The sequence below is a fragment of the Epargyreus clarus genome, unplaced genomic scaffold (genome assembly GCF_041222505.1).
Source record: "Epargyreus clarus isolate Ecla_fem2 unplaced genomic scaffold, WU_Ecla_fem_2.2 ptg000029l, whole genome shotgun sequence".
NCBI classification, from domain to species: Eukaryota; Metazoa; Arthropoda; class Insecta; order Lepidoptera; family Hesperiidae; genus Epargyreus; species Epargyreus clarus.
This window is the reverse complement of record NW_027332235.1, coordinates 3,488,245-4,032,840: the sequence shown is the minus strand read 5'-3', so window position 1 is coordinate 4,032,840 and position 544,596 is coordinate 3,488,245. Positions and strand designations below refer to the sequence as shown.

Sequence of the window (544,596 nt, the reverse complement as noted above, 5' to 3'; positions counted from 1 at the left end):
CTGCAGGAGCTAGGGGACCGATTCTGCAGGCTATTTGATGCCTGTCTGGAGTCGGGATCGGTCCCGAGACAGTGGAAGACGGGCAACCTTATCCTTTTGAAGAAGGAGGGACGCCCCGCAGAGTGTCCTTCATCATATAGACCGTTGGTGATGCTTGATGAGGCCGACAAACTTTTTGAGCGCGTGGTGGCAGGTCGGCTCATCAAGCATCTGGGGGAGGTGGGTCCCAATCTTTCCGGCAACCAATATGGTTTCCGGGAGGGCCGTTCGACCATTGATGCAATAATGCATGTCAAGGCCCTCTCAGATGAGGTGGTGGCCCGGCGCGGGGTGTTGCTGGCGGTGTCGCTTGATATAGCTAATGCCTTCAACACCTTGCCATGGGCCAGCATTATGGAGGCACTGAAACATCACAGGGTGCCTCCCTACCTCAGCCGGATTGTTGGTGCCTATCTCTCCGATAGGTACATAAAGTACCCGGTACGCGAGGGACACGCACTCAGTCGGAAGATGACGTGCGGTGTTCCACAGGGCTCGGTTCTTGGCCCGCTTCTGTGGAACATCGGATACGACTGGGTGTTGCGGGGTGATCTGCCCCCGGGAGCTTCCGTGACCTGTTATGCGGATGACACGCTGGTCACGGCCCGGGGAGCTAACTACGACGAGGCTGCCCGTCTTGCCACTGAAGCGGTGGCACTGGTGGTTGGTAGAATAGAGATGTTGGGACTCCAGCTGGCTAGCGCAAAAACCGAGGCCCTGTGTTTTCACGGGCCGAGGAGGGCGCCGCCGCGGGGGTCTCACATACTCATTGGTGGAACCCGTGTCGAGGTGGAGTCAAAAATGAGATACTTGGGACTCATCCTCGACAGCCGCTGGAACTTCCGCGAACACTTCACGCGATTGGCTCCCCGGTTAATGGGCGCGGCAGCTGCATTAAAGCGGCTGCTGCCCAATCTCGGGGGGCCTAGTGCGAGTAGCCGTCGCTTATACATGGGGGTAGTGCGGTCCATGGCCCTATACGGGTCACCCGTATGGGTGGAGGCCCTGACAAGGCAGAATGTCACCCTCCTTAAAAGACCACAGAGGGTGATGGCCATCGGGGTCATCCGTGGATACCGCACCATCTCCTTTGAGGCGGCGTGCGTACTGGCAGGGTGCCCTCCCTGGGATCTGGAGGCGGGGGTCTTCGCGGCGATATATCGATGGCGCGCAGACCTCCGGCACCGTGAGGAACACCCCACGCCGAAGGAGGCAGAAGAGCGGAAGTTCCACGCTCTGCAGTCCATGACTGAAAAGTGGAAAGAGAGGCTGGCTGAACCCACGGCTGGCCTCAGGACTGTGGAGGCTGTCCGTCCGGTGCTTGAGGATTGGACGGACAGGCGGCATGGGTCGCTTACCTTCCGGATGGTGCAGGTGCTTTCGGGACATGGATGTTTCGGGAAGTACCTGTGCCGCATCGGGAGGGAGCCAACCGCCCAGTGCCACCATTGTAGCTGCGACGAGGACACAGCGCAGCATACGCTGGAGGAATGTCCTGCTTGGGACAGCCTGCGTCGTGCACTCGTCGCTGCAGTGGGGCCTGACCTCTCGCTGCCGACCGTGGTGAAAGCTATGGTCGAGAGCGACAGGTCATGGAAAATGGTGAAATCCTTCTGCGAGGATGTGATCTCGCGGAAGGAGGCTGCGGAGAGGGAGAGAGAGAAATCCTCAGACCTTCCTATCCGCAGCCGGAATACCGGGCGGAGGAGAAGGGCTCCCCACGCCCATTTCCTGCCCCCATAACAGAGGCATTGGCGTAGGAGACGGGGGTGTCTTACGTCATACAACATCAAGCCTCGAGGTGGCGCGCGCGGTGTTCCCGCGCGCACCTCACTGACGAGTAGATGGAGTAGCTCCAGCTCCATCCCAAACTGAGATTGGCCTGGACGCGGGCAAACGCCGTCGGGACTGCGGACGAGTGCTACTAGCGTACCCGTGGTCCCGACAAAGGGCGTACAGAGGAACACCGTGGGGTTTTAGCCGGTAGGAGTCCGGCATATCCTCTCCGCTGCCCCCGCGGCTGAGAGGAACCCATGAAGGGTTTCCCCACGAGAAAAAAAAAAAAAAAAAAAAAAAAAAAAAAAAAAGGTATCAAAACCCAAATAACTGTCATCAGCTACTTTTGGTAGCTAAATTAACTTTTTGTTAAAGGTAAGTAAGTATATTGAGACTGGCCGTAAAGGGAAAACCTGCCCAGCAATGGGACAGTAGTGAGTTAACAACTAAGCAAGACTTAACACTACTATAATAAGACAGAGAAAGTATATTAAACAATTGCCAATATTTACTACCAAGATGCGAACTTGAAACTGCAGTTTCCAAGTGTAGAGTGATATTACTACCTCTGCTAGACAAATGCAGGCGGAGGCTTTTAGACGACTTCCGGAGGCTAGTGCGCCGAATGTCACTTCCGGTGATACTAAAATATAATACAGTTAAGTGTTATAGATGTTGGACTTTTAGTAATTATTTTTGTAGTGCAAAGTTGAAAATGAAATTAGGTTGTATATGAACACTTTCAAATAAAGACAAGAGGTTTAAAGTGGTTATTAAAGAATGTCTTGCCTTATCCTATTCAGAATGTATTCATTGTGAAAGAACTGAATTATACAGTGCACAATAACTATGTATATTAATGTGCGAATCCGTGGTGCGAATCGTCTAGACATATAAACAACATAAACTACTAAGCACATGAAAATCACTTATGCAGGATTTGGAAAAGAATTTTAAACAATAAATGATAATGAAATTGTAATAATTAATTTAAAAGGTAATGAAAATAAATAGTAATAGTTTTATAACTGTTATATTTACTATATAAATCGAAGTAGTTGAAGCTATTTTACATTATTTTCGGGCTTGCTCTACTTCTCCAAATAATTATGATAGGTGATAAGGAACTACGTAACAATTTTCTACGATTATTTCTCTGTTACATAAAAGACCGAATAACACAAGGGCTTAATGAAGATTCAATAAAAGTAAATCTTAATAGTTCACATTCATAAAGTACTAAAACACCAAAACCAAAATGAAGCCAGACAAACTTTACCATCGAGTAACTATCAGTAAACAGATAGTTGGCCGACCGGAAGTGACGTGACGGCTCGCCGGAACCGCTCTAAAAGCCTCCGCCCAACCTCCGCCTGCATTTGTCTAACGGTCTGTGGAAGCGTCGATAGCACAAACTTGCATTTTACTGGAAATTACACTGAAACAGAAATAAGGGTAATGATAGTAAGTTTTTTTTTTTATATTAACTATGTCTTGGGACATTTCTTGGTGTTGTGAAAACGTGATTATATTGAATCAGAGCTGTCGAAGTCATGTTACCTTTTTTCAGATTAGCTCTACCCCACTAAATATCACTAGAACACTTGAAAAGGTACTTTGTTCCTATGAGTAGATATTTATTGGATAATAATAAGGTTATATACAATATTTGAAACAATAAAATTAAATAGTAATTAAAGTAAAAAAAATTTAAACAATTGCTCTTATTACTATGAAAAAATTCGAGAAAAATGCAAATTCTTACTAAATCATTTTAAATATATTTAATTTCAAAAATAATTCAAAATCGTATAAAGCAATGACAATTAATCGTAATAACTTTATAATTAAGAAATAAAATAGAACAAAAAATAAAATGAGCACTAATAATAAATAATTTACAATTTAATAAAATGCCAAAATCAAAATGAAGCCAGATAAACTTTACCATCGAGTAACTATCAGTAAACAGATAGTTGGCCGACCGGAAGTGACGTGACGGCTCGCCGGAACCGCTCTAAAAGCCTCCGCCCAACCTCTGCCTGCATTTGTCTAACGGTCTGTGGAAGCGTCGATAGCACAAACTTGCATTTTGCTGGAAATTTCACTGAAACAAAAATAAGGCTAATGTTGATAACTTATTTGCTATTACCTTATAAATGTTTTTAAAGTGCTCTCATTTTATCTCGCTAGTATTTTACAATGTATCATCATCAACCCATTACTGTCCCACTGCTAGGCACGGGTCTCCTCTCAGAATGAGAAGGATTAGGCCATAGTCCACCGCGCTGACCAAGAGCGTATTGGTAGACTTCATATACCTTTAAGATTTTTATCTCTCAGGTATGCAGGTTTCCTCACGATGTTTTCCTTCACCGTTTAAGCAAGTGATAATTAATTTCTAATACGTACATAAATTTGAAAATAGAGGGCCTGGGAGACCTGAGATTTGAACCTCGGACCCCTCGATCGAGAGGCCGCGTTTCTTAACCACTAGGCTATCACTGCTTTTATTTTACAATGTATATGCCGATAGATATTTTGATTCATTTAAGTTAGTATTTTTTGATTAAGACCCGTTAATACTCAATATATCAAAATGTTTGCCTACCTTGCTTAGAATTTGAGAACTTCTAGTATGCAGAAATTGTCAATTCGATATTTGGTATGTAAAACGTTCGATAGATTGGTTATTAATAACGGGCGTAATATTTGGGTTTATCGATATTATTATATACCTGTAAATTTAATGAGCGTAATTTAGAAGTATTTCCGGACCGCTTTGTCATGAAATATGCCAGAAAAGGTGTCAAGAAAAGTCAAGAAAAGACGTCAAATAATCATTTTCCATTAACTGCACTAACTTCAGAACCGGGAAATCAGTACCGGGAACATTAATCTAAATTAATCCTTACAGTGTATGCCTGACCGGGGATTGAACCCCGAACCTTTTGCAAGAAGTTATAATCACTGCGCCACTCAACAAAATCAAGTTTTTGTTTAGAACCTGTAAATTTAAACCCAAAGGAATCTCGAAAGGCTTTTTGTTAAAAGGCGAAGCGCTTGAGGTTTTCTTTGATTGATTGTTAAAGGGAGCCATCGGTAATAGGTCTCGAACCATTCGATAGGTCATAGATTATGTAATGTCCGTAGGCATAAAGCTGTGTGGAAATAATTTTATTTGCATTGAATTAAAACTATAGGGTCCTTCCTAAAATTGATTAATAATAGGATTAGTATGTATTGTGTATGTGTTGTGTAGGTTATTTTTGTATGAAGAAGCACGGAGTGCGTTGCCAAATTCCGGAAACACCAATAATGTATATTGCACAAAAGAGATCAGCATGTTTTGCCCTATAATATAACTTTTTTATCATTATAATCATAGTAAAGAAAAACACCGTGAAGAAAATTACTTGTCTGAAAGTTCTCAAAGGCGTGTGAAGTATTCGCACTTGGCCAACATGGTGTACTACGGTCTAATCCTATGCCTATGTAATGGGTTGACGTCGACGGCTGTTCTCAAGATATAAATATTTATAACCATTGTGCTTCTGCATTGAATTACAGCTTAAACGAATGTAGGGTTAAGTAACTCTACATTCTATACATATAATTGGCCAAATGCGAATCGAACTCTACACGGAGAGTTCCGTACCACCAATTTGCATTTTTTTTTATTTTGAGTATTTCTTATTATAGCAGCCACCGATAGACAAATTCTGTAATGCCAAAATTTTAAGTGTGTTAAACACACGGACAGAAAGACAGATAAACAGATGGACAGACAGACAGACAGGCAGACAGCGGAGGCTTAATAATACGGTTCAGTTTTTACCATTTGAGTACGGAACCCTAAAAATGGAAAATAAAAACATTTTACAGTTCCATTTATAAAATTGAAGCTTATAGGGGTTGAATATATTCATATCGCGATCCGCCCTCAGTAGTATACCAATGGATATTTGACATTTTTGAATGCAGTTTTAACTGGTTTTTTATCGTTTCAAAACACGATGTTGGCTTCGAACCCATTGACGCGGGATGACGTCTGTCGACTGCATGGTGTATTGATTTTCAATTTTATTTTCAAACGTTTGAATATCTTGGTCTATGATCTATGTTTTTGATTGAGGTTTGGATTTATTTTCATAAATGGTTATTTGTTTATTTAGTGGCGTTGATAGTGTAGCTAAATAGAAGTTTTATTGGTGAACTACTGGTACAAGTTACTTGTCCTGGAAATTGATATATAATTTAAGGTTTAACGCTTGTCGAAGCGATCTACCACTTACATGGTATTGAGTCGTCCAGAAGGACCATTGTAACATTAAGCTAGCTCCCCGGTATTATTTAATTTTAATGGTAATGGAAAACACTTTAAATTACTTCTCAATACTTACCTTGCAGCAGTAGATTCCGGGTTTCGTCCCCGGCCAGACATATATTGATGAATTTGGGGACTATATGTATTATATATTTTATATGTCTCTATTTTATCGATTTCTACTCTATGTGTTTCTGTATTCTTCTTTGTGTGTGTATGTGTTTGTGGCACCTACGACACAGGAAAATCCTCTGTCTATGGTCAATGAATATATAGAGCGTTATCATTATTTTTATTAATTCGTAATAGCTTAAGCAGTCCTTTCTGGTATAATCCGTTTTACTCTATGATAACCGCCCGAGGCACAGCAATTACAGCGAAGGAATTGTAAGCCTACGTACTTATAGATGTTTTTCGCTTATTTGTTCCTTTGTTCCACGGAACCTGAGTAGAGGCATCTCCTTTACTAATTGGTCTCTCCGATACTTTATCTAAATTCTCTTTCAAAGGATTGTGACTTTTCTAAGAGTTTCGATTCTGTTTTGAATTCGGATGAAGATCGAGTTTTTATCTATATATTAGATATTAATATTGTAGTGTCTGTTTGTGGTGACAAAATAAAAAAAAATCCCTAATTACCATATAGTATATACGGTTATGATAACAAAAACATTTTTTAAATTTTTTTGTCTGTCTGTCTCTCTGTTTGTTCCAGCTATACTCCGAAAAGGCTGGACCTATTTTGACGGGATTTTCACTGACAGTTAGCTAATATTATAAGAAGTGTATGAGGCTACTTTTATTTTTGAAAAAGAAAGAAAAACTTACTGACACTTTTAAACCGGCGAGTATAACCGCGGGGCAGTGCTCGTTGAGTAATAATGATGTTTTCTATAATGGTTTCCAGTGGTTTAAATTTAATTGGCCTCGAAATAAACACTGTTTTGTTTGTGTAATCCATCTCGATTGTTTAGAATATAAACGTTATTGTGTTTAACTTTATTACTAAGAGAATATCCCTTTTTACCTGATTGTGGAGGGTAATGTTTCTCAAGCGTATTTATCTATGTGTTAAAGCCAAAGTGATAAGTTGAGATATTATACATAATATCTTGCCATTATGTATAATATCTACTCAATTTGGTCAAAGTCATATTTGGTCAAATAACACTGAATTAATCACATTCTAATAATCACCTAATACCTAACCTAACCAATCCTAAAGACTTTTATACCGGCTTGGTATTGGTTAGGTTAGGTTGGAACATGAAAGAAAATAGAAAACTAAGCTCGCAGGGCGTCATATATTCATAGTTTCTGTAATACAAACAACCAAGATGACGTTGGTGCAACATAATTCATTATTAATAATTTCAGTTAGTCTTAAGATTTATCGTATATATTTACTACTTTTACTAACTTTTACATGCTATTATATATAGCAGCCGGATAAAGTGATTAATTTATCACATTGTCTGGACAAATTAGTTATTATACCAGTCATTATGTATAACAGCTCTTTGATCACTTTGACTGTAACATATGTATGTCACACTATTTTTTGCACCCCACCCAAATGGCTTGACGAATTTTAACATATAGATAATGCTGTCGTTGTAATAATCTAAATTGTGAGAGTGACATAAGGTACATTACTTTTTTTCAATTAATTATTATTAATCAGGCCATTTCTTTATCATAATTACTAATTATTGTTGTGGTAGAACTTCAACAAAAATGCTTAAACTTGGAATGCTTGAAGGCTAAAGCTGACAAGTTCTATAGACTTTGATATATATTTGTAGACAAACTACCCATTTAACAGACAGATTTTCCTCCCCTTTCCACCCCACCCCGATAAATCCGACACCATAATGAACGGAACGAATGTGTAACCCTACCGCAGACTATTAAGAAAATCTATTTTGTGGTAAACTTTTTTTACTTGCATTGCTTATTTTTTTGTCTTTAAGTCCACATTGACATGCGGTATTGCAAGCCTTATAATTATTTACGAATGTGTCAATGTACAATATTTATAGCTGACCCGGTAAACGTTGTGTTACCATATAAATAAAAAACGTGTTAAGGGTAATCAACCCTTATCACTTAGGGGTATGAAAAATAGATAATAGCCGAATCTCAGACCTACTGAATATGCATATAAAATTTGGTCAAAATCGGTAAAGCCGTTTCGGAGGAGTACGTAACTAACATTGTGACACGAGAATTTTATATATAAGATAAACGCGTATTAAAATCACATATCTTACATCAAAATACTATAATATGCTGGTTTAAAGCTGGTGTTAGACAATTTTAAAGGCACTCTGCAGCACCACCTCATATTTTTTTACCTTATAACGACAGTATAACTACTGTAGTCTAGTTCGAAAAGTCTAGTAAAAATTCATACGAGACATCGCAACTCAGTCATCATGAAAGCAAGCTATTTGGATCTGAAGTCAGATAGAAAATCAAATCCTATTTGGTCCGTTTACAGATGTCCCTAGGCAACTTACTATCACACTATCAAACTACTAAAATCACAACAGGTTTCGAAGGTGGTAGAACCCTTTGTGGTTCGACTCCGGCGGCACCTCCGCCACACCTATTTCTGCCTCATAACAGCAGTGTTTCGCGCTGCTGTGTTCTAGTTTGAAAAATGTGGTAAGGGAGACAGACTTTTCGGAGGCGTTCCAGCTTAGTCCTCAGGGGTAGCGGCGCATCTGTAGCCGACCTCAGGTAGGAATATCACCTATCTGGGGTTGATTACAGATGTCCATTGGCGGCAGTAGCCACTTACCTGCTGCGGTGGACTGCATGCTCGTCTGCTACTCCTATATTATATAAAAAAACAATTTCAAATAAACAAAAAACAAATACCATAAATATCAATTTACCCGAATCTATTAGTATCGAAAGTTTGGAAGCAAGGACATTCGGTATCCGATATCCGAATAATCTTTACGAACTAACACTACCTAACTACATCTCCCGCTTCTTGTACCCTTTATTTCATCTTCCCAACAGTGTGTCTGTTTAAAAGCTATTTTAAGGCTAGCCTTTGCGGCATTCAATTTTCTCTCCACACCCGTATATTTCACCCGGTTAACAAGCCAGAGGGATCGGTTAAAAAATTGCCCTCCATGTTCCCTATAAATCGCCTTTACACCCATATGTGGAGTGGAATTTAATAATATTAAGTTTTAAAATGTAGACGAGCATTTTTTATTTATTTATTGTAACACTAACAGAAAGTTAAAGTACAAAAGGGCAAACATAAGGCCCTAAACCTGTGTCGCTCCCATGGCATAGGGTACCTTTTCAAGGTTCCCCCTCGTAAAAAAAATCATAACACAGAAAATTTGCGGCAGGTGTTAAAATACGTAAACATTATAATACTTACTTTAAATATAAATATATTATTTGCATATCACTGATGATAAGTGATCATCGTCAATGACAGTGACGTGGCAGACCTAAGCCCTTGGAATTCAATGGTTACCAATTATCTTTAGATCAACAGTCAACTCAAAATTGATGTCAATTTTCAATATGTATCAAATATATCAAAAACCTAGGTGACTAATATATTTCATATAAAATATATCCTATGTTACTCGTGGATAATGTAGCTTTCGAATGGTGAAAGAATTTTTAAAATCGGTCCAGTAGTTTTTGAGCCTATTCATTACAACCAAACAAACAAACAAAGTTTTCCTCTTTATAATATTAGTGTAGATAAGATGTTAAAAATCAGTAGAGACTGACCTTGAACTCTCTTAACTCAGGAGGCTCCAGCTCTCAGGGCATCAATATACCTGGTAGTATTTACACTGACCTTCAGCTCTCTGAACTCAGTAGGTTCCAGCTTTAGATCCTCAATCCACCTAGTCATGAAACGTAGTCAATTTATCCTTTTTAGCACCACCATAATCTCTTTTCAAACCAAAACTGAAATAGTTGCAACTAACTAGGGTTTACACACACAACAGTGTCATCCAGCAGTATTGAAATGCACCCCATTTCGTTAGCAGGAATTTATCGGAAATTGGAGCATCGAGCGGCCAACAAAAGCTTGTTTTAATCCCCCATGTAATAGGTGGTAATGGAGAATGCACACTGTCGTATTTTAACAGTAATTGCTTCACAAAACATTGTTACTGTACACTAGTATGTGGATGTGTGGTGTTTGTGTATTCAAAAAGTTCGTACATTATTTATTTGTAGTTGCAGTAGTTGTTGTATTTGTGTAGTCATATTGGGAATATATTTTTTATAATGAGATAATAGGGTATCTTTGTTAGTTTTGTATATTTTATTGGCTATAAATAGGTAAGTATAATTATTTATCAATGAATATGTTACTCCCGCGGCACCACCGCCACACCTATGTCTGCCTCATACCAGGAGTGTTAAGTTGAAGGGACATCTGTAATCAACCTCAGATATGACTAGATATTCCTACCTGAGGTCGGCCACAGATGCGCCGCTACTCCTGAAGCTGGAATGCCTCGAAAAAGTATGTCTCCCCACTTTACAGTGAGTTAGTTAATACTTACTGGTGGACTGTATGCTCATTTGCTCCTATAAATATGTATATATAGCTCCTATTTATAAAAACAATAATATACGTAACTAAACTAAATAATATGAACTCTACTTTTTTCACAGTAGCATTGCATAAAGCCACAAGATAACGTTCTACCACAGCCGTGGCGCTGACATGAAAAAATGTATGCACCTGACATTATTTGTTAAGCGAAATGTTTTGTGGAGTGAAATGCAAGATAAATATGATGGCATTTGAATTCGACCTCCTGTAGGGTTTTAGAATGTGACATACTCGTATGTTTACCTTCCAATTGGAGATTTATTATAGGTCTATATTCTATCTAGACATATCTAGATTATATTAGACAGACAAGAGATTTTTATAAATACAAATTCAAGTGTCTATCTATTATGGTTCAGGAGATACAGGCCTGTGACAGACGGACAGACGGACAAACAGCGAAGTCTTAGTAATAGGGTTCCGTTTTTACCCTTTGGGTACGGAACCCTAAAAACGATAATATAAGGAAAACTAAATAAAACGAACTCTATTTTTTTCACAGTAGCATTGCATAAAGCCACAAGATAACGTTCTACCACAGCCGTGGCGCTGACATGAAAAAATGTATGCACCTGACATTATTTGTTAAGCGAAATGTTTTGTGGAGTGAAATGCAAAATAAATCTGACGGCATTTGAATTCGACCCCCTGTAGGTTTTAGAATAGGACATACATTAACCTTCCATATGAAGATTTTTTATAGATATTTTTTGTTATAGATTTTTTATAGGTTTATTATAGATCTATATTCTATCTAGATATATCTAGATTATATTATTGTAGATAGATAGGAGATTTTTATAGATATAAAATCAAGCGTCTACCTATTACGGTTCAGGAGATACAGACCTGTGACAGACGGACAGACGGACAGACAGCGAAGTCTTTGTAATTGGGTTCCGTTTTTACCCTTTGGGTACGGAACCCTAACAACTATAATATAAGAAACTAAACTAAATAAAGTTAACTCTACTTTTTTCACAGTAGCATTGCATAAAGCCACAAGATAACGTTCTACCACAGCCGTGGCGCTGACATGAAAAAATGTATGCACCTGACATTATTTGTTAAGCGAAATGTTTTGTGGAGTGAATTGCAAAATAAATGTGATGACATTTGCATAGACCCCCAGTAGGGTTTTAGAATGTGACATACATTTATCTTCGTTATGGAGATGTTTTATAGATACCAAAATTACATAGCACTTATAAATTTAACAAATTCTACGATTTTTATGCTAGATTTTTTTTTCTAATTTTGACACTTTACGATGTTCATCTAATTATAATGGTTAGCTACTTATAAACGTTTGAGTGTATACGTATTTTTGGAATTTTGATCTGCTCATCTACTAATGAAGCTGACTGTACATGTACTGTGTATGTCATGTACGTGTACATACCCAAAAACGAGTTTTAAACACCTAATGTCTGTGTTAATAATATATCAAAAAATAAAGTATAATACAATTAAAAAAAACTATTAAACCTTTAATGTGATTACGATAAGACAATAATAAACTATCTTTTTGGAAAAACCTAAATATACAACCAAGAAAATCCTTTTCACTTCACTACACATGTTCGCTTGAAAAACCGATTAAATAATTATAAGCAAGGTATTTTGCGTTCAATAAGGGTCAGACCAACAAATAAGGGACCTTACATCCCTAACAGCAGTCCGGCTAACTCGGGACGACGGCCCCCGAAAGCTAAGTGCACCCTAACCGAGTTTGTCTTGGGCAAAACTTGTTCTGACTTGTCGCTTCTTGTTTTTTTGGACATGTCTCAACTTGTTGGGCATGTTGTAAACTATGGTTGACGTTGATTTGGTAACTACTTGAGATCAACTACATTATTAAGTTTATTGTGCAAACTCAACGTTTCTATACAACTCTTCTCTTCTTTACCCAGTCTAGCTCTGTATTGCAACATAATTTCCACTTTTGAGATTAATAATTTTCTTTTAAAATGTAAAAAAGAAATCAAAATCACTCAATAAAAAGTTATAAAATATAAGAGACAATCTATAATATGATTTTGAAAGGTACACATTAAGTGTTTTAGGAAAATCAACAAGATAGATGCAAAAAATCTGGCACAATTTTCTTACACGCGTTCGCCTTCAGGCTGCAAAAATAATTTTAAAGAACACATTTTGCATTCCATAATAAGGGTTCGACCACTAAATAAGGGACCTTACGTCTCTAACAGCAGTCCGACTAACTCGGGACGACGGCCCCCGAAAGCTAAGTGCACCCTAACCGAGTTTGTCTTGGGCAAAACTTGTTTTGACTTGTCGCTTCTTGTTTTTTCGGACATGTCTCAACTTGTTGGGTATGTTGTGTAATGGTTGACGTTGATTTACTCACTTGTTAAGGTCAAATCGATTATTAAGTCTACCCTACAAACTAGCAGTGAGTGATAAAAGTAGTGATAGTGTAGTGGTTGAAACGTGGTCTCTCAATCGCGTGGTCCGTGGTTCAAATCCCACCTCTGATTTTACAAGATATATTTGCGTATTAAAAGTTAATTCATCATCAGCAACCCATTACTGTCCCACTGCTGGGCACGGTGTCCTCTCATAATGAGAAGGATTAGTCCATAGTCCACCGCGCTGGCCAAGTATTGGCAGACTTCACATACCTTTAAGATTTCTTTTTTTTTATTACTCTCTCAGGTATGCAGTTTTCCTCACGATGTTTTCCTTCACCGTTTTAGCAAGTGATAATTAATTTTAATACGCACATAACTTTTAAAAATCAGAGGTACGTGCCTGGAATTTTAACCTCGGACCCCTCGATCGAGGGGGCCTAGTTTCTTAACCACTAGACTATCACTGTCTTAATTAATTATCACTTACTAAAACGGAAAAGGAAAACATCGTGAAACCTACACACCTGAGTTTTATTTAAAAAAAAGTTCTTAAAGGTGTGTGAAGTTTACCAATTCGGACGTAGCCAGCGTGGTGTCCATGACTTAATCCTTCCCACTTGGATTGATGACCCGCGTGGCGGAGCGGTCACCATACCGTTCTGACGCGCAGTTCCCGGGTTTGATCCCCAACCAAACACATATCTGAATGATGAATTTAGGTTTCTTTTTCTGGGCCTGGGTGTTTGTGTATTTGTCTCTGTGTGTGTCCATAGCACCCACGATACAGTGAATGCTACTGTAGAGCTGTGAGTGCATAAAGCGTTTTTTTTACTTTGGAGACCCGTGCCCAGCAGTAAAGGCTTGTAACCATCCAATCCAAATTGTAAAAGCTTAATTGTATCGCAATCCGAATAGTGATTAATAAACGATTGTTTAAACATTTCCTACCGGACTTAATTCATTTTCGATTGCAACATCACTATTACCGACATTTATAACCACAATGTGGTTGCAAACACAATGGCGATCGGTTTTAACGATTTGCAATCATGTTTTCGTGATAATAAGAATCATATTTGATACTTTGTCGCCCGTGAATTAAAGATAGCCTCCAAATAATTATAAGTAAGTACTTATTAATTAATTAAAACAACGTCGTCAAAGCTTTTTTAGTTTCAGAAGAAATAGTCTCCGAAATTTGTCATCAAAAAACATAGGTGTTACTCGTACTATTTGCAGATTTTTAAGAGGGATTGGAACCCCCGAAACATCCCCTTATATATATCCATAGCTGCAATCCTTTGTCGCTGTTGTTAACCACAATTTTTGAATCAGATTACAGTAGATTAAAACAGTTAAAAGATATTTCTGATACTTCCTACCTCCGTCGAATATCCACAAACAATCCAAAGATTCCTAATTTACGCATTCGATATTTACTATACCACGCATCGAACCCGAAATACTACAAACAAACCGATATGTTACTTCCATATTTCCCTAAAACTCCCATAAGCCCACTCAATTATGTCAAAATTCGTTTCAGAACATAATCCAGAATTTTATCGCACGAGTGCATAGTAGCCGCTGGATTACTAGGCGGATATTTTGAATGTACAGTCAGCTTCAGAAGTAGCTTAAAATTCCAAAAATACCTATATACCCAAACGTTCATAGGTAGTTAAACTGCCTTGTTTCATAATTAGATAAACATTGTAAAGCGTCAAAATTATATGAACACTAACGCGTCAAAAGTTACCACCGATATATGCAAAATTGCTAACGTCATTAATATAATATGTCATTGTTCAGACATTTTTGACACTGTAGTGTTCAATGTTCATCTACTTTTGAAACTTTACGACATTCATTTAATTATGGTGCTAGTTGTGTTTAGCTACTTATAAACGCTTTTTAATAATATAGGTACGAGTACCAGACGAGCGTGCAGTCCACCTGATGGTTAGTAACTAATGTCGCCCATGGACATCTGTTATCAACCCCAGATAAGATTACATTCCTACCTGAGGTCGCCCACACATGCGCCGCTACCTCTGAGTACTAAGCTGCGATGCTGATAAATATGCCTTACCCTTCAAACCAGAACACAGCTCTATACACTGATGTTGTAACAGAAATAGATGTGGCTGTGGTACCGGAGTCGAATCACAGAGGGTTATACCAAAAATTGGGTGTACTTACAGGTATTTTTGGAACCTTAATCAGTTAATCTACTTTCGGGGCTGACTGTACACGCTTCGCTCTCCGATCGGTATAGTGATTAGGACTCGAATGCACGCGGTTTGCTTAAATACACGATTCATTAGCCAAGTTCCACAATTTGAGGTTACATCTCGCTTATTATCCACAATTCGATGATAATATTAATTGTTGGTACTCAATAATGTAAATTTGCCGTTTGATCGTGTAATTTATGTAGAATTAATCGATTGGAGTATTTTATGCAGATTTTAATAATTTTGTGGCATAATAGAGTTTGTATTGTTATATTATTTGTGAAAAAGAATACAGGAATACAGGAGTAGCAGTCAAGCATGCAGTCCACCTGATTGTAAGCGGCTACTGTTGCCCATGGACATCTGTTATAATCCCAGATAAGATTAGATTCCTACATGACGTTGGCCAGATCGTTCTGGTTTGACGGGTATGGTAATTGCTGCTGTACATCTGTAGTCGACCTCAGAAAGGAGTCTAATCCTGTTTGAAGCTGACTACAGATGTACATCGGCGGCAGTAGCCACTTAAAATCAAGTTGACTACATGTTTTTCTGCTACTCATATCATCATCATCAACTCATTACTGTTCCACTGCTGGGCACGGGTGTCCTCTCAGAATGAGAAGGAATAGGCCGTAGTCCACCGCGCTGGCCAAGTGCGTATTGGTAGACTTCGCATACTTGTGCTATTTTTTTAAATCTCTCAAGTATGCAGATTTCCTCACGATACTACTATCACCACTATATTATAAAACACTAGCTGACCCGGCAAACGTTGTGTTGCCATATTAATTAAAAAAAATAGTAAGGGTGAACAACCCTTATCACTTAGGGGTATGAAAAATAGATAGTAGCCGATTCTCAGACCTACTGAATATGCATATAAAATTTGGTGAAAATCGGTAAAGCCGTTTCAGAGGAGTACGGTAACTAACATTATGACACGAGAATTTTATATATAAGATATTCATAGTTGTTATACTACCTACCCAGTGTCTATTCCCTGACTATCCCGACTAATTTGAACTGGCCAAACTATAAATAAACTTGCTAGGTGTATATCGAAATAACCAAAAGCAATTTAAACTTTCCCAAACAAATTAAGTTATGGGTTGTAGGTATGTGATAAGCAATGTGTGAATAGAGGAGGTAACAGGCGCTTCTCTACACTCACAGCCCCACAGGATTCCCTGTGCGGTGGGTGCAATGAAAACAGTTCAGTTAATCAGCATCATCAACCCATTACTGTCCCACTGCTGGGCAAGGGTCTCCTCTCATAATGAGAAGGATTAGGCCATAGTCCACCACGCTTGCCAAGTGCGTATTGGTAGACTTCACATACATTTTGAGTTTTTTTTTATATAATTCTCTCAGGTGTGCGGGTTTACTCACAATGTTTTTAACAACAAGTGATAATAATTTTCTAATACGCAATTTGAAAAATCTGAGGTGGGTACCTTGGATTTCAACCTCGGGCCCCTCGATTAAGGGGCCGAGTTTCTTAACCACTAGGCTATCGCTGCTTTTTGCAATGGAAACATACATTGAGAAATATACAAACACCGGGATAACCATAAATACAAAAGCATCCAAACTCGAAACATATCTATGATTACATTGCTTGGTTCGCCGGAGATCGAACCCTAAACACTCTACAATCTGTACCTACGTGTCAGATACAAAATTATGATTATTTAGAAAAAATATACATACAAATAAATCATTTATTTGCTTAAATAACACTTATTGGTATCATCCAACTGCAACTACTTGTCTACTGCAATTAAAATATATTCTGATAACCAGGTACCTCACCTCTGTGTGAGCTCACTTTATTACGCGCCGCCATACATTATAGAGGTCAATTAAAATGGTCGTTTTCTCATATATTCTAAAACTATTTTACTTTACAAAATTGACTTTTGCAAAACATAATTTTGTACACATTGTACACATTACGCATTATGGATAGAAAAAACTAATTCTTTTAAAATAACTTCAGTCCACGCGGTTTCATTTTTTTGGTTAAAAAGTTAATATAAATAAAATCCGTTACAATTCATACAAACAAAGTCGCAGGTAAAACCAAGACAAACATACATAGATTACATAACTCTGCCTATATGTACAATAAATATGTATATCTTTGTAGTTATTACAGGTATGTCTTGCAAAAACGATACGATATTTTCGCAGCGTTGTACATCGGCGCCGTGGCTTAGTTGGTTAAAGCGCCTGTCTAGTAAACAGGAGATCGCGAGTTCGAATCTCGCCGGGGCCTTCGCAATAAATGCACACAGATTTTTTTATTACACATTATATTTTTTGTGTTTAGATATATTTTTTATTGTGTTATTTCAATTAAAAATATTTTTAGTGGCCATAAAAAAAAATTATTAAAATATTTTGTACTTACAAACTTTGTATGAACAATTGGCCAAGTGTCGTTCCAATTTAGTCCCAAGGGGTAACAACCCATTTGTGGCCGACATCATGTGGGATTCTAATCCTACTAAGGGATGGTAGCCACCCATCTGTAATTATGATTACAGATGGGTGGTGGATGGGCAGTTGCCACTTACCATCACTGCATGCTCATTTACTACTTATATAAAAAATAATATACCTACAAATGGAAAGAATAGTTCACTTTAATATTTTAAAGGTGGTAGAAGCCTTTGTGGTTCGACTCCGGCGGCAACACCACCACATCTATTTCTACCTAATAACAGCAGTGTTAAGCGCTGCTGTGTTCTGGTTGGAACTTGGAATGGTGTTCCAGCTTAATCAGCGGTAGAGGCGCATCTGTGGCCGACTTCAGTTGGGAATCTGAACATATCTGGGGTTGGTTACAGATGACCATGGGCGGCAGTAGCCACTTACCATCAGATGAACTGCGAGCTCGTCTGCTACTCCTATATTATATAAAAAAAATGCCCAAAAGACCAAATCTCTTTTTTGGTCTGAATCTAAACATAGTACAACTCCTATACAAATCACTTCAATAAATAAATGAAATGTAAAGCTATATTCACACTAGCAATACCTTCGCAACGGTGTTCATTTCCCTTGTATCCCACATCGGATATTGTGAACACACCGTTAGTATCCAATTGAATAATACTGCGATTATTTATGTGATACATTCACGGGGGCTGCTTATTCCGTACCTTTGAGACACAGTTATTAACTTTACGTAAAAAATATGGCATTAAAACAGAAAACAAAATAATAGATACAAAATACAATGATAATGAGAAAAAGATAAGTTGCTCAGTTTCTTATCGAATCTTCTCAGTTGAAGTCGTGTTCTGATCAGATTAGCATTAGAAAAGAAATGTATTTTATTCCTTAATTAATTTCGCAGAGACATTCTATGACTCTATATTGATTATTGCCATTAATTATGCTGCTTCATAACTTAGTCGGAAATATTGCAAATAATTATGTTTTGTCACAATGTTTCTTCACTTGCAGTCCACCTGATGGTGCGTGCACTGCCACTCATGGACGTCTGTAATCAATTCTATATTGAATAAGACTTCATCCTCCTCAATTCCACCAGATGCGTTGCTACACTCGAGGACTGAAGGTCGCCATTATGTAACAGCCAGCATTCACACCCTTCCCTCGAAGCGCAGAACTGCTTCTCGCTATCTTCACTTTGTTCCTTCTGCTAAGAATAAGTGTGAAAATGAGACCGCCCGATGAAACGTTACTGTATTGGTTCTATCAATTTTTACTTGTATTTGGCATAGATTAGTAAAGATTTCTCACACCTAACAAGAAAATGTAATCAGTTTTGACAATTGAAATTGTCACTGTCATCTATTTTCATGTTAAAAAATATTAAAAAAATGTAATTTTTAGAGCATTTACGAATGAAACGATATTTCTCCGCACTTTTTCTTCGATTTCGTGTTGTGTTTGCACCACTTAACTGCACATGTCGGCATTGTTCCACGTAAATTACACCATGACAGTCGGAGATGTAATGGGAAAACAGTCAGCCATTTTACAAGTGTCAGCCATTAAATGGCTTCCTTCAATTACAAGGCGGTGAGATATCTATACTTATCTAATTTATAATTCATAATTATTTATTTGCATAGAATAAGGTTCTTGTATTTGTTTCATTGCACACACTTTTACCGTATACGTCAGAACAATCAAGAATCTATTTAAATATTCAGTTCGAATAATAGCTTAGCCAATTTATCTTTCATTTAAAGGTGTCATGTCGATTTGTATACAGAAAATATTTTTCTCCGAACCTTTCAGAAGCTATGTTGCTTTTCATTTCCGTCGTCGGGTGCGGCAACGCATTATCGACACAGATAAATATTTTGCGGCCACTCCATAAATAACGAATAATGGATTCCCATTCCAAAGCTTAGGGTGAGACTTCGCAATGGAGCCTTATGGATATATCTTCGGTTACGATTTTCGATTTGGATACGGTTTTTGATAAACAATGCCTTTTTTGATAATTGATGAGAGGAAAACCTTTAAATTAATGGATATGATAGGATTACGGTTATGTGGGATGTGACCCACTAACCATGTGGAAGTCCTCAGCGCTATGTGGAAGATTCCAGAATCTCCAAGGGAACACAACTGGAATCTTTCCGACACAGTGCTTAAATTGGTCGCCGTCTAGATCAGCATTTAAGCTTACCACTTACGAGTATTTACGACAAAATACAAAGGACATTGGCAAGTCAGTTTAAGGTCCCAAAAAGCTAAACAAATAATGTTTATTACTTAATCTTAACCAATTTTATTTCTACAAAAGTTCGAAATTTCACAACTTTTTTTTAGAGACATTGTTTGATTTTTTTGCCAGGCAAAACATGTCAAATTTTGAGTTGACTAGGCAACAATTGGTTAATATTAATTTTATTTATTACCAACGTACCAATATCAATATCATGCGCTCTGCGCTGCAATATCTTCGTATGAATGTAATTTAATTTACTTGTGAGCGATCGCCACTGTTATTTAAATCCATCACGTATTGAAAGGAATCCTCGGTCTGCACGAATGAAATATCCTTTCAATTATTTATTTCATAACTTTGCGATGGTTTGATACGTTTATATGGAAAATTAACAACATAGGTATTTATTAATTAAATAATTTCAGCAGTGCAAGGACCATGCTCAGGTACTTATAGAATTGTTATAGCAGTAAAGATGCATCCACCTGATTAGGTGGTCACTGCCAGCCTCAAGCATTTGCAACCAACTTCATATAAAACAGGGGTTCTTAAGAAGGTGGTAGAACCCTTTGTGGTTCGACTCCGGCGGCATCACCGATTGACCTATTCCTGCCTCATAACAGAGACGTTGGACGCTGCTGTGTTCCGGCATAAAAAATAACATGAAGCCGATCACATATGCGATGCCAATCATGCAGTCAAATGTGATCGCCTAATATGTAGGTAAGTCTGCCGGCATTTACAATATACCACCGAACCACAGAAATGCTACACACTAGAAGAAGGGGTAGCAGTACTACTAGTATATTGGTTTGACTGTAGGTCAGACCCATAGATATATTATACTACGTCAGTAGGTTAGACCAATAAGATTCTAACACCTTTCAAACCCTTCAAAAACAGAACAAGGCTCACCACCGCTGTTATTAAACAGAAATAAGTAAGGTGGTGGTGCTTCCACAATCAAGTAGAGATTTCTAACATATTTGACATAAACCTATATCCATTATACATCTAGATCCAGTAACAATCTCACTCACTCGTTAATCAGAGACGCTCCTAAATCATTTATAAAGACGTCGTCTCCGGCGAGAATTTTTCTTGTCTTAAGTAAATAAAAATCCAATCAGAGGCAAATCCAATTTTCATTCCGCCGTCGGATTCACCCGGGATTTCAGTGGGGCTCATTTTTTACTTTTTTTACTTTTCACACTATTTCGTGCCTTTCCTCAGGACAGTCGGACTGACGGAGTCGTTTCAAAGAACCATTTTACGAGATTAAGTTTGCGTTACGACCCCCTTTTTTATACCTATCTCTTTCTAACTTTAGATATGGCAGTGATACAAGTAGTAACGTAGTTTGCTATGTTGAACATAGTTGTAAATGTATGTTATATGAGAAAATGTAAAATATGACAATTGTAAACAACGTATCTACTCTGCAAGAGAAAATTCACATTTTGATGAAGATAGACTTGATGAAGATGTAGTACCTATATCTTCTCATCATCTCTAAGATTTTCAAAGGAATTTGGTAGAAAAAGTTAGTAGCCACAAATTTTGTCGATTATTACCAGAGTTTTATATCTTTAAGCCGCCCACGACTCAGCATGCTCTCCGAAATATTAACGTGCGTATGAATTTTAGCCACCAATGGTCACCAAATCAACCGCATCTGACGATACTTAACTGTAAAGATTAATTATTGTCTACACGTGCACGTGTATTTAACGTAGTACTTACGTAAAGTATATTTTACTCTTCTAAGGCATTTACTACATAAACCAGTTTTGAACACTTAATAATTTTATAAATTCCATCTCAATTTGCAGGTACCGCACGAAATTCCATACATGTAAAATGCCGTCATCCCATGAGGAGCATTCTTGAAGCTTCCACAACTTAGGTCCCCTTGGACCATGACCAAGGCATATATAATGGAACCTATGTACTGGAGGAACGTGCAACTTCACTACAAATTTCAATTGAGCGTCGCTTCGAACTTTGGACACGGAAATTCAATGTCTCAAACTTGTAGATGTGTGTATTCGTCTTAATTTACGTTATAATATCCATTATCTGAGAGAATCCTTGAGTCTTGCATGAGAATGAGCATGCATTATTGATATTATCATTAATAGTATCTACAACAGCAGATTTAAGCGCTGTTTTGTTCTGGTTTGAAGAAAGTGGCTATGCAGATGCTTAGGGGTTCTAACTGAATTCTCAGGATCAGCAAAAAATACCTGTGACCAATCTTAGTTACAGCTCCAATCTTACTTGAGGTTGATTACATTTAATCTGGCGTCAGTGACCGCTTAAGTATAGGCATAAGTAATACCTTGACTCATAATAACGTCAGGTCGGCTGCAAGTCAATTTGGCATAACCTAACCTTAGATTAGTAAAGGTTACTAACTCCTAACAAGAAAATGCAACCAGTTTTGACAATTAAAATTGTCACTGTCATCTATTTTCGTGTTTGAAAAATATTAAAAAATGTAGTTTTTAGATCATTTACGACTTTTACGAGTGAAACGATATTTCTCTGCATTTTTTCTTCGATTTCGTGTTTTTACACCACTTAAATGCGCATGTCGGCATTGCTCCGCGTAAATTACACCATGACGGCCATTAAATTGCTGACAATTCTGTCAGCAATTTAATCAGAATTGTCAGAATTGTAAGCCATTTAATGGCTTCCTTCAATTACAGGGCGTTGAGATATCTATACTTATCTATGAACCTAACATTAAAAAAGATTAAGCTAGTATCCTACGGAATGTAAGTAGTTATTGAGAATTTCCAAAAATCCAAGAAACTAGAACACACTGAGGTCTACATTTCAGTAAATGAATAAAATCTAGGACATAAAATTGAATAACCAAAGAGTATCACTCCGTAAAATACTCTACTTAACTAAACCCGTGACCCTCGTGTACAGCTAAAAGCTCACTGAAAGGGAAAGTTAACACAAAAGCTCCTAATGGAAGTGGTGACAAAGTTCGCAAAAATCCTTAAATAATCGCCAGAGAGTTGTATCAATATCAACAGATTAGCCTTGTCTCCGCGTCGAGCCGGCAACGTCAAAAGAGCGGAAAATCCTAAGCGGTAGCGCTTAGTCATAAGCGGAAGCGGATTGGGACTAATACTTTTTTAAATAATATTTAATACTTTTTTTAATCAAATAGAATAAGATGAACAGATGAACTGTGATGAGATGACACGCACTACCGATCTGACCTAAAGAAAGTTTGGGTCCGATCCCGAGGGAGACAGATATCTAAATCGAGAATTTGTGTGGGTCTGTGAAATGCAAAAAAGTCTTCGAAATAAATGCGCCTGGATTATTAAAAAGCAGCGTTTACAACTCGTTTAAATTAATATTTACCTTACGATACTGTTATTATACTACGGCCGGGGTGTTGTTCTTATTTATATCGCAATAAACTAAAATATTTTTACGTAATTTATATTTTTCGACCCATATTATGTAGCAGTAAGAACTTAGTTTGTTAATAGTAGAACTTAATTTGTTCATTATCACAGTAAAATTATTTCATGAAATAAAACATGTTTTAAACAAGATATTTACAAAAAAATACATTGAGTGATATTTTCTTAACCCCCCAAAACGCTACCGCCTACAACCACATCCCCACCCGAACGCAGTACGGAGTAAAATTGTTGAAAAATTTCCAACAGAGTTTCGAAAGGAACTCTATGAATACATTCGGCAAGCGCTGGCATGAATATAGAATGAATAAAAATGAATAAAACGAGCGAGGGCGGTTAATCATCGACTCGGAATATATTTCGGCTTTGCGGATTAAACGCTGTTTGTTTTGCTATACGTTTATCTTTACTAAACTTTGTAAGCTTGTGTCAATAAAAAAAAATTGGAAATCAATAATGATGCTTTTATTCATACCCTACATTTTCCTAAAGAGTAAAAGAGCAATGCCGATCATAAAGCATCAGATTTTCTGTTCAAGAATATACCACTGTTTTCTGGTAAGTTCTTGGAGTCTACTGTATACCCACTCATTGTCTAATTCTACAGCAAGTTCTGTTTTCACTTTCCACTTTATTTTTACCTTCTTCCAGGTTCGACAATAGACAATATGTCGTAAGGTATTAATTCCACGCTTTGAAAAAAAATGAAAAAAAATTAAAGGGCTTGTACATAAAAATAAGTGAGCAGCAAAATAACTTGGGATTTCATCGTCAACACATAATTGTTCCAATAGCCACTGAACTTCTTTTTTTCGTAACGGGAAGGGTTTAGGTTTAGCAGATTGGACTTTACTTATTCTCAATTCTTCACAATTTCGTCACTGTTAAAACATGTGCAATTTTTTTGCGCTTGGGATTTCAACCCCGAACCTCCAACCTGGAACCCAAAACTCGTCTTAAGATTTATTGATCAAAAACTAAACACACATTATATCCCCGTTAGATGATACATCACTTGAGCACCTTTTCATCATCCTTTAAACTCGAAGCCTAAGGAATCGATCCATCATATCACGATACACAGTTTTCGCATTAATATGAGACTAGCTTTTGCCGCTGACTTGGCGTATTGGTTTGTATTAAAAACGTCCTAGTAGAGTATCACCAGAATTAAAAAATGGAGGCAAAAAAAAATAAAAAAGATTACTATAAATATATTTTAAAGATTGTAATAATAATTCCTATTTAAGAAAGTAATGATATTAGGTTAAGGTTGAAGCGGTGCTACCTTTGACAACAAGTACAAAAGCCTCGGATAAGTATATATATCTCCCTTGCCACACCCTTGAAACCAGAATACAGCAGCGCTTAACACAGCCGCCGGAGTAGAACCATAGAAGTTTCTACCACCTTTATAGATTAAAGATGCATTTCTACCCCTAAAGACTAAATTGCACGCGTACATCAGAAAGTTATCTTCGAAATAGGTAAAAATTAATTCCATTTTCCGAGAATGTATCAAAAAATTTCAACGCACAAACACATTTTCCGACAGTTTCACAGCATTATCGATGGAAAATATTATTTTATTCCCCGCTGTGCCGCCGATAAGAATTTCATTATGTTCAGGCGAAATTTTATTTACAGGTCTTCAATTCTGCTTCTGATTTAAATACAGCAAATTCAATGGACTTTCGTGTTTTATTTTTAAAGATAAATTAAAGAAGCACGAAGTGTTGATCAATGGTCAAAAGTCTTTAGAATGTTAAATATAAATAGTCTTAGAAATATTTAACTGCAACTTTTAAGGTGGTTTCATTTCTAGGTTTATATCTGGAGGCACCACCTCTTGTTTTTTGAATTTTTTTGTCTTACACTTAACAGCATTATTAACCGCTGTTGTTTTCTGGTGAAAAGGAGGTTTTTATGAGGCGTCCAAAGAGTAACAACCTATCTGTGGCCGACCTCAGATAAGAGTAATGTCTAGGGTCTATTACAGGTACCTATATACCGATATTTTTATTAATGTAGGTGAATTACAAAAAGCGCGTATCGCAGCGGATACTATACCAGTTTGCTACGCAGATTCCGGGTTCGATTCCTGGTCAAACAGATATAAAAATGATAAAGTCTTTGTTCTGGATCTGGGTCTTGCGTTTATGATATCTATGACACAGGGAGTCCGAGTATGCTATGAGTATGAGAATCAATGTTCAAAAATTGAGAATGAGAAAGCTATTGAGTCGCCCAAAAAAAAACAAAATTATTTATTTAATAAAAATAAACAAGTAGGCTCTCAATCATGTCTGTATGTACGTCTCATGAATACATTTGGTTAATGTCAGGGGGTGAAAACTGGATTAATTCAAGCGGAACGAATTGAATAGAATCGGGGGAAATACAGTTGTTTGAATTAAAAATCTCCTACCTTCCAACGCTGAATATTTGAATTCAAGAACTTGAATTACTTAGCCTGTGAATGAATTTTATTACGGTTAAAAAATTAACAATGTAAAAGTTTGTTGGTGCTCTATTCATATTTCGAATTTTTATTTTATAAAATTTAAATAGCAAATGAATGTGCAGTCCACCTGATGCTTAGTAGCTGCTGCCGTCCGTATTTTAGATCTGCCTATTTTAGGTCCGCAATGAACCTTAAAGAGTATTAAAGTCCTACCTAAAGGCAGTCGCAGATTTTTTATAATATAGCAGTAGCTCGAGTAGCAGACGAGCAAACAGTCCACCCGATGGTAAGTGGCTACTGCCCCCATGGACATCTGTAATCAACCCCAGATAGAATTAGATATTCCTACCTGAGGTCGGCCACAGATGCGCCGCTACCCCTGAGGTCTAAGTTGGAACGCCTCAGAAAAGTATGTCTCCCTTACCACACCCTTCAAAACGGAACACAGCAGCGCCTAACACTGTTGTTATTAGGTAGAAATAGGTGTGGCGGTGGTGCCGCCGGAGTCGAATCAGAAAGAGTTCTACCACCATCAAAAAGATAAGTTGCTGTCCCTGAAGACTAAATTAAAACGCATCGTGTAACTTAACACACACTTTATACAGTAACACAGCAGCTTATAATTAAGCTTTTAACTGACATTTAACGCTTAATATTATAAAACCTTATTATATAAAATTCTCGTGTCACAATGTTAGTTACCGTACTCCTACGAAACGGCTTTACCAATTTTCACCAAATTTTATATGCATATTCAGTAGGTCTGAGAATCGGCTACTATCTATTTTTCATACCCCTAACCGATAAACATTTATACCCTTAACACCCTTAACATTTTTTTATTTATATGGCAACACAATGTTTGGCGGGTCAGCTAGTAGAAATATATACTCGTATTTGTTTTTCTATCCCCCTTCATATTAACATATAGAAACTTTTGAAACTAGGTACTCAAATGAAAAACGTACCTGGTATTTCAATAAAAGTAAATATCGCTAATCATAATATCCGTTTATTTATTTATAACATATCTAAGGTTTATGTATCTCATATTTAAATAAAAGTAAATACTTAAAACTAATCATATCATACTAAACCTTACAAAACTAAGGTTGACATTTTCATGTTTATAATACGTGGTATCTATAAAATGACATCCAGAATTATTTACGAGTAGGCGGCTTCCTACCGGATCCTAGGTCCTGTTAGCAGTCTTGATATGCTTAATTTATGCGGAAAATATCTACTGTTGCCTTTATTATAAACGAGCTTTTGCCCGCGGCTTCGCTCGCGTTACGTAATATTTTCATCCCCTATTTTATCCCCTTGGGAGTAGAATTGATCAAAATCCTTTCTTAGCGGATGCATACCTGCATACCTGCATACCTGAGACATATTAAAAAAAAGTTTTCAAAGATATGTCAATTCTAGCAATACGCACTGGTGGACTATGGCCTAATCCTTCTCATTCTGAAAGGAGACCCGTGCCCAAGAGTGGGTCAGTAATGGGGTGATGATGATGATCATTGTGTTCCTTCTTTCCCATTTATAGATCCGACCTCAGAAAGGGCTCTAATCTTATCTGGGTTTGATTACAAATAGCCATGAGCGACAGTTGCCACTTACCATTAGTATAACTATTAACTACATGCTTTTGCCACTTCAATTTTATAAGATATTAGAGGACAAAAAAATTACAAAAATAATGTATAAAAATCTTACTAATGCTATACTAAAATATCAAGACTGTTCCCTCTATCGAGAGGATGCGTAGGCGGGCCGCGGTACGAGATGAAAAATCACAGATGACTTTTTTTATTGCCAGTCGGGCAACTCACCACGGGGAGAGGTGTAATTACGGAGAAAAGTGTCTTCGTGACATTTTTTCATTTATAAAATATTTTACCGGAGCAGCTTTGTATTTTTCGTCCGTAAGGTTAAAATCACTGGCTTGGAAAAGGTTGAGCTAGTTTTTTTTATAAACGTATATTAAATGTAAGGAAACAGTTACCGGAAGTAGTTACGTGATAATAAAGTTAACAACTACTTTTTTACTTAAAGAAGTTATTAATAAATACAAATCGCAAACTCAAAACGGAAATGAGAAACTCACTTGTAGTACAAACAAATACTTTTATTACTTACCTCCTATTATTCTATATCTATTTCCTGTAGGTCGCTCTTTGCTTACTATATTTTCACAAACATGCATATACGTACTACAATGCCTATCGAGAGGAGAGATGGTCTATCCATAAGCCCTCATCCATTTGCATTATAAGATCATACAAAATTTAAGTTAAATTTACGTGCAATCCGATTATTCCTAACTTTTTACTGTTAAAATTATGTTGCTGACTCTATAAATGCCATAACGCCAATATTTTGACGGACGCACAGTAAAAAAAGTATATTATCGTATTAAAAACGGTTTCCATACACAAAAACTTCTTGATAAACAATTAACATGAATAAATAATATAACATCACACATAAACATAATTAACATTAACATTTGAAGATGGTGGAACCCTTTGTGGTACGACTCCGGCGGCACCACCGCCACATCTATTTCTACCATTAGGTTATTAAACAGCAGCGTTAAGCGCTGCTGTGTTCCGTTTTGAAGGGTGTGGTAAGGGAGACAGACTTTTCCGTGGCTTTCCAGCTTAGTCCTCAGGGGTAGCGGCACATCTGTGTCCGACCTCAGGTAGGAATATCTAATCCTATCTCGGGTTGATTACAGAAGTCCATCGGCGGCACTAGCCACTTATCCATCCATCAGGTGGACTGCATGCTCGTCTGCTACTCCTATATTATAAAAAAAAAATAAAAATAAACATTCATATGGTTAGCACTTTTGCACACGCCAGTACCTTTAATGCAACGAAATGGAATAAGATAGATCGATGCGGTGATTGGACGCATTCGTCTTTATTACAACGTTGATATCCACTGTACTTCTGTACTCGCTTCTAATGTACTATGAACTGACAGTATCTGCGGATCGTTCATTTATAATGATTTTTTCTTTGCAAAAACGAGAGAAAATGGCTTCTTTCAAATGTCACTTAATTGTAGTCTTTTATTTTTTCGTTTTTATTCTGTGATCCATGGTTTCTTATTGCGAATTCATTTTGCTTTCTTTTATTGTAGGTACAAGTTTTTTTTTATATTGAAACAGTAAAGGAGCATGCAGTCCACCTGATGGTAAGAAGCTACTGCCACCCATGGTCATCTCCAATCAACCCAATAGATTGTTACCTAAGGTTGGCAACAGATGCGTTTCTACCCCTGAGGGCTACTTTGGATCTTTGAATAAGTATGTCTTCCTACACCTAAGGGGAACACAGCAGCGTGTAACACTGCTGTTATTAAACAGATATACGTGGTGCCTCCGGAGTCAGTAACAGCAGTGTTAAGCGCTGCTATGTTCTGGTTTGAAGGGTGTCAGGGAGAAATACTTTTACGAGGCATTCCAGCCTAGTCCTCAGGTGTAGGGGCTTATATACACATGAGACCGACCTCAAGAAGGAATCTTGTCATATCTGGGGTTGATTATAGTTTTCCATGGGCGATAGTAACCTCTTACCATCAGATGGACTGCGTGCTCGTATGCTACTCCTATATTTTAAAAAAGGATACAAAACAAAACTTCAGTTAAACGTCCTTAAAAGCTTAGACAAAAAGCTGAAACGCTATTTTTCTCGCAATAAAATAAATTATCTGACACATCGGCCAAGTCTGAAGAGCAGTTTCCACCAGTCACCGACACGCGGCGCCACTGAGCTCGACACTTCAAATGAGAATATATGACCACTCGACACAACGAGCGCTATCTTTACTTTTTAAAAGTCTGCAATAATTCCAAGCTATCTATTTTCGTTTTTCATTCCCAGGGCTATGTAACTGTTTGTGACGTTAAGTACTTGTATGGTTTAAAAGGGATAATTTCATGTTTTTCAGTTTGCATAATTTAATACTGAAAGAATAACACTATTTCTTGACCCAAGTTATTCCCGATTAAAACACAACTCTAACATAAAGGCGCGTTCTTTTTCTTATTAACCGACTTCATTTTACGCTTACTCTAGAATCGTACCAGCCAGTGACTATATAAATTAGAACTTATTATTATAAAAATAACATCATGAAAATAAAACAATAATTAATTAAAATGATGCTATAATAAAACAATTCGAATAGCTTTTTTAACAATAGATACGAATTTAAATAGGTTAAAAAGATGTTGGGTATTTATGTATTATAGGTGACTCAAATTTAAACATGGTAAAGCGAGCACGTGTATTTGTAACGTTACACAGTTGTCGGAGGATGGGTGTAGATGCCGTGTCCCTGTAGTCCCGGGACTAGAATAGGGCTACGGTATAACGGTCTACCTGTCGTAAGAGGCGACTAAAAGGGGGCTACCGGGGTTGCGGGCGGCAAGATTGGGAGGACTCCGGGAAGGTCGGCAGTGTGTGTGGTCGCATACCGTCGGAAACACCAGACGGTGTGGCGAGTCCTAGAGCACACCTGGGTGGAGCCCGAAGTGGCGACGCGTTCAGAGGACTCCGGTTGCGTTCCGTAGGAGATCCCGGAGTCCTCTTGGCAACGTAGCGTACGGCCACTGGGGGGGTTTTAGTGCGGTAAAAATCCCACATAACCCCGTGTCGCTCCCACGGCACCGGGTACCTTTTGAAGGTTTCCCCTCGTAAACAAAAAAAGGGTGTATATGCCAGCTTATTTACACTAATACTCATATACCCTATGTGCTATCAACAAACTGGGACAGATAGATTTGTAGGGAAGAAGATAACAAAAATAAAAAATATATGATAAAATATTATGTCAAAACAATAGGTCAACATTTATTCTACCTTTTGTGACACTCATAAAATGAAAGGCCGTTGTAGAGTAGTTTAAAGAGCTATAGACCAGTGCAATTTTTACTGTTTGCAATAAAAATGTTATTTCAGTTTTCCTAGTTGGGTTTTCTTTTTTTATTATAGAAACGCAGCTGTAAACTAGTATTCTGTCTATGGTAAGAAGCAACTACTCACTAACATCAGTAAGCGACCTAAGATAGGAGCAGAATCCTACCTGAGCTTGACCTCAAAAGCATTATCCTTGGGGACTAAATTGGAACGCCTTATACGTCTCTACCCTTGCCCCACCTTCCAGACCAAAAGACAATTTCTTAACACTGATCTTAAAAAAAATATAAAGATGTGGTGATGATGACGAATCCGAAGTACAAAGGGCTCCACCTTTAAAACCTTATAAAAATACAAATAATATTCCTAAACGCGCCTTTCCAATTACACCAGTAGTTGGTGGAGCAAAATAAAAATAAATTACTTCACATTGCGAACACAAAGGCAGTGTTTTGCTTATTAAGTTTAATTTTTAATATTCGCGCCCAACTCCCGTAAAATTGCAATCTACCGAAATGGACGAAGGTACGCGTTCCTCCCTTCCTCCTGTGTGTATATAAATAAAATAAGATATGTATATACATTAGAAAGTAGAGATACTTTAGAAGTTCCTCTGTGACATCGACCTATGTTGCCTATTATAGTAGCAGACGACCATGCAGTCCGCTTGATGGTAAGTGGCTTCTGCCGCCCATGGACATCTGTAATCACCCAGGATAGGAATGATTCCTAACTGAGGTTGGCCATAGATGCGCCGTTACCCCTGAAGACTATGCTGAAACGCCGGAAAAGTATGTCTCCTTACCACACCCTTGAAACTAGAACACAGCAGGACACTGCTGTTATTAGGCAGAAATAGGTGCGGCGAAAGTGCCGCTGGAGTCGAATCACAAAGGGTTCTACCACCTTCGAACCGCTTTATAACAGCGTGTTATATAGCTCCTATTGTGTTCTGCCTTGAAGAGTGTTATAAAGCAAATTGAGACTTACTAACTTAGCCCTCAGCGGAAGCAATACATATTACTCGACCTTAGACTGTATTCCAATCTTGTTTTAGATTTCTAGAAGTAACAAGTGCAAAAATGACCACATACCATCAGGACTACTTCTTTGCTACTTCCATGTGGAAACAGAAGGCATTTTTTCGTAACTTTCCAACTTAATCCATAGGTAGGAATATCGCCACATCTGGTATTTGCCTGATGACGTAGAGTAACTACACTTTTGCACTATTAGGACATGCAAGTAACAGTGACCACGTAGTTTCAAGAACTACACTATCATTTACCATTCCTATAACAAGAACCAAAACCACAAAAACCGCTGACCGTAATAACAAAAATCTTTCCCTAAACAAGAGTTAACTAAATTAAATAATAATTACGCCAGTTTTCCTACATTAAGTACCACAAAAAAGCCATTAAAAAACAGTCATACGCCTCCAGTTTTCTTGTTTATTCACTTAAAAATCCATTACACACAAAAAGAGCCACTAATAATATGAAGAGCCTGTCTAACGCATTCTGTAAGAAATCCTTTTACTCTCATTACAAGGTTTAAAATCCACTGGACCCTCTTGCTACATTTTAGCTTTAAAACGGGAGAGTTGAACGTCAGAATCAATTCTTGGAGCCATTTCTCAATAAGTTGTGTTGGAGCATGGAACATGCATCGAAGCTTTTAAACTTTGACGTGGATCGCTGAAGACGAAATATGGTGAAGTATATTTGGTTGAAACTTGAAACATATTTGGGTGGTGGTAGAATTGTGTGGTTTGGGAGCAAGTTTTTGGAGCGAGGACACTACGGTCACGTTTCTGTGTTTTTAATTCGTGTAAAACTATTGTCAACCAATTTTGTACTACAGACGACCAAAATGTATATATTTCGAGTGTATGAGAATTCCGAATTAGTCGCCAGTAACTTTAAACGAACTTCACGCTAGTATTGTGCTGCCATTGCACGAAACAAAATTGACCAAGTGCGAATCGCACACGGAGGGTTCTGCACTACCAAATTTTCATTTTTATTTTAATATTTTTTTATAATAAAAATCGTAGATTGTGATTTGAACTGTCTACCTATTACGGCTCAATACATAAAACAAAAAACGTCGAAAAATAGCGGTTTTTTGTATGGCAACCATAATTTATTCTCAAACTTACAACCTGCTTCTGCCAATTTTTTTTTATTTATTTCTTCCATTCCATTAATAAAAAAATGTGTAAACAAAAACTACTTAACCTCCATAATTACAATAGCAATATACCGAAGGGTCAGTTCGTCCGTTCTTGTCCTGTAAGGGCGTACCCGGAACGCCTATGAAGATAAATTATGTCCCTATACCAGGATTTATTACTCTTGACCCTGTGGTCAATACTACTTCATATACACCCTAACTACCTATATGTGTTGTTCAGAAATCCTAACAATATGACTTTTCATGTAATAAATTTTACCAATAATTTCAAAAGTAAAAATTGTTGGAAGGATTCTTACTTCCACTCCTGAGGCACTATCGTCACATATTTCTATCTTATGTCTGTCACATAGTTCATCTTGCAGTCACACTGATGATACGTAGTTACTACATTTGATCATTTTCACGGACAAGAGGAGAACATGGAACCCCGTTGAAGTCGTCACAGGTACACGACGACGTTTCAGGTTCGATTCCCGGTTAGACGGATACCTAAATAATGTTTCTTACTTTCTGATTAGTAATAAAATTATAATCTGGGTATTTGTGTGTTTGTCTAAAAGTGCGGGTGGCAACCACGAAACAAATAATCCGATAAGGCTATCAGTGTAGAAAGCGTCTATTTATTTATACGTCGCAGCTCTTGACGATGGAAACCTTCAAAATAGTAAATCTAAATATAAATTTCAAACCAAGATACAGCAACGGTAGACTGCTGCTATGTATAAGGTGCTAATAGGTAGAACAGTTGCGCCACCGTGAAAATATAATAATTTTACTACATATTAAATGCCATAGGACAGGATGAAATACGAGTAAATAAAATAATTCCTTCTTTCCTTAAAAAAAAAAAACTTCGCTAAAATGTATATGTACTCTAACTAGCAAATATGGACATATATTTTTATTGCAAACAATAAAATATGAAATGTTTTTTTTTATTTTTATACTACTCTACAAAACGCACCTTTTGTTTTATGAATGTTGACATATTGTTTAACACAGCTAAATTTTTTATACTCACTTTATACTTATTGTTAGTGAAATTTTAGATTTGAAATAAATAGGAATTTTATAATAATTTAATCTAACGATTTTTATCTATTGTAGTATTTAATAAAATATTAGATTTTTAAAAATCTCAAACTTTCGACTATAAAATTTCTAATAAGTTTTCTTCGTTTAAACATAAAAGTAAACTACAAAAACATCAGATAACAAGAAGGCTCTCAAGTCTCAAATTACCGGAAAAGCGGTCGATCCTTTATGCCACTTTCAAAGGGAGATAAAAAATATCCACCGACATGACAAGATAGTATTTGTAACTGAACTGAAGATAAATAAACTGTGGGATTTATATCAATAAAGAAATATTATATTCTTTGATTTGAATAGAATTCCCATTTCTAAGTTTATGTGTTTATCAAAACCTATTTTTAAAAGGTTTATCTGTTTTTTATACCTGTTAGCTCGTTGTTAAATAAGAATGTCTCATGTTATTACAACAATTATTACAACTGTCGTTTTATTTATTATCACTTCATGTATAACCAATTTCAAAACTGAGTTCAGAGGAGCTCGAACCGTCCAGCAAGCAACCCCGGAATGTGTGGTCGCATCCCGTCGTAAACACCAGATGGTGTGGGAGAAGCGAAAAGCTCTCCCCCAGGGCAGAACCCGGCCGGGGCATCGCGCTTGGAGGACTCCGGTTGTGTTCCGTCGGAGATCCCGGAGTTCTCCAACAAGCGCTTAGGACGGCCACCGGGGGATTTTAGTGCGGTAAAAATCCCACATAACACATAACCTTTTGAAGGTTTCCCCCTCGTAAACAAAAAAAAGGCAGTCATATTATTATAACTTCACAAAGCAATACATATACATTAAATCAATACACTTCAATCTAGATTTACACCTAATATGCAAGCAGAACTAAAACAGAAAACCCAAAAAATATTGAATACGCCAAAACTAACGCCTTTTCCTATCAAATCAAGCGTCGGCTATCAATAGCCTGAAAGCCGTATGACTGGCACTCGGTACAAAGGCGGCGGCGGTCAGCCTTTACACAGGGCCTCGGCCGCGCCGCGAAACACGACCTCTCGTCGTAAAGTATACTGACACGGATATACAGTCGTCAGTACTAGAAAGGCCGCAAATAGTTCAATAATATATCTCATAAATTTCATTCTCCTACAAAGTGCCACACGGACACAAATTGCATTTTTCACCAGGAAAATAGGTTGGTGAAAAATAGTTATTTGTGAAGGAAATAACAAATTACTTATATTCAAGAGAAGAGTTGTAATTTGTGGCAATTTTTTCGCCTATCAAAATAGCGCTTTAAAGCAAAACAAAACTCTTCCTTTGCCCAATACGTTACGCTTTCAGATAAACAACATTTTCTATAATACCAAGCGTCGACTATCAATAGCCTGAAAGCCGTATAACTGGCACTCGGTACAAAGGCGGCGGCGGTCAGCCTTTACACAGGGCCTCGGCCGCGCCGCGAAACACGACCTCTCGTCGTAAAGTATACTGACACGGATGTACAGTCGTCAGTACTAGAAAGGCCCTTAATAGTTGAATAATAAATTTCATAGTCTCCTACAAAGTGCCACACTTTGAAAATAGGTCGGCGATTATCTATTTACGAAAGAAGAGCTCAAATTTGTGACATTTTTTCGCTTATAAAAAGTAACGCCCGGGGCATGCCAGACCTCTTCCTTTTCCCCAATACGCTGTACCTTCAGAATCTTCAGATAAATAACGTTTTTGATCAAATCAAACATCAGCTATCAATATATATATATATAGCCAATTATATATAGCCAACTGTTATTACAATGGCAACAAAACATTCGAAAATATCAAATACAAAACTAAAACCATATACTAAATCTTTTATTCACTGCGTCGCTTGACATACAATATTACGATATCAATTTAATGTTATACCACATCCAGTTACTCAACATCCACGTTCCCTTTCCCCCGGAGATTGAATAAGGCTCGAGTGGAGTCGAGTCCGGATTTATGAGGATTCCCTCCGACACTGCACTCCGCCCTGATTGCCAGTTTATTTTGTGTCAAAGTGCGTGAGCTTTGCCGAAAAATTAATGGTTCGCGATTCGCACTGTGATTTCGTTTCAGTTTTTGTAAAACGGGACTAAATTTGATCACTTATGGAGCTTTTTCGTTTAATGGTTTGAGTGTAATTTATTTTGTGGTATCATCGCTATAATCAGAAGTTGTGTTAAGTACTACTGTTTACTGATTTAAGTGATATTTTTTTCTGAGTATGGTAAAATAGAGACAAAAATACGAGGCGTTCCATCTTACCCCTGCGAAGTAGCTATGCCATAATATATTACGTATAAGTACTTTAGTTCTATTTCTATTTCGTCTTCATTTTTGATCTCAATTGACGATTACCACCACCACCACCACTAGACATCATTACTCGTTTGTTCCCACCAGTAGCACTACCATGAGTTTACAAAAGTATTACTCGCTAGCGACTGCGTAAAATAAATGTATGAAAAATTGTACAGCGCCTCTGGTGGTTACCCGTAGAACTAAATTCCGTAGTGTGAGCCACTCGTAACGTAAAAAACCTATCGAAATCAAATCGCTAGCGAATGTCATTATGATCTATTGCCATACAAATTCGATCCCATGAGTCATTAATTTGACAGACGTTGTCAAGAAATACCGTAACGATAGTAGTTATGTTATTCACTAGCAAAATGACAATAGTTTTCTATTTACAATTTCTATAGTGGCGTTTCTATGCCAACTCATGGTAGTGCTACAGAACTATCTAGCGTGAAGGAACTCTCAAGTTTTCTTGGAAGGAATGTCGGCTGACTTATATATATGACGACCACGTTAGTCCTCAAGAGTGGAAACGCATCTATAATTGACCTCAAAAAGAACCTCGATCTAACTTGATATAACTTGATTACAGATATCCATAGACGGAAGAGACCAAGCTTGCTCGTTTGTTACTTTGTAAGAAATAAAATGTGGTACCAGAACTATGCAGCGTGAAGGAATTACTCACATTTTGATGGAAGTGATGCCGGCTGACTTATATGTGGAAATCTTGGTCCTTATGAGTGGCAACGCAAATAATTGACTTCAGAAAGAACCTCGGTTCTGTATAACTTGTAACAAATATACAGAAAAACGAAAGAGACCACTTACCATCAGGTAGACTGCATGCACGTATGCTTTCAATTAATAAAAAAAAATCTCCTGTGCATGCTTTTCTTTTATTTAACAATTTTATATTTATTTATTTTTTTATGTAACAAATATACAGAAGAACGAAAGAGACCACTTACCATCAGGTAGACTGCACGCACGTTTGCTACTTCAATTAATAAAAAAAATCTCTTTTGCATGCTTGTATTATTCTTCAATTGTATTAATAAAACATTATAGTTATAGATATGATAGTTATACTAAAATAATAAAAAACTATTTTTTTGTTTCAAAATCGTTATAAGTTCAACCGGTAACTCACATAAATGTCTCGGAAGGTGTAACAGGAAGACCGGGAACTTTCCCGAGTTTTATTTTATGAACCCAATAAAACGTCCAGCGCTGTCGGCGAGTTCGTGGCAAACAACGCCTTTGCCAACTTTTATATAGTTCAGGTACCGGATTCGAACTGGCTACTTATTGACTTTCGAAGTGTCTGCATTTTTCATTTTAGATAAGTGTTGTCTTGGCGCTTTTTTAAGTGTTCTAGATTTCTTGTTGTGCTATTGGAGAAACCTATTATAAGTTTTTAGATAGCTACAAATATGTACATTCATAGACTTTTTATCCATATCGGTAGCATAAAGATTTTGGGCATATGTACGTATGTGCGTAAGTCTTGTAATTTGGAACCATTAATACCGTGTTTGATAGTATCTATGTAAGTTAAAAGTACTCAATATAACTAAAACATCCATATAATTAGATATATACTAAAGGCAAAATTACATTAAATAGATTACTGAGTAGTATAACTGTGTGTACACGAAATGCAACATATCACCAACACATCCAAAGATTATATAGAACTTATTCGCTACCCCAACTTAGCATTCCAGCAGTAACTTTTATAACCGATGTTACCGCTAAGTGAATTAAAACTTACCTACACTAGACCGACAGTTAAACCAGCGGTTAAACGAGCGCATCGTTTAAATTTTATTCACTCGGAGCTTAGTCGCTATAAAACATTTGGTTAACGTTAGACATGTTGACGGTTTACTGCGGAGTTTCCAATCTCCGCCGCTAGATGGCGCGACACCACTATAAAACGGTTTATGGTTCAATCGTGCGCCAACTGTCAATGCAGTCGCACGTATCTTGCAACTACTCGTGTATGTAGGCACAGTGTGTCTTACTACTTTGATTCACCCACAAATATAATGATACATTTGCAAATGCGAGCAGATTTTTTTTTTCAAAAAAATCTAAATAAACTATGACGTATGTATGAGAGCGTAGTTGCCTTAAATAGTTGTCCTTTGTCGCTTGATATTACCAACTACATATAATATCTCATGTCTTTTTAAAAAAAAAATGTAAACAAATGGCTAATTAGATCTATATACTATGTATACCACGATATATCATGAACGTAAAGCAGCATCAGCATCATTCAACGAGATTGTCAAAAGGATTTCAAACTTAAGCCTAAAATTATTTCGTCGATTATATGACGAAATAATTTATTTATAGGAAATGACAATTATTTATGAATAGAAACTGACATACAATTCAGTTTGTTCATGTGTATAGATTATCTCAATATCCTATCCAGCACAAAGGAGCACACAAACACAATTTGAGGCAACAAGCTGAGCTAATAAAGTTCACGTGCACGGGACTGTTTGAAGGAAATTGAATGTGGAATGCGGGCAGCATGCAAACCGACACCTCGCTTACCTTTGTTGCTACTATTGTTCCGAAACTGTTCTGTTTCTCGAAATTCAAATATATAACTTAATTGTGAACATTTACTTAGAAAATGACAGCCATTTTGACAATAAAGATTTCCTCTCCCTCTGCTGTGATAGGTATCTTCTCGGATTGAGAGGGTTTTAGGATACGGTCCACCGCGTTGCACCAGTGCAAATTGGTCCATTTCATATATATTTAAAAACTTTTTTCTTTTTAAATACACTCACGTGTGTAAGTTTCTTCACGATATTTTCCACCACCGTGTAGAAATGTAGAAAGTGATAATTAATTTCTAATTTCTGTAATAAAACTGTCCCTAAAATTGATTTAAGAATTAAATAAGGAGTGTATTCGTTAAACAGACATAGACAAAAAGCAAGGGACAGTGGAAGCTAAAGATATAAACACGAATAATCCCTAAAAGGTAGAAATACCTTATAAAATGATAGAGCTTTTTGTGGTTCTGAGACACCACCGTCACAACTATTTCTGCTTTATAACTAGTAGTTTAAAGCGCTGCTGTGACCCTTTTTGAAGGGCTTAGTAAAGTAACCTCACGAATTAATCTAATCTTATTTGGAGTTCACGGGCGTCAGTAGCCACTTCCAATCAGGTGGAATGCATGTCCATTTCCTCCTTCAATATTATAAATAAAAAATATGTAATATTTTTATACCTTGAGTACACTACATTTAATAATATATAATTAAATCTTGAACTAGAACCCATAGTAGCATCTTCAAGAACGCGAGTTAGTTCTAAAGTGGTTAACACATTGTTCGGGCTTCTTACTAACCGTGTATTTTGCATTAAAGGTATGTGTTATCAGCCATCGTAATACAATAGCCAAAATACTCATACAAACAACTCAAATTACTTAAAACATAACGTGATATTTCCAACTCTTACAAGTTCTGAAACAAAATAATCGTTTTAGTAATATTGAAAGATGATAAATGTTTTTTTTGTTCGGTAGCGTAAATTGTCAAAAAATATTTTCTATTTTCTGGATTCATTTAATGAAAATACCTTTTGTTTACATCTCAAATACACAATAGTAAAGATAAAGCTACTTAAAAATAAACAGTATAGTAATATATTCATAATGGAAGATGATTTAATGATTCTCCTAATATTACAAATGTTCATAGAAGAAGGTGACCCAATAGGTTGAGTCATAACCCACTGACTTATGACCCAATCATATATGTTATATTTTTTTTTGATAATGTGACCTTCTGCCTCTTTGTAGATTTAGTTATAAAAGGTTTATTTTTATATTAAAGATTTAAAATTGGTGTTGACACCATACCTATGTTTCACCTTTGGGCTTTGGTGTAACTATGTTGTTGGTAAAAACGACCCTTGGGTCGTAAGAAACACATATTTATCCAAGTCCGTCTATAAAGTTAGGAACGCATGTATCAACTTCAAGTAAGAATCAATTTCTATTTCGAGTAGCTTCAGACTTCTGATGTCCATGAACGTGCATACTTAATAAGGTCAGCGAATGGCCACTAAAACCGTTACGCGATCGATAAAATAAAACAATAAACCGCACTTGGCATAACCTGCACTATGAACCTACCCTTCTTATACTGTGCCATAAAATATAAGGCAATCGTATTGGCGTCGAGTTTTTATTTCACACATTATAAGAGTAATTCGCCGCTGGGCGCGTCCGGCTTTACGATCGGAGCGATATCGCGTCCTTTATCGCTGTTTTATTGGCCTACACGATGCGTGACAAAGATGTTAAAGGAATTACTTCTATGTTATACTATGACATAGTTGGCCAGTATTTACAGGTAAAATATTCATAACATTTGTTTCCTAAGTTCTAAAAGTGATACGCTGGCAATGCCTTCGCAGAGCAAGTATGCATTTTTATCGCTGTTTTACTGGCCTACACGATGCGTGACAAAGATGTTAAAGGAATTACATGTATGTTGTACTATGACATAGTTGTCCAGTATTTACAGGTAAAATATTCATAACATGTGTTTCCTAAAAGTGATACGCTGCCAATGCCTTGGCAGAGCAAGTTTGCATTTTTATCGCTGTTTTACTGGCCTACACGATGCGTGACAAAGATGTTAAAGGAATTACTTGTATGTTATGTTGTTGCACTGCGACATAGATTTCCAGTATTTACAGGTTAAAGTATTCATAACATTTTTTTTTTAAATTCTAACAGTGATACGCCGCTAATTCATCTTTGAGCAGCGCGCGTTTTCATTATGTATCGCTGTTTCACTGGCCTACATGATGCACGACAAAAAAGCAAAAGAATATTGGGATAGCGAAAGGCTTGTGTATTATACTATGACATAGTAGTTTAGTAAAGTATAAAATATTCAAAAGATATGTTGGAAATATTCTAAAAGACTTATGTTTTTAACAAAATGCAATCTTGCATCTTATTTCGCTGTTTCTGTGGGCTACATAACGTGCAGTAAGTGTTATAAAATAGGGGTAATTGAAAATTACATTTTAACAAAAAAAAACGTATTTTTAAGTTGGAAAAAAATATTTGCATGTTGTTATTTTCTTGCAGAATGTTGTTTATTATTTCGCGTTTGTTTTTCTTTTTAACTAGTCCATTTTTTTAAACCAAAAGATGAAAGCTAAGATAGTAACAATATCGACACGCTTCAGCAGTGTAGAGTCAGGTTAGAGGGCTGTGCAAACACAGTGGTACCGATGCAAACATTGGTCTCATTCTAATCTGAAGATAACAACAAACTGGACCATATACCTAAATTTCCGTTAGTAGTACCTACTATGAAGCCCTATTCCTAAATATCTGCAAACCCACTAAATAACTACCTAAATATATTTTTTATATAATATAGGAGTAACAGACTAGCATGCTGGTGGTAAGTGCCTACTGCTGCACATGGACATTTGTAATCAATCCCAGATAAGATTAGATTGCTACCTGAATTCCGATACCGACGCGCTGCTACCGCTGATGGAAGCTGGAATACCTCGGAAAAGTATGTGTCCCAACTTTCCAAGCACAATATTTCAGTGCAAACACTGCTGTTATTAGAAATAGGTGTGGAGGTGGTGCCTCCGGAGTCGAACGCCGAAGGGTTAGCACCTTCAAACTTCAACTTTGTTGGAAAGGTGGTAGAATCAATGAGATTCAACCGAGGTGATATCACCGCCACATTCAATCCTCAGAAGAAGCAACGCACCTGCGACTTCAGATATAGTTATATATGGCCCTAGTTATATATGATGTTGTTATACCAATGGATAGTCGTGTCACATACCATAAAGCTCTCTTCCCTATTTGCACCTCCATAAAAGATCTACATTAATATCGTATCAAAGATTTGAACCTAAAAGCTAAAACTGGTACGAAGGCTATAGTTCTAGGTGTAGGTATAGCCGCTTTGTACGGACTAAAGCCTTCAAAGTGAGCAGTCAATATTGACATATTGCTTCTTCGTTTCCCGCCCGAGGCCGGGTTTTCGAGCGCTATAGAACGTGGCGAAAATCCGCAAATATCCATTTCAGAATGTGATAAAATATTTTGTAGTGTAGAGGGTAGTGAGAAGATTTCGTTTTGAGACTGCCTAGTAGGTTTCGCGTTCGATCTGCAGACAGACAGATCTCAATGATGAATTTAGATTTAGAATTTAGATTTCTTTTTTGGGTCTGGGTGTTCGTCTATTTTTTTGTGTGGGTCCACTGTACAGGAAATATCGTAGTGTGTGGGTGGGACTATGAGGATAAAATGCATCATTTTTATTTTTACCAAACCATGCAACTGAATTTTTACCCAATTTTTTACCTAATTTTTTTTTATACCCAACGGATTGAAATGAAATTTTTACTTTGTTTTGGATGGAAATGGGTGATTAGCTTTGTGACGTCATGCTAAAGTCAATATGACACACACCAAATGATCGCGGCCAATTATTTTATGCACTCCCATGGACATCGAATGACTAACATTTAACTGGTTTTCAGTTTTTTAAACTTAAAACCACGCTTAAATCACATAAAAAAGCATTCATCCTGTCGAACCCGATTAAAAAAAATTAATTGATCTGAACGTTTAAAGCGGGTAAAAATCGAGTTCATACAGGTTTCAAATACATATATATTTTATAATAAAATATCATATCTTCATCCACTTTTACAAATACATCGGCATTTATATTCTCGACGAATATGCGTCAATACGAGGCATAAAGGAGCCGATAGACGCCGCGGGCGAGGACTGGCCCGATGTTAATATCCTCCGCCTTATTACAGCAGCTTCGGGCATGCTGGAATCTGCTCAAGAATATGAAATGGCGAGGCATTTCATCTGTCGAGTATGGGAAATCTGTCTTATATATAAAAAATCAACTTCTTATGATTGCAGAAGTTTTACTCGATTAGTAGTGAAATCTTTGATTCGAATTTTTTACCTACGTACCTATTGCTACCTACAAAGGTGGAAGCTGGTAGAACGAGTATGGTTCGATCGGGGCGGTACGACCGCCACCTATTTCTAGCGCAAAGCAGTTCAGTGCTTCGGTGGAAGGGTACCGGCTGACTTACATAGAGGCCGACCTTCTTAGTTCTCAGGAATGGTAACCCACCTGTGAATAGGTTCAGGTGGCGCCCCTATTTTGTATGATTGAAAATGTCCGTGCGCGGTAATGACCACTATTAATTAGACAGATCCATAATAAGGAAAATTTCTATGTACATAATGAGTTTAAATTTCCATTCTGGGTCTGCTTTTTTGTGAAAACCCTTAGAAATAAATATCCTCACCTCATTGTAGTATAGGATCCTCCTTAATAAGTTCTTCAAAGACTTCTGTAACTTATAACTGTAACTTTAAAGAAAGAGCACTTCCCTTCAGGTAACCACCACAAAGGTAAATAAATCGGGACTAGATCAAGACTTAGAAAGCAGAAAGTCACTTGGACATGAACTCGACCAAAGTTTGCTTGCAACCTCGAGTAAACCACAGAATAATTGTGGAATAGAACTGTCGTCTTTAGTTTATTATGAGTGTCGCTAAATTTGAGTAGAGTTTTGGAGGTATAAAGGTGTTTTTGTTTTAATATAAAAACTTTGACCAGATGATTATCTTTTGTCACACATTCTCAATGTCTCAGAATTAAAAAATCTAAAGTTCGCAAACCATGGAGGTCCCAGGTACAAATCCAAGCATTTTAGGTTATATATATTTAAAAACATTTAGGATCACATTTGGAAAACTGCACGTTTGACCTACAATATGTCCAATATATCTATACGACTATTTTGTCTTAAGATTCAGGCATCTTTTCTACTCTTTTTGCCACGCCATAACGGGGATTGGACATCTCTAAGGAAAGGATTGTTGAGTTTTGTAGCAAATACATTTATTTCATACAGATTACTATGCAGTGGTAACTAAATCCATTTCTTCTTTATTCTTTCTTTTCTTTTCTTTTCTTTTCTTTATTCTTTAAATGCTACACCTGCACGCTTGCCAAATCTCAACAAACGCTCAAAAATTCAAACGTATGGATAGATCTTTTGACTTTTGTACGTCATTTGCTTACGAGCTTTTGAATCGAGCCTAGAGGTTTTGTGTTTGTGGCCAGTGCAATGCGTGGGGACGTGATTTAAGAATTATGAGAATTAAGAATTTATTAATTTATGTTTTTTTTTTATAATATAGTAATAACAGACGACCATACAGTACATGATGGTAAGTGACTACTGCCGCTCACGGACATCTGATATCAACATCAAATAGGACTAGAAATTCCTACCTGATGTCGGCCACAGATGCGCCGCTACCCCTGAGGACTAAGCTGGAACACCTCAAGTACGTGTGCCTTATCACACCCTTAAAACCAGAACACATCAGCGTTTAACACTGCTGTTATGAGGCAGAAATTGGTGTGGCGGTGGTGCCACCGGAGTCGAACCACAAAGGTTTCTACCAGCTGTAAACACAAGAATCAATTATACAAACATAAGTCACTTGTCGAAGTGGCTAACACGGGTTAGCCACTTCTATTTCTACTCAGTCTATGCACGCAATAACTCGGACGCTGTATGGATTTATTTATGACGTGTACACACTGCCCTCATAAATATCCTATCCGGGGATGGCAACCCCACGCCGATAGATAATAAAACTATAGCTTTCCAAAGAGCTTTATGTATCTGATTTATAAGTCCATTACTTAATGAATAAAAGAATAGGTATTAGAACGTTCAATTCTTTTGTTTAGCTTTTTCTTTTTCGTTTCTTTTTCTTTTAAAGCGTAGAAGCCTTTGTGGTTCCACTGCACCTGTAAATACGTGAGCTTATATATAAAATTCTCGTGTCACAGTGTTAGTTACCGTACTCCCCCGAAACGGCTTTACCGATTTCCACCAAATTTTATATTCTGTTGGTCTGAGAATCGGCTACTATCAATTTTTATTTCCTAAGTGATAAGGGTTGTTCACCCTTAACATTTTTTTATTTATATGGCACCACAAGGTTTGCCGGGTCAGCTAGTGTCTTATAATAAAATTTTTATGCTATGCTTTTTATAATGTAGAAGTAGCAAACGAGCATGTTGTCCATCTGACCACCACTGACCACTGAATTCATGGACTACTCTAATCAATCCCAGATAAGATTAGAGTCCTACCTAGGGTCGGCTATAGAAGCGTTGCTACTTGAGGACCAAGTTGGAACGCCTCGGATTATTATGTCTCTCTTACCACACCCTTCACACCAGAATTTCTTAACACTGCTGTTATTATTTCTACCTAATAACAGCAGAGTTAGGCGCTGCGGTTTGAAGGGTGTGGTAAGGGAGACAGATTTTTCCGAGGCGTTCCAGCCTAATCCTCAGGAGTAGCGGCGCATGTGTGGCCGACCTCAGGTAGGAATATCTAATCCTATCTGGGGTTGATTATAGATGTCCATGGACGGCAGTAGCCACTTACCATCACGTGGACTGCATGCTCGTCTACTACTTTTATTTTATTTTATTTTATTTTATTTTATTTTATTTTATTTTATTTTATTTTATTTTATTTTATAACATATATTTTATAATTTTTTTATTTTATTTTTTTGTTTATAGGAAAACATACAGTGTACAGTTATATCTATATAGTTATCACTTAATAAAAACAACACACCATTTAGCATATTATAAAAAAAAAGATAGAAAGAGGTGAGCGGTGGTGCCTCCGGAGTCGAGACACAAAGGGTTCTACAACTCTTCTGTAGAAGCCTTCGTAATTCAATTCTGATTTAATCCACCGCCAAATCGATTACTGCTTTATAAAAGCAGAGCTGCTATATACTGATTTAAGGGTCTTAACCCTTTTCTTCTGCCCTAACTTTTACGTAAGGATCCAACTTAGTCCTCAGGAGTACCAAACCATCTGTAACCAACTTCAAGTAGGACTCTAGTTATATTCAACTATCGATCACTGATTATTTATTTATTTATTGTATGCTCCTAACTACGTCAATTTCATAAATGTAACAAAGCGATGAGACATTCCAGCTTAACCCTTCGAATGCAGACAGCAATACTAATACACTCTTCTCGAAATAAATTTAAAGTGCTGAACCCAAATCACGTAGAGGGTAGATATCTAACCCTCAATGCACAATGGGTATTACAACGCCCGCGCTAACACTAAACTGCCGTAACTATTGCAAGGTGCTTACATCACGCGCATACTGATACATGGATAGATGAACGGCGATGCTATGTGTATGGATGTGGCATTTTGATGTTAAATACAAAATATTAGGAAAACGAAGATTAATTAAAAGAACTTCTTTTATTATTTCAGTAGTTTTAAAGTAGTTTTTAAGTTTGTGTTTTTAGTAAGTTTTACATATTATGCAGTAGGTGCCCATATTATTTACTTGATTTTTTATGACTTTTAAAAGTAGGAAGTCATTAATTAACCTCCGGTACGAGACACCACTTCGGCCTGACCTGCCATCTTCAACCAATTATCCTCGAGCTCGCGCAAGATTTTTGTGATTTTATCTTCTTAGCGACACCTGAGATGACGTCATACCACTCGTCGTCTACCACTCTGCTCTCCCATGTATGATTTAACCGCCCGATCTTCCGTCATATCAAAATAACTGAGCAAACGAAATCTATGAACCTTTGCTTTACCGATGATGTATGGCTCAACTATCAGGTCTTTAATTTCTTCGTTCCTTCTATGCCTCCAAATTCCATCCAGTGTCTATACTAGTCCTTAGATATTTCGGAGCACAATTCCTCAAATAAATAACATAATATAAATAACATTTCCGTAAATAACATTTTCTGTTTTTCTTTTTGAGTCAGTGTCCAGTTTTGACATATATGACTGTTTTGGTATTTGTTTACGTATTTGCCCATACAATTTCCAATCAGCCTCTAGTGGATTGTATCAGAACTATAGTGTCAGTAACGTAACATTAAATGTCTAAATTGACAAAATGGCGCTTTATGTTTTGTCTCTCTTTTTTGCGAACATGTGAGGCAGACAATAAGACTTCAGCACTTACTTATTGTTACGTTTACTCAGTCTACTGAAGAAAACGGAACAGAATAATAGATTGAGTAAACGTAACGTAAAATTGTGGAAAATTTTGAAAACTCATGGTAAGGGTACAGGCCTCTGACAAGGCCTATAATAAACGCTAAACGCTTTGTACACTCACAGCCCCACACTAGGATTCCCTGTGTCGTGGGTGAAATGGACACATATAGACAAATACACAAACACCCATCCAGAAACAGAAATCTAAATTCATCATTTAGATATCTGTCTGGCCGGGAATCGAACCCGGGACCCTTTGCGCGTCAGACCGATATGGTGGCCGCACCGCCACGCGGGTCGTCTTATGACGCTGCTAATTCAATTTTTCAATATAACAAGTAAGTATAATGTACCGCATCCAAATTTTATTATTCTCGTGTTCCAAGGGTCTTAACTTCGCCACTTTATTTGTTAGAGGGCTACAGTGTGATAGTTCACTCCGCTATTGGCACGCTGGCCACGTGTAGGACTTTTTAACTTTACTTTCGTGAACGTTTTAGTGATTATGTAACTCCCGGTGAAGTTTAGGATCTACGGGACTCCACGTATGGTCTGAATACAAATATTAGAGCTTAAATATAGTTTTATTTTCATTTTAGTTGCCTTAAACCTTGTGCATAATGTTTTCATAAATGTGCTTTTTGAAGTTTAGTTTCAACTCAGCTTTAACATTACTTGTATTTTTGAAATTGTATCAATTTTATCAAATTCTTATGTTAGAGTTTACTCGAACCCTATTTCTAATAACAGTAGTGTTAAGCGCTGTGATCTGGTTTGTAAGGTGTAGTAGGGAAGTCATTTTTTCTGACGTTCCAGCTTAGTCCTCAGGGGTAGCGGTGCATCTGTGGCTGACATCGGGTAGGAATCTAATCCTATCTGAGGTTGATCACAGATGTCTACGGGTGGAAGTAGCTACTTACCATCACATGTATGCTCGTCTGCTATTCCTATATTATTATAAAAAAAGATGTAATATTAACTTTGTACTAGTTAAAGGTCTCGAACCCTTAAGCAATGTAACCGGATGTGAACCTCGCCCACGTAACCTTACCCTGTCCGCTGTTCTGCCTCGTTTGTTAAGCAAACAACCGTAACATGTGTGTTTAGTAAAACTAAACTGGTTGACTAACATGGTAAATTTATCTGTTAATTCCTTTCCGTACTAAGTAATACACAAATAAATGTTGCTATACCTACTAATGAAAAGGTCTTAAATTATTTTGTAATACTAACGTAATTTTAAAATTTCCTATCATTTTTTTTTGTTCACCTAAATTCATGGATTTTAATTTGATTTGGTAACGCTCCATTTTTGTTGTGGACTGCTCATTTTCCATTTCAATTTGTTTGCAAAATATTGTTGTATCGTATCGGAGGCCAAGACTCACTTCGGGTCGACGAGCCACCGCAGTAAGTGAGTAAGTATGCAAAATATAAATGAATAATCCCGTCTTTTTTATAGCGAGTGTTACTTCATTGACAACACACACATACTTATCCATTCATACACCCACACAATCGAACTGCAGCTGATCTCGTTTATCCTTTACAAAGAACAACAAAACGAAACTCACTTTATCCAAGGTAAGGGCCCAAACGAAACTCAATAGGGCCGGATGCGATGTAACAATGGGAACTAGATTAAGTTATCCACGATAGCCGCTTCGCGAACATTCGGCGGCGAGTCACGTGCGGGGTCGCGAGCTCTATACTGAAATACTGAAAAGTAAATAAAATGTAAGCAGGTAATGGATACGGGATCTATAGGGGCGTGCTTACCGACTCTACAAGTACATATGTTTGAATAAAAAGAAAACTCGGTCGTGGTATGTATATAATCATCTATATGGATAATAGAAATGGCAAAAGAGCATGTAGTTCACTTAGCGGTATGTGACCTCCTGGTCTCTACCGCCTTTAGATATTTTTAATCAATACCATACAAAAAACAGAGCTTCTAAAGTCGATAATTGAAGAGTTGCCACTTGCACTCCTAGCATGGTTGCCTTAAGAATTCATTTTGCGCATTTTCAAAAATAATCACCAATTGCTTGAATAGTGAAAGAAAACATCAGAAGGAAACATGCACGACTAAGAGTTTTTAAAAAAACGTAGTTGTGTATGAAGTCTACCAGTCCATACTTGACCTGGACTGTATGGTGTGACAATAAATCAGTTGCCAACTATAGATAACCACAAAGATTCATACTTATATAAAGGATTTCACTGTTTAATAGTAGCATCCGCAGTGAAGCCATGAATAATTCCATCACCTTTAGGAATTACTTTTTTTCATCTCAAAAGCATTTATAATTCTACCATGAAACTGACAAACCTACACTGTTCCACACAACATTTTCATAACAAAGTCTGCAATAATTTAATTCGCCAGCAATTCCTGCTATTTTCGCAATATATCAAGTTATTTACTACGATATAATAAACGTGGGCTCGCTATTAGCTAATAAAATTGAACCGACATATAGAGGACCGCAGTCGACGGTAATCAAATATTTGCAGTGCCCCCGGCCGCTTGCTTAGTGGATAAACAGAATATTTTGTACGAGACTAACGGTACGAGATTATTATGAAACAATTCAATTTAGAAGAGTATTATATGCTTCGCTTCTGTGTTTTTTTTTTCGTTAGACTGAAGTATTTTTTACAATATAGCAAACGAGCATATCCATAGTCCATTTTGAAGGTAGTAGAACCCTTTGCGGTTCGACTCCGGTGGCACCACCGCCACACCTATTTCTACCTAATAACAGCAGTGTTAGACGCTGATGTGTTCCGTTTTGAAGGGTGTGGTAAGGGAGACAGACTTTTCCGAGGCGTTCCAGCTTAGTCCTCAGGTGTGGCCGCATCTGTGGCCGACCTTAGGTAGGAATATCTAATCCTATCTGGGGTTGATTACAGATGTCCATGGGCGGTAGTTGCCACTTACCAAATATTTGCAGTGCCCCCGGCTGCTTGCTTAGTGGATAAACAGAATATTTTGTATGAGACTAACGGTGGAGAGATTATTATGAAACAATTCAATTTGGAAGCGTACGATATACTTAGGTTCTGTGGATCTTTTTATAAGATTAAAGTAGCAAATGTTTAATCCACGATAATGATAACTAATCTGTAATCAATCCCAGATAAGATGTCCAACATGGGGTTGGCCACAGATGTGTGTTATGGAGTTTCCTTCGCCCTTCTTCTCCAAAACGAAACACATAGTGAAGTGGTGGTAGATATAATGACATTCAAAAATTGCTATGAACCTTTTTTGAATAAAAAAATGTTCTTTTTATTTTGATGTGTTGCTACCCCTGAGGACAATAAGTAAGATATAAGGCCTCGGGTACCTTACTACAACCCTCAAACCATAACACAGCAGCACTTAACAATGCTGTTATAAGCAAAAATTGGTATGGTGGCGATGTCTCTGGAGTCGAGCCATAAAAGGGGTACGTCATGGTAAAATTTGAAGGTGACAGAGCCCTCTGTTGTTCGACTCCGTCGGCACCACCGCCACACCTATTTCTGCATAATATCAGCAGTTTTAAGCGTTGATGTGTTCTTGTTTAAAGGGTATGGTAAGGGAGACATACTTTTCCGAGGCATTCCAGCTTAGTCCTCAGGGATAGCGGCGCATCGGCATGGCCGATCTCAGGTAGGAAACTTATCTTATTTGGGATTGATTACAGATATCCATCAGCGGCAGTAGCCACTTACCATCAGGTGAACAACATGCTTATCTGCTATTCCTGTATTTAAAAAAAAAGCCTTTCCAAAAAACTGATAATACAACCACAGTCTGGATTTACCCAATTTACAGTAAAATACTTGTTTGTGTATCTGACTAACACTGATTGACAAAAAATGAAAAAGTACTCTTACAAAATATATCTCAAAAACCCGAAAAGGGTATTAAAATACCCGTCTCAATCCGCCGCAGTTCACGAAGTCAATATCGAATACAGCCTGCAGGCACTTGTTATAGTTTGATATCGTAATAATTTGAAAAATATATTCGTATTTCACAGAGACATTTACTATTTCTATTCTGTTTCTTTACGTATTTGATAGAGTCCTACAAATTCTTAGAAAGACAAATAGGTATAATTATATGGCCTGTAATAGCATTGTCGTCTTTGTCTGAATACCGTTGAAGCTGGAAAGTGGTAGAATCCATCATGGTATAATCCTGGTGGTATCACAGTCACACCTAATTGCCTTATAAAAGCAGTGTCCAGCCCGTGTTCCGGTTTAAAGGACGCCACAAGGGAAAAACAATTACACGAAGCCTTCCAAGTTCTCTATGAAAATCAAATCCTATCTGGGCACCACTTGTCACTTACCATCAGGAAATAATCTGTCTATTTCTGCCCAATAAGAGCAAAGTTAAGCACTGGTTTGAACTGTGTGCCATACGTATCCGAAGCGTTCTAACTTATTTGCAGGGGTAACAAGATAACACGCATCTGTGGCCGATCTCAAGTAGAACTAATCTTATCTGAAGTTGTCCAAATGTCCATTGGCGGCAATAGCCTCTTACCATCAAGTAGACTGTATTTATTTACCATCTATAAAATAATCTTCGGTTCAAACCAAAAGCACGCGAAACTGGATCAGAAAACTAGTATAAAACGAAATTACACATTCCATCGTTCCAAGAGCTTCCGCCATTACATCTCAGCGCAAGAAACGGTGATAAAAATGACGATCGTGGTTGGGACCGAACATTCCATTTTATTAGGGTCCGATATCGGAGATAGGGATGTGTCAACCACTTATCAGCCCCGGGAAACAACTCCGGACATCTGGAACAGGAAGAAGTTTCATATCTTGCAACGGCATTGTATTAGCGGCTTTGACAGTTTCTGTAGAATAACACGTGTCATCTTCTTGGACCTTATTTGTTATTTTGTAAGCATAATACCAAACAAGAAATAACAAATTTATAGCAAAAAAAATTATAAAGTATTACTTAGTTTAATATCATAGCTATCATATTACGTTCATTTACGAATAAACAATGTATTCAATGTTTTGCGTACAAAATATTGATATTTAAAAAATTCTATACACAATAAATTGTCGAATTTCGATCTTTGTTCCGCAAATATTGGACAGATTGGTTATTAACAGAGTTAGCATACAATCGGTTAGCTGAAAATCGAATAATACATTAGATTCATAAGTTTTTACATAAACCGAGCTTTACACACAAACAAACCCCATACAATTTCCCGTAACCCGAGCCCTGATAGGAACCTACGTTTCCTAACAAATGGCAACCCTTTGTAGTGTTTATTGCGGGCCCTACACCCTTCATGTCGAGTGCTTCTCGACTAGAGTGGAGTGTATCGGGTTCCAGAAGGTTCCAGATACGAGCCCGGGTCAAACAGATATGGTAATTTTATTAATTTGAATCACTTTTTAGGTCATCGTTCAAACTTTTCTTAAATATAACATGTTCAAATATTTAAAACACAAAAATGCTACAGAATTATTTATACAGGAAATGTACCTAATCTGAGTAACCAGTGTGTATTCTAGGTACCTTTAACGATCTCCCTGTAGTTCCGGGACTAGAATAGGGCTACGGTATCCCCTGACTGTCGTAAGAGGCGACTAAAAGGGGGCTTCTGGGGTCGTGGGTGGCAAGAGTGGGAGCTCGAACCACCCGGCCAACGGCTCCGGGAAGGACGGCGGTATGTGTGGTCGCATACCGTCGTACGCACCAGACGGTGCGGCGAGCGTTAAGCTCACCTGGGCGGAGCCCGACGGGGCAACGCGCTAAGAGGACTCCGGTTGCGTTCCTTTGGAGATCCCTGAGTTCTCTACGTAGCGCCGAGGACGGCCACCGGGGGGGTTTTAGCGCGGTAAGAGTCCCACATAACCCTGTGTCGCCCCCACGGCATCGGGTACCTTTTGAAGTTTTCCCCCTCGTAAACAAAAAAAATAAAGGTACCTTTAACGAATTAAAATTCGAGTCTTTACCTAAGTATCTACCTGAATACAGCTACCACTACCTAATTGACAAAGGATTGAAGTCTACAGGGCGCGTAAGGCTAAAGGTGCCCTATCACCCTTCAGGACTTCCAAGGCTCCCTTAAGTGCCTCGAAAGTACCTCTCTCTTACGGTTCTTACCACACCCATTACGCTATCTCTTCTATTTGGAATTAATCACAGCTATCTAAAAACAGCAGTGGCCCCTTTATACATAAAGCCATGCAATTTACACCAATAATAAAATAATACCATAACTATAGTGAAGTCGGCAGCAAAAACGGCATAACTCCGAAATTACACGTTTTCGCGTTGATAAATTTTTCATCCGCGCCTTGCACTCTGATTGCTTGGGTAGCGTTTTTGTATTAGGTTAAAAGCAGACTTGCGACACACATTACATACATTGAACGCTTTCGGCACTCACATCTCCACTCTAGAATTTCCTGCATGGATACCATGACGTATAGATAATAATAGATATTACAAAAAAGGATGTAATTTTAGTTAAAATCGCAAATATTCAATTATTTTGTTACTTTCATGTTTTCAGTACTCTATGAACTATTTATTCATATATACTAATATAAAAAATCATAGGTATTCAGTCGCACCTTAAATTTTCCCATATATAATGCAATTAATATGACTACAAAGATTACGAAGATCACATATATTAAAAAAATCAAACCAACCAATGCCAAGCAATTCCAACGATTGTGACGTCATCGTACATGAAAAGTAATAAAGTCTTATTTTTTACAATATAATAGTATGGTGTAGGCACAATAAAATGGGAGTATATAAACAATCTTGTGAAACCTTTTACTTAAGAAAAAAGTCGTAAAATCGCAAAGCATTAGCAAACGCGTTCCAACCGCCAGTCTACGCGTGATAGAGCCTCCGCAATTTTCAGATTGAATTTTTACGACAACAGTAGGATAAAGTTATAAACAAATGAATAAACCGTTCTGAAATCACAAACTGGCGGCGAAATGAAAGTGAATGGGGTTGTGTTACAGATAGTAACAAAATAGACACCTAAAATTAACTTTCTGGTATTTTATAACGCTTTCTAGACTCACAGCCCCATTCTAGGATTCCCTGTATTGTGGGTGCCATGGACACACACAAAGACCAATACACAAACACCCAGACCCAGAAACAGAAACCTAAATTCATGATTTAGATTTCTGTCTGGCCGGGGATCGAACCCGGGACTGCGCGTCAGACCGGTATCGTGACCGCTTCACCATTCTATCAATCATTCTATGAATCTATGAATCTATCAGATTCAATGTAAGTCCAAATTTAATTTAAAAAAATTGTGCTTCGGGTGCAGATTTCTGGCTTATCTTTGGTAAGTGTTCTGGTTTGTAGTAAGAACCCATACTCAGGTTCCAATTAGTTCCTAAATATATAAAAGTAACTTAGTAAAAGTCAATAGAAGTAAATAATAAATAAATTTTCGGTTTATTCAAATAGGATACATTAATACGATTTTATTTGAGGTAAATTTTCAGTAACTAAATAAACACAATCACATCTTATAGAAAAACTTTTTATCGAATCTTTTATATTTACCCGTACTAATAACTAGATAGTTATTTTTAATCCGCAGCGCTTATATTTTGATTTTATTATTTTAACATATTTTATTAGGAGTCTATTCTGTTCCGTACTCGTTGGACTATGTAGTAATGCTCGTAAAAGTTGAAATTCTCTGGACGTTGTGCAAACTCCGGAATTACACTATGAATATTTGCTTTTACGCGAGCCTGTTCTGTTTTGATGGATGTTTTTCATACGTATTTTTGCAATAAAATCGGAAGCGCTATCCGTATGTTTAAGTGGTTTGTTGTGGACATCTGTCAGCTGTGAATATAGCAGAAGTTTCAAAATTGTTTCCAAAATAAGTGGGAACGTGCCATTTTAGTCATAGCTACGAAACTTTATAGAAACCAACAGAGCTGTCTTCGTCGTCAACCCAATAATATTCCTCTGCTGGGCACGGGCCTGTTCTCAGAATGAGAATTGCTTAGGCCATAGTCCACCATTCTGGCCAAATGCGAATTGGGAGACCTCACAACCCTTTGAAAACTTTTTTAAGGAACTGTCAAGCGTGTACCTACGTTTCCTTATGATGTTTTCCATCACGGTTAAAACAAGTGAGAAATAATTTCTAATACGCAAAATTAAAACAGTAAAGCATACAGTCAGTACCAGACCAGTACTCATGGAGACATCTTAAATGAACTCTATACTTAACACGGTTTCTACCTGAAGCCGATCACAGACGCTCCTGAGGACTAAGATGGAAGCCTCACTGTACCATTTGACGATGGTAGAACCCTTTGTGGTTCGCCACACCTATTTTTGCCTCATAACAGCAGCGTTAAGCGCTGTGTTATGGTTTGAGGAAGTGGTAAGGGAGAAATACTTTTCCGAGGCGTTCCAGCTTAGCCCTCAGGGGCTATGTATGGCCGACCTCAGGTAGGAATATCTATCCTAACTGGGCAGTCCATGTCTCGCATATGCATGTGTCCATGTCCATGACCGGCAGTAGCCACTTACCATCAGGTAGACTGCATGCTCGCCTGCTACTCCTATATTATAAACAACACATTTCAAAGAAGACTTTATCATAAAAATAAATATTTATAGCACCCTCTCAAAATACCACTTTCATTTACGCGCTATAAAAAGATGTATAAATTGACGTATACATAGAAAATATACGGTAATTTTCTGTAAGATCTTGACATGAATAAGGGTGAAAATGTCTATAGCGTCGCCAATTTAATAATGTCTCCGTGTAGGAGTTTTCACGTCGAGGGTGTGGATGTTATTCTGTTTTCTTAATACGAACATGTCATTGGATAAGTCTTTATTTAATTCTTGTGATTCTTAAATAAACGTGAGTGCTACCCGTATTTAACTTTTACTAAGAATCTTTAGGTGTTTTGTAAAATATTTTAGTGCCTATGAAAAAGAAGGCTTAAAGAGTTTAACCGTGATTTCGCCTGCGTCATGAGCAATATCAGGGTACCATATTTTATTTTTTATAGGTATTTGGAAAATGTTTCTTCTTTTTCATTATAGGTATAAAGGGCAGTGAGCTTCAAATCCCAGGCACACAATCCTCATCGCAAATCCCTTTGATTTTCATTCATTTTAATATTTTCATCAATACTTAGTTATATGAAACAACAATAGATGGCGTTGGGGTGATGATGAATGATACGTAAACAACGTATAATAAAATTAAAATAAGTGTATTAAAATATGTTTTATGGTTCTTATTTGTATTTATTATAATACCAGTTATAAGTAGTAAACGGATTGTAAAAATTTCAACCGTCTTCCTAGTGCGATTTACCAGTTAGATCGAAAAATGCCGAAAAATCCGGTTTGTTGTATGGGGTCTACATAATATTCAAATTTATTTTATTTTTAGTATTTGTTGTTAAAGCTGCCACCGTTATGCATCCTCTGTAAATTTCGTGTCTATCTATTACGGTTCCGGAGATATAGCTCTGTGACAGACGGACAGACGGACAGACAGCTAAGTCTTAGTAATAGGGTTCCGTTTTTACCCTTTGGGTACGGAACCCTAAAGAGCTCTTAAAAATAAGGGATGCCATTCCCATTCTGTAGTAACGGGTTGACGATGTTATGTAAATATATATAATAATATTTCGTCTTTTTTTCAAAATAATTAAATATTTCAAGGCAAAAATAAACACAAGCCAAATGTAAAGAAAAAAAGTCATGCAGGATTCCGAAAAACTTGACAGTAGGCAATTTGAGATAGCCTGCAATACAAAAGCGACATTGCCAATTTAATAATGCCGTGTAAGCCGTTTTGTCGAGCGTAGGACGTGTGCGAGGGTTTTCGGATTTTGCGCATTTATGACCCCATTCTTACTCCGTTTAAGACAATTTTCTTTTGGATTTAGAATTTTGTTTTTAGTTAAATAGGAAAACACCGAAAACCTTTTGTAATTATTATAAATAAACAATAATATTATCACTCAACTTTAAATTCGTTAATTATAACTTTTGCAGTTTCAGAAAATATTCATATCAATTTTCGAAAACATAATCAATCGAGAAAAATTAAGGTAAACAGTATAGAATTGATATAGCTTCATTCCTTTTTGGAACTTCACTCCTTTTTGGAACATGGAAAATATTAGAAGTTATGTCGTTTTCGTCACTATATTTGTACCTTACATCACCGTTAAAGTAATTGACAGATTACTATCTTAATAATTAACTATGTAAGTTTACTGCAAACTAAAGAAATCTGTCATTTCTCTTAAAGTTTGCACAAAAGTTTAATCATCTCAATCCATCCTGAGGAAGTAACCAAAAAATATCACGTTAAAATAAAACCTCGTGGGGAAACCTACATACCTGAGAGTTAAAAAAATCTCAAAGAATTGTAGAGTCTACCAATTCACACTTGGCCTGGTAAACTATGCTAAACCTCTTACATTTTGGCAGGAGATCCAAATACTGGGCACGGGTCTGTAATAGGGCATAGGGCAGTAATGGGTTGTAACTTTAAAATATTTATTTTGCTAACGACCTTCCTACACGGTGCCTTTAAGGCACATTCGCGTGCATGTTAAGCAGCCCGCAAACGAAGCGTGCCTCGTTAACAGTGTCTGCACCTTTTAATTATAACTTAATAGTTTCAGCAAATACTCATATCAATCCTAGAAAATATATCAATCTAGAAAAATATAGGTAACCAATATAGAATTGAACTACTTAACTCCGTTTTTGGAACATGGAAAACTATTAGTAGCTATTTCGATTTCCTCACAATCTTTGTTCCTCCCATCACTGTTAAAGTAATTTACAGATTACTATGTTAGTAAGTAACTAAGTAAGTTATTGCAAACTTAGAGAGAAATCTGTCAAAAACTTAAGCATCACAATTCATCCTGAAGAAGTAACCAAAAATAATAACTCCTAAGGAAAACCTCGTGAGGAAAGTAAAAAAAAAACTTAAAGGCATGTGAAATCTCCTAACCTATATTGTCAATTATATTGTCGATTAAAAATTACTTTCTTTCACTAAAATCAAATAATAGCTGTTGCTGCATGTAGTGTTCACTTCTAGAAGGACTTACCACTAAAAAGTCAGTTATTGTAAAGTAGAATATACTTATGTTTGTTGTAATGTGTTATATCCAGTTTAGTGAACCAAGAAACAATAAAACTCCCACATAGCCAGCGTGGTGAACTATGGCCTGAATCCCTTACATTTTGACAAGAGGACAGTAATGGTAATAGGACAGTGATGGGTTGCAACTTTAAAATATTTATTTTGCTAACGACCTTCCTACACGGTGCCTCTAAGGCACATTCGCGTGCATGTTAAGCAGCCCGCAAACGAAGCGTGCCTCGTTATCAGTGTGCGCCTTTATCTCAGGAAATGAGATTTTTGCGTTCCCTCACACCCTTCGCGAGTTAACGCTCGTTTTAAATATACTGTTCGTGAGTTTCAGAAAGATGTAGTGAGAATTTTCGCTGTATGTGTTAATTGCCTTTTGGGTTTTGGTAATAAACTTAACCAATTTTTGCCTAAAAGTCTGAAATTTGATTATTCTTGCATGGAAAAATTGCTAAATTTTGAACTTTACTAAGTAATTTAATTTAATTCAATGAGTAGTCATTTTTTTTCAATATTGATTAGTAATCCGGCATTGTACCCTGGTCAGTTTGTAAATAAGGGCAAAGGCAATAAACGGCAGTCTAGTCAGGCCAAAAAATAGTATCCGCATGATGTCCACGCTAACAGCACCATTCCCCTCACCCTCTTCTCAAAAATAATATTTAGAAAAAATATGTTAGTTTCTAATATGACACTCTTTCGTAAGAATTTCCCTTGAGTGCTAAGTACATGGCCTTTTTGAAAAACATTTTAATCAGCCTAATAGCAGTAAGAACTTTAGGTTTAAAATAACCACTCTAAAACTAAATGATTCAAAAAATTGAAGTCTATTTTTTATAATACAGGAGTCGTAGGCGATCATGCGGTCCTCCTGGTGGTACCTAAGTGGCCACAGCCGCCCATGGACACTTGTAATCAACCCCAGATAGGTAAAACATTACCCTCCGCATTGAGGGTAAAAAAAGTAATTGTTTCTAAATTTTTGCACATCTGATTGCCTTTCTATATTATGCAAAGATATAACTTTACAGGTAGTAGGTACCATAAGATTTTTTCTAAGTTAAGTTTCTTAAACAGTTGCTTAAACAGTGAAGGAAAACATCATGCGGAAACCTGTATATCTGAATATCTTAAAAAAAAGTTTTCAAAGGTATTTGAAGTCTACCAATACGCACTTGGCCAGCGCGGTGGACTGTGGCCGAATCCTTCTCATTCTGAGACTCGTGCCCAGCAGTGGAACAGTAATAGGTGATGATGATATTTCAAGTGCAACATTTACAACGTTTTACTAGTAATATTTTGGTCAGTTTAATATCCCGGAATCCTTGCATGTTAAATATGAGGTTAGATTATCGAGCAATAGTCTGGCGGGTGTCGCGCTGTGAGATTAAACAAATATTACCCCGTGATCATGTGCACTTCGGAATCTATTAGACGTGGCCGAAAAATATTTTCAAATTTTAATAAATGTTAACCTATTTGGTCGATGTCTCTGGTGACCCAAGATCTGCATTTCGCTCAACGAATTGACTTAGGAATTCTTTTAATATTTTACGTAACCTGTTTTAAGTGTTCCGTACCCATTGGGTAAAAACAGAACATTACTGCTAAGCCTCAGCTGTCTCTCGGTCTGCCCGTCTAACTGTTCGTCACACGACTTTATTTCTTGAACCATAACAGATAGAAACTTTAAAAGTTTACAGAGTAAGTATAACGGTGACGGCTATGACAACAAATACTAAAAATAAAAGCTCGCCATACAATAAACCGCTATTTTTCGGCGTTTTTCGCGTTTTCTATTGCACCGTATTAAGTAGATAGACAGTTCAAATTTTCAAATTTTCTATGGCTTTAAAGTGAAATATCGAATAAAAAAAATCTAAACATTTTTGAAATATTTTTCAAAGATTCATTGTATTTATTTAGTATGTATGCGTAGCTGAGTGAACCCCATGACGATCAGACGCGCAAACTGTACCAGGTTCGATCCCCGAACACTCAAGATATATTTGAATGATGAAGTTAGACTTCTGTTCTGGGTCTGGGTGTTTGAGTATTTATCAATGGCATCCAGGATACAGGGCACCTTAGTATGAAGCTATGAGTGTACAAAACATATTTTAAATGAAAAATATATTGTCAATTTATTTGCTTACTTAATCTCGACTTATCACAAACGTCACTTCAAAATACACCTACATTCCTTTATCACAATCATATCCAAAATTATACCTATCTAAAATTAATTTAACAGAGACAACACCTGAGTAATGAACATACACCTACATTCATTTATCAGAACTACATCCAAAAATACATCTAACTAAAATTAATATGTGGCATGTCTAAGCATTCCTAGCTCTGTACACCGCCAGAAGCTTTCGGCGCGTAATATCCAGCAATATCAACACCGGGATCGAACCTGAGAAATGAACATCGGATGTTATTGTAAATACTGCACTGCGGATATGCTGCGAAATTAAACTTGCACTGGCTTCCAAGATATTAGAGATATCTCAGATATCGTTGGAGAAAAGATAAAGTAGTTATTCTATATGTACTTTCTATAATTTGTGTGATTGTCACTGATTTCATCATCAACCTATTTCCAAGATATTAGAGATATCTCAGATATCGTTGGAGAAAAGATAAAGTAGTTATTCTATATGTACTTTCTATAATTTGTGTGATTGTCACTGATTTCATCATCAACCTATTTCCAAGATATTAGAGATATCTCAGATATCGTTGGGGAATAGATAAAGTAGTTTTCTATATGTATTTTCTATAATTTGTGTGATTGTCACTGATTTCATCATCAACCTATTTCCAAGATATTAGAGATATCTCAGATATCGTTGGGGAATAGATAAAGTAGTTTTCTATATGTATTTTCTATAATTTGTGTGATTGTCACTGATTTCATCATCAACCTATTTCCAAGATATTAGAGATATCTCAGATATCGTTGGAGAAAAGTTAAAGTATTTATTCTATATGTACTTTCTATAATTTGTGTGTTTGTCTGTCTGTCATTGCCTTCATCATCGATCTATTATTTTCTAATAGATACTGGGCACATCCTGAAATTTAACTTGCACTGGCTTCCAAGATATTAGAGATATCTCAGATATCGTTGGAGAAAAGTTAAAGTATTTATTCTATATGTACTTTCTGTAATTTGTGTGTTTGTCTGTCTGTCATTGCCTTCATCATCGATCTATTATTTTCTAATAGATACTGGGCACATCCTGAAATTTAACTTGGACTGGCTTCCAAGATATTAGAGATATCTCAGATTTCGTTGGATAAAAGTAGTTTTTCTTTAATTTGTGTGATTGTTTATCACTGCCTTCGTCATCAAACTTTTGTTGAACCACTACTGGGCACGGATCTCTTCGCAAAATGAGGTCCACCAAGCTGATCAACTATGAATAAGAAATCATCACGGTAGAAAGAATAGAATCACACTAGATTTAAGCTTAAATGCTTGATTATGTCTTCCCATCTTAACCGCCCGGGTTTCAAACCCTACAAACGCACCTCAGATATTTAAAAAAATGCATATTGCAAATTAATTCAATTAAATGCACGACTAATGGAAGACTAGTGGACTATGGCGTAAGTCTTTCACGAACTAAGAAGGGCATGTTTCCAGCAACGGGATAAAAATTAGTTGATAAGGAAGGTTCAGACTTCACGTTTGTATGTATGCATCTAGTATGTATGAACGTATGAGTCGCGTGAAGGTCGTAGGTCGTAATTCTTCTCGTGTAAGGGCTGCTTGACTGTGAGACAAGTGGCCAGTAATGGATATCTATTAGCCGCAGACCTTCACTCCAGGTAGGGTTGCCACTTTACATTTTTTTCTGTTTTTATATTTTTATTATTCTTTTTTATTTTTACGACTCTTTCGTACTACCCTTTGTAGTATTGGTTAAAATTCAATAAAACAGCGACATGTTTTCGGTTAAAATAACTGTTGAAGTAAACTGTGTTTTAAATTTTTAAACTTACTATTTGTCTTCAATGAAATTACCAGCAGGCTTAAAACAGACAGTGATTAAGCAAGATTTTTTTAGTTTATCAACAAATAAACCTCAAATATCTTTGAAACAAAACTGCACTTAATTTATCTTTGATCATTTTCTAAACAGCGAAAATCTTTCAAGTTTATTGTTTTTATTATTTTTTTATAAAAATCGCCACCCCTAACATTGCACCCCGCCATCCATTACAGAGATTTCCGCCACTCGACTGCCGTAGAACCACTTACAGCAGGATCAAAGAATCTGTTTCGCTTGAAGCCAGGTATAGGTATAAACTAACGATATAAGTAACTAACCTAAGACAGTGGGCAGAAATGTTCCTATAGTCTGATTCATAATTAGGTGTCCAAAATGTAAACAAAGGTGTTGACATGTCAAGAAAATTTGTTTCAAATGGTAGTTTCTTATTTTTGATGATATTAAAGTAATACAACAATAATAAAATAATAATCAAAATAAATGAAGATTAATTCACATTTTCTAATATTTATATTATCTCAATTTCGTTCCATACAGTAATAATAATAAAAAAAAAAGTTTATGGTAGAAAATTAAAATGTAATAATGGTAACACAATCGGAATCCAAAGCATTTCTGGTGCCGTCATATTTAAGTTTCGTAGCTGATGTTATTCATTTTCGTGACTGTGATCGCACTCTAATATTGTCTCGTTTTCATCGCGCATTTGTTAAATTGTGTATAGTTGTTTAAGTTTTAGTTTTTTGTTGAGTTTGTTAAAGTTTTGGTTTCTTGTTAATTTTGACAGTGACATTTCTTTGTTTACATTTTGGACACCTAATTATGAATCAGACTATAGTTTGAACAGTGACCTCAATGCTTATTTAGCAAGTTTTAGCGATTGCAAGAAATATGTTCATCATCATCAACCCATTACTGTCTCACTGCTGGGCACGGCTCTCCTCTCAGAATGAGAAAGATTAGGCCACAGTCCACCGCGCTGGCCAAGTGCGTAGTTAATCGTAGACTTTTCATACCTTTTTTGTTAAGATTTCTCAGATATGTAGGTTTGTGCACCGTGTAACCAAGTGATCATTAATAATAATAAGTAATAATAATAAGTAATAGGTAATAAGTGAAGGTGGTAGAACCCTTTGTGGTTCGACTCCGGCGGCACCACCGCCACACCTATTTCTACCTAATAACTGCAGTGTTAGGTGCTGCTGTGTTCCGGTTTGAAGGGTGTGGTAAGGGAGAAAGACTTTTCCGAGGCATTCCAGCTTAGTCCTCAGGGGTAGCGGCGCATATGTGGTCGGCCTCAGGTAGGATTATCTAATCCTATCTGGGGTTTATTACAGATGTCCATGGGCGGCAGTAGCCACTTACCATCAGGTGGACTGCATGCTCGTCTGCTACTCTTATATTATAAAAAAAAAAAAATCTAATACGCATATATCCTTTTGAATGGATTTGAATCTCGGACCCCTCGATCGATAGGCCGAGTTTCTTAACTACAAGGCTGTCACTGCTTTTTTTATAAGTAATACATCATACATAAGTGTTACATCATACAATCTGTGTAACAATAACAAACTAATTAATTAAATCGGATTTATTTAAGAACATGTTCCGTGCAAAAAGATAATTCGCTAAAAGCTTTCCATTGTTCGTAGAGTTCGCGGTTTGATTAGCTGATTTCATCTGTTTAGGGGTTGCAAGTACTCTATGTTTTGGATTTGGTAAGTATACTCTTTAATTCGGTAAATATATCTGTATTTGTATCTGTATTTTTATATATACAGAATGATAGTAATTGAGACTTGGCCTCTCAAAATCGGAGCTTTGAAATCCAGGCTCGCTGATTTTTTAAAGTCACTTGCGTATAAGAATCACTTGCTTTTATGGTGAAGGAACATCACGAGGAAACATGCATACCTGAGAGGTATTTGTAAAATGTCCTCAAAAGGTATGTAAAATCTACAAATCCGCACTTGGTCAGCTGGGTAGATTATGGCCTAATAATTTTTATTGTCTAACCTAACGAGTAAGCAGACGTGCTACCTGATGGAAAATAGTCAACGCCGCCTTTTGGAAATAGTCATTTGCAACACCAGAAGAGTCGCCAATGCATCGCCGGCTTTGGATTAGAGCTCTTTTTGCATCTTTTTGAAGAGCCCCATGCCTAATACTTCTCGTTATGAGAAGAGCCCAGCAATGGGACAGTAATAGGTTGTGGACGATTGTCCCTGTAGTTCCGGGACAAAATAAGGCTACGGTATCAACTACCAGTCGTAAGAGGCGACTAAACCCTTTTAGTCGCCCTGTCTTCAGACCCCTGTCTTCTGGGGTCACGGGTGGCAAGAGTGGGAGCTTGAACCGCCCGACCAACGGCCCCGGGATGGACGTCGGTATGTGTGGCGAGCCTCAAGCTCACCTGGGTGGAGCCCGACGGGACGACGCGCTAAGAGGACTCTGGTTGCGTTCCTTTGGAGATCCCGGAGTCCTCTACGCAGCGCCAAGGACGGCCACTGGGGGGTTTTAGTGCGGTAAGAGTCCCCCATAACTCTGTGTCGCTCTTACAGCGTCAGGTACCTTTTGAAGGTTTCTCCCTCGTAAACAAAAAAAAGGTTGTCGACGATGTTTCCCAGATCGAAGCCTATTCGAACCATACAATTAAGCTCACCAGACACTAAACCGGGCTAAAGGCTTATAGTTTATAGCCCATTTCTGTTCCCAATCAGGCGCGAAGGTTTTTATGGCCGCGCTAATTGTTCGAGACGACAACACCGGAAGCGATAAAAGTTATTAATTGGTTGCCAACCAACCCCCGGAAGTTGTAAATACAGGCCTCTACTTCCGGTCAATCGACACGCGTCGCTCTAGCCTTTGGAAATATTTGTAGGTAGGTAGGTTTTTGGAAGTATTTGTACTTGTATTGGAGCCTATTTTTTAGTTTTTTTAATTGGAAATGAAGAAAGCTGGTAGCCTTGTGATCAGCACTGCCGCCCATAGACATCCGACAGAGGTACGGGTGGTAAATATGGCAAAAGAATCTTAAAAAATATACATATTAAACGAAGATTTTCAATACAAGGTTTTAGTATGCTTTTTCGAAAACCCATTTAATTGATACTAATTTCATGGGAGTGCATAAAAAAGTTTCTCCACGTCCGCCATATTCAATTTAGAATGACGTCATTAAGTTAATAATGCATCGACATCCAAACCAAACATTTGCAAAATTTCAGCTTAAAATTTAGTTGCAAGTTTCAACTCTCACATGAATTGAAAAACGAACTAACAAGGTAATTTAAACGTAACACATATACATAACACAGTAACTGGTGTTCACACTGATGTCATAAAACCGAAACAGAACAGCGGTGGTACCGCTGAAGTCGAACAGAGGTTTCTACCACCTTCAAGCAGCACTATGACTTTTATTTCTTTAAGTCATGAGACCTTTTACAAATATCAATTTAGTAACTCAGTACTTAGCTGTGATAAACTAAGTCATAGCTATATAAGTACTGAGTAGTATTCAATACGTAGTTAACTAATGTCGTCAGAAATAACGATGTGGTTTGAATTAACTGGAATGCATCTTCAGTTAATTGCGATGGTACGCTAAGATACAATTTAATTAATATTACACGCTCTTGGCACTTGGGGCGTATCGTTATGTTTGTTAATTGACAAAGTAATGCTTGAGACAAGAAGGTAATATTTTTATACATTACCTACTGAAAAATAGCTCATTCTATGAATTTTGGTATCTCATGTTGAGAACTCGAGGTTCAAATAGAAATAACCACTGATTTTTCGCTATTACATAGGTACGTATTGCATATTAATTGTTAATACCTTTAACGGTGAAAAAAATATTATAAATAAATCTCCATACATAAATGAGAATTGTAAAATAATGTTAGAAGTGCGTGAGCCCTGTGTCCAGCGATGAGACACAATTGGGTTGATGGTTATTTCCCTAAAACAATGTGCCTTGTTGGTCTTTAAAAATGGTAGAGCTTTTAGAACTCTTTGTGGTTTAGTAACACTACCACTACTAATTGCCTTAAAACAGTAATATACCTAGATATATTAATAGCTATAAGCTAGGGAGCTATAAGCTCTAGAGCTTACGTTCTAATGACTTAAAGAGTGTAGATAATTAAACCTTTATTTTCCAAGATTGTTCACTTATTTAGTAATTTATATTATTTTTACTATAATATTATTTAACTTTCTAAAATACACAGTAATATAAAGTAAATCTAAAGTAGTAAAAATGTAAAGTGCAAATATCGTCATGAAACAACGCCACGTAATAATAGCTTTGCTATGTATAAAACTGTAGATTTGTCCGTAAAAATAGAACGTAAACTTAAACCTTGTAAATCGAGTCCAAAGAACGGTATCCCGAAATCTTTTTGTATGCTCACATCACATCACACAAAAGAATGTGTTTGCCTTTCAGATAAGATTCGCAAGCTCAATAAAGCGCAGTATATAGATCTTGCTCGGAATAAAATTTCAGGCGCTTTACGCTTCTATATTCTTAGGAGAAACCCGATATATTTCGTTCATTCGTATTTTATTTGAATAAGATTTTACGTTTTTATTCTTGAACTATTGTGCTTGTTTGTTAAATTTAGACCTTGAAATTTATGAAGAATTATTATGGTAGAAAAATGGTAGAAAAGAACTATTGACGGTTAGTATATCTATTTAAAGAATTTGTATTTTCTTGTTCAATTCAACAATATAACAAAAGAAAATCTTTATAGGAAACTTAATTGTAAGTTATTAATTATTGTATTTTATAATTTATTCGTAAAAACAAAATATTAAACAAAGATAATAATAGCTTCCTCTGAAACCACTGCTTTAAAACCGCGCCCTATCGAGATTACAAAGCGCCTCCGAGGCAAGTTTAGTAGCAAATAGCTATCAGTAGGGTGCTACATCTCGTCGGTAAGGGAGATAAAAATCCTATAAGCCTATCGGTAACGTCGTTAGGTTAAGTTAGGTGAGGTTACGTTAGGCTTTTCTCAATTTCCACAGGATTAGTACAATTCTTCAAAATTAAAAAGTAACCTACGTTCATCTCTATCACACAGACTACTTAATCTACCAGCATTAATTCTTATTTATTTTATTACTTATTCGTAAAAGTAGAACAAAATATAAACAAAGATGAGAACAGACTCCGAAAACACTGTACTTAAAAACCACGCCCTATCGAGATTACGAAGTGCCTCCGAGGCAAGTTTAGTAGCAAATAGCTATCAATAGGGTGCTATATCTCGTGGGTAAGGGAGATAAAAATCTCCCGCTATAAGCCTATCGGTAACATCGTTAGGCCCCGGGCGTAGACCCGAACTAGGAAGGGTTGCAACCACTAAGGACAACGTTGGAAAGCCATGTCAGTTTAAGCATTTTACCCTTCAAGCAGAATACAGCAGCGCTTCATCATCATCAACCTATTACTGTCCCACTGCCGGGCACGGGTCTCATCTCAGAATGAGAAGGATTAGGCCATAGTCCACCGTTCTGGCCAATTGCGAATTTGTAGGCTTCACATATCTTTGAGATTTTTTTTATTAATCAGGTGTGCAGGTTTCCTCACAAAGTTTTCTTTCACCACTAAAGTAAGTGATAATTAATATCTAATACGCACTTAACACTCTGTAACTCTGAATAGGCTCTGTTGTGACACCAGTACCTCTTTCGGTGTCTCAACTTGTGTGAATACACTTTTAAACACGATGAATTTCACCTTTAAAGATATCTTTTAATACCTACGAGCTATGGTAGACGACCTGCGTAGTGGCGCGGTTTCCTTACTAGTCCAACACACAGTGGGCTCCGGATTCGATTCCCGGTGAGACTAATATCTAAAACATAAATTTAGATTCCTTTTCGGAATCTAGGTGTTTGTGTATTTGTCTTTGTATGTGTCCATGGCGTCCACAAAACTGGATATCCTTATTTGTGGCTATGGGTGTAGAAAGCGTGAAATATTTATATCATATATAGTAAATCGAATAGCTATACGGTAATTATTATATTTTTCATTCTATTTAGACATCTTTCATTATATACTTATGATGTAGGTATGTGTAGGTAATACATAATGAAACGTCACCAGCACTAAATCAATTCGTCTGGACAATTACAGAGCCTTAATTTAATTAAGCGCATTAAAGCCATGTTCTGAATCTATTAACAGTGATAGATAGCCACTCAATAACTTTATCGTAACTACTAGGCATAGTTATTATAATTTTTTATATTATAGGTGTAGCAGACGAGCATTAACACCTGTTGGTATGTAGCTAGTGCCACCCGTGGATATCTGTAACCAACCCCAGATAAGATTAGATTCCTACCTGATGTCGGTCACAGATGCGCCGCTACCCTTGATGACTAAGCTGGAATGCCTCGATAAAGTGTCTCCTTTACCACACCCTTAAAACCAGAACACAGCAGCGTTTAGCATAGCTTTTATGAGGGAGAAGTAGGTGTGGCGGTGGTGCCGCTGGATTCGAACCACAAAGGGTTTTACCAGCTTTAAACTCAATAAACCTGTCTGTTTCAAGCCTGAGTTAATAGTGAAATGAGGTAAATTTTCAGTATTGATGCCAAAAGTTAGTTTAAAGATCTAAAATACAGTCTATTTGGGAAGTAGTGAAAGTAGTATTAGACAGATATATATTCATTTACCTATTACCCATGGATATTATATACCAATGTCATAACACAGATTTCCGCAAAGTATAGTCCGCGCCAAACTGCTAGTCCGCGTGTAGTCTGTGTAGTCATACAATTTGCTATGACGACGCGATTCATTTCTATATTCAGAGCGGACTAGCAGTTTTACGTGGAGTATAACACTTTATACAATAAACAATTTATGTATTTTTTGAAAAATAAAAGATCAACGACTATGGGATTTAGCCATAATGCATGTAACTCGTCAATTTTGTTAGTCCAACTTGTGCTAAAGAGGCAATGAGAATCGATTTGAAGTCGGTAAAATTCAGAGCGAACTTTCTTAGACAAAAATGAGCATTCCTGACACGGCTCTATCTTTTGGGTGTACCACCATTTAGTAAAGGAAATAATCTTTGTACAAGAATTCTAATTTGTTTAGAGTGTCCTAAAATTGTATGTTGTATAATTTCTAATTTTTATAAAGTGTGTAATTTTGAAGGTGGTAGAACCCTTTGTGGTTCGGTTTCACCACACGTATTTCTGCCTAATAACGGCAGTGTTAAGCGCTGGAGACCGCTGGAAATGTACCAAATGGAGATAACATTACCTTTTGCGTGTAGTTTAGTTTTATATACCTTTTGTGATATGAGTAGGTAATGATCCTCTCAGAAGTAACAAGCCGTAGACGCTTTTGTTATTATAATTATATTGTTAATTGTGTCATTAACATCTTTGCTCCACCACATCAGTATTCTATGTTAATAACACTGAAATAATTTCATAACTCTACCTCAAACATATGGCTATTTTATTCGTTTTTATCAGTTATTAATTACATATCACTATCGCTATCAAACAGTTGCCACGAGTGCTGTGACTTGCGACATCATTTTATGTTTATTTTTCGACCCATCCATAGATCTACAACTTGTTATAGGTTTTTCCTAGCTATACCTATATATCTAATTAATTATTTATCATTTTCCTCCTAAAACGGTTAGTTTTGAACGTTTATAACTTGCGAAATAACACCAAAAAGTTTTGGCCAGACATTTTATTTTAATTTTAAATAATGAAACCTGTCTACGAGATAATACTTATTACTACTGTATAGATCCTTATACTGTGATTAATGATTAAGGTGTGAAGGTGGTCGATGGTGTTCTGTGATTGAAGTCGATCGAGAGGCCGAGTTACAACCAATAGGCTACCACTGTTTTTTCCTAAATAGCATAACTTATTGATTCATTTCGACGTCCAAATCTAGAAGCCCGAGGATCGAACCCCATGCCTATATGAAGTCTACCAAACCGCGCTTGCGTGTGAACTATACAGCCCTCTCATTGACCCTTGCCCAGCAGTGGGTTACCAGTGGTGACGAAGACATAGCAGAAAGATTGAATAATCCCACTAAGACAGACTGGGAGCCACTTGAGCTTGCTATTCAGAAATGCGGTCATATTTACGCCCAAAAATAAACCGCGAACAAAACACATGGCTTATATCTAAATAAAACCAAACTAAAGAAAAAGTCTGTTAGTGCTATGTTATAGTATGGCTGTAAACATTGTTTTGTTATAGGCACTTTTATTACAAGTTTAAGTAGAAAAAGAACGTACAGTCCATCTAAATTTAATAGTAAAAAGTCACGCTAGAAACAGACGAAAGGACCTCTCTAGCCAAATCGTTAGCGAGCCGTTCGAATATAGCCACTAACGGCAACCCATCCACCTGCTGGGCACGAGTCTCTTCTCAGAATAACAAGGATTAGGTAATACTCCACCGCGCTGGCCAAGTGCTGCTTACTTACTTGCTGTCACTGACACGTTACATGTTTTATTAATATGTAACGGGTAGGTTAGATTAGGTTATTTCTTTATTGCCAATATTTCGACTCAGTTTTCCGTGACCACGATCCATGCAACTGGGTCGAAATATCTGCAATAAAGAAATTAAAAACCGCATATCGTGAGTACCTGTTACATATTTCGTTTCGGTTTCCTCTACGCAACGCCGAGAACGGCCACTGGGGGGGCTTTAGTGCGGTAAGAATCCTATGAGAAGGTGGGTAGAACCCTCTGAGGTTCGACTCTGGTAACACCAACGCCATACTTATTTCTGCCACTGCTGTGGTTAGGTTTGAAGGGTGTGATGAGGGAGACACCCTTTCCCGAGGCATTTCACCTTGGTCCTTAGGAGGAGCAGTAGGAAAATCTAATCCTATCTGCGGTTGATTACAGATGTTCTAGGGGGGCAGTAGCCGCTTACCATCAGGTGAATTGCATGCTCTCTACTCTCTTTTATTTTTTAAAAATCCGACGTCGCTCCTTGAAGGTTTCTTCCTCGTAAGCAAAAAAAATACAACTGCAGCTGTATTAAGGCGATCTAGCATTAACACATGAGGTCAGCCCCCCAAGTATGTGCAGTGAGGAACGTACGAAACTTTTCTAATTAACTTGAGCCAAAGTTTTTTCGTTAACGTCGTTCGGACGGAGTGGCTTTTGTTGTAGTTTTAATGTTGTCTTTACTTTTCCCATCGTTCCGTTTCCCTTCGTGAATGGTTCCTGTATTATGATTTACGGTTTGAATTCTGAGTTTTCATACACTATTTTTGAGGTAGTAATGTGGTTCGGTCTGGTATCACAGACCTCTAGCGGACTAAAATAATCAGAACCCATAGATTAGTAAAGATTACTCACTCCTAACAAGAAAATGTAACCAGTTTTGACATTTGAAATTGTCACTGTCACCTATTTTCGTGTTTGAAAAATATTAAAAAAAATTAGTTTTTAGATCATTTAAGAATGAAACGATATTTCTCCGAACTTTTTCTTCTATTTCGTGTTTTTGCATCACTTAGCTGCGCATGTCGGCATTTTTTCGCGTAAATTACACCATGACATCCATTAAATAGCTGACAGAATGGTCAGCCGTTTAAGGCATTTAATGGCTTCCTTCAATTACCAGGGGTGAGATCTATACTTATCTATGTCAGAACAAAACAATCTGTGAAATATATACAGGGTGAAATTTTCAAACGGGCCTTCAGGGCCAAATCCGAAACTATAAGGATTAGCGAAAATTGCTGAAAGGAGTTACGAGGCCGATTTTGATATAAACTAAAACTGCATCATTCGTTTTTTTTAAATATCTTTTTCCTTAGCCGGGAATCGAACGAGTTCATTTTGAAAAAAAATACACAATACAATATAGAAGCGAAAAAAAAAGGTCGCCGGAATGAAACCATCACTGAATACGTATTTGTCGGTAGATACCTAAGTCTATGAGACATTTGTAATTTTGTAAAATCAAACTAACTTTTGGGACTTGGACCCTCCATACTTTGCGCCCCGGCCTTCCGACGACTTTATTCCGCCACTGCAACAGACATACTTATTTACTTGAAGCCCTGCATTTTGGTGTGGAAAGAGTGGAAGGGTGCAGATGCTGGCAGACTTGCATATGAGGCGATCCTACTCCTCATGAGTAACAGCGCATCTGGGGACTTCGCAGACTGATCCTATTCGACGACCCGCGTGGCGGAGCGATCGCCATATCGGTCTGACGCGCTGAGGATCCCGGGTTTAATCCCCGGCCAGACAGACATCTAAATGATGAATTTAGGTTTCTGTTTCTGGGTCTGGGTCTTTGTGTATTTGTCCCAGTCTGTGTCCATAGCACCCACCACACTGGGAATGCCAGTGTGGGTTTGTGAGTGTAGAAAGCGTTTTTTTTTTTTGGGTGTGAATACAAATATCCAAGACCGGCAGTTGCCACTTACCATCAGGTGGACTGCATACTCTTTCCCTACTTCAATATTATAAATAACGGTGGACTACTCGTTTGATACTTCTACAATATAAAAAAACAACGGGTTGCACTCCGGGAGTGCCGGCAGTGAAAACTTTCGAAACCTTTCAGGTTAGGTTTCGAATGTTATATATAAAATTCTCGTGTCACAATTTTAGTTACCGTATTCCTCCGAAATTACTTTAATGATTTTCACCAAATTTTATATACATATTCAGTAGGTCTGAGAATCGGCTACTATCTATTTTTCATACCCCTAAGTGATAAGGGTTGTTCACCCTTAACATTTTTTTTATTTATATGATAACACAATCAGTAAAATATAATAAATAAATAATGAAACTGACACCAAATGACATTTTTTCTATGCTGACGGATGACATCTTGACTTTTGTAGTTTGCTTTGTCGTCTTACGTATTTTCAATCAGGACACGTGACCTGACGCTAGTTTAACATTTTTACCCATCAAAAAAGTGGATGCCGCTAAAAACCACTTCAAAAAAATTACCATCATGTCTATTTCATCAACCATGAAAGGTGAAACGATTGAAGGCTTAGTCCTCAGGGGTAGCTGCGCATTTGTGGCCGACCGGTAGGAACAGGACAGGTGGGAATGTCCGTGGGCGGCAGTAGCTACTTACCATCAGGTGGACTGCATGCTCGTCTGCTTCTCCTATATTATAAAATAAAAAAAATCAATAAACCTTCTTATTGAGAAGGCGAGTTTGTTTATTTTATTTACTCTTTATTAACCATGTTAAAAACAATGTGGTGCAAAAGGCGGACTTAATGCTAAATAGCATTTTCTCCCAGTCAACCTTAGGGATGTGCAGAAAAATTAAAGGCAGTACAACTATACTAAAATGATAATAAAAATTTAAATAGGAAATAAAATAAAATGAGAAAAAAAAACACAGGAATGGGCGACGACAAAGGACAAGGAAAGTGAAATAAAGAGTCATCCCGTCAGTGCTCCGGATAGCAACGCAACATGCGTCAATTAAGATCTGTCCAATTTAGATTGAGTGACAAGTGTCCATAGGCGGCAATGACCTTTTAGTGTTTAAACTACATACCACTTCACTGTTTAATCAGAGATAGGAACATTAATCAGAGATAGGAACATTTATGTACGAAATACAATATTTTATGACTAACATACGAATACATAACGCAATATAAATTTATTTACTTTCTGTAGTACTTAAAACTATTTCAGAAACATCTAGATAAAGATCAAGTATAAATAGCAAAAAAAAACAAAATATTTATTTTAGTTTTATAAAAAAATATTATGAAAACATTAAATCACTTGTTGTGAACCCTGGCCAATCAAGAGATTTTTTTTTATTTGTATGACCTGCTCGCAACAACTTCAGAGCGGACTTGCAGTTTGGCGCGGACTATAATGTTTTATCATTTTATCTCCTGTCAAAACGTGAATAAATTATCTAGCCTGAAAATAAAACCGATATATCAATTTGTAAGAGAAGAAATAATGACTCAATTTTATACAGATTTTTAATAATTTTACGTGTGATAAGTAATATCTATGAGTGACCTTGACCCATAGACTTCATGTTATCACATTCATGAGATACTAAAATTATTTTCGTCAAAAAATAAATATAAGGTATTTATAAATAATCAATATTTTTATTAAAACATATTATAAATATGTCTTAAAATAGTAAGTAAATAGATTAATATTAATAGTAATCTTTTAAATGATAAGTCATTTTAATAGTTTAAGTATTCTTGACTGGTCAAATAGTTTATTTATCCAATCAAAAATACTTATACGATTTATATTTCAGTTTTCAACAAAATATTGGAAACATATTCATATTTACATCCTAGAACTATCAGCAAAATAAATTGCTACAAAATTATGTTACGATACCTTAGGGATGACGATTTGATATCGATTAATCCAAGAATAGATTATTTTAATCGATGTCCAGTAGTGGATCGCTTTAGTGAAAGGATCTTTCATCCTAGAAAATCGTAATTCGATTTTTTCGAATTTGATTGAACATTAACAAAATGAAATTTGCTTAAGACGTCTTTTTGCTGACGGATACGTATTTTAGTGATTGTTTGGTCCTGATGACCATTTTTTTCGCTAGCTTCTCCTGAATAGATCGAATATCGATTTTTCGAGAATCGATTCTTTAGGCCTCGAGTTTTTTGTACATCGATTTATCACACTTCGTTTTAAATGTATTCAAGAATCGATCTTCTTCGGAAAGAATCGCCATCGCTACGACAAATATGAGGTATTTTCTCGAAAGTTAACGTTTCCCTATATCTAGGCTCCGTGACGCAACGAACTACTTGCAAAGAAAAATTTGTTTTAATGTGCATGATATATGCATGCCGGCACCGTGCTCGCATACTAAAGCCGTGTTCACATGTACAAATACCGTACGCGACACAAACCATATTAGAATATAGGTAACTTAACTCACGACCCAACTGTGACAACAAGTAGCAAAGGTCATCAGCAACCCATTACTGTCCCACTGCTGGGCACGGGTCTCCTCTCATAATGAGAAGGATTAGGCCATAGTTCACCGCGCTGGCCAAGTGCGTATTGGTACACGTCATATAACTTTGAGATTTTTTTTTTATAAATCTCTCAGGTATGCAGGTTTCCTCACGATATTTTCCTTCACCGTTTAGCAGGTGATAATTCAATTCTAATACGCACATAACTTTGAAAAATCAGAGGTGCGTGCCTGGGATTTAAACCTCGGACCCCTCGATCAAGAGGCCGAATTTCTTAACCACTAGGCTATCACTGCTTTATTTAAGTAGCAAACGTACCACCTGGTAACCCCAGATAAGATGAGAGTCCAACCTGACGTCGGCAGCATATGTGTCGCTACCACTCAGCTTTTATCTTTACCGTACCAGGCTCTTGAAATCAGCACAGTAACTGATATTTATCATTATTTTAGTGAAAATTAGTGAAGCGTTCTTCTTCCGCCGCGGACGCGGAAGAATTTTTGTTTCAAAATCCACGTGACGCAGTTTTACATAAGAATTAGGTAGCCATAGGCTGTTTGACCACCGCACCGTCATCGAGCCGATACCGAGAACGAGATTTTATTGGGGCCGATTTTAATATGTCGTGACGGCGATAGTTTAATTAGCGGTCACGCCGATCTACTCGAAATATCAGCGGCCGGGATGACGGTGAAGGGGTGACGGACGTGCGGTGGACAAGCTGCTATAGTAAATGTTTGTACGCTACTCCGCCGCCGTCGTTAATTATCGGTATCGGGTTGGTGACGGTTGCGGTGGACAAACAGCGTTAGGCTGAAAAGATGCGTTGCTTAACGTCACAGTGGAAACAACAGACAATCACGTCGCAGCGAAAATAAAACAGCGCTATGAAAACTGCAACTGTCATTTACTTCTACGCGCATTGAAGCGGACAAATAACGCTCCGTGGGTCGTAAGCCTTATAACGCAGATATACATTTATCTAAATTTAAACATTCAAAGGTGGTAGAACCCCTTGTAGTTCAACTCCGGCGGCACCACCGCCACACCTATTTCTACCTAATAACAGCAGTGTTAGGCGCTGCTGTGTTCCGGTTTGAAGGGTGTGGTAAGGGAGACAGACTTTTCCTAGGCGTTCCAGCTTAGTCCTCAGGGGTAGTGACGCATCTGTGGCCGACCTCAGGTAGGAATATCTAATTCTATCTGGGGTTGATTACAGATGTCCATGAGCGGCAGTAGCCACTTACCATCAGGTGGACTGCATGCTCGTTTGCTACTCCTATATTATAAAAAAAAAATGAAAAAAAATGAGATGTGTCGGCTACTTTTTGCGTGTGAAAAGAGCTTAATGCTTATACATGAGTTCTTATCCATGCAAACAACGGGAAACTGATATCGCCATGTTAATAATGGAATTTTGTGGACGTTTTCCTTAAACCGATAAGTCATCTATACCTAAAATTATTTCGATTCGCTTGACTCTATAACATACCTAATTTGTTTCTCGCTAACATATTATTACTACCACAAGAGTTTTATTATAAAAACAAAAACCCAACTGGTTAAAATATAGCCTATGCCACTTTCACGATTTAGACGATTCCAACGACACATCTGTTAAAATTGACGACATTTGACTACCCGCGTGGCGGAGCGGTCACCATACCGGTCCGACGCGCAAAGGGTCCCGGGTTCGATCCCCGGCGAGACAGATATCTAAATGATGAATTTAGATTTCTGTTTCTGGGTCTGGGTGTTTGTGTACTTGTCTATGTGTGTGTCCATGGCACCCGCGACACAGGGAATCCTAGTGTGGGGCTGTGAGTGTAGAAAGTGTTTATTTATTTATTTATTTTATTTAAAATCCATCACGACATTTGGACTGGCAAAGTATGAGACATATATACATTCGGTCTACATCATACATTCCATACAAATTAAAAAATACAGACTAATATATAAACGTTGTTCATGCCTATAATTGGCACTCATACGAACCTTATATTATTAATACTCCTATAGTGTACTTCTAAGTACTATATAATGTATTGTGTGTTGCTGTTGGCATGTAAATAAATAAATTAAAAAAAATAAAAAGAAACATTACCCTCCGTAGTTGGTTAAAGAAGAGAAGATGACATAATTTTGAAATTAGCTCATTATTATTATTTTATCATATAGGAGAAGCAGACGAGCATGCAGTCCACCTGATGGTAAGTGGCTACTGCCGCCCATGCACATCCGTAATCAACCCCAAATAGGATTAGATATTCCTACCTGAGGTCGGCCACAGATGCTCCGCTACTTCTAAGGACTAAGCTGGAACTCGCATAAGTATGTTATTGAAACAAGTTACATATTATGAATGATAGATCTTTGGAAGGTTAGGTGGGGGTAATTATTTCAACTCCAATTTTGCTTACATTCGTCATATAATTCGCATAACTTTTATACATTTTTCCTTATAATGTCTTAACGGTTTAACAAATTTTATTACTGGACATTTTACACTTTTATTTTAGGCTTTCTTTACAAAAACATAGCGTAATAAATATTAAAACAAAGTAAAATATTCCCTTTCTAAGCACATTATCATATAACATATTTTTAACAATAGCAACATTTTATAAGGCAATACAGGTACACAGACTGCTAAATCACATAGGATACAGATTAAACATGTTTTTAAATAAAAGATTTAAAAAAAATCTGAAAAATACCTACTTATTTTTTTGATGAATAGTGATACAAATCTTTGTGAACTGACTACGTATTAATAATAGACCGCGCCAAACTGCTAGTCCGCTTTGAAGTTGTTGCGAGCAGGTGTAGTCATACAATTTGCTATGCCGACGCGATTCATTTCTATATTCAGGGCGGACTAGCAGTTTTACGCGGACTTAATAATAATTTTGTTGACTAAAAATAATTTTGTAAAGTAGCTCTTTGACTAACAAATTTTGATTTTGAAAAACAAAGATTAGGTATTGCTAGGTGTTGAAAAAGTGTTTAATTACACCAAATGAGCAAGTTATAGCACCTATTTAATAAATTATTGCATGTAACAACAACCAGGCTGCACCTCTAAAAGATTTTAAAAGTAAAAGTCTTTGGTTAAAATACGACCATCATTAACATCATACCTATCTCTATTACAATAATAGATTACTGTATTTTATACCCTTACCATGAGTTTACGTTACGTACGTTACGTTTAAAACATTCCACAATTTTACGTTACGTTTACTCAATCCATTATTCTGTTCCGTTTGCTTCAGTAGACTGAGTAAACATAACAATAAGTGCTCAAGTCTTTTTGTCTGCCTCACATGTTCGCAAAAAAGAGAGACAAAACATAAAGCGCCATTTTGTCAATTTAGACATTTAATGTTACGTTACTGACACTATAGTTCTAATACAATCCGCTTGAGGCGCTGTTTGGAATTTGTGTGGGCAAATACGCAAACAAATACCAAAACAGTCATATTTGTCAAAACGTAAAAACTCATGGTAAGGGTACTCTTCTAATAGACTTAGAGGTCTATTCGGACACATATTCTGCTTCAGTAATTAGGTTAGGTTAGGTTATGATAACTGGTTAGGTACGTAAAATTCTATTACACACAAACCTCAAGCAATAAATAAAGCAGCTAAAACAAATACTTTATTCTATTTTAGTATTACTTACGACATTATTTATTTAATTTTAATTACCTATCTACGGTTTGTAGGAAATTAAACCAATTATATTTTTAATCTTAGTCCGTTTGGTCTAGACAAACACTTATGCAGTGTTATTTTCAAAATATAAATTCTAATATTTATGGCAAAAAATCTGTAAGCAAAAATTTAAGTCACTGCCTAGTATATCTTGAATTTTAAATCTTTTGAAACCTAAACAACAGTATAATCATAATATTATCTTAATTATTACAAGTTAGTAAACATATTGAAGATAGTATTTAAATTTACAATTTCTGTATCTATAATATATTTGGTATTTGTTATGTATATTCGAAAATAATTATTTATTTTTGTGGACTCGTCTATTTCCATTTTAATCAAAAAAAATTGCCACAAAATGTATTTCTTTTTTTAATATTATTAAATACTCTTTCTATAATTATGTCCAATTTTACATATTTATTATATTACCTACATAATAATTAAGTAATACAACATATAGTTTTGACGGCAATTTTTGTAATCCTATGATTTTCCCTATGAGTGTTATACTTAGGTATATACAATAGAATATTTCCTATTTTATTATACTATTTAAATTTTTCTATTTTTAGTAATGATTACAAATTTACAAAAATAAAACGGTTATAAATTTTGAGTACTTTGGATTTTTTATACAAACTTTGAAATGAATGACTTAAGAAATTTGTCGTGAATTTTTGAACTTATAATAATTAAAAAACAATCACATTATTTTACGGAACTTAATCTTTCGTTAAATATAATAAAAATCAGCAAAGATTTAAAAATGAAAACATGTTATCAGGACAAAATATTATTATGAAAGTCTACAATCAGTAAAATAAGGTGTTGATAACAAAAGTAAACATTACTCATGACACGACAATGTAATCTTTAACACTTGAACTAAAAAGCCGAAATATAATGAACACATTTTTTTTATACGTCTAAAACATATAGATATTAGTTCACATTAGTATAGTCCGCGCCAAACTGCTAGTCCGCTCTGAAGTTGTTGCGAGCAGGTGTAGTCATATAATTTGCTATGGCGACGCGACTCATCTCTATATTCAGAGCGGACTAGCAGTTTGGCGCAGACTATAAAAGAGAATATAACAGAAATATTGTAATAACAGTTATTTCCATTTATAGTAGTTTAACGAAATAATCAAGACTTTTAAGTCATCATGCACCAAAATTATTATTGTTGCAATAAAATAAATGAAAAACATAAAGAAATTAAAAAAAATCTTATAATTCTGTTCTCTATTATTTTATTTCTGTTATTTTTTAGTTCCATTTCTTCTAAAGCCCAGCCACTATATCAATCCAACAAGGCTATTCATTTCAGCTTAGAAGGTGCTATGCACTTAAAAAATTTGCCCCGAATAAAGCTAAATTATTTTATTTTTATAAAGCACACATTATTTACCTATATTATTAAGCCCAAAAATGTAAATTATTTTATTTTAAAGACAACAGAAATCAGCAAAAAAGTATCACAATTATGTTTTAAATTAGGCTGACCTAATGTACTGTTACCTACTTGAACAACTGGTAGCTTTATCAATTAAGTTGTGGTTAACGCGACTGTCAAAAGTTACTCGGCGACTATTTAGTAGCTCACGCATTTATACAGACGCGAAAGCAATTAAGTTGCGGTTGACGTTTCTAAGTGTGGTTAATACGACTGTCAAAAGTTACTCGGCAACTATTTAGTAGCTCACGTATTTATACAGATGCGAAAACAATTAAGTTGAGGTTGACGTTTCTAAGTGTGGTTAACACGACTGTCAAAAGTTACTCGGCGACTATTTAGTAGCTTTTGCATCACCATAGATGCAAAAACAATCAAGTTGTGATTAACGTGACTAAGTTGTGGTTAACACGACTGTCAAAAGTTACTCAGCAACTATTTAGTAGCTTACACATCTATACAGACACAAAAACAATTGATACTTGATTTGACAGGCTTTTCGTATGAAATAGAACATCAATAAAACGAACCACTCATCAGAGAATCAAATTAGACGCCGAGGCGCATCGGTTTAAGCGACTGCTCAGTAGCTTGAGCAACTACAACTATCGTTCACGCGACAGCAGCCTGTGTGCGGTCAGCCTTAAATTAAACAATAAAATCATTTTACTCAAACAATTATCCGTGAAGATATTATCGTCAATGGAATTATTACAATATTTTATTATGCGACAAAATAATCTTATGATATAATAGCGGTTTCTTCACATTAGTCACGTTCAATAAACAGCCTTGTTGGATTCTAACCTTGTGGATGCAACACGGGCTTATAGTTGGATTATTCATAGCCTAAAATCACTTAATAATTTAATATTTTTATCTAATATACACAAAAGTCTATAAAAATGGATGTTTGCCTTGCAGTTCAGAAACATCATTCATTTTTAGAAATTCAACTCTCTACCCTTTTTTCTAATAGGGGTTTATTGTTGAATAAATGAAGTGCGTTTATTTGAAAAGTGGCGTGTTTGAAAAAACACCGAGTGTATATATTTAGTGTGGGACGATAAACTGCACGCCGATGTAACACATATTTTTAGGCATAGAACGGAGTTATGCGACAAAATAATCTTATGACGTAATGGGAGTCACTTCTCATTGTTCACGTTCTATAAACAGCCTTGATGGATTCTAACCTTGTGGATGAAACACGGACATATATAGGTGGATTATTTGTGCCTTAAAATTTACTAGATAATTTAATATTTTTTATCTAAAACACAAAAGTCTGTTATCGCTATATCAATATAAACCACGTGTCCCTGTGTTTGTACTCGGCAATCTCAGAAACAACTCAACCGATTGCTTTTGTTAGTGTATATTGTGCTCAAGTTTGAATACTTTTCGTTCTAATCTCTAATACTGTTTTTGAGATCTAAAAAATTGAGCACATCTGCCCAGGACCGTTATTTTTTATAAGTATTTAAGTCTTATTAAAGCATTCAGTTACGTAAATATGAAAATAACATACAATAAAATGTTATAAACGTATTAATATAATCAAACAAATTGGAACTAAATTGAAAATACTTGCAACATTAAGGAAAAACACTTAAATTATATATAACATTCATTAGAATAATGAGTATAGTGTAACAATAATGATAACGATTGGCAGGAGAGGGCCTACAAACAACCCAACCCAACCCAAAAATCTGAAACAAATGAGTACCATTCTATTAATTTTATTTTTATAAAAAAAATATATTAGCAAGTGACAAGACATTTACGTATACATTTACTTTTAATTTGCAATAAAATAAATATTTATTTTTATGTTTACTCCTGATCAACAAGGAAGGAAAATCTTAGTTCTGGCCTTGACCATTATGACTTCGCCACTCATACAAACTAAAAGACATAATAGTACATATAAAGTAGGATGATATAATACTATTTTAGTTATGAAAAAAACGAATGGCTTTGGTTGTCATGAATTACAAAAACTATATTTTATTATTTAAAAAAAATGACTCTGTACTGCTTCGATGAGGAATTCCAAAATTAAGCCTTCCGAAAGTCTATTTCATGAAGTTGTCTATGGGATTAATAAAGTCAGTAAATATAGCAGTAGTGGCGAATCTTACGACAGTCTAAATTTTACCACCAAAGCCTACCAAATCCTAACCAGAGTCATATCAGTTTGAAGCTATCAAACAATTTTTGTGTCCACACAAAAATCTTATATATGATCGAATATCAAGAGTTACATCGTTCCTTATATTTAGGATGCCACCACTCTCTAAATTTCTTATAACGTGTCGTTTTTTCCACTAATTTCACATCACTTAATGCTTCACACACTGCACACACGTTCTCCAGTCTTGAAGGATCGTGGTAGGTATAGCGGTTCTTCCACCGAAAGTACTGTAGGTAGTCTTTGGGTGACTTCATCAGAGCCACCATGGTTGCGGCCAGGTCGTCTGGTGACAACTTTTTAGCGTCCAAGTAGGAGCCAGGTGGAAGGAACCTGTTAAAGAAAAGCCCATTTTAGTGCCTATTTTCAAAGCGTCATTTTGCAAAATCTTTATAAAACTCTCTTACGCAAACACATAATGTGGAGATCATGGCGTAGATGATTAGCGATTACTTTAAAGAATGATCCGAATATCGATATCGACAAATATCCAGTTAAAGCCATGTTTAGTGTGTACATAACAATGCTCAGATTTTCAAGATTTATCCAAATTTTACGTTCGCTTCAGTGATTCCACACTTCCATAGTAGTACTATTAATAGTATTAATTATTAAACGTAAAATTAATAATGGATACTACGAATAAGTCTACTAAAATAAACGAATTATGGATACTACGAATAAGTCACTAAAAATAGATGCAAAAATGCGGTTAATAGGACTATGGTATTATTTGCACTGGCAAAATCCCACATAGACTTCCAAGAAACGGCAAGGCCACAGCATAACGATACATGGCATAAACATGTCCCCTGCCGTGATACAATTCATAAACATAACACTTTTCGTGTTCGTGCGTCATAGTTATTCAAATTTCACGCAAATTCCACCATAAACTGTTCGCTTAGAATTTATCAGATTGAAAATAATCCCCTAAAAATGTGGATCAATGTTGACAAATACTGCGGTACGTACCTTGAATAATTAGCACCTCCGAATACAATCGGCACAGCTTCATGTTGCAGGGCCGTGAGAAGTTTCTCCGTCACGTAGTCTTCCGCGAACGAATTCTCGAAAGACAAATAGAAATAGTAGTCTCTCTCCAAAATAGCATCACAACTGGCTTTTTTATCTATCGGACACTTAAGCGGACCACACGATCCATAAATGTCAACCGTCATTCCGTACTTAGCTAACGAATTTTGCAATTTATTCACCAATTCTTGTCTGCCGCTTCTACTGGAACAGTGGGACACGAACCACGCCGCTGCTTTACTTTTTCCCTGAAGTCTGTACGCAAGATCTTCGTCTATTTCACCGAAATCTTCTTCCCATTCCATATCCACCTTTGGCCCCACTGCTTCACCATCAGAATTCCGTATCAGTATATACGGGAAAAGGATGTCTGAATCTAATCTATATGTTGCAGTCCAGTTAAAAAAATCATCGAATATTTCATCGCAAACGGGGTAATTGTCAGCCGATTCCATGTTAAAAAATATATACTTCTGATGAGGATATCGAAGTTGAGGTAGTTGTGGTCTTATTAAGTTTTTCATGTTTCGTCCGTTGAAAGCGACTGCATCAAACTTGGACATGTTGCCATAGCCGAAAAAATGTCTGTTATCTGTGACGTAACAGTTTATCGCGGAGCAATTTTGTTCGATGAATCCTCTCTGCCCTGTTCCAAGGAAATAAAATGGCGCGTAGTCCTGTCGTGTCCAAAGCAGCATGTATTTGATCTCCTCTGGCAGCCTATCCGATTTCCGATACACGTTCACATATCTGTAATCACGAGCGACATTTTCAAGCGCTTCTTGAACCAAACTCTCGTCAATTTGAATTAAGTACACATTGTCTACGAACTGGATCCAGATGATGGAGATCACGAAACTGATGCATGTAACTATGAAGAATAATCGAACGGAAATCATTTGTCTGAGAGTTTGTGGAAGACGCTTAGGAAAGGGGATGCATCTAGGCATTTTTGTCGACACATGTTCGGATCTATGTTTGTAGCCTTAGCAATTTTCTAACTCACATTACCTGAAACAGAAAGAAAACTTTGTTATTTAATATATTTTTTTATAACACACAATATATTTTATATACTATTTATTAAAATCATTGACAGTAATATCACGTATTTGATCCACTGAAACTTTTCTAGTGCACTAAACGATATCAGGAAAATTGAGACCACATTTGAAAAACACAAACAAAATATTCTCAGTATCGACAAATATTTGTTTAACTATCTTATTCACACAATTCAATAGCCCTGATATATGAGAACCGACTAAAGGAAATAACTGTTATAAAATGTTATTTAAATGAACAACACGTCCACGCGATGCAAAATACACCTCGGAGTGGTGGCAGGAAACAACTAATAGTAACGATAACTAAGTTATCATGCAATAATGATATCGATAACGCTAAACACAATCGGTCGAGTGATGGGGGCGGGCTTATTAATTTATGAATCAGAATTTAACTTGGCCTTTAGCTCAACCATCAGAATCTAAGGGGATTTTTTAAATCTTATATAGCTGTATTATTTGCGCAGATAAATTTTGGATCGAAGGGTCACACTCACAGAGGTCTGTGGTTAAACTAATTTTTATGGTTTTTCCTGTTCTATAAATAATAATGTCCATGAGTGGCAGTGTTCTCATAACAAATGGTGGACTGCATGCTTATTTGCTAGTTGGATTATGATTACAATCGAAAAGTTCTGAAATCGATCCTGTGTCAGGTCTACAACTAAATGAATTTAAGTTTGTAGTCTGATTCCTGTATTTATTTGTGTGAGTTATGACCTCTATAATGTATTTATCCTGTGTTAACGCATCCTGCGTTATAACACAAGAAAAGTAAAAAGTTTCGACATAAATTGGAGTTGCTCAGTACAATTCCTAAAAATAGACATACTAGCTTATACGGGGTGAATCACTATCCAATTCAAAAACAAGTAAAAGATATCTGGTCTGTGTTTGAAGATATGATCCATAGTGTTCTGTTACCTGTTTGTTATACGAATACTGACTCCGATTTCCGCTGATCAACTACAACAGTAGCAAAGTTATTTGCATTAACTATCTCGGTTTCTTAAACAACATTCATAAACTTAATGATCGTGACTATTTTATTAATAATTTTATGTTATTCTTAACGTATTAAGTTGTTACTAATTATTAATCGGAATGACATAATTCTTATAAGTAAATTAGATTTCCTCTCATTTATAAATACTAGTTTTTCCTTAGTATTGTAAAACTTTAAATTATATTTATTTACTTGGTAAGTACATAGATTAGTAAAGATACTTCGCCGCCTTGAAATTGAATGAAGCCACAAGCGGCTTATTAGTAAGTTCTTTTTTGAATTCTTGACAAATAAAAACATTTTTAGAGAAAATTTACGAATAAATAACTAATACTGCGTAATTTACATAATAAATAAATAATTATTTCAAATATTTTAGGGACATTTTAGCACGGAGACGTGGCAAAACTTTTTTACGCAACTATTTCAATTCAAAACTGGGTACATTTTCTTGTTAGGAGTGAGTAATCTTTACTTATCTATGGGTAAGTATTGGATAATTCGTCGACGTCGGCAAAATATGAACTTCGAGTAGGTACTTTATGGCAAAATATTCATTATTACAAAAACATAAAATATTTTTTTTATTGTAACACCAGAGTCTTGATTTTTTATCGCAATGGCAAACCTAAAATACAGACCTATATATTCCGCAGAATTTCTTGAGCCCACGTCAATCCCAATACCAGATCTATTTAACTGTTTTCATGTTTCGATGATCATTCCGTAAGTATAGTCTAAGAAGTAGTTTTTAATGGGTTTTCCTGTTTAAGATCATTTTGAGATCTAGGCATTAAATAGCTACCCCGGTAAACCGCAAACCTTAAATGACTTTTGAAATATAATTTTTAGGGACTACCAATTCGTTTTAGGAACTACTCGTACTAATTGGTATGTAATTTACAATTTACATACCAATTGTAATTTAATGGTCTAACCTAGGTAATTGAATAAGTATTTTTCAATTAACCTAGCCATTAGGCGATTTAAATGTCATTTTAGTGCCTAGATAGGTAACCTTTAGTACCCAGATAACTTAATAGGGTTGCCAATTTTTTCCAAAAAAAATGCCATCATATTGGAAAACTTGACGATTTTTTAAAGAAAACAAACTTATTAAAAGTAATAGAAATAATTTTCAAAAACCGACACGATACTGAACAAGTTTTAAGTCCATTGTTAATAATCAATCTATCGTATTTTTACCTATCAAAGATCGAAATTTGACAATGTCTAGTTTATTTTTAATAATATAGGAATAGCAGACGAGCATACAGTCCACCTGACGGTATGTGGCTACTGCCGCCCATGGACATCTATAATCAACCCCACTAAGCTCAACCGACTAAGCTGGAACGCCTCGGAAAAGTATCTCATAGAGTAGAAATAGATGTGGCGGTGGTGCCGCCGAAGTCGAACCACAAAGGGTTCTACCACCTTCAAATATGAAGAAATTGTCAAATGTCGATCTTTGGGGCAGGTACTATCTATGGGGGCAGGTAAAAAAATGGATAGATTCATAATTAATAACGGGCATTCGTGTATTAATATTTGTCTGCGAATTCATTAACATTCATATTTCATACGTCGTAGGTAGGGCATCGACCTATATCTACAAAGTATGACTTAAAAATAGACAAGTATTAATAATTAAGTTTAAGATACTGTCGGGTACTAATATATTAGTACTAGATTTTTATGGTAAAGCGAATGGAACATTTTTAGTCGTCAAAAAGTGGCAAAATTGGCATGTCCATCTTTTACGGTATACAAGTTTTTCTTGTTTCGTTGTGTAAACGGTGTTACGGTGTAAACAAAAAACCGGTTTAGACATCGTGACATTGTTTTTAATAACATCATGCAGTGCATGCACATAATATAATACAAGATGTCAAGATTGTCAGGTCAGTAGATTCAAAGAAACGATATAAATTTTAATTCAAAAATGTATACTCTATAAACCATGTTATGCTATTTTGACTCTTATGTCCATGAATACACACCTGTTGTTACGCTCTCCTCACTTTAGTGTAACGCGGTCGACTACGATACACATTGAGTCACATCATGTTCGTTTAATTTCGGAGTCTTCGTAAATTCGCCGGGTAACAACGATTCGAACCGCACATGCGCACTGAGTCCTCACTTCAACGATCGCAAAACAATGTTTTAGCGTTTTTACTTGCGTATAGTATTTTAGGGCTTGTAATTTTGTGATAATTCCTTTGGATATTGTTTTGTGTTTGTTTATATGTGATGAGAACGTGTTTGGGTCGTAAGGTGATGTTGTCCTTATCACAAACGCGGGCCGTCAGCTGACGGCACAACGCTCGCGCGACTACTAGCTGCTAGCACTGAGGCATTCGTTCGGGTTCCAAGGTCAGTGAAGTATACGCGGCAGGTTAGGCAATGGGGTGACGGACACGACTTTGTTTAAAAAAGGGCTACATTTATCAAATTCAATACAATGATTCATACAATACATACCTACAGACTGCACTTAAAGTACCTAAGTGAATGTATATTGTTATAAGAATAAAGATATCTCAAGCCTCAAGTGTATTTAAAAAAATAGGTAGGTATTGGTAAGTTTTATTAAATTATTTAAATAAGTACCTACTCCTCAAAAGCTAACATAAGTACGCAAAAAAATCATAAATGAAAAGCCATGCTCTAGATGTTTTCCAAAGTAAACGAACGAGCTTTTGCACATATTTTATTAAAGAGGACATTCCAGATTATACCTAGATTTGAAAGTGTAAATACCATTTTTTCAGTTCCGAGTAAGAAAACACAAGAGCAAGTTAAAAAATCAAAACTGGATATGGTTATCATAATGGACCAAGTAATTCATTCAAAACTTAGCGGTCGACTCCTAGTCCGTCCGTGGACAACTGATTCAGGAACACTGTTAACTGTTAACTGAACACTGAAAATATAATGTTTCCGAAATTTGTTATATTTGTGGAAATATAAAGGTAATATGTAAAGGTAAGATGATAGAATAACCAATACCTATAGTTCAACTGTTCACCGCCACACATATTGGTAGCGTAAAGCACTACTTGAGTTTCGGTCTAAAGTTTTGAATGCCGGCTGTCTTACTTGTGTTACATATGGGCCGACCATCTATTAAGATGGAGTAGTGATAGTTACCTCAGGAGTGACAACACATTGCGATTGGCTGCAGGTAAAATTCCGTTTTGTATGGAGGTGTAGACGTCCTAGGATGACAGACCAACAAAAAAGAACAGTTCACTTGATACCATTAGATAATTCAATGTTATAAAAATATGTATCGTCACTGGAAAATTTAAAAGTTTAACACGCAAAGAAGCCCCTTTGGGTGTTAGACTTGTACAGTGACGGTATTATTATGTGTAATAATAATAATAAACAAATATTAAACAATACAATAGGCGGCCTTATCGCTAATCAGCGATCTCTTCCAGGCAACCTTAAGGTGAGGAGTAAAAGTAAGGATGAGTAAAAATAGGTAGGGTGCAAACAACAGTAAAGTAGTGTAGTTAAGGAGTAAATTGATGATAGCATAGAACATATAATAAAAGGAGAAGGAAGGTAAAAGTGAAAAAAAAAAAAAAGTAATAACAGTTTTAGGGAAAAGGAAAGATTAGAGATGAATGAATGAATGGTGTGTACTTCCTATTTCCGCCTAATATCAGCAGCGCTGCTGTGTCCTGGATTAAAGATAGACATACTTTTCCGAAGCATTTCAACTTAGTCCTCAGACGTAACAGCGCATCTGTGGCCGATGAAGAAATCTAATCTTATCTGGGGTTGATTGCAGATGTCCATGGGCGGCAGAAGCCACTTACCGTGGTGGACTGCATGCTCTTGCTAATGCGATATTATGAATAACACTAATCCCTCCTGTTTATTTCACACGTCCAACTGTGACTGAATGCGTCATATTCAATGCTCGCTAATTTGTCTCGTAAATACTACTCTCATTAGATTAAATACGGGTACTATTATTCACAATGTCAATTGTTGTCAATGTCAGCCATAATTTTAGAAATCCGTTTTTAAACTAGCCGACATAATCAAACGGCTTCCGTATAATTATTGTAGTACGTACATTAAAAGTGGTACAACCCTTTGTAGTTCTACTCTGGCGCGAATCTATTTTTACCTTCGTCATGATCAGCATCGTCAACCCATTACTTCCCCACTGCTGGGCACGGGTCTCCACTCAGAATGAGAAGGATTAGGCCATAGTCCACCGCGCTGGCCAAGTGCGTATTGGTAGACTTCACATACCTTTGAAAACTATTTTTTTAAGATGTCTCAGACAGGCAGCTTTCCTAACGATGTTTTCCTTCACCGTTTAAGCAAGTGATAGTGATAGCAATTTAATTTCTAATACTTACTAGCTTAATAACTTCAATCAAAAATCAGAGGTGCCTGCCTGGGATTTGAACTTCGGACCCCTTGACCAACAGGCCGAGTTTCTTAACCACTCACTGCTATTTTTACCTTATGAATGTTAAATGATGTTGCCTTTTGGTTCGAAGCGTGTGTTGTGGGCCAAACGAGGCATTCCATATTAACCCTCAGGAAGCAAGAAGACCTCACATAAGACTGCTGTCCTACTTGAACTTGGCGACACAAGTCCAGAGTCGGGAAAGAAATGGTTAGTGTCACAAGAGTACCCTGATGACTAAAACATGATACACACTTACATTTTCTTTATTAGGATGCGCCGCTACCCTTGAGGACTAAGCTGGAACGCCTCAGAAAAGTATGTCTCCCTTACCACACCCTTCAAACCGGAACACAGCAGCGCTTAACACTGTTGTCATGAAACAGAAATAGATGTGGCGGTGGTGCCGCCGGAGTCGAACCACAAAGGGTTCTACCACCTTCAAAACATACACACATTATCATCATACACACATTTGATAGATAGAAATAGCAAATAAGCAGTTCTCCTGATACAATATGACCGTGGATATTTGTAACCAATACATAACAGAGTTTCTGACTGGAGGGTTACTACCATCTCTTATAACAATATTATTTTAATCATATTTTTAATTTTTTGCAGGAAATTTAACTTTTTAAGCAAAATATGACAATTTCAGTTGGTTTTATACAATGGACAAGGGAAAAAGTAATAAGGGTTTAAGTTTCTTTAACTGTTTATGACGGAATATTTTACTGTTTTAAGGAGGGAATAAAACTTTTCTGAACTATGACGGTTTTTAAAAGATGAAGCTGAAGCCCCCTGAAGCTGATTACAAATGCGTTGACTCCTGAGATCTTAGATAGTCGCCTCAAATTTAGGTAAGTCAGCCAACAGCTACACTTTCCACGAAGTGCAAGAACTGCTTAACGCTTCAAACAGTTGTTATAATGGTACGCGATCCATACTGATTCTCCTACACTATAACATTAGCACACTTGAAACTATGTTTGTCTTTTTATATAATACTAGCTGACCCGGCAAACGTTGTGTTGCCATATAATTAAAAAAATGTTAAGGGTGAACAACCCTTATCACTTAGGGGTATGAAAAACAGATAGTAGCCGATTCTCAGACCTACTGGATACGCATATAAAATTTGGTGAAAATCGGTAAAGCCGTTTCGGAGGAGTATGGTAACTAACATTGTGACACGAGAATTTTATATATAAGATTGAAGTAGCTGCGAGCTTACCGTCCACCTGGTGATAAGTGGATACTGCCACCCATGGATTATCTCTAATCGACCTTAAATAAGATTAACGATTCCTACCAGAGGTCGGCAACATATGCGTTGATTTGATAGCCCTGAGGACTAAAATGGAACTCCTTGGGTAAGTATATCTACCTTACCACACCGTTCAAAACAGAATACAGTAGCGCTTATCACTGCTGTTATTAGGTAGAAAACTTGTGGTGGTGGTGTCCTAGAAGTCGAATCACAGATCCTAACCAAAAGACCTACAAAGAAAGTAACATGTACTTACCCATTTAAATTCAGAGACCTCAGCACGCAGCAAATCTGAGTATGAACGCTTCCAGCTTGCCTGAATGATGTATGGTTTGCAAATAAAACTGGTCGGGTCAGGGTAAGCCCAAGGCTGTAGTAATGACGGCTGTCACGCTGCTTGTTGACACTTGTATTGGTGTATGGTGTCTATGATTTTGAAACACTTAAGATTTGCTTTTCCAGGTAAAGTAAGTAAAGTTATAATAGTATTTTAGTAAACGTAATTCTTTCATCACGTAAGATGATAGTATCCGAGGAGGGGGGAGGGGAGGTGTGGTGTCGTCAACTCATTATTGTTCTGCTGTTGGGCTCGGGTATTCTCACAGAATGAAAAGAAAGACGCATGAACATAAACGGCGATGACTCCTTGACATGGTGAGCTGGACTATCCAATAACATTAGGCCATAGTCCACCGCAATTGCTACGTACACTTATTAGTATTAGTAGTAGTGTACGACAATCGGTTTTTTTTTTTGTATTTACTACTTTTAATATGATATTTACCAACTTTGACCTTGCGATTTGGTGAACCTTTGAGAATGTTATGAAGAATTTCGAGGAATAAAGTTATTCTTCAAGTTGATTTACTTTACCATAGATATAATAATATTTCCAAATATTTCCAAGTGAAATATATTATATTTACATGTATATTTGCAAACTAAGAATGTATTTGGGATTATTTTTTGTACGTAATTGTAAGTACGTAATGTTTTGTAAGGGAGACAGACTTTACCGAGGCGTTCCAGCTTAGTCCTCAGGGGTAGCGGCGCATCTGTGGCCGACCTCAGGTAGGAATATTTAATCCTATCTGGGGTTGATTACAGATGTCCATGGGCGGCAGTACCCACTTACCATCAGGCGGACTGCATGCTCGTCTGCTACTCTCATATTATATAAAAAAAAACTTTAAGTATTTAGAAAAAAAAAGAAAGTTTACAATTTTGCCAGCAGAATATGGTTACCATAGCACGCCATTAATACTTGTGTAACAGCGCTTTCCTGTCGATTACTGATAACATTTTCACGAATAGAAATCGATTTGAAACTATCTGTGTTAATGTAGGTAGCAAAATTACTAAAAACACTTCGTTAAAATGTTAAACACATATGTAACACACACTACTTTCATACAATAAAATTATACAATTATATTGCAATATAAGTACATACTTTATTCAATTTATCTATCAATACTTCTGCCTGCTGCATATTTAATTTCGAGTTATTTTATGGCTCGAAGGATTGGCAGGTCTTCAAATTTTCACTTCTAGAGAAACTTGTGAAATATTACAAAATAAACATATTCCATTATTTTTATAATTCAATACATCAACACACTTGTGACCATACTTAACTAAAAAACATTTTTTTTTCAATGCCTAGAATAAAATTATTTAAAAACCATTTCATATAAATTTTTAAAACGATTGTTTATCTATAGCTTTGGCATAAAACAAAAATATCTTTTGACTAATGTACCTATCTATATTACCATAAGTACCCCAAAACCCCCAAATCAAAACAGACAGTGACATTTAAAAATATTTAGGGGTGCGTTTTCCTTAAACTTCGCGAAACACCGGAACTTCCGGCATCAACCACCATTCCCAACAATGAAATAAAAGATATAATAATAAAAAATAATGCCTCCTTTTGTATACCGCGAGCCACAATAATTACACACCCTCTGTCAAAAATAAGCGATTTTGAGCCCTTTTGGCGGGAAAATAAAAACGTAATCGGCGTCCTCTTGTCGGAAAAAGGTATAGAATATGTCATCTTTTGTTGAAAACAACAAATGGCTGTGTTTTGTAGACTGAAAACAAAATTCAGATTCAATTGTGAATAACAATAAGTGATTCTTTGAGTTGGGAGTTCTTTTGATGTGAATGATCTTTGTTGATAGTAGGTACTTTGCACTGCAAAATAAATTTTGGAAATGATGACTGACTTTTACATACATAGTTAAACAATGTAATAAGTATAATCATGAAACAGAAAGAACAAGAGTATAATAATACCCTGTAACAAGGTATTGTCGTTATAATATTTTTCACATGACGAATTAAAAGAAAGAAAAAATCTGAGTCAAAACAAAAACCAAAATTAGGATTGAAAAATTGGATTTCAATTTACAAAAAAAAATACAAAATCATTAACCAACTTTTGTTTCGCAACTGGGCTGGTATCCTTTAATATTAAGAAGGTTTTAGGCCATAATAGTCTACCCCGCTGGCCAAGTGTGGAGTGGTAGACTTGTTAAACCAAATTGACAATTAATCTAAATATATATAACTCAAAGGTGACTGGACTGACTGACATAGTGATCTAGCAACGCACAGCCCAAACTATGCTAATGCACAAATACCCAGACCTAAAACATAAATCTAGTTTCAAAATTTAGATTTCTGTCTAACCGGGAATCGAACCAGGAACTTTTCATGTCAGACCATAGTGACCGCCCAACGCGCGTCACGGGGTTCTTAATGATGACTAGTCGTCATCATATCCGCTCAAAATTCATCATAACATACCTTAAGCTAACACTCATAGGCACTCGTCAATATATGCCCACAAGTAGCTCCGTACAAGACACGTCATACGAGGCACAAAGGCGAGTCAGCGCGGGCAGGATTATCCCACAAAGATTTATTGTGTTGTCCGCCGCGCAGTCAGCTCGGACCGTCCCCGGTTTTCCGATTATGCCCTCCTAGCCTTGTGAGGATTGTGATATTGTGCTGAGTCGATTCTCGTGAGCTTCTTATTTTGGATTGCATGTATATAAAAGGTAGCCAAACTCGCTTTACAGTTTATTGTATCTACGTTTGTCATTGATACTACTGATTCAAAGATTGTTACGGGTAGGTAGTAGGCACACATAGAAATAAACATTGCATCAGACTTGAGACATAAGGTATAGACACATACATACATAGGTATACACACAAATAAATAAAAACGAAAACTGAGTAGGTAAGTTTATAAATGGCCTGTTTTCGTGGCCAGGAATGAGTTCATTTTGAAAAATAAACACATCTATCCGACTATTTAGCGTAATATGATTAGAATTAGAATAATAGGTGCATGTAGCAGACGAGCATGTAGTCCACCTGATGGTAAGTGGCTACTGCCGCCCATTTGTAGATCAACCCCAGATAGGATTAAATATTCCTACCTGTGTCGAAACTTGGAGTCGAACCACAAAGGGTTCTACCACCTTCAATATCATATGGATGATGACGAACAAATGCCATTAGGAGAGTTAACGCATTTTTATTCGGTTTCAGATAGAAGTCCCATTTTAAATGAATCTGGTTATAGATGTCCATAGGCGGGAGTGAGCTCTTATTATAGTGGAAATAAATGTTTTTTTTTAAGAAAATCCTTTCTTCTTACATATATGAGACACAACCAACTAATAAGTGGTTGGTGGTATGTCCATTGGTTTCAATACATACACATAGACTGGATGTCTTAAGGACTGCGCCTACTGTATTTGATATCAGCAACAAAAATAGACTGATAGATACATAAAAATCAATTATTGGAGCAGTGCCACCTTTCCGGACGAAGATATATCGTCCGTACCGGAAGTGGTCACGCGTGGCAGCCACATCCGGTCGTGTCCGGATCCGGAGTGATCCGGTATTGACGGACAGCTTCCCTGGTTGGCAGATTTATTGCTATCAGGCAACCAAGCCCTATCGGTTGCTACCACATATTTTTTTATAGCAAAATAATGTTTTTAACTAAAATAAATAAATATATAGGAGAAAAAATAGTGTAATATTTACCACAGCCAATATGTACTTTAAGCGATAGAATTATAACTATTTTAATTTAAGATTAAAACTACTTCGCAACAATCCGCTACAAATATGTATGATGGTATATATTTTAAACCATGCAGTATGTACCACCCTCCCTCCCTCAAAGGATGCATGCAGATCCATACCATCTGATACCATCATACATATTTGTAGCGGATTGTTGCGAAGTAGTTTTAATCTTAAATTAATAACATGGATTTCCGCAAACGCCTGATACAATTAACTATATAACTATTTTATTAAGTATTAATGTTTGAGATATATATATCTTCTTAATACGCTAAAGTCTTAACTTTGGACTGTAAAGATGTTTTATAGTGTTTTCGCGACAAATGTGACACCGTGCAAATACTTTGTTTTAACAATCAAATCGTAATACTAAATCAACTTCTAGTGTAAAGCAGTATCTAAATAGAACCACATTAAAATATCTTGTATTCCATATTTAAATTGAATCGACAAACGACAATAGGATAAAACCCTGTAAGTGCCACAAACGCTACAATAAATTAGAATTTTCAGTGAGCGTGGCGCAGTAATCGGCTTACGATACTGCGCTTTGAGTGTCGCAACTGCAGTACGATTCTGTGCTCATTTGAACAACTCGCTACATGCATTTACTTCACTGGTTACTACTGCATTGGTTTTGAATTTGGAACCATTGTCTATCAATATGTATAGCTTAAATTAGATATAATGCATTCAGTAAATCGCCACTTCATCATAGCTCACAATACATTCGTTTAATAATCAAATCGTAATGCTCAATCAACATCTTATCGTAAAGCAGTATCTAGATAAAAACACATTAAAAATACAAATTGTTCTCCATATTTAAATTGAATCGACAAAACGACAGTAGGATAAAACCCTGTAAGTGCTACAAACGCTACAATAAATTAGAACTTTCAGTGAGCGCGGCGCAGTAATCGGCTTACGATACTACGCTTTGAGTGTCGCAACTGCAGTGCTTATTTGTACAACTACATGGATGTAGTTTATTGGTTTGGAATTTTAACCTATTATTGTGTATATTGCAGTTATTGTCATGTGTCCCTAAATAGGCAATTACTCGCAATATGTGATACATTCGTTAAGTACTTACGCGAGGTACTTAGATTTGTTTGTTCTCGAGAATACAACCGAAAAACGTTTATGCACTTTTAAAATTGGGCTTCTCATATTTAAATTCTAACAACAGAGCGATATTGAGATTAAACCCTCCAACTGCCACAAACGCTACAATAAATTAGAACTTTCAGTGAGCGCGGCGCAGTAATCGGCTTACGATACTGCGCTTTGAGCGTAGCAACTGCAGTGCGATTCTCTGCTCATTTGAACAACTCTCTACATGAATTTACATCTCTACTGAATGCTGTTTATAGGTTTTGATTCTAGAACAATTAGGTATTAATATTTGAGATATGTATACATTCTTAATACGCTAAAGCTTTGGACCGTTGGACCTTTTTGAATGTTTTCGTAACAACCGTAATTTATTTTCGAAGGAAAAGTGAAATTTACAAAACACGCAGTGAAGGCCTCATTTTTACGTGAAACTCTAATCAATATTCGTTAAAGATGATATTTTAAAAACAGTTTTTATATTGTTTAGTGCTGTGTGTGAATTAAGAATATGTATTTTAACAACTTTATTATGTCACATAAAACCGCGAAATGGCCATAAATAATTAAAACTTTCTAAAAAAAAGTCTAATCGTTGATTTCTTCGTCTTTGCAAGTCCACGCAATTAAAAGTACGTGTACCTACCTAATAGTCCTCTAGACATGCACACATGTATACTAGCTATGTGTATGTGCGTGTGTAACTCAACCGTCCTGAACAGATAAGGATAATTGCCTCCCTCCCGGTCCTTATCCTTCCCTAGTACAATAATGAGGGCTTTTTTGGCCGACTTTGCGGTAAGATTAGCATTTATTGTGCCTACGTCTTGTCATACCAAGAGCGAGAATCGTAGGCGATAATTCAAAGTAAAGGACAAAGATTCTAAGTGTACTCCATTTCTGACATTTTGTTTTTCTTTACAAGGGGGAAACATGCAAAAGGTACCCGACGACGTGGGAGCGACGCCGGGTTATGTGGGATTTTTACCGCACTGAAACCCCCCGGTGGCCTTCCTCAACGCTTGTTAGAGAACTCCGGGATCTCCGACGAAATACAACCGGAGTCGTCCAAGCGCAATGCCCCTATCGGGCTCTAACCTGGGGGAGCAGTTTTCGCTGCTCCCACACCATCTGGTGTTCACGAGTATACGTTTTTTTTTTTTAATTTAATCCTATTTATTTTAACAAATTCGTTAACTTTGGAGGGTCCACGGATGCTTATTTGAATAAGATTAAAGTGACAAAAGAGCATGCAGTTCACCTGATGGTGCTCCCTATAAAACATGGGATCTGTCTAAAGCCAAACACATATGTTTCCACTCCTGAGGACTGTCATAGGAGTCTCATATATAAGTCAGTTGGTATACCCTTCCATCGAGACTCAATAACAACTTCATGATAGAAGTAGGAGAGGCGATGATTCTACCACCTTTCAGAATAGTTCTCCTTTTATCAGGAGTAGGATCAGTGTAATACAAAAAACCTTAGCCTCGAGGGCTCGCACCAATCTTTATGACAATTGGTCGTCGGCAGTAAGAGGTATAACGTTGAAGCCAAACCAACCTGACGAGTAGGAGCAAAATATTAGACAAGGTAATAGGTACTAGTTGCTCGCTGTGTGTGATACAACTGCGTGATCTTGGCGGTCGAGTTGCATGACGGGACGCTTACTTCTTTGTGTCCTCTAATGACTGAGCATAGTGATTGCAGATTACCTTCATCTTCAAGAAATCTGAAGAACTTAGCACAGATAATTAGATCGTGTGTCAGTTATAGAGGATAAAGGACCTTAGTTTGTTTATTATGGCTACAGCTGACCATGATTAAACCCCGGACAAGATTAAAGTCTTACCTTAGGTCGCTCACAGATCGGGGCTAGAATAGGGCTACGGTATCCACTATCTACTGCCTGTCCTAAGAGGCGACTGAAAGGGGGCTTTTAGGGGTGGGTAGCATACAGGAACCGTCCAGTATGCTACCCCGGGAAGGACGGCGGTATGTGTGGTCGCATACCGTCGAAAAAACTACATAGTGTGGCAGGAGCCTGCTCCCCCAGGGCAGAGCCCGATCGTGGCATCGCGCTTGGAGGACTCCAGTTGTGTTCCGTCAGAGATCCCGGAGTTCTCCAACCAGCGTTGAGGTCGGCCACCGGGGGTTTTAATGCGGTAAAAATCGTCGGTCGACATCGGTCGTCAGGTACCTTTTGATACGGTACCGCTGAGGACCAATTTGAATACTTCGGGTAACCAAATATGTCTCTCTTACTACATTTTGGTGTATACCCGTACCGTGTAATTGGTTAATGACGATGTCGATACAACAACCTTGCAACTAGAACACATCGGCTTCACACACTAGAATCATAACCTCACACTAGGATTTTTTCAGTATCGTGGATGCCAAGTACACACAAACACGAATACACAAACACACATACCAAGATCAAACTTCTAAATGAATCGTTTAGATATCTTAGAGAGATATCTAAACGATTCATTGCATTGGGTTCTGGGTTTCAACCGTGGTTTAAACCCAGAACCCAATGCATGTTAGACCAGCGTAGTGACCGCTTCTTCACACAAGTTATAAAATTTTAGTCTTTATTATGTACAAGAGAACAAAAATTCTGATTGAATCTACACACATAGAAACTCGTACGAAACTGTTTACATATACCCTGTTTCTCTTTTCAGAGATTCAGTGTACCAACGGAATCCTAAATTGACTGTTTTTGTGTTTTACATAAAGGTTTCGAGGGATTAAACAAATAGTTCTGTCTGCGCTGGTCAAATTTGTTAATTTGAATGCGGTAAAAAGTTTGACGTAGAAAGAGGATTAGTTAATGTTGTATTTTATTTAAAATGTACTGTGACAAGTAATTTCACCACGTTAGTGTAAATGAAGATTGCTTTGTGTTTCATTGTTTTTGCACAAATCTTAATTATTTTCCAAAAAAATCAAAAGAAGCCTAAGTTATCATTTCAGCTAACTGGAAATTAAAATCTCGCCAAAATAAGTCAAGCCGTTTCGGATACAAGCCGTAATAAACAGATAAACAGACAAAAAATAAGAATTGTATCGATATCAGTGTCGTATATAAACTGTCATGTGAATTACGAAACAGTACCTCCATCCATCCATCTATTTGACTTAAAATATAAAAAAGACTTCCTTTTGATAACAACGTCTCGTATAAAATAGGAAAATACTCTATCACGAACTAAACAATATATCGAGCCTTGCTATAAGCCAATAAGCCTTCAAACAGCTCGTAAATGTCCGAAAAAGGTGTAGTGTTCCACATAAGCCTACCTTACATACTCGTATTACGATATTACCTACGGTCATAAGCAAATATTCATCATAATATTCGAACGCGTAGGAGGTACATTTGTAGAAAAAAGGCAGGCAAAAATTAATTGGTCCAATTTATAACACTATAGCGTTTAAAGGTAATATTTATCAATCATTACAATAGATTAAGTATAAATTAACAGTATTCCATTGGTAAGCCTCCTACCATGGTTGAACATACCAACTAATCCCCAAAAACAACTAATGCTTTGCAAACATTGACCAATTATAGTTAATTTTCCTAGCTGTTAGCTATTGAGCGAGTTATAGGTAAGTACGCGTGCCGTGGCAGACACTAAGTATTCTCTTTTAATTTGTTTATTAACGTGTTTATACGTATAATATTACAAATCTATAGTTCATAATATCATAATATCTGGTAATAGCAGAGTTACAACAAAGTTACAACATTTACGTAGCAAACATTATTTGCTAATAAAATAATTATGGTTTAAAAACTAAAAACAACGCGCAAATCGCACACGGAAAATCGTTAATCCTGACGATCCTGGTGAGGAGAATGGGACATAAATGTTAAAATCGAGTACTGTCGGTTCTTGATAAGTTTTTATAATTTTAAATTAATCGATCTCTTCAAAGTGGATAAAAATCTCGATTTTCCTAAAGATTCCGTTATATACATACATACCTAGATACATACATGGAAGGTAGTAGAACCCTTTGTGGTTCGACTCCGGCGGCACCACCGCCACACCTACTGCGTAATAACAGCGTTAAGCGCTGTTGTGTTCAGGTTTGAATGGTGTGGACATATCTTTCCGAGGCGTTTCAGATTAATTCTCAAGGGTAGCGGCGCACCTGTGACCGACCTCAAGTAGAAATATCTAATTCAATCTGGGGTTGATTACAGATGCCCATGGGCGGTAGTAGCCGCTTACCATCAGGTGGACTGCATGATCATCTGCTACTCTTATATTATATAAAAAAAAAACATAAAAACGTGGTAAAAAGTCGATAGCTCGCTTCACCCTATGACTTGGACCCAACCCCTAACAACCTACACGCAGTTTATTCACAACTTCGTACATTCTCGCAATATGTCGCCGGGCACGGGGATAACACCCGATTTTATTGCAAGACTTTTCAATAATTTATATGATAACACATGGCACGATCGTACGACAGTGCCACCTACGATAATTTACGGTGCGATGTGTTACTATAATGGTAGCAACTGTAGATTTTATTCAAATTGTTATTCAAACATGGTATTACTAAAGGACTTAGTATGAGTGTGGAATATAAAAAAGTTTTCGAGTTAAAGGTGCGAAAACAGTTTTTTATAGTACACTTAATAGCAAACGAGCATGCAGTTCACGTGGTGGTAAGTAGCTACTGTCGTCCATGACATCTTGCAGTATCTTATAAAAAGGACGACGTATTGTTTCTTTATTTTTATAATATAGGAGTAGCAGACAGCATGTAGTCCACCTGATGGTAAGTGGCTACTGCCGCCCATGGACATCTGTAATCAACCGCAGATGGGATTAGATATTCCTACCTGAGGTCGGCCACAGATGCGCCGCTACCCTTGAGGACTAAGCTGGAACGCCTCGGAAAACTATGTCTCCCTTACCACACCCTTCAAAACGGAACACAGCAGCGCTTAACACTGCTGTTATTAGGCTGAAATAGGTGTGGCGGTGGGTAATGGGTTTCCTCATAAACCCATTACTGTGTCACTACTGGACACGGGTCTTATCTCAGAATGAGAAGGATTAGGCCATAGTCCAAAGTGCTGGCAAAGTGTGTATTGATAGACTTCACATACGTCACATACCTACCTTTGAAAACATTTTTTTAAGTTCTCTCAGCTATGTAGGTTTTCTGGCGATGTTTCCCTTCGCCATTCAAGCAAATGATAATTAATTTGTAATACGCACACATTCACGAAAAATAAGAGGTGCCTGATATTCGAACCTCGGACCCCTCTATCGAGAGACCGTGTTGTAACCACTACGCTATCTATCACTGCATTTTACTGACTTATTGTTTGAATAGACAAAACTTAAAACATTTTTATTGCAACCATGAACTGGTTAGGCGTTTAACTTAGTAAAATACAAAAGGGCTAGTTAATTAATTAATGTAAATGTACACAAATCAATTTTTTTTTTAAAGTTAGTAAATAGTAAATACGAAATACTTAAAAAATACATTAGCTTTGGTCACGAACTGCTATATCCCATTTCCTGGCAGAGAACACAGATACATTAAATATAGTTATTAATATTCAATAGACTCAAATTTTACTAAAGATCGAATTTTTGCAATTAGACATTTTCAAATTTTAGACAAAACATTGGACAATCTGATTATCAATACTGGACATATTTACTGAGTGTTCCTATTTTAAAAGGTAGTTGAACCAGGAATAAAGATTGCAAATAAAACGCGAAATGCAAGGAAATAATCAAAAGAAGTGTAAATTATTATCTCAAGTAACACTGAGAGGCAGGATGGGGATGCGTGTGGCTCTCCTGAGTGAATAATGTACGACAGCAGAATAACTGAGGGTAAGACCATTACCTTATTAACAAGCGGAGCGAGAATCCTAGTGCGGTAAGGCAGACGTTCTTATGTATGATCGTAAAAAGCGTATGGAATTATGAAAGGGAATAAAACAGAAGTATAACCACATTTTTCTGTAAAATAATTATTGAAGCGACCAGATTTACATATATTGTAAATATTGTAAGATTTCATTCGATTTCATTTCATTTGTTTCTATTATCAAGATAATACTACATGCATTATTTCTTTCGCAGATAATCAGGAAAAAATGACATAAAACTACATTTATATGTAATCTACTTCTTTTTTTCAAAATGACAATATGTTAATACATTCACATATGCACTTTTTTTCAAAACAGTTGTTCCGCGCCCACGTGGAGACGAAAAAATAACGCATTGTTTGTTTTAAGCCTTTCTTCCGCTACCCGCTACTCTTGTCGCTCTGCTTATGACCAAGTCTCAGGCTGTGAATTCAATCAGTTTCAGGGCGCGGTGATCTCCGTGTAGGCGCGTGCATAAATAACGCAATGGCGTCCGCCCTCATTCCAGCCGATGGATCCTTGAGGAGTTATTGCTGGAGACTGCGATAGATGGCCTCATCAGATAGTGCTTTTGGAAACTCTGCTACAAATGTTACCAGATTACGGATTTACTTTAATATTTTATTTACACTACACTAGAGTGGTCAGACTTTCTATCACAAAAAGAAAATATATCTCGGTAATAGCGCCATCTATCAAGTCTAAAAGATTTTTTAGAATACGCGTGTTCTGGAGTTTATTTCGTCCTTTCTTCTCTTATAGACAAATTTCCAAGGAGTTGGTCGATTAGATTGACGTTCAAAAATAGTTCTATATGAATCTTCTTTGCCTTTAAAATATTTTGATTTGATTTATTTTATAAGTTCCTATTCCATCTTTGTATCTATCCTACGTTTCAAGCCAGAACTAACTATAAACGCTCACAAAATCTTATTTAAATTGGTTCAGCCGTTTAGAAAATTAGCATAGGTAGTATTTATATCGAATTAGTATAAAAGTTCCGGAATTTAGTGGACACACTAGCGTACATCGAGATGAAATTAAATGTCATTGAAGGTACAATTTTCATAGTTACTTTTTTATACTATAGGAGTGGCAGACGATCATGCAGTCCACCTGATGGTAAGTGGCTACTGCCGCCCTTGGACATCTGTAATCAACCCCAGATAGGATTAGATATTCCTACCTGAGGTCGGCCACAGATGCGTCGCTACCCCTGAGGACTAAGCTGGGACGCCTCGAAAAAGTAAGTCTCACTTACCACACCCTTCAAAACGGAACGCAGCAGTGGCGGTGGTGCCGCCGGAGTCGAACCACAAAGGGTTCTACCACCTGCAAAAAGTAAATGAGATCCCAGAATTTGGTGCACGCACTACCATGCATCTAGATAAAATGTCAGTGAAGCTACAATTTTCATACTCACTTAATAAAGTAGTTATAAGTAAAAAGTTACATTACCGACAACTCCAAAGATAACATAAATAATAGATAACTTATCCCTTCAAACAGTAAAACACGCGAATGTAGATACACAAACACTACACAAAAATCACTAAGTTAATACTGTCGTTTCATACACAAAGACTACACTTTTACAGAAATCGAGTAAACACTAAAAGTGAAACGAGGTTCCGCTGAAAGTAAGTAGTTATGTGTTACAAAGTACACTAGTATGTCGTAGTGGCGTTGTAGATTCCGGCACATTCGAAAACGTCTATGTTTTAATCGTAAAATATTAATGTGCTTAAGTCGTGAGCAGATATCATAATAATGATATATCAGTTACTGTTGCCCTCCTATATCACTTTTCACTAAAACGTATAAGTTTAACGCGTATTATCGTTAAACAGAGCTACAGTTGCTATGTTTCGATTGACTAACGTCCCTTATAAATAACCAATCCACCCATTTTTTCCTGCCAAACTTCGAAATTTTGCAATTTCTAGTAGGAAGAGATTGATATATTTCGACCTTTGGTACAGTGTAAATTGCTGCAATAAATCTTTGATAGACCTAAAAACTCTTGTACTATTTGAGGTAGATTGCAGATATCCAGGAGTGACAGAAATCACTCATGTGGATTTATTTAAGAAATATTTTAATGGTTGAGCTTTATGAGCCACAGCGAATACCGGTTGGAATTGGTCAAAGTTTGAAGTGATTATTTATTTGTTTTCAGGTCAACATTATGCCAAAAACACCATCTCTTTTTTTCACGAGACTGAAAAGCCTAAAAAGGTAACCAGTGCCCAAGGAGAGAGAGAGAGAGAGACTCCGGGATAGGCAACACAGCAGACACCATTGGTCTATTTGAATCCCGAGATTTAAGGGACACAAATATCAGCAATATGAACAAGTAAATTCTTCGACGCATTCTGTTCTACCCGATTTTACCATCTCCCTGCGACATAACCGAACAGTGTGAAAATTTCAATTACACCACTGTATTCGTGTCAGGCATGTCAGTTTGAAGTTACTTATGAGGATATTGTCTCACTAAGTAGTATCAAACGAACAATAAAATATGAACATCAAAACAGATTGACCTTGTTTGAGTTTGTGTTTGAAACACCATAGATATCAGGACACCAATCAATGGTTGTGGTATCAGACATAGGTTACTTTGCATTATTGGTACTTTGGCATTTTTAAGCTATTGCATAACTTCTATCGCGGGCCTTGAGCGTGGAGACCGAATCCAGAAATTCCGTAACGAAAAAACCTAACACCCCCCCACTCCGACCGGCACAGCGATGATACTTTTTAGTAGCGATCTGTGCGTCCCGGGGCGCACACGCCAGTTGACGGGTTAATGACTTTTTGCATACTGCATAAATAAAATAAATATATAATTGTAATTGCATAAGTTGATAAAAAATGCTATGCAATAGCTTTACCGCGACATTCTCCGAGTGCCACACGTATTTATTTTTATAATATAGGAGTACCAGAAGAGCATGCCGTCCACCTGATGGTAAGTGGCTACTGCCGCCAACATTTGTAATTAACCCTAGGTGCGATTATAGCCCGCCCTACCTGAGCCTTCAGATGCGTTTCTACCCCTGAGGAATAAGTTGGAACGCCTCGGATAATTGTCCGCTAACCACACCCTTCAAACCCAAACACAGCAGATATTCCCGTAATAAGGCAGAAATAGGTGACACAAAGGGTTCTACCATTATATTAACAACCATCCTTCAACGAGAGAGATTATTTTATTTACTCTTTTCTCGTCACTCGCTTGTGGTGAATAAGGATGGCGTATCGCATTGCTATACAATGTAACTATTGAAGATAAGCAATAAGCATAATTACCATTTGAGACAGAAATACAAATGTTACACTTGTAAGCATATTAGCAGACGCCTGCGTCTCATAGCACCTATCTCTTATAATAAATGTAATTATTTCCTAAAAAGAAATTATTCTTTGATCCAAACTTTTTCCCCATTACTGACCTTAAATCTTTTCCCAAAACTATATGCCACAATTGTGGAAGCACTGGACCGTACTCCATCACACTTCTCTGATTCACCAGTCCTATAAAATATGATATACAAATTAATTTAAAAAAAGAAACACATAGTATAATTATTTCTGGCTTGCAACTGAAGTTACCAAGAACTTTTTTCAACTTTATTTATATTAATTCATGTTCAATCACATAATTGAGTCGATCAATTTTAGTTCGTATTTCAAGAAAACCAATTCGAAACCGTATTTTACCCCTAAATAAGAAGTAGGAGGTAAATCAGTCAGTACTTAGGAGTCACCCAAATTGGACGCTGAGCCTGACAAATGGACGCGTACAATAGGTATACTTACTAGTTTATTTATTGTACCTGCTACAAACTACGTTGTGCTTGAGTATAGAGCAATAGTTTATTTCGGTAATAGCTGATAGTGTTGTAGTAAGGTGGGAACAAAGAAGTTAATACAAGTAAAAGGTAGTAAGAGTAGAAGATGTAACTAGAATATGATAGTAATTGAAATAGTGATACAAATAAGTGTTCCAAATTTCAATATAGGATTTAATTCCTTTGAGACTAACTCGAGGGCTACCAGCGCAAAGCCCAAAGGTAAATCATCCTGCACTGCAGCATTGAACTATTAAAATTGTGTGTATTCCACCTTATAAGGCCAAGAAATTGTATTGCAAATTGCAGTGAAAATCTAAATTTTTAGAAGCTACTTTTTCCGAACCATTTATAACAATAGGGTGAGATATAAACGCTTTCTACACTCACAACCCACTTTCGTGGGTGACATAGCCATACATCAATGAATATATAAACACCCAGAAAGTCCCAGAAATAGAAATCTAAATTTATCATTCAGATATCTGTCTGGCTGGGGATTGAAGCCGGGACTCTGCGCGTCAGACCGGACTGGTGCCGGCTCCACCACGCGGGTCGTCAAAAAAAATCTGGAGCTTTCTTTCCACACGATTTGTCGTCGTATGAATCGTGTCGTGTGTAGTAAAAAACGCATTAAGCAAAACACCCTATGTGGAGTAAATCGAGGCGCGAATCACACAAATTGGACGTAAGGCAAGACGAATGATGCCGGAAACAATACTATACTTACTTCGATTAATTGAGCCACTTAATGCCATTTGTTACTGGGTTCGTCTTTTTGTAATTTAGATAAGGGTTCCATAATTGAAGACTTGTTACTGTAGAAATAGCAGTAATAGCCTGGTGGCCGAAACTTGATCGCAATCTAAGGGTAAAAGGTTCTCCTAGACACTACTGTCTTTATCATGCGCGTATAAGTCAAATCAAATCAAATCACTTCGTCAAAGTCCTGACTGAGGTCGGCCACTTCTGCGTTCCTATAAAAACGGACCTAAGAAGTCCTAAGAAGAACTATAGTCTGATTCATAATTAGGTGTCCAAAATGTAAAGGACCTATCAAGAAAATACGTTTCAAATGGTAGTTTCTTATTTTTGACGATATTAAAGTTATACAACATAAATAACAGTAATAATAATAAAAAACAATATTTATGGTAGAAAATCAAAATGTGATAATGGTAACACAATCGGAATCCAAAACATTTCTTGTGCCGTCATTTTTGATTAAGTTTCGTAGCTGATATTATTCATTTTCGTGATTGTGATCAAACTCGAATATTTTTTCGTTTTCATAGCGCGTTTGTTAAATTGTGCATACTTGTTAAAGTTTTCGTTTTTTGTTGAGTTTGTTAAAGTTTTGGTTACTTGTTAATTTTGACAGTGACATTTCTTTGTTTACATATTGGACATTTTGGAATGCCGAGCTTCCTTCATACAAAACACTTAAACTTATGCGCTACAAGCTGAGCTGCGATGCGCTTTATACGAGTAGCAAAAATAGCTGTTGTGGTGAAGTCGAACTACAAAGTTCCTTACTAACACATGACTTTCTTACACACTGTATCCTATTTCCTAACGTATATTTACGAAGGACGTCACTACACAAGGATTAAACATGTGGCCCTTAATCCAGCACAGCGTGACGGCGTCACGTGCGTGACTCCTGAGTTAATTACGGCTTAAACGATTACATGATCTTGTTCCGATAGGATCGATTGGAGACAAGGATTCAATTTGTATCAGAATATTGTGTGGGTGATGGTGTTTTGTTAGTAAATGTTGATTGATTGATTAAGTGGTTATAGTTCGCGCCAAACTACTAGTCCGCTCTGAAGTTGTTGCGCACAACTACAAGCATATATTCCGTAGCAACGTAAGGTCATACTAACGCAGCTATGTACCCGTGGGCGAGAGCGGGCAGCGGACGGGTGCCGGGAGGGGTCCCGCGCTGTCTTCGTTCCGATAATATTTACAATTTGCTATTCGACGCGACTCGTTTCTATATTCAGAGCGGACTAGCAGTTTGGCGCGGACTATACTATCGCTAAGAACAGCTGTAATCAAGCCCAAATAAGATTTCTGAAGTCGGCTGTAGATGCGCCGCTATCCCTGACGGCTTAGCTGAAATACCCTGAAAAAGTATGTTTCCGTTACCGCACTCTTCAAACCAGAAAATGGCAGCGCTTAATACTGCTGTTATTCGGCGGAAATAGGTGCTGCGGTGGTGCCACAATACTGCCACAAACGCCTCCGACATGGTTTAACCACTGCTTTTCAATGATGATAACCGAAATTGATGGATTACCAGTCATCACATCAAAATCACGCCGGTGTAACCTATCTCACTCACTCACCCATCTTGCTCTCGATCGACGTTACTTAATTTAGTAAACAGTACCCTCAGTATGAATTTTGACGTTTTTACAAAAATGACTGTTTTTGTATTTGTTTACGTATTTGCCCATACGGACTGTATCAGAACTGATTTGATGTATGGGAAATACGGAAACAAATACAAAAACAGTCATTTTCGAAAAAACGTAAAAACTCATACTAAGGGTATTTCACAGGATACAATATTAAAAATGTTCCACTAATTGACACTAGTCACTATAACATGACTGCACGTTCCACTATTTGACATTTATATTATGAAGCCCCTTCGCAAATCTTTGGGTATCTTCTAAAGTATTGTAAAAAGACACCCGAAATTCAATAAGACAGGGAAAAGGCACTTGTCGCTACTGGTCCCGATACATTTTTGCATATTTCACTATTTCGCTTACACAGCTGAGACGAACAGCGCTGCAACTCGGAACGGCGGAACGTTTTCCAGTCAGGAGTGTACGCCGCGCGGAATACGTAATGCGCCTTAAGTAATGTTCCTCTCATCATATAGTGGAGATGTCGGATGTTGGTATGCTAAAGCATTGTGGTGACGGCCTAGAACAACTCATTTCTGTGAAAGTGGGAAGGCAATTATAGAATATAATTTTTATTTTAAAAACCTTTATTTAACTAGCAATGTATTACTAATAATGGTGCTGGAAGGCAGCAGTGGTGTGAAGTTCAGTGAACAAATGCCATAATATGTCTTCTCTGCTGATATTAGTGAATTTATGATAGAATGTGCTAGAAAGCAGCCTGCTTACAGCCATCCACCGCGGATAAGTCTCAATCGCAGCACACTATAGTCTGATTCATAATTAGGTGTCCAAAATGTAAACAAACAAATGTCACTATCAAAATTAATAAGAAACAAAAACTTTAACAAACTCAACAAAAAACTAAAACTTTACAATTATTCACAATTTAAAAAACGCGCTATGAAAACGATAATACATTCGAGTTCGATTACAATCACGAAAATTAATAACATCAGCTACGAAACTTAAAAATGGTGGTGACTGTGTTGCCATTATCACATTTTAATTTTCTACCATAAACGATATGGAACGAAATTGAGGTAATATAAATATTAGAAAATGTGAATTGATCTTAATTTATTTAAATTATTATTTTATTAGTGTTGTATTAATTTAATATTGTCAAAAATAAGAAACTACCATTTGTAACGTATTTTCTTGATAGGTCAACACCTTTGTTTACATTTTGGACACCTAATTATGAATCAGACTATAGATGTCGCTCGCCCCATCTGAATGCACCGATCTTAGTATAATGCGTGGCGCTTAAGATGCGATGTAGACCCATGTAAAGTTCGCCGAGGTTCATTCGCATCCGTCCATTAGCTTTTGCCCATAATTAATACGTAACATATTTATAGAAACAGAATAGTAATTTATTATTTTATTTTATGAGTCTTATTTTCAGTTTAGTTTAAATAAAAAAATGTTTTTAAAAACTTTTTATATTACACATAAAATTAAAGTAACAAAATGACTACATTGCCACTCATGAACATTTGTGATCAACCTAAAATAGAATTTTAGTTCTACCGAAATTCAGCACAATACGGTGCTAATGATATGGATTTTATATTTAATGGGCTTAAATTTTAAGTAAAGAGTTAAAAACCTAAGTTTTCATTGCAAGGGGAAGATCGAAAGAAACCAATATAAACTTGTAATATGATAATATGACGTTGATCGACATAGATTCTTAGACACATGCACAAAACAAAATTCAAAAACAAAAATTAAGAACAAACGCTGGAAAATACCACATAACATTTGTTTATTTATGCAGATGCATCCAATTACTTTCGTAACATATCATTGCATTACCCAATGTGCCAATACACCACAATCCTATCATACGTGCCTTCAATAGCGCGGGGTAACGTATTAGATTATTGCTCAAGTGAGTGCAATTCCTATCCGGGCTGCAAGCAAATCGAATATTTATCAATACATGAGGGACTACCCACCTGAATTGTGAATCACCTTTCTACGCTTGGTTTAGTTCTACGAGGCCGATCTTGTTTGAGCCTATAACTAATATAAGCAATTGTTATAAAAATAAAATAATCGTTATATCTGATGGTAACAAATCTTTCCTTTAATCTAGGGAAGACATGGAGTGTGTTCCACCATGCTGTTTCAGAGCGTATTCGTAGAATAATTGTCCGAGTGCAAGTCGAACTTGCAGGGTTCCGTACCACCATTTTTTTTAGTATTTGTTATTGTAGCAGCCATTGAAGTGTTACCACCATTATACATACTCTGTCAAAACAAAAATCAAATTAATGTCTATTTATTAGGGTTCAGGAGATAGTGCCCTGTAACAGGCGTACAGACAGCGGAGGCTTGGTAATAGGGTTCTGCTTTTAACCTTTGGAAACGGAATCCAAAAAATGTCAGGTTTGACAGATGTCAGGGTGTTTGAAGGGTGTCAGGTTTGAAGTAATACTTATCCGAGGCGGTCCAACTCCGTCCGGACTGCACCACACTGGACTGCACGCTTGTCTTCTACTCCTTCTATACCTATATAATAAAAAGAAGGTTTTCTCAAATTTTCCCTTTAACTGTGACAAGAAACTTCAATTCAGGAATATGAAATTTTAAATTTACTTATCTACCTGACCGAAAAATGAACCCGGGACTGTTAAATTGTAATTCCCGTAAACCACTAAAATAACCACTGCAACACAAACCTTTAAAATCCCAAAAATAGTGCAAGCAGGCGTTTCCCCAAAATTGTAGACAGGCCCATCCGTTAATAGGCTTTTGTTCCTGAACGTTATAAGCCCCAATTTTTTTCTAAATGGAACGAAGCTTATCCAGAATCTCATTTGGGTGAGCCGTCCGCCTTGCCGCGAATTATTCAATTTAATGCACAATTCGCCATTTTTGGCCATTACCACCCACTCTGCTTAATCCCCGGTAATATTTATTGGCAGTACGGTAAGACAAATTTATTAGACTTTTTTTTGTTTTTGTAAGATTGACTTACGTAAATGAACTTAAAAAAATCATAAGTCAGTGGTTTGATAACCATATTTTATAGTAGATAATAATGTGTTGTACATAATATATCGCTTATAGGGAAAATTTTCAAACATACATTTTTGATAGAGTAAACACTGGATAGATTATTTTTTAAGAATGGACGTAAAATATTTTCACATGTTACAATCCGAAATAGGCTCGTCTACATTTTATGTTATATCCCGTAGTGCGCCACTACTGCTGAGGACTAAGCTGGAATGCCTCAGTTACGTATGTGTCCCTTACCACACGCTTCAAAACAGAACACAGCAGTGCTTAACACTACGCTACGCTACGCTATCCCCTGCCTGTCGTAAGAGGCGACTAAAAGGGGGCTTCTGGGGTCTTGAGTGGCAAGAGTGGGAGCTCGAACGCCCGGCCAACGGCCCCGGGAAGGACGGCGGTATGTGTGGTCGCATACCGTCGTACGCACCAGACGGTCCGGCGAGTGTTAAGCTCACCTGAGCGGAACCCGGGGGGGTTTTAGTGCGGTAAGAGTCCCACATAATCCTGTGTAGCTCCCACGGCATCGGGTACCTTTTGAAGGTTTCCCCCTCGTTAACAAAAAGTAGAAATTGGTGTGGCGGTAGTGCCGCGTGATGCAAACCACACCTTCATTGAGTTGAAAATTAGAAACTGCAATAATTGTCAGCGTTTACAAACGATTGTCATTGTAATGTGTTTGACTAATAGATTAGTCACGCGAATCAGGCCAGCCACAGAGTGGTAGCTGATTGACCCAATTCACTGGACAGAAACAGTATGCATAATAAATAAGCGATCAGTCTGTTGTTTCAAGCTATTCTGGGTATTTTTATAAGTTTTTCAAGGCTTTAGAACAGGTGACACCCACCTATGTATTTCTATAATTTGTCCCAAGTGCAACAGCAGCGTTTTGGTTTGAAGGATGTGGTAAGAAAGATTTTTATTATAAGAAATATTTCATCAGGCTGACAGATCGGGTATTTTTTTATTTTTTTTATTTTATTTATTCAATTATTACAAAATCCACAGCTCTTAAAATCATACAAATACATTTCTTATATAGTATTTCTTACAGCCAATTACGGATTTACAATTTTTTAAACATAACAGCACGAATAAGTAAGTTTTATAAATAGGTATAAATATATAATTAATTTTAAATAATATGCCAAAAATAATAAATTAATTTGGGGTTGGAAGTACTTAATTCAGATTCCATGATACTTCAAAAAGAATTTGGAGTTTTGGTCACTATTTGCACCTGCATATACTTCTTATCATTATTTTTCATAAAATAGTAGTTTTTTTTTTACTTTCAAATAAAAACCGACAATTTGCGAAAAAAAATTTTAACAAAAAAATAAAACCGACTTCTATGTCACTACAAAGTAAAAAATAATTGAAATACATGTTGGTTTAGTACATATTTCTGAAGTCGGCGCTCAATATATTTCGTTTGATAACGGCGTAAACAGCGTGTCCAATATGAGCGCCAATATTTTTTTTTTCACCCTTTTTAGTGATGATATGCTAACGTTTGTATTAATATTATGTAAAATTGTATAAAGGTGATCATGAATAAAGGTAATGTCTGAATTCATACGGATTGGACCCACCCGCTCGCAGGGCGCTGCCGCGCCCTTCTCGCTTAGTTTTACATTGTCTTATATGTTCCAACCTAACCTAACCAATTCAATACGAAACACTATAGGCGAGGCTTTATGAGATACTAATTATTGGCTAGGTTAGGTAGGAACAGATAAGTAAATAAATCAAACTAGGTGGTAAAACTCTGCGAGTGAACCGGTCCAATTTACATTAATTCAATAGTTAAGAAAAGAAAAAGGAGTTGAAGGTCAATTTTTTCATCATATGCCTCTGTCTAGCAACTTCATTACAACAAATGTATATTCTATATACTTTACATGGGAGGCACATCTGCATCATCAGGATTGAAGAATTGAAGGTCATATCTTCCATCATATGTCTCTACTCAAAGACCTCATCATATATTCGTAAGCTCCAAATGCCTAACTTGTATGAGTGAGGCAGGAGGCACTTCTGCATTATCAGAGTTGAAGAGTAGAAGGTCAAATTTTCCATCATATATCTCTACCTATCAACCTTATTGAATATTCATAAGCATCAAATGGCTAACTTGTATGGTTGAGGCAGGAGGCACCTCTGCATTATCAGAGTTGAAGAGTAGAAGGTCAAATTTTCCATCATGTATCTCAACTTATCGATTTTATTAAATATCCATAAGTTCCAAATGCCTAACTTGTATGGTTGAGGCAGGAGGCACTTCTGCATTACTAGGGTTGAAGAGTTGAAGGTCAAATTTTCCATCATATCATGTTAACCTAGATACTCAATGTTCATTTTAAGTTTCATGAGAATTGAGTGGGCAGAAGGTAAGTTGTCATAAAATATGTAAAAAGCAGGGGTAGTGATGATGAGTTCCACCACATAACTTAAATTCTAATCATCAGAGCATACTAATGTTAAGGTAGGAAAGTACCGCAACGAAACTCTCTTTCATATGAAAAAAAGAAAATTAAAATTGGTTAAGAAATACTCGACTTATTCAAGTTTATATGAAATCGGGTTTTTCCATTTTTCCGGGAAAACTGGCGGAAATTTTCAAATTTCCTCGAAATGGGACCCCCTGTGAAACTAGCCACATACAATGGTGTATGAATCATGTCGATCGGTCGCGGCATCGTGAAAAAATCGCCGAACAAACATAAAAAAAAAAAAAAAAAATATATATACGGTCGAATTGAGAAACCTCCTCCTTTTTTGAAGTCGGTTAAAAAGAAGTGCGTTTATGATCTCAAACGACAGTGTTTCGGGATCGCTCCGGCTGTACTCCGCGACATTAAGCCGTGCTCGACATCAACTCGACGCGTCATTACACACAACCACTACCATTGTTTTCAAAAACAAGCCACAGAAAATGAAATTCGTGATTCGACTACAGAAGTACCACCGCCATATGTATCTCACAAAATGGTTTATTTGTGTTTTGACTATAGAAGTACTCGTATCATGGCTACTTGTGTCTATCTAATAACAGTAATGTTAAACTTTTTATATTTGTTAAGGGTATGTTAATGTAGATTATACAACGTATTACAAATTAAATAGTACTAAAATATAGCAATGCATCTGTGGATTACCTCAAATGGAACTTCTATCCTGTCTGGGGTTAATTACAGATGGCCGGCCAGATGGATGCATGAAGGTGGCCGCTTACCGGGTGAACTGCCTGCTCGTTTGCTACTTAATTGTTATAAAAAAATCCTTTTAAGGTTACAACATTCGCTGCCAAACGTGATGTAGTATAACATTACAATGCAATGCAGTTCAAGGATAATTTACCAAACACAAAATCAAGTTACGATTTCTATGGTAACAGCGTCGGTTACATATGGTTATTGGCCATATAAATGTATGTCCGTACGCTAGTGTCGCAATGGTTGCGATCATGCGTAGCCACGGTACAAACATTAAGGTCACAACTGACGCATATAAATTACTAAATTAAAAGTTAAATTTAAAACAGCAATATGATTTATCGATTCGTGTGCTTATCAGTAGACTTTTTGCTACTTAAATTGCGATGTTATTGTGGCGCCATCTTTAACGAATTGCGGGAATTCGCGTATAGTTTGCAAACTATCAAGAAATCACTTCTATTTGCTCGTCTACTTAGTGCAGTTAAATGCTAATTCTACAATATAATAAACAGAAAAAAGTATTATCGAGTTACAATCGAAATCGACTTTGGTTCGAGAGTCCATGGTAGTTTCAGGACCGGATAATCACATCGTAAGAGCCTCGAACGAGACTTTGTCATGTAAACGAGCAACTTTACGACTGAAGCACTGTCGCACTCAATTTTGAGGGTCAAGCGATGCCGGCTGATTGTTTTCATAATCAACCCCGGGTTAGATGTTCGTGAATTAAGAATGAGTTGTTTATACAGAGTTCTTCTCGACTGTAGAGAGTAATGTTTTTGGAGTAGGTATTCATTGTTATTTGTACCCGAGGAGAATAATGTTATTCGAACATATTTATGCGGGTATGTTTGTCTTACTTCTTTACATATAAGGTGTTGGATTCACTTAAATTGTGGGAATGTCTTATACTATATTTTTAAGCAGTTGGGTGTTTTATAATCATCCTCATCAACCCATTACTGTCCCACTGCTGGGCGCGGGTCTCCTCTTAGAATTGGAAAAATTAGGCCATAGTCTACCGCGCTGGCCAAGGTGAGCGAATTGGTGGGTTTTTTTTTATATTTATTGCTAAGTGCTAGTTGATTATGTTTGAAGGTGGACTGTGACATTCGGTAACGGGTTCGATAAACGTATTTCTTTTGTAAAATGAGTGAGAAACAACGCTACCATAGGGCTGATATAATAGGTAGAACTCTTCATTGTATCGCAATTAGGGCTCATTTACATCGACCGACGTAAATCGTGTCGGACGCGTGTCGTGGTAAACAGATCTTTTTTATACCTACCTTTTTTTTACAATATAGGAGTAGCAGACGACCATGCAGTCCACCTGATGGTAAGTGGCTACTGCCGCCCTTGGACATCTGTAATCAACCCCAGATAGGTCAGCCACAGATGCGGCGTAACCCTGGGGACTGAGCTGAAACGCCTCGGGAAAGTCTGTCTCCCTTACCACACCCTGCAAAACGGTTTACAGCAGCGCCTAACACTGCTGTTATTAGGCACAAATAGGTGTGCCGGTGGTGCCGCCGGAGTCGAACCACAAAGGGTTCTACCACCTTCAAATACAACCTATAAAGTGTATGAAACTATGTACAGACTGAAGCAATCGTAAGCGAAATCGGTTTGAATATCAAAGCACAAAGGACTGATTCGAACTCAATGTATAAAACATCAATACAGCGATAAGTCTCTGAATCATTAAGAATCACTTAGGGCCAAGATGACACGGCCTCATTATCATAGGCCTTTGTGATGGTAATCAATACGGACCTAATGATAATGTTCTAACAGCCTCATTACAATATTAGAAGCACGGCCTTTGTTAACGCCTCTAGTTCAGTTTTTTAGTTCGAGGCTAGGCATTAATAATGTATATCACTTGAGTTATAATTCGTATTATGAATTATGTAAGTGGGGTGTAAATCACTAGGTTTATTTGTATAATGCGATCACACTTCAGTAAAAATACACACAAAAAATCTACGCAACACGAGAAAATTCTAATATTTTTCACGTTTTCTGTATGAATAATATCGAATAAAATATATTTTATAATAAACTAGCAGAACCCCGCGGCTTCGCCCGCGTAAAAAAAATATGATATAACAGACAAATACTCGTAACTGTAATCGTAAATTTGTACCTTTAACAATTTTAACGATAAGATAGCATTAATATTTAATTAATAAAAGCTTTTTTTCTTCACTGTGTAACTAAATTGGTCAAGCTTTCTTCAGAAACATACACTAAAATTCTAATTAGTGGACTGTAATGAAACTTTCTTTAAAATATAAGTTTCATGTAGGATACAATAATTATTATTTACTCTATTCTATAGGAACCGTCCATGTTATATGTGGCCTTACATACAGTGGTTCTTTCCAGGGTAGCTGGCTGGGCGGTTAGAGCTCCCATTCTTGCTGCCCGCAAATCCTGAAGTCCCCCTTTAGTCTCGTACGACAGGCAGGGGATACTGTAGCCCTGTTCTAGCCCAAAATTTTAATCCAAGGTCTATGTGTCTATCACATAACCATCACTAATCCACGCATAACCACAACCATACCCCACGGCAGGACAAAATGTTGGCACGCAGTGTGTCCAAAGTAGTTGCGATGTACCTAATCAGTATACCAAAATTACGCATTATCATATATGAAATTTGCACCCGTCCACGTTGTCGTGTATTTGTCTGAATAGACGTTATCTGAAATTTTACGTTTCTAACTTCGAACCTAAAAGATTCCCGTATATATACATATAACACTTCTTTTACCTCCTTAGTAGAATTTCAAAAACATTCCTATGTACATATGTATCAATAAATACTTTATCATCAAATTTCTGAAAGCTAATTCAACACCTGCGGTCGGCAAGCCGACACCCACGGGTGGTGTATGGCCCGCGACTTTTCCTTGTGGCCCGCGGGTCTGCGCGTTACTAATAATTTACCAAGTGCAAGTCCAACCCGCACCTTGAGCATTCCGTACAACTAAAATTTTTATTTACACATTTTGTGAAAATTTCAACTGTCTACCTCTAACGGTTTAAAAGTTAGTTGAAAATATATCGAATAGCAGTTTGTTGTATGGGGACCCCTTTTTGTTTTCAACTTTTTTATTTTTAGTATTTGTTGTTATAGCGGCCACTGTTATGCATCCTCTGTAAGAATTTCAAATGTCTATCTATTACGGTTTCAGAGATAGAGCCCTGTGACACACGGACAGACGGACAGACAGTGAAGTCTTAGTAATAGAGTTCCGTTTTTATCCTTTATGTACGGAACCCTAAAAAACCGTCGATGTGCACTTCAACACGCGTAATACATTCCCATGTTAAAAATATATGTTACGATGGCCCGTGGAATTTCACCCTACACTAAACCTCTCTGCACTCTGTTCTTTTTCCAGACACGCCATAGGAAGTAACTTCAACAACGGTTTTTAAAGAATCTTCCTTTACTTATAGGTTTCTAAAGGTGGTAGAACCCTTTGTGGTTCGACTCCGGCGGCACCACCGCCACACCTATTTCTACCTAATAACAGCAGTGTTAGGCGCTGCTGTGTTCCGTTTTTAAGGGTGTGGTAAGGGAGACAGACTTTTCCGAGGCGTTCCAACTTAGTCCTCAGGGGTAGCGGCGCATCTGTGGCTGACCTCAGGTAGGAATATCTAATCCTATCTGGGGTTGATTACAGATGTCCATAGCCACTTACCATCAGGTGGACTGCATGCTCGTCGTCTACTTTTATAGTATAAAAAAAATAGTACCCTAATGGTGGTTGATTGTTGAGTTGCTAAAATGCTGAAACAGATGTGTAAACAGAAAGGCATAATGCATACACCCTTCTATAGCAGTCTTAAGGGTTAATCTAAAAATCTAAAAAAAACCGTGACTCAGATGCTTCATTGATTGTAATGATAATTTTTCATAGTGGTCGCTCCCGAATTAACGGAGTTTGAAATGAAATTCCAACCCCCATTTAACGACCTTAAGGGATGATTTTCCAAAAATAATGGTATAGGTGTTTAATTATTTTCTATCGAAAACCCAAATACCGATTTTTATACAGTTTACATTAAAACTGGAGGACTTTCATACAAACTTACAACCCCTATTTTACCCTCTTGAGGGTAGATTTTCCATAAATGGTGTTAAAAAGTTCTATTATTTCTAACAGGAAAGCCAAATGCAAGTTTTTATAGTCCTTGCTTCCGAATTAACGGAGTTTGAAATAAAATTCCAACCCCCATTTAACGAACTTAAGGGATGATTTTCCAAAAACAATGAAATAGATGATTAATTATTTTCTATCGAAACCCAGATACCGATTTTTATACAGTTTACATCAAAACTGGGGGACTCTCATACAAACTTACAACCCTTATTTAACCCAAATAAGGGTTCATTTTCTAAACGGTAGAATTATAGTTCCACTGTAGCTAACCAGTGAGCCAATGGCTAACTTACATAGTGCTGGCTTTCAAATTGGCAAATTTTAAAATAAGCTGTTAACCCTTATTTTACCAACTTAAGGGTTGATTTTCCAAAAATGGTGAAATAGGTATTTAATTATTTTTAATCGAAAACCTAAATACCGATTTTGATAGCGTTTACATCAAAACTGGGGGAATTCTATACAAACTTACAACCCTTATTTAACCCACATAGGGGTTGATTTTCCAAAAACGGTAGAACTAAAGTTATTTTATATCTAACCAGCAAAGCAATGGCTAACTTTCATAGTGCTGGCTTCCAAAATGGCAAAATTTAAAATAACCTGTCAACCCCTATTTAACCACCTTTAGGGTTGATTTTGGAAAAACCCTTAGATTATATTTTTATTACTTTAAATCAGAAAGCTAAATACCAATTTTCATCTAGTTTGCTTTAAAACTGACGGACTTTCATATTAACTTCCAACCCCCATTTAACCCCCTTAACGGTGGAATTTCGTAAAATCCGTTCTTAGCTGACCTCTACTCGGTGAAAAGAATATTCCTACCAAATTTCAAGTCTTTAGCTCTAATGGTTCCAGAGATATCGTGATGAGTGACTATATACGTGGAAATCTCTTTTATATATATAGATAGATTGAAAAATTAAAATAACAAAAAAAACATTTGTAATAATAACTATAAAAAGCAGTTTAACTCGCACAATATGTAAAATGTGTCATAAAAAGAATCAACTTATTTAAGAGAATAAAATAAAAGTGATGTAACTGATATTATAAATGAGTTTTAGTGTAAAAAATACGATTACTTTGGCTATTTAAGGTTTTTCAATTAGACGAGTTTTAATTTAGTTAAACAAATAATAGTTTAAAATAATAAAAAACACGCTTTTATTGCTAATCGAACTTAAACAAGTACATACTTAAATATTTTTAATGACAAAGAGTTTAAGAGTAAAAAGCGTGGGATGCTTGATATTTTAAATGTTACAATCACTCTATTGGCAATTACTCGTATCTATCTATGAGATAATAGTTATGAACTGCAGTAAAATGCACCCCACGCTTTTTACTTTGAATTGAAACTCTTTGTCATTAAACAATATGTAGGTACTTGTTCGATTAGCAATAAAAGTGTGTTTTTTTTTAGTTTTTTTAAACTATTATTTATAATTCATTTTTTAGTCTGTGACAAACTCATAATAAAAGCGTGTTAACAACAATTTGAGAACTAAAAATTGCCGCATTTGAGATCTGTAGGCACTCTTAAATTAATTTCGGTATCACGCCCAATATCTATACATAGATCATACTCGTATGTATGATCATATGTACATAGATCATACATATATCGATGAAACCACAAACGGCTTATTAGTAAGTTCTTTTTTTGAATTCTTGACAAATAAAAATATTTTTAGAGAAATTTTACGAATAAATAACTAATACTGCGTAATGTACATAATAAATAAATAATTATTTCCAATATTTTGGGAACATTTTAGTACGGAGACTTGGCAAAACTTTTTTTACGCAGCTATTTCAATTCTCAAAACTGGGTACATTTTCTTGTTAGGAGTGAGTAATCTTTACTAATCTATGACATATATATAAACGGGGCTTTACTTATCAAAGGGAGCAATGCATTGTGGCCAGTAGCACTACCATGAGTTTACAAAAGTATTACTCGCTAGCGACTGCGTAAAATAAATGTATGAAAAATTGTACAGCGCCTCTGGTGGTTACTCGTAGAACTAAAATCCGTAGTGTGCGCCACTACGTAACTCGATACGTAAAAAACCTATCGAAATCAAATTGCTAGCGAATGTCATTATGATCTATTGCCATACAAATTCGGTCCTATGAGTCATTAATTTGACAGACGTTGTCAAGAAATACCGTAACGATAGTAGTTATGTTATTCACTAGGAAATGACAATAGTTTTCTATTTACAATTTCTATAGTGGCGTTTCTATGTCAACTCATGGTAGTGCTACAGGTAAGACTACAATCTTATTTGGCAGAAGTTGCCACTTATTATCAAGTCTGCATACTCATGTGGAACACAAAAAAATTGGACAAAAATCAAAATAGCCATTATGTTGTGACAAGAGTAACCAAGATTAGCCAACGTACTTCTAAATATATATAACTCAAAGGTGACTGACTGACATAGTGATCTATCAACGCACAGCCCAAACCACTGAACGGATCGGGCTGAAATTTGGCATGCAGGTAGATGTTATGACGTAGGCATCCGCTAAGAAAGGATTTTATCGATTCTACCCCCAAGGGGATAAAATAGGGGATGAAATATTACTTCGTAACGCGAGCGAAGCCGCGGGCAAAAGCTCGTAATTAATATTATTATAGAAAAAAACACAAGTAATTAATGCAAATATATTTTAATTATGCATTAAGTACATGATAACGAGTATTATGATTGATTTGCAATAGGGATGGCGATTCCTTTCGAAAAAGATCGATTATTGAATCGATTCCAATTGAAGTGCAAAAAATCGATTCACAAAAACATCGAAGCCCAAAGAATCGATTCTCCAAAAATCGATTTTCGATCTTTTCAGCCAAAAAGGGCGAAAATAGCAAATAATGTCTATAAAATTCATTCAATCAACTTCGAAAATATCGACTTTCGATTTTCTAGGGTGAAAGATCGATTCACTGATTCGATCGATTACTGGAGATCGATTAAAATAATCGACTTTTTTGGCCTAAAAGATCGATTCTTCGATTAATCGATCTCAGATCGTCACCCCTAATTCGAATAGAAGTGCTTAGTGTGCCATAAATCGATTCACAAAAAATCGAGACCCGAAGTATTGATTTTCCAAAAATCGATCTTTGATCTTTTAAGCGAAAAAGGGGGGAAGATAGCGGAAAAAAAAGCTCATCAGGAACAAACAACCACTGAAATACGTATCCGTCAGCAAAAAATGTCTAAAACACATTCAACCATCTTCGAAAAGATCGACTTTCGATTTTATAGGATGAAAGATCGATTCACTGAATCGATCCATTACTGGAGATCGATTAAAATAATCGATTTTCTTGGTCCAAAAGATCGATTCTTCGATTAATCGATCTCAGATCGCCATCTCTAATTTGCAACTTCGCATGTAATACGTGCATGCAATCATTGAAGCATATAAATACCTAGTTATTGTTCAATATGTGCTAAATTATCTATGCAAATTTATAATAAATATATGACGTCACTGTCATCAAACCTATAAAATATTCAGACCCTTTCTTTTGCCATTGACCATTTCAATTCCTCAGGGATGTAGGTTTGTACCATATTTTCCTTTGTCATCAAAGCAAGTTATATTTAATTCCTATTTTTTATTTAATTTTCAAATCCCGTATCCCAAAGACCGTAAGCCGCTACTAGGTACTGCTATTTTGTTTTAAAATCCATAATTAAAACACTAAAATAGACATTTTAAAATCTATCCCTATGTACAAACTACAACTACTGAACCGATTCAGATGAAACTATCAAACAAACACAGCGAAATCTATAATTTATAAATTATATATATTTTATACATGGAAACTATCTGGAATTCCATGAAACTCATTGAAAAACCATACTCGCTTATAACACTACACAAATTGAGAACTGTAAGTATAAGAAAAAGTCAAAAGATAACAAAATAATTTAATATCATCAAAACATCTCAACTCAACTGTTATTATGATATATTTCTAATATGTAACAAAATTATCATATAACAATATGAAGGCACAACTTAATCTATTATCACATCGAAAGTACACAAAAAATCACATACATTATTAAAATATTTTACTCGTATCTAAAATCTAAATAATGATTTAGATATTTGCTCACCCGAGAATTGAACTCAAAACCCTATGTAGTTAATTTTCACCTGGTGGCAAGGGGCCTGCCGCCCATGGACATCTATAATCTATTCTAGGAGGAATTGAGTTGAAGTTGGTCACTCAGGACTGACATGGAACGCCTGGTCTCCCTTACCACACCATCCAAGCTAGGACACATCAACTACACTGTTATTATAGGCAAAAATTGGTTACACTGTGTAGCCTCCGGAATCTTTAAAAGAACCTTCCAAAATATAAATTGTTTAAAATAACTTTTAAACCAATCTTTATTACCAGTATCAAGGTTTTAATTGTTTAAATATTGTTCTAAACTGCTGATCATCTTCATTGCCATCTTAATTACATATTTCATCAGGAAGGTCAAGAAACCTTGAAACAGTTACATATAATTTTGATGACCCTCAAATATAAAACCTTTTTGCACAACTATCCGTGATTGGTTCAACCTTATTAATAGTCATTATTCGTGTAGTCATGAAGCATGTTATAATCGTCCTTAATCAAATCGGCCGCTTTCTCGCCAATCATCATTGTTGGGGCATTGGTGTTACCGCTCGGAATCATCGGCATGATTGATGCGTCCACCACACGTAAGCCAAGAACCCCGTGAACCCGTAACCGCTCGTCAACAACCCCGTCAGCTCCCATCGCACAGGTTCCCACTGGATGCAACAAGGAACCGACGGCGTTCTTCACATAACAATGCCAGTACATATCCGAACCCCACGGCAAGTCTTCACAACCTGTTATACTCAGCTTAACAACTTCACCACCAACTTGTCTATAATACGTAGTCTGAGCTAACCGGGTCATAAATTTGACGCCTTCCATCGCTAAGCCGATATCACGCTTGTTTCTGAAGTAACCCAGCTTTATTAATGGGTCTTCAAGAGGATTTGGGCTTTTTAATGACACTCTTCCCCTGGATAAGGGATGCAACATAACAAGAGAGGTCATGTCTATTTCCCGAAGCAAGTTAGCCATACTAAATGAATTGCAAAACGCTGCGTCATAATTGGCTATTGACCTGCAACCTATAGATATAGCTGGGGACGCAGTTGCTCCAATATGTATGTTAAATATTTGAAATTGTGGTTTATTAGACTTCGAATAATAGGCGGAAGACCTGTTCAGTTTGAAAAATCCACATTGTATTGGGACAGGATAAGCGTCCAACTCAGTAGTGCTTATTAGATTCTGAACAGCTGTTTGCAATCCCAATTGTCCTGTATAAACTATTGGACTAAACTGGTGATCTTGGAGATTCTTCCCGACAGGCAAATCTGATATAACTTCGATGTTAAATTTAGAAAGGTCTTCTTTAGGACCTACACCAGATAACATCAAGAGTTTAGGAGAGTCAATTGTTCCTGCTGAAACGATGACTTCCTTGTCAGCGTAGACATTAATTTTCTCTCCAGATTTCAGTAATACCCTTACACCATACGCTCTTGAAGTTCTAGGATCAATAAGTATCTTAGTTGCCCTTGCATATTTCGTAATGTATAAATTAGCTCGATCTTTTGTTGGTCTTAAATATGCCTCAGCAGTGCTAGATCGTCGACCATTGGCAAAAGTGAAGTGTGGTCGAGATGCGCCGAAATTTTCCGGACCATTTATCTCCAACATTTTCTTTATACCCAATTCTTGATAGGAATCCAGAATTATTTCGCTGACTCTCGTGAAGTAACTGTTAGTCTCGGGTCTTGAAACTGCAACGGGCCCGCCCATAGAATGTAGATAGGCGTTTTTTGGATTTTCAAACACTGACATATCGGTCATATGTTCTAGTTTTTTAAAATAGGGCAGAACGTCATTCCAGCTCCAACCGGGAGCTTTTTCGTTCCATTCATCGTAGTCTTCAGGAACTCCTCGGGAGTACACTTCGTAATTATTTGAGGAGGAGCCTCCTAACATTTTCCCCCTCGTCATGTATAAAATTCCTTTAGGATGAATCTGTCCAATGCCTTTGTCAAAATAAGCATTATAATCCCAGTCGTACTCGGTATGCGCTAACGTTCCAAATAAACTTGGCGTCTGAAAAAAAAACAATTATTTTTACAATAAAACTATTTAATACACCGTTATTATTGTGACGAGATTGTAACTGACCAATAAAATTAAACAATGTTGAGTGCGGTCAGGGATTAGATGGGAGACAACAACCGGTACTACTGCATTTAAATAATAATCAGTGTTTTATATAAGACTAAAATAAAAACGAGCATGCTCTCAATTGATTAGTAAGTGATGACTGCCGCCATGTACATCTGTAAACAACTGTATACACAACGGGAATTCTACCTGAAGCAAATCATAAATGTAGCCAATAAGGACTTAAATCGTCGCCTTATATGTAAGTCGCCCGTATCCACATATACATAAGCATAAGAACTGCTACACCCTAGAAATAGTCCTCCTCAGTCAAACCATATTGGTTCTTCTCGTACTACTTATCAAAATGTGTGTTAGGTAGTGTCAGACCGAAACTTGCTCGGCTTTGACTTCGGCCACCTTCGGCCTAAACAACCAAAATGGCCGAAGCCAGTTTCTAGCAAGTGCAAAAATTAATTGATCTGATGCGAGTGCGTGAATTCGATGGAGATGATGAAACGTGAGGGCCACACGCACATTCCGCTTCGGCTTGCGCTGCCAGTTATGTTGTAATTCATTCATTTTTGGCCACTTTCAAGGTGAATTTAAACGACTCCCAAAGGTTGTTTACACAGTAAATATAAACCTTTGATTTAACAGATAAAATATTTTGCACTTTTCGCACATATGAAACTGATTTTTATGGATTGTATTTCTTCGGTTTTAGCTTCGGCCGGAAGTTGTGGCGATGGTCGATCGGCTTTGGCTTTGGACAAAAATCTTCGGTCAGACATTCGTGTTCTGTAATTTTAATCTACTTATTGTACTTAAAATTTAATTTGATGCTGCAATTCGATAAATTTAGATACTTGAATACAAAACTGTTGTGTAAGTAAAAATCGGGTTATAATGAGGACTGGGTAGGACATTGCAAGATTGCAACAGATATTTTATAACAATTGCTAATACGAGTAGGTATCAAATGGCGAGCACTTACATAATAAAGACCTCAACTTATTTGATTATTTCATTATTTATTTTTAAGTAACTGTAACATGTTATGTAATAACGAGTTTATTAGTAATCAAAATTATTAATCTGAAACTAAAAAGGACTAGATTATGTCAAAAGCACTTAGATCGATAAGTTTCAAACACTACGTAATATTAGATGACTTTTTTCGTAATAAAAAGCGATTGGCAGTAATAGTCTGTTATTATGAATGTTACTTTCTCATTGAATTTAAAACTTTGACGTGAAATTTAGCCACTAGCGATCCCGCATCCAACTGTTGACTGCACCAGCATTGCTTAACTTTGTAAATCCGTTGAGATCTACACATGCCACGAAACTATGAGCCCTTCAAAGGGATATACAAGATAATGCCATCAAAGGCTATTACCAATTGGTAACAAATTGATCTGAAATATATTATGTCATTGAAGGTGGTAGAGCCGTTTGTGGGTCGACTCCGGCGGCAACACCGCCACACCTATTTCTGCGTAATAACAGCAGTGTAAGGCGCTGCTGTGTTGCGTTTTGATGGGTGTGGTAAGGGGGACATACTTTTCCGAGGCGTTCCAGCAAAAAAAATATATTATGTCAAAGGACAATCAATCCAAGATGTTGCTAGATGTTGCTAATATGAAACAGGATGAAATTTTGTTTTTTTATAACAACCTTAATAATGTCTGCTCTGTAGCCCTTATTATATTCTTATCTTATTATATCCTTAATCCCATGAGTCTAGTGATATAAATCTTTATCAAATATGACTTAGGTATACTGACCACGCTCGCAGGGGGAGGATCTCCACCTGCCTCCAGCAGTAGGACCTTCCAGTGGTAGACTTCACTGAGCCGCGCGGCCACGATGGCCCCGGCTGAGCCGGCGCCTACCACCACGAAATCTGCTCGAAATCCGTCTGTAATAAATAACCACACATTTATACCTTCATATCGTCGTCAAGCCAATATTATCCCATGCCTAGTAACAGGTCTCCTCTCAGAGTGAGAACTCTAGGTCATAGTCCACAACGCAGGGCAAATAAAGTTGATAGAATCCACTGTGAGTTAACTACGGTGGAATCACCGCCACAACTATTTCTGCCTAATAACAGCGTTTTTAAGCGCTGCTGTGTTCTGGCTAAAAGGTGTGGTAGCGAGACATACTTTTTGAGGCATTCCAGCTCAAACGGTTAGCGGTGCATCTGTGATTGACCTGGGCTAGGAATCCAATTGTATTTTAATTTGATTACAGATGTCGATGGGCGGCAGTAGCTACTTACAATCAGGTGAACTACATGCTCGTTTGCTACTTCAATATTATCAAAAAACGTTAAAAAATGCATGTCGGAGATAAGTACTAATAGTATTATAGTAGGTAGCTATCATTATTTCTATTATATGCAATTATCCTATCAATATGTAAGTAGGACTTCAAATAGCCGATACATAATAATGTACATTTTCGAAATTGAGAACACAAATTTCACTAACAATACAAAATAATTTCTAAGTTACTACAATATAAAAAATACTGTACCTCTTATGTCATACGAGATAGGCCATCCTGCTGGTGATATAGAATGTGATATAGCTAAGATTTGCAGCATCCAATGTATCAGTGGGTTCTTACTGTGGGTCTGCACGAACCCTAAAGCATTGTTCACCATAACATTTAGATTCATTTTCACTTTTTTGGCACTTTACTTCATAAAATTACAGACAATGTTGTTTGTTAAAATATTTTATTATTATTGCACTTTTTCGTATGTTTTATGTTCACTTTTAAATATAATAAAAGTACACTACTATAGTAGATTTTATTTTAATTCTTTGAAAAATTACTTAAGTATTTGCTATCAAAATAAAAATGTATTTTTCAGATTTTAATTAAGGCATATTTATTATTAAATAATATTTTATATTAATTATTTTTTTACTGTCGATATTTATTATTAATTTATAGATTAACCACGCATTTTTGACAATACACCAATAATATTTTTTGCACTATTATTATTTTTTATTTTTATTATTATTATTTTTTTCACACGTTATTTTTTATTTTTTTCTTTCTAAGGACCTTACTACCATTTAAAACACACTGATAAACATTAATTTAGCCCACAACTATCAAAATACCATTTGGAACTAAACGGAGATCCCTAGGCCTCATTCAAGAAGGCGGTTATTATTTAACGCACGTGTCGTGTGTTTGTGTATTGAATGCGAATAGGACTATTTTCATTCAAACAGCCTTTAGGCTGCTTCAAATTAAAATGATCTTTTATTGCATAACACATGCCACAAGTGGAACGTAAAAAACCGGTACTAAATTGGTAAACTGTAGTTTCAGGCCGCTTACAAAGGAGGTCACTAAAAATCCTGTCGTTGCTTAGTATATTAGAAAATACTAGTTCACCTGTTGGTCGAAATTTGACCGTAATAATTATAAAAAATGAGGATTTTTACTTAACCTCATCAATAACTACCAAAGAAAAAATAATATTGGTTCATAAACAAAAGAAAGAAACAAAATATACGAAACTGTTTATGTTGAAGTTTGTACAGTAGATTTTTTCTTTTTATTGATGGTCATTAGAACCCATTAAAGATCGTATTTAAAAAAAAAACGAAAAATGTTTTAAACAGTTTTATCAGCCTATTTTTACATTACATACAAATATTACATAATTATTATTTATATCATACTTCAATAATTAATCAAATTGCCATATTTCATATTTGGCTCGATAGAATCAGATATAAGCGAGTATCTAAGTCTATTTAATTAAATAATAATGTGGTACTTGCATATATGTACATTTTAAGCTCATATATATAAATATATTACAAGTTTTTATTTAACCTTGTTATTTCGTATGTATGCGAAGGTCAAATTATACAACTTTAAACCAGTTAACCCAGTTCCTTCTTCGTCCTAATGACATTCGAGGGCGGTGCCCTGGGCATCTGATCTTACGAGGTTTTTTATATTATACTTGTATTAAGTAATTTATAGAAGTAGCCAACGAGCATGCAGTCCATCTAATGGTAAATTAACCTCAGATAGGCCTGATATTCCTACCTGAGATTGGCTAAAGATGCGCCGCTTCCCCTGAGGACTAAGCTGGAACGTCTCGGAAAAGTCTCCCTTACCACACCCTTCGAACCAGAACAGCAGTACCTACGTACTCTACGTACCTACACTGCTGCTATGAGACAGAAATAGGTGTGGCGGTGATACCACCGGAGTCGAACCACAAAGGGTACTACTATCTTCAACTTCGGTTGTTATTAAACTTTAAATTGTTAATAACTATAATGTAGTTCCGGCGGGGTCCCAAATTCTAGTATGCTCAAGAGCCTAAAACCAAAGACAGCCTTGAATAACTGATTGCGCTAGAAAAATCAAACACGTTTGAATTGGTTGAAAATGCATGACAACCTGAGTAACGCCATTTTTAATCCAATATGACAGATGTCCCAAGATGGCGGACCAATTATTTTGTGTGTACCCCCATTACATGGGTACCAAATGAAAGGGTGTTCTAAGAAGAATACGAGAGGAACTTGCTTTTATTACTTTCTCAATATACAATTATTAAAAAAACGTTTAGTAAAGTAAATCTATGTCAGCTCCTCTGTCTGTTTGTCCCATCGTTTGCCTAATTTTTTGAAACGTAATAAGCAAACAGCCTACAATCGTAAAAGAAAAAAAATGTGAGCCGTCACGGGACGCCTGGCAGATGTGAAACATCGACATTATTTTGTAAAAGTAATATGCAGAAAAGAACATATTGTGATAGGAACTAAATATGTCATAATGATAAAATAAAATATTATGATTTTATCCAGATAACGATGACTATTTATTGAATAAACATTTATTTTCATTAAATACAAAAATTTACGAATTTATTTCAAAGCGTGACTACTTAATGGAGAGAATCGCACAGTGAATCGCACAGTGCGCATGGCGACGCGTCGCCACACCGTACACACTACTGTATATAGACTGTATATATATACCATCGTATGCGTGCGATGTGCGTGGCATGCGTCGCCACGCCAGAAATCAGTTTTACGTGCGGCTGTAGATGTTTCACATCAAAATTAGTATATTCTGGTACTATTAGATTTACAAAATCTTACATAACATTAATAGTATGTCTTGTGTTTAACTGATCTTGGTGACGTCCAGTTTCAATAATAATATTTTGTGACCCCTGTGATGATTGTTGGGTTCTGAATTATTTATAAAAAATATGTTATTAAAATATACAGAAAAAAATAAATTGGCTCCAATATATTAGTAAACTCAAGAATCTTAGCTAGTTATTTCAATATATTACTAAAATCGTAAATTATAAGTATCAATAATGAATGTTTCACAATAAATGCCACTATGATTAGAAAAATTAATTAATTTTTGTTTAATGTTCATATTTATAACAAATAAGAAAAAACTTTCGTGCGCTGCACGCCATCAGCTGATTTTGAAATACAATTCTGTCAGTCTTAATAAATTTATTCTCTGAGAAGAATGACATTAAAATTAATTAATAATTTAAAAACATTGTATGCAATGATTTTTATGTGAATTTTAATCTACCAAGATAGTAGATTTTACATTTGCTGGCGCTCAAAACACACCAAATATACGCGTGCTTAATGCACAGATAAATGCATACTTTAATTATAAAAAAATAATTACTGATGACTTGATGGTGTGTCATAGTGTGATTTTGCTTTCTTTGCAGAAGGCTGATCACTTTCACTCTCTAAATTATCACGGTCAGACATTTTATTATCAGAAAAATAAGCGGGCAATACTTAAAACATACAAAATACGTCAAGTGGTGTAAAACGAGTTAAAACGACTCCAGTCGCTCTCGCGCGGCGTAGTAATACACACGAATGTCACTGAACACGTTAAACGTCATTATTTTGAATTTTAAGCCTCAAAATGCCTTCTTGTGCAATGCATAAATGCAAAAATTATGCTCGAAAAAGAAACAAGATTCATGGAATCACCTATCACACATAAATGAAGAGAAATTATTAAATTTTGTTTATTTTTCGTGTTCGATCCGCCATGATTACATGAGTAACCAGAAAGAGACAAAGTATGTTTTTGTCAATGAAAGTGATAAAGACGCAAAATGCATGACTATGCATTTTGCGTCTTTATCACTTTCATTGACAAAAACTTTCATTGATTGAATTGAACTGTCATAGATCAATGAAAAAATTTTCATTGATCTATGACCATAGATCAACAGAACAGAAGTGACATTTTATTGAAGCTCACGATGTTCATACGTGTATGTTATAGTTTAAGATCCCACTGCTTAATTTTTATATTAGTGTGTTTTAGTCAAAATATAACTTTTTATAGTTTATTTTAATAAAATAAAATCGATATATGGGAAATTCTGTATCCTAATCTCTAAATTTTCTTCGATATCTGTGGTAAGTAATAAAAAATATTACCATAAAATTTATATAGGATAGTATACGGTATTTTAAAATGTCTTGAATTGAATAAATTAACCTAAACATAATTTAATAAACAATCTTTGTATAGCCAGAAATTAATCCTCAAAAAGACCACGGTAAGATTATATAAAATTCGCATGTCACGATGTTAGTTACTGTACTCCTGCGAAACGCTCCTACTGATTTTCATCAAAATTTATATGCATATTCAGTAAGTCTGAGAATTGGCTACTATCTATCTATTTTTCATATCTCTTAAGTGATAAGGGTTGTTCACCCTTAACATTTTTTTTATTTATATGGCAACACAATGTTTGCTGGGTCAGCTAGTACATTTATAAAATGTACACAACTTTGCAATTAATGGTCGTGTGTAAAATAAAACTGAAAATAATAAACATAAATTAGTAAAGATACTTCGCCGCCTTGAAATTGAATGAAGCCACAAACGGCTTATTAGTAAGTTTTTTTTGAATTCTTGACAAATAAAAACATTTTTAGAGAAAATTTACAAATAAATAACTAATACTGCGTAATTTACATAATAGATAAATAATTATTTCAAATATTTTAGGGACATTTTAGCACGGAGACGTGGCAAAACTTTTTTACGCAACTATTTCAATTCTCAAAACTGGGTACATTTTCTTGTCAGGAGTGAGTAATCTTTACTAATATACGATAATAAATATAAACAATTTTTAAATCGTATATTTTAAACCAGTCGATACATCTGCATAGATACATTCTTTCATCAAATTATATATTTATATAATAATAATTTATTTAGTTAAACTGTACTATAACATTTCTACGTAAACGATGTACTAAAACTATTATCGACAGTTCTGGACATTTTTTACCTTCTGTTCCATTATTTCATTGTCTTTGACAAGCATGAGTATCAATGAGAAATATACGTCCATACGTCCCGTTTTTAACGGGACAGTCCCTTTTTTCGATGCTTTGTGCCGTTGTCTCCGAAATGAACCGTTGCCATTGTCAATTAAGTAACAGTAAATATTATAATTGTGAAAAAACATGGGGTGCTCCATTTATCAGTTTTCATAAAGCGCCCCACATTTTTTGCACAATTATACTATTTACTTTTCCTTAAATGATTCCTAGATTGAAAATTATTTTCTACTTTTTAGTTAATTTTATCATAAAAGCGTGTTTTTTATTATTTCTAACTATATTTTTTCAAGTAAAAAGTATTTGACATAAAAAAATCGATGTCCCGTTTTGACTGAAGTAATCATTGGTCACTATATTCCATGGTCAATATTTACGTTTGCGTACACTTGAAACGCAAGGTCAAACACTAGTTGTCTTTTTTTATCACATTGTTCTAATAGCTCTGTCCCTTATAGAACATTTGTCTATGTAGTTAAAGGTAATCGTCGCCACGCCAGAAATCTTTTTTACGTGCGGCTATAGATGTTTCACATCAAAAACAAATGATTCATTTTCGTGTAGGTAATGATTAGTCTTAGTGAACTACAAATTAATTTAATAATAATGAAGTGTCCGTTGGATAAACGCTATGGAACCCAAACAAACCTTACAAATTTTTTTTTCCTTCTTTGCTGGATGAGCAAGGAAAAAAAATGTTTATAAGTTTTATATTTTCATATAACATAAATTATAGTTCTATATAACCCAAACATATTAAACTGTAGTGGTACAGATCCCTTCGCACTTTGGTACGCAAGTCTAAATTTAAAGGTGAAAGGTTACAAAAAATACAGGTTTTCTTTATGTGCAATGTGCATGTCTGATAGAAGCTATAAAACTGATAGTGGTGCTACTTTCAGGAAAATACGACCTCGGCATAGTAATACAGGATGCATTTACTATAAAACTGTCACTGTCTCTCCGTATAACTCAATATAAAAAAGACAAGGTTGCAAAGTTTAAGCCTAAATGCATTATTTTCACTTACTTAATGTTTCCCTATTACAATAGTGAAATTGCCTATAAAAACCTGCCTCTGGCCATTATCAAATTCGGTTTAGAGCATCGTGGTAAAGTAAATACGCTTTATGCTATGGATATTAAAAAGGATTGCGTCCAATGTAATGAAAGCAATTTACTTAAATATCCATTGTACGGACGACATTCCTACATCATCGTCTTGAACAAGAATTTAAACAGCCAAGTCCTTCGTACTTCTTACCAAACCTAGTCAAGGACTATCAAAATAGGTAACTATCATGTAAAATAATAATATAATATATATACATATATACCTTATTATTGTTATTTATGGAATACATATTTATTAATTATTATTTGTATTTAATAGATTTATTTATTTTTATATAACTTCGCAGTTATGTCTTAAAGTTACTTTTTTTGTCTACCCACATGAAAACAATTGTATGTAGGTAAAAGTCATCTAATATTAGTCTATTTTACTACATGTATGTTAATGTGTGGATAACTGTAATTGGCGTACGCTGTTGTTATCCCTAAGAAATAAATAAATAAAATAAAATAAATAAAAAACTCATTTATAATAAATCAGAGTACTATAGGAAAGTATGCTACAGTCAGACCGATATTTAATAGAGTAGCGAAAAAAATATACGTCCATGATCCTAGTCAATAAAGCTATCACAACCCTATTTTTCATTACATTTAAAAAACCTTGATAAAAAGTAAGCAATTGAATAAAAAATGCAAATGCACCTAAAAATTTTAGGTCAATGCCATCAACTTTGTTAACTAAATCGTTTATTGTATTTCCTCGCCTCAATTTTCATAAGTAAACATAGAAAAAGTTTTATTGTTCATGTTTGTATATATTATACATATACATAAAAAAATAGAGAAAATAGGCATGAAGTCCACTATGCCATCCATGGATGGATCCATATTTTGTAAGTTATAATTATATTATTGTGTATTTTTTATTATTGCAATATCTGCGATAAATTGTAACAGTTCATTTTTGAAAATGAGATAGACAGTGACAATGAAATTCAATATTGTATACACAGTGCTGCCAAAAGTAGGTCAATTGCCGTTTTATACGTTACAATACAATATGTTAATAAAATACATAAGACGCAATGACACAAAGATTATATCTATGAAATTAATAAATCTATGATAGTGTGATAATGATAGGCAGTGGCGAATTTTAAAAAAAAAAAAACAATGTGAGCCGTCACGGGACGCCTGGCAGATGTGAAACATCGCATTATTTTGTAAAAGTAATATGCAGAAAAGAACATATTGTGATAGGAACTAAATATGTCATAATGATAAAATAAAATATTACGATTTTTTTCCAGATAACGATGATTATTTATTGAATAAACATTTATTTTCATTAAATACAAATAAAATATGAATTTATTTCAAATCGTGACGATTGCGCATGGCGACGCGTCGCCACACCGTACACACTACTGCATATAGACTGTATATATATACCATCGTATAGCGTGGCGTCGCCACGGCGGTAATCGGTTTTACGTGCGGCTATAGATGTTTCACATCAAAAGGTCTGGGCTGTACAGTTTTTGCCGCCCCTGCTTCTACAATTGTCATGTCTTACTAAAGGTGAGGCATATATACTGGAACAGGTTCAGGAACTAGGTAGTTTCCCGGACTAGGTAGTTTCTGGACTAGGTAGTTTATCGGACTAGGTAGTATATCGGACTAGGTGATACGGTTCCCTTTTTTTTTTTTTGCTCGTCACGCCGGCTTGTGACACGATTCCCTTTTTCATTTGCTCGCCGCGCCGGCTCATGGTACGGTTCTTTTTTTTTTTTTGCTCGTCACGCCAGTTCATGACACGTTTAAGGCATGAACGAACTACCTTCCTAATTAGCAAAAAAAAATCGGTCCCCAAATTTGTCGCCCCAAAAATCTGCCACCCTAGGCTGAAGCCTACCCAGCCTGCTGGTAAATCCGCCACTGATGATAGGTCATAAAGATGTCTATTCACGTATGTACTCAATAGTGGTGTTCATTTATTTACTGCTATATTATAACATAGATAAATATCAATATATCTATAGATGTATGTTATAAGAACATAATGAATGTATGTTATAATAAATGTGTGTAAAAATAGCATAATTTTATTTATAATGACCGTGAATTTGAATCTTAAGGGTAGTACCTGTAGAGAAAACGAAAGGACAATGCCCATGAAAGTATGGACCGCCGTCCAGAGTTGCATCAAATTGAAACTTGTTGTGGACGATGTATAATTAACCAAATACTACCGACAATAATTATTTTCTAGATCAGCACCCGGGTTCTGAAGTTATTTACCAAAATGTTACATAACCTTAAAATCGAAAATATCCGACGATAGATTGATGGTCGGTTTTAACTGATAGTAGGTACCTATAATGTAGTTAGATTAACATATTCCATTTACTTTTAAAGGTAGTAGGTAAAAAAACCTAAAATAATCCTAAAAACCTAAAATAATGAATTCCGCGTATAAAATACCGCCATTTTAATTTTTAGGAACAACAATCAACATTTCGTCTTATTTTATCTTAAATGGAACCCCCTTGTTCAAAGAAACTATTCTGATCTACAAACTATGTAAAAAAATCAAAAAATAATTTTAATATTACTTTAATTTTGATGCATGAGAAAAATCATTTAATCAAGATTAATAATTTTTAGATCACTAATAGATCTTATTGAATTCCGAGTACACTATTCCGCCATTTTAATTTTTAAGAACAACAATCAACATTTCGTCTTATTTTATCTTAAATGGAATCCCCTGTTCAAATAAACTATTCTAATCGACAAATTATGTAAAAAAAAAACAAAAAATAATTTTAATATTACTTTCAATTTCACGCATGAGAAAAATCAGTACCATGAATGGTCATTCTCCTTTGTATTGGAAGTACTATATTAAATTTCGGTGGAACGAGATGTAATAAGTATTAATTTATTATCTCAATATTAACTTCGTAATATAAGGTTGTTAAACACGGATTTATTTCCTTATATGCGGGAATCGGAAATGTTGGTAGCGGCAACACTACGTATACGATTTTATGTTTGATTTGACCTTGAAGTTTGAAGTTATAATGACATTGACGGTGATTGACGTCTCGTCAATGATGGAGATGGTCAACATAACGCAACACGTGGATGTGTGATATTATGTGTATAAATAGTATTAAAAGTGCAAAATTTAAAATTTGAATACTAGATAGTGCCTTCCATGCGTAAATAATACAGTAGTTAATATATAAGGAAAGTGATTTATAAAATTAAAAATGGATTTAGCTGATATGACAGCGAAAATGTCGCTCCAATCGTATGTACAAACGACAAATTATTTATTGTTTAGAGTAGAAATTGTAATTACCCCTCTTTCCTAAATGATTAATTCATATATATAATATAAAACAGATGTCCTCGAAATTTTTTCGAACAAAGAACAAGGATCGAATCGGTACAAAGATTTACGGTGCATAAATTAAAAACTGATTGTTTTAACGTAATAGAGGGCAAATAATTTAGAATTACAGACATACTTCAATTATTTTTATTTCTCTATACAAGTAAGTTATTATTTTACAGAGAATCTAATAATAACCAAAATAATAGAGAAAACAGTGATGTACAATTTAAGCGAACAAATTATTTAGAATGGCGGGAATATTTCATGGCAACAGCAATGCTGGCCGCGAAAAGAAGCAAAGATCCCAGTTTTCAGGTGGGAGCATGCATTGTTAATGAAGATAATCAAATTGTGGGAATTGGGTGAGTAAACAATTTAATAATAAAAACGACAAATCTCTTGGGGACAGACCAATTTTAGCCGATTCAATGCGGCGGCCTTTTGGACAAACTTTAACGCCTGGCGGCGAACAAATATTTCGTGGCACCACTGTGGTGCCCAACACCAGGGACTTTGATGGCACCACTAAGGTGCCCTCCGCCATGAATTGTAAGTTATCGTTTTTTTTTACTCACCACACACAAAAGAAATTCATGGCACAACTGTGGTGCCATCCGCACATAATCGGTTAACTGAAATTCGTAGTTACAAAATTATATTAATCATAATTCAATTGCATTACTATAATGGTCATCATTCAATTTATACCTCCCTTAAGTAATAGTCAGAATTTACATATTATTATTTATACACATTCGTAATCATCTTTTTAGCTACAATGGTATGCCAATAGGATGTAGTGATGATGAATTTCCTTGGGCAAAGAATACTCCATCACCATTAGATAGTAAATTTCTGTATGGTAAGTATCTATAGTTTTGTTTTTTGGCTGCACTCTATTTTATTGCTTCCTTGCCATATACAAAGATTGTGTATTTTATGTGAACAGACAATCAGCACACATTTGAGTGATAAAGCAATTTAATCACATTGACTCAAACACCTCAACAATTGTAAATACTGGTATGAATTGGTTTTTTTCACCAATCATGATCATCATCATTACTATATTTTAAAATAAGTGAATACATTAATGAGACATGAACAGTTCATGTTCTGTGTAGATTGATTCTCTTTTGCCACTGGTTTTGCTTTTGCAAAGATATTGGACACTATTGGATACTGTTGGAGAATATGAGAGTTGTAATACACACAACCTAAACATAGTATTACAACTCCTACATACAGATGCCTGAAGACTAGTGCACAACAATTGAAGCACAATAGGTTCTATCATCTTCAAACGTCCACCTTGAACACTTCATTAGCTTGTCTATTATTTAATTTATTTGAATCCTTTTTCAGTATGTCACGCAGAAATGAATGCTATAATAAACAAGAATTCTGCAAATTTAAAGGGTTGCACAATGTATGTGGGTCTCTTCCCGTGCAATGAATGTGCTAAGATAATCATCCAATCACGGATAAAGGAGGTTGTGTACTTATCCAATAAGAACTCTTATAAGGCTGACAATATTGCATCTAAGAGAATGTTCGAAGCAGCTGGTGTGAAATACTGGTAACTCCCTATTTTAATTTATTGTCTACTCAAAATAGTACATGTTATTAGTAACAACAATGACATCTGTCTACAAATCCATGAGATTATTTGCAAAAAATAATGGAGATGAGTAGAAAAGTAAAATTTCTTCAATCATATGTTACAACATTATTAAACTAAGATCAATTTATATTACTTGTGGATATTTCGTTAAAGCATCAATAACATGACATATCCAAAACCATATTTCTTTATGTTATATGAAAAATTTAAAAATATTATTTGCTCTGAAATAATTACTTGTTAACATGGGTAACATACATTTATATTTATTTTCAGGCAATTCAAACCAACAAACAAGAATATTGTGATAAATTTTTCTAATGACAAAGAATGACTAGTTCTTCAAAATTACTATTTAAGCATTTACCAATAATGAATATCAAAATGTACCAAATGTTTAAAAATGTACTTATTTAGTACCAAAATCTATTTCAGATAATTTTTTTTACTTATTTAACTAAATGAAATATTTAGTAAATTGTGATATACGACTTTGCACTTTAAAGTGTAATATTGAAATAAAACAAATGCAATCAATTTGTAAAATGAAATTTTATTACTTTATGTACAAGATGACAGGGGTACAAAATACTCCAATCATACCAATGAACAAAAACCCAACATGTCTCAAGTAACATTATGTTTAACAGAGGGAAAAAAGCAAAAGCGCTCCACTGGTACCGGCTGAGTGAGGTTTGGACAACTAATTTTATTGTGATATAACGATATTTTACGGTAATCACTTCTTGGGTTAAAATTGTGTGAATAAAATCACAGGCTAAATGGGCCTCTTTTAATATTGACAGCATAATACACAACCAATATTTTAAGGCATAGTGTATGATGATGCCTATAGCAATAACCACCAATTTTAATCCCAGTGACAATATAACCCCATCTAATCTTAACAAGTCTAAAATCCAGTCATTATAACATGAAATCTTTTAACAAACAGATTTAAACAGAAGGCAACACCACTATAATAGATAGATTTCACTTATCATGTCCGCACACAAAAGGTATTATACTATAATTATACTATTTATTGCCTGTAAACATTTGAATACACGTATTTTTTCGATGTGTGCAATCCCCCATTTACATCTCCACATTAGGGTTGAAATCAGCACACAGTATTAATTCAGATTCTGGCCAGGGTTTAAACTAGGAACCTGACATGACGACCCGATACACACGAATATAACAAGATATAAAAAAGATAAGTCAGACCAAACTTGAAAATATTTCCAATGAAATCTACCTATGACGTAAAACACTGCAGTACATAGTAATATCATACACCACAGTATATAAAATAGTATTATATTCTGTAGTAATACACAGTATATAAAATACATTAATCCATTATGTCTGCATCATATTAATGATCAATAAAAGATAAATATAATAACAAAGATAAGATCCTTTCTTTACAGTACACTTGAAATTTATCTATTGTTAATACAATTGTTTCAACAGCCGCAGTGGAGACGAGGAAATGATAAATAAATAATTGTAAATTTGTTTCTCACTCAACTAAAGTACACACAACAGTTACAATTCGGAGTATTCAATTATATAATTATTGTCCAAACTTTACAAATATCTACAAACAATTATTGAAATCAACAAAACTATAATGTTGTTACATTTGAGTCCATGTAAATTACATACCAACTTTCAAACGACACCCTAGCGCCCTCGCACGGCAGTCAATACGAACGAAGACATGAATTCTAACTGTATTGTACAGTAAAAACTTAAAAATAAGAATTATTTACAAAGCGTACCTCGATTTAGTTATCATTATTGCGTACGGTACTAATATTCGCCACACGATACTTTTTTTTACACGTCACATCAAGACCAATGTTGTATGTTTTACAATCCCTAAATATAATTTGTTATGTTGAACACTTGAGGCCACACATCACGCACGTTACAGAATATAAACGTTAGAAATGTTTCGGTGCTAACGTTGGATTTACGAGAGACTCGCTTTTTAAGCCACGAAAGCAATATTGCGTACCAAAAGTTGGGAATTCAGAAACTTGGGAGGCCGTGATCTTAAACAAAAATGTTTATTAGTGGTTTAATTAACAGATGCAATTATGAAATAACGCGAGAAGGTTAGGTCAGCAAGCAGTAAGGCACAAACTATTAAAATACAAAAAGGCGATAAGGTTACAAGGCAAATATTCGAAAAGTACCTACCACTGTCGGTATAATTACATAAACAGTCATTTATTTGTAATTAACATTAAGAAAAGGCATCGGTTCTAGTAGATTTGGTCTAAGTTAAGATCTCCAAAGTGCTTAAACACAAATTCATTTAATTATTTGCATACAAGTCCTTTTTAAAACTACATCAGTAACGTTATATTGGACCGTCACATAAAAAATATTTTTAACCCGATAATAGCAAAGATAGCGTAAATCAAAAACAGCAACTAGGCATTTTATCGACCTCTAATAACATTGTACATAATGGCAGAACACTCGCTATCCTAGCTTTATTTTGACTAATCTCAGGTAAGCCCAACGTAATGCACCTAATATTAAATTTTAATACTAATTAATTCATTTAAAACAGTAATTTACACGTTATTGCTGAAGCTTGTCACGGCGATTCACAGAGCAGAATTTATACCAGACTCCAATTTAGTCAATAAAACAGATTCGGTGAGAATTCTTGATGCAGTTTATCAAATTATTATTTAAAACAACATGTTAACATCATCTAATACACCATAAAATAAAAATTCCACGGTCGGCCACCCGACCGCTAGCCAAGATGTGCGCGATCCCACGACAGTTTATTATTGGTTTGCAAATCTATGGATACAATTTTTCCTAAAAATTTCGACAACATTATCAATCAAAAATCTTATATAAGACTGAAAAAAGTACACAAACATTTTTGCATTATTTTCAAAAGGTTTTTTTACTTAAAATATTATGCACAAAAAAATTAATAGTCATTAAACACGTTTAAAGGAGAGTGATAAGGCGATATAAGAAAGTATGAAAACTTTCCACTGCAATATAAATATTTATCTAAAGTGGGTAATATTTTCTTTAATTTCAATATCTGATAAATAATATTGTTTATCTACATTGTCCTATGTTGTATCATGTAATGTTTTATTTATATTTAGCGCCTGATACCAATTACAAGATCTTGCCAATATAAAAATATATGTACGGTATATATTTTTTATTTCAATACATAAGTATCTTAATGACGATCAATCCTAATACAAGTCATGTATTAAATCTACTTCGTAATTTAACAAGGCAAATAGGTATTTTGTTCCTATTACATGTATTGCTTGATTGTTTATGGGAACCATTAAATTTCCTATAATTATTTCAAAAATTTAACATGTTTTAACAGAGAATTAACACAACGAATTGCCCTATCTTTACAATTACAAAACATTATTACAAACAGCAAATACCTACGTAACTGTGTTAGAAGTCTCTGACAGAACTAAATATAAAAATACATATTGAAGACAAATTCAAAAATAATAAAATACACTAGCAGAGCACAAGGATTAAGAGAGATGGTAACGTAATCTACACTAATATTATAAAGAGGAAAACTTTGTTTGCTTGTTTGGTTGTAATGAATAGGCTCAAAAACTACTGGACCGATTTAAAAAAATCTTTTACCATTCGAAAGCTACGTTATCCACGAGTAACATAGGCTATATTCTATATGAAATATATTTGATAAATGGATTTTGAGGCGGTACAAAGTTTGCCGTGTCAGGTAGTATATAATAATTAATAAATTAAAAGTTCACATTGGACAGTGAAATTTACTCATTTGTTGTCTCGAATTGTCAAAATATAAGAAATCGAGGTGAAAAACCTACGAATTTTCTATGATATAAAATAAATAGGACCTAATAATTGTTCCAAAGTTTATTACTAATAAAGAATACTTAATTGTGAACTGTAACTTTCGCAGTGTTAATTGCTTATATTAATTACAATTGGAAGTAGTAGTTTCGATATCGACAACCTTCTAACGTCAATCCACCTTGGGTATAGTTAGTATTAAAAATTTGATCAACATATATCACAAAATGTATATAAAATATACATAAAGCGCAGAGTTAGTATCCAAAATGTAATCTATAAAAGTCTATATTGGATTAATATTTGTAAATTCTGTATAGCGGATCGTTAACATTTATTTATTAGGGACAAAATAAAGAGACTGATATTGAAATAATACCTGAATATTAGGGATGATCTTCATAGACCAGTCATGTGTTTAAAGGAATGGAGGGAACGGGGGGTGGGGAGAGTCAGTTGCAAGCATCGTGACGTCATTTATATTTTAATTAAAAAAGATAATTAAAATTCGTAAGCTTCTGACATCACATGGGGTGGGGGGATCAGATGAAGAAAGGGAGGGGAGAGGTTTGGAAGACTGTACATTTGCGTGACTTAGGTACAACCCATAAATAAACGAATAATGCAGTTTATTTATATAAACTGGTGTGAGGAATTGACATTTGACTTCTTAAAACCGTATTTTTAATGATATAAAAATTGTCCTAATTATTTATTTGTCTGTTTAGTTGATGTTCACCATGGTGTCATGTTGAAGAGGAGGTTTTCAAAAGTATTATTTGGACACCCATATTTTAGTCTTTGTGACATACTTTTACTCTGATATGACTACCACCGAATTTAAAACAAACGAACGCCTTCCGAATGAATTGGGCTCTTGACACATTTCTAAAAATATATGATTTGTAAAATATTTATATAATTACGTGTCCAATTATTTCATTTACACTCAACTAAACATTCGTATCTTGCAAATGATGACATTGTGATATACTATAAAAACAATTTTATAAAAAAAACTTATTTCAAATTTTTATTCTGTACTGTTCTACATGGTAGAAATTAAGTATTATAAAACATATTTAGGGTAGAATGGGAGCGAACTTCTGAATTTATTCATTAATTGATTTCTGAAAATAAACTTCCTATGAATGAGGGTATGAAATCTACATACAAATAAGTATCTTTAAAAAAAATTGACTGAGAGTAAGTCATATATCGTGACGTCACGACAGGCGGACATATTGTATTTCAAATTCGTCAGTGTACAAATATCTAATTTGTATTTATAACAAATTTCATACATAAAATTATGAAATCTCTACTACAAAGTCTGTGTTATAATATATGATTGCCTTCAGCAATTTGTGTTGTTTGTTTGCCATCGTAATTGTTTTGAGATGTGTCAAAAATCCAATCCATTCACCATTCCATTAATTAGTTCCAGAGATTGAGAAACATTTTACAGTGAGTTTTAAGCGGCCGAGCGGGCTGTGTTGGGTCGTGGAATCCTATCGCATCGCAGGTTTACATTCGATTTCAATAACACGTCAATTTTTTAACCTAATTTGGGATATGTTATTGCTATATCACACGGGAAATACAAGAGATATCAGCTGTCCTTTTTATAGTAAAATATTACGAATTTACGATCGGTGAAAACATTTTGATTTACAAAAGTGTAGACAGTAATCTATGTACATGTTATTGAAATCGACGCTATATTTCATACGCGCCAAACTTTATGACCCCCTGAACGTTCGGCGAGTAACTTGCACTAACACTTAAACTTCATTTAGATTATCGCGAACAATTCGTCGAGTAAGTTGCCGAACAAAAAAGTACGTAAACGTCGCACACGAAAACAAACGCATTTCGATACCGCACAGAGAACGGATTCATTATTTGTGGCGAATTCACTCAAGTAAGTCATTTACATACTTGTATTCGCGTCTATTCATCTATGTTCGACGTGTATCTAAATGTTGCATCATGGGTGTGTATCTCAGAGTAATAGTTAACAAAGAAGACCTCCATACCGACGATACCTTGGAACGAATCGTAGGCATGTAATTCATATGTTCTATAGCGATTTCCATTAGCTTTGTTATGTAATGTAATAAAGTAGTTTTCACAACACATTTCACCTGACCGATATTTACTATTAACACTCCACTTGAACCTGAATAATGCCTGTTATTACACCAGAGATGGTGTTCTGACGTGTGCCTTCTTCGTATTCGAGTCTCGCTCTATACTGTATGATTACTCTGAGTTGTGTTTAGTCGTCCCGCCCGCGCTCCACCCGACCGAGCGGCCATAGAGTTTGGCGATGCGGCCGTAGAGTTTCAGTTGTTGACGGAGATTTCTTTAGGCTGCAGAGGAGAGTCGTCCGCGACGTGGTTGGGGGCGGGGCTTCCGGGGGCGGGGCTTGCGGGAGCGGGAGCGGGCGGCTGGAAGGCGATCGCGTACGGGAACTTGGTGCGACAAGCTTCCACGTACCGCTCTATGTCCTCTTCGCATGCGCCGAACTCTCCCTCCCTGAGGCTCTCTAGTACGTCTATGCAACCCTGGAAACAAAAGATTACCATATTAGATTTGTGCTGTAAATAATAGAATGCAATTTTACTTTTCGTACCTAAGATATACGTAAGTATGTGCTGTATTTTATTTGCGGTACCAGGTCTGTCTTACAGATATGTCGGGAAGAAGTGAGTTACAGTTTATTGTCTGTGGCATTTGTTTGTGTATATGCGTGTGGTACGCGACGTGTGTTCTCATTGGGTGTAAGATAGTGCAGTAGTGTATGTGTGGGTGGATAGGACGAACGAGAACGTGTAGGTACTGTACCTATGGAGATATTTAAAAGTGTATGCTTGTGTGTAAAGTGTATTTGGAACCTGTGTATTGTAAAACGCCGTATACACTTACACAAACATTGGTACGTGGTATATGTTAGTAGTATGTGGTGTGCAGTGAGTTATATGGCATACGTAAGCATGACGCATGTTGCATCTATACATGTGTCTGGAACATGTATAGTCCGCGCTATAATTCTAGTCCGCTTTGAATATAGAAACGAGTTGCGCCGCAACAGCAAATTGCAGATACTAGCGGGACGAAGTCAGCGCGGGAAACCTCCGCTGCCCCCACTCGCTCACGGTTACATAGCTGCGTTAGTGTACCCTTACTGTTGCTACGAAATATATGCTTGTAGTTGTGTTCGACCGGATTGGCTCTCTGGCTAAACCTGCGCGCAACAAATTCAGAGCGGATTAGAAGTTTGTCGCGGACTATACCTATTTCTTCCATGGAAACTTACATGTATGGAGGTGTCGGGGAAGTGCAGACCGTTCGTCAGACTTTGCGCTTGCGCCTCGCGGTTATGAGTTTATTGTGGCGTGTAAGTGAGTTAAACTTGTACCGTACCTATTAAGAAATGCAAAATGTGCATGGGTACCTGCGTGATGTAGTAAGAGTAAATGACGATAAATGTGGTACTTGCGCAACGTTGTGTGAGTGTGTGTGTGTATGTGGACGATACGTATGTGACGTTATAAAGGTGATGTGTATGCGTGTCGTCGAAGGCTCGCATGTGTGCGTACTATTTACCATCTTAACGGCGCACGTGCAGCTCGTGCGCTGTGTGCGCCCAATGTGTGCGATATAACATACAGTAGAGTGAGTCGAGGAGGGGGGTGGTCATCTTTGTCTCGTATTCATCGTCGTATACTTGACGTGTGCGTACTTTTTACTTTACTTTTACTTTTTTTACTTTCTTAACGGCGCGTGTGCAGCTCGTGCGCTGTGTGCGCTCAATGTAACATACAATAGAGTGGGGAGGGTAGGGGAAGGGGTTGTATTCACATACCTGTATGGAGGTATCGGGCAGGTGCAGAGCGGTCGCCAGGCCTCTCGCCTGCGCCTCGCGGTCGGGCAGCAGGCGGCGCAGCGCCCGCGCGCCCCACAACGCAGCGGCCTGCGAGCGCAGCGCCGCGCCTGAAGCGTACTCCTCCGCCATGCTCAGTGCTGACCGACCGCCGAACATCTGCAAACATGTTAGCATATATTACAATAGCTGACCCGGCAAACTTTGTACCGCCTCAAAATCTATTTATCAAATATAATTCATATAAAATTTAAAATTTTTAAAATCGGTCCAGTAGTTTTGAGCCTATTCATTACAACCAAACAAACAAACAAAGTGTTCCTCTTTATAATATTAGTGTAAATACACAATATTCTAAATAAAAACGAAGGTTTTTAATTGTTTTTTAATATTTTGTTTCATTTAAAAATGGGAATCGTAAAGGTAAATCTTACACATCATATAATTTCATATCTTTTTAGACATAAACCACATATCATATATTTTTTTAAATAACGTGCAATTGATTGCACTTCATAATAATCTTTACTAGATACTAAAATTTTTCTGTTACAAACTTTCGGCTAATCGTCAAATTTCATCTGTAATTATTAAAAATAGGTCATTTTTTCATCGATAAAATAAAATATCGTCGAAATATGCAAAAAAGCCATAATAATGGGTTGCCAAGGATATCGCTTTATATTGAAGATTAACCTCAGAAAATTAACTCAAAATATATTTATTGATTTTCTTAACTATTTATTCTAAAACGTTCCGTCAATATGACAAAATCCTGCACCAACTGAAAATTATCAAATTTTAGAGTGTTCAATCAGCATTTTGGATTAAAACGATCAACAAACAATTTGGAAGTGGAAGATTTATGAACATTTACTCAACTCCTACATATACATATGCATACACATATTTTACAATGGTTCACCAACTACTAATCTTTGTCAAGACCGTTGATCAGTAGACTCTTTATGTAGCCAACCATAGATTAGTAAAGATTACTCACTCCTCACAAGAAAATGTAACCAACTTTGAGAATTGAAATTGTCACTGTCATCTTTATGTTTGAAAAATATTTAAAAAATGTAGTTTTTAGAACATTTATTTACAAATGAAACGATATTTCTCCGCACTTTTTCTTCGATTTCGTTTCTTAACTGCGCATGTCGGCATTGTTCCGCGTAAATTACACCATGACAGCCATTGAATGGCTGACCATTGAATTGTCAGCCGTTTAAGCAATTCAATGGCTTCCTTCAATTACAAGGCGGTGAGATATCTATACTTATGTACGTAGCCAACGTACCGGTTGCGTCTCCGCGTCGAGAACGGCCGCGACGCTGGGATGCAACGTAGCGAGCGAGTCGTCGAGCCAGCTGCGGAAGCGCACGAGGCAGTCGTGCAGGTGCTCGTGGGTGCTGTTCAACCGCCACGCGCGCTTTATGCTCTGCAGCATCAGCAGGGGTTTCTCTGGAAAATGTTCAAGTGATAGATTGAGAATTGGCTTAAACTTATATTTTTATACTTACACCTCGCCGTCATGAACTTATTTAGTGCAAACACCCCCACCCTCCAACATTAGTGAAAAAAGGAAATATCTTCGAAGAAAAAAATCCCCCTTATCCTCCCTTCCACATAGAGTAAAACAATAAGACATGAATCAACCTTCTTTTTTAGCCGTCAATTACACCTTTTCTGCTAGATCACTTTAACAAAATTATAGCTATGCCCATACTCTTCCTCGTATTTAAACACTTTTTTTTTCGAGAAAGAAACCTCCGAAGGTACCCGGTGTCGTGGGAGCAACACAGAGTTATGTGGGATTATCACCGCACTAAAACCCCCCCGGTGGCCGTCCTCGGCGCTGCGTAAAAGACTCCGGGATATCCGTAGCCCTATTCTGGTCCCGGAAATACAGGGACATCGTATTTAAACCCCTCTGATACTTTACTATTTCCTTCTCTCTTGAACTTTTCCATTATCCTCATGATACCTCTTCACCTTATAAGAGAGTAGTGTATTACCTTTCCTATAATATATTTCGAAGGCCATTAAGTGTGTATCTATTCTATCCGCGGCTAGGGTGCGCAGCGGCAACAGGAATCTGATTGCTTGTTCTAAGGGATCTTCCACCTGAAAATGTCAAAAAACTTAAAATAGCAAAATTTTCTTAAAACCGTCGTCTCTGTTTTTTTTTAATAATTTTACCGAGCATTGATTACCTATTTGTTAATTTATGAATGAAATTTTTATATTAAATATTTTTCTACGAAACATTATTAAATAACCCCAGCTGTCTGCACAGAACAACGTCTACCGTCAAATATGATAGAATAAAGATACTATCATAAAGTATATCTACGCGTAAAGACGCGTAGCTGTATTTTTACCACGCTTTTATTAGCTTGACCTGTATGTATGTATGTAACGGAATCTTTCAAAATCGATTTTTACCCTCTTTGAACGGTCAAATTGATTTAAAATTTTGAACACGTCTCAAAAACCGATGACAATATACGATTTTAATAATTTTGTTACATTTTCCTCACCAGGATCACCAGGATTGATTTCCTTGAGCGATTTTAGCGTGGTTCTTAGTTTTTAAACTATACTTATGACTTTAAGTTTGTATCAAGGAAGGGAAAACTTATAAGTGGACTGCCAACTGAATTAAATATAACTCTAATGCTTTATTTTAAATTACAAATATCTTTGGAGTACAATGATTCGCTTACCACCAGAGAATGCTAGTTTGCTACAATAACAGCAAGAATTGATAAGTAAATTTTAAAATTATAACAATGTGTTACCCTGGCTAGTTTGTCCGGGATGAGCTCGTCCAACTGTGGCGCCTCCGGATCACCCTGCTCCTGCTGTTGCCGCGCCTTGTGGTGCTGCTCTCGTTTCACCTGGAATGACAATGGTGTACTTATACAATATGGCCAGGTTACTCCGATGAAGAATTAATCACAAATCACAACAATTTATGATACATAGACTTTGAAGGTGGTTGAACCCTTTGTATTTCGACTCCAGCGGAACCACCGCCACACCTATTTCTGTCTCATAACAGCAGCGTTAAGCGCTGCTGTGTTCTGGTATAAAGGGTGTGGACTACTAAAGGGACTACTTTTCTTAGGCATTCTAACTTAGTCCTCAGGGGTAGCGACGCATCTGTGGCCGACCTCAGGTAGGAATTATCTAACTGCTGCTACTCCTATATTATATATAAAAAAAAAACTTATATAAGAATCCAACTCTCCTGTCTAACGTCTAGTTAAATTTAACGCTATAATTCGAATAGTTGTATGCATTCGAATTGTGATCGTGTCATACGTTAGTTACACGATGAATAGATAAACTCTTTCTTATAATGCGATCAAGTGACACTTGAAAAACGAGAGCTTAGTGGTATTTAAACTTTAACGGATTTGAATTTTATAAAGGTGGTAGAACCCCTTGTGGTTCGACTCCGGCGGCACCACCGCCACACCTTTTCTGCCTTATAACAGCAGCGTTAGGCGCTGCTGTGTTCCGGTTTGAAGGGTGTGGTAAGGGAGACAGACCTTTCTGAGGCATTCCAGCTTAGTCCTCAGGGGTAGCGGCGCATCTGTGGCCGAACTCAGGTAGGAATATCTAATTCTATATGGGGTTGATTACAGATGTCCATGGGCGGCAGTAGCCACTTACCATCAGGTGGACTGCATGCTCGTCTGCTACTCCTATATTATAAAAAAAAAAGTAGATACCTACGCACTGCAGTGGCAACTTAACATCAAGTTGATATGAGCATACTGCTCGATCCCACCTCAATCGAATAATAAAGCAAAGAATATCTTTACCTGAACCTGTGCTGCGAGGGCGTTCTCCTGTTCCGCTTTACGTTTTGCTTTCCTCTGTTTGTTTCTAAGTTTCTTCAACTCCGATGGCGCTAAGTTTTCTATGGACAAAAAATACAAAAATAAATAGGTGATCTTAGAAATGTATGAACATATTTTGTCAGATTTAAGATTGTAAGGATATCAGACTGAAATTATAATAATAATGCGCGCATATCTCCGCATGGGGAAAGGTAGATAAAAAAGATTGCCAAAAATTTAGTTACCTTACGCGCGATCATTAGTAATGCCGATGGTCGCTAATGACTAAAGTATGTATATGTTCCCAGTATGTTATCATTGGCGGTTTCAAAACACGCGACACGGGTTGACCACTAAGGACTTGCGCTCACTCCTGAGACAGAAGCAGTGGGCGTATGCCCTAACCCGTACCCCCTTCACCAATACACTTTCTCCAATTTTGGAGAGACTTATGCTATACCATGCAGCCATCTATAAATCATATGTATATTTATTTTTATTAGTAGTAGTAGTAGTACGAACCTATTAGTGTTTGTGAGATATCGTCTTTGTTTTAATAATTAGCGGCGCGCAATAAAATCAATCGTCACACTATGCATTTATTGGATTTATTAGGTATTAGATCAGTCGTTATTAATACACCGATGACAGAACTGGAGTGTGTTCGGTTTTCCCTCCACCCACGTGAAAGTAATTATTTTAACAACCAATTAGTATGACTTATGGCATAAACACTTTTAAGGTAGCACTTGTATTGGGTCGACTCGAATGGCACCACAATATTACCTATTTCTGCTTAACTATCAGTTATCACGCGCTGCTGTGATTTGGTTTGTAAAGAGACAAATGACTTCTTCCAAGTTATTCCCTAAAGGTAACAACGTGACTGTGGCTGCTCTGATATAGTACTTTAATCCTATTAAAGATTGATTATGAATGTCCACCGTGGGTGTCAATCGCTTCTTGCCATCAAAAAGACTGTCTACTCGCTTGCTACCTCCATTTCATAAAAATATAAAACTCGGATGGTGCTGACACACAAAACAAAAATACATTTTGCATTTTAATAAGTCTAGGTTCCATACTAAAATTTTCATTCTGCTGGCAATGTAACGTTCGAAATTGAAAAACGTCTCTTCATTTTAAACCTACAATAGCTACTGTTCACAACAACATTTCGAGATGCGCTCGTGCATACGAATGATAACGACAATCAATGACTCCGGGATCACTAGACTACATCACGCGTCACGACGTCGTGGTGTCGATCACGACACATCACAAAGACGTGTCGCGATGATCCTCCGTGAACAATATCACGTATTTAACTCATCTTTGACACGCTTCATTGATGATAACAATTATAAAGCACTTTATTGTAAGTTGCTACAAATCTGTAATTAACCTAAGGCAGAAATTGTCTTCCATTTGGTGTCAAATTCCATAGAAGGTAATGACTACTTAATCCTCATCAACCCATTACTGTCCCACTGCTGGGCACGGGTCTCCTCTCAGAATGAAAAGGAGTAGGCCATAGTTCACCGCACTGTCCAAGTGAGTATTGGTAGACTTCACTGCTTGACGCTCGCCACACCATCTGGTGTGTACGTCGGTATGCGACCACACATACCGTCGTCCTTCCCGGGGCCGCTGGCCGGGCCGTTCGAGCTCCCACTCTTGCCGCCCGCAACCCCGTAAGCCCCCTTTTAGTCGCCTCTTACGACAGGCAGGGGATACCGTAGCCCTATTCTAGTCCCGGAACTACAGGGACAAGACTTCACATACCTACCTTTGAGATTTTTTTGTACATCTCTCAGGTATGCAGGTTTCCTCACGATGTTTTCCTTCACCGTTTAAGTAAGTGATAATTAAGTTATAATACGGACTTAACTTTGAAAATTAGAGGTGTGTGCCTGGTATTTAAACATCGGACCCTTCGATCGAGAGGCCGAGTTTCTACTATTGTATGTTGCTACAAATGATTTGTAATTAACCTTGGCAGATTGTCTTCTATTTGGCGTCGATTACAAATTTTCATGGACGGTAATGGCCACTTAATTTTAAGTGTTTATATGTTACGCTTCTATTATAAAAATAATCTAATTGTGTAAGAGCAAAGTACTCCATATTATAATCATCTTGTTAAAGGTTAACCTTTGCGTTTTAAAACAAACATCGCAAAACATTCAAAAAAATAAATAATGCAATAGGGACGAGGTCTTCAATAGTGTTGTAATTGTAATGTTGATACATTGTGCAATAAATAATTAGATTAACTTAATATAAAGGTTATTTATGGCCTCATCCTGTTTTAAGGCCTACCCACTTGACTGCTAGGCTTCTACTCACCAGTGTTTAGACTTAAAAATAGAAGAAGATGAATATAAATATGTAATCTACAAATTGCAAATTTATTTCGCTGCCAGCCAGCGAAAATAAGTCAGGCTTTTCGAAAAAGTATCCCTCTGACAATTGTAGACTGAAAAAAGTCCCCAATTTTTTCATTGCAATCGACGGGTTAGCCACTGCTAAAATATATTAAAAATTAATTAACATGTACTACTTTATTTAATAAAAGTAATGTACAAAATAAGAAATAAAATCCATAAACAAAAACCGCTAAACCACCATATACACACCATATATATAGAGCCAGACATTCATCACATTCAGACAGCCATATGCATCGCGAAGCTCAAACAATTCGCATAACAAACGGTTTCGCAAGCAAACCGGGCGCGCCCACGCCACCCGTGATTAGAGACCGCCATTAAACGCGCCGATTCATACTGAAAGGTGCACTCGATAGATGCAATTCGATATGCACAAGCTTTATTGACAGGATTATGCACGGAGCCACGTCAGCATGCAACCGCATGCATGGATTTAATTGCACGGTTATGTTTCAGAACAAAACATAACATAACATAAGTAACTTTAATCCCTGTTTTTATTTTAAAGAAATAGCAAATGAGCATGCAGTATATTTGACGGGAAATATCCAGAGCCATCCACGCACATCTATAATTGATCCCAGATAAGATTAGAGTCCCATCTGAAATCAGCCATAGATGCGTTTCTACCCGTCAATATCCATATCCAACTTATTCAATAATTTAATTATCGAATTTGACATTTGACCATGTAATTTTTCGATCTCAAGTAGGCAAAATAAATGGTGGTGGATAGATCGATTATTAATAATGGGCATAAGTAGGAATATTATCTTCCTTACCAAAACCTTCAAATTAGAACATAGATTTATACTACATACTGGAGAAGTTCAAATAAAACCGGTTTATCTCAAAGAGATAATGCGTGGCTAAACCACTACACCAATATTCCACGAACGCAGTGCAACATCACAACACTTGTCCACTAATACCTTCAGGTACGTACAGAATAGACGCCGATAAACCAAACCTGTTATGTAACAAAATACTCTGAAATAACTCGTGTGTCAATTTCAACGTATTATTGTTCGATTTAAGAGGAAGTTGAAATAAAAGACTTCAACGCGTTTCAGTGCAAATAGAGATAAAAAATAAAATGCTTAAAGATAACTATGTTATCGCTAATATTGTAATATCGGTTCAACCATTGGGAGCTTTAGGGCTATTTCTGGATTGTTGGTAGCATTAAAAATAATATTCATTCATGAATCATTTTTATATTCAAATTAAATATTGCATTGGAATATTATTTTAAAAGAACATTACTAAAATACCAGGAAGGTAAGGATTTACCCTTTCCACTTGCGTCATAAATATAAATTTTTAAAAGATTACATAAATTAAATGTCTATAAAATGTAAGTATTGTCACTTCCAATTTCATAAAATTATAAGATGAATTGGACAGTTATTATTTCTGTAACGAGAAGAAATTAAAATGCAATTATTATGTGTTTTTAAAAGGCTTTGTTACCCGTGAAGACTAAATAAAATAACTTCGTGTAAGTGATAGCGTTAAAAGTTCTTTTATAACCAAGAGAGACAAAATAATTTTATGTATGATAACGTTCGTAATTCCACCCTAACTTCTTGGTGCCACAACCGCCTCACTTTCTTTTGAGGTAGCAGCGATTCTGTTGTAATCGACATCAGGTTTATTTCATATTGATTAAAATACTTCAGTTACAGTTGCGCTACTATTTTAGAGGACCTCGGACCATCTCATATGTCTCCCTTGTCACACCTAACAAACACAGCCGGTATATTATACCGTAATAGACTTTTCTTTTTATAATAAAGGAATAGCAAACGAGCATGCAGTCCACCTGATGGTAAGTGGCTACTGCCGCCCATGGACATCTGTAATCAACCCCAGATAGGATTAGATATTCCTACCTGAGGTCGGCCACAGTTGCGCCGCTACCCCTGAGGACTAAGCTGGAACGCCTCGGAAAAGTCTGTCTTCCTTACCACTTCCTTCCACACCCTTCAAATCGCAACACAGCAGCGCCTTACACTGCTATTATTAGGTAGAAATAGGTGTGGCGGTGGTGCCGCCGGAGTGAACCACAAAGGGTTCTACCACCTTCAAAAGATGTTGCGGTGATGCCTACGCACTCGAACCACGGAGGGTTCTACCACCTTCGGTGTATTTGTCAACATGCGGACGTTTGCGCAACCGATTGTGCCTTAATCCGGGCAGGGACACGTCGCACACACAAATTGCTGCTCTAATTCACTCGATTTCGCAAATCTAATGAAACAGCGGCCGTGGTGCGTCTCGCGTCGTGTCGGGCCGCGGCGCGCGGGTCGGACGGGTCAACTATTTTCATAATTAAACTACCAATTTTGGTCGTTTTTATGGCGGGCTCATTGTGTTGCGCGCTCGGGTTTTGTATGTTTAATCTCGGCTTTTTATAGATCTAGCGCGATGTTCTGTTTATGTCGTCTGGTCGCGTGAGAGCGGCTGCGTTTATTGCACGTTTTTCGTTGATTTCATCTAATTTGTCTCGCGTTGAATTTCTTTCATGCCTAAATGTAACTAGCTACTTAATTAATTTTTAATACTACTACAACAAAAATGTAGGTCAAATTACTTATTATTCATTAAACATTTTCAGGACCTCTCATATGCCACAGGGCCAACGACCAGCCTTGACAACACCTTATAACAAGACCTGATATTCAAGGGCAACAACGGATTTATGATCGGCTTGCACCTGCGACTTTGCACCTTTAGGTTGGCACCTGTGACTTATGTAACATTGGATGTATGACAACTTTTAATACATAAACCTTAAGGAAGGATGAGCCCTTCACCGTTAAACTCCGCTATCACCACCTATTTCTGCATAGTAGCAACAATGTCACGCGCTACATATACCGCGGTTTGAAGGATGCGCTAAGAGACTCACGAAAATCATTTCAAACAAGTACCGTAACAACGCATCTGTAACCAATCTGTTAGTACTTAAAGTCTATTTGGTATCGACTACAGATATCCATTGGCGGGAATGACCTAACCATAGGACAACCGAATCTTTTGTTCCTTCAAACTCATATAAACGCCCTAAAAACCCGTCGAATCCTTCTAGAATTTAGACGAATACTATAAACGCGAAAGCCCTGACAACGCCCTGCAATGCGCCGCGGTGTCGCAACACCGCCCAGTCCAAAACTAGTTCGCAGGCGGGCGCTCGATCAAGTTTCCCGTTTACTTTGCCAAATACCTACAGACTTGGCTCAAACTAGACTCAATTTTGAAATAATCGCTCCGGGGACAACGCATATATTATTTTAGTCCAACCACGTCGCAATGCCGCCGTGATCGTTATCTACTCCGGTTGTGTTCCCTCGGAGATCCCGGAGTTCTCCAACAAGCGTTGAGGACGACCACCGGGGGGGTTTTAGTGCGGTAAAAATCCCACATAACCCGGCGTCGCTCCCACGTCGTCGGGTACCTTTTGAAGGTTTCCCCCTCGTAAAAAAAAAAAAAGGTATCTGCGTATTCATCTTTGCATTAGACCTCCAGGCTACGCTCCGAGTGTGGCTGTGATGACTAATTGTTTTCGTTTAATTGATTACAATATCCTATGAAAAGCTTTATTGTGAAACGAAATAGTGTCTACCGCGTGCGGATGCTTATATACATTAAGGAGATTTAAGTTTCCTGGCTCGCCAAGACCAGATAAGACTTCACACGTCTTTGAAAACTTAACAAACAAATACCAAAAATGTATGTTTGCCATTCATGTACAAGAATGAATGCTGTCTGCATAAGAAGTTCCCCTATCCTGCGTCGCCAAATACATGATCTTGATGACAAATCGACTTCGGGAAACTATCCTTAGTTATTTAGTTTTCAATAACAACGAATATATTTTTAGGATCGGTTATAACTCCTTTTTTGAACTGTCAATCATCTCGAACCAAATACAAATATAGAAACATTATTTTTGGCTGTATGTTACGATATGTTTCGACCAACCAACAACAAATATACAGATACTAATATACTTAAACAATATGCATCACATATATTCTCAATTGACACGTTAAGTTCGAAGAGTCCGCACCGTGCACGCATTCGTTCCGCTTCACGCACGCGCGCCCGCACACCTCAAGGTTAGCGGGGCAAATGTTACGGTACGGAACGCATTCCATTCATGTCCTTTGGATGGAGACGTAGACGTAATGTAACATCTACATTTATTAATTTTATTACGAGCTTCACTTAGTCATTAATAAATGAGCTTGAGTTTGCACAGACTTTCTGGCCAAGAACGTGTAAGATGTGGAATGAGCTTCCGCTATGACTATGTGGCTGGCTATGTGGCTGAGCGCTATGACATAGGACTCTTTAAAAAAAGGCGCAAAATGAGCTCTCCTTCATAGTTGACGATGCATTGGAGACTCCTCTGGTGTTGCAAATATCCATAGGCGACGGTGACTGGCTTTCCATCAGGTAGCACATCTGCTTTATCGTTAGGCTTAAATATAAAAAAAAAATGCTTGCGATCCACCTAATTAAGTGACCCCTGTCGTCCAAGAATACCAAAGGATTGAACTCCTATCTGATGTCGATAACAAATGCGTTGTATACAAATGAGGTTTAGGTTGGAGTGCGCTGCTTTTATAAGGCAAAAATTAATGTGGTAGTAACTACGTAACTGTACGATATTCTACAACCTTTGTAGTATAATCGGATTATCATTGACATTAAACACCAAAAACTACTTCGGTAATTTGACCTTTCAATGCTATGTCTTATTATTGTCCAGCGGCGATACAACAAGCCCCATATAAAAGATTCGACTTAACAGAAAAGTTAATTGATGGGTAACATTAGTAACGGCAATAAACCTAATTCATTGAAATAGCCGTCGGAAGTCGATAGTCGTGACAACTTCGGACACGCGTCAGAACGTTATATCACTTATATCATGACGTGTTTGTCCGTCCATCTATCGTAACACCTGCCTGTTACACTTATTACTTAACAGAAGATTTAGTTTAGCAGACTTCATTAATCTTACTGAGATAAACATGGGTGAAAAGAGAACACACAAATAGTTCTACATTCGTTACAGAATCAAAGATTGCATACACAATATTTATTCGTAATGCTGTAACACAAGTTATTACTCTTACATGAAGTGATTCACTTATATTTTTAGGGTTGGTGCGAAACCAATTGTCATTGTTTGGGCAACTAATTGTTCTAATTGTTCTTCAATAACAATACGAGTATTTGCAAATGCGACATGTATGTCGAAACTCTTTTACCGATTTCCATGGAATTATGAAAATATCTAGCTTGAAAGATGGAATACTTTTGGACCCAAAAGTTGGTGCCGTGAACGAGATGTTTTTCACATATTTCGAAAAGGAAGAAATAGCTATGTTCGGCTGTACGTATTTTTAATGCGATAAAAAAACAATCATTTCCAAAAGTAAGACTAAGTTACACAATCAAGCTCACACTGCGCCCGCCGCGCTGTCTTGTTCCACTCGTATTTAATTAAAATACTTATCATCCGATTGTGGTCCATTCTTCGTGGGCTAATGATTGAGAGATTAATGATATTTGGCACGATCGGTTGCGAAACGCCGACCACCTGCCGATCGACAATGCGAAGTGGGTAACCCACAACGTCCATTACGTTTTACCGAATAGGTAATGGTTTGTCTATCGACGAAATCTTAGCTGGCGATTCGTATCGAAGCAATATTGTATGATCCCACGCAAACTACAGACTTTGTTTGGGCGATAGTTTAGTCGGGTCTTTGACTAGTATGAGGAAGTATGCAAGAGCGCATTCGTACAACTATTATGACCACGATGTACATATATATCTTTCCGTATCAGAAGAATTTTATTGCGCATTGATACAACTTACTTCTACGCGACAAGCCTTTGTCGGATGTTTCTATAAACCTATTCCACCTATAAGGAAATAAGCTATTTCATAAGTATAGAAGCTACGTTTGTAAAATGTTATAAAGCGCTGACATGCTGCTGATCGAAAAAGGTGCTATGCTAAGAAGTAGAACCCGTTGTGGTTCGACACAGGAGGCTCGACCGCTTCACCTATCTCAAGCTAATATCAGAAGTGTTGAGCGCTGTGTTCCGCTTTAAGAGCTGTAGTAGTAAGAGACATCTACTTACACCGAGGTACTCCAACTTAGTTCTCAAAGATAGCAACGCACGTATGGCCGACATCGACATCAAGACTCTAATCTCTATCAGTTAGTTCAACATCCCTATCATTAAGACCATTATTATCATTATAAAAAAAAAAAAATCTCAAAGGTATGTGAAGTCTACCAATACGCACTTGGCCAGCGCGGTGGACTATGGCCTTATCCTTCTCATTCTGAGAGGAGACCCGTGCCCAGCAGTGGGACAGTAATGGGTTGATGATGATGATGATGATGATCATTAAGACCTAACAAAAAAATAAAAGTTTATAACTAGTTATATACATTCATCTTTTCATTTCACAAATATCGTAAGAAACATTTAACTTTTTATAATATCACAGTAGTTATAATTAATGAAATATCCAGTTAAAACTGGAACTAGTCAGTAAGTCAATTGTACAAGAATATAATTAAGTCAGTAAATTGTTATTTATGAACATAGCACTGGAAACCAGGCGCCGTCCCACGATACTATATTTGGAAGGCAACAATTCGTTATTCTTTTACTAAAATTATTACTATGTTAATGAGTTAACGTTCGGAGAACTGTAAGCCATTAATTTTAGTTAATTTATTTACAAAGCTTTGTCATGTAGTGTTGACTTGTAGTTAGCTATTTTTCGACGAATATTATATTAAACTACTAAGAAACTGAGCATTGAAATGTATTAATTCATCAATTGCAATCATTAACAGGCTTAGTCAAATACTGTGACTATCGGCCGTTATCAATAATCAATCTATCCAATTGTTGCCTATCAAAGATCGACTTTTGACAATTATTAGAACCGAGCGTTAGACGCATAGTCAAAATCGGTGCTTATGACAAACTTTTCATACTGAGGGAAGCCTATGGACTTCTAGCAGTGGACCAGTTTGAAGGTGGTAGAACCCTTTGTGGTTCGACTCCGGTGGCACCACCGCCACACCTATTTCTGCCTAATAACAGCAGTGTTACGCGCTGCTGTGTTCCGTTTCGAAGGGTGTGGTAAGGGAGACATACTTTTCCGAGGCGTTCTAGCTTAGTCCTCAGGGGTAGCGGCGCATCTGTGAACGACCTCAGGTAGGAATATCTATCCTATCTGGGGTTGATACAGATGTCCATGGGCGGCAAGAGCCACTTACCATCAGGTGGACTGCAAGCTCGTCTGTTACTCCTATATTATAAAAAAAAAAAAAAAAAAAAAAAAAAACACTAAATCAGTATCGCCCAGATATTATCGGGATAGTATCAGTACAAAAATATGCACAAACAAAAAAGAATTAACGCCTACCGAAAATGTATAACCTTTCTGATATTCAGGTGGCACTGCAGCGCAAAGACGTCTACGGTCGACCTCAAATAACCGTCTTATATGCGCTTTATGTGTCTATGGATATATACCTCGTATAGGTAGGTATATATCTATAGACACATAGTAGTAGGTATAGACAATATCCTCACAGAGACCCAGTTTAGCGCAGTTATAAATATTAAAGTCATTATACGGTTGTTTATATGTCAATGAAATATCGGTCATTGTATTCAAATGTGTCAGTATACACCGACTTGTCCCCATTAAACTGACTGTCAATATCAATATGCGTGTAATTATAACAATCACTTGGTATGAGGAATAAAGTAATATTTATTATGCGATAGTACGTTCGAAACGCGTGTAGCCCCGCGGCTTGTGTAGAACTTAAACGGTTTACAAGTTAAGTAACGTCGGATGCGGTCATAAGTTAGATGGGGTCACCCATCTGGCTGGTGTATTAGCTGGCTAGAATTCAAACATAGCAAGATTTGGGATCATGATACGAGAAAATATTTAAAAAAAGAAGTAAATTAGTTTGCAGTCCACTCAATGGCAAGTTGCCACTACCGCCCGGATTTGAATCCTATCTAAGAAAGGCCACAAGTGCGTTGTTACTCTTTACGACTAAGTTGGAATGCCTCGTGTCTTTCCTTACCATACTTTTCCAACGCAAAAAACAGTACCGTTATAAGACAAAAATATACATGCCGGTTTTTTTCTCTGAAATCGAGCAATGTAGAATTCTATCACATTTTCAATTTGTGATCATGACATATACAAGTATAACGATTCTAAAGGTGGTAACTTTCCTTCGCATAATTCAGCTGAGAATCTAAACTGCTTTCTATACCTACAATAGTAGCAAGATTCGTTTCATACAGATCGGCGTGTGAAAGTATCCAAATACGACTACCGCATCCAAATGAACATTGCTACAGATATCCTTATTGGGATGTTACGTGTACTTAATTATTCTGTACATTACTATTGCACTGAGTTTAGTCGACGTACTCGTATTAATAGACTGCTCCCGAACAATGCAGTAGTACCTACGTAAGTAGTAGTAATGTTAGTAAGTAAATTGTTCTTAAATACTAATTGTACAAAATTTGCACGCCGACCCGGCAGAATGAGGGAAATTTGTATCTATAAGACCTTTGTTAACCTTATTCTAAGCAAATAAAGAAAATCTGGTTAAATTATGCGAGATTTCAACCATAGCTCACGGTTTTATATTAAAAAAATATTTTACTTATTTGCAAATTACTTCCCCGTAACAGTAAAAAGATCTTTAGTTCTTATTGCGCTATTTATAAAAGCGTGTCTTAAAAGTTTTTATCCGACTGAGGAGGTTACTAGGTATATGTTGGTAGAATCCTTTGTGGTTCGACTCCGGCGGCACCACCGCCACACCTATTTCTACCTAGTAACAGCAGTGATAGGCGCTGCTGTTTACGAAGGGTGTGGTGAAGGAAACAGACTTTTCCGAGGCGTTCCAGCTTAGTCCTCAGGGGTGGCGGCGCATCTGTGGCCGACCTCAGGTAGGAATATCTTATCCTATCTGGGGTTGATTACAGATGTCCATGGGCGGCAGTAGCCACTTACCATCAGGTGGACTGCATGCTCGTCTGCATATTATAAAAAAAACTTATCGAGCGTATGTATGTAGATGCCTTGAAACCTAAACGGCTTGATGAATTTTAACAATTACTCGTTGGAAGCATTTTAATTGTAAGAGTGAATATGACATGTTTTTAAGTAAGTCGGGCTTTTGTTTTCATAATAATCTTTAATTTTTTTACGTACAACTTGCTTTATTACCTATATTAACGGTCTTAGTTATTATAGCCACCTCCGTATTTCCCCCTGTTTTAATTGGTTGCCTTATAAGCCAAGCAAGTTAGTTTCTTAAGAAAATAAATGACATAATTTGAAATGTATGCGACATCTTTCCGTTATGGTCAAATCATCCATATTTAGTTAAAACTATGGGTCATTGGAGACCGTGAAATTACCCATTACAAATTCTCACTTACGTATAAAATAATCTTAATTGGATTCACATGTAGTGTATTAGTCGTCGTCAGGCTCTTACTGTCCTAGTTACACTGATGAGTACGGAACCTCGCTCAGAATCAAAGAGGTTTAGGTCACAGACTACCATGTTCAAATTGATAAATTTCACACACCTTTAAGAACTTCATTTATTTTTTAAGAATTCTCAGGCGTGTAGCGTTTTCATCAAAATTTTCCTTCTCCGTTATAAGATTATTGTATTACCAATATACATTTATATCGGCTATATTTATAGCAATTCATTGTATAACAGTCAATTTATAGAGTTGCAACTACAACTCTATTAGTTGTACATTTCGTTTTCAACAACAACGTTCGCGTATCAACGCAACATTACGCCGCGGCCTGGTTCCCACACAACATTACGTGTTTATTTTTACGTTGACAAAATTTACTTTGAACAAAATCAACGAAACACGTTTCGTATTAACTACATTGTTATGTTAGACTTGACCCTTCCACCTCCGTAATCAAGCCATTACCTACTCTCCCACATGTAGGCTAGGTCCTTCCTGAGAATGATAGTTAACACTATAATCCTCCATGGTGTCGATGTGCGAATTAACATGCTTGACATATTTTTGAAAACTTTTTAGAGGATTCTGAGGCGAATAGACTTTATTTACATTTTCCTTAACCGTTAAAGTGAGCCATGATTAAATTTAACACACATAAATTCGACAAGCAACCCTAAATGTTCTCTTTATAACTTTAAATTTATTCCTCAGGGCTTAAGCCCTTAACTGTTGTTGGTTGAAAAAGAAATATCACCTTTTTCCACGATCGAAGACGAAAGATTCCACCACTTAAAGTGTAAAGTAGTAAAGTAAAGACACGAAATTTGAACCCCGGACCTCGAATTTTAGGAACCTAGAAGGACAATCCATCCAACGAATAAAATCGATTAAACTTAGTATTATGAAATAGGTCCATACCAGTTGTTACGTGGGCCCAAGTACAGTTCAACTACATTTAAATTCAATAGAACGGTTGTCGAGCAGCGTTGCTACACCTGCCATTATGTCGGTACCGGTGACTTTAGTGCTTACCTTTCCATAAACATGTAAACCCTTTTCTTGTACGTAATCAATTCACCCGTCATTCAATCTAAGTCGGGTATTATTTACTTACATGTACGAGTAATTCAAATATAACTAAATTCATATAATGTAGTAAATTATAAACAATATGCTTATTAACTTGTTTCATTATTTACTATACGTTTTTTATAAAATAAATTAAAATTGTCTGTCTCCAATTTCAAAAGAATTCCCTATTTTAATGTAAAATGTTGAGAACTTTACATAATTCAAATTACCTTAATATAAAATCATACTTCATACTTCTCTTAAAGTCGAAGCTCGCGTGAAAATTCTATTCAAATCTAGTAGTTTCCACGAATAGCCAAAAAGTCAATTATTCTGATGAAAATTTCAAAACGTCGTTTTATATTTTCCTTGTATTCAAATAAGCTAACAAATTCAAAAAAGACCATTACATATTACAACCATATAAATCGATATTACTTATTAACACCTAAAATCACAGACAAACATGATTAATATTATTTATTTCTAACAATATCAAGTCATTTGTCCACAAAACTAATTGGGTTAGTTTTACAGGTTGCTAGTAAGTAACCTTACACCGATTTCGTAAGAGCGAAGGGCGTCCACAAAAAAAATTACATCAATTACGTGCACCTGGGTGTCTTGGTGCCCGTTGCTAAGATCAGGCATTGCCTTATTTAGTACGCTAATACAATTACAACGGAATTGTACTGTACCAGTTAGTTAAGCAACCAACTTACAATACATATAAATAGGTATACAAATAAATTTTAGATTTTCAATCAAATCAAATCATTTATTAGCATGATTATAGGTAAAGACAGCTGTTACAAGAATTGTCCTTTATATTTCACCTCTAAAGGTGTGCAAAATATAACCACATTGTCACTAAATATAATAATTATGTTAAAACAACTAAAAAGCACTTAGATTTTTCTCATGACAATAACCATAAAATCCCTGTCGTAGGTAACATAGACACGACAGATACGATGGCAATTACATAAAAACCCAGACATAGGGTACATAGCCAAATTAATCATTTAAATTTACCCGTTGTCTGAAAAGCAAATGCCTAAAACATTTAGAAATGGTGACCTTTATACAAATACAACACAATATTGTACATACGAAATAGACTAATAGGTATTTATGAAAATGGGGGCGGAGGCAAGATATTCGTGTTGCGGAAAAGTAGAAAATGGCTTTCTTCTGACAATCTATTTTTATATCACAACTTCGAGACTATGAAGAATTTTGTAAATAAATCATTAGCTTAATTAAATTCAATTAAATTCCTTTACTTGCAAGAACGCGGTTATGACATGTATGGATGTAAGCGAAGTTTCAATTTAAAGTTGGTATGCCGGTTGACGCTTACCGATCATTTACAAGCTCATTAAACACTTTTCACGGTACAAATATACATCACTGCGAAATAGAATACCATATACGAGTATTTTCAAATCTATGCTGATATCGGTCTGACGCCGCACATCGTCCCGGGTTCGATCCCCGGCCGGACATACCAAAATGATGAATTTAGATGTCTGTTTCGTGTCCATGGCAACCACGACACGGAGATGAATAGTTTGGGGCTGTGTATACTTACAAAGACCCCGACCCAGAAAATAAATATATTAATCGTTTAGAAAAAATAAATAAATAAAAATAAAGGAGGATCGAACCCGGATACCTCTGCGGGTCAGATCAACACCTGTATGTGACCGTGGCCTTACGCGGCTCCTCAATAAACAAAATGATTAAAATCATCTATAATTTAAATATTAAAAGCAATAATAAAACCACTAACTTCCGCGATAACTACAACCGGAGCTAACAGAGCTATTGACAAGTCACGAAGTTAAAAATTAACTGTCCGATACATAATTATCATGTACCCAAACGATAGGGACATTGAATTTGTTTACTTATTTTTATATAAAACAAACTTTTGATATGGTATCGTTCGACCTGGTAGGAATATCTAATCCTATCTGGGGTTGATTACAGAAGTCCATGGGCGGCAGTAGCCACTTACCATCAGGTGGACTGAATGTTCGTCTGCTACTCCTATATTATAAAATAAAAAAATAATAATATGGTATCGTTCTAAAGCACACACACACAGGCGGTCTTATAAGATTCCAGTTTGCATTACGGCAAAGGTTCCGGAGAGCTCCTTATAGCGCGAAGGCAAGACCCGAGGGGTTTTTAGTACATTAAGAATCCCACTTAACCCGGCGTTTCCGCCAAGATGGTGGTACCTTTTGAAGATATCATCTGGCACCAATGAAAAAAATAATAAAAAGGCCGTAGTAAGGGCACGTATAAGATAGTAACTGACTTGAGACGAATTAAAAAACCTTTTACATTGAAAAAAATATATAAGGATATCAAGTTAATAACTTAAACAAATTAATATTAAAAAAAAAAAAAAACAAAAGCGAACGGGAAAAACAGTACGCCAAAGTGTCATCAATTCTTAACCTTGACTCTTGGAACAACACGAAAATGAGTTAAACTCGACTACCTTAAAACAACTATTAATAGTCATCGACCGTATTGACTACATGAGCGCTGCCGTGTAAACATTAGTCAGAAAAACCCACTCGGTTCCCCCCGTATGACGGTGGTACGTATGATTAAGACTACGTTTGCGTAGCGGGCGGCGGCGTAGGAGCGCACGTGCCCAGAATTAATACGACCTTATAATCTATAAATAATACGCACTCGTAATATACATACTTATTTAAGTATGTTTGTACGTGACACATTACAATTTATTTTAAAATAATGAAACGAGTTTTAAGATTGTTTTTGGACAAATATGTACGAGTACTTGAGGGATTCGCTGTTGTCCGTTCGTTCAATTGGACATAACTGCGAACGGCGGTAGATCTCTTAGCAGTCAAATTCGGAGGCTTTACCTTCACTGTTAAGCAGTGTTGAGTTCCTTCAATAATTTAATATCGCCCATAGGCGATATTACATACCTGTGTCCAATCTAAGGTAATTACAGATGTCTATGGACGGCAGTAACCACTGACCTGGTGGTGTGGATGCGCGTTTACTAATTTAAACCTAATGTTAAAAGAACAAGAAAGTCCTTATAAAAACGACAAAACGCTGACAAAAGTCACAAGCGTAGCATAGCTTGATAAAACGTATGAGTGACGTAGGTCAGAGGGAACGTTCACCTCTCGCATCCGAGGGTAATGTATTACACGTCAGACGATCTGGGAGGTCGCGCGATAAGGAGCCGCGAGAAGTATTTGGGCTTGAAGGTATCTCGGTCAAAATGTCAGATAACGGCGACGCGGTATCGTATTTTAGGGGCCATTTCGCAAATTTTCCAGCGAGCACAAGCGCCATCGATACACTAACGGGAATGAAAAAAAATCGGCCAAGCGCGAGTCGAACTCGCACACCGAGGATCCCGTACCACACTGACATAATTAATAGTAGTTAATTAATACCCCGATAATCGTCTTAAATGTTTGCCTTTTTTATATAATTTCCTTATTTAATTTTATTATTCTGTTTTTTTTTTATAATATAGGACTAGCCGATGAGCATGCAGGTCACCTGGTGATAAGTGGCTACTACCGCCCATGGACATCTGTAATCACCCAGATGGAATTAGATATTTCTACCTGAGGTCGGCCACAGATGCGCCGCTACCCCTGAGGACTAAGCTGGAACACCTCGAAAAAGTATATCTCCCTTACCACACCCTTCAAGACGGAACACAGCAGCGCTTAACACTGCTGTTATTAGGCAGAAATAGGTGTGGCGGTGGTGCCGCCGGAGTCGAACCACAAAGCGTTAAAATTTATATTCATTGTTATAGCGACAATAACTGTATAAAATGTATAAATTTCAATTGTCTATCTATAACGATTGGAGAGTTAGAGCCCTATGACAGATAGGCAGAAAACGGAGGCTTGGTCAAGGTGTCTCCCTTATACCATTTGGATACGGGCCCCTAAAAGGTTATGACGACGACCCAACCACAATTTTCGCCCGCCCACACGGTCAGACGTAACAAAATTATGACATGTGACGACACGATGATTGAACGTCCAACGATTCGTCGGTAGGCGCCGACGTGCCCACAAACCGCGATGACATCATACGACACACGAGCCTAAGGATTTCAATGAAGACGTCACGACATAGCTGAACGGTGACAAACGACCGGCCGGACGACATTTCATACATAGCGCCGATGAACAGACACCTGACTCATTTGTAGACCAACAATTGGTATTAATTTTTGAGCGATCGTCTCGGAAGGTTAACTATGACTAATCGGAATGTTAAACCTTTTCTACTTATACGTGTGTTTACAGTCATCGTAGGGGAGAACACCCGGACGTAAATAACAAAGGGCGAAGTTTAATCGGTATTTTATTTACACCCGGATACGTTATAAACTCAAGGTTGTGCGACGAGTTAAGGTAAATAAAGCCGCCGAAGTTATTATAAGGATCTCGCGCGCGCTATTAATGCACCCGATTTGTATTTTAAATATATAAATTACACTTTCAACGCAGTATTCCTTATGTTGTCAGTACCATGGTCACAAAGCATAAGGTAGGTACACAAGCACGCAATCCTGACAAAAAAATGTATTTTTATTATTCAGATATCAACTTCACCGAGAATCGAATTTGAAACTTTCGTAGTAAACCAGTACCATCATGGGATGCCGTCAAGAGTATGAGTTACGACTCTATATGCCTGTCTCTGATATTTGAAGTATTATTTGTATAATAAATTATTGTTGCATAATAAATTGTTTAGCTCATACACTCATACATTAAAAGTAAATACAACACATGCCTTTTGAATTTCAACAGTATCTGTAAGTGTTGCGAAATACCTCTTCCTCTACCTTCGACCCTCTTCCAATAATTATAAATAGACTATGACCTGAACAGTCACAAGATGACAAGCCCAATAAATTATATTAAATATAAATGCCGTACAACAGATAGAGACCAAAGTCCGCAGGAAAATAGAAAAAAAAACAACTATGAATCGATTCATTGAATCTGTAATTAGTGCATATACCTTACAAGGGGTGTATTAGTCACCACCACCAACTTCTAGTGAACGATGATCGAATATCTCGCTATGACTGGCGTTACAAATTACAATGACCATAAAAGTGGTACACGAGTCGCATTATACAAAGACACAAATAACAATTACGAATTTTCCAATGTGACACTTGCTTATTATTTATCTTTGCTGACGTAATCGTTGCATTACAATAGGTAGTCAATTGAAACGTGGTCTGAAGGGAATTGTAGGCGGACGTACTATAAGCAATACATTAAGATATTTTTAACTCAGTTTCTGAACATGACTTTTTTGTAATGTTTTTATAATGATAAACTATGCTGCGCTGGCCTATAATATCACTCCTTTTTCCGTAGATAAAGGAGGGGTTGATCATAAATGATATTATTATATCATTCAGCAGTATTCTGCTGCTGTACCTGCTGTACTGTTCAGTCCATATGTCTTTAACTCATGTTAAGTTATTCATATTTCTAAGGATTGATAGTATGTGACGATTGTAATCGCTGCAGTAGAACATCAAACTATTTGTTTTAAACCTATCGAATACATGCTTTGGATTTCTGCATTTAATTTCAGGCAAAAAATAAACACTTGTAAAAAATTACTATATTATTAATGCCGCGTCCTTTATTTTTTTTTTTATTCCAAAAAAAAAACATTATCTCTAAATCAGCTGAAATTATCTCGTACGACAGGAAGATTTCTTCACAGAAACGTTGACGGCAATTAAGAATGTGTGAATTACATATTAATTATAACATCAATGGAACATTAGACACGAAAGGGCCATCTACGGCCGCTTACGTTGCATCTGTGGGAACGAATAAATCTCGACATGACAATACCTCGAGTGCTTCGTACGAAATATGTAATGGTTTTCCCTATGTAATACATCAAAGCAGTCATTTACATTGCACGGCGTAATTGTTATTATGCACGGAGCTTAGTGGTAAATAAAAAAAATCCTATTGTTTTTTCGTTTCGGAAAATACCCGGTCATTGGATACAGGAAAACTAAAGTTTTAAATAAATGAAGTTAAAAATAAGCTATTTTTAGATCGTAGATCACGTTAAAATGTAAATGATGATACATGTAACAAACTATTTGCACATCTGTATACACATGTTATTTTTGGGCTAATCTCGGCATAAATATACGACATTATAGCCAGTGACATATCGTCGTCGTCGTCATCAATCTATTATTGTCCCACTGCTGGGCGCCTCTCAGAATGAGAAGGATTACGCCATAGTCCACGTTTTTATGCTGTGCTTTATATTAACTTTTTAAGTCAAAAACATCAATAGTTCTTGCATTAAAATTTGATGGGATTTCTTTTTACGGAATTGCGGTTGGAAATATTTAAACTACCTAAATAAATACTAGGCACTAAACCGTAAAGCGAGATTTGTTAGAAGTTAGAAAGCAATCCGAACCTTATGCATATTCAAGAGCTCGCTAACACTTATCTTGTTTATAATAATAGTACAGTTACGACTGAATGAAATACTTAAATACATTATTGTATTTTATAACATAGAAATATCAAACGATAAGCGTAAAGCCCTCCTAATGGTAAGTGGAGACTGCCGCCCATCAATATCTGTACTCAGCCCAAAGTAAGATTAGACCTATCTGAGGTCGATCAGAGATGCGTTGGTACCTAACGGACTAAGTTGGAACACCTCAGATAAGCTAACGTATACGGTGATTACTTTTATCGGCTGACGTCATCTAAGACATAAAACATACATCTACGATAAAATAGAGGCACAGACTCTCTAGTCGTTAAGTGGCATGCCATTTAAGGCATTTACCGTATCGCATAAAAATCAATCAACTACAACTTAGCACAAAACTGTATAGATATTCCATAAATGTCTATCAGTGCCCAATACGAATGTTTAATTAACGTTATTCATTGCACACCGTATCGTAGACACATGTCTAACAATGTATCTCTAATATCAATTAATTAGTCGGTCGAATTTGCGTAAACCTTGAGACGATCGGTGTATGCGACCCGCCCAATATGTAATGCCGTTTGTATGATAAATATTGATGTATTATGCAATAGTACAATGACTCATAGCTTTGGACATTGGGCTTGAAAGATTTTATCCTCATCTTTGGTAGATATCTTATGCCCTTACAACTCTCTGTAGGATGATTGCGAGTGCACTACCACCACATCACACTCAACTCACATCAATTATTATAGTTGGGGAGCCCAAGAGGAGATTTCGGGAGAATCTCGAGCGCGTCAGACTAAGATATGGGAGATACCTTACACCCTGTAGAGTATCCTAAACCATTAATGAACTTTCTGTCGGGGGGTTTGCACAGTCAAAAAAATCGATCACTGGACATGCTCGACCGCGGTCAATTTTCTTTTTAATATAAAGGAAAGGAAAAGGCTAATTTTAGGAAAATACATTATTCTTCATACATTCTCATATTTTTTTACAAATCGTCAGAATAAAAAAACACCCGGCTAAATCGAAAAATATATCATATAACCTTTTCTTCATTCTAAAGTCTAATCTACACAATCGTATAGGTCCCAATGATGCTCGAGTTTCTACATATTTAGCATCATGGGCTCCCCTATCATTAGGGATGCAACAATATATCAAAGTCGATAACAACGGTTCACAAATATCGATATTAAATAAAAGTTTAGTACACATCGATACAAAATTACTTATTTAAAGAGACAATAACACCAGTAAATCAAATTTCGAAAGATAAGATTATTAGAGACAACAAGATTAAATAGAAAATTTGTTAATAGACTAGGGTAGAAGCCTTTAAAAATAATAAAAAGTGAAATAAAATTGTAGTAGGATGAAACCCATTAGAAAAGGAGGGGAATATTATAAAAATGAAGGGAAAAATAATTTACGGGCGATCTGAGGTCGGGGAGGGGATGGGGGTGAGTCTTTAAGGGTAAAAAACGGTTTTTCTCGATTTCCGGCAAAACTAAAAGTCCTATCGAAAAAAGTCAAATGGCAAAGTTGTAGGTAATAAAAAGATCTAAAACTTTTGTATTTACACTTTTTTCACATAACCTCAAAATTTATGTGAAAAATTCAAAAAACCAAGTTTTTGGTTTTTTATTTTTATCTTTTACAAAAAAATTTTTTTTTAACGAAATTTAGCGAAAACTTACCTTTTTATGTCCCAAATACGCTGTAATTTATTTGATTAAAAATATTTATTTTTTCACCTTATTTTGAATTAATATCGAAAAAACACCCTAATTTTCAATCGAAAACTCACCCGTCAAAATATCAGCTTTTTTCAAAAAGTTGGTATGTTTTCTGTTCGTTGAAATCTCTACTTTTTGATGGTGAATGAATGAAAAAAAAATATGTTACTATAGTAAATTCTCAGAAAATGTAAAAATACAAAAAAAAACTCGAATTCGAATTTTTTTTTTAATTTTTATAAAAAAAATTGAGCTATTTATTAAAATTACCACTTTAATTACTCGAAAAATATTAGATTACATGTTACATTGATAAAAAAAAATTGCAAATAAGAATATACTACTATAATTAACAAACAAATCAGTTAATAAAATTAATATTTAATAAGACATTTACAATATTTGGAGAAAGTTGTCGAATCTTCTTTAAATTATATGCGTAGATGTCTATTTATAACTATTTTAAGAAAAATTACATACCTGAGTGACCTACGAAAAATAGTAGCCCATCAAAAGGTATTTCATGGAGAAGTGGGGAAGGGGCTAGGCGAGTCTGGGTCTTACTACATACATACCTACTATTTCGTAGCAGCTGTTACAACCGTTAGCCTAACCAGTATTCGAAATACAGTACAATATACAACATCGTTTATAAAAATACACGTGCACGCTGAGTTTCTTGAAGATAATTGTGACAAGTTTACTTAAAAAAAAAAACTTTTCGAATCTGCATAGGAAGGTAATTACTATATCTATTTTTGTCTGTATCAATCAACTCAAACATAAAAATCGTAATATTTTCTTTAAAAAATAGTATACTTAACGTAACGTAACCTAAAGGTTGAAATTAAATGATGTTTTAGTACAAGATAAAAAAATAATAATCTCCTTAATTTTCCACAAACAAATTTAGTTAATCCCATGGAAAAAAAAAATTCAAAATACATAAAAAATATTTTAAAAATCTATAAAAAATATATAAAATATATATCATAAATATATTTTTTAATAACAAACTTTTGGCCGATTTTCATATATATTTTTTACATTTCAAATATATTTCAGATGTATTCAAAATATATGAAATATACTTGAAAATCAGCCAAAAGTTAGTTATTAAAAATATATTTACTATACATATTTTTTATATATTTATACATTTTAAATAGATTTTTAATATATTTTTTAGACATTTTGACATTTATTTCTTTAATATATTATTTTTTATGGGGGTATATTCACGATAAAATAGTGAAGGCATTATTAATTCGATTCTGTCTTTTCAGATTATCAGTATGGATGAATCTGTTTGTATCATCTGCAATAAGGCAGATGATAAGCAAGTGTATGAAATAAAAAAGCAGCTTTGAGTCGTTTAGTGGTATCCAGCACTTCCAAATTTCAAATTCAAATCCAAATTTCGAATTCGAGTTTTTTTTTGGTTTTTTGCATTTTCTGAGAAGATTTACTATAGTAACATATATTTTTTTTTTTTTCACCATCAAAAAGTAGAGATTTCAACGAACAGAAAACATACCAACTTTTTGAAAAAAAGCTGATATTTTGACGGGTGAGTTTTCGATTGAAAATTAGGGTGTTTTTTCGATATTAATTCAAAATAAGGTGAAAAAATAAATATTTTTAATCAAATAAATTACAGCGTATTTGGGACATAAAAAGGTAAGTTTTCGCTAAATTTCGTTAAAAAAAAATTTTTTTGTAAAAGATAAAAATAAAAAACCAAAAACTTGGTTTTTTGAATTTTTCACATAAATTTTGAGGTTATGTGAAAAAAGTGTAAATACAAAAGTTTTAGATCTTTTTATTACCTACAACTTTGCCATTTGACTTTTTTCGATAGGACTTTTAGTTTTGCCGGAAATCGAGAAAAACCGTTTTTTACCCTTAAAGACTCACCCCCATCCCCTCCCCGACCTCAGATCGCCCGTAAATTATTTTTCCCTTCATTTTTATAATATTCCCCTCCTTTTCTAATGGGTTTCATCCTACTACGATTTTAATTGGTTTTAAAAATTATCGACCCTGGTCTATAAATTAATTTTATTACAAAGCGGCGTTAGTAAACAATGTGGACCCGTCAAGATCACGTCAGTTGTAGGAAATGGATCAGTTACAATAGCTGTCAAATAACTTCCGCACGACCGGAAATTAATTATTAAGGCGGTAACTTTGTGTAACACATACTTGTAGTGCATGTACTAATGTAAACGAAAGGTAGATTATATCTGCCATGTTTCTAGTAAGGTCAATGTTATGTTATTGTTCAAATAGCAAAGCTTATTACAACGCGAGCTTATTTAATGAGCTTCCGGTGTGTAAGTTTTCATAATTCTGTGTGCTTCTAGGTAAGATTTCGTGGTTACCTATGGTCATGGTCACTCTTATATGACATTTTATGGTCTATGAAATTGAAATGGGAAATAAGTGTTAAGGTGGCAAAATCCTTTGTGGTTCGGCTCCGGCGGCACCACCGCCACATTTATTTCTACCTAACAATAGCAGTAAGCGCTGCTGTGTTTTGGTTTGGCAAAGGTAGCTGCAAATCTGTGGCCGACCTCAGGTAGGAATACTTAATCCTATCTGGAGTTGATGATGGGGATGAAAAAAAAAATGCTTGAAAGTACTTGAAATCGGCCACAGACACGATATCACCACAGCCTAAGGAGTAAATTGAAACCACTCGTATAAATGTATTTTCTCTATCACTCTCCAAAAACAACAGCGCTTAGCATATAAGGCATAAATACCTTTAGACCACCTTTAAACCACCGTTTTACTACAATCATTATCAACCAGAAAAAAATAAGATTTAATTACATTAAACGGCCTTCGTACAACCATAATAGTACTCACCGAGCGTTATAATAGTATTTTTAATTAGTCCAAGTAATAGTGTATGCTATAATTGTCCAATAGATAAATTATTCACAATTAATGGATCACATATTAATAAAACATATAGTGCTCTTGTTAATGTGTTCGTCGTGTTAGGAATACGATAAATATAAATTGCGGAAAAAGCTATATAAAAATTTTATTACTGCAAAAAACATAATGAGATTGTTGCAGATCCGAAATGACCATTTGATGTAAAATATTAGTAATTTCTTGGATCAATACATATTTATAACGCATTGTTCGTAAAGGAGCCAAAGATATGAATCGAAAGGCATGAACGATAAGTTTCTAACAAAATAACAAAATAGGTACAGGAAGAATAAAAAAATAGGAGTGTTTCTGCTCGGGTTTCGTAGGTTTGTCTAGGTTTCTTAAATTGAACATTGGTAAACGATTCATGTGGCATGAGTTACGTGAAGAACAGCTTAAAATTCGCATCTAAGTAGGTGTAGAAAATTCTTAATATTTTATCCCTGAACCTTATTCAAACTTAGCGACCGAAAACTTAACACTAAAAGAGTTCTCTGTCAGTCAAAAAATGCAACCACAAGTAGTATCATTTTTCTATTGTGCTTACGACACCCGTTATTAATGATCTATGTATCATAATGTTTTATCAATCACAGATCGAAATTCAACAATTCCAACGTACTAGAAATACTTCGGTAGGCAAAAGTTTCATTATAGAGTTTACTCATACCGAGCGTTAGAAAATCGCAATTACCGCTAACAGATTACAGATGGTTTAACTTAATTAAGATATTCGATCAGATCAATAACGGATGCACCGCGGTACGCACGTAACACATAATATGCAATATTGGCACAAGGCTAGATTGTGTCTCTCGATGATATACGATAGAAGTGTCGATAACACATCCGTTACAGAAACCTACGCGATCATAATAGAACAGGATGCGTGGCAAATTGCATCTAGTTGCAATCACTCATATAAATGATACTTCCTTGTATGATAATGGATGCAGTACTAAGAATTGGAGGTAATCAATATTGTAATTGTCCAATAAAGAAACGGATTATTACATTAATTGTTTATTGTAATAATGGATTTATATAATAGGAAATATGCGAGGGGGCTAACAGATTAATCTGTATAATGGTATTTATAAATAGTTTGCCACGTGTGTAATAACACACTTTATAGGTACATGTACTTGTTATGTACACACAGTTTTTAGGTGGTAGAAACTTTCTCGACACCTATTTGTAAATCTTCGAATATTAAAGCGACCATAGGCCACCTGCACGTGTACATGTTACATAATAATGGATGTTAAAATAAAGGTATTTTGATAAGGCTCGGATAGTACCCTTTATACTTCTTTGCCGACCAATATTAGAACAGTCTACTTCAAAGAACAGTTTACTACTAATGTGTAGCAGAACCTAACAAGATATTAAAGTTCTTTTAAATAACTGTAACAAATTATTTACTACATTTCCTGTGACCAGCGGAAGAGACTCGTATGCACGATGCTATATAGAATTTTATAAAATAAAACAAGAAAAAATTTGAATATTAATGTTTAAATCTAATAATTTTTGCAACGCGTAAGACTAGTACGCAGCATGGCTTCGTTTTATTCAGACTCGTAGCAACAATTTACCAAAGAAGATTCGCATCTCTACTGGTCTAAGATCCGAAGCTAAATCGAACTGGACCGAGCTGATAATAGAATGAAACTCATTTTATAATGAAATTAGTACATTGGGTAATACATTAAAAATGGGTTTGCTAACAAAATCCTGGACAGGATAATTTTAATTATTTTTTGAAAAATTAAAATTTAATTGAAAATTAAATTTTAAAAATTTAATTCTATTCTGAGTGAATGTTAAAAACATACAGAATGTGCAGGCTTTGGGTTGCCTATTATTTACGTGGACGAACTACTGGGTTGTCAGGTATAAACAGGTATTTCGCTGGCAACTACTTTCACTCATGATGATAATAGATAAAATTTTATATCAGTAGAAGCGCTGTTTTATTGTGAACACGTTGATATAGGGTTGTCTGCAAAATGAAAATTAATTTTTCAAAAAATAATTAAAATTATCCTGTCCAGGATTTTTTTAGCAAACCCATTTTTAATGTATTACCCAATGTACTAATTTCGTTATAAAATGAGTTTCATTCTATTATCAGCTCGGTCCAGTTCGATTTAGCTTCGGATCTTCTACTATACCATTTTTCCTTCACCCTTAGTCACACATCAGTCACGGTAACTAACAACACACATTGCAACCACGTACTTTATTCAAATCACAAAGCCACAAAAGGTTAATATTCAATCTGTGGCAATCTGTTGGCAAGTGAAACCGCCGCGTGCGTAAACGCCACATCCGGTTCCACTGTTATTAATCTGCCGACGCGGGCGCAATTGTTTATGTCGCGTACCCTCTATGTAGAGATAGATAGAGTTCAGATATGCTAATCCTTAGAATTATCATGGTATGCGATCTACCTCTATAACGGTCGAATATACAGGAAGTGTCAAGTATATCTTCAACTCAATCTTCTTGCACACATTTTAAAAGACAATGATAATCGACTTATTTAAACTCGATCACTCAAACGGGAGGTCCGAGGTTCAAATCTCACTATTACGTGTTTAACACGTAATAGTGAGATTGTGCGTATTAGAAACTAATTTTACACTTAGTAAACGGTGAAGCAAAACATCGTGAGAAAGAGAGTTGTTTGTGAAGCTTACCAATTCGCACTAGGTCAGCGCAGTGGATTACGGCCTATACATTATTTATTCCTTTCTGATGTTTTAGAAAATGAATTCATTTTAATATTTTCTTACTATTCAAATGCAGATTACATGTTTACATAAAATTAGGACAAGACCTACCAGGTTTTGAAAGTATTCCATATTCTTCCATAATTAAAATAACAACTCAATTACTTTGCAAGATAAGCCGTTCGACAGTAATGGCGGATAGAAAATAGAAACTGGTGCAATCTAATAAAGTATTTAAACAAGCTATGAATAAATTCATTAGAAAAGGCTCTAGCTGGTCTGGTTTCGCGATTAAGCCACCGTCCCGACGCCAAATGAAGCGATAAGTAAATACTGGTTCATTAATAAGTTGCATATTTGCATGCAATAAGTAAGAAGTAAGTAAGAAGTTTCTATATTAATATTTATTGAGATCCAATATATGTATTTGTAATATGTAAATATAGTATACGGTCCTAAACACATTCAGGTATTTTAAAAATATTATTCAAGTATTTTTAAACAATTTATTTCAAGAATCACTGATTCATTTTCAATTCCGAAATATGCACAAAAGATCATTGTGTATTACTGAAGTGATGAAATGATTTTATTCCATTTCACCAACCCCAGGGGCTCTAAGGACACCCAGGAAACGTATATTTTTTTCTTTTTTATAATATAGGAGTAGCAGACGAGCATACAGTCCACCCGATGGTAAGTGGCTACTGTCTCCCATGGACATCTAATCTGGTAATCAGCCCCAGATAGGATTTGATATTCCTACCTGAGGTCGGCCACAGATGCGTCGCTACCCCTGAGGACTGAGCTGGAACGCCTCGGAAAAGTTTGTCTCTCTTACCACACCCTTCAAACCGGAACACAGCAGCGCCTAACACTGCTGTTATTAGGTAGAAAGAGGTGTGGCGGTGGTGCCGCCGGAGTCGAACCACAAAGGGTTCTAACACCTTCAAATCATCATCTTACGGATGTCCACGGACGGTAAAGGTCGCTTGCCATCAGCAATTCTCGGTTTCTACATCTATATAAATAAAAACTCCTTTGCGTAGCGCAGTCTGTTAAAAAGTTCGGGTATATCAGTTAGGCTTACTTCACACGTGTTGCTTCAAACCTCACACTACAACAAAGACGAAGCATGCGCACAAAGCCTTAGCGCAGACATTCATTGCCGCATGCTCGCACAGCAATATGTGACACGCCTGTCTACCGTTTGTGCGCAACCCGGTCACGAACCCGTCCTCCATGACAATCTAACCCCTCTTGCTTCACTATCACTTTTAATGTAATCGCAAAATAACTTAACATTACGGGTCGAGGTCTACTCTGTGTATCCGTCAACGAAGATTCGGATCCGTCCGAAAGTTTTAACGAAACTCCGATGACTCATTTTCGGAACAAATTTACGTTTTTACAAAAATGATTGTTTTTCTATGTGTATACGTATATACATACATTTCCAATCAGCGCCCCTAGCGGACTGTATCAGCACTGAAAATGTACAGGAAATACGTAAACAAAAACAGTCATTTTTGTAAAAACGTAAAAACGTAAAAACTCATACTGAGGATACAGGATTACTGTTAAACTGTAACGTGATAACACGAATAAGACACGAATATTCCGACGAATCTACGAATTCCGTACATACAGGGTAGATCTACGAGTACCTACCTCCTCCCTAATCTAAAGCTAGCGCTCACTTTTTGTTCGGATTCACTGACGAGCTACTTATTGAAATAAAATTTAATCAAATGTGATTCATTCCAAAACATTTATAATTTGGAAATCACTTCTTTTCCTAAATTCATAATGCAGTATTTCCTGTCTCTATCTTAATACACGCAAGGTACCTACCGACTTATGTTAAACGATGACAAAAGGCTACATTGTGTAAAATCCACTCGTAAAACACCGTTATATGAATGAGACATGATTTGGACGAGTTTTGTTATCTAAATCTAAACAAATAAATTTGAAGTGTGTCTGTGATTTCAAAATGAATGGCATTCTCTAAGCTCTAATACAAGTAAATATGTATAAAAATAAATAATCTTTATTATATTCTCAAATAATCAAAGCATTTTAGCCTACGAGGATTCCTTGCATCCCCAAGGTGTAAGGTGTAAGTAGGTAAAAGGTGTATAACCAAATACCCAGATCAAGGACACACATCTTGAGTCATAAAACATCAACCTAGCCAGAAATTTAATAGGTATTTGCTACCCCTGGGGGTATCTTAATCCTTAAGGGATATTGCGTATTACGTCATTGTATCAGAAACTAGTATATTTGCATATTACACACTATTAAATTTAGGTCTGTTCCAATACGCTATCATGACAGATATGGATTTATGCGCTGCATTTAGTAAAGAAATGGTTTAACTATGAAATATCAAGCGATATAAGCAAGATGCAGACGCGTTAAAATAAAAAAATATAAAAGTACAGTATACATAATATCTCCCACTATCAAACGCCCATTTGTCCTCATATCTAATTTAACGCTATATTACATTCATTTGTGAAAAATACTTATATAAGTATTTTGCCATAAAATAGTAATTTCAAACGATAACGAGTAATCAAAATTAGGTGTTGTATAACTGAACTTCAAAAGTGATAAACTTTCTCATTAAGTCAATGTAAACGATCGTCATACGGCAATTTAAATGTAATCAAATAATAATTTTGAACGACATAAGCGTTAGCGTTAAGCGCTTGGAAGCGTTTACTACTTGGCAAGACTCCCAAATCGCCCCATGCAAAGACGATTCGCAGAATTATCAATTTGTGTATTGTCGTATCGAATTAGGAGCTCTTATTCGCTTACTAAACGTAGTGACTACTGCGGTTTGTTTTCTTAGAACTGGTCTTTGTAACAGTTTCTAAGAAAACTGGTTTAATTTTAAGGATTACGCAATGGCCAAATAGAACAAAGGGATCGGTAATGTTAGGAACAATTAATTAAATTCTAAGGCGAAGTAAACAGTGGCGTTCTGTATATATTTTAAGATGACAATAAAGAAATAAAATATACACGTTTTTGATCATATTATGGATATTATTCTAATTAACCTGTAATTTTCAAGTTAATTAAACTTATGTCTTAATTAAAAGCTTTTAATGATTTTAAATTAAATTTAGAATAAATAACGTATTTATCACTAACCACAATGCATATTTAATCAGTTAATAAGTATTTATTTATCTTTGTCATACTCACTAACTCACCATCAGTACTCATTGGAGTAAGACAGTGGAGGGTATGTCCAGGTATCTTTAAGTTCTGAGCAGAGACCAGTTTCCATCAGTGAAACTAGGATTGCAGACATACAATTAAGTATACATATTAATTCAATTAACATCGCATCGACATATAACATCGCTTACCTATACTATATCAGACAAGGTTTTAAAGGCGACAGACATTTACCAAATACTATAATCTAAATACGAAGTGCTAACTGGCATACTTTGAACGGTATCAACTTCCGCGCGTTAACGGGGCAGTTTTTTCAAAGGATACGGTTACTAAATAGCGGATAGTTTTTTATTGATATACACAAACTGCAATGGTAATGCCACGGAAGTGTACCCACAGATGTGTCGTCATGTTGCCAACGCTATTTAAATTCTGGAAATTATTAGAATTTCTTAATATTCATTTAAGACCGCACAGATCATGTGCTGAAGCCAAAAGGGAAATTTAAATGTGGTAGACCTCTTTGGGAATTGATTCCAAGGTTCGAGGTTCGAGGACTGTCCCAAGAGGAGACACTTATAAGTCATGTTTAATTTCATCAGGGGAAGTGAACAGTTTGTGGCATCGAATAATCCTCAGATAAAACAATTTTTAAGGATAATAAAATAACCAAATTTATCAATGATAAGGCCAAGAGTGCCCGCTGCTGGAGTATTTTTTCTAAGGATATGACTACGTAAGATAGTCCATTATAGTACTTAGGGATGTTAGGTCTTACGCCTCTATGGGTGGCATTAACCAGCTATCACCAGAATATGAAAATAATCAAATTCTAACTTCTGGATTGTAAACCCAAAGTTACATTAGAATATCGTTGAACATGTGAACTGACCATTAATCTAGTTTACATGGCGGAAGAGACCTCAAAGGACGGCGCCAGAATTCCTATAACAACAGGACCAACACAACTGATCAGACCATGGCGCTGTGCCAATCTGGCACCTGATGAATAATGGTAATTAGCGGTACAGGCGATATCCTGGATTTTTACGCGTATTAACCTTAAACTATTTTTAAGCGTAAATAATTAATTTTGCATACATACAAATAAAAATAAAGCTTCGAACCATAAATAATATTTGCACTTGAAAATCTACACATTTGGAAATCCATTTTGTATCCGACACCATTTACTCAATTGCAAAAAAATAAAATGAATGTAATAAATATTTACATACTGACCTAATTTGTATAAATAATAAATTGTTTACTATTGTCAGTTACAAACAGCCTTTTTAAACTGGTTTTATATTTACGTCTCGTAAATATAAATTAAAGTATGTCACAATGAATAATAACAGTTATTTCCAATTACAATCAGATTGTTATTTTTTATTGACTTGAACATTTATAGATTATGACAAGTGTTGTTTTATAGCCAGATTGGCCACATTTTTTAATTAATTACTCGCATACATTCCACGGTTAATAGTAACTTTATTATACAAGTTTCGTCAGCGCTCATAGCTCTATAGATCTGGCTGAATCTGTTACAATTAGTTTAGTCAACTAAGCTTAGTCAGAGTGTTAATTAAATTTATGTTGAACGATTACAAAGGAAGATGGTAGAATGCTCTGTGGTTCGATTCCGGAGGCACCACCGCTTAACCTATTTCTGCCTAATAACATCAACGTTATTAGGCAGAAATAGGTTTAGCGGTTAGAAAAATAAAATCTCTGAAAAATAATCGGTAACTTGTTGATATAATTAACAGTACTTTACACCATTTAAGGCTCCGACGCTAATGACTAAACACCTCCTACGTACACACAATAGATACATTACAATTTCACGTAATGATGGTCCTTCAGAGATCAATCATAGCCAATCAACCAGTTCTATATCAATTAACCAATCCAATTACTCATTGAACAATACAAATTTTTATTTATTGCACAAAAAAAGTTCAAATAAACACGACAGCAAGAGTGAAACATCGATTATCCATTGTTCTTTAATTATTCAAATAATATCGAAGCGTGATGGTTGTAAAGGTGTTTAATTTTAATTAGCAATTGCCATTGGAATCATCTGATCACTAGGGATGTACTCAGTACAATACGTTCACGACTTGACGATAATAATAAAACAATTATTCTACACAACCAATCAATGGGCACGGGTCTATAGTCTAATGTATTTAAATCTCACACAAATAAATATTTATGACATTAATACTAAATTTCTATCGTAAGTCGATACCACATGTACTCGATATTGCGATCTCCCATCACTAATCGACACTTAGAGACGGAATTAAAAATAATATCCGATATAAATTTAAAATTAAATACAAAGGTGATATGCAAATTGCGAGCTAGGCACTCAACAATAGAATAATTATAATGGTTGCAATTGATTATTACGTTGTACAATTCTCAAACAAGAAATCATTTATTCCATTGCAACATTTGCAACATAGTTGTTTGGTCTGAATTTATTAATTTTCCCTTATATATACATTTTATAATTATAGGAATTATTAGTTATTCCTGAGGTATTGCTGAGATGGGGCTCTTTAAAAAAAATTCAAACAGAGCTCTTCTTTAAAGCCGGCGATGTATTGACTGACGACTCCTTTGAAATATCCATACAACATTGTTCATTATCATTATCATTATCATTCTAAATTGTTCTGCATTAAAATTGTAGAGACAGTAACATAATTGTTAGAATTATTAAATAACTTTTCATATTAAATAAATGTAATTTCCCTATGAACGTTTGTTAACGAACCTCATTATTATCCTTTATACAATAACCCAAATTTTTAACAGCAGCCCCACCATATATGTGTATGAATATAACAATGTATTATCCAATTCTAATGAGACAGATACAAGTACAATAATAGTGAAAACAAACGCCAAAATGTATGGATGATTGAAGTTATCTCCAATCTTTCTCAACGCATCTAATTCTAATTCTAATCTCGATACAACGCAGCGTCATGCAACATGTGTAACGCAATAAAAGTAAGTGGGTAAGGGACATGAAAAACGGCTTAAAATAATAAATAGAGAGTAACACAATCGCAATGTTGCGACGTGGACGAATAGGCAACTCCCATTGTTGTGTCTATGGGACTTTGGGTGGCCACGCGTTCTGCTTTTATCGGGACATTTCCTGCCTACCTGTGATTTTGAAGTATAAAACTGTGAAGTTCACCCTCAGCAATGATATATTTTTTAATTTACCAGAAAGTCCCATAAAAATCAATATTCAAAATTATATTTTGTCGAATGATAATTGAAACTCTTTTGAACTTCAATCACTTCAACGAGGCGTGAAAAATCGTTGAACGTATCGAATTTTAAATTGATTTAAATTGAAAAATTAAATTTAAATCAATTTAAATTGCATTAAATTTTAACTCGAAACGTCCCGCCTTACTCCACTTCACACTTGGCAACACTAATAGGACACCAATTATATTCGAATCAAAAACGTATACATTTAACACATCTCGTCGTTACCGGGATGATGAGTAAGCTGTTATTAAAACTGTTTTATTATAACGGTTATTGGGACGTAACTAAAATTCGCAATCAAACGGCGGAGTTGAAAGTTTTTTTTTTCACAACTCTTTCCTATCCATCATTCATCCATCATTGATATACAAATGATGAAGATAGAAAGATAAAGAAAGATATTGAAATTATCCAAGATTTTGTTTTCATTAGTAAAGAATGTAAAGATAAATTAGTGCTTTATATAAGACTATCTAAACAAATACAATCATTATTATATTATACATGGTTATTGTAGTTATAATAATATGCAAATTTACAAAGTAATTATTATTTTTGCTATAGCGTTAAAGGAAAATTTTGTGAGAAAACCTACATTACTGCGAGTTCTTTAAAAATAACTTTTCAAAAAGTATTATTATTATTATCCATAGATTAGTAAAGTATAACACTCACTCCTAACAAGAAAATGTACCGAGTTTTGAGAATTGAAATAGTTGCGTAAAAAAGTTTTTCCACGTCTCCGTGCTAAAATGTCCCTAAAATATTTGAAATAATTATTTATTTATTACGTAAATTAGTTATTTATTACGTAAATTAGTTGTTTATTCGTAAATTTTCTCTAAAAATGTTTTTATTTGTCAAGGATTCAAAAAAAGAACTTACTAATAAGCCGTTTGTGGCTTCATTCAATTTCAAGGCGGTGAAGTAGGTAACTTTACTAATCTATGTTATTATCTGATAGTGTCGATTCAAGTCCAAATTGTACGATAATAATACGATAATAATAATACGATAAATAATAATACGATAATCACGCAAATTTAAATTACTAAGTGCCGGAACAAATCTCTTTCTACATATCGACGCTGTATTAAATATATAAGGTTATAAAATTATAAAACATTTTTCACGCCATAACAGCATAACGGTCCAATTACATTTCACGATTGATTCCAAACGTCCACGGGCAGCATGCAGTCCATTGATAAGTGACTACTAAAGATAAAAGAAAAGATAAAGATAATTTATTTGCTTTGAACAGTGAGAAAAGTTGTTACATACAATATTAATAGTCTCTTATTCAGCCTTTTCAAGCATGCAAATTGAATTAAATGAAATGAAATTACATTATATAAAATTAAATTAAACCAAATTAAATGAACTATACAACCTACATTAAATTAAATGGTTTGAAATTTTAATTATTTAGATTAAGTTATTATACATTATACAAGGGAATATATTAATAACAATTAATTTAAATGTCAACTACCCATGGACATTTACCTTAACCTCAGATAAGATTAACTCTACATGAGGTCGGCCACAGATGCGCGGCTGCCCCTGAGGACTACGCTAGAATACCTCGGAAAAATAATTTAAACCAGAACACAACAGCGCTTAACACTGCTGTTATTGGGAAATAGGCGTTGCGGTGGTACCGCCAGAGTCAAACTACAGAGGGTTCTACTCTTTGTATATTAAAAAAAAACCACAACCGTTCAAACAAAAGTCCAACTAACGTCATAGACCATTAAAATTCATAAACACAGCTTACAAAACGCTATTGTTAATGCCGTCTCATTTAGCGTAAAGCTAATTAGCGAGTAAAAGTGACAATGAGTCGAACTGCGGCGCACATAAAGAACTAAAAAACTTTCTTCGCACGACAATAAAAGCAGCGGAGAAAGTGCGAAACAAATACATATACAAAGTAGTGAAAATGCTTACCAATGCTTAGAGAAATGTGTAATGACAGAAATTACAATGGTTTGTTTAATACGTATTGCTACGTGCGTCTGGTTACGTAGACCGTCGAGGTGAATATCTAAAACGACAGCACAAAAATGTTGTAGATAAACAAGAGCATTGTTAATTGTCTCGCTATTGTGTAACGTGGGTTTAGGATTATTTTCCTCTAAAGATGACAAGGAACCTAAGTTATAGACGTGTAAGGATTCATTAGGTTTGAATTGGGAGACATTTCCACATATTTGCCAATAAACCAAATAAACTATCTTGTATCGATATTATAAGGTATCGAGATTGGAATTATCGGCTTAATATACAGGTAGAGTGTCTTGCTTACGCAGTTTTTTTTTTTTTATATGTAACCTAACGATAAGGCAGACGGGCTACCTGATGGAAAGCAGTCACCGTCGCCTATGGACATTTGCAACACCAGAGGAGTCGCCCATGCATCGCCGGCTTTGAAGGAGAGCTCTATTTACACCCCTCTTGAAGAGCCCCATGTCATAGTCCTGAGGGAATACCTCAGGAGGAAGTTCATTCCACATTTTGCACGTACGCGGCAGTTGATTACAATCGTGTAAAGACAGCAGTAACAACTGTTATTATCGTCGGACCGTATGCAGACATTAATACCATTGAAAATTTTACTAAGACTCGTAAAAATTCCAAATATCACCTACATATTTACGAAATCAGAAGTTTGGCACCAGAAAACAGAATCTTGGCAAAGACATCGACCTCTCCATTTGTTTACAAATTTCTGTCGACATACTAACATGCATGTTTCTCAACTGTATATTTTAACCGTTAAAGGAAAACCCTAACTTTAATCCGTTTAAAAGTTTAAACCAAAACCTTAAAAATGTCAGAATTTTGACAAAAAAAATAAGTCAGGACAGCATTTCTGTAAATGAAACTTCATAGTGGAACAGGGTTTTAGTTATTTGAGAATAGCTAGTCCTCACAATCTTGGTGGCATAATAGCCAGTAAACTACTTTCGTAGTTAACTATAGGCAACGGACGTTGAACTTAGAAGCTTAAATTACCAAAAGAAATTACTTTCTAAAGATGAATACATACATTCATGAAAATTCATCTTCTACGTGGACTAAATAAATAGACCATGAAAGTTTGTAAGGAAATTAAAAGTGCAAATAATAATGCAGCTCTTAATTATTATTAACCTTCTTATTCATAAGAGCATAACAGCAGTAAGATAGTATTAAATGCAATTAAAAACGGTTTTGCGAGTAATCTTCGAGCACACAATCCAGAAAACACTGGATAGGGCTCGCCTTCATCAGACACAGTGAGAAGGACATCATTATGGAATATATTTTATAAGAAACAAGCTTTTTAGTAAGGTTACTTGTATTTCTTACTCTTCTCGCAAAATTCTTTTTTATACTTTTTATCATGGGGGATGCAAAAATAATAATTGGATAGCAACTTTATCCGAACGTCCGCCATATAGAATGACATCTTAATTATGTACTGTCATCCAAACAAAACATGTATGGTTTAAAATTGGATAGCAAAATTTGATCAGCACATACTAACTAACAAGGCGAGTTAAAGAATACCTACAAACTAGAAAGGTAAGTACGAACTACGACAAACAATCTTTCCAAGACTTACGTACATAAGTTTATAATATGACGTCTAGAAAAAACCTGTCGTGTTAAACGACAATCGACAATTACAATGTACGAGAAGAAAATTTAAACTGTGCAATTACCCACATGGGAATACAAAAACATAATATCAGTCCTGGTCAGGTCCTGTAATGATAATTGGAGTGTAGACATGATTCAGGACCATCTAATGATAGATATAATTAACAACCGCAAGTGTAGTTGTAACACTGATCTTGTTAACCAATTAGGTTTTTTCTTTAACCTTTATATGTAAACATAATATATAACAACAGCATATTGACTCAATGTAACTTAAGTTTGTTAGGATAGAATATAAATATCCTGTCTGTTAATAGTTGTGCCTGCAGAGCGCAAAATGCATCACTACCACTTTTGTGTTCCGCAATACCCTTGTATGTACGTACCTACATTATACAGAAAGTTCCGGATTCAAGTCCCCGAGAAAACAAAATCATAAATACGTATCATTTGACTTTGTTAAAATTAATTATAAATATTTTGGGTTTTTATAATAAAAAGTTGTTTCTGTGTTTTATCATTTCTATCCGGTCATGATTTATTAGTGATTGTGTTCTATTATTGTTGACACATCATGACACTCAAGCCTCGCATGTAAGACTATTTTAACAGGACTCTCATCCATGAAAATTCTTGAGTATGAGCTATTTTCAGTGTAAAGTTTTATTAACCCAGCCAATTGAGCCATCGTCAACTGCCTGTTGAGTATCTAGAGCATTCGACGATCCAATCAATAGTATGGGTGCACATTTAATGTTACCAATCAATTCGATTGCAGGCTCCCGATAGCGTGATCTCGTTCAAAACGATCGGAATGCAACACATAGGGATGGCGATTTGAGATCGATTAATCGAAGAATCGATCTTTTGGATCAAAAAAATCGATTATTTTAATTAAAATAATGGATCGATCCAGTGAATCGATCTTAAATCCTAGAAAATCTGAAATCGATCTTTTCGAAGTTGGTTGAATTTATTAGACTTTTTTTGTTGACGAATGACGTATGACGATTATTCAGTACTAATTTGGTCCTGATGACCTTTTCTCGCTATCTTAGTCCGTTTTAGCTGAAAGGATCAAAAATCGATTTTTGGAGAATCGATTCATTGGGCCTCAATTTTTTAGTGAATGGATTTATTGGACTTCGATTTGAATCGATGCAAGAATCGCTTTTTTTCAGAAAGAATCGCCATCCCTAGCAACACTATAATGCAACGTTATATAATGCCTACGATTTAGATGACGGACTACTTTTTATGTAGGAAATAGTAAGCATTGTGTGCTTATAATACTCTGTAGCGGAATTGAAGAAAGGCATTTTAATTGGTGTATCGTTTTAATTAGTACACATTTGTAAACAAAAAGTTGAGAAACAGATATTAAAAGAGGTTTAGATTAATGAATGTCACATTCTCAATAAATTACTATTGACAAGTATTCGCTTAATTAAATACCTTTTATAAAAAACATTATCTTCTTGATTGCTTGTATTAATTAATACAAAGTCAACCTTTACGTTTTATTATTATTAAATTCATGTAAAAAACTCCACATATCTAACAGTTTGCAATAAAGTTTTCAACCGTAGCAGCGGCAGGCTTGATGGACTATCACAATAATCCTTAATCTCAGAGGACAGTAATAGGGTTCCTGATGATTCAATAACCTCAGATTATGTTGCTTTTTAAGGTTCCGTACCATAAGGTTATTTAGACCCTATTTCTACAAAGCCTTCGCTGCCCGTTGGTCATAGGGCTCTACATAGAGAACCGTATAGCATGCTTGTAATTTTACCAGATAATGTATTATTAGTATGACTGCTATAATAATAAATACGATATAATATAAAAACAAATGGTACTCCTCGTACAAGAAACGGGCAGGTATTTTTCGGCGTTTCTTGGTTGAACTATTGAACTATACTACATAGACAAATAAAATTTTCACAGTGCATATACCTCTTTAGCCGCTATGATAACAAATACCAAAAGTAAAAAACTTAAAAAATTAGTGGTACTGAACCCACTATGTACAAGTTCGACTCGCACTTGTCTGAATTATTTATAGCATTGCATTTTTCTGTACGACTTATTTATACTTTTACTATGTTAAACGAAAATAAATCCACAACCGATACGTCGGCGGTGCCTATTTGGATGCGAGCCACGTGGCCGGCGTTAATGCAGGTAATTATTCGTGAACACAAGTCACGAAGATCCAATAAACAGTTCACACATGCCAGGCAAAAATACAAAGAAAACAATTACTCCCGAGTCTAGTAACACTACTCGGATGGAATACGAATTGAACACCTTCGAGCGACTGGGTATTTCAGTTTATTGCCGATTACAGGTCTTTCGGTTTCGAAATATTCCTTTTTTAATGGCACAGAGCTACTCTCATAAGATTGAGATGTGGTAAGATCCTCGTATACACGGAACGGCATTTGTCTATTTTACAACTTATTTCAATTTTTTGCAATTTTCCCATTTTATTATTTCACGGACATAACGCAAATTGATTTGGAATTTACATATATTTAGAGTTACACATATTCTAGCGTTATAACGATAATAAGGTGGCTCATAACGATCGAATTCTGGGAAATGATATATATATATATATGTCTGTTTATGGTTTCAGTCGTGTTAAGATTTTTTTTAGTACTAAACACTACTCAAATAATCATCTTTTGTACCCAGCAGTATGCAAACACTGAGTGGATTCCACTTATCCTCGGCGCAAAGCGCCACCCAATTTGGTTGTCTCGCAGACCAGATGCTATCCGCAAACCAGTACAGACATGACACATGCTCGCGTAACATGTTAATTGTTATGATACGTTTAGAGCAGGGCTGTTACCGAAATATGGCAAATTATTAAATTATACTAACATGCTACGTAATCCATTTTTTTAAACGACTAATCAAAATTACTGAGTATCGTTATGCTCTTTAAACTAATACTAGAGATATAGTACGTATCATCTCTGGATAAAGGTATCTCTCCATAACTGTAAGTCTGACGCATACTATAAAAAAACGTTCATATTACTGGTTGAGGTCCGTTACAGTAACACTCAACGGTATGGAAAAAATGGTAGACCTCTTTGTAGCTTGACTGCAGTCATACAACCACCACGAATTGACTTTCCTATAACAGCAGTGTTAAGTTTCGATTTGAAGAATAAGATATGGAAAAAACCCCAAGTGTGTTGAAGTGTGTGAACCCCTATTTTGCCGAAGAAACTTAGTCTTCGGCAAAGTGACCAAGCTCAAACTGAACTTTAATCGTTGATTGTAAATACAGGCACCGCTACTTATACCACCACTAAACATCTGACTGTATGCTCGTTTCTACTTTAATTTCATAAAAAAATACAAATTTCTCATTTGATAACCCTATTCACTGCATGCACATAACAGGGACTGGTTTTAATGTATTTTATAGCACACTTGCCACTTTACATCCTAGCATTTGTTGTTTTTCCACAGTTCACTTAACATCCGCCTACGCGAGATTAAATCTAGTTCTTTCCAGGACCGGTCGGCTTCTGACCTTAGCATAGTGAGAAATGGATGTAATAATATTACCTACTTTATTATATCTAAATTATAAAGGTATATTGATGTGGAAATTAAGACCGGATTTTACACAAAATATAAAGTATGGTTTGGGTATGGTAGTACAGGTATACGTAGTTCGTTTTGCATTTATTTCTGCCATGTAGCAGGTCATTAAAAATTGTAGACAATTCAAGTATGATGCAATCTAATGGACATATCGCCGAATAAAATGGATAATTTTAACCTTAAACAAGTTCATGTACCTACCAGCATTAGTATCCGTATATATTACCTTAAAATACTTTGCATAATTATGTTACGATTCAATGATAGTCAATCATTTATTTGACGATATTTAGTAGGGAGCGACTACGCCTAAAATAATGACATAATGTACATTGCTTACCTCTGATGTATTACATTCAAACAATTCAGGATCTTACCTGCAACACAAAACATTATTACTTAAAACATGTATTAAATACACACAAATCACTTAATCATATACATGTAAAGTAATTTTAAAAGACAAGCGAAAAAATATTCATACAATATATAACACGTCGGGCTTTTTTTCCGTTCGGAAAACGAACGATAGTGTGCGGCAATTAGAACATTTTATAAAAAAAATAGCATTCAGGTTCCCGAATCCGGAAACCTAACACGGAAAACGAATGTATCCGGCCAGCTTAACCCGATCTTTATTATCTCAACGCGCAATAATGAGAAATAATGTTACCAAATCTGCCGCGCCTTCAATATAATGTAGACTGCGGAGTGTACTCGAATAAATATGTTCAGTAATGGTAGTTTCATTTTCGTAATTGTATTAGATTACGACATTTGATTGGGCTGCACCCAGTGGGTATAGGATTTATAAAATAAATAACCTATTAGTAATAGGTTCTAGTAGGACTTCTATTAGGTATACCTACTCTTAAACACAGTTAGAATTAAAATTGAAAAAAAAAACAATGTTAGAATTAAAATTATAATAATAGTTTTTAGATGACATGTATATTTGTAAGCCACTTAGTGGCAGAATAAGCGACTATGTAACAAAAATGTGTAACAACTAACAATTACCTTATTCACAAATAAACTGATTTGATTTGATTTGAGTTTGTATAGTTCTCATAAATTACTTATCAATAAGCCACATTGTCGTTTTTGCCTAAAGATGCCATATAGTACCTATTTAGACCATATTTATGAGGCTATGTGAAATCACCGACATTACCACCCATCAAAAACTATAAAAACCACTGAAAAGTCGTACTCAAAGATAACTGGAGTTACATCTTTAAAACAACGCTACAAGCAAATTAATAATTAAAATAAAGATATATTAATATAAATTACATAATATTCTCTCGATATCCGGTCTGTTCGAATATGAATAAATGCAACTTGGCAATATGACCTCGCAAGGTCGTTCAGATAACTGCATTCCATATTGATTATTGTACATTGTGTACCGTAATTACCGTTTACGTGTATCAGACGAGAAATAGGTGAACGACAAACGTACGTACTTTACTTATAAATAATAATACCATCAAGAAGATTCAATTTGACCACCTGCGGCGGATCGCTTATTATAGATACGGGTCTGAAACTCACGGAGTTCAAGCCAGAATATTTTGATAATAAATTAAGTCTAAATAATAAATTAAGGCTTCTGGTTGACGGGTTTGGGTGTTTGTAAATACGTCTCTGTATGTCCATGGCACCCACGATCAATCATAGAATTTAGCTATGAGTATAGAAGCCGTTACTAGCTTACGGGGTGTTTTAAACCATCTGAACCCGATAGACCACCGAGCCCAGCCCAGCTGCGGTAAATAAAAAAGGGTGGTAGCTAATAATCTAGAAAGCATGTATGTGTACTACAAAAAAAATAAGTGTGTAAGCACCCTTACAAAAGAAAAATAGATCCTGTTTTCCACGTAATTGAATGACAACGAACATAAATTCAATGTCGTAATTATGGTAATGTTGAATTAATTGAGACATTCATTTTAATATGCTCCGAGATGCTAGAAGATTCTTCGCCATTTATTAATAGAACAGCGAGATTCCTCGCATGGCGATATCATCGAAAACAATTTTCATATGGCATGAAGTAAGACTTGTTGTAAACTTGATTTAAATTGTTGTATGTATGTAGATAGACTAGAATAGGTACGAATTTACATACTCGTTAGCCGTTACAAATACATAAATTAAATTCTATTTTACATACGGAACCGAAAGAGTAGACTGATCTACTTTTATACCTCCAAGTTCAGAAGACGTTATAAGAGTCTGCCATCCAGACCCTCACAAATCTATAGATAGTAGAGCCCTTCGTAGTAATACTCTGAAGGAAACAACATCCCATATTTTTGATACCAATTTTAATACTTTTTCATTACAGCTGATGATTCCAAAGGTGGCAGTGACAATTTATTATCAGGTGGCATACTTATTTACTAATCTTTCAGATAAGTATATCAAATAGCCATCATATACTATAGATAGACGAGCATCGGTCAATCCCCTAGGACTCCCCTAGGTGCCTTAGAATTAAGTCTCAAAATATTTATTTTGTATTAATATTACAAATTGTATAAAATATTCATTTATTTTTTACGTAACTAAGAGAGTGACTAATAAACAAGTGTAGTGTAGTTTTGCCTTATGGCTTATTGCCTATTAACAATAGTAATAACAAATGATTACAACTCCAAAGACAATAACATCTAAATATTAAAACAATAAAGCCGGTTCGTGCATCAGATCGCAACATATCGGGGTGTATAATGCCAAAGTCGTGTTTACACGAGGAAGTGCAATGGTAAGAGACATTGTATCACAGTCCACTAGTGGGCTCGTGTCTTTCCATTAGTGGGATTAATTACGAAGGCATTGTCACACTTGTAGACCACGATGGTCGCCTCATGACAAGTCAGTCATGACTACTGTCCATGTTTTTTTTAATAATTAATATAGGAGTATTAGACGAGCATGCAGTCCACCTGATGGTAAGTGGCTACTGCCGTTCATGTATATCTGCAATCAATCCCCGTGTAAGATTCGATTCCTACCTGAGGTCGGCCACAATTGCGTCACTACACCCTGAGGACTAAGCTGTCTGTGTCTGTGTCTCCCTTACCACGTCCTTCAAACCAGAACACAGTAGCGCTTAACACTTCTGTTATCAGATGTTATTCATGTAAGACGCAACACATCCCTTATGTATAATACCTATAACCTGACCAACCAAAATTTCTTTTAGTCTACGGTACCGCTAAAGATTTCAAAGTTTTTTACTGTCATTGTCTTTAAAGCATATCAGAGACACATCTAATTCAAATTTTAAGATGACAATTGCAATTAAGTATTACGACGTTCCTAATTAACACCCAGAATGTTGTATAATCAGTAAATGTGATAAATAGTCATAATTTAGTTTTAACTGGCACTATAAATAAGTCAGTACGAGAAACCCATGTTGAAACGTTTGATCAAAAGGCATGATATTCAGCGATAATCTTTAAAAAGAAACCAAAAGATATATTTCTCACAGGTCCGTATTGCGGGCTCTTTAAATAGCAATTTAAGATTGCATTAATTTTATCTTTAAAATCAAGATGAATTTCATACAGAGTGCTTAAGCAAATATGGAGTGTACACGTCCACACGTTTTATGTTTCCATTGAATGTGGCATTAATAAAATTATTTTGTAATTTACAATATCTTTGTTCTTGGGTCTTTGTATTGTTCGCGCACCGTAATTATGAACTTGCAACATGTTCGCATAAACTTTTAAAGGGTTTGGCCACTTGCTACATCCCCGTCGTAAAGCGAGTAGCGAATTGAGAAAAAAAAACGTCTAACGCTACATAAATTTATATAAAGTAACTAGCTGACCCGGCAAACGTTGTGTTGCCATATAAATAAAAAAATGTTAAGAATGAACAACCCTTATCACTTAGGAGTATGAAAAATAGATAGTAGCCGATTCTCAGACCTACTGAATGTATATATAAAATTTGGTGAAAATCGGTAAAGCCGTTTCGGAGGACTAACATTGTGACACGAGAATTTTATATAAGATTTATTTTCGTTTGTCATTATATTAGGGTTTCCAAAATCGTGGCTTCAGAATTTTTTAGAAGAATACGAAAGTTACTACAACCAATACAATCTGCTACAATAAAAAAAATCAAATGAGGGCAATGAAGTGAAACACTATTTTCCTATCTACCATAGTAAAGACCACTCAAGGGAGTAAGGAGTAACAAGAGCGAAATATTATTTGCAACCAAGTGATAAAAAGTTTCCATGCGTGATTTCTCAAGCCACTTTTTCACCATGTCAGACGAAGATTGTCGCTAGTGTATCGCTTGTAGTTTATCTATCAGTGGTGAAACAATGCCAGCTGAAGACAATGTAAAGCTTTTATACATGCAAATTGTTGGATTTTCCTAACTACACTACGTACGTATGTACCCACTTTTGTATAATTTAAATATCAAAACATGTATCGCGTTAAGAGGTTCCGGCTTGCACTAATGCACTTAAAACATACTACATTCACGTGCCACCGGTTTTAATTCATAATTATGCGAAATATATTAAATCGTCTTTGTTTGTCTGTCTTTAAACAATAAAAAACCTTGTTCAATTTTTTTAACTATGTAACTCGCGCGTACTATCTGGGACTCTATATTGTTTAAAATATAGAAGAAGTGAAGCCTACACTCCACTCGATGGTATGGAAGCGAAGTCCCGCCTTAATTCGGCTAAAGAGTATAAATAAATAATAATAATAATAATAGAGAGTTAAATATATAATTATATTATTAAAGTATAATTTAAATTGGAGTGCCTCGTTGTCTCTCCCTTACAAACCATCAAACATAAATAAAATAATACAGCAGCGCTTAACAATGCTGTTATTAGGCAGACACTGTAGACCTTAGCATAGTCATGACCTCGGTGATTACCGAGGCAAAATCTCAAACTTTTTATTTATTTATTTTACTAAGGTATGCCGATGGTTACAGTACATACAATGATCGCGTTAAGAAAAGCAGCAATCGGCATTCCTTACTAGTTAATATCAAAGCGGATGTATACTGTAGGAAGGCGTCGACCTTTGCGCGTACAAAGAGCTCTAACTAGCGAATAAAAAGCATAAAGCTCGACAGCCTTACGCGATAACATCACGAGCATGCTTTGAAATGTGATAGAATAGGCCTTGTTGCTAAATGCTCATTGCTGCCTACTGACATCCAAATGCAAACAGGAGTCGTATATAAAATTAACGACAGGCGTTGTGTCATCCCTAAGGATTCAGTGTGATATATTTTTCTCTAATTAGACTTAGTAACGTACACATATTATACCTAGTATAGTCCGCGCTAAACTGCTAGTCCGCTCTGAATATAGAAATGAGTCGCGTCGCCGTAGCAAATTATATGACTACACCTACTCTCAGTTCTCACCAACTTCAGAGCAGGTATAAAGCGCCATTTTGTCAATTTAGACATTTAATGTTACGTTACTGACTCTATAGTTCTAATACAATCCGCTAGGGCCGCTGATTGGAAATTGTATAGGCAAATACGTAAACAAATACCAAAACAGTCATATTTATCAAAACGTAAAAACTCATGGTAAGGGTACTTGAAACAGTACGGGATGAAATACATTCCATGTCTTGCACATTTGTGGCAAAAAACAATTGCCGTTTGGTATTGGTGCATTGAAAACATCTGTTGAAGCTAAACCAGCAAGATGTTCCACTTTCTATGTTTGTCTGTCTTTAACTAATAGTTTCAACATATTGTTGTTCCTAGATAACTATAATAATAATAGTTAAAAATACAAAACAAGCACAAAAGCCATTGATTAGCCGTTCGGCCGAGACAAAAGGTGCTTTCGTAACCTTGCGTGAACTACTACAATCTACTACGACAGAAATGATTCATGATTGCAATAGGGTTACTGGTTTATTTGGTATTATGGTGATCTAAGAACATTCTTTAATGTAATTAGGGAACGGACATGAAGTGGTAACTATAAACTGTAAATACCTACCACATAACAATTTCGTGTCAGATTTTCATCTGTATCGATCTGCAAATGAGTCCAACTTTCTTGGATTTGTCTGAGGGCAACTTCTTAATGATATACGCATAAAGCAAACAGTATCTTATATATAAAATTCTCGTGTCACAATGTTAGTTACCGTACTTCACCGAAACGGCTTTACCCGATTTTCACCAAATTTTATATGCATATTCATATAAAATTTGGTGAAAATCTGAGAATCGGCTACTATCTATTTTTCATACCCTTAAGTGATAAGGGTTGTTCACCCTTACTATTTTTATTTATTATTTATATGGCAACACAACGTTTGCCGGGTCAGCTAGTAATTATATACTCACAAAACTTCGAAAAATCAGAGGCATGTGCCTGGTATTTGAACTCGGAACCCCCTTGAGGAGCCAAAGTTCTTATCACTAGGCTATTACTTGTTCTCACCTATCAGACTACAAACAATTTAAATAATTCGAACAACGCGTGACAACCCTCTAAGAAACAAAATCGAGGCAGTTTACAAATGCTAACCAAACCTAGCTTATCATTATAGTGTCAATCATAACATTCGTGAATACGTTACGCCCAGCAAATACTTCTTGTATGAGACATTTATTAACTGGCAATGGTCTTAAGACATTTATTATGTCCACATTTAGAGCGTCAATGTTGGGTCTTATTCTAATTAACTTTGGTCTACTTTGTGGCTCAGTCTACATGCATACCAAATTTTTAAAGTATTTAAAAGTCATGTAGCATCTGACTTAAGGTAAACTTCTTCACATTCGGAAAGGATAATCATCAACGACAACAACAACAACGCATTACTATCTCACTGCTGGGCACTGCTCAGCACAGAATAAGATGGATCGGAAAGGATGCCTAACATTAATTATATATGTATATAGAAGTCAAGATGATAAATATTGGACAATATTACTCTTATACCATTTTTCTCTTCAAATTTTCTTAGAAGATCCTATAACATCTCATCAACAAAATCCTCAAAATTTTACAGGACTTTTCGGAGAACGGGTACTGACAAATTCTAAAAGAAAATACCTTGCTCCCGTATTCCTATGACTACTGCAGAAATCTAGTTCAAGTTGTCGTAACTTGACCTTCGCGTCTACATACTCCGGAAGCACCAATTGTCGGCTACCCACTCATCCGTGAATGGCAAACGAGACTGATATGTTATGGAGCGTTATTTATCATCCATTGTGCTGATTTATGGCTATCTTGACATCAAAAAACGATGGCGTTGATATACATCCAAAAATAATAGGCGCCAGTCAAGTATGTACAAGTGTAGATAGAGACTGAACAGTATATTTAGTAGTATGTACTGTAGTAATAAATTCGCCTTTTGTTTATGATTGAAGTAGTAAACGAACGAGCATTCCACTTGATGGTTTATTTGTTATGTCCGCCACAGATGCGCAGCTACCCCTGAGGAGTAAGCTGGTACGCCTCTGAAAAGTCTGTCTTCCTTACCACACCCTTAGAAACGGAACACAACCGCACCTAACACTGCTGTTATAAGGTAAAAATAGGTGTAGTGATGGTAAGTGATCACTGTCGCCTGAGGACATTTGCAACCAACTGCATTCAAAAGAGGGGTTCTACCTAACGCCGAATACAATTGCGTTTCCACTCCCGAGGCCTAGACCGAGGACTAGACCCTTCCACCAAAATATAAAACTGTTTCACGCAAGAAATAGGTGTGGCGGTGGTAGCGCCACACCTATTTCTTGCGCTTAACAAGCGCTTGATAATTTCATAATTTAAAAATTAAAATATTTAAACTGATAGATTCAATACGCATTATTACTATTCAAAGTTTACTACCAGAACACTTTCTCAACTTATTGACTCTACAACTAAAATAGAGTCATCGACCTTTAAGAGGTAGGTAAATAAGCACTCTATTGTTCGCAGTAAGCACTCGAGGCCATATCAGACATGATTTTTGCCATTTAAAATAATATTTTGTGTGGTATTTCGTACGTGAAACAATTCCTATTTTATTTCCTGGTCAGCGACATAAATTATATTCAAATTAGAATGTCCTATGTCTTAGATCGTGCCACTAAAATGCACTAAAAGAATCCTAACGACTTTTTGGCGGCTACAGTCGTGAAACCTTGGGATAAGCCTTTATTTGTTTTATCTTTATTACATCAATTACTTTTATTACTTAGAATAGTTTAATGTGTATTTAGCACATTGCACAGAACTGTATGCAGACATGATCAATTTGTTCAATAACACCTATTTTTACCTAATAACAGCAGTGTGAGGCGCTGCTGTGTTCCGGTTTGAAGGGTGTAAAAAGGGAGACAGACTTTTTAGAGGCGTTCCAGCTTAGTCCTCAGGGGTAGCGGCGCATCTGTGGCCGACCTCAGGCAGGAATATCTAATCCTATCTGGGGTTGATTACAGATGTCCATGAGCGGCATTAGCCACTTACTATCAGATGGACTGCATGCTCGTCTGCTACTCCTATATTATAAAAAAAAATACCGCCGCCCATCTTAGCTTCCAGGATAACTTTATAGTCATGGAGTTTTAACTGATAGGTCATTACTGTCTCATTACTCGGCTTGGTATGCCATAAAGATAATTCTTTAGAAAACATAGATTACTACTTCAACCATGTCCGATTTCGGAGATTTACGGAGATTTACGGAGGTTAATAATTCTAGGTCTTTGCGTACTACTGAGCTCTAATGAGTTCCAGGAGGTATGCAAAGACCTAGAAACCACAACAAAAATCCAAGTTTATAATTTTGATATCTATATGACCAGGGATGCAACTCTTAACCCAGTGCGTAACAGACCGGTACGGTTGTCACTTCTCCAGGCGGTCGCCAAACAAGCTAAAGCAAGCGATAACAGACTGCATTCTCTCTATTACTTTTTAATTCATAGTACCCACTACGCCACAAAGCTATCTACACTCAATACATCAACCACTCAAGCTCGTGTTCGATCACAATTCGAGTCACGCGTACATACCTATCTACCTATTACCCTGTATCTGTTTCGCAACTCGCAGTGACCCGCCCAACTCGATTTACTGACCCCCATATTGCGTAAGGGGTAGCATTTTCGTACTTCAATTATATTCACACCTTTAGAATTAAAGTGACGTAGGTGCAAAAAATCATCAAGCCTACTTACATAAAAAAGTAAGAAGTACCAATCTATACATGTAAAATTGACACTCGTTGAATAAGACACTTTCTACACTGACAGCCCCAGAATAGGATTTCCTGCGACTTGGGCACCACAGACACACAATGACGAATACACACAACCAGACCAGAAATCTAAATTCATCACTCACATATCTCTCTGGCCGGGAATCGAACCCAGAATCATTTAAGTGTCAGAAGGTGACAGATTCACCACGCTGGCGTAATAACTGTAAATACACTTAGATCGAAATAGTTTTAATTTGGGTTAAAAGGTAAGTCTGATTCAAAGGCATTTTGGTCGAGTGCATGATATTTGCACTTACTTCATAATAATTCCAAAGGTATACACTTATATTTCGATCATATTACGCAACTATCGAGAAATTTAAGAGTTCACATACGAATAACAATGTTATATGAAAGCTCGCGTACAATACAATCATTCAGGTTAAGCTTTTTGATTAATTAAGTCTGAAAGTTTACAAACATACCGTTATATAAGCAATTAGTATGTGGTATTAAGTTGTACTGTTATATAATTTAATCGCTTTTGTTGTTCATACGTTTATTTGCAATATACAATTAAGATCGCTTTCACCGAACGTAGAGATTATAAAACAAAGTAACTATAACTAATAGTGCATATTTTATATTATTATTATGAACTTTGGACTTGACGCACACTTATCTCGCGTAAAATATATTATGAAGGTAAATAAATAACGAAATACTACTTGTATCGGCTAAAAAGCTTGGAAAATTTGTGGGTGTCGTTGAGTACCTAGGTACTTATATTAGTTATTACTTATTGTCATCGAATTCATACTTATATACGATATCAACTAATATCAATTAAGTTTTCATAAAAATCGAAACGGTACAAATCTTTTTAGCTAAAGCGAGACTAATCCTAATATGTAAGTATGAAATGTTACTAATATTTAGTGGATTCTTGATTTACTTGAATTTTAGTCACCGCTTTGAAATCGGAATTCGAAGAACTTAGACCTGTGACGTTAAGTACTTCGGCCATTTTAATCGGTACCATTGTTCGTTCTGCCTTTTAAATACTAATCGCAGATACCGCTATAAGCTCGTTTGAACGCAAGGCACAGTCCATATAATTCGTCCAAATAATCACCACGTACTCTATGCTACTAAAGAGTGAACAAGTTGTTTCAGAAAACTTCACATTATCTACATGTTACGTGATTTCGCTAGCTAAAATTGTATTGTGTACCCTGCTTGTAGATATGAGCAACTTATACGATTTGTGAATGTATTTTTCCTTTTTTAGATTTTTGTTTATATAGTTAAACGTAACGATAAGGCACACGGGCTAAAAGATAGAAAGTAGTCACACCAGAGGACACCAGAGGAGTCGCCAATGTATTGCCAGCTTCGGAGCAGAGCTCTTCTTGTACCTTTATTGTAGAGCCTGGTCTCATAGCGCTCCGAAAATAGCTTAAGAGGAGGGAATCATTTAAGGAAGAAACTACAATTCTATCAATAAAATTTAATAGCAGTTCTAATATAACCTTAGTACCCAGCCAAATCCGTTATACCTTCGTCAATCTCAACTCCACTCTGCAACAGCACCGATCACACCGATACACACTAACCGTGGTGGCGGCGTCACGATTTCTAACGTCACCAGATAACCTCAGCGGGTCAACGACTCACACAGAGTTATAAACCTTCGGACGTCAAAAGTGCACCGTCACGTATGAATTTCTTGTTGGTTTCACAACATTTTTCATTAATACCATTAGCTCGAACACATTCCAGTCGCCAGAGTGCGTGCCCTTGCGTCGCGATTTCTAGTCCGCTGTCCGTTTGTACCAACCTTGAGACATGGCCAAAGGTTACCATCGGTATGTCGAGCTTTCAATTCGCGACAACTTCTTTAGTGTGCCGTGATTATGAGCGGGCCATATGATGTCGGTGTACTAGTTCCGTTCACTTCCTTCCTGGAGATAACTAAGTATAAAATCCAGGAAAACAATGTCTTCGCATGAAAGACCAAGAATCCTTTCATTTAGTGGAAATATTTAATTTTCACGTAGTTTTATGCTATAAAATATGTTGAAATATATACGAAAACAGTAATAGATCTCAGACATATTTTAATGTAGGCGTTTCATAAAAAAATATGTAATAGAAAGTAAGACCTACCGATATCCATGCGTGCAAATTATTCTTATTTACTACTATACAATTAGACGTCCTTGGCCTAAACTAGAATGACCTATTAACATTACGCCGTTTGCTGTTTCTGTAGAAAAATAAAATGTTACAAAGAAATTAATCAATGTAGATTGTCCCTAATTTTTCTAGTCCTAATTTGAGTGTATGTGAGCTGTTATTTAAAAAGCCTTATGAGTAATTAATAAAGTTTCAAGGCGACAGCGATAGGGGCGAAAACAATTAATTAGATTTGATTAATTAATTACTGCAGACATGTCAAAGGTTGGTCGACGGCCCACATTACGTTGAACTGACTAATCTGATAACGCATAACCAGTAAACACAGATAAATTAGTTGCATCACTAATTAATATCACTGTCATAATTGCCAACTACGATACTGAACGCAAACATTCATTTGGCTCAGAATATTCTCCATATTTCACACGATGAAGAATATCTAATTAAATGTTTAAATATATCTTGTTTACTTTGGTTCTACGACGTAATCCCTTTGCTTGCATTTGCCCATTTTCTGTCAAAATCGGAGCCAAAATCTGTTTTAAATATGATTATCATGAAATTGTAAATTCAACATATACAATACATGCATACATATTATTCCTAATCTGGATCTAGTGGTCAAAAGTCAAACTTTCTACAAAACTACGACGTATTTCGTCAATTTCTTTCTTTAAAAGAGATGAAGTAAATAAAAATTGGTCGATCGCAAGTCTATGCATACATTTCCATTATTTTTTTGGGGAAATTCAGTCCGTTTGTCTCTTTGACAACAGATTTCCTAAGACAAGTATAAATAGTAAAGCTCGTTAGAATTAAATTCAACGTAACGCGATTGTAGATGTCCATGGACTGCTTACCGCCGCGAACTATTGCTTTGCTCATTTATAATACAATTATAAAAGAAAATGTGGATAGCAACTTCTGGAAATTGTAAATATACCTATCTTTATCAACCAGTTACTGTCCTTCTACTACTACTATACCTGGAGTCGGAGTTTCCTCAGACTTAAAAGTGTAAGTCATAGTCCACCACGCTGGCCAAAAGCGAAATGGTAGACATCACATATCCTTGGTATTTTTTCTTACAGAACTTTCAGGTACGTTTCATAGCATTATTTTTTTTACCGTTAATAGGAATTATAATAATTAGGTTTAGCGACCTGTTCTGTTACAAGTTGGTTACAAACTTCCATAAACTATTTTCTTAGATCACGTGGCCCTTATGACTGCATATTACGTCTTTTTATTGATAAAAACAAAACAAATAAACTTTTTTCGCAGTGTCATTAAAAACACCATTACACGTAGGTTCATTACCAAAACAATTATTTTCTCGGGAGTCATTAAACATGTTTTATCTCATACTTGTACACGATCATTAATACCGGCGAGACAGGTCAACTTGTCATGTCATTAACGTGTTAGCTGACAATTACTCATGCAATTCATATACCAGAGATACATACATATGTACGACGTACATGCCGTTTCACTTTCAACTCCTATGATAGGTAAAATTGAACAAGTTTATCTTCGGAAGATTACTTCAGAATAAAGATTGCCGAAGCGGCAGTTTAATCATTCGGAAAGAATTACTCGTATCGTTTTTTATACTGAATGATACGGAATGAATGCTCAGTAAGAATGTTAGTTGGATGAAGTAGAAGAGAGTCACTCATACGAGGCGGTCCAATTTGGTCCTCAGAGTTAGCAATGCGTCATATAGCCGGATCTTAGATAGAAATCTAATCCTATCCGAGGTTTGCAGTTGGCGCTAAGCATCAGGAGAACTGTATGTTCCTTTCCTACTTCAATAATATGACTGCATGACCTAAATTACAACATCTTCGAGCATGAAGTAATAATGAAAAAAAACTAATATCGATTGCAGTAGAAACCGAATTTGATGTCTTGCAACACAAACTTATTTAAAAATCAATTGCAAATGCTAACGTTTGCAAAATTGTACTGAGAAGTGCACAGTAGGTACAGTTGGCATGCAATATTACAATATAAAATCGCCAAGGCATTGGCTGCAAACCCTTTCGTCCTACTGCTGGGCTCAGGTCTTAACAGCTGAGGGAGGAGCTGCCAAATTTGCACAATTTGTATATTTGAGCGTGAAAAAAATTTTTCAAGATGGCGACTGAGGAACAAGAGTTGCAACCCCACAAACTAGGATTTAGCTTTACATTAACCACCCCTTAAAATAAATAAAAATAAAAATTGCGTCCTCTGACAATTGCAACGCAAACGTAACATTTCTATACAAAACAGATTATAACAATTCACTTTGATCATAAAAGAAAAGTCACAACAAGCTCTACAATTATCTCGAAATTTTCCCATAAAAACACACACAAAGCGCAATCAATAACTATAAATTCAGTTTCCTTTGAACTTGCACTCTTTATAAGTCAGCATCGGAAAATGTTTAAACACGAGTGTAAAACGAGAAAAACCAGTCGGCAGGTACTCGCGCAAGACACGACACCGACGATAGCTTTCACGTAACAGAACGAACAAATTATATATATTGATCAGATTCCATTTCACCGTACTCACGATTTCTACATTATCCAAGTAATCATTCTTTTGGCGCGTTAGAAGTGTGATTAAGTGTGTATTAAGCAAGTTGTGAGCATATTGCACACAGGTCGTACAAGTTGCATACTGGATCACACTATTGAAGTTATCCTAAAGAAGATTATTACAATCATATATTTAAAAATGTGTATTTTTTATATACGTTCGTAAACCGAAAACGACGTAAGAAGATTTTACCTAATTGAGAAGCCAAGATCTCCAAATAGATAATCTAAAAACAACACGGCCGACTTTGTCATGGAAACAAATAATCAGTCACCTAACATCTATAACTCTATAACATCTATAACTCATTAAATACTAAGCTCCTTATATACGTAATATCTGTCTAGAAGCGGTTTCTTTTAAGTTCAGAAACCAACTTAAGTATTTACTGCTAATAATTTTCGTAGCATAAATATGTTCACTCCCAACATTTATGCTCAAAACTACGTTGCAATCGATCATTCCGTTCGAAATATATTGGGAAAGAAAATGTTTCAGTATTTCTTAGCAGTCATTATCTGTAAAGTTCTTTTTTTAATTGTAACAGTTTCTTATTTTTATAATATCTAGTAAATAAAATCAGACCACAAATCGATTTCAATCGTTACAATTGCTCCACTGCATCAGTATTTTGACGATTAGAACGATATGTCAGATAGCAAGGATTGACAAGGAAAATATTTTAGCTATTTTTGGAATAGACCACGATTTTCCTCCTTTTATGTTGTAAGCAGGCCAATTAAAATAGTAAACAATTACTCTATTTTTTGCGGATTTTCTTCACCGCTGACCACCCTTCTGTATTATATACTTAAGGTTACTATATAACAGTTAATAAAACCATACCACCAAACCACCCGTGTCTTCGCGATACGCTGACAATAGCATTTACTTTCATTAGATATGAAATATCTGTACCATTCCGTTAACATTTAAGCATCTGATGCATTAACTATTTAAGTCTTACTAAAATATTGTATTTGCCTCCAACATTAAGAGAGTTCCACACCAAGCATTGAAACGTAAATAGATTACTATGTAACTCCTTTTAATTGTAGGTTGTAAAACTATAACCAACTTTTATAAAGACCACTTATCACAAAAGATCGTAACAAACATTGTAATCAATGAAAGAACTTTTATTACATCCACTTAGATATAACCATTACTAAGCAATTATAATTTTACGAGGCACTAAACTACCAAATGAAAATATATGAACGATTGTTCAAATAGAAAAAAAGTAAGCAAGAAAAGTAAGTTCTTATGATGGGACTTTAACGAGACATTAAAAACGCGGTGTAGATACATGAAATGAAACAATTACCCGATAATAACTTTGATGAAGACGTGCTACAAAGACGTCAGTAAGTTAAATGTACCTACTTAAAGAGATAAATTTATTCATCGTAAAATTAATTATGTTTTATAACGCTGTTTAAAAAAATATATATGAATTTCTAACAATACAATTATAATGTTGGAATTAATGAGATAACCATTATTTCAACAAAATATTTTAATTTGGCAAATATACTTTATAATTATCATACTCTTTTAAATAACCAAATAATGAATATAAAGAAGATGGGAACTTCTTGAAATGTAATATACGTCTAAAATCACGTATAAATGATTGATATGTATACGTTTACAAAGTATATTTTTTAACTTCAACCATGTGACAGAAAACCCCAACACACAAAAACCACACACACGTCATCAGACACACAGGCACGTCATCAAATCGCGTTGCAGAATCGTACAAACGTAATTACAGTATAGATGTGGTAGAAATTAGTGATGCCGAACAATCGATAGTTACACTATCGATAGTTTACCTCGAAAATCAGTTAGAATATTGATTAGACTGTCGATAATATCGATAGCGATATATATATATATATATATTTCAGGAATCATGAGTTTACAATATGTTATCTAAAATGTGTTTTCTTACGTTGTTGTTTTGTTTAACTGCTACAGGAGTAGCAGTTAAACTTAATATAGGAATATTATATTAAAAAAAACTTCACATTTATTGCACTTACTCCTTATGCTGATGTAACACATTTTTAAATTGTTTAATTGCGAGAGAAAGATGGAAATGGTTATTTTTATATATGATATAGACTGTTATATATCGATAGTATTGATAGCGCAGTGACTTAAATACTATCGATAATATCAATAGTCCAATCGATATTCTCACTATTGACACACTATCGATAGTCCATCGATAGTAGAAGCGACATCACTAGTACCTACAAATGTTTAGAGGCAACTTGACCGGCGCCGGCGCATCCGTCGGAACGGTCAAGTTCACGGCGGGTACGCTATCGTCGACGCTCGCGCACATCCAATACGGACCTCGAATAGCTCTGGCCTAAGCTGCGTGTACTCATCTAACCTTACGATCCTTTCAAATACTGTTAATAGGCATTGAAATTTCTTGGAGTATAGAAGGATAGAACAAATTTTGATGCAATTTGAGTAACAAAGTAACTTGCGAATTGAATGTTAAGTGGTGATTGCTGCTGTTGGATATTTGATACTACAGAAATAGAATCCTCTAAGACTGACTAAGGCGGAACGCCTTAAATAAATAAGGATGCTTTACAGCACCTTTCAAACAGGAATAGAGCAGTCTCCATTAGCTTAAGAGTTATAAATATATCATAACGTGCAATGTGGAGTCCGCAGATACATTAAAAAACAGCCCAGATTAAGAATAATTCGGAATACGTAATAATTTCTCACGAATCTCAATAACAAACTAATAATCCTTACAAAATAATTGAGATGGCTGACCGACTCAAGCGCATCCGTCGAAACGGTCAAGTTCATGGCGACTTCGCAACATCAATCTCTCGGATGGTTAAATCGCAAAAACAGATACATTTATTTTTATTTTAAAAGATAAGTAATGACAGAGATCATGATGTATTGCACATTAGTTTAAATGTGATTACAGGAAACGTGTAACACATAAAAACAAACACAGCTCGCGACCTTGCCACCGGATGCAAAAACGGCCATAAATCAAACGGCAACAAGAACACACATTAATTTCTAATACTCCTTATGGCCATTTTAGAACATAATAAATTAATGTCAGATCAAGGAACTGAGCATGTATGTAGGTATGTGTTGATTTGATTAAAAAGAAACAAAAATCGTAGGTCATCGTTGAATTTTTAGCGATAACAAAATTTATTGTGTTTCTTAAAAGTTAAAATACATATATAGAAAATATTGATCCCACGGAAGTGCATTGTATTTGATATATTCAAGGAAACAATCAAGTATTTGTTATTAATTTTAATATCATTATCAATATTTTATAAATAATATATGTTCATAATTAGTTCTATGCGACAAGGAATTAAATATGCTACTCGTACAATTATTAATTTATTTTTATAATCATTATAATCATTTTGATATCTAATATTGGACTGCATGTCCACTTAATGGTACAGGATGGTACCAGCCATGGGCATCTGTAAAGTTGGTAACTTAGAACAGGGATGAAGCCGATCACACATGCGTTTGCCACTCCTGAGGGCTTAGATGATCGCCACATTTGTAAGTCATACGGAATCTTTATATCCCTTTATACCAGATATATAAATGAGATTTATAAATGAGAAAAATAACATAATAAGGAATGATAGCTTAACTATATGAAGATAGCAATTTAAACAAGGCCTACGGTTCAATAGTGTATCGGCATTATAATAAACTCGTGCAATTACGACAAAAACGTTTAATATCTATCCTATTCGAATATCAAAATTCAATATTAAAATGATTTTCCTTGTCTCTTTTTCCTCAATAGGAAACACTGACACATTTTCCTTATAGATTATTGTCTTATTTTGCAAGTTTATTCGCCAATCTCATAAAGAATATTTGACAAATTGTCCATAATTTATTCTGCCTGGAATGAATTAAGTATAACTTTTCATAGAAAGAGGGTCAATATCATCATGTCAAGTTTAGAGATCACGACTTCGACTGGTACTCACCCGGTCAGACTCGTGACCGAGATCGGTGGTTCACTCAATCTTTCTCTATATTAATCGTTCATATATTTTAAAATATGACATCATATACATGTATTCATGTTATGGTGTCAAATACATCTATTAAACAGTTAACATAATGTTAATATTTAACGTTCCCGATAAGTCTAAGACAAAACTGCCAGATATACTAATATACTACTAATATCGAAGACTTTTGAGTTAAGGTTTTATTATAATACAAACAGTGATAATACTATAGTAGAAGCAGTGATAGCCTAGTGATTAGGATACTCCGCTTCTTGATCGAGGGGTCCAAGGTTCACTGATTTTCAAAGTTATTTGCGTATTAGAAATTAATTGTCACTCTCTTAAACGGTGAAGGAAAACATCGTGAGGAAACCTGCATACCTGACAGATATTTAAAAAAAAATTTCAAAGGTATATGAAGTCTTAACAAATTAATGATGATAATACACATACATAACGAATACTGCATAAAATACTTATTCCGTAGTAAAATTATACGATCAAAATAAAATTAATAAAATATTATACCTACTTATTTTAAACGCATGTAAACTCAAACAAAAATCCAAAATTTAAAATAGAAACTAGGATGGATTTTTTCAGAGATCAAAATACAATATTTACCTCGGCAAAATCCCAACAAATGCTAATTGAGACCAAGCGGACCTTAATACTTTAGGTACATAGTATCTAATAAACTTAGAACATCTAAACCAAAAATCTAGATTATTCCTAGCTCCGTTTTAGTTTACCAACAAAAAACATCAATTACATCATTGCGTTCGATTTATAAAAAGTATGTGAGAATTAAGTCAATTTCATCTTCAGCTTCATATCGTTGCCCCAAGCGCTAGCTGACCAAGTTATGACCGAGATACACGACCTACAAAACATCTTACGATTTTATACTTCTTTACAATGTAGCAAACATTTATACGTAATCAAATTAATATGTTCGTTCGTATAAACAGAATGATGTAACTGTACGATTATGTAACCCTTTTTTGTGATGTTATCAAAGTCAAGTTTAGATTTATTATGTTTTTGCATCGCGGCTACGATTATACAGCGGTCAAGCTCGCCTAGTTGTTTGTTTTTCTGTATTTTGTTTTAAAACTGCGAATATGAAGAAACAAACGGAATAGAATAATAAAAATAAGTATTATAATAACAAAACAACTCTACTGCTTAAAAATATAGCCTATGTCACTCCCACAACTTAGACCAACTTTACGACACCTCATAATATGTTAAAAATCTGTCAAGCCGTTTCGAGCATTTGGGGCCGTGCTAAAAAATGATACATACGCTCGATAAACATTATCCTCAGCAACAGGGAAAAAAGCCATCAATATTTTACATTAAATTAGCAGGTACATTAAAAGTTTGTGCATACGAGCTGTATTACATATACACGAAAATAAAAATACAAATGCGATGCGACACCCACGCACCAAGCATAGAAGTAAACAAACAATTTAAATCAAAAAAATATGATACCCAAAACAGAATTAACAAGACTACACCGAGTGTGCACGAACGTGAACATAATAGGGTGGGTGTGCATAACTCAAGGCGACCGCCGCATTCGCCGGACCAAAACTGGGCAGCCAAAATATCAACAGCGACCCAAAGAAAAGAGCTGAATGGCACCATTGTTCTGGTTCGACACACTCGGCCAATTTCATTTGTTTTTATATACTTACATATTATAAAAATGTAAGCTTCGCGTGTTTGTACGTGGAATATATCTGTTAAAAAAGTAGTTAGGAAAACTGAGACTGAGCAACAATAGCATTTTTTAGAAAAATTGTTTACGTATGTGTGTGTTTGAAATTGCATCAAATCAAAAGTAATAAATTGAATTAAATGGATTAACAACATAGTAATTGATGGTCGATATCTTGACTTAACATTAAGGTTTCATTGAAACAGATTAACTCTAATCTAAAGTTCGCCTTGCGGACGCACTGCCGTGCCTCCAGACTTAATACAATTTAAAGCCAGAAGTATTTTTTCTAACATGACGTGTATACGGAACGGAGAATTTATATTTCGAATCCACGCGAGCAAAGTCGCGGGCACAGCTCGTTCAATTTAAATTATTACAACGACACAAATACCACGCGATTCTGACATCTATCCCAACTGTGTAGACGCTAAGTTTGTATTACAAGAAGTTATGTTAAACTTAACCTTGTACCCTCGTCCGTTTAGTGATAATGACCTCTAACGTCACCCAGCATGGTAGAAGACCAAAGCGGCTTTCCCCTAATACGGTCGAACGTTGGAATGTGGCAGTTAATAATGGTCGTACATGGAGATTGCATCGCGCAGGCCACGGTCGGAAGACTACCCATCTAATGTATTCATACAGATTACTTTAACGAATGTGTTGTGCATTTTTGTGTTGAGTTTTGATGAAAGTAAGATAGAGTGTAATAAAATTATGTTGAATATATATATATACAGTGGGTATACCGTTTACTAATCTATCACCAAAGAAACCGTTTCTGAGACAGATCTACTAGTCGTCGTCATAGACGAATTTTATTAACACCTGTCTAGATCATAAGATCATTAGTTCAATGATACTAGAACATTGCGTTGTCGTATAGTATTTACACGGACTGTGGTGACATTTTGATTGACAAAAGTATTAAAGCATAGGTACATAATATGTCTTTACCACTAAGTTTTACCAACGCATAGTATCCTAGCCGAAGCAACATACATCACCACGAAGCACTAACATATCGCTGCTTTGCAAGAATAACAGCACAACTCAAAATCCATTTTTCTGTTAAAGGTACAATTTAATCCAAAATATTTCCTATTTTTAGGTCTAACTGTACTGTGGTTACATATGCCTATAGCTACTCATACCTGTATTTTCCCTTATTTTAACCTCATTTATTAAAAAAATCTCGAAACAAAAACATTGTTTTATTTTAAACTGGCTCCCCTGGAATTAGCTTTTTGAGTTGTGCCAATATTCTTGCAAAGCAGCGATATCACCATTCATGATATACGAAACTTTGAAAAGCAACACGGAACTCCGATGATCAGCCGCGTTACCAATCTTTGATGACCCAGGCGGAATGCCTTCCGGAGCTGTGTTATACTCGTATTATGCAACCGACGCTTTTCCTATAAACAAGCTCTAGGAAGCTTGTAAAAGCGTCCGGCGTAAAATGTAACAGTGATATATGCTCTTTTCCACGGTAGGAATATGGCGCTAGACCCATACGCAAACAAGCTAACGACAAAAAATAAGTATCTTAGTATATTTCATCCTACAGATACGTGTCTGAATGGAGATCGAATTCAAAACTATCTGTAGGTTGGACCGACATAGAATCCACAGTACTAACCGGATTGTAGATAGTATAAATGACTGAGTTCAGTCCCGAACAACTGCACACTCTCAGGAAATGTGTGAACGAAGAGTCGTCAATTAATTTCACACAACATTATACAGTTAAATGTATATGATGCCGACCAAAAACAATCGCTGACCGTGAAACTATTTCGCAAAAAATATATAATTCAAGCAGGCATACGCACGCATATGCTCGTTAACGTGTTAAAATACATACATTTATTTCTGCTTAATAGCAATTTTACGCGCTGCAGTGTAGTAAGGAAATTGCACTGACAAGATGCATACCAACTCAGCAACGCATCTGTAGCCAATCTTGAATGAAACTCCTATTTGAAATTGATAAAAGACGTCCACGGGCGATTTAACCATTACCATCAGGTGTACTGCACGCTAATTTCCTACCTTAATTTCATGCAACGCGTAACGCACCGTTCTCGCATTACGTTTCCGTGTCGTAACCGATCGATCGATTGAACTCGATCCACGTAACAGCGCGATTGACCTTTTCGTTTATTAGCAGCAAATAAAAAAAAACACCATGAGTAAATCGGTCAAACGCCAAAAAGGAATTAACACACATATGAGCGAACTAACGGTTCTTTCAAGGTGAATCGTTATTGATTGACATATTGAGCTTTGCTTTAACCAATAAGGTAATCATTGATTTCACTTCGTGTCGGAAAGTTATCTTGTCATTCATTGCAAACTTTAAAGAGTTTTTTTCTGTCACGCGGGTGTACGCCCGCACGCGTGAATTAATCAGCTGCAGTCTTTTCGTGTCCCGCATGCATGCTTGTATCTACATGTATCTATCAAACGATAAGATGCTAGTGGTAAACGCGCGGACCAAATCCACACGCAGACACAAACATACATGACAGGAAAATGGCTTACCTAACCTAGCTTTTTACATTAAAATTAATAGAGATTAAAAGAATACCTTGGATTTTCCCAGTCCGAACATTACCAAAATAATAATTTCAGGTACCCAATATAATTCTTTTAGTCACATAATGAAAAATATCGGGAACGTGATCGTGCCGATAATTTTATATCCTAAACTAATTCCGTATAATATCACGGTAGCTACAACCGTCAAATCCGAAGGTCACAATAATTACTTTTTAGACTAGTGTAAAAAGTTAATGAGCACGATTTTTACCCGCCGCATAGAAGTTGCCCAAAAAATGATAAACGATAGATCTACACCATATTTATTATTTTGAAATCCCTTTTATAAACACAGGTTCGGGTTCCTTCATAATCATGTAGTGAAATCAATTACGTAACAGTAAGCACATATATATTTTTATGAGTTACTTATATCTTGCTTACCACTTCAAAATTAGGAACGTTAAAAACATTAATTTCAAAAGTTACAATCAAAAAAATTCGTGTTCTTTGTTACCAGCAACACTCTTTTAACAAGATAACAAGTCACGAAACATGGAAATTAAGCCAAAACGCAATAAAAACACAAATTACTATACGTACTAACTTATTGTTAAAAACTTAATCTTACATATGTGGATTTCCCCCAGTTGTACAAAAAACGTGATCACGTAATGCACCGTATTAAATATTTCCATTAGCCGGCGTTCTTGTTGACCCGAAGTGACTTATCGTCGTTTTACATTTAATGAACCTTCAATGAGGTAGTGAAAATGAAGAGGGATATTATGTATATCTTTATTTACGCACACACAATAATGTACGAAAACGCTTGAGCCCTCGTAACAAATTTTCGGCAGAAATTCGAAGATTCTACGTTTGAAATTTTGTAATGTAGTACGAGTAGTAAATATAAGAATATACAATATCTACTATCTTTGCGAAAAACTTACGGTTCAACATTTAACACATAACGTTTAAAAAACATATATTCACCTAATGTCATGTGTATATTAGAAGTTAGACCAGCCTTTAATCTTCTAAAACGCAGCTAAAAAACCATAAATGCCATATTCGTTGCAACATTGTATGAGTTAATGAATCTCACCTATCTGCTATTTCCGTTCTAAAATAAGACTTAAGTAAACAGGGGATTTTTATTTGCATGTGTTTTCCCTAACGCAATTCCATAAAGTCACTAATCGACCGCAAAACCACAGTAAACCTCGTCAAAACGAAAGTTCTTTTTTATTTAATTATTTTTATCTCCGCCTTAACTTGAATCAAGGGACTAAGATCTCACCAAACTGGAAATAGAAAGACTCATTGATTGATTCACAAATTCTTGGAAGTAAAAAGATGCACAAATTATTTTCTTAATATTCATGCGTTAAAAATGTAATATTTTGCAGTTTCATCCAGTTTTGTTCCACTAGGCACCGACACGGGAATCGTTTAATAATGAGAAGGATTTAGTCATCAAAGTTATGTTCATAGTGAATCCACGTTGCTGAGTGCAGATTGATAGACTTCACAGAATCTTACGAACTTTTATTGGAAGAACTCTCCAGGCATATTCCTCACAATATTTTAGAGCACCTATATAGCATATGACAAAATTAAATTCCGTCAATGGACAACGAAATCCGAGCCGCAACCGAGCACGCAGGAAACTTGCGTACAGTTCTGTGCAAGCACATTGTTGACAGTGTAGAAAAGCAGTTGCACAAGTGTGGTTCCCAACTGCGCTGATTACACGGCATAACTGGCCATTAGTGGCGCGTAACAGTGGGAAATGTGTGACCACGGCCCGCCAACCCCATGGTTACGTGTCGTAATGTTACGCTTGCTTGTTTGTGTGTCGGCGTGTATTTCCTAAACGGTTCAGAGTATAACTATTAAATTGATCAGTATGCAACTTCTTAGTGTGACTAGTTGTTGTACAATTTCCTCTGGGATGAAGTCGTAGCTTCATACCACGCATAATTACAGTGTACCAGTACCGATTTGTGCTGTATGTAAGATAAGTAAGTGTGGAACTGTTCTGAGTTGTGGTGACCTAAATGATGGGTATGTATAATATGATGAACTTACGGATAAGGGAATCACAGTACGTCCCAAATCACAGGCTATTTCTACGTAAATAAAGCGAACCGCCGGATTTTTCCCGGATCTATTGATATTACTTGTCTAAGTTGAATTCGATTCGGAATCCATGATTGATCATTCCAAGTATTAATTTTATTTATTTAAAGCCGCTTACAATTTCCTAGATGATTCTAATTCCAAGTCTAAAATTCTGTGCATGACTAACGATGGATTAGCGATCGAGACAAACGCACATAAACTTAAAATATCACATATTAACAAAACCATAAAGTCGCCAAAATTAAAACATCTTCATTTAAATAATAACTCTCGGAAGCCGTTAATCTGCTGATTCAAAATATTATTGGCACCGTGAGTTGTGCCTCAGAGGAATATAAATAGAAGCTTAATCTATTTAATTTAAGACGGATGCTTCAGTCCGCTAAATGTGGATGTTCGTCACACGACAGTTATAACTAAAGCAAGATTCGGGGTAATCGAACTGAAATAAACCAGCTCTCAGATAGGTGTAAGCCAACGAGATAATATCAAAGGGAACATGACCTAACATCCGTTGTATCGAAGTATGAAATGAAGCAAGCAATAACAAGTTACTGTATAAATTATGGTTGAGTTGGTAAATTTATTCGCTAGAAGTGTGGTTTACTTTGTAAACTTTTCCTTAGCTACCTACTACTTTTGCCTTAACGTAGTAAGAATAAGTTTTTATCGTTATAATTCTGTTATGTAATATTCAAATGAATGAAAGATTTCCGATTGGTTGTCATCGACGCAGTAGTGGCCCTCTGTTGGAAATAGTTTTCATCTCAAATTAAAAAAGGTTTAGGCCATAGTCCAACACGCTGACCGAGCGCCGAATCACACACCTTTCAGAACATTATTTTGCCTTTTTTAAACACTCTCAGGCTTTCCTTCATCACTTAAGTTTTCCTTTATCGTTAAAACAAGTGTTATCACCAGCTTAATTTTCAATAACAAAACGCTTGGGATTATAACAGCGAACCCTCAGAATTGAATGCAGATTCTCAAACTACTATGCCGATCACGTGCATCTTTAATTCACACTAACGATTACTCGCAAATGAAAGTAAGAAAAAAACTTTTTGCACATACACGGCGACAGTCATACGATCAGTCATCAACTCGTAAGTATTGCGCATATTTTATCATTAGTTTTTCATCTATCGAAGCGCGCGCTTTTCGCCGTCCGCCATCTTGTGGGAAATGGCGGGAAAGTGGAAAGTGCTCCTCATTGTCAGTGTCGAGGCCGAGCCATTGTTTAGTTCCCTTCCCGTGGGAATTTTACATGTACTTCAGATGCAATAAATGCATTCTAACTTGATAATTTTCTTTCACTTGTTATCGTGTTAAATCTAATGCATATTAGGCACGCAACTATTTTCTTTGTTAGTCGACCTTAATTTCTAGGGCAGAAATTAACAGCTTAGTCATTAGTTAACGTAACATTTCCCTGATTTCCCAGCAATATATAAGGATAGGATTGTCTCCCCTTGTTTATCTATTTGAAATTATCATTACGTTTAGTTAAAATATGGCGCATGTGAACTGATCTCTAATTTAACTTTTTACTAAATTAGAGAGCTTTCCTTATGTGGTTTATTATACACCTATGATTTATTAGACGTCATAAATATTTCAGATACCGCATAAATAAGATCGGCACAAACTATAAATAAGAGCTTTTTGCCCAAAAATGGTGTTATTATATCTGTCGATTTCATCAGAGATAAAATACTGGAACTGGCTCAAATAAAGGCATTATAAACATAGAAACTATTCTGGTTGTTATAAAAATAATGTTGTTTTTATGTTTCTTTAAGATCAGTATTATATGAGGAGTTATTCGCACTACGCCCACGTGTAACTACGCAAGTCCAAATGTGAATAATAATATAATTCTATAGACTTGTTTACATCTATTTTATTACGCTACTATAGCTACTAAGCTTAATATTGTGAAAAACATGATCATTACAGATCATGACTAGTTGGTTATTAAAAAAAAAACCAAGTTATTTGATAACAGGATTTTCACAAGTCTCCAGCGTTGTTCTAAGAAAAGATTAAGATATCTAATAGTTCCTTAGTCTATTAAATACGCCTATTTCACTTTACTTATATCAATTTTAGTTTTATCTTATAGAACTTTGCTTCAATATTCTGGTCTACCTGGCAGGCTGAAAGCTTTCAGTAAGTCGAGAAATGAATATTTATTTTTTTGATCTTACTTCCAACCAACTGCGGGCTAGAAGTGGCACTGCTAAACTTTTTACAACACTATCCTACCTACCTACGTTCCTTAATATCAAGATATATCTTATACGCGCATATAAAAATGGCTTACATCTAATATCTAAAGCAAATATGATCACGTCATGCATTTTCGGTCCAATTAGAACGTTTTATCAGCACGTTCGTTATATTATGAAACTAATGAAATTGTTATCCGCCAATTAGAGTGGGTATGCAAAAACCGTTACGAAAGATAGTAAACATATGTTTATTAAACGGAACACATGTATTTTTGAGCAACGCTGATTCCCGTGCCTTACTGTAACATATGTACATGATTAAAAATAAAATATGTATCTTTAATTTTAATCTATCTTTTTATTTTTATGCAATAAACGTATCTATTGCCTAATTCTTAATTCAATGCACAGACAAGAAAGCTGTGTTTGGTATATAGGTAATTGGTCTTATTTCAGATGTCAGTATTTTAAGACACGGAGATTTTCGAATAAGAAATTGGTCCTTATTTTACATGTTAGCCCTTATAAGTTGGGATATTCATTACTCACTATAAGCCAATCCAAAAATTAGAGAAAAAATTATATTCGTATTAACTTTATCTATACTATACCAATATAAATTGATTTATTCATATGCAAGGGATATCTGTAAAATTACTGAAGCGTTTTTTTATGAACTGAATTAAATCTATGTCTACACTAAACCTGTCAGATGGTGGTTACCACGTGCAGGTACAGTCAGTGGCAAAAACTAGCAAAAAAAAATACCTAGTACTAGTAATCAATTAAACAATGGCATTTGCATGCATGCATTGTTTTCAACGTGATCAAGACCTACGACAACAATATTTTCCTTATCATTATAAATCGATTACAAAAACGTGACTAATGGACTAATGAGAACTCAACAAAACAACTAACATCGAAAAATGTCCTTTCAAATAATAATGATAGTGTCTTAATTTAAACCACAAATTAAGGAAGAAAAATATCTAAATTATTCAACCACAATAGCCATATTTGTTTTGCAAAAATTGCAAAAATCGTAGTACATTATTGGCGCCGGAATGTCGCTGACACAAAATAACATTATTATTTTTCGATATTAGCTATGCTAATATATACTTCGGACGGTCCCATATACATAAAGCGATTTAATGTTGTTTATATTCGCCCGCCATTAATCAAGTATGTGGCCGGATCGCTTTTTGGTCGAATCGGTAACAGTGTCCATCATAATCGCGATTCCATTTTTTATACCTCCTCGTGGCGCCAACGCGGTATTAACTTAAAAATGTGCTTTGTTACTGTCTCATTAGAGTATGGATCCGGTTGTGGGGTTTATCGGAACTTGTTTTCGGCGGGCATCTCGCGACAGGATAGTATGCCATCTCTCGAATGTCCTAACATTAGGCGAGCTGCACACTATCGGCTGTGAGTAGATAGGAGCGGAACGATTTACCTGTACTGTAAAGTGATGTTAATATATTGAGAGTAACCTCGTATGGTGTTCTCCCTGCAAAATAAGAGCGATGTAGGATAAAAAAGGCAACTAGAAATATAACGTATGATCGCCGCCTTTAGGTTTTGCAATTAAGAGAAGCAAAACATGTTGCTCAGCTCATTACACCCCTATTTTCTTACGATAAAATCAAACCACACCTTCAACAACATCTCATTAATCATTTAGATACAACATTTTAAATACCATCGTCAAAAGGATGTCGCAACACATCCAATTGTTTAAGCCTAATTGTTTGTATATTACTTCATGTCCTTCTATGGTATCCATAACACGCGGAATTAGTTGAAACCGTTAGTGCAGTGTGCCTTTTATTATTTCTTTTTTAATTCCGCAAATAACAGCGATAGTGTACATCAAGCCTTACACGTCTCGTGTAAATATGTTTACGATGTCGCGGGTTTTTCGCGGCGTCGGGCGGCCGGCGTCGCGGGCGCACGGCACGCGAGGAATGCGGAGATGACCGCGCTTTTCGGCATATTTTGCCACCTTATTAGCATATGGACGCGTCGGCGCCCGCGTGTTACACTGTTGACGTTCCATGCTAAAACATATGATTTTGATAAGATCCCTTATCAAAATGTAAGTATTAAGTTATGCAATTTCCAAAACTGTTTTTTCTTTAAAAAGTCCTCCCATCCTTATCACTAATCGTAATATTGTGAATTCCCTAAACTGCACGACGGAATACGGGACTTTTGCCCTCCAAGTGTTCATGATCAAATTGCCTTATCATCGTATAGAAGGGTGAGTAAGGATTCACGTCGAGTCATGACGATAAAAGGGGGTAGCCTGGCCGTTTCTGAAGGAGGTAAATAACCTTAATATGACGTCAATTATATGCACTTTGCATTCCATATATATTTTAATTAACATTCTTTCTATGTTAATAAATATGTATAATCGAACCTAACTACTTACTCGTAACCCTCGTAGGGTATTCCTTATCACTGTCGTCACGTAATGTAACAACTGTATGAATTGCACCTTTTCCCAAATACCAGATATATAGTTAATTGTATATATATTTTCCTCCAATAAATTAACAGCTACTCCATATGAGTAAATAAGCTCTACACTCGACGACAATGTCGATCGGAATCTACGATCGTTCGGAATCATCTCGATCGGAATCTCGTCGGTCCAACCGGCCCGGTGAGTAGAAGAGGTCGCGTTAACTTAAATTGGTCACGGTTCACGGTCGACGGAATCTGTTGGAAATTTTTAAGTTTTGACGGCGCCACTGTTTATGCCACAAATTGCGACCGGCGAGACGTTATACATAACTAATTAGGAAAACATCTTTAATATAAAATGTGTTAATATATTTATAGTGTATCCGTGTTCCTTATAATGTCCACTAACCTGAGATAGATTTGTGTACAGTAACAAAAATAAAACAACTGTGTTTGTGTCCTTATTTTTTTAATTTCAGTGTTATATTTTGTGGAGTGCAGTGAAATTGTCATACTTTATTCGATTTAAAGTTTTAACGTTTACTAAATTTAACTGTTCTATTGGAATAGACGAAGAACTACCTTTTAAAGGAACAAACGCAAGGAATGTGTCTCAAAGTAAAATTAAGCAAACTATAGTGCATATTCTAGCTGGATGATCCAATCTATATTCACACTATTCAAATTTCTCAATTTTTTCATTTTCAATATTTTCATTCTGAATATACGTACTCATACAACATCATTTGTTTACGGTGTAAAGCTTAATAAATACAGCTTCAAACAATCATTAAATTCGCGACAATCAAATCACGATGATTACGACGTAACGCGAGTGCATCCAACGGTGTCGAAGGTCGCTCCACACGTGGTTCCACATGTGTTTATGTGTACGTGTGTTTAATTTCCGCCGAGTACTGATTGAGGATCGTTTGCGGTCTTCGTTTACGGTTCTGAGATGCGTTACCGGATTTACGATGATAGATAATTATTTTGTTTATGTAATGTTGGTATACTGCAAACGAGCTTGCGGCACATCCAATGTTAAGAAGTTAATACCGTCCGTAGATGATTGTAGTAAACTTGAAATGGAATAGCGATTCTACCTGAGATCTATTACTAATGTGTTGCTGACGATTAAATTAAAATACCTTTTAAAAGTGTGTTTAGACAAAGTATCTTGACTTCATAAGTCGTAACATACTTTTATAAGGCAAAAATATTAATGCAATTGTAGCTTACGATTATATCAGCGCATTCATTTGATGATAATATATGCTCAATGCTCATGTTCACAGAGTTCTCGTAATTATATTTCAGGGACCTTTATTGCATCCACAACTCAAAATGAGAAAAGTAAAATTTTGCGGAACTTTATTAAAATTATAAATAAAGGACTGAAAACACTACTCATTAACTATTAATTGACATGTGAAGAGACCTCCCAAACGCACTTACCAATTGCAAGTGCTTTTCAGTTCACTGGCCATACAACTCAAGTCAAATGTAGTATTAATTACATTACTATGTAAACACACGCACCAACGGCTAATGAAACCAAATTCCGGTGTATCGATTAACGTCTACGGAATGCGCATACCAACTAGACCTTTTTTGTAATTTCAAAAAACATACAAAATGTTACCCCACAAGTCGTCCAATGAAATTGGTATTGAGATCAAATAGCGGATATTGCGATACCCACTATCCTTTCCCTCTTGATCAATGAGGCTTTATCTATTTTCTAGACCTACGGGTATATCTGTAGACTGTATCCCGTCTGTGGTAAGTTGAGCTGGTTGTACGCCTAATCTCAAAACTCACTAAATTTGCGAACGAATGAACTTTAGGACAGATATATAAAATGTACTATCAATGTACCATTTTACTATCTATCCGAATTTTGACAATTTGTGCCTACCTGAAATTATTAATTTTGATAAGAGAAAAGTGGTAAATTAATTATTACCTATTATTATTACAAATAATAATCAATCCATCCCAATTATTTTTTATTTATTATAGACAGTCGTCTTATATACGACGTTGGACACCCATTTTCAATGAGGTTTAGGTATGGTAAATATAGCAACTATAAAGATATGTTTACATACTTACATGATGACTTGGCGCAAATAATCGTTAATCATTAATCATATTAACTACATTTTAAATACAGCGATGATAAGTTAAACTATTTTTCAACAACCCATGCGATGATTCTCCGCTGTTTGTATCTGCATGTATTACTTACCTATGAACCGTTACGTATTTAACATGTAGACTTTACAAATTAAATATTCCATCCACATACGTATATAAAATCTGTGCAAAAGCTTATATTTCCCATACGTCCAGTCCACTTTCTAAAATGTAAGTTACGTCCGCGGGAACTGAGCTCGCTCGCGTCCGTTGCATAATTACACATTGCCGTTGTATTGACGGTTAATCAAAGTGTTTATTTGGCTACCGTTTTGGTTGCACAGAATTAAGTAAGAAAATAGTACCCTTAGTATGAATTTTTACGTTTTTACAACAATGACTATTTTTGTATTTGTTTACGTATGTCACATACATTTCCAATCAGTTCTGATACAGTCTGCTGGGGGCGCTAAAAGTTAAAGCTCAAACTAAGGGCACTGATCTATGGATTAATTGGCCGGTATGGCCTATGGAAATCTGATACCAGTCTCTATGTGGCTAGCAGCATCGGTTGCATTTTATAACCCCTGACATGTGAGTTGGAACACCTACCCAGGAAATGCGATTTTCTTTGAACCCAGAAGCAATTTGGTTCACATGTTAGGAACGTATGGACATTTTGGTGAAATTGGATAAAATCACTGCTTGTTAAAACCTTCTACACAAAATGTAGATAAAATAATTTACGTTGCAATCGTAATCTTAAACACACATGACGTATGCATATACTCGTACATACAACGAAAAAAAGTTACTTTTTGACAACACTGAATTACTACAAAGTAAACTACAACAAAAGCGACAATCATTAAGCGTCTACCATTATTACGTAACAGTCTAAGATTTTTGGAAACAAAACACACATAAAAAACAGTTTACATCCGTGAGATAGATTCAATTGCTTTGAATTAGTCATTCTTACGTAGAAACACATAACAAACGTGTAATACCTATCTACTATTATATTAATGTAGAGGTACCTCCGTATCAAAACTCTCATCCATTGCATAACTTGAATGCATCAAATAAACACATTGTTATGTTTGTCTGCGATTAAAAACATACCTAATATAACACAAAGACAAAGTACAAATCTAACTCTTCTGAAAGATCTATTAGGTTAATTAAAAACTACTGCGTATTTTTCTAAAAAGTTATTAATTATAAAAAAATACTTTAAATCCGGTCCCAGTTGTTAACATTAGATAGCAATATAGAGGTAATAAAACCTAAATAGCAGTCTAAACTATCTAGTGATTATAAACTAACTTTGCCTTTCCACCGGGTAATCTGAGGTTAGAATACCAGGCCAGCCTCTGATTTTTCAAAAATATTAAATTATTTTTCATTGGCAAGTATCAAGAAAAACATCGTGAGGAAATTTGCACGTGCGAAGTCTACCAATCCTTATTTTGCCATCGCGGTGGACTATAGACTAAGCACCTCTTACTCTCAAGAATGCCCAGAAAGTAGACGAATTAAACTTTGTCAAAATCCTTATAGGGAATTTGAAACCATCCTACATATGTTATACACTAATCTCCTTATAGCAATCCGCATTGTAACACTGGTGGTAGTAGGTATGCTCTAACGAAGGAACAAAAAATAATAGATCAATTAATTTTAATTATATAGAAAAATTACATTTCTAAAGTTATTTTATTAAACAGGATAATAATAAATTGCTAGGTAGATATTTCCGTAAACTATCAACTTCCTTACTGCCATTCATACTACGTAATCGTTTACAAAGTAAAACTAACAAGATTATAACTATATACCTCACATACATAACATAGCCGATCATAGATATTCATCATCATCATCATCATTGCCAACCCATTGTTGTCCCACTGCTGGGCACGGATCTCCTCTCAGAATAAAAAAGGGCCATAATCTTACGCGCTGGATAATTGCTTTTTGGTAGAATTCACATACCTTTGATACATAGATTTTTTTTATAAATCCCTCAGGTATGCAGGTTTCCTCACGATGTCTTCCTTCACCGTTTAAGTAAGTGACAATGAATTTCTAATACGCACATAACTTTGAAAAAATTGCAAGTGCGTGCCTGGGATTTGAACCCCGCCCCCCTCGATTGAGAGGCCGAGTTTCTTAACCACTAGGTTATCACTGCTATATTATAGATATTATCAACATAAATATAAAGAAAAAAAACTGGAACGGTCAGATTAACCACATAAAGCCATTGAAAAGTTTAGTGTTTATCATTTCTATCAAGTTACGTAACCATTGTAGCCATAATACTGACACAGTTACGATAATACCACTCTATATGGTCGTAAAAATTGACAATAGTACAAAAATGGGCAATATACAAAAAAAAACATGAAATAGGAGATTATTGAGTAAACTGGACTCACCAGCCGAATCTTATGTAATAGACGTCGTGTATTTAAAATGTCTCAGTATTGCAGTACCATCACAATTGAACTGAATCCCATAATAATTAAAGATTGAATTGAAATCATACATTTCGGGGCAAGACATTTGCGCAAGAATTAGGATAGAGTAGCTGCAAGGATGCAATTAGCTGAAAATGTAGTGAACTGAAAAACTACAAAATCCAGTTCAATCCAGAACAGCTCATGACACTGTCGTTATAGGACAGAAATAGCGTAGCGGTAGTGCCAGTGTCAAACCACGAAAGGTCCTTTTAACATAAACTCCTAGAGCCTACTGTTTTACACTATTACATAAAAAAAAACGAAGGTTAGTGACACAATTAAGTCGTAATGTATTTGTTGACAACCAAGCATCGACCTTGGACGAGATCAAAGACTGCACGAGGCGGATTCTGCTGTCAGATGGCGCAATCAACTGGTCATTTGATATCTCGGGTAGGGATGTCATTCTGATAACGATTAATCGGAAAATGGTTTGTTTTTTTTACCAAATATGGAATCGATCAAGCTACCCAATCACAGATACACGAAAATCGAACTTGATTTTTCTGTATATTTCTTTAGAGATAAAACCTTGCTAGTTTTTCATTTTTTTTTTTCGGCTTTAGGCAGCATGGAAGACGTGTGACCCTTTTTACGCGAAAATATTCCTGGTGCACCAACAACATAAAGACCATATTTTAAGAAATCAATTCCCCAATCCTCGATATTTTTTGGAGCAATTCTTCAAACTTCAAATAGAAACGATTTCAAAATAGACTTATCTCGGGAAGCATCGCCATCCCTAATCTCGGGTTAGTTCTTATGGCGTTCGTCTCATTACCGTTGACTTCCATCAAACCGAGATGGCCATAGAGGACCTTGGCCTCTGCATTTTTTATACTTTTTGTTATTATGAACTTGTTGCTTCGAATTTTCATTCCATCGCTTTTGAGAATGACACGAAGTCAATCAATCCTCACTTTTGTTGGTTCATTTGCAGTTTCAAAAACGTGACATTATTTACATTTTATATTGGTCTTTAAGATTTTTTACTTACTTATTTTGAGGCCCGCAATATATGATATATTGTATGCATACGATGTTTCATAATACTAACTAATGAAGAGTATAAATCGATAGAATTTATCATTATACAGTTAAAATTTGACGTTTACGTTAAGTAACGTTACGTACGTACGTGCCTGCAACCCATTTATGGCCCACTACTGAGCACGGGTCTCTCCTCACAAGTGGAGAAGGCCTGGAGCATACTCCACCACGCTGCTCCAATGCGGATTGGTGGAGACAGGTTAGTGGCCAACCCGTTTGTCGGATGTTTTCAAACCGCCCGAAAGGCCTCCGACAAGGTTTAACGACTGCCATCTATCGACAACAACCGGGAACGACGGCTTAACGTGCCCTCCGAAGCACGGAAACGCGCATGAAATTTTTGCCACTAGCGGTCACCCATCCAACTCCCGACCGCGCCCGACGCTGCTTAACTTTATTGATTGTTTTCAATCAACACAGCTAGCGGGGCTATGCGCGTTTCAATCAACACAGCTAGCGGGGCTATGCGCGCACGTACGTAATAAATATAAATATATATGAAACGGCAAGGCAGACCAAAGGAGCTATCTTATTAACACTTCATTTTTCCTGCGAAGATATAGAATATATTATCTAGAATTATTCTAACAGATGTCTGACTGACTGTGAGAAAAGCGGATTACGCCTTCGTCCGGTTTTTTTTTCAATACATTAATAGGTCAGGTTGTTATGACATTCATGTCAAACCCATAGACGAAGTAACCGCGTAGACACCTAATAGATAACATTTTTTGTTGATATTTGCACAGGCGGACAATTGTAACTTGGTTAACCAGATTGGCTTAAACTGTCCATTGAATTGATTCTAGGTAGATGTATTACAAGAAAGCTTATGCTCTACATTACGAGTCTATTTCCTTACTTAATCTACGTCTCTATAAATGTTTCATAAATGTCACAACATATTAAACTGGTGTACAGATAAGCGATCCTTTTAGACCGAGCGCAAAAAAAAATGTTCACTGCGCATTGCAATAATGCATTATTTGATTAAGTTCGTGTTCCCAGCGTCCGCATTTGTATGCTAATTACGTTTGTTATAGACCGGATGTGTTGTTCGCCCGTTAATATACCTACTTATGATTAAGATCAAATCCGCGTCTGGGCAGCCGGTTTTTTCTTTAAAATTCCATTGCAAAAAAAATACTCTAGTTCGTGCTCATGTAGGGTCGGTTAACGATCGTGTTCGTAGCTTCTAGAACGATAACAGCTGTTTAATCTTGCGTTTGAATTTATTAACTATGAATATTGGTTTAGAAAAAAATCAGAGTCAATCTTATAACAGAAACACTAAGCACATGATAAGTATACATATATCTACTCCGTTGGCAACTTCATTTATTATAATGAGTAGCGATCGAACATGCAGCCCACCCGATGGTAAATGGATACTGCCGCCCATGGATACCTGTAATCAATCCCAGATAAGATTACATCTCTAACTGAGGTCGGCCACAGATGCATTGCTACGCTTGAGAACTAAGTTGGAACGCCTCGGATATGTATGTGTTCTTTACCACAACCTTAAAAAACACATCAGCTTAACACTACTGTTATTAGGCAGATATATGTGTGGTGGAGGTGCCTTCGGAGTGCAACCACATACGAATCTACCACATTTCAATTTCAAGAAAAATATAAATATATGTAATCGCGACACCTTCATACAGATTGTAAATATTTATTACCATGGCTATAGGTACATTAGGCCAACAAGTCAAGAAAGTCATTAACTCTGCTGACGTTGCGTGCCATAAACATCTAAGCGCTATCAGATGTGGCTGGATCCGCGTATATCCCGCTCGTTAGCGTGCTGATAGGGTTGGCGATCACGCGAAAGCTATCAAAGCTCGTCTTAAGACTAAGACTTTCGAAGATGAGATCTGCGTGTCTAGAAAGATAGTACGGTAATTGGACCGTTTTATTAAACCGCTATTAAGATTATTAATAATAATCATTAATCATACTTTGAAGGTGGTAGAACCCTTTGTGGTTCGACTCCGGCGGCACCACCGCCACACCTATTTCTACGTAATAACAGCAGTGTGAGGCGCTGCTGTGTTCCGGTTTGAAGGGTGTGGTAAGGGAGAAAGACTTTTCCGAGGCGTTCCAGCTTAGTCCTCAGGGGTAGCGGCGCATCTGTGGCTGACCTCAGGTAGGAATATCTAATCCTATCTGGGGTTGATTACAGATGTCCATGGGCGGCAGTAGCCACTTACCATCAGGTGGACTGCATGCTCGTCTGCTACTCTTATATTATATATACTTTTTAAAGTTAAAAGCAAAGCAAAGGTGCAGTGCCGTTCCTATGTGACATTCAATGAAACATGCATAATCTTTACAAAATCCTCACAACATTTTTGCATTGAACCATACTTTTTTGTGAGACAAGTGTACGAAGGAGGACGTAATCCTATGCCTGCACACGATTTATCTTACTACCCATATCGATACTACCTGTTCTATCATTCCTACGAAACGACAGCTGGTCCTTCCTTTTTCTACCCCATAACTCAAATTAACTACATTTAAATAAGTGATTGTCGTGCCATGCCGTGTCGTGTTGTGTCATACCTTAAAAACATATTAAAATTACTCGTTTGTAACAAATTTTGTAAAACTTACAATATATGATTTAGTAACTTTATGGTATCAAACTGTTAACCCTATACAACGTCCGGCGCCGAATCCGCAATCCCGCCAGTGCGTCGACCTTGCCCCACGGCGCCACAAGGACCAAGGACGCTCAAGGTGTGATGTCGCCATGGACGGTCGCACTGTTGCCAGGCGGTTTACGACCGCGTATTCAGGTAATCCGATTTACTCCGATTCGAGGTTTATCGCTTCTCACGATGCACATTATCGAACTGTTTCGGAAAGTTTTGTGTACGAAAGGTACGACGAGGGCAGTAAGAAACAAAATGATCAAGAAAAATTCAACTCGTAGAATTGTAAAAATGTACAAATTACAGAAAATTGGCTCGATTAATAATCTTTGTTGCGCGTACAATTACCTGTTTAAGTTAAAATTAAAGTAAGAATTTTATTTCGTAAGAATCAATTTCTGTGTGTCAGTTTACATTTTTATTTATACATGTAAACAAAATAATACAAGGAGATATGAACAAATCAATATAAGTGACTAATTATTATTTAAAAATAAATCTGAAAATTAACATAAAAAGTAGTGCCTACTCAAAAAACGCTAATGGAAGTTAAATGCTAGCAAGGAGTAAAAACATAATTGTTTTCGGCCGAGATATTATAGTGTCTCCAGCCGCCGGTGGGTTTTTCTGTACCAACAAAAACATAATAATTGCCACATCGTTTACAGAGCGAATTATTGACGAACCCAACTGAATAGAAGCGCACGGCGTTCATAAACTGATTAACGGAACAATAGATCATGACAGGCTGCAAATACTGACACGTCCCAGTCGGACGACTTGGCATTTCATTTATTATAAGCATTACGAATACTTCCTATTTTTACCAAACAAAAACTGGAAGGTAAAGATGTAGATGACACACCTACGCAAAAAATATATTCAAGATTTTGTAACTTTAATTTTCACAAGTTTAAGAAAGATTAAGTTTACCAATTTAATGAATTAACATTTTACAACTTAACAAAATATTTTACCAAGAATGACAAGCATTTAATAAAACTATTTGACTTTTAATAAATAACATTTTGTGTTTTATGCAATAACACGGTAAGATCACATGCCAACGCGAACGAGACCTCGAAAGGTCTCAAAAACCCGTCCACACTAAAAAGGGGTCCACCTGCAATTTGCTGCCTTTTTGGCGTTAATTGTGATTGCATAACAGCAAGATATACAGACAGTGGTGCTAACATATCACCGAAACGTGCTAAATATCGAACTAATGAGAACGAGGTCCCGAATTGCAACATTTCATGAGAAATGCAGAAACGCAATGAGTAATTAGTTAAATTAGAAGCACTTAAAATAGATAACCAGTCAGTAGTTCAAATTGCCTACAAGATTGAAAAGCAATTTATGTAGAGCCCAAAAAAGTTATTCATCGAATAGAAAATAAAAAGATCGTGACTGATACATAACAAACAAGTAATTGTGAAAAATATGTAGAAAACAAAACAACATACCGATTAATCGAACCAGTTTCAAGAGCGGCCATCGTAAGTCATCGACATTTAAACGTTCTTAACGCACCTCGTCCTTTGTAATCATAAATAACGAGAATATGTTCGTAAAAAACAACAAAATAGAAATCCGTATCCAAATTAACAAACCATACTCATAAATCTTAAACATTACGGAATTATTTTATAGGTGTCGCGAATACCTCCATTTAAATGAAGAGAAAAATAAAGCGGTCGAATGATAAACAAAAGCAATTCTGATTAAATAATGAGCTTGCGAGAAATATATAAGGATGGCGCCAACTATATCAGCGTTCGCATTTTATTAGCCATCGCCTAAGTTTACTCAACTATTTGAACCTACTATTTATACGATGACCTTCGTAGCTTATACCCACATAGGATACGCTAAAAGCTTAAAGATCAAATACTTCACATTCTTATTTTTTTGCATTTGATACTTCCTCATTAATAACTGGTATAAATTCAATACACACGACATTTGCAAAAGTGATTAATTTTCATAATTCGAGCATACCTACAAACAATTTATATCGGTTGATAACAATAATAACACATATCTAGAGATCAGATCAGATTGCCTAAATACTTTGACGTCTCTGACAGAGGCAAATCAATCGTGAAGCAATTAACCGTTATGCAATCAAACATGCAACTAATTAACGAAATCTCTATTACGAAACAATAGAGAGAAGTTATAGTGTCGCCATTAGAGAAGAATTCCATAAATGTGGGTGAAAGTAAATGTATCAGAATAACGAAAAATTACATAAACCGCAAAGCACCGCGAGAAACAATCAAGACAAGGCAATTCAATTTATTGTCAAAAGCGGTGTGATTGTGTAAAGTGTTTGCGAAGCTACGATAGATTCTAACGTAGATAAGAGTAATATTTAAGAATTCCACGTGTTTCTAAATGATAAAAACGGCCGATAAGACCGCAATGCACCCGAAAGCTGTCATGAATATTCGATTACATAATTTAGCGGCAGAGGACGGTCGGCCGGCGCCTCGTCGGATGGCACGCGGTGCCATGAAACTCCTTATATGGACACCCTGCTCGATCGGTTCGACAATGCTATTAATGTGTCAAGTTTTTACCTTCATTCGAATTTTCATTACAATTTCGTACCTTTTGTTTATTTTCCCGTTCACTATATTATATGTACGAGAAACATACCTGTTGATATGTTTTTAATAAGCCGCTATTGTATTGCTATATGTTTATGCAATATTTTGACTTTTAATGTTATAAACATTAAAAGTCATTTCACTGTAATTTCATAAACATCCCTTTGATTTAACGTTATTGTCTAAACAGAAAACTGTTACTGTTACCTACAATGAAACCACAAGCAATAATCCTAATCCGAAAAAAGTCCCGAATTCATGTAAGGTCGTCAGAGTTGCGGAGTGGTCAAACGGTCAAAGCCGAGCGCCTCGGTGTCGCGGAATGTGGTACGGACGCGGCGAGGCGACACCACCCAAACACGATTCCGAGAATAAAATAAAAACGACCGTCGTGCACTGCATACGGTTGCAGCCTCCAGCGTCTTCTATTTGGTAGGGAATGCCCGAAGAAAAATTAAAAAGGAACGATAACTTGTAGTGAAAAAAATCTTTGCGTGTCAAAGCTGTTGTAAATGTCCTGAAAAAACCTTCTTGTCATAATACATTCAGCAGCCATCCCAACAAAGTTAACCTATGGTATCTTATAAAGTATTTTAGTATATAGAAGTTTTAATTAGAATTACTATGAAATATGTATTAATAGTTAGGTATATAGGGTTTTGGTAGATGCGTGAACATGCGTGAATAATTTTGGTGAATTAAACAAAATTATATACATTGAAGAAAATGCTTGGCTAGGAATTGCTAGTGTTAAATTAGTTAAATTGCCATAAATAAATCAGCTCTCATTATGACACATAATAGAGATAAGAATAAATGAGGAACGCTAACGTTATGGTATCTTTTGAATCACCTAGACTTTACTAGAACAACAGTACTAACACGCTCTTTATAAATGCAATTAAATCAAGCTCTTACTCAGTCGAGCTAAAGCTTGACAATTACTAATTTCCTAGACGGCTGACTTACTTTGGATCTGAGAGATAATGACAGACTGATAAAGCGACATTAGCTGGACGATATAAGATCACATAATAGATCTACTAACTCCATTTGATCATTTAATTAGAGCAACGAGAAACTGGTACACGAACGGACGTATCCAAGTGCAGATTATGATGCAGCGGAGATAAATTACAGGTTCCAAGATCCGTTGCGACGCCGGATAATCAAAAAATATAATAAGCACCACTCTACAACTGAGTCAGTAGAAAACTTTAGAGAAAGCAATATCCGTTAAATTGTTGGTAACATAGTCACGTTTTTCTAGTTTCTATACAAAATACCATAACCTCATTCGTGAAAACAAAAAAAAAAATGTTCCAATATTAATCACAATATTTTCGCATGTGTAGCTCTACTTCAAAGCTCAGACAATCCAGGAAAAAAGAATAAAAAACGAATACCTATCACATTTATGATGTCTTGATACACGTTTAAACTCAATTTGACTGTTTACTTCATTAGCTTCTCAAGTTTCAAGTTAGGAGGAAAAGAACGGAAGAGGATTCATACATAAAGGTGAATCTGATATAGTGTAGAATAAAAACAAATACCACTTAAGCCTTATAAGGATAAACTATTGTTTTTTTTTTTCAAGTATGATGCGTGCAATGGTGATGGTTTTTTGTATGATTAAAATACTATACAGGAAAATATTGACGAGTTGACGAGACGCATGTAGATCTTTAACCACCACAACAGGATGGATAGATAGAACAAGATTGTGACAGGATTGGATTTTTTATCATCTTTGTTCTCTTCCATGATATCGATGGTTTTTAACTTTTCCAAGTTCACCGCAGCATAAATAGAATTTAGCCTTTCAAGACGTGTAAAGCGTGTCAATTTTTATTTGTTATTTTATTTTGAACCTCCATCAAGAACAACTTTGAGAGGAAATCTAAATTAGTTACGTGTTTTACGGATTTTATTTTTAATAATGATGGATGTAAGTTTTCTCGTAAGTTAAATTCATCTTTAAATATAACTTCCATCGAACAAGAAGGTCAACGTATCTAGTGATATACCAATATTGATCTGATATAACCGTGATATAAATCTGATGGTTTATTAAAAACATCAGAACGTTAGAGTTTCAAAAAATGGTAATATAATAATATAAATAATGGTAATATATATTTAAAGTTGGTAGAACCCTTTGTGGTTCGACTCCGGCGGCACCACCGCCACACCTTTTTCTGCCTAATAACATCAGTGTTAAGCGCTGCTGTATTCTGTTTTGAAGGGTGTGGTAAGGGAGACATACTTTTCCGAGGTATTCCAGCTTAGTCCTCAGGGGTAGCAGCGCATCTGTGGCCGACGTCAGGTAGGTATATCTAATCCTATCTGGGGTTGTTTACAGATGTCCATGGGCGGCAGTAGCCACTTACCATCAGGTGGACTGCATGCTCGTCTGCTACTCCCTACATTATAAAAAGAAAACATATAAGTACAAGATTATTTTCCACTGCTGTAAATAAGAATAAATTCTATAAAAATTCAATAGCGATGGTATCAACGTCCTCATAACTAGTCCACAAACAGACAAACAGATTGTTCTCGGATGACGAACAGTGCAAATATTTTTGAGGACACCAAACTCCGCCGCACCCATTTACACACATAATATTTGTGAATCTATTAATGCACAATCAATTGAGTAATAAGGCAAATACAATAAACATTACCATTTTAGCACCTTGGTGATCTTTCGCAACGTAGAAAAGTCACAGTTGTTCAATAGCTATAAAACATAATCTCATTTGAAAAGGCATTTCAAATGAGAAAACTTAGTTATGTAAAAATAGTGAAATACCACAAGTTTAGACGACATCATACTTTAATTTGTCCGGGCATAGCTCTACTAAAAAGCGATAACACGATTCGTCGACAGTTGCAAATATTATCACAAGTAACTTAGACGTAGTCGTCCATTTAATAAGTATGAGGAAAAAGCATAGAGTTTATCTGAAGTTAAGCGTTTATAGCGAACCATACACGACATGTAAGTTAATTACAACAATGACAAATGAGAAGTAAGTTGGAATGACTCTCGTAAGAACGTATATAATATGTCTGTCTCACCATATTTAAAACCTGAACAGTAGCGCGACCATAAATATTCTAGAACAGTTCTCCATTGACCTTTTCAAGAACGCAAACAATTCTAGTGTACCTAGACCAGATGTCCGCCCTTTAACAGTTATAGCGGCCTCTGGGCACAAGATATGGTATGTTCCCATAAAATGTCGAGCGTCACTGTACACGGATGGCGCCGCCACGTGGAATGCCACTCGTCTCTTTATGGAGATAACCGCGAGTCCATTGACATTGGATGAAGCATACTCGGAATAAACACAAGTCACCCTAGACTCGAGGAGCTGTTAGATGACATCATCCTAACTCTCGATGCGAAGGTTGTGGACGATGGAGATAAGCTTACAGTTGTACTATGAACTTAATCGTAAGTATGATTACTTATACGGCTTTGTCACACATCTTTTAATCCATGATGCAACGGAGGCTGCGTATTATAGATTGAAGTCTATCTATGTATGTAAGTATTTATTTGAAGCATAGGTATATGTGTAAATGTGTCTATCCGTGGCATCGTAGCTCTGAAGTTTCGTTAGGTGGTTCTCAGCTATGTTTGATGAAAATATCACTTCTCATCCAATAAAATAAAGACTATATACATTACATATGCGATGGCACTGTAATAACAGGGTAACCTTGACCTGATGCTGCAACCAGGACAGTCTGCAGATCAGCTAACGTGACAACTTACAACTGACATATTATGTCATTGTATCAGTCGTACAGATGATCTTGACCATGGCAATGTCTGATGATATCGACATTTTCGATGTCAGTGGCATTGCTTGCATTTTGATTTTGATATGGGTAAAGCTTTTAATCACCTTTAGTAACAAGCACTAAACTTATTTATTCATAACAAATCTTACGCATGATTTTCAAACCAGTCCCGGTAACATAACATACATTTGAGATACATCTCTATCGTGAAGTTAAAATTCTAACCACGAGGCTATCGCTACCAAGGAAAGCACCATCACCGCCAAAAAACCCCGCACCCACGCGAACGATAGTGCTAATTGGCAACATTCTTTACGATCCGCTAGCGTGGGGCAACATTCGGTTGTCAAACACCGTTCAACACTATCGGCGGCCAATTAAACAATACGAACTTATCAGAACCGCATTCCAGTCATCTCCGTGTAATTATCGTGCCGGCTTAGTGTTTGACATGACTGGGTAACAAAAATATTCGCTCGTACGCAAAAAAAGATCCGGGATCGCTTTGCAAGCGAGATGCAAATGATTAAATACTGGTATCGCGATACGAGTCGCGGCGCATCCGGTCAAAACATTTATTGTTATGTCGAGTCTTATGTCCTCTTGTTTATCATGTAGTAAAAATAAATACCTACGTAATGAAAACAACTAAGCAATACATTACGATCGTTTAAGCACATACATAATTTTTCAAAGAATAATTTCTATGGATATTTGAAAGTAACTTTATATACTTAAATTTAAACCCCCACCAATAACTGATCGGTAAATAATTATACAAAAAAAAAATAACAAATCATGTTTGTTAACTAAACAGTAAAGTTTGCACTGATTTCCTCAACTTAACTTAGTTATAATTATTTTAATTTTTATTCGAATTACATTAAACAAAATTAAAAGACAAATCAGATGCCTAAGTAAAGTATTATTGACGTCAAGAATACCGCTTTCAAGTATAAACGTCATCGGGCACTCAAATTCAAGAATTTAAAATAATTATCTCTGCAATGTAGCTTAAATTAAAATAATTATCTAGGCGATGAAGCTTGTTCTGATGACACGAATTAATCAATATGAGAATAAATATTACAGTCATTGTTATTATAACTGCCTCGCCTAGTTTAAAAATAACTTGATTGCGACATGTTGATTAGTATTTGTGTTAATTTTTTTCTGCTCTAGTTTGAAGTGTTTAGTATGTTCTAATTTATAGTATACTAAAGTAAGGTAGAGTTAAATGTCTAAGTTAATCTTTTATCGTGGCAATAACAACACTATAATGAACTTCTAGAAGGACTCATCATCGGTATTTGAAATCGGTATTAGATATGTCTGTGTAAATTAGATCTCACACTCTAGAAATAGAGGAAGACACATATTTGAAGTAGAGAAATTCCAAAAAAAAAACAAAGCACTAAAATGGAGTTTGACAAATCAATTTACATCATTACAAAATAAAATAAATAACTAAATAAACATTGTAATTCATGGTTGTCTACTTGTGCCTTCTATGGGCAGTGTAGAGCTTATTGTATTTTGGTATGGCGGATGTGGTAAGACAAAATACACTTATACAAGACAAAAAAAAACTTGTTCGTCGATACCAAGTAGTACTTACTCTGCTACTCAGGATTGATTACTAATATCCATTAGCGGCAATGACCACTTACCTTTAAAAGTGCCTAATGCATTCTACACGCGATGGTAAAAATGACAATTTTATAAAATTCAAGAACGAATATTCGCTATCGTATCACAAGTTAATTGATTAGATTCGTCTCACATACAACACTAGATCTACCGTGTTAAACAGAGTCGCGTATAACACTAGTGGTGTATGATTAGAAGCGGTATGTAAATGCTGGTACCGTTCGGGTCCAAGCGACCTTCCGAGGACGCGCCGGTTCGATGACTCGGACGAGTACCGGGTTAAGGGGAGTTCACACTGTACGCGTGTATGTTTTTTTTTTGTACATTAGATCTAGGATTTATATTTAGAATATACATAGTAGAGTATAGGAAAGTATCAATAAGTTGATGATAGGAAACAGATGTTTCTATAACGCCACTTATTTTATTTGATGACGCAAATAATTAATTTATATTACGATCGTTCGTCATAATCGTAAATAACAACTAATACTGACAACAACAATGATAATGATACAAGAAAACCGTAAACAAAAATTACATTTTGTAATCAATAATAATGAAAATGAAGTGAAGCAAATACTTTCTATTTATTTTAAAGTATGTATTAAAAAAGTCTTAATATTGTTTCAAAATGAAATTAACAAAATGTCTAAATAGCATTAAAATAAAATATTTTAGACTATGTCTAAAACAGCCTAATCCGAGCTTTTCTGTAACATACTATAGCTACTTTTCGAGAACATTAAATATGCCTCAAACATTTAAGAAAATTAATTACATACAACACTTTATGCAATGGATGCGAACCTTTAACAAAATGTCATATAAACTACAAGCAATCGAGTTACTAAATATGCCGAGAGCTTCTCCGCCGTTTTATCTACTCACAAGAACAGTAATGAATTTAACTTGAAACCGTAATATTAATCAACACAGAAGACATCAAGATATATCACCTATATCGACTAGCAATTAATAAATATACCTATCTCGTTTGCAATAAAATACCAAAAATAATAACGGTTTCCGAAAATCACATACCCACAGAAAATAATAAAAATAAATCGTTATAACAGATAACTAAAAACGACGAATACACCGATTTAATTGGTAAGAGACACCGAACGGTATATGTAAACAATAACAATGAAAACGTTTTGAGCGCGTATTAATTAGAAAAATTACACATTGGTCTAAAATTATCGACGTATACGTAATGTCCGATCGAGTAGCCGACCGTTACTCAAACAGCATCCGTCGAGGGCTAGGGTCTCATCGGAGCCGGGTTTGTCATCGGTCGCGTCACCTGTACCTTACGGCGCGCGTGTGCGTCCGCGCGCGGGTGTGTGCGTGAGGTGCGCACGCGCTTACGGCGGCGTATTTACGCTCGCGCCCCTACCACCGCCGCCACTCATGCTCGGCTCGACCTGCCGATCACACGTGCACCCCACCACTGGCGCCGGTGACCCTCGGGACAGAAGACATTCCACCGCCGCGACGACCACCCGCCGGCCGACTCCCAGTCGTTCCCAGCATGTGCCAGTGATCGAACGTTGGTGTTGACAAACTGTAGTGTAGTGAACAGAACTGAGTCCCCGTGACATGTGCTACTAACTCGACACGTTCCAGAAGTGTTACTCACAGTCGCAGCCTCAGCCGTTATCAGTAAATGTAAGATTGTGTTTGTTTACGACGCTCGATAATAGATTTAGTGGTGTTCGATTGAGGTGTTTAGACGATAACGACGTGTACGGTGCGTGCACGTTGGTGTTAATTTACATACGAATGACAATTACAAAAGTCCAGCTGAATCCCCGACCTAGATCTCACGGGCTAGAGCCGGCTCCATGCGAGCCCCCGGAGACAATGCGCCGCGTATCGCCACACAAATATTAAAGTTAAAGTTTCACAGAGCTCAGCCTTCAGCATAAAACTCAATGACGAACGACTATAAAGAAACACCTGTGAGAAAATACAAACAAAAGTGCGCGGTCAAAAGGATTATTGTGTAATGAGTTGGTTCCATTCTTTGGAAATTGTCATTTAAATTCATGTAATTGTGGATTAACGTGACGTTAATTTTGAAAAGTTTAAACGAATCATGACAATATTTCGTCGAATTAGAAGCCCACACATCAATATCTCAGCCGTCATAAAACAATGACTCCTTACAATAATGCCTACACATTTCGAATAAGCCGATGATTAATTCAGGGATCGTATTCAAAATATTTCGCAATGCCATTCAATATTAATCTTAAACTTAGAGATTCGTCAGCGAAATGGAATCTATGTGCCTCCATTGAACTTACAATAATGGGTTTCTACTGCGGTTAATAGATGCATGATTATGCTTAGGAAACAATTTCTAACTTAATTGATACTCGCCGACACCGGTTTTCAAAGTTATTAAACCATTCGAGGTGGAGGACACGTTATTAATGTTGAATTATAGAGCGCCGCGGTGTTAAGTAGAATATTACGAAAATACTAAAACGACATTACACAAAAAACTGTTAAGTCTAAAAGCGGCGTAATCGTTATTCGTTAACCTTTAAATAAGTAATCAATTTCTTATAAAATTATGTTGCTTCGAAATTTAACCTTTCGGTCGCTACAATTCAGATTTAAATAATATGATAATTATAAGAGAAGAAGCGCACGAAGCATTCCAACTTAGTGTTCGGTGACTGATGTATATAATAAATAATAATAATACATACAGCCGAACATAGAATCTCCTCCTTTTTCTAATTCGTTTAAAATTTGTTATTAATAAACAATATCTATCCTAACGAAGCACGTAAACAATTTAAAAATCATTTAGCATTTTGTGAACTCGAATACAAAATTATTTACACTCCAGCTTATCGCATATCACATCAAATTGATTCAATCGTTGAGATTTTTATAACTATTTTATGTACAGAAACCGCTTCTCGGATTCTATTTAACAATTCCCCACATCCGCGTAACGGCATTCCCTAAACGTAGTCACACGCGTTAGAAATACAAATTAATGTGATTCGCAAAGCTCTTTATAACAATTCAATGTTCATTGACTAAAGAGGCGCGTAATCGTAAATTGGAGATTACGTCACGTGCCGCCCGATCGGATACTAAACTAGTTTCGAACAAACAAAAAACCGATCGAGAAACATTTGCATACAAACATTTAACTTGTTTGAAAATAAAAAAATGTACATGTAAGAAACTAGAACAACGACAGATGTAATGTTTGTTATGTGTTGTTTTCATCGTGTGACATAACATCGTAAATATCGTGATAAAATAATAAGCATTATTGTTTATAGTAATAAGCACATCCAATAACTTATGATGGCACGTATCTAAATAATTGCAGATAAATTATTTGGACTCGCGTAACTAGGTTTTGAATGCGTCTTTGCCGACACATTTTATAAAATAAAAAACAATTCCGCGAAAGGCGTAGGCTTATTATAATTATATTTATATTAATTGTCATCGATAAATAATTTTATTTAAGTATACCGACGAATAATACGGATATTTCTATAATTATAGACATCAGTCCATAAAATATAATATGAATTGAATAATCATATAAATAAATTGATTACAGATGAATTAAAATATTTCTCTACATATTATAATCATACAATAATACTTAGTGGTGGAAATCATGTGCAATAAAACAATAAATATAAATATTGTATACTAGTTGTTGCCCGCGGCTTCGCCCGCGTTTAAAAGAAAATAATATAACATACTAACATACATAAAACTGAACATTCGTACCTTCAACTTTGCTAAAGATCATCACTTCATCTAATGCATAGTTTACGATTCAATCCTTACTAATACCGATTAAAATAACCGATGTTTTGGGTCCAAAAGATCGATTCTCCGATCGATCTCTTAATCGATCTTAGATCGCCATCCCTAGTTCCCGTGGACATAGGATAGTTTTTATCATGGAAATCAGGATAAAAACTATCCTATGTCCTTTCTCGGGTCTCAGACTATCTTTGTACAACATTTCATTAAAATCGGTTTAGTGGTTTGGGCGTGAAGAAGAGACAACCAGACAGACAGACAGACAGACAGACAGAGTTACTTTCGGATTTATAATATTAGTAAGGATTTTTAAAACGGAACTCAAGAATATAAACACGGAAATCAGACGGCTTCATATTATGACAATCCGAAAGAACCACTCATTCATAATAGATATTAAAATATCTAAAAATAATAAAATATAAAATAAATTAGTAATGGCGCCAAATCTCAAACGTTCGAGGAAGTAAACAATTTCGGTAAATGGATTTGTCAGTTACAACGGGTTCCGGCAATCGTAGATCGTGTGAAAACGACACAAACATCAATTATAAACGCGGATGTTGGTAACTCGTGAGATATTTTCGTATATACCAACATCGACGGAGCGAATTAACTGCCTTAATAACGATATCAACACAATAACGTTTGATTACTACCTCAGGAAACGTAATAGTCGGTCTTTACGCGGAGTCTAACTATTATATCTAATCCAATATTTCATTCGTAATATCGTAGCCAAATCACAGTAAAGTAATATTTTCGAATAATTCCTTAGATATACGTTTTAAACTTCAAGTGCCTATTAATTTTCTACCTTTATGAATTATTTATTTACACTTTAAGCAAATCTTACAATAACGAATATTTAAGATAAAAGACATTGAACAAAAGTTTAATGTTGTATACATAAAGGTATGTGACATTCCCTAGTGTTTCGTGATTGCGATGACACAACGTTCACCTGTGCGACAGTTAACCTTCTGCACTCCAGCGATAGTCTCATTCTGCGTTGACATACCTACTCTCAACTCGCCTTGAATTGAACCAATGAATCAGAAAATGCTCGGCAATATATTCTTAAGTTATGTTTCCGCGTCGCAAGCGGAGGAAACAATTATAAGGCACACACCTTGATTCTATTAAGAATCGCATGACATCAGCACCGCCACTCGGTACGGAGCCCGGCCTCGCTCCAATTCACTCGAAACTCAAAAACATGTACAATATAACGCCACCAGACGTGCCAGTATTGCTATAGTAAACGTGCTCGACGAACAGCCAACGGTGTTTACATATCTAATGCAAATCACTCGAAAACATCGAGCTCCTCTCTCGCGCCGAAACCATCTCAACGTGACGGTACTACAAATCCCCGATTGCGTCATGCGCTCGTACGTCCGTCAACAAAAAATCCGCATCCGGCTTACGATTCGTGATGACCATCTTATCAATGCGAGGAGTAATACAACGAAAATCAGTCGCGAATCAACGAGCCAATTACACGAAAGCAAGGTCTGTGAAAATTGTAGCGGAGAAAACAATGTAAAGATATAATTCGTTAGGTGTGTAGCAAGAGGATTGTCGCTATGTATTAGGCGGCTCGAACAATGGGTACGTTCTCAGCGCCGCGATCGCGCTTCGCCCGCCCCGCGGGGCGAAACGGTCGTGTGTCGTGACGGCGGCAATACACTAACCGTAAAATACACATATCCGACACAAATACAACTTCACCTTCAAAATAATTGCCGCAAACTTAAATCAGATAATGGTCGACCCCTCGGAGCAATTGCTCCAAATTGCGAAATTAGCTATTAAAATATGCAGCTTTCCTCGCACCACGAACGAAGGACTCGGGCGCAATCTAAGGTTGCCTATTATCCGCCACGCTCCGAAAACCACCAAAAGGTAGCACCCAGAACAGCGGAAAAATTTTGAAACGCGTTGCACAAGCGACACTCATATTAAACAATATAGAAGCGGGTAACTAATAGCCGCGATTATCTATCTAAAATCTACTAATTGGTGTTTACCTCATCGCAACACACAACAAAGCGATCGACGCGCTCGAGATTAATTAGTTATAAAATTGAATTATAAAAGAGCATTCGACTCACCCACTAGATAATCCTTATATTTTGAATCAGAAGTTTACTTTATTACAAGTTCCTTACCTGAAACAAAAAAAGAAATTGCATTTATATAACATCAATTAGGTTACACTAAAACAAGATGCTTACAACAAACGATCGTAAACGTAACGAGACTCGTCACGTTTACGTTAACGAGACGCTATATTATTCGAAACGACATAAAATTACGTTAAAAGTACGAAAATTTCCAGATGCCGTAATAGCAATTACGGGCGTAAGACATGACAACGGACGAGCGAACATTATATGGAAGATTACATACAATAGCTCAGAATGCGACCATTCTTGTGAAATTACGAAACAAACAATCATGAAAGTCGCAATGTAACGAATAACAAAGAAAAGAAAGCGCACTCCCGCATCATCAAAGCGCAACACGTACTGTTATTTAAAACCACACCAAAACCTCCACCTCGAGGGAACCGTTACGAACAAATTTGAATTGCACAGAATTCATATTAGGCTTTATAAGGAAGTTTCCATAAATGGCTGTGCACCAATCTCAAGAGACATTACAAAGCATTCATATAAATATGAAAAATATAATAAATTATGCAAATAAACAAATATCGGTTTGATGGCAGATGCAAAACATTCGTAATGCGGAAACTTCTAACTGTTACTTAATTGTTTTAAAGGCCACACTGTACTTCTTGTTAATATAAAGTTATAAAATTAAGCTCGTTTATTCAGCACTTCGGCAATCAACATTTGCATTTGATATTTCAATGAAACTAATCACATTCAATTTACGTAGAATTCATATTAGGCTTTATAAGGAAGTTTCCATAAATGACTGTGCACCAATCTCAAGAGACATAACAAAGCATCCATATAAATATAAAAAATATAATAAATTATGCAAATGAACAAATATCGGTTTGATGGCAGATGCAAAACATTCGTAATGCGGAAACTTCTAACTGTTACTTAATTGTTTTAAAGGCCACACTGTACTTCTTGTTAATATAAAGTTATAAAATTAAGCTCGTTTATTCAGCACTTCGGCAATCAACATTTGCATTTGATATTTCAATGAAACTAATCACATTCAATTTACGTGTAATTATCAAAATGTTACTACTGATATGCTTGCACAATACAGAATGGAGTGAGGACCTTGGCGTTTTCAAAGGTAAAATATTATAAATCATAAATCTGCCAACAATGAAGCACATGGCAGACCACATAGAAGTAGCTCGAAATACTTTGAGATGTGACCCCGAAACGGCGCGTGCGCACTCACAGCCGCATTATATTCAGTCACGACTGCAAGAAACAGATCAATTTTTATAATGGCTTTAGTACACCGTTGATCCTATAAAAAACATTTATTAAAATTTTGAGAATAGTTAAAATTTTGACTATGTTGATTTAAGGCAATGACTAAAGATTAAAACCGTGGGGCAAGAGCCATTAAATGAAAACTAACTAATGAACCGAAATTAAATTTGAAACAAAGCACACATAATAAGGTTAGACACAGACGTTACAAAACTTGCCACTGACTGAGAAAGCCAAGTTATTTGTGCAAAGCAAATATTCTTACGACAACATTAGTAAACGCATAGATAATCTAAATTAGACCTTAAGAAAAGAGTTCCCACATTAAAAATGCAAGGTTAGCATAGAACAAGCGGCATTTTTATTATTAACAGCGTGTACAAAGCCAATGAGAGGGATTTTAATAGAATTCTCAGTTAGATGACATAATACGCTAGACTGAATACCGCAAAGCTAACTGTTGAACAGGTTGCAAGATGGGATCGCCTTGACCGCGCAATCCGTGACAATTATCCGAGCCCTGACACTTTTAGCACATTCCGAATCGTTCATTAGAATAAAGATCAACAAAACAATAGAAAAGTATCTTAGAATAATGCATCAAACAATTATCGATTGTAAAATTGATACACTCTCAATTTATTACTTAATCAATTACAGACTTAAGAACATGGAACCAAAATTAATTAATAAGAACAATGAACAAGAGCAACATAAAAATTAGCTACAAGTCATTGAAGATCGAATAAAAGCACCCGTAATGAGGCCATAGATCAATCAGACAAGACGGCACGCGCCGCGTCTGCGCTTGCGCATCCGTAGGGTTGCAATGTAATGTAGTGCGCAATGTAATGCCGGTTGAAATGACAAACTTGTTTTTGTGCCCTTTTAAAACTATGTAATTGACAATCGTATTCATGATCTATATCATTGATTCCCAGCCAGTGGTATGCGGACCACAGGTGGGCCGAAAAAGTATAGTCCTAAGTGTTCCATTTCTTAATCGAATCTGTTGTAGGTGTGGCAAGTAACGGATTAAAATTTTTGAACCTTTTGTTCCCTGAAAGATCAATGAGATCAGGGTCAAAAAAACTTTAGGTTGAAAACCACTCGTCTAGATCGTAAACAAGTCCGTGAACGTACTCCGTAAACACTTCGGCCATAAATCTTTTGACAAACCATGACGAATGCCATTTCGCGCCACGTGTCGTACCACAATTTACTTACAATTTTAGCATCTTCGTCCGTAGGTCTTATAAGGACAGCAAGGTATAATAGAGTGATTTGCGCCGCTCGAGCTCCCAATGCCACATTTCGAAAGCGAATGCGACATACAGGCTTACCATACGCATTAGATATAGCATAACGTATGTCCAAACCACTGCCATAATACTGATTGGCTGTCGAATTAAAATTTATCGCGTTTCGTAAGTGAACATTTCGTTCATGTCGAGAATACATTGCGGCTACCGGAATGACCATATCTATCTGTCTAGACAAAATACTAGATTTATTTCGATTATAAGCTCTATGGTGAATCGTATTAAATTAATGTATTGTATTAAAAGCTTTCCGTCGTTCAACAAACTCAAGGAGATCAATGTATGCAATTACGTGCTAAGCAGCTGCCGGTACGAGGTAGATATTATTATGTTGTGTGGACTTGCCTCCGTCGTAATTACGTAAATTGCCACTTACAAACCTTCAATAGAACGACACGATCGTGGCTAACCCTTAGCTCCGGCTCGAATACATTATGGAAATTCAATATTATAGTAGAACTGTAGATGATAACGTTAATTGTTTTTATGTTGGAAAGCGTTGAAACTAGTGAAACGCTGCAATCAACATATCCTGACGATCGAATGTGTCCGACAGACAAAGGCCGTTGGAAAGTGGGCAGGTCGAAAACGAACACAGAATACTAATAGTCAACAATGCGTCTGCTGATCACGTCTTTCAACGCCACCGCAGCGCTACGCCAGTGAAGAAAGCTTGAAAGATATGTAGGCACAACGCATTATATATAAGACAATAGGCATTTTATCTGTGACGAGGTTACAGTACAAAACTGACTAAACACCGAGAGTAACGACGCGACACTTGGTTAATCGTTCCACGTTTTACGCTGACCGCAAGAAAAATCGGACCATGTCCGCAAGGCCACTGCCTTCTTCACGGCTTGTGACAAAAAATTTCATCAACAATGCACGCATTGTGCCGAAAAACACGTCGAGATTACCCGGGAAGGATCGCTTCAAAAATTTTACGAAGGCAAACGGGTATCGCATACGAAAGGATGCTCTTAAGAGATGCCACCAGTAAATGTCAAACTTTATTTAATGTTCTCACTGAACTTTGCGGATCTCGCTAGCTCTGTGCTATGTTCTTACAAAACAATTTTCAATTCCCCTTATTCAATACATCAGTATGTAGCCTGATAGCACCGTAGGGGCTCGATTGAAAGATAGACCCAATAAGTTGTGGGTGTTGTGCAAGTTTTATAATGGAACCGCTGCGACGAGGATAATGCTTGGTCCTAAACAATTTATAAACTGAATCAAGGTTATCTATCGGTTAATCGTTATGACTCAGGTGTTTATGAGACCGGTACTTGTGTCTACTTTTATGTATATACAATTGATTATTTAGTTTAGATTACAAGATGTTCAACTAATGTTCAATTTACTCACACATCTAATAAATCTAATGACATATAACGTCGTCGGAAAGTCACATTACGCAGCCGAGTATAAATAAATGTATACCGTACATGAAATGATGACAGTGTATACTAATAGCTAATATGTAAATCAATTTGCGATCAAAATATGCTAGGTATTACACAGGAAAAGTTAAAAGGTATGTCGTAACAAAGGAAATAACTACAAGCATCAGGCTAGTAACATTCGAAACCAATTAAAACGATAGATTGTGGTTTTGCAAGGCGCACCGCCCTGTGGGGGATTAGTGTAACAATTTGGGTGCATACCTTAGCACAATTACCAGTCGGCTAGCTCACGTTCCGTTTATCGAAGGCAAAATCGAGCGAGTTAGTTGACCGTGCCTTTCACGGAACCCTGGACACGCCCTACCGACTTTACCTTCACTCCACTTCTAGGCATAACTAGCTATTTTAACCATTATTCTCAGTGGATGTCGCATAAATCCGCGCGCTTTCGCTACAATTAAACTGTGTGCACTTGTTTTGCAACGATTATTAAACCGCTTTGTGAAACTTTAATCGTCAGTAACGCGACACCCGCCGCCCACGCCTCGTCAACTCGACTCAACAAACAAGTCCTATAATGGGGCAACTCGGATCGGAGCGAAATGATACTCATTTCAAACTGTGATAATACGTATTACATCGTGACTCTGTAAAACGTTACGTTAGACGGCTCGTGCAGGTTGAAATTGAAAAAATATGCGAACGGACAATTTCGAAACAAACCGATTTCTGTATCGTTACTTACAACGAGACCGGTCATAAAATACATAACCGCGAGTACATTTCGTAATGGTGACAAAAACATAAAGAAATTAATTCAGCTCGCGAGAAATTAAGAACAGAACAAGTACAGCCTTAAGCTGAACGTGCGACAGTAGATATTGTCGCGGGCCTCGCGGCCTTCCTGTCTCGTGGTCATTATTCGCTAATTTCAAAATTAAACGCTTGATTCTCAATGCCAGCGCGCTCGGCGGTGGCCGCTACTTACGAATTAATAAAAGGCAGGTGGTGGTGCGCGGCGCGCCAGTGCTGAAAACTCTAGCTAACGTTTTTATCTCCGCCAGTCCTTTCACTCCGCTCGCCCATGACAGTCGACGAGACTCATTTGAATTTCAAAGAAAATCTTACCTAGATGAGTTAATATATCAGTGTGTCGTGTTAATAAGTTGTGTGTTTTGTTGTGCAACATAACTAAGAAGTGATGTTTTCTAAACTTTCAGATGGTGAGAGGGGCGGCGTTAGTGCTAACGCTAGCGCTGGCATGGGCAGCGGGGGCGCGCGCGAGCGTGCTCGTGCCCACCTACGTGCTGCCGCCTGACTCGTTCGTGCGCGATCAGCGCTCCCTCGGCCCTCCGCCGGACTCCGACCCAGCGGAATCGCAACGGATGATCAAACGCTTGATCGGCGGCCACTTGAAAATTAAGCCCGACAAGGAATACGGTACGACAAAAAATTCTATCCTGTTCGACGGTAAAAGTGAAAGTGGCAAGTTCGTCGGCGTGATCGCGTCGGACCAGTCGGGCGGCAGCGTGGGATGGAATCAGGGTATTTGGGATGATGGAATGCTCATGTCCAGCGCCGGCGAAGGAAAGGAAGCGGGGAAAGTGAAGGAGGACGAGGAAGACAAAAAGACGTTGTCCGATCAGGTGGCTGAAGGAAAATATGGCCTTATCCAGAATGAAATATTCTCTAAGACTCCCAAGAGACCAGGAATCGTAAGTTATGAACCGAACTCAGAGACTAGAACCAAGGATAACTTGCAGAGCCTGGGGGGTCTTAAAAAGGATGAAATTTGGCTTGCTGAGGATCACCTCCTAGTACTGAAGGGAGGATCATACCCCGAGCGTACGAAAGAGGAGCGCAGACCTTGGCCACCGATCGACGACTACGAAGCACCTAGAAGGCAAGTAAAGCTACCGCAGAAACCTAAAGTGCCACCGCCCTTTCCAGTACGACTCTCCGACGACGGACCGCTCGTCTTCCTTACGCCAAATGGCAGTGTCCCTGCGTCCATTTTCCCTCCCTTCTATGCGGGAGAGGGCGAAGGCCCTCTACCACCTCCGCCATTCCTTTTCCCATCGGGAGCGCTCAACCCCACGGGTGATAATCAGGGAAACACTACTACCGGGGGAGCGCCGCTGCCAATTCCTCCGTTCCCATTCCTACCTGGGAATGCGAGCGAAGGAGCATTCCCCTTCTTCGGACCCATGAACGGCTCTTTTCCAGAAGGTTTTCCTCCGGGCGCAGCGTTTCTTCCACCACCGAGCAACCAAACAGACCTGTACGACGAAGACGACCCTTCGATATACTATCCGCCGCCATACAATTTTTCCTATCGCGCTGATTACAACAACAGCGTACCTGCTGGACCACTCGTACCTGGAATAATACTACCTCCACCGCCCGATTTCTTCGCTCCGCTCGAGGAAAAGACAACTACGGAATCAGTTAAAACTACGACAAGGCCAACTACGACTACATTACGTACAAGGCCAAAGCAAACATCGAAACAACAGTTACCGACGGCAGGGTATAGAGGCAAATACAAAACAAGACCGACGACTACCGAATCGATTAGAACCGAAGTTCCGACAACAATCACAACGCAGCCACCGGTCGATATTGTCACTACGCCCAAATACAGAAAACCTCAGCGCGTTCAACCATTGCCTCCAAGAAATCCAGTGAGAGTACATAACCTGCCTGATGAAATTATTACGAGACCCAAAACTGACAAACCAGTTTACAAGACGAGAACAAAAGTTACGTCAAAGCCACTATCTGTCTCAGTTATTTACGATTATCCGGAACCGATTTACAATACAGAACCGCCCACTACGACAGAAAAACCTTACGTTATATACCGTGTGCCACAGAAAATAGCTAACGTAATTACTAATGATGTAGTAACGTCGACGCAAGTGCCGCTACGAGCTGAATACTATTCTAACATACAAAACGATGAAGTACCTACTACTAAGCTACAACCGGTATATAACCAGAAACAAAATGAAAATGGTTTGGCGTCTTTCTACTTTTATGACGAACAACCGAAGACCTCTCCGGCACCCGAAACATATTTCGATGGCAGAAACTACTACAAAACTGTGCCAAGTCGGAACCCATTCGTACAAAAACATAATGTCATAAATCAAAACACGCAAAACGAATATACACCGGCGATCGACGTTTCATACGGAGCTATCGATCAAAATGACGCGCTTTTCTTATGGCCTCAAAAGCAAGGACCTCGAACCTACACACAAGAATACTTCAGTATACAAAAGCCACGACAGCAAGCACTTTACGTGCAACAACCAAAGCAGAGACCGGATCCGTTCTATCAACAAATTGCTAACATCCAACAGACTATTGATTTTTTCACAACGAAGCGACCCAAAGCGCATTCGCATCGGCCTCACTCGAACAAACCGAAAGTGACCTCGCGACCGGTATACCAATTCAGCTACCAATCTAACCCAAGGCCAGAACAAACTTTCCGCGCTCCGAAGTTGGACCCCGAACCGTTCAGGCCTATGGTGAGCTACAGCAAACCTTTCAACTTAGAGAACGAGTTCAACGCTATTTCACCTACAGTCTCACCTGGTTATCATCAACAATACTTAATTGAAAACGTACGAGTGACAACTGAAACGCCGACGTCGACTAGATATTATTCAAATGTTAATTTAAGAGACTCGGATTACGATGACACTCCAAACTTGAAAGAAAAAGTCCCTAAAGGAAATAGAAACCACATCCCGGTGTACACGGGGAAACCAGTCACACATCACGTCAACAGATATCCCAGCACTACACCCAGCCCCGTCAGTCACGGATATTACACTAAACAAGACGAGAGATACCTTGATGACATCACTAAGAATTCTTTCGATATTTTTGGTCAAAAGCTCGAAGACGGAACCCATGACGTCAATGGATTGGCCGTAACTCCTCCCCTCGGAACGGTGAGAACGGATATTGACAATAATATAAACCAGCACTACGAGATCGTGGAAGCGCAGACACCTAACCCGCCGTCCCTAGAAAGGGACACCCTGGTGAACTACCGCCTACCGCGTCCACAGATAAACCCAGAGAGTGAAATAATAAGACAACAAGGACAATATAATGCCGAATTCAGACAGCAACAACAACAACAACAACAGCCCCAACAACCGAAACCTCCGTCGCTAGCGCACGACACGGTGGTCAACGACAGGTATCCGCGACCGCCGATAAATCCGGACAGCGAGTTCATCCCGATCGCGAATCCCGCGTACCGCGCGCAATACAGGCAGCAGGCGAGCGAGCTGGACGACTTGAACGCACCGACGCTGGTGGGAGACACGGACGTGAACAACAAGAACCCTCGACCACCGCCAAATCCAGAAGCGGAGTGGATCGGGCCAGTGAACGCCGCGGGCGAGGGCAACGCGGGCTCGCTGGTGTCGTACCGGCTGCCGGGCGACGGCGCCCACGTGTACTTCCTGACGCCGCAGGCCGCGCGCGAGCGGGAGCGGTACCGCCGCCCCGGATACGGACGTTGAAACCAAAGTCTAGTCTGACAAAGCCGTCGTTCACGACGTTACGTGTATATACAAAGCGCAAATGTGATGTTAATGTGTCCTAAGTAGAATAAGGTTTAGAAAGACTAGCGGACCGTCCGCATTGCCATAATATTTAACGCGTGTTTTTGTGTGATTAATATAGGTAATCGGCGAACATTGTGAAACGAAGTGATCTAAAACTAAAATGAACTATTATAGATACTATTATGTGCTATTTATTAAATTATTGTTAAGGAGACTGGTGCAAGCGTTAGTGATAGTTAATTTATTTATGAATGACAGTATTCTCTATGAACTGGTTGGAATGATGTGATGTGATATAAAACGTGGAATGATTGTGAATTTTGTTATACTAGATGTAATAACGATAACAAATGTTATTATAATGATTGTTATGTAAACATAACATAAATACAAAATGTTTATGTTTGACAAATAATTGTGATTCTGTTCTGTATTTTTCTAATACAACAAAATGTAGATAATATATTAAAACGTTTAAAGCATTAACGGGGCTTTATTTTACAACCTACAACAGTGAAGTACAATATGAAGAACATAACCCAAACATAGGTAACAATTCTACAGAATTCAATTAACACATTTATTATTTGCAATAAATTCAATAATATATTGCAGATACCGATGACATAACACTAGATAACACTGATTTACTACCAATGATCTGAAATTACACTATAAAGATTTATTCGACCGTAAATCTTGAGTTAATAAGGATATTCTAAAATCACACGATACAAGCACGCCGTACCTTATGCAATTGCTTTTACTTGTAACTTCCTGATTTTAAGAATACTATATGGTAATAGAATTATGCAAATGTTTACATGTACACCACTTTCATAGCAGAATAATCTAAAGAATAGGCAAAGACAAAACAGTTCAGCAGCGTTTATTTTTTTGTTTGACAGCTACTAACGGACTTTAGAGAATACCAATAATTCCTAAAATTTTCAGATTTTCCACAATGATTATGTTTTAATTGCGTGCTCTAGGATTCCCCTAGTAAAAATAAATCAGAAAGCTGTTAAAAATGTAAAATCATCTTACATTTATTTGCACAATATAAATACTCATTGACGTGTTTTTGTCGGTCTGTACATTTTTTGCAATATTAAAAAAACCTAAACCGTTTTTGAGAGGCTTTCACAGGAATTAGAAGATTTTTTTAGGAAAAAGCCACTTTAAACACCAAAAATGTACAAACAAATAATAGCAACATCAATTTGTCTCTTTTTTTATTAAGTCAATAAAATTGTCATGTCAAGAATGTCAAGATAACCATCTGGTTTCCGATTCATAAAAGTATAATTACACAAAAAAATGTATTTTTCTTTTTGCGTATGAACTGCAAGGTCGGCAATTTGGAGCTCTTACGCAACCAGGGTTCGAATTTTGTGACCGAATAAAAGAAACAAAACGTTTGAAAAAGTGGGGATAAAGTTTAAGGGTAAATACACACACGGGGGGCAAGTCGTGAGCGGAAACTCGTTCTAATTAACATGACATTGTCTATGCAAATTATTAGTTGAGGAATGCTTATATAGAGATTTTTTACTGTTAACAATGCTCTTTGTGTAGCGATGACGCAAATTTTCTTTTTATATATTTAATTACGACGAATGCTTATCGTATAAAGTGGTTGTAAACACTACAGTAAAAAAATATTTATATTAAATTCTACTTATTCCGACAACGTTTAGCACCGTAAATAAATTTAATGGTGACCACCACCACCACTTGATGGTGGTACGCACATCGCGTAGAGTAGGTACACCACGATAATCTATAAATATTGTTTTTTTATTATTTTAAATTATCTTTTTTGCTTTTTTAATTATCTTTATAAATGAATCAATGACACCACGCATACCATACAGAGTAGATATAACCGCCGAATTATTTATTTATTTATTTTTATTTATTTATTTTTGTACACCTTAAACTAAGGGTTACAAAGGGTAAACTTAATGCCTAATGGCATTCTCTGCCAGTCGACCCTGGGTGATGGCGATAGCATGTGGTAGGCATAAACATAAGCAGTAATAAAATATCAATAAATACAACTATGGAAAAAACATACAATATCTACATATAATAATTATAAATAAATATAAATAATATATAAATATATAATAAAAATACAATATATACAAATAAATATATACAACACAGTGAATTAAGGAGAGTTTAAAGACTCAAGTATTGGAGGACATACGTAAGTAATGCTCCCGAACCATTCTCTTGAAGGTATTCCTACAAGTGGCTTTCCTAATGTTTTCGGGCAGGGCGTTCCAAAGTAGTATCGCCTGTACTGTGAAGGAATACTGGAAAAAACCACTATTATGCGGTGGAATATTGACTTTAAGAATTCTGGACGAACGTAGTCCACTGCCGTGAAACGAACAGTGAAACTGAAAATTTTCCTTTAGATACGGAGGAGAAGCTGGATCATGTAAAATAGAATACAGAACCAGGAGAATTCTAGAGTTACGCCTTTGACGAATAGTTAGCCATTTAAGCTGACGTCTATATTTAGAGATATGATCATACTTACGTAGGTTGAAAATAAATCGGATACAATTATTAAGAAGGCGCTCTAGCTTATCAAGAAATTCATCCGTCAGGTCTGGATAACACACATCCGCGTAATCAATAACAGGCAGAACGAGACTGTGAATTAGCGCAACTTTAGTTCTGTGCGGCAGAAAATTTATTCACACTATTTAAATAGATATTACGTAAAGTACTCTTAAACATTCATAATGATTCATAAAATTACATTTAAACGCAGCATAGCTCTAGAATTACCGCAAACATTTCAACCTTGAACCCATTCTTTATTAAAATTATTTAAAAATCTTAAATTGAACTGGACTTGAAGTTGTGGCAATTAAGTATCGTTATGCTGTTTCAAAGTCGATTACATTAATTAGCATGAGGCATTCCAATTTAAAAAAGCAGTGATAGCCTAGTGGTTATAAATTCGATCATCGAACAAAATATTTTGAGGAAATAGAATTAGCTTAAAAAATATGTAAAATCTTTAAGCTATTAAAGAAGACAACAAAGCGCGCAACAGCTTTCTACTCTGATCTCTATAGAAAGAGTAAGATATGAAAACAGTGCAAGTAAAATAAAACTAGAAAAAGAAGAAGAGTTCGAAATCGGTAAAGGAGTGAGACAAGGAGACCCTCTAATACCCAAACTATTTATAGCTGTCCTCGAAAATACATTTCAAAGCTTAGAATGGAGGAACCTTTGTTCCTCCATTCTAATCTTTGAAATCTATATTACAACTAACAAAAAGACAATAATGGATACGTAAATGTTACCCAACCTCACATATCGTGAAAGTCAAACCTATATACAAAACGAAAAAATAAAATCTTGACGTGCCAACATGCCCTGGGGAAAATTATCCGTAAATAAGGTTGGTAGACGATATGAGAAACTAGCAACACACTAGCACGTTTTGTAATAATTGTAAATTTAAAATGTATAGACAAATAAAACTTCAGGATTATTATATATCGTAGGCTTCAAACCATAGGAGTGTATATGCAAAGCACCTACTTTTCAGGAGACAAATAACTTTTCTTACGGTCAACACGTTCCGATCATCACCCACCTGCCTCGGGCTTCCGCGCTATTATTTCCGCTTCTACTTGCACTTCGGCGCACAGAACCGCAGCGGCAGTAAAACGGGTGCGCGTCCTCCAGCCGCAGCGGCCCCCGTGCGTCACCTCGCCGCACGCACCGGGGGCACCCACCTGTATCCCCGTGCGTCACCCACCTGTGTCGGGCTCGATGGTGCGCGGCGCGTCCTGCAGCGGCGCGGTGTGCAGGCGCAGGTACACGGCCGCAGCGGCCCCGTGCGTCACCCACCTGTGTCGGGCTCGATGGTGCGCGGCGCGTCCTGCAGCGGCGCGGTGTGCAGGCGCAGGTACACGGCCGCAGCGGCCCCGTGCGTCACCCACCTGTGTCGGGCTCGATGGTGCGCGGCGCGTCCTGCAGCGGCGCGGTGTGCAGGCGCAGGTACACGGCCGCAGCGGCCCCGTGCGTCACCCACCTGTGTCGGGCTCGATGGTGCGCGGCGCGTCCTGCAGCGGCGCGGTGTGCAGGCGCAGGTACACGGCCGCAGCGGCCCCGTGCGTCACCCACCTGTGTCGGGCTCGATGGTGCGCGGCGCGTCCTTCAGCGGCGCGGTGTGCAGGCGCAGGTACACGGCCGCAGCGGCCCCGTGCGTCACCCACCTGTGTCGGGCTCGATGGTGCGCGGCGCGTCCTGCAGCGGCGCGGTGTGCAGGCGCAGGTACACGGCCGCAGCGGCCCCGTGCGTCACCCACCTGTGTCGGGCTCGATGGTGCGCGGCGCGTCCTGCAGCGGCGCGGTGTGCAGGCGCAGGTACACGGCCGCAGCGGCCCCGTGCGTCACCCACCTGTGTCGGGCTCGATGGTGCGCGGCGCGTCCTGCAGCGGCGCGGTGTGCAGGCGCAGGTACACGGCCGCAGCGGCCCCGTGCGTCACCCACCTGTGTCGGGCTCGATGGTGCGCGGCGCGTCCTGCAGCGGCGCGGTGTGCAGGCGCAGGTACACGGCCGCAGCGGCCCCGTGCGTCACCCACCTGTGTCGGGCTCGATGGTGCGCGGCGCGTCCTGCAGCGGCGCGGTGTGCAGGCGCAGGTACACGGCCGCAGCGGCCCCGTGCGTCACCCACCTGTGTCGGGCTCGATGGTGCGCGGCGCGTCCTGCAGCGGCGCGGTGTGCAGGCGCAGGTACACGGCCGCAGCGGCCCCGTGCGTCACCCACCTGTGTCGGGCTCGATGGTGCGCGGCGCGTCCTGCAGCGGCGCGGTGTGCAGGCGCAGGTACACGGCCGCAGCGGCCCCGTGCGTCACCCACCTGTGTCGGGCTCGATGGTGCGCGGCGCGTCCTGCAGCGGCGCGGTGTGCAGGCGCAGGTACACGGCCGCAGCGGCCCCGTGCGTCACCCACCTGTGTCGGGCTCGATGGTGCGCGGCGCGTCCTGCAGCGGCGCGGTGTGCAGGCGCAGGTACACGGCCGCAGCGGCCCCGTGCGTCACCCACCTGTGTCGGGCTCGATGGTGCGCGGCGCGTCCTGCAGCGGCGCGGTGTGCAGGCGCAGGTATACGGAGACGGCGGCGCGCGCGCAGCGGAAGTAGAAGGGGTGCGCGCGCAGCACGTCCTCGAGCCGCAGCAGGCCGACGTACGAGCGCAGCGTCATCTTGCGCATGCAGTACGAGTGGAAGTCGAACTGGTCCTCCATTATCTCCGAGAAGTGCTGCGGGTAAAGATAGGTTTTTAATTCAAGCTTGTTATTTAATTAAATTATATGTAAAATGTTGTCTGTGACCAATTTCATATAAGAGGTGTTTTTTCTGAAACAAATCACGGGTAAGATGTTCGTCTCATAGTGGCGGACTAAGGTCGTCGGAGTTCAGGGGTGAAAAATTGAATAGAGTCCATATACAATAGAGTACAAAATTACAAATGTGTTATTCGCCGATCTTTCTTTTTTGCTGATTCACTTTTTTTTTAATTAGTTAGCAACTGTGTTTGGGGACCCCTCGATCGGGGACCCGGGGCGGACCGCCCCCCCCCTCCCCCCTTAGTCCGCTAGAGTCGCCTCATACACACACACACAAGATATGCTTCACACTAAAAATAGTTTTAATAGTATAGGTGATGCTGCCAGTCGAACCATGACAATTTCAGCACAGTTCATAAAGACTGCTGTGGCCATTCCCATTAAGACAAATTGAAACCTCACTTTAACACCCTGTTATGATCGTAAACTCATTCCTGTTCCATTGCAGGGAAGAAATCTCCTTCTTAGAGTGAGAGTGGCATAGGCCATAGCACACAGCTAACGTAGTGCGAATTGGTAGGCACCTTTAAGAATGTTTTTGTACCTACCATATAGTATATTATTGATTAAAATAGACAAATATAAATACTCACTCTATCGACTTCGTGCGCCTTCTTTAGTGCTTCGCCCCATTGATGCAATCTCTGATACGCCGCCGCCGCCTCCGTTTGGAACCACATACACTGCATTTCGTTTAAATTTTCTGTCGCTGGCACTCCTGAAATTCAACCAAAATATATTATACAGGATTCTTGGTGTTGCTGTTTTTTTTTTAAACAAGCGTTTGACACTCAGAAAATTGTGAAAAATGCCTACAGTAAAGTTCAATAATTATTCAAATAAGTTGCTACAGTCACCATCATAGACACATAACAATATGTTATCGTTTTATCTGTTATTGTAATAACAACTGCATATACCGTACTTAATATCACTATTTTTTTTTTCATTTTAACCAATTTCAATGCTATGTCAATATTGAATGGATCTTTATAGAAATGAGGGATGAATAATAGAAATAAATAAATAAACATGACAAACATATGCCATGAAATAATAATATATTTCTATGTATCAACATAACTTTGATAGTAAGCAAAAAAATCGGTTGCTATGTCTATGCCATAGACAAATTAAAAAAACAAACATACTAGTCTCACCTTCTCTAGTGAACTTGGCGCACATCTCCTCCGCGCGCTTGATGTGCCCAGCGCGCAGCATGTACCGCGCGCACTTGCTGTTGACGTAGCGGTCCGCTGTGTCCATCGCTTGCGCCTCCTCCAGCCACTGGTACGCGGACACCGGGTCGCCTGCGTGCTGGGCTCACAAACATGATACATTGATACATCATCATCATCAACCCATTAACGTCCCACTGCTGGGCACGGGTCTTCTCTCAGAATGAGAAGGATTAGGCCATAGTCTACAGCGCTGGCCAAATGCGTATTGGTAGATTTCACATACCTTTTTTTTATAAATGCAGGCATGCAGGTTTCCTCACGATGTTTTCCTTCACCGTTTAGCAAGTGATAATTAATTTCTAATACGCACTATATATATTATTTTATGTCATAGATTTTTTCGTTAATTAACAAAATCTATGAGAGTGATGCATTCGGAATGACGTCATTCGGTTTTTCGTCATTCGGGACGAACCGAATGTCGGGTTTTTTTTCCGTCCGTAAAAGGAACGTTAGTGTGCGGCAGTTAGAACATTTTATACGAAAAAATAGCATTCACGTTTCCGAATCCGGAAACCTAACACGGAAAACGAATGTATGGGGGCCAGCTTAAGTGCTACACATTAACATATAGTATGTTTGATCAATAATTAACATTATTTCTGGCTACTTTGTTACTCCTGTATTTACATACAAAACACGACTGTATTGTCAGCTTTAGACCTAAACATATAAGATACAAACAAATAACATACCTTATATATCCTGCCCTTGACAATAAACAGTTCGATCAACGTCGGAGTGTGTTCTATCGCCGCATCTATATACTGCAGCGCCCTATCAGTTTGCTGTTTGTGGTCGAAGTGTTGCGCCGCATAGTAATACGCCCATAACAACGCACTCGCAGGCTGTTTCACCTCGTCCGGGTCGGGGCTAAACATGCCCTTTTTCGATAAATTCTCTATGTACATTAAGATTAATTTTTCTATCGTCTCCGCTTTGCTTTCGATTTTGTATAACGATCTGGAAATGTAAAGGTGATTTGTGTTAATTATATGGCAAGAAGTGTTCTATTATTATAAAAGGACATTGTTATTATTGCGCATTAAAAAATTAGAGTAAATAAAACTCATAAAAAGCAGTTACAAATGAATTAAAGATTTGAAGCAGTGGAAGACATTCAAATATGGCCACTTAAAAACGTAATGCCTCATGAAGTGGGGATCTCTCTTCATTTATTTACTTGATTTATGATCAGATCGCGAAAAACTTTTTCCTGCATTACTTTGTAATTTATTGAATACAAAAAATAAATTGGAAACAAACCTCAAATCCACAAATAGTGGTGGGATGCCTTTATGGAGTCCATGCCTCAAATATTCATCAACTAGCTTCTCAAATACGGGCTGTGACTCTGCCTCATTCAGCTGCAACCGCCTGGGTGCTATAGCTCTTGGATATTCCTTCCTGAAAGATTCATACAATAATGTTTTATAGTGTTTCCTATTTCCATATCATTTACTGCATTATGAAGTACCGAAATTGATGTTCATTCCAAGTTTTAATAGCAGAAATATAAATGAGAAGATATTAGGCTAGATTATAAATATTGTACATTTATTTATGTATTTTTTTAATTGTCTAAGAATTCTTTATTATGTAGAAAAATCTTGAACTATTTCACATAATAGGATAATTAATTGCAATAAATTCTCAATTTTAACATTTTATGGTGACACCCATAAATCACAAAATAATTTTACTAATAGTATATTTATATACTAATAAAAATTACATGACCCACACATATGTATATAGTCGACAGACGGATCGCGGATAACACAAAAAAATAAAAAATATTTAAAAATAAAAATTACGTAAATTCATTCATTACTTCTGTTACATGACATTAATTTTATTTTCGGATTGAGAGAATATAAAAAGCAACACACAATCGTATTATTTGAGTCCATGCTATATGCACTTACATTATTGTAACTGTAAAGGTGCAAAATATTCAATCCTTATGGTAGAAATTCAACCAAAGTATATTGGTGCTACAATAAATGACATAATAACTTACTTAAATACATCATAAAAGGCCACTTTGTCTTCAGGATTACTAAGTTGTTTAGCTTCTATTAATTTCTCATAATACATCACATTCTCTGGGTTTCTTTTTAACAAGTCTTCATATACAATTTCAGCCTCCTTAAACCTGAAAAAATAAAATTTTATTTCTGGTGAATTCACAGAATATTTCACAGACACATGACAAACTATGACGACCCGCGTGGCGGAGCGGTCACCATACCGGTCTGACGCTCAAAGGGTCCCGGGTTCGATCCCCGGCCAGACAGAATTCTAAATGATGAATTTAGATTTCTGTTTCTGGGTCTGGGTGTTTGTGTATTTGTCTATGTGTGTGTCCATGGCACCCACGACAGAGGGAATCCTAGTGTGGGGCTGTGAGTGTAGAAAGCGTTTATTATTATTAAAGCGTTTAAACTATACTTTAAAATTTCTTAAGTCTCTATAGCTCAGAAAACAAATACATACTACAACTTACAACTTTTTTTGTTTAAATTAAAAAGCAATTGTGTCCATAATCCACCTAATAATAAGTGATAATTGCCACACATAGACCCTAATCAGTATATGAATCTGCAATCAATCCCAAGTAAGACTTATGAGTTCATCTACAGATATGTCTGAGTACTTAAGCTGAAATGCCTTACATGTTTACCATAAGCTTCCAATCAGAACACAGCAATGCTTGACACTACTGTTATCACATTACAATAGGTGGCAGTGGTCTTACTAGCTCAAGGAGTTCTCCTCTATATAACGAATTACTAAATAAACTCAAGCTTACCTCTGCAACTTCAAATAATATTCACCAGAGGTCTCTTTTATAGACAACTTATCTGATATTTGGCTTTGGAACTTCTGCAAATGCTGTAATGCCCTCTCATACTGGCCAGACTCCGCCAGCACCATATTCTGATAGAGAAGCAACTCTGAGTGTTCATAGTCATATGGACCCTTCATCTGATGGGTACGGAAGGCATCTAGGATACTATTCGCCATTTCATAATCGCCTAATAGGTGATAGCTCATAGCAAACCCTATCCATGAGGCCCTCTGTGTTGGTCTTAGGATGAACAGTTGGTACCGAGTGTCCTGGAAAAAACATGATCAAATATTAGAGCATTTCAAACAGTATTCAAGACAGGATAATATATATTATGGTACATTGTGGACAAATAGAATAATTCTTTAGGCATTTGTGTATCAGCAAATTAAAAAAATGGATGCTATAAACATTGCTTATAAATTATGACTTATAATATAGACTTTTAAAAGTATATTCCATATAATATGCAATACTAGAATGCAATTTATTTAGCAATTACTCTATTAAAATCCATTTTTATTGTCAACTAGTATTAGAAGGGAAAATTAATAAGGAGGCCTCCCTTATTGCTTTAAGAACTGCCTTATTTGCTAACAAATTCTTATTATTTATTATAACTTAAATTACTTTAGAATTATTATTACAATGACATAAGTGCAAATCATTATTACAGTAACACTTATTATGTTGTCATACTTTTTAAGCTATTGCATAGCTTATATCGCGGGCCTTGAGCGTGGAGACCGAATCCAGAAATTCCGTAACGAATAAACCTAACACCCCGCACTCCGACCGGCACAGCGGTGATTCTTTTTAGTAGCAATCTGTGCGCCCCGGGGCGCACACGCCAGTTGACGGGTTAATGACTTTTTGCATACTGCGTAAATAAAATAAATATATAATTGTAATTGCATAAGTTGATAAAAAATGCTATGCAATAGCTTTACCGCGGCAGTCTCCGAGTGCCACACGTTTTTTTTTTATTAATGTCCTACATACTGAATCTGATGATTGTCATTTTTATCACTACACTTTTAGAGGTGGTATAATACATAATTTATACTTACTTTGTACCCTTCCAAATCCCTCATTTGTATTTGAAGCAAGGAAAGATCCCGCAATATCTGAATATTCTCCTTCTCCCACTTGAGAGCATTACGGTAACATTTGATTGCTTCATCATACTTTTTGTCGGAGCGCTGCAGCAGGCCGTACACATGCCAACAGACTGGTGACTTGAGGTCGTTGCGGAGTCCTCTACGTACATACTCATATGCCTCATCTTTTCTACCGAGGCAGTTCAAGGTCAATCCTTTCATAGCCAGCGTTTCTGGAATTGATAAATGCTAAAGTTATAAACACTGTTTACTTATTTGAGTATTGAGTTTCAATGCAAGCTCTCATTGATAAAATGTAATAAGAATTAATTTTGAATTTCAACATTATAATCAATGTTGTTGTAGATTGTTTTGAGTTAAGGTCTTCTATCATATTAATAAAAAGTCAAAGATTCAATTAAGTATCTAAAAACATATATTGTTGTGGTAAACAAAGTGATTGTTGTTAATCAATTTTAGAAAATTTGATTAATTGGAGCTTATAAATAACCTTAACGACGCTAATTAGATAAACCTCTTACACTTCTCGATATCAAAGTAGCAGGCTAAAAATAAATGCTAATAAACACACAAGTACTCACCTCCATGCTCTGCGAATTTAGGGTTCGATAATATCTGCTTTGCGAACTTCAACCCATTTTTATATTGTTTATGTTCGTAGCAACGCTGAAAAATAACTATGCAATTATCCTAAATTGTTAACCTCTACTTATTATTAGATGCAGCCCACATAACGCACGGCCGAAGGATTTTATTCCCGTTTCAAAACAAATCTATAAGACCCTCTTTGTACCAATTGGAACTTGTACATCTACACATAAACTGTAACACATTTCGAACGTAATAAGCTATCGTTTCAGTATGCATTATTTTTTATTTGGAAAGAACAGTGAAGAATGACAAGCTCTTCGGTACCGAATTGAATGTTTACAAAAAGACTTACCAATATTCTTTTGAAAAGGGCATTTTCTTTGGGTGGCAAGGAATTACTAGGTGGCATTTTGTCTACAAATTTGTAATTATTTTCTTTATAATTCACTAAAAAATTGAAATATTGCTAAAAACCTCGTGGCTATAAACCAAAGAAGTCGATGAAGGATAGTGGTCTATGGTCTGCTTCTAAGGTCACGTGACCTTTTAGGTATTGCCATTGAAATACAGATAATTTATGTAATTTTATTTTCATATCAATGCCATATATGCCAATTTTAACACGTATTAATTAAAATAAAAAATATAAAGTACATTTTATTCCTTAAAATGATTTGAAAATAAACTTATTTGTATGTTTATCACATATCTGTGATCCTCAGAATGTATGAATCTGTGGTGTGTGTGTCATTGACACTTTGACAACTTGCCTCCGGCTGTCTGTCTGGTTTGGTTGCTTTTCATTGGTGGTTTTGGTCGTTATTACTTGGTAATCAAGTTAATTTATTTTGATAAAAAAGGACCGTATAAAAACTTTCTTTAAAAAGTGCTTTCAGTTTTGTTTTTTCCCCGAAGTTATTATTGTGAACATCAATATGGGTATCGAAAACATGCGTCGGTGGCAAATGTGCATCATTTTAACAACATGTATATTCCTAACCATTACGCTATTTAATAGTTGGGGAATGGAGACTGAATTACAGAACCGAATAAGTGAGATAAGTACGCAATTACAGGAATGTTCTCGACAGCACACGTCTTGCATGGAGGAGTCCCTCAGATACTTGCAACAACGAGACCTGTACAACACGAAAGTGAATGATTTAGAAAGTGAAAAAGTCAAATTGAGTAACGACGTTGCCAATTACAAGAGCAGAGCGTCTAAAGCGGAGACACAAGCGAACAGGTCCTCAACTAACGTGGAACTTTGTAAGGCTGAGTTACAGTCATTGAAAAACTTACAAGTTAGTAAGTATGCTACTCTAGAAACTTTGAGGCTCGAGAAGATTACGTTGACGACGCAGTTAGATGAGAGGAAGCAAAAGATTGAGGAGTTAGAAAAAGAAATCACAAGGTTGAAGTCTGCCTTAACTACGAAGAGTGTACCAAATCCACCGGTCTCTTCCAAGGTGACTCCAGCCGCCCAACCACCGAAACTAAGTCCAGCATTGAATGCTCACAACCAGATCAATGATCCGGTACTTGAAAATGATGCGAAGGAAGAGCTAGAGGATCCTAATGCCTTAAATGATGGCAATGACTTTGACCAGCAAATCCAGTAGATTCTTTATATATTTGACATGAGGCCTCTGAGCTTGTGATAATGTTATACCAGGGAATGAAGTTACTAATTATTGGGGTCATTACGCACTTGGTTCTGTTTCCACTTAACACTGTATATATTCATGTAATTATATATTGGTTAAGGCGTATAGGACATTAGGTACATACAATAATTCAAATGCCACTTCCTTATCATATTATATCTTCTATATACTAGGCAGATAATACAATTCAGCGACTTTTTCTCTTTTGTTTGATGATTGTTTTTTTTGTTTGGCAGCTAATTACTAGCATTAGACTAAGAACTCATGGTGCAGTTTTCAGCAGCGTCCACCCCATTACCACAACATAATCGTAACACATATAGAATATGAAAATTTTACAGATGGTTGTCAATTTTATGATACAGTTTATGGTTGCTGTGTATGTGGCTGTCTAAGACTCTTCCTGCACCAGCAGGTAAGTAATAGAACCGCGCCCATCGTAGAACCAAGCAGTCAAATTGTGGCCATTGATCCCAATTCCTCCTCAACTCACGATCGTGTCGCTACATATGCGGGCGCTCCCGTAAACGCGGCGGCTACTGTGACCTAACAAAACTGCGACCTTATGAGTTTTCAAATAAAACACGTCTTGCGCGGCCGCGATGGGCGCGGGTAAACCCGCTCCATGAGTTCTTAGCCTTAGTCTTATTAGTTAAAAAATTTTGGAAACCCAAATTATGTTGGAGTTTTGACTACTCATGTTTATTATTTTTTTCAATGAACCAGTGTAATTATTTTTCAGATCTCTTCATTTTGCTAAAATTAGAATTATTTATATTATCAGAATACAACTAATATAAAAAACATTCTATAAAATTTGTCAAATTAAATTTGGATAATGATATAACTTTTATAAATTTAATTTATTTTGTGGGACATGCTGTATAAAGCAATATAATATTATATTCATAACTATATAGTTACTTAAATAAATATTGCAATAAATTTGTTCGAAAAATGCATCACAATATTATTATATATGTATTTATGAAATACTCCATATTATTAAATGCTTAATCCAGTTAGTATTAGATATATCGAAAATTTGTGCAGTCTTCCAAACTATTTGTTCTAATTTTAAACAACGATTTTTGTACTTGAGGCTTATTTAAAATTACAAAGACGGTAAGCAATATTGGTAGATATTAAAAATAGTGGTTTCTAATGTTGAAAATTAAGTATTAAATCGTCTCAAAATTCGATATTAGTATAGTATAAGTGCTAGATATAGATTATTAGATTAAGTTAGATATAAGTATGCCATGAAGGTGCCACATAGATCTGACAGTGTGATTGTTTTGTTTTGCTCTAAATTTATACATTTTAATGAGCACACCCATTTTTGAATAAACACCAATTTTTCAACTTTAACTACATTGTTTTAACTTTGTAACATTTAACTATAAAATATGTGCTTATGTAGATAAGTAGATATACTTGAGGACCTATTCACGCGTATCACAACAACATTAGACGACACAACGACAAATGCGAGTGCTGGTGCATTTCGATTGAAGCTGCATAGTGTTATTCACAACTGCCACTTTTGCCGTCCGACTCAGTATGACCATACGATACTTACCACATCATGGTCACAACACTCACAACGACATCGCCCTTGAGGGATCGGCAACTCAAAACATTATTCTTAAATCAAAACAAAATGCATCGATTATATTTACAAGTCACAATTGCTTGCCAACATTTTGTCGCTGTGGTGTCATGTGGGGTGAATGTGGTACGTGTGAATAGGTTAAAGTATTATCACGCTCAGACGATCAATGCTTAAATGTATATCAGTCGCCATCGCTTGCGCAATTTCGTGTGGATAAGATAAGCCTAATACTCGTTCATGAATCCGGTAAATCCTGGTGGTCGGTAAAGCACCCGCTAAAACAGCTCAAAGGATCTGATGTGCTACTGTAGCCACAAGCCACGACATCAATACTTTGTATGTACCTAGACCTACATGCAAATCAAAATCGCCTCCGGGCAATATTTTTGGTCCGACATAGAAACCAGATGGGATCAGAATTCTGGGTAGATTAGATATCAATGTGACAGTTACCACTTATCAAGTAAACTGCGTGCTCGTTTGCTACTTCTACAAAAAAAAAACTTCCAAATGAAATATGTATGAGTTCCAAAAAATGTTATCAAACAAAATATAATTGTTGTTGTTGTAAAAAACTATTCCATTAGTTCATTGCAACAATTTTAATAGACCGACTTATGTAACTAATAAAATATTTTATAGAAACCGTTTTTATATTGAGAATTCTCACACAGGCTTAAGAAAAACGAAACAATATGTATTTCTAAACAAAGTTTAATAATCTTAAACATCTCTAGCATAACCAAACAAAAAGGTTCTCATCCTCATTACTTCACAAGTAATGATAAACATAAAACTAACGAACAACTTACACAACTAACTAAAGTAGCTGGGTCAAAATCTCATTTCCCAATCCATTATCAATCATGTCGCCGCCTTAAAAATAATTTCGCAACACATATTCGAGACTTATCTGTATTTTATCACACGACAGATCTTAAATTAAATATCTATAGCTAATTCTAGGCCTTCCATACATAATTATAACATTTATTACACAAACTTTCTCGTCAAGGCATACATTTTTAAGAGAATGTAGATGTACAATATAAATTAATATTCGCATTTTACATTTATAGTAGTTTTCAACGAACGCAACCTGTATCCGTAGTATGAGTTTTCAATCGAATAATCGATCAATGTAATCGACAGCTCGATCTCCGTTACATTACATTAACAAATTTTAGTTCGTAACGATCCACCAGAGGCGCTGCAACTGTAAATTTAAATGTAAGGGCATACAAAACTCATAGTACGGGTACAGAAAAAAAAAATGTATCAGCAATACATTGAAAATACTCGTAAATTATTACAAAATGTCTGTTAAAAAAGGGCAGTAAACCTTTAAGTCTTAAAAACAGTAAAAATCTCGTCTCCACCATTTGTAAATTAAATTACGTTATACATTTTCTTTTATAATATAAATAACGTTTCACGCAATTTCATAATCATTTGCGTATATATATAAACAAGAGAAGTGCATTAAAATATATTTATATCTGCAGTAATAAATCTGTTATCATAAGAGATTGTCGCAGTATGACGTAGCGAATTTAAGTTTCGTTTCCCGGTTGGGCATTCGAACGTTTAAAGCGGTAATAGAATCTTTATAACAGTTCCCAGACTAGAGAACTCAGTAAAACTAGGCAATAGGTGGTTCCACGGGTTTGATCTAACTGTGACTAAATAAAAAATGTAGGTGTGTCGAAATATTCGCCTTATACGTAATCACCACATGCATGAACAAGAGTAGTTAATCACAGTGAAATTAATAAGCGAAACTAGTTTGATATCATAAACACTTTCTATTTTAGTTAATAAGGTCTATCTGAAATTTGTTACAAGTTACAAAATGTGAAGCGAGACCATGTTTTTACACGCTTTATATTAGCTTCACTTGTATGTTTGTCAGTGAGTAACTCCGTTTTTCAGTAGAAAGAGATCAACATACATCTCTTATCTTACCCTCTCTCCTTATCTTACCCGGCATGTATGAAAGAATGAAATAGAATACCGAAAGCTTTTTAATTGATTTTATCATAAAAGAGAGTTGTTTGTGTTCGAACTATATTTATTTTGTTCGTAACTTATAGTTCTATTAAAATTTACACAAACTAATGTAAGTTAGTGTAGATAATTATGTATTTTATAACTGATAAAAAATATTTAGTTAAAATGAGTACTACCATAAACATTGTTATATAGCAGCTTGCTAACGAACCAATTAAAATTGTAATAATCTTTACTTTGTTGTCGTAACATGTTGGACGTGTTACGTTACGAGATCCAACGGCATGATTTCTAATATATCTGCTTTTGAATCGAAATTAAATATCTAAAGATACATTTTACATATTTTGCTTAAGTTTACGTTTCCCGCGCAAATCCATAATGCATAATGTTTCCGAGTAGCATTGGTTCACACAAATATTTGATTTATGATGGCAGTTATCAAAATACCGCCGCTGCAACCACTTACTCATAATAATATAAGATATTATAATTTGTTTTAATTCATCAGTACATAATTTGTCCTCTGTTGTTCTTAATAAAGGATGGGCAGTGCGCACTATGACATGTACCTATTACAAATTTTGTCTCTGTCTATTATTACACAAAAATATATTTTCTTTTACATTTTGTAATGAATTCCAATTAAGATAAAATACTAAAACTTATGGCGATACTAGCGAAGATCCATAAAGTAAAATCATTATATTATTGAATATCTTATATACTTTTAAAATTCATAATACCTGTATAAGATATAAAGTCATAGACATTTTACGCAATATTGTCATAAACATGTAGTAATTACATAAAAATTATATCAAAAATATGTATGTATACCATCTATGGTAAACAATAAATTATTAACTGTGTAAATAGAAATATAATAAACATAGTACTTAGTAACTCTTCAATAACACTGAACATTTTGTAATAAAATAATTGCATTAAAATATACTTATACATATGAGAAATATGTATTCCTTACTATTTAGTAAGTAGCACATACATGTATTAAAATATTTGTGTACCTTCTTAGAATAAAATATACCATAATAGAATGCTGACTTCCAAAAGGAATATACTAATCTAAGACTTCATATAACTGAAATGGCAGTATTAAAGCTCAGTAATACATTATTGAAGTTAATGTTAGGAAGAATTAATTTTTTGAAGGTGGTAGAACCCTTGGTGGTTCGACTCCGGCGACATCACCGCCACACCGGTTTCGGCCTAATAACAACAGTGTTAGACGCTGCTGTATTCCGTTTTGAAGGGTGTGGTAAGGGAGACATACTTTTCCGAGGCGTTCCAGCTTAGTCCTCAGGGGTAGCGGCGCATCTGTGATTGACCTCAGTTAGGAATATGTATTCCTATCTGGGGTTGATTACAAATGTCCATGGGCGGCAGTAGCCACTTACCATCAGGTGGACTGCATGCTCGTCAGCTACTCCTATATTATAAAAAAAACCTAAATAGACTTGTGAATATTTTTGACAACAGTTCCAAAACCAATAATGCTTAAGAATAACATACATAACTGCTTAAAGTAACTTATCACAAAATTTGATCTGATCCCATATTGTGGTCCATAATTATTTTATGTATAGTAAACTAGAAATTTTCTTCTTTTGCAACCTTTTCAAATGCATCTAAAAGATTCCTTCGGCACTTATTTTCGTCATGATAACGCACTGCCCATATTATATACTCTCCGACGTTCAAAGGATCATCAGAGTAACTAATTTGAACCTTACATTTCCTTTCCCATTTCATGGAGTCTATGCTCCGACTATTCCTAGTTCTTGTAAACTCAATATAGCCATTACATTGAACAGCAAGTTTGGGTAATTGTGAATTTAGGGTTTCATGGGATCTATCAGAGTCCGTGCCACTTGTAGATGGGTGACAGTCTCCCTGTCCTATTTCCACATTAGGTGGTGTGACCAGCACACATTTACCTGCCTCTTTCGCACCATCACCATTATTACTGATCTCTTTACCCTCCAGTATCCTGTTCTCATCATTGTTTTCGTGTTTACAAATGCTTTCAATTGACAACTGGGTATGATTGGTTTTAAATCTCTTTCCACCATTACCTTCATCAGGCCGGCAGCCTTCAGCCCACTCGGGGCTACAATTTAATAGTGAATGCTTCCTTTTACCAGACTTGGAACGTATCACCTCAGGAGAGTGCAGTGGACTAGCGAGTATGGAATCATCCTTTCTGCAAATTAATAGCTTAATCAATGCCAAATAAGGCCTTCAAACTAAGCAATTTATTTACAAGGTATTTGTTATAATAAGACAACTGATGTTTTAAGTTACTTTATTTAAAAGCCTAAGAAACAAAAGTCAATATTATACAAACCGTTGTGGTCTCTCTTGTCTTGGTTGGATCTTGTCAATAACCTCTACTGATGTGAAGTCGTGTTTTGAACACTGCATACCATGATTTAGGAATGCCGAGATCTTTCTTCTCGTTTTAATTGTCCTCCCAAACCATTCCAGTGTTGCATCATCAGATAGATATAAGCTGAAATTCTGTCGCTCGTTATCTAGCATATTTCGGTACCAAGTGACAAAAGTGGTTGCATGTTGATGTTGGGACAACTTCAAGTTGAAGTTGGAATCTTTATCTGATGCAGGAACTTTATTAATTCTGCTTATACCAGATTGCTTCTTGGGTGTTGGAGGTACTTTTGACATTTTTTCTGTAAAATAAAAGCACAAAATTACAGTGTAAAATTTAAAAAACTCACAAATTTAATCATAATGTTCAATGACATACAACAAATAGCAGCATACCGATTTGGAATTTATATATTAGACAACACATGGGTTAACTATATGTTGTTTGCTTTTATTATAAAAATAAACAAAACCGAAGTAGTTTAAAGTATAAAATACTCAAAGATATACACTTACATTTATTGGATAGAATTTCGACAACCCTATTTGAACTTTTCGCTTCGTGGGCAAGCTGCGACCGAAGGTCTTCTAGCCTGCGTTTACTCTCTTCAATATACGTAGTCACAGACAAATTAATTTCCAACAATTCCTTGTGTAACACAGTTACGCTTTCCGTGTTTGTTGATATGTTTTCTGTAAAAAAATACAACTTGACACAACTTCATCAAAACAAACGAAAGTGCTTTCTAATTTCAAACCATTATAACCTACTTAGACACTTCGCTGCTTCCAAAGCAAAGTGGTCCCGGGTCAAATCATCAGACACCGTTGAATTCATCATTAGCCTCCTAAATTATCATTTACCAACACTCCAGAGTGTTTCTTAATGTTAACTTGGAGAATAATACAGAAACTTTTCAAACACAAAATAGAAACACACGACAATGACATGACACTGACAAAGCGTCGTTTGGGTTTAAAAATTTGGAATCTTTCCACAGATTAAGTAAACGTTTAGAAGTCTGTTAATCTAAATGTAATGAACTAAATGATATGATCATAGTTAAATTAGTATAATCATAATAAAGAGCATAAAATGTTTAGTTTTAGATTATTAAATTTTGTCTATTCTTTTGTCGATTAAAATATATAAAAGTTCACAGTGTGTATTTTTATTGTAAACAAAAACATTTGCAGTAAGTGTATTTTTACTATTCAAAAGAACAGAACGAGTCTTTATGTATTTTTTCCTTTTCTTTATGTAAAATTACAAAATACAAGAGGTAATTAAGAAATTGCTGCGATTACTAAGAAACAGATGTACATTATTTTATATTATGTACCTATATTATTAATAAATAGGGATTTTAATCACGAGAACTATTGGATAAGCCTCCAACCGCGCTTCCTTCTGAGTGGTAATGTGATCTTCTGTAAATCCAGCAAGTGTGGCGCTAGATTTTATATTAAGAAATATGTCTACAAGTTTAATCTTCGGTCCATTATTTTCCCACGTAAACGCTCAAAACTCCTTTTAAAATAATAAAGATTGCGACCGTAGTCCTCTATGCTAGTTTGATGTCGAATATTAAATTTCATTTTACATCCTACGCAAAAAATAAATTGGGACAAAATTATTATTTCTTCCTCACAAATGTAATAAAACATTATAAATCCCTTGGATCGCAATTAATATTATCATTATGGATTGAAAAACTACATATAAACAAAATTATAATCATTAAGATGCTTCCTCCAGCTTCTGTTGCAGTTACACTGATTAAGCGCTTTTAGTTCTTGATTAAGCGCAATTTTGATAGGTTGTCTGGGGACAACACTGGTAATATTCCGAACCAATCTACTGCGTTCTTCTGATCATTGACGTCGGCCATTGGTCTATCCTTTGTCAACCAATCATTGAAAAACCAGTGAGGATATCCAATGTAAGTTTACAATATTCGCTGATAATTACAATGAGTGAACTTGTGTACTTTTGTAAATTAGTAAAAACTTTTGACTTCAGTTTTGAAGATTTATATGTGCATAATGGAATTACGTGAAAAGCAGCCATTTTGGTTACGTTGGCTTCCGTGGCCTCGTACCAGTGACGTATATAATATTTTCCGATAAAACCACCACGAAAGGTGCTTAGTACAACACATCATTTCCTATTTTCGCTAATATATCTCTTTACTCACTCTATACTTTAGTTTTACAAAATTAATGTCTACATTTCCATGTCTACAACTAATTAGTTTCTGGTGATTTCCACATCAATCTACAAGACATATTTTTTTGCCACATGCATTAAATAAATATTTTATCATTGCGAAGTTTCAAATGTCAAATTCTTGGAAACTTCCAAAACATTTTTATAGCCAGTCGTTTTGCCTGCAAGACCTTGATAAGACAAAAAAATCTTAAAAAATTGAGTGTTCTGATCAAAATCATATGTAGTCCAGAGATGGAGCATGCCCAGATCCAGACCTCGGATGGGACCCAGGTGATGACGATCAACGGGCAGCAGTTGCAGGTCCTCCAGATGAATAACAACCCGCACATGATACAAGGACCTAATGGACAACAGATTGTTGTGCATGCTATACCGGCTGCACCCTCAACTATACAGGTACTGTCTTCTTTTTCAAGAAGTAGCAAACAAGCATGCACTCCTCCTGATGGTAAGTGATCACACTGATCGCTAATGGGCATCTGTAGAAAACTTATAAAATGGGTACTTAGTGGAGTTGATCACAGTTCTACTATCACTTCCGACATTAGGATGCTTACATCTATATTGGAATTCTATCAGAAGCCTTTTTTTCTTTATGTAGTTGATATGTCTATGAGCCATATAATAAAATAAGTAAACAAAAAGTTAAATATTGCATCCATTATAACAATTACTATGTTTTTGTATCTACGTAACTGCTTGATTTAATGAGGTTTTATGCAACAAATAGACTATTTAACATGTAATAAGATAAATATTCTTCAATAGATATTCTTCTTTAGCATAGTGTAAATGTTACTAAAATTATATTATTAAGCACTTTAAAATCATGTAAACTTATTATGATTATGTATTTTTCATGCTGCAAACAGATTGGGACTCCACAAATCCAAGTGGTAGGACATTTCTTACATTTCTATTTGTGCAATATTACAAATTTAATTACTTGAATTAAACTATAAAACATTTTTTGTAGGTAGCAACACCAAATGGCCAGCAGCTTCAACAGCTACAAGTATTGCCACTATCGAGTATCCAAGGTAAATTAAGCTGGTTTGTTATCACACTTGCCTACTTAAAACACTCTAATATTACAAGTTCACTAATTACATGAAAACCACACAGTTTTAAGATAAAGAAATAATTAATATTCTTGTTGTAATTAACATGTTGACTTTTAGTACTGTAATACCAAAAATTCTTGGGATAATCTGATAATTTAGTCTGCCTCAAGTTGAATGATAATGCTTCCATGGAGGTTTACAAAGAGTCAGTACCTTGTCTAGAAAAAATTGTAGTCATTTAGGGGGTGAAATTTGATTTAATTTTTTTGTAAATATACAAACAATGTGACATTTACTTGGCAAGGTGTCTTGCATTTCTCAGGCAGAAATAGAAGGCCTCTCTTTAAGCCTCTGATCTAAAATATGGATTATTTGCATGTCTTTACATGTGTATGAATATGAAACATTAGTTAATGTATGTACATCACTTATTTTCAGGAGCGAGCAGTAACATCCAACCAATGCAGTTAGTTCAAACAGCAGATGGACAGACATATCTCTACCAACCCACTGGTGGGACACCACAAGCCACTATTGATCAACATCAAATTTTACATCAACCAACTGGTTGGTAGTTCTTTATTATATCCTTAGTATAATATCTGCAATTTACCTTTTAAGTCAACAAGACTTATCTATAATGGATTTTTCCATTACTTATCAGCAAATGATAAAAATAATAAATTTTTTTAGCTGTTTGAACATGGATTATACTAAGACAAATTGCTCTCTTTTCATGTATATGAATTAAAGGTTCTATTCATTAACTAATAATAATATAGTCATGTATTGATGTCTTGTATATTTATTTTTTTGCAGTTATAAATCTAAATGGGAACTTGGTACAAGTTGCCAATGTCGGCAATGCAGTGCAACCTCAACAGATAGTGAATCAACCTAATATTCTGATGGTAAGGAATACACATTACATACAATTTTATTTCTTGTTTGACAACAGTTTTTTTACAAAATTAAAAAATAGTACATAATATCTTATCCTATCTTATCAATTGTAGGATCAGATTAAACTTAAAAAATAAAATATTTTAAATTTAATGGTAGCCTTTTCTACTAAACTTTAACATTTACTAGACAGTTATGTGGTGTTGATTTTTTACATGTCAGTATTACTGAAATTCACTCTTAATTTTTCCCAAAGAGAAGTAAGATTTCAAAAATTACAATTTTATCATTGTCTGCCACTTGAGTGTACGCTAATTAAATTAAGACGTTTCTAACATTGTGTGCATAGATGGTGAACGGCGGCGCGGGCGCCACGAGCGGAGCGGGCGCGGGCGCGGGCGCGGCGGCGGGCGCGGACGCGGCGGAGGACGAGGAGCCGCTGCTGTACGTGAACGCGCGCCAGTACAAGCGCATACTGAAGCGCCGCGCCGCACGCGCCAAGCTGCACGAGCAGGGGAAGATACCTAAGGAGCGACCGGTTGGTAGTAGCCAACTACATTTATGATATTGGAACAGTGGCTAATCGTTTGATTGGGCCTTTTTAAAGCATTTGTCTCTTTAAAAACGTTAAGGAATATAAGTACTGGTTCCAAAATAAGTCTTAAGTAGGTTAAGAAAAAATAGTCGGCAAAGCTCCTTAAATCAATCTCAAGAACATTTTGCTACACCTGAAAATAAGTGATATTTTAAAGGAATTAATATCCACATTTCGAGTAGAGTCCCCGCCAAACTGCTAGTCCGCTCTGAAGTTGTTGCGAGCAGGTGTAGTCATACAATTTGCTATGGCGACGCGGTTCATTTCTATGTTACGCGGTCTATAGTACCCAACTACATTTGTGAAATATTACTACTGGCAAATCTAGAATTTTCGTTTGAGTAGGCCTTTTTAAAGCATTTGTCCCCTTAAAAACTTTGGGAAATATAAATGCATGTTACTAAATAACTATTAAATAGGTTAAGCAATAGAGTTCTCAAATCTCTCTCCACAAATTTTGTTGCACCTAATGTTAAGTATATGATTTTAAATAAGGGAAACTGATAATTAGTGCAAAAGTAACATGCACTTACATTAAATAGTGTATGTAATTTATATTAATGTCAAACTACATACATGTATGTTTAAAATTTTAGAGGAAATAAAAATCACAAACAAACACTGATCATCATCAGAATGAATTGCAGTCTGGCAAACTATATTGCCTTAATATATTCTATTCTGAAAAATAAATAATAATAAAATTATCAATTTCCAGAAATATCTACATGAGTCCCGACACCGGCACGCTATGAACAGAATAAGAGGAGAGGGAGGCAGATTCAATCCTGGTAGTAGGAAGTAAGTTCTATTAAGTATATTTTCTGACAGAAATCTAACAGCAGTGATTTCACGAAGACATAAAGATATTTTCTAAATTTAAATCATCAAAACAAAGAATCAAAACAGAATATCTATAAATAAGTATGCAATTGAAATAGCAGGAAATTTAAAAAATATATGGTTGGATCCTTTTCATTCTCAATCTTATGATAGGTTGGATGCTTTTTAATTTGACAATTACTGCTTACTAAAAATTCTAATGACACAGATAAATAATATTTTCTACTACGATTTTCAGAGCAATGGAGCAGGCAGAACAGACAACCTCAGATGGACACAAATTGTTAGAAGACATGAAACCTGATACAGTATCAATTACTATTCTACAGGTATTTATATTGTTTATTTACAAATATATTGAAATACTTAATAAATATGCAGATTTAAACATAACTAAAACTTGAACAGATTTTATTGTACTTAGAACTTCAGCTTCTTTACGGAACGTTTTCACTCTGTCTCTACGCACGAAATAAGCTGGTTTTTTGTTTTGAAAATTGCCCATGTGTAGAATATGGAAATTTAGATAAAATATTGTTGTCATTTTGAAAACAAACGGCGACTTTTCGGCGTCTATGCGCGGAGACGGAAGAAAAACGCTCAGTGAGTTGTCTGCCTGTGTTATTGTATATAAGCCTTATGTTTTATTTTTTTAATTTCTTCATTCAGGATGATGAGACATCAGAGCGCCCGAACCAATGGCGGAGACTCGCCCCACAACCCCTGCAGTCCACATAGCAGTTTGATTTCGAGTGCAAGTGACTTCTGTGAATGTGACAATATAAGGTGTCCTAAATCAATGCATGTGGCGACGAACCATCGTTATTTGTGACAATATTGTGATGTGTCAATCTAGTGTCATATATCACATTGAACGGTAAGCCCGTTGTTCATAAGGATGCTAATTTTAACTTAATAGCCACGGATGCTTTGGTGTTGAGGACACAATCATGAGTATAGCATCATGGTTCGAAATAGACTTCAATAATTGTATCACTTTTAATTTTAACATGAGCCTACCAGCTCTAAACATATTGTATTGAATGTTGTGTGGGTTATGGCTAAGAAAAGTGATACATTTCAAGAAAAGATTTCGAGAATAACATCTCTTGCCTTAGTATTTTATAATGGAGTGGTGTAAATAACGTTTTTTAGATATATTTATTTGGTAATGTTGTTGTAACGTAACTTTTAAGTGATTGTAAAGTGTATTATTGGCTCTCTTGAGCTTTTAATTCCGGGAATGTTCAGATGGAATTGGTTTTAAGGGCTATTTTACCACTTAAGGGATTTTTTAATCCAAGATTTGTTTGACGCTACATCACACAACAGTATATTTAATATATGATTGACTTTGAATTTTTTAATTCTAAGCCTTTTAAACATGATTGATATTTTGCGAAGTGGTCATAAGGTGCCTTAGTATACATGAGACAATTAAGTAGATTTTTTTACAAAGACATTCAATTAAAAATCGGAAAAGATACTTGTCCTCAAATGATCCTAGATTTTTAAAATGATGTCTACAATATTACACCTACATTTCCTTGGTCTTAGAACAGTCTTATGGTGATTTTGAGGGGGTATCAAAATTGAATTTTCAATCAACTTAAAAAAAAACCAATCATACAATGTCTATTGAAAAAATCTACCTTATTAGTTGGACTTACTGCCATGATGTCATTGTTTAGTTATTAAAATTTTATAATTAATTGGGGATGTGTAATATTAAAGGCTTGTGCAGGATAAATTGTCATAGGGATCGTAGGAGCATTTTAAATTCTTGTTAAATGACATTTCACAATTGACATAAAGGACAATACACCATCTGTACCTTGATATTATCATATTCGGTGCTCATAAAAATGTCAATTAAGATTTAAGAGACTTCCTCTAAATGAAGCTGATTCTCTGTCAAAGTTCTAGAATTTACAGAACAGCATTTTCAACATACAGGAAACAGTTAAATAACAATAATTGTTCGCTAACAACTACAACACTGCCCATATTTTAAATTAATAATTAATTTAATAATAGTTAACATAATATACAACGAGTTAAATTTATCGGTTGCTGTAAGTTAATACTTACGCTGTTTGTCCACTGCACCACACTATTAATCACGGCGCCGAAGTAGCGTACACATACATTTACTATGGGATGACGGTGCTCGGGTGACGGACGTTCGGTGGACAAGCTGCTATAGCAAACCTATGTACGCTACTTCGGCGCCGTCATTAATTATATCGGTATCGACTCGGTATCGTGGTTGGTGGACAAACAGCGTTAGAGCAATAAATATCCAAGTGCACCACACAGTCTGAACTACCAAAATGTTAAGATTATCATATTTTCTGTTAAATTTGTTCAAAAATCGATGTTATTTAAGTTATATTCTATTGTAGTTCTTGTATGCCACTGATTATTAAGAAGTTTTAAATTTTATCATGTTTAGTTACTTTTATCTTAATCTATAATTACTGTTTTGGATATACAAAAATATTTTTTCTGTCTGAATCAAAATTAAGATAATTCATCGGGTCAGTCCAAGAAAATTAGGTAAAATCGGAAGCTATTAGATTAGATTGGCCTGACTAGAACCAAATTAAATTATGTTTATGTATATAATTTGTTGAATTTTCAAAAAAAAGTTGTTTTAGTGATTGTACGTATGTAAATATTGATAGGCTATGTTGGTGTGGAGCCGTATGTAATAAGTTTTATATTGCAGAGTACAAAATATACAATTGCACATGGATATGCTGTTTTATTTCTATTTATTGATTAATTAATAGTCAATACTCAAAATAAAGCCTTCGATAATATAATCAATACTACAAACATTTTTAAACTATATTGTTTATATTGACACCATATTAAATAACTTTAATTTAGGGATAATCATTCTGAAAAGATGAAACATAGTTAATAGAGTTGTTTGGAATAAAAACAAGTTTTCTAAAAAGGTGTTTATTAAAAATGTCATAAACATAGTTCCAAAAAGATTTCAGGTAGATAAGTTGCATATTACTAACACTATTTTAATACCTAAATTGGCATCAATTGTGTTTACAGTACCACTATCTTCACAACTTATTGTACTACATACAATGAACAAGTAGTTATGTTCCATCATTGGAGATGCACACTATTCTATTTACTACGTAGTTAACTAATATTCCTATACTATGAAACTTAAGTAACAAAACAATTTTAATATCTTAAAAATCAACATAAAATATTATAAAAAAACCTGCCACTATAACAATACTTTTCGCATCTAATCAAAAATGTAATTTTTAACCGACTTCGAAAAAGGAGGAGGTTACTCAATTCGACCGTATATATATATTTTTTTTTTCACTTTTCTATTCATGGAAATAAAAAATGAAAGCTGTAAAATATTAATGAACATTCGTGTTGCCACTTTCAGATTTTTGCCAGTATCTTTCTAGAAAAATGTAAATATAATTGTGATGGCTTTATTACTAACGAAATTAAATTGCGAGTATTTTATTTTCATTTTAGTTTACACCTCAGGTAGAGCTAGCGTTATAGAGCTAGGCAATAGGGTTTTCCTTCAATTCAGCAATTTGTTAGTTTTATAAAAATAATTATAGTTCAAAAAACTAAAAAACACGCTTTTATGATAAAATCAACTAAAAAGTAGAAAATAATTTTCAATCTAAGAATCAATTAAGGAACAGTAAATAGTATAATTGTGGAAAAAGTGTGGGGTGCTCCATTTATCAGGTTCGAAAAGCACCCCATACATACTAACATACCAACATACATACGTCTGAAGCTAATAAAAGCGTGTTAAAAAGAAACTACCCATATTCCACTTGAATATTCTAACGAACATAGCTGATTTATTAATTCTTATTTAACTATTACATACTTTCGTGGAATAACGTTCCTCTTAATGTCCTGTGTTACGATTGTACTGGCCACGTTCCCCTTAACGACAACGAACTTGGTATTTTGCTATTTTGTCTTTCTTTAATACGATCGTGGTTGTCATAGTCGTTAAGTGGTCGTCTAAGTGTTGGGTTTATGCGCGTTGTCGCGTATCCGCTGTATCTCTGACTTGATAGCGGAGATGACGGGCAGAGCGGGGTCGTCGGCCGTCAGCCGGCCTTCCGTCAGGATCAAAGATGGGTTGACTGTTACTGGCGCGATTGACTGTGGATATAAGGATAAGTTTCTTTTGATAGTTCTTTTACATTTGAATTTGATATTTTAAAAGTTAAATTGTGCTCATACCAAACATATTTCAAACGCTGAGTGTGAGTAGGATAACTGTGAACTTCAGTGTGAACGTGAAATCATATTATGCTAACAGGCTAACTGTACGACGGCAACTATGTGGCATATTGTCGTTTTAAAAATAACAGAAGTTGAACATACATTTAAAAGCATCAAACTGCGTAACATTTGCTTACAGTGCGTTTGATTGGAATGCGAATTAAATTTTAATAAAGTAAGATGTGGGTAGGTACCTACATGTAATAAAAAAATTAAAAAAAACAAACAGGTTGAAAAAATTGTAACAACAACAAACAAAGTAACAAGTATGGGAATATGAATACTGGTAAATATAAAATAAGGCCTGTCTCACATGTGGCGGTGTGGCCGTCCACGCGGCGGCGGGCGCGCGGCGGTCCGGCGCGCGCGCCTGCGACGTGCGCGGCCGCACGCCCGTGTCCCCACACGGCACGCCTCGACTATAAACATTCCCAAAAAAATTAGGCAGTCTTTTGGAATGAGTATAAACTCTACAGCATAGTTTATAATGTTTTATCATAGATTAGTAATGTCATTGTAATAGTAATAGTAATAGTATAGTAATTAGTAATGTAATACTAAGCTATGTTTTTTATGATAAAGTGCAAATTGAGCAAACTAAAGAAGATTGAAACACAGGAGCAGAAGAATTGCTATTGCGGATTCTCTTTTAAGTATGTTAAAAACATTAATATTTCAATTCACGATGAAGTAACATGACGCTGTATTTCGCAGCTATTGGAAGAAATCCGTAGCAACAGGATATAAAAAAGGTTGTAAATTTAACCAAGTCATTACTATTAATGCTACCAATATTTTAAAGTATATAATAAGTACTATGTTAAGTGTAGTAAGTTTACCTGACACTTGCTGACTTCCCTCTGATGGTATCGAGTGCAGTGTACGGTGACCCCGGGAGCCGCACATTGTCGTTACGAGCTTGGGTCACTTGTTCTGCACCTGAATATTGGTAGATTACTTTAACTTAAAAATCTGCAACATATTATAGCACGAGGTGCTGTCGGTCAGTTTCATTGTTTTAAATATGTTCAGACCTTAAATCTTTTAATCAAACCTAATGTTTGAATACTTGTAATTTCTCTTTCGTACCACGAAAAGAGATTAAAACGGGGACACTGCTTCTTTAAAAGGCTGAAATTGATGTACCGGTGATGCCGTTGGAGTAGGACCACTTCATTTAAATTCAACTTCATGTAAGTAATTAAACAACTAGATACATTTTCCAAAAGTTCTTTTAACTCTCTACTCACCCTTATGTTTTTCCTTGCTCTCCTCAACAGTATAAGTCTCCTGCGAGTGCCCGGAGCCTGCGCTGCCGAACAGCGTGAAAGCATCGTCCATGAGCTCGTTGAACCGCCGCCGCATGCGAGACGAGCCGGGACCCTTAGCTGACTTGGGGCTTGATGGCTTCGATGCTGTGCATATGCGAGTAGGTTCAAAACTCGAATCTTGGAATTGATAAATCTAATTCGAAATTCATAAATAATTCATCTATCGCAGGCTAGGGAAGGCTATCGAATTGCAATTCGATTGTGTTGATCTAAAATTTTTTGATGTTGATTGTGTTGAGTTTTTGGGTGGCGAAGAAGCCTTCAGGTTTGTGAGTGCTAATTTAAAAATTGAGGAAGCGCGAATAGTACACGATCGTACAGATAATTGTACCTAATTATTAATGTGGATGCACTGGAACTGTAAAGGAAACTTTTTATAGTTAAGATTATAAGTTAAAGAAGCTCACCATCCTTAATCCTCTGGCAATGCAAGTCCCACACCAAAGGCCCTATGACCCCCGGATCCTTGTCAATACTTCCAAGTCTGACCAGTTGAGAGGACATCTGCCTGCGCGGGACAACATCCTTGCCCTGACTCTTAGGCCTGGATTCCTTTGGAGATGTCACCGGGGAGTCAATGTCGAGATGGCGGACGGAAACCGGTTCTAGGATTCTCGAAAGTGGTTCTACTACGTTGCCTCTGGAAAATATTTAGAATAAACGATTACTGCCGTCGTAGGTAAAAATAATAATAAAGGTAAATAAAACTAATCACACTCGCCAAAGCAGAATACATGGCAGAATTTACCACTACTACAAATGAGACCAACAACTAATGTTAGTTGGGTAGAAATAAAACCTATAAGTATACTTAATAGAAATAAAGTAACAACAATATTTAAGTAAATATTATAAATTAAAATTGAAGGGGTCCATCTATTATAATTGTAATGCCTTACCTCGGGAAAGCTACAACAGATGGCATGGAGAGGTAGGATGTGGGTGTTTGTGGTGCAGATGGCTGACCACTGTCCGAGCTGTCAAGCCCAGCTGCCTCCAGTAGACTGTCCGTTGTACCTACTGCAAACATAAATACGTATAGGTCTTAAGGAACTGAAATAGTGTATATATTGTAATGGAAATTAGAACTTCGCTCATGTAACAAATTCCTTTACACTTATTTAATTGACGTTTGTGCTGTGCAACGACAACTGACAGTCTTTTTTATATATACTTCAAACAAAGTTGTCATTACGTGAAGTCGTTTAGTTATTTTTTTAATAGTGTCAATTTATGAAGATGATACGTGATGATGATGGTATTAATACGTCATTACTCAGCCATACCTCTCTTTTTCTGCGGCATCCTTAGAGCATGTGGTTTCTTCTGCCTACGACGCAATGCTGCTGCTACCTCAGATACTCCAGAAGAAGTTGTGGATGACCTAAAAAATCATACATAATTACGTATTATTTGTTACTCGAAAAAGTTACATGACTAAAACTGTGGCCCAAATGTCTTACCCTGAGGCACTCCCTGTCCTGTAAATGGGCAACAAGGTACTGCTTGGACGTGTTCTACTCGGAGATACAACACTTATTAACTGTAATTAAAGTAAAAATAGTTAATTGTCAAAAAAAATCATGTCATTGAAAATGTAAATATTTTTGCTTAATCAACGTCAATAATTTATGTTAAATCAAAATAAGGGCTGATAGGCCAAATAAAATTGGGATGGGATACTTATTAAAATTTGTCAAAATTAATGCAATTAGGCTGTCCTACATGTTGGAACTTTGTCTCATAATACGGGAACCAATATTGCCAACACATATATTTAAACCATTAGAAATTATTTATTTCTTGCCGTAATGTCGACGGAAAACATATTGACGAACATTAATACTAACTCTTCCATCTTTTTCGTCGTGGACCTGTTTCAGTTGGTTTCGTTCAACTTCTCTCATCAATTCGTTTCTATACGCGCGTAAAGATTCTGCTGATTTCGTTGATCTTTTCCTGAAAACAATACTGATTATTATACAAAGAATTTCTGTGAAAGGTTTAATGTTTTTTGATCCATCAGTTGAATGGTTGACATTTTGTCTTATTAATCTATCATCTGCCTTATCATCACCTAGGAAAACAGTGCAAGTATTGTTGAACGAATGGATTATGATAGCTACATTGAGATAGCGCTACATATATTACAGGTTTTTGAATATGCATTCTCAGTATACCTATGTGCAAGACACAGCAACGCCAGTAACACAAGCAAGAGCAGCACAGCGATGGTGCCTCCCACAGCGAGCGCCCACAACTCGGTGCCGTGAACCCCACTGGTCGTCACGTCACCTTCCAAACCCTCAGCCGCCTTCAAGTATGCTGCTGGCAAGATGTGAAGAACATTATTAGTATTGATAATTATGACATGGTAAGTGTAAGTAACATGTGAAGTATTTGGAGGACTGTGGCATTTTTATGAAGCCTAAAATTTTAAGGTTGAATCCATTTTCTTACGGAGAGGAGACCAGGTAAACTACGAGTAGTGTATACGCAAATGATAAATTGTGTGTCTAATTGTCTCTTTATACCATCATTGCTAATCAAGATGTGATCGTCTATGATTTATAGCGCATTATACTCTAGTGCATCATATTTTAAATTATGGAACAAGGGATTTTTTTTGTAATAGCATAAAACTTACGTTCAGCTTTAGTCGTGACCACAGCGCCTAGTTCCCGAGCTACCTCTGCATCTCGTACCAGTCGCATGTCCCTCGCTGCCACCGCTGCAGGCACTGCCCGCCCGCCCACTAGCACAACGTATACAATCTGCACGCTGCCCGTTTCTGGTGACTGGAGACAAAAATAAGGATCAAAATGATTGTATCTTATGAAATTCTCTATAATCACTTAAATTTCCATATTTTCTGCCAATGAGAGCTAAGTAGGAACATATAATATCAACTATGCCCTTGATTTACCGCAAAAAAAAAATCGCTATTTATAGGCTGTAACGCCTGCAACATTTTAAATTATCAATGATGATAACCTTTTGGTTTCCTTAAACTTGCAGTGAAAACGTACAATCTTTTTTAAGTACTTACTTCCGTAATATTTTGAATATACACATGTACGGGTGGTTGTTGCTCAGGCTTAATAATCTCCCTCTTGAATAATAAGGTCTCGTTACTGGTTTCTTCTTCAAGTGGTAAATCTATTAAATCTTCTTTAAAATCTATGAGTTCTTCATTTTCTTGATCAGATACGTCTCTTTTCCTAACAATAACTGTTGGGGTGACTAGAATCCATGACTCTACATCACCTAACTTCGTTGGTTTTATTTCTGATTTGACTGAAGACTCATTAATATTTACTAGAAACAACTTATTATTATCACTATCCTTCTTAACCTTATTAGAAGCATCTAAAAATTTGATTGATGATTTATTTTCAATTTTTATCACAACTGAATTAACAGGTGAAGCTTCTACATTTACTATCGAGCTTTGAACATCATAATATTTCACAGGAGTGTTGTCATTGTTAAAACTAAGTTGGCTAAATGTATTGTCATTATTTACAACGAACGAGTGAACATCATGTTTCTTCCTAGGTGTTGGTGCATCTAATGACTTGATGATTCCAAGGTGCCTTTCTTGTTGTCTGAAATAAAAATAATTGGTTGGGAGAGGTATCATCTACTATTGAAAAAAAAATAGAAATTTAAATCTAAACTGCCGTTGTATATTGTCGTTGAAGATTACTCTTGTCAATATTTCTATCTTTCTACTACACCTTTATAACAGCAGTCACAATGAGAATCTTCAACAAGACTTACGATATAACATACCTTAAAAATGCTTTCTGGTACAACCTTGCGAGTTTCAACTGCAAACTATCAGGCGTAGACCCTTGTATTACTGTCAGTAGCCAATACCTCCGGTCTTCTGGTATCTCCGGCTCTAGACTACCGGGCAGGCCTACGTCATCGCAGTTGAGCACGCAATCCCCTGTCGTCCTATCCGTCACGGCCTGGATTTTGAACCGAACGCTGTTAAATTTAACATTTTCTGCAGTATTCTTGACGGTCCCAATTTTAAAGAATGTATTTAAATTATTTTTAAACGTCTTTGTATACTTAAAGTATTATTGAGACGGAATAAATTCGATATTTCGACACAATTTGGTATTCAGCCAAATTAAGTAAATATTATAAGTAAATTGAAACATGAATGATAAAGAATTTACTTAAATAATTTTCATCATTCAACCGTTACAAATAACTTACTTGTGGTGGATAAGAGTCAAGATATACCGTAGCCAATACTGTAGTGGTTCTAACAATCGGCGTGGAGGGGGTTGGAACTGGTAGAGATAAGTCAGGGGGTGGCGGTCCATCGCCAGATCCCGTCCAGAAAAAGTCCTCCAGGCGTGGCGTGTGAGCATGCTGGTCAGGTGACACCAACATATACACTGTGAATCAGAATGTATACGAGTTTTGATAACATACATGCCCCATTAGGGCATGGCATGTTTGCCATGCAACCCGCTTAATGTTAAGTGCAGGTCATTGCCACCTGCAGAGATCTCTTATATTTTTTGATGTATTAGAAAAACAAGCGCCTTATTATGAAATCGATCACAGATGCGTAAATCCTTCTTGTTACTAAGATGGACTCCATACTCAGAAATTCTACTCTACTGCCAAGATAGAGAAATATGTGTAGCTGCGATGCCGGCGTAAGCGAAAATCAAACAATTGTACCATCATTGAACCATTGTACTTTCAAATAAAGAAGTTACTACAAAGCTCTGTATGTAAATGACCTGTCTAAGTTTCGGTAATTTCAAGGCTACTCCATACGGACAAATATATATAGATTTTAATATTTGACTGCCCTAGCAATTTTGTTCAATGGTTATGTTGTTTTAGCATGGGCAATTAATGGCAATTAATCAGCGATTCTCAAAACCGCAAAACCGTTGTAAAGTTATATCCTGCATCTTGCTTCCAAAAACAGCACAATTGTCGATCGCCGATGCTAAAATTAACATGTTTGCTGAGGCTATTACAATATCCTCAATGCTAAATGTTATGTATATGTAGTTCCAATTATATAAAGTACATAGTTAAATGATGAGGACATAATCATACCCGCATGACGACAAAGCGAATGCCATGAAACCTATTCATTATCTATGTCAATTAGGGTTTACGGGGCTATGCTGTTCTTGCATTTGAATAGATACCAGTTTGAATTTGAATGTAGCTGCCAAGGGAATTTAAGTAAGGACTAACAAAAGCCATTATTTATAGTAGGTTCTAAGCTTCTAGTATTGGTAAGCAGTTTTTATCCACTACTAAAATTGTTTGCTATATGGGTGACTCATTTTCTGTACCTAGTAGCTGCAAATTGTAAATATTGGGTCTTAGTCATAAAAACTAGAGTTAAGTTTTACGTTTAGATTTACAGCTCTCAAAGAGAGAAAAATTATAATAGGAACAATTTACGACAGAAAAGTCTTCTTGGGAACGGAAATCAGATCATCAGTTTACTCAATAGTAAAATATTTTAATGTGACTCATATATTACGAAATTATTTTGTTGATGTATGACATCATCAAAAACAAAGTCATAAATAAAGTTATGTTAGAAACATTTACCTACTGCAGGCTTCATCCATGACAGGACTGGGAAAATAACTAGCAAATACGTCTACGTGGGTATAAGGAGGACAGGTCGTCTGTTGAGGAAATTTTATCGATATTTCTTTGGTGACATGCATAGCCAAGGTAACCAAATTGACGTGGAAAGGAATTTTTGAGCATCGCGTGATCTCAGGGTACGGGGGCTAACAGTTTATTGGCCTCATCGTCAACGTAACTTCGGTTATGAAGATGTCGAGTTAAGTCATGACAAATTAGCGTTATTTCTTTTGACAAACCTTTTACTTAGGTACTACTTATTTCTGTTTATCTTATTATTTAAGAATGATAAACATATGAACTGGATGTTCCTACTTAAGCTCCCTTGGATATAACTTAAAAACCCTAAAATATATACATGTTGAATTTTTCAAAGGGGCCTTCAGGGCCAAATCCGAAACTATAAGGATTTTGATAAAAACTAAAACTGCTTCATTAGTTTTTTAAAATATCTTTTTCCTTAGCCGAGATCCGAACGAGTTCATTTTGAAAACAATATAGAGGATATTATTCCACTATCTGATAGTGTCGCTTATAAGGATCAAATTCTGGAAAGTCATGTTATGTGACAAATTAATAGAAAAGGAAAAGTTTGAAGAAAATACATATTTTTTTCATACATTGGCATATTAATCCTAAAGGATTATACATAACATATGACTTATGTATAATTCTTCAGGACTATACATAAGTCATAACATTGAAAAATTTGTTGGTTAATCAACTAATTCGGTGCGGAGGTATGGTAGTGGAAATTGATTATTTGCGTTATTTGTATAGGTAAGTTTATTTATTTAGAGATTTAAGAAAATGTTAATGTCCTCGCAACTTAGTTAATTGTGAACAAAATTTAATTGGTTGTTAGCAACAATTTACATATATTATCAAGAATACGGCGGAACAACTGAACAAGTTAATTAACTAAGACAACTTAGAGACGTTATTGAAAAGTTTTAATGAGCAATTTGTAAGAACATTAGCCAAACGCTATTTGCTTATTAATTAAATTACGGAGCTTCGCGACGGCCGTACCATCCTGAGGTTTGGTACGAATGAAACGCATTTCCTTCTTCCATTCTGACGATGTAACGTGGATAGAAAATTGTTAAAGTTTACGATTCAGAGGTAAATCATATTTTGTGCAATCCTTTGTCTCAAAGACTGTGGGGATTTTGATTTGGATTTTGAAGACGGTGCACGCTCCAAAACGCTGCTCAAATGTACCTACATTAGTGGAGGACATTCGCTTATGTATTGACACAGATTAATTACCATGTTTATTTCGGCCTTTTTGTAGCCATGTAATATACTGTGGTCGAGTTTGTAGGCTTGGTTAAATTTAGATCGGTACTTAAATACAATAGTCCGAAAGGATAGCATCTGTGATGTGATCGAGTTTTGGTAGGACTCGTGTTATGTTTAGTGGCCGTTTAGTTAGATGATAGGTACATATATTGACAAATTTCTCATTATTATATTGATTTTTCATTTATAAAATACAAAACCATAAAAAAGGTGAATATAATTAATTATACAAAATAAAATATAATGATAATTTAGTTTGTAGCGAAACATTGTGCGAATGAGAGGCAAATAGCAACATCATACTATACTTTGAATATACTGAAATATTTTCCAAAATTAGGTTGGGCGTCTGCGATCACGTGTACAGTCGCGCTCAAAATACATCAACGAGGCTATTTTTGAGGTATGAGGCGCGATGCACCGGTTGGTACGGCTTTAGGAGCTACTTACGCATATAATATAATGTATATTGACTTCATCACGAATACTTTGTGTTTATTTTCGTATGATATTTCTTTAAAATTCAGAAGTAGCTAAACAACAAAAGGTATTATTGTATTTAGGCAAATTATTTATGTGGTAAGAAAATTAGTCACGATTAATGAACATCTACAATGTATACGGTAAGGGATTATGATTTTTTGCCTTTTTTGTTATTTAATTGAGTCAAACTTTAGACCATTGTAACAGTTAAGAATGAAAATCTATCCTACAGTATGCCGGTGACGTAAAACTTGCATATTTTCGCTAGTTTAGAAGCCTCACACGACAATATGACAAAGTACCTAATGGTAATTGCTGTATGGTAATGGTGTATATCACCATTTCTTTTAATGCTGCTTAAAATTGATGTCATGTGTTCGGTGGTGTACTATTTTAATGAATTCCAAAGGACAGGTACATTCTGATTGACCGGGTCACGAACAATACACCAAAAAAGGCATATAACTACGGTGTAATACGGAGTTTACGAGATAGATAGGGCTACCCAAAGAACAATGGCCAGATTTCTATAGGAGCTGGACTCGACTTTTATTTTTCATGTCCCAAATTAAACTATAGTTAGATTGGTTTGTCCTTTTGTTGTAAACACCATCCCGTTTGAAAATCATATCTAAATAGCCACGATTTTTTATAAAAACGTCAACTATACTTTTGAGGTTAGGATCAACAACTACCTTTTAACCGAGTGCGGCGTAGCATAAAAATGTATTTAACGATAAGCGAGTGGGTAATTAGCGATCTCTTTTCTATTTATTGCGATTTCTCTCAGAGAATTACCCAAAAAATGGGACATCTGTCAAAGCGCACAAGTCCCCTTGTCCGTTTATCAGATATATATTTATATAATGCTCTAACTTGCACAACGTGTAGTATAGAAAACCAAGGATGGCACAACATCACACGTGAAGTATTTCTACAAGGCTTTTTTGTGGTTTGACCACTTCAATTTATTCTGGCTGAAGAGAGTTAGTCGCTAGATACATACTGTCTTTCAGTCTTCAATACTCAAGTTGAATAGATATTGACAAATCGAGTACTGGTAAGTTACAGGAGTAAATGAGATGTAATGGTAGGAGCACTTAAATGAAAGAAATAGGTTTGACAAAAATACTTTTTATTCATCATCATCTCTTACAACTACAGCATCGAGGAATGCTGCTGGCTCTGATATTGTCGGCTGATGCCTGGCCCAGCCAAGGTACCACACAATTGTCATAACATGTGCACAGCACCCAACCGTTCTTCTACCAACTAGACAATTACAACAATACTCTGTTATAGCTTCCCTTCCAGACACATTATTTTCAATTAATATATAAACATAATACACTTTTCTCGAAATGTGTCTGGATTTAATTTTGCCTCTTATTAATGAATTATTTCCATTTCCTCTCAAACGATACTCTCTTACATTAATGTTATCTCTGCTTATTTCAATACGATACCCTCCGTGAAACCTGACATGTTCACTATAATAGGACCTTGCCTGTCGGATCTGATATGTTCCTAGGGCAAATAATATACTCACACTTTCACTATATTCTAGACGGGGGAATATAATATTAGTATTGGATGCAGCTGTGATACTAGTAAAATCAGATGTTCGTCTATTCATATTCATATTGTTTATAAAATCGGATAAATTATTATGTAATGGAAATCCTTCCCTAATAATATTTATGATTTGCTCCGCATCATTTCTATTTTTTATGATGTATGATGCGAATGCGAATGATTGCCGGGTGTCAATCAATAGCATGGGTCGATGACCACAGACTATGTAACTATTGTCGATGACAAATGACGTTCCGTTGTATGTTTTTGAACAAAACGCTTATACGTGCTATGAACCAACATAATTATTTTTTATGACAAGAATCCAATGCATAATAAATCAACATGGTAGTTGATTTAATGCCTAAATACTAATTTAATTGAATAACAGTTTACAACTATTCAGAAAAACTTGAATAATTATATTTTTTGAATACCAAGTCATTTCATACGCGAAATGAATCGTCAATAGGTGCGTTCTGAAACTATTACTCGAAATAATTTCGAAGAAGTTACAAAAACTGAAATAAATGATTAACTTTTTTTTGTGGCTACATAGAAAGACATTTCTTGTGTTTTTTAAGACCTTAAAACATAAGGGATTTTTTCATATATATGGCATATAGTGACGCCATCGTTTCTTCGTCTGGTACGTTTTGACCATCCTTCTTTTATGGTCAGAATGAAAGTACTTTATAATTTTTAATTTAACTATGTTTGAAATTAATTTATTGAATAATTATTATTTTAAATATAATAATTACTTGTAAACGAACTGACTATGATAAAATTTCTAAATACGTCACTAGGTAACTATACTCTTTGCATCTCGTCGATTGAAGAAAGCTTTTGTATAAGACACTTTCAATTCAAATGAAAATTAATAGTAGTGGTCATTTTGACTATAGGTTACTCTGAAGAATTATCTAAATCTGTTGAGTACTTTTTGAGATTATCTTTGACCTACAAATTGGACCTTATTCAGTATATATTTATTATTATATTATTTATAGATAGTTATACCTATTTGGTAAGATATGATCGAATTACCATATTAGAAAGCTTATATCTAATACCGCCAACCCTAGCGATGCGCCTGCGCACCATTGTGACCACCGGAAGGGGATGTGGCGGCGCACCGGACCATGTATGCCTCTGATTGATTATATCAAAATTACTCGTTTCTGTGCCGTGGCCCCGTTTTATTTAGACCACTCTGTTTTAATCATTAATTTTTAACTGGTAGCTACTACTTGGTCTAATACCTATTTTAAAAACTATCGTTTGATTTTGATTCTTTTTAGGTCTCCAGGATTAAATGAAAACTTTTCCAAATATATAATTATAAAGATCGTAATATCATCATAAGAATAACATTTTGGTACTTGGACGATTTCCTACTTAGGCGTTCAGATAGTAAGACTTTTATTTCAATATTCACAATCTTTTTAAATACACAACATATTTTCTATAAAGAAAAGTATCTTTAAATAATTTTGTAGTATGTATATTTTTAAGTTAAAGAAGTACTAATATGTAGTATAGCAGAAAACACATTAAATTAAAAGTTAAATAAAAATTATAATATAAAGGTGCAAAAAGGCAAACGATTTAAAAATATTTTAATCATAACTGCAGTTATTAAAAATAGATTTTTATTAACAGAAAAGTGTTTATTAAGAAAAAGTGCGAAATATAAATTGCTGTGTTTTGTAATAAAATGTGCGTAATTGTGATAAACAAAATTCGTCGTCTTACTCTTCTCATCTTCGTATTCATCCGCATACACTTGACCCAAGTACAAAGTACACGGAACATATAACATTAAAATGTTAATAATAAACATGTTTCGGCTTTATTTTTCTATACGAGTGTACACGAACAAAGCACTAAAATCACTTTTCATCAAGTCCGAATAAACAATAAGAGTAATGAAGACATCCTGCTGTAATAATCATTATTTGTAAAAAAATATTACATATTATTTATATTAACCAAGTGTGACTTATTTCTCTTCATTGCAGAGATGCGGTGGCCCGTACGCTACTGTGCATTTTGAGTTTGGAATTATTATTGCGTTGCTAAGCAACTAAATTGAATCACGCGCCCTATACAATGACATTTACACAGATAACATAAGATGCTTGTGTCTACACATAAGAGACTGCTCTCTTGTTATTGATAAATTATCATAAAACTAAAAACATGTTGTAAAAATAACTTGATAAGGAAAATTAAAATTTATTACTATATTTCGAAACCACATGAAGTATCTACGCAGATAGTATTTAATACTAAACGGAAACTAAATATGTCGTCTTAATCTATTCTCTATGGTTAAAATGCTACCATAATTAAAATTTTCTACTAATTTAGTAGATTTTAACTGTGTTATATTTATAAATAAAAATACTTTTGTCAGGGCAATAATTATGGTGAATAGAAAAGCCTTTATTTTAATGGAATTCCTTTTTTAATTGTTATTAAATTAATGTATTTATAACATAATTATAGAAACATTTTTCTTAAAATACACGGTTTATCAATAAATACTCCGTCTGTTACACAATTTCCATACAAATGAAATAAATAATTTCTGTTGTAATAATTATTATTTATAATTATCAAACTTTTATTATTAAAATTACTTCAACTAAGAAATTTCCATTCCGTTCTCTTATAATAATAATTGTACATTTATCAATAATAGTAGTTTTTTCAACCGACGCGGCAACACCGTCAGTTTTCCGTCGGGCACCATTCCGTGAAGCGCAGCTCCATTCGTGTGAGTTCGTCGCTTCCGCTCGACGGACTTTGTGCGACGTGTACGGGTGTGTGCGAAAGTATGAAGTGAAATCGTACATAAAGTGTGTGAAATGTTTAGTGTTAGTTTTTACTGTGCTATTAATACAAAATGAGTGCGAACGGATAACGTTGTTTCCTTATTTCGGTCCAAATAACTCCGTACGGTCGCGTACACGTAACATTTGTATGAACGGTTTCAAAATGGCTGTGTTTTGAAGGACCCTTTGTCCGCTTTCATGTGCCTCTCCAGCATGATAGTGGGATCATACCGGCAGAAGATTGTTTTTGAAAGGTGAGAAACTTAGTAGAGCATATTTTTGATGTTACGGGTGGTCGGTAGCGAGTGGAAAATTACTGGTTACACTGAATTGTTGATTGCTTTCTAGCGATATCACAACTTGGGACGTGTGAATGTCGAATAACTCTGCAAATACTTACTCGGTGTACGCTAAAGATAGTGGCTTGTGCGCTCTATATACGTGTTTGAGTGTTGGTTGCTCGTGTTGCTTGCTATAGTGTTTCGTAGCCGCTGTTAACCTCCACGAATGCGATCCAGTCATATGTTTACGTGCATGCTATCATAAATAGATGTATAATTTAGGCCAATTGGAATCTTATTACAGTAGCATATGATTGTCATACTTTTCAGTCCCAATAAATACAATGACATTTGAGATATAAAATTAATTAAAATGAAATCTACTGCTCCACTTTCCATATTCTATTGAGTTATCACATTCTTTCAACTATTTCAACGTTTCATATAATTCAAGGTTGGTTGCAAAATTAGATATTTCATTATAATTTTATCCGAATTACAAAATGTTAATGTTTCACAATGAAAACTTCAGTATTGCTCTTTGGTAAGTGTAACTTAGATTTGTGACCATAAAATTCAAGAAAACTTTATTTTAATCTTTATGACTATAATTATTATCATAAAATTAGATGCTGCTTTTGTATTTTTTATTTTAAATTTTGACCAGCTCGGTGGACTATGGCCTGATCCTTCTCACTCTGAGAGGAGACCCGTGCCCAGCAGTGGGACTGCGTTGATGATGATGAAGATGATTTTAAATTTTGATATGAAATGTAGTAAAACTTGAAAGTTTTTATAAAAATGTTTTATAACATAGATAACCAGGTACTTATTGGGAAAACAACATAATACTCAACACTCCAATTCATTGTGTAACTGTTTAACACTCTTGAAATTGTATAATTTTATCAAAAATAACATTAATAATAAATCTGAGGAAAGCAGTAACAAAAAAATCAAGAAAGTATCTTATATATATATATATGTAGATTTTATAAAAACTTATAAACCAAAAATAATTTAAAAACTACTTATTAAAATAAATATGGTATAAGGTGTATTATAATGCTATTTCTTTTGCTAATTTATAATACACATTGCACTCATTATTATGAAACATATCCACATGGGATGGCAAAATATATTACATGAGTTTCTAGTAATACTTTAATATTGAGTAGGGTGCCTTAAAGGGTATGTTCATTGCAACAATATTGAGTTAAACTTTTCTAGGGTTTGTCACTCACATATAACTTTTTTATACCAGATACTAATGCCATATGTATAAAAACCTATTGTAGGTAATATCTGTTTTCTTCTGATTGTTATGGGTCGACTAATAGAATGTCACAAGATGTCAAGTTTGCCCCCTGATCCTTTATTGATATAATTGTAAATATAAACAATTGTAAACCGTAAATCATAAATATGCATACAAATGTACAATCATTGTAAATATACAGTTATACAACTAAACAATAAATAGACTCAAGAAATACTTCTTTTAATGCCAAACTAATAACAAATATAAGATACTTTTGAAAAGATCTGTGGAAAGTTAGTAGCAAAGTAGTGGAAATACTTATCTTTAAAATTAATATCGGTTGACAATACGAAATTCGAAAGTTGGGTCTCATCTAGTATTTTAATGATTTGCCATACAAAAGGGGAAAGGAGGTAGCTGAGGTGAGGTTTCACCGAAAAATTGAATAAGCGATTTCAGCAATGGACGTGGAAAAAAGTTACAATCAGTGACACAATGGCGCCGCTTGCGACCGCGGCGTGCGTGTGCGCAGCGTTTTGCGAATCACAGAGTCAACAAGGATAAGAAATGCCACTGCAATTTTTATGTACACCTTTCTACTAAGTACAGACTACACTCTTACTGAATTGGCATGATGACAGTATTAAAAAATCAAAGAATAAGTGATTTAAGTAAACACAATATATTGAAAGTATCCTCAAAAATGACCCACTTTTAAAAAAACTTAAAAGATTTATTATATTTTCAATATAATAAAAGTTATAAAATACTGCAGCCGGCCATCTTATCTGAAACGTTCATCAGGGCGCGAATGACGTACTTTTTGGGTATTTCACGGAATTGCTTGAAATTTTGTATGGGATGTTTTAATTTTTTAATTTGACGTCACCAATGGACGCCATGACACCCGAGAGCGTTTTCGCGCTTAATTCAAAATCGGTATAAAAATATGCTATTGTTTTCATTAATACTGAATTCATCGCCGTGATAATACGATTTTTGGAATCAGTAGATCTGTATGTACATTATAGAAGGGGATTTCAAAATTTGTCATCATGCCTATTTAATATAATACAAAATTGGTATGTTATATTTCATTTCAAATTATTAACTCACGTTAAATCAAAACACCTTGGCAGCTGTTACGAATTTAAAATCAAATTAACATTTATTTTTGAAGGTTTTTTGTTTCTTATTTATAAATTCGGAGGTCAAAACACTACTATTTGCGTGTTAAAATAGTTTAAACAAATAGTTACCATGCATGCAGCTGGAACCAAACGATGTTAATTAATTGGCTTTAAATTTATTGTGACGTTAATTAAACAACGTAACTCTGAAATAACGTGGTTGGTCGATTCTTCGATAAATTTATAGGTAATTAAAGTCTATTAGTAGTAGACATCATTATGCTCTGTTTGGTATACAATGTTATTATTTACATTCACTTTTATGATTTCTATGAATTTTCGTGGGGCTATAAGTAAACAGTAACATAATATAAGTAACATATTATGTCATTATTCATTAATTTCTATTTGTTACTGATATTTAGTCTTGCTCATTTGCGACCTCCTAAATACTGAATATCTTTAAGTATTCAAGTAGAAATAGTAGTGGTTGCGGCGGTTTCTGTCGTGTTGTCTTCAGTCGAATAAATGAGCAATTCCTTTTCTATGAAAATGATAAAATCTGCGCACATTGTTTTTAACGTTTTTAGACTCTTCGGCGTTATGCCATTTCTACACATTGTCTCATCTACAGCAGACACTCGTTGCGTTGTGACAATGGCGGGACGTTGCCGTTACGCGTTTCGAGCGCAAGATAACCTAACGGTGCCCGCGACATTTCACGATCGGAAAGCGGGCTTCGGTTCGCAGCACGACCTTTACGCCGCCGCGCTGGATGTGTGCACGATCGAGGATTGAGTATTGATGTACGCGTTGCGGACGACACAGTGTACACACCGAAGATGTACATTTAGGTATATATGCAAGTATCATGCATAATTTAGGGCTAAGATACAAATATATTCGGTTATCTGAAAAATAATGTGAGGAGTGCTAACTTAATATTATCGGATAGCAAATCATTTGTAACTTTCTGCAGGTGGAGCTCCTATTGTTAATTATAACATTATATAAATGAACACAATAAATATGTTTTAAATTTAATTGAACGCGTTTTTACCAAAAATAACTTACTCTGTAAAAAATAAACATGTTTCCTTAAGAATGCCTTAAGAGTTAAACCACAGGGGCAGCTAGTTCATTTCATTTCTGTGATTATATTACCAGATAAGCTACATATAGGAGTAACAAGCAACATATCAACTTTCTAACTGGATCGTTGGTAAGTCATTTCAACTGATGTCGCATGCCAATTAATTTCAGAGTTGTCTTGTTGACTTTGTCTCCTCATCTAAACTGTCTAACGCAATGTTTGTCAAAGTGTGACACGACCCCCTGGGGAGCAAACCATCTATGGGGGATCGTGAGAGGTCGCCCAAATAGGAAAAAAGTAAAAAAAGCTATATGATTTTCAAAAAAATATTTTAATGCAAAATGTTAAGTAAAATATATTTCTAGTACCTTAATAATGTATTTAAAGTACACGTTCATATTATGTTCATTTATTATGTTTACAAATATGAAATTATCAAGTTTCATATTTTTAACATAATAAATGCAGGTTAGAATATTTTCACATACTACCGACGTCGCCATAAAAAGGTTGAAAAACTCTGGTCTAACGCAACCTGGGTCGCGCCCACGCATTTTACCTTAGAAAGTGGATATAGGCGATGATTATCGTTTAACCAACCGTATTGTTCTACCCACTAAACTACTGTACGATTCCGTTCGGACAGTTAACTTCCGCGATCCAACACCGACTAAATTACTCCTTTAATACCAAGCGAGTTGTCTTGATGTTTATTACTAGGTAGCAATAAATCTACTGGCTTTTATGCTGACATTTTAACTTAAAAGCAATCTCGGAGACACTTTGAGTTTGGCTTGAGAATTAGGAAATATAATCATTAAATTGACGAGACAGCGCAGCCAGATTTGGGGACTGATGGAGATAAATTGCTCGTACAGTAGGTATCCTTCGACGTTCAAATTGATGTTAATGTTATTAGAGTGGTGATTTATGGAACGGATGCCCTGACACGGAGTTATTTTAATGAAATTACCAGATTTCGTACATGACCGGTATGTTAGGTACTATTTATGAAAGATATTCAAATATATAGTACTAACTTGCGACGCGGTATAGAATCCATTCGCATTTTTTATCCCTCTGTTAACTGATCAAACTGAGAATCAGTAAAAATTACGGTGCCAATTACGTTAAAGAGAACCAACTCATATTTATACAAAAAATATAGTACTAATAGATCATTAGGTGGAAAAGTATCATCCAAGACTTGTTACTAACTGATAATTAACTGTTCTGAAATGTATGTCACACGTCGAGGTGGCTTCAAGCGTGAGGTGGCTGAAGCGGAATGAAAATCTTATATAAAAATTTTGACAATGTCCGCTCTATAGCTTCATAATCTCTTTGCGGCTTACAAATTAAACTTTACACGTTTTACTTGTAATGCATTGAGAAATCGTTATTACTGTACCTGCTTATCGCGCTAAAGAATTATAAAGCAAGGCAATGCAATAAATAAGTTTGTAATTACAACATAAACGCTTGTACTCATTACTACCTTCGAGGTCGGCGTTTTCTTGTAAAAGTGCAATGAGTGAGTAACATTTAAATAAATAAAACGATACTTTTAAACAAATGGCAAGTATTTAATATGAAATAAATACTACTCGGTGGATATGGGTTGACAACTCTAGACACTTAATTTTTTAAGGTGATTGCGTGTTATAGATTAATTATATTTAAAGCCCGCGATGCCTTGGCGACTCCTCTGCAAATGTCTATAAAGGACGGGTACTGCTTTATCGTTAGGTATAACTTAAAAAAAATCCAAGGGTATTCGAAAATACCACGACGATTTTTTACAATGGTAATTATGGTACAATGGTATTATGGTACAATGGTAATTTACAATGGTAAAAGTTCCAGGAACAACTCAGGGGCGAGTTCGTTCCACTTTATCCAATTTCGTGATAAAAATCTATTATATTCTTTCAAATAACATTCAATATTTTATTGTAGTATGATAGTCATATTTCATTAATGAACTGATCGAACTTTTGGAAGCAAGGCTAAAGCACAAAGCACCTCAAAGTTTTGCCGCGAGTGGAATAGTTTCCCACATTAATACCAGTTTGGAGGACGGCTCGTCATTAGCCGAAGCGTTGGCATACATGAACTATATGGTAAACACACTCAAGTATTTCAATTAATACCGAATAACTACTCTCTCGATATCCCAAGACAGTTTGAACTATGTGCTGATGTTAATTTCGGGACATTGATCATTGAAGCGATGAGAGACCCTTACATCGAGACGTATGGGAGGACGGGTTAGTTTAATCTAATTTAAACTTAATGTTTCAAAGGAGAATGCCCATTCTTGGTACTGATTTTTCTCATGCGTCAAAATGAAAGTAATATTAAAATTATTTTTTGATTTTTTTACATAATTTGTCGACCAGAATAGTTTCTTTGAACAGGGGATTCCATTTAAGATAAAATAAGACGAAACGTTGATTGTTGTTCTTAAAAATTAAAATGGCGGATTTTTATACTCGGAATTCAATAAGATCTATTAGTGTTTTGACTAATGATTTTTCTCATGCATCAAAATGAAAGTAATATTAAAATTAGTTTTTGATTTTTTTACATAATTTGTCGACCAGAATAGTTTCTTTGAACAAGGGGGTTCCATTTAAGATAAAATAAGACGAAATGTTGATTGTTGTTCTTAAAAATTAAAATGGCGCTATTTTATACTCGGAATTCATCATTTTAGGTTTTTAGCATTATTTGAGGTTTTTTTTACCTACTACCTTTAAAAGTAAATGGAATATGTTAATCGAACTACATTATAGGTACCTACTATCAGTTAAAACCGACCATCAATCTATCTTCGGATATTTTCGATTTAGAGGTTATGTAACATTTCGGTAAATAACTTCAGAACCCGGGTCCTGATCTAAAAAATAATTATTGGTGGTAGTATTTGGTTAATTATACATCGTCCACAACAAGTTTCAATTTGATGCAACTCTGGACGGCGGTCCATACTTTCATGGGCATTGTCCTTTAAGTTGGTAGTTTTAGGTTGGGATTCCGTGTAGCTATGTAAAATATAAGTAAATTATTAAAAAAGTTATTAATAGGCAAAATTATAATTAAAAAATATATTAAAAAACGATTGTTTGAAGATAATGATCGATACTTCTATAATTTCGAGATTTCAACAGCATCTCGTATGCTAAACTCCGTCAAACCTTTTTTGATGTAGGGCATGCCAAAGAATAAGGCATACATACGTAGGAACACGCTCGAACAACGTTGCCTTCCGCAGTCGTGTAAAAAATAGTCACAAATAAAAACAATATCATTTATATATAGGCGATACCGCACGAGCCGTCATATGTAATAGAATCACTATTATTTCCCACAGGTTATATTTCCCACATTCTTATCTTTTTAAATGAGTTGTTTATTCGAGTAAAATACAAACAAAATCTAATATGTAATAGAACTTAAGGGACTGAAGTAAGCTTCGGGTATTTTAACACAGGAGCTTAAAGAAGCATCTTTGAAACTTGGGTTGTTTTGCTTAAGTTGTGGTAATTTAGTTCCCAGCGTTTTGTATGTGTTACGAACTTAAACGCAAACTATGATACTGACGTGAACACAAGCATGCAAGTACTTAGGAATTGTTTACAATGTTGTTTAAATGTGGTGGAACCTGTCGGAGTTCGAATCGGCACCATCGCAGCACTTGTTTCTACATATAATACGAGTAGTAGTGTTTAGCACTATGTTTTGATGTCTGTCATAGTTAGATGTGATAAAATAGAAACACTTAAGCCAGGCGTTCCAACTTACGCACGTTAATTAAAATCAATCAATCAATCCAATGTTTTTTCTACCATTGGATCGGATTCGACAATTTCTGCCTACTACAAAGTGCCAAATTTCAATATTTGGTAGGCAAAAATTGGATAGTTGGATTATTAATGTGGACTGACCACAGGTATGACAAACGCAACTGTGGCCGACAACAAGTGAAACTCCAATCCTATCTGGGGCTCATTAAGAGGTAGTAGGTAGGGTGCCCGTTGGTTGCTACGTACCATCAGACGGACTACATGCTCGTTTGTTACTTCAAATATAATACTTATAGTTTAAAAAATAAAAACCACGCTAAAATCGCATAAGGAAAATCGTTAATCTTGATTCCAGACGATCATGATGAGGTAAATGGGATAAAATTATTAAAATCGTATATTGTCATCGGTTGTTGATAATTGTTCAAAATTTTAAATTAATCGGACAGTTCAAAGTGGGTAAAAATTGAGCTCAAAGATTCCGTTACATACATACATAGATACAACCCAAGCTAATAAAAAGCGTGTTAAAAAATATATGTTCGACTTGTGGAGGCACTGCCGTGCCTCTGAGATATACCTACTTATATAATTATTGTTTTTGGCAAACATTACATATTACACCGCGTGATAAACTGCGGTGAGGTTCCGATAGCGCCGTGGGAAGTGATAACGATACGATATTGTTCAAGTTGTGTAAACATGTGACATAGCGCGTTTGTTTTTATGTTAACAACGTTGGTGTTGTGGGATTTGAAAAATACGTGCAATTTCCGTTAGATATGGTCAACATTTTTTTTTTTATTTTAAACATATGAAGCAATGGAATTAAGTTTTTTTACATATTTATGCAAAATTTTGTTCGAGAGTATATGAAGCAGTAATTTATTGTAGCCCGACCTCCCAATCGAAGCACGCAAAGTTCGATGCCAGTGCACATCGGATTTTTGAAAAATATATGCGTATTAAAAATTAATTGTCATTTGTTTTAAAAGCGAAGTAAAATGTCGGCAGCAAACTCGTTTTTACTTATGTTGTGCGTCATTTATTGTAAACGGTTTTATTTTTGAGTAAACATGTTGTTTTTGAAAAGATAAGATTACCTACTGCCTTAAATTTTCCTTATTTGTTCTTTTTTGTATAATTGGATACCTTTTTATATTTTATGTTGTATATTACTAGTTTCTTGATTATAACGACGGGTTTTCTGTGTTTAAAACTCCATTATTTTAATAATGAGTCACGCATCACTCCATCTGGTGGGAATATCTTTATGTACCCATAGGTACTTACCTATATAATATCTGGAGAACCTATGTGATTGAATCTTCTTTTAAAAAGAAGGATTATATATAAATACTTGAGCTCTAAATCGGATTAAATTTTCCACTGAATTCACTATAATTTAGAATTGTCTGAATTTTCAGACTACGTCTAAACACCTTTACGTGTGTGGAGATACCACAAAAACTACAAATGGTTGCGACGAAGCCATGCAACCGTCCACCTCAGATTTATTCTAATAAGCGGATTTCAAGTCGCCCCGACGATTATTCTAGTCGAATCGGGTTTCAATGTAAATCTAGATCGTAGGAGTCCACTCGGATTTCTTCGGTCTGCCTGAATAAAGTTATTGCATTGTTTTGACACGAGACCAGTGAATGCAATATCGTCATATCAGGTCTATGGACATTTGGGTTGGGTTTGAGTGTCTGCAACGGAAATATACGGTTACATTTGCAGCATATCGTACTACGTATAAATATAATGCGTTACGTATATGTGTCGTTTTTCAAAGGGTTTTGAATAGTTTATTTGAGGGTGTAAAAGTTGAAACATTTTAAAACAATATCTTATTATTGTTATGTATATGATTTATAAATATTGTAACTGTAACCACCATTGCATTATACTCTCTTTTAGAACTTCTATTAATTTAGCTATTATACCTTATACCTCGAATCTTGTCAAATATTATTTTCAAAATACGAACTGTGACTCAAAGTAACTAAAACAATTTAGCTTTCTAAACACAACTTCGTCTATACACTCGTTACATAATATAACACTAATACTCCATCTTGAAAACTTTTGTTTGTTCAAAAACACAAGGTTAGCTCCAACGCTTCCATTTGATAATGAAGTGTTTCCCTAGCGTTCTCCATTCGTGTCGTGGCCCTCTTACGGCGCGAGTTCACGGAACGCAAACTTGTTCCACGGTAATGGTGGCTCTTAGCAAATGAAAACTCGATTTTACGATGCTTTCCGCTGAATTACGCCGCCGTAGACGCCGAAATTATTGTAATTGGACGGCGGCTTGCCGTAAGACGTGGGTGCGGTTTATGGGGTCTCGACGAGGAAATATGTTGGTGAAATATCTTTACATTGATATGAAATTTAATGATGGTAAATTTTTCCTGCAGCGTTGAGCTTAACAATTTACCTAATAATTGTGATCTATGAACTTGGATCATATTTTGTAAGACGTTACAAATTGCCTATTTAATGTTAACTTACTAATTTAGAGATAAGATAAAAAATAGATATTAGTATTATAAATTTATCTAATACCCACACAGACATATAAATGTGTTTGCGTAGTCATTTGATGACCCGCGCGGCTGAGCTGCCACCATACCGGTCTGAGATACCGTGGGTTCCAGGTTTGATCCCCAACCAGATTTATATCTTAATGATGAATTTATCTTTTTCTAATTAAGTGTTTGTGAATTCGTCTTTGTTTATGTCTAAGGCAACCACAATTCAGGAACAATCGTAGTAGTTATGTGGCTATTATCTGTTGTTTTTAGTGTGTTTGTCTACAGCAGGAAATTGTAATGTGAATAACAATTCATAATACATTTTGATTGTTGCAGGGAATGCATGTCATGTACTCGGAGCAGACTCAGTATCGCATCAGTCAGCCAACGAGCACGCAGTCAGATCAACTGTCGGCAGTGTCGCCGGCCCACCACCAGCGACCAGCGAAGAAGCGACGCCTGCTAAGCCCCCCGCACCACAGCCAACTGGTTGCTCAACACGCGCTGCCCGACAACACGCTATATAAGGTATGTTCACATAGTCTACACGATATAGTATCGGCACGTAGTAACTAATTATTAATTTGTGGTATTGGTTCGAACGTATATATAAGGTGTTTCGTCGTATCGTCGTTTTGTTAGTCTTCAACTCAAAAAAATATATACACCGAGACATCTTCCCATATCACCATAGGTGTTTTGACTAAAGTCGAAAAAAAATACTCCCTCATTCGTATCAGATTGTATCGTTTTGTATGTAATAAACATTCAAACAATTTTATTTCTTTATACGGACTTATCAGAAGAAATATTTTTTGAAGAAAAGAGGAATCCATTGCATACGAAAATTGTCTTTAAAATTCCATATTATATTTATTTAAGACTATTTCATCACACGATACTGATATTCATCAGTGGCCAGATCCGTCTCTCTATTATGAATCTTTGTGACGATGATCGTTTGGTGTCCACACAATACCATTTGTCATATAAAAATACCACCAACGTTTATTGCCAAACATCTTAACTATAGCTACTGTAGTTACATTGTATGATTGATTAATTTTGGACCATTGCAATCTTGGCTAGAGATCACGTTGAATTTTTATGACCGTTTCGTAGATGACACAATATGTACAATTAATAAAATAGCATTTATGAAATCTCAATTTTCTTGTCAACTAATCTACACTTATAAAATAACGTGCAAGTGTCTGACTGTCATTTTAAAATAAGTTTTCTCGAAGACTTATTATTGGCAGTATTGGCAAGTTACTAAATGCTAAAATATTATTATAATTTTCGTTTTTTTGTCATTAAAATTTGAAATAAGTTGTATTTTTTATCTGAACTAAGTGTTAGGGAGGAGTATAGTATAAATAAAAATGTACGCTTCAATATATCGTACGTCCTTGTCTCCATATCTCGAAACTCCACATCCAAATGTACGTAGATAAAGTGTGTGTAGACGTTTCATACGCGCTGTCTTGTATTAAGTCCCGTAAGTGACAGCTGACAGTGCGTAGACATCCCTTAAGTTGTTTCATGTATTTTTGGTATTCTCCTGCTGGAGATTTAACGATAAGCGATGAACGATATTATGAAATAATAGTTTTGTAGAAATTTGTTAAGCGGATAACCAGTAAGATCTACCATGCCAACGATTTCCGGATCAACTCTAAATCGGTTTATAGAGTAGGCTGTACAGGTCACCTTTCAGAATAGTTCACCACGGTGGCCAAATGCGAATTGGCATACATACTAAAAAGCATTTAATTTTTTTCTGAAAACTCTCAGGTATGTATCTGCGCGATGTTTTCTTTTAATGTTAAAGCACTGATAATTAATTTACACTATCTCATTATGATTGAGTTGAAATTATATTCGTATTTAACTCGCGACCAGTTTCTCGTCGACGCTAAGAGAAGTGTCTAATATAGACTATTGGAAAAAGATAATGGCCTAATGCGTTCCACATAAGCATAATATATCGCTAGACGAGATAAGGCCGAACAGACGTACTTGTAATGAGACAGCGCGGCCACAGACGGTAAACATTATTTTTGTTATTACGTAAACTGTTGACCGATTCTTGCGTTATTCTTGATTTTATTGTAGTAATAAATTGTTTGATTATTGTATATTTTTTGGATGATTGCAACATGGATTTGTTCAAGTAATATAATCGCCTTATGGAAGATTTATATCTAAAGACATCATACGCGTCAGACAAGATACTATCATTCTGTACAGTATGTTACTTATATGTACTTACTTATATTTTCGTGTACACAACCGCGATGACATACACCGGGCCTATTAAAATATTATATATAAAAATATTTTTCTTTCCGAAACGATACATTCAATGTGTGTGGTTATAAATGTCGCGTTTTTGTGTTTTTTCTGCTTCCATACTTTTTTGTCCACAAAACTTTATAAGTAGTCAATAAATTGAATTGAATTGAAATTGAATTCTTACGTAACTTGCGTTTTTATGAGTATGAGTGTATTTACACACTTTTAAATCCGAAGATAAAAGTACATACGTTGTAATCGAATCGAATCGAGCCAGCCGAATTCTACCACCTTTGAAATGTGCAAACGTTTAAAATAAAAATAACATTGAAACCAGTTTGTCTAGATCGGAATCAATGCAACTATATATGATTATATACATAACCGCAACTTGCGTAATGGCACGGTTTGAGGTCATTATGCTAAAACGCGCAGAATATTACTGTCTAACCGTATTCACTACCAATTTACTATTCCCTTTATAGCTTACATCTAGTAATTGGATATTAACCATAACCATTATAACTTAGCGCTAATCTATTTCTCTATCTTCTCTATAGGAATATCCATCTTTTAGAACTATGTTGAACTAGGTTGTCGTAAAAAAAAAAAACAAAAAAAAACAAAAGTTGGATTTGTTTCTCGGAGCGTCTGAAAAATTACTTTTGCATATAAAAACGTATGATTAGCCTTAAATTTTAGCTCGCAAGGCCTATATCTCTAATCCAATGTATGGTAATATTAAAGTTGTTTTCCATTTTCAGTTGTGAAAGTACTTAAAACTACCAGAAAATGCATATACCAATACCATAAAAAATGTATACCATTTATTTAAAATCAAATGCGTCATTCCGTGCGGTGGAAGTGGCCGGCTAAACTTAATACAGTATTATATTATAGAAACAGTAATGTGATTTAAGTAACAAATGGGCATGTAGTCCACGATAATTGTGTTAATAATAGTCATTTCCACTCGTGGATACCTGTAATCGAATCCGAACACAACGAAGTTATATAGGTACTTGAAATTCATCTTTCCTTGAGGATTAAGTTAAAATACAATACGTTGTGTAATTATAATTTGTGTAATTATAGCGAGATAAAAACTTCGTACCTTGTATAATGTGTGTGTGTGTGTGTCTGGGTACTGAGTAATCAACTTTTTATTGTCTGGTATGCCAAGATACCGGTTACGATCCTAGGCTAGGTAAAGATTTAAATGATGGACCTAGATTTCCGTAAGTCAGCGTACTTATGTATTACTTTTCATGATACAATAATTAAAGATTTTTCACATTTGCTGAAATTATCGAGTTTATTACTTATACACAGGTGTAGCGTATTGGCGGTGCAGGTCAATAATAATAAACAGTTTTCTTCAATGTTATATTGGCATTGCAGCGAGAGATTTTAAAAGCCAATCGTGGAAATGTTGATTGCATTGAAATTCTCAACCGACACCGACACTCTGGTTAGGTAAATGTAACTATGGTATGTTGTTTTGCAAGTTTTATTTCATTTTATTAGAGTATGAACATTGAACAGGTATGCTAAGCTAATTTTGACCTTATTCGTTGAAATGACCTTAATGTTTTGTTCATAGAGATTGGTTGTGTTTTTTAATAGATATCCTCAATATTCTGTAAAGGAAATATACTTTTTACATATGCTCTAAGCACTATGTAATTGGTTTTGTATTGATACTAAGTAATAATATATGGTAGTATTATAAATAAATAATATTATATATTTTTTACTTATATTATCTTAATGTACGAGGTATCTATTAAAAGGAAATTAATTTGTTAACAAGGTCAATAACACCTTTAATTAGCACTTCTAATTATATTGTACATTCACTGTAGTAAATATATACTCCGTATTACATTAGGAGTTTCTACATACATATATAATAAAATATGTATGTACAAACAGCATAAAGATATAATTATCATTATAAGTCACTAATTCTATAACAACCAAATAGGGACGCACATTTTCTTACAAACAATGTTTAGTGCTAACATACTGTATATTTCTCTATGGTTCAATTTTGTTCGTACTGTTTTCAAATATTTATCATTTAGAGTCTTACCTTTGATAAAATCCTTTGACAATGTCAAGATAACATTATTCTACTATGGATTTCTGTACACGTTTGTCAATATCGTTATGGAAGATTTGCAATGGCGCACCCATTCTCTAATATTCTCATTGTTATCGTCTACACATGTACTCCGATAATGTCTCAGTTACCTGTTCATTGTGTAGATTCTTTTGAAAATAATCACACGTGTCTGTAAGAACTCATTGTACATATAATACGATCTGGTTATGTATAATACAATAATCTCAAAGATTTAAAATGATATTATTACTTAATGATTAGTCTAGTTAGGTTAGTTTAGGTTAGAAATCATTAAGAAAGTGAATATCTATATCAATTTATGCCCCATACATTAAAATAAATACAAAGCAATCTTTCCTTCTTTAATCTCTTCTTCAGGCCTCTTAAAAACGAATGTAGTGAAAATTCACTTCAGTCGTATTATTTTATGTATTCATTTTCATTGCCTTTCAGATGAAAAGTCAATCCTACACAATTCAAAGTAAATCTCAACCTTTCGAAATTTCGTGGGTCGCACTCGAACCGAGCTCTTTCTCGTAATGAATTTCATTTCTCCTCGCCGTGTGTTTGTTGACGGTTATGATTTCCCGGGAGTGGGTATACTGGAAAGTATAACAGTCCGTGTAGCTGGTGCCGGGGCCCCGGTGGACGTTATAAATTAATGTTTATCTTGGACGCCCGTCGACGCCGTTGATCGATTGCCCCCTCATCAATATTTCACGCTGAATGGGGACCGCTTCATTGTGCCAAGTTTCTACAGATTCCACCGTTCGCATCGCTGGGCTCGCTTTTGTTTGATAATAATACGCGGTTTTCATTTTTCAACGTTAGCGAAGACAGTGGCTCACCTTGATACCTTGTCTATTATACCTGCAGTCCTTACCCAAATCGTTTAGTGTCAAAGATTAAAAGATCAAAATGTCCAATTCAATCAATTCACAACAACAACACCAACACCACCAACAACAACAACAACAGTCAATTCACAAGTCCCTCAAAGAATCCAAGTCCTCACGTATGGTAACAATTTTTTAGTATAAAAATTTCTTTTAGTATTAAAATAATGTCATCGTTCTTGTCTTAGTTGTAATTTAATTTTTGCCAGTTATTTTCCGAAGCTTTGTTTTTAAATTTATGTTCAGACACGTCATACATTTCAGATTTCACTGTTTTGCTTGTATGTATTCAGCACATCGTTAAACTTAAGCGACGATAAGTATAAAACGGGTGATAAATGTTAATATATTCCATAAAACAGGCATAGCTGGTGACTACCAACGGGCCGTATCACATTTTCAATTGCGCAATCTCAAGTGAACAGAGTCTCGTCTCGGTCCGGCCTCGACTTAAACCCGCGGCCACATACTCTTCGAGTGGCGAAGTAGCGAGGGAAGTGGGCAGGGACGTCGTGTGGCCGCGCTCTCGTCATGCCGCTCGTCCTGCCGGTCGTTTATCGAATTTTGTCGGCTTTTTTTAGTTGATCGTACTATATGTATAGTACAGAAATAATTATTCCATAAATACGAAATGCGTACCAAAGATACTATAGTGTTTTCGATAATCCAGATATCGTAATCATCCGCTACATTCTTTTCATGATTATATTTTCAAAAAAATGTCATAGGAAAAATCATAGATTAGTAAAGATTACTCACTCCTAACAAGAAAATGTACCCAGTTTTGAGAATTGAAATAGTTGCGTAAAAAAGTTTGGCCACGTCTCCGTGCTAAAATGTCCCTAAAATATTTGAAATAATTATATATTTATTACGTAAATTACGTAATTATTACGTAAATTAGTTATTTATTCGTAAATTTTCTCTAAAAATATTTTTTGTTTGTCAAGGATTCAAAAAAAGAACTTACTAAAATAAGCCGTTTGTGGCTTCATTCAATTTCAAGGCGGCGAAGTATCTTTACTAATCTATGGGAAAAATATAAAATATGACTTCTTAGCGTATATTATAGAAAAAAAGTTGTCAGAAACACTTATGTACTTAGTGACATTAAAGTTAGTCGGCGAAAACTAAATGTGTACCTACTATATTTATTCCTAAAGCACTTAGTATTGCTTTTGTAAGAAATATTAAAAAAAAAGTGGCATAACTGCCGACGCGAGTAGAGCAGCGTGGTCACAACGAAAATAATCAAGGAAACACGAGGAGCAGCGCGTGGAGCTAAGTGTAGCCGCACCATAACGCAGATAAGCCCCAAATGCAGAATACATTATACTCCAATGTGTGGAAAGAAGTGGACAATCGAATATTCAGTGGTTGTCAACCTCTACTTTGTTGCATGCGAGATATTGTTTAAATATTTGATCGTTCTGTCCTTTTTGGTTTTTTAAAGGATTTCGGTCGTCGTTCATTTCTTCAATGTCATTTTATGTTTCTCGTAGGTAAAGGTTTGAGAAAAATAACAATTATTTTACTGATTAATTTTATTTATCTATATGTAAACATTAATGGTTGATCTGTATAGTTTTTTTCTTAAATTACCATTTTCTAATTGAATTTCCTACTTACCTTACTTAAAATTTCTTAACATTTACAAGTGTATTTGAAAACAGCATGGAATTTATTATGTGTTACACGCTTGAGTGCTATTGGCGTGTTTCTCGATTATCGAAAACTCTGTAAATGCAGGCGCATCTGTCGCTCTGTACCGTTAACAACATCTGGGCCACTTTTGAAAGTAACACTGTCTTGTTCTTGCACGCCTTGCCGAAATTACATTGTGATGTTGTAGCGCGGATACCAACTATTTTGAATATTTCGACTTTAGTTTTTAGCAAATACGTAAAGTTTGATTCGGTTTTTGATCGTCGACATAATATCTACGACAGTTGAAAGATAAGACGTTACATCCACTTACGTTATCAACTTATGATGTTTGGCTACAAATTGTGTATATTTATTAGTGGTTTTCTCATTTTTCTATGTAATCGATACGTAAATCCTCTATTTTACTGCCTTTTGTTTAGAAACGAGAATAATGTCGACACTTGGTGTAATACAATTGTTACGTATTAACACAAATCAAAATTATTTATCGCAGTTCGGCATTGTTCTTGGTGTATAAAACGTGACATTTCATACCGTAGCGGATTTTGCAACCATTCGCAGCTTTTATGAGCGTTACCTAAGTTAGTGTTTTGTATTCTTCTTCATCGACGCTCTCAGGTCTCTCGTGCGAGGTCGATTTGTTAGTTAGGGTTGCTTACCCTACTGTGTAATAAATTATACAATGAAATGTACATATTGTATCTAGGGTTTGCGTATTATATACTATTTTTGAAAAGTATTTTTTTAATATTAGGTATGCAAAATTGCTGTTTTTCCATTCAAATGCATCTGAATGTGCTTAAAATGAAATTAGGTTAGGTTAGGTTAGGTTAGTGCTTAAAATGAAATAAGGTTTATTGAGTACTAAAGATGTAAGAAATAACTAATGAAATAAATGTCAAAATATAGTTTTCATAATATAATAAATAAAAATAAAATAAGCCTTTATTACTGCACAAGTTACAAACTAAGTATTTTGAGGTTTTACACTTTGAAATTTACACATGTATATGTTTTTAATGTTTTGTTATTATTATTGTTTTCTCTTTTTTTTTTCTTAAAATCGGCAAACTTTATTCCCCTGTAGCAGCTTGTCTTCCGACAAAGGCCTCCTCTAAAGATTTCCATTCATCTCTATCCTTAGCTATCCTGATCCATCGTGGGCCAGCTATCTTTTTAATATCGTCTTCCCACCGTTTCAATTGTCTTCCCCTTTTTCTTGTCGCCTCTCGTGGGTACCATTCTGTTATAGATCTTGTCCATTTCTCTTCCTTTTCTCTTAACATATGCCCTATCCATCTCCATTTCAGTTTTTTCGAGACTGTCTGTACATTTTTAAATTTGGTTTTGCTTTTGATTTCTTTCAGTCTTATTCTGTCTCTTCTCCTAACTCCAATTACACTCCTTTCGATTCCGTTTTGACATACATTTAATTTATTGCATAGCCGGTCTGTCAATGCCCATGTTTGGCAACCGTACGTCAAGCAGGGTAAAATGCACGTGTTATATATTTTACTTTTATATGCTATAGGTATTTCATTGTTTTTCATAACTTCACTTAGAGACCAGTATCTTTTCCAGGTATTTGTCACTCTTCTTTCTATTTCTTTTTGCATGGAATTAGATGTCGATATCAGTTGTCCTAAGTACACATATTCATTTACATATTCTATTTCTTGGGTATTTATTCGTATAGTATATGTTTGTATGAAATTTGTCATTATCTTAGTTTTAGATGTATTTATTGATAACCCGGCTTTAGCACTTTCATCCGACAACTGTTGTAACATTTGCTCTAAATTTCTTGGACACTCTGAGAATAAGATCAAATCGTCCGCAAAACGAAGATGATTGAGATTTTCCCCATTGATATTCAGACCGTTCTGGGACCAATCCAGGGCCCGGAAAATCATCTCCAAAACCGCAGAAAATAGTTTTGGAGATATCGGATCGCCCTGGCGGACACCTCTGCCTACTGGGAATTCCTCTCCTGTTGTTTCCAGCTTAACAATTGCAGTGCTCTTTGCATAGATATTTTTTAAAAGTCTAATGTACTTTGATTCTACACCCTGCCTACCTAGTGCTTCCCATATGTATTGGTGATCCAAGCAATCGAAAGCCTTGCTAAAATCAACGAAAGCTAAGTAATAATGTTTGTTATATTCTTGGTATTTCTGAATAACTTGTCTTACTACATGGATATGATCTATAGTGGAATAGTTGCTTCGAAAACCCGCTTGTTCTTTCGGTTGGTTTCCATCGAGAGTCCTAGTAATTCTAGATAGTAGTATTTTGGAGAATACCTTGTAGATGTTCGAAATCAAACTTATTGGCCTATAATTTCCAATATCACCTTTGTCCCCTTTTTTGTGCAACAGTATTATTGTTGATTTCGTCCAGTCATCTGGGATATACTCAGATCTTATGATTTCATTAAATAGCTCTGTTAAATGCGGAGTAATGGCTGATACTGACATTTTGAGAATTTCGTTTGTAATTCGATCTGGGCCGGTAGCTTTCTCACGTTTCAAGGAATTTATAGCTCTGGTTATTTCTTCTTTTAATAAGTCAGGTGGATCCTCTTGTTCTACTATTGTTTGTTCTGACGCGGATTTTTTTAGATTGTGATTCTGATACAAATTCCGATAGTAATCTGTAGCAATTTTAATAATTTCAGATCTTTTTGCAGTGCGATTTCCGTCCTTTCTTAGCATATTTGGCATCCACGTCTTTATTTGGTCTAATTCTTTAATGGCTTTTGTAATACCGCCCGTTCTTTCAATATATTTCTTCATTACATTTATTCTTTTTGATTTTCGGTCTTTTCTTATTTGCTCATTGATTTTTTTACTAATTTCAGTAATTTTTTGCCGGTTTATATTTGATTTGTTCCTACTTATAAGTTCTTTCCTTTCGTAAAGCAAATTTTGAGTTTCTAACGATATCATATTTTTATTGGTTGCATTTGTTTTTCTAGTTTCTGACTTAAGTATATTTACTAGCCTGTCGTATTTTTCTTGGATTGGTATATTTCCTTTCATTTTCTTACTTAATGAACTGTTCAGGTTATCCAGATATGTATCGCTATTCCCAGTGAATATAGGAGTTATATATTTATTGTGGAACTTCCTACTTTTCTTTATATTCCCAGCCGTGAGTGTTGCTCGAACCATTCTATGGTCCGTGTTAAAGTTTAAATTTTTGACTACAGTTACATCATTAAAAGCTTTCGGATTATTCGATAAAATGTAATCAATTTCGTTCTTGTACAATCCATTGGGGGCGACCCATGTCCATTTCTTCGCAGTTTTCTTCTTAAAGAAGCTATTTAGGATGCTTAGTTTATTTTCAGAACAAAATGTGACTAGTCTTATGCCATTATTGCTTCTTTTACCGTATCCGTGTTTCCCTATTATGTATTCTTCTCCCTTGTTGCATAGTCCGACTTGTCCATTGAAGTCACCCATTATGATGATATTCTTGTTAGCACTATTTAGAGTAGTTTGCAATTGTCTGTAGAAATTTTCAGTTTTTTCGATATCCTCGGGTTTGTTAGATTCGGTTGGTGAGTATGCTTGGATTATGGTCCACAATGTATAGTCTTTCTGTGTTGGTAGTTTTATATTAAGAACAGCTATTCTTTCCGAAATTCCTTTGATTTCATCTATTTTGTCCATCATGTCCTTTTTTATAAGAAATCCTACTCCATGCATTCCTGGTGTCTCACCTTTATAGTGTAGAATATATCGTCCATTGTCTATTATACCTTCTCCAAGTTTTCTTACTTCGCTGATCCCTAGTATATCCCAATTTAGATTTTCTAAAGCAGTTTCGAGTTCTAAAAGTTTTTCCGGGGTTCTTAATGATCTAGCATTGAGGGTAGCTATGTAGATATTAGTTGCTTTTTTGTATGTAATGCAATTCTTCCTTAGAGGGTCGTGGTCATTTTCCCCCACGATGACCAGTCGGCTTGGGGGAGGTATGTTGTTTCCAATTGTTTTGTTTCCTATTTCATTGTTTTGTTTGTTTTCCCGTTTGCCGATGTTTAGTTGCTATTGGTTTTTTCCTCCAGGGTAAATTGAAAGTGAGTTTGATCTGCCACGCATTATATCGAAAGCATTCGTGCGATTTGCTTTGGATGACGTAAATGTCTGTTGTTTTTTGGGTTGGCTGCTAGATTGAGGCGACAGAGATACTTCCCTTTTTCTTTTGTCTTTGTTCGATTTATTTTCTTTAATGATTAGCTTGTCATAATGTATGTATGCAATGTTACCTTTACTTCTTTCCTCGATTACTTTAGGTTGTAAAGCTTTTCTTATTTCAATAACTTCTTTAGGATAATCTTCTGTAATATATATGCGTTTGTTTTTAAGTAGGTTCTTCTTTTTCATTATCTCTTTCTTCTTCAAGCTATTCACAAATGAAAGTAGGACAGGCCGTGGTTTGTCGCTCTCCTTGTTTATTTTCCCAATTCTGTGGATTTTGTTTACCTCCCATTCCTCCACATTTAATTCCAGCCTCTCCCTGAAAATTTTCAAAACAACGCTTAAGAGTTCTAACGTGGAATTATTGTCCTCCTTCAAACCAAAAATGACTATATTGTTGTTTCGCTTTTCCTTCTTTAGATACTCGATCTCTTTTTCAAGCCGTTCCACTTTTAATTTCAAGTTTTTATTTTCTGCTAGGATAGGTTCCAATTTCATGTCCATTCTATCCATTATTGTTTTGGTAATAGTCTCTGTTTGTTGTGCTGATTGAATTTGCATTTCAATTTTCATTTTATCAAATAACATTAAAAATTGTTCTTCCATTTTTTTAAAGCGTGTAATGGAACGTATTACTAAGTTCTGGCAACACTGATTTACCTCTATTGTCTTTGGCAGTTTGCTGATGACTTACGTATTAAGTTGTCAATGTCTTGTGACAAGTTCTTGACCTCACTTTTCGATATTTTCAACTTAATTTCTTCAGTTTGTTGGAATTATGGCGCGACTTTTTAATGTACACTGCACTCCACGATACTTCAGGTTTTTATTCTGCACTGATTAGTTGTTACCGGGAAGCTACTATTATTTTTAAATGACGTTTTAATGCAGACGGACAATACTGTGATGTTTACGCTTTGAGAACCGGAAACGGAACGGAATAACGGAACATAATATAACAAATTAGAAATAATACAAAAAAAAATCATTTTTTTATATTTATTTTTAATACAAAACTTTAGAAGTGTTTTCATTGCTTACTCTAAGAAGCAAATAAAGTCATGTCATCAGGAAAAAAATCTTGGCAACCCTGATGTCAGTACACGTTGCATTGCAAAACGCTGCGACGACGCAATTCGTGTGTGCAAGATACTGTTTGGTTGCCAATACGTTTTTTGTGGATTTCGTCAATCTTACATGGACGATCTGGTTTATAATTACTTGGAAAATGGCAATTAACGAAACAAAACCACCACACACACACACACCCACTGATCTGAATGTTCCAAATTAATGTTTTTTAACTTCCGCCAATTTGTCGTTGTACAGATGAACAGGTGTATAATTTCTTGAAGTTGTTTTATGTTTTTTATAAGGCTGAAGTAGCAAACAAGCATGTAATGCACCTGCTGTTAAGTGGTCACTGTCGTCCATGAAATTCTGTAACAGAATTCATATGGGACAGGGGTTCTATGTGAAGCTTCGTCATAGAGCGTTGCTACTCTCGAGAATTAAGAGGGTTGCCTCATATACACCCAAGTCAAACGGCAACCACAGCCTTCGAAAAATAATTCTTATCTTACCACTATTTGATTGCAAGTATATAAAAATGTTTAAAAATACATAGGAATGGTACTTATTATACACGCCAGTTGGCATATAATATACCAACAAATATATTCTTCTGACCCCAAGTAACTGCGTCATTCGTTTCAATTATACATGTATGCTGAATTTTGAAAAGGATCGCGATGGTAAACACTTATGCACCCAAGCAAAATTGTCCGAACCTTATTCTCAATATTTACGTAAAATAAATAAAATTTTATCAAAATGTGTTTAAGACAGTTATAGTACATTACGTCTGTGAAATTGATCTTGCAGCATTGTACATGCTATTGCAAATTTAATAAATAAAATCGTAATATATCTCAAAGAGGATTGGTATAAGTATAAGGGAGGGGTAAAATATAAGGGGCATAGCGCAGGTGCAGAGACTGATAAATTCGTATGTTTATTGTATGGATTTATTGATATCCTGAAAGTATTATGTACATGTTCTAACCCAGTCCGAACACGTGGCGCGTCAGTGAAATAACGTGATAATAGACAATACATGCGCATTCACTTTCCATTTCATGTATACATTGTGTTTTTCATCCTAAATCTTGGGCTAAAGTAGGCATAATTCATACACAGGTAACGTAGAGACCAGCACGTGGCCTCGTGGTATGGAAACGTGAGCAATTCTAGAAATATATTATGAATCTATTTCCTAATAAAATTGGAGTATTTTAATTTTTTTTTGGAGATACATACTTCTATTTTATTTTTATGGGGTAATTTTAGGTAATTATATTACAACACTTTGTAATTTACCTCACATTGTCCTTTTTTCATTTGGATACTTTATACACGTGAAATGTATATGTTTACATTTAATTATTAAGAAGTTTTTAGTAGAGTAAAATTGTTTTTATGACTATGTCAGGATCGTCCCGAATCGTACACTTTCCAACAAACGAATTCGCACACTTCAGAAATGCTCTGAAAATGACTGCTCATTAATATTTATTATGTTTAAATTTGTGTGCGATTGCCGCACACCGTTGAAGTCGAGAATAGATCATAGATTCTAGAAGTGAACACGTGGCCCCGTGGCGAGATAACGTGAGGTGCGGCGGGAATATATTACTGACTACAGAGAGAGATATTTATTTGTGGACACGCTCCCTTTCAATGTGTATTTTGTCATTCAGATATCTTTTTTAATCGACTACAACATACTCGATGAAGGGCTTTAATCTGCTGCGCGATTCCTCATAAATATGAGGTATAACATACCTGATGAATTAGCGTTTCATGATGGTTTGAGCTCTTTTCCTTTGTTATATACAACACCGTTCTAAAGTATAAATAAGAGTCTGTTATTAAAACACTCGATTTTATTAATTCATCCTTGTGATTATAATTTTCTTATATATAAAATTCTCTTGTCACAATGTTAGTTACCGTACTCCTCCGAAACGGCTTCACCGATTTTTAACAAATTTTATATGCATATTCAGTAGGTCTGAGAATCGGCTACTATCTATTTTTCATATACCTAAGTGTTAAGGGTTGGTCACCCTTAACAGTTTTTTATTTATATGGCAACACAACGTTTTCCGGGTCAGCTAGTAATTTATAATGTTGTTCTTTTAGTGCACCTTGGCACAAATATCTAAGTATCCTTTAAAACTGTCAAAGATTTAGTTAGTTTATATTTAGTTCCCTTTTTGTTTTCCCTAGAAATTTATTGTAAATGAATATAACCCAAGTAAATAACCACCCTAAGTCTACATAATTCGCAAAGTCTTTCATGCTCACATGGACGTTTGGATCTTGATGCAAACACGTGACTTCTCAGGACAACGTGAGAGCAGCCGGGAATACATTACCACCCCGATGTATTTCTGAGCACGTTCGCTTTCCATTTCATGTTTATTTCACAACGTGATTTTCTCGAAATATTATCTATCTATTTCTAGTTTTCTCCTCAACGGCAGATTGGCTTGACGTCACACGCGAGGACAACTATGAACGTGAAAACAAGTAACACATAATGTGGTGGATTTGTTTGTTTTTTGCTTTTATCCGATTCGTGAATAACCGCTAATTCCTTTTTGATCTATATTATGATGATGTCTACGTTTTATACGTATTTATTTATATTCGTTTCATGTGTATTCTCTAAGGTGGATTACATTTAATACAAGTGAAGACTGAACTTTTCTGAATTAATAATACGATTAGATCCACAAAGCATAAAAAAGATATACATTTAGCGTAAGACACTGTTTTAATGGTGTAATAACTAAATTGTGTAACGTGTTTATGAAGAGAATATTTCTTACTCTTCTTAGGGCATAAAACATCAAACGAAATATATAAAGTATATCTGGGAATAATCTTCTTAAATTATTTCGAATTTCGAATACACATAAGAAAAGAAAAACTGTCTTCGGGCGACAACGGTATCTGGGCAGCTCAAGAACGACTCCACACACTTTGAGAGACGTGATAATTAAATATAAACGAGTTTTCACAATTCCATGTGGCACGAATAATATCGTGACAGGACTGTCAGGGAATACACGTTTTCAATTTCGTGTTTTATTTTCATGCAGATTTTTTGGACGATGAACAAGGTCAACGTTTGGAGGAGCAAACAAGTAGCGTCACAAAAATTGAGTTAATATACTTGTTATTATATACGAGTAAATAACATATTTCTTTGAAGATACTTGATTGAAAGAGGAAAATAAGCAATCATGTTATTAATTGTATTAGTTGTGTATTTTCGTCCCTTGGAGTTTGTTTTCCTGAAAACACGAGAACCTTATTATTTTGTTGTTATGGAATTATGAGAACCAAATTTGGGATATATCTTCTAATATGTTGTGATAAGCCTACACAGAATAATATCAATAACATGATAAATAAGACTGAATAATAATTTGTGTTCTTCAGTCGCCAAACATTTTGCCGATTCGTTACTATGTGCCAAAAATGCTTTTTGTCCTCTTTGATCTTAAGACGTAATATTTTCCAATATTATTCGAAAGATCACATTGCCATTGTATCAAGTGAAGGTAGTTTCCAAAAAAAAACCTCGCTGGTAAAAAGACGAAAGTTTAAATCATGAGCGAGAATTTCGTGATGAAAAATTTAATCGTATCATTGTATTCGTCGATTGAAATAGTACTGTACATACATTTGCCCAAGGTATATTTTGATGTTGGCGACGGTATGATGTAATACCGTTTGTTTACGCCCAGTAAATGGGTACGTGCAATGTGCATATCGCGAGCGGTCGACTCTTCGGCTCCGAGTTGCCAAGTCGCCGCTTGTGCCAAATTTGGATCCACGGCAGGGCTGACATAAAATACATTAAGTTAGTAAGTGGCACTTCAGATTTTTTCCAACTATTGCTTACTGCTAACCAGTAAACCAATAATCTACTAGTAAACTAATATATGTAAAACATGCGCAATGACAGAACATTCACAAGGGGGATATAATCCAAGCAAGAGATTCTTGAGACCAATCCTTCAATGTCTAAAAATGGTTAAATAGTAAACTATGAGATAAAAATTAGAGAAAAAAATTAAATACAAAATCTGATAATCATAAAAGATACTGTTTTGGATTAGTATGTCTAAAAAAACAGTATATAAAAATATGAAGTAAATACGTAATAAAGTAAACATGCCGTTTAAAGAATCATATTTTATAAGGCCTACTACATAATAAAATGTTCTACACGAACCAGTATCCTAGATGACAAGCTGACGACCCTACTCCACATCGGTCCGCGAGAGACTTTTGTGTCAATACACAACCGCTTTTTGCTCCGCCTTGTTTTTCATATAAAGTAGACGAAGATTGCCAAGTTTGCCTCTAAAAAGCGGAATCTTGTTTTCTAATGCAGTGATGTTAATTAAGTTGGCGTGGCCGGTACTATCTTGGTTCGTGTGTCACGCAAATTGTCCTTAATTATCTCCAGCTACAGAGATTTTGTTTTGAATTTTAAATTTGTAAGCCCTAATTACGACGCGTCTGTAGGTATTATACAGAAATCTCATTTGGTTGTGTCATTGGTTTCAAATCCGTTTGCTTATTTCCACGTTATTCCTCTTGCGATAAAAATTAGACACTGAAATACAGAATCACCAGTTACGATCGTACTGAATGTACGTAACGTATTGCTTCACTTTTTTTACTCTCTGCCACATGCAAAGAATAGTAAACACTTATTGCGATGATGTACGGATTACGTCGAGAAATTTTGGAATCAAGGTACCAAATGTGCGTAACATGTGTGTTTTTGTCCGATGAGGATATCAGTAGGATTTTCAACTGGACTATGGCTTAAAGCTAGGGTTGGCCAGATATTTAATAATATCTTCTTCCAAATTCTGAGCATAATTGACCGTACGCTACTGTAAAAATAACACCCCAAATGTCTGGCAAGAAACAAAAATCTAAATGCCTGGCAACCCTGAAAGTGGTAAAAAAAATTCGCGCATCTGTTTCAGTAAAAGGCGATTTTCTTGTCGATTCGTGCGACGTCGCCGATGGCCGTTCTGCGCTCGCCACGGTACATTGCACCGAAACTGCTCTTTGTTGCCGGTGTTTGTGCGGTCGGTCGAAAAACTGCGAGAAGGACCGCTTCCGACTGTGCGACAATTGTTTTCCTGGTCGAGGAGTAAACTTCAAGTTTCCGTATCGGTAATCGAAATCGATCGCTAATCGATCTCTTTGCCGCTTGAATTGTTTTCCCTCAAAGAAATCAATAATTTAGTCTTTTCGACGATTACACGAATGACGATTTAAAGAAAACAAGGAGATAACTTCTTATGATCGATGAGATTCTTATTTGCGTCAGACATTATCAAAATTGATTGTTATTTAAATAAATGATTACTCAACTTTTATCTCGTTTCATTTAATCTTATCATAATTATATTTTTCTCTTAGTTGGTTTTATTTATCGTGATGCATTTGCAAATTATCAAGTGCGTTTAATATCTTTCTAACAAAACTTTACAAGGTTAAAGGCTTGGTTTACATGTGCACTTAGGCATTGTTTTATATACATTGCCTCATTTTCCCATTAAATCAAAAGTACAAAGTTTGAGGAAGATCAACGAACTACCTTCTTTCTATCTATTTCTAAATTGTATACTCGTTTGGTCTTTGTATGAAATTTGTATGTACCTTTTACTTATATACTTTAATGCGCTCGTACTATTGTATTAATGTGTGACGTACCTATATACCGTACGTCTTCGTATCGTTAACATAATAGTTCGATTGTTCCCTTCTCGCATCTGTTGTACATACATATGTAGGTAGTAGTGAACGTTTCCGTGCGTTCTTCATCAAGACCGTGGCGCAAGCGGAAATGTAGCAATTACCAGTCGATCTCCGATCTAAGTCTATCCGCTAATTGTCCTTTGTTTTTATTTATCCTCTCTGTTACGATGTGGGTCTTTGAAATCGTTCTTTGTGCTAGTTTCCTGGTCATATAATAATTCAAAATGCTAATTGTACTACAATTATACAAAATATGGTTCTAAAAGTTACAACATATAAGCTTTATCTATTTCTTTATTCTTAATGTATGCTCTGTATATGGTAAAAATATAAGCATGTGTGTGAACTAAATAAAACGGACCTTCAAGGCGCAACGGACGAACGCCTTGACACCGTTGAGCACCAAGTATTTGTATGTTTTTATCATTCACTACAAATCTGATATTTTTTGATTAGATATTTAACCTATTGGATGTTATAACAATTTATATGCATGTAAAATTGAAAATGTTTGCGTAATCGTGCATTTGACAGGTGTGTGCAACAACTTAACAAAATAATATCCTGTTATATTTATCATTTCAATGAACACGGTTGGTTAACGTTTTTCATAGTATCAATGGTTTAAAGTTTTTTGTCAAAGCTTAAGTTAAATACGCGTTATCCGTTTTTGCTAAGTATCAGGGCAATATAAAATCTGCGTGGCTAGGCGCAGATAACATTTTGCATCGCATGCAGCGTAGATTTCGTGATGTGATGCGATGGGTAAATTGGCATCGGCGGTCCATGCAGGTCACTCACCCGGCGCCCCCCGCCCCTCACCAGCGCATTACGTAACCGCGCTGTTGCCACACTGACACTGCCGACTGCCAAAGTGAACTCCTCGCGAATATGTGCCCCTGGTACTCGGCTCGTCTTGTTTTCGACCCAACTCTACTCAGTACTCGCTGAATTTATTAATATCTGTTATGATCTTATGCTATCCTGGTGTGCGTGCCAAGTTTTGTACTTTCCAATTTGATTGTAAAACTTTTGAAACTGTATTTATTTAAATGAGTAACGTATTCAATACATTTGTAAAACAACTGAATTGTTTAATTCAAGCAAATTAATAGGCAACGTTCGGCAGTTCGATTATTGAACCCAAATTGTAATGAAGTTTATACGAATGCCATTACGTTTGCGTCGGTCTTTTATTGTTCAAATTGTTTATTTACTTGCTTCCACTATTTTAACGTGCATAGTTATTTTTCATGTACTTTATTTAATAAGTTTATGGAATTATTTGTGATATTAATGGAACAACATTGCCTTACAAGTTTACACCCAAAAAAGCTAACAATAACACAATTGGCATAATAACTATCTTAAACGAGGCGCTTGTTAACGATATACAATATACATTTCGCAATATAATGTACTTTAAGATTACTTTAATGGACAAAACGTCGTGACAAATCGACAACATCAATAAGGGGACAACTCCCAAACTACATGCTTTCATACGTAACAAAGAGATGGGCCTGACAAATCTGTTTACCATTCGCCTTAACGTTTTGGCAACGTAGTCGTTAAAACTTTCCGCGCTGTAAATGTACAAAATGGCTCCATGTCATACAGATTAGTCACTGTCACAGACTTTCACCTCGATGCATTATACGATATTGTATTTGTGGCCTGTGAACGCTTAAACTTTCACGGTTTGTTACCGATACCGCTTAGTACTTGCTCAAGTGACCCATCTAGAGTAACGGGGGTCATTAATTTCGGTCCGCTTATAATGAAAGCCCCGCTCGCTCGTTCGCAACTTGTACGGAAAGGATTATTGGATGTAGACGAGGTATTGTTGAGGCTCAACTTAGTCCAAGCCTGAGAAATGCTGACTACAACGAAAGTTGTACGGTAACTGGCTTCTAGCTGACAGAAATATGTTTGAAGGCGAGGCGCCTCCTAACTCTTGAAATGTACCCCGTACTTTATTCATACTGTACAATATAGAAGGCAATTACAATTTAACGCGATCGTTGAACCTTTGTTTTTAATCTATTGTTTTTACTTTGGCCTAGGCACGTGTAAAGTAAATGTAGGTTTTAAATGTTAATACTCTTGACTATAAAAGCGGCTTATGGTGAGGTAAAAATCAATTTCTCTATCTGAACAGTAATGACATCTGAATAGGATCAAGTTAAAAAATGTATCCTAAATCACATTTACCTTATTATTTTTCCTCATTTATTCGTACTCATTACCTCACTTACTCATTTCAATTTGAATAGGTATACAAAATAGTAATATTTTTTTTAAAGCATAGATAAACATAATTATGAACGTGCAACATTATGCTCTTGTAAAATATATTTTTACCGTGACAAATCATACGTGTACGTTCCGTTTGAACCATCGTTATTGGCAGGAAGTCTGCCTGCCGTTTCCTTCACATCAGTCTTTTGTTGACGCTAGACATAAGCTATATCAGTCTATATAGGTGGATACTATTGAACGAAGCAAATTTCATAGCAAATGTTACTTTTTTATTAAAGGATGTAAGATCTTTTACTATTGCTTAATGTATTAACAAAAATTACAACATACATAAATTAAAGAGTTCCTTTTCGGTATAGTTTGGATAGGTATTTAAAGTCCTTTCAAAGAACTAAGAGTAATGATTAAAAATATCGAAATAAATTGTTTAGATATCTTTCTGAATGGAAATCAAACCTTCAGACTGCTAGGGTCTGACCTCGGACGCCGCGCCGGTCAGCGAATCTCTCAATGCATTCAGAGTGTAGCATGACAACAGTCTCATTTATTAAACGTCCCTAGTCCGCCATTTCTCAAGACATGTTGCCGTCGACCCGGCTTCGTTTCCATCGATGTCAATCGATACTCGTACATTCACGACTCGCTCGGAAGTGTGTCGCCCGCCCGTACCTGTCGGCTTGTATGACTTCGAGTCATGTTGCTACAATATATGCGCTCTTAATTCGATATGCCTTGCTCGTTTATAACGGTTCACTGATAAATCGACGGCCTCAAGTTTTATTTTCTAGAACGTGCACAGAACGAAATTAGAGTGCCTCTGATAAGTTAGTGTACGATCAAGTTTGTTTTCGGTCGTCGGAATTGAGTTAGTGCCTAAAAGCGAAATTCTTTCGCGAGCGCGCGAAATTAAATGTTGTTACTGTCTTCGAACTTCTGACGGTTCGGCCAATCCAATTGGGGTACCGAAAACTAGGCTAATGTGTTGTGACCAACAGTACAGTCGAGTATACCAATATTGAATTATGAAGTATAAAGTTAGGATAAAAACTACTTTGCTACAGTCTACCTACGTGTATGATAGTATATATTTTATGATATGTTATCGTAACGATTTACCGTTCTAGAGTCAACTTACCCTAATGATACTCTTTTTGGAACGAAAGACTGATTGGTTTTTCGAAACTTGGAAGCGTGAGCCAAGTTTTGCTTCTTTCGGTTATCTAACGAACTTTTAACTAACTACTAGATGTCTTCAATAGTACTGAAAATAAAATAAATATAGTTCAAAAACTAAAAAACACGCTTTTATCATTAAATCAACTAAAAAGTAGAAAATAATTTTCAATCTAGGAATCAATTAAGGAACAGTCAATTGTATAATTGTGGAAAAAGTGTGGGGTGCTTTTCGAAAATTGATAAGTGGAGCACTCCACGCTCACTATAACCAACAAGCAGTTTTCATCGTTTACAGTGATGTGATTTTTTTAACTAGACGAGATCCCGCGGGATTGATATTTCTAATCCCGCGGGATCTCGACTTTACGATCTCGAGTCGGGATTGCATCCACTAATACATACATACATACAACCCAAGCTAATAAAAGCGTGTTAATAAGTATTTTTTATAATGTCCATGTTGGACTTCTTGTAATATAGCAAATGACAATGCAGCCCATACGGTGACAAAAATGTCACCAATGGACGTCTGTAATCAACCGCAAATAGGATTATAGTACTACGTGAGTACCGACCGATGCATGTAGACCACAGCAGTTCTCGGTACCGTTGTTTTTACTACATTACATTTAACCGATCGATTAACAAAAAGAGGTTGATTGCAACACACAACATGTATCTTTTGAATGGAAATCGTGCGAAAGTCCAAGGCAATTCGCAACGGTGTTGCTAAGTGGCGAATTATAATTGTCGTTGAACGTTCACCGCGGCCATTGTCTCCGTGTTAACAAGACACGAGTGCTAAGAACATGTCTCGGTGATATTGTTCTAACATTATTTGTTGAATGTTATTAATGTACACCGTACATTGAAGCTTTCTACCGAGATGGTCGCGACACTGAAGCGATATACCTACACTAGGTAGACTTTTTATATGTCCAAGCATGATTATTCATTATAATCATTAAATTATGTGGCATTATTGTTAGTCATATACTCGTAGTTAGAGATAGTTTTAAGCTATAATAACGTTTGATTATAGTGAAGTGAGATGTTTGTAGAATTAACACTTATTTAAAAATTGTAGTAATAAGATACGGGTCTGTTGTTTTCAACCTATGCCGTTCTTCTAAATCCAGTCCAGTAACACCGACACAAGACTGACTTAGTTTGTACAGTTATTTGTCACTTCTTGGTTAATGAATTTTCGAGTAAGGCAGAAGATAAGATATTATCAAAATTGTAATTCATAATTCTTTATTTGCATAGAATAAGGTTAACAAAGGTCTTATAGTTACAAATTTCTCTTATTCTGCCGGGTCGGCGTGCAAATTTTGTACACATAGTAAGTAGAAACAATTTACAATTGTAAGTAACACATTGGAGCAGCGTGGTGTTTGCTTGTAATGTGATAATCCTTATTTGTAAACAGAGACCTGTATCCAGCAGTTAGATATAAAATGGATTGCAGTCCTATGACTTAATTCAAGTTCTCCTTAAAGTCTCGTGAAAGTTCCGTCTAAATCGTTTCAGGCGTCCGCGAAACTATAGACATAAAATTAAACTTCAAACAGGATACTGTACGTTTTACAATCGCAATATGTATATTCATATGTATATGATGTTCATAAAATTACAAACAAACACTATATTTATTCGTATAGATAAAACGTTCGTCGAGTAAAATGTTTAGTTATTATAATGTGTAGGTACTTTCTCCATTGTTTCGAAAATGTTCATTACGTTTCTGTCGTCATGTAGAACAACCGTTTATTATATTGTAGAGTTACTATGCAGTTGTTAGTTTATGGATTTTCATGAGGCAGAGTGATACTCGTAACTATACCGATCTGGCATACAGAGGACTCCGTGTCCGGCAGACAGATGTCTATTAATGATGATTAATTTTGAATTATTGTGTATTTCCTTGTGCTTGTGTATTCGTTTTCTTGTGTGTTCTTAATACCCACGACATCGTCTAGAATCAGAGTGTGGGGTTATGAGTGAAGAAAGCATCTTTCTCTGATTTCCAAATGTAGACATCTATCGTATCTATTCATCTCTTAGTCCATTGCATCACCACCGCAAAGGCGCAATACTTACATACTTTGAAATCGTAATAGGCAGCCGGTTAACATTAAAAAAAATACGTTTTATAATAGCTGGCAATTAATAAAAGGATAAAAAATTAAGGTATTAAATTAAAAGCGTACTTTTTTCTATGGTTGAATTCGAGTTTTTACTCCATAGTAAAAACGGTAATATATTTTGCTAACATGGTGCGATTATAGTACAAAGTCTAAAACAACAAATATAATAAAAACCGGGTATGTGTGAGTCTATCTCGAATGGGCTAAGATCCCTTTAAGTTGATAGAATCTTTTGTAGTTCCACTCTAGACACATCACTGTAGTGACGAGTGTAGAGAACAAGGTGTGTTCTGCCTTCCGATTTGAAAAGTGTGGTAAGGGTGACATACTTATCCGTGGCGTTCCAGCTTAGTCCTCAGCTTGTACTCTTATCTTATCTGGGATTGGGATAGGCAGTAGCCACTTACCACCAGATGGACTGCATGATCGTTTGTTATTTCTATATTATAATAATGTCAATCTTAGCTACTTGTGATATCGTTAACGTTAAAGATTTTTCCATACATCGCTATACCCAATTAGCATCTCGGAGTTATGGGTTCTTTGTACACTTCGCGCCTTCAAAGTTTATTCTATTTCGAAGCAATAAAGTTAAGTAAACCTTATTAGAACTGCGTACATGTTTTGCGAGCGCTCGCAAATGGAATTCATGTGTTAACACGTTCATTAAATATAACAACCGAAACGAAGACGTCCTTGACGAAAATTGACGAAAATTGAAATGGTACCCATCGTGCTTCGAGCGCGGTGCCGCCCACGTCTTCTCAGTTGAGATAGAGCTCCGGTGTTTGTAATTCTCGACCCATTCTTGTCATGTTGTTGGACACGGGTCTCACCCTAGAGTGAGTGAGTGAGGCATATAAGCTATAGTCCACCGCGCTTGCCAATTGCGGTTTGGTAAACTTCACATATTGTTTTAACACAGTTTGAGGTGCGTGGTAAGGCATGATGCTATTTGATGATAGATACATGATAGTAAATGAGTATATATTTCGTTGTCAGTTGTAGAACACGGGCAACAAAACTGTGGATTTGCTAAGTTTGTATCTGGTATTTCAGGACTGTTAAGTGACATTATGTCACTGTATCCAATTAACTGGTTGAAGACTAATGCAGTTATGACATGTTACAAGCTGACACGCAAGACGAATGCACGAATGTATCTAACAGTTAAAACGTTACATTTCAAAATGACATGTCATTGTCATCGTTTACTTTGTGACAAGCTTTCTCTATCATCATACTGACGTGAGAGCTTATCAATAAATGCCATTTTGAATTTGAATCGGTGTCATACGTAAGACACGATCGTACTTTCTGGACATTCTTCGACATAAAAAATTCGCTGTCGGTAAAAATGTCACGGTCGTAATTTCTCCTGACATTTTAAATGGTCAAAAGATAACTTAGATGTTTTTATTTGAAGTGATCCTCATAGCATACGGACTGTCTAGATTCGAATAAAAAAGCATTAAGATGTCTAAACGAGAACTCGTTTTTGCGCTACCGTGTTCTGTACCCTTACTATGAATTTTTACGTTTTTACAAAAATGACTGTTTTGGTATTTGTTTACGTATTTGCCCATACATTTTCAATCAGCGCCCCTAGCGGATTGTATCAGAACTGATTGGAATACTATGAGAAATACGTAAACAAAAACAGTCATTTATGTAAAAACGTAAAAATTCATACTAAGGGTACTGGGCCGTAAGTTTAAGCAAGAAGACTTTCATAGAACGTGATAATTTCAGCTTTACTGCATTAATAAATTTGTAGCTAAAAGGAAGAGCTGCTTTCGTATTTATAGCTGGTGAACAATGTTTATGAGTTGCAATGACATCATTAATTCATCATCGATGAGTATCATCAAGGAATTTCCCGTTTATTACTTCCAGAACAAATAAATGCTAAGCTTGTACTCATACACGGTACTTAGCATATAACTGTGTCATGTCATTGCTCACCATGGAATGGTTTGTCTTCCATTTATATGCAGCGGGCAGGCCTCGGCCCTCGTTATCAATAGCCACTCACAATAGTATTGTGTAAATGGCAAACACTAACGATTCCACGTTCCTGCTTACTCAGTACCTCCACTCCGTTGTTCTGCGGCTGTTTGGTGAAACCGCAACGATTCTTTCACTTGCAACACTGTATACACATACAATGCGCGGTCGGTATTGTGGTCGTGTTCGAGTGTGTCGCGTAGGCTCGCAGTGGAACGGTGTGGAACCGTACTCTACATTTGTATGCGCCGTGCGGTTCGTGGGCCTTGTTATCAATAGCCTCACAATAGTATTGTGTAAATGGCGAGCGGTAACGATTCAATGTACGTATATGTATGTGGGTATAAGTAGTTGGTGACGTCTGTGGTGTGAACTGCATCTCTATCGGTGAAAGCTCCGTTCATTTGAAGAAACTGATGATGTGGCGGTTCGCGATCGTTTTCACTGTATTGTTTCGAGAACTTTTATGTTGGACTTTAAATTCTAAAGATAAAAGGAATTGAATGGTGGACAAAGTCTGCGTGGTCAAACGCTGTAACACGGCACCTATATCTTCCTTAGATGAAGCACTATACTATGCGGTACTCAAGTGTTTACTAATGTCGAAGCTATTCCTTTTAGGTTTAATTTTCGGCACCGCACCAGATACTAACTTTAGTTACATTTAATTAATTACATTAGGTAAGCAATGAGATTTTTTGTGAATCGTAATACTTCGAAGAAAAAGAGCAAGGAGCTTATATTTTTTCCAAATAATTGCTGCCGGAAAAGTCTTATAAAGTATTTTTTTCTTTGTTTTTTGTTCAACTTGCGTAAACACTGCTGAAGCTCCACTTGCTAAAGATAAAATATCAATGATTGGACTAAAATAGGTAATATTGACCATGGGTTAATTATAATTATATACATTTCTGGCATATAATTTCGGATTTTGTGCCATATATTTCGATATTCCCACCTTAGTTTGAAGGAGGCATTTGCACGTTCATCTCGAATACTCTGGTAGACTTGGAGTCCAGCCGCTTTGTCCCTAACACTACCATAGCATAGTTCACATTAATAAGGATGGAGTACTCTCCAGGCTTTCTCAGTCATAGAAATTCGTAACAGAACCAGTGCGGTTCGAACGGGGTAACACCGCCACATATATTTCTAGCCTGAAGTTCTTCCGTTTCGGTTCAAGGTTGTGGATGCAGGTTGATTTACATATCATATCCTTGTAAGTGGTAACGCTCTTGTGATCAGCATCAGGGAAAACCTCCATGCTGTACGGAGTTGCCCATAGTCATTTACCATCAGCTGGATTATATCATTTGTTACTTCAATCTCATAAAAACGTAGCTGTGTTGATTATGTCTAATTCACGGCAATTTCTATTCCGTTTACCTAGCGTGCTCGGTAGGTAGTCACTAGGTACTCGGTGACGCTGTGTCGAGGCCGGCGCGGTTGCATTGAGCGCGTGCGTTGCTCCCAACGACGATGTGTTTGTTGTGCTAATAGATAAGCGCCGTGATGATACACTGGTGTGTTGCTAAGTGCGTGTGTCTATATATCAATAGTGGTTATGCTTGAGGATTCTAGAGCACGGACATTATGTAAGTTATGGAATAGCAGTGACGCAGCGGTTATCACGCCTATCTGCTACGCAAAAGGTTCCAGGTTCGATCCCCGGTGAAGTTGATACCTAAATTTAAAAAGTTAGATATCTTGTGCAAGTTTGGCTGTTTTTTTTTTATAATTATTTGTACTAATGATAATCGCAATTGGGAATCCTGAGTGGATCCTAAAGATGTTGTATTTCATTTCATTCTGGAAAAATCATTTTCATTTATCAACTTTATTTTCAAATAATTGTTTTTTTATTTGAAGTTAAAGCCTCAATATATACAAGAGTAAAGTAAACATCGGCACGTATGTGGCAGAAGTGTTGTTATTTCAATTGCTGAACCTTTACAAAGCCATAAGCAAATGGGAGGCATAATCTTCGGATTCACACATCACAATGCCACGGTGCGTGACCGAAACGAGCCTAATGCAGCTTTCTTTAGTCTTCAAATCGACTTTTCTGATCGACAAACACATACAACGATGTGATACTGTCGTAACACGACACACGGACGTACACGTGTTGTTTTATTGTATACCGTAGTAGGTATAATATTGTTGAGTTTGTTTTTGGTCGTATCTTTGTGAGTGTGTGAGTTTGTGAGCGGTTATCTGTTCATCGATAACGATATGCTGATATAACGTATAAAATATCTTCAGTGCCAAATGCCTTATTTTGGGAATGTACCTATGTGTTTTGGTTTAGAGTCTAATAGTACCTACCTAGAAATCTAGGTAATGAAATCCTTTCAGTTACATTTATTCCCAACTTAGACGTCAAAGGTAGCTTTGGAGTTCTTGGAGTTGATTTCAGAAATCTGTTTTTCATTTTTATCACTAAACATAAAAAAGGGCTACATAGTTAGCGGCTTCTTATGTATTCTGTTCAAAAAGTTTTAATGTGTTGAATGGTAAACCGGCATAATTAAGGAAAGTAAAAGAACTATCTGCCAACAGGGGCCTGAGCAAAACAAACGTTGTTTTGTTCCACGATGAATACAGCTCAACAACGTTAGTTGCACATTAAACATGGAAACAGTGGAAACAACGTTTGCGAAAGACCGAGTTATAAATAAGCGAAGTTCGTAAACAATGCAGCGCTCGCGAGCGAAAAATGTACCGTACCAATGCCGTACGCGACTCCGCATTCAACCACTTGTCTATCTTTTATCAAGTAATCTGTGTTTATAGAAGCGTATGTATGTGTATGTTGACCTTTCTCGTTTACGGCATTTAAATTGTAAGTCGAAATGTATGTTAAATTGAAGATTTGTTCGAATCCGGTTCGAAGGACCATCTGGGTATATATCCGTTTTGGAAATATCAAAGGAAGTTATATTTCTTACTAGATGTTCCAAGGTTCTTTGACTGTTTACTCTGTGTACAAATATTGAAACGTTATTGTTACTAACTTTTCATTAAATTGCTGTTGTTTGTACCTACCAATGTAATCTGTAACTAAATTTGAAATTACTTACACTTGACCAATTAAGGAAAATTTGGAGCAGGTACTTAAACTTCGATGGTAATGTAATCTGATACTTTTGACTTGATGTGACAATGGGATGGGCCCACTCGCTACCCACCTCAAGTGAGCTAGATATCGTCTTTAGATGTCATTCGGTTTAGGCCCGTTATTTATAATCAATCTTTCCATTTTTACCTACCAAAAATCGAAATACGACTGTCTTCAATTAAGAAATAGTTAACTTGCATACTATAAGTTACTAAAGTACTTTAAGTTACTTTAACTCATATTACCTATTTTACCTTACCTATTCTAGCTAGTATTTCCTCTCTATACCCGACACTCGTTGGCAGTGAAACAAAAGACTTAAAACATGGCAATAAAACCTCAGTGTCCGAGACGCATAATCGAATCTCGTTTTCCTTTACGACCGCTGTCACCGTGCGTCCTCGACGGATTGACATTTCATCGATACCATATTGCTATGCGACGGGCCCCATTCGACATTGATACGACACGATACCTACCTATCTCGTGTTTTATTTTGGTGTTATATTGCCTTACTTGTTTTATTGTTCATAATTTGATATTTGGCGGTTTTTGATTTGCCCGATAATATGGCAAAAGGGATTTTCCATACAGGTCGAGCAAAGATCGAAGTGACTGTTTCGGGTTTCTTTTCTTGGGTTTTGCGCCTGGGGTATTTTTACACTCTTACGACACTAGCATACCTATACCTAACGCAAACCTATTGTAGGCATATCAGCGCATAAGTAGGATTTTCTTTCACGTTTAACACGTTTTGAGATTTTTTGCGAAATTAACAAAGATAGCAATGTCATTTTTATTTCTCAAATTGAAATAGATATTTAAATAGTCTTTCGAAATCAATATCAGCAAAGTATTTATGATATTCTTCATCGTCTTTTATGAAATTTATCGCAGTAATCTTAAGTGACGAAATATACGATTGATTTATGATGCTTCGTGTATTTATTTTGTTCGTAGCTATCACTCGTCCCTTCATTAACCGCGTGACCTCTCTGTTCCAGGTAAATAAATAGTGAACTGCCGCATCAAACTCAGACACACTTCGCCGAGTGGATCGAGGTCAGTAAACAACAACACAAATCTCTCCGTGAGGAGTTGCGGACGATCAATTAAAATGTTTACCGTTTTATTGTCTTAGTCACTTAGTTCGTTTTAGTTTTGGTTATATCATCTAAATACGACAAGGTTAATAGAGTATTCTTATCCGTTTAAATATAAACCCTTTTCGCGTAAACGTAGACATAAATACATAAACATAAACTACTTGATAAATGAGATACGCGTATAAGTAAATTCTAAATTTATGTTTGAGTAATTCTTGTAATATTTGTAACGGTTAAATGATGTGTGAGTTGTTAAACGTAAATACTATTTTGCCTTTTTGTCTGTCAATTGTAGACTCATATTTATTTTGGCAAAACTTGTTTAAATTATATTTTTCACATAAATATTAACAAAAGGTGCGTGAAAAGGCGGATTTAATATATCTTCAATGGATAATGCGATTCGTGGTACATGTCATAAATTACTTTTCCATTGATACCATAAAATGAATATGATAAAAACTGCTCAGTAATAAAATTGTAATGGATTAAATAGAAAGTAATATAACACACGGTGTATAATGTTTCCCTGGAGTTAGACAAACCGGCATTAAACTCCACCATGATTAATGTGAAGTAGGAAATATTACATGTTAGCTTCATTGGGTCAGTCTAAATGGGTCCGTGGGAAATGCGGGTCCGACGTATCTGCTCTCTACGCACACATAGACACGGGTATTCGCATGTGTGTTGGTAAATGAACGGTTTGGATTTGCTCTCATCTGCTTTATGGTGGCTGTATATTTATAGTAAAGTCTAGTATGGTACTCTTTAAAGGTGTATTTTTTTTGTCAAGAATGTAGATTGTGGAGGTATTAAAATTCTTTAGTTAAAGCTACGTTAACATGGTATTCCGATCTTATCATCGCGTACAAAAAATGTATATTTTCTGTTCAAGTATATGTATTTATGAAAAATTATATCAATACGAATAGAAACTAAAGTAAGTGCAATAATAACTAGTTATTATTTTAAAAACCACTACTGCTTAAATTATTGAACTCAAGAGGGAAGTGATGTAGCCCATGTCACTCCCACAATTAATCCGTCAAACTGTTTAGGCTGTAGGGCGTACCGAACAATGTGATATACATACATAAATAATTATGCTATAAACAACAGTCGAGTAAGTATAATAGGAATCGAAGTTAATTTTCAACTATCACTTACCGCCGTATAGTACCAATTACAATTCTTTGAATCAAATCAAAATAACTAAAAAAGAGAATAAACGGTTTTTCTGTAACGTAACTCGATTCTCTTCCTTGCCAATTAGCGTTTTTTGATCTTACTTCGGTTTGTAAGCGAGCGCATGATAATTTGCGACTTTTTAATGGCGTACCGTCTACAGTTTCTCAAGGAGCTCTTTGTGCGATGTGGGAACGGAGACATGTGCTGTGGATGTCCGAGATTCTTTTACAAAAGAATTAAAGCTACGAACATTACAATCACACGAAACCCGACATTAATATGTCGTATGTCGGCTTCGTTATACTCCGTTTGTGAAGTATGTTTCTGATTGGTATAGTCCGCGCCAAACTGCTAGTCCGCTCTGAAGTTGTTGCAAGCAGGTGCAGTCATACAATTTGGTATGGCGACCCGATTTATTGCTATATTCAGAGCGGACTAGCAGTTTTACGCGGACTATACCGTATGTTACGTTAACATATATTCTTTTTTTTTTGTCGTTAACTAATAAAGAATACTACTAATAATGAAAGAATTTATGAGTATTTCATGTATACTCTTAAAACAAACTGATAATTTTATCGATTGACACGAGAATGACCCGATGAAATGATATCTAATTTCGTTCACAAAATAATAGCTTGTACTAAAAATAAAACTATTATATAACTCACACACACTTCTGTCTTCGATTCGATTCGTCGAACATTTCTATAGGTACACGATTAATATATTTTCAGTATCCAGTAAAAACCTATACTTGAACTAAACTCCTTATATTGTTATTTATATAATTTTATCTGGACTTTAGTGACATTCTAATCTAAACATTAAATCCTTTGTATCTGTACGTACACTACAGACAGATAATTTTATCTGTCCATCTGACTTATAATAAAGAACAAAAAATAAGCTCCACGTACTGTACTTGTTTCGGTTATGATAAGAATCGAGTAGAAATTTCCTAAGCCATTTAGAGTAACGAGATGTGGGCGTGCGGAGACGGGCGCTGGGCTCACGGCGCTTTCCAAACTAACTGCGGAGTTTCTCCCGCCAGGGGACACGATTGCCAAGAAAAGAAACATTTTGTATACATGACAACTTGATTGTATCACTCTGTCTGTGGGTATACGAAAGTGCCTATAGCTGTGGAGTGAGGGAAGTGGAATGCGAGTTTGTAGCGATGGTAATGTATGCAAAATTGTGGAACAAATAGTTTGTGTTGATATAATATTTTACATTTTTATAAAAAGCTTCTAAATACCGGTTGCCTTAAAGTAGCCTATGTAACTCCCTCAATTAGACCTCAATAGAATTAGAGTACATATGTTAAAATCCATGAATCCGATTGGGTTGTAGAGCGTACCAAATACTGTGACATACATAATATATCTTATATAAATACATATATGTAGGTATACATATGCTAGAAACACAATAAGGTAGTGGGGTAAAAATACTTTTATGTAGGAAGTTAGAAATCCATTCATGTTGCCTTGTTCCTTTGTGTTCGATTGACGTCATCAACAACCCATTACTGTCCTACTGGACAAGTCTATTTTCAGAATAAGAAAACATTATATAAAAGTCCGTCACGTCGACTAAGTGTGAGTTGCTCGACATAATTTAGTGAAAACATTAAGAGCACATCGTTTATAGTTAAAACTAGTTGAAATTTGTTATATTAGTAGACTAATCATTATAAGTATAGATTTCGAAAAATCGATGCAAGAACATAACCCAAGCCCGTGTTGAAAAATTCAAATTATTGACAAAGGTTAATTAAATTTAAATTTTCATTATATAAAGATACAAATCACGTGATTGATTATGAGTTATATATTCAGTATTTATCCATTACTATCAATTTCATAAATAATATGTTAAGACATATTTTTCTTCTTTCTAACATATTTACTCGTATTAATTCTCAGTCGTGAAACAAGAAATACAAAAGACAATTCTCTTTCTCGTTCCTTCAATATATATGAGTACAAATTTTCTTTCATATTACAAGTACTTTTTGTAAGTTGCTGAATCACTACATATTTTGTATTCCTTTTGTCTACGTTCAATTTTAATAAACTCCCAGTTAACAGTTCATTCATTAGGTCCGCTCGAACAAACGTTCCCCTTTGAAGTTTTAATAACTACCCCTAAATTGAACCAACCCACGGGTTGAATCGCCCAGGAGAAAAGGTTATCCAAGACGCCCTCCAGACTGAAATTGGGTGACATTCAAACTGAGAAAAACATTGGAGGTGAACCATTGAGGGCATTTTCATATTTGTTATGGCGTAATCATTGGATAACTAAGTGAAAAAGTCAATGAAGTTATTTTTCGCATAAATGCAATCAAGTTATTTCAAGCTTTTATTTAACTAGCTTTGTTGGTTTGTATGTAGTATGTATGTGAGTGTCATATCTTTTAAAACAATTTTAAACCAGTTAACCCCAATGTATTAAGCTCAACTTTTTGCTCACATGTTTACTTTGGATGACAATCATGATTGTTACTTGAGATTACTGACGTAATTCTAAATCCAGTATGACCACAGATTAATAAATAGTTACTACGTATGACGGACGCCTCATTACAATATAGTGTTGCTAAAAAGCTCGTTTTTAAAAACCTTATTGTTCTGTATTATAAGCGAGGTTACGAAACCTTAATTACATTTTTTTCAATTAAACTACCGAAGGTTTCTTTGCCCAAGAACTCATAATAACTTATTTTGCTAACAAAAAATGTATCCTTAAAATCTAAAAGTAATACAAAAGCCATCTCAATGTTACCCCCCGACGAGAGTTGTTTACATGAAACTATTCACTTTAATGGATTCCATTGAAGCAATTCGTGGAAATAGAAATTTTCCGTCCGACAGAAGGAGGGAGCTCTTAGATATTGTGAAGTCATTCTTCCACCTAAGGTTCATTCGCGTGGGGGCTTCGAGGTTGGGGTGGCTCTGACGTCAGACCCCCCGCTCCTTAGCCCCCAGGACCCTAAAAATAGCTGAGCCCGGGAGCCGTTCAATGGAGGCGGTGCCGTCTCGCGTAAAGAAACTATATTGATAGCTATCTCGTTGAAATGGCGTTCGTTGCTGATGTAAAGTGAACTTATTGTGCGTCTATGCGTTTCGTTCATCTAGATGGTAATCATGATAGGAAATGAGATGCAATTGTTGCGTTGCTGCCGCGATTAGAACGGAAAGGTGGTAGAAAACTTTCAGATAGACATCGGTGGCACCACTGACGTTTTATTACATATTTCTAACTTAGAAGCAGGGGTTTCGCTGATATACTTTTTGGACAGAATTTTTGATAGCTTCTAAATGTTTTGCATCTATCACTTGATGTGAATTGTAGTCAGTTCCCGTCAGTGACTATTTCTGAACAGTGTGAATACTTGTTACCTATTCGTAGTTTGCCTAAAGTTTGCAAATTTACACTCTTTATCGCTTCTACCGTTCGGGACGCACTAATGTACTCAACAGGATACGTAGTGACCACTTGCAAATCAACTGAAAGGGCTCTCGAATACGCCGAAACTTAAAAGCAATCGAGTCGAACCGTTAGACAATAGGCTACAAAAGCTAATAGGCAACATTTACGAAATGGTTCGTTACCTAACACCATTACGAGTAAAGTAAAAAAAAGCAAACATTCACAATGGCGCTGATGAAAATCTTTAAACCATTTTAAAGTCTGACTCTTGTTCAATAAAAAAATCTTTGATAAGTAAAGATATTTCACCGCCTTGAAATTGAATGAAGCCACTTAAAGGCTGATTTGTTAATTTAATTCTTGACAAATAAAAACATTTCTAGAGATTATTTCTAATACTGCGTCATTTACATAATAAATAAATATTTCAAATATTTTAGGGCGTATCATTTTAGCACGGAGACGTGGCAAAACTTTTTTATGCAACTAGTTATTTCAATTCTCAAAACTAGTTACATTTTCTTGTTAGGAGTGAGTAGGTAATCTTTAAAAAATCTATGAAAAAAATTCAATTTGTTTTTAACGAAAATTGCAATCAAAATCTCTCGTTAATTAGTGCAAGAGCGGCATTATCGTATTAATTTTGGCCTGCGAGCTTAATATTGCCATTTAATATATTCCGCATCCCCGGGGACCTTTGGAAATAACTCATTATCCGGGATTTGGCCAAAACAAAGCCGCCTGGATTTTGCCAGTTTCAGTGGAACGCCGTTTGGAATTTAATACGAGTATTTTGTTAGCCTCCTTTGTGAATCCGATTTCAATACACTAAATGTGAATGAATACTGATGCTATTATGTTGGTGGAACTTTTTACTACTGAAAATATGCTTTATTTTGGATAAAAATTCTTTTTGAGCTATTTATGCTTTATGAAACTTTAAAATGCTTTGTAAAATGTATTTTATAACACTCATGAGGTAATATAATAATGGCGGGGCACTGCCGTACCCTCATAATCAGATAATTAACTATTTATTAAATAGAGTCCCATTGAAATCGACAACAAATTTATGATTATGAAGAAAAAACATAGTAACTATTGTATTGATTTTTCTGTTTAGCTATATTTCCTATTCCTTTGCTAAAGTATTCCGTCTATATAAAGGCTAGAGGGACGATTCGTAAATCTCAATTTGGGGGCTCAAACATAGCGCAATGTAAATCCGAGCAAAGTCGCATCAAACATCTAGTTTACAATACATATTTACATACTATGTATAAGTCTATGGCTGGGGCTGTTATCGTGTTTCTCAATACACATTTTAGTGTTTTCGCTCTTTTATATTGCGAAGCTGTCGATAACCAGAGCTAAATTCTTACCCTCATCAAAAAACCTCTGTTCGAACGATGCGTGGGCCGCGGGTGTGGCGAGAGAATGGCAGTCATAACAATTTCAAGTAGGGTTAAGATATTTGTATGTGAGAGATTTTTTTCATATAAACCTGTGTTATTAAAAGTTGGTGCGCGGAATAAAAGAGTATTTTGTATGTACGATGTACGTTTTAATTTAGTTCCTCTTTTTTCCGATAGAATCATCGAATAGGAGATATTATTATGATAATTTTTTATCTCCAAATACGTCTGGATTTAAATGCATTTTTCCCTAGTCATAAGGGCTTCGACCAAACGTCTACTAACTGGTAAACCAGATGGGCGAAGAAATCGTGGAAGGCGAAAACTGAGGTGGCTAGATGGAGTTAAACAGGACCTGAATACTCTGGGCGTGATGAAATGGAAAGAGAGAGCCAGACCAGATTAGAGAAATATTCTGGACCAGTCCAAGGCTCACGTGGGGCTGAAGCGCCTTAGATGATGATAAGGGCTTCGATGCTACGGTGCGGTTACGGAGCTTAATAATGTTAACCAAATCCCTACTCGTACCTAGTTTATTCCTATAAACTGCTATTTATAGCACATTCAAATTCATGCCCGCGGTCTACATAACAAATACCAAATTCTATTGTACCCAGTACGAAATTCTGAGTGCTCATTAAATTTATTACAAGCTCTGTGTATACCGTGGAGCTCTCGACCGACGCTCCGTGCAAACAAACGCGTATTATCTCGTTATCGGCACCGATACGCCGAATAATAAGCTCGTTGATAGCATTATCTCCCCGCAGGGCTTATTATACACCTTACATCACCGCAATGACGCAGGGTTCAAATGATATAAAGCTGGCGACATGCGTATAGCCTATGTGTTAGGTTTAAGGTGTTACGCGAAGCAAATGGTGAAAATGTCTTAAAATTACGAGTTTAAATTTTTTTCTCGGGTGTAAGTAGCCTAAATATCTCTGAATAACAAACACATTTATATACCAATCATTTGAAGTTGTGATCAGTGTCACTTGTGAACAATACCGTACCATGGACATCCGTAACACGTTCTAAATAGAACAGGTGTCGTACCTCAAGTAAATCACAAGTGATTCATTAGAGTTAACGTTCAAGTTGAAATAACTCAAGTATGTTTACAATACATTACCGTGATAAGGCAGGAATAAATGTGAAGAAGGTCTGCGATTTGAATACGTACGGACGGTTAAGTTGATTCAAATTCAAATGGTATTTATTGAAAATTAAGTCAAGAAATATTTGTTTGAACCGGAACTAACCGAATTTTTTGAAATATTTATCTATGCAAAATTGTCTTCAAAATATTCCAGTGTCAGCATAGCGTTAACATCTTGCCAGCGGCCTTTTTTGCAGTTTGTAACTAATTTGGCGAAACGAGTTTTATCTACAGTTAAATTTCAGCCGGTACGATCTCTCGCTCACCGATGGCGCTCGCTCGCTCAGATGTTATCCGCGAGGGCGTTGACTCCCAGCTATCCGAGTTCGAATAACATCTCGGAATCGTCCCGCACGATCGATACACAAGCACAACTGTCCCCCCGATGTTAATTTGCTGGATGGATGGATACTAAGGTGGCTCTCTCTTTCTCTTTATGTATCGTATATTTGTATTATTTATTAAAATAGTTGTTTCAATTGAATTCGTTGTCTATTTTCTACGTTCAGTTAGGTATTGTTTAACACTAGAAAGACCGCAAAATTTAACTACCTACTAAGACGGCGGGCGGTCAAATGACTGCAAGTACAATTCAGAAAATGCTTTATTTGTATAAAAAATGCTACTATGAACTTTAATGATTGTAATATAATGCTCTTAATTTATACTATTTAACATATTTAATTGCAATTTTTACATTAAAAAGTTTTAATTTCATTACAAGAACCACAAAGTGGCTTTTTACAAAAATAACATACTTTATTAGTTTTATTTTTACATTTACTAATATAACATTCTCGCCCTTTTCGGTTCTCTTGGATAATCGGTAACGAAGATTGAGAAGTTGACGGCATAGGTTCTACATATAAAGGATCAGAACCGGAAAGTATTGTTTCAATTTCATTATTTCCACTAAGTGCATTCGCCAAATCCAAAATAAATTTTCTCCGTTTTATTTTTATTCCTGTAAATTTCTTATATAATGTAAGAACTGATTCCTACTAGATCTAAAATGTTAAAAAATTGTTGTACAGCCCTCCATGCATCGGCTACATTTCATTTGAAATTCCTTCTTGCAAATGATGTAGGTCCTGCTTGCTCAGTAATAATATTCTGTCGAGCCCGACGACCAGTTGGAGTTGATACCGTCTGAAGTGCCCATGTGGTCCCGTCTGTAGCCGTGTAATGGCGATCCTGCTCGTGAGCAGTACAGGCAAGCAAACGGTGACCCCTACCCCTGCCACGAACACGTTTATTGTTATTAACGTAACGTAAATTCGAAAGGGGTATCTGATCTTCTGGGTCAGAGTCTGCACTATCAGAGTTCGAACTAACAGCAGGTAACACAATGTCATCATCGCTGTCAAGTACTGCAATTTCAGATTCACATTCCGGCTGATCGTTTGGTAGGTTTTGCAATAAATGAAGTATTTCGTTATTATCTACTCTTCGAGACATTTTTACACTAATTTATTCACAATATTCTAAATAATACGTACTATATGAAGGCAGTTACTCTAGCGACTGACTAATAAAACATAACCATTCACATGTTTACAAAAACACCCTCATATTACAATTATAATCAATACTTAAGTTACAGCAGTCAAATGACTGTCGCCGTCTTTGTCGGTATATCAGCACTTTAAAAGGTAAATAAAGACCCTGAGAATCTTTTGGTCATTAATTTTTAGGATTCTTTTCATAATAATAAAAGTCACAAATTATCAGTAAACTTAGTCAAAAAGTTTTGGAATAAACAAACTTTTAAATTGAAAATCCGGTCAAATGACTGCTCCCGTCTTTCTAGTGTTAATGTACAGTTACGCCTATCTGTATTATAGCTTTAAGTTATTAAACGAAACGGCGTCAATACATACAACCCTGAGTCTTTGAAGGTCTTCTGCTTAATATAGACCCAACTCATTTGTCAATAATACTCAGGCCGATTATGTGCTCTTTGCATTCTGCGTTCGTTAGATATCTTCTTCAGGTATTCAGTCCCCCAGATCGGTGGACGAACTGTACTTCTTTTGTCTGCATGAACTCCATGCGACAATCTTTCCTTCATAAATGTTAGCAATTCTTATGAGGATGTTTAAGTCGTGCGATGAGTATTGCATCTATAAGTGATGTAATGTAGTACAATTTATCACCCCACATCTTTTAGATAGATACGCAGTATCTATGCTATGCTAGTGCATTGTATCCATCTAAACAATTCAAATTCTACAAAGGATATTTTGGACTTTTTTAATGCTTTGATTCTACAAAGGATATTTTGGACTTTTTTAATGCTTTGTATTTTTAGATTTCGTTATGTTCTTATCTACCTTGTTATGTTTATGAGCACAGTTTCAGTATCCATACATAACTTAGATATTTTGATTTAGATAACTTGATCAAAACGTAGGTATCACGTTCGATTTTATCCCCGACCTTTCAAAATGTAGGCGCTGTAGAGGTGACTCTCTCCTTCAAGTGATCCAGAGTATTGAATTTTTAAATGAATTATTTGGTTTCGTGTGACATTCGTTTGACATGTTGTGCAATCTGTGGTCGATTCCATTTTATGTTTTATACTTTTAAATTTGTTTTGGATTTCACAGTGTATAAATTTGTATCGATTTTAATAAAAAAAGGTGTATGGTATGTATGTGATTCGACGTGTAACATGGGTCTTGAAGCTACATTGATAAAAAATTTAAAAGAGTCGAGTCGCAGTGCCGCTTTGTCAAAGAATAACTGCTAAATAGATACTTTGTAACTATCACAAGATGTAGGTAATATTTCGTCTTCAAAAACGTTTCAAACGAAAACGAAAATGTTCCCCTTTCGTTCCTCGTCTGGGCGTGGGCGTATCAAAGTTGCACATTCATAGAGCTGTATGCATTATTATTTACATTGGCATTCCCGTCTTTGTCGGTGTGTGGGTGTGCTTCCTCTCAATGGGCCGGCGTGGTACCGCGGGAGGGGAGAGGCGGCCGGGCGCGACCGACCTTGGCCGTGACTCCCCGGCTCACCCCGCGGCCCAACGCACCGGGGCCCCCAAATTGATTTTAGCCTCCCCCCAACCTCCCCGTGGCTGCGGGCGTTGCGTACCGAGAGATTTTTGCGCATATCTTTTTGCCGAACGCCGCCTGTACCAACTACCCCCTTCTACGCCCCACGCCACTCTCGCTGCCAAACGGATACGCGAATGTGCGTTAATGGCGGCCGGTTTTGAAATCTGGAATACCGATTACTTGGTTTTTTTTTGAACTTTTTGTTTATTGTAATCCCGGTCGCTCCGCTGTACTGGAGTACGTCCTCCAGACATTGAAATACGACTTGGTTGGGCATAATAATTTTGTTACTCATTTCTTTTCCCAACGTAAGTTTGAGAGAATTATTTCTCAGTAATTTTATTCGAGGCGGGCCTGTTCACCGACGTGTTGTTAATTTTAAGTTTTGTGATTATGTCTTGTATCTGTATAGATGTCGTGTAGATATGCTTCTATACAGTCTACAACTACGGTTGCATGTTTACTATTGACGTACATGTCTGTGTGTGCATACACATACGCACTACGCAGCTGTTATACAGCGGCAATAGATAGTAGTAACGAATTTACCGCACCGCATGGGGGCCCCCTGCGACACCCTCACTTAATCTACGTACCTAAAAATATCACAGCCCCCTCACACACATACAATTTTGCATATTCATTTTTATCAGATCACCTTGCTCCGACACGTGCGGCCGAGGGATCATTTTTCATTCATTAGACCCGGCACTCAATATTCAACGCGTAGGTGTAGGCTGTCCATCAACGCTGACTATTTTTGTGTAGCTTAACGTGTAGCCGCACCTTTACAAGGTCGCCTCGTGTGTAGTGTGCCTACATGACGGAATTTTGCATAAGCTTTTTTTGGAATGGTAGGCATGTCTGAGAAGTATGTGCGAAATGATTTAAAAGGTCGAGTGGTCGGTTGATATTTTTTAAAATGTACTCGAAGTAGTTAAATTATGAAGGGAACTATGATTAGGTCAATATTAGTCTCATTGTGTTTTTATAAGATTAAGTAAACGAGCTTATAGTTCAGTTTGTAGAAAAAGCTCCCACAGAAATCAGAACCAAATCCATGTAGATGCGTTCTACTTCTACGTTCGACGTTGATCATATATGCATTAATGAGGACTAAGATAATCACTTCATATCATGTAAGTCAGCCAATGTACACTTCCTTTGGACTGATAGAATTTATCACGCTAGTTATATGTGTAGCGGTGGTACATCTCAGATGGAACTATTCTGGTTTTACCACCTTTTTAATTTAAATTTTACAAACGATGTGTTTATTTATGTAACACGCATCAATCATTGTATAGGCTAACAATCTTTAATTATATAACTACTACTGTAATAAATAAATAATCACTCTATCTAGTGTATTGCGATAAAACCCTACGAAATTTGTCAATTTCTGCTCACTCGAAACAGCCCAATTTCGATTTTCTATTTGTTCACAGTATATGCTTTAATTGCCATCTATTATTTCATTCCCAGTGATATTATACTAATGTATTTATAGAACGGTAACTAATATTTGATTGGCTAAACGTTTGCTGTTCGTAGATTGTATAAACGTTATTGTTATGTTGGTGTTAGTAGTAAATAACTAATGATATAATGTGCCGATGATATCGAGCGAGTTCTATTGATAGGCGACTTGGATCTCGACCAAAATAACTGATGTAATAGTAATCGTTATAGTAATACAGATTAAGGAATATAGTATTACATGTGTGTTTTCTCAAAGACGTCTAAGAGCATGAGTCCGGAACACTCATATTATGAAGTTTTTCGTGTCCATACAGTAATTATGTACATACTTATGTAATTCTGTATTATTAAGTCTTCTATCTTATCTTAGTATCTTTTTAAGTCTGAATGCTCGTCTACTACTTCAGAATACTTTTATTTTACGCGTAATTTAGTCGCCGAAACTGGTTAGAAACTGCCACGGCTATATCCCACTGTTGGGCACGAGTCTGGGCACACCTGGGAGAGGCTTTTAGTATACTCTACCGCGTTGTTCCATTGCAAATTGGCGAAAGAAAATATTAGTTAGTGGCCTACCCCTTAAGTCCATAAATCCATTTAGCCACTAGCGGCAACCTATCCAACGATGTCAATAATGTAAATGTAAAAACATTGCAAATTACGCAAATAATTTCTCGTCCTTGTAATAAATACTGTAACTTAATTGCATGTCTGCAATAATTCCATTGTTGCTATATTATTATGCATTTTACACGATTTGTGATGCTGAAACTTATTAGTCGTGGACTCATTGTGTTTGAAGGCATGCCGAATTTGAATTTTATACAAAATGTTCTTAAAATTTATATTTTACGTATTTGTAATGTTAGTAGATTTGTCTTGCACTAACAGTAACATAGTCCAAACTATTGAATGTCGGTATGTTTATAATAAAATACATTGAATGTTTATCTTATGTGAAGATTGCGCAAAATAACCAACAAAAATTAAAAAATACGATACCAAGAACCATGAGTGTAGGTCTATCTACCTATGTACCTTTTGGTCTAAAAGAAGGCAAACGGACACTTCATGTAAAGTTTGCAAACCGTAAATATTTATAGACACACAAATATCATATAAAAATTACAAATGCAAGGGATTTAGTTGATGAAGAAGATGAGGACCAGGGTGGGAAGCTCCCTTACTCTGTCCCTCTTAGCCACACCTTTGGCTAGCTATCAAGCGGGTATAAAGAGAAATTGACTTCAATTCCATTCAATTATCAAGAAAATAAGTATGGGAGTTTAATCGAGCAAAAACTGTATAACTTAAATAAACCTATTACTTATAATAATATGGTTTAGTGAGTGAAGCAGTCTCAATATATTATTATGATGAGTTGCGGCGCAAAAACTCGACAGTTTCCTGTTCGGAGGAAAATTTGTTTTCCTCTCGTCTATTTACGGAAATAATCTTTGAAGAACCGTTTCTCCAATATAGCGGTTGGAAAATTTTATGGATTTTTTTTTCCACAAATAAAATTGTTTCATTTGCTTCACGTGTTTCATTTTTTTATTAACCTGAATGTTGATCAGTTAGGAGTGATTTTAGCATTACCTAAGTCTAAGTTTACAGTAAGGTTTTTACCTTTTTTGTGTTTGTATAATAAAGTTTTAAATAAATAAGTAATGAGGTACGATGTAGGTACTTAAATACTTATCTCTAATTACGATTATGTAATCGCTGTGGATACGTAAATATAACTATTGCACGACTCATGATGCGAAGCATCAGAGAGTGCTTTACGATCGAAAAATTTTTTTCGCTTCATTTTGGCGGCTATTTTTATTATTATAGCCTTGATAGTTCACGGAATCAAGATATTTTGCATACTATTGTCGAGATAATTTAATGGAGATTAATTCCATACTTTTTAAAAATTGATTTACTGCAATAGAATTGGAAAAAAACACCAAAATAGGTCAAAAAATTTTCCTGTCCGTCATGTGTGAAACCTGAAAACACTGTAACTTGTGAAAAAATCCATCATTTGAGTTAATTTTTTTTTAAAATTCTAATCGACGATTGTAGGTCACTGAATGCGAATGATTAATTAATTCAGTGTCGTTTAATTGCAATTAATAAAAAACGAAAACTACAAGACTGTATATCTATAGATATTATGTACATTTATTCCACCAGGGGCGCTTGTGCAGTACCTTCTTCCTACTACAGCTGTTTTTTCGGCAATTAATTTTGAACGACTTAAGTTTTTTTTTTTTTTTTTATATTTCATAATTAAATGAGCATTATGAGTCGTGCACTTTTGGATTTTCCAAACTTTTTGAAATTATACGCCAAAAACCACAAGCGATATGTAATCCTACATTTACTTATCTTTATTAATCCTACGGGGGGCTTACAGTGTCTACTAATCACGTAGCCATGTTCGCCAGTTCCTCGACTTACAAAGACACTGGACCCAGCATTACTACCTATTTCTACCTAATAACAGCAGTGTTAGGCGCTGCTGTGTTCCGTTTTGAAGGGTGTGATAAGGGAGATAGACTTTTCCGAGGCGTTCCAGCTTAGTCCACAGGGCGCGGCGCATCTGTGGCCGACCTCAGGTAGGAATATCTAATCCTATCTTGAGTTGATTACAGATGTCCATGGGCGGCAGTAGCCACTTACCATCAGTTGGGCTGCATGCTCGTCTGCTACTCCTATATTATAAAAAAGCGTGTTAAAAAATAGGAGACAAAAAGCCTGCAGCCAACCGTTGATGTATACCGTCTAACATACCGCTTGCGCAACGAAACCATATTAAATATAAAAATTCTATAAATACGTTTCTATTTTCACGTTCAAATAACTTTTCTCGCAGTTTATTTGAATATGCTGCAGTAGTGGTAGAGTGCACTCGTACACTACGTAAGGTCGACCTGAGATTGTGCAATAACGCTCCATTTTATTACTTCTAACCGTGTACGGTACGAAAATAAACACACACGGCATAGTATTAGCGTTTCTCACTTGACCTACATTTTTTTCTTTATAATTGAAACGTTCAATTTTCTAAAATGGTTAATGTTACGTGATAAATTAACGGCTGAGGTCGGGCTTAGCAAATACATACAATACGATACGACGTTGCATCGTAACAAGTTGCGATATCGTGTCGTAACTTACGATTTGTATCGTGTAAAATCACTACACGACGTCATGTCGTCACACAACGTTATGGAAATTGCTGTTAAAATCCAATATTATATTTTGTTAAAGTTATTTCGTCCGTCATCAAGTAAACAAATAAAGCGAGAATTTTCATTAAGTTTTTATGTCGTGATTTTTTTACCATGCACGTAAAGTGTTACGTTAGATTCCTTTGTAGCTTTCCAGAATAGTGGACATTTCGGGACACGACTTTTTAACATTCGACGATGCCACGTCGTGTCGTGTTGATATATGCATCATAGTAAGACATGGTTTTCCGAGTTAATTTGGCGTTTTGTTTATGTAAACTGTGTTATTACCGAGTGTTACTGCTGGGTAGTAATTGTGCTGAAACGTAGCTATTACAGTTTGTTTGAACGATTAGTTTAATGTAGCTTTGTAGTATGAATGAAACTAGGGAATTGAACAATGCAAATAGAATTTCTGTTGCCTGAAAGAAAAAATAGAAAAGAGATAGCACAGACACTGTGGTATGTTCATTATATAGAATTATTGTTTATGTATTTTGTAATAAGGCAGTATTAGGCCGCCATGATGCCTGATTTAAAGCGAGGTACAGGTACAGCCTACGGCAAGACACATGTGCCTAGAATGAGCTCATTTTCTTGAACATTTCTAATTAATATACATTAGCGAACATAGAATAATCTTATTATAATATACTGCTAAATAAGTGTAAGGGTATATTTTCATTACAATACTTTTTAGTTTATTTACGTTAATAACAGTTTATTTAATTGCTGTTGAGTAGCAATGTAGCGGGAAACTATATAAAAAGAAAGATGGATATTGTATGTTTTTAGGGAATATTATGTCATAGAATGGATCGTCAGAGAATATACACAAGAGCCCTGCCCCCGGCTAGTATTACTTTATTTATAGGAGTAGCAAATGAGGATGCAGTCCACCTAAACGTAAGTGGCCACCAGTGCAAGTTAAAGTCTTACCTAACATCGACTACAGAATACATGCTACCTCTGAGGACTAACTCGTAACTTCTCGGATAAGATTTATTTTACTACCGTTATAATATATAGGATGATAGGAAAGTCAACCTATCTTGAACAGGCCAAGCGTACTTAATATAATTACTGAGTACATTTTACAAAATGTATCCAAAATATGCACCTGTCTAAAAAGCGATCGAGTTTCCCCTCAGCTTTTTGAAGTGGTTGTTTTTTTTTGCCACCCTGTTTATAACAGATTCACGTACCCCATGTAATATATTGATTCAAATTGTGATAAAAAATATATTAGTTCTAAATTAAAAAATAACATCTGTCTTCATAGGTTTTGTGTGGTCAAATTACCTGATGTGTTTTAGTGCACAGTTTTCGTTTATAAATAGTTAATGATCGTAATTAAATCGTCAATATCCATTTCGCAAGTAAATAAAAGTTAATAGAATATCATAAAAGTCACATAAAGCACAGTAAATGTCTCTGAAATTGCTCCCATAATTTCACTGAACTCTTTCTACTGTGCTCTGAAGCAAAAACCATCACGCAATCGTATGATATTTTAAGTGATTATGGCGGAATGGTATTGTTGTGAAGATATTTGATACTTTTACTTTATTTGAAGGTGGTAAAACTGTGCTTCCATCGCGTCAGCACCATTGTAAGACGCACCTATGCGTCGAGCAGCCTTATAGAATGAATTTGGTTTTGATATTTAGTGTTGTGCCTTCTGCTTTTGTGTACAGAAAACCTAGATTGACAGTTATTAAATTTGTCTCCCACGCAGCAATGTATGTGGGATCGTCTAAATCTAAGACTGTTTTATTTGAATTTGCATTGTCCATAACCGGCAGTGCCCACGTTATCGAATGCTGTAAAATTGCCGTCAATCCACTTTGCCGTTACGAATACATAAAAAGTGTAGCCTTTGTGTTCCCTACTAGAATTTCACCAGCTCTTCGAAACTCCCCACGTTGGTAGCGGCACCTGCACGCCGTTGTTCAAAAATAGACCGCTTGCGTCCGTGGAGGCCGTGAGTGGATTGTTACACTATTAATAGTCGAATGGGGCATCTTCTCTTTACATGTGGTCTTTGGTTAGGGGTGTATTTCAACTTAAATTCAAGTACAAGTATTATATAATTAGCGTTATAAAAAAATAAAGCCTATATAAGTTCTAATTATGTTTTACGTGTAGACCAATTTGAAGTTGTTAAACTTTAAAGCGTCGAAATCTTGAGATTTTTATTAACTTGTAAGAAAGTATAGGTAGTCCGCGTAAAACTGCTAGTCCGCTCTGAATATATAAATGAATCGCGTCGCCGTGGCAAATTGTATGACTACAACTGCTCGAAACAACTTCAGAACGGACTAGTAGCTTGGCACGGACTATACTGCATTGTATAGGAAAGACGAACACACATATTGAAGTAGAGAAGTAATAAAATTAAAACAATGTTTACACATGACCGCGGCAACGTTCCGAAATGTTGTTTAAGGTTTGTTTACAATGCATCAGGAAACGAACAAGGTTGTTAATTGAATAGATTCAATGCGAAACAATACGGCCTCTTAATTGCATATCTTTGTATAATACACGTATCCTGTATATGTATGTATGTCTACCTTGTTTGCATTCTGTAATCGAGTCATTTCGCCTTGTACCGTAATTCATCGAGGTGACACTCGAATTTTTTTCTCCAGAATAATTCCGCATAGAATTCTTGGCTGCCCGTGCAAAAAGTGGTACTCGTTTGTAATTCCGCCAATTTGCGTAATATGTAGAGGTAAAAAGTAACAATGTTTTGTAAAAGAAATCGGTTAATAAATTTAGTTAGTCTAAGCATATTTCTGTGGCGTAGTTAATGTTGTTTATTTGATATACGCCGGTATGCTGAGTCAGTTTAAAAGACTTTTACTTTTCGTTTTACTTTTCTTTTAAAAGACATTTAGTATACTATGTAATAATCTGAAATTATTAATTTGTCGTAGGTGAATGCACCGATAAATTACTGCAAAAGAATTATTCCATATATGTTTAGAAAGTTCCTTGATTCTAACCGTGTCATATTCCTACGTAATTTGACCACGTTGTCCTAATATTAATTTTCTAGTTAACTTCCTTGTATAATAACGTACACTGAGCCCACGCCGTTCTATTTCTGTTTTGTACTCGTCGAATGTGATATATTTTCAACGCATGTATTAATTTGTTACAGTCGGTCGATTTTGTGTATATAGCCGTTCGTCCCGGACGGATTTGAATGTTAGCCATTATCACGCTTTATCGCAGCCTTGCTCGGCCAGGCTTGGAACCGGTTGCATCGAGTCTGACCACCGCCAGATAGCATAGATACTTCCTCGAGTAACGATAAACTGGAAACTGGTAGAACGCCACAGTCCCAGTTAAGCTGGCCACGTCAAAGTCTCCATACGTCAGCTCGCTCGGACCGACACGCACATGCGTGGACGCAAGTCGGTTGGAGCGGGACGGGCGAAGCTTTCAAGCTTCAACGTTCGCTTATCGACATAATCGTCGTGTGGGAACTTACAGGTTACAGTATTCATTTTAGGAGAATTTTGACTGCACGTAAGTGTTTTCACTTTGAGTTTTTGCACGACGATTTAACTTTGTTATATCGCCTGTCATGTCATCCTTACGATGCCGGACCATCGCTCGTCGATATGAAGTCATACTCGGACAGTACAAGCGGCTCGTTAAGCCTCGCCTGTCACGAGTTATTTCGTATTCGAGTGTGACCTTTTTATTCGTCGAAGGCGTTTCGTTCCGTCGGTTTCGAGGTGGTTGATAGTTGATACCGGCGGTGCAACCTTCGCTGGCCATTCGTAGTTTCTAACCGTCTGTGACGCGTCGTCGGCTCGATGCCAGCTCGTCGATTGACGCGCCTTGTCATTTTCGACGAAACGTTGTAGTTACGTTGTGCGTTACGTTGTCAACACGACGGGCTCTTGTAATTGATTAACCTGTACCGGTCTATTTTAAACCGACGCCCGATGCAATTACAGTCGGGCCAATTATGTGCTCGGATTTGTTCTCCATCTGCGCTCCCTTTGTGTTTAATTTAAAACGTAATTAACTGGATGTTCAATAGTATTATACAGTCTAAGGTTAGGTTAGAGGGAGGGTGAAATTGTTCATGTGAGTTTACTGCCTTCACCTTGCTGCTTGATCGTCGCTTCATGTTTTTATGAGTGTTGTGTTCAGTACCCCTAGAATGATTATGATGATACTAGTACCCCTAGAATGATTTTACGTTTTTACAAAAATGATTGTTTTTGTATTTGTTTACGTATTATTCTAATACAGTCCGCTAGGGGCGTAAAAAGTTAAGGGGTGATATAAGATGGCACTGTTACCGATTGTTATTAAAAATGTAATTCAAGAGTTTATTTTGTTTAAAATGTTAAGGGTACAGTCGCGTTTAGGAGTCTGGACTCTGGATAACATATTTTTGTGGAGAGCATCGCCTTATCGCTGAATACAGCGATATTAAATATAATATCACCCAAGTTACCCAATAAGCAAAGTCGTCGGTTGCCGAAGCGACTTTTAGTTTGTAGCAAATAAGTCTATAAGGAGTTCTGAACTTTGCTGACTATTGCATGACTAGATTTTGTATACTTCACTATTTTTGTTTTAAAGTAGCTCTATGACACCTCTACCTTCTATGATAAACAGCATTACTCCTCCAGTAAACGGAAACCATTTGCATAGTCGAGGAATTATTCCATTCGCAGATTCGTGGCGGATAGGTATTCGCCGGCTGCATTCTCGTGTTTTGGTGTTTTATTTCGGCGGTCTGGTCTATTTTCGGCTGGCCGGGCGGCAGTTGCGTTCTTGCGTACATTTTTATTTGTACTACGTGTCTGTATGTATGTGTGTGTGTGTGAGGGGGTGTGTGGGTTTCCAAACACGTTCCGACGAAGCGTCGCGAACGGTCGCCATACCGGTCTGTGAAGGGGTTCCAGGTTTGATTCTCGGTCAGCCAGATTACTAAATAATGAACTTACATTTCTGTTATGCGTTACTGTTTGTGTTCTCATCATTATGTATTTCCATACACGCCGCAGGGAAACGCCGCTCTACTGTAGAGCTATAACTGTAGAGAGCGTTTTCTCCAATATTGAACCCCGAAATCAAATTCTTGTCAGTCAAATAGCTTTTAACGGAAATGGAAGCCTTATCGACGGAAATAGGTAGAGTGACAAGGCCTCTTTAGTAAACCCATGCTATCAGATTGTAACATGTAGAATATATAAGGCAGGGGTAAAGTTAGGCATTGATTGTATGTAATATGTATTGTGGTTGCATATTCACCTACCATTACCACCAAAAACAGCTTTGGAATTGGTGGTAGTGATAAGAAATTATTTTAAACGTGAAGTAGTTCATGCGTTTCGGCGCAACGACGTGGGTGCCGCTTGGTATGAGGAAACCACCTTAGTACTCAAAAGAGTGGCAACTCGTCTGTGATCGGTTTCAGGGGCAGTCCATTTACTACTGGGTGGACTGAATGCTCATTCACTACTTTGTATGATTGAAATATAATAATAATATGAAGGTGGTAGAACCCTTTGTGGTTCGACTCCGGCGGCACCACCGCCACACCTATTTCTACCTAACAACTCCTACTACCTACCTAACTAACTTAGTCCTCAGGGGTAGCTGCGCATCTGTGGCCGACCTCAGGTAGGAATATCTAATCCTATCAGGGGTTGATTACAGATGTCCATGGGCGGCAGTAGCCACTTACCATCAGGGGGACTGCATGCTCGTCTGCTACTCTTATATTATAAAAAAAAGAAAAAAAATAATAATAATTGATATATTTTTAGCATAGTGCTATTGATGATTCAATAATTAAATATATTAGGTAAATATTTTCATTTATTCATATTTATAAAACTTTATATATGAACTCGGGCAAGGGCACCAGCGTTATATAGCTCTAATTGTTATCGCGTGCGATTCACTCCGATCATAAACATGTTGTATGTTGTTTTCACGCGAACATGTCCCTGACACGATGTTTGTACGGTAAACATGTACGATAACATATATGTACATAGCGATACATGACTTGCCATAAACATACAATGCGTTTTTATGGTAACTATCGCTCGCTCGACCCAGTTCACTGTATTTAGTGTTTGTTAGGTTTTGTTATTTCAATATGGGAGATGGTAGGTTAAAGGGTTCACCCTTGGGAGACCAGGCTTCGATCCCACGATCGATCCATAATTTTTTGTACCTATGTGCGTTTAGAAATTAAGCAGCACTGTGTGTTTAAAAAAAACTTGAAGGATAACATCAGTGCAATGATTAATATTTTTTATAAGATTTAAATAAGAAACGAGATTGCAGTCAACCTAATGGTAAGTGGTTACTGCCGCCCATACATATTGGCCAATTTAAAATAGAACTGGTTTTACCTGACGTAGATCACAGATTGTCACGCCTGAGACTAAGATAGTCGCCCCATATGTTAGTCAGACTTCCATTGAAATGCAGAGCTTCATGTGCAATAGACGTGGCGGTGGTACCGCCCTGTCTTACCCCACTGGCACTATGAATTTTGCAACAATTACAATGTGTTGAACATGATAATAAAGTGCTGCTGTGCGTAAATATAGCTTGTACGTTACCGTGCATAATTTCGATGCATGTAGGGCGTTGAAGTAACCGAATGATGCGCGTAGGGTAATTTTAGCGCTCCGTAAATAGAGTATTTTGTGACTCAATTTGTGGCTGCATATATTCGGCCATCCACGGTACTACGCGACGAACGGATGAACCGTAGGTACTTTCATATGTGTTCCTGTAGTCCCGGGACTAGAATAGGGCTACGGTATCCCCTGCCTGTCGTAAGAGGCGACTAAAAGGGGGCTTCCGGGGTTGCGGGCGGCAAGATTGGGAGGTCGAGCCGTCCGGTAAGCAACTCCGGGAAGGACGGCGGTGTGTGCTCGCATACCGTCGTAAACACCAGACGGTGTGGCGAGTCCTGGAGCTTACCTGGGTGGAACCCGAAGGGGCGACGCGTTCAGACTCCGGTTGCGTTCTGTAGGAGATCCCGGAGTCCTCTTGGCAACGTAGAGGAAGGCCACCGGGGGGGTTTTAGTGCGGTAAAAATCCCACATAACCCTGTGTCGCTCCCAAGGCACCGGGTACCTTTTGAAGGTTTCCCCCTCGTAAAAAAAAAGGTACTTTCATATGTAGGTACAATTATACATACGAATGAATAATGTTGAATTGTGCGTCTGTTATTTGGAAATATATTTTCTTGACTATACTCGTATGATTATTGGTACTTTACAAAAAGCAAATCCATTTTTATTTATTTATTTAATCTTCTTATACTTACCTAGAATATGGTACAAAGGCGGACTTAATGCTTTTATAATTATGTTCCGTGTTTATCTTAGCTTATTTCGACAAGACTTTCGCTGAATGGTACCCCACTGGAAAAGGTACTCCTATCACTGCACTGGATTAGCTTAGTTACTTTTAACTATAAAAATAATAAGAAGAGTTTTTTTAAATAAAATTGAAAATCATGCATGCATGGGAGCATACAGTTACTTTGTTCTTATTTTTGGCGTATTTGTCATGTTTCATGTCGCTCCTAGTCAGAAACGCCAAGTCCGAATACCTAGAATGTTACTGCGACTCATCGATCAACAATTTCAGATTAAAAAACAAAGTTTCCGTTTTCTGAAATTATATATTTAATAGTTACACGTCACATGTGGGGTTCCAAGTAGACGGATGAGTTGATTTTCACACAGTATGTAGAGCTAGTCTAGAATACGTCTACAAAAATGACTAATACTCGTAAACGTATGTAAAGGAACGCGATGAGTCCATGACTCACATGTGTCTAGTGTTTAAACGTTTAGAAGTGTGTACTTAAGTCATAGTGGGTATACTATGGCAACAAAAATGACTTAGCTATAGGATTATAAGTAGGTATATAATGTAGCTTACAGAAATAAGGTTCAGTTGAATACCTATATTTTTTATAAATGAACATGTACTCCTCCTGATGGTAAAGTGTTCACTGCCGTCTATGGATAATATGGACATGTCTAATTTCAAATAGTTTTGAAGTCGTATCAGAGGTTGGTCACAGATGTGTTACTACGCTTGATTGAAACTCCTAGGTTCGAGCGTTTGGTGTGTCTCTTTAACCACATCCTCTAAACTGAAAATGCTTTATAAGTTAGAAAAAGGTGTTGTAATGGTGCCTTCCTTCACTGGTTTGAGTAAATATGCCTCCAAAATCGAATCTGAGACAAATCTAATACCACCGTGTAGATAATTAGATGCTTCTATTAGATATGTTGTGTGACAGGTTTTCGTGGTAAATTTCGCGGCGTTAATTTTAATTAACTCAGTTAGCGGTATTCACTATTCACTCTATGATATTAATTATGTATTCAGGTACTGCGTAGGATAGTCAAAGGTTCGTGGAAGTCGGTTGACGGTGTGTGATCGATTGGTGCGCGACGGCAGCGGCCTTGCCGGCGTGGCGTAATGACGTGTGATAAGGTTGATTCGAGTTCAAGGTTCTGGTAGAGGCTGCTCGTGGACGATTGTGTGCCACAGTCCTTATTTAGTATTTATAATATGGCACCATTTATATGCAGGCATTGAACGTGTCGTGTCAGGCGAAATTATATTTTTTGTCTATACTAATATTATAAAGAGGAAAACTTTGTATGTTTGTTTGATTGTAATGAATAGGCTCAGAAACTACTGGACCGTTTTTAAAAATTCTTTCACCATTCGAAAGCTACATTATCCACGAGTAACATAGGCTATATTTTATATGAAATATATTTGATAAATAGGTTTTGAGGCGGTACAAAGTTAGCCGGGTCAGCTAGTAGGTATACAATATTTTGACAAGCACGTATTTGGAGGCAAGCACGTTTGTATAACATTATTGGCTGAAACGGTCCTTGTCTGGCACGTTACATGTCTGTTGTCTGAGGATATGAATTTAGTAAATGAATTCATTTAGAAGGATTTTCTGCCAATTCCATTTTTTTTTACCTACGTGGTAGGTACTAAAGTGGTTGTCCCTGTAGTTCCGGGACTAGAATAGGGCTATGGTATCCCCTGCCTGTCGTAGGAGGCGACTAAAAGGGCGGCTTCCGGGGTTGCGGGCGGCAAGAGTGGGAGCTCGAACCGTCCAGTATGCGACCTCGGGAAGGACGGCGGATGCGTGGTCGCATACCGTCGTAAACACTACATGGTGTGGGAGAAGCAAAAACTGCTCCCCCAGGGTAGAGCCCGATCGGGGCATCGCTCTTGGAGGGCTCCAGTTGTATTCCGTCGGAGATCCCTGAGTTAACCAACAAGCGTTGAGGACGGCCACCGGGGGGGTTTTAATGCGGTAAAAATCCCACATAACCCGGCGTCGCTCCCACGTCGTCGGGTACCTTTTGAAGGTTTACCCCTCTAGAAAAAAAAGGTACTAAAGTGGTGTTAGTAACTCTGTCTCGATTGGTTAGCTGTTCTATGACTCTGGCTGCTATACTTAAACGACTATGTGACTTGTATTATCAACGTAAACTGTAAGTCATTGCCCTTTCAATCCAAGCTTTGACTGAGGTGCTATTGTGTAGTCACCCTTATATTTATTTCTATAAACAAACAAACACCATTAAATTGTTGGTTCGCCTGTCGATCGCATGATAAATGTTGAGTCTACGTGGTAATGTGGTTGTGATTATAGGAGTATACAAATATTCACAGGGCACTATAATTAGTTTGTTTTCAGAGTCATTCTTTTACAAAAAAGATCCAATGTTTGTTCTTCAAAAGAAACAACAGTATAAGAGATAGAACGAAATAACTCGTCGTTTGGTGTAACGAATATTGTTTTTGTGCGACAAATGTTCGTAATTTTCTCTTCGACAAATTACAGGACTGTATATATATGTAATTTTCATTTTAAATATTCATCACGAGTTCACAAGACATGCGCGTTTTATTATTTTGTACATTCAATTCTGATACCATTATAAAAACTACAATAATGTTTTAAACGATGAGAAAATGCATGATATTTTTAAGTGTTAAGTGCAGGTGTGGGATTCGCGCATGTTTTGCAGCGCACTATGACGCACGACGGCCAGATGGTGCGTCCAGTGGACCAAAATGCTTGGGATACTTTTATTAAGTGCATTTTTTGACTGAAAATGTATACGAAAAATGTTTGTAGGTAAATATTATTTGTAAGAATACTACTGATTTTTTTTATAATTATACCTATACGATGAGGAAGACGGGCTACCTGATGGAAAGCAGTCACCGTCGCCTATGGACATTTGCAACACCAGAGAAGTCGCCAATGCATCGCCGGCTTTGGAGGAGAGTTCTTCTTACACCTTTTTTGAAGAGCCCCATGTCATAGCGCTCCGGGATTACCTTAGAACACAGAACATTTCTTAAGAAACGGGTATAGAGTATATAACAAATTATGTTAATTTGTTAGACAAAGTTGACGATGCATATTATGTTGTTAGTCTTTTATCTTGAAGAAAAACTTAATCTTTTTTATGAAAACAAGAATTATACTAAGTAATTTAAATCTCGACGCTTTATTTTCCCTATGTAATATTTTAACTTCATCTTGTATGTTACTTACAAATATGTTCTATACTATGTGTACATAGAATTCAGCCTAAACAGCTGAAGTTATTCTGTTGGAACATTACTATCTTGGCAAGCCTGCTTTTGGCATGGAAACTGATCCCGGCATTAGAGCAAATTTGATTATCTGATCTACGATATGCCACTCCCGTTTAGTAAGCACCGGCTCTTGATGTATCAACATAAATTCATATATTTGTCACTGATAATATTTTTAGTCTCATGCAATTTATAATGGAAATGACAGTTTATTGTAAATGTTTTCTTAAGTAGATGTGATTATTTGAATATTTCAAATAATATTTCGTCTGTAATCTTTATACAGTATCTTTATCATTTTTCTTAGAACATATTTTGTTCTAATAAACACGTAACAAAAGTTTAAATTCTACTATGTGGCGCAATTTGCTGATGGGACCACTGCAGTCAATTTACAAAACGGAATTAAAACTTCAACAAAAAGGTTTGATTTTAATTATAGCCTAGATACTAACTAAAGTTAGCAATTACTGCAGTAGACCACTAAATTAAGTGATCGGAGTGATGCCAAACGGGGGAGGCCTATGTCCAGTATTGGAGTCGTCAAGGCCAATAATTTCATGATATTACTCTAGATATATACTCTTTCGCAGCGTATCCCTTATTTGGCACCGGCTGAGGTAGGCATCGGGCCAAAACATTAGGTAGGTACGGTGCACAAAACACGTAAATATTGTATTGTAGGTGGCTACTTTTGTTACAACTAAGTAAAGATGTTCAATGTAGTCATTACTAAGCTCGTTACGCACGTTGGGATTTAATATTGTATACTTTATGGCTTGTCTTAATCATTATTATTAAATTTGCGTATTTCGGTGTATTTTTGGGTGATACAAATCCCTTGTGAAAGTGATATCTTATGGGATACTATAAAAATAGCAATGATGTAGCTTCCTTAACAGTAGCGCTACTATTTGGTACTTAGTTATTTTTCGCATTTGCATTGTGGTTCCATTTAATAAATCGCCAAAAATGCGTTATTTAATAAGATATTTACAGGTTTTACAAGTAATAATTAATCAATTAGTCAAATTAAGATTGACATTTAAGGAGTATTGTAAAAATAACACATTATTGTAAAAAATGTAAAAGTATATTTTTTAATTATTAATATTCGTTGCATTGATCAAAACCGTTCCGAAAGCATTTACATTCTGAATAATATAACATAATCTTACGTACGAAGGTCGTTGTATCAGGTACACATGTATAATGTAAATGTCACCATATTCGACCAGTTCGGTTGATACCCGGAATGATATCATATAATAATATAATTATATAATTCTAAAATGTTTTTGTAGTCATTGTTTTGATATAAAATCTTGGTTAATATATCTGGGTGTTTCATCATTCAAAACATATGTCGTCATAGTTGCGAAATGTCATGGTCTCAAAAATGTTTGAAATATTTTTATGCGGTTTATTTCAAAACTTTTAGGAATTAATTGATTTGAGAAGTGACTAACTGTTAAAATGTAGATGATAGTAGTACGAGTATAAGGAGCGCTATTTCCTGTTAAACATTACCTAGGAAACCCCTGATTTTTACAAAAAGTTAACGCTTAATATTTTATTATTATTTACTTAATGTTTTATATTATTTATGAGCACTTCCTCAAATAATATTTTATTATTATATAGAATAGTAACAAATAACGTTTCAGTTACTTTTGGAAATAAAAATTGTTATCGTCTTTTCCGGTCAGACGTGTATTAATTTTTTAACCGAAATAAATGTTTATTTTCCGCCGCTGTCTGAATTATTAAATTGAGTGACATTTAGATTGTGACATTAATGTGTTTTAATTATTATTTTCAATTTTAATATCTGCTAATGTTTTTTTTCTATTGTGCTTGAGTTATACAATTGTAAACGCGTACATTGCGAGTTCCGTATTTTTTTTATTTGCTTCCTAAGTTTTTATTTTCGACTGTAAGTATGCACTCGAATTATGCAATTGTATAACAGAGAACGGTGGTCGGAAGCGAGTAATTTGCTTAAGTGATTGTTAACAATGTACGTGGCGGGTGCAATAATTTGTACGGCGGCCCATTAGTTTAATGGGAGTTATGTTATGACCCGCACACAAGTTGCCGTCGCACTCGCCAACTGTGCGAACTATTGCACTGTGATATATGACACTTTATTGTTAACAAATTGCTTTGGATTCCCCGGCTTTCGGTTTGTAAATTGGTTTTAAAATAGAGTTTTTTTTTAGTGGAAATGGTAAAGTTAATGGTAATTATAATTCTAACTTTAGTAAGGATAACAACCACAAAGTTTTTAATGAATAGTCGACTTGGAGGTACTGTACACACAATTTAGACGAATCCAACCAATGACACTTCGTGCATTAAAATCCGTCTAGCGGCTAGCCGTTTGAGCTACAGGGTGTGTCAAAGAATGAGACACACGGAAAACAGTAATGTTTTTAATACGCTTTTATTAGCTTCAGACGTATGTATGTTAGTATGTAACGGAATCTTTTAACATGATTTTAACCCCCTTCAAAACGTCGGATTAACTTGAAATTTGGCATACTTATTAAGGACCGATGACAATTCAATATTTTAAACATTCTGACCCGTTATCCTGACTAGGATAATCAGGATCAGCGATTTTTGTTTTCCTGAGACCCGGAAGGTCTGCGTTAAGACCAATAAAGGAATCTACCAGGCGCGCCGATCACCTAACCTAACCTAACCTGACCTGACCTGACCTGACCTGACCTGACCTGACCTGACCTGACCTGACCTGACCTCAACTTCGACGCGTCCGTTGTTAATAGCATCATGAAGCGGTGTCTCATCATCCTTATTCATTCAGCACTTCAACATCTGCACCTTCCTTTAACAAGATTTCCACTATTTCATTGTTCCCATTTCTTGCTGCCAAATGTAAAAGCATATATGATTTCAGCTCATCGTCATAGTCACAACTTAGATTATTAACTCGAGCTGTAAAATTAATTAAACTACTAACAGTTTTAAAATCTCTGCAGGCAGCAGCAACACAAAGAGAAGAAATTCTTGAATTATTTTTGATATTAACATCATCATGCTGTAATATTAAATCGATGGTTGGACGACGTCCTTTTGAAATGGCTAGATGTAAAGCAGTTGACCGTTTTTCTCTTGAGTATTGCCATCAGCGCCTGTTTTTAAAAGATGCTCTATCATCCTTTTTCCGTGATTACTTTTATCCAAGATAGAGGACCTGGGATATGGTATAAATTATGAAAGAAAGCAGTTAGCATTGGCAATTCGGATGTCATTCAACAACTCCTCTGGCATTTTCACGTTAACAATAAAAATAAACACCAATGTAAAACACCACTTCATACAGTTGTGTTAAAAAATGACCCAATATTCATTTTTGCACTGCTAAGCAAAGGTGCTGATGCTGATTCGAAAGATAAACTTGATAATACGCTACGTAATAATCGTTAAAGTAATCGCTAAAATAATCACTAAAAAATGAAAAATAAATAATAGTTAAAAAAAACTAAAAAATACGCTTTTATAAAAATTTCGACCAAAAAATGAAAAATAAATAAAAGTTTAAAAAAACTAAAAAAATACACTTTTTATAGAAAATCCAACTAAAAAATAGAAAATAAAATTTTTAAAATTTGAATTAAGAATAGTGTAAATAAGATAAAAATATTTTTTATTGTAAAAAAAGCGTGGGGTGCTTTTTAAGATATTATCAAAATGATAATCCTTCTACTCAATATCTATCAATAAAATATTTATAACTATTGACACCATGCACCCCACGCTTTTTTTACAATAAAAAATATTTTTATCTTATTTACACTATTCTTAATTCAAATTTTAAAAATTTTATTTTCTATTTTTTAGTTGGATTTTCTATAAAAAGTGTATTTTTTTAGTTTTTTTAAACTATTATTTATTTTTCATTTTTTGGTCGAATTTTTTATAAAAGCGTATTTTTTAGTTTTTTTTTAACTATTATTTATTACACGTCATGTGTGAGTTGCAAGGGTAACCTCCGCAGTCGGATATCAATGTGATTCTTCACTTGTTAGGGTTGTGAATGTTCTCTAAAATCCAGAGAAATTGGAGTTAAACTGTAGGTAAATGAAATAAATTGTCTGCAACAACAAACGCGTTATGTAAAAATATTCCATGTACCACAGCCATATTTTATGTTTATTACTCTCCAATTGAGCACAGTTTACTTTAAAGACAAGTAAGTAGTTAGGGCGGTAATTGATTTGGTTCTAAGAACGGGATGCGCCAATTGGGGTCGTATGCGCAACGTTTAAATGGAACATCTCCTACCTTCCAAGTATTTCGACGTCGGGTGTACGGTGGAACAAGATTGATGGTATAGAATTTGATTTATTATCGGGTTACGTGTAAACGATAGAGTACATGTATTATCTCGGTTGTTTTGATGCGAATTGATAGAGACAGATGATGTTATCATTGTGTGTGATTGTGCCTCACGTTATGCTTATGTCATTCATAGTGTCTTATTACTTATTGTGCTACTAATTTGTGATAGATTTGATGGTGTCATATGAATTAATTCTTGTCTCATGTTTCGACTTGCAATTGGTGAAGCGTCATGTCATCAGGAGCCATCGGTAGCAGTGTCTTCCTGTGAAGTTATACTTTCACTACAATTGACTCAATACGAGAGATCTAAATTAATAAGCATACGGCTAAAGGCAAAGGCTGATGGTAGAAAGTAATTAATTTCTATGTTGTACTTTGATATAGTACAGAATATCATCGTAACAATTTCATTGTTCACATGTTCTACATTAGATGTTCCTATCGTAATGAAGTCTTAGGTCAGAGCTATATGAATATGAAAATCTATTTCAGACATAACTTCTCAGATGTCGAATTTATCTTGAACTTTTATTTCTTTGCAAATGACGTCAAAACACCTGTTTTCTCGTACAGATGAATAATAACATTTTTGTTTTCTTTCCAGGTAATGCAGAAGCCGAAGAGGTGATGTAAAAAATTAATTAATTTTTATTGTAGACATATGGACAACTCAATTATTTTATAGAGGCATTTTATACTGAGATTCTGAGAACTCGATTTAATTTATTTTCCCTGAGAGGTGTTTTTTTTATAGATAGGGAAGAAATGTTTTAATGGAAAACAAATTCGTCTTATAAATAAAGATTCCAAGAATACATAGACATCGAAGCCGGTGGGTGGCACGCGAACACTGGGCGTTCCAAGATTTCCTAATGGGTCTCGACCTAAACGTCTCCTTTACCCCCGCCTTCTAAATATAATTCCCGTCACAACCCTCCCAAGATAACATCGTTTCTCGGAAAATATTTCGTTACCTGTAAGGTGTATTTTTATGGAAATGTTTTCGTTTTTATCAAACGCCAAATTATCAGGTTCATCACTTTTATTCCCATTAATTTGATTGTTATGAGTTTCATTAATGTTTTTGTTATAATTCTAGAAATATTTAGCTAATAAATTTTCTTTAGGATCATCGTAGTATAACATTGTTCATATATCGTTTTATTCAATTTCTTTCTGTAAATTGAATCCTAAATGAAATCTACTATCTTCGATTACCTTGAACGGTATCTGCAACATTTTGCACGTTTTATTTCAAATCGAAGTATTTTCATATGCACGTGTCATTGGATCCCATTGATTGTTTAGCAACACAATCGTACGTGTGACCGTTGCACTGAATAATTCAGTCGTCCTTTAGCGTTTACTTTACACAAAATTGTATCCCATGTCGCCTAGTGGGCTCACGTTGTTTCCACCGCGCCCATTCTATTCATGAGGTTTCCCAACAAACCCACAATATTATCGTGTTCTTGTCCATGTTTTGCGCTGCGTTTACGGCGGTTCTCGGACCTGTTTCTGTTTCCACAATGTTTTGTTTCGTAAATAAAGTCAGTCGGCTTTGCTTTTCTTTCTCACATCCTGGCGACCATTGTTTGCATGTTTTTTACACTGCGACCCACATACAAGTAACAATGTTCTCTTTTCCTCATACTAGCCTGCCTAAGTGTTTGTTGGAATCCATTATGATTTCATCGAAGCAATTAATGTCATTATCTTATCGGTTTAGTAAGTGTAATCATCAATGTAATTTTGAACACCTTTGTAATATAAGTTAATTTGGGATTTGTTTTTATTGAAATGTTGCTACTGGCATTTTACTTGGAATGTAATATTCATGACTTAACTATTGGAATTCTGAGAACGATATGGCAATATTTGACTTTCTTAAGTAGCTGTGTCTTCCGATACAAATTAACAAACATACCTCAATAATACAGAATAATAAACATAATAAGAGAAATATAACATGAATGATGAATAGGTTAAAGTATGAAGGAATGAATCAATAAAATCGTTTTCTTGATGGTACTTTGAAGGATTTTGGGACCAGATTTTCTTCTTCATGTGGGTAATGTGACCTTGTCTAACAAAACCAGACTACGGAAATGTAAATATTTAAGGCTAACAATGTATGTCCTACTAAGATAATTATAATGCGTGAATGGAGAATTCGGTTTTTAAATGACTGTTTTTAATTTTAAAGCACATTACGTGACGTTGTTTATTATCGTAAAGAAACATTAATTTATTCTTGACACATTTAGAGGTAATCGGTCATAGTACAAAGGTGCCTCGGACGACGTGAGTAACTGTATGAAGTTGTTAACGTTTTAAAGGGCAATGACCTAAAATTGAAGGATATCTGTATTTGTAAAGAAATTAGGCATTTTATACGATACCAGGTAGTGGAATTGTTAGTGAACCAAGTCCTCTGCAAACAATGCAATAAACTGGAATGCTTTCAGTAAATAATTCTAAGGTGTGTGAGGTCTACAAAAAACATTTACAGAACAACAAATCAAGTCTATTGTAATGATAACCATCGTTCCTGAATGAAAATGAATGTGACCTACCATCCCTCTATTAGTAGAGGGCGTGGGGGCGTGGATTACCTCCCATAAACTAGAGCGAGCCGCTAGTCAACGTTAATAATACTTTAATGGTCACGGATATAGAACAAAATCCGTAAAAAGCTACATTTATCGCGCCGTGGATTACAAGGCATGAGCGGTTAATACCTTAAAATTACAATATGAACTCGAAAAAAATGTAAATAATCGAATCGAATTGTGGATATATTTATACCAACGGATAATAAGGAAAAGGAAGAAATGTCACTTGAAACAGAAAAGGAAAAAAAACTAAACTAAATAACTCTTGACAATGGATGATGCAGATATAATTACTCGCTACGTTGAAATTTGCATAATTGCATTTGAAATTTTCTCAAAAACTCAGTGTCCTATTTCTTTTAAGCACAATACCTCTGTACGTGCCGTCTTTTAAGCCGCTCCGTGCAATTAGTGTTGTCCCTCTCGCTCTGCCTATCTTCTCTGTCGTTCTCATTTATCTTCTGCGCCCAGCGTTGGCCGCGCTCGGTCGGTGGACGTCGATGGATGTTGTCGTAATCGCACAGTCCCACACAACAGTTAGGCGGCCCACAATTGCTCCCGGTGATTAATGTACACAGAACCAGTTTCGATTTATGTTTCGCAACCAAATATTTTACCAGCTGCGGATAAATTTCGTTGCGGTTTCCCTACGTATGTATCGCTTGATTTATTGTCAGAGCCCTAAAACTTTGCTTCTAAGGTTTATGTGTGCATCCATTTGCATCGGATTACAGGAATGATAAACCGGTAAATCATTCTACGCTAATTGAACAACCGTTATATTGGGTAATAAATTATTGTCAGTTAACATACTTAAAGTTCTTCTTAACCGGTCATAGATAAGATTTTTTATAAGCTCGAAGTAGCTAACCAGCTTGCAATACACCTGCGTGTAAATAGTCACCGCCACCTATGGACATCAGTAATAGAATTATATATACCTAACAGGAGTTATACCTGAAGTCGATCACAGATACGTTTACTTCAGAGGACATCCACGTCCTTCCACCGAAACGAAAGAACTCCTTTATAAAGTAAAGGAGTTCTTTCGTTTCAAGCAGTGATAGCCTAGTGGTTAAGAAACGCGGCCTCTCGATCGAGGGGTCCGAGGTTCAAATCCCAGGCACGCACCTCTGATTTTCAAATTTATGTGCGGTTTAGAAATTAATTATCACTTGCTTAAAACGATGAAGGAAAACATCGTGAGGAAACCTGCATACCTGAGAGATTTATAAAAAAAAAAACAATCTCAAAGGTATGTGAAGTCTACCAATACGCACTTGGCCAGCGCGGTGGACTATGGCCTAATCCTTCTCATTCTGAGAAGAGACCCGTGCCCAGCAGTGGGACAGTAATGGGTTGATGATGATGATGATGTGGTACCTCCCCGGTCGAAATAAACTTCTTTTTACCACCTTTCATATAAAACAAAGAAATTTTCAGATATACAAAAAGTCATTATTAATACACATTAGTCATCCATAGTTTGATTCACATTTCTGTGCGTGTGCTGGGTAATTGTGAGTGATTTATTGATGACTAAACCCGATTTTACTATTCCGAATGAGTTCCGCTTAATTCAATAATTTATTAAATCAAGTTTTATTTATTTACCTCTAAAGATATATGTGCTATAAAAGAGCATACATAATGCCCGTTCAATTCTCTATAGCATAGGTAAATGACACCCCGTCTCCGGTTGGCGCGTACCGACGTTTTTGCGTTTCCACAATGTGATGGTATTTTCAATTATTTTCTTCATCACCGCCGCCGGTGGTTGCGTCCGCTCGCTAATGACACCGACTGCCGAAGTGAACAAGAAAACTTGTATGAGGTATTATTGAAATTCCATAAGGTATTTGAATTCCGAACTCTGTGGGAATCGTGTCCTCGGCACATCCATAGAATGTGTATGTTTTTATGGTATAGAAGGTATCCATCATATAGGTATGCAGCTCGAATGATGTAGTGGTCACCATTGTCCATGGACGTTTAAATAGCAACCTGCTACCATTTTACGCTGCAACCCATTTTATGACGTACCTACTACGGATATGTCGCGTGTAATATGACAACGTATCTTAACTAACTTTACACCAGACTCGAAGTTTGATCTTTATCAAGGTATATAGCTTACATCAGCCGTTTCATATTTATAATATCAACCGTTGGTTGAAAATTCGTATCCAAATAAGTTGTATTGTTACTTTAACTATATTAATATTCCAGGAGATAAACCACTACGCTTCTACTCAAAATTTCGTTTTATTTTTCCCGCAATCGGCCAACTTAATCAAAAGATATGCAAAACAGTTCCACAACAAAACTCCAACTTCACACGGACCGAAGTTTTAAATAAGACTCTGTCATGTTGACTAACAGATCTAGATTCTAGACTACAACCATTTTAGGACATGACACGAAATAATCTTTTGTGCGAACGAACAAATGAATTGTGTTTTGAACAAGCGCCGCCATTATCCCCATACGCCGGTTCACAGTACAAATTAACAATTTATATGAAAACACTCATTGTCGATTGTTCTTTAGATCCCAGGAACAAACGTGTGTGCGTGTGTGTGTGTGTGTGTGTTAGGGCTGGCAGCTGATGGATTTCGCGGAAACCTTATTAATGGCTATTTTTATTTTAATTATGATCTTGAGTGTTTAGTGATTCGATACATTCCAGTTCATTAACCATTTTTGTTTTAAAAATTTCATATAAAATTCTTCATTTATTACACTCAATCAATTATTTTAATTACAGTATTTGAGATTTACCCGCCAGCCCTGTTGCACGTGTCTCATGCGCTTATGAAACGTGTAGTACCGTCTTGCCCAACTGTTTGTCCGATAGACAGCTGAGGTCACTCATTAACTGGAATTGTTTGGGCGGTGGGCGTGGGCTACGTACATAGCGCCTTAAGCGGCTTTATCTGATTACGGATTAATATAGATGTTGTTGTTTCCCAAACGGCTGTTATTCGGTATTCTATTACGATTACTTGTTGTGACTCAATGCTGTAATTATACCGTTTGTTCGTTCGTTCGATATACATTTATAATTTAGATTTTATTTTAAACCTATAATTCTTAATAGGATATCTTTCATTGGATTTTATTATAAACAAGGCATTTTTTGCAAGGACATCACGGAGCTATAAAATCATTGCCAGTCTTTTTCAATATATGGCCTCTGAGGCACGTAGAAATTAAGAATGCACAGATTAGCGCGGAAAATCTACTAGCGGTCACCCATCCAACCCCCAACCACACCCAACGTTGCTTGACTTTATAGATCAGTTACGATGTAAGAATTACAACGGTTGTGTCCGTTGTAATTCTTACATCGTAGCTTTCCTATGTCCACTTTGTTTTACAATGCGTCAACATTAAATTTTGACTGTATGCACGTTTTACTGCTTAATTTATGATTACCCCTGCTGTGATATTAGCGTTAAATCGTAATTTATTTCATTATAAATTAAATAAAACATAATTTATTGCGCCATGTACCTAATAGGTTGAACCTCGTTAAATTATGAGCTTTGATATTACGACATCGGTCCATTATGCTGGTTAGGATTCAGTGTTTTCGTACAACACACCTATACAAATAAAATATTATATGCTTATTTACGTACAGTATATAGAAACTTGTTTTTACATATTATGTCTAAATGTAAAACGTGACTTTTTAAGAACAAGATAAGTAGTTTTTAAAAGGTACTTCGCTTCAGTTACATTAATTTACATTACGTTGGTTTCTATGTCTAAGTAACTGTATGGGTGTGTGCATGCATATCCGTGATACATGGTCAGTGCTGCACTGTATATGAGGTGAATAGGAGTCTATCACTCCCTGGAAAGCCTTGTATTTCCGGATAAGACTCCTTAAAATCAATTTTTCTGCACATCCCTAAGGTTGACTGGGACATAATGCTATTTAGCATTAAATCCGCCTTTTGCACCACACTGTTTTTAACATGGTCAATAAAGAGTAAATAAATAAATAAAATCGATTGAGTCCTTTCCTTAACTTATGCGTACAGACAGGCACTACAATTTTATTTGGATATGTTATTAAATTCTTTATATTAAATAAATATTAATGCAATTCATAATATGACACAAGATTGGCTAATTTATTGAGCGGAAACATTATTTCTCAACAGTATCAAGTTTAGTTTAGAAATCCCGATCAAATATGTATCTATTATGAAATTGCAATAAAAATATTTTCAATTTAGTTCTCGATGGGAATACAATCATGGACAATCCCAGATTGATTATAGGTCGTCATGTCCGGCAATGATCACTGAAGGATTGCATGTTCGCCTGCTGCTTCTGATTTAAGAAACCTAACACATTCATGTAATTTTATCTTCTTGAAATTAACAAAATAAATACTCCTTTACAATACAGAAAAGCATTGAGTGATTTAGGCAACATGTTTAACGATTTTTTATCGCAGTATTAGGCTATTATAGCGCTACAAAGATTGTAGGATTCCAAAGTAGAAATTGTACCCACGCACGGTTTGCTAATGAGGTGGCTCGTAAGCAATAAAATCAAATAATTTTATATCACGTATCTATAAAAACCTGCCACCTTATTGGCATGAGTGGTCGTGCTGGTCGCCACGAACTAGATTGCGCCGTTTGATTTTTTTTCTAATCGTGTGATTTCGGCCATAAAAATATCGCGTTCTCGATTAAAACGATTTGTTGTTTAACGTGTTTGGATAATTAATTCTTTGGTGTTCTTTTATTTATATATTAGTTGCAAGATGAGTTTTTTTTTGCAAAAATAAATTCAACGGGCAGATATGTATGTTTTATTTTAAGAAGTGAACCAATATATCCAATTATAAATGATGAAATTCTTATCCAAAAAATTCTCACCATTTTTTTCTGTCCATACTCTTTTCAATTATTGTAATAATTAAATGATAGGAATCTCGCTTAAATTGCTTTCATCTTAATCAAGTTAAATACCAAAACCAAATAGATTAAATATATTGCTATAGAGCGGACATTGGCAATATGAGGTTTGACATAAATTTCACTTGGCAATATGAGGTTTGACATAACAGTGACACTTTCTTTCACATGTCCGGTCGATTTAGTTGAATGTCTTTGGTCACATTACATACACCCTTTAAACAACTATACGGTTAAAACTAGACATAGCAGGCATAACAATGCTACATTAATATTAAAGTAAAATAGAAATGCATGAATTACGAAACCACATTTAAATCCATACATCGTATAGAAACGTCCCGAAAAGGGTCGCCGCACAGGGCCTGTACTCAAACCGACGGTAGAACGAACACGCGTCATATTTCATGTCATTCGAAACCCGTCGCATCCTTTCGGTGGCCGAAGTGTGCCGTGGAAAGATTCTTTGTCGGTTTACGACACGCCCGGGAGGCCCTTGTCCCGTCCTTAGGGCCGTTTCGGGGTAACGTCGCTGCTGTATTTCAAGCATGCGTTTTTATCCGGCGTGCCCGGTGGTGTACTTGAGATAAGGTACGTGTTGTAATGCTGGCGAGTAAACGGTTAATTTATATTTTTCATCGATGTTTATTATTTACTTTCTATTTTTATATATAGATTAGTATGATGAAAAGTAATATATATCATAATACGTACACAATCAGCATTTCAACCGATTTCTGTCCTATCAATTTTTAACGCCAATCCACGAGTAAAAAAAGACATGGGAGATAATTCAAGCTTGCTTCTTCCTGCGCTTGGCTTAACTACATAATTATACCATGGGATCACAGACATGTATCTTAAAAGTCTATGTGTGGGTTACTATCTTACTTAAAAATAGTACAACCTCTAAAATACAAAAATAAATTATTCCTTAATATTTCACCGTGTACTTCAGTTTCACAAATAAATTTCAACGGCGGTGGTTTGGTGGTATATCGCAAGAAGCATTTACCCCATTCGCCCCGACGGTGTACTTGAGGCTAAGTGAGTAACGTATGGCCTTCTTGGATATTTTCGGAGCTAAGTAATATGGCTTCGCTTTTGACTACTCGCTCGCCGGTACCCTTGTAATATTTTCCGCTTTATTCGCTTTATTTCACCTATGTATCACATCGCCTTGTAAATATGTTACTTAACTACCCTACCCTTTTTGCATTTTGGGAACCATGTAATGTTCATACTTTCAATGATTTATGGAGGTTGATTGGGGTTTGCTTTGAAAGTATGTAAAATAAGTTCATTTTTAGGTCAAATTAAAATAACTATTGGTTTCTTGACATACAAAAGTAACCATTCGACTCTCAAGCTCAAACAAACTTATGCTCCCATTAAATCAATAAACTTTCTGTTTGACTTTAATAGATAGTACTGCTAGCAGTCTTTAACTGAACGTAGGTAGATATTGTTTTTATGATGGCTACGTTCTAAATAATGGAGTATATGACAGCAAAACAAATTAAATGTTACCAATCAAAATGTATTAAATCCTAAAACGAAAAGATTCAAGAAGGCTCGTAATACAAAGCATTATTTAATCTCATTAATAAGTGGACGTCACGTTTATCCGACACCGTCTCGAGATACACATGAGAACAATAAAATTACGCCGTTTCTCAAACGCACAGTCGAAAACTATTCTAGATACTAAGATACGAGCCGAGCAATGGAATGGAATATTGTTATAGATGTGAGTGTTGATAGCGAAAAATATACGCTCTATCTATTGTTTTGTTAGGGTTTCGTACCCAAATGGTGAAAGCGGAACCCTATTACTAAGGCTCCGCTGTCTGTCCGTCTGTCACAGTATTTGAAATTTTTACAGAGTATGTGCAACGATGACTTCTATAACAACAAATACTAAGATAAAAAAATCATGAAAATAAAAGATGGTCGCCATACAAGAGTTATTTATAAATATCACTTATCTATGAAACCGTAGTAGATAGACAGTTTAAATTTTTACAGTATATTTATTCCTATGGCTGCTGTGAAAAAATTATACGAAAATTTTGTGGTACGGCACCCTCCATGTGCGAGTTCGACGCATACTTGGCCAATAATTTCTTATTCGAATTGTATTTTTCAAGCCGTTATAACACTTGTATCCGCCTGATACCGTTGGCGGACGTGGTATCGGAATGATCTCACAGTTTGCGAGGGCATTTCGACAATTGTTATTTTATAATACGCTATAAGGAAAACATTTCAGGTAATATTACTTGTCTGAATGTATGTTCTCAAGGTACGAAATCTGGAAATCCGCACTTATTCCGCAACTTGTATCTTGACCTCTTCTCATTTATAATAGACTAGCTGCAGTATACGGCGCGAGATGCTACGTCACCAACTAAAATAAAATTGAAAGTGTGGCGCCATTTGTCGAAAATTGGTCGTATCAACTCAAAAAAATTCGTGGGCTCATGCACAAAAACTTTACTAAAGATCATCACATGATCAAATGCATAGTTTGCGATTCTATAAAGGACATACAGACAAACATTCGTTTTTATATATATAGAAGGTAGGAATGAGTTGATGTTGATAATTACATTATAAATAGACAGTTACACTTACATACATCTTGTATGTAAATTTACGCAATAACTTGACCAGATTTTAATACACAGTTTACTCTTGTAATTCTTATAACATAATCATCGACAAAACAAGAAAACAAACCCGTAAAGGGCCACTGTATGGCCTTGTCTGTGATTACACAACTCAATCCACCGAGTAGGTACCATCGTCAGAATAATTTTAGACCGACCCCCCACACCCAACCCCCACACGCGGATTGATTGGGGATCGTTACGAGTACGTCGCGAACCAATAGGCAATTAACGTATGTCGACAAACAACCGGTCCCATTTACACGGGACCGTATTCAATGTTACGGCTCATGTGCGTCTTAATTACATTTTAACTATTACAATCTGTTGTCCTGTGGTGTGGGACTAGGATAGAATATTGTCTTCTCTTGTGTATAGTGAGATGAGGCGAAGTGATTAAATTCAGAAGAAGGTCAGCAGTATCCGAAACTATTAAACTACAATGATCACAAATTTGCAAAATTGTAGAAGTGAAAGAGACAAATGCGGTAAACAAATTTCACACCTTTGAAGCACATAAAGACGTGAGCCATTTTTTAACGCATTCGATGGCAGTTTCTTGAATGGTCGTCTTGTAGATACGATAAATTTTGGATTCGGCCACTGTATATTAAGGTTTCGAACCTTTTTATACCAGTATGTAAGGTTACCTACCTTACCTACCTCAAATCAATTTAATTTACTCATTACACTTGACGGACTTCATCGTATCTTTCCTTGGCATCTCCATTCAAATAATTATTAATATTACCTCCTTTCAAATTTTGACTTGAAATTGAAAGGGACACAAGCAATATAAATTATACACAAAGTTATCTATTCTGGAAGATTTAAGCCTCTGACGAGGCGTGGGCGTGCCAACCTACGGACATCTGGTGTGATCAATATTGTCTGGAAATTATTCTGTGTTCCAAATCGTGTGGACATAATCCATGGTGTGAAGTAATTTGTCTAGTCTAGATAGAATATAAATCACGGGCCAAATAACAGATCTACCTAGTGCGTCCGACGTTCACTTTACAATTTCCTACAAGAATTATAGATTTTAGAGACATAAACTAACAGCGAAATTTTTAGCATACTCTCAAGAAAACAGTTTAACAAACAACAGGGAGGTATCGTTTGGGTTGGTTTTATCTTATTGTTATTGCAATGACTATAATGTGGACTGCAGGCTAGCAAATGTGCTACCCCAATGTTTTAAACATCTTAATCTATGAGGCAACAGTTCTTCCTGTCCACCGCAGTCTCAGCGTGTCTGCGATCCCACTAAACATCCGTTACATATTAAAATACGAACAATTAGTAGACGAGTAGAGGAAAATAGTGTCTTGAATCATAATCTCATGAGTATTGTATTTCATAATACGAGAATATGATATTGTTTAACAGCTATACACTTCAATTACCTATAATGTATTACAGAAATAGTATCCAATTAACTAATGCGATGAAAAGGAAAATGCTACGTCTCTTGACATTTAATTTCATGGAAGCCTTTCCCTGTTTGCCTAAGTTTTAAACGTCTGACTGAGAAGCCGATTTTTAACCACTAGGTAGGCTTCATTATTGTGCATTCATTACTTGTGACACTGGTAAAAATATTTATGACATGAAATATCCACTTTGTACGGGAATATTAAATGATACTTCAATTTAAATGGAAACGCCTGGCAGTATGTTTATCGTCAATATTGTGAACATACAGAAATTATTCGTCCAAATTGATGAATATGCTCGGGGTGCTTATCAACCCGACCAATACGGGCGCAGTCGATTGGATCGTTATTAAAAACCGATCGACCAATGTAACATAGGGATGTATGGATTTTGTGAATCAAATTTGGCGTAAATTTCGTTGAATTTATTCTGAAATTTCATATCTATGCTAAGTATACTAAGTATGTTTCGTGTGGTAAGAATTAAGAGACACTTATTTGAGCCCTTCTAACTAAGTACTCGTGTAGGAATTTTAATTTTATTTGAGGTTGATTACAGATGTTCATCGGTGGCAGTTGCCACTTAACATCAGTTAGAATGCAAGCTAGTTTTCTACTTCTATAATATAACAAAAAAGTTCTTTTCGCGTGACATATTCGAATATCAAGTCATTCTTGTTAAATAAATTTTTCAATCAAATGAAGATCATACAGCGGATACACTTTTATTATAACGTTCTCTTATTACTGATGATCCTGTTTAAATAATACTAAAGTCATCAAAGCACAGCCTACAGACCTATTTATGGCCGTTTGTCTCCATTTCATTTTGTCATCCCCTTTCTCTTTACGTAAATACTATTTATTTCTTACAACCCCTTTAAAAATAGCGTTCAAAATTCGCACCACATTGCGCGTCATATTGGCGTATTTCTAAAACAGTCACACTCCGCTCGCGGTGTTTTCAGTTTGTGTTGGTAATTTCACTTTTGTAACTATTTCGGAACTCTTTTGTTGTGTTATTTCGGCTTCGGGGATTGTTATCTGGCGAAACTTGGGTTGTTTACTTCGACTCTGAACGTCTTGCGCTCGGCCCGAGTCAACTTCCCTTCGGGTACGGTTGCGAAAACAATGCGATTTATTTACGTTTCAATTTCGTATTTAACGCGTTGCGAAACTCACTCGAGTTTGTTAATTAATATTACAATGGCGTCTTTGCGAAAAGTTCCAGTTTTGTTCAATCGTAACAATGTTTCGTCGTTATGCCGTTTTTGGTTTCGTTCTTTTTTTATTGTCGACAATTTTATGGTTTGACTGCCGCTGTGGCACAGCGTAGGGAGTTTCCGGCTTTGATCCCATGTCAAGCGAAAATTTATATAATTTAATCAAAAATCTGTTCGAGTATTCTTCTGGTGTCTGTAACACCCACATAACAAACAACGTTTAGTGTGGGGCTAATAGAAAGCTTATTTTTAACAATGTGAACATTTGTGCTTGGAATGTACTTTGCAAACATTTATATGTAGTTTAGTTCACTGACTCGATTTTCCGCTGCTCAAATTAGAAATTTTTTTCGAAATAAAAACTACCTGGAGGGCTCTGTGAGAAATTTAGTTTTAAACCTAAAATACTTTACGTTCTAAAATGTTTTTCCCAAATCTTATATCAGCTAGCTAATTGAATAAACACGCAGCGTGAAACATTAAATTTTAAAGGCAATGACGGGCAACATTAACACTCGCTAAATATAGCTTTCCTCGCAATGCGTAATAAGCGCTTTGCATATGCATGACAATTTCACGGTCTTCATCAGTGCATTTATTATAGTACTAGTTTTACTTTAACTCGGTTTTAGCTGCGATTAGAAAAGCTTCTACAACATTTTCCTCAATATTCATAGTACTCTTATTGTCACTCTGTCCCGTATGAAAAATTCAATTACCATTTTCATAGACTTATCCTATAAATGACAGCACATACGCAAGGGAGCTCAAGTTGGATCTCCGATACTAAGATCACAAATTTGTATAAATTATATCCTAATAAAAATCAAAATATAAATATTCAATAAACTACCTATCAAATTTAGAATTCCTTTTCTACTCGAAACTAGTACTATTGCAGATAAGTGCGTTTACAAAAAAACAGGGTACTTTTATTTTCTGGATACCTGTACAAAATTGGATCCACAACCTCTGTACAAAATTTTATGACAATCGGCATAGTAGCTAAGACGTGAAAGCGTAACAAACAAACAAATTCACTCTAGCATTTATAATATCAGTAAGAATAGCATATGAATTCTAGGTGTCGGTAGACCGTGGCCCAACTGTGCTTGGTGTATACATTTTCTTCGGAGACACTTCGCCTCGTGTCTGTTCCGTTAATAGACTTAGCATAACTAAATATTTATGTTGATTCAAATTCCTCGAACGTTGTTACTTTCTGTGTTGTTTGTTTTTTTTTAATTACCGAAACTGTATTGGTAAATACGAATTTAATGATTTTGCTTTAAATAAAGAAATGTTCTCTACGTTGATAGCCTCACGCTAAGGTTTAGTGTACAGTGTGTGTTCAAAACCGTATGTGTCGTCTTATTTTTTTTTTAAACAAACACTTGAATTACTTAAATATTGAACAAGCGCGGCATTATCCTACCTCTAGCCAATTGCTCAATGTATGAGTTCTTACTGTACTTCGATCTTCGATCTAGACGATCGAAGGTACATACTGAATTACATATATGTATTTCACATTGTAGAGTATTGATGACACATGATGACTATGGTACTATCACGTGTCATAATTATTCGTATTATACGGAAAATAATAAAAATATACTTATTGGTGTTTTAAAGTATTTTCTCTGATATAAGTCACTGAAAAAAAGAATTAGTATACATCCTCCACTTCAAAAATAACATCCATGGCCAACTATAACAAATGACAACTGACAAATAACTTCCCCGTTTCATTTTTCAAACATAGAAAGTTGTCAATCCGAATTTCACCGGAGAACTTTCCCAAAAGGCGGCTAAATTTTCAGCTTTCATGTCGCGAACAGGAACCTCGTTAATAAATCAGCGGCGTTCATTAGCGGAGATCAAACGCGGCAAGGTGGTGTGGGGAGTGCGCTCTACATTGCTACAGGCGGCGTTTGTGTGTGCGTGTGTTTTTATCTATGTATGTATGCGGTGTTATGTGAGTGTGAGTATTTGGTTTATATATGTTGTTGTAAGGTACAGTAACTACATATATTGACCGTCTATACACATAGCAGATTTACTATGTGTACTCTTCGAAAATAGAAGTAGCTCTGTCCAAACAATCTATTTTTGTAAGTACAGCGTAACATTTTTTTCATATTCAGTTAAGCGGTGATTTGGACATACGTAAAGCTACTGACGTTTAATGACGTTTATTAAAATTTACACTCGGTAGCTCTACAAGGAGTCCCTGTGTCGTAGGTGCTATTCAACACACACACCAACACCAGAAAATGCACACTCGGACCTAAAAAAAATCATCATTTCGGATATGTGCCAAACCGAGGATCGAACCCGGTCTTGATCAAACGCGAGGCAGTTTCTAGCGTGTCTCACCGGTCGCTGACCGCTTGGTCGGTGTCGTAACATAAATACAAATCGATTGTTCACTTGTGTTTACATTCGATAAGCTTGGAAGACTTCGGCCAAGTAATTTTCGTTGACGATAAAGTACGAGTAGGTAAACGACTATTTTGTGCCTCATTTATCAAGTAAACTAGAAAACTTACGGTTCGATAGGACAACGCTGCTTTACGTTGATACCGTCCAAGTGGCTATTTGGCCGGTTCCACAAGGACTATCTCGAAACTTATTTATTATAAGAACTACTAGACAAAATTATCCTTTTGTAAAACCTAGTAGGTTTTATTTTAAGAAACTGGAACAGCAGACGAACATTAGGTTCCATATCCTTTAATCAACTCTTATATAGAACCTCTGTTCGATATAGATATTCATGAGCGGCTGTAGCCACTTACCATCGGGTGGACTGTTTGCTTCTTAAATATTATTAAAGAAAAAACATACAGCCAAATATTGAGCCTCGTACTTTTCGAAGTTGAACCCTTCCACCGAAACGCAAGAACTGTTTCGCGATAATCATAGGTACACCGGCGGTATCTCCCCAACCTACCCATACTGGTTGTACTACCTTATATATAATATTGTTAGGTATGACTGTAGAAGTAAGAAAATTTTATTGTCAAAGAGGTTATTAACTAAAAGTGGGCGTATAAAAGAGCACTGTAGATCGTCTACTGGGTAGTTATTTTCCGATCGTTGTAAAGAACGTTACTCTGCCACTTTTGTTGTGAAATTGCGTTTAATTGTTATTCTGTTAAAATAATTTCCTGACGAGGTTTTTATTAATATGTGATTATGTATAAATAATAATTATATACGAGTAAATGTTATCGTACATAGCTGCGGCCGCGTCCCCCGGCGTCCGTAACTCAATCGATGGCCAATCTCGCGCCGGAACCGCGTAATTACGGCAGATCGGTCGATCCGACGCTCGTGATGGAAAACATTCTAATAGGTTTACCGGTGCGCTTTGGGATATTACTTATCTATTTTTAATCTTGCGAAATTTGCACGGAATTTGCAGGTTTTTGGGGTGTTTTGTGGGAAGAGTGAAGGTAAATATCGCGAGGAAACTAAAACGCTTGAGAGTTATTTAAAAAAGTGCGCAAACGGGTGTGAATTGTACCAATTCGCAATGGACCAGCGCGGTAAACTAAGTATAGCCTAAAGACCTCTCACCTTGACAAGAGATTTGCGTAGGTAGGTAGGATGAGATTATATTGAATGACTAGAAATTGGACTAGAACTAGGAAGGTCGCCACGCCCGGTGAGGCTTTAATCCCAACTATTCCCTAAGCACATGTCGCACAATGATCCAGCCCATATAAACTGTGTAAAGGGCTTGGCCTCGAGCACAATACACGATGCCTGTAGATGTAATTGCTGTTTGGGTTGTATTACAATACTTTAAAGTTTTGCAAATGAACATGACAACAAACTGGTAATAAAAAATAAATGCATGCCAGAAACCACGAACCACGACCAATTTTTTTACCGAATCCACTAAATATTTTAGGTACAGTATTATTGTTGAGATCAGGAACTGAAGGATTTAGCTAGGTGTATTTCAAAGTATTTTTAACTTCAATTTAATTCTAGAAGATTAGTCTGGCTATGAGACTGCGCTCTTTTGTAATGTCTAGAAATTCTTGGAGGTCGCTTGGTGAGGCTGTAATCCCAGCTATTCCCTACGCACACCCCTCGCAATAATCCAGCCCATATAAACCGTGTAAACGGGCCGGCGTAAGCACAGAATTACAAGGTGCCCGTTGATCATTTTGCCGGCAAACGATGTTAAGTAGCAATCTCGCCCGGCGCTCGTATAAATCTACTTTTCCTCAAGGATCTTATTACGATTTAATATTTACTGAGCGGGCGAAATCTGTAATGCGTTCGCTGACTTTTTTCTAACTTTTCTCTCGGATAGGCTGGAAATGCGACCTGATTGAGCTAAAGTAGGCATTATGTTTATCTTAAAGCACATTTTATGTTGGTCTAGAACAAGAAATGTTAAGTTGTAGGTGATGAGTAAAATTTTTATCCTAATTACTATATTTTTTGTAATTAAAATATTCAATGGGCAGTTAAATTTGTTAGTACTTTGAGTTGTACTGTTAGTACTATTATGTGTTTGTTCATAGCACACACACAAAGAAGAGTATGCAAACTCCCAGAACCAGAACAGAAATCCAAATTCGTCGTAGTTTTAATGTCTGTTTGAACTTTGAAACCTATTCATGGACTGCCGGTATGCTGACTACTTCGCCCGTAGACATCTCCCACCGCTAGAAATAGGACAGATGCTCAACTTGAACTCAAACAAGCGTCGATTTCCCTAAGAAATAATTTAAAACGCCTTTGTAAATAAAATTGTAATGTTAATCAATAAAATTAAAAATATCGTACGAGAAGTATATCGTGTCAGATTTACTCTGTGCGTGTTGATCAATTTGCGGGCGAAACGACGTTGAAGACGCAATCTCGACGCTGCTCGCTAAATCTCCTCGCCATTACGATTTAATATTTACAGACACACGGCAACATGTGTAATGCGTGGATATTTCACACGTATCCCTCATTCCTACGTTTATCCTCATAATATCACGACGAGGGAAACTTGCCGCGATCATATTATGGGTAGTTGGGAATATGTAAATGAGGTTTTTGCGTTAGATCAAATACGATGTTTTACTTTATGTAAATGTAAGTGATTTCATGAAATTTACTTATGATAGTAAAACTACTCTAGAAATAATTTATGTATAAATTGAGGAATAAAAGAAATAAGAGAATAATTTATGTTATATCTACGTAATAAAGGTTTTATGTTCCTGCGTGTAATTCATTTAGGTACCAGTACATAATCTTAATAACAGCATTATCAAGTATAATTAATTATTAAACTCGTTTTAACGTCACAATCGCGATTGATTTGTTACGCAATACTATATCTATAGGTATAACTTGTTTCGAAATAAATGGATATCTCAAAACTGCGTTTTCATTATGTAAGTTTATCGATCTCATATTATAGAGAACGTGCGGTAAATAGAAATGCGAACATTTTTGTGTTTGTTCATTTTATGGAATAAATTACATCCACTACATTTAACATTCGTAACTACATACCGAAACTGAACTGTCGGTTCGAATTAAAATCAAACTAAGAGTAGCCAGGTCAACGTGTGTACGGTACAAAGTATTTGGCGCATTTCGAAAGCGCACCGCCGTTTGCCAGACTTTGATGCGCGTTGCCAATCTATCGTTGCGCGCACGTCTACGCGAGAAATAAACAACAGTTATATTGTATGCTCGAGATATAAGCATAGTCGGTGTAAGCTTATCGCTTGATTTATTAGGTGTGGTTCTATATATAGGGTTTACAGTTCTAATTTCAATCATTGAAGTTGCTCTCAGATCCATAGACGAAGAAAGGCTTCTGATATGGATCAGGAACTAAGCAGGTGGAAGACCATTTCGCTATCGAATCGGCCCTATGGCCGATCCGTTATCAAATGTACCGGCCCTGTCACTGAAAGAAGAAAGATCCTCAAGTCCGCCACCACGCTTAGGCAAAGGGACTAATTAGCGTCCTCCATGTAAGTGGTCTGATGATGGGTTATCCCTGGTAGAGGCATTGTTTTTATGCAGAGGTCACATGACCAATCTGAGTGGCGCCAGTGGAAGGGTAAAAAAACAGAGCTGAATCTGTGTTTTTATTTTTATTTATTCGTACATTATGTAAGTACAACTTATGCCATTTTCTGGATCTACTTGACAGATAGTTTAATTAAGTTTGACGACGTGCGTCTCTAATTTATAAAAAGGTATTTTTAATTTCCTATTTTACTTTCAGTGCGAGTTTAGTAGCGAAATGAAACGAAGATTTTAAATGTCCATTCTCGTTCTCTTTTTAGAAAATGAACATAAAAACCGCTGCAAATGTAAAAGTTTCAAGTTAAAAGTTCAAGAACATTTCAGTGGGATTTTAAAATCCTTTGGTGCATACTTTATCAGGGTACTAACCGTTGGGGGTTATTTATTGCCTAAGCGTTAAGGAAATGGAGCTTTGGCCGCTAATTTAGAGGTCTTAAATTCCACCTACTTGGCTACTTAATACCTTACTGTCTGTTACCAGAATGTATAAGGAAATACTGCTAGTCTACAGTAATCACAATAATTTACTTATATTATTGGAGTAGCAAAGCATTACCTGCATCACCTTATACTTCAACGGGCGTGGGTGCATATTTTTTTGTTAATTATATACACGGTAAATATTGTCCTCCTGCTGGGCACTGCTATTCCCAGAATGAGAAGGCTTTAGGGCTTAGAGAACATCACACACCTTTAATAACTTAGTTTTTCATAGATAAATCACGCTGTAGTATGCCTTTAGTTAAAGCAAGTTAATGTTCTTAATTATATTATAGTTTTTAATTATATTGTAATACTCACTAAATTCAAAAATATCAGAAATGTGTCTGGTATTTGAACTTTGGACCCCCGGATAATCTTGATGGTGCGAATTTCATACCAGTGGAAGTTATTTATCACCAAGTGTACCTCAATCACTAACCTCAACCCCAATTCGTTTCGCTATCGATCTCCCATGGAATTTCCCGCTGACGGCCCATTGTGCCGAGGTTAATCGACCCATTGACGTCTCATGGCGAATGTACGATGGATATTGGCTCTCTGAACCTTTACAGCCGGTGCAAATAAGTGGTGGTGTGGAGATAATATAGGCTTAGTACTAGAGCTCCTCTTAATCCTTGAAAATCGCATTTTGTTAGTCTGGAGGACACCTTATGTGAAGGGCAATTCAGGATTTTAGTATAGTGAATGACATTGAAGAGATTAGGATGTCTATTATAGAGAAGTCTTAGGAATATAAAGAATGTGTCGTAAAAAGCCGCGCTAGAAAATTGATTCTGCTTAAACAGTGACGAGGCCTACATATTCCGTGTCTTTCTAGCAGGTCCTTTAAAGATACAGGACGTAGTCCCTTAAAACACTATTAGATCTTGCAAAATAACGTTCCGTGAGTACTACGTATAGTTTATTTATAATAATCACAACGATTTCTGTCAATCAAATATACTCATAACTTCGACCTATAGACGTATGAAACATACATTTCTGGTACACTCATTTCGGAAGGCATTTATTTCGATTTACGCAGCTCCATTATCCACATCAATTTGCTCTCCAATCTGCATGTGTCCCAAACCCCATCAGACTGCAGACGGTTTTTATGGCATCGCAATCAACAACCCCCCCAACCCCTGTTCATTTCGCATCGATCTCCCCCGGATTTTGCCGCTTGCCGTTGTCGGCTTATTGCGTACCTACCGGCGGATACGAGCGACGTTTCGTGCATACATTGTGATTGTATCTCTAATATGATAGGTGTATTACAGGATAAAATGTGTATGTTTATTAATATGCCTTTTCAGAAATTAACTTTAAATAACTCATTTGAATAAACGACTTTAAGTCAGTAACTTGTATTTGTTTTTACCCGTGAAAATAATGTTTTTACTATGATTTATCGTGCATAATATACGAGTGTACGGGTGATTACTGCCTAAAACAGCAACATTTTATTGAAATCGGTTCAATGGATGAACATATTTAGACAACTATGTATAAATTCCAAATACGTTACATGTAGAGAACAGTGATGTCCCTACGTAGTTGAAGTTTCTAAAGAATTTATCTCTAAATGCAGTTAATTCATTTTGTAGAGAGACACAGTTATGTATTTCAAATGTGGTTTTTGCACCGTCGCACGCCGACCGGCCCCGTCGGCTTCGCATCGATCTCCCCTGGAATGCGCCGACCGACGGCTTATTGCGTCGCAGCGATGCGAACCCCTTACTCTCATAATATCCTATAAGCGTGCAGATATCTGTCTGTAGGTGTTTTTGTGCACGTATGCGGTTATTGGTTGCCAATATTATAGATTTTTACTTTTTAGTGAAGTAGAAGTGTGATGTATTTGGTGGAAATGTTTCCAGTTTTAAGAATAAGGCTGATCTGTTCAATGTATAGTAGTTTTAAATTTTTCATTTTTGATGTTAGATATGCGAAGAAATATTTGTGATTGTTTATAAGAGAAATGTATGTTATTAACTCTGATGGAAAATTATACAGCCTTTTTATACGGCCTTTTCAGTACAGTTTACTGCAGTATTTGCAATTGGATTGTAAAATAATTACAGCTTTCACAGACCACACAGTTACGAGGAGAGCTCGATAGACAGCAGTTAAGTCATGTATTCGATAAGGGAAGATAGATATAATCTAAGTATATATATAGTATAGGTACTACGCACGGATATTTTTAGAACTTTTCCTGATCCCTTGCCATAGTTTTACTAAAATTGGTCATTTATTAAACGATACTAGACAACGTTTAATAATTCCATGCGATAATGAATAAAAATGTAAATAATCGTCACGAATATGTTCGTTCAATATTGACAGTGTTCTGATTGTCCATAAAATTCGTACTCAACATACTCATTACTAAACTTCCATCGCTATCAGAAATATCTAAAGCACTTAAGATAAAGCTTAAGTTTTACCGTTCAACTGTCGTAGGAGACGTTTGATCTTAACGTCTTGGCGACCTTTTAGGTAATTGGAAAGGAAACCCGTCGAGTAGAGGTAAATAGACGGTTTTATTGTGGGGCGGAACAGTTTGTGACGGTGCTCGGTGTCGTGACTCCCGGGTCGCTTGTGGTACTTGTGGTACCGTCGTCACCTCAATATTACGAGTAGGTACATATACGAAGGTCAATGAGCCGGAACTTATGAAAGTGAACGGCCTGTCTAGGAATAAGTGTGCACTTGTTTAACATAGAATAGTTTTGGATACAAAAATTAAAAGAAAATACTTGGAAAACGACCAACGTAAAAATCAGAACGATTAAAGACTGAAAATGACTAACATAAAAGCAGAATTATTAAATTTTATAGCAGCCACAAATTAATGCTAATTAAAAGAAGTCTGACTATTTTTTTTATATCGGTGTGCAATTTGATCTACCTACTATGAATTTTTAACAATTTCGGAATCAACAATGTGACAAATGAAGTTTTCACTGCATATTTCTAGTTTGTAGAGATTGGTATGGTGTTATGGAGGGAAGCAATTCGTATGTGGAGCACTTTGGATAGTTTTGTTTAAATCTAATTTGATAAATGAACAGGTTTGAAGGGGCAACCAAACCAAATTCTTATTACGCGGACGCTTTCTTGCACGTCCGTACTATGGTTAATTTGTTCATGGCAAGTATGTCGCAAAAGCACTTCCAAAGTTAACATCAATTACACATCGAGTACATGAACTACAATACCTTACACGACAATTACACGTTAGATGTAGATTGACGTGCCGCCGCCATTGTCAATTGACGCGGCGTGCGCCGGCGCATCTCAGGGTGACCTCGTGGTCATTGAATGGCTGAGAGGACCATTGAGATCGAATACAAACAGCAATTGGTGTGTTAATAATGTAGACGGCGCTTGCAATGTATTGATTATCCCAGTTGTAATTGTGGCTGTCATATAGGGTTCGTACACAAAACTGCGATGCGACGTCGCATCGCAAAAATCTGCGAGCTCCCTCGACGCATCGCAAGAACTTGCGAATTGATTCGCATCGCACATTGGTTGTTGTGTTGTTGGTCACCCTGAGAGACGCTACGCCGCACGATATCGCATCGCAGCAATTCGCATCGCAATTTTCTGCGTTGCGAATTCGCATCGCGTCGCATCGCAGTTTTGTGTTCGAGCCCATAAAACGGTAAAAGATATCGGGATTATCGTCAATTGACGCGGCGTGCGCCGGCGCATGTCAGGGTGACCTCGTGATCATTGAATGGCTCGAAGGACCATTGCGATGGAATACAAACGGCAATTGGTGTGTTAAGTGTAGACGGCGCTTGCAATGTATTAATGATCCTAGAGGTAAAAGTGGCTCTCATATGAAACGGTAAGGAAAGATATCGGGATTATTAAGTCCGCCTAGCGGACATCAAAATTACGAATTTTGTTCTAGGTTTGGGGCTTTTGCGTACTTTTAAAAACGTTAAATGCCTAAAATGACTGACATTGTTCGAGAGGAGAATTAAAATAATTGAATCTAATAATGAATCAAATCTCATAAAAAGTTGTCACTTTATTTGACATAAATCCATATGCAAAACACATTACCTTGGACAAAAATAAGCGTGCCTCTATGGCCTTCTTAGTCATATATGAAACGGTAAGAAAAGGTTTCCGGATTCGACCGTCGGCCTGATAGACATCAAAGTGAAGTATTCTTGTTCTGGTTCTGGGTCTTTTGTTTACTTTCAGAAAAGTAAAATGAAAACGAGGTTTAAGTGTGATAAAATTAAACCTTGTAATAGCTACCACATTTCCACTAGACCATAAACAAAGTCCAAATGTAAGTCCGCTGATATGAGCCAGAAGTAAGCGAAACTGTGTGTCCTTATCAGGGCATACAGGTTCGAACCTCGAGAGAATCCTCACAAAATAATAAAAAATCAAAACGAATGTATCTAAATACCTTTATATGTTCTCACTTCGTTAATTAATGAAGCGAAATCAAAATGAAAGCTAACAACACAGTTTAATGGGTGCGTGTTTCAATTAACTGTGCGCTAGACGAGGAGACGCATCTCGCGACCTCGTGATCACTGAACGGCTCGTTCGCGATATACGTAGTGAACGCGGGTGAACTTAGCTGATGAGGCCGCTGTCAATGGAAACATCATTCAATTGATAATCCTAGTGGAAATTGTGGCTGTCATATATGAACGATAAGAAGATATCAGGACTGGAAACTCCGCCTAGCAGACATCAAAATAACGGAATTTGTTCTAGGTTTAGGGCTTTTGCGTTCATATACAAATATTAATTGTCTAACATGACATTATTTTAGAGGAGAATTGAAATGTTTGAATCTGAAAATGAATCAAATCTCGTGACAAGTTCTCACTTTAATTTACACCAAACCACATGCAAAACCCAAAAACAAGAGCACAGACTGAAATAAATGAACCTCTATGGTTTTGGATATTTGGTTAGACTGTCTCGTCTCTCGAGAATAACTTCAACGCACATGTATATTATCAAGGAAGGTAATATAAATACTTCTAGGCTATTGTAACATTCTTACAGTTAGTTCAGCCATCAACACAGTTTAATGGGCGCGTGTTTCAATTAACTGTGCGCTAGACGTGGAGACGCATCTCGCGACCTCGTGATCATTGAACGGCTCGTTCGCGGTATACGTAGAGCGGGTGAACTTAGCTGATGAGGCCGCTGTCAATGGAAACATCATTCAATTGACATGTTGGAATTGGTTAGAATCAGGAGTAATGTGTAGACGTTAAGTCTAGAGCTAGACTTTGAAGAAAATGAAGTATGTAACTTGTTTCAGCTAGTATATTAATTAACGAACTACGAAACTTTTTAAAGCCTAAAATATACAATTGTACCGTTCAGTGGATTGAAATTATCTCTTTGGAGGTTTTATAATGCAGAGTTACATTACATATAAAATTTTGCTACATCATAATGTTAGTAGAGAGTTGTCATATAAGAAAACTTTTACACTTATGTACTTTTACACTTATGTACATTAAAGATATATTAAGAAGTATTTTATGGCACTAACGTTTTTTAGACTAGTGCAAGATCTCTATATGGTTATCAGTGGTTACTAGTTTACAATGAAATAGTTACCTTGTGATTATTATATGGTGTTTATTTATCTGGGACAGTCATTTGCATAACGGAATAAACATCTAAGTAATTCTTTATGTATTTGCAATCATCCGAAGCTTTTCAAACAAGTAAAGAAGGTGACAACGTGTAATGTGTTGTCGAAAAGTTTTCAAGAGCTGGACAGTATTTGCCGATATTATATTGACGATATCTATATCTACACAGTTTTTATCTGTAACGATATCTATAAATAATCAAATATTTAAATTACTTTCGCTGATAAAAATGCGTCACAACGAGATATATAATCCCCGTGGACTTAAATCGTAAAGGATGCATTTAATTGTATACCGAATGCAGGATATGAGTATTAATATATTATATTAATAAAATTGTACTATAACAATCTCATAATAAAATAATAATAATAATAAAAATCATTTATGGCCATACACATGAATAAAACAATAGAATACGATAAATAACAAATATTATTATTTTTTTTAACATACATGCGTTGGGGCAATAGGAAGTGGCTCAGCTTTAGCTAACGCGGGATAGAAATCCCGCGCAGCGCTGTTTTTCAGCCACTCTCTACTCCCAAAGATATTATTAGGGAGTTAAAAGTAAGCGGTCCCCATTTACCGATAGATAAATTTTCATACCGCCATCCACAAAAAAATATAAAAATAATAACAATTAATTAATGGACTAAGAATATTGCGTTAGTGTATGTGTGTGTGTGTGTGTGCGTGTAAGTATGTGTGTGTAAATATAAGTATTGTTACTAATTAGTTACATTGGCTTACTAATTACTTTCGAAAAACTTTTTTAGGCTCAGGGATTTGTGGTAGGAATGTTTCAGGTTTTCTGCAGCGAGTTGCCTTTTTAGCAGAGCTAATTTATATTTTGCTTTGAAGCATTTAATCGACATGTGTTGTCTCATAGGGGGTGGCAAGTCGTTCCAAATTCTCGCTGCAGCGAACTTGAAACATCCTCTATATCTCGTGGTTTTGTGTGCTGGTATTTGCAAGAGGGTTTGTGCGTTAGACCGAATGCTTCGTTGGAAAATCTCATAGTTAATATATGATTGAAAGAACCATACGTTCATAAGAAAATTGTAACATTGAGCTGAATAATACAATTCTGACACCATTCATACTGATACAAAATTTTACAAAGGGGATAATATATATGTTGTACCCAAATTTGTATCTATTCCTAGTACGTAATTATTATATTTAGATAATTAAATAGATACTTTGTCATCTTATTAATGTTTTGTTCTTTTTCGTTACAGGTATACATCAACATCTAAATGGAGTACCAGATTGGGTGGTATGTTTTAATTACTTAAACTTACAATTGATTTCTCTCATATCCCGAATTTAGCGTAATTCTATCCAAATCGTGTATCCTACTTAAAGTCGGGTTTAAAAACGATAAGTACGGCTTGGCCAGCATAAAGTGCTAATAAACCAGAACATATAAGCTCTTTATAAGTACTGCTGTTATAAGATACAAATAATGTGTGGCGATAGTGCCCCCGCAGTTAACCTTTAAAGGCCTAAAAAAACTACATAAAACTACATAATGATACGAGTAATGTCAGATAGTTGAAAGTACTTTACACACCCTTCGCCACTTTCTGTTTTTCTTTCATCCTACGTTTCAAAAAAGGCCTAGACAATGGCGGCGCGTATAATTAGAGTGTGTAAGTCTTCCGCTGTGAAATATCGAGCGCCACCCGGCGGCGCGGCGAGACTCGAGACTACTCGTAAATTGTCGGCTGATCTGAAGGGTAGACGGATAAATCGTTTTTGATACACACACAACACATTATATTCGTACGTTGTGTTCACACGTATGCTAGGTTTTCTTTGAAGATCATAGAAAACAAAGTTGTTAGCCTTCGGAGGTCTATTTCGTAATGATATCAGTTTTACGCTTTGCTGTATCCTGGTTTGGTAAAGGCGTGGTAAGGGAGAGATACTGATATTGAGATGCAAGGTGTAGCAATTTAGTCCTTATGGATAGTAACGCATCTGTAGCCAACCTTAGGTAGGACTCTAATCTTATTGGGGGTTAATTACAGATATCCATGGACAAACATTTACCATAAGATGTTTTGCATGCTCGTTTATATTGTAGTGTACGTCGTTCAAATCCTCCCACAAATAATATTCACAATTTCTGTAGTCGCGTGATACGTGTAAATATAATTTGGTGCAAGACATACGAATTCAACGAAAATTACTCATGTGATTTATTATATTTTAATCGTCTTCGTTGCGCAGTTTCTGCTTATGTTTGCCTACGTGCTCCTGTGTTTATCGTTTTCTAAAGCTGGAATCACACGACTGTTATATCTTTAAGGGAAACTAGTGACAAACAGAAGTTGGGACGAACTTGGAACAAGAATCCTATCGATAGACGAGAATCGAATTCAGCACTTTCGATATGTGAGACTATTCATAATTATGAATGATCAGCGTGACTTTCATACAAAAACTTTCATCCCGCTTCAACCGAACGCTATTTAGGATGGATTGACACTTAACATACCTGAATTTGAAAATTTGAAAGTTGAATAGCAGTTTTGAATCGTGGATTGTACTTATCCTCTCGATATCCGGTCTATAGCTACTATATAGTATGTTCTATATCTTTGTAACTTCTTCTTCTTGCGGTGCCTCTCCAACTAGTGAAGGTCGGCTATCAGCTGTCTAAATCCCTCACGGTTTTTTGAGAGGCGAAATAGTTCAGCTGCGCTTGCTATCCCCGTCCACTCTCGAGTGTTCCGCAGCCAAGATTTTTTTCTTCTCCCTACTCGCCTTTTCCCTGCGACTTTGCCCATTATAATGAGCTGGAGAAGTTCATTACGTGGGTGCCGTAGAATGTGATCCAAGTGAGAGACTTTCCTCTCTTTGATGGTAAGCATAAGTTTATGCTTTTGGCCAATTCGTCTTAGGATCTCGTCATTGGTTATCTTTTGGATCCAGCTAACGGAGAGCATGCGTCTATTGTAACTAGTCACAACAAACGTCCGAAATATGCCGTTACGTAGGCAGTCGTACGTCTTTAGGAAACGGGCAGCAATTACGTGATTGAGTGATTGCATGCATGTGCATTCTATTTCAAAGCACCATTACGGACCGTATGTAACACATTGCGAATAACAACTGGGTTTTTAATTTGAACGGACTAATAATACGCCACTGTCAAGGTCACATCTTTAGATAAATGCGGAGATGTAAACACTGATGTTTACGTAGACGCAGTGGACTCTTAATTGATTGATAAGTTATTTTTGTTTAATTTATCAGGGCGTGTGAATGAAGAAAAATTCATTGATTAGCTCCGGTAAACCCCATTATACTACTTATGCCTAGAGCACAGTACAAATATGGAACAGTATGGAAACTAAGCCTAGTTTATAAAATAATTACCTACACTCCATTGATGAATAAGATTGTCACTATATTATTTTTTAATAATAGTGTTATTGTGTTATTATTTATATTTTATTATTATCAAATAAATAGCAACGTGTCCACTCGTTTTGATGCGACACTCGCTACTGCAGCACTGCGAAAACCGCTTAGGGAGGTCGATGTGCATGTTTGTGTGATTGTGCCGTTTCGAACGGTTTGTTTCCATACTGTTTCATACTTCTACGGTACCTAGAGTTAGTAGGCCTAGTATCAAATTGCAAACATGTCTTATTAAATGTCAAAATGTAAAGCCCGGCTACCAACCAAATGGTTGTAAGACACATTGAAAAGATATTATTACTAAATTGACATAAAAATCTTCGAACAAGACGCATTTTCATCAAACTGTGAAGTCACTTAGCTATTCATTCATAATACCAAAGCAGTCATAACCAATAAAGCATATTTATTAGAATCGCATTATTATAAAAAAAAATTGGAATGATTTAGATTAAATTAGCAATACATTTCCATAATTCTACACATGGTATGTCAACTTGTACAATGACAATGTAACCGCAACAACGCGAAATAGGTATATTAACTATATACCTATAGCAAAACCGATTCAGTTTTGGATTCCACACATATGCCACTGAATATTACGTTACTATCAAATCCTAACATACCGAATGGCTATTTATACCAATGAACACTAGTTAGTTACACGTGATCAAACGTAACCGCACATTGACAATTGTAGAATTAAAGTAGATAGAAATGTCCCGAAGTGCAATTGCATTGTTCACCATATTTCACCTCACTTTGAGTGTATGAGAGAAAAAATAAACGATATAATCAAAACTCCATTCAAATTAGATCAGTAGTTTCTATGGGTCTATATGGTTTATAAAAAATGAGCTTGTGTCCTAGGAACCAATTTAAACCATTTTTTTTTGCTTCATGATCTTTTGCTCTAAGTCCTGTACGGGAACCACTCTAACATGGTTTTTAATAATGTTAACCTACATTTAGTTAAGGTCAGATAATCTTTTCTTTCCTATCATTTCCATTTTAGTATATTCAATGGATGGAGACAGAAGTTGTCAAATGTCGATCTTTCTAAGGCAAATACATTGAATAGATCGATTATTAAAAAGGGGCTTTAAACACCCTAGATACGTCATGAGCGTTATTTGTGTTCATAAGATATTCTGTAGGATCATATCTGGTGATTTATATCAACAATCCTGTTTACTATACAGCGTTCTGTGGTGGCGTTCGGTCCGCGCTTCGAATTCAATTACCGCCATGTTATCTTATTAATGATGCGTGATTACATACATATGTATTATGTGTAAATTGTATCTCAATTATCTCTGTGTGGTATATTGGTTTACATGTCTGAATAGTATTGGGTATATGTTGCATACATTAATTAACACGTCTAATTAAAGGTCGTGTGGGATTGTCTGTACGTAGACATAGATCGGATGTGGCTAATGACTATTGATTAATTTATTAGTGTGTGTATGTGATACCGCTATCCTACATAAGTTCTACGAAAGGTAATGAGAAAGGGTACACAAATGTTGAGTGGTATGAAGCATGCGACTTGTTTGAATCATAAATGCTTAAAACGTCGCCGATTTATAATTTTACACAACTAGCAATATAAACCTAAAGATGCACTTCACCTCACGGTAAATGATAACTGTCGTTCATATGCTCAACTTCAAACAACAACAAACTCTACCTGAAGGCTATCACAGCTGCGTTTCAACTCTTCTGAACTAAGGTGGACGGTACATACGTTAGTCAGTCTTCATTTACACCCTTTTATCAAAACTGAAGATCTGATTCACGCTAGCAATAGGTGTAGCAGTGGTACCTCTGGTCGATAATATACTGGCTCTACCATATTTCATATAATTCGGATCCCAATAAAGAAATAATTTCGAAAGGTTATGAGCTGGCATAACAAAGTCGATAATGAGAGACTCATTTCGTACTATCTAGCCAGTGTCCACTGTACACACAACTGTTATCCCACTTTATCTGTGCCACTTAATTTTTATTGCGCTCTCGGTGACATTGGCCCGTCTCTGCGACCGCGCGGTGACCTTGTACTGTCATATTTTGTGAAATTTCATGGACCAGAAAGAAATTCAATGGACTTATAGTGGTGGGGAACTTGTATAGGGTCTTATTGTGTATGTGTCACTGTAAAACGTATTTATACTAAAATTAATAATGATACGCCCTTCTAGGCAAGACTATTTGAGGGTATATAGTCCGTACGATTTTAAGGTATATGATTTTATTAAGTAAACTAAACCGATCAAATGACACTTGAGAAACGTAAGTATGAACGCAATGAAACTGAAGCTTGGAAACGTTTATCATTTGGTAGAGGTCAGATGGTAAGTGGTTACCGTCATCGTATCGTCAATGTTACCCACCAGCTTTAAAGATTAGCACCTTTGCACTTTTCGAGAACCTTATCTATATGTGCTACGTAACTTTTGTTTGGAATAACAATTTTGCGTCCCGTTTAAGTGTTGATATTGGGTTCGATTGTGGTTATATTTACTACTGTGCAATACAAGAAGGTTACAAAAACGACGCGTTTCCGTAACTTCTTATCTTTAATAATTAAATTAAACCCATCCGCTCGGCTATGCAATTAATTCAAAAACAGTATATTCTAACAGCGAAGCACTTAGCGTGATTGTTATTAAGAAATTACGCGAAACAAGTTAATTTAAATAATTGATCCCGTTGCGGGGCAATATTCATAAAAGAAAACGATGACTGGCCTGCTTCGAGAGGGCACGGTGTACTTTATATAATTGTTTCATTCCGTTTTATGTTTCTTATATATTATTATATATTTGTGTAATTGGTTTTAATGCAATTAATAAACTTGAAATAATATTTTTAAAACAAAATGACGTTACTTGTAAGAATCCAGGAGCTATAACTAATGACTAATCCCGAATAAATAATTTGTGACTTTTGTTTGTACGCATGTTATTATCTAATGTGTAGTTTCTTTCAACACTGATAATATAAGTTATCCAATTTAAATATGGAACGGATGGCTTATAACTTGTATTGATATTTGATATATCAATTGTCGCGCAAATGTCGAAGCAAACGTGCAATTGCTCGATGGAGCAATTAGAAAGGCGATAAAAAAAATAGTAAGCCGCTTACTGCTAAACTATTATTATTACTCAATTTATTACTATTATAGCTGTTTCTTAACTTAAATATGAAGAACCGCACACTTTAGCACCACAAAGTTTATCGCTAATCATAAATAAATTTATATTTACCTATAAAACTTGATATATTCTAAAGAAATTCTTCACTGTGATACAATTTACATTCGCTTCTCCGAGTTATTGGAAAGATCCACTCGTTCAAATCCGAAAAACAAAACATAACCGTAAAACTGTTTTACGCTCGCTCTAATAAATGAAAACAAATTTCCCTCGCCCGCTTTACGATCGATGCAGATTTAGATGTATAGTTGTTTTGTATGTGTGTAATTTAGAATTTTGTTTATTATTTCTATCCTATAAAAGTCTTGCGCAGAAGCTGAAGTGTTTTGCGTCTAATTTGCGCGGAATATATTGGTCCGAGCTGCTGAAGTGGATGTGCATAATAATATCCGACATAATTCTTATCATTTTAGGGGTATTTAGTGTCAGATGTTTACCGTGGCAGACAATATAGTATTCTTATAATGTGTATTGACGTATTATATCGTACATCTATGCGATAAACCTAATGGCTACCAATTTGATTATAGTTGTGAGGAGTTTCTGTAAGTCGTCAAGTAAGTACGATACTCGTACAAGTTTTCTCTGATGTCTCGGATCATCTTGCATGGGTACAATGGTGAATGATGTCCCTTTAGCAAACTGTAGTCATACAAAATAATTTGCAACAAAGCTAGCAGTAACCTCTACTAACATGTAGCCTGACTTTGATCTTCAAACATAGTAGGTACCTACCCTCTAGATAGTGGGCCGTCTTACATTCGTTCTAATAAAGGATTTAATACCTACCTCTGTCCGTTTACGATCTATGCAGATTTAAATGCGGAGAATGTAGCGTTCGCGGATACTGAAACTGCGTTGAAAGATTTATATCTGCGCTGTATCTCAATGTAGAATAGTTTAGTTTCCTTCCGTTCCGCTAATAGAATTTGTTAGTCCCGTCCTTTTACTAGGCAAGTGGCACAGTTTTATATTTATTTTTTTATGCTAGTGAAGTAGTCAACTGGTATGCAGTCCGGCTGATGGTAAGATGGCTGATGTTTCGGAAGGTAGTAAAACCTTATGTGGATCGACTCCGGCACCACCACCGCCACACCTAGTTTTGCCTCATAACAGCAATGTTAAACGCTGCTGTGTTCTGGTTTGAAGTGTGTGGTAAGGGAGACATACTTTTCCGAGGCGTTCCAGCTTAGTCCTCAGAGGTAGCGACGCATCTGTGGCCGACCTCAGGTAGGTATGTAATCTTATCTGGGGTTGATTACAGATGTCCATGGGCGGCAGTACCCACTTACTCTTAGGTGGACTGCGTGCTCATATATTATAAAAGAATTTATTCTAGTCTAGGAAACTGCAACGTGGTTTTCATTGTCTTAAAATCCGATTTTGTAGTCTGATGTTCATACACTGTATTTCTCATCAGTTGATTATGATAGGTAGTGTGAGGAAAAATAACTTTTAACTTGTCATTTTATTTAATGCCGCATATGAAAATATATGTTTATTACTTGTACAGTATTAATCTTACATCTTATCTCAGTAGATATGACGCAATTGTCCGCTGACAAAAACATTTATAACGACAACTGAACATAACAATTGTGTTTTTATGTTCCTTAATATATAGCTACTGTACTGCGTTGGGTACTTAATGATTTTAGGTTGGAAGTTTCCGTCGGTTGATAGGGAGCGGGTGACGTCACGGGCCCCGGGCTTCCCTGCTGTGAGTCACGTGGGGCGAGGGTCGCGCCAAGCGTGGCCGTAATGAGATTTTCAGCTTTAGCCACCTATTGGGTTGTTGACTAACTTTGAAGGTTACATCTGCATTGCACCCCTCTGGATTATCATCTTTTACGCCGCATTGCATCGTCTGGAACCGATTTTATAGCTCAATGTTAAGTACAAGTCTTTCGTTACGAACGAGAGGTGGTTTTAATCTGAATGCTAAATCGGGCAGTTCAAATGCGGATTGATGCAGGAGTAAGGGACCTAATACTCGAGCGACCTCTCATGTCGACGACTGTTGAAGATGGTCGGTGATATCAGGTGGCGAGTCTACTCAGTCGGCTATGATCACTGATCACTAATGGTAGGGGAAGTCAATTAGCGACCAAAGATAGAAAGGAGATGTTTCATTTTGGCCTGTAACTTGTACATTTACCAGAAAAGGGGAAAAAATATCTTGATTTCAGAAAAAATAATAATTTTCTATGTGTGTGTGTGTGTAGATCGCTGTGTAGACAATTTCTATTATATAGATGTTGTCGAATTTAGATCTTTGGTAGGAGAATATCATTGGATAGATGATTATTTATTAATAACAGGCGTTATATACCTTTAGTAAGACTCCATAGGCAATTGTTATAACTTAGAACGAGGTGGACTGATTGCTTCTTGATTTTTTCTAAGAAATCTTTCTATACCTATTATGAATATAACCTCCTTGATATCTATCATGGAATTAAGTTTACGCGATTTAAAATGTATTTGAGTGTACTTTGTATTGTTTCGCTTCGTTGGAGATTGCACAATGTTATGATACCTACCTTTTGCTCGTGACTCCATATGTGGACATCCAAGTAAACTTTATAATATACGATGGGATAAAATAATTCAAACTGACTGTTTAACATGAATTACTACAATAGAAAGTAGCATCTATATGCTTGAGTAGTGTATAGACGAGGTTTTGTTGTAGTTTTTATTAATTGGTCATTTTTCGAGCCAATGCGGTCCGCGCGGTTACGCTAGCTGTTTTTCAATGACTTCGAAATAAATTCGAAATATTTAAAAAAAAACGGTTTATGTGAGTTTTTGTTTTCAAAATAACATATATACCTAAAGACATTCAGATCGACAAAAAAAAAGACCAGCGTTATGAGTTATGTCCCTTCAACATACCTATTTAGTTATTATTTTGAGTTTACAAACGTACACTCCAATTTCATTTATTTATATCTACAGATCTATAAATTAAATAACAACGTTGTTGTCATTATGTAAGTAATTGGTTTAATGTGCGAAAAAACTCTGCATGCACGTGCAGACAAAGTAATTGATCGATAATAACGATTGCGTGATTATAGATTACTCTTTTTCCCTTCGATGGAAACCTTGAAAGGTTCGGAAAGGGTCGCAGGTTTCGAAGCAATTGTGTTTTGTCAGTTTGGTATCGAGCGACCTTTATGCTCGAATGAAGTTATCTATGTTGATTAACAGCTAAAATTGTCTGACTGAATGAAAAAAGACAACTAAATTGATGATCACTTCTAAGAATAGATACTAGAAAATGAATGATCTAAAAGTGCTAAATAGGGAGATGAGAGCTTAGATCTAAATAAAATTGGAGTATATCTTATATATAAAATTCTCGTGTCCCAATGTTAGTTAGTGTACTCCTCCGAAACGGCTTTACCGATTTTTACCTAATTTTATATGCATATTCATTCAGTAGGTCTGAGAATCGGCTACTATCTATTTTTCCTACCCCTAAGTGATAAAGGTTTTTGTTCACCCTTAACATCTTTTTATTTATATGGCAACACAACGTTTGCCGGGTCAGCTAGTAGTATATAATTTTAAAATAATTACAGTTTGTAATTGTAATTATGTTGTATTGTCATTTGATTTGTAATATGTTTAATCAAAATTAAAATAAATTTTCTAAATTACTGATTTGTGTTTGAAAGCTGATGAAATAATTCTAAGACACGCAAAGGTTTATAGTAGGCCCTCTTTTGGTCAAAATATCTAAGATATAGCTTAAAATTTGAAACACCGCAGACCAGAGCAATCTTAACCACACGTAGGACTTTTCTTTTTTGTCGTAAACCATTCAAGGTTCGCAAAGGGTCGAACCCTCTGTGGCAATAGTTTTGTAAGTTCGATACCGACGCCCGTTTGTGCTGCTCTACCGAACAGTGACGTAAGACGTTCTGACATTTCGCTTTAAGAAACAGGTTGAGTCAGAGCTGCCTACGTGCGCTGCTATCGAAATGATTCCCCGTTTTAATTATAAAACGGCCGAGTACGGGCGTATATGGCGGTGTACTGCTCGATGCTGTTTTGATGTTTTGTAATTAGTCCAATTTGATGGAGCGCGCGTCACGTACACCTGTCGGCTGTTGACTAAATAAAACGTTGGCGAAGTAACATATATTGCTGGTGTAAAACATTCATCTATCAGACTTTGAAAGGCAAAAGCTAGAGGCAGGTCTCTCTGAGAAGGCTGTCTTTGTGATAGTCATCGCGTATCGCTGAGCTTGTGACCGCACTAGACTAATAATGTTCTGAATACCCTTATTTACGTCTTACGACATCCACAAGAGAGAGAGAGAGAGAGGGAGTGCTGCTATTAAGAACACTTTCATCAGAGTAAGATGTTCAGACGTTGTATTAGACAAGTCAGTCAGTAAAACCATGGTCGCGTTGTTTTTTTTTTTCTCATTACATTGCGCATCAGTCATCATTACATTACATCTCATTACATTGAGCACAGTGTGTGGTCAGAAACCCCTTTCGTCCCGCATTTAATTCGCTCAATGGGCACCTCTGCTCCCCTCCTTGCAGTCGAAGACTTCTTGTCCAAATATAACCCGCGGCGATTTCGGCCACGCTAAAGGCGGCATCACACGGAGCACGATCGGAACGCCGCCGGGCGCCGCGACGCCGCCGCCCGACACGACACCGCACCGGTATGTAGGAAGTAGGGACACGGAATACGTGTCGATACTTTTCATTTCGATACTGATACTTATGTATTCAATGCATTTACTCCATGAGTACCTACTTTTTGACTGGTATCGAATAAATCTTAGAAAAGACCTACTTAAGACCTATCTGTTTATGACTATGCCATTTACTTCAATTATGTCGAACCTTTTATAAAACAGTAGTCGGCAATCTTGTAACTATGGAACTGTTGGTTGAAAAAAGGCAATTGAGGATAACCGTCCCTGAAATTTGACGTTTTGCCTAAGAAAAGTATAGATACTTTAAAGTACCTTTTTTCGTAGTTTACGAGTACCTATGGTTCTATAATTTTGATATCATACATGAGTACTGTGTCGATACTTTCTATCCGTGACCGTGTCCCTAGTAGGAAGTGTTACAAGTTCTCTTTGTTGACACACAGACACACACCGGTCGAGCGCGTGCGTTCTGTTTGACAGTTAACGGTAAAGATTGAGCGATGTGTACAATAAAACTGTGTTTGTTATCTAGCTCGCTTCCGCGTGTAGCACACGTCCGTGTTGCCGTAGTAAAGGCTTACACGCAAAAATTGAACTTCAAGTTTGATAATGGTAACAGGTTATTATTTGTAATTTGATTTTATGAATCATACAAACGCTTAGTAATTGTCAAAACATTGCTTAGAACCTGACTTGAAACGGACCTTAACAAAGGTTTTGTTCTTTACTTTACTTCTTCATGTTCCTATTCCCTGTATTAAGAGTAAGATGTTTAGTCGTTGTTGCTAAAAATGTAAGTAAAATAGTTGACTCATTCATTCATAACATAACATATATGTACTGTGTTATGTATTGGACCAATAGATATTAATTATGTGCGTCGACATTTGAAAAAAACTATTACTATTGTAAATTTATTTACTTATCTTTTATGTTACACATTTAGAAAAGAAATTCTCTCGCTGTTTTTAGCTGGAAAAAGTTATGAAAACTGAAGTAGCGATGTACTAACTCTCGAAATGTTTTCAAATAAGAAGAAACACTAATTACGATTTGTAGCTGTTTAAGACCGTTGCAACTATGATACCGCTTTAAGCCTTTTAGGAGCATGACTAAGACTAACGACCCACGACTGTTCCGTACATAGTTATGGTTCCTTGCCCGAGGTGGGATTGCGATTTATTCTCTATATATGATGTCATAAGGGTTATTATTGATTGCCGTTTAAAATTAATAATTTCACTTGAACGTTGCAATGCATAAGGGTTAAGTCGATTTACTTTATGGCTGATATTTTATGGAGGTTTCACTTTTCTCTTCAATGGAAATTGATTTTATAAAGTACTATGCACGATTATACGCATTATATAGATTTGTATTTGTCTATACAGATTAATAATGTTTTTTTTTTTTAATAAAAATTACGTAACAAAATTGGTAACAGAATAAATCTAAAATGTAAATACATGTTAAATGCCTTGTCAGTTCAAAATCATTTTTTTCTCACCACACCACCGAATAAGTTATCATAACAATAAAAACGTTCCAAATGAGACGATTACGTTCCGTTGGGTTGAAGCTTTTTGCGTTTTATAGGGGAAGTGTTAAAAGAAGGGTTGTGACTTGGTGAGGGGACCAGAGTTTGGGTTTGGGGTTCAGCTGTAAGATTAATATTCGTTTATAGCCCTTAATAGGAAACATTAAAATTATCGAAACACTTGCTGTAAACAAAAATGACGCATTTGTTATGAGAGAGATTGTTTCGTCATATATCATGATTTCAATAGCACGTTTTCTATATCGCAGTCCTATCCGAGCACCAGCAGCACTTCCTGGCTTTCTTACCCAAATGTCCAATCAATCTGGTTCATCTATTCTATTCTATTCTAAAAATTGGTAGATACTGTGCATGTATGAATAAGCAAAATGTATTAATTACCTAATGTATTAATTGATGGAAATTGTAAGTTTTATATTTTATATGTATTATGTACGTTCTGAATCTATTAATAAAAATATTATAGGATAGTGTAATAAGGTATAGTCCGCGCCAAACTGCTAGGTACTAGCTGGAAGGTACGTAAATCCACACATTTATTTATTTACAGCAATGCGTAGCGCGTAGATAACTGAATTATTTATTTAATTAGATACATTTATCGAGCTTTAATTACTACTCCTATACAATAATAATAAGGCATGTTTTTAATTACGCCGTAGCGTTATTTTCACATATTGTATAACGTCTTATCTTATGAACGGTCATTAAAATTCTATGCCGTTCTACATACTTTTATATGAACGCAACACGCAAGTAGGCTTACATTGTAGAGCAGGATATCTGCGATCAACGATCAATTAATATTAGCGACTGGCAGGACTAATGATAGGTTATCTTCGGAAACAGATACCCTGGGAAGTACTGAGGACTTATGTCTACTAATGACTAGCAGTAGGTGTGTACTTCCGCTACATACTGTAGTTTCTAATTTAAAAAGTCAGATGAACTAAACTTACTGTTAATCTGGCAATAGGAAAAGGTCAGCCACATGACTCGAGCGGTCAGATCTAGTAATGGCAGTGAGCCGCCTCATTCGGAGTGGAATAAAGGCACTCTAGAGCCGACCATGTTGAGACAAAAGAATTACAGTGACGTCAGATTTCAGCGACGACCAGAGTCCCCTACAGAAGACGGCAGGAAACAGTTGATTTTTTAGGGCAAAGGGTAGAATGAAGTGGTGTTAATGAGGGGAGTTCTATATAGAGCAGTGGGCCTCATAAGACTGATGGATCATTTATTCATAATTAAAACATTTCCATTTTTTTGAGATTAAGTTTATTTCGGTTAAGTCTTCAATGTGTACTTTTATGTTACATAAACTTAAGTTATGTAATATTATGAAGTTGGGTAATGTGTCGCAGTGGCAATTACCCAGTTATTTGGAACGGCTTCGCAAATTAAGATTTGATTGCAATCTTATTGATGTCGTTGGAGATATTAAAACGATTACAGTCTAAGTGGGTAAATATAAAGATATGTTAATTAATCCGTATGCTGTAAAATGATTAGGTATTATTCCTCTCACTTTCGATTTAAAAACGTTCTCATATAACTAACACAACAGTATACTGAGAGTATGCTTTGATTCCTTACGTTTAAACCCCCCACACTAGATTTTGATGTGTAATAGATACCACGGAAAACACACGACCGGGATTGTATATTAACTAAATGACTAGTCTAACTATTAACTTAACGACATCAGCCTTTTAATGGTCTACAAAGCACGACCTATTTAGTTATTACAGAATATCCGGATACAAACCGCTTCTCGTGTATAATACTACGCTGATAAATATAACTGTGAAGCTATTACGGTGTGCTCATGACAGTTCAGCGGGATCCGGTCCGCCGCTGCCCTCGTCTCTGCCGCTGACACCCCGACAGCCTCGACAGCTGACAAGCTGTCCACGTGCCAATCCAATGTATACCACCCTCTTATGCAAACTAGTCTCGGTATTGTGGTAGATACTACAAGCCTAGAGAAAGATATTTGTAGGTACATTAAGCAGGGACAAGTTTAGGCGAAAGCAGTCCTCCAGAATAGAGGTAAAGGAATCCAATTTTGCGACGGTTTGGCAACTTTTTTTTTGCTTATAAAACATTTTCGCATTTTCATTGATAATACATGCGCTTAACAAATGGCTATTGATTGCATTCTTTCTTGAAATGTTTTATTTAGCGGCAATCTTTTTTTTAAAGACTTGAGGGATAAAATAATTTTCGAATTTAGAACTTTGTTAAGCAAAAAATCCTTTAGACTACTTATGGGCGTAAACCTTAAGAAAACACCACCTTACATTAATGATTTCAACACATATACACTACGTGCTACAATCTCTTTATATACTTACGTGAGATACAGCAATAACTGTTAGGCGACCACCTATTATTACACCTACGTATCGAACAGCTGAAATCTGCCCCCGTACAAAGGGTGCCGAGCGTGACTCACACCCACCACGTCAAAACAATGCAATCGATTAACCGGCCAATTATTCTGCCAACTTTGTCATCGCTACTGCGTCGATTATATTAATCGCCAGACTTCGCTACCAAAGGACAGACTGGGGCTAAGATTAAACTGTTTATATAATTAAACTATGATTCAATTACTGGTAATTATAATAGCGTGCCTGTTGCAAATTAAGACGTATAAATAGTAAACTTAATTTATGTCAGCCGTATAAATTTAGCTTTTTGAACATGGCAGTTAATTAAAAAAAACATTATATTTTAGTTTGGCTTTCATGACAAAACTTAAAAAAACTTATAGGTAAAATATAATGCATGCATACATTTTCTATGCATTTAAGGCTGTTGTTTAATATTCAATTTCTTTATATAAGAAACATTAAATAAATGCTTCAGCGAAAATTAAAATCTGATAGATTGGATACCGGGCTAGATAATATTAAAACATTCTTGCTTTCACGCAGTGATTATGACGAGATTCTCTATCCCCTACGACCAGCACTTCTGCGGGTTGTCTGGAGTCCACCTGGTCACTTCGTCTAAAACGAAGGTGGTAGAACCCTTTGTGGTTCGACTCCGGCGGCACCACCGCTAACACACGCTAATAACAGCAGCAGGCGCTGCTGTGTTCCGGTTTGAAGGGTGTGGTAAGGAAGACAGACTTTTCCGAGGCGTTCCAGCTTAGTCCTCAGGTGTGGCAGCGCATCTGTGGCTGACCTCAGGTAGGAATATCTAATCCATAACTGGGGTTGATTACAGATGTCCATCGGCGGCAGTAGCCACTTTACCATCAGGTGGACTGCATGCTCGTCTCCTATAATATAAACAAAAAAAAACTAACATTAAGAATGTAACCAGCATGATGCAATACATAAGGCACACTGGGCCGCGTTGCCAATGCGAGTTACGCCGGTAGACACGTCGTGTCGCCCGCTTGGCGACGCTCCCAGCCGCTCGGTTGTGCGTTTACCCTGTTACCAAAGCGTACGGTGCGATTTCACAATGTTTCGTCATTACATTTCAGTTACAGTATCTCGTATTTGAAGTGAAGAGTTACGTCTTCATGATGTACAATTCTAGTAATCAGAAAACTAGTTACGTAGAGTTTAATTTATCAATTGTTATCGGTCATGTTGTAATTAAAAGAATTAGGTATGTACAGTATTGTCGTTTATTGTTTGGTTTATGTATTAATTGGTGCGACAAAAATAGCAACGCTTTTACTAGGAGGACCAAGAAATAATCAAAATTTTGTTTGCGGGCAAAAAAGTTATTTATTATACCAAATCATGAATGCTGAGCAAAAAAATACTAACCATGATTTTCTGTTTTTTGCCATTGTCTTCTTATAAAATTTCACTGCAGCAGTGCATTTTAAAATATGATAACAAACGACAAATCCTTACTTTGTATAACAACTTAGAGTTTCAATCGAACGAGTGCACTTCTGTTACTATGTAGCGCGGGATTTGTGAATGTACTCGGGCGGGTCGCAATAAATCTTGCACCACGTCCCACTTCCGGCTGGAGGCGAAGCGCCGCGTAATGGATGACTTCGCCCGCCTGGATGGAGCTACTGCACGACGTTATATATACTTGTCATATGTATCACTCGATTCACGTCACTACCGAAAAAAGTTAAATGACTAACGATAATTAGGTAGGCGATTCGTAAGGCGGTCGTGCATCGTACTATACGCACCAATAAATCGATCGGAATTATATGGACAAGCAGTGGCGAAGCATGCTATCGCGCTGCCCGGGGAATGCCTAAAAAAGGTTCTTCTTTTTGAATATTTTTATCTCGTCTATACAAAAGAGGACACTCTCCCCGGACTTTGAAATTTGCTGGCAAAAATAAAAACAGGTCATCCGATTTTCTCACCTACACCGTAGTGTAGACGAACCCTCTTTATCTTATATAGGCCTATAGGCTGATGCCTTGTAGCATAAATGATCAATATGATCTGTCACTAAACCAAGTCTATCACAAAAACAAGAACACAGTAGCAAGGTATTTATGGTAATTGGTAATCAACAAATATAACTTGATTTGAATTTAATTTGTCACAGATTCACTTCACCTAATCATCTTGTCAGGGAAATAAATAGCAATCCCTAAATCCATTAGCTACAGCATTTCTTAGTTTGAAAGGAAAAAGTCGAGAGAAAAGTAGCTGTTTTGTGCGAAGGATAAAAATCTGTTGAAATCTAGGACGTAGACAGACAACCGCTGAGACTGGTGAGTGACACCACACATTCAGGATCAACTCAGGCTTGTCAATATACCACTTTGGCGTGCAGATATTACTGGGTTCAAACTTCGGTCAGTTAAATGTGGTACGTATGAGTCATCCAAGTTACCTACGATTATTTTCCGAGATCCTGAAAGTCTGAAACGGCTTTATGCGTCTATATTTTTACCTAGAAACTTAAAAATAAATTAGTGCCTCGATGAGAATCGACTGACTAACTCTTACACAACTGGCATGTTAAAAATTCACGTACACTCGTTTTTTCTATTAATAGAACTTTCGCCTGTATCATTATTTAACCTCTTATCTGGACCTAAAAGTCAAGTTCTAAGAAAATCATTGCGTGTATTTCAAACGTTATAACATTTTCTGCAAGGTCAAGTTATTTCGGATTTGCTCAATTTGCTTTGTAAAGCCTTAGATTTAGGCTTCTGATGACTTAGGTGGAAATTTGATAAGATTCCTGAAAGCCAATTTAAACTTACGTTAGTACATTTTAATTGAAAATACGTATTGAGTAAACGTTAATCTTGTATTACCAGCAGAAATTAGTCGCAGAATTAGTTATCTACGGTTTTTATATACAAGGAAGTAAATACGGAACGAGTAAAGAACATACAAAATTTGTTTTATTGTATAAAATTGACGAAGCTAACGACAACACAGTGAACCGGGTGGTGAGCGAACATTACCGTTCATCTCTAATAAACACCAAATAGGACTGCAGTCTTACCAGAATTATTTCATAGATACGTTACAACAACAATTTAAGTTCAAAAATGACGTTACAATGCTTTAAAAAATGCAATTGAAATCTTTACATTAATTTTTATTTTTAATTAATAAAGCAACATATAAAACTAAATCACCAACAGCACAGGCCTAACACAATTTTCCACTGCATTTTAATCTACAAGCTTTCTACAGGCCGCTTGAACCAATTTCGACGTTAGACTGGCGCGCTTGTGACGCGCCAGTACTGGGTCAGGTGGCTGGCTCCTTTGACGTCGCTTCTCTAAACACGGCGCCGTTGGTGCGGCTGCACCCGTTTGAGTGTAAGGTATACGGTATAGCGATAAAATCAGTACATAAATTCGCGTTAACGTAACGTAAACTTAATAGTATGTAGTTCTTGATCCAATTTTGACGTTAATTTAGTAAGATCATACAAAATTATTGATGAAATCTATGTTAATTATGGAACCTAGTATACGAAATAAAATACTCTTGTACCTTCATAATATTACTCGATTAAAATTTGACTTTATTTGTGCGCATGTAATTAATTGACAACGGTAGTATTGCGATCGTACATCTGAACATGACACAGGTTGTTAAAATGCTATGTGCACTAAGAAACAAGGTAGCCGATATAGCGGTGAAGACATACGGCTTGTATAGCGAGATCCAATTTTGACGTCATATCAGCAGGTCGTATCGTCGTGGTCGGGTCAGTGAACTCGAATTGCATTAGTACATCTTCTGGAGCCTAGATCCTTTGACGTCACTCGTAATGCACTGTGGACTTGATGCCATTGTTGGGAAATGTTGCCACCGTAATAAACCGGACTTATAAATTGTTAGCCTTTGCATCTAAACGTCATATTTTTTCTCTTGTCTTCTTGTTGTCAAAAATGGCGGAATAAAAAATTAATGTTACTAACTAATGAAGCTGCAATTATTTGAAAACCCCAACATGGTCCATCGTAGCCGAATCTAAAATATCGGAACCAAAGTGGAAAATCAGTGGATAGTGGATAGAACGGAGCACAGTGGATAGTAAATCAAGTTAATTGCGTACGAAGAAAAAGCCGGTACAAAAGCGGGAATAATAATATGCACCCAGCATTCGGTCAAGTATAATAAGTATTATTCAGTCTCTGTATTCATTGTAAAGTGTAAGTAAATCCCTTTGCAAGTTGTAAGGTGCGTATATTATTGGTACTTTTTTGTAATTGTTCGTAATTTGTTTGAGTTTAAGTGACCTTGTATTATATTGTTCTACATAATTAAAATACCTACCTACAACATAAAATTGTTAATTAATTGCTAAAACATTAACGTAAACAGTATAATTGAGTAATATTGTAACAATTGTAAACCTAAAGTAATTAATTTAAAGCATACTTACCTATTATAACCTTTTTACCTGTCAAATAGTTAACATTACATTGTATCAGTTCCAGGTTGATTTCGCTTGACTCCCAAATGGCTGACCGAGAAAAGGAACTTATTAAAAAACGAGCAAGCTTTAAAGGCCGTTTAACCATATTTACCAATTATATCGATTCACTTTCTGGTAAGACCCTTAATGATCAAGATGCAGCGGAATTGCAGTTGCGCATTGGTAAGATGGAGTCGTTGTATGACCAATATGATGAGATACAGTTAGCATTGGAATGTGTAATGGAGAATATAGAGGGACAATATTCTGAACGTTCTGATTTTGAGTCTATTTATTATAAATCTTTAGCTAAGGCTCAAAATTTGTTAATTAAGTATAATTCTGTAGATAAGTCAACAAGCAGTGAAAGAGGTTCTAATACAAATAATCACAAACTCGTTAAGTTACCTACAATAAACTTACCAAAATTTAGTGGCTCATATCATAATTACCTTGAGTTTCGCGATAGCTTCGTAAGCCTCATTCATTCCAATGAAGATATTGATGATATTAACAAGTTCCATTATTTACGTGCATGTTTGGAGGGCGCTGCTGCGGTGGTTATCCAGTCAATTGAGTTCTCTGCGGGTAACTATGCCGTAGCTTGGAAACTTCTGTGTGACAGGTATGATAATAAACGCTTACTTGTGCAGAATCATGTGTCTGCCCTATTTCAAATTGAGTCTGTTACAAAGGAATCATCGGTTTCATTAAAGTATTTAATTGATGCTGTTAACAAGAACCTGCGGGCTTTAGAATCGTTAGGTGAACCAGTTGACCACTGGGACACGCTATTGATTTATATTATTACTCATAAGTTAGACCAGAAATCCTATCGTGAGTGGGAGGAGGTAAAGGGTCGCTTAGATAAAGATAGCATAATTACATTCAACACATTTATGCAATTCATGAGAAATCACGCTGATTTAATTGAGACCTTGGAGGTATCTCGGAATAAAGAGTTTAGTATGGCAACTAAGTCTAGTCCAAAAATAAAAAGTATGATTTCAGTGCGTAATTCTAGTACAGAAACACCTCCTAAAACCTGTGTAAAATGTAATGGTGATCATAGATTAAGTAATTGTCCGCAGTTCCTAGCATTAAGCAACGATGCCCGTTTGAAGCTATTGCCAATTTATAAGGTTTGCTTTAATTGTTTTCAATCTGGTCACTTTGCTAACCACTGTAAAAAACCTGGTTGCAAGGTGTGCAAGCGCAAACACAACACTCTTATTCATGTATCTGCGCGTAGGTCAATAGGGAATTCACAAAATGTAAGCAGCTACGAATGTGAGAAAATATCCACGCCATTATCATCCACTGATGATAACACGAATAATGTTTCTTTGTCAGCAAAGGTAGCACCTTCCTATATAGCAAAGCAAAGCGAAGTATTATTATCGACCGCTTTAATTAAATTACACGATAATAATAATTGCGAACATATTGTTCGTGCGGTCCTCGATAGCGGCAGCACGTCGTGTCTTATTACTGAGCGGCTTTGTAAGCAGTTAAAGTTAGTAACAAAAGAGATAGATAGATCAATTCTGGGCATAAATAACGTGGTTTCTCACGTAGGCGAAACATGTCGTGTTAATATAAAGTCACTTGACAATAGTTTTTGCAGTGACATTAATTGTTTTGTTTTGCCATTAATTACACATAATGTACCAGGTCATGAGATAAATCTGTCAAATCTTAATATACCGTCTAATATTTGTTTGGCTGACCCTACGTTTTATACACCAGGTGAAGTGGATGTTTTAATAGGTGCCGATCTCTTTTGGGATTTGTTAGGGTCACAAAAAATAAAATTAGGAGATGGTTCTCCTATACTTTGTCAAACCAGTCTAGGGTGGATAATATCTGGCCCCGTGACAAGCAGTCATATTTCACAAACACCAAGTTATATTAGGTGCAATTTTACTAAAGCTGTTGTCAGTAGCGGTACTAATGGTATTGATGACATTAGAAGCGACTTAACCCGATTTTGGCAATTGGAGGAAATTAATTGTAACTCGTCGCATTATTCATCAGAAGAGAAATTATGTGAACAACATTTCGTTGACAATACCTCACGTCGTAATGATGGGCGTTTTTGCGTGCGCATTCCAATTAAGCAGGATCCTGTTGTTTTAGGAGATTCCTTTCAACGTGCTTCGCAGTGTTTGTCGTCTCTGGAGCGCCGTTTAAAATCTAAGCCTGATTTAAGCAGAATGTATTACGATTTCATGGCAGAATATAAGTCGTTAGGTCATATGTCTGTTTTGCGGCAAAACGGTATAGAGAAGACCAGAGAGCATAAAGCATATTACATTCCACATCACGGGGTTCTCCGTGAGAACAGTACCACTACAAAACTCCGCGTAGTGTACAATGCAAGCTCTCCTAGTAGTTCTGGTATATCCTCTAACGATATACAAATGGTAGGTCCAACTATTCAGGACGACTTGTTATCTATACTCCTTCGATTCAGACAGCATAAATACATTTTGTCAGCAGATGTGGAGAAAATGTACCGACAAGTAGTTGTTCACCCGTCGGATAGATATTTGCAGCAAATACTCTGGCGCGATAATTTGAATGAACCTGTAAAAATATATCAGTTAAACACCGTCACTTACGGCACGGCTAGTGCTGCATTCCTCGCGACTAGATGTCTGAAACAGATAGGGTTAGAGTGCACTAATAATAAGATAGGTGAAATTATCATACACGATTTTTATGTCGACGACTTGCTTACGGGTTCTGACGATTTAGTTGAGTTAAACTTTTTACGTAAAGAAATAACTGATGCTCTTGCATCAGCAGGTATGCATTTAAGAAAATGGAAATCTAATGCGTCTTGTTTTGAATCTGAGGTCGCTCAAACGTCACTTAATTTAAATATTGGATCTCAACAGCCCAGTAAATTATTAGGTCTTAGCTGGCACGCAAATTCTGATGAACTTTGCTTTCCAATAAGTGATGTTATTCCAAATAGTAATACAAAGCGTAATTTATTATCAAGTATTTCACAAATTTTTGATCCTTTGGGTCTTTTAGCGCCTTGCGTGATTAAAATGAAAATGTTGCTGCAAAAATTGTGGTTAGACAAGTTAATGTGGGACGAACCTCTTTCGCCAGAAATTGTAAAGCGTTGGCATCATATTGTAAAAACGTTACCTCATTTGAATGACTTGCGTATCCCGAGATTGGTCGTCTGTGATTCGTATCACACGATAGATTTGCACATATTTTCGGATGCATCCGAAAATGCATATGGTGCTTGCGTGTATGTGCTTAGTACCAATAATGAAGGAGTCATGGTACGTTTATTAATGGCAAAGAGTCGTGTAGCACCAATCAAACCAACGACTATACCAAGACTGGAACTGTGTGGTGTCTTAGTGGCTGCCCGGTTGTATGAGAAGGTCCTTAATTCACTTCGACTGAAAATTAATCAGGTTTATTTTTGGACAGATTCCACCATAGTGTTGGGATGGTTGCAAATGTTGCCTTCTAGACTTCAACCTTTTGTTCGCAACCGCGTCGCTGAAATTCTAGAAAGGGCTGGTAACTGCACGTGGAAACATGTACCCACTGATCAGAACCCAGCAGACCTAATATCCCGTGGTGTGGATATTGGTTCTCTGCTGAATTTAGATTTATGGTGGTCTGGGCCTGAATTTTTAAAACAGAGTCAGTCTCAATGGCCCGTTCAACCCACACGCAAAGATAAATTGCCAGAAACTAAATTAGACGTTTCTTTTAATGTCGTTGATATTGACAATGCAAATCAGAGTAGCTTGGTCGATTTCAGTCGCTTTTCAAATTTTTTACGTCTTGTTCGTTCCGTAGCATACGTCATGCGCTTTGTAAATGCTTGCAGAAAACAAACATTCAAAACTAAGTTCATTTCAAATGAAGAATTAAATTATGCTATTAATTTAATAGTTCGTATATGTCAAAACGAGTCTTTCCCCGAATATAAATTACTTTTAAATGACCAAAATATTCCTAAAAAGAGCTCATTGCTTAAATTTAATGTTTTCTTAGATGATGATAAAGTAATGCGCGTTGGAGGTCGCCTTGACAATTCAGACTTCTCTTATGGTAAAAAGCATCCAATATTAATACAGTCCACGCATGCTTTCACAAAACTTCTTTTTGACTATGAACATAAGAAGCTAATGCACGCTGGTCCCCAGTTGCTATTAGCCACTATCAGGGAGTCATATTGGCCCATTGGTGGTCGAAAATTAGCCAAGGCAACTTATCATAAATGTGTAAAGTGTAATCGCATGTCAGGTAAAATTATAACTCCTTTGATGGGAAATCTACCGCGTCAGCGTCTGGTTCCAGGTGGTTACGCATTTGAAAATGTAGGCGTTGATTATGCAGGTCCTATTATGAGCGCAAGCCGTCAAGGCCGTGGTTGTAAATTAGTTAAAGTTTATATTGCAATTTTTATTTGTTTTACCACAAAATCTGTTCACTTAGAGCTAGTAGGTGATTTAACGAGTAACAACTATTTATTAGCGTTGAAACGGTTTATTGCACGTAGAGGAAAACCAAGTAATATTTATTCCGATAACGGTACTGCATTTGTTGGTGCATACAACGACCTATCCAAATTTTTAAAGGCTCATAAAGATTCGTTGAGCGAAAATATGGCCAATGAACGCATAAATTTTCATTTCATACCAGCTTATTCTCCTAATTTCGGCGGTCTTTGGGAGGCAGGTGTAAAGTCAACCAAGTTTCATTTACGCCGAGTGTTGGGACATTGTAATTTGACTTATGAAGAGCTGTATACCGTGCTAACGCAAATAGAATCCATATTGAACTCCAGACCACTGTCTCCACTGTCATCAGATCCAGCGGACTGCACTCCACTGACTCCTGGACATTTCCTGATTGGACGCCCTCTTACTACTTTGCCCCAGCCGAGCTACAAGGAACAATCAACTTCTCGCTTAACCCGATATCAACGTATTGAGCAGCTGAGGCAGCATTTCTGGACCAGGTGGTCCAAGGAATATGTTTCCGAATTGCAACAAAGAGTCAAATGGCGTTCCTGCAAGAATGGCTTAAAACTCAACTCGCTGGTGGTTGTAAAGGAAGATGACCTTCCACCATTGAAGTGGAAACTTGGAAGAGTTGTTGCTGTTCATCCAGGAGCTGATGGGATTATTCGAGTAGCAGATATCAAGACAGCATCAGGGATAATTCGGCGATCGTTTAATAGAATATGCCCGCTACCTGTGACATGTTCTGGTTGAAAGATTATCTTTCAACGCCCGGGGGCATGTTGGGAAATGTTGCCACCGTAATAAACCGGACTTATAAATTGTTAGCCTTTGCATCTAAACGTCATATTTTTTCTCTTGTCTTCTTGTTGTCAAAAATGGCGGAATAAAAAATTAATGTTACTAACTAATGAAGCTGCAATTATTTGAAAACCCCAACACCATATTCATGCTAACTGGAAAATAAATGCACATTGTAATAATAAAATAGCTAAATAATTCGAAATACATTGAAGTTATAATTTGCATCGCTTAAATTAATGGCTTATTTTTTATATTTGAACCTGACGATAAAGCAGACGTGCTACCTGTTGGAGAGTAGTTAACGTCGCCTATGGACATTTGCAACACCAGAGGAGTCACCAATGCATCGCCGGCTTTGAAGGAGAGCTCTTTTTGCACAGTTTTTGAAGAGCCCCATGTCATAGCGCTCCGGGAATACCTCGGGAGTGAGTTTTAATGTTACATTCATGTTACGCAGGGCTCCTTAAAAGTAAACAGTAGCGTGTATCACTTATATATTCCAATTTTACGTTAACCTTATGAAAATCGTTTATCTGTTTCTAAGATTAACTCGTCCTGACGATCGGGCACTGAATACTAGCAATAAGCCAAGAAAACAGTCATTGTTAAATAACAATCCAAGCTTTATTCATATTTGAGGAAGAAGTGAACCTTACTTCAATACATAGTATTTCTTTGAACATCCACTACCTACACGGTGCATTGTGTGTTCGTACACTATACAATAGTACGTTGTACTTGTTACGTATAAGCTTATCCGACTAAGGCTTAAGGTGTACGCGGAAATGTTTCATACAATGTTGCGTTTGATAAAATAGTTGGATGTTAATCCAATACGAACATACGGAAAACATGGTAGTATGCACTAAGTAGTTAACTAACTACTAGTTTCTGTGTTGCTGTGGTTAAACGTTTTGTCCGATAAGTCGAATGTACGGGATAACTTTGAACTATAAACTCGATAAATAAGCTTTCCGGATAAACGCTGTTAATTTAAAAGCATTAGAATATTTGAACTATTTTGGAGTTCACTGACGATTAGAGTATCGTCTGACGAGTTCCATCCCCGGCCAAGCAGACATGAATGAGTGACTTTCATGTATGTGAATGAAAAAACTAAAATTTATATTGATTCGTGAAACAAACCGAACGATTTATTTTCTAAGATGGTTTCAATATCAACAATTTTTAAGAAAAAAATGTTGGAAATATTAATGCATTTTTTTTATAAATTGCAAACAAGCATGCGTTCCATCTGATAGTAAGTGGCCACTGCTGCCCATGGGCAAACAGTTTTCCAACCTTCAACTTAAAAGAGTATTTTGACACCCGAACCGTAGTTAAAATCCTCTCTCTATTATATAAAAATCCTCCCTCTTAAACAAAGCTTAGTTATGTTGCTGTAATCATAGCTAAAGAGTCATTATCAACACCTAACCTAAAAACGGCATAATAAAACATTTTTAGGTTATACCGAAACCGGGTTTCTGCGGTGCGAAGACAATGCTAGATAGTTAAACAATGCACTTGAGGGAAAAAGTCTTGCCGTGCCACAGACAGCCGGGGAACAATGCAATATGCACCGTGCATGCACAGCTACCCGCAACAGCTGTAGGTATCTGGCGCTGACCTGGCGTTTTATTATGTTTTGCCGTTGAAGTACATAAATAAATGTTACAGTCTTGAAACTTGAAGCAAATAGCATAGATTCTGATGATGTGAAGAAGAAATGTGTTGGTTAGCATATGGGTATGACTACCTGATCTTGAAAGACCACATCAACCCAGGGTCGTTTGTCCATGAAATGTAATTATTTTGTATGAATTATATCAGTTACAATTTTCTTTATCCTACTACCAGATTGGGGTACGATTTTAATTAAGAAAGTCACTCAACTCAAAACTCAAAACTCGACGACTGATATCTCGTCTATTACATAATAGTGATAACTACTCGTAATAATTAGGTCGGAGTTCTAACCGAAGTCCATGACAGATGTATTGTCGCCCTTCGACTTCGACGGAAACATGGTAGCGCTCTTAACACTAAAACTTACACTGCTAAACACTGCTCGTAAGATAAAACCGATTTGAGGTTTAAGTTGAAAAAAAAAACGATTTTAATATCGTAAGTTAGTAGAGTGACAGTCGGCACAGTTTCCCTCTTAAAACTCACAAAGGACTAGTGTGTAGGCGCCCTTAGTCATACGATACCCGCCGCCAGTGTGGAGGTGCTGCGGAGTTAACCTTATATAAGTACAACAGATATGAACAACCCTGATTGAGAGATACAGTTTCAATGTGCTATCATTTTATAGAGAACTATCAATTGAACCTTGTGTAAGAGGTTTGCGGCTAGACTACGTATCTACATGTATTGTAACATAGATAAATAGATAGATGGGCAAGACGCAGTAATAGCCTAGTGGTCAAGAAACTCTGCCTCTAGATCAACGGGTCCGAGGTTCAAATCCCAAGCTCAACCTCTGATTTTTCAAAGTGATTTGTGTATTAGAAATTAATTATCACTTGTTTAAACGGCGAAGGAAAAAGATCGTAAGAAATCTTAAAAAGAAGTTTTCAGGTATACGAAGTCTACCAATACGCACTTGGCCAGTGGGACAGTGATGAGTTGATGATGAAATAGATGGAATATACTAATATATGCATACTTCAGTAGATAGTAATATATATGGATAATGATATATAATAATAATACATAATTATTTAGGTTAATCGTATGCCATAATATGCAATCGCAATCGTATGCAATAACATGTATATTATATATACATGTATATGTGCTAAGAGATTATTTTTTCTTTTTTCAGGTAAAAACTGGAAATATTTGCGGTGCCTGCATATAGTATAAGTGTGAGTATAACTTAACTAGCTTATGCCTGTGAGTTTGCCTTGCATGGTGCTAAACGTGTGACACTAGTTTTTTGCCATATATTAAATGAAATAAAGATTTTAACTCGTTACGTTCATACTACACCCCTTCAAATAATATTATTGTTGTTATCTGTTATCGCTGTCATCCCTATCCTGTTATTACTGTCATGGCAAATAGTGCATAAATTACTATAAATGATTTTTCTTTTGATACGAAGTTACATTAAATGTATATTGTGTTTTATGTAGTATAACTGGCTATTGTTATTCTAGCAAAATAAAATACATAACAGTTTTAAAGCCTGTTCATTAATTTATCTTTCAAACTCAAACATATTCAGCTAAATAAGTCCGTGTGTTCGTAATTTTTGCGTGATTTTCGGACATATAGACAAACAACAGCCTCATTATATCAAACTAGCTGACCCGGCAAACTTTGTACCGTCTCAAAATCTATTTATCAAATATATTTCATATAAAATATAGCCTATGTTACTTGTGGATAATGTAGCTTTCGAATGGTGAAAGATTTTTTCAAGAATCAAACAAACAAAGTTTTCCTCTTTATAATATTAGTATAGAAGTATAGACAAACCTTGGTTGTCATTTCTTGCCATTCCGTGTTGCTCTAGTTCAGTTATTGAATCGGGTTAAATACTAACAAAGCACTGGGGCACACGACACGACCCACGACTATTAATCAACGCACGCATGCGTGCAAAAAATGCACTGAAGTTTTCACACGGCCCTTACGTTATATTTATAACCGACGATCTAATATAAATGGTGTTAGTTGTTGATAGAGATACTTGATGGAATATAGTTCACTTTGAACTAATCAAAATCCATTACGTGCGGTGACGGCGTCTATAAAATTAGTCTATGAGAGTGAATGTCTCCATTACTTAGGACTTGTGAATTCAATTACGTTTTATGTTACTAGCGAACTTTTCGCATAATTCTACCCTCGTACAACACTATGCGTGGGCGTGGGTTTTCAGTTATAGTATGATCTATACCACTCATCCGTTGAGTAGTTATTAGTTCTGTGAACATAGATGCAATCCATTAAATATTATGGACAGACAGACAAACTTATGCCACTTGTCTAAAGACGGCTTTCTACTAGAAGTGTGCGGAGTAGTTAAGCTATGCATGTGTGTTTCACCTCTAATACGATTATAATATTTATAATACAACTACTACTAAATATCTTATTATTTTTATATGTATATATATATATGTATATGTTATATGTATATGTTATATGTATATGTATATATCTGTGAAAATAATAAAGATTTCATGAAATTGTTATGTAAAAAGCATATTTGCAAGTTATTTCATCATTAAGTGATAATTTTATTGGAACCAATTGCAAAATATAAGACGTAAGTGCAATTAATACCAGTGGCAGGTACGATGCAATAACAAATAGATAATAATTATATTTGTTGTATTGTGACACTATCAACCATAGTATATTACTGATATTAGGAATGGCAATCAACTGACAGATTTATCATTAGAATTGTCGTAATATCAATTTCTTGGTATATTGACGTTTAAGATCAATTTAATGATTTTATCTTCACTATTTTGTTGCGCAATTTTATTGTTTGACATAAATCATATTTTAGCAAATAGCATTTGAACACAGTTATTATATATATGCCTGTGTACTGATTGGAACTTTATTGGGATATTATTAGGATTAGGATTATTATTGGGAGAAGTGTTTAAAAAGGTTTAAATGGTTTACATCCGTAAGGAAAATATGAAAATGACGTCATAATTTCCTCACAGATGAAACTTTTAGTTTTTTGTTTTTCACTTAATCTAATGTGAATAATATCAATGGCTTCATACAAATCTCATACGCACACTGACGCAAGCGCTGCCATACATACATTGATGATATATGGCGTTTTTCACTCATCATTTTTTATTTCACTGTATTATATAATGTTTGAAGAACTAGAAATATTGCAGCATGAATGCGTAGTGCAAAAACCTTGCAAAAAATGGTTCTAGCGCTCTCGCGTTCCTATTTTGCCGGCATGAAAGTCGCCGGGTCGTTAGGAAAACGGAAACGCTGTACCTAGACTAGATTTATGTAGTTGAATCCTAGTTTCTTACACTTTGACTTATACCGTATGTCTGTATACAGGGTGTTCCGAAAGAGGTGGGTAATTTGTTGTTAAAAGTAGACTTACGTATAAAATGAATTACTATCATATGCTGTATCAAATGTTTATGCTTTTAAGAAACTGTACATTGTTAATATTTTTATATTGGTTGGTGGTAATTTTATACACCTTGTGAGTACAGTTAATAGATATTTTTAATAATGAAATGACAAGAAAATATGTTCTTAAAATAATATTTTACTGTAATATAAATATCATACAGACTTTAAACAAACCCTGCACGACGCTGCGTTCTTACATTAAATTGGAAAGCTATAATCCACTTGGCTCTAATTCGATCCAATTTGGGTAAGCTCTATATCCATTTATTTCGTGACACCCTGTAGATACGACGTTGCGTCATTACTAGCTGTCCGCGGCGCAGATCGCCGACGGGCAGATTCCTCGACGCTACATCAAAACTGAAGCGCACTCACACACCAGTGAGCTACTAATGTGTACACGCTGCGTTTGTGTTCTTCAGGACATGAATTGCATGCTGAATTACGTATGTAGCTGGTATCGCTGTAGTATGTGTGAGTAGAGCATGTTTGGTAGTGTGTAGTGTTGTGTTGTAGATCGCATGGTGTTTTAGTTTTTAACGAATACATACTGAATAAGATAAATGCTTGTCGAATTTATAGCCCGCACCTAGTAATGTGGAATGGGAGCATCACACCTAAATTTGTATAGGTGCTTCAGAAAACGTCCAAAATGTTAATTTTTGTAACTATTCAAAAATGTATTTATTTCTGTACAGCCCAGCGCGCGGCTCCTATAAATTTTCATTTACAGTATTCTTCTCTCAATCTACTAGGGGATCGGAACATCTAAGCTACGAGTATATTCAGAACACTAGACGTGTGTCGGCTAATCTAATAGCTGATACGATCGACACTCGGTTCTTCATGCATGCCTTGCTTCACAGAATGCGAAATTTATAGAATTGAAACCGCTAGAGAAATTATATATTTCTTTTATAAAATTACTACGAGTACTATTTCTTTTAAAATATTAGCTGTGAACGCGTCTTAATTTGCCTCAAATTTGTACTAATTGTTGCAGTTAATATACGATAGATAAATTTGTCATTAGTGAAATTTATAAGACTTTTTTGCCAGGCAACGCATTTTGAACGTAGAGAAAAATAGGACCAGTGGTTTTAAGTTATAAGCGTAGCAAATAAATATAACATACGGACAGACAGATAGTCAAAGAAACATGTTTATTTATTTAGTATGTAGATATACCTACTTATTACTTTAAAAATTTAAATTATATTTTTTGATAAAATGAAATACTAATGGGCGTATTTTGTGTGGGCGTATTAATTAAATATAACGTGAGGATTTTTATTAGTTTTTGTAGAGGTATTTAATGTCAACATTTAGGTATGCGTAGAAATGTCAATTTATTTTTAAATATAATTCGTTGCAAGAGTGTTTAAGGTACGAAGCAAACGGAAAAAACGAAGGCAACAGTGAAAACGAGGACAAGGTGATAGGTAATCAGCGGCCTCGAGTGCCATTGGTATAGCAATCGTTACGATTTTTGATGATTACAAAAATTATACTACTAATAATTTAAAATGAATAAATAATATAGAACGCGCGCCGCATTGAAGCAAAATACCTACACTCTAGCTCGCCCAGAAGAAGAAATGTGTGTCCAAAATTTAATAAAAGTTACAGTCAGTTAATATTGAAGCGCTCAAACCGTAGGACTTGTGCAGATCTTAACTTTGTAGATGATAAAAGTAACGAAACTTCCATTTCGAAAGGAGTTAGTTAGGTGAACGTTAGTGGCTAAGCTTCATGCGACTTTCCATGCTTTTAAAGGTGGTAGAACCCTTTGTGATTCGACTCCGGCGGCACTACCGCTACACCTGTTTCTGCCTAATAATAGCAGTGTAAAGCGCTGCTATGTTCTGGTTCGAAGGGTGTTGGAAGCGAGACATATGTACTTTTCCGAGGCGTTCCGAGACCTCGGTTAGGAATATCTAATCCTATAGGAGTTGGTTACAGAGGTCCATGGGCAGCAGTAGCCACTTACCACCAGGCGGACTGCTAGTCTGCTACTCCTATATTCTAAAAAAAAAATGTGAGCCGTCACGGGACGCCTGGAAGATGTGAAACATCGACATTATTTTGTAAAAGTAATATGCAGAAAAGAACATATTGTGATAGGAACTAAATATGTCATAATGATAAGAATCTCACAGTCGATTGCGCATGGCGACGCGTCGCCACACCGTACACACGACTGCGTATAGACTGTATATATATACCATCGTATAGCGTGGCGACGGCATGCGTCGCCACGCCAGAAATCGGTTTTACGTGCGGCTATATAGATGTTTCACATCAAAAAATATTTTTATATCATAGACATGATTGTGTAATCAACTGGTACCTAAAATTTATTATCATTATTATCAATTCGGTTAACAGTAAACAACGTAATCTATGTATACCTAGGTAATTCAACCTAAACTAAGAATTATAGTCTGTTGATTTTTCTATAAATGGGAGGAATAACAAATACTACGTATTTGTTGTTGTTTGTTTTAATCTGATACGTTCTACTATGGCTGATTTATAAGGCTATAGCAATGTCGATGTATTCCAGTATCGATATTATAGATTCGTAGAATCTATTTATGTATGTATGTATTATGGGTAGGTACGTTAAAATTTTATTTATTAGGTAATATAATACAAAAAAATATACACTAACTAATAGATGACAATATATTTTCTTTCTTTATTTGTGAAAAAATATACTTTAATAGGTATCGTTACATAGGGATTTTCGGTTTGATATCCAGACGTAACAAAATTATTTGCGATGCTAATAATGGATTTTAAGGTAGGTTCGTCTATTGAATATTTGTCTCTCCTCTTGACTTCTCCGTTTCTATTATTTTTTTGCCCGTTGACTTTTTGTTTTAGAATCTTATTGCGCGACAATCAATTCAAAGTATCGATACAAACAAATGTTGTAAGGCAGCATACCTATCAACCAGGTGTTGTTTAATACGAGCAGTTTGCACTGGTGCGGCGTTTGTCCACATGTATTGTATGTAGGTGTGTACATACATGTTACATACATACATGTTTGTTGTGTACATAGATTAGTAAAGATTACTCACTCCTAACAAGAAAATGTACCTAGTTTTGAGAATTGAAATAGTTGCGTAAAAAAGTTTTGCCACGTCTCCGTGTTAAAATGTCCCTAAAATATTTGAAATAATTATTTATTTATTATAAATTACGCATTATTAGTTATTTATTCGTAAATTTTGTCTAAAAATGTTCTTAATTTGTCAAGAATTCAAAAAAAGAACTTACTATAATAAGCCGTTTGTGGCTTCATTCAATTTCTAGGCGGCTAAGTATCTTTACTCATCTATGGTTGTGTATGATAACAAGCGTCACGTTACCGCCGACCCACCGACGCACTGACGTCAATGTTGTGCCCGTTATCTTTCGGTGTTTTGTATCTATATATAAGTAGATAGGTATATAGCTCGCGTTATGTAAACAATAATCTATTGATGGTCGATTACTCATTTACTCTATTTAAAGGTCAAGGTTCCTTGTAGGGTAGAAGTTAAAAGGTGGTAGAGCTGGTTGTCGCATCTCACCTATAATATATAATCTGTATTATAGCATCAGTCCTGCTGTATTGAGATTTAAAAAAAATCTGGGCAAGATAAGTAAAGCAGAGAACTTTCCATGCTTACAGAAATATTAATCATCATCATCATTTAATCATCATCATTTATTTCAGACAATATAGACAAAGATACAAAAGTATAATTGAATACAGAGGTCCATATCATATATACCTTACAGACTAACATACATACTAATATATACTTATAACTAAATCACGTGTTTGCGGCGGTTTAATACTTAGTTGTTCTTAAATAAACACTTATTGACTGTAACTGCAACCTCTTTGTCCCAAAGCGGGGCACATCAAGGAATAGGCTTTGATGATACTTCATCACATCACGCTTGTACGGCTTGCTCTATAAGCATATTATTTACTTGCAACAAAACATTTAGGACACATACAGCTGCTAAAAACATTTTATATAGCATTTTCTAAATGCCTGTATGAATGTTAAAAATTGCTTATTACGCAATATCACAAACATCTGTTTATCAATTAATTTCATACAAAGAGAACTATAACTAATTAGTGTTATATATAGCCTTACCTAAAATGTACTAACATAATAATTATTATTTATTACATAAATTGTTACTACTGGCAGTGTCTTTTCTCACGTTCCAAATTAATTGGATCGCTGCTCCAGTTGCGTTGAATCTTAATTTCTCAATTACTGTCCCGTCTTCATCGTCACGCCATTATGATTGGTCGGAATTAACTTTACTGTTATTGCTTGTTTGTTTGACTTTGTTAAAGTTAATTTAATTTTGTAAAAAACGCCAACAACAACAATAATTTGAGGAAAATAATTAATTGATGTCTCTGTAAAACCTTGAGCGAATTTTCTTGGCGATTTGGTTAATAGAAGAATAGGTTAGTTTCTTTTTGCTTGTTTTTCGTATTGTGGATGAGTCCTTATATTTTTTTTAAATTATTTTTTTATAATGAATAGTGTTGCCGTCGTTCATAATATATTACAAAAAATAATTAATTATTTGATTAATTAATGTATGTTATATAATAATATTTTCTATTGCCATAGTTATAACATTTTTAGTCCAAAGAATACATTGTTGTAATAACAGGTGTTTATAAATAAAATTCCAATATAAAGCGGTGATGATCATAATTTTTCCATGACTATTTTATTATTATTAATGATGAAGTTAGTCTGTAGCTATTAAACAAAAGAGAAATAGATGAACAAATAAAATAGAGAAAGGTATTAAAATATTTCATCAAAGTTGGCTGTTATAACAATAATTATTATATTCTATAACGACGATCGTCAATCATAAACTCTTACTCTATCAGTGTATGTTGTTACGCAGCTATCTAGTAGAAATTATTATGATCTTGTTTATAATGTGTACGTACAAGCAATTTAAATTAATAAAGCAATAAGTGGTACATTGTAAGCTATTTGCGTAGAAATTGTGTCTCATTTGTTGAAACGTGACCGTATTCTCGCTCTCCAATGTATTGGAAAATATCACTTGGTGTTATGTTTTAGAGAATATATTCGTTTGTTGTAATCGCGCGATGTGGAAAATAACAGTGTTATAAGCGATTTTCGCCGAGATGTTAATTTTGATTGTCGGCGATAATGTTAAGTAATTAATTACGAAACGTATCGTTTGTTTTGTAAGGGCGGTGTCACAATCGCGTTTTCAGTAAAGTATTTTACTTAAAATATATTGTTTTTAAATTCTTACACGTTTGGCTTTACGAAAACATAAAAGCAGTAGTGATGGATAATGCCGCCGCAATCGAAGCGACAAAGTTAGTTAAATATTTACTTACCTTTTCCTAAGAACATAATGTAAGAATGTAACCGAGACACTAACTACATTAAGCCCTAGAGCGTCTTAGACAATAGGAAGTGTCTTTTTCCGCGTGCCCTGCGGTTTAGTTGCGACATCGACATCGGCGCGTCTGTCCTTATAACACTTCTTTGTTTGTATTTCCGTTTCATACCACTCGTAACGTGTAACTTTGTGCCAAGATTTTTTTAGCACTAAGTGCATTGTGATCTAGGCGAATGGATAAATTGAATTGTCTGTCTGCGCTTGCAGAATGGCTTCCGAAGTCCATAATGCATGATACCAAAATGTGAAAATAAGGGACTATTCATGACAACGACACTTTGTCCGGTCAATTAAATTGTATTTTGAGAACTTTTTTGGAATGTACAGTGTAAAAATGTGAAAGTATGTGCGTTCTTTGTACCTAAATACTTTTACGTTAAAATTATATGGATGTCTTCAATTCATTATTTTTCAGAATTGAGTCTTTGGTTTTCTTTTAAATTTAAGAGAAGACTCCCGCCCAACTGTGAAATTTATTTTGCGATGACGATTATGATGATAGCTAGATGAAATCTCTAGACATCCACCAAGAATATTTTTAAAACTTTTGGTCCCATTTCGTCCAGGGAGGCGTGGTGTCCATTTTACTGCCGGCCATAAAACCCAGTGTCCAATTACTGACGCCAGTAAAAACTGACACTAAAGTATCAGAATCTAGCCTCAAGCTACAATATCAGGGTTAATGAAATGTCGAGAGGGTTCGTAAAATCTAGGTCTCCTATTCCCGAGTTATAAATTTTCTCTATCAATATTGTATGGTGCATATACCTACTTACTAGTAAGTATACAACTCAGATTTATTTATGTCTGTATGTATCTCTATTTATCGGATATGTTGATAAACCAATCTGTGTCTATTATGTTTTATCTTAACTTTTATCTATCTGCCGCATTCACTCGTTTCTTATTTACATAAAGGTCGTCTAGGAGATAAAGTTTAACTGTAAGGTCTCATATGATAAATGTATTATTATTAGTTGTAGTAAACACTTTTTTGCATATGTTATTACAACGATAAGAAAGGTTGCGTGTACTCGGGTACACATCTACGCACTAGACTACTGTTATAGTGTTCGTGATTTTCTTGCTGGATCTTCTTAGTTACAGAGCAATCCGACATCAATAAAAGAAAAGATATTGTATCCGACAATTATTAAGAGCCATTATAGTCTCATGCAAGCAAATTAGTACGTTTTTCGTTTATTTTCATCGTTTTATAACAACTACGGGCCGTCGGACATAATAGCGTTGCGGCACGGTACCGCAACGCAATGCGTCGTTTCACATTGAAAGTTGCGTTAGCGCGTCGCACAGTTGTAAGTAACCGAGACCGTTATTCGCGTCAACCGAATTCTCAACGCGTTTCATGACGCAAATATGAGCGGCAATGCAATTTTGACGATGAAATACCGCAACCAGTAAGTTAATCAGTCCTCACTTCTTGATAAAAACAAATTACATGGTACACACTATATATCAGTACTAAGTTATTATATGAAAAGTTGTAGTTGAAAACTAATTGAATCTAGCGTCTAGCGTCGTGCATTACTAAGAACATATACCGCGTAGGGCGAGTAGTGTAGGTAGCTAACATAACGAGCTTAGGCAACGCCGACTCCGGTTCTAAACCCGTTTAGGCACCGCAATCGTGTGTGTCGCACTTACAATGTATTATTTATTGTATAATATATCGTACCGGTATGTTTAATGTATTATCAGTTGTTGTAGGAAGCTATTAAAGGGTTAACTTACTACATATATGTTTGCTAGATTTGTACAACTACTTTTTTGTTACCCAAACAATATTATATTTTTGGTATTTTTTAATAAATATACCTTGTTTTCTCATAGATAACTTGTCATTTTTATGTACGGTTTTATACGTGCACACAAAATAAATTGAAGACTGTCGACTATGACTTATGAGCATATTTTACTCTCACGGCTCCAGTGCGTATAGGTGAAGATACGCGGTATTCGATCTTTTATAACAATGTGATGTGCTAATGTTGGCTCAAACCTAGATAGGTAGGTGGGTCCGAAACCATTATTTCCTCAAGTGATGGTAGATAGTGTAGAAACACGCTAAATGAGGACTAAACTATACTCCCCTTCCAAATTAGTTTTCAGACCTAGCAAAGCACCAACCTCAGCAATAAAATGTGAAAATCTTTCAAGCTCGCTAGGGCCAACCGCACACTTTTGCATACTTTTCGAAAAATATTTTCTAACAATCGAGATACTGATCAATGTTCCCTACGAAACAAAAACGGAAGTTTGTCATTCCGATACGACAGTAAAGCAGACAGGAAAAAAAATGAAAATGATATTCGAAGCGATTAAAAAGCATTTCATCTGTCCGGTCGACGAGAGCTTTGAGAGAGCTTAATAAGTTGGAGTGGGACTCTCGGATCGGCTCTCGAGGGCGGCTTAATGCTCTTGAAGGCTTCGCTTAATGCTCCGGACTTGGGGCCTGTCGCAATTTGTAACCTTTTTGTTGGGCGACGACTTTTTTTAATTTATGTTGGTTTATGTGTAATTGTGTACACCACCGCCACATCCATTTCTGCCTTACAGTAGTGTTAAGTGCTGCTGTGTTCTGGGTGTGGTAAGGGAGACATACTTTTCCAAGGCGTTCCGGCTTAGACCTCAGAGGAAGCGGCGCATCTGTGGCAGATCTCAGGTAGGAATATCTAATCTTATCTGGGGTTGATTACAGATGACGATGGGCGGCAGTAGCCACCTACCATCAGGTTGAATGCATGCTCGTCTGCTACTCCTATAAAATTGAGTATTGTAGTAAAATATGGCCCAGACATATATGCGCTATTCAGACGTATTGTAAGTATTCTTTGGTTCTCAATTTTTTGCAATGGAATATATTTATTTGCAAATAATTGTACGTTCTGTAAGCATAATACGGTCTGTACAGCCACCCGTATCCCGTTTAAATTGAATTGAGAGATTGCGGCATTTGATCACAGAAATTGATTGAAATGCATCCACAATGGATAACCAACATGGTGAAATCAATTTAAAGTTGAGCTTTATATTCGGGTTATATTTTTAGCGGTTCGACTGTCTATTAACGGTAAAAGTGGGAACCAAATTTATAGACAATTTGAAACTTTAATTGTTTTTACATTGTTTGTGCAACGAATAGTTTGCCTGATACAGCGTGAAAACCGTTTTTCAAGATGGCGACCGAGGGACTAGAGTTCGGGATTTAGCTTTACACAAAATCCCCTTGACATCCAAAAGTAAAATGACGTTCTCTGACTTTTGCACACTAAAGACCAAAAATTGTAAAATTTTAATGGACTAGGTAGCAACGCATCGTATGGATTATATCAATCGGATTAGTTTGTAATACTGCGTCCACTGTTGGTATCCAATCAATCGAACGTCCGGCGCGACGGCTATTTCCTATATCGGCTATATCGGATTTTTTTCCGATTTTCGTAGCGTACTGACAAGGGGAAATTACATTATCGGCACGCATAGTATTTGCTCTTACGAGTAACGTCGATATTACTGACGTGCCGATGCGGCTGTTCTGTCCTCTGTGGATCAGTGAACGCATTTCTATGACTTATTCATAGACAAGGAATTCTAAATCAATATATTAGAAAAGCAATTATTGAAGTCCTATTGAAGTTCAGTCAAAGATGTACTGTTATTTGTTTGACGTCTTTACTAAACCTTTAAGGCTAAACCTTTGAGGACTTTTAGACTATGTTGCGAGTGTCCAAAAACTCACACTTTACAAACCTTAGCTTCAACCTTGCACACCGCTTAGTTACTTCGCACATTTATGGTAGAAAATATCTTAAGGCCGTTTTAATTGTTGCGGTATCACTATCGTGTAATACTCTCACTACTGAAAAATGTATTGTTAAATTTGAACACTGTATTTTTATATTTAATTAGATTGTACATTAATTGTATTCACTACATCCAACAGACCAACTGCTGGACAAACGCCGGTGGTGGGTGCTGCGCCGCGCCCGCCGTGCCGAGTCGCGCGTGCGATGCGGAGCGGTCCCCGCCGGCCGCACCGCCCGCCGCACCGCTCGCCGCACCGCTCGCACCGACCGTGCACTGCGCGAGGGCCTGTTGTCGAGAAACGTCAGTATACTGAAGGTCCGTTTCTGTTTGAACGTATCGTGTGGCAGCGGCTTGGGTAGTTGGCTTAACGTAACTGATCATGTTGACTTATTGAGAAATGATAATAACATCGCCTGTATTATAACTCATGTCCTAATATAGACACCTCAATCTGCTTTGCAACAATTCGCAATAGAATAAATAAAAATCATAGTATATTAAAACTAGTTATAGTCGTCATATAGCGATTAGATATATATATATATATATATATATATATATATATATATATATATATATATATATATATATATGTGGAATACATGCTACATGTTTTGAATGCATTCTTTTGCATTTCTCATCAGTGGGAAAATATGACTTTCCACAGTTGGATGAAGCCTGATCCATGTTCTACCAAGTTATATGTCCTAAACATGTACATAGGTAAATCTTTGTATCCTCGATTGCAAATTGTTGCGAAATAGGGTTGTTTATGAAATCTTCCTAGAACTAATTCGTAAATAAATATTTTTTTACTGAAAATAAAGAGAAAGTATAGCTTTTTGTAAATATACTTTTTGAAAATCTATGTCTTGTCAAAATTGATGCAACATAAATAACATGCTTTTAGAATGAATATCAACAAAACATGCAAATTTCGTAAAAATTCTGAAAATATAAAAAGCTTATATCATTAGATAGTTTTAGACGCATTTAAGAGAAATGCTTTGCAGATTTGTTGACAGCAAATATTTAGATACGCTTTAATGAAAGTTTTAATGTCCAAACTAAAAAGTAACCTGAAATAAGTGTTATAGATTCGATTTTATAAATTATCAGAAAATCGTAGCTTAGAAGGTTTAGTCAAATGATTAATATCGGCAAGTTTTCGTGACATACATCCGAAACATATATTAATAATCCGGAGTAAAAAACACCCGAAACTTCGGATGAAGTTAAGATTTTTGTACGTACAGAAATGACACAGCAATTCCAATACTGTTAGAGGAATTAAAATAGTAGTAAATTTGTGAAAATAAAATTGTGAAGCCCTAAAAGCAATGGCGAATATTTTTTGAAATTCACCTTCTTAATTTATGTGGTTCGAATCTCAGACACGCCACGTATTTTGTGCCCAACAGTGGAAAAATTATAGGTTGACAACAAAACCGTCATTTGGAGAACCGGTGATAAGGCTTTAGCATTTAAAACTGACCCAAATTTGAACTAGAGACAAGTAGATTTATAAAATACTTGACTAATGTATTGACATTGCTCTAGCTCTATACATTAGCTAAAGCTATCTATAGAGCTAGAGCATCTTACTAAAGTCTTTGTTACCGTAGACTCGTAGCACTAGCAACGAACGCGGCTCTCGGTACTCCGGGGCTATTTCTGTCGACAGATAACGGTGCGTCCATTGTTGTTTTCCGGTTCGAAAACGGCCGGGGGATAAAGTAATGAACGATCGAGTACGTATTTTAATGGATACACCGTACCTGCGACCTGTCGGGATTGTGAGACACGAAACATGACGTGTGTTCAAGTACTTGTTCTAATAGGTATAGGATAGGTGGTGGTTATTATTGATGGGCTGCCGCGCTCGATTCGGTCTGTTAGGGTTCTTCTTTTTTTATAATATAAGAGTAGCAGACGAGTATGCAGTCCACCTGATGGTAAGTGGCTACTGCCGCCCATGGACATCTGTAATCAACCCCAGATAGGATTAGATATTCCTACCTGAGGTCGGCCACAGATGCGCCGCTACCCCTGAGGACTAAGCTGGAATGCCTCGGAAAAGTCTGTCTCCCTTACCACACCCTTCAAATCGGAACACAGCAGCGCCTTACACTGCTGTTATTAGGTAGAAATAGGTGTGGCAGTGGTGCCGCCGGAGTCGAACCACAAAGGGTTCTAACACCTTCTTCTACTAATCTATAGACATAGAGCATGTCAATACACTACCAGAACAGTCTTTTAAAATATTCACCTATGCTTGTACAAATGTCAAACTAGGTTTAAACTGTACGCTAGAAGAGCTAAAGCTTACACATAAAAGCTTCATAAATCAATATTTACTAATCTGATATCATCATCATCATCATGTGTGTGTATTTGCGTGCGTTGTGTATTATATCGTATTGAATTAAATTGGCTTTTCTCTCTTATACATTTGTTTATATTTGTACAATGTTTGATCAAAGTTTGCTTACAAATATACAATAGTACGCTACTTTCTTTGATGGATTCGTGTTATAGTGGCGTTTGTTTTCCATGTCCAAGGTACTCGCCTGATGGTTTTATGTGAGTTATAAAGTTGATATAGCTTTGAGTCACACACACATACGAGGTTCGTGACGACTCCGTGTACTGTTACAACAATAAAAGTACAAATAAATAAAAGTTACAACTTTACTATTGGAATATGAATTTTAAGGGTAATTTACCCAAATACGTATTTTTATTAATAAAGTGCTGTATTTACAGGCAATCCAGGTATTGTTAAGTGCAGTAACTAGCTCTGAAAAGTACAGGAGATATAGCTAGCTACCCCTCGTTGGGGGACTAAGATGTACCGCCTCATTCGCTAGTGTACTGTGTTTTATTACTATGTCATTTGGACAATCAAAAGACGGATAAAAGTAATGACTTATTTTAATTTTTATATTTTTCTATCAGTGTAGGAACTCATCTCGGTTAAGATTGACTGGACTGATATTCACGTAACTTTTAGGCGACGATAAAATTTAACTTTAAAGGCAGTTACGGCCCCCTAGACTCCCTCTTTATGCTATAAAATATTCACGGGCATAGAAGTGCATGTGGAAAAAAAGAAAAACAAAGTTTCAACATTTCTATTGTACTTCAAAACATAGTTATATATCACTCATATGTATCACGTATAACGTCGATTTATCGTTATATCATATCGTATATCATAATACCGATACGTGACATATATCACAATTCCCAGGTACAGCTTAGCATACTCGCAATCGCTAAAAGCATTGGCTATACACCCCCAGGGAAATATGTTTGAATTATTACCAAGTACACATCAAGACCTAGTTCTAAATCATAGTGTGCGGTCGTTTGTAGGTACGCTCTGCTATTTTTGCAATTCTTTTGTTGAATACTGCTACGAAATTGTAACTACAATGTAATGGATATAATTGTAGATAGTAGATTTTTTCAAAGTTAGACAGAGGCGTCATTAGTAACACCCATTTCTACTGTATAAGTCAAGAAAGACGCTGAACTGTTTGTTTTATTTCTTTAAAATCTTAAGTTTTCTGACTAGACTTAACATATATTTAACCTGCCCGGAGTTCGGAAGCATAGACTAGCCATATTTAGTTATTATATGGCCCATTAGCAGGCAACGATCAAATCGCACATTTGTTTGTATGAAAAAGTAATATATGTACTTCATAATTATTATGACTCTATCTGATTACTTCGTCTTTGACCTTATTTGTTATGCGTGTCGATCATCTGTGTCGGTGTCTTGCTCTCAAGTGTCCTCGGTTTGTTTACGAGATCTATCCTAGATCAATTTCAACTTTAATTACTTTAGATCATGAATAATAGCTCTATAGTCTCTCCCATCAAAGGACTCTACCAATTATAGAGAGCTAAGTGCCAACTGTCACGACAGTTAGTTGATGACTAATTAGACATTAATATCTAGAGTGAATCCAGTTATTAGCACACAACGTCTTTGTTGAAGGTCCTTTAATATCTTTTGTTTAACTCAGACATGCTATGATAACGGTGTGGAATGTAAATCCATGTCCTGAGATAATATAATAATAACAGATAAAGCTAATTTAGGTCATACGATGTTGTGTATTAAATACTGTTTAAACTTTATATTTTAAGATTATGAACCACCAAAAAACGATCACTAAAATTGATACAGTTATGGGTGCCATGAGCAAAAAGATGAGTACATAAACATACCCGAAATAGACATCTAAATAAATCATTACATTACAATGTCTTGGTAGCTGGGAAACGAACCCAGTACCCTTTGAGTGTCAAGCCGGTACGATAGCCGCTTCGCCGCGCTGGTTTTCCTAAGAAATCCTAATCTGCCATTATTTCTACCAAAAGCCATTTATTTTCTCAAACGTAAAGGATTATATTATTAGTCATGCAATATGAGTCTTCTACATATTTTAAGTATTATACATGCACAGGTAGTTTTAAAATGCAGTTAAAATTCGTAATTGTCGAACTAAGAATATTCAAAATATGTATACCTAATAATGTTTATGGGCTTCACATTATCAATATTGTAATATAACACTAGCTGACCCGGCAAACGTTGTGTTGCCATATAAATAAAAAAATGTTAAGGGTGAACAACCATTATCACTTAGGGGTATGAAAAATAGATAGTAGCCGATTCTCAGACCTACTGAATATGCATATAAAATTGGGTGAAAGTCGGTAAAGCCGTTTCGGAGGAGTTCGGTAACTAACATTGTGACACGAGAATTTTATATATAAGATTATGATAAATTTAATAAAAGCTTACATTCAATACCCTAAATGTACTTAAGTATATTGTTAAAAGCGGAGTTAATGACCGTTTCATAGATATGAACGAAACTTAATCTACTAAAGGGTATGTTTAATGAGCTTCTTATAATAACTATTATATTTCCAAATGTATAATGAGCTTAATATTTCTATTGTTAATTGCTATATAACTGGTTTCTGAAAGGATAAAAATAACGGCATTGCAGTTTACCTCTCCTTTTAGATTATTTTCATAATATTGGTGGAGTAAACGGGTAAAAACGGGTATGCGGTCCATTTGATGTGAGTGGCAACTGCTCTCTATGAACATTTGTATAGTTAGCGCCAAACTGCTAGTCCGCTCTGAATATAGAAATGAGTCGCGTCGCCATAGCAAATTGTATGACAACACCTGCTCGCAACAACTTCAGAGCGGACTAGCAGTTTGGCGCGGACTATACCTACCTCGTAAGGATTCATTTGTCAACAGCCACACCCTATATAACTGACCTCTCTTACCACGCCCTTAAAAGGCAGCAGTGCTTAAAACTGCTGCTATAGGTGTATTTGTCTCACCTTCTAAGTACCACTTTTACCACCGGATACCTCTAACCTTCAATATAAATAAAAAATAATAATTGTCAATAACATTTCTTATTGAAACAAGTCACACCTACCCGTGTCATTGTCTGCCACATAATATGTATGTAGATACGAACGGACCTCATTTCATATTATTATATGTATGTAACTTTGTTATATATTATCATTTCCTTCCGCAAGCCGTCAATGATTGTTTACCTGTATCATGTTTGTGTGTAATTATGTTCACGACTTTGCATGTTGTTGTTATCGTATCTACTGTTATCTAGTATGTGTAGTTTGTTATTGAATATAATTAAATAATACTAGTATTTCAATGATTTTCTTATAACGTATTTGTTATTATTATGTAATATTAAAAACCTGTTTTATTAAAATCAACCAGCGATGTCGTGTAATAGCAACGCCACGTTCCTGTGTTGTGGTTTGAAGGGCTGTTATAATGCTATTATTATAACTATTGTTATGAGGCAGGATTGGTGTAGCGGTAGTACCCCGTATTTAAGCCACGATAATGCATTTAATCTATATTTACTCTTGTCATTTCAAATCGGATGCATTTTAAGCTCGTTGTATATCTTATTATAGGTGTTTGTAAGCACCTCAATTTGCAATTCAGAAACGTCATGTATGTTTACCTCTCGCTCATATTCCATAGCGTGTGTCAGAAATAAGTATACAAAAGCTATTTTGTAGTCCAAACTTTATTAAACCAAATTATATACGTGGTGTGATCAAAATACGGTAAATTTTTAATACGGTAAATAAATTTTTACAAAAGCAATTACCGATTCTATATAGATTTAAAGTAGCTCCGTACGGTAAATAAATTTTTACAAAAGCAATTACCGATTCTATATAGATTTAAAGTAGCTCCGTACGGTAAATAATTTTTTTACAAAAGCAATTACCGATTTTATATAGATTTAAAGTAGCTCCGCTCCGCAGGCTTCATAAAACTCCTTTGAATTAACTAAAGTTTAGTTTGTTCAGTTAACTAAACAGTTTTCACGTTAGTTAACTTTTCGACGTTACTTCAGCGGGCAATTTGGAAGGGTCCACACTGTGAAATTAATTTCTAGTACGCTCCGAGAGAAGAGTCTGTTAAATTAGTTTCCCTAACAATATTAACTCCCCTGAACTTTTGTGCGCCTAAAACGGGATACGAGATTAAAATTAATACGGCGTTGCTGTTAAAAAGTTAATTTTATTCATGGTGGTTTTAGTTATACTATATTAAAAACTTAATTATGAAGCTTGCAATCGTTTTATATATTGGTGACGTAGGATAAATATATAATAGTATTTGTTTATTTAACTGAACAAAAAGACTCATTAATTTTTTAACATGAAATTTTACTTATATAAATTTTACCCAGTGGTTCATGTACCAACAGTTTTATTTCTTACTATTTTTTAAGTCAAAGGACTACTTTATAAGTTTAATGTCACTATTTGTAATAATAACACTTACGCACGCCACTCTACCACCCATGGAAAGGAATTGTGCGCAGGCGCATGTTAGAAGTATTCTATTATTTTTATTATACACCGAACGGCGCGCCCAACAATACGGGGTATTCGGAATTTTGTGCGACCCCTAGCTACCTGCACCCCCTCCCTTGCGGCCCGCACCCCGCTCCCCCCTCGCAACGGCGTCATTCACCCCCAACCCTCGACGATGCGCGTACGACGATCAGCGTCGTTTCGACAAAATAAATGTTTTCTGTATTTAAAAATCATTTTTTCGAACATGCACCGGTGATATTAGTAAATTGGTAAATTTGTACAGTGTAATATAGTGTTAGTTGTTTAGTTAGTATAGAATTCAGTGTTTAGTGCGAAATGGATCTCTCGGTGCCGAGGGTAAAGTACGAGGCGGAGGATTATTATGACGACGAATTTGAGCTGAATCTCAGTGATGTGTAAGTTTTTAAATGATTTGTACACTCATAGAGTTGGTTTCACTCTAGGATTGCTTGTGATATAGCGCCACAGTCAGTAATGAGAAATATTTGAAACTCAAACAAATATTCTAAGATCATCATTTATACATCTACGTGAACTTAAGTCTAATCCGATTTTGTTGTTATTAGTTTTTGACAGAATATAAATACATTTTCGAAATAACAAATAGGTACATATATCCTTACGGTAACAGAAAACCTTTCCTTAAGCAGCGCTTGCATTAAAAATACACCAGTATTTTGAATAACTTCATATGTAAACTTTGCTATTTGACCAAACAGATAATGTTTACAAAATATTTCACTTACCCTAATCATACTTGCAGAATATTACGGTTTAGTTAGTAACCGTAATATTATTATTATTGTTATAATGTTTTATCGTTTCTGTCCGGTATTGAAAAGGATTGATAAGGTCGGATCATCACCATTATTTCTACCAAAAGCAATGAATTTATATGGACATCCGTATAGTCCTTTTAAAATTGCTTCCTCCTCCTTCCGTCCTTTTAATCTAACCGTAATGAATTCGCAGCCATAACTATAGACCACCGACGACGCAATAACATCAGGTGCACTTCTCTTTCATAAAAACAGTCCTTCAAAGTCCCGTTAGGTGTAACGCAAATGGTAAAACCCATTTACGTACTTTTTGCGCCGCGCGTTCCTAGCAAAACCCCAAATTCCGTCGCGAAACATTTGCGTCGTCCGTTCATAAATGCGTCATTGGACGCTCCTGGAGCTATACGTTGTTATCGGTCGGCGTAAAAAAATAACATCATGTGTAGGTATTTATGTTAAGTTTATACGTTTCGGCGCAAAAATAGTTACACGTAAAAATCTGGAGTAGGTACTAGTTCGCGCTCGCGACAAATTTTATACGCGATGTTAGAATTATTGAAAAACTTTTTATTGTGCATGGTAATGTATAAATTAGACATAATCTCTATTGAATACGATTATGAAATGGTCAAACTTTATTTATAATCGTTTTAGTAGTCATTAGTTAGTAGTTAAAGTTTTGTAATAGAATGGGTTAGTCACTTTACGAAATAGAATTAGTTTGTTTTGTCTAATGATTTTTAGAACGTTAATGATCTGTACAAAGAAATGTATTTTGTATTAACGACAAAAGTATTGTTTTTAATAAATATTTTAGTAAACAAGACTAATCTCCAAATGTCTTACTGTTATCAGTATATCATCATGTTATCAGTATACTCATAGTTCTATTAGGAAATACTTTGATTTTACTTTCTTAGCAACGAGAAAAATGTATGCAATTATCTCATTTTATTTATTATGTGTTGATGCAACTGATAAAATTGTTACGAAGATTGCTAGTTGAATCCCCTAAGGTCATAATAGGGTTTTTACTTATGGTAAATAACCTGTTACGACCTTCTTTTAAAAGGAAAGCTGCGTATATGACAAATAATATATTTTTAGACACGTTTTTTCAAATTGGAAGTTGTCACTTATATTCGTTCTGGTTTGAAATATCACATATACGAAAGGTGTATATATAGTGTCAACTTTAAATAATCTATTTAATGTTCAAGGTAAGATGTCTTCGTTGTCGTACCTATAAGACAACATTAATATCCGTAACGAGAGATACCTGTTGAACTGGATTTAAATTGAAATATTGTTATTTAAATCCGCAAGTTGATGGTAGCAACAGATATTATTTTATATATTACCGCACTTTTTATCCTTTCTAATTAATACATAACAGAACAAATCATATGATCATATTGTAAGTCCAATTTTCAGTCTCATACATATTTGTTGGTTAGCTTGGTGCAAGTTCCAATAAGCTGCCTTAGTGAGTACTGAAATTATTAATTAATTTGTTTATTAAACAAGGAAATTCATTACAATTTGTTCGTACTCCGTCACATCTAAGAATGAACCATCTAACTAAAGTGACTTTTCGGTTTGTTATGTGACAATACCATAATATGAATCTTTGAAAAATGATAATAACTATACGGTACCTACCCACGTATTTCTGTTTGTGTTCATTTGTTATAGAAAGTCTGTCGAGTTGATTTTTAACTTTCCACCTAAGGGACGCTATGCCGAAGATTAGATTGGGGAATATGGGATCGCATATTGCATTAGTCTTGTGCAACTCTTTGTGTACACATTGAGTGATAAAATTTTAGAGAACTTCATTTTTCTTATACGAGATTGCTTGCAAGGCTCTATACGTGTGTATTTTGTGTAGTTTTTAAATTTTCAAGTTGTAATCTTAGGTTTTATGTCTTGTAAACATGCACATTTCCAAGTTTAACTCATATAAACTAAATAAAAATAAACAGGTTTTTATATTATTTTCCTGGCATCAATAGGACTTAAAAAATAGTTCTTTTGAAACGTCATTTTACTATTTTTCTTTATCTGTAAATGTTCATCAACGATGTTAACGGTGGCAAGTTATTTATCAATTTGGTAAATAGAACACTATATAAAAAAATCCATGAAACTTTTAGTTCAGTTTAAAATTTAAACGAATTTGTTACAAACTCCGTATTCCAGTGTAATTATTCGTTTGTATTTATTTTGACTATGCTGAATTAATAGCGGAATTCTGTAGTAGCGCCTTCAGAATTTAATTTGGATTACATACTGGATGCCACAGTTATTATTGTGAGCATTTTGCCACAGATTAGCAGTCGGCCCGTCATTTCGTACTTTCCTGACGGAAATACCTGTGATTTAATTTCGAACATTTTTACGAGAACACTCTAAATCTAGTAGACGTTGTTATGTACATTATATTGTTTCATTTTTTTATATATTAAAGGGAAATAAATAGTAGCCTGGTAATGGAGGCTGTAAAGATAATTTACTACCTTAATTTACCAGTTTTAATATAAAATTGTGATCGGCAGAAGCTTTCTTTATCTCTCTATATCTTTATAAGCTACAAATGTAATGTTACTTAGTAATGTTAGGTTAGCTTATCTTTATTACACTTGAATAGTACTTTTTCTCATTCGGTCTAGACACAGAGACACTGAATATTTCTAATGATTAATTTAATTGAGAATATAGATATTAGGCGACCCTCGTGCTTAAAATTGTAGTCGATTTATATATATATATATATACCTATACTTTCTTATAGTGACTGTTGCATTCAAGTTTTTCAACGACATGTCAGCCAATTATTTAATTAATTTAATTTTTGTTTTCGAGGCCAATGGTACTGGTTAATTCTGTTTCATTAATCTGTTATTACAGATTGTAATTACTTTAATTATGCTTCAATTGACTACTTCAGGTACACGAAATACAGAGTATCGGAAAATTTTACTACCCTGCCTCTTAATTACATTATTGACATTTTCATAATGTTGTATCAATTATTTTTTATTACATAATTATGAAGGGGTCTTTTTTAAATTCAATTACTTAGGTATATGTTTTTATTTTCAATTATGGCTGCGAATAAGTTTGGCCTTTGCTTCTATCTATCGCCACATTTTACTTTTCATTGATGATTTAAAAAATTAATGGTTTTTAATTTGAAGAGAAATAATACATATCCCTATTACATTATAATACATTAAATCAACAGCATAGATAAATTATACAAAGTATCATTTTTTATAAATTTATTTAAAATCCCACACGTCGATGCATTTGGTTCACACATTCAATCACTTAGTTATTCATTTCCACTTATAACTCTCACTGCTAAGGAATGATTTGCGCGTGTAGATTTTTACCAGCGAGCACCTAGGGCAATGTGACATAGCCTCTTGTATGTGGCAATGCCAATAAGCATAGATCGATAGTAAGCCATAGATCTGTAAGGTGACTAAATCTGTGCGACGAATTGATTTGCAATTGATGGAAACCGCACGTGTAAACCTTTAAATGTTTACATTTTGTGCGATAGAAGTGAAACGTCCTTAGGATAAGATTATGGATTTTTTTGAGGATACAGAGGATATTTTAATTGACAGGAGTGACATATAATACTTGTCCAAAACTAGTTGTAATAATAGTAGTGAACGTACAATAGAATACAGATAATCAGAAAACCGACTTTAAACGAATTACGAAGCCTACCTCTGTATCCAAATCATACATTTGAAAATTTTGTAATTCTAAAGAACGTCGCATACCTGTATGCGTTCTTGTTAACCTTTTACGAAATCGTTAAAAATTAACCTACATATTTAAGTACTAATTAATGTATTATTACGTGGGAGGATTACTTAATTGCATATAGAACCCCTTGCGGTTCGACTTTAGCAGCACCACCGCCACACCTATTTCTGCCTCATGACAACAGTGTTGAACGCTGCTATGTTCTGGTTTGAAGGGTGTGGTAAGGGAGACATACTTTTCCCAGCTTAGTCCTCAGGGGTAGCGACGCATCTGTGGCCGACCTCAGGTAACAATATCTAATCCTATCTGGGGTTGATTACAGATGTCCATTGGCGGCACTAACCATCAGATGAACTGCATGCTCGTCTGCTACTCCTATATTATAATAAAAATATTTTCTGTAATTTGTTGCAGCGTGGGAGATAACAGCGATCAGAGGCGAGCGGGGCCCGCGGTGGCGGGGCACGGCGGCGTGGTCGCGAGGCATAAGCAGGCCCCGCAGGCAGCAACGACGACGGCGCACAGCAAGCAGGCGGCGGCTGGCGGGGCCAACCACCCGGCCCAGCCGCAAGGTAACCACAAACGTAATGTCAACCAATTGTTGTTACCTCCTTTAGGCTACCGGACGAAGCGGTGCGGTTTTTTGTCGTCTAACCGTCGGTATATGGATGTTTTATTTCTAATTTTATCTGAACAGTTTCTGGTGTTAGTTAGTTGCGCTGTTGTGGATGCGTCCGCAAATTGTGAAAAACTATCGTAAATTGATTAGATTGTGTTTAGGCGACGGGCAGAAAGCCTCGTATAACGGCCCATGCCATGTCTCTAAACCATTTATTATTTCTTTTCTATAGTCGTTAAATTATTTTTACCTATATTATCCTCCGCATGTTAAAATTCCGTGTCCATGCGCTCAGACGCCCAAAAACCGCTCCGTGAGTTCTCTAACACGTACACACTCAGGGCCTTTTTCTTGTCACTCGGGTTTGTGCCTACACGCATGACATTCTTCTATCGTTTCGTTGATGCTTTTCGTGTGATGTAAGCACGCACGCGGGTCGCTGGATCGGGTTATAATTTATACGTGCACATGAAATACGTATCACGACATAAACCTTCATGACAAGAAAAGGGCCCTCACTACGATTACTACTCTACATCAGGGGTTATAACATTTTTATCACAATGGAAATAGATAATTAAAATGGTGCTATCGAGTACCAAGAATTTTCGTAAATTTCTTCAAGTAATTTACTTATAAGTTTTAACATTAGATATGCCTATACGGTCTTAAACGATGTCCCAAAAATTAACGTAGATCTGTTAATAGACGATGTGTGGTCTTGCTTTTAGTTCCTCATAAAATAACATACCATTTGACCATTATAATTGGCTGCTTCACCATAAAAATTATACATATACATAACACTTCGAGGAGAAAATATGTAAAGTTTCTGATAATACAATTTCACCTTTTATTGGTTTAGAAAACCAATATTTTTAATAATGATATGAAAAAATAACGCATTGATAAAAAATAAAATGAAAGTTAATCTTGTCATTTTAGTGCCAAGTGGAACGCGGTCAGTGTATTAAAATTGGATCTTCGACTAATATTTAACGCGTCAAACTACGCACCGGTTAATAGACCGGTGTGTTAAAAATACAATCTCAATATTGTATATGAAATCTCACAAAAATCCCCACGTGAGTAGCAATAGTTAATGTAAAATATGTTTTTAAATAGCGTTAGTAAATATAACGCCACTTACGCTAAAATACAATAGACTAAAGTATTAAAATTTTGTGCTAGTTCTAATAGCTATAACTAGTAATCAAGTCAAATAGGTAATGACTAATAAATCATAAGTCCTAAAAACGAAATTAGGTTTACAAAAAAAAAAAAAACACTATACATTTGAACACAAAAGGGTTGTGCACGTCATTTATATTAAACGATTTTTCAAAATTTCAAATTGGATCCAATTCAATTCGTATAAATAATAGTATGGTGCGCAAACCCTCACAATAGAACCGGGGTTCTGTATAAAACTTCAACCAATCTACCGGGAGGTAGCAACGGACCAGTAGTTTGTTTGAACTTTCATGCACTGTCCTGTTTCTGAGCACTTAGTTCAATAAGTTTTATTTTATATCCCCCCTCCCCCCTCAATGTTCGTGATGCATGCTATAGTTAATTTATTCTCGGATAGTCCGACTCGAAGGACCAACTTTTTTAATTTAATTATTTTTTTCTATTCTTGAATGCAAATTTTCAAATTTATTATTGTTGATAGTGGTTTTATCATTTTTTAACAATAAATCATTTTAATTGTCTTACATAATTTTGATATTTCATATTTTGATGTTGTAAATTTTATTAAACTTTTTTGAATATGAATGTGTAGATAAAGTAATTTAGTTGTTTAAATGTGATATTATGTTTATTGTATTATATGAATAATTCTACAAGCATCTTTTATCATTCTTGAGAGCATATAATAGAAGCAGTTCTGTTTATTGGTATGATATCCATCTGATATTAAGCTGTCCCTGCAGCTCATATACATTTAATACTTCAATAAAATAAAACAATAAAAAGGGAACTACATAATATGTCGCCGGCATCAATAATACGTTCAAAGCACATACTTCAATAAAGTGCTCGTATATATTTTATTATCAATATTTTATTATCGTCGTACCGTCCCGTGAAAACATTTCATTGCGCTCGTTGTAAACGCGAAACGCATACCAAATGCTAAAGCGTCGGTACCGTCTGTGTTTTCATGCGGACGCGACGCTCTACGCCGTCACGACTCCGACACGACGCCGACTCCGCGACGACGCGACGCGACAACGACACAACACGACACGACGCGAATACAACAGGATCCGGTTGCGGTGGCGATGGAGACTACCAGCTGGTGCAGCACGAGGTGCTCTTCTCCTCGTCCAATAGGTGAGGAAGTTGGTTATATGTTTTATCTTATGTTATTTTATCTTATCTTTGTGACTAATAAGATACGAGCGAAGACTGATAAAATCGTAAAGATTTGAAATGTCTACTTCTCGTATTTTTTTATTTAATGAATAATTACATGAATACTTACATGAAAATTACAATAATTACATGAAAACCCAGATCCAAGCCAACAAACTGTGGTTCGTCATCGTTTAAAAGATTTTTTTGTATCATAATAATTTTGCAACACCATGGAATCAATAAGAGTATGCAGTCGGAAATAGTCATACAATCCACCTAATGTTAAGCAGTCTTGTCAGAAATGACTTTAGGACTCGTCAGAAAATCTAAGCAGTCTTGTCAGAAATGACATTAGGACTCGTCAGAAAATCTAATCGATGTCTTATGTGAATAACAGTTTTATCTATTATTAGTCTATTGTTTTGCTTATTGTCATGATTAAATTTTATACAAAAATACGAATTTGCTTACCAGGTACGAGGTGTTGGAGTTTCTCGGGCGCGGCACCTTCGGACAGGTGGTGAAGTGCTGGAAGAAGGGCACCAACGAGATAGTCGCCATCAAGATCCTCAAGAACCACCCCAGCTATGCACGTCAAGGACAGATTGAGGTGAGATATGCTATGGAAGCCTAGTGGTTTTAAGTTAATAATACACTTGCATAACGGAAAAGAAAAACATCGTGAAGAAACCTGCATACCCGAGAAATCTTTAATAAAAAAAATCTTCCATGTAAAGTGTACCAATTCGTACTTGGCCAGTGCGGTGGACTATGGCCTAATCTTTGTCATTCTGAGAGAAGACCTGTGCCCAGCAGTGGGACAGTCATGGGTTGATGATGATGAATAATAATAAAATATTTTTCTATATTATAACCCCATGTTAGGATTTTATTTGTATCGTGGGTACTATGAGCATACACAAACAACTAAATACAAAACTGAAATCTTAATTCGTAATTTAGATTTCACATTATGTGTGACCGGGAGTCGAATCCGCGGAACCCACTGCTTTCTAGGCCGGTTTGGTGACTGCTCCTTCAGGTTGTCAAGTTCCGTCTTGCAATCCAGAGGACGAGATTCGAATCCGTCGAACCTTGTATCTTGCCCTTGTCACTATCGCAGCCACTTTGTCAATGGAGTCATAATTAAATAATGTGATTGTAATAATTAAATACTTTTCTCTTAAGCGTCTTTTATGTGTCCAAAAGTGGCTTAAAAGCCAATAAGCTCATAACTTTTTAGTACTGCACGCATAAATAAAAAAAATGTCTGAAATATTTTGTGAGAAATATATTTATGAAGACTATTTGTGGACCGCCAGCTAAGTGTAATAACTGTGCGGTGCTTACATTTTAGATCTATCAACGTCATAGAATATAATGACTTGTCGCTGTTTATTTTAAAAATAAATTTGTTACTTTTTCAAGAATTTTTATACTTTTACTTAAAAAAATATCAACAAATCGAGCGTCAATAAATTAAGTCACACGTCACAATACTTTTATGGTCTAAATTTAGTAAGTCTTCAATATCGTCGTTGTCAACCCATTCCTGGCGACTGGCACGGGTATTTTATTAGAGCAATTTTTTTATAATATAGGAGTAGCAGACGAGCATGCAGTCCACCTAATGGTAAGTGGCTACTGCCGCCTATGGACATCTGTAATCAACCCCAGATAGGATTAGATATTCCTACCTGAGATCGGCCACAGATGCGCCGCTACCCCTGAGGACTAAGCTGGAACGCCTCGGAAAAGTCTTATCTCCCTTACCACACCCTTCAAACCGGAACACAGCGGCGTCTAACACTGCTGTTATTAGGTAGAAATAGGTGGGGTGGTGCCACCGGAGTCGAACCACAAAGGGTTCTACCACACTTCTAATAGCTAGGGGGTTTATAGACCATAGGCCATCACGCTGGCCAAGTGCGAATTGGTGAAGTTCACACACCTTTGAGAACTTTTGTAAAGAACAATTTTAAGTTATAAATCCTCTGTTATTACGGGTCTATGTCGTTACCTTGTCTGACAATCATTGGCGGGGTTCCAGTATCCTCTATTTGTGTTGAATGGCTGTAACGGCGCCTTTGTCATGCAACTAACTAGTAGTGATCATTGATTTTATAATAATATTTATAGATTCTTGACGTGTTATTAAACTATAAATATCTTTGACATTAGTCTCCAGAAATTGTAATAATATTTAAATAATATTACACTACGACATCATTTAAAAAATATAATATTCTTAAATAATAATTTCTTAATAAATGTAAAAATCAACTTTGCTACATCACAAAAAGTATTTCGTCCAAAGATAAATGAAACATTTGTTCTATCATCATTTGACGAGTTATCTTATCGATACGAATGCCAAAACGATACGTTAATATCGGGAGATACATTATTATCACGCATTACGCAAGGCAGAAGCGATCCGTAAATAAATGTTATGACAATGCCGTTACGACGGAACGTTTTAGGGTCAGCTATGTTGCTTTTGGCAAGGTTGTAGAGCAAATGCAACGTTTCTTATGACGCTAGACAAATATAGGATATAGTGACACGAGTAAATTAAAGTATTTTTTTAAGTCATGTGCTATATAGTGGACCTTAGGTTTTGCTAGTTGCGTAAAAATAGTTTTGAAAGCATTTAAGATAATACAAACGTATTGTATTATAACAGTATTGATATTAATTTAGAATTTTAATATCGTCGTTGTCAAGCCGTTATTGTCCCATTGCTAGGCATTAGTTTCCTCTGAGATTAAGCCCATAATAAATAACAAGAATTAGGCTATACCTAGTCCACCGCGCTAGCCAAATGCTTATTGGCAAACTTCATGCATCTTTGAAAACGTTTTTGTAAAGAAATCTCAGGCGTGTGGGCCTTTCCTCACGATGATTCCTCACTGTTATAGCAAGTAATAATTAATTACTAACTTCTTATACGCACGTTGAGAAATCAAAACTGCTTAGGATTCAAATGACAGACGGTCTTCGGAGAGATACCAAATTTAACCACTAGGCTATCACTGTTCCTGATATTATTTATTAGTAGTAATCAAAACAAATTTAATACAAACTTCCAGACATACATTGATCACTTGAATTTTTTGCATCGACTTATTTATCAACACGTGTAGGCAAGTGGCAATGTCACGAGTGCCATGAAATTAGACAGCCTTGGAGGTTGTTTAAGTTTTTACAATTGTGCGATGACGTCCAATACAATCGTACGAAATGTATTGATTTCCTGCTTGATATTGCAACAACTGATTCAATAGTGTTTTATACAATTGTATAAGTTTAAAATATCTGCAGTAGATTTTGAAATGTTTTTGTATGGAAATGTGTTAAAACAGCTATTGTATTGTTACTATATAAAATATATGAATTTCATAAATTTAAAGCATAAATATTTTTGGGATTACCATGACATGAATTGCGTACATATCAAAATTGCTTTACAACAACCCAAGCTAATAAAAGTATGTTAAAAAAAGAAACTCTTAAAGTGTGTGAAAAATATGTGGGAAAATCGACAAAAAATCTGAGTCTTAACAACAGTTCTACCTACTTAGAACCAACCATACATACATTACATACTCGAGAAAAAATAATCAGGAATTTAGGAAATTAAGTAATAGGAATACACATAGGCCATCGTAGGTATATCGGCTTATCTATGAAACCGTGATTAGTAGACACTTTAAATTTTATTCCTATAACTGCCACGGAACCCTCCATGTACGAATTCATCTCCCATTTTACGAATTATTTGTTTAACGTGTCACATACTATTGACAGGTGTCAATCCTCTCGCGGCTCTCGCAAGAGTCCGCGGACGAGTTCAACTTCGTCCGCGCGTACGAGTGCTTCCAGCACCGCTCGCACACGTGCCTCGTGTTCGAGATGCTCGAGCAGAACCTGTACGACTTCCTCAAGCAGAACAAGTTCTCGCCGCTGCCGCTCAAGTACATCAGGCCTATACTGCAGCAAGTGCTTACCGCGCTGCTCAAACTAAAGGTAAGAAGAAATAAGCGTAACTATAGAACGCGCCAAACTGCTAGTCCGCTCTGAAGCGGCAACGTGATTCATTTCTATATTCAGAGCGAACTAGCAGTTTGGCGTTTGCACCTCTATGTGCACAAGAGTGTATACAAGAGATGGTTTCACTTGATCCTGAATTTAGTTGAAATATTTTTAAACATCCCTTATATTATCAGCACCGATCAAACTAACATTAATGGTGTATACTCTGTAGAAAAGTCTTATATAAAATATGCATAGACTATGTCAATAATCTTTACTATAAACTGTACAATTGTCGGTTATAGATCTACTCTCAGTAAGGTAAAATTTCGAAAATGCTAATCAGTAGTACATTATTCAATGTTTTTCAAATCATGCGACGTTTGCCTTTATTGTAAAACTCAGAAAAATAATTAATTTCTAATTTAACTACGAGTGCGTTGTATGTGAATAATTATCTAAAATAATACTGAATATGAGACCGAGATCATGTCCAATTCAATTACGTTCAACCGTCTTCTTAATATAGATGGATCAATAACTATGTATTCTTCTAACCTAACCTAACCTAACCTCACCTGTCAGTGTCCAACAGTATCCTAACATATCTCTTTGCTTCCAGCAACTGGGCCTGATCCACGCCGACCTGAAACCGGAGAACATAATGCTGGTGGAGCCGGCGCGGCAGCCGTACCGCGTGAAGGTGATCGACTTCGGCAGCGCCTCGCACGTCAGCAAGGCGGTCTGCAACACCTACCTGCAGAGCAGATACTACAGGTACATGCTTTAAATATCTATGTTCCTTCATCGCACCACTCGCCGAAGGATGAAGTTCCATCCACATCAACTGGACTCGTGGCGGTCCTCCACGGTTCGGTTTGAACGTTCATTTTTGCCGCGTACGTGCAAAATGTGGAATGAACTTCCTCCTGAGGTATTCCCTCAGAACTATGACATGGGGCTCTTCAAGAGGGATATAAAAAGAGCTCTCCTTTAAAGCCGGTGATGCATTGGCGACTCCTCTGGTGTTGCTAATGTCCATAGGTGACGGTGACTGCTTTCCATCAGGTAGCCCGTCTGCATTATCGTTAGGTTACATATAAAAAAAAAAAACTGTCTTAAAAAGATTGTACAAATCGAGTATGCGGTCTACTTGCCAGGTGGCGGTGGTCAGGTCAGGTGGTCACTGCTGCTCAACGACATCTGTAAACTACTGCATATAGCGCAGAGGTTCTATCAGCTGGTATACAGCAGATGACAGATGCCTTGCCATTTCTAAGGAATATGATGATCGCATCGTTAGTCAGTCGTTATCGACACTTAAACCGAAACGCAGACCTGCTTTGACCTAAAAAAAGGTGTGACGTTGGTACCTCTTCTTTTGGACCATACTGATTTTACCAGCTTTCAATGTTGAAAATTTTTGTACTATATTTTTACAAACTTTTTTTTTGTGAAAATAAATATGTAAGCTGTGTTCACCTGTAATTGCAAGATCTCGATTAAACAATAAATTATGTTTTAGAAATTAAGGAAGGATGGTGTATCTTGTGTGGATCAACCTTAAAATAAATAAATATTTTACTTCACAATTTCACAACTACTTGGGATTTTTTATAAGATTTGTGATAAACAATAAGAAATAATTGTGGCGTAATGACTAATATTAGACACGATTATTAGAAATTAGATTATTAGAAAATTACATGATTTCAATTATATCTAGAATATTTTTCTAGATATAATTGCCTCTATTTCTCATTCTAATTTCATCACCCTTCACAGAGCACCGGAGATAATCCTCGGTCTGGCGTTCTGCGAGGCGATCGACATGTGGTCACTGGGGTGCGTTGTGGCCGAGCTGTTCCTCGGCTGGCCGCTGTACCCCGGCTCCTCGGAGTACGACCAGATCCGTTACATCTCGCAGACTCAGGGGCTGCCCACGGAGCATATGCTTAACAGGTGAGTTGGCTGGTCTTAAGACCTGGTCACACAGAACGCATATTCTCGCTCTGCGCTAGGTCGTTAGCGCTAAAAGTAAATCCTTACGTCGTCTCAGTGTATTGTACTGAGTTAGTGGTAAGCGGTCAATCAGTACAACACTTCTCGGCGCTAGAGGACGGCGCTAAAATATGTGTTCTGTTTGGCCAGGACGTTAATATGTTGCGGCTGAAGAATTGAAGCCAAGAGTTTGATTAAGTGTCGCTCTGTTAAGTTATTCATCTAAGGATAACGCTTAGTCAAATACGCAGATGACAGATACACTCTTTATTACCCTGCTACTACTTTCTACTTTTTCTAGTCCCTTACTGGACATAGATATCCTGAATTTTAAAAGTGAATGAATGATGTATTGAATTGATGATATATTGTTTACTGTGAAATATGGTAGAGAGAACACCGTTTTGGTTCTACTTTGTAAGCATTAATACGCCCCATATTATTATGTCTTTCTAATTTGTAAACAGAAATGCTATATCAAACCAAACTTTACTTTAAACTAAAAGTTTTCAGACAGTCCCCTACAATCTATTCCTTCGTAAAGAATTGCGGTGATATTATTCCGTTTATAAATAATTCCAAATTGATTCATAATCATTTTTAAACCTTTCTGAAAATAAAAATATTTTTTTACCACTGTACGTGCAATATCAAATAGTGATTTCTATCAATATCAGTAACACTAATGTGTTGATATTATTTCCCCAGCGCATCAAAAACAACGAAGTTCTTCTACCGCGACATGGACAGCACTTACCCGTTCTGGCGGCTGAAGACGCCCGAGGAGCACGAGCTGGAGACAGGCATCAAGAGCAAGGAGGCGCGCAAGTACATCTTCAACTGCCTCGACGACATCGGACAGGTTGGTCACACGGCTTCTTTATGCACTGTATTAGCTTGCACCTGTATGTATGTAACAGAATCTTTGAACTCGATTTTAAACCCACTTTATATGGTCTGATTAATTTAAAATTTTAAACAATTACCAAGAACCGTTGGCAATACACGATTTTAATAATTTTATTCTATTCTCCTCATCAGAACCGCCAGGAATCAATTAACGATTTTCCTTGTGCGATTTTAGCGTGGTTTTTAATTTTTAAACTATAATTATAATATAATTTTTTTTCATAATATAGCAGACAAACAAGCAGTCCACCTAATGGTAACTGGCTACTGCCGCCCATAGACATCTGTAATCAACGCCAGATAGGATTAGATATTCCTACCTGTGATCGTCCACAGATGTGCCGCTACCCCTGAGAACTAAGCTGGAACGTCTTGGAAACGTATGTGTGCCTTACCACGCCCATCAAACCAGAACACAGCAGCGCCTAGCACTGCCCATGCCAAGCAGTGAAACAGTAATGGTTTGACGACAACTGTGGTGTTTAAGTGCAATGAATGTTGTGGCGGTCATAAGATGTTCCAGCTTAGTCCTTAGAGGTAGCATCTGTGGCTACCCAGAAGACTTAAATCCTATATTTGTGATTTATTACAGGTGTCCATCGTTGACAGTGCTTCACTTACGCTACAATACGCTCAGTAACATTGAAAAAATAAAATATAAAGCAAATTAAACTATTAATATTCTAAATAATTTATTTGCTTCTTCCAGGTTAATGTACCAACGGATCTTGAAGGTGGCCAACTGTTGGCCGAGAAAGCAGACAGAAGGGAATTCATTGACTTACTCAAGAGAATGCTTACTATGGACCAAGTAAGTTACAAACAAGTTTAAAGAATCCTTGAAAAGACGTTTTGTTAATATTGTCAAATTGAACTTTTTTACGACATTAAGAATTAGAAAGTCGGCATGTTGCACGCGATTGAAAAATATTTTAATAATAACCTATACTTTTTTTATTAATTGGAGTTGTGTGGGTCCCAGACCAGTAGAGACTCATACTTACAAGGTCTACTCTCTATACCATTCACTGTTGCTATTTGACTGTACCATTAGGATGTAATGAAATAATTATTAAATTCTCTTTTTCCTACGAACTTACATACATTATTAAGTAATTGTGTAGCTTGCGATTGACTAATACTGATCATTTTTCATCAAGCTCGTCTGAAAAAGACACCCTCAGTAGAAAACGGCCAAAACTTCACAAGAGAGCATTAATTTCGAGCGTACAGAGCGCACCACCAGTAGAGACAGGAGTAGGAAATACCTATAGCTTCCGAGAAAACAGCAGATTTCGTGCGTACAGAGTAAACCTCAAGTAGTGGAAATAAAAGTGGTGTTATATTAATCTATGTATGTTTTCAGGAGCGACGAATAACACCGGGCGAGGCTCTGAACCACGCGTTCGTGACTCTCGCTCACCTTGTCGACTATGCGCACTGCAACAACGTGAAGGCCTCTGTACAAATGATGGAGGTAATGTATTCATTTTATTATGATTAGAGATGTCTGAGTTTTTGATAGTCTCACTATAAAGACTTTAACACAACAATATTTATACATGAACACAATACACAACTTTAACATATTCTGTTTTGTATTATGAATAATAAGATTGTGTTTATCTACCAAAAATATATATCATGAACATATTTATTTTTGTATTATCTCGTTAGCTCTCTTAATTAAGCTGTTAATAAAGAGAGTTTGAGAGATATGAGATCTTATGAATTCCAATTTTAGTGTATGATGAATGTAGAAGGCATATAAGTTATAATTGCTAGGGGTGCCCAGGATAGCGTTCAAGTGTAACGAGATATTATCAGCTTATCCTGTTGTATACCAAATTAAAAAATCTTAATGTCACAAAAATATCTCAAGTTTATTTTGAGTTCATTGGTATAAATGGAAGGTAGATAATGTTAGTAGTCCTTATTAACGGCAGGCAATTAATAATTCTTTCGATAACAGGTGTGTCGACGAAGCGGCGTCGGCGGCGTGGGCGGTGTGGGTGGCGTGGGTGGCGTGGGCGGCGAGTACGTGGGCGGGGTGGTGAGCAATGCGGCGCCGCCCGCCCACCACCTCGCGCTCACCATCAACCAGCAGCGGCTGCGTGCCGCGCCCTACGACAATCTGGTGAGCTGCCACCATAGTGGTGTAATATTCGGAGAGATGGAGATTTGATATAGGAGTATTGAATTCTATATTGAAAATAGTGTATATCTATTATAAATGTAAAGGACTTAAAAATTTGATTGGTATATGCTATTAATGTATGCTGGGCAACTAATACATATAATCTTTTTTTTTTCCACAAAAATATAAATGTTTTCTATGATACTAATATTTCTTTTCAATCAAATTATGAAAAAAATCAATATTACCATACAAAACATAAATTTCGTTAGTGTTAATAAATTACTTTTAATATTAAAGGAGATTTACACCCAATTATTTGAATGCAAAGGATTGATAATGATCAGAATGATGATGATAATAATGAATAAATGATGATGACAATGTTTATCTATACTAATATTATAAAGAGGAAAACTTTAATGGAGGAAAATAGAATTTGAGGCGGTACAAAGTTTGCCGGGTCAGCTAGTAATTAAATAATTATATTAATTCACCTACTATATTCTTAACATAATCATATGAATTGCATGATGATACTAATAATGTTATTCTTCTTCCAGTACCAGCTGTACCAGGGCGGGCGCGTGGCGGTGGGCGGCGCGCGGCAGTACGCCACGCGTGCCGCCGAGCCCTTCCCGCACCAGTTTGTGTCCTCCATACTCTGCCAGCCAGCATATCAGGTGAGACATATTAATAAATATAATTATTAATTCCGAATTTCAACTTCAGTATGCTTGTGTCCGAAAAACTTGTTAAGTGAATAGTTAATTGTAACATTTTACTAATGCTACACTTCTTTATAAAATTGAATGAATATACTCATCATAGTTATTGCTGTTGTACGAGCTTATCATAAAATTTGAATCGAAGTTCATAGTCATGAATTAATCAGTGGCTCTTTCTTACATACATTTATAAACAATTAGTCTCGTTTACATTTCAATACATTGTAGTTATGGTGACTAATTGACTTACATGTTTCACGTTAAAAAACGATGGACGTGTATCTTACCTGTACTTTATGTACCCTGTACTTACTGTATCTCTATGTTGAGTAAGGTATTCGAATATAATGTACATGTGACGCAGGTGCAGCAGCTAGCAGCGGCCGCGGCCGCAGCTGCGGCGGCTCACCACCAGCACAGCGTGGGCGTGGGCGTGGGCGTGGGCGTCGGCGAGGACGTGGGCGCGTGGCGCGCGCCGCTGATAGTGGAGCCGGCGCCGCTCGAGGCGGACGTGTGGGACGCGTTCCACCCGCACCACCAGCACGCGCCGCACGCGCCGCACGCGCCGCAGCCGCACGCCGCGCCGCCGCAGCCGCAGCCGCAGCACGCGCACGCGCAACACTCGCAACACCACCATCCGCACAAGAGGTACGCGACCAACTATACACTTTACATTAATTATAGTTCGCGCCAAACTGCTAGTTTTGCTATGACGACGCGATTCATTTCTATATTCAAAGCGGACGAGCAGATTTACGCGGACTATAATGTACAGTCCGCGTAACTGCCGCGTACGGCTAATAATGACTTTATCCAATTCTTACCTAACAAAGTTTTTGATAATTATCCTATCGAATGGTTTGTCGAAAATCCTACATAATAGAAATTGTTGAATTTCGGTCTCTAGTAGGGAAAGTTTGAATAAATTCAATATTAATAACGTCGAGAAGGCGTCAACGTCACACCTATTTAGGTCTTACCACAAAACCAACAAACGCTGATGTGAGCTGGTTGGAAGTTTTGGTATAAACATTTAACTGAGATGTTCCAACTTACAAATAGGATTCATTCCATGATCTGCTTACGATCCAATCATTTTTTTTAAATTATTATCCAATTTTTAACATGTAAAAATGTCCACATCACTTTTGATGTCTTATATCTTTGTATAAAATCCCTATCGAACGTAATCCATCTTAGGATGTTTTCTTACAAAACTCCCATATTACGCGTAACTAACCTAACTTCACGTACGTCCATTAAATACTCCCCTTTAACAAATTCATCGATCTCAAACCATAATTAACCCGACAAAACTATATCGACAGATCAACAAAGCAGCAGGCGAGCGGAGTGCCGCACTACCAGCCGCACCATCAAACGCATCAGTACAGGTGCTATACCCACACACGAACACATTTGCACCCCTCTTTCCCCCACCCTTCAGCCTCCCCCTATAGTGTCATAGCGTCTTTATCCCCCTTATCGTCGTCTGTCATTGTGACGTTGCTTTTTTTCTTAAGTTGATTGTTGTGTACTGTATTCGTACATCCAATTGTTATTATTTGCATATATTTAATAATGTGTATTAGAAAAATAGTAAATAGTATAGAAATTAATTATCACTTGCATAAAAACGGTGAAGGAAAACATCGTGAGGAAACCTGCATACCTGAGAGATTTATAAAAAAAAAAAAAAAAAACTCAACGGTATGTGAAGTCTACCATTACGCACTTGGCCAGCGCGGTGGACTATGGCCTAATCCTTCTCATTCTGAGAGGAGACCCGTGCCCAGCAGTGGGACAGTAATGGGTTGATGATGATGATTAGAAAAATATCTCGTCATATGTCATATGATTCGTAGGAAAATAAAATCATATCGTTCTGTGCGATATGTTATATCTTCCGTATCACAACCGCGCTGACACGTGTCTTGCCCATGAAAATATTATATAGAAAAATATGATTTTGTGTGACATAACACGTTTTAATAACTGTAATTATAAATAGATACCTTACAGGTGGTATAAAACATGGTAGAAGACTGTGAATTAGACATAGCGGCATCTTAATCATACTGTGATATCAGTCTTATAGTAGTAGAGTAGTGTTGATGAGATATATTTTAAAGGTTTTGATGATAGTTTTATTTAATTTTCTACATGGATTGTATGTTACTTAAGTATGGCGTCATTTATATATGGCGCCAACTATACACTAAAGCCCCGTTACTTTAAACTATCCAGCATTCATATTCGTCCAATGTCAATAGAATTGCATATATGAGATACAATAAAACAAGTAGCACCATCTTTTTTTTATATATATATTTGAGCCTAACGATAACGATTTATATCTATTTACGACTTTCCAATTTTAGAAGATAAGCAATGTAAGAACCTTTACTATTACAGAAGCGGTCAGTTAAATTTTATATTCTTTAACTACATTGCAGCCCTATCGTAGCATTCTAAATTATTTTGTCTGAGGTTTCCGTGCAAAGCGGCGCCATGCATGACAATCTTAACCAAATTCAGAGCACTCTTGATTGCATATAGAGGTGTTTTATACAAGTGTATCTTGAGTGCCTATAGAGGCATTTTGTACCATTATATCTCATATGCCTATAAAGGCGTATTGTACAAGTATTTTAGTAGAAGTTTGCGTATGTTATTCGAAGGTGGTAGAACTCTTTGTGGTTCGACTCCGGCGGCACCACCGCCACACCTATTTCTGCTTAATAACAGCAGTGTTAGGCGCTGGTGTGTTCTGGTTTGAAGGGTGTGGTAAGGGAGACAGACTTTTCCGAGGCGTTCCAGCTTAGTCCTCAGGGGTAGCGGCGTATCTGTGGTCGACCTCAGATGGGAATATCTAATCCTATCTGGGGTTGATTACAGATGTCCATGGGCGGCAGTAGCCACTTACCATCAGGTGGACTGTATGCTCGTCTGCTACTCCCATATTATAAAAAAAAAATAATGTCTGACTGTTTGTGTGTCGTGCAGCGCGGGCGGCAAGAAGGAGCCGACGCAGCTGTCGCCGGTGAAGAAGCGCGTGAAGGAGGGCACGCCGCCCTCGCGACCGCGCCTCCACGACCACAGGTCTGTAGCACTCTCCACATTAACACTTGTTTTTTTTTTCTGTATAAAAATTGACATTTTGTTTGAAGAAATTGAATTAGTTTGCCCCCATAGTCATGCAGCGGACATTGTCAAGATTTTCATACACACTGTTATCTCTGATTACAGTTTGACTTATATTTCAGAACAAATTATTAGTAATTTGTATGGTGTCTCAGTACTTCATGTCTAAATATCTTTGATAAAGATGTACTTTCCCTACTCATATTGCAACAAGCTCTACTAAAATTAGCTGCTACTTTATATTATAAAAAGAAAATATATAAATTTTTCATAATTTTAGATGTGACAGTTTGAACCGTGCATCATCTAAGATAGAAACAGAAAAAAAACTATTCAACACATTTTAAACAAAAGTAAACAAAAATAAAAATCTTAATATAACTTGTTAACTAGGTACGATAATGCATAATTAAAAATACAACATCGTGTTTGTGTTCGTAGCGGGCGCAGCGCAGCGGTAGCCGGTTGGGAGACGGGCGGATGCGTGCCCGGAGCCGCTCCGGCACACACCATCACCATCCGCGACACACCCTCACCCGCGGTCTCCGTCATCACCATCTCGGACTCGGACGACGACGCGGAGCCGCGCCGCGCTCGCAACCAGCCGCCGCAGCACCAGCAACACCAGCACCAGCCGCAGCAACACCAGCAACACGCGCACCAGCCGCAGCCGCACCAGCCGCACCATCCGCACGCCAACAGAGGTGCGTTTATGCTGATTTTGCTCGTACTAGGTTGTCAACAGACAGTAAACGAGGTAAAAGCAACTTATTTAATCTAGGTGTTTCCACTCAGAGGGAGGGGATAATAAATGTGGTAAGGAAGACTTACTTAATCGAGGTTTTCCTCACGGGGTAACAACGCATCTGTGGCTTACCTTACTTGTTATTATTTTATTGCCACAGTGTTTCTAATCACGCACTCGATGTGTCCCCTAGTTTGGCTGAAAGGTTCAAGAATGCCAGTCCTCGGTTTCGTAGACTGGTATCTTATATATTTTGGTGTAAACAGTCAAAACCATTAAAATGACAAATAAGTTTAATTCCACTCCCAATTAAAGAGCCTCAAATATAGAATGTATTTCCTGTACTGAATATATGGTTATATCATTATCTAATACACTTTTGTCTGTGTGTCGTAGGTAGCGGCGAGTGCGCATCAACAAGTGCGCACGTGTCTAACGGCAGCGGCGGCGGCCCCGTGCACTCCGCGAGCGGTAGCAGCTTGGCCGGCGGCGTGATCTGCAGCGCGCGCACGCCGCGCGACGAGCGGCACGTCAAGCACGAGCCGCACCACCACCACCAGCCGTGCCACCACCAGCACGCGGTGAGTCACCAGCGTATAGTAGGACAGTACTACCGCCGGTAGGCGGTGTGTCACCAACTTATTGTAGGACAGTGCTACCGCCGGCACGCGGTGTGTCACCAGCTTATAGTAGGACAGTAATACCGCCGGCACGCGGTGAGTCACCACCACTGAGTAGTTTCACCGCCAGGCGTGCGACCAGCAGTAGTATCATCAGCAAGCGGCAAGATACCTCCAAGACAGAACCACTACTAGCCATGTAATCACATCATGCATTAGTCAGCACCTCCTGACAATGCAGTACCAAGTTAGAGTGGTATGGTATAACCATGGACCTATATAACAATAGCATCGTCTTCTTCTTCATCGCCAGCATCCAGTAAGCCACCATCACGACGTAGTAATTACCAGCTGCAAATGGTATGCTACCCCTATATAGTGTACGACTTATGCCTCATTTCTTGTCTATTGACATGAAATAAACGAACACAAACAGTATTAGTAGTTAGTAGTCGGTACTAAGGATCAATAATCAATCTATCTAATGTTATGCTTACCAAAATATTGACATTTGAATATTTCTTCATATCAGACATTGCCAAATTTTGATGTTTGGTCGGCAAAAATAATAACAAAAATAAAGCCCTCCTATTTTCTTATAAGGAATTTCCAAGTATTTTGCGAATTAACTTTTATTTCGATCTAATCATTATTTTCCACTTCAGCAACAGCAACAACAGCCGCAACCGCAGCAGCAGGCGCAACCGCAACAAGCGCAACCGCAACAGGCGCAACCGCAGCAACAAGCGCAACCGCAGCAACGGCAGCACGTGCCCGCGCCCGCGCAGGCGACGCCGCAGAGCCAGAAGAAGCGGCTTCTGGCGTTGGCGCAACAGGAGGCGCAAGCGAAGCAGGAGCAACCGCAAGACGCCTCGCACCATTATGCTGTACGTTGTTTTGTTGTTTCTTTGTTTAATACTGTTTGAATGTATGACGTCATCGTAGCTGAAAAAAAATATCGTCCGTTGTTCGATATGTTTCGTCAGGATTAGTAAAACTGTTAATCATACTCCGAAAAGTTATGACGTCATCCTTGTAAATTAAATTCTAAAGTTTGAATCAGAATATTGCAAGAAAAATACTAAATTTGACTTTCTTAGGCTGGGTACACCATACGGCACTGCTGTTTAGTGTTTTTTTTAAATGATTTTAAATGTACAACCGTAACTGTTTTACATTTAAGCATGTAATACAGAAATGAATAAAATGAAAGGTAGACTCGATTGGGTCAACGTGAGTTTTTACTTTTGTCTGCGTTGGCATCACTTTTTGAAGAGTCAACTATGTTACATTTTCAATGTTTACAGCGCATAATATTGTTAATCTGTATGTTCACAGAACGGATCGACAGTGCGACAAGCGAACGACTATCAATGCAATCAATATGTACCTGTATCACAACACAACAAACGAGATAGCGTAAGTTTTATATGTAATTTATGTGAAAGACGTGTATATTAGGGTGTGCGTGTACAAAGAAATACAAGAATGGATGGATGAAAAAATTTTTCACAAAAAAGTTTCAACATGGAACATAACATTCTTTTATTCGTCACTTCTTATTTATAGCGAAGCACCTTTCAAAGCGGTGGTCGTTTTTTGACATTCAAAAATAGTTCTATATGAGTAATTTTGAATGAATGAGATTTGAATTACTGATCTTAAACGCAGTGTGTTCCATGTTCGATACCTAATCGAACATAATATGGCTAAATTATGAATTTAGATTTTTGTTGTGGGTTTATATCCACAATATAGGTCAACAAAATACTATCGTGAGGCTATGAGTGTATAGACCGTTATTTATAGCAGCAGTGTTAGGCGCTGCTGTGTTCCGGTTTGAAGGGTGTGGTAAGGCAAACCGACTTTTCGGAGGCATTCCAGCTTAGTCCTCAGGGGTAGCGGCGCATCTGTGGCCTACCTCAGGTAGGAATATCTAATCCTATCTGGGGTTGATTACAAATGTCCATGGGCGGTAGTAGCCACTTACCATCAGGTGGACAGCATGCTCGTCTGCTTCTCCTATATTATATAAAAAAAAATACCAAAATATTTATTTTTTAATTTTATAATATCAAATTGATTATGAACAGAGCGGCGGTTGCCGCGAGTACCTGCCGGCGGTGAGCAGCGCGGTGAGCGCGGTGGGCGGCGTGGGCGTGGGCGTGGCGGTGAGCGGCGTGGGCGCGCTGGGCGGCGTGGGCGTGGGCGTGGGCCCGCCGCAGGCGCACAAGCACGCCGCGCACGCGTGGCACCACCACCCGCATCCGCACTATAAGTGAGTACTGCGTTATCATTAAAGGGAGCGTTCAAGTATTACGTAACGCAATTTGTGTAAAAAAAAAACAATGTTACGTAACGTGTTATAAGAAAGACCCCTTCCCACCGCTGTAACGCATCGTAACGTTTTACAAGACCCTCCCTCTCCAAATTGCGTTGCGTAATACTTGAACGCCCCCAAAGATGGTAGAATATTTCTGTACACCCGCATGGTAGACTGGCAGAAAATGCTATTTAGCCTTAAGTCCCCGCCTTTTGTAAAACTGTGTTTTGGTCAATAAAGTATAAAAACATTAATACATATTGATCATCACCACTTTGTGATGAGATGACTTTCTCCGATTTTCTTCTGGTTTTTGTCCAATTTCGAGTTCGTTAATTCTTATTTGTGTTAATGGCAATAGAAAATAATTATCACTACTTTCTATTGACATCATGGTCGTTAGCTACTTAGTGAAATTTTCTAAATGCTACTAGTAATTTTGTAAAAAAAAAATCCAAGAATACTTAACTTCACTGAAATTGATTAAATTGTCATTTTACTTTTTCATAAATATATTTCGTTTTGTCATATTTACAGGAGTGCAAGTGGTGGTGTGTTGTCTCCTGGCGGTGGAGTGTCCCCAGGATATTTACCACCACCGTTATATGTACCAACATACCATTATCATACGTAAGTATACAGAAATATTTGTATTTTAATTTATTCATAAAATAATTTAATAAAATCTGTAAGTGTTATGTGAAGAAGGAAACTTGGCTAGTACTACATACAAGGCTTCGTTTACATCTACAGACACTGAGCGTGTCAAATGCGTGCCGGGACAGACAAAAATCTAATCTTCTATACAATGACGTACTGTCCTATTTATTTATAACTACCTCACAGAACTCCATAGACACAGGCTGTGCCTGTCAAAAACAAATTGTACAAAAAAATATATAAATATAATTTTGTATGTTTCTGCGTATCGACACATTGTTGGTAAATATAAATGGGACCTGCGTCTCGTAACATATAATGTATACTGTTACAGCGGAGGTGTGAGTGGTGTGGGTGGTGTGGGCGGCGTGGGCGGTCCTCCGCCCGCCCATCATGCGAGCGGCTCCCGTCTCCCCGGCTACCTTCAGCCCTACTCCCCCACCTACCTGGTGCCGCAGCATCCGCAGCAGCATCTCTGGTACACCGACTGAGTATCCTCCCCACTGACTCGCTAGGGAGGGGGCAGGCTTAGCACTCACCCCTACATCTAGGGAGGCAGGCTTAGAACCCTCCCTTAAAGCCGTATGAAGTGAAGGTGTTTGAGTAATTATGGACTAATAACGCTTCCTCGAAGAATGAACTTCCTGGGATTACAACAAATACAGGGGAAGGATGCGTTTATGAATATTTATGAGCTGAAGTGCTCCCTTGAATAAAATCTGAGTGCCCGAGCCTGTACACCATAATGAGGGGATGTTTCGATAACACTCTCTTAAACAGATTTGGATTGAGCTTATGATACTATGTGCGATATAACTATTGATAATAATTTAGAAGAACGGTTTGAAAATTATTCGGACGCTATATATCGAATAATCGATCGAATAACTGATAGCGCAAGTTCTTGTTGATTACAAGTACAGAAGATACATCACAATTGTATACTAGAATTGATGAAATTAGAAAAATATCTAAGTGTATTACTGAAATACGAACTTATTGCAAGTTTTATTATTGGATACGAATCAATTTTACTGATTTTGCAGTATTATTAATCAATAGGATCATTATATATGGACATGATATTGAATATCTCGGGCACTTGGGTGTAGAAATTATAATTATACTAAGAATACGAAATGGAATCGAAAAAGGATACGCGACTGATTATATCGACGTTGCACGACCATCGCAAGCGAGATGAGAAGAAAATGTAACAGGAAATTATATTTATTTTTGGGTTTTTTTTTTTGGTGTGGTCTTTGTAATTTGGTGTTCCGAGTGGTGTGGATATTGTGACATTGGAAGAAGTAATCGCAAGAAAGGACGTTCCGAGTGAAAGAACGAGACGGTTTTATCGTAACGCACTCGCTCGCCACCTTTATCGACCAACGGGGTCGGAAAGTATATGGTTGGATATAGTTTATAACCCCATTTGTCTATAAAGGCGGTCGAGCGGCGTATTAATTGTTAAGCAACAAAATGTTATTATGTATCGATCGATTCTATCACACTGCAATTTTTTATATCAAAACTGTGACTAGTGTGTTCGGCGCGTGATCATAAGTTCCTTGTCATATTTGAACGGCGACGCCAATCGGTCTGACGGCTATTTATACGTAAATAGTCGATGGTATACTTGTACAAATATGAATTTTAGGTTTGAACGGTGTTTTCTTTATGTTGTATTTTTTTTTAAATATTAACTTTTACGGGCGATCTACCGATCGTAGGCGCGTAGTGGTTCAATTAGCGATCGCCGTACGTGCGACAATAGGTTAATGTTGAATCAAAACGAGACAAAATGGTTATTTACGTACGCTATATATGACTGTAGGTTCTAGGGACGATGTACGTTCACATGTATATGGATTGTAAATTGTTTCTATTTTTCCTATTTGTTTAATTATAATTTTGCCGCAGAAGCGAAGCGAGTAGATTGCATTTACTAATATTTTATCGTAGACGTTAGTGTTTGTACCAAATCATTGTAATGGGGTGTTTTATGTAACTGTATGCTCGGTGTGTCGATTCAGATGAAGTAAAAGTTGGTTATATTTTATGTATTTGTTCCTGATCTAATCAATCTTAAATGAATTTTACATGTAATTAAATTTTACAAATGTACAAAAAGTTACTTTTCACACTAAATTCGAGAAGCGTGTCTCTCTGAGTGAATTATTAACGATTGTTGATCTGTAAAATTTAATCGATTGTAAAATTTGTTCAATTTTACTAAAATTGGGATACAGGAACAAAAACAATAGAATGTTACGTTGATATCTTTTTAGATTCGAGCCGACATATTATCCGTGTAGGTGTTTTAGTTTTTACGTGACGGTGATTTTGTCAATTACATTATGATTTTAACTCGTGTAACGTAGAGTGTAACGTTTTTTGCTTTAGATATTACTATTATTATGAGATTTATCGATGTTTTTTTTGACGTTACGTTCCATATCACGTAGCGTAGTTATATGTAATCATACAATCAAACAGCTGTGTTTATTACCTATATATTGTAATGTTTACTAACGGTAAATTTTATATTGTCGTGTAGATACTTACGTGTGTAGGCTGCGGTGATGGACTAATTGTATAGTTGTAGTGATATAATATAATATAAATGTGAATTTTATAAACATTACTAGTACAGACTTAACGTTTTTCGTCTAACTTGATGTATGTATTCGCAGTAGATAGAACAAAATTATTATTATTATTATTATTAATAATTAATATAATCTAATCGTTCTTATAGTCGATGTTAGTTGAATGTAAACGTATGCGTTATTGCAAATATTTTCACGACTGCAATCGTCTTTTAAGTTTTATTTGTGTAGGTGTCTAGCGACACACGTGAGCTGCTGATTGTTGTGTTCGCGTCGACATACGACTGGGTCCTATGCGTTTGCGAAACGTCCTTACACGGTTAGACAGGCCCTCGTTTTACAAGTTTAGTGTTTTTTCTTTTCGTTTTTAGTTAAACCCTTCGCTGATTAATTTTTAATTCTTACGCGTCATCCATGAGTTATGTTACACGTATTTTTAATAAGTTTTCTTACATTTTTTTAATTAAATTTCCTCATTTAGGTGATCTTAGTCAAGCTATACGCTATCTTATGTACCTCCCTCTCTCTCCATCTTAAAATGTGATGTAGAATAGATTTATCTTTTCTCTCATACGAGTAATCATTGAAAAAGCGGCTTTTTTGTTACATTAGCAATTTCTTAGAGGCGAGCTTCGGATAGAAGTCAATAATGGTTTTTCACTTCGTTTGTACGTAACTCATGGCTGATGGTTCCCGTCAAGCGACCCTGTATATAAGTATTATAGTTAAGTGTACAAGTTATAGTCATTAATAACCAGCTTATACACTGTTTTCCATTTAATGTCTTCGCATCGGTCGCTCGCGCCGCTCTCGGGTGGTTCTAATATAAGTCATGTAGGTGTTTAATTTATATTCAATTATATTGGTCTTTTAATTATGGTTTAATTGAAAATACTAAAAAAAAATATAACTTTTTTTCCTAGCTTTTATTTTAAGATTACCCATTCCCGTGGGTACAATTCCTACCAAACAAGTTTTGATTAAATGACAATTTTATCTTATGCGATATAATATCGGATTGCATTATTATTTTAGTGCGTACGCTTTGCTGCTCGACAATAATAATTATTATGTTTAGTTTTACTATTTTACGGTTGTAGTTAGATTTATTATTTTCTGTATATCCTTACTTACATACAGTAGTATATTTATATATTTCCCGCATAGGGGTTGCGAGGAATTTGCAAAATTTTCAATATTATTAAATTACGTTTTTTTAGTTACTTTAATAAAATAAATTTTAATAAATCTTTAATAAATCTTAAAAGCTATATGATCAAGACTTATGTTCCACTGAAAAATACAAAATAGAAGTAATTTAAGTAATTCAATAAAATTTACTTATATAAAAAGTATAGTGAATATATTTTGTCTATTCTGTGCAACCCTAAATATTATCGACCTAACTTAGCGGATGTGCCTTTGATTATTAATTATTTTAAAATTGAATGTAAAAAATAAATTATCATCAACTTCGCTGTATAGAATGATTTATGAAAAGAGATATTTCGATTTTTATTTCTTTTTCTTTATAAAATTACGATCGGTACAACACATAATATTTTATTTTATAAGAATTAATAAATTATAACAGATTAAATGTATTCCCGTACATTGCTCAGGTAATTGGAATAATTTAGATCGTGTACAATAAGTACATATAATAACATATAAAATAATTGTCGTTTTTTACTTCAATTTATAGCATCTTTATGATAAATGCGGCATTTTTTTCATAAATCGAGAAAAAATAATTGTAATTATCGGATTCACTTTGATTTCTGAACTTAATTTTAATAAGCTGTGTTGTATCACGTATTGTGGTATTATTAAAAGGCGCATCCCTTATTCTAGGTGCTTGTGTAGTGACTAGGGGATGTAGGAACCGGTTTTTGTTACAGAACTGAGTATTCAGTTCTCTAACAAAACCGGTTAACCGGTTTTTCCGTTCGGTTCTTCAAAAAACATATTTTATTTGCATAAATTAAAAACATGCTTAACTATCGGGTTCTTAAGTTTTAGAACCTAAAAGAGAACTAGTTAAAACCGAATAAAATCTTTTTTTGTTGGAACCGGATAAAACCGGCTGTATGCCCTAGTAGTGCCGAGCTAGACGGCCCCCGGAGGCTGTGAATGATCTCTGTTCAGTGACGCGCTGTACTGTCACCCTCCGACCAGATCGCGTATATATATAAACAATTAAAATAATTATATACAACCTTATTTGCCTTAATAGATTTATGTTTGTTGATTGTAACGGTTCGCGTATGTAGAAATGTACACTTTCAGATACAATGTTTATAGAACGACAGGTTGACCTAACTATATAATATAAAATAGTTTTCATTTGAATCAACGTGCGACATTATTCCTTGAATTTTGGCCTGAAGTTATGTTATAAATTGATAACAGTTACATTAAAATAATAATAATATGAATTCAAATTATCATAAATTTAAGGAAAACCTCCTAATTATTATTTATGAGTATTAAGCCGAAATATGCAATATTTACCTGTTCTTATTAAATGAAGCTCTCATATATCTATCTTTCCTGTCCTTCTTATAACTTAATAGAATTTTAAAAAGTATGATGTAAAATAATGATAATTTTTAATTAATTATGTCGCCTCGCTCGAGCATCGTCCTATCTTAATAATAATAAAATATTTTCTATACTTAAAAATATACCAAGCTGAGATTAAATAATGTACATTTCTACGATACGATCTGTTACAGTCGCATGTACACTAGTTACTATTATTAGGAGTTTTACGGAGTTTTGGGGTTTATTTTTAAGCTTATAATTGATGGAATGTTAACATTATTCTTTACGTATCATTATAATTTTTTTTCTTACAATTAGTCTGCAAAATTTTTCGCTTGTATGTTGTAAGTAGTTAACGCCTTATGTACTTTACGTTGATGCTATGATGTATATGGAGCATATCATTTTATTATTGAGCACTCAACACATTTTGTCCGTCGGTGCGTCTGTGATTCGTGAACGATCGTAATACTAGTAGTGGCCGCTTTAAATCTGATTATTGTAAATTTATTTTGGGTCGTTGCAATAAATTCTTTGTCTCGTGTATAAATTTGCAATTTGCACAGCACTCGATGAAATTGTGCCCCGCGTATGTGTATATTTAGTTGTAGATGTATGGTTTCACGCACCGATAAATAATAATAACGAATCATTCTAATAACCGTTTTAATGTACAAATAATCTGATCCCGTTAAGGTGTTTAATGTTATTTAGTTCATTTACGATTTATTGTTTTTCCTTCGTGAGAGACTCCGGCAAGTATGTTCACTTCCACTGTGATTATTGTAAAACTAATTATTATTTAATCATTATTTTTATTATTGTGCCGGTGAAACTATTATCTTAGTTGTAATTTGATTTTAATGATTTTTATGTAACATTTAATTTTTGTGTATAGTACCCGCTGGTACGCGCCGAGAGCTAATTTTATGTAATAATGGGTATTTTATGTTTTAATTTAGTTTAGTTGCTTGTGTCACACAAGGCGAAATCATTAACATAATTTAAATTCGATAGGTGGGTGATCAGGGGATATAGCACTGATGTTGCTTAAGTTTTTTTCTTCAATAATAATCGCATAGTTATTATGAGAGAATTGTAAATAAACATCCAAGTACCCCTTTTTATTTTACTTTTATTTTGTTCCTTTTTTCCTTTTCCTTTGATTTTTTGACGGTCAACTTGGGCAACTTTGACAGATTAAGGGATTTGTAAGAAAATTATTTGTTGCTTTATTTTTGTAAATATTGAGTTTGTAATTTTGATTTTGGTGGCTATAAACACCAAAACAAAGCCGCAGAAGGTTATTATATTTTCCGTACATACAATGAAAAATGTAATAGAATGACAAAAAATTGGTATTATTAATGGAACGGTAAAATTGCCCTAATTCATATGTAAAACACACAGGAGTCATTAATACCAGAATATCTGACTAGAAATTTGATTACGAGGAAAAGTTTACCAGGTTGACCGTATTTTTTTATTATTTTTATTTATTATCAAACTATGGGCCTGTCTACGAATTATACTCTGTTGCTGTCGCGTTACCGCAGGGTTGGTAGAACTTTGCTGCTGTGGTCCAACACGCTAATCACGATTATATCAACGCACTTCACGAAACTTCTCAAATTTAACCTTTGATTAGAAAATAATAAATAAAAATAAAATAAAATCTTTCTAAATCCTCTATGTATTTCAAGTCCACCGGATCACAGCGTTCTTGTAGGAAGCAGTAATTGCTGCAGTTGATATGGACCTTGTTGCATTAATAGAGTATATGGCTTGATCGGTGGCTGCAGCCACTCACAGGCATGCTATAGTCAATAGTGGGGCGAAGTCGCCAGAGCTGCTGTCTCGACAATAACCCAGTGTCAGACAATAATCATTACTATTATTTGCCTCTGTAGTTCATTTGGTTGGCCCCTTATTAGTGATGGTCGGGACTGTGGCTGGATTCGCCGATGGATGTCCGATTTGTATGGATTTAGTGCTCTATTTTGCATAAATTACAACTACAATAATTTTTAGATTTAATTTTTTTGGTAACTGCCTATAAGTTCTGATTATAACACCCATTTCACGAAATAAGGTCAGCGCCATCTATTATGAAACTAATGAAAAGATCAGCTTTAGAAACAGAATTTTCCTGGTGTTATGCTGTTAATTCGGTATGTAAAGGAACTGCAGTTTATTATGTAGATTCTAGCGTATTTTAGAGATGTTTAAATGTTAGTAGACTGCACCGATTACTTAACAAAAAAATAGAACTTCTCGAAATAGTATTTTTATTTTGTTAATGTGAAAATACCAAGGATATACCAAATAAGCAACCACAAATGACGCAATTGTAACCGTCACATAAAGATTCTCGTTTGACTAAGTGGAAATAATTTATTGCTTATATATTTTTACTATAATTTGAGTAACACGCTCGTGTATCGCCTGACCTTTGGCCCTTCGACCTCCGGCTACAGTCTCGGACATTTATTTAGAGTCAATAGTTTCTATACGTACCTTAGGTTCTGTAATAGACCTGTAGTGTAAATAAAATACCTACTTAACCTTTAGCGCCCTTATATAAGCACAGATAACGTAATATCCACACATTTTAACGAGATTTTGCAGTCTATTTCCTCAGATCCGGTAAAATACGGTCGACAAATAAATTACAACACATAGGTCATCTTGATATGTAAATTTTGACCGTGTAATGCAGTCGGCAGCCAAATTCTGTAAAATATTGTACCTATACCTTTAATATTCGACAGAATTTGGTTACCAATGTGTACTTTGCACTAAAAATAGAAATTCACAGCAAAACAATCTTATAAACTAGACCTTATACCTTATAATACTATTTATACATGTAAATATTTATAGATGTCGAGATAAAATTGCAACTCTATTGATTTTTATGTGATATTTGTATTATCGCTCGTAATTTACTGTTCTTATACACTAGAATAGAATTTAAAAGTTATAATAAAATAATGTTCACGTGTTTAAAGAAAGAGTACCTAATAATCATCTTTATCTTGTACGTGTGACTTTTACACAGATTTTTACAGCTTTTTGCATTAAGAACTTAACTGATTTATTTCTGAACAATTAATCCTAGATATACAATCACCAAAAGTAATTAATACGATTCCGTATGTTCTTCATGCTTAGGTACGGCTAGAGCATAAAGCTACATATTTTACTTTATTGATATGTAAATAATAATTAAATATCAATCTATCTATTCAAGATTTTATATAATTATAAAAACACAATATTCAAGAAAATATCTGTTTTGCACTCCACCATTAAGCAAATACTTAATTAAGTACATTTAACGCTACAAAATACATAATATTATGTACCTACTTACATTTTTTAATATATTTATTGGTGTTTTCGATGTCGTATTGTCCTCCACGTTTTACTTACTATAATTACCTTCGTCTTCGTCTATAATACATTTTAATATTGACTGAATGTTACTTAACTTTACATGTGCTTAGATCGCAGCTTTTCATAGAAATGGTACCTAGTAGGTATATGCACCTATATTGTAACCTAACAAATAAGTACGAGTTGAAAACGTGAAGATTACAATTAATGTTTTAAAGAGCGCACCATATTTCAATTAGATTTTTGTATCTTATATATAAGGAAGTTACGTGACCTCAATAAATCGACACAATAAAGAATTGAAAATGGTAACCTCAAGATGCGCCTTCATTGTAGTGGGCGAACCTCCGTGCGATCTGGCGCGCCACTGTATCGTAAGCTCTGATTAAGTCTCTCGTAAGTCTGATGTCTCAAGTTTGTTATCGTAGCATTTGATAGTTAGTGTGCTGCTAAATTTAGGCTCTATAGGTAACTTTTATATTATATTCGTCGCTCGATATCTACCTAATAGGTATGTGTGATAATAACAGTAAGCTTTCAACTAGATGAAGTACAATGAATTCTAATTACTTATAGGCCAATGTTTATAAACATTATTTTTACACTGTCTATTAATATAAATGTGATTTTGTCTGTAGTTCGTAACGTTTTAGATTACTGCAGTCCAGTGTGTCTACTTGTCGTTTGCTTTGAACAAAGCTAATTTACTTCGTTTAGTGTCTAAATTTTAAATAGAATGGGAATGGATATACATCTTAGGTATTATTTCCGCGGTTTTCTAAAAGTCCGGTTTCTCAATTCAAGATATTTACTTCGCATACATAGGGTTGTAAATAATCTTGCAAGCACGACTATTTTTTGAAGAATATTTGCTACGAACGGCAATGTTTATCACTCTGGAGACAGCGCGTCGTTTGCCAGCGGCCACGTGTCTGCAGAGTGTCGTGTACGCAACTATCTTATCTTTATCGCAAATCTGTTCTCACCAAAATATTTTGCCGTCCAAGTTTCGTACCTCGTACGACAGACAGCTGGACTGTTCTATTTACTACTCGTATATATTTCATTTTATCTACGATTCATATTTCGACACAAACCGACTTTTTAAATTAAACTATAGATGTCTAAGGTATTTTATATTTATCTAGAGCTTATAGAAGGATTAGGGCTGTAGTCGACTTAAAGTGTGAAGTTATTTGGATGTTAGGTTTCTTTTGTTCTGTACGTAACCTATTTGTATTGAATTTGCTTCACAAAGACCTTCTTAACTCTTTGACGGTCTCTTATTAATGTTTCTTTTATTGTAATTCATTTGGTACACCGGATTAAGGTAAGCTAAATTCAATAGAATAGCTATACAGAGATATTCAATAACTAGTTAATCCTCGAACCAAATCATTGTTCAACATGCATAGAATAGAATGTACTAAAAGTTAGTTACGTTTTCTTAAAATTTTTAGTAGTAACCTACTCAGAAAACAACTTTAATTAGATTACTTCAAATCAAATATTTTTCTTGAGTCATTAAGGAAACATTTTAAATCGAAGCTTATAAAAAATCAGATAAACGATATAATATTGTGTGTTGTATTGTTTGTGAAAGAAAATCAAAGAACTCTACCATCCAAATAACTTGTACCTACAAGAATATCAGGGATATTTTAGCGGTAGCGTCGGCTTTTTAACCTAGATGACTTATCAAAGATTTATACAAGCTATGGGTGTAGTGTTATTTGTATAGAGCTAGATATCTGTCTCTATGTGTCTATTTTATCTTAGCGTCCGCGTTGCGGCACAATAGCGGAGTCTGCGATTACGTATTCAAATTCAAATATTGTATTTATTGTTTAAACAACGTGAATCTTGTGCCGCTACGATCAAACGTGGACTTCATTTGGTAGGTACATCTTCATTAAGATGTAAAATTAGTCCAAAGATATTTTTGAGCAAGGTTCGTTTCACAGTACTTCATAATGTATATCTATTTGTACCTACTTGTATTTGCAAGACCAACGTACAGCTATATTGCATATTCTTTGTGCATCATAGATGGATTATGTTATTTGTATGGGATCCGCGTATCGCAGTCAATGGTACCTTCCACACATGGTGGAATGGGAGTTAGATTAAATGTTAGTTTGAACGCTAAACAGATAACAGTGTAACCGAACCTTAAGAAGATCGATTTGTATTCAAAAACCTGAGTGCCCTCTACGTGTCCCATTGTGGAGTGAATAAACTGGGTCCTATCCTATCTTAATTGTAGATTCATGCCCACCTTACTTTAAATTCAGACTTTCGCAACTCCGCCATTGTGCCCGCACTGCAAATATATTTTAGATGACGCCGTTTGATTGTCATAAGTAGGTTACTGAGATTATTTCTATAAATGTGATTTCGATGTCCAGATTATTCAATATTTGCTGTCTTCTATATTACGTGTTAAGTAAGGATATCCTATTAGCGTCCAGTGAGATCTTTGTGTATCAGTGTCTATGCGGCGTCTAGCGGCGTCGCAACTTAACGTACATACCTAACACCTATTTATGCTAGAATAGTTTCAGTAAACGTAGGATTACGACCAAATTAGACGGTAATTTTAATATATCTTAACACACAAATATTATAACGTTACCTGTACGCTACGAAGCACTGGTGCAGACGAGGGGAAAATTTTAAAAGTACAAATTTATCAAACGTTCCCCACCGTCTGCGATGCTTTAAAGCTCTTTTCTTATATACTTAGTATTATATAAGAAAAAGAAGTTGCATTCGAATTGTTTCTAAAATCTTTCTGAACTTTAATACCTAAATGTCGTGTTAGAATTCGTCACATTCAGTGGTAATTTTTCATCGTTTGGATGTTTGAAAATTTCTGAAAAATTATTTAATAATTGTACACCATAACCTCATGTTTATTAAATTATTTATTAATCACTTAAATGTATTAGAATTGTGTAGAGTTATAGTTGAATATCGGTGACAGGATCACGTTTTCGAATTAAATCGTAATTTTATAACAATTGATGTGCCTAAGTGTATTACTGTATTATTGTAAATGTATATACTATAATAATTGAATAGTTATCGTATTTATTGAAGTCTCAGGGTGCGGGTGGCATGGTGACGCTACCAATTCGTGTTTCCAGTATGTATTTTGAGACAATAATTCTTATTTGCATTTTTATCTTTGATTCACTTTTGCCAATATTAATATTTCATTGTAACCGTTCGAATTATCGATAAGATTTGCTAATTCTGTTATTAACATAATGTTTTTCTACTCGATTGGAATTTTGTCACGTTTAATAGTATCGTACTGAATAGCGGTAGGTAATTTTCTATTGGATACGTAGATGTTCTTTTTGTCACGCTCTACTATATGTGGACACGTAGATAAATGTCTTGATACACTAGCGATTTAGATTTCCCAAATTTTATAGCACGCCCGTGTTTTTGCAAAACAAATGTTAACCTAGCCATTTTCGTTGACTTGTTAGATTTGTAACGATGTATGGTAGTCGCCGGCTGGCGAGGTGTTTAAGTGGTAAATTGTCTATGTATCATTCATACTCGCTGTGTACACGATATGATGGGTAATCGGGTAGTTGTGTAGACTTGATTGTGATATCAGTAAACATTTTCATACGAGCATCCAAAACTTGTTTCATTTCTCTCCTAGCAACTATCCTTATAATAAGTAGATACATCATGTTTTGAATGTTTTTATTTGTTGTAGTTAAAAGAAAATGTATTGAAATACTGAGAAACTAATGGATATTAAGTAAATACTCTAAATTTGTTACTTTTTTTTCATTTAAAAGTAATATTCTTATATACAATTTCATGCATATTTGCAATGTGTTTTGGGGGTTCGAATCCAGGACCTCATTGTGGCTTAATTTTTTTTCTTATTTGTTGGTATTCTTTATTTCATATTTTCTCATGTGTATTTTTGTATTTATAAGTGTCAGGTAAGAAGCGGGTAAAAAATAAAAACAACATGTACCGTATGAAGTAAGCTTTTTTAACTAATTTTTAAATGGAACACAATACACTATAAAACATTAATTAGAAGATATTGGCCGAATATTTACAACGAACATACAGTTATTGGTCGACGACATGGATACGACTGTCGTGTCGGGATGGTAGACAAGGTTTCTTCGGGAAATATAGGGTATTTATACACCACGATTTTTGTGTAAAAAGTCGGTATGTATAAACGCCTGTAGTTCGGCTCGGATTTTATAAATTGCCTCTGGAGCTTAAATACAATGACATACAGACATACATGTATCTCGCTGACCCCAGTTTCTATGCGTAATAAATACACTTAAGTGCATATTATATACAGTGTATTGCAAAACGGGGGCCTTTTGGAGACTCAGTCACAATTTACACACAGAAACATTCATATATTAACAAAATAAAATTATATCTGATGTATTAAATTATTTCTCATTCTTTACAATTCAGGGGTACAGACTGCATTTACTCTGCATCCAGAATTACTAACACTATTTTAAACAATTAAACATGACAATTGCATCGTAAAATTATGTTCTGAGATCATATTCAATACATCACAGGAGTTAGAGACAAATAATTAAAATTACAAGACCGACGTGCGTTCAAGGCAGTCAAAAATGTTAGATATGTCTAGACCACTGATTCTCAACCTGACTTGCGATCATTCTTTGCACCTCAATAGAAAGGCAACAATGTTGAACTGTATTTATTGCAGTATGGTAAATAATCTAGAAACACGGAGTGCATCGACCAAGTTCTATTTAATTAACTTCATTTTGTCTACAGACCATATTTTAGTACAATTCTTTGAGAACCTATAGCATGCAAAAATGCAAATTAATTCAATTTATCATAAAATTTATTTTACTTCAGGCAAATATCTTGTAGATTTTTACGCATCGTGTTATTTAGACATATATAACATCTTCGACATTGATCTATTTCTCAAAAACTCCTCCACGAAATAAATGAACGATTAAGGATCCCGTTACGATACTATTTGGCACATAACAACATCCAAATAGACATTTAAACAATAAAATTATATCAAACATACCATGTTGTTTCATTGACAGAGGCTGTTATTGATTGATGTTAAATATAGATATTTGTCCAAAATAGTAAAGATTTTGTTCAAGCATCTATATTTAAGTAAAACATTCATGTGATGGTATCTTATATTATATGAACGCTTAATACTGTTTTAACAATTTTTTTATGAAGTTACTTCAAATCAAGCGAATATAATTATTATTGAAAAATACGAATCAAGAATAAATAAAAATACATTTATTGCAACTGTAATGATAAATATGTAAAATACATTTCCATTTAGGAAATAAATTACGACGAATTACATCGCAAACCATTGGAGTTTCTTTAAAAAACATTTTAATTTTTTGAACGTAATTATAGCAAACTTTGTAATTTTTTTCTTATATACACTTTTAGCAACTTTAATTCAAAACTGACTAAGCGTCCAATATAAAATAAATATCTGAAATAAATAGTTACAAATTACATTTATCAACCAGCTTCTGTCTGAGACAACAATAAGTAAACACAATTTATAAATTCATGAACAACTTCAAATTAAACAAGTCATAAAGTAAACCATCTCGCCTCGCAACAGAATATAAAAAATAGGGTATTTTTCTTAAAATTGTCAATTACAAAGTTCATTTACAATATATTTCATTATCGTGAGACCTAGTCCGACTTACGACTACTGATGCTTTGGTTGGAACGCACGGACGAAGCTTATACAGTGTTATGTAGTGAATGTTCCGTCGCTATTGGGGAACGGGAAAGTCCACAATTTATATTTATTATTGACTATTAGCTATATTCATTAATTTTAAATTCTCCAGGGGTTATGACAAGTTAAGAATATCCAAATAATTACAGTAATTTTCGAAGCAACAAAGAATGCATGTAAAGAAAAAGTTTATTTTCTTATATTTACTGTCTTATAATTTCAATACTTTTTTATTAATAGATAAATGTAGAAAGAATTGTGGAAAAGCAACATTAAGGTCGTTTCTTCTACTCGTAATTTCAGAGCAACAACATTGTTTCTTTCAAGTTCACTTAATATAAAAGATCAATATCATATACATTTAGTTTTAAAATACAGACTTTGCGATGTAGCAATTTTAAAAAGTTATATTCAATCTGAATGCCCTTTCATGTGTTTTGGTCACTACCGAAGATTATGGAGAACCTTTAGTCATGTGTTTCCTCATGATACTCTCCTGATAAAGCAAATGTCTATGTCTATGTACGCCTGGACATCGAATCCAGGTTTCCAGAATCACCCGTTACCCAATAGCTGTGGGAAACTTTCTAAAATTCTACAAACACCGTATTCTCCAACTTTAAAACTACCGAATGAAAATGAAAATGAAAATGAAGGTCTTTTAAGGTTCCACCGCAGCCCTTATACCTAAACAGAAATGAGAATTTGTACTTTACTAAGGGCTGCGGTCGTTGGCATCACCGATTCAACAAACATTTCAAACAACCGGTAAACGCTAGAAATCCAATATTAAACAATCAATCATCAATATATCAATATAATCCATTAAAATACAACAACAAAACGAATATACTACTTTGCGAAGGAATAGTACTAGAAACAAAACACAAATACTCAATTATTGCAAACTTTCAACACTTGAATGCCTTGAACTATTCCATTTAAATTATTAGCAAAACTTTCGTTACGTTTAGGTAACAAAATCGTTCCGTGTTGAGTATTTGTATTTCACTTACACTAACTTGGTGATTGTTTGGTTTTACTGTTTCGTGAAAAATCATCTCTTGAAACCTCATCGAGTCTCGTAAAAGAATCCAAGAGAACATTTTCACCTAATTTCTTCAACATCAAAAATACTCGCACAATGCAGCGAAAATTTGATTTTCACCGTTCAGTGTTAGTATTTTCGAGGTATGTTATTGTGACCTTTCAATTATTCAATTGGACACTGTTACGTCGGTTAGATAGACCAAAATTAACCTTAAGTCCTGACTTAATTAACTCAAATAATTACTAATTAACTTAAATAATTACCACTACATCTACAAATATAACTTAATTTACTTGTCAAAGAGATCATAATACACTTAAAGTTAATTGTCACATATATTAAATATATTGCCCTAGAACATTAAAATTTGAATCGAATAGGGTTAGGAGATAAGTCGGTACAGAATCCTTGAGCAAAATTTGGTAGTTGTGATGTAATTATTGCAGTGACAAAATAATATATTATACTCATATACTAAGATATAATGTCTGAAACTATCTTACAAATTACTTAACATAATTAAATTGTTCTCCACAATGTTAACGTCGCGACATCAAAAAATAAATTAAGAGATAAAAAATAAATTTGCACAATTGCCTTTAAACACTGCGCGCTCAAAATTGAACGATGCCATGATAGCTTAAGATTACAAAGGTTATACATGATCTGAGGTATGCACGTATGAAATGGCAACGCTGCGCCCGTACGGTTAAGTCAGGTTAGGTTAGCCAACCAAAACTAGGGAAGTGACGCCATTGGCATTCCTGGCGCAAAAGTCCTTGTCCGCACACAATTCGAAGCAGCTACGCAGGTCGTTTAGCTGCCTGTGGAACCAGTCCCGTTCAATTCTGGCGGAGTGCGGCGCGGCGGAGCCTAGCTGGTGCGCTTGAAGGACTGCGACAGCCGCGCCACCTTGGGCGGGCGGATGTGCGCGCCCGACGAGTACTCGTGCTTGTGCGCGTGCGCTGGTGACTTCTTCCCGCTGCTCGATAGCCGCTTGCGGGGTTTCAAGAAATCTGGAAAGGCAGAGAAAACTCCCATAAATTTTCTGGTCAAATTAAACAACAACAAAAAAATATTGTTTCGTTAAAATACATCGCAGACGGTAACAAATTTTAAAAATAAACGGGGCCACGTCTCGAAAAGCTTTCTTGAATCTTGTTAAAGTACAGTATGCAGGCAGTAAAGTAAGAGGGCATAAAAACGGTCGTAAAATCTACTTATATCGGAGGCGTGGCCTGCAACGACTGATTCGGTTGAGTTTTACGATCTCCCAAACTGGTGGTTCGTTAAGACCCGGATGCTTGCTCCGTCTGGGTCCCTACGGTTGACATTTTTACGACTTTATCCGTGGATAGCATTAAATGTTGCTCTAGCGCACTTAATGCACCAAAATCCTTTTACTAAAACTACGTCGGCGACGCCCTTTGTGTCCATTTCTAATTTTGTAAAAATATAGCCTTAATAACTATAAAAGTTTTATGGTATTTTTACTACTGTTTAATCTGCGTTATAATGGGTGAAGGCTGTGAGTTACTGGTGTGATTTACATTTACATCGAGCGGGTTCGATTTACAAACTATCGGCGTGTAACTTCAAAGTTCACGAGCGCCCTGATTAGATAATGCGGGTTGTAAATTGCAACAGACACCGAACTTACTACGTATTACTATTTTTATGAGCAGTTTAAATGATACGAAATCATCACTACTGACAATAAAATTTCTATTCGTATATCATCTGCATAAAAAGTGCCATTAAATCTGTCAAAAATAATTTCAAATAAAGCTGGTTCTATGGGATAACCTTGGGATAGTCAGTTAGTTTGTAATCTCTATTAAGACTAATAGTTTTTATTTATGCATTTCAATTTATTGTCGCGGTGAATAGAGGTCGACATTTTAATAGTATGTAGTAATAAAAGTAATAAACATTTCACTATTGCGGTTATAAACCGTATAGTCACTATTTATATTATAATCAGAAGCTGATTCCAAATACAGGTTATATCACTAATCATTAGTGGGAAATTGATTGCTTATAAAAATGGCGTTAAACACACAGATTCAATATCCTTATTTCGATAATTAACTTTAAATTGCTACTGGTTTCAATCGGTTACTGCTTTTATCCGAAGCGATTCATTTAATTTTGGTATAATCTTTGTAGAAATTTTAAACAACGATCTTTTTTACAAAGTATTTGTACTGTCAAAATCGTTAAAAATTCTGTCATTTTTGTTGGATGTGAAGAATCTTTTGACGCCTTTTTTGCGCCCTTAAGATGCTCATAGCTCTAATAGGTAACTTTTAACCAGGGTTTAGTTTCTGAATATTTGTGTAACGTTGGCACACACGATGCAGGATATTGTAGTGATGGGCTCAGAGTGCAAAAAATATTATTTTTTTATTATCTCTATTAAATTTCAGATTACACACCATCATCATAGATCATCACCTATATGCTCGAACAAATCATCGACAATATTTCATATATAGATATACATGTCAATATTGTCTTGATAGCGTCAAACTGTAAACATTGAGTTTGCCGGCCACATTCACAACTATAAATAGACCAAGATAATCTTCACTGAAACGATTTAACTGCATAGCAACCCACAAGGTCACCGCTAAGATTTGGCGTCATGACATACCTACAATCCAATTATGAACAGTATTTGAATAACAAATTTATATGGCGTTGTAAATTGTCGTAGCATCGGTTTAAAGTTCAAGGTTGCTTTATATCGTTAATTGATAAAAACTAAATGTAGCTGCTTCCAAATACCGCTGGGATTTAAAACTTAAACTGTTTTCTAACGATTTTCCTTATTAGATGTCTATTTATTTCGTTTGTGTGAATATTTGATCAGTGAACAGTTGAAACAAAAAATATTGCCTTCCTTATCTTCAAGAGTAGAGGCCAATGTTAGTTGTTGTTTTGTTAATATGTTGTAGTTAAACGGTTATTTATAATAACGCTCATATTCCTCACACATAGTTATTAGTTATTGAATTTCAATAAACAATTTTAAGACCGTTTAATTGTAAATAAGACGTGCCTACAAGATCAACAATTACGATTTAGTTTAATCACAATTAAATCTAACCTTCAGTGAATTGATTAAATTTTACGCGCGATTGATGAAAATTGAATTGAGAATTTGGGAACTAGTTCTTTGGGCGAATTCGGTTAAAATACCAAGTAATCTCGATAAAACGAAGCGTCGGGTCTCAGGTAGGTAATAACAAACAGTATTCGTCTGAATCACTAAAAAACCAAAGCGTTCTGCAGTCGGGAACTATGTCAGTGACGTCACGGCGGCTCAAGGTCGACTGGTGGACCACGCGTTCCCGCCAATTTTACTTGATAACCGACCACGTGCGTCGTTTAACCACAAATATGCTAATAGTTTAACAAATCTTTATTAATTTCATAATCTGTCACGTGTGAACTGCTTTTGACCGTGTTGTACAGTAGTCACAAGACAAAGTTCTTAGTTCAATTCCCGTAAATAAAGGAAATACCTATACAAATTATTTTTTTTAGATCTAAATATCTTTAGATTTAGGGCTAAATGTTAGTGTCCCCATCAATTTTGTAATTGTAATTTAGGGCCCAATTTTGGATTCTGAAGTACTTGCTTTTGTATTTTCATGGCACTCACATGAAATTCCAGAGCTGCTACATTAATGTAAACATCAAAATATTATGCTTTTTTGTTTTTTATATCGGAATATTACCATTACGTAACAAGAACGTGGTTAACCTAAAAGGAAACTGAATGAACATTCAAATTGTTTACCCATTACCCCCAAACAACCATATAAATAACGTTGCTATAAACGCGCTATTAGCAACAAACAACGTGAAAATACTTTCACATCATTACGCAACAAGTTTCCCGCCAAACGTTCAATGGAGCGTTTCGCGCCATTTGCACGAATTAAGCTACCCGTTTCAAGAGTTGTCTCGCCAGTGTTGTTTGTTTAGGAGCTCGTTAAATTCGTCTCAGTCGGATTATAGTTGGCTCGCGTAAACAGGCGGACGTACGCGTGAACATTATGGCCTTGAAGTTAAAGTCTACGCGTGCTTCCAACATGGCCGCGCTTCAATCAAACGCTAGAGATTTTATTAGCATCGTAACCGTATCATAAACTGTCGGATATCCACAATAACGATATTCGAAAGATAACTACCCAATGAAAACATTTAAGACGTAAAAGCGAAAACACTAATCGGACCATCGAAGTGCAAATTGCACGTTTTTCTTTGAGGGCCATGGTAGATGTCGTGAATGTTGCGAATTTGAACGACGACATGAAGTTGAAATGGAAATATTATTTAACTTAATGACACTAGATGGCACTTGTATTTCTTCCAAGCGTTCAGCATCTTATGATCTCACAACAAAGTAATGTTTTAACCAAGATTCTGCTTTGTACTACTTGGTTCATACTATTGCGATCACTGCTTTCGGATATTTGGGAAAACTCGGAACTCTGGCAACACTAGCAAACGACAACATTATCACAACACCATTATCATTGTAATCCATAATCTTTTATCACGTATACGTAGCATTGATAAGGACTAGTTAGTACATGATAACGTATAAACGATGTGCCTATACGAGCGTTCCTACTTGTATTGTAGTTGTATCAAATATTGTAATCGATTGAGGAAAACAATTGCATTTATCAACATTATCGCTAAGTACTGTAACTACTAGGCGGCAGTCTGATTGATGTTTTATTTTATATCTTCTTTCTTATATCTACAGATGAGATATCAATTATATAAATAATTACAGTGGTCAAACATTTATTTACTTATGTCTTTTTATAACTAGTAGTTATCGCAATCATTACATAGTACATCATTAGCCATATTCAAAATGTTATCATAGAATATTCTATTGTAGGGCAAAGGTCTTCTCTTATATAATCGTTCATAATAAATACCATAATTTCAAAGTCGAAATCAGTCCTCCAGAGTTTTAGATACAGAAATTTATAATAGTGAGATATTAGGAAAGTAAATTAAATCATACCTATATTTACATATTAATCACATTCTATTTGTGAATGCCAAGTTAACATAATGACAGAGTTCGTTGAAATTTATTGGGTAGCCGAAGTGCGGTTATTTCGGTCGACCTAAATATCTGCGCGGGCGCACACGTCCTCTCTTTCAGTAATTTTACTTGTTTATAATCCACCATAGCTTCTCCACCGTGGGATAAGTATTTAAACAAGTCACATGTTTATATTTTATATTTCGTATTGTTTTTGACATGGTATTTTATGTTTTGTTAAATCATCGAATTATTTATTGAATTGACTAATCCATGAATCATTTCCAATGTTTTTGTTAAGTTGTCAATTCAACAAAAATTACAATCTAGTAACAACCTATTCTTCAACAAAAACATTGCTAATAATGAGTTCATTAACTTTTCCCAACCTTGCAGTATATTGTTATATCACATATTTCTTTCAAACAATGGAAAATGAAGCAACATTGTAAGTTGGCAACTGCTTAGCTCGAAATAATATGCACCGAATGCAGCGCACGCGCCTCGAAGGTTGTTCAATGGACACACATCCGTCTCGTCACACGACTGGAATGATAGATGGGAGAAAAAAATAAAGGCTAGGACTAATCGACGTACGTGAAGGGTTCGTCCTGAGAAGCGTCAAATTGGATTTTTTGAGTCACGCTTCCTTGGGACCAAATCGCTTGTTGACGCGTCATTTTCATGTTTGTCCTTTGATTGCGGCCGCGGTGTATGGCCCAGAGCATGGCATGCCAGGAAACAACGTGCGCAACTTGAATAGATAAATACTGAGGCAGTGTGGGACAACATAGATTTTTTTGACTTGCCACACAAAAAATCCTTACGTCTAACTAAAATTCTCCGACATTTCAGTCTCCAATTATCGTCTTGCATGCCACAAATTTAAATCCACTGGAATTCTATTCTTTATTCCTTAACATATTGGGTATGCGGCAAGATCGTAAAAGTACTTTGTATAGGCTTTACTTTTCTTGCGTGCACGGGTCTTTAAAAAACCGATTACGTTCAGTAAAATTACTTCAAGTGCAGCAAAATTACTGCATTTACTCCTCCGTGTTTATTGTTACAGAACGTGCCGTACAAAGAGTTCGTGAGCGAAAAGTATTTCCTTGCGCACAAATGTTGTCCAAATGTTGGCTGTTGCGAGCTCACGGGAATGACGTAAGGCCGCGGGTCACGATCCAAAAGGACTCAGTAAAACGTGGCCGTCATTACGGCGTCATTGCACGAGCCCCCGGCTCGCCTTTACAAATTGAAAATTCCTTTCGGAATGTAAATTATAGGGGTAATCATCCTATGAACTGATTATTTCTAAGCAAAGAATTTTTGAATGATGATTTCAAGATAATAGTCGTACTAAGATTCACGTGATTGCTGAAAAAAGGTGAATCAAACGACGATAGACGGCGCCCACTCGTTTCCTGACCTGGGAGCTCATAAATTTCAGAAAGCTTCGCAGACAATTCGCAAATATTTCCAACAAACGAATGCATGGCCGGTGACGTGTGGACAAAACTGTAGCCGCACAGACAAGTCTGAACTTGATCGAACGTGTCTCGGTCGCAATGTTTTATCTTGTAGTTCTAACACATGAGTAAGAAAAAAATTATTTACTCATGTGGTTCTGCGCTATAAACAAGATAAAGAGCGCAGCTCTATTCTCGCATTAATATAGACATGGCATAACACTAGACATTTTCACAGTAAGAACATTTAGGACAACGCTTTGTAATGGATATTATGGAAAACAGTCCTACAAAAATCAACTCTTTTTAATTATTGTTCAAAAACACTTACACTCTTATTTTTTTCTTTGTACTAAGTAAAGTTTAAACAAATATAGTGTTTGAAGCGGGGGGAGCGGGTGTTGGAAAAAACGGGCGCGGATTTGTCAGGCGTGGGCGGCGACTGCGCCCGCGACCAAACAGGTTAGTACCTCGCTGCCCTAGCGCACACCGATTCACTTTTTATTTCCTTCGTACAGGGCTGCAGAATCAATCTTGCGATTTCACGCGTTCGAGAATCTCCGCAATTCTTTCTAGATTTTTTGTCGCTGGACCCATGCGCTAGTCACTGAAAGATCAGCAAAGTCATTACTTCTTTGCTTTCTTTGTTGCATTCCGTGTAGCTTGGAATTCACTTTCTATAACATAGCTACGTTTCTGACACTTTGATTCTATATGGGACATACAAAGTAAACAGGCCAATTATTTATACATTCGTCACTTTCATATTTGCCTTTGTCACGTCGACCCCAGCGAATAAAGTTCCAAACATAGTATTACAACTATAATAGCCAGTTGCACAATAGATTCATTGAGTCGTGGACAGGAAACCAATTTGTTATAACAGCGGCGACTAGATCGCAAACGGGAATGCCGAACGCTTGCATTGTGATTACGAACCAGTTCCCAAATATCTAGGTCAAGTGAAAGGCGATTCGATGTCAGAATAGCTGCCGGTTGCGGATACGCACTGCTTCCAAATACATCTTGGATTTGATGACGCTGGAAATATTGGTGCATTCATTTTGTGCGACCTATGTCATGCTGAGGAGCGGGATGGGAAGCGACGAAGGACGTGATCTGCGTAACAATGTAGCTGTTTCAATGTTGCAGGATTTTGTGATTTCATGATGTCATATCAAGAATGAAAGATGAGACTTAGGTTGATGTGATGATTGAAAGTGGTGATTCCCTTAGAGTCGAATAAAATTTTCCAGGTCATACAGTCCAAGTTACACACTCTGTACATTACAATAACCAAGACGAAAGCGGAAAATTAGAATTGACAAACACTTTCGACAGTTCAAAACATCGTCTGATCTGAATCGTCAGATCTAATAGAGCATGACAATGATTTTCTATTACGGACAACCCTAACAGAAATCTAGTGTACAACTGGATGATAAAAAGTAACAAAAAGGAGTCCCGCGCGTATCCGTAAACCGAATACGTATATATAATATAGCGGTTTTAACTCCCAGCTACTGGTTTTAAGACAGCAGCCTAAACAAATAAGTGACATGCAGTCAGGTAGTATTGTATCTCGCTCTTAACATTTGTTCAATATTATCTGATATAGTTTATTTAAATTGCGGTCGCCGTCGGATTTTTTGTTATCTTCGGATGAGGGCTGTCCTTTGAGATGTTTTATTTTGACAAAAGGTGAAGCGTGCGTGACGGATATATCTCCGTCAACTTCCTAATGTGATACGACGCGGATCAAAAAACAGCTCATGTATACTAAGGTTGTTACGTAGATTAGATACAAAAGTTAATATTAAGTTATTAAATAAGTGTTCTGTAACTTCTTTATCACTGCATATGCTACGATTTTAAAGTGATGATGACGTTAAATGTATTTTGCGCACCTGCTTATGTCGTCCGAGCACTACCTTTGAATGTCTTGTGTTAAGTATTTCTGCCTCCTCAAATTTGCTTACTACTCTACCTTTAAAATTTAATTATTTAAAAAGATCAGTCCAAGTATGGTAAAGAAAAATTTTATTCTTTCCACGAGAAAAACCCGATTCGACTTTGCAGGGAATGTTATTCTTTTAACTTTTATTTTTAGTCCGAAAAAATGCGAATACAGGAAATTACGTGGTTATCCATTTAAATTATAGATCGCTGTCAGATTGCCATATTTGTCGACCTATTTACCCAACGTAGCGGTAATGTTGTGAAAGAGTTTATTATCGTAACTTTCATTTTCCGCATTCGATTTATTATTTATATCACTTTCATCAATAAAATTAGATTTTATAGAACATTTATAGTATTGTAGATATGGAGTTATAAAACATTAAAAATAGCGATTGTATAATCAAGTTTGGCAAAAACTATGAGAATCTTTTCATCAAAACATAATAATGGTTTCTAAATAACTACCTTCAAAGTGCAGACTTAAAGTCAGGCGATTCAGATAAGTCTAGACCGAAGCGAACTGTGTGCTGCAATTATTTAGATCTAATCTCCTAAACAGGATGCCGTAAATTGGATGTGTTGCACAACATTGAAACCCAAAGTGGTACCGTCGGATTAGGGACATTTTTTAAGTCTTTTTGAGAATGTTGCGTTATATAGTGTAATTCTAAATATTGCTGATTTCAATCGTATGCGGTTGTACTTGATTTTATAATATAAAAATAATCCAGGATTATATATTATGTTTGGAATATATGCACGAAAGTAAAGCGACAGTCGTTACGTCATTTTAATCCGCATACTGGACCACAATATAAGATATACACAAAAATATCTCTATTTTACCCATTTCATTTTGGGATGAACTATTTTTCTTTTGACTCTTGATACTTTGTAAGTATTTACACTATGTAGACGTATAACCAAAGGGTTAAAGGTAAATGGAAAAAATAAATATTTAATTCAAAAGTAAATAATTTCCCATCAAATCCCAGTGATTGTGACTCCACATTTCTCATCATAACGCTCAAATTTTTCAACAAACACAATTTCTAAAGTAAATAGTCTGGTAGTCAGCCGTGTGAAACTCAGGGCGAAGTTAACAGTTAAATGTCAATGTCAATACTGTACCCTTAGTATGAGTTTTTACGTTTTTACAAAAATGACTGTTTTTGTATTTGTTTACGTGTTTCCCATACATTTCCAATCAGTTCTGATACAGTCTGCCAGAGGCGCTGATTGGAAATGTATGGGCAAATACGTAAACATATACAAAACCAGTTATTTTTGTAAAACGTAAAAACTCATTCTAAGGGTACTGCATGCATGTGTACACATATTCCGTTGGACATAGGTTTTCGCGTGCACTTGACAAAAACCGGCGTGATTGATAGGTCGCCCGATAAAGTGGGTCTCGATATGTGGGTCTAAAGCGCTTAGGTTTACTTTAGATTAGAATAGCAATGTCAAGTACACGATATTAATCAGTGTTTACGAGTTTGTCGGGTTGGTTTATCTTTTATCAAATAGTAATTGTTTGAATATGATTTCGAAATGGAACTCAGAATTGTTCGTTTTGCAAATGGTATAGCGTGTTTATTTAGTTACTATTTTCTTTAGTTAGTTTATTTTTTACTATTAGTTAGTTTTATACTATTTAGTTAGTTTATTTAGTTAAACTTTACTACAAGTACCTAAACATATTATTTCGTCTATATTTATTTTATATGTAGTAAAGAAAAAGACTTTAATTTTGAATGCATTTTTGACCATCTCACTGTCAAATCTTTAAAATCGTGCAAATAGCGTTTTTCTTCAAAACTGGTTACATACTGTATTACTTCGTATATTTCAAATGGTCATATCCGACGGTGACTTTCCATCAAGTCCGCCTTATCATTACGTTTAATTATAGAAAAGTCTGTGCAAAGTTGTTCTCCTTCAAGACTGATTGTCGCGGTTTGCTTATTGCTTAGTAACAAGACTAGAACTTTAGAAACTGGTGTACACGTAATTGTGAAAGTAAGTGGAAGGCATTGTTGCGTGTCGGATTGTTTGCAGTGAGTGGTGACTATCTAACGATGTTTATATGCACGAGGGACTTATCCCGATTGAATAAACGACTTTGTGAAAATAAATAGAATGGTTTATGCAATGTTGCAATTATAACATAATTGTGATCTTGTTGGCAACTGAGCAATATTTATTATTGCATACTAGTGATACTTGTGATACATTTTTTCAATAGACAAAAAAAATTAGAGGAATGCAATTTAATTTTAGAGAAATAAAATTAAATGGTTTGTCTGTAATTCTAAAGATGCTCATTTTAGGACAATAGTTTTATGAACATTACCTAAATTAAAATATTTTTTGTTGGTTTTAGTTATTATATTGTTGGTTGGTCTGTACGCACTATGTAGTAATATTGTAGACGATTCACGTAAACTTAGAACATATCATGTAACCGTGAAAGAGTTCCTATGTAAATATCGAAAAACCGTGCACGTGGGTGTATGGGCGTGCACACAAGACGACACGACCTCTACAAAATCGTAAGCTAAGGTCGTGCCTTTCACCTTTACGAGTAAAAAGTATCGCAAATGGATATAACTTTGCCCTGACATAATACAGGTTTTCTTTAAGGCTTTAAAGGCAATATGCAACCTTTGAATGGTCACAAGTGTGAAATATTATGTGGTCTCTACTTTATAATTACATGATAATAAGGTAGTGTGAGTAATATATGGATTTAAAGAGAATAATGAGGTATCTTATAATACTTTTCTTGTCATGATCGTGGTGGTACACACAGACACAACACGAACACCCAGACCCATAAAATATGTGTATTGATTACCTGTAGATAAAACGCTAGACATTTAAATACAGTGTCTTGATTAATAATTTTGTAGGATAAAAAAAATATTTTTTGATATTTTTTTATTGTTCTCAAGGTGGTTTGGAAATCTTGCATACACAAGCAGACACCAAAACACAGAAGAGCTGAATCTAATGGGCTAAAATTCTTTTAATATCGCATTCTTAGGTACAATACTCTCCTTACAACTAGAAGAGCACACTCCACTAGAATCTACAATTTAGATATTGTATATATCTAAATTCATATCACCAGTCAGGAGTTCGAAACCTTTTTACTGACGGCAGCAAAGTGCGAAACGTCTGTATTTTCTTTATCACGTGATTTAGAGCAATAAAACTGAAATAAAATCGGCGCGGGTCAATTTGCACAGGAGCGCACAGCCGAAGTTCAACGCACGGACGTCCATTTTGGAATTATTCATGCGACCTCCGTTTTATGCATTGCCCGCTTTGCTATTTCACAGATTAACTAAGTCATCATCATTTAGAGCTGGGAACTTTTGAATAGAGAACCGCTTTTTACACTTTCTGGATATGCTACGATTCTGTGTTGAAAGTGCAATTTAACAGATCTACATGTAGATAACATGAGAGGTATGCGTTATAAAAGTTGTTATAATCATCATTATTTAATTACCACGGGTCTTCAAAATGAAAATGTCCATATTACACCGTACCGACCAAGTGGGTTTTTAGAGATGGGAGCACTGTTATTCATCGAGATTTGTGTTCAACGTTCCTACATCCTGCCTGTTTAAACGTTTGGTTAGTTTAGGTTAACTTTTTTATAGTTATAGGTTAACTATAAAAAGCTGAACAATACCACACAGACTAACTGTTAACGAGGTATTACTTAATCAATTACCAAAAAACTTAATGCAATTCTTTTGTCCCCCGACCTAATCACGAAGTAGACAACCTTTATTGTCGTGCTTCTGAATTATTTATTAGTTACCGATTAGTATTTACAAGAGTCAAGTGACTGGCTTATATGCATCAGATAAGCGAGAACATTTCTGTCAGACGTATCTCAATCTTTCGTTTCTTGTGGGTCAACTTTCTCTGTTCGTGGCTAAAGATTATGTGTATAGAAAGCATATATAATACGGAACATGTATCTTTTATTTGGAAATCCTTTAATACTGCTTCTTCTAGCGTGGAGTAGCTCTAGCGTTTTGATTGAAAAGTGGATGTTGGCTGACTTAGAAATAAGGCGATCATCTTACTCGGCAGAGGCAAGACACCTGTGAACCTCGGCCGAAGCAAGATGCCTTATGTAAAACTCTTGCTCCATATGGCATTACACTTCCCGTAATTTTTTGTATCGTTGCATACAATCAAACTCAACAGCAAATTCTGAGATTAACCTTAAATATTTTTTTATATCTTGACGTAAAGGTGCGATCAAAATCAGCTCAGTCGTTTCTGAGATCAACCCGAAAAAGACAGATAAAATGTAAACTGGCTTTTATGAGCACGACAAATAAACACATGATTTTATTTTGCAAAACAAACCGACATTTTAATTTTCTTGTAATTAGATAGATAGTTACAAACAATTTGTTCGTCCAGTTCTCGCAGGCTGGATAATATGATTGTGTGAAGAATTTTTTAATCACGCATCCGTCACTGGTATCTAGCGATCCTGCGGGTTCGCTTGGGGCGTTCACCCGGCGATCGTTGACGTCTAGCCACAGGTGATGCAGGATCTAGTGCGGTGGTCGGAGAGATTCTGTTTCACGAGAAAACTGCGGTAGCCGGCTTCGGTTACTGCAAGCGATACAGAGGGTTGCATTTGCGATAGTGGTTACGACATACGACGACGTATTTTTGCAGTACGAGTTACGTCATAAACTCAGATTGACGGTTGGTACAAGTCGCTCCTTAGTTTTTTGCAAAATAAGTTCCTGATAAAAGTAAGGCATTCTTTAATTTGTTTTAAGAAGTTAGGACTTATTTTACAGTAGTCGTGTTAAGCGATAAAATCCGAGTAACAGTAGATTATATTTTTAGATTGTCGGTCCAGTTATACGTAGATCGTTATCAATATTTCAGTTCTAGTGTTAACTGTAAAAGCAGAACTAGCTGCGTAATAAAATTAATTATGAGAGCACAATTTTGAATTAACTTTAATTACGTTGATCCTTTGTTAAAATCACAAAAACTCGTAATAAATGTAAAGCAAAGAAAATGTAGCATTCACGTGCTAGATTGTCAATTAAGCGTGGAAGCGTGGTGGTTCCTCGAAAGATTATTAAATGTTTCTCAGAGGATCCGAACAAACACTGGGTCGTATAAAGGACCCTAATGAATGGCTAATAAAGCACACCCGGGGTGCGGCTACATCAAAGGTCGCTGCATGCGCCCGCGCATCGCGATCAAAGCGCCGACATTATCGTCCACTTGAACTATCATCGATGGCCCACTCGTTTACAGCCAGCTACCGTTCGCTATCATCCGATCTACATTATAAGCTACATGTGCTGTGATACCGCCATGCTTTTAGGAATGCTCTTATTTATGGCTTTGGAAGACCATTAATTTTTTTCGAAATATTTCGATCTCATAAAATTTAATCTAGATAGCAGTCCTAATTAATATTTGTTCGTGAACTGTAAGATGATACTTTGTTATCTTGTTATGTTAACAATTCGTTGATTTGAAAATTTGTAGCTTTAATGGCATACTTTTTATGCAATTCTGATGTTATAATATCTCCGACATCATCAGCCCACATAGTTTTTGCTTCGTATGAGATCAGATACAGTCTGACGATACAAAGGTACATATGAGTATGCAACATCTAAAATTCCTTGAAGGTCAAAACGCTTACAGCACGAGTATAAAGCATCATTTAAAATCGCGCACCAAATGCGTCTGAAAGCGAGGTGCAATCAAGGCGAACGCAACCGCATCCTTACTTTATGTCAACCATAAACGTAAATCAAATTTGCAGCTACCGAACGACGCGACTGAGGAACGCGTCTTCAAAAAGGATGAGTCGCTATTACGTTCAAAGTAAACTGTAATGATGTAATTATTGTAAGTTACTTGTTTTCAAAGACGAGAAACCTGATGTGAAGTTGTGTGTGCTGTGTCGGAAAAAGAAAAATAAAATTGCAATTTTCATTTTTTTAATGACTTCAAAAAACGCGGTATCATGTATCGCGACTAATGTATTTTTTATAAACCAGATACAACTAGTGCTAACACGATGAATGTGAACGACATAGTGGATTTTATATAAAATCCATTAAGCCTTCTAGGCCACAGTCCATACCAAATATACTCGTAAATAAACATAGTACATAAATTCTTCTGATGCAATTGGAAAAAGAACATAGTAATATAAGACAATATCTAATATAAGACAATAATTATAAGTACTACCGTACTAACGTATACCCACTACTTAGTACCAAATACCAAAGACTTGCAATTCATTTGACCTTAAATGGTGTTGCTTCTAACAAACTCTAAATCGATCATTCTATTGTCGATGAGTTTGTTTGCTCTTTTTTGCAAACCGTATCAAACATATCAACTATAATTTGTGTATCGCTTCTTCAATAGCGTGGCTTATTACAATATTATTGACTCATCCGAACAATCGATCTCCATGGCTGGTTAGTTCTGAAGATTGAATCTGAGATTGAGTTATGATACATACTAGGTACTTGATCCGTATACTGTCAGACACGCTCCATCATTCTTAATCTTATATCAGTTTTGAAGAAAGAAATAAAAGAAAATAATACCGAATATTATAATAAGGGTAAATTACAGGTGGACGTTAAAAATTAAGGTCAGACACGAAACCCCGTTCCCATGATAGTTAATATTCAAATTCTGTTGAAACTGGAGCCGTAATAGCTCCATAAATTGGGAACACAAAGAGATCGATAATACTAAAAGCTGTAACGGTTGGAACGGTAGCTAAATAACTTAAAGAACAATATCTCTATTGTGCATCTCGCATTGTTCTGAAATCTCCACAAAGATGGACAACAATCGAAAACAAACTTGTCTGAACACTGGACCGTGGAAGCAAACATCGGTTAGTTTTGTGAGATGTGACCTAAGGTTACCGAGAATGACCTCTGGACCAAATTTAGAAGCAGCTACTAGATCGCATTGTCCACTACAATGGGGCGAAGAGATCAGAGGGGCGAGCTGCTAAGTATTACACGAACAATGGACACAAAGACCGGTGTATGTTTACCCATGAATATGTGGAATATAATAACACAAATATCACAATAGCCGGTGCTATGCTAATGAGATGCACAACAGGTTCATACCACTTTTCTCAAGATAAGCTTCGTGTATAACGAATTCGCGTTTCGAGTTAAATCGTGCATGTGCGGACCCACGGATTGTTCTGTGTAATCCCGTTTTTAAATGGTCTATTTAGACGTTTCTGCTAAGAGTGGTGCATTGTTAAGTAAATTAATGAAATCATATTCACTGTCCTGCTTAGTATTCTGTGTCAGTGGTCATTCAGTGTAGACAATGGACAATAGGCTTGCATTGCATTCCGAAGTAGTATTTTCGTTTTGAGCTTGCTGTAGGAATTTGATAAACGAAGTGTTGCAAACACAACAATATTCTAAAGGTTAAGCTTGTTTATAGTTTGGATATTTACATCATCATTATTCACTTAAGAAACGAAATTTACATCAGATAGATCTAGACCATGTTTGTAATATATCCCAAGTACACAAATACAAGGTAGAGTTACGAAACGCGACATTTGGCAGATGCAGCTATTTGGGCAATTATAATCGGTGTAGTGGTTTAGAAGTCCGGGGCATATGTGCTCACATCTGGCCAGGATTAGCCACTCTCTCGCGCTGATGAGTGCGTCTCGCGTTACCCGCTCGTCTTATTGTGTCATTTTAAAAATGGTGCTACGATTCTGGTTTATGGCCTCTTGACATTGCTTTTTGAACATAAGTGCTAAAGATTGCAGCTTATCTTGAGTGCGGCAAAAGCACAACCATTAATGGCCCGTAATGGGACCGTTTCAACTGTGCCGGCGTTGCCATTTGCCACATTTCCCCAAAGGCTACTTAAGGGTTTCCTCTTTTAAGCCAACATTTTTTAAGTGTCGAACAAAAAATAGGTTCATCATTAGCGATGCTACAAAAAAGCGAGCAAGCAGAGCAAGAATTCTAAAACAATTTGTACAATTTCATAAACCACTGTATAGTAAGTTCACCGAAGCAGTCATAAAAAGTTAATCTGATACAACCGTGGAAGGTGGGAGGGCAGTGGACCACCCAAGTGGCACCTGATCTATTTCTTTAAACCTGTCCTTCAAAACTTAAGAACATCGTCACGATTCGAAATTTGACGTCCAAAATGCTAATTAAATTTCAAGTTAAGCAACCAAGTTTAAGAACGACAATGCGACAATAAATCAAAAATTGGACTCACCAATAAAACTTGACAATGCACCGAGAATGGGAAAATGAAGGCGCTACGCCACAAGATGATTTTTAACATAAACATTATTTTACGACATTATTATGCAGGGCTCGTTCGATGCGTAAATATTTTTTACTAACGAGCTTTTACGAGCTGACCGCTTGCGTTTGGACATATTCCACGTTTTAAAACGTGTGAAAGTAAAACATTGAAAGGGTGTTTGACACTGGCTATAAAAGAATAATACGCTGACCGGCCGGGGTCGATCGTAAAAGCGATTGGTCAGGCATTGACGGATCAAATACGTAAGGATGATTATGTTCTTAGAAAAGAATTTATGAATATGGGTCAGCCATGTCTTGGGAAAGGAAATGGCATAGGCGAACTGGTAGTGCGTCGGTTACATTTTATGAATATTGAAGTAGCGTGGCGCAATATCGTAAAATGTATTTGTATGCATCAAAGCATCAACTGCCGAAAAGTTTTGATAATATTTTTATGACGTAAAAATAGTAAACAGCTCATGAGCCGAAATCCAAATGGTTGTGACTGCGGATATTGTTACTCATTAAAAAGTTGGAATACGTTATAGCTTCAAATCAGTTTCTTTGTTGTTTAATTTATTATACGAAAAGCGAAATCACCACAATAAACCTGAAATAGATGTCATCTATTCTTCGACACACAATATTTTACAATAAAAAATACCTGTGCTTTTCTAACGCAATTGTATTGAGATATCTGCTCCCAAGATCACAGTCAAACATCAAAACAATAATAGAATGTAATGCTGTTTAACCGTACCTATCCAGTTGCTTAACTGTATACCACGTTCGTGTCACGTTTAGTGCATTTGCACGTGTGTCGCCGACCAATTAATAACGGATCGATTTGTTTGTTGTGACTTGCCATCGGTTTTATTGTTCACACCATTAAATATTGATGGCCTTGTAAGAATTTTAATGGTCCTAGACAAGATATTGTTATGTTTTTTGTTTTGTTTTAGCACGTTTTAAAATAACTTTTGTCGTATCTATAAGTTTTAAAGTAGCCTTTTGTTTTTGTCGTCGTTAAGACAAAATCTAATACTTTACATTCACGTTGTCATATAAATAATTTTAACATTCAACAAAAAAGTACCTACATTTTAACTTTCATTTATCAATCTTGTTTTTTGTAAAGAATTTGTTATCGTATATTTTGATTAATTTGTCTTGCGTTTTATAATTAATTCGTGCGCTAGTTGCCATTCAGATGTGTATCAAATGCATTATCGTCCGTGGGAACGTATTTAAAAAGCGAACAAACCAGTTTCGCGAGCTTGTAGCAATATGCAAATATTGCGTGCACCTAACCGAATTACGGATTTCGCCTTCGACTAAACTGGTGCTAATATTTCTACTAGATAAAATAAAACAAAAACAATAAAAATGTTTGATATAAAATACAAGAAAAAGTAATGATTAAAGCGCATTCGTAAATAATTAATCAATGTGAAAATTAATGGAACTTACATTTTTTATAAGAAAAAAATCGTAAAGAAATATATTACTAACGTAATCTTATAGGAATATATTGCGTGTTAGAACATTTAACGAATACGAATAAATATTTTTTTCATTTTTTTTTCTTACAATTTATTTAATATTTTTTTGCTTGTTTACGTTGCCTTATTTATATTTAACATCAACATTACGTGTTATTATAGATTTACAAAACTAATTATAACTATTTTCCTCTTTAGTGAAATATAAATATCATCTATACAGGAAAACCAAAGTTTACCACAACATATTGTTCTCAATCCTGGCAGACTTAGCTGTGATTTTCTATTATAACATATCTCTAATATGCATTGAGTTTATAAGAAACTTATTATATAATTGCATTTTCAAGTACTGCTGTTATGGTTTGCAGGGTGTGGTATAGGCGAAAGGCTTACACAACTTTCATCTCAGACTATTAAAGCGGCATTGGCCATTTACCTTCAGATGGCAAGCTTAATTGCAACTTAACTTTTATAAAGAAGAACACTTGTTTATTTTAGGTTGGTAGGCACTCAATTTAAACTCAAGTTATATACATAGAAAGTGCATAACATATTTTTTGTTGTAATAATAGCACTTTATATCGTTGCATATTGTAGCTATGGGTGTGTCGTTTGCGTACATTCATATACGTACCCACTATAAACATTTGCCGTTTATGGTTATGAGATCAAGAGAAAATCATTGTAGACAATCGGTTACCGAGAGAGTGGTGGCAAGAAATTAAACAATAAAAACAAAGGGTTCAATTTCCCACCCGTGGGACTATGCAGATGAACAAAAGCGTGTAGAATACATTAACGCAACGCACGGGTAGGGGTGCCACGCTTTAGGATAAAAAAGCAGGACACATTTGGCACTGAAATCGGACGGACATACATGCTTTAGACAATGTTTATTGGAAATTTTCAGGGCGTCTGTCTGGCGCTTTTGGTATTATACGTCTAATTACATTGCCTTCCTAGTAAGTCCGTATCCAGTTTCATAGCCCGAAATGCATATTTATAAAAAAATCATAGCATAATCGTAGGCTTACGTGTAAATATTTGGCCACAGACGATTTTAAATCGGAACCTGTCCCGATTGTACATGGTGACCCTATTCATAAGTCTTGCGACAATCAAAACATACGGCACAAAGGCGAAAAGGAATCATTCCGCACCGATTAATCATAAAACAGCACACAATTACAGGATTACAGTTGTAATTATTGCTGCATTTGCATAAGACAAAGATTGTAACGATTTTATTGTAATGACCACCTGTGGCTTATGAGAAATGTTTGCATATATGCAACGTAAGTGCGTATTATATGTAACGGACTTTGAATTACTTTTTATGGATTCATTTTTAATTGTTTTAAAAGATGTAAGTGCTTTAACTACGCATCATTATAACCTTATCTTTTAGTGTTGGCAGCTTGAATTGTTCTGTTTCAAAATACATATGTAGTGCACCAAGGTTGCAATACATCTATGAGTAAAACACTTTCTAAAATTGTTATGAGTGGGTGCTGTAAACACACATAAAGATGGGAGTACACAGGCTGTCAGGTTGTCTAAAGGACGCCTGAACCATGAATGGCAAAGGAATGGTGTCTACATGACATCACGTCAATCTGACCACATATTATATTTATTTAATGTTTAAAATAATTACTGAATAAAACGCCAATGTTCTATGATTAATTAAAAAAAAAAAGAAAAGTAACGTTCCACACGAATTATTCAGTTTTTTCTAAAATATAAATATTTCGCATACACGAGAAACTTAAATAATTCAAGCGTCGATAAATCGGAATGTTCCAATGGTGCGATAAGGTAATCCAAGCATGGTTTATGGGTTGTAAATCGCCAAGGTTGCAACTCGATAACAGTTACCATGTGATGGTCGGTAAAAGTATTAATTCGATTGTTATGGCTTGTTCTACTTGGGTTTAAGCGATTTTGTTTTTGTTTTGTTTAACAATAACTTGTTATGGAACAATAAGTTGGAAAAGATGTAAAAAGGGAAATGAACAGCGCCAGAATTTAATAGCAATACAGCTTGCTTTTCTTTATTTTAAATGTGTCTTTTACGGGCGTTACAGAAATTGATTGAAAAGTAATAAAATTGATGCTTCGAAATTGCAAATTCGTAAAGTGTGGGGTATTAATGTGATGATTAGCATACATTGCTCTCTAATAGGAAGTATAAACGTCGATCAATCACTTCCACCAGGTTCTATGTAACATAAGTATTGCGTAGGTACGCTCATACATTACAAGATTACATAAGAATGCGTACGCAATCGTGAAATATGATTTTCATTCAGATTGTTCGCGTAATTTTTCATTGTCTCATTTTTCCCTCCATAATAATATCTTATTCCATAATGCATCTATGTGAAGATCGTTTTTATAAACTTTTGTTTTTATAACAATATATTTTACAGTGGTAATAAAAATCGTTTAAAAGATTTATAAGCTACTATTAAATACGTAATTATAATTCCAGTAAGAAATATAAATGAATGGTAGAAACATTTATGAACAATTATTACACACGCCAAAGATAATAACGCGTTTCTTAATTACGAACAATATTAATATAACATATACGTTTTACACATATAACATGGTGACAGTCGCTATTTAAAGCTACGTAAACGGCAATTATTTATTTATCTATGTTTATTGATTTAGCAATTTACTAATAATTACCACCTCGCTCACGTTGAACGAAAACTTCCGCTATATTTGGCTATTAATTTGAATGAAATAGCGTATTCAATGTAACTAGAAATGTAAAAATCATATCGTAACACGATGACAAAATCATAGAGCGTGTCATAGTCCGGTTCCCACCAATTAGAACCCCAAATCTTGTCGCAAGGGCGGCTTTAATTAAGTAGCCAAAATAATGGACTGAATTACTATGGGAACTGATTCCCTTGATAGCGAAGGGTTGGCCCGAATTCTGTGATTTGTTAATGACGCATGTGTAAGTGATTTTACTTACCGCGTTTCACTTTCAATAAGAATTTTTAGTGTGATTTTCTTGAAATTTAGTAAGACGTAAGGTTACCCAAACGTCACACGGCAGCGTATCAAGCCAAGTTCTGAATTATTTAATTTATTTTAAATCGAATAAAGTTTGAATAATATCAGATATATTGTTTAGAAATTAGCTTATAATGAAATCGGATACTTTACATATTTCGGATTAAATTATTTTTTGTTCTTTTTCTGAAACGGATGGATGGATGGAACGTGTCATCGCTAAGCTTAACATTACGTCAAGAGCTCGGACAGAAAAACAAACAATGGATAGATAAACAAAGCCAGGCGTTATGATGAGTTAATACCCTGAAGGGTGATCACATTGTTCTGAAGAATTGCGAAAGATATAGAGACTATTATTCTAATTTCTTTCTTAATGTATTGAAAATTTGTGATTTTTTGCTGCTCAAATCAACATGGCAAACGATGATTGACAATCCATGCGGTGCAGTCTGTAAACTTTACCGTACTATCTATGCGAAAAACATTAAATATTTTCTGCTCAAATTGGACAAAAATATAGAAAGGTACATTATATACGATACCCAAAACATAAGTTGAGCATTTGTTTCGAATGGAATATAAAACTACTTACAGTAAGTAGCAACTTGAATTCATTAATATAAAACAAGTAGCAACCACTACAATTCTGATTCGTGAAATCCAAGATATAATACAGTCCCACATGTAACCGAAGGAATTCCATATGCTACTGAAGGAATGCTGAAACGTGTACGACCGATTTGACCCGACGTGCGAAGGTCTACGTGTACGTAAACAGTGCAGCGGATTCAACAATGCACCGCCCACACCCGTCTGTCGATGACAGATAAAACAAACAAATTGAGAAGATTAATGCGGGGTATGGAGTTAAGAACAAAGGTCTTTGCCATTGTTCACTTGATGAATTGCTTTTGGAACATCAAAGTATTCCAAGAACCTAAATCTTCCAAATTGTGGTATAATTGGCTTTAAATCAGATGTAAAAGAAGAGTGTTTTTACATGGCATGTGTGTACGTCATTCCGTATGGAATTTTATTATTTGAAAGATTATTACCGAAAACATAAGTCACTAAATATGTACCAGTTGTACATATAGGCTAGAGATTATTTAATTTTGTTATGTCATAGGCGCGACAATGTTAAGTGGAGGTTAATGTTAAGTGGTGACAGTGGTTGTAAATTAAATAATAATCTTAAGTAGGATTGACAGATTGACGTTCATTTTGAAATTGGTCACAGATTGAAAACAGCTAGGATTGATGGTAGAGGAACATATTGCTGCCTAAGCGTCAAATTTTCAATACGTCAAACTGGATGGATAAGCGATAAGATTCATTGATAATAATTTTGATAAACTTAAGAAACTGGTACATAGAGTTGATACTGATGTTGCATTTATCAGAGGATAAGATTGAAATCTAGTTCAAACATCAAACAAGACATGATCAATTTATCAGTTTGTACAATGGAGATAATGTCCCAGTGGTCTTTTACGCAACTGTGTCAACATCAGATAGTGTTGGTAGAGTGGATGTTTGTAGACGAACAACTAAATGTATTTGATGTTAATGTTTCCAAAATTGATTTTATAACGACGTTTATGTATGCATTATTTCTATTATTAAGTTGCAATCATCAAGATTTTATTCAAATGTTTTAAGGATATAAATATAAAGTAAAACATTGGCAGTGATGATAATGATCTATTTGGTGATGTCGATGATAAAATCTGACTAGTAGGATTCCTACTTAGAGATAATCAGAGCATAACTAGGCCTGAGGATTGTATTGGAAAGCCTCTCATCTAAATATGTGAGTCTGGCACACTCCATAAGTCAGAATACAGAAGCGCAAGACTGCTATTGTAACACTGAAATAAATAATAAAGTTTTAGTGAGAGAAAAAATACAATATGTAACAAGCAACATTGTAAAGAATCAAATTTGATTAACGTTAACCCATCACGCACAATAATTCGAAAGGCGCCTAGCGACCCATTGTGGCGCATTAGGGTCGCGATGGAGAAAGATCTTTGACCCTATGCCCCTATTACCTACATGAACAAGTGACTCACTTGCGAAATCCTCTGTTCGATAATCATTGCATTGTATAACTACTTGTACACGTGGCTTTGCTTTCATGATACGCGAATTCAACGTTATATTTTCATAACAGTATAGTGTAAATAAATGTGTAGATTGTTCTGTTGTTCGTTATGTCATCTGTCTGTCTATGCACGCAAGTTAAATCATAGATCTTTCAATGGTTTAGTCGTGAGAAGTAACAAAGGACATTGTTAGGTATAAAAGGATTCTACGTGCGTATATAATCATCAACCCATTAATGTGCCACTGCCGGGCACGGGTTTTCTCTCAGAATGAGAGGGATTAGGCCATATTCCATCCCGCTGGCCTCGTGTTTTTATTAAATCTCTCAGGTGTGCAGGTTTCCTCATAATGTTTTCCTTCACCGTTTAAGCAAGTGATAATTCATTTCTAATACGCACATAACTTCGAAAAATCAGAGGTGCGTGCCTGGCCTGTGCTTTGAACCTCGGATCGAGAGGCCGAGTTTCTTAATTACTACGCTATCACGGCTAAGTAATATTGTATACAATATGTAATATCTCAATATATTCAATATATTTTGTATACCTATTACGTATGACATCAGTGCATTGTGTATAGTGTTGTAAAGACCATAATAAATGTTAGGCGAAACTCGGTGATGCAAGAATGGTTTTTTACAATAACATATTATGGTCGCGAATTTTGCATGCTGAAATAAGACTAATTACTGACTGACGTCTGGGTACTTATCTTTTGTTTTTTAGTAATGGTTATAAAGGTATGACTAATTTTTATACAACACGGGAATTTCCACCTTAGTACTGAGTTATATGGAGTGAAAACTTTGGAAAAGCTAGCTTTCTGAGAATTTGACATGAGATCTGTATGTGCGTTTCTTATTTTATTTGCATGCACTCTTTTTTATCTGTGACGGTTTTTTGCATGTTGGCTTTTGTAGTGATATCTGAAATATTTGCGAGCTTGAATCACACATGACGTAATTAATTTAATGATTCATTGTCATGAATCATTTTTATAACCTTTTAAAACTATGGGTATATCTATTTGCTTGACGACTTTAAAACTTGCTGTTATGGTTTTTTAACTAACTTTAGATAAAGAAATATATAAATTCCTTGTTACGAGTGAATATTACTTACAAATTTTATTTTTGATTGAAAGTGAAAATGAATGTTGAGTTATATGGACCTCACAGTTGACGTTAAAACTACAGTTACACGAATGTTACAGGTCCCGTCGCAGTCGTTAACTAAACACGCACGTGCGTAATGTTTGTCTGTTCTTCACAAATGTAGGGTAAACAGTAGTTAACTAACTGTTGTGGCCGCGGTGAAGTCTTCTCTTCTATTTGACGAACATGATCTTATATATAAAATTCTCGTGTCACAATGTTAGTTACCGTACTCCTCCGAAACGGTTTTGCCGATTTTCACCATATTTTATATGCATATTCAGTAGATCTGAGAATCGGTACTATCTATTATTCATACCGGTAAGTGATAAGGTTTGTTCACCCTTAACATTTTTTTATTTATACGGCAACACAACGTTTGCCGGGTCAGGTAGTATAAGCATAAAATAATGAATCTGTATTAAGAAAGTACACACGATGTGACATTTCAACTAAAATAAACAAAAGAAACAAATTCAATTTTATTTTTACTTATGTCTGCAAATGTCATACATTCCCTATTATAACATAAATTCGCATTTAGATAAAACGATGCGATTAAATAACTGCCACTTATTTCATGTATTTCTGAAAATTACATTTGAATTGGGCCAGTCGTTGAAACAAAAATGGCTATTATGTTTTTTTTATTCAACACCAAATTGTGTCTTATTACTTTACTGTAAATATTCCGTTGGACGCAATACTTGTAAACTTATTCGCTAGCATGATACGTACAACCTAGGAAACATTACTTTCAAATGTATATCAAAATGATTGCTTCAACGCCATTAGGTACAGTTATATCAAAATTACGGCTTGGAGCAAAAAACTATTTTTTATCTTTGTAACCGTCTTACATTCGGGCTTTGTACCTTTGCTTATTTATTCCGTGCTCATGTTTACGGACCTACCGCACACAGAGACACCGCTAAACTTGCTAAGAAGCCGCTCTTCCAAAAACAGAGGATTCGCTTCAAGATGTGGGCCACGCTTCCTGTACGAGGTGTGGTCTTTGTGATGTAAAACTTCAAAGGTAATGCGGCGCTTTAATGACCTCCTTTGCTTATGTTTATTTTAAGTTGCACTACGCACCGCCTTGAATGTAAGAGTTAACTCATTTTAGCTTCGTCTACGGATTTTTTTGTCACACTGAATTTTTTCGCTACGCAATCGTGTCAGCAATTTTAGAAAAAAATGCATACGTTTCTATCCTATTTGCGTTTATTTTACGGCTTCTTGTTTGTTATCAGTAATTTTAATTGTATACGTGCGATATAGTATTAGGGTCAACATGTTTTGGAAAGAAATGTGTTTCTAGCTGTGTAAGCTATACAATGTCCTCTTTAACTAGTTTCCGACTTAAATGATTTACTAAAAGTGCGTTTCCAGTATCGCATTAGTAACGAGCAATTAACAGTTTAAGCAGACAACACGCATCAGACAAAGAATCCCGTTACAGACGCAAAAAGAACGGCCAATTACAAATTGCGATTAACTTCATTGGATAATTGGCAATGTACTAAGTTGATAAAGGCTGAGTCAGTGTAATTATCGCGCCTGTGGCCCAAGGGTTGGGAACGGAGATCCATCATTCTGCCTATTATAGACTCAATTAAATCTCATTTACATAACCTTAGCTAGGAGGGCTATTCTCCCTTAGATGTCACCACCTTTGTCCCTTTGAGAAAGAAACAACTTAGGGCGACAATGCGAGCAGTTTGACCCTCAATGGCCGGACTGGTCTTATTTGTGTATTTTGAGCAATAAACAGTGCATTTTATGCGATTGTCAGTTTTTTTGTTATTTGAATATGAATAGTGAATGCACATTGTCCGTTGCGAGCTCGTGGACTGCACCGCAGGTAGGTACCGTTGGTGCATAATTATTAGAAATGATCGAAGCTGGAGTGACGCGGTCGTTGCATGGGAATCAAACTCGCGAATGCGTTTGGCGGGAAAAGTGACGTCTAGTGACAGGTGACGGATGATTTTTTTTTTAATTATAGGGTTACAAATAACAGGTTTTGTTCTGCCCGTATTTACATTTTAGATAATTTGGATTCGTATAATTGCAATACTTAATGATATCGTTTTTTGTTAAAAAAAATAAAGTTATTGTTTAAAAATATGTTCCTTTATGTAAGTAACTGTCCACGACATAATTATCATTCGCAGCGAAAACAAAGTTCAAACGATCACAAACATTTTACAATTCTACGTTTTTTAAGCATAGGAATTTGGTTTGTGTCACGGATTAATTTTTAAGCATGTGACCTATTTTACCTATTGACTTGCTTTGTTAGTGGGACGTGTCCACACGCCGGGAACCGGAATAAAGGACAAAATTGTCCTAATCCCTACATAATACATCCTTCGAGACCGTAAAACCTTCAAGCCTATAAAGCTATTGTTCGTGTTGAAAGACGCGTGATCTCATACGTCGTTCATATACCTTGATTGACTAAAGTTAAGTGTACATATATGGTAAAGTGAGTATAGCTAGTATATTTGACCTTACGCTGAAGTGGGTTGAGTCCTAGGGCTTTCTGATTTTGTCACGGTCATGTGCGTATTAGAAAATAATTATCGCTTGCCCTCTACGGTCAAGGTGAACGTAAGGAAACTTGTCGGATTCATAATGTTAGGTATATGGAGAAATCCAGGCCAGTATACTACGTTCTCGACTTAAATCTACTCATTCTATGAACAGCCCAGCAGTGGGGTCATAATATACTAAAGGTGAAGATGGTGACGTGAGAAAAAATCTAGAAATAAGCACAGCCGACCGACCAGGTCCATTTCTATTTGATGGATCTATGGTTAGACAATATCCATAGGGCATAGACAAATAGGTCGGACTAAGGTCTTGGTTAGGCTTTAGGTAATATTCCTATAGCGTCCTGCTGACCCTGTAACAGAGTAACCATAACAACGCAAAACATTAGACGCACACACCCACGCAACAAGGCAACAACATACAAAGGATAACAAACAATAATACAATCATTTTCATTCCTTTTCGGTGCGTACGCGCATCCTACCTATCACACTCGCACGTGTAGCGGCGTCCCTCTCTAGCGGTCATTGACCGCGCATCTCGACGAGATTGCATCTAGTGGCCAAGCAGCTTCCCCAGATAGATGCAGCACAGTTGTGACCAATTAAAAGATAATTTTTAATCCCCTACTGGATTACTTATGTTTTGAGCTGGATGGAGTTGTACGTAAACTTTTATGTCTACAAACACGGTTAATAAGCGCTTGAGCTCTTATGTGTTTCAAACTCGTTTGTGTCCTACCATGCAGATTCTAGGTTCCAGCTTTGGTTGGAATAACTTAAATATTAACTTTAATACTTCTGGTTTTGTTTTCATATTTTTATCCTACTACCGCCGAGTTATAAACGGTTTATTAATTGTATTTAATAGATTAGCTGTGACCTACTTGCTACAGATAAGACTACAACGCAATAAAACAAACATATCAGCTCATTACACCGTACCGCATCAAAACCAGCACCGTATAAATGACCGTTGGTTCAATAGATTCAAATTTCACTCCGACAAAAAAACTACAAACGTCCCGTAGTATATTTATGTAGTACAAAATCTCCAATAAGAATAAGTTTTTATACTGGAGCGCGTTCCCGTCTTGAAAAAACCAAAACAATTTTTTGTCGGCCCCGAAATCAGTTTACGATCGAATAGTAGAGGTGTATGCCTGTCTCTATCTGATGCTGTCTGACCCTTTAGTAGGGCTTCTTAGAAGATGCGTTGGTGTGATGTGACCCCTTAATAAGACTATTATTTCAAGTTCACAGAAATGACTTATTTATACGGTTGTTATTTTGTTAAATATTAACCAAGCTTTGTTTTTTGATGTTTCATAAAACTGTATGTACCTTCATAAAATTGAATAAACGTAGGTAACTTTAATTCAAATTTACATATTAAGTGGCATAAATACACGTCTTTGTTTCAAAATGTATTTTTATTGCTTAATATAAACGTAACTATATAAAGGGCGCATTGTTTTGAAGTAAATATAAAATATAACGCGGATTGCAACTCTTATATAAATAATATGATATAAATTCCATTTAAATGCAGTATAAATTCACTCTCGTGTGAAATATTCAAGTGTTCGCTAATGAGCCGTAAGTTGCATTTGTGAAATCAATCAAAATAATTGAGCTCGTACGTAGTTAAGTGGCTGACGACAACGACGATGATTAATGACTTTAATTCGTATTAAATTAATATCATCAGTTTATGTATTAAACGACTGTGTTATGAAGTAAATAGCGACTTGACACATAACCTCACATATTTGCGAAGGAACGCCCAGACGTAGATTGTATTTTGCTAAATGCTACAGAAATGTGTTGGCATTTGAGTCTAAAATTAACGTTTAAGCCTGGGAATCGAACCCGGAAGCTTGTACGATAGACCGACGTCGTTACGCTACACGTCACGCTACATTTGATACAATATATTTTTAGAATTCGACTTGATGCTAGTAAAACCTTCATGGTTTACTTCGGCAGCATCACCGTCACATCTGTTTGCCTAATAACAACAACGTTAAGCGCTGCTGTGTTTTAATTTGAAGTGTGGATATACGAGGCGTTCCATCTTAGTCCACAGTGGTAACAACGCCCGTGGTTGACCTCATTAGAGCTCTAACCCGGACTTGATTATAGATGTCCATAGGCGACAGATACCACTTACCATCACAGACCGCACGCTCATTACTTAAAACAAAACATTTTTAAGAACAAGTACATAATTTCTCCTAAACTTATTTTGTATAAAACAACCAAATTACAGTGAGTCATGGTATAACGTAGGTCAGTTTCCCATCTTTTCTCAGATTACTGTGGTTGCATTATCTCCCTAAGGCGGTTAGTGGGACAAAAACTAATCTGTAGTAAGTGGCACAATTGTGGTGATACCCTTCAACCTCTTTATCAACTCAAGGATAGGTCAGAGTTTATCGCGTATCCTTCATCCTTTCGAAGGATTAACGATACATATATTTGAACTAATCACGTTATGTTAAGATAATACTATTGATTTGATTAAGCTTGTTTCTGTAATATATTTATTTTGTAACTATTGTTCTTAGTATCGGAAAAGCTTCATTAATTTTAATATAAAGCTTTATTCTAATGAAATAGTTTTTATCGTAATTTTCAAGCCTAAGAATTGAATACGCAAGCGACAACAAACCGTTAAGACATATAGCTTTCGAAAGTAAACGAATTAAGATTATTATTTCGTAACAACATTATTAGTATTGTTGTAGCAATTCTATAGAAGTTCCTTAAAATCGAAATCAAATAATAAATTAAAATTATAGAATTTTGATGTAGGGTCAAATTCTTATTTCAAAGTCAATGTTAAGTCCACACTACCACATGTGGAATTTGCCACTTACTGTCGCATTGAGTCACGACTACGAATATTTAGATACTTGTATCAGTATCGAGGGCTCGCACTTGACCCAAAACTACTAAATAGGACTCTCACGACGCTTTCACACACTATCCGAAATTCCGAACGAAAACAAACGTGAGAGTATAGTTAAAATTAATAGTTACGTAATGTTATGGTTAGGTAAAGATTTTTGGTCGGCTTAGATAGTGCATGAATTAAATTGTGCTACCTTAACAATAATTCTCATTATTGAACTGTTAATCCCCGACCTATCTATGTGTTGATTAGTCTGTTACAGACAGGAGTCCTTAGTAAGTAGTCCTTAGTAATTGAGTCCTGAATACTAAGCAGTAGTATCGCGGCACAACGCTAAGGACGATTTCAAAAGAGTTTCTTATTTAGTTGATTTTTTCGAAAATGTAAAATAGTTTCTAAATGGCTATAAATAGCAATTTCACAAAAATTTAAAATTTCATAGACATATTAAGCTTATTTCATTACTCGAAATATTAAATAACTATTAACCACAGTACATTTTTAAATGAATAGCTCTATTTTTAAAAGTACTCTACTAGCATTTGGCAATGATTTCATACAGAAAATCGTGTGTAACATTTTACTACAATTAGTAAACAAATCGTATCACTCAGTACTCACGGAAAGAGGTCAATGTTAAATTGTGAGACAAAAGTAGAACGGACACATTTACTTGAGGAAATACTGGACTATCCAACATGTTAAGTGGTCAGAGGTCCTGTAGCTCAAGGACCTTGAGTTTAATACAGCCGTCCAATCCTTTTACCAGGCGAGGATTTCGGTACTATGGATATAAAAGTACCTAGTCAGAGAACAGAAATTTAATTTCATTTATGTCTGCGGAAATCGAACCAACAACTTTCCATGTCAAAGATAAAAATATTTCTAAGCGACGCTGGTCGCTAATAAGATAGAATTCTTAAGGTCTCTGCAGGTGCGTCGCTAATATGGATTTCAATCATTAGTGGCATGTACATAAAAGTGGTAGGACAATTTGTGGTTCGACGGTAGAACCCTATTTCTTCTACACGCCAGCTTTTTGCACTGCGGTGATCTGGTTTCAAAAGATTTACGATACGTTTGAACTTAGTTCTTAAGGTAACACCACATGTGATGACTTCAAGACTTCCTTGAAGTGCTGTGTGAAAGTTATTAGTTGCTACTTAAGTACCTACTTTGGTATTTTTACACAAATAACTTCCATAAGTACCTAGTTAAGAACAATTTTCAAGTAGTTGTTACACAAAAACATGTCGTCAACCATAAAACTCAGCATTACACAACGTAAAGATCAGAATAGATTACAGCCGTCGAATAAATTTCGCTCCACGTCAATTTTATTTGAATCGATCAAATCATCTCAGTACGTGAGATTAGATCAGCTTCGTGCTATTACAAATTGGACACGTGATTATTATCTTATTGTGTACATTTCTATCCAACTAAGGGAAGTATCAGGAATTTTATGAAGATCTTTAAACTTACGAGTACGTCAACGTCACAAAACTTGGTCGTAGATTCTTACCTGAAACAATAAAACAACGTATTAACATCGTAAATATCAAAAACACTTAATGATACACAAAAAGTATAGAAATGAATACTTTTGGTTAAAAATGTAATTGAGCTTATCAACATAAATGGGACCGCACGCAATTACTTTTTTCAAAAGATTTCTTCTACGTGAAATATTCCGGGTACGTCGGTACAATTATCTGACTAGGACAAAATGACCGCTTATTAAAATAATTGTCGTCTACGTAGAGTCGGGACGGGTTGAGTGAGTGAGTGAGTGAGTGCAATCAAGATTGTGTGGTAGATTTCTAATTCAACCGGTCCGTATAGTGATGCATGATGTATTGAAAGTTCGACAATATCAGACTAAAATATCGATATTGAACCTGATACGATATTGTCACACTGAAAAAAATAATTATGTAAATGTGGATATCGAAAATTGTAAATAGTAATACGACTAGGTCGGCGATACAATAGGTCATCAAAAATAATCTTTAAGGCGAAAAATCCCTTACTTAAATATTTTGAATTGTATGACGCAGAAATTTTCAATACTTATTATGAGTATATTTTATAAATATCGAAATTAAATCGATAATTTCAGTTTGCATCTCTAGCTCCAAGCCCACAACTCCTACGCCGATGTTTCATTCGTATTTAGATTTCAAATATGGAATGGACCGTTACGCCTTCCATTTTTGGTTCAAATTTTATTTTTTAATTGAGTGATAGCACCGTAATTTGAAATTCGAATAGTTGTAAATGTATGTCGTATGGATAATACGTTCGGAATTAAACATCTGGACAGCTGCTACATTACAATGGAGATGAAAAATAGTTTTCAGAATAAACAATGTTTACATTTCCGTATTTTTATTTATATTTGCCAACATTGGGATCAAAAAAATTACCTTAAAATATTTCTTTAAATTTTAATTTTATCTAGGTATTATATATGTATAGTTAAAATACAAGTAACTATTATTTTAGATGTTTATCGCGCAGCAAATAACAAATTGTCGTGTTTCGTATTATTATTGCGTCGAACAGGGCAAGAATAATTTACATCGACGTTTTTAGAGTTGTACAGAGTGGTTTATGATGGCAAAAACGATAGTTAAGCGCAGTGTCGGCAGTAAAGATTAAACGAGATGAAGGAGACGAGGTTTTTTATCAGGACACATCTATCATCCCCAGTCTGTAATGATCTTTTTATGTCCGATAATTATTGTAGGACTTTCCTATACCTGTACTCTTGTGAGAATTAGTTATACAATGTTTGTCACCATTAAGCACGACTTTTTGTGGATGAAATCAATTTACGATGGATAATTGACAAAAACAACAAACGCAGTACATAAAGATGCAGTAGCGTGCGTACTGTAATTCTTATCCATGCAGTGTAAATTGATTAACAAAGTAATCAACATTGTATTCTCAATAAATCGTGGCTTGACAAAAAATGGATGTTTAATAACATTTATTTGTTCATCGGGATATTAATGGCTGCGGTTTCTAGTAATAAATCAGACTCGAAGTTATTATGAAACAAGTTTGCAGAAATTGAACTAGAATTGCAAAGATGTAATTGTATGCGAAAAGATTTGCTTAGCCCGCGGGTGGAGGAGAAAATAATATATTGAAAATGTAAATTTATTGACTATGATGTCCATCTGGCTGGAAAAGATCGAATCGATAGTGACGGGCCATATACAAAATATGGATATGATTAACATACTGTTAAATTTTAAAAATAAAATATCTGACGTAATAAATCGTCACGGTCTAAATATATTTGAAAAATAGACGCCATTTAATTATAATTATAAGCCTTTAAATCTTATTTATATTTGCATTCTATTTCTATTTAAATTAATTATACACAAACATTAAAAATAAAAAATTCCATAAACAATGACCTAACTTGATAAACCACAAAAAATCCAATTAGAATTTTTCAGACTAACAATCCATTATTACCCAGTCTGATCACAATTAGAGATGTGCCGAGTCAGGTCGACTCGAGTACTTACATAAACTCGCATACTCGAGTACCAGTAATACTCGAATACTGACGATACTCGTACACTACAACTACTACTCGTACAAGTAAAAACTTGATTAATTTTGTGTAGTGAGTGGCGTTTTTTTTTTGCTCTTCCGTGCTATTGGACTATGTTGTGCAAAGTACTCGAGTACTTTGTGAATACTTTGGATTCTTTTTTATATGAGTACTAAAGTACTCGAATACCAAAAATGGCCGACTCGGCACATCATTAATCACAATGACCATTGTTCTGAAACTCTCAGCATGTCGTAGTGCCAAATTGTCTAAGAAAATTGCTTAAAAATTTTCATCCGAAACATCCAAGGTGAATAACCTTAATCGAACGACGTCCTCTTCCATATTGCTTACTGGTGGCTATCTCGTTCATATATACGCTCACGGAAAGAGACGGGCTGTTTGTTTGTAAACTCTCCATTGTGACGTCAATTTCGGGCATTGCGGTTATTGCCTTGCACATTTCCAGCGTATCTGTACTTTAAGTTTGTTTGTCTGTTTGTTCGGGAATCACGCAAAAAATATATTAAGAACTTAAGCTGGTTTTATGTGTGTGATTCAGAGATCCAGATACAAAAGAACTTGCATTACAAAGAAATATGTATAAAAGAAGGGGTCAATTTAGAGTGGTCTCTTGCACTAGATGTGTCTCGTTGTGACAGACATTCAAGAAGTATATAGACAATATTAAATGCAAACAGTACCAAAATATTTAACTTGGATATTTTTTACAGGCAGTAGTAATACTAAAAAGACAACCTAACCTAAATCTTTATTTTAATCAAATCGCGACAGATATCAATAATAACCGGTCAGTTTAAATACTAAAACTCGAACAAAGTCGCGAGCGTAACCTAGTTACATAACGCACGTGTGTATGCATAGGTGTGCGATAATGATATCATAGATAATACCATTCACGTTATCGGTAGCAACCGACGACAATGAATTGCGATGCAATTTGCATGAGTTGCTAAGTAAACAAAGTAACTTTTAAGTTCAGTTACCTCGACGCCTACGTTTTGAGGATAAACTAGCTATTAACTGTAAGTGTCTGTGTGTGCGTGTATTTGATAACATAATATTGTGTTAGTTGCAAACGACATATGTTTATTATTTTGAAGATGAGCACTGTCCGTAATTTAAATAAATAAAAAAAAATACACACTTAAAGTTTTTTGTGATTTCTGAATAATTGTTTCTTTTTTATATTTATTGCAATATTTATGTTTATGTAATGTTTGTTGCCCGTAATGTCCTCTACATTACGGGCATCAAACAATTATTAAAAAACATATTTAGGACTCATTCTGCACGAATCGTATAAGAGTGTAGTACCTTTGTTAAGTCGTTCTAAATTACTAACAAAAAATAATTATTTCGCATTTGGACAAAAAATAAATAGTATCCAGTTCAATGTACATGTAATTCTAGTTAATAGGTAGGTATGAGGTACAGTTGAATGCGTACGCGCACGTATTTGAACTCAGAATAGCCTCGCGAAAAGCGCTGTCATAGTACCGTTAATTGTGCTACCGTCCGCTTAAGGCACGCACATATGTTTTGACACTGCTTTGTACACAACACAAACACGGCTTGTACCTTAAGTTCTTATGTTGGAAGCGACCAACAATAGCTAATGGCGACTATTGTGCGTGAAATTGAATGTTTAATCAAGTTCAATGAAATGTTTATTTGGTTTGTTTGGTAAACACTTTCTACATTGCCCCACACTAGGAGTTTGTGACGTCATAAACCATGAAGACAAATACAGAAACATCCAGTTAGACAAAGGTTAGTGGGGACATGTAAGTAAATTAGGGTGATATTGACACTTAAATTCGATTAATACGGGTTCAAACTTAATCAATCTTAATTTCGACTGCTGTTTAATTAAGAGTTGGTTACAGATGTCTACGGAGCGGAGATCACTTGACACCAGATGAGTTGTATAGTAATTTGTCAGTTCATAATAAAGCAATTGTTGTTCGTATGGACGCAAAATATGGTCTTTAAGGATTTTTCGACGCATGGTTACATACAAACAAGCCAACATTAACATTTTTGTACCAGTACAACCAGTAACTCGATTTCCATTTGTCTATTTTCGCTGTAATCACTCGATAGGTACTTAATTAAAGTGAAGCCTTAAATACAGTGTGTGGTAATAACATGCCTGACAGTGGTTGGTATGCTTTATTCACCCGTTGTACCGATGACATGAAAAGTTTGTTTTTGTATAGTTAATTCAATCAGTACCCTTAGTATGAGTTTTTATAAAAATGTATGTTTTTGTATTTTTTGTTTACGTGTTTCCCATAGATTTCTTATCAGTTCAAATACGTAAACAAATACAAAAACAGTCATTTTTGTAATAACATAAAAACTCACACTAAGGGTACAGTTGTTTAATATGACATATTATGAAGGCAGTGGTAAGTTCTCAGGAGTAAGAACGCGTCGGTATATAATATAATTGAAACGTCATAAGGCCATCAGCCTTATGACGTTTCAATTATATTACAGCAATAGTTATAATTTACAAAATAACAGACTGAAGTCAGGATATTCCATATCCTGAAGTAGTTTTCTAACGTCTAATGTTAGTTACATGCAGTGTGAGACGTTAGTGAATATAGATATCGATTAATCTAAATAGGATAATATTGTAATAATGTGTCATTATAATATTACCGGTAAAACGCGAAACTAAGTAGTCAAATGAGGAGGAAATCTGTTATTAAATGGACGCATGTGTGTTTTCCCGGAAATTTTCAAATTATTATATTTTGCTGTAATCTAATGTAACGATGTTCAATGTTTAATGTCACCACATTCAATAAACGCAAAAAATATATATTTCCAGCTATAGTTATAAGAAAGTGGACGTCAAGACTTAAGACTTTAACTCTAAACAGAATTTATGTGGCCTATTGACTATAATAATTTGAGTTCCATACACAGTTACGTATGTAGGTGACAACATTCGCGATGTTTACCAAATCCACTTCACTTTCTATCAAACCGGGTGATAATGTCATTCATGATAAGATGGGAACTCTCCAGGCCGTAGGTAGGCTTCGGTAGATTTGTCAGGGAAAGGCAATATTTTTTCTTTGTTTAGTGGATGGTCACCACTTTCGATGTTGACTGTACGTTCAATAACACGAGTGGCGTCGGTTCGATGACCCCGATGCGCCGGCGCCGCGAAGACAGGCCGCTGACTCGCGAATCTAACATTGGGCGAAATTGTTTTTTTTTTTGTTTGTTTTTAATTTATTTTATTGTTTTATCCGCTGTATCTACTGTGACGTTTTAGAGACGATTCGGTGGAAGTCTTCAAGGCTGGCAAAGTTTGGCTAACTGCCAGCAAGATCCGTAGTGACAAACGTAGAGTGAAAATGTGTTACATAAAAATTAGGATTTTTTTTAAATATTTTTTCATTAGAAACTAAAAAATACAAACCTAACCATAACACAGCAAATCAAATTACGATTTTAAAATATACTTCATCTAAGTAATTAGTTGCCATAATGCGTTTAATTAATTTTATTAACATAAACAATAAAAAATATGTTTTTTGTAAAAAGCATCATTAACATTTTTACTATAATTCTCGGTTTACTTTATAAGTACCTATATTATAAAAAATAAAAAGAAAAACATACTTCATTTTTCATGACAGAAGTACGTAAAATACAGTTTACGTGATGTGAAGTCACTACAACCATTCGACTTCAGGTAGAAACAGCTCTATCTGAAGTCGAATGCATTGACCTCAGCGGACAGGCGTTGATTCCGCAACTACTCGTACTTCCACCATACTTTTCATAAGCATCATATGAAGTATTTACAACACTTCCTGGAACCAACATAACATCCTGCTGTCGACATACCGTTAGCATAGGTAACCCTATAGGGCCTCAGTTAACGGCACCATGGTTTATGAGTATATGTTCTGGTTTCCTACTTGGGACATGGTCTCGTTTTTTGTAACTGGCGAAACGAGTTAGGAATGTACTTGGAAGATTACGACTTAGAAGAAAATAACTTGAATATTGATGGTTATTTCAAATGTTCACTAATAAATTAGTTGTAGAGTCTCCGTGTTTGTTTATTTGCATAATACAAAAGTAGAAATTGAGTATAAATGTTTGTTTGTTTCCGGAGTTAATATTGGAAAAAGATGTGCCTATTGTGACGTCACTTATGTCAAGAATATAGTTTATGTTCTACCCTAATAATTAGAAAAAATAAATGCCAAAAATTAAATCTTTACATACAGGTATGTTACCTGTAATAATAATGATTTTTCCTAGAGAAGAATAGAGAATTTAAATTATTAAGAAAATATGACTTTAGAGTTGAATTCAATCGTGACCTATTTAAATGTCTAAATAATGGAAAAAAATATTACGAAAATCATTTACATATCATTGGAACAGTTCGTTAGTTTGAACGACTTGATATACATAGATAAACAATGCGGTAGATACGCTAGTCCCTGAACCTACATTGTACTTGACCGTATTTGGTTTCCAATTCCATGGGCCTAATCAACATAATCAATATTCATATTTCTCGGCTTATAAGCATTCGTTCACACACAATTAGCTCCATTATACAACCCCATTCAAATATAAGAAGCGATCTAAAATTTAGATCCAAACGCCATATCTCTAATCTCTGAATAGTCGAATGGAATGAAATATTAATTTTTCTCGACAATACTCTATTTTTATTGTAGCGGTCTGAATGTGAAGGGTTATTCTTTGCTTTTTTAAGATTTCAAAAGAGATTTCAATTTTCAAAGACATTTTAAGTCACGTCCCACATAATAATAAGCGTATGGTATTTCGTTATCAATCAAAAAATTATGTCACACGCTGGACGGGTCAAAAGGTTTGTTAGTTTAGAAGTCTTCATGAAGATTGAATGTTTTACAAAAAAGCCTAATTCCTACGCCCATATTTACAGATACAATATAGTGTGATATGATATGGTGCAAAATATTTGCTCAGTCCAGTAATTAGTGTACACATTCGCTTTGAATCTGGGTTGTTTATACAAAGCCATGTGAAAAACATCTTCATTACATAGCGGGAATGTTTTTATATGAATTTGCGTGGTAATGTTTTTTATGAGTAGCAAATAGGTTAGCAGTCCATCTGACATCTTTTGGCAAATCCAATGGCAAATAGAACAGAACTACTTAAATTCGTATGAGTAAGCAATATGATGTGTTAAAAAAATTATAAAAAAAAGTTTCTAAACTTAAAAATTGTTAAATAAAATTATCACAAAAAAAAACATAATAGAATTGAAATACTTTGTTAATAGATATATTTTACCAATTCCAATACGTAAATGAAAATAAAATAAAAATATATTCAACAACATACAACATTTCAACAAAAGAAAAAGAAAAACAACAAGACCAAGGCATTATTAACACATTCGAATGTGTGAAACTAAGACGATCATTACTATTTATTCAGTTGTACTCGACTCAATAATGATTATACATTAACATATCAATTTGGTATTACCATAACTATTCATTTGCATCTATCCATCACTTTGGGACCCGGGACATTTGTGACAGTTGAATTGTCGCGAAGAATGAAGTGTTAGATTGATAGTGGAATGTGGAGACCAAGAGTTAAAGTTCACACGTGTTCTTTGGCAGCGGTGTCGACAATAGAGGGTTAAAATACACTCAAGTGACCATCACTGAGTTGACAATGCTTTTAAAATAACGCAATGTTTACGTTTGAAATTCCGGCAGAAATACTGGTAGTATAAGAGTAAAATACAATTTCGTAATGTACCGGTTTAAGAGATTTTTACCTCTCTAAACGTCATTTCGAAAGCAACCTTGAAAAGCGTCGTAGTTTGCCGTAACCCAACTCCTACACATTAAGTTAAGCCGACGCTTATTCATATCACGTACTGCTTGCTAGGTTCTTGTACAAATATACTCGTACAAACACTTTGGTCTCAAGGGCCTGTCGATAAATTGAGCATCTGTTTGCATATTTCGTTTGGAATTAGTTTTACTAGTTTAGAGCTCACAGTTTAACATTTGTTTAGGTCAAAACTAAGGACCGACGATTATGCTGTGATGAAGTACCAAACAACGGTGCAACACCTGATATAAATCAAAGAATACAAAGATTCCAACACCTTTAACAGTCGGGAATATTGGATTGAAATAACAATGAAAGAAATGCATTATTGAATAAAGAAATGCATTAAAATATACGAATCGAGAGGCTAATCCAACCGCGTCTTGAGTGGCCGTTGTCCTCATTTCAATTGAAGTGGATATCAGAATAACTAATGTGTTGGTGTCACTTGATTTATAAATACACCCTGGACATTTGTATTGACCGAATAATGAAGCAATACATCAAGTATTTTCACGCCCTTCTCTCGGGTGACAACATTTCAAAGAGTTGATTTACATAATGATGGAAATACGAGATGTCCCAAAAACATGTTTTATTAATGAGCCGAGATTAATTATATGTGTACGACATCTCCGTGTCATAAGAGTGCATTCTTACAATAAAAATAAAAAAACTTGGTGATGCGAATGTTAATGTAACGAAATTTTAGAACGCTTTAAAAGAAATGTTATTTTACTCAAGCTTTTCTGAATATTTGTTGAGTTCTTAACAAAACAGTCATCTCTGTTATGTCTTGAGTCGGACAGTGTCTGAAGCACTTAAATATATGGGTTAATGGATGTTGGAACTAAGTATTGTGGGTCTAGTATGGCGGCGCCACTACCACGCCTATTCTTAATGTGACTTTGATTTCCTCAAGGTAGAAATATCGCCATTTGTATTTATCTTTAGGTGGGTTATAAAGCTGACAATAACCAGGTGAATTCTATGTACCTTATTATAAAAAAAGAAATACGGCTTATGGATGCAAGAAGATCCAAGATGCTTGAAGAATAATCGCAAAGAAAAAATTCAAAATGTTTCTTCTTAAAGTTACGAGGAATGTTGGTTATGTTAAAAATAGATTTTATGCAAGAATTGAAAAGTATAACTAGTACTGAATTGAATCCCACGCGCGTTAAGTATCAATTGCGAGCAACTATTTGCGTAGACCTAGATTTGTGGCTGAGCTGCAATCCGCTTGTTTCATTTACGTATGCCGATGAAATTACATCTAGTAGCGGTCGGCCTCAGTCAATAATATGCCGGTAAATAATAAGGACAAACCTCCAGTCATGGGAATGCACTGTATCTGTCATTAGACGCCTAAAAAGTAAAGTTTACCAACCATTATCACACATTCGAAGGCACTTAGGAGTCCTTGCGACATAATTGTGGTCCCTTTCCCACGATAAGTCGTTAATACGACTTCCGACTTGTCGCACTGACCGAACCGACACGTGGGTGCATATTTGTCAACGAAAGTAAACAATCTACGTTCAGTTTTGTAACGAAACCGCAGCACAAGTTTTAATCCGTTACGAATTTTAGAAAGTTTGCATCGTCATGCCAATTGTTTTTTTGGTTCGCGATTTAACGGGCAGAGAGAGGCCACGTCGGTTCGGACTGACCGTTACTTTTGTACACTAAAAACTTAACATCGCAACTTATCCTGCGCACTACATGGAACTATACGGTTTTTATTTAAATTTGCAATCCGAAACGTAATACAAGCTTCGATATTTATTGGACTCGTGTGTGTGCGTGTGTGTAGACAATGGATTTTTTCACAGCGATGCATTTATTCTCGGACAGCTGTCAGAAAAAAATCCGACGCGCTCCTAAATTAAAATTGACGCGTTCCATTTAAAACAATAACGAAGCGCGTTGTAAATTGAAAATAATGGAATGTGATTGATGTATTTGTCGAAAATAGAGTTGGTGTGAAATTCGAGTAAATGTTTTCACAATAGGTTTATTTTGTTTTTGTTTGTTATGTTCTAGATTTGTTCCAATTTTTACAGGAAACGGTTATGAAAGAATGAAGGCACGACGTGTGTAAAAATTAATGAATACTACTAAATTGTTATACTGATTGAAATTTATGTGTCGTGGCATATTTCCCATTGTAAAATCACTCATTAATCCCATTAATGAGTGATTTTACAGTACAGTACAGTGATTAATCCCATTGTAAAATTACTCATTATAATAAACACCACATTATTCTACACCACATTAAAATATTATTGGTTCGCATGTATTGGTCTCTCAAAGTAATGTCATATTACATTACTTTGAGAGACTAACGAATAATATTTAGGTAGTAAGGATTTTTATTACTTTGTTATTTTGGTAAGAAGCTCGCACCTTAGGAAGCTATATTGAAGTTACATACACTAAAATTTTAGTAGAGTGCAGTAAAAATATTAGGACCTGCTATAATATGTTAATTCGATTATTGCGTACGAACCGCTCAGATCTATAAGAGAATTCACTTTCGATTGCCTACTATAGTGTATTGTAACCGATAACTAGTTCAGATAGGTCAAATTCACACGACTTGTGAATATTTATAGATCCGGTGCAAAATGGGAAGTGGTTGGTGCAAGAAAAAATCCCCCTCGTTTTGTTTCACGGGATCACGGACACCGGAGTTAACCGACGGAACCGGAGGGTTGTAGCGGGTGGTATTATTCCCTCAACGATCCTGTTTGAAGCTAGGACGATATTAGACTAATACGAGTTTGAAGCTCTGACTTGAACTTATGTATCGTTGAGGGCGTTAAAGATAATTCGAGATTATTGAAGTTCTAGATTAATAGTAACTACAATGCAGGCAAATTTAGGTTGAAAGATAAATTAAAGTTTTTTTTGGAATTTATTTCATCAGACGGAAAGTTAAATGTAGCGCAGAGTTTGACCTGGTACCTTCAGCCTGAGGTAACGGTCCTTATTGTTATAAAAGAAATAAGTCACAAAATAACTCGAGAAAACAAAAAAAATATACGCGACGAATAGATAACCCTTTTTGGTAGTCAGTTAAATAAAATTGTAAGAAATATTAAAACTGAGAAGATTCTAATCATATTTTGGCCATTCTAACTTGCTTAGCATAATGTCCGTTAATGATTATAAGCGAACGTATGTGCATTTCCCATATCGATTTCCTAAACGTATGAGCTTCCAATTAACGAATATAATTAACAAGACCGGTAAACTCTATGAACCGGAACGGTATACCGATCCCAAACACACGTGTACTGAGTACTGACCATGGGAAAACGCTTAACGAGGGTGATAGGGCGCTGATATCGTCAACTATCTACCCCGAAACCTATCTATTGGGCTTATTATTGAAAAATTATAGATATCGCTAAATGCTGTTTGTATAAACCAACCGTCATGGGAACGGGATAAACGACAAATTGATTCGGTAGCCCCAATACCGTTTTGTTTAATTGAACTGTGTTTTGGACCATTCGTATAACGGTGGTTTTATTTATAAAACTATCGTTTGTAACTGGGATATCGATCTCCCAATGTTTATATTATGCATTGCAATTATCACTTTAACTCAACAAAAAAAAAGAATTCAGTTCACTTTTGCGGGGTAAAAAATTAAAATTAAAATTTGTACTGAGTGATTCTGGAATATTCATTTTTGACATAGATTGGTGATACTTCGCCGCCTAAGTTATTTTTTTGAATTCTTGATAAATAAAAACATATTTAGAGATAATTTAGGAATAAATAACTAATACTGCGTAATTTACATAGTAAATAATTAATTATTTCAAATATTTTAGGGACATTTTAGCACGGAGACGTGGCAAAACTTTTTTACGCAACTATTTCAATTCTCAAAACTGGGTACATTTTCTTGGTAGGAGTGAGTAATCTTTACTAATCTATGATTTTTGCCCGTTGTTTCGTTTACGTGAGACTCGCTTACCATGACATAGAATATCAGATGTATCCAAGCCATAAAGTATTTGTGTGCAAAATTTTATTCAAATCAGGTCAATAGTTTTCGCATTGAAGTGTAACAAACATTTATTTATCAAACAAAATTTAGTGTTTATAATATTAGCCTAATACTAGTATAGCTGAGTATAGGCATTGAGGCTAGCCTCAACAAGATATAATATTGCCAAGCTTTTTGTCGAACGATGTCGTATCGAAAGTTATCCCCGAGCTTAACTTGCAATGTTTCCGTTGAAAGCAAAAGTCAAACTTTCACTGGGCTTCCAAACAGGAATGAATCTCAGATTTAACGCTCCGTGGGACCGAGCTTTCCCATAGAAAAACCAAGGACTCACTGTCCGTAACAGACGTACCTTATCAGCTGTTTTTATGGCACCGACGCCATAATTACAAGTCTTGGAGGGTGGAACCGTATTTCGTAAGCAACAATTATTGAGGTGCAACCGGCTAAAGTAGGGGTCAAGATAATTTCATAGAATTTCGATCGTGATAAGATTGAGGCATGCAATTTTCAATCATATTAATTACCTTTGGTTTTATTGCAGGCTGTAAACGTAAACGTTTCAATTTTATTGTTTCCATTCCGCCTCTAATTATCCGAGTTGCGATTGTATTTTTTTATTGAGTAATATTTGCATTTTATTGCAATTTTAGCTGGTATTTCTTATTTATAAAATTATTCCGCTTCCGTTAATAACTTCGAAGTTCTTCAAACGATAATGAATTCTTCCCCGACCTTACGAATGACGAATTCAAAGTCTGTTGCATTCTAATACCTCAACACAATACAGAGAAGTATTTTAAAAAGGTTCTGCATTATTCCGCAGATTTTCTTTCGCCACTTTCATTGCATGAACGCAGTGTATGCGTTGAAGGCACTTTCGTACGTAAATTAGAAAGTGCGCGTCTATCCCCACACACATCTCAAGTTTTCGGTCTCGTATATCTCGTACAATTACTGAATCCGTTAGATAAATGGACATGTTACGTGTTTCGATGCACTACAATGATGGGTAACTGTACTCTGGATGCACAGTTTTGTGGTAATTGTTAAGCGACCGAATTTGTCATATTAGTTTTGGGTTTAACGCCACAACTCTTAATGTTTTTGATGTAAAAGTAGTATCTTTTACATCAAAAACATTAAATTTTATCCGAAATACAAGACTTCTTACGTGCTCTGTAAATTATTCGTACAAGAATCTTGCGTCACTGACAGCAAATTCTTGTCAATAACTACGTTCAAATCACACAATCACTCATCAGTTGGTATGGTAATTGTTTTTGCTCGCAAGCAAAAGCCTGTGAAAGTCAATTTTTTATCCTGTTCGTTAGAGTTCGTTGGGCGCACTGAACCATATCTTACCTTCCTTAGGGTAGGTTCACACGTGAGGTGCCTCGTGAGAAATGTCGGCCTACAATTACATTTCTGCATTAGCAGGACTACCTGTCGTTGGCGCGTAATTACTCTAATGGGTACTGGACATTAAGTAAACATTGGTTTAGTCTCTAATGGTTTGTATGTAAGGGTGAAGCAGGTGTTTGTATGTACTTTATTTAATTGCATCCACTGGAAATAGTAAACTCTGTTCTGTTTTTTTATATAATATAGAAGTAGCAGACGAGCATGCAGTCCACCTGATGGTAAGTGGCTACTGCTGCTCATGGACATTTGTAATGATTCCCAGATAGGATTAGATATTCCTACCTGAGGTCGGCCTTAGATGCCCCGCTACCCCTGAGGACTAAGCTGGAACGCCTCGGGAAAGTATGTCTCCCTCAAAACGGAACACAGAAAAAGATTTGAATTGAAGCTTCTTTGGTCTAATAATTTCGGAACAAATTGACTGTGATATATGCAAGGACAGTCGCAAGTGTGATCCCGTGAGGTTGTTTTTTTTGTTTTTGCGCGGAACCCTAAAATGCAAATGATCAATGCAATCAAATGTAAATTGAGTTCAATTAAAGTCGTCATATTTGTATCTATTAGTAACACTGCACATCAGTTTCAATTTACCTTCTCACATGACTTTAGATATACAAAGGTATATGAAACGGAACACGACGAATCGACACAATTAGTCAATTAAGCTTTATTGCGAGCTTTATTTACTAATGTCCATTTGCTGTAGTCTTTCGAGATGTTGGGACTACGGTGCACTACCGATTGTTTGGTGATTATAACTAACAATGTATTTTTGAAAATTGACATAAAAGTGTTCATGGAACATTATTAACTTAATGCTTAACTTGGAAGATCGCTTGCAATTTGTTAAAGGGCTATAAATGCTTCTAAATCAGAACAAATTGCATCATCACCAATGATTCATAATTTAATACAGAACAAGGCCCTTATCGCTCCCAGACAACCTTGGGAAGAGGATACAATGAGAATAGTACCCACCTACTATCTATAGAAATCTACTGAGCTGTCTGCCGTATTCTTACGGGCGAAAAATTCGAGCAAAATAATTGTCTTATATAACTAAGGGACTTTTTATGTACCAACACATATTTTTTCGACTTTTTGAAGTTCGATACACCTTCAAAAGCAGTCCATCTGTCATTTTAATTGCTTGTCAATGCAATTCCGATAACAACAGGCCGTATTTAGATTTATATAGCGATATTTTTTACTACACGATTATAAACGACTCACTAGGTAACATAATGAATACTAATCGTATTGATAGCCCGTGCAGAAACGAGTTTGTAAAATGCATATAATTATAAATCAATGTTTATTTTTGGTGCCAAAAAAGGATAAAAAATCTTCGCTAGTCGAAGGTGAGCGTTCGTGACCCATCGTGATCACAAAAAGTAATGGAAATTGCAGGCAGACATTGATGAAGTAGATAAATCAATTGTTACAATTTTTGTAAGGAATTAATCAGTCTGGAATAATACCATTACCATTCTTTTTTAGTTATCATGGATGTCGTAGAAACTAAGTGACTCAATGCAATGGATAGGAAGTAGCGTCTGTCATATTCTTTTACTACAGTCACACACAGCCAGCGCTGACTACAACATAATATACTTCCTTGAGACATATATCAATTTCTAAGGGTGATGTAAGCCCTTAGAATTCCACCACTCTTCGCTAATGCGGATTGGTAAGGAAAGATATAAGGATTACGGTATAGAGATGTAACCGTTAAAAAGAGTAATAAAAAAATGTCTCTTTCATTGTTCAATTAAACTTTCGAAATTTAAATATTAAAAGAAAATTGCGTGCTGTCCTGCACTAAACCCGATCCGCATTGTAACAGATGATGGCATCCCCCGGTCATTGGAGGGTGCTATTAATATTGCACCGCATGCGGGGGTAGAGCAGATGCGGTAAAACCGTTACCGTTCCCCTATCTGGCTGAATTTCAAATTTGGAAATCGAACACGTGTGATGACAGCTTTTTTTGGATATTCGTTTCGCAATTTTAACGGATGTGGTGTGGGAGGAGATGTGTATTTGTGAATTTGGTTTAATTAGATCGCTTAACTTGCATATGTTTGATTTTTATCACTCTGTTATTTTTAGTTTAAAATACATAACATGGTATCTGAGTGTGGAAATATTTTTTACGACTTACAAAATAAGTATTTTTCTTGCAAATTAATATTATTAAACTTTATTATCTAAAAGTAAATTAAAATAACTATCGAGCTATAAGGAGAATAGGTCTCCTCAACACCTGTTAAAATAGTTTGAAAGAAGAAAAAAATTAAAACAATATTCTCTTATAAAACGGTTAATTTAACCCGTAAATGCCCAGAATAATAATACCGCGTAAAATATGGTTAGAACTCGGATACTACAGGAAGCGTGTGGGGAGAGTGACAGTTAAAAAATCAATATGACCGTTGAAGTCAGTGTCCGCGAGGGTGCGGTAACAAAGGGTGCGCACGCGTCGTTACTACAATGAATCACGGGGTAATAAGTTATGGGTTAGGGGTGTACTTTCGCTAATAAAGTTTATTGGGGATCGGGCATTCTCATTTTCGGGTTAGGTTATTACAAAGCAGAATATTCGAAATGTTGTCGAATATTTTTTTACTTTCGAATTTACATTAAGTGCAACATTTCATAAGAGTTTTAAAAATATTGCCTACAGAAAGTCTAATAAAAACACATCGCGTAAATTCCTTTAAACGTTCCGATATACGTTTCGCGAGGCGTTAAATTTTTTTGTTAACTTACAAAATGGTAAGTTACATACCTATACTTATTAGGTAAGCTTGACTGCTTACACTTTCACTACCAAATGTCTTGCCAATTAATTTTAATAACTTAACTTTCAACTGATTATAGTAACGGACTTCCGGCTTAATCTAAATGACCATTGCAACTCAAATTGGAACAATTGTAATGCATTGCATTCAAAGATGTATTAAATTTCTCAATATCCCTTCGCCTAATAATTCCAACGGAAACGTCATGTTACTTGACCGGATTCTATTCCATTGTAACAATTTCTAATCCCATCCCAAACGTTCAACTAGGCACCATGCAGTCAAGTCCACTTATATTTTCTAAGAGCGCAAACATTAGAGTTCAACGACATTGGAAAGGTGTAATTACGGCCGGAATCGAACCCGGAGGGACGTAAGAAATTGGGTGACCCGGTTGTTTCTTAGACCCCCTACTCCGTTCGTACGCTTGGTCAGTTTCAGACAATGAGCTATGACCCTCAAGTGTTTGAAGAACTCTTAGAAACGCTTAGAATTTACATCTGCAGTAAATAGTACGCTACGATTTTAATATTTATGCCAGCTGTCTATTCAAGTGCTTGTGAAGTAATATTTGAGTACACATTACCCGGCTCTTAAAACTAGGCCTAGGGAGTTATGCCCGAGAAACGAATATTTTAAAACATTTTTTTTTAATTTCTTATTTAATTTTAATCTAAATGGCAGTACTTTTACCAGAGAAAATATTGTTTGAAGTTATTACAGTCAGTTTGTAATTATTTGTTTTATTTGACGAATCTTTAACCTTATTAACGTAATTAGGCAAATATATGTTACTAGACTAAAAAGAACAAATAAAGCAAGTTGATTAGACCTTTTTTTACCAAATATCGCACAACACCCAAATGACGCAAAATACTACAAATTTGATAGTAGGAGGAAATTGAATGAATAAGCGTTATAGTATCGATCGTTTATCGAATTTGTACGGATATCAACTGTGCAAATAAATTATGAATAACAATAAAGTCTTTGTATTCAATTCTTAATTAATTAATACAAAAAACGCTGCAAAGAAGGTGTCCTATTAAGCAAATGTTCAATCACACAATAACCTTATTCGACATTCAATTTACATTGATTATACAATGACTTGACATTTATTACCTAAAATGAACTAGAATTACAAATATGGTTTCCTAAATAAGTATTGATTCAGAGAATAAATGTATGTAGCCTCATAACTCTACAGAGAGCGGATTATTTACATTAAAAGCAAAAATATCACCACAATCGTTTAGTTATCAAAGACACAGCGCAATAAAAAAGAAATACGCTCTGCAAAATGATAGAGCGACGCCATTTTGCTTAAGCGCGGGAGCAGTCGACGCTCGTGCGCCTGCGCACTGCTAATGTCACGTGCGGTAGTGTGGGTGCGACAAGGACGCGCGATACTATAGCTTACGCTAATGAAATAATCAGTTAGTATTTGTATTCAACACTGAAACAATTTTAAATTTATTTAATAGATCTTATAGTTTTTATAGCATTAAGCATTTTTGATGGAATTAACGTATCATTTTAGGTCGTATTCGCTGGTATTTCGCATTGGAATGTAGAAATTAAAAAACCAAGTCATGTTCATATATTAAATACTAATGTTTTGGTATCTTATCACAATTACTACGCAGTTGTTTACATAGTATTTTATTATTATCAAACGTTTTACGACATTAACCACACATGTGCAATCTAAAATGGGACAAGTGTGGGAGGCCAGTCAGCACATCAGAGTAGCTCTCGCGTAGAGCAATGTGTCAAAACAAACAATGTGTATCTAGGTCACTTCGCTTAACGTACACTGGTATAACGACAACGCAACGACACTCGTCTAACAATTCCTTGCAAAACATTATTATTGTGAAGAATTATTGTGAAGCACAAAAACAATTTAATAAGCACCTAAACACATTTTTTACCAAATCCCCTTGTGTTTAAAATTAACTAAGAAAAGACGTATTACATCTTAATTTTTAATCACACACCGCCAAATCATTTAATGAGAACTTCCTTTGGACCCTTATGAAGTTTTTGACACCTCGATGGACAAAAAATATTAGCACGGAGGTCACTAAGTAGGAAATTACAGGCGTATGCGGAAGGGGTGGCATCGCTATTTGTAAAGAATAAGACAAAAAATGTTTGTATATAATTAGAACGTAAATTTAATTATTAATAAATTAAATCTTAATTCGGCACACGTCTCGAGCGAGTTGAATACGTTCTTATCGCTTATATAACAGTTAATGATGTAATCTGATACGTTATTAGTAGACATATGAGGTTGGAGGTGGCAATATTTATGACTTGATACCTGATATATGGAACACTACACTTTTGTACATAAGAACATCGGCTTTAGATAAGAAACAAATCTGAAGTACTAATTGAAAACATTACTGATATATGAATGAGTTGTATAGAAAACTATGAATATTACTTCATGTGAAGTGGAGTTTTAAGAAATATAAATAAATTATTCGATTAAAATTTGGATGTTTTAAAGTTATCCACAATGTTTTTAGTAATGTATACTAACATAATATACTTGGTGGTTTTTAACACGCTTTTATTTATCAGCTTTTATTAGCTTGGGTTGTATGTATGTATGTAACGGAATCTTTGAACTAGATTTTACCCACTTTGAACGGTCCGATTAATTTTAAAAGTTTAAACAATTATTAAGAACCGATGACAATACACGATTTTAATAATTTTATCCCACTCTCCTCGTCAGGATCGTCAGACTTGAGGATTAACGATTTTCTTTGTGCGATTTTATCGTGGTTTTTAGTTTTTAAACTATAATTATTTTTATATTATTCCACAATATTACGAAATCCTTCCAGTAACGTATTAATCATGACGAAAACAACGAAATTCTAAGTAAAGCCGTTACTGCAAACAATGACTGTTTATTTACGTGTTTGAGGAAGGAAGCTGAAACAACTACGTTCTATGTCAAGGCGAGTATGTGAAAATATACGTACTCAGCGTTCTCCGTATAACATTTGTATGAAGTCACGAGTCACGATTTATTATACAACTAGACGCCAGTACGTCTAGGCATTCGTCAAAATACCTACTGCCATTTTGTATAGCAGTTGTTGGCGCATTTCACGACTTTAAAGTTCATTAAAAATGTGTTTACTTTTTTAAGTAATTGAATAGACACCAATAAGTCTGACCTAAATCGAATACAAATGAGTTTTACCTTTAAGAAAAAATTTTTGAGCTGCCTTAGAGGTACTAGTATGTACAAATATTATTCGGTTCTACAGATAAACAAAATGTACTTATGTGCGCAGTAAATTAATTCTATTTTTGCAATTGAATTCAGCATTTTCCTTTTGAAAGTTTATTACAAGCGGTTACGCGATCAATTGGTATTTTTGTTACCTATCGCCATTACTATTACAATTTAATATTGATACCGCAATTTAATCAGAACAAAATTAAATAATGTCTAACAAGAATTTGAGTACTTTACCAGAAGGGTACGTTAATATATGCAAAATGTTTATATTGGAAAACTGCATTAAATACCTAGTGAAAAAATACAAAGATGAATGATTTTGAATATACAGTTTACTTTAACTAATACAATCGTTACATTGTCTCCATAATGGGTTCCTGATAAGACGACAAACTTTTAAGGATATTTTTGTACGGTCATGTTATACTTAACCGTAATGTATAACAATTTAGTAAAGTAAGATAATACATTATAATAATAAGGGTTAGTGCACGCAGATATAAGACAGTGTTTTTGAAGAATGACTTTTTGACTCGCTGTATTTTCTTGGCACTGACTTACACAAGATAAAGAGTTAAAGAGTCAATCACATGCCAGTCATCTTATAAATATATAAATCTTCAATGCATCGGCAAAAAAATGAATAAAGTAACTCGTCAAATATAATATGTAGATATTTTGTTATTAAAGCAAACAATTAATTTATTTCAAATTATGCCATGGGCAGGATAAAGTAATAATTATTGTGATTGCATTAAATTGATATTTATAATATTTGTATGAATCATAGCAACTGCGACTTTAAACTGTGTATCATTAAAATAATTTGCTTTTGATGTTTACATAAAACAATCAAATTGTGAACATTGTAAAATGTACACACAATATTATACTAAATTTTGGTTATCTCTCCCGCGCAAAAGTGTCTGGTTCGACTGCACAGATAACGCAATGTTTACATTGGTAATTAGCTTATTTATAATCTATGGTACGTCGATTCCTATTCATACGATTTCATTCAATCAAAAGTGCGTAATGCGTAGTACGCGCTACCACTAATATTATGGTTGTAAAAAACACTAACCTGTTATTCTCTTCTGCGTCTTGTTGCTTTCTGGACTCGATACCTTCGCTTCTTGTGGGCAACCTGTGCTCGGTTTGGGTGTGGTTATGGTGATCGGCGACCTTCTGAGCGCGGCGGGGACAGCGGACGCGGGCACCAGTTGCCATGCAAACCTCTGCGCGCCCGGCAAGGGCTTCTCGTTAGCGAAATCGAATCCCCATTTCTGACTGTCTATCTCCAGCTGCCGCGCCAACTCTCTCTCCGCGAACCGCCTGTTCTCCTCTCTATCCGTGCACCCGAACAAGTTCCTCCTCACCCCGTCGAGCGTGGTCACCCCGCGCACTCTCAACGACCTCGTGTCCAGCACGGTGGCTTGCAGGCCGGGTGCCCTCACACTCAACGCAGACATCTTCAATGCAATAGTCCAACACGGTCGACTACGGCGCGAACGCACTTCCCTGATAGCATCCGCGACCGTCTTTTCACCTATCACAAACAAGGTCAATATTCAGTTCTTTTGCGCGATACAAAACGGTAGATTCGTAACACGTATTAATGTTTGGTTCATCACGCACCAATAAGAATACTAATTGTGGTTAGTTTAGCGAGTGTGAATGTAAACAAGTCGTATATGACGCGACGACGCACGCGCGTGACGTAATACGTCCTCACGAAGCGAGTACGAATGACGACTGAATTGAAAAATCGAGTTGTGGATCGCGGGCCGCGGTGCGCGTGAGCCGAGAGCGGGTCGCTTGATCGCTTCGGGCTGCCCTCGGTCGGAGCGACGCCGCAAGCCCCGTTAGTTCCACCACTCGACACGGTGTGGCGCTACCTACCTCCTCCTACTTGCCGAGCAGCGTCCCCTTACGGCCCTTTATACATGCTCCTTTTATTGTTGTTTTTTCGAAACACTAAATGGTTTTTAAAGGTTATTAAGTAATTTATATCTTGTATATTTATAACTAAAGAAATATGTTTACTAAATTATTTATAATAATGTGGAATATGTCATATGTATGACTATTAATAATTAGGTATTAAATTATTATACAACCTACCTATTACTAAATGTAATTAAGAGTTTATTATATTTTTTGTTATCTTACAAATGAAATACTCTGTTATTAAGCCAAGCATTAAAATTATTTCGTGACAATATTTCCAGTGGCGTGATTTAATGTTACCATACAATGAAGTTTTAATTGCATTGTTAAATATGCAACCACTTAAATTGGTCATCAGTTGAGGCTATTAATAGTTAGCTAGGTAATCACAGTACGATTGAACACGAACAATCATTTAGTAATTTTAGCCATGATATATTTTTCATCATTATTTTACATGCTGTTAAGAAATTAAGAATTAAGTTATTTTTAACATCTATTACAATGAAAATATAAATCCGGTATCCTTACAATTAAATATAAAATTTAAACTACGGTAATAAAAGTAAAAATATTTACAACTTTTAAGGTGTAAGTTTAGTAAAATAATATTGGAATTTAACAATAATTACACTTAAAATAAAAATATACAAATAAGAAATCTCATTGGACTAAATCTCAATAATTGTTTTAAATAATTTTTTGATCTTTGAATTTTAGGAAATGGTACAATTTATTTAAAAAATTAAATACATAGTTATAAAAGACGCAATTTAGTTACTTTCAAATTACGTAATTAGGATTCAATCATTACTATATAATATATTAACCTTAAAATATTAGAATATATAAATAATGTGTATGAGCAATTCTTAATAAATATTAAATATCATTAATAATAAAACGTATAAAATTCAAATACCAACCAAATCATAATTATTTTATTTTAATAAAATCCCAACAATGTGGGAGTAATAAAACGATGCACATGGCAACACTGCGTTCGGACTTGTTTACGAAGAACGAAGACGTGTCTAGTTACGTGTGCAGCATACTCAAAACTTCTTATCAGAAACATATCTGTCTCTTTTACTCTAACATACGGCCAAATTGTGTGAATGAGACAGAAAATATATTAATAGCACACAACATCGCCGCCATTTTGCTTGACAAAAGTAACTAGAATATTTTGTACGAACGATTATTTTGGTAAACTTGACTGTGAACGTATTATAAAACATTGAATTTAATATAAATTCAGGCAATTTTATGTTAGTTTTATATTATTTTTAAATCAAAGCGTTTATTGATTAAACTCTTACTTACAGACAATAAACGCGAAATAAAACTGTAATGAATCGTATGTGAACGTGAAAATTGATAAAAATGCGTGGATTTTTTGTTAGTCTACGAGAATAATAATATGAGACAACTTACCCTTTACTTTCGTATTATTATTTCACGGAAAATCATCAATTTGCCGTCGGGGTTCACTGCACTGGCGTACTAATTTTCGAGATATGACAACGACGCGATGGCGAGAGCGCGGGCTCGTCGCTGGTTGGTTGAAAATGGCGGCCATTCATTTTATTGGCTTGAGGTGTTTAGGCGCCAAATTTCGGTTGGTCGAGACGCCGGATGGCGGGAAATAAGCGACACGCTTTCCGGTAAGCGCGAGTTGTGTGGAAAATCGTGTTTGGCGCGTTTCGCTTCCTTCCGATATTTCGGTAATGGCATTGAGGGATAGACTTTCAATGTCTTGCGTTTGCAATAATTATATTAGATTATTGTTGTTTTAATAACACAGTGAAAAAGTGATTTTATTGAACTTGACAAATAATGAGACAATGATTTGGCTGCTTTCCATTATTATATTTTGTTAGGTAATGCGTTGATTATAACATTATTATTTGTCGTTTTCTATTGGTATTTCTCTTTGATAACGGACTGTAGCTTTTCATTTATTGTTTGTAATTCTACTGTTAGTTACATCAATCACCACTTTCGTTTTAATTAGATGCAAGATGCAACACGATGCTGACCTATTTTTAGTTGTTCATTAATAAGTATACTTGAATCATAGATTAGTAAAGATTACTCACTCCTAACAAGAAAATGTACCCAGTTTTGAGAATTGAAATAGTTGCGTAAAAAAGTTTTGCCACGTCTCCGTGCTAAAATGTCCCTAAAATATTTGCAATAATTATTTATTTAATATGTAAATTACGCAGTATTAGTTATTTATTCGTAAATTTTCTCTAAAAATGTTTTTATTTGTCAAGAATTCAAAAAAAGAACTTACTATAATAAGCCATTTGCGGCTTCATTCAATTTCAAGGCGGCGAAGTATCTTTACTAATCTATGACTTGAATAAAATAATATACTTCCATTTTGCATAAAAATGAGGTGTATGGCAATAATATCGAAAAATAGGTCATCCTATATTATATGACAAAGCATGCATGATATTGCTAAAATGAATACAAATTAATTATGTAGGTAGATATTTATCACAAGTGTTTATCGACCTATACATTTGTTTATAGAAATTAGATATCTTTGCAGTGTAGATTTACATTTTATTTTTAAAGTGTTGCATTTCACAGCGTTGTTACTATCTTGTTTAATTATGATACCTATACTTTTCTAAAATTGATGACCTGATTATTATAAATTATGATGTAAGTGTTGGTGACACAAAATGACGATGTAAAAGAATGGCTGACTCTAACATTACTCTATTTCATTCTTTGACACCTGAAGCCTAGGTTGGTAAGGCTTCCATTTGATCAAATAAATAGTTACCCACACAAGTGATGCTACATATAGTATATTTGACACACTGGAACGCTCTCTACACTCACAGCCCCACACTATTATTTCTTGTATCAGTGAGTGCCATGGACACACACTGTGACAATTACACAAACACCCAGACCCAGAAATAAACCTAAATTCGAACCTGTTTTTTTTTAATTTGAGCGTCCGGAATAGTCTACATACGAGTATTACAGGATGTTTTAATAAAAACAAAGTTACATTAGACGTCTGTCACTTTGCACTATTTTGTTTAAAAAGTAAAAAAAAATGTTTATGGTTTAGAAAGGAACGCCATGACTTATTGACCTATTTATAACGGAAACCAGTGGCTTCGATTTGCGGTGTGCACAAAAACTGTTTCCGTCGTATGCAGATGTTTCGTTGCACAAAAACCGGGAACAAATCCCAGCTTTCTCGACATCTGCAGGTGTAGGGAATGCTTTAATTAGATTTAAAACATTTGAAACTTTTTACGTAGGTAATATGTCCCTTACATTTTACGTGTGGTATTAACGTTAGTTATGTGACTAAAAATGAAACATAACGTAATTTTAGTAATTAATGATAATGCAGACCGTCTGGTGGTAAGTGGTAAGTACAGACTTATCCGATGCATTCCAGCTTAGACCTCAGGGGCAGAGGCGCATGTGAGCGACCTCAGGGGCAGAGGCGCATGTGAGCGACCTCAGGTAGCAATCTAATCTTATCTAGGGTTGATTACAGATGCCCATAGGCGACAGTAGCCACTTACCATCAGGTGGACTGCACGCTCGCCTGCTTCTTGTCTCTTGTATTAATTAATTTAAGAATTCAGTTCTTTACTCTGAAAATATCTATAGCTTTTGAATAAAAAAAATATTATTTATGGGCAGTACAGCGCGTGGTTGCCATAGATAATAATATAAACCATGTATAATCTGTGCTACAGTTCCGAGTTCTCGAGATGATTGATCTAAAACACATTTGCCGCTCTCGCCCTACAATATAAACAAAAACACATCCACGCCACCTGGCGGCCACAATTACTATTTCCGATACTGAAACTTTAAAAATGTGTTAACATTTCGGAATTCCAATTAAATTCTAAATATATAAATACCTACTGTGTGTAGGTAGGTATGTTACATTATACACCTTGCGAAGTGGCGGTGGATCTGAAAGTATTCTCTCTTTAGTTTTTTTTAACTTTTACTTAAATTATTTTTATATCACGGCGTGCGTAAATGGACGTTTTACGCACGCTTCGCGTGCGCAAAACCCCCATTTCCGACCCCGTAATATAAAATTTTATACAACACGCGGACGAAAAATGTTTTTCTGACTCGTGTGATTGCAGTCCTCGCCTGCGGCTCGGCCTGCAAACTCACACTTGTCAGAAAAAAATTTTTCGTCCTCGTATTGTAATGTACTAATCTGTTTAGTAATATATATAGTATACGATGGAGAAGCGTGGATGTTGGCTGAGTTACCTATGAGGGGACCGCCTTAGTCCTAATGGCAACTCATCTGTGATAGACTTCAAGTAAAGCCTTCAAAAAGGTGTTCTTGGTTATGTCCATGGCTGCAGTAAGTACCCCAGTTTAAATAAGTTTACAACTGCAATATTATAAAAAGAAACATATTTCCAGCTGTTATAGTGTTTAGAAGTTTCTAATCAGTGTAACAGTGATAATGCAGAAGACTCGTTTGTTTTATTGTTATTGGAGCGCAACGAAATATAATAATACCTAATCGTAACACTTTCCGTAAAACAAGAGCAAATGAACTCATATTGTAGCTATTTTCATGGCAATTATTTGAAAAACGATTTTCTCTTCAATAAATGTAGTGAGTTAATTTGTAACAATCTTTTTTTTGGTATTTTAAGTGAGTATGAAATAACTATTTCATACGTACTTTTTCGAATATGGACATTGATAAATTCGCAAAATCAGGTCGCAGTATCCGAATTCCAGACCCCTAGCTGAGAACGTGAAATCACACTTTAATTACAGTTTTTTGATCATGAGTATCATGACCAAGATCATGACGCAACAAAACACAAAATTCACGGACTAAAAAAATTGTCTACCTACCCGTTTAAGGGTAGGTGGTCGTGGTCACGTTAAAGCGAAGACCTAATCAAATCGTGGGACAAATTGTGTTGAAAATTGGCTGCAAATGTGGTGTGTAGCATTAAGGGTAGAGTGAGGCAGACATACAACCTGAAAGGGCTGGGGTCGTGAATAAAATGGACCATTCATACCGAGGCAATCGATCCCTGTCAGGCCCTTGAAGATCGTCGCGCCAAATCACCGTGTAATTACCACACACCTGTAAATTTACGAATTATTATTTATATTTTGTACGAGCTGTGTTTGCGGCTTCGTTCGTATAGATTCAGAATATAACTTCAATTGTACAATTGTACCAGATGGTGTGGCGAGCGTCAAGCTCACCTGGGCGGAGCCCGACGGGGCAACGCGCTAAGAGGACTCCGGTTGCGTTCCTTTGGAGATCCCGGAGCCCTCAACGCAGCGCAGAGGACGGCCACCGGGGGGGTTTTTACCGCACCGGGGTTGTGCGGTATAAATCCCACATAACTCGGCGTCGCTCCCACGTTGTCGGGTACCTTTTGAAGGTTTCCCCTCGACAAAAAAAGAAAAAAAAAAGGAATAACTTATCCTATTTGGACATTACAGATGTCCATGGTCGGCAGCAGCCACTTACGATGAGGTGAACTGTATGCCCGTCTGCTACTCCCATATTATAAAAACAAGCTTCAGTTTTCATTGCATTGAATTTTTTGACAAGATGTGTTTTGTGGAGTTTCTTTCTTTTCCAAAACAGAACACATTGCGAAGTGGCGATAGTTTATTGACGTCTGTAAAAACTCTACCTACTTTAAAAAAATATATTTTGAATTTTAAAAGGAACGCTAAGGTGATATTAGTATGTTTTGGCTATGTACTTATGTATAATAGTAGGTGTTCTAACTTAACGCTACGAGCAGTTATGTATAACCGACATCAGAGAAACATAAATATACATTACATTCCAGGAATATTAAACAAGGCATAAACACGGCTCATTTACAATTTTTTAACATCAGTGAGAGATTTTTAGTTCAAAAATCATTTTTCGACGTAACGGTCTGATACTTCAGAAAATTGGTAACGGGGGATCGAATAGTACTTCTTGGATGTGCGGATATTTTATAAAATAGTGTATAAACTTACATAATGGGGATATTTTTTAAAAATAGAGTTATTAGTAGATATTTTATAAGATTTTCATTCGTCGTTACTTGCAAAATGAGAGAGATTTTGGCCAAATGCAAATTGGTAAATATCATTGAAAACTTTTTTTTGATAGCTCTCTGGCTTTTAGGTAAGTTTCACGATATTTTTCTTCATTGTTACAGCGTGTGGTAAGGGAGACATACTTTTCCGAGACGTTCAATCTTAGTCCTAAGGGGTAGCGGCGCATCTGTGGTCGATCTCAGGTCGTTAGTGATATCTTATCTGGGGATTCTTATCTGGGATTGATAACAGATGACCATAGGCGGCAGTAGCCACTTACCATCAGATGGACTGCGTGCTCATCTGCTACACCTATATTATAAAAAAAGTGATAATTAATTTGTAATATCCATCTTTGAAAATCAGATGTTCGGGCGTCGAATCTTGGACCCCTCCGCCGGATTAAAAGCTCGCATATCAATAACTAAGCTATCACTGCGTTTAATAGATAATACACATAAGCATCAGTCAAATAAGCCATATGAGTAAAACGTACATCGATCGAACGATAATTAAGATTCTCGTATAGTTACACATTTAACGCATCCTTTGTTATCTAAATAGAGTGAATAACAAATTAATTAAATTAATTACGGACATTGAACTGACAGCTGGCCTTATTTCTACGGAAATGCTTGTAACAATTAACTTTATTATATATCCGGTGATATATCGTAATTATGTCATGTTGTGATGTTGTAGTGACGATGTAACATACTAAAGTATTGTAGATAAAAAGTGAAGTGTGGCTTGGAAGGTGGTAGAGCTAATATAGTACGACCAATGACCATGCAGGTATGAATTCCACATCAATTTCTGGTATGAAGCAGTTCTGATGGCTTACTCGTGTGTGAGGTGACCGTCTCAGTCCTCAGGAGTGGCAACTCATCTGTGAACGGTTGTAAGCGTTCACAGAGATCCTATCTGGGGTTGATTACAATCAACCCCAGATAGGGTTATATTCCTACCTGAGGTCGGCCACAGATGCGCCGCTACCCCTGAGGACTAAGCTGGAACGCCTCGGGAAAGTATGCCTCCTTTACCACACCCTTCCAAACGGAACACAGCAACGCCTAACATTGGTGTTATTAGGCAGAAATAGGTGTGGCGGTGGTGCCGCCGGAGTCGAACCACAAAGGGTTCTACCACCTTCGTAATGCCTGTTGGTTAGAAATTCGAGGTCCGGCGCTGGAGAATTAGAAAACAATTATCACTTATTTTAACAGTGAAGAAAAACATGATGAGGAAAACTGCACACCTAAAGGTTTTGTAAAAATTTGTGTGATGTCTATCAATCTGCACCATGATTTATCTGTGCCCCTTATATATTATGTGTCGAATGCATACAGGTATGCATACATGCATTCATAATTTGAATATATATGTTCAAATATGTAAACACATACCCAAATATAATTACATTCATTCTAAATACATTAAGGGTAGTCGGCTAAAGACAAAAATAATAAAACTCTTTCTTAAAAGTTGTTTTGTAAAAAATAGATGCTCTTAAATTAACCCTTAAATTACTACCCTTTACAATGCTTCAGTTCTAATCGCTCAAGTGCGTGTCTAACTTCGAGGCATCTCAGCGTTTACGGGTTAAATCGATCAACCCGTGAACAAATCTGTCGTTGAGTATGGTCGTGTGAGAATGTGAGGGTCAGCTGTTTTTTGTGTTCATCGTCATCCCATTCCTTCGACAGATGGGCAAGGAAATTTCCGCGGTATGAAAATGTCCCATAATAAGGGTTAAGATATTATGGTTGGTAAACTTCAAATCTTTATATATATATTTCTTATGTGCGTGTGTATGTCACTGAACTCCTCCTAAACGACCAGACTGATTTTGATGAAATTTGTTGTGTGTGTTCAAGGGGACTTGAGAATGGTTTAGATTCACAATTTAGTCCGTGGGAAAAGGTTTTTTTAATTAATTTTTAATTCGTAAGTAGTTATAGAATCGGAAACTATGCATTTGATCAAGTGATGATCTTTAGCAAAGTTGTTGTCCAAGAGCCCACGAGGGTTTGGGAGTTGGTAAGACCAATTTTCGACAGATGGCACCACTGTCATTCCAATGCAGGTACAAATTTCCCTTTTTCTGTATGTCATATTATTTCTTTAAAATGCGGGCGAAGCCGCGGGCACCACTAGTAAATTATAAATTGCCAGTTACAATAATTTTCTTATAGAAAATCTACCTGATAGAAAAACGAACTCAACTGAAATAATGGAAACAATTAAAAATAAAATACGAATTCACAATTTCTTTACTGTTATACATAACAATTAATTTACCAGTAGGTTACACATAATTTTAATAATATATAATTTATATGTAACATATTATTACACAAGTTGTAATTATCCGATTCACTCCGTACTAATAACAAAACGGGACTAATTAGGAAATAATATTTCGTGTACCAATTAAGAAACAAGTGAAAGGTTTTTAATTTATTTGTATTGTAACACGAATTAAATTTACGGTAAATATAAAATTAACCGTTTTATCAGATATTGTTATATATTTATTATTACTAGCTGACCCGGCAAACGTTGTGTTGCAATATAACTAAAAAAATGTTAAGGGTGAACAACCCTTATCACTTAGGGGTATGAAAAATAGATAGTAGCCGATTCTTAGACCTACTGAATGAATGTGTGTATACAATTTGGTGAAAATCGGTAAAGCCGCTTCGGAGGAGTACAGCAACTAACATTGTGACACGAGAATTTTATATATATAAGATTTACTTTAATGTTTTAAGAATGGTAAAAAGTTTATTATTCGAATCCGGAGATATTTCTGCCATACGTATATTTGCCTTATACACAGTAATAAGCGTTGCTGTGCTCTGATTTGTGTGTATGTTTGTGTTTGTGTGTGTGTGTAAGGGAGAGACACTTATAATTATACGTAAGGGATGACAACTTAGTCCTTAGGGGTAGAAATATAGCTGTGGCCGACCTCAAGTACGAAAATCCGAGTTGGAATTGATTACAGATATCCATAAGCATCTATATAAAAAATATTACCGGCAAATCAATTTAACCTGCCTGTTTTTATCCCTTTAATAACAAGCCTTCTATAACCCTTAATTACTATAACAATGCCACAGTTCTAATCACTGCATTGCGTGTCTAATTCATCTCGGCGTTTTAGGGTTAAATCGATGAATGCGTGAAGTAAGCATGTCCTTGGATATATGCGTGTGGAATAGTTTATCAATAAAACCTTTTACCGCTTTTTACATAGTAACACACAAGTGTAATGGACACGCACACAGGCGAGTACTGAAACATCTAATCCAGGACGAACACTAATAAATAAAATAAATTTAAATTTAAATCAATAAAGTTGTTTCTTTGATTGAACCCAGAACCCTTTATCTACTAACACACCAGTATATCGATGCGCCTAAAATAATTCAAAGTCTATAGCTGTATCAGTCATGTCGTATACATATAAATAACGTATTTGTCCATTTGTCACTTTGACATACCTATGTATTATTCCTTACGTCGTGGACGATTACGAAACTCAAATCATATTTGACTAATTTTATTTTTTCCTTTGCACTGACAATAATATTTTCACGCATTATTATAGCTTTACTTCTATTTTTTTATATGTTTAAAAATTTTCGTTATCCTATTTAAATGATCAAGTCAAAATAGATTCAATTGATTTAAAGTTCAAACAAACAGACACGTACTACGAGTAAGCTTTACTATAAAACCGTTATATCAGCGACTATATAATAGATAATAGCAATTAATTGTTCCTAGCATATCAAAGATAATTGTCGGTAAGAAATAAAACAAAACATCATATTTCATGACCACAGCACTGACCTTCCATAATTATTTTTTCGGTACGGCTCTAGCCGTCAGGCATAATGACCTATGGTGACTGACAAACGGACAAATTACCGTGGCTTATGTGTTTCCATGTAGATAATTAATGAGATTTACTTTAAATTCTTGATCCAATCTGAGCAGTGAGCGAAACAAAGACCATTTTTCAGAATTTTTAAGTTGTACCTAATGTTTTAAGGATGTTCTGTGCGCTATGCTTGCGTGCACTCTCCAGGACTTTTTAAATTTGTAAATTGGAAACATGGATTAGTAAAGATTACTCACTCCTAACAAGAAAATGTACCCAGTTTTGAGAATTGAAATAATTGCGTGAAAAAGATTTGCCACCTCTCCGTGCTAAAATGTCCCTAAAATATTTGAAATTACATATTTTTTTAGTATGTAAATTACGCAGTATTACTTATTTATTCGTAAATTTTGTCTAAAAATGTTTTTATTAGTTAAGAATTCAAAAAAAGAACTTATTATAATAAGCTGTTTGTGGCTTCATTCAATTTCAAGGCGGCGAAGTATCTTTACTAATCTATGATTGGAAATTATATTTCAGAGTAAAAAGACACAATCTGTCATTTTAATGAAATTGCAGTAGAAAACGAGGATGCAATCATTTATTGGTTGGTTTTTGATGTGTAGAAAATCGTTACAGCTATGTTTGAGTGTATTGTTTAAACACTGCTATGGAAATCAGAATACAGTTTTTACCACTGCTGTTATAATGCAGAATAGGTACATGCATTTCTACAGCCAAAACAAGACGCAGTTGAGCATTACGGCTTTTACCATTTTTACATAAGAGATATGTCCTGCAAAATCAACTTTCACTGAAACTGCATCGGGTCAGCTGTTTTCAAGTCCATAAAAATAGATAACCACATAAAATTTGTATCATTTGGCTTATTTTGCAAATATCTGGATTATTTAAAAAGAAATAAAGAATAGGTACTTAAATTTGTAATACAAAATCTGCGTACGAATTGAAAAGCTCGCCATTCATAAGACCGTAGCTTTGCTCGTATATACAGATATGTGTATATAGTCTGGTATCAAAGTGGAGCGTGGTAGCCCGGCGTGTCGGAGGTCGACAGGTGCCAATCTTCTGCGTGCGTTTGTGGTCAGCTCGCGAAACACATGGGGTGAAACTTACTGGGGCTGATTTGCAAAATTAAAATAAAAATATTTTTTTTTACAGATTTCTTGGATGTCAATAACCGACTGCTTCTTAAGGTGGAGAGTCAGATATTCTATAAAACACATTTTTCACATTTCAAATTACAAATAGATGAAGTTGACATTGGATTTAGTAAAACAAAAAAACGAAAGTATGAGTAAAGAAAAATACACGTTTGGTATAGAATCAAAAATGTGCATAATTTTCCGCACGAAATGGGGATGTTGATATTCCGTTTTTTTTAACAGTGGAAGACAAAATACGTAAGCAACTGTGAATGCCTGATAGTAGGTACCTATGGATACATTTATGTACCTAAGGGTTGATAAATTGGAAAAAGATTAAACTTTTAAGCTGTTCTGAATTTTGTATAAAAATATTTTTATCAACGAATATTATCACGAATATATTTGTGCAAGAAGATCTGCAAGTTTTCATAAGTAAGTAATGTCATGAAAACATTTTTTTGGCAAGGGTTTAAATATTCCCCGTGTGGACCCCTCGCCCAAATGAGTTCACGCGTCACAGAATCCTGCAGTGATTGCGGAGGATGCCGGCCATTACAGGACCCCTCTTTACTATAAGTAGTATAAAATCGTGACCGAGGTGTGTCTGTCCGTTGGTGATACAAAAAATATACGGGATTTTTTACCAACTGTAGGCGTTAGTGACTTAGTTCGAAGGGTTTGATTTTTTTATGTAGGTGGCAATTATTTGTAACTAAGTGATATTGTAGGGAAACTATTCAAATTATTTTGTCACTATTAGTAATAATTTTGAGTAATTTATAACTAATTTGATGTTATTTAGATACAATTATATTTTACTAACTGGTTCATAAGATTTTATGAGTTAGCATAAAAAATAAAAATCTGTCATCTTGACGTTTTTGGCCAAGAATAAAAGTTGTTACTTTGTGGAAGAATCAGTTTTATTTTAATAATTAAGAGGGCTTAAAGGAAGTCAATCACCCATGATTTGCCACTCCTGAGGACTATAAGTAGTAAGTCAGCCGGTGCACCGTGCCACCAAATCATAAGAACTTCTTCACGTAAGAAATAGTATCCCTCCGACCGATGTATACTATTGATCTAAGATCCCGATATAAGACCTTCACCGAGCTGGTTAATAAATGAAAAGTATTTAAAGTCGAATTAAATATGTCGATAATTTCATTGCAAATGGATTGTTTAAAAATTTCAGTCCAGAATATGATTCTTTTAAAATTAAAAAAGAAAATCTTAAACATTTCACTGGTCTGGTTTATGGACAAATTACATACCAATCGAAAGTATGAAGCCTGTAGAATATGCAAATGTTAGGTTGACTATTATTTTCCTGTCATAACCCTTGGGTAAGCGGGTATAGACAGGTAAACAGGTAAAGGAAAAAATAGTTAACCTAACGTTTGCATATTATATAGGCTTCATACTTTCGATTAGTATGTAATTTTTCTACTAACGAAAACAGTGAAATGTTTAAGAAAAAACAATAATCATATTCTGGACTGTTTTTAGTCAACCCCTTTTGCAATAGGTATACTTTTTGACATATTTAATTTGATATAAAAAACGTTTCATCCATTAAGCAGCTCGGTGAAGGTCGTCTTATATCGGGAATTTCATCTATATAAAACTGCATCTTTTTCGAAAATTTCTTTATATCATATTTTCCACGTGACAGTGATGGCCACATAACGGCAGTGATAGCCTAGTGGTTAAGAAACGCGACCTCTCGATCAAGGGGTCCGAGGTTCAAATCCCAGGCACCTCTGATTTTTCCGAGTTATGTGCGTATTAGAAATTAATTATCACTTGCTTAAACGGTGAAGGAAAACATCGTGAGGAAACCTGCATAACTGAGAGATTTATAAAAAAACAATCTCAAAGGTATGTGGAGTTTACCAATACGCACATGGCCACCGCGGTAGACTATGGCCTAATCCTTCTCATTCTGAGAAGAGACCCGTGCCCAGAAGTAGGACAGTAATGGGTTGATGGTGATCCTTTCCATGTTAGTTTACTACTTTCGGTCAACATTACTTTCCCTTACCATAATAACTATTCCACTTAAAAAAAATAAAAAACGAGAGAAGCCAGTACACGACTCAGTCGATTACGTCAACGTTTATAAAAATAAATCGAAATTTACGAGGATTCACCGCAAAGTCCTTTCATTTTTTGTCTATTAGTATGATTGAAACAAGTTTGTTTTATTTTTGAACCATTATCGCTTAACTACAAAGCGTTACTCCGCGATGACGTAGTCACTTCAATTTCACTTTCAATTTACGATGAAAACAGTAAATAAGTACATAAATCGAAAGGGGTTTTTTGTAACATAGAAGTAGAAGGAGCAAACGAGCATTTTTGAAATAATATAGGAGTAATAAATGATCATGTAGTCCAGCTGATGGTAAGTGGCTACTGACGCCGATGGATAACTGTAATGAATCCCAGATAAGATTAGGTTCCGATCTGAAGTTGGCCATAGATGAGCTTCTAATCTTGAGGACTAGGTTGTAATGCCTCGGAAAAGTGAATCTTCCTTACCATACCTTTCAAACCAGAACACATCAGCGCTTAACACTGCTGTTATTAGGCAAAAATAAGTGTGGCGGTGGTGCTGCCGGAAATGGACCACACAGGGATCTACCACCTCCATAACCATGCAGTTAACCTGATGGTAAGTCGCCACTGTCGCCCATGACGATCTCTAATCAACCTCAGGTAAAATTAGATTTCGAGCTGTGGTTGGTCACAGATGCGGCGGTACCCGTAAGGACTAAGTTGGATCATCCCGTGTCTCTACCACATATGTGGTCCCTTGCCACATCCTTTGAAACATAATACTGTTAAGATTAAGAGAGCCAACCCGCGTGGCGGAGGGGCCACCATACCGGTTTGACGCGCAAAGGTTCCCAGGTTCGATCCCCTGCCAGACATATATATTAATGATGTTCTGTTTCTGGGTCTGGGTGTTTGTGTATTTGTCTATGTGTGTGTCCATGGCACTCACGACACAGGGAATCCTAGTGTGGGGCTGTGAGTGTAGAAAGCGTTTATTATTATTATTATTAGTCTGTTGCCCCCGGAATCAAAACACAAAGGGTTCTACCACCTTCAATATTCTATTGCTCAAATCTATTGTTTGTCTTGTTTAAGGTTCATCTTAGAAACGAATAGACAAGATTTTGTAACACAGAGATAAATAAGTAGTAATACATATACTAATTTCGGGCCTATAATTTCTAAGAGCATGTGAAACTCAAAAACTGTAAAATAATTAGAAAACTACGAAGTAGATAACCTACATTTAAATTTTATCAACTGTATTTTAATTTATAAGTCCTCGGTATTAATAAACCTGAATTGGGTAACTGAATTTTAAATAATATTTTGGTAACTGTTTAATATGTAATTTATTAACCGATTGTGTTGAAAACGGAAGCATAATAAAATCGAACAATGGTTACCTCCATTCCTAAATAACTAGTGACACCAGGTTTTCATTATCTTTTTATAATATACTAGCTGCAAACTTTGTACCGCCTCAAAATCTATTTATCAACTTGATTTGTTATAAAATATAGCCTATGTTACTCGTGGATAATGTAGCTTTCGAATGGTGAAAGATTCTTTAAAATCGGTCCAGTAGTTTTTGAGTTTATTCATTACAATCAAACAAACAAAGTTTTCCTCTTTATAATATTAGTATAGTAGAAGCACACTGATGGTAAGTGGCCACTGTCATGGATCTGTAATCAACCTGATAAGAAGAGAGTCCTATTTGAGATTAG

General features: G+C 35.9%; 13 protein-coding genes, 3 long non-coding RNA genes and 1 other non-coding gene across 27 annotated transcripts; 8 read left to right on the top strand and 9 right to left on the bottom strand.

The window, feature by feature from the left end:
- The first annotated feature begins 17,579 nt into the window (after positions 1-17,579).
- Positions 17,580-17,653, top strand: TRNAT-AGU (transfer RNA threonine (anticodon AGU)). The gene has a single exon. It is a non-coding gene; the product is annotated as a tRNA-Thr (tRNA).
- A 63,849-nt stretch (positions 17,654-81,502) lies between these two features.
- On the bottom strand, positions 81,503-88,769 carry LOC140754241 (alpha-(1,3)-fucosyltransferase C). Of its 6 annotated transcripts, XM_073089194.1 has the most exons (4): positions 88,417-88,769; positions 85,172-85,351; positions 84,281-85,090; positions 81,503-83,638 (listed from the first exon to the last, which is right to left on the bottom strand). In XM_073089194.1, the coding sequence occupies exons 2-4, from the start codon at positions 85,288-85,290 to the stop codon at positions 83,368-83,370; spliced, it is 1,200 nt and encodes a 399-aa protein (XP_072945295.1). In that variant the 5' UTR covers positions 85,291-85,351; positions 88,417-88,769; the 3' UTR covers positions 81,503-83,367. The 6 variants fall into 6 exon arrangements, with proteins under 6 accessions (XP_072945295.1, XP_072945290.1, XP_072945296.1 ...); XM_073089189.1 differs by having other exon boundaries at positions 84,281-85,351; XM_073089195.1 differs by lacking the exon at positions 85,172-85,351.
- Positions 88,770-103,768: 14,999 nt separating this feature from the next.
- Positions 103,769-110,110, bottom strand: LOC140754596 (uncharacterized). Its single transcript, XR_012103680.1, has 3 exons — positions 109,944-110,110; positions 106,759-106,840; positions 103,769-103,883 (listed from the first exon to the last, which is right to left on the bottom strand). It is a non-coding gene; the product is annotated as an uncharacterized LOC140754596 (long non-coding RNA).
- A 14,419-nt stretch (positions 110,111-124,529) lies between these two features.
- LOC140754372 (ecdysone oxidase) lies at positions 124,530-129,128 on the bottom strand. The gene is made up of 3 exons (XM_073089377.1): positions 128,819-129,128; positions 128,065-128,198; positions 124,530-126,217 (listed from the first exon to the last, which is right to left on the bottom strand). Exons 1-3 carry the CDS (start codon positions 128,961-128,963, stop codon positions 124,631-124,633), a joined length of 1,866 nt encoding a protein of 621 aa, XP_072945478.1. The 5' UTR covers positions 128,964-129,128; the 3' UTR covers positions 124,530-124,630.
- Positions 129,129-137,879: 8,751 nt separating this feature from the next.
- On the top strand, positions 137,880-140,353 carry LOC140754283 (deoxycytidylate deaminase). Its single transcript, XM_073089254.1, has 5 exons — positions 137,880-138,091; positions 138,358-138,540; positions 138,952-139,040; positions 139,544-139,757; positions 140,079-140,353. Exons 1-5 carry the CDS (start codon positions 138,051-138,053, stop codon positions 140,134-140,136), a joined length of 585 nt encoding a protein of 194 aa, XP_072945355.1. The 5' UTR covers positions 137,880-138,050; the 3' UTR covers positions 140,137-140,353.
- A 2,600-nt stretch (positions 140,354-142,953) lies between these two features.
- On the bottom strand, positions 142,954-256,450 carry LOC140754282 (N-alpha-acetyltransferase 15, NatA auxiliary subunit-like). The gene is made up of 7 exons (XM_073089253.1): positions 256,390-256,450; positions 151,401-151,498; positions 150,369-150,467; positions 149,583-149,691; positions 148,865-149,028; positions 147,544-147,720; positions 142,954-146,242 (listed from the first exon to the last, which is right to left on the bottom strand). The coding sequence occupies exons 4-7, from the start codon at positions 149,608-149,610 to the stop codon at positions 146,021-146,023; spliced, it is 591 nt and encodes a 196-aa protein (XP_072945354.1). The 5' UTR covers positions 149,611-149,691; positions 150,369-150,467; positions 151,401-151,498; positions 256,390-256,450; the 3' UTR covers positions 142,954-146,020.
- On the top strand, positions 239,417-253,082 carry LOC140754280 (uncharacterized). The gene is made up of 2 exons (XM_073089251.1): positions 239,417-239,685; positions 249,222-253,082. Exon 2 carries the CDS (start codon positions 249,222-249,224, stop codon positions 252,549-252,551), a length of 3,330 nt encoding a protein of 1,109 aa, XP_072945352.1. The 5' UTR covers positions 239,417-239,685; the 3' UTR covers positions 252,552-253,082.
- Positions 256,451-257,654: 1,204 nt separating the features above from the next.
- On the bottom strand, positions 257,655-264,290 carry LOC140754281 (N-alpha-acetyltransferase 15, NatA auxiliary subunit). Its single transcript, XM_073089252.1, has 10 exons — positions 264,138-264,290; positions 263,776-263,860; positions 263,144-263,406; positions 262,035-262,342; positions 261,243-261,377; positions 260,486-260,626; positions 259,915-260,182; positions 259,139-259,295; positions 258,572-258,696; positions 257,655-257,891 (listed from the first exon to the last, which is right to left on the bottom strand). The coding sequence occupies exons 1-10, from the start codon at positions 264,192-264,194 to the stop codon at positions 257,670-257,672; spliced, it is 1,761 nt and encodes a 586-aa protein (XP_072945353.1). The 5' UTR covers positions 264,195-264,290; the 3' UTR covers positions 257,655-257,669.
- Positions 264,291-264,555: 265 nt separating this feature from the next.
- LOC140754360 (uncharacterized) lies at positions 264,556-266,823 on the top strand. The gene has a single exon (XM_073089357.1). The coding sequence runs from the start codon at positions 264,721-264,723 to the stop codon at positions 265,405-265,407; it is 687 nt and encodes a 228-aa protein (XP_072945458.1). The 5' UTR covers positions 264,556-264,720; the 3' UTR covers positions 265,408-266,823.
- A 940-nt stretch (positions 266,824-267,763) lies between these two features.
- LOC140754357 (uncharacterized) lies at positions 267,764-272,468 on the bottom strand. The gene is made up of 4 exons (XM_073089353.1): positions 272,261-272,468; positions 272,006-272,182; positions 271,449-271,791; positions 267,764-271,304 (listed from the first exon to the last, which is right to left on the bottom strand). Exons 3-4 carry the CDS (start codon positions 271,784-271,786, stop codon positions 270,692-270,694), a joined length of 951 nt encoding a protein of 316 aa, XP_072945454.1. The 5' UTR covers positions 271,787-271,791; positions 272,006-272,182; positions 272,261-272,468; the 3' UTR covers positions 267,764-270,691.
- An 812-nt stretch (positions 272,469-273,280) lies between these two features.
- Positions 273,281-279,231, top strand: Nf-YA (nuclear factor Y-box A). Of its 3 annotated transcripts, none has more exons than XM_073089354.1 (10): positions 273,281-273,432; positions 273,947-274,118; positions 274,595-274,618; positions 274,699-274,762; positions 275,225-275,353; positions 275,606-275,697; positions 276,039-276,227; positions 277,003-277,085; positions 277,366-277,456; positions 277,797-279,231. In XM_073089354.1, the coding sequence occupies exons 2-10, from the start codon at positions 273,954-273,956 to the stop codon at positions 277,863-277,865; spliced, it is 906 nt and encodes a 301-aa protein (XP_072945455.1). In that variant the 5' UTR covers positions 273,281-273,432; positions 273,947-273,953; the 3' UTR covers positions 277,866-279,231. The 3 variants fall into 3 exon arrangements, with proteins under 3 accessions (XP_072945455.1, XP_072945457.1, XP_072945456.1); XM_073089355.1 differs by lacking the exon at positions 273,281-273,432 and adding an exon at positions 273,443-273,633; XM_073089356.1 differs by lacking the exon at positions 274,595-274,618.
- A 1,721-nt stretch (positions 279,232-280,952) lies between these two features.
- LOC140754495 (uncharacterized) lies at positions 280,953-293,858 on the bottom strand. Of its 3 annotated transcripts, none has more exons than XM_073089518.1 (15): positions 293,540-293,858; positions 287,000-287,184; positions 286,562-286,743; positions 285,816-286,374; positions 285,414-285,564; positions 284,947-285,094; positions 284,617-284,725; positions 284,230-284,309; positions 284,053-284,150; positions 283,666-283,786; positions 283,174-283,406; positions 282,686-282,850; positions 282,275-282,374; positions 281,749-281,854; positions 280,953-281,312 (listed from the first exon to the last, which is right to left on the bottom strand). In XM_073089518.1, the coding sequence occupies exons 1-15, from the start codon at positions 293,625-293,627 to the stop codon at positions 281,169-281,171; spliced, it is 2,469 nt and encodes an 822-aa protein (XP_072945619.1). In that variant the 5' UTR covers positions 293,628-293,858; the 3' UTR covers positions 280,953-281,168. The 3 variants fall into 3 exon arrangements, with proteins under 3 accessions (XP_072945619.1, XP_072945620.1, XP_072945621.1); XM_073089519.1 differs by having other exon boundaries at positions 284,947-285,091; XM_073089520.1 differs by lacking the exon at positions 293,540-293,858 and having other exon boundaries at positions 286,562-286,762; positions 287,000-287,110.
- An 11,281-nt stretch (positions 293,859-305,139) lies between these two features.
- Positions 305,140-429,513, top strand: LOC140754452 (uncharacterized). The gene is made up of 3 exons (XR_012103664.1): positions 305,140-305,269; positions 417,699-417,741; positions 429,465-429,513. It is a non-coding gene; the product is annotated as an uncharacterized LOC140754452 (long non-coding RNA).
- LOC140754449 (uncharacterized) lies at positions 312,679-316,866 on the bottom strand. The gene has a single exon (XM_073089463.1). It carries the CDS (start codon positions 316,540-316,542, stop codon positions 315,784-315,786), a length of 759 nt encoding a protein of 252 aa, XP_072945564.1. The 5' UTR covers positions 316,543-316,866; the 3' UTR covers positions 312,679-315,783.
- LOC140754451 (uncharacterized) lies at positions 408,931-414,975 on the top strand. The gene is made up of 2 exons (XR_012103663.1): positions 408,931-409,315; positions 409,570-414,975. It is a non-coding gene; the product is annotated as an uncharacterized LOC140754451 (long non-coding RNA).
- A 6,953-nt stretch (positions 429,514-436,466) lies between the features above and the next one.
- Positions 436,467-467,401, top strand: Hipk (Homeodomain interacting protein kinase). Its single transcript, XM_073089464.1, has 22 exons — positions 436,467-436,662; positions 441,247-441,416; positions 443,722-443,791; positions 444,290-444,425; positions 447,626-447,844; positions 448,473-448,627; positions 449,636-449,812; positions 450,560-450,713; positions 451,470-451,571; positions 452,127-452,237; positions 452,733-452,897; positions 453,461-453,580; positions 453,990-454,273; positions 454,954-455,019; positions 456,632-456,727; positions 457,211-457,473; positions 457,911-458,095; positions 458,800-459,021; positions 459,473-459,553; positions 460,228-460,412; positions 460,995-461,087; positions 461,452-467,401. Exons 1-22 carry the CDS (start codon positions 436,583-436,585, stop codon positions 461,606-461,608), a joined length of 3,291 nt encoding a protein of 1,096 aa, XP_072945565.1. The 5' UTR covers positions 436,467-436,582; the 3' UTR covers positions 461,609-467,401.
- A 6,280-nt stretch (positions 467,402-473,681) lies between these two features.
- LOC140754209 (uncharacterized) lies at positions 473,682-531,223 on the bottom strand. 2 transcript variants are annotated; one of them, XM_073089153.1, is made up of 3 exons: positions 531,080-531,223; positions 528,777-529,241; positions 473,682-477,533 (listed from the first exon to the last, which is right to left on the bottom strand). In XM_073089153.1, the coding sequence occupies exons 2-3, from the start codon at positions 529,162-529,164 to the stop codon at positions 477,391-477,393; spliced, it is 531 nt and encodes a 176-aa protein (XP_072945254.1). In that variant the 5' UTR covers positions 529,165-529,241; positions 531,080-531,223; the 3' UTR covers positions 473,682-477,390. The 2 variants fall into 2 exon arrangements, with proteins under 2 accessions (XP_072945254.1, XP_072945253.1); XM_073089152.1 differs by lacking the exon at positions 531,080-531,223 and having other exon boundaries at positions 528,777-529,529.
- Positions 531,224-544,596: the final 13,373 nt, after the last annotated feature.

Coding starts and splice junctions, on each gene's coding strand:
- Hipk (XM_073089464.1), top strand. CDS start 436,583: ATGGATCTCTCGGTGCCGAGGGTAAAGTACGAGGCGGAGGATTATTAT. Junction 444,426..447,625: donor CACGTCAAGGACAGATTGAG/GTGAGATATGCT, acceptor TACTATTGACAG/GTGTCAATCCTCTCGCGGCT. Junction 461,088..461,451: donor CCAACATACCATTATCATAC/GTAAGTATACAG, acceptor ATACTGTTACAG/CGGAGGTGTGAGTGGTGTGG.
- LOC140754209 (XM_073089153.1), bottom strand. CDS start 529,164: ATGTCTGCGTTGAGTGTGAGGGCACCCGGCCTGCAAGCCACCGTGCTG. Junction 477,534..528,776: donor GACGCAGAAGAGAATAACAG/GTTAGTGTTTTT, acceptor CTGCCTTTCCAG/ATTTCTTGAAACCCCGCAAG.
- LOC140754280 (XM_073089251.1), top strand. CDS start 249,222: ATGGTGAGAGGGGCGGCGTTAGTGCTAACGCTAGCGCTGGCATGGGCA.
- LOC140754281 (XM_073089252.1), bottom strand. CDS start 264,194: ATGCCACCTAGTAATTCCTTGCCACCCAAAGAAAATGCCCTTTTCAAA. Junction 261,378..262,034: donor TATTATTTGAAGTTGCAGAG/GTAAGCTTGAGT, acceptor TTATTTTTTCAG/GTTTAAGGAGGCTGAAATTG. Junction 259,296..259,914: donor TCAAGGGCAGGATATATAAG/GTATGTTATTTG, acceptor TTGTGAGCCCAG/CACGCAGGCGACCCGGTGTC.
- LOC140754357 (XM_073089353.1), bottom strand. CDS start 271,786: ATGTCAAAAGTACCTCCAACACCCAAGAAGCAATCTGGTATAAGCAGA. Junction 271,305..271,448: donor AGACAAGAGAGACCACAACG/GTTTGTATAATA, acceptor ATTAATTTGCAG/AAAGGATGATTCCATACTCG.
- LOC140754283 (XM_073089254.1), top strand. CDS start 138,051: ATGGATTTAGCTGATATGACAGCGAAAATGTCGCTCCAATC. Junction 138,541..138,951: donor AATCAAATTGTGGGAATTGG/GTGAGTAAACAA, acceptor TCATCTTTTTAG/CTACAATGGTATGCCAATAG. Junction 139,041..139,543: donor AGATAGTAAATTTCTGTATG/GTAAGTATCTAT, acceptor ATCCTTTTTCAG/TATGTCACGCAGAAATGAAT.
- LOC140754495 (XM_073089518.1), bottom strand. CDS start 293,627: ATGTTTATTATTAACATTTTAATGTTATATGTTCCGTGTACTTTGTAC. Junction 283,787..284,052: donor GATGCCGCAGAAAAAGAGAG/GTATGGCTGAGT, acceptor TTATGTTTGCAG/TAGGTACAACGGACAGTCTA. Junction 281,313..281,748: donor GGACGGCCACACCGCCACAT/GTGAGACAGGCC, acceptor TTATATCCACAG/TCAATCGCGCCAGTAACAGT.
- Nf-YA (XM_073089354.1), top strand. CDS start 273,954: ATGGAGCATGCCCAGATCCAGACCTCGGATGGGACCCAGGTGATGACG. Junction 275,354..275,605: donor AATTTTACATCAACCAACTG/GTTGGTAGTTCT, acceptor ATTTTTTTGCAG/TTATAAATCTAAATGGGAAC. Junction 275,698..276,038: donor ATCAACCTAATATTCTGATG/GTAAGGAATACA, acceptor TTGTGTGCATAG/ATGGTGAACGGCGGCGCGGG.
- LOC140754282 (XM_073089253.1), bottom strand. CDS start 149,610: ATGGCCTTCGAAATATATTATAGGAAAG. Junction 149,029..149,582: donor CGAAATATATTATAGGAAAG/GTAATACACTAC, acceptor AACATTTTCCAG/AGAAACCCCTGCTGATGCTG. Junction 146,243..147,543: donor TGCCCGATACCTCCATACAG/GTATGTGAATAC, acceptor TTTTGTTTCCAG/GGTTGCATAGACGTACTAGA.
- LOC140754360 (XM_073089357.1), top strand. CDS start 264,721: ATGGGTATCGAAAACATGCGTCGGTGGCAAATGTGCATCATTTTAACA.
- LOC140754449 (XM_073089463.1), bottom strand. CDS start 316,542: ATGGAAGAACAATTTTTAATGTTATTTGATAAAATGAAAATTGAAATG.
- LOC140754241 (XM_073089189.1), bottom strand. CDS start 85,290: ATGCCTAGATGCATCCCCTTTCCTAAGCGTCTTCCACAAACTCTCAGA. Junction 83,639..84,280: donor GGAGGTGCTAATTATTCAAG/GTACGTACCGCA, acceptor TTTCTTTAACAG/GTTCCTTCCACCTGGCTCCT.
- LOC140754372 (XM_073089377.1), bottom strand. CDS start 128,963: ATGAATCTAAATGTTATGGTGAACAATGCTTTAGGGTTCGTGCAGACC. Junction 128,199..128,818: donor TATCTCGTATGACATAAGAG/GTACAGTATTTT, acceptor TATTTATTACAG/ACGGATTTCGAGCAGATTTC. Junction 126,218..128,064: donor ATCCTCCCCCTGCGAGCGTG/GTCAGTATACCT, acceptor TTTTTTTTTCAG/ACGCCAAGTTTATTTGGAAC.